The following is a 456,641-nucleotide window of genomic DNA, read 5'->3' on the forward strand; positions in this document are numbered from 1 at the left end:
TTTTAGAACACTTTTCTAAAAAGAGCAAGGAAAGTTATACCCCTTATTTTCACTTGCTTTTATTTTCCTACCCTGTAAAGCTAGTGAAATAAGGCATGTATTTTCCCCTTTAAGTCACAGAAATTCAAAATGAGCATGACGTTTTATATACAAAGTGCTTTTTCTTGGAAAATGTTTTATTAAATGCATAGATACTTTGATTATCAAAGAACACTTTGATAATCCAACAGAACACTCTCTTGTCAGAAATGTAGTTACCTAAGATGGAACTGGCCTAAGAATTATATTTCCCTAAGCAATAGTTAGAAAGAGGCATGAGTATCTTGAGTACTGATTCTCTCCCTGCACCATCTCAGAAATGCATCTCCTCCCACAGGGTAAAAGCAGAGGAAGATTCTGAGCCCTCTGGCTCCTGACAGGGAAGAGAGGAGTGGGGAAGTAGAAGGAAGGGAGGATACTCCTGCCTCTGCCATGACAGATATCCTACCACTTCTCGGTAACAGAAGGTCTGCACGTCATCTCATGGCTCATGATTCTCCAAACAAAAGCTATAAGAAGGGGTAAGTGCAGTCACATGAGAAATATTATATTATCAGATACCGCAATTTCTGTGCCTCTCCTTCCTTGATACTCATCTGAAAACACCTACACCTTATTACACTGAACTATCCTTCTACTCTGCATTTGTACTTAAACAGTTGTCTGGTCTCATTTTGAATTTGTGATCACAAATCTCCAGTGGACCTCAGCACTGCCTGGCAATCCTTCTCTATTTCTCCTATGCAATTCATTTTCTAATTCTCCCAATTAGAGCACCTTGAGCACCCCCGTGACTTTTCTTCCTTAAGTCTTCAACATTCCTTACCCTCCTTATTTCAACCAACGGCTTTGTTGCTTCTTATTTTAAGATATGGAAGAGAATTCCATATCTTTTCATTATCAAACTTACCAATTTTTATATACATTATCATTCTTGTTCTTATCTAGTCAATCCCTCCCGATCTACACTGGATCTCCCCCCTCTCATCTGCTCTTAATTATGAAGGAGCCTCAAGGGTTTGGTGAGACTCTTGGAAATACATGCAAAATGTCCTGTACATAAGTATTTTTTTCTGAAGAAACATCTATAGTTGTCACAAAAATCTCAGAGGGAACCAAAACATTTAGCCCCACTATTCTATGAGCTAATACTAACAGCTAACACGTATTAAGTCTTTAATATATGCCTGGTACTAACATGAAAAAGCTAAATTCTCAATGCAATCTTACAATAAAAGTACTATTGAGATGCCTGTACTTCAGATGGGCAAACTGATGCCCACATGCTTAGTGAATTTAGATAACAAACTCAAGTTTCTACAGCCAGAATTGAAGGGCTCCAATTTGATCCCAGACAGATGCTCAAGATGATCACACTAATATTACCTCTATGTTTTCTGGGAGGACGGGCCACCAGGGGATAGAAAATTTATAACTATTTTTTCCTTTTCCTCATCTTATATCTGGAAAACTAACACAAAAAATATACAAATTCTCTAAAGGAAATGCTATTTTACAATCAAAATTATTCTAATAAACCATGAGGCACGGGAGGTAAATGCCTTTACTTTGTAAGTAATTTAAATGATATATTGCTTTCTACATTGTGCGTCATTTTTTAATAAACTATTATGAGATATTATGCAAATTTAAAGTTATCAGCCTTCTGTAAATAACAAAAATAACTTTAAATATTTAATCAGTGATTTATAACTGCTCAAGTGATCGAAGAAGGTAATTTAGCCTGTTCCTTGCACTCTATATATTTGGACACTTAAAAAATTGCTTGGCTTATGTTCCAAAATGCCAAAATATGTCACTGTGTAACAGTCTCAATTGTTATACCTTGACTGCTATGTCACCCTCACTTCTTTATGTCTGCAGATCAAGAAACAGGTGCTCAAACACTCAAATGCCCCACCTTGAACCTCAAAAGAAAACCAAACATTCTTCTGAAAATAAAACTGCCAAGATGTAGCCACCTATCCATCATTTCATACTGCCTGGTATTCATTTCTTTATTTGCAAAAATCACGAGGAACATGTCTAACTACTTGGAATAGATAGAAGCATTCACTAGAGTTTCTACAGTCTGTCAGAATACATATACAAACTCTACAAGAATTCCCATCTTGTCGTGTAGTATGTTCCTGGCTATAAAATGATGAAAGAGGGATTTTCCCAGGAAAAGCATCCAACAAAAAATGTCATCTCTCACCCTGTGCCTCTTCTGCAGACAAGTTTATATATCCAGGAAATATATGACAGGAATCCTTAGGACAGACACTCTTCAGACTCCAGCCACCACTTATATTAACTCTTAGAAAGTGCCAAGTCTACCCCAAATTTCTTAAACCTTCCAATAAGTTCCCTTACTCCTTGTAGTCCATGATCCAGCTATACTGAGTTTTGCCATTTGAAAAATCATTTTCTGTTGACACTAGCCTTGTTGTCTCTGACTAGAACACCCATCCCTTCTTCCCTGTCCCCTTTATTTGCCCAGTTCTTCATCTTTCAAATTTCACCATGACATGCTTTCCTTGAGCACCCCCATCCCAACTCTGGAACAGGTAGCATTCGTGGCTCTGTTAGTACCCTGTTTACTCTTAGCAACAAATTCTGTTGTTATGGACTACTGTCTGTCCCCCTTGCTAGACTCTACCATTCTTGAGATAAAAACTGTATCTGCTTTGTTAAAACTTCCATCTTTTATCATATCCCAGTGCCACAATTAGAACAGACGATAAGTAAAACTTATTTATCAAAAGAATAAATGACTTTCCCCATTTATCATGTCCCCTATTTAGAGCTACATGCTTGTATAGAAGTGAGTAATACAAAGACACAGAAAAAAAGAGAACAGACTTACCCTTCTCTACATGAAAAAACATACTCATTATAATAAAAACTGCCCCCAAGGATCATCATTTCCCTCTTCATCTTTATTTCCATTCCTCCTCCTACGCTACTACCTCACTGGTTTTTATGATATGCCCTCCTCTTTTCTTAGCATTTTATTTTTGCTGTAACCTCTACTGCCAACTCCTGATCATTCTCACAACTTGCCTTTTTCTCTACTGTCTTCTAATAACCACTTTCATCTGATTTGAACAGTTGTCTATTTGTATTTGGATGTCAAAACGACATGGAAATAAATGTATAAATAAATGTGGTACACAATACATACCATTCATTGAATTATGCCTTACAATACGTAATTGTTAACAAGGTAATGTTTTCTAGGTATGAGCAGTGTATCTCAACACACCACTACGTGTCAAAAGATCAGTGAAAGACTTCTTATGGCTAAGATGGAGGAAAGAGATTTATGATTGAACCTGAACCACAAAAAGCTACAGAAAATATATGAAATCACAGTTTTCAAGACAGTGGACATAGGCAATGAAGGCCAGTAATTCCTGAAAGATAGGGAACAAATGAGGTAATCCCTGTGAATGCTCAGTTTACAGCCTTGAGAAAATTTCCGGGCTATGGCACAGGGAAAAGGAACCTGGGTGGAGACCAGTAGACTCCTTGAATTTAAGAGACAGAGCTGGGAATCCAAGCAAACAAAGAAGGCTAGAGTTTGCATAATAAGAATACCAGAGAGGAGACAGCTTCACAATGAAGTCCAAAAAATCTCAAAGCCTAAGCATGGATCAGTTCATGCACCTGTGAAAGGTATCAGGAAAAAAAAATCACTAGAAAAACAATAAGAAATAGCATCTCAGTACTTACACAGGGCCAGGAATAGTGTCTATTCCCATCAGTTAAACCGGAAAACCTTGTAACTCACAAGGAATTGGTACTTAGAAGCATCTTGCCTCTGAGTACAAAATTAATAGTACTAAACTAAATACGACTCTGGTGCTGCCTAACAAGTATTAAAGGCAAGACCTGAAAGGATCACACTGTTACCAAGTAAATTAACTGCACATCCAGAACAAAGCTCAAAAATATTTGTAGGCTGGGGCACTTGGGTGGCTCAGTCGGTTGAGCATCTGACTTCGGCTCAGGTCATAATCTTGCAGTACATGGGTTCGAGCCCCGTGTCAGGCTCTGTGCTGACATCTCTGAGCCTGGAGCCCATTTCAGATTCTGTGTCTCCCTCTCTCTCTGTCCCTCCCCTGCTTGTGCTCTGTTTCTCTCTCTCTCAAAAATAAATAAATATTTAAATATATATTTAGTAAAACAAAAATATTTAGCACCTAACAAAGAACAATTCATCATGTATGGCATCAAATCAAAAATTACAAGGCATGAAAAGCAAAAGAAAAATATAATCCACAATTAGTACTGGATAAATCAAGCAAATGAAACTGACACAGAACTGACACAGATATTAGAACTAGCAGACAAGAATATTAAAACAATGCTTATAATAGCATTCCTTGTGTTTAAAGAGTTAAGTAGAGACATGGAAGATATAAAAGACCCTAATTAAACTTCTAGAGATAAAAAAAACAAAACATGACGTATTGGTCTTCTGTTGCTAAGGAACAAATTATCCCAATTTTGGTAGCTTAAAACAACTAAATACAACACCTATTTATTAGTACACAGTTCTATAAGTCAGAAGTCCAGGACAGACAGGCTAGGGTAGATGATTATGGTCTCATATAGCTGAAATTATGCTATTGGCTGGTCTGGACTCTCATCTGGAGACTCTAAGGAAGAATTCAAACCCAAGACCACTCAGGTTGTTGGAAAAATCCAGTTTCTTGTGTATATAAGGCTGAGGTCCCCATTTTCTTGCTGTCAACCAGAGGTCACAGGAAGCGTGAAAGCCACTCTCAGATCTTTTTTATATGGATCCCACTATCTTCAAGCCAGCAACAGAACATTCAATCCCTCATATCTCTCTGGCTTCTTCTGATACCACCCTGAAAACCTCACTCATTTTAAAGACTTATATAATTACATAGGCCCACCCAGATAGTCTCCCTTTTGACTAAAAGTCAACTGACTGGTAGCTTTGATGACATTTGAAAAATTCCTTTTGTTATGTAGCATCACATAATTTGGAACATGATATCTCAGAATAGTCACAGTTCTGGGGATTAGACAAAAACTCTCAGGGGGCCATTTTAGAATTCTGCCTATCACACATGAGATTAAAAATATGCTAGATAAAACTAAAGAAATATTAGACATTTTAGAAGAAAAGATTAGTGAACATGAAGACATAGTAATAGAAAGCATCCAAAATGAAACAAAGAGAAAAAGATATAATAATAATAAACCAAAATGAAGCATCAGTAAGCTCTGGCAACAACTTCAAAGGAGGTGGAAAATGTTTGAAGAAGTAATGGCTCAAAATTTTCCAAAATTAATGAAAACTATAAACCCACAGTCACAAGAAGATCAATGAATCCCAAGCACAAGAAACTTGAAAAAACTGCACCAAGCACATAACAATCAAATTGCCCACAATCAGTGATAAAGACAAAATCTTAAAAGCAGGCAAAGGAAAAATATACATTATTTACAGATAAAAAAGACAACAAAATTCTCTTTGGAAACGATGCAAATGTCAAGACAATATAGCAACATCTTTAAAACAGGGTGGAGAGTGGTATACAGTCAACCTAGAATGCTATACCCAAGAAAAATTATTATAAAAACTATGGCAATGGCACCCATATGAAGTAGTGAATAAGTTTAGGGCACAGAGTATGCTAGGCACAGTGATACTGGGATTGAAAAGTGGCTGTAGGAGCTGCTGAATTCAGAGCCGTGTGGTATCTACTCAGTCCACACCAGCAGCATAGATAGTCAGATACCGCTGCTTCTTTCCACACTTAAATCAATTCTGAATTATGGTCTCCTACATATGCATCTAATTGGCAGAATTTAAATTGCATCCAAAAGCTTAGCCTCAAGAGTTTAGAAAATCCTATTAGTCTTCCAGCATCTATAATCAAGAAAGGTACAAAGAAGTTGCAAAAAGATGTTGAAAAAACCTATCTACTGTATGTTCCATATGAATAAAAGTATATATTAGGAACTTCCTGAAGATATATCAGTGTGAATATCCCTATGTTGCCACTAGCACATTATTTATAACACATGCAGGAGACTGGATTCTATTTTCATCCATTGGCATGGGAGCCTCCCCTGCCTAGAGGGAGAACCATTTCTTGTTCTTTGCACAGCTTGAAGAACCTCCTACAATGCCTATGATATAATAGCTATAAATATATATTAATATGAATATATACGTATATATAAAAATTAAACTACATTTGTTAATTAACTCATTTATTAAATAAATATTTATTGATCTCTGGTTCAAGATAGCAACTTAAAAGGATCCTGAACTCACCTTTTCCCACAGATACCTCATCTACGCGGGACAATTTCCTCTGAAAGAAACCTAAAAACTAGATGAATGACTCTCACACATCAAGCAGATGAGAAAAAAACCCACATTGAAATGAATAGGCAAGCCTGAGACACAATTTTGCCATAAGCTCCACTGCCAGCATGGCAATCCACAATCAGGAGGAGGGCCACAACAGCAAGGTTCTCTCTGAGAAATAGAAGATTTGAACCCCACATCTGGCATCCCAATTTTAAATAGACTTTAAAAAAATTTTTTTTTAATATTTTATTTTTATTTCTGAGAGAGAAAGAGAGAGAGACAGAGTGCAAGTGGAGGAGGAACAGAGAGAGAAGGAGACACAGAATCCAAAGCAGGCCCCAGGCTCCAAGTTGTCACCAAAAGCCTGACACAGGGCTCGAACTCACGAACTGCAAGATCATGACCTGAGCTGAAGTTGGACGCTTCACCAACTGAGCCACCCAGGTGGCCCTGGCATCCCAATTTTAAATGTACCTAAGAGACAAGCCCCCAAAACACCTAGTTTTGAAAGCCAATACAGCTTGTATCCTTGAGGTCCACTGAACTGAAATATAGTTCTTAAGGATTTGTGTGTACTTACAGCACCTAGCACAAAGGCAGTGGATTGAAACGCCCTGTCTTTCTGGGAAGAAGATCTATCTGCTTATCTTAAAGCATCAGCCTAAGGAGCAGGCATCTAATTTAACACACATCCAAGGGCCTAGTGAAATACTCTGCAGGGGTGTCTGAGTGGCCCAACTGGTTAAGCATTCAACTTTTGATTGCAGCTCAGGTCACAATCCCATGGTTCATGGGAACCTGCGCTGACAGTGCAGAGCTGCTTGGGATTCACTCTCTCCCTCACTCTCTGCCCCTCCCTCCCCTGTGCTCCATCAAAATAAATAAATAAACATTAAAAAAGAAAAAAAATTACTCTGCAAAGACTATAGAGGCTGGTAAACACCATCTTTGTACTCTCGTTCTGCCTCATTCCAGGTCACCAATATCTCCAGGAAAGTCACCGTGCACATGTAAAGAGCCCTGTTTTTTGTGGCTGCTGCCCAGGAGACATCACTTGATTGCCTAGCTCTGGTGGCCAATGGGGCTTACATTTGTGGGTTCCACAGGACTGTAATAAACAGAGAAAGAGCTTTTAACTAGCTATCCACCCTCCCCACCCCCACCTCCACCACAGTGCACAGCAGAGAGACAGTGGACTGAAACTCCCTGTTTTTCTGTGGAAAAGGCCCATTAGTTTACCTTCACAGCTGTAGTATGAAGGGCAGACTTCTAATTAAACACATATTTAGGGACATACTGCAATAATCTCCAGAGACCAGGGAGGCTGGCAGACACCACACTTATGCTCTACCCTGCACCAGGTCACCAGTATCTCCAAGAAAGGAACTTGTGCACATATCTGGTACCCCATCTTTTGTGGCTGCTGCCCAGAAGACAGATTCTTTGATAGCCTGGCTCTGGTGGCCAGTAGGACCTATGTTCATGGGTTCAATGGGACAGTAGCAAACAAAGAGATGTTTCTTAATTGACTATGACTCCAGGTCTCTGCATAAAGAGAACAGGCAGAAGTGTTCACCTCCCAGTTTTCCTCTAAAAGTAAATATTTCTATACTTTAAAAGCTGCTGCCTGAGGGTTCACCTTCCAATCAGCCAGAGTCTAGGTGCTGACTGAAGACCCAAAGGTCTTCCCCTTTGGGACATGGACAGGTTTTGGCACACTCTCAATGACTGGGACCTATTAAAAATAAAATAGGCTGCTTGGACAATCACAAAGATTTGAGAGGCAACAAAGAGCTAGGACAGGGTTGAACAACAAGATTCATCTCCTATATGAGAAAAATCCTTCAAGATGAGGAGAGGTGGTTTTTTCTAATGCATGGAAACCAACATAGAGAATTAAAAAATGAAGAAACAGAGAGAGAAGAAATGTGTTACAAAAGAAAGAACAAGATAAAATCTCAGAAAAAGACTTTAAATAAAATGCAAATAAGTGATTTACCTGATAAAGAGTTTAAACTAACAGCCATAAAGATGATTACTGAAGTCAGAGAAGCAATGCATGAATAAAGTGAGAATTTCAACAAAGAGAAAATATTTAAAAAGTACCAAACAGAAAGACAGAGCTGGATATTGCAATAGCTGAACTAAAAACTTTAACAGAAGAGTTCAATAGCAGACTAGATGAAAAAGAAAGGATGATCAAACTCAAACACAGGACAGTGGAGTTTATTCAGTTAGAGGGGGGAGGAAGGGGAGGAGGAGGGAAGACAAAAGAAGAAGAAGAATGAAGATAGCTTTAAGGGACTGATGAGACAACATCATATGGACCAATATTTGCACTATAAGGATCTCAGAAGAAGAGAGAACAAAAGGGGAAGAATAACTTTTGAAATATTTTGAAAGAACGATTTTGAAACAGCCAAAAATTTCCCTAATCTGAGGAAGAAGACAGATATCCAAATCTAGGAAGCCCATAATGTTCCAAGAAAGATAAACCTAAGGAGTCCACACCAACACATAGTATAATTAAACTGTCAAAGTTAAAGGAAAGACTCTTAAAAGCAGCAAGAGAAAAACAACTTGTCATGTATAAGAGCATCCCACTATCAGCAGATTTTTCAGTAGAAACTGCAAGCCAGAAGAGAGTGGCACAATATACTCAAAATATAAAGGAGTGGGGGATATGCCAAACAAGAAGATTCTACCCAAGCAAAACTATCCTTCAGAATTGAAGGAGACCTAAAGAGTCTTTCAGACAAGCAAAAGCTAAAGGAGTTCATAATTACTAGACAGGCCTTACACGAAATGTTAAAGGGTCTTCTTTAAGCAGAAACAAAAGGGTACTAATTAGTAACAGGAAAACATATGAAAGTGTAAGTGTTACTGGTAAAGGCAAATATATAGTAAGATTCAGAAAAATGTTATAAAGATGGTTGGTTAATCATTTATAAAACTAGTATAAAGGTTAAAAGACCAAAATAATAACAATAAATATAACTTTGATAATTTGTTAATTGATAAACAAGTTAAAAAGATGAAAGTGTGACATCAAAAACACAAAACATGGTGAGAGAGTAAAAATACAGAGCTTTAGAATGTATTCAAACTTAAATTGTCATCAACTTAAAATAGACTGTTAAAAACATAAGTTTTTATATGTAAGCTTATAGTAACCACAAAGCAACACCTACAATAGGTACACAAAAGATAAAAAGAATCTAAGCACACTACTGCATAAAATCACCAAATCACAAATAATGAGAGCCAGAGAAGAAAGTAACAGAGGGGAGCTACAAAACAACCAGAAAAGAATTAACAAAATGGCAATAAATAATACCTATCTACGATTACTTTAAATGTAAACAGGCTAAATTCTCCAATCAAAAGACAGAGTGGCTGAATGGATAAAAATACAAAACCCATCCATATGTTGCCTACAAGAGACTCACTTCAGATATAAGGACATACACAGACTGAAAGTGAAGAAATGGAAAAAGATATTCCATGCAAATGGAAAACAAAAGAAAGCTTGGGTAGCCATGTTTATTTCAGATAAATAGATTTTAAGACACAGACAACAATAAGAAACAAAGATGATCATTACATAATTATAAAAGTTTCAAGCTAAAGAGAAGGTTTAACACTTATAAATATTTATGCACTCAACATAGAAGCAGTTAAATATATAAAACAAATATTAACAAAATTAAGAAAAAAGTAGCAGTACAACAGTAGGGGACACTAATAACCCACTTTCCTCAATGGGTAGATTACCCAGACAGAAGAACAATAAGGAAACATTGGCCTTAAACAACATATTAGAGCAAATGGACTTAACAGACATTTACTGAACATTCCATAGAAAAGCAACCAAATACACATTATTCTCAAGGTCACATAGACATTCAAGGATATATCATACATTAGGCCATAAAACAAGTCTTAATAAATTTAGAAGATTGAAATCATATCAAGCATATTTTCTGGCCACAAATATATGAAACAAAAATTCAATTACAAGAAGAAAACTGGATAATCCATAAATACGTGGACATTAAACAACATTTGACTGAACAACCATTGAGTCAAAAAAGAATTTTGGGGTGCCTGGGTGACTCAGTTAAGGGTCCAACTTCAACTCAGGTTATGATCTCACAGTTCGTGGGTTCGAGCCCCGCATCAGGCTCTGTGCTGATGGTTCAGAGCCTGGAGCCTGCTTCAGATTCTGTGTCTCCCTCTCTCTCTCTGCCCCTCCCCTCCTCACACTCTGTATCTCTCTCTTTCAAAAATAAATAAACATGAAAAAATTTTTTTGAAGAAATTTAAAAATATATATATATATCTTGAGACAAATGAAAATGAAATGCAATATACCAAAATTTATGAGATGCATCAAAAGCAGTACTAAGAGGGAAGCTAATAGTGATGAATGCCTACATTAAGAAACAAGAAATTTCTCAAACACACTAACTTTATACTTCAAACAACTAGGAAAAAAAATCCTAAAGTTAGTAGAAGGAAGGAAATAACAAAGATGAGAGTGAAAATAAATGAAATAGAGATTTAAAAGATAATAGAAAAGGTCAATAAAACTAAAAACTGTGTCGTTTTGGTTTTTGAAGTTTATTTATTCTGAGAGAGAGAGAGCACATATGAGGAAGGGGCAGAGAGAGAGTGAGAGATAGAATCCCAGGCAGGCTTTGCACTGTCAGCACAGAGCTCAACATGGAGCTTGATCCCACAAATCATGAGATCATGACTTGAACCGAAAGCAAGAGTTAGACACTTAACCAACTGAGCCACCCAGGTGCCCTAAGAGTTTGGTTTTTGAAAAGATAAATAAAACAGACATAACTTTAGTTACACTCACTAAAAAAAGAGAGGACTCAAGTAACTAAAAAGAGAAATAAGAGATATTACAATTGATACCACAGAAATACAAAGAATCATATGAAACTATGTTCTGAACAATCATTGGCCCAAAAATTGGACAACTGAGAAAAATAGATAAATGCCTAGAAATATACAACCTACCAAGACTGATTCATGAAGAAACAGAAAATCTGAAACAGTCATTTACTAGCAGGAAGATTGGATCAGTAATCAAAAGTCTCCCAACAAACAAAAGTCAAGGACCAGATGGCATCACTGGTGAATTCTACCAAACATTTAAACAATGAATGCCAATACTCAAAATCTTCCCAAAAATAGAAGAGAAGGGAACACTTCCAAATTCATTTTACAAAGCCAGCATACCCTGATACCAAAACAAGACAAGAACAGTTCAAAAGAAGAAAACTACAGGTCAATGTGCCTCATAAACATGGATGCAAAAATCCTCAACAAAGCATTAACAAACCAAATTAAAGACTACATTAAAAAAACATACAGCATGATCAAATCAGATTCATTCCAGGGATGCAAGGATGGCTCAACATCTACAAATGAATCAATGTAATACACCACATTAAAAGAGGAAGCATAAAATCATATGATCATCTCAATAGATGCAGAAAAAGCATTTGACAAAATTCAACACCCATATGTGATAAAAACTCTCAACAAAGTGGGTATAGAGGAAACATACTTCATCTTAATAAGGCCATACGTGTCAAGCCTACAGTTAACATCATATTCAGCAGTGAAGAGCTGAAAACTCTAAGATTTCCTCAAGATCAAGAATAAGACAAAAATGCTCACTCTTACCACATTCATTTAATATATTATTGGAAGTCCTAAGCAGAGCAATTAGGCATGAGAAAGAGATAAAATTCATCCAAAACAGAAAAAAAGAAGTAAAACTATCCATTTGCAGATGATATATATAAAAAATCTAAAGACTTGTATTAGTATAAACAAACTCAGCAAAGTTAAAGGATACAAAATCAACTGCACTTCTTTACACTAATAAACTATCAGAAAAAAATTACTTTATATCCCATTTACAACTGCATAAAAAAAACCTAGGAATAAATTTAACCATGGAGGTGAAAGACTGCACTGAAAACCACACGACAATGATGAAAGAAATTGAAAAAGACACAGTTAAATGGAAGTATATTCCATGCTCATGGATTGGAAGAATATTGTTAAAATGCCCATACTATTGAAAACAATGTACAAGATTCAATGCAATCCCTATGAAAATACCAAAGGCATTTTTCAAAACAAAAAAAATACAACAGTTCTAAAATTCACATAAAACCACAAAAGACTCCAAATAGCTAAAGCAATCTTTAGAAAGAAGAACTAAGCTGAAGGCATCACATTTCCTGATTTAAAACTATATTAAAAAGCTGTAGTAATCAAAACAGAATGGTCTTGGCATAAAAACAGAGACATATATTAATAGAACAGAAAGCCCAGAAATAAGCCCATGCATATATGGACAATTAACTTATGACAAAGGACCCAAGAACATACAATGAGAAAAGGACCATCTCTTCAATAAAGGGTGCTGGGAAAACTGAACAGCCATAAGCAAAAGAATAAAATTGGACCACTGTCTTAAACCATACACAAAAATCAACTCTAAATGAATTAAAAACTTGAACAATACATTTGGAACCACAAAAATCCTAGAAGAAAACATAGGCATTAAGCTCCTTGACATCTGTCTTGGTGATGATTTTTTTTGGATAGGACACCAAGAGCAAAAGTAAAAGAAGCAAAATAAACAAGTGGGACTACATCAAACTAAAAAGCTTCTGCACAGAAAAGAAAATCACTAAATAAATGAAAAGGCAATCTACCAAACGGGAGAAAATATTTCCAAATCATATATCAGATAAAAGGCTAATGTCCAAAATATATAAAGAACTCATATAACTGAATAGCAAAAACAAACAGTCTCATTAAAAAATGGGCAGTGGATCTGAATAAATATTTTTCTAAGACATACAGATAACCAACACGTCCATGAAAAGATGCTTCACATCACTAATCATCAGGAGAATGCAAATCAAAATCATGAGATACCTTCTCACACCTGTTAGAAGGGCTATTATCAAAAAAAAAAAAAAAAAAACAAGGAATAACAAGTTTTGGAAAGGATGTGGAGAATAGGGAACACTGTGCATTGTTGGTGGGAATGTAAACTGGTGCTGCCACTATGGAAAACAATAAGAAAGTTTCTCAAAAAATTAAAGATAGAACTATCATATGATCCAGCAATTCTACTTCTGCATATTAATCCAAAGGAAACAAAAACACTGAAAAAAGATATATGCACCCCTCTGTTCACTACAGCATTCTTTGTAATAGCCAAGACATGGAAACAAACTGTATCCATCCACATATGAATGAACAAGGAAATTATGGAAAATATATGCATTGGAATATTATTCAGCCATAAAAAGGAATAAAATCCTGCTATTTGCAATAACATAGACAGACCTTGAGGGCATCATAAGTTAGATTAGCCATACAACACTGTATGATCTTACATGTGGAATCCAAAACCCAAGCAAAACAAAAACAGAACTCATAGATACAGAGAAGGGGGGCAAAAATGGGTGAAGGTGACCAACAGGTACAAACTTGCAGTTACAAAATAAGTCTTGGAAATGTAATGAATAGTATGGTGACCATAGTTAACAATATTACACCGTAGGGGTGCCTGGGTGGCTCAGTCGGTTAAGAATCCGACACTTGATTTTGTCTTAGGTCATGATCTCACAGTTCATGAGTTTGAGCTGTGTGGGGCTCTGCACTGTATCAGCACAGAGCCAGCTTAGAATTCTCTCCCCCTCTCTGCCCCTACCCCTACCCCACCCATGCTCTCGCTTTCGCTTTCTCATTCTCCCTTTCTCGCTCTTCCTCTAAATAAAGAAATAAACTAAAAAAAAAAAAACCAAAAAACAATATTCTACTGTATATTTGAGAATTGCTAAGTTAAATCTTAAGTTTTCAACACAAGAAAAAAATTGTTACTCTGTGGGCTGATGGATATTAACTACACTTATTAGAGTGATCTTTTGCAGATAACATATATCAAATCATTATGTTGTAAACCGAAACGAATATAGCGTGTCAATTATATTGCTGTATAAACAAACACAACTAATTTCCATTTTACCTCCTCTGCATTTTTAACAGAGTCTTGAAATAATTGGGCAACCACTGGATTTAAAACTCCAGGTTTTTTTCTGCTGGATCCTTCCTGCAGCCTAGTTCTCGCCCATGACTCTGGCAAGATCCGGGGACACAATGGCGGCTGCAGCCTCCCAGCCCACCCCGAGCCTGCCCAGCTGTACCTGATTCAGGCGGAGCTAGAGCTGCGCCCAGCCCCGTAGGCCCGAGATTCAGCAGAGACCATTCATTGGCAAGCCCCAGGGTACACTGTAGTCAAGTGCCCCAGCCAGGCTTCACAGACAAGGACCGTGGGGAAATTCCAAAAAAAGTCAAAATGAAACAAACAAAACGCCAGAAAGAGGCAAAGTTTAACTTTCAAGCCACAAATCCCAGGCAGTGGTATCCTTTCTACTACCACCCAAACTAAAAAAAAACTTAAAAATAAATATAAAATGCTAATAAGTAAATATGTATTAAGCTTCTACAATATCTATGTGCTAGGAACTGTTCTACATGCTTGAAGTATAGCAGTGAACAAATTAGGCAAATCTTCTTGGCCTCCTCAATTTTACATTCTTAGTGGTGAGAAAGAAGGGAAAAAAAAACCCACAAACCAGTAGTTGTACTATAATATTAATGCTTTCTTTAAGAAAACTAAAGAGGGAAATGGGCTAGAGCAAGATGATGAGGACTGATGGCCTATTTTAGATAGGATGGCCAGAAAAAGTCTCTTAGAGGTGACATTAAGCAAAGCACTACATCTGAATGTAGTGAGGGGATGTTATGTAGCTACTGCAATGAAGAGTAGTAAGTGCAGAAGCCTTGAGTCATGAATATCCATGACAAGCTTGAGGAGCAACAAGGAAGTCAACATGGTAAATCAGAGGGAGCAAAGGGGAGAGGAGTGGGCAATAGGTTGGAGGCGTAGCCAGAAAGGACTCTCAATCATTTCTGTGCCTTTGAAACATCTGGAGAGTGTTTAAAATTCACAAGCCCTGGGGCGCCTGGGTGGCTCAGTCGGTTGAGTGTCTGACTTTGGCTCAGGTCACGATCTCATGGTCTGGGAGTTCCAGCCCCTCATCCGGCTCACTGCTGTCAGTGCAGAGCCCGCTTGGGATCCTCTGTCCCTCTCTCTCTGCCCCTCCCCCACTGGTGCTATCTCAAAAATAAATGAACATTTGAAAAAAATTCACAGGCCCTAACCCCAGAGAGAACTGATCTCAGTTGTTTGGAGATGATACCCAGGCAAAGGTAATTTACAAAATTCCACAGGTGATTCTAATGTGCAGACATGTTAAGAACTGATATGGGGCCTTGCACCAAATGTGATGGGAAGGTGTGGTAAATTTGAGCAGGGGAGTGAACCGATCTGATTTACATGTTTAAAGGATCACTTTAGCTGCTAGGTTTCACAAGAAAGCCAGTAAGGGGGCAAGAGGAGAAATAGGGAATATCAATTAGGAGGCTATTGCAATAGTCTTGGTGAAAAAGAAAATGGTGACTAGGGTGAGGGAGACAGAAGTGGTGAGAAATGGCCAAATTTGTGATATATAGTGAATGCAATGCCAACAGGATTTGCTGGATGTAGGATGTGAAAGATAGAAAATTCAATAATGACTCAAAAAAGTTTTGGGCCTGAGGAACCAAATTTATGGTATGAGTAAGACAAGAGTCCTTTGGTGGGGGAATGGGAACAGAGGAATAACTTGCGGTGGAGGGGGTGAATCAGGAGTTGATGTAAAAAGAGTGTTAACACTTTTCTACATATTTGCCTTCTTCCTTTTTTACTTAACTTTCATTTGGCCATAGCCTGACTCCCACCCTGTCGAAACCACAAACTGAATCTCATCTCTCTTGCAAATGCAAAGCTCAAAACATTTCCCTGCAGTGATATTATATCACTGTAAAATAATGTACCTTTACAGATATTCTAAAGACCTGAGGAAAGACACACTTAGCTACGCCTACAATTCCTGGAAAAGACATCACAAGCATACCCACAAGGGAAGTTTTAGCTCTCATTAATGTACTCCTGCATGCAAATTGGCAGTTAAGATTTGGTTCAGCCAAATTCCTGAGAAGGAGTGGGCCCTGAAGCTTTTAAGAGTCAGACCAACTGAATTTCAAGAAGTACCCAATCTTCTCCATTAACATTCTTGCATATAAATGATTGCATGACTTAGATTCTGCAAAAATCAGATACATTTCTTTATTTATATATTATAAGCAAGTCTCATCAAATGTTCCTTTCATTTAAAAAAATTTTTTAATATCTCCATTTTTTAAGAGAACCATTGAACTCCTGACCTCTCTTCTCAATTTAACTCAAGGTTTTATCAGATTTCTAAAAAGCAGTATTGAGTGTTTAAATTTTTCTAGTGGCTGATTTCCATCCTGGAATCAGTCTGGCCTATTTGCAAATACTCTTCTCTCTGCAAAACATGCTAGAATAGTTTTCTTTTTTTAACTCCAAGATGGCACTGGATTACAACTGCTTTAGCAATAATCATTTCTGTAAAAAAGAATTCTGTTACTTAAATGAAGATAAAATATTTATATCTTTCTCAAATTTTCTTTATCAAGACACAACATAATTTAAAGCTGTCAAATGAAGACTTTAAAAGACATCTTTAAAATAATAAAATATAAAAACTACATGAATATTAAAATCATTTGACAGACATTTACTGGGACAGTTAGCTATAAATATGTTTTTATGTTCTAAAGATGGTACCAACCAAGCCTTCTTAAACAAAAGTTAAAGATATCACAACCAACGTATTAGACTAAATCATTTCAGAATAAAGGTAGAGACCAGCCACCTGGGTTTTTAACTTAATGGGAGAATCTGGAGGAGGAAGTAAACAAAATGTCATAACAATGCTATCGGTAAGAGTTTGCTTACACGCACTAAAATGTTGATGAAATGCAGGAAGCTCTTCATGTATCCAAAAAAGATTACACGTGTGTAAAAATGAAAAAAAAAAGTGTGCCTCAGAGAAAAATGATTCAGATGTGAGGAAACTGGGGCTACAAACAAAGCTTCAAGAGAAGAGAATGCCAGAGAAGAACATACAAGCTTCTCTTGAATGAGGGAAGAAAACGATCAGAAATCTATTTTTCCTTTTAGGATAGTGAGTTTCTGAACAGTGTTTTGTTTGCCAGAAAATGTAAAAGCAAAGGAAAAGGCATTGCAAAGTGACAAAACTTTTCCAGCCATGTTATAGAGCAGACTGATCCCATGGAGAACAATATATTTTTGGAGACAAGGATTCATCTCATGCTCATAAATTTACTACTTTACTTGTCTGCTAATTTCTTTTGCCTTTGGCTGTTTCAATGCTGTTGAAGCATCATTCAATTACATAAGTTCTAAAATCAATTGTTAATGTGAAAAATTAATGATGTTTCTGAAACTATGTTGATGTACACTGAGATAAGATTTGTTTTTATAAAAATGTAATAGCTTACTAAACATTTCTTATCAATACGTTTATTCCAAACATGTAAAGGTCTAATTTATCTTAATGGTGTCAAGGCAACATTAACCTGATTGTGTACACAATGTTAACTTGAACAGAATTTTTTTCTATTTCAATCTTTTAATTTTTAGATTATTTTTCCAGTTTTATTGTGATATAATTGGCATATAACACTGCATTAGGTTAGGTGTATGACATAATGTTTCTATATCTGTATATATTGTGAAATGATCACAATAAGTTAACATCTATTACCTTGTAGTTACGAGATTTTTTTCTTGTGATGAGAACTTTGAATGTGTGCCCCCCCAAATTCATATGTTGAAATCATAATTCTTGATGTAATTGCATTAGGAGGTGGAGCCTTGGGGAACTGATTAGTTCACAAGTATGAATTCCTCATGAATGGGGTTAGTGGCCATAGAAAAGAGACACCAGAGGAGGTAATATATGACATAGTGAATATAGTTACCAATACTGTGTTATATATTTAAAAGTTGCTAAGATAGAAAATCTTAAAAGTTCTCAGAACTTTTAGACAGAAGTGAGAGATTTCTAGAATAGAGAAGTCCAGTGAAGAATCCAGAATGACAACCTAGTTTCTGAGAAATTGGTTCTGGACACTTAATTAGGGTAAAATAGTTTCTGGTGAGAAGCTGAAGTGTATAGTTTTGGAATTTTCTAATTTACCTATTGTACATCTGACTGGCAGCCTGAAACACGGGTCTCAAGTTTAGCAGAGAACTAAACTGGCAGAGAATTGGATACATATCAGAGAAGTCTTCACCAAACAGTAATATTTAAAAATAGCAAGTATAGTAAAAATTACCCAGAAAAAAATATGGAGAAAAGGCTAAAGACACAGCCCTTGAAGATCACACACAGAAGGGCAATTAGATGAGGGAACTATAAAAAGGTATTGGAATCATCAAGAAGCAGGAGGCCCAAAAACAGTGATTTGAAACCCTGGAACCCAATGAAAGAACAATTTCAACCTAGAGGGGAAGGATGGTGTGACGGTTAGTTTTATGTGTCAACTTGAACAGGCTGAGGGATGCCCAGATAATTGGTAAAACATCATTGCTGGATATGTCTGTGAGGACGTTTCTGGAAGAGATTAGCATTTGAGTTAGTAGACCCAGTAAAGAAGATTGTGCTCTCCAACTTGGGTGTGCATCAGCAAACCACTGAGGCCTGAATAGAGCAAAACAGAGGAAGAAGGGGGAGTTCGCTCTCTTTGCCTGAGCTGGGACATCCATCTCCTTGACCATCAGACATGGGGGGGGGGTGATGCTGGCCGAATTACACTGTGGAATTTTCTAGTCCTCCAACTTGCAGTCAGCAGATCATGAGATGCCTCCGCTTCTGTGATGCCTGAACCAATTCCTGTAATAAATCTCTCTCTCTCTCTCTCTCTCTCTCTCTCTATATATATATATATATATATATATCGCTGGTTTTGTTTCCCTGCAGAACCCTGACCAGTACAGGGGACCTTCTGAGAGGTGCAAACAGGGGTTTGCTGGAACAGTTTGTGAATCTCTCCAGATCCTTTCATAAAACAGCATAATATAACAGAAAGGGGTGGGGAGAGGCAGAGAGAGAAAGAACATCTATGAAAAGGAATCCTCAAAAAATGAGTGGGGGTGAGGGGCAGGTCTCTCTCATCTCCCATGTAGCCCCTCACCCACCCGGGCCCCCCTGCAGCCTGAACCTGCAGGGTAAATAGTGTTAGGAAAGCAGCAGAGGACATCTGACTGAGCTGGGAAAGAGGAAACAGCCCACCAAGGGATCACACCCAGAGGGAGGAAATGCACTCCCTGTGGGATCCTGGGACGCCACACTAGCCTGCAGGGACTGCGCACACTCTCACCAGGAGTGTGTGCAGAGAGCCTCCAGAGACCCAGAGGGGTTGTGGGAAGACAGAAGATGGGGCAGGAGAGGAGTGATCTGAGCAATCACAATCAAGGCTCTCAGAACCTTCAACAAATGAACAAAACCACACTCAGAGATAAACCGCTGAGAATACAATCCAAGAGCAGAACGGGCATCCTAGGGATGGAGACAGAGACAGACAATTATTCATGAAGGAGGGAATCAGAGGTAGCTCCAGAAGAATGCCATATTATTTAAATGTCTGGCAACATTCACGAGGCTGGGAAAGCTCTCCTGTGTACCTCCTACAAAGAACTCCTAAACGTGCAGGAAAAGTCATCACATTGGCCATGGGTAACTGAAGAGGACTGAGATGGAGCCCCATGCAAATAAAAGGGGAAATCATCCAAGTCATGTACAAGTGACCCTTGAACAACAGAGGGGATATGGGCACCAACCCCCCCCACACACATTCGAAAATCCCCATATAACTTTTGCCACCCCCCACTCCAAATGTTACTAATAGCTTACTGTTGACTGAAAGCCTTACCAATAACAGAAATAGTTGGTCAACACAAAGTTTGTATGTTATATATATTATATACTGTATTATTACAGTAAAGTAAGCTAGAGAAAAGAAAATTATTTAAAAAATCATAAGGAAAATACATTTCCAGTACTGTACTGGATCGAAAAAAATCCACATACAAGTGGACCTGTGCAGTTGAAACCCATGTCGTTCAAGGGTCAACTATACTGGGACAATTACTTCATACTGGGAGAAAACAATAGATGACCACAAAGCAACGGACGACTGTAATGGAGGATTTCAAAATGAGATAAAATAAATTTTCACAATAAGAGAAGCTATGAAAGAATAGCAGAGCACTCACAAATGGTACATCTAGAACATAGGAAACCATAAAGACAGAGCTGACAGAGCACACAGGCTGCCAAGCACAAGGAAAAGGGGCATAGAAATGGCAGATAGGGACACTGCAGACAAATGCCACAGACAGCACCGTTTACAACCTGGTTCTCACGTGGAGAACAAATAAAAGCTAAGTTCTCTAGTGAATTAAGCCTCTGGAGGTCTGTCTTTGGATTTGCCCCTACTTACCTTTGTTTGTCCCCACTACAGCATTTTGTACCCTCTTCTGCATCATCCCTCAGGTTTTCCCTCTTAGTCTCATGTACTTTTCCTAACACTCTCTGGCCCATTCTCCAGGAATGTGTCTAATGTTACTTCTTGTACCTGCAGGGCCCGTGGCATTCACACTCCACAAGGAATGAAAAGTCGGAACCCTGACATCCTTGTTGTTCCCTCAAAACCCTCCCTCTCACCCCAAGCAATACAGAAGTCACACTTCGACTACAGAAGTGACACTTGGCAACTGGTGACAGTTTCTCTTGGCACACAGTCATCCGATAAAGAGTAAATGAGATCTGGATTGTGTCAGTTTCCTAGCAGATGATGTGGTTTTTCAAATGGGGATGGAAAAAACCCCTCTCGTATATGTTGAACTGATCTTAAGTAAAGAATAATTAGAATAATTGAAGTCCAAATAGTGTATGTAACATATTTAGCTGTGTGTGCTGTTATGTTAATGTCACTCAGAGAGTGGTAGCATTATGAAGCTCCAAGTACACCAGTGATACCAGAAGGAAGCCCTTTTCCCTGAGATTTCTTCTTTCTGTTTTGCTGTACGGCCTCCCAACAGCCTGGCTTTCAAAAGGCAGAATACTCCATGGTCAAAACTGTAGTACTATGCTAAAAGGGCCAAGAGAAGTCACTGGGGGGGAAAAAACCATATTTCAACAAGCAAGGAATAATGCCATTATCCTTTTAAAGTAAGAAACATCTTTGGTTTTATAAATAAGATTGTAGAAATCTTAATTCCCCTGCCCCTTTCTGCTCGATCCTTTAAAGTTTCATTCTGAATTTTTCTCCTAGTTAGGAATATTAAAACCACCTTGACACTTGGAAAGCTATAGTGATTTAGTAAGCACATAAATCTGAGCTTTATATCTAAACCAAGAGTTTCTAAAGACTTACGGATTTTATTCCAAAGATGACAGCATGTCCTCACAAAAGCCTCCCTGCCGCCATGCAGATGAGAGCCTGACCTCCGAGAATAAAAGTTGGTGATGACGAGCTTCCAACTTTGCTCATAAAAATCTAAGTAAAGTTCGGGTAATATGATCCAACACTGAGAAAATCAGATGGCATTTCTAATCACATCGCTGTAGCTGAACACGATGCTCAAGGTATTCTGTACGCAGGTTGTAATAGAACATGCTGTGGATGTAATGTAGAAGCAAGGAGAAACCTACTGATTTTAATTTAGTGGAATAAATAATTGTGAGAATGGCATCAAAATCCAAACCCAGACCATGGCTCAGTTAGTTGAGGAGGGGACCAGTGCCATCAGGATGGTTTATATAGCTCATTTTCCATATAAACAAATTTTGATGTGTGAGAATGTCAGTGCTGGCAGACTGTTTCTATAGTAATAGCCTAATAGCTTGGAGACCTCCTGGGGAAATTATTTCTCTCTATGCTCTATCTGGTGGTATGTGAAACCAATCACACCCAAAATAAAACACTGAGAACAGCACAAAATGTAAGCGTGGAGAGAAGAAATGTGTTATATGGCTACCTCCTGATCCTAAGGAAGAACTAGAAAATTGAGCCTGTTTTTTGCAGCCACTTTTGTCCACTGATTCAATCAGAAGATGGGGTAGAGATACTCCTTCCTTATTTCTATTGTTATTGAATTGGAGAAAAGGACAAATACTCCCAATAACAGAAAACAGAGGATGGTGATAGGTGAATGATTACCAAGGCACTTCTCCTCTCTTTGCCTCCCCTTCTAGGTTAGAGACAGAGGTGTTTTTATTTGTTCAGAAGCTCTTTTTATAAAGTTCAATAATTATTTTAAGGAGAATAGCTTCTAAATCTAATATAAATTAATACAAACATTATTAATATATATAACATTCCCCATTGTCACTTAAATTAACTGAATTCTACTTTAGGTCATCCCATTTAATTAAATCAGAGCACTGCTAGCAACAAAGCTTTTCCCAAATAAGTATGGGTGAGGGCAATTACTCTGTTTACTGTACTTGTTGCAGGTGAAAAGCAAGGGGAAGGCCCCGCTACCAAAAGACTGTTTATTTTGTGTTTAAATTTAATTAAAGCCAATTTCTGTTTCTGACTGCCCTGAGATACCCAGGATTTCCAGAATAATCTTACTATTTTGTGCTAAACTCAAAAGAGAGCCTAGAGATAGTACAGGGTTGGGGGTAGAGGTGATGCATTGTTTTCTTTTAAATAAAAATTAGGTGAGGTTTCCTGCCTTTCCAATAACCTAGTGAATGCGAAGATACCTAGTTCAGACTGTCTCATGCTAAGGTTACAGCAGGAACACTTGAGTCTTTGATATAAACGATTTAGTCAATAGTAGTTAGAATGCAAGCCCTGCATCCAATGGTATGATTGTAAGCTAAAAGCAATATAGAAAACAATGCAAAAGAAGCCATTGCAAATTACGTTGAAAATGCAAACATGGTCTTTATCAAAGGCAGGAAAGACTTAGCTCTGCCTGGGAGAGACAAGAGGAGAAAGAAATGAAGGGGCCACTTCGCCAACACTGCACATTTTTTTGTCCTACACATGAACACATGAACAGCATGGGAGTAAGCTAGCAATGTCATTATCCACAGGAGTGTAGAAAGTGTGTGAAAACTATTCAAGTCACTCAGGAGATTCAGGTTAGTACAAGATTACAAACAGCTCTTCCTTCCCCCAATATGCAGAGCGTGAGCATCTTTGCACTAATTATCAAGGCATAGAAACACAATCCTGGTATCAAGTACAGCCAATAAATATGGAGTCAAAATACGATTCAAAGGAACAAGTTTAGCCTGTCAGCATATAGAAAATCTGGCTAGTACCAACTTGCACTTAAGCTATGAAACGAGAAAATCAAACTAAATAGATTTCATAAAATCCCTAAATTAAAGCCTAGATCCCTTTCTTTGGGAAAGGCAAAGAAATTGACTTTTTTTTTTTAAATCCCTAACTTAACCAGCATCCAGAATGCAGTACAATGCAGGATATTTATCCTCTACCCTTTGCATAAAATCAATTAATCTCAGGGTTAGAAGGGGACTTGGAGGTCATGAAGCCCAATCTTCTACCAAATTACTCCCACAGTCAGAAGATTAACCAGCCTGTGTTCAAAAATCTCCACTTGGGGAGCTTACCACTGTTTAAGGCAGCATCCCCTCTACTGAGGAAGAGCAGTAGTTTTTAGAATGTTCTAATATTGAGCTGAAATCTGCCTTCTGGTATTTCTACCCACTGGTCCTAGTTTTGTCCTCTGAAGCATATCAGGGTCTAACCCATCATCACCATGACAACTCTTCAAATACTTGAAGGCGATGAGAGCTTACTTCAGCCATGTTGTACTTCCCAGTTTCCACACCTCTTCATTTAGAGATAGACCCTTCATTCCCCCAAGATGCTATCCTTGAAACTATATGCTACTTGGTCAATGTCTATGTTAAAATACACTGATTAGAATCTGATACAGTAACACATTTGGGTCTGGGTGCAAAGACATCTGCCTCTTTCCAGGAAAACACATTTTTCTACATAAAAATAAGTTTTCTGGGGCTCCTGAGTGGCTCAGTTGAGCATACCACTCTTGATTTCGGCTCAGGTCATGATCTCATGATCATGAGATCTAGCCCCTACTTCAGCTCCATGCAGGGAGTGCAGCATGCTTGAGATTCTCTCTCTCCCTTTCTCTCTGTCCCTCTCCCATGCACATGCATGCATGCACTTGCTCTCCCTCTCTCTCTCAAAAAAAAATTAAAAATTTTAAAAATAGAATAAAAGTTTTGTTCAATCACCCTCCCTAGTTATGCCTGCTGCCAGAAACATAGGTGGTAGTATTCAACCTTGACATTCCCAAAATAGAAGTTTTTCATAGAAAACATTATAAGATTCACTTCAGTTCAATAAAAGGTTTTAAGCACTATGACAAAGAAGGCTTTATGTAGGTGATATAGAAGATACAAGCTGTTTAAATCTAGTAGGAAAAATTAGACAAATACACAAATAAAGTATAAAAAATATAGGAAAAGATAAATATTCTAAAAAATACACAAAAGAATATTAGATATGGAGGAAGGGGAAATCATTTCTTTGGAGAAGTCTGGGAAGGCTGCATGGAGAACATAGGAAGAGACAGGAGTTGAAGGGTCTTGAAAGGTAGGTTAGATTTTTAATAAGCAGAGAAACATGTTGGGAGAGTGGTTTTCAAGATAGAATAGACAACTGAAAAGAAAGGACTAAAGAAAAGGGTATGGGTCTACCAGGAAAATAACAGCACAGAGAGTAGTCTGTAAGGCCAGAAAGGAAGGAATGGGATATAAAGCTTCAAACCCTATTTGAAGAAGCTGGATTTTGTTTAAATGCTTACTAATTATGCTAAATATTTAAATTTGGCAAATCACCTAGGCATGGCTGACAACTTGTTTACCCAGTATAGGAATCCCTGAGATATTCATTTCTATACTCTTACTATATTCAAATGGAATTTGGCCACACAAAAACAAGAGATACATGCCCATTAGAATGACCACCATCAGGGTCATCGGGGTGGCTCAGTTGGTTGAGTCCAACTTCAGCTCAGGTTATGATCTCGTGGTTCATGAGTTCAATCCCCACATCAGGCTCTGTGCTGATAGCTCAGAGCTTGGAGCCTGCTTCAGATTCTGTGCCTCCCTCTCACTCTGCCCCTCCCACTCATGCTCTTGCTCTCTCTCTCTCTCAAAAATAAATAAACATTAAAAAATTTTTTAAAAAAGAGAATGACCACCATCAAAAAGATGAGATAACAAATGCTGATGAGGATGCAGAAAAAAGGTAACTCTGGGGCACTGTTGATGGGAATGTTAATTAGTACAGACACTATGGAAAACAGTATGGAGGTTCCTCAAAATATTAAAAATAGAACTGCCATATGATCCAGTAATTCCATTTCTGGGAATATATCCAAAAGAAATGAATGGTTTATATCTATCTATTTATCTTCCAGTATTCTTATCCTATTCTGGATACTGATTAAGGGGCTCATTTAGCCTGCTGAATCTCAGGAACTCTGAGTCTAACTCAAAAAGATATCTGCACCTCCATGTTCATAGAGCATTATTTACAACAGCCAAGACACAAGAGAAATCTAAGTGCCCATCAATGGATGAATGGATCAATGGACACACACACACACATTGGAATACTGGTTAGGCATTAAAAAAAAAAAAAGGAAATCCTGCCATTTGCAACAACAGGGATGGAACTTGAGGGTATTATGCGAAGTAAAATAAGTGAGAGAAAGATATTTGATTTCAAAGTATGATTTCATTTAAGTGTGGAATCTAAAAACAAAAACAAAAGCAAAAAATATTTAAACAATAAAACTCAGGAAAAGAGCTGAGATTTCTGGTTATGTGAGGCAGAGGGCTGAAGGGAGGGGGAATTGGGAAAAGGTAGCCAAAAGGTACAAACTTCCAGTGATAAAATAAATACGGTGACTACAGCTAACACTGCTGTAGGATACACAGGAAAGTTGTTGAGAGAGGAAATCCTAAGAGTTCTCATCGTAAGGAGAAATTTTTTTCTTTTTTTTTTCTGTCTGCTTTTATTGTATCTGTATGTGAGGATAGATGCTAACTGAACTTATTGAAGTAATCATTTTACAATTTATGTAAGTCAAACTACTATGCTGTATACCTTAAACCTAAACAGTGATATATGTCAATTATATCTCAAGAAAACTGGGAAAAAACAGAACTGTATTACATGCAAATATTACACACAATAACACCCAACATATTTATGTTGTACTATTTGCATGCCAGGCATTGTATACTAAATCCTTTACACAAATGAACTTATTGAACACTTAGAATGTCCATATGAAGTAGGAACTATTATTTCCTCCTTCTCTATAAGAAGAAATTGAGGCACAGAGAGGTTAAGAGACTAGTCCAAGATCAAACAGCTAGTGAGTGGGAGAGTTAAAATTTGAACCAAGAAAGTCTGGCTCCAGGGCTAATTTGTGACCATGGTGCCTCTCACATTAAGTATGTGGTTACTTATTCTAACGACCTGCTTGTAACCTTCTGATTCAGGCTTTTTAAAAAGCTGCTTTTAGTCCGTAGAGTGAGTTAAAGCAACTTTTTGGTTTATATCTATCTGTTCATCTTCCAGTACTCTTATCCTATTCTGGATACTGAATAAGGGGCTCATTTAGCCTGCTGAATCCCAGGAACTCTGAATCATCATAGAAAACAAGTTATTCCTGCATGGCTAACTGAAGGGAAACTTGCCTGTGGTAAAAATACATCTACAGATCATACACAGTTCCTCTCATATCTCCCGCTTTAGAGCAGATTCCATAATTAAGGGTAAGCTAATCCCTCCTGGCTGCCACTCCCTCTTCACTTCCAGGAGGGTTCACAGCTGAACAACTCTGACAGATAAAAATGTAACCTGCTGTTAAAATCCCCAGGAAAGAAAATTCCACAGCCACCCCCAAGGTAACAAATCCCCCTGCCTGACCACTTGGAGCCATGCCTATTCATCAAATGAGAAAGTTTATTTACATACTTCCAATGACACTGCTTTCTCTTGATTTCCTCGGGGGCCATCAGGTCCCTGAAAACTTGCTTTGTTCTGTGGCAGCTGGCGCTGTTTCAGATTCTAGGATCACTTAATTGGGTCATGACTTGTTTTCTAGTCCTGACTCCTCTGCCACCAAGGAAACTTGCTGAAGTTAGCAGACTGAGCAGAAGAGACGCAAGGGAAATCTCGACTAGAGGGAGGTGTTCTTCTCATTGACCAAAGAGCTGGGTAGATATGCAGATCCAACATGCACCAACTCAGGGAGGTTTGCCCTCTCTCAGTAAATCCTATCCCTCCTCTCCACATCAGCTGAGCTTTCTGTTCTGATTGAGCCCCCATCATCTGGGGCAGGGGGGGGTCACTTACTTTTCAAACCTTCAGAAACTTTCAGGGGTAGGCCACATTGGGTAGGAGAGTTCCAAAATCTAAATTTTTAAGAAGCTTTAATACTCTTGAATAACTAGGAATAAATTCAGCCAGTGAGGTGAAAGATCTATACTCTGAAAAGGTAAGACACTGATGAAAGAAAGTGATGACAATACAAATAAATGAAAAGATATTCTGTGCTCATGGATTGGAAAAACTAATATTGTTAAAATGTCCATACTACCCAAAGTGATCTATAGATTCATGCAATCTCTACTCAAATACTAGTGGCATTTTTCACAGAACTAGAACAAATATTCCCCAAATTTGTATGGAACCACAAAAGAGCCCTGAATAGCCAAAGCAATCTTGACAAACAATAACAAAGCTGGAGGTATCACACTCCCTGATTTCAAACTACACTGTAAAGCTATAGTAATCAAAACAGCATAGTACTGGCACAAAAACAGACACATAGCTCAGTAGAAGAGAGAGCCCAGAAATAAACCCACACTCATATGGTCAATCAGTCTATGACAAAGGAGACAAGAATCTGCAATGAGAAAGACAGTCTCTTCAACAAATGGTGCTGGGAAAACTGGACAGCTACATGTAAAAGAATGAAACGGGACCACTTTCTTACACTGTACACAAAATAAACTCAAAATAGATTAAAGACTTAAGTGTGAGACCCAAAACTTTAAAAACCCTAGAAGAAAAAATAGGCAGTAAGCTCTTTGACTATAGTCATAAATATTATTTTGGATAGATCTCCTCAGGCAAGGGCAACAACAGCAAAAATAAACAAATGGAACTATGCCAAATTAAAAAGCTTTTGCCTAGCAAAGGAAACATTAAGAAAATGAAACGGCAACATACTAAATGAGAGAAGATATTTGCAGATGATATATCCAATATGGGGTTGATATCCAAAATATGATAAGAACCCATACAACTCAATAACAACAACAAAAACAACCCAATTAAAAAATGAACAGAGAGGCTGAATAATTTTTTTTTTAATTTTTAAAAAGACCTACAGATGGCCAACAGGCACATAAAAAGATGGTCAATATCACTAATCAGGGAGCTGCAAATCAAAACCACATGAGAGAGAATGAGGGAAGATGGCAGCGTAGGAGGATGCTGGGCTCACTGTGTCCTGCTGATCACTTAGATTCCACCTACACCTGCCTAAATAACCCAGAAAACCGCCAGAAGACTAGCAGAACGGAGTCTCCGGAGCCAAGCACAGACGAGAGGCCCACGGAAGAGGGTAGAAAGGGCAGAGAGGTGGTGTGTGATACACGGACTGGCGGGAGGGAGCTGGGGCGGAGGGGTGGCCTGACGGCCAAGCAGAGACCCCAAGTCTGGCTGGCAAAAGTGGAGGGGCCGGACGGAGTATGTTCTGACAGCAAGCGAGACTTAACATCTGGAGGTTATAAGCTAACAGCTCTGCTCAGAGAACGGGAGGGCTGGAGGACAATGGGAGGGAGAGTTATTGAGCCCCGGATGACAGAGTGCAGATTGGTGGGGGACAAAGGCGCTCAACAGTGCCATCTCCCTCCTCCATCCCACAGCCAAAATCCCAAAGGGGACCAGGTCCTGCCAGGGAACTTGCTTGCACCGTGCAAACACCCAACGATGTGCTTCTGCGGATCCATCCCCCCGGCGGGTCTGACGCCCTCCCGGTGCCACAGGACCCCTCCCGAAGCGGATCTCAAAGGAAAAGCGAGCTGAGCCTGCCCCTCCCACCTCTGGGCACCTTGCCAATCCACCCCAGCTAATATGGCAGATCCCCAGCACCACAAGCCTGGCAGTGTGCAAGTAGCCCAGCCGGGCCGCCACTCCACAGTGAATCCCGCCCCTAGGAGAGGGAAAGAGAAGGCACACACCAGTCTGACTGTGGCCCCAGCGGTAGGCTGGGGGCAGATATCAGGTCTGACTGCGGCTCCACCCACCAACACAAGTTATTCAAGACAACACATGCTAAGCGCCCTGCAGTTCGCACCACTCCCGGGACTATCCAAAATGACGAAACAAAAGAATTCCCCTTAAAAAAAGGTCCAGGAAATAACAACAGCTAACGAACTGATCCAAAACGATTTAGACAATATAATAGAAAGTGAATTTAGAACAATAGTCATAAAATTAATCGCTGGGCTTGAAAACAGTATAAAGGGCAGCAGAGAATCTATTGCTACAGAGATCAAGGGACTAAGGAACAGCCAGGAGGAACTAAAAAATGCTATTAATGAGCTGCAAAATAAAATGGAGACAACCATGGCTCGGATTGAAGAGGCAGAGGAGAGAATAGGTGAACTAGAAGATAAAATTATGGAAAAAGAAGAAGCTGAGAAAAAGAGAAATAAAAAAATCCAGGAGTATGAGGGGAAAATTTGAGAACTAAGTGATGCACTAAAGAGAAATAATATACGCATAATTGGTATTCCAGAGGAGGAAGAGAGAGGGAAAGGTGCTGAAGGTGTACTTGAAGAAATAATAGCTGAGAATTTCCCAGATCTGGGGTAGGAAAAAAGCATTGAAATCCAAGAGGCACAGAGAACTCCCTTCAGACGTAACTTGAATCGATCTTCTGCACAACATATCATAGTGAAACTGGCAAAATACAAAGATAAAGAGAAAATTCTGAAAGCAGCAAGGGATAAACGTGCCCTCACATATAAAGGGAGACCTATAAGTCTCATGACCGATCTCTCTACTGAAACTTGGAAGTCCAGAAAGGAATGGCAGAAGATCTTCAATGTGATGAACAGAAAAAATATGCAGCCGAGAGTCCTTTATCCAGCAAGTCTATCATTTAGAATAGAAGGAGAGATAAAGGTCTTCCCAAACAAACAAAAACTGAAGGAATTTGTCACCACTAAACCAGCCCTACAAGAGATCCTAAGGGGGATCCTGTGAGACAAAGTACCAGAGACATCGCTACAAGCATGAAACCTATGGACATCACAATGACTCTAAACCCATATCTTTCTATAGTAACACTGAATGTAAATGGACTAAATGCACCAACCAAAAGACATAGGGTATCAGGATGGATAAAAAAACAAGACCCATCTATTTGCTGTCTACAAGAGACTCATTTTAGACCTGAGGACAACTTCAGATTGAGAGTGAGGGGATGGAGAACTATTTATCATGCCACTGGAAGTCAAAAGAAAGCTGGAGTAGCCATACTTATATCAGACAAACTAGACTTTAAATTAAAGGCTGTAACAAGAGATGAAGAAGGGCATTATATAATAATCACAGGGTCTATCCACCAGGAAGAGCTAACAATTATAAATGTCTATGCGCCGAATACAGGAGCCCCCAAATATATAAAACAATTACTCACAAACATAAGCAATCTTATTGATAAGAATGTGGTAATTGCAGGGGACTTTAACACTCCACTTACAACAATGGATAGATCACCTAGACACAGGATCAATAAAGAAACAAGGGCCCTGAATGATACATTGGATCAGATGGACTTGACAGATATATTTAGAACTCTGCATCCCAAAGCAACAGGATATACTTTCTTCTCAAGCGCACATGGAACTTTCTCCAAGATAGATCACATACTGGGTCACAAAACAGCCCTTCTTAAGTATACAAGAATTGAAATCATACCATGCGTACTTTCAGACCACAATGCTATGAAGCTTGAAATCAACCACAGGAAAAAGTCTGGAAAACCTCCAAAAGTATGGAGGTTAAAGAACACCCTACTAAAGAATGAATGGGTCAACCAGACAATTAGAGAAGAAATTAAAAAATATATGGAAACAAATGAAAATGAAAATACAACAATCCAAACGCTTTGGGATGCAGCAAAGGCAGTCCTGAGAGGAAAATACATTGCAATCCAGGCCTATCTCAAGAAACAAGAAAAATCCCAAATACAAAATCTAACAGCACACCTAAAGGAAATAGAAGCAGAACAGCAAAGACACCCTAAACCCAGCAGAAGAAGAGAAATAATAAAGATCAGAGCAGAACTAAACAATATAGAATCTAAAAAAAACTGTAGAGCAGATCAATGAAACCAAGAGTTGGTTTTTGGAAACAATAAACAAAATTGATAAACCTCTAGCCAGGCTTCTCAAAAAGAAAAGGGAGATGACCCAAATAGATAAAATCTTGAATGAAAAAGGAATTATTACAACCAATCCTCAGAGATACAAACAATTATCAGGGAATACTATGAAAAATTATATGCCAACAAATTGGACAACCTGGAAGAAATGGACAAATTCCTAAACACCCACACTCTTCCAAAACTCAATCAGGAGGAAATAGAAAGCTTGAACAGACCCATAACCAGTGAAGAAATTGAATCAGTCATCAAAAATCTCCCAACAAATAAGAGTCCAGGACCAGATGGCTTCCCAGCGGAGTTCTACCAGACATTTAAAGCAGAGATAATACCTATCCTTCTCAAGCTATTCCAAAAAATAGAAAGGGAAGGAAAACCTCCAGACTCATTCTATGAAGCCAGTATTACTTTGATTCCTAAACCAGACAGAGACCCAGTAAAAAAAAGAGAACTACAGGCCAATATCCCTGATGAATATGGATGCAAAAATTCTCAATAAGATACTAGCAAATCGAATTCAACAGCATATAAAAAGAATTATTCACCATGATCAAGTGGGATTCATTCCTGGGATGCAGGGCTGGTTCAACATTCGCAAATCAATCAACATGATACATCACAGTAATAAAAGAAAAGAACCATATGATCCTGTCAATCAATGCAGAAAAGGCATTTGACAAAATTCAGCAACGTTTCTTAATAAAAACCCTCGAGAAAGTCGGGATAGAAGGAACATACTTAAAGATCATAAAAGCCATTTATGAAAAGCCCACAGCTAACATCATCCTCAGTGGGGAAAAACTGAGAGCTTTTCCCCTGAGATCAGGAACACAACAGGGATGTCCACTCTCACCGCTGTTGTTTAACATAGTGTTGGAAGTTCTAGCATCAGCAATCAGACAACAAAAAGAAATCAAAGGCATCAAAATTGGCAAAGATGAAGTTAAGCTTTCACTTTTTGCAGATGACATATTATACATAGAAAACCCGATAGACTCCACCAAAAGTATGCTAGAACTGATACGTGAATTTAGCAAAGTTGCAGGATACAAAATCAATGTACAGAAATCAGTTGCATTCTTATACACTAATAATGAAGCAACAGAAAGACAAATAAAGAAACTGATCCCATTCACAATTGCACCAAGAAGCATAAAATACCTAGGAATAAATCTAACTAAAGATGTAAAAGATCTGTATGCTGAAAACTATAGAAAGCTTATGAAGGAAATTGAAGAAGATACAAAGAAATGGAAAAACATTCCATGCTCATGGATTGGAAGAATAAATATTGTCAAAATGTCAATACTACCCAAAGCAATCTACACATTCAATGCAGTCCCAATCAAAATTGCACCAGCATTCTTCTGAAAACTAGAACAAGCAATCCTAAAATTCATATGGAACCACAAAAGGCCCCGAATAGCCAAAGTAATTTTGAAGAAGACCAAAGCAGGAGGCATCACAATCGCAGACTTTAGCCTCTACTACAAAGCTGTCATCATCAAGACAGCATGGTATTGGCACAAAAACAGACACATAGACCAATGGAATAGAATAGAAACCCCAGAACTAGACCCACAAACGTATGGCCAACTAATCTTTGACAAAGCAGGAAAGAACATCCAATGGAAAAAAGACAGTCTCTTTAACAAATGGCGCTGAGAGAACTGGCAGCAACATGCAGAAGATTGAAACTAGACCACTTTCTCACACCATTCACAAAAATAAACTCAAAATGGATGAAGGACCTGAATGTGAGACAGGAAACCATCAAAACCCTAGAGGAGAATCAGGAAAAGACCTCTCTGACCTCAGCCGTAGCAATTTCTTACTTGACACATCCCCAAAGGCAAGGGAATTAAAAGCAAAAATGAACTACTGGGACCTTATGAAGACAAAAAGCTTCTGCACAGCAAAGGAAACAACCAACAAAGCTAAAAGGCAACCAACGGAATGGGAAAAGATATTTGCAAATGACATCGGACAAAGGGCTAGTATCCAAAATCTATAAAGAGCTCACCAAACTCCACACCCGAAAAACAAATAATCCAGTGAAGAAATGGGCAGAAAACATGAATAGACACTTCTCTAAAGAAGACTTCTGGATGGCCAACAGGCACATGAAAAGATGCTCAAGGTCACTCCTCGTCAGGGAAATACAAATCAAAACCACACTCAGATATTACCTCACGCCAGTCAGAGTGGCCAAAATGAACAAATCAGGAGACTATAGATGCTGGAGAGGATGTGGAGAAACAGGAACCCTCTTGCACTGTTGGTGGGAAAGCAAATTGGTGCAGCCACTCTGGAAAACAGTGTGGAGGTTCCTCAAAAAATTAAAAATAGACCTACCCTATGACCCAGCAGTAGCACTGCTAGGAATTTACCCAAGGGATACAGGAGTCCTGATGCATAGGGGCACTTGTACCTCAATGTTTATAGCAGCACTCTCAACAACAGCCAAATTATGGAAAGAACCTAAATGTCCATCAACTGATGAATGGATAAAGAAATTGTGGTTTATATACACAATGGAGTACTATGTGGCAATGAGAAAGAATGAAATATGGCCCTTTGTAGCAACATGGATGGAACTGGAGAGTGTGATGCTAAGTGAAATAAGCCATACAGAGAAAGACAGATACCATATGGTTTCACTCTTATGTGGATCCTGAGAAACTTAACAGAAACCCATGGGGGAGGGGAAGGAAAAAAAGAGGTTAGAGTGAGAGAGAGCCAAAGCATAAGAGACTCTTAAAAACTGAGAACAAACTGAGGGTTGAGGGGGGGTGGGAGGGTGGGGAGGGTGGGTGATGGGTATTGAGGAGGGCACCTTTGGGGATGAGCACTGGGTGTTGTATGGTAACCGATTTGACAATAAATTTCATATATTGAAAAAAACAAAACGAAACAAAACAAAAAAAAAAACAAAACCACATGAGATTCCACCTTATACCTGAAAAATGACTATTATCAAAAATATGAGAAATAATAAATGTTAGTGAAAAAAGGAACTTTTGTTCACTCATTGTGGGAATGTAAAGTTGTATAGCCACTGTGGAAAGCAGTATGGAAGTTCCTCAAAAACTTAAAAGTAGAACTACCATGTGATTCAGAATGGCCACTTCTGGGTATGTATCCAAAGAAAATGAAAACACTAATTCAGAAAGATATATTGATTGCAGACTATTTACAACAGCCAATATATGGAAGCAACCCAAGGAACCATTGATAGATGAATGGATAAAGAAGAAGTGATATACCATTATAGTGGAATGTTACTTGGCCATAAAAAAAAAGAATGAAATCTTGCCATTTGCAACCACATGGATAGACCCAGTGTGCTAAGTGAAATAAGACAGAGAAAGACAAATACTGTATGATTTCCCTTATATGTGGTGTCTAAAAACAAAACAAATGAACAAACAAAACAGAAATAGACTCGTAGATACAAAGAACAAATTGGTGGTTGTGAAACAGGTGAAGCAGATTAAGAGGTACAAACTTCCAAGTATAAAATAAATAAGTCACAGGAATGTGATGTGTCACGTAAGAAATACAGTTAATAGTATTGTAATAACTTTGTGTAGTGACAGATGGTAAATAGATTTATCAAGGTGATCATTTCATGATATATACAAATATTGAATCAACATGTTATACACCTGAAACTAACATATTATATGTCAATTATAACTCAATAATGAAATAAAAAGAAAACATCTCTGGCTATGAAGAAAATACTCTTATAATGAACACTCTTGCACAGATCCTCAGGGCAATTACTAAGCCTTCCCCCTCCTCCTCCTCTGCATAAGACACAGTCACCCTCTGTTCATACCATACTTTTATACACATATCTCCTGGGATTGCTAAGTCTGGGATGCAATTATCCCAACATTAATGGGATAACTCTCACTTAGAACATGAGAGTCTCAAACCATCAGCCTCTCCTGACTCCAAGCGGCCCCTGGATGCTTGTCAATTCATGAAGTAGAAGGCTGCTTTCACTTCCCTGCTCTTCATTTACTTATTCAACCAACATGTTTTGAACATCTTCCAAGTTGCCCCAAATACTGCACTAAGTGCTTGAGAGAACAAAATCAAGCAAGTCACTGCCTGTACCTTCCAGGTGCTTATAGTCTGGTGGGATAGACTGATTATAAACCCAATTATTGAGTTAGAGGGTTTTAAGTCCTCTATGTGTGGTACTGTGTTTATATGCTATGGTAACATACAGGAAGAAGTAATTAAGTGCATGGAGAAGTTGGAAGGTGCAAAATTTGAGCTGAACCTTAAGAATAAATATGAATGTGCCTGGAAGAAAAAAGGAATAGAATGTTCTTGTCAAAGAAAGTGCCTTGAACAAGACACTAATATATAAAAAAATGTATATATCGTATTCAAAGTCAAGAAGGTGGGTCTACGGTGGTAAGTTGGCCAAGGGCAGGAGGAGAGGGCCAGCAAGAGTAACCTGAAAGATAGGTTGTCATCAAATTGTGAAAGCCTTACCAAGGAATTTGGTTTCATTCAGTGGGCCACAGGTTTCCAGAAGGGCCAGGAGTTTTCTTTTTGTTTTAGAAAACTTAGAAATGGACAAAGGTACAAAAGACATGAGTACTGGAGATAGAATAGTTAGGGGATCATCCTAACAATCCAAATGCCTTTCCTGTGTTCTCCTTATTACAAATGGGGAGGAGACTGTGGGAGAACATGACAGCTGCTGTCATAGATTGGAAGGCATACCCTCGGGGAGAGGGCTCAGTGTACTTCTCCAAAGTCCCTGAGGGTAGCATGAAACTCCATGGAAGAGTTATATTTCACTCTGATAGAAGGGACCGCAGGTAAGGTTTGGTACTGAAGACGGAAAGTGCTTACAAATGGTGCCATGGTATACAGAATGATAAGGGGTGGGTGCTCGATTTCGTGTTCCTCTTACCTCCATGTAGAACCACATATTATGATGGGGACATACAAAAAGATTCCCAAAGGACTGTCCACTATTATTCTACCGCTATGTATGAGAAATATATTTTTAATTTTTTTGCCCAAGGAATAACATGGAGATTTGTGGCTAATATAAAATATTGCTGAATGTTACTCAAGAAGGAGCCAGCAAAGCAAATATTTACTAAACCCCTTTTGTATGCTGGGACCAAAGCCACAGCTTTTCTTTTGAAGGCTCTATTTCTAGCATGCCAGAATAGCTACCTTTATTGATCACCTGCTCAGCACCAGACTTTATACTAGCTGCCTTCTTATATAATCTGAATCCACACAAACACCATATGAAGTAGATATCACGGTTCCTATTTTGCAAGTACTGAAATGGAAGCACGTCGGGGAGAAACTTACCTAAGTAGCCATGCTGAGGGTGACAAGATGGGATTGGATCTCAAAGCCATTCATCTCCCAAATCCTACTTGTTGCCCTGAGTTGCCTTGGGGAGGGTGGGCCAGCTCTGTGAAGGCCTCTCACCTGGAACACAGAGGCTGGTGATGGAGCTAGGAACGACATCAGATGTGGATCATCCCTTGGGGCAGTAGTATTTGTTTTATACAATTCTCCTACCTGAAGCCACTTTCAGCACTTTTCCAACTATTTTTTAGGATAGAAAGAAGAATGGGTCACAGACCCTACGAGACCAAAATGACTCAGCCTCTAGCTCTTCCTCTAGAGGTCTTTCTTTGAGGAAATAACCTAGGTCAGCATCCCCCAACATGTGTTTGGATAAACTTGAGGCTCCTGAAAAGCAGTGTTTTAAAGTAACAAACCTGGTTAGTTTTGTGTAACAAAACAGTTCAAAACCACACTTTACCACAGATCCTTTTTTTCCATACAACATCCAGCACCTTGCAGAATCAATGGTTCAGAGAACACACGGTGCCACAGGCTAAGGACTCCTCTCACCCACCCCTCATCCCCTCCCAATATTGAGGTGTGGATTAGCCTTACAGGTAATGAATCAACCAGAGCCTTCTGCAGGCAGTGTGGGTGTGAGGAAATAGAAAGGTACCAAGTACTGCTGACTGATTGGGTGAGTCATTAACTCCTTTGAGCCTCAGTTTCCTCATCTATGAAATGGAGGAAGCATAACGTTTTCTTGGGGACTGATGAAATAATGTACCGAACACATTTAATATAACTGCCTGACACATGAGACGACACAGGGAATGTTAGCTATTACTTCTTAAAATCATATTACATGCTGGAGGTGAAGTTACATAAAACTTGTGAAAATACTTTATAAATTCAATAATACTATATAAATGTCAACTCTTAGTTGTTATTACGAGACACTTCCTAGTTTCTGTAAAGTGCTGCAGTTAAGTCCTCTCTGTGCACAGAAACACTCAGTTGCTGAAGACTGATTACTCAGCTTGTTAAGGCTTCATTACTCATGTGGCCCTGACCTGCAATGGAAAAGAACAAAAATCCTTCCCCCACCCCATAAATGGAAATTGCTTTTCAAGAGGCCGCTTCCTTTTGGCATGAGAAGTGAATCAGAGAAAGCACTTGGGGAAGGGGTCTTTGTAATCAATAAAGTGTAAAGAAAGCAAAGAACATTTAAGCAGATAAGTTTCAATACAGCAATCTGCAAGGATCTTTAGAGTTTTCTGTTCGAGTGGTCAATTTCTAGCCAACTGACCACACTGGAATTTCAAATAGCGTGGAGAAACTACAGGCACTGGAAAATAATCCATTGAGAGAATATTCCAAAGTGTGCCAGGCAGGGAGCTTCTAGGTGCAGCTGGTGAGCCCTTGCCTGCTTCTACATTGGCCTCTGATGAACAGGTTTCTTATGCAAGCAGCTTTGTGAATGTTTCCTTTTCCACATGTCTTGTTTATTCATCTGGACTCTCAAAGGAAGTAGGTGACACTTTTAGCTTAAATCGGGCAGTTGGGGCCCAGCAGGATGGAATCCAGACACCTGGAGGAGTTCAGTATCCTTCCCCAAAAGGCTAATTGCCCACAAAGGTGCCTAGAATATGCTGGAAGAAATTGTCCTAACATACTGTGGATGTGTCTACACACCTGAGTGTGGGCACCTGATATGTGAGCATCACCCAGCTCACAGACACTCTATCCCCTCGTCCTCCCTCAGCTGTGTGTGGGAGTGTATGAACACAGAGACTAGAGCTCTAGTCCTGCAGCTCCTAGAGCCCTCCCTTCTCATCTTCTGTCCTCTCTACCCCCTCCACTTTCCTCACTCTCTGCCTTTTCTCCCTTTCCCCAAAAGAAATGCCTTACCTATGACAACGGTTTCCAGTTTACAAGGTAACTTTACAATTGCCCCTGACATGTGGGCTTGAGAGTCCAGAGAAATGAGTCTGCGTTTGAATCCATCTCAGGCACTCAATGACTAAGTGGCCTTGAGCAAACCTGGCTAACTTCTTCAAGAACAGTTAGATAAGAATACCTAACCTCAAAGAATTGTTGGGAAGATAAAATGATCTAATATAGTAGAGCATTTTCCACTGCAACTAGCATGGAGAAAGTACTCGTTGAGTAGCAGCTATTTGTATTAGGTCCCTCTGAATTAGGGACTAATGGCACCACCTTACAGAAGAGGAAACTAAGGCATAGAGGGGGGATGGCATTGCCAAGGTCATCCAAGAAATAAAAAACAGAATTAGTCTTTGAATCCAGGCACTCAACTCCATGGGCAATTTTCACCAACCCAAGAAATGTATTTCTTAGTAACACACAGAATGATTCTATGAAATTTGCTCTATTTTCTGGCTCCGGCGGCCAAGAACTTATATCATAGGATTCCCACCATGCTGCAGTGGCCAGGAAGCTATGGTTTGACTTGGACAATTCATAGCTTTACACATGAATATATGTACATATGTATATATACATACATGTATGTGTATATACATATAGTAAAATATAAATGTTCTGTCTAAAAATACTGTAGATAGGTTAGGTATGGAAAATATGCAGTGACATTCAGGGGACATTCAAGAACAAAGCAGAGGCCATTCAATGATGCGAGAGGAGAAAACACATTCAGCTTCCAACTTTGCTGCAGCATTGCTGATTCAGTGTTTTCATTTCTTCAAAGAAATATTTGCAGTAGCTCTTATATTTAACAAGCTGGCTTGTGCTTAGTGTTTTATAAATACAAAAACAAGAATACAATTTTTTAAAGAGAAGAACACACAATAATACTGAATAGTGCTGAGAAAGCATCATAATTTGGTACAATATATTTGATGTATATTTCCGGGTATAGTTTGGATCGCTATTATCTTAGAACTTGAGAAAATACACATTAACTACTAAGACATTATTGAATATAATCATGTTGAGAAGTTAGAAAACTTTACTAGATCATAAGTAAACACTTATAAACAAAATCTACTTTTTATTACAAATTAGATGGGCAATTTCTTTCAGGTTAAAATCAGTAGCTCTTTAAAATGCATTTTATTAGTATTGGACCCATTGGAAAACCCTCAAAATGGAGAATCTTGGGTGATGGGTTGCAAGTAATTTCCTTGATCCTCTGGAATAACTCCATGAGTTCTTGAATCTGGGTGTCGTTATACTCTGACTTCCTAAAGTTGTCCTGGTCTCAGTGGCTTGTTATTGTAAGGATAGGAAAACCCAGGAAATGCAAAGGCATCTTCATGGAATCACTATAAAAATGAGTTGTTTCACCCAAAGTAGAATTTTATTGCCTATAATAAATATACTTGCAGTATTTAGTATTAAATATACTTCTCTTTAAAAAAATTAAGACTTTATTCCTTTAGAGCTGTTTTAGATTTGCAGCAATATTAAAGGGAAGGTATAGAGATTTTCCCATATACCCTCTACTCCCATGCATGCATAGCTTCCCCATTATCAACAGCCCCCAACCCAGAATGGTATATTTGTTACAATCGATGAAACTGCGCTGACACATCATAATCACCTAAAGTCCACAGCTTACATTAAAATTCACTCTGGGTTTGGACAAATGTATAATGATACATACCCACCATTAAAAGTATCATATACAGGATTTTCACTGCCCTAAAAGTCCCCTATGCTGTACCTATTGATGCTGCCCCCACCCCCTCCCCAACACTTAGCAACCACTGATAGTTTTATGGTCTTCATAATCTACCCTTTTCCAGAATGTCATATAGTTGGAATCATAACAGTATGTACCCTTTTCAGAATTATTTTTCACTTATTAATATGCATTTAAGATTCTTCCATATATTTTCATGAGTTGCTAGTCCATTTCTTTTTAGTGCCAAACAGTATTCCATTGTCTAGATAGACCACATTTATCCACTTACTTACTGAATGCTAACAATATTTTAATCACAAACAGTGCAAATAATATGGAAGTAGGATACAATGTATAAACTCTCAGAGTTTTAGGGTCTAAGACCCAAATCATGTTGTAGAAGAAAGCTACGAGGAGATGGGCTTAAAGCTTGGCTCTACCACTTATGGAGTCATGTGCTTTTGCACAAAACATTTAACCTTCATGAACATTTGTTTCCTCAAAAATAATATAGGGATAATAACACCTCAAATGGGCTTTGGGGAATGGGCAAGATAACATGCATAAAAACTCCTAGCATGGGGCTAGACATACAAAAGGAGTTCTGCAAATGTTGGTTGGGGATGAATATGAATTGAACTTGAAGCTAGACATCCCCAGTCCTTGAAGGCAAATATATGTGGCTTCCAATTCTCTTGTGGTCCCCACCCCAGCCCAAATCCCTGAAGAAGAACTCAGAGAATAGTGAGTTTTCAATCCATCTGTCTGATCTTTCCTTCAGAAAATCTCAAAATTCTTAAACATCACTTGGTCCTCAGAAAGTAAAAAACCATACGTTTCTTTGAAAGTGCCAGTTTCCAAACATGAGGAGGTTTTATTTGTTTGTTTATTTTACTTTGTTTTAAGGAGGACAATCTTTATTAAACTGAAATGTTATGTTGAAGCACACAATCTCTATAAAATCAGTAGAATTTGTGAATATGCGATGGTGAGCCTATGTAAGTTTGGAACAGGGTAGAATCTGGCCTTTAGCCAGCTGACTTCTCTCCAACAACGAACCTCCTCCACATCCCCCCGGGACCCCCAGATAATTCCCATAAATCCCTGGGACGGTCTGAAAATTTCTGTTCCACAGAGGCAAATAAGCCTTCTCATTCTAAGGTAGGAAATCTGCCAGGAATATTCTGCCACAGCACTCATGACTGTGATCCTGTTCTTCCATCAGCCAAGTGAAAATGTATGTAATCCTGGGAAAATCACAATGTTAACTACCAATAGGGGCACCATCTATTAATAAGTCACAAGTAAACAGAGATCTACCTCCTTATTTCATTTCAAATTCTTATGATCTTTAAAACTACCTTGGGTCAGTTAATCATTAAAAGCTCAAGGTGGGATTCATTTTAACCTAATTTATTAATCCATCCTTAGTATTAGTCTGGTAATAAGTGAAATAAATGGAAGTCACACAGGGTATTTCTGATTTGGGCACAAGAGAGCAAAACTGCAAGATGCAATATTCTGCAGGTTTAATATCATCTAATGTTAGCACCAGTTGCAGACATCCTCCAAAAAAATAAAAAATAGATAAAGATAAGGAGAATCCATCTGGGTCTAAATTGAGCAAAGAAGGCATAGTGATATGAGAGTATTATAGACAAGGCCTTGCCCTGGTGTAGAGTTTACTTTCATCTCCCAAGCAGAAGGAATAAAGAAAGTACTGTGCTTTAATTTGGGGGCTATTTATACACCTTAGTAATTACAGATGTGAAAACAATGTCTTTGTAAGAAAGTTCTGGCTAAAACCATAGTTTTAAAGATCTGGATAATAGCTTTCCAGTAGCTATTTGTATTTCTCTCCAGATTGACAATCATTGGTACCTTTACTTATAGAAATGTGTTCCACACAGTTAAATCTAAGATTATTATATTTCAAAAAAGAGAATGACTCTCTTTATTTGGTTGGAAACGGACAGAAGTGTATCTGTATTAATTCCCTGAAGCCCCAAACATTTTCCCCAGCACCACACATAACAGTTAAACCATTTTAACTATTGAATGGAAGTGACTCCATGGCATTTTGCAAGGTAAGGTCTTCTCTTAAATAATACATATTACGATTATCACTCATAAATTCATTTCATGCAAACCCTATTTATAAAAGGCAAGTGCTATTTCCCTACAGAGAGCGGTATCTGTTAATATAGCTTGCTCCAATCTCTTGGAGGAAAATGGGCCTTTTCAAACCAGTGAGTGAGTGGCTTCTGATCTAGTAAATTCAATCTGAATTTATTGCAGTCTGATCTTTTTTGGCCCTTTTCTATCTTAAAGTTTCAAAAAAAATATTTAATGTTTATTTTTGAGAGAGAGATTGAGAGCGTGAGCACAGGAGAGGCAAAAAGAGAGGGGGACACAATTCAAAGCAGGCTCCAGGCTATGAGCTATCAGCACAGAGCCCGATGTAGGGCTCAAACTCACAAACTTGAGATCATGACTTGAGCTGAAGTCAGACGCTTAACCAACAGAGCCACCCAGGTGCCCCTCTACCTTAAAAGTTTAAACTAAAGAGGTTTACTTAGTCCTAGACTTTGTGTTTGCTCTTGGAGCGATGCAAGAAAATTTTTCTGAAAGAATCATGTTTTCCTAGTTGTGAACCATAGGAAAACAGAACGTATGGGGCTGTGACACACTGAGGAGGCTAGCTTGGAAAGAGAACCTGCTGCTCAGCCTTATGGCTGAAGATCGGTAAGTGCCAATATTCTAGTCTGAACGGGTGGCTGAGTTTCATCCATGCTGCTGTGTGAGTCGCCACAGAAGGGAGAAACTGTGAGTCATTGAAACTCAAGCAAATTAAAACAAACAAACAAAAACCCAGAAAAAACAAAACTGTGATTCAGTGCAATATTTAGGGATAAAATGCTGTGTCATTGCCAATGGTCATGGATCTCACCCCAGTGCTAGCTGGGAAGTTTAGTATTTCCTAAGGCAGGATGCAGATTCAAGATGGAACACCAAGCACATGGATCATGTATCCTTCCTCCTCTTGTGTCCTATTGAAATGGTAGAAAAGTGATCAGTTTTTTTTTTCAGTGAACCTATCACAAAGCCGGCAAGAAAGGAATCAAGTGGAAGAACAGAAAGTCCAAAGGAACCAGGAAGAGAGAAAGCAAATACGATGAACAAAGGAAACAGGGTGGGAAAACAGCATTTCAAAACTATAGTGCTCAATGAAACTTCAAGATGTAAGTCAACTGATACAAAAAGCAGGAATGGAACCTGGGGCACTCATTAAAGTGATTAGTAAAGAGCTAAATGCCAGTTGAGCCAAATAGCCCCTTCCAATTTCTGGGGTTATAAGGACTAACATTTGTTGAGGACTTACAAAAGCCAGGTACACAGTGAATCTTCATAACAATTCTCTGAAGTAGGTTTTATTATTATCCTTATTTGTTAAATGAAGAAACTGAGGTACAGAGAAGTTAAGCATCTCAATTACAGTCACTTGGCTAGTAAGTGATAGCATCCAAACCCAGGAACAGTTTGGCTCCAGAAAAGATGTTTCTAATAGCCATCTATATTATACTGCCATAGAAGGGCAGTTAAAAACTGCTCCTTTATGAAATTGGAGACCTTCAAATTCAGGATGGCAGACTGAGCACCAGCTGTAGCCTTACCTTCCTGGACCATCCCCAGAAATAATAGCAACAAAAAAATTTTAGCATTCATTTCTACAGTGAAAAGCAAAAAACGTTTTCATAGGACCAGAAATTTTGAGGACTCATGAAAAACAGAAGTCAAAAGGGATCAAAGAAAAAAATGGCAAACCAAAACACTTACAAAAAAGGACTAATGAGAAAAGAGGATGGAGGCCTAGGGTGCTTGAAGCCCAGACTTGGCAGTTACTGTGGAGAGAAGTAGGCCTTGGGGCAGCTGAGACCAGTGCCCACCTGCCCTTGGCCTGTGCTGTTGAGTAACAGAAATGCTGGCTCCTGAGAACTATGACCTGAGGCACTTGGGTCCTGGACATGGAACAAAACCCTGGGTAAAAGGAGGAGAAAATGGTACCCACTCTCCTCTGGAGACATAAGCATGTCTGCCTCTCCTTCACTCCCTGGCCCTCTCCCAAAGACAAGTTTCACGGACAGGATAACAGGGAAGCTCCATTCTGAAGAAGAATGCAAAACCATGAGGCACTAATATTTGATGTAGAACATCACCAAACATAACAAGTGGAAGCAATTTGCACCCTGAGGAATTAGAGCAAACAGAATAAACCTCTAGCATAGGAAAAAATAATGTCCTCAAATACATGAAAGTGAATATGACATCTATAAAGTAATTCAAGTGTAGGTCTTAAAAACTAGAAATTTGATCATTTAAATCAAAAAATAAACTCAGTACATAAGCTAAGTAGCAAAATGGACAATTAAAAGCAAATTATTGAGCTAGATGATCAGAGTGAGGAATTCTTCTATGACATAACTCAAGAGATTGAATGTATAACAAAACAAGAGGCTCAGAGGTTAGACCCAGATGTTTCAACACTTATCTAATTATCATCCCAGAAAGGAGAATATATAGTATGGAAGGGAAGAAATATTCAAGGCGATATCCAGAAAGGAGAATATATAGTATGGAAGGGAAGAAATATTCAAGGCGATAATGGAAGACAATTTTCAACAAGACGGTAGGACCCACTAAGTGCCAAACAGGATGAATAAAAAAGACACATTATAGTGTATACTCAGAACTCCAAAGACAGAAGCAAAAATCTCAATTGCTTCATAGTGGGAAAATATCCTGATTCCAAATAAAGAAACAAGTATCAGACTGACATAGGCCTTCCCATCATCCATAGTACATGCAAAAATGTCTTCTTGGGGCCATTTCATAAAATCTCATATGGAAAAATTAATCTAGAATTCTATGTCCAGCCAATTGTCATTCAAGAGTGAATCAAAATAAAGACATTTTTGAACATACAAGGAATCAGAACTTTTTTGAACCAATAAATTCTCTCTCAATGAATGGCTCAGTTTTATTTCAGCAGAAAAAAATAAAAGACAAAGAAAAGCAAACAAAAAATGAGTCTAAGAGTTCGATCCAGAAAGCAATGATAAGCAAAGATAATAATATAAATAATAATAGTATATATACTGTATCATATGTATCATAGCATATGTAATAAATATAATTATAATATATAAATATATAATATCTATTATATAAATAGTATATAACATATAGTATACTATATAACATATTCAAACATAATGATATAAATAAAATAATATATGTCAAGTATACAAATATTTCTAATAATTGGGAACTAAAATCTCAGATAATCTCAACATGAGAAATAGATGGGGAGTAGTGAGGAGGAAATATAAGCATTCTAATGTTCTTATCTTTTTTTGCGAAATTATATAGATATTGACAAAAATATTCATAGAAAAATGTTCAGTGCTATTCAATTTTTAAGACCAATCACCAGATTAGAAATATAATGTAAAGATTGTAAAATTCCAAACCTTAGGATGGAGGTAGAAATGGAACAGAAAAATGATCTTTTTAAGAAAGAGCAAACAGAGGGAAAAAAGTTTTTAAATGAATGGAAACTAGAAAACAAAATAAGATAGCACATAGATTCAAGCATATCACTAATCATAATAAATACGAATGAGTTTTAAAATCTTTAAAATCAAAGACATTAATGAAGATAAAAAGAACAGGCAGAAAGATTATTTCAACAAAATTTGGGGATCTGGAAACAGAAAGGTAAATGGTTACTGACTTAGGGTACCTGAACTAAACACAATCTCTTGACTGGAGGAAATGAGATACAGCAGAGGGAAGGGTTACCATATGAAAAACAGAGGAGTAAGTGAAAGTCTAGGTATATACAGAATCTTGAGACCCAGTGCCTATTCTCACCTATCTCAAAATGCTTTCAGTGGTGCATTTATCCTTCAGACAGAACACCAGGAGACTCTTCTTTGAGAAATAAGAACAACCTAAAAGAACAGACCAAAGGATCAGAAATTCCCCAATTACCTGGTCAATATCCCTGCTGGGTCAATAGCCCCAGCTATGATCACAAAGTTTCCCATCAGTTTTCTAGTGTCCATTCTTAAATGAACATAGAACCAAGGACCAATATATATCTGAAGAAAGCACCATAAGAAAGATCAAAGCTATACTAGAATAAAGAAAGTTGGAGGAAATTGTTTTAAAGAAAACTTTGAAAAATACTATCTTTAATATTCTCGGAGAAATAAAAGAAAATATTATATCCATAAAATAAGATTAGAATGCTTTTAATAAGAAGCATGCAGTGCAAAAACATCTCTGAAAATTAGATATATGATGGATAAATATTAGAACACTGGGAACAAAGAGAAAATCCTAAAACTTTCAGAGGCTAAAATTAGGTGGTGTGCACATTAAAAAAAAAAAAAAAGAATTGAAATTATATCATACTTCTTAATGTCAACACTGGAAACTTGAAGAAAATAGAACAATGCCTCCAAAAATTCTGAGGGAAATGGATTCCAACACAGAATTTATTTTAAATCCAGTTAATCATCAGTCAAATAGAAGGGTAGAATAAAGATGTTTTCAGAAATGTAAGATGTCAAAACTTACATCCCACACACTGTTTCCCAGAAAGCTGTTGGGAGAGGCATTCCTCCAAAATGAGCAAGTCAAACAAGAAATAACATGTGAGATCCTGGAGCAGGGAATTCAACCCAAATGCAATGAGGAAATTCCCCCAAATAATGGTGAAAGTGGTCCCCAGGTGATAGCTATGCAAACAGCTGGGGAAAAAAACAGTCCGAACTAGAGAAATTCAGACATTTCCAGAGAGAATTCTCCAAAAAGACAAAATTGATGGCATACCCATGTGCTCAAACATATAGCAAAAGAATATTTAAGAATTAGCAGAAATTTTGGGTATAAATCAATGACAAATATATTTTTTAATAAAAATAAAAAACTGAATCATTCCAGTGAGAGCAAAAAGATGTGCAAGATGTCTTTGAATAAGTTTACATGGTCATAATCACAAAAATGTAATGTTGATTTAATCAAAATTATATATACACTCATCAGAAAGATGGGTGGAATGGAAAACTGCTTGGGGGAATTGATAAAGGAATCATAAATCTTCAATTTCCACTATAGAAGATCAATAGATAACGCCCAAACTTAAAAAAAAAACCCAGAAGTAACAGAAATACATGTTTTTAATAAGCTTTTTAGAGCTATTTGACTCAATCTGAAAATAGCAACAACAACTTAGAGAGAATCATGAACTACTTTGCTAAAAAAAAAAAAAAAAAAAAAGACTCCCTCCAGCCTACAAAGAAATGAGAACTTAAACTGTCAACAGGCTTCTCATAACCAACACTGCATACCAGATACCAGATTGCAACACCTTCAAAGGTCCGAAGAAAAATAATTTTCAAGCTGGAATTCTGATACCTATCTGAATTATCAAATATTATAAGAATAAAAGAATATAATTTCAGCCCTGTATGGATTTGAAAACTTTTCATTTATGCATCCTATATTTCTCTAGAAAAACCTTAAGTAACACAAAAAAGGAATGCAAGAAACAATGAAATGAGATACAAGGTGCCATGGCAACTGAGTATTACCTAAAAGACAAGAAAACCAAAGAGGCAAATCCATGTTCTTTGGCAATTGGGATATTTTTTCCAATAGGTAGAGTTCAGAGACACAGTGTCTTAGTTCTTTATTTTTTTAGAGCAAAACCAAAACCTGACTTGGCAATGAAGAACATTTTAATACTGTGTTGTTTTTATTTGGGTTTAAATTTTTAGAAACGATCTATGGATAAATCAGGGAATGCTGATCACAGGGAATTCAAGATCATACAATAAATGTTATAGACACTGGCCATGAAAAATAAGAACAAAAGTTGTTTAAAAGCAGGAAATTGAAGGGACTGTGGTTAAGGAACTATATATACAAAGTTTCTCATCTTCCACAGTTAAGAATTAAAAGGTGTCATCCAAATTGTGAATTATGAATCATAAATATTTTAAATTATAAACGAAAGCCCCAAAAGAAATACAACAGAAGCAGTTAAAAGTACTAGTACTCCCTTTGAGAAATGGAATTAGGGGTAGGGAGAGATGACAACCATTATTTTTCATCTTATGTATTTTTTTTCCTTTTTGTCTGAATACTTTTACTATGCTGCTATGGTCTGAATGTTTGTGTCCCCCCAAATTTGTATGTTGAAATCCTAACCTCTAAAGGTGATGGTAATAGGTGAGACCTTTGGGAGGTGAATAGTCATCAGGGTAGAACCCTCATGGGTGGGATCAGTGCTTTTATAAAAGAGACCCCCCCCAGAGCTCCTGAACCCCTTCTACAATGTGAGGATGCAGTGAGAAGCCTCCAGCCTGAAGAGGGCCCTCACCTGATCATACAAGCACCCTGACCTCAGACTTCCAACCCTCAGAACTCTGACGAATAATGTCTGTTTTTGTAGGTTACCCAGTCTGTGGTATTTTGCCATCGCAGCCTGACATATGCCTAGATACAACTTTAATTTTTTAAAAAGACTAGCTTAAAATGAGAAAAATAAAATTCAGGTGTGCCTTCATCACTAGGAAATTGGTGGTACATCCTCCAATAGATGGTGAGGTATCCATGCAGGGAATCCTGGTGGATACAGAATGGAAGGATGGATGCTGGAAAAACAGAAGGGAAGCTTGAGGCCTTCACAGAAGGATGTCCACAGGTGTTAGTAAAAATGTTTTTCATTCACTTATTTGGTTAATATTAATCAAAGGACTATTATGGGCCTAGAACTGTGTTAAGCACTAGGCATACATTAGAGAACTCACAATCTGGCAGGGAAGATAATAAATAAATAAACATAGAAATAAGTGTATAGCTACATTAGGACTTCCATACAGAGACCGAGTCCCAAGAAAAGGCCTTTATGTTGCAGCAAACAAATATGTAACATGGCCAGTTTTGTGTTAAAAGGGTATATAAATACAAAAGTATGCATTATGGATGTTGGTTTAAACATACATAGAAAGGGGACTGAAAAGTTGTACAACAAAAAGTCGGCCTTAGGAGCAGTAAGTGGAGGAAATGAAAGATTTCCATTTTTTACTTCCTACATTTGCTTCAGACTAGTATTTATTTTGCAATTTTATAATTTAAAAATTAAAAATAACACAAATTTATAGTAAAAGTAATGAAAACTAGTCAAGAGAGTGGACAACTGGACAATACACTATTCATCATTTCTGGAAGAAAAAAATTAAGACAGTTTCCCCATGGATAGTTGTTAACATTATATTACTAGAAAAAGGAAGAATGCTATTATTATAATTTATTAATTATATTTATTATTAACAAATGTATTAGCAAGCACTTAGCCAATGGTAATTTCTAGAGTGTTAATTTATGGTCCTTTAAAAAATATTGAATTACCCAGGCATTAATTCCTACTTCTGTATCATAAGCCTCTTATGCCTTAATTAAGATAATTTTTGTGGGGAGAGCTCAGTATTTTGCAAGTTGTTAAAATGTAATAATTCAGTTCACTTACATTCAACAAACTTTTTGACAAGAGTCTGTGTGAGAGGACCTTTGCCAGGACCTGAAGGACACGAATGTGAGTAAGACAGAAAAGCAGCTCACAGGAAATCCACAGGGGAGTCTCAGTGTCCATACAAGGATCTCACCATTCCTTGAAAGCCACGGGAATCTTTCACAGCCAGCCTGTGGGGCTCATCTTCTCATTTCTGTATCAAGTTATTAGGTTATTTTTCAAGGTAACCAGGAGTCATGTGGCCCTTTTGGTTAAAATAGGTTTGAAACGTGACCCTGAGGCATTAAACATAGGTTTGATATTTGATACTGTGCTCTTTTCTTGGAGTGTTTTCAACAACCAAAATTAGGGTTGTGCTGTGCCCAGAAGTGGAACGTAACCACATTTGTGTGCACCAATGATATAGCTTTAGTGTCACATTTCCAGCTGGGTTTGTAGATGCACCAACTCTGTGTGGGTGGAATATTGGCTCTACCTCCTCAAGGCTTCATTTGGCATTGATTTGAATTCAGCTGCAGGTCTGTATCTGGTGACTATGAGCAGGTTTAATTGCTCTTTCATGATTTACTATTGCCAGAGACCAAAAATATCCAGCACCCCAGTGTTTGTACCTTTTTAATGACACTTTTTACCATTTGTTCATTTATATGTTTACAAGTGTTATCTTCCCCCTTGAGAATGCGAGTTCTATGAGGACAAGGGAACTGTCTTATTGTTTGGTGCCTCCCAGTTGGGTGCAAAATGTCTAGAAACAAAATTTTGATTAGCGTTTAGTGAATTTTTTAAAATATTACTTAGCTGGGCACCTGGGTGGCTCAGTCGGTTGAGCGTCTGACTCTTGATTTTGGCTCATGTCATGATCTCACGATCGGGAGATTAAGCCCCACATTGGGGTCTGTTCTAGGCATGGAGCCTGCTTAAGATTCTCTCTCTCTCCCTCTCTCTCTCTCTCTCTGTCTCTCTCTCTCTCTCTCCCCCTCTCCTCTGCCCCTCCCCAACTCGTGTGTGAACTCACGTGCTCTCTCTCTCAAATAAATGAATAAATAAACAAACAAACATTTAAAATATTACTTACTGGACAGTCTACCCTGCAGTTATATATTTATTGCTTCCATACACATTCATCCCCGTTTCCCTAAAGATACTGAATCTTTGACTCAGTATTTGAAGAGCATTTATGAGAACTGGGCTCTAATCACAGTAACAACATGTACTGATTCTTTTTTATGTTCTGGACTATGTACTAAGCATGTGTGTGTGTATTTATTTACATGTTGTATTATTTTATCTTTACAACAATCTTTTAGTCAGGAACTATTTTATCACTACTGCACACACGGAGAATCAAGGCATAGAAGTAATGTGCCCCACAAGACACAGCTAATAAAGGGTAGATACAGGATTTGAGCCTACACCCTTCTGTCTTTTGAGCTTAAATAGTTAACCACTGCATTATACTAAAGGTGACATTCCCAAGACTATGAGAGAAAATGGTAAAGACATATATTAATCTCATGAGTGGTAGAGGCAGGAAGGGCAGTTTAGAAAGGCATGGCTATGACTGGAATGTTAATCTTTGGGTTAGGGAGAAGTTAATTCCAGTAACATGGAATTCCTTTGCTTTAATAAGAATAATGTACTTGACAAGTCATTTCCTTATGTTTTTCAGGAAGCATGTAGTCACTTGTCATTTATTTACAACATGAGATTAATTACAACTCATTTTGTAATTTGTACAAATATGCATAATGAACTATTTACAATATTTAGACCCATGATTAGGGCATATAATTATAGCACAATGGCTTGTGGTTTTTTTCACAAGGGTTAATAAAATTAATCTCTTTTTTTCCCAAAATTCCTTTTTAAAAATCCCAATGCTTAACTAATTATTACTATTATCCTTTCTTTCTAACCTTTTTAGTAAACCGTTCTCCCCTTCACATAGGAGCGTTTCCAAAGCTTTGAAATCAGAAAGGCCTGGGTGTACATCTTGGTCTGCCACTCTCTAGTTGTGTGACATAGCACATGTCACTTCATCTCCCTAAGCTTCAGATATCCACATGTGTAGTAGGAAAATGGAATCCTAACTTGCCAAGTTCTTTGAGAAGAAAGTAGATGAAGCTCATAACACAGGATTTGGACCCTAGTAACCATAATGATGATGATGATGACAACGACAACGATGACAACAGCAACCTTTACTGAGTGCCCACTATTTGCTAGGCACTTTTCTGAGTGCATTATATGGACAAACTTATTTACTCCATGAAAAGGAACAAGCAGTAGTCACTGAAATAGCAGTGCTCAGTTTGAGGACTGTATGCCCATGCCACTATTTCTCTACTGGAATCACAGTGATGGAAAGTTTTAAAACTCACTGTAGCTCCTTGGTATTTACCCAGGTGAGTTGAAAACTTAGGTTGATGCAAAAACCTGCACACGAATGTTTAAAATAGTCTTGTTCATAATTGCCAAAACTTACAAGCAACCAAGAAGTTCAATTAAGTGGTTAGATAAACAGATTGTGGTACCTCCATACAATGAGTATTTTTCATTAATAAAAAGAAACGAATGATCAAGCCACAAAAAGATTGAGGAACCAGAAAAGCACCCTCCTAAGGTGATATGAATATGAAAAGTCATATAGTTGGAATATGACTCCAACTATAAGACATTCTGGAAAATGTAAAACTATAGAGATAGTGAAAACTATGGAGATGAGTGGTTGCCAAAGGTTCAGGAGGGAAGGAGGGAGGAACTGTTGAAGCACAAGGGATTTTTAAATCAGTGAAACTATTCTATGTGATACTGTAATGGTAGGTACATGTCACTATATATTTATCAAAACCCATAGAATGTGCAGAGTGAACCCTAAAGAAAACTTTTGGAGTTAATAATAAGGTACCAATATTAAGACTGAATCATCAATTGTAAAAAATGTACCACACTAATGCAAGATGTTAATAGGAGAAACTATGTGTTTGGGTGTGGAGAGAGTAGCATATGGGAACTCTGTACTTACTGCTCAATTTTTCTTTAAACCTCAAATTGCTCTAAAAAATAAAGTCTGTTAATTTGTAAAAACATACCAGATTGTACACTTAAAAATAGAGAATTCTTTCAGAGAGTTAATAAAAATATTTTTCAGGGCACCCGAGTGGCTGTCGGTTAAGCATTCAACTCCTGATTTCAGCACAGGTCATGATCTCATGGTCATGAGATCAAGCCTCCCATCAGGCTCCTTGCTGGGTGTGGAGCCTACTTAAGATTCTCATTCTCCCAAATGCGGAGGGGCCAACATGGTGGAGAAGCAGCCAAAGGACTTTGAACCCCAAGAGTCTGGGAGGAAAAGAGACTGAGTCTACCAGGGAAAACCTGGACAACCTGCACAGGTAAGGAGGGGAGGGATCCCCTTCTGTGGAGAGACAAAGGGAAGAGAAAGAGTGGATGGGGAAGCATAAGACTGTATCTGACCAAGAGAAAAAAAACCTCAGACCAGGACGGAGAGGGATCCCATCTCTAACTGCAGGGCTTTCTTTGGACAGGGATTGGCTGTCCTATTCATGCACCTGGGGGGGAGGGGAGTCACCTCCGGGTTTGGTGGTAGGTCAGGGGTGCAGTCTGCAGTAGGAGAAACCCATCCCCTCCCCTGAAGGGCTGAGGCACAGGACAAAATCAGCCGGGACCACATATCGGTCAGCATTGACAGGTGCTTCCCCAGTACCAGGGCGCATGGAGTGGGAATTTAAATCCCAGCCAAGCGCCAGGGCACAGGAGTCTCGTCTGCACCTGCGGCACAGTGAGTTTGGCTCCAAAGGAGTGTTTTGGGACACTAAGTCATGGAGAAGAGACTGGGGGGTCTCCATCTTTCTCCCCACCACCACCAAACTGGGGCCTCAGGGATCCCACCTCTAGGCCACAGGGGAGGTGGGACCAGCCTTCACCAAACCATGCCCCTCCATGCCTGGTAATGGGTAACTGCATATCTACTGGAGTGGGAGAGAAGTTATGGAACCAGACGGACCCCTCCTCCACCCCAGAGCTATTACCCTGCCTGGATTAATTCTAGGTCAATTCTGGATAGATATATTCTCCCTTCCATCTCTCCTTCTTATCTCTTCCCTCCACTAGGCTGGTTACTCTGGTTATTGGTTTGTTTAAACAGACATATTTAATCCATTCTCTTGATACATGTTCTACACCTCCTTCTCTTCTTTCTCTCTCTCTGGAATAATCAAGCCATATAGTTTCTCTGTTTGGGTAACTTTATCTTCGTTTCTTTTCCCCAACCTCCTTCTTTATTTTCCTTTCTCTCTCTCTGGGTTAAGCCTTTTAGTCTCTGCCTGGTCAATGTTTATTTTTTTTCCCCCCCGCCCCCGTCATTTCTCTCTTTGTATGTGCTCTTCCATCAGCACTGCCTCCACCCTCTTCTTTACTTGTAGCTGGTGTTTCTGGTGTTTTGCTTTTAGATTGTTTTCAGCTTTTGTTTTGTTTATTTGTTTGTTTGTTTTATTTGTTTGTGTGTTTGCCTGTTTTTGTTTCCTATTTGTCTGTTTGTTTTCCTTTCCAGGGATACTTCAAGGAACAAATCAAACCACACCTGGTGGAGGGTCCAAAACATCACTACAAGTAGGGAAATAAAATAACCAAAGTCACAACAAAGAGAGCAAGTAACTGTCTCCAAAAAAACACTTCCTGAAGGACCAGGCCCTGGACAGTGTATGACCCCCCTTTAATATAGCAGTGATCACAGGTGCAGAGCACATAACAAGCTTTTAAAACTCATAAGGGACAGAAAACTAGGCAAAATGATGAAACGGAAGAATTCTCCTCAAAAGAAATTCCAGAAAGAAGTGACAGCTAAAGAAATTGATCAAAACAGATATAAGCAACATAACTGAACAAGAATTTAGACTAATAGTCATAAAATTAATCACTGGGCTTGAAAAAAGCATAGAACACAGCAGAGAATCTATTGCTGCAGAGATCAAGTGACTAAAAAATAGTCATGATGAATTAAAAAATGAGCTGCAAAATAAAATGGAGGCGGCCACAGTGTGGACTGAAGAGGCAGAAGAGAAAATAGGTGAATTAGAAGATAAAATTATGGAAAAAGAGGAAGCTGAGAAAAAGAGAGATAAAAAAATCCAGGATCATGAGGGGAGAATTAGAGAACTAAGTGATTCAATCAAATGGAACAATATCCATATCATAGGAATTCCAGAAGAAGAAGAAGAAGAAGAAGAAGAAGAAGAAGAAGAAGAAGAAGAAGAGAGAAAGGCTGAAGGTGTACTTGAACAAATCATAGCTGAGAACTTCCCTGATCTGGGGAGGGAAACAGACATTGAAATCCAAGAGGCACAGAGAACTCCCTTCAGACGTAACTTGAATCGATCTTCTGCAAGACATATCATAGTGAAACTGGCAAAATACAAGGATAAAGAGAGAATTCTGAAAGCAGCTAGGGATAAATGGGCCTTAACATACAAAGGTAGACACATAAGGGTAGTAGGAGACCTATCTATTGAAACTTGGCAGACCAGAAAGGAATGGCAGGAAATCTTCAATGTGATGATCGGGACAAATATGCAGCCAAGAATCCTTTATCCAGCAAGGCTTTCATTCAGAATAGGAGAAATAAAGGTTTTCCCAAACAAACAAAAACTGAAAGAATTCATTGTCATTAAACCAGCCCTACAAGAGATCCTAAGGGGGACTCTGTGAGTGAAATGTTGCAAGGACCACAAAGTACCAGAGACACCACTACAAGCATAAAACCTACAGATAACACAATGACTATAAACCCATATCTTTCAGTAGTAACACTGAATGTAAATGGACTAAATGCTCCAATCAAAAGACATAGGGTATCAGAATGGATAAAAAAAAAAAAAGACCCATCTATTTGCTGTCTACAAGAGACTCATTTTAGACCGGGGAACACCTTCAGATTGAAAGTGAGGGGATGGAGAACTATTTAGCATGCTAGTAAGCTGGAGTTGGAGTTGGAGTAGCCATATTTATATCAGACAAACTAGACTTTAAATTAAAGGCTGTAACAAGAGATGAAGAAGGGCATTATATAATAATTACAGGGTCTATCCATCAGGAAGAGCTAACAATTATAAATGTCTATGCTCCGAATTCAGAAGAACACAAATATATAAAACAATCACAAACATAAGCAATATTATTGATAAGAATGTGGTAATTTCAGGGGACTTTAATAGTTGACTTACAACAATGGACAGATCATCTAGACACAGAATGAGTAATGAAACAATGGCCCTGAATGATACATTGGACCCGATGGACTTGACAGATATATTTAGAACTCTACATCCCTAAGTAGCAGAATATACTTTCTTCTCACATGCACATGGAACATTCTCCAAGATAGATCACATACTGGGCCACAAAACAGCCTTCAATAAATATAAAGAATTGAGATCATACCATGCACTTTCATATCACGATGCTAGGAAACTTGAAATCAACCACAGGAAAAAGTCTGGAAAATGTCCAAAAGCATGGAGGTTAAAAAACATCCTACTAAAGAATGAATGGGTCAACCAGGCAATTAGAGAAGAAATTTAAAAATATGTGGAAACAAGTGAAAAGGAATATACAACAATCCAAACCCTTTGGATTGCAGTGAAGGCAGTCCCGAGAGGAAAATACATTGCAATCCAGGCGTATCTCAAGAAACAAGAAAAATCCCAAATACAAAATCTAACAGCATGCCTATAGGAACTATAAGCAGAATAGCAAAGACACCCTAAACCCAGCAGAAGATGAGAAATAATAAAGATCAGAGCAGAAATAAACTATATAGGGGCGCCTGGGTGGCTCAGTCGGTTAAGCGGCTGACTTCGGCTCAGGTCATGATCTTGTGATCCGTGAGTTCGAGCCCCACGTCGGGCTCTGTGCTGACAGCTCAGAGCCTGAAGCCTGTTTCAGATTCTGTGTCTCCTTCTCTCTGACCCTCCCCCATTCATGCTCTGTCTCTCTCTGTCTCAAAAATAAATAAACGTTAAGAAATAAACTATATAGAATCAAAAAAAAAGTAGAACAGATCAATAAAACCAAGAGTTGTTTTTTTGAAAAAATAAACAAAATTGATAAACCTCTAGCCAGGCTTCCCAAAAAGAGAGAGGACCCAAATAAATAAAATCACGAATGAAAATGGAATTATTACAACCAATCCCTCAGAAATACAAGCAATTATCAGGGAATACTATGAAAAATTATATGCCAACAAACTGGACAACCTGGAAGAAATGGACAAATTCCTAAACACCCACGTACTACCAAAACTCAAACGGGAAGAAAAGAAAATTTGAACAGACCCATAACCAGTGAAGAAATTGAATCAGTTATCAAAAATCTCCCAACAAATAAGAGTCTAGAACAGATGGCTTCCTTGGGGAATTCTACCAGACATTTAAAGCAGAGATAATACCTATCCTTCTCAAGCTATTCCAAAAAATAGAAAGGAAGGAAAACTTCCAGACTCATTCTATGAAGCCAGCATTACTTTGAATCCCAAACCACACAGACCCAGCAAAAAAAGAGAACTACAGCCAATATCCCTAATGAATATGGATGCAAAACTTCTCAACAAGATACTCACAAATCGAATTCAACAGCATATAAAAAGAATTATTCACCATGATCAAGTGGGATTCATTCCTGGGCTGCAGAGCTGGTTCAGTATTCACAAATCAATGTGATACATCACATTAAGAAAAGAAAAGATAAGAACCATATGATCCTGTCAATTGATGCAGAAAAAGCATTTGACAAAATACAGCATCCTTTCTTAATAAAAACCCTCAAGAAAGTTGGGATAGAAGGAACATACTTAAACATCATAAAAGCCATTTATGAAAAGCCCGCAGCTAATATCATCAATGGGGAAAAACTGAGAGCTTTCCCCCTGATATCAGGAACACAAGAGGGATGTCCACTGTCACCACTGTTGTTCAATATAGTGTTGGAAGTCCTAGCCTCAGCAATCAGACAACAAAATGAAATCAAAGGCATCCAAATTGGCAAAGAAGTCAAACTCACTTTTCACAGATGACATAATACTCTACATGGAAAACCTGACAGACTCCACCAAAAGTCTGCTAGAACTGATACATGAATTCAGCAAAGTCACAGGGTACAAAATCAATGTACAGAAATAGGTTGCATTTTTATACACCAATAACGAAGCAACAGAAAGACAAAGAAACTGATCCCATTCACAATTGCACCAAGAATACCTTGGAATACCTAGGAATATATGTAATCAAAGAGGTAAAAATTCTGTATGCTGAAAACTATAGAAAGTTTATGAAGGAAATTGAAGAAGACACAAAGAAATGGAAAAAACATTCTGTGTTCATGGATTGAAAGAATAAATGTTGTTAAAATATCAATATTACCCAAAGCAATCTACACATTCAATGCAATCCCAATCAAAATTGCACCAGCTCCTTCTCAAAGTTAGAACAAACAATCCTAAAACTGTTATGGAACCACAAAAGACCCCGAATAGCCAAAGTAATATTGAAGAAGAAAACCAAAGCAGGAGGCACCACAATTCCAGACTTTAGCCTCTACTGTAAGGCTGTAATCATCAAGACAGTATGGTATTGGCACAAAAACAGACACATAGACCAATGGAATAGAATAGATAACCCAGAACTAGACCCACAAATGTATGGCCAACTAATCTCTGACAAAGCAGGAAAGAATATCCAATGGAAAAAAGACAGTCTCTTTAACAAATGGTGCTGGGAGAACTGGACAGCAACATCAGAAGAATGAAACTAGACTACTTTCTTACACCATACACAAAAATAAACTCAAAATGGATGAAGGACCTGAATGTGAGACAGGAAACCATCAAAACCCTGGAGGAGAAAACAGGAAAAAGCCTCTTTGACCTCAGCCACAGCAATTTCTTCCTCAACACGTCACCAAAGGCAAGGGGAATTAAAAGCAAATATGAGCTGTTGGGACACCATCAAGATAAAAAGCTTCTGCACTGCAAAGGAAACAATCAACAAAACTAAAAGGCAACTGACAGAATGGAAAAAGATATTTGCAAATGACATATTGGATAAAGGGCTAGTATCCAAAATCTATAAAGAACTCACCAAACTTCACACCTGAAAAACAAATAATCCAGTGAAGAAATGGGCAGAAGACATGAATAGACACTTTTCCAAAGAAGACATCCAGATGGCCAACAGACACGTGAAAAGATGCTCAACGTCACTCCTCATCAGGGAAATACAAATCAAAACCACACTGGATACAACCTCACACTGGTCAGAGTGGCTAAAATGAACAAATCAGGAGACTATAGATGCTGGAGAGGATATGGAGAAACGGGAACTCTCTTGCACTGTTGGTGGGAATGCAAACTGGTGCAGCCACTCTGGAAAACAGTGTGGAGGTTCCTCAGAAAATTAAAAACAGATCTACCCTATGACCCAGCAATAGCACTGCTAGGAATTTACCCAAGGGATACAGGAATACTGATGCATAGGGGCACATGCACCCCAATGTTTATAGTGGCACTTTCAACAATAGCCAAATTATGGAAACAGTCTACATGTCCATCAACTGACAAATGGGTAAAAGAAGATGTGGTTTATATATACAATGGAATACTGCTTGGCAATGAGAAAGAACGAAATCTGGCCATTTGCAGCAACATTCATGGAGCTGGAGGTATTATGTTAAGTGAAATAAGTCAGAGAAAGACAGATACCATATGTTTTCACTCTTATGTGGATCTTGAGAAACTTAACAGAAGACCAGGGGGGTGAGGAAGGGGGAAAAATGTTACAGAGAGGGAAGGAGGCAAACCATAAGAGACTCTTAAATACTGAGAACAAACTGTGGATTGATGGGGAGTAGGGGAGAGGGGAAAGTGGGTGATGGGCATTGAGGAGGGCACTTATTGGGATGAGCACCGTGTGTTGTATGGAAACCAATTTGACAATAAATTATATTTTAAAAAAAGATTCTCTCTCTCCCTCTCCCTCTGCCCCTCCCCCATGAGTGAGCACAGGTGCATGCATGCATATGCGCACGCACTCTCTCTCTCTTAAAAAGAAAATATCCCTGGGTGCCTGGGTGGCTCAGTCGGTTAACCGTCCAGCCTCAACTCAGATCATGATCTCGCGATTCCTGAGTTAGATCCCCGCATTGGGTTGTGTGCTGACACTCAGAGCCTGGAGCCTGCTTCAGATTCTGTGTCTCCCTCTCTTTCTGCCCCTGCCCCACTTGCACTCTGTCTCAAAAATAAACATTTTAAAAAATTAAAAAAGAAAATATCCCTGCCCATAAAAATGTTTTTTTTCCCTAAAAAAGAAGTCACTATAAAAAACTAAAAGGTGAGAATGGTCTTACTTAAATAAGATTGGATGTATCTGAGTTCATTCCTATGTATTACTGCTTTTTCATACATACACAGAAAGAAAGGAAAGAAAGAGAAGTTTTCAGAGACTAAAGGGAACCCAGCTCCAGTGCCCACCTTTTCTATGCTGAACCATTTCAGACACAGAGGAATTACCAATTCAGTGATTCCTAAAGCATAGTCTGCACAGCAACATAAGCTTCATATGCAACATGCTAGAAGGACAGATTTTCAGTCTGCCCAGAGCTGCTGAATTAAGGAGTCATGGGGGTGGCCAGCTATCTGTGTTTTATCCACCCCTCCAGGTGAGTCAGATGTTTGTTGAAGTTTCATAGCTACTGCTCTGCTCAAAGTCAGCAGATGTCTACTTTCCATTTTATTATTTTTATTTTTATTTAAGATTTTTTTAAATTTATTTATTTTGAGAGCGGGGGGGGGGGGGGGCAGAGGCAGAGAGAGAGAGAGAATCCCTAGCAGGCTCTGCCCTGTCAGCACAGAGGCTGACACGGGGCTCAATCTCACAAAATGTGCATGACCTGAGCCAAAATCAAGAGTCAGTACATTAACCAACTGAGCTACCCAGGCACCCCAAGATTTTATTTTTAAGTAATATCCACACCCAACATGGAAACTAGAACTCGCAACCACAAGATTAAGAGTCACGCACACTTCCCACTGAGCCAGCCAGGCTCCCCTCCACTTTCCATTTGTTAGCAGACACATAAATTCACAAGCAATAGATTCCCATGTTTGAAGACAGAGCCCCAGCATGAGATAGGCACTAAGGCAAAGCCAGTGGGGTGCCAAAACATGCAGAAATCAAGAGAATAGTATTTCAATAAAGTGCTTTAAAAATCAGAATTAATGCAAGAAAAATCCATGATGAACAAAATACCGTAATTTTCAACACAGGATCAGTGTGACTGATATTCCATTTTACCCCAGGCTGCAACACAGATCCACAGGGCACTGCTTCACCATGGGGTTCAGGGCGAGGGGCAAAGGGCTGAGATCACTGAGGCCAGCTTCATTCCTTTCTCCTGACTGAAGTACTCGCCCTGTGTCACACCATCCTCCTTCAGTCACTGCCTCCTCACTGCCCGTTTTGGCCTCCCTTCACTACCCCCTTAAACAATGATACTAATTGAGCTGGAAATAAAAGAATTTTCTAAAGAGATTTCTAAAAGAAATAAAAGAATTATTGTTCTCAAGACTTACCCCTTTCGTGGGAAGACTGAGTTCACACACAGAAATAGACAGAGGAAAACATGGGAAATATCGCTACGTGCAAGCCATAATAGTGCTAAGTGTTTAAGTTCTGAGGAATCACCAAGTAGAAGAGAGCTGAGTGACATGAGGTTCTTTTGGTAACTTCATACAAATGCTCTGTGGCTTGCACATCACTACAGGAATGGTAGTCATGTTAGAGGTAGCCTCCTGGGAGACAGTGGCTTAAGGCCATGTTTGGAAGGTCTGTAGAGTTGGCAGAGGGGATTACAGAAGAAGCAAAATCTGCCACAGCCAGAAGAAGAAACAAAAAAAACCTGGGGAGTGTGGGAAATGCAACAGAGTTTTGCTTAGCTCCTATAGGAATAAGGAAAACTGAGGGAAAGAGGCATGTAGGTGTGAGAGAGAAAGGGCAACATGGGAGAAAGAGTGTGGGGGAGGGGGGTCTAGCTTGTGACAGCCAGAACCTTATCTGGATTCTGGAAGCTTGAGAAACTGGAGGTCCTGAATCAAGTTAGAAGCAGCAAACAATTGGGGCGCCTGGGTGGCGCAGTCGGTTAAGCGTCCGACTTCAGCCAGGTCACGATCTCGCGGTCCGTGAGTTCGAGCCCCGCGTCAGGCTCTGGGCTGATGGCTCAGAGCTTGGAGCCTGTTTCCGATTCTGTGTCTCCCTCTCTCTCTGACCCTCCCCCGTTCATGCTCTGTCTCTGTCTGTCCCAAAAATAAAATAAAAAAATAAAAAAAAAAAGAAGCAGCAAACAATTAAGAGGAGCAAATGACACTAAAACTGAATTAAATGGTTGTCTTTAAAATTTCAAGTGAAGGAACCTGTGACAGACTTCCCATGTTTTAAGTCTCACCCTCTGAAGTGGGGAGTGGAGGAGTTCACATCAATTACCTTTTTTAAAAAAAAAAAAAAAAGAGTGCTCAGTCTGGGAGCACTGACAAATTTCTGGACACCTGAGTCATTCTGAATGGAGACACTAAACAACGCTGTGGGAATCTGCCACCCCGGTGATTTTGGCAGGGCTGGACATTGCAAACTGTTTTCTTTTGGAGAAACATTTGTCTTTCTCGGTAATTGTTACTGAGGACCTGCAGATGAGACCTGGCTGTGGCTGCAGGAGCCAGAGCAGGACAAGGCTCAGCACGTTATAGAAATAAGGGCTCCAGCTGAAGCTGAGAAAGCAGATAAAGAGAAAACTGCACTAGGTAAAGCTCATCCTTAACCTGTGGCTGAGAAGTAAATTGCCAGCAGACAGTACGGTCAAGTAAAAATGGAATGGCACTGTCATTGCTTTTCGGAACAGAAGGAAAGGAGCTCCTCGGGGTTATCGGTATAACCAGTAAGAACTAGAATTATTTAAGATCTATTTCACAGGGACTGCCGTTAGGCCATCCATGGAGAGGTGGATCGCATTTGAAAAGAACCTAGAAGACTGTATTTATCAGGATCAAGGCCTATCACCTCTGTTTCACAAATTATCAAACTAGAGCCATCACTCAGACCAGAAGTAGGAAAGTATGAGGAAGCTCCTAGAAAGCACAGACTTTGCGCAACAGGCAAGTGCGATGGACTTGTTCTCACAACTGGTGCTCACTGTCCCACTCCACCTCATGCTAGTGAGATGTAGGCTGTCCTTGTCAGAATATTCTCCATACAGGAGGTCAACACAAGCCAACTGGGTCCAGGAGAGGAATTCACTGGCCAAAGCTAAAGTGTAGCCCAGCTCTGGATCTAAGGAGATGTTGACCCTAGGACTATGACCAGGGAGAAAAAATAAAAGCAAGTTCTGAGAGGGATAGAGAATTCTACCAGCCTAGAGTCTATGCCAATTTCAGAGCTGAAGTGAAAAAAAAAGAAATTCAAGGCTCAGATTGTGCAAAGTGTATCAATAGATTACATAATGATTTTCCTAAAATTAAAAAAAAAATTGTTTACATATATATTTGGTTTTTTTCTCTTTTAGAGTTGGGTACTCATCTCCTTTGAAAATACTAACTTGTCTTTGATAAATTGGAACTAAATGATTTTTGTCATTACTTGAAAATAAAGACAAGGCCAAGAAGATCTTTGTATTATAGAGCAGAGTTTTTGAAGCTTCTTGAGTTACCTGGTGACGTGATGAAATCAGTCTTCAAGGAGAAAGATCTGAGCAACAGTGTATGGGATGAATTAGAAGAGAAGATTGAAGACAGAAAGCCTAGTATTTTATGCTGTTGAAATGATTTAAAACCTAAAATAACAATTGCTAGGACTTGAGGGTAATAGTAGAAAGGGACAAATCTAAGAAAGAATTGTTCAGAGTTGCATGGTGGGAGAAAGATGAAGGAGATCTGGCTCCATGTCTTTTGAAGGGTAGGCACTAGAAGAATGTGGGAGCTCTTGAAGGCAATGAGAAAAGTAAGCTGAGGTGACTGAGGGGGGCAGATAATCTCATGTCAATGTGAGATTTTAGGATAAGTAGAACATCCATGTTTTGTGGGCAACTAGAGATATGGTAATGGAGAGAGAGTAAGAGGTCAAATAAAATTTAGGAAAGAAAACACCCAGGTTGAAACTCTGCACATTAGTAAAGAACCAAAGTTACAATAAGAACAATAACAACAACAGTAATCACAACTGCTACTTCTTGAATGGCTACTGTGTTCTAGCCATTGGACTGGCAGTATCACCTGTCTCAGCCCTAGACACCATGAGATAGATTTGATTGTTCCCATTACAGAGAGGAAATTGATTCTTCTCAAGGTTAAGGGACTTGCCTCAGTCCAACTAGTGAAGGACCAGGACACTAGATTTCTAGTCTGTTGACTCCCAATTCAGTCTCTTTCTATAGGCAATTCCTTTCATGCATGTAACTGGCCAGTCTCCTATCACATAACACTGGAGGTGGAATTATGAAAATATGGCTATCATGGAGATGTCATTGGAGTAACTTTAAATGAAAGAGAGTAAGAGAAATTAGGGTATAAACACTGGTTGGACCCAAGAGAGGCACGGGTCTGGCATAGAAAGAAGCCAAGAAGTTTGTAATGTCCTCCTACAAATCAGTAAAGAAAGCATTTCCCCCCTTATCCTAAACCTGACACAACACAAAGATAGAACTTCAAAACTTAATTTGATTTTATAACACTTAATCACCTCCCCCCAACATGATACAGAGGGAAAGACAAGATCCAGACAACAGCTTTCAAGAGAAGCAGAAGTTTCAGTAGGGAGCTGAGCAGAGAGAACTGAGATGCTTTATAGCTTCATTAAATTCCCAGAACACTATACATATCCACATTCAGCTGTAAGTTCCCCACGTCCTTCTCTCCTCCCTCTGGCTCCCTACATTCCAAAAGTGAATGTAAGCAACTTATATTCTATTTTCCTAGGATTGACTAAAATAATTATATATATGTAACTTTTGAGGTCAAATTATAAGATCCTAAAAATCAGTGCCATTTAACAAGCATTTACTAATGAGTGAAATGTGTTCTAATCTTGGTAGATGCCAGAATATGTTAGACATTTCCTGCCTTCCAGAAACTCACCATCTTTACATAGGCAACCATAAATCATAGTATACAATGAAGTCTATAAGTATGAAATGAGGATTCTGGGCATTAAAAAAAAAAAAGTGAAAATCCCGGCCTAGAATGTCCAGAGAGAATCTCATCAGGATATAATATTTGTTCTGGGCCTTAAAAGGTGAGTAAAATTTTTCCAAGGGGCTTAAAGACAAGAAAGATAGAGTATTTTAATTGGGACAGAAATGGAGGCTGGAGTAATTGACCAGACTACAAATGGCCCCAGGGAAATAGCCCACAACCTAATGGACAATGTGTTAAGGAGCCTAAAGGATGTGTACCCTCTTCCAGTCCTGACATTGACCAAAATCCTACCAATTTGGGGATCAGCAACAGGAGCCCAGGCAGCAGGCAGTATCTGATGTCTGCGGGTCAGCAGAACCATGGTTCCAGGTCTCTCTCTCTGGCTCTGAGAACCAGAGCCTAGGAGAGACTTTGGCAAAGGCTCAGCCATGGGCTCAAGACAGAGTACAATCCCTCTTAGTGTTTGAGTACTTAAAGAAATTGAGGTCCATAAAGAATGGTCCTGGCCATTCCCCTGATGAGCAGACTGTCAATGCCTAGACTTCAGTCTAGAAACATCACACACCAGGTCTGGGATAATAAGATTAATCTGAGACCCCACCCAGCCAGCATGAGCTAGTTTAAAATATTTTTAATACTTCCCCAAATTACTACTACCATGATTTACAGCAGAGAAGTATTCAATATATATTTTCTGAACAACTACCTGAATATGTTTTTATGCTACATTAAACTTGTTTTGCTTCCATTTCCTGCAGGACTACAATCTACATTATCATTGTCATCAATCATCATTACAATCATCTTACTAGCTTCCAATTATGGTGGGTTTACATGTGCTAGATGCAATGCTGGGTGCTGAGGATCACTAATCCTCATAACACTTCTACAAGGCAGATGCTATTAGCCACACTTTATAGATAGAGAAAATCAACTTCAGAGAAATTGCAGGTCTTGCCCAAACTCACATGTAGCTAACAAGTGGCAAAAAAGTGGGACATCCACAGCATATTCTATCCAGTATGAAAACAACTCACCTCAATTGTAAAATTGTAAAAAATTGTAAATTTTTTTTTAATTTGGTCAATTAAAATGGTGCAAAAGTTACTCTTTTCAGTTGGTTTTGTGAGAATGTAACAGTTAAGTGATTTTTTCAAAGGTTTTATTAACCTTATACATACAGAAAAGTATATAATTTGATGAATTTTCACCAGCGACAAAACTGATTTTTCACATTTTGTTCAGGTCTATTAGAGTTCCATGCATATAGCACAAAATTACATTGTCTTCATCCATTATAGCCATCTTACAAATAAGAGGGGAGATACCAATTTCCAATTTACAGACATGTACGGCTATTCTAAAATTTACAAACAGCATTCTGGCACCATATCTCAAACATCGTGTCTACCAGTCTACTCTTCACCTGTTAACAATTCTGATTAGTCAATGTATGCAATCAACTCTGTCACCAAGAATTTCTAGACTGACTTGAAGATATTTTTACTGTAGTATTTTTACTGCAGGTTATCCTTCCCAAAGAAATATCTCAATTCTCCCCACTATCTCCTAAAGAAACTCAACTCCTCTGAACTCAGTTCTGAGTGCTTCAGAAGTTAGAGATCTGGCGGGACCTGAGTAGCCCCATTTATGCTCATCACACAAGCCTGCAAAACATAGCAAGGAAATTACATCAGACTAGCAAAGAACCTTGCAACATTCCTTTTCAAAAGTGTTCCTGTCTGTCAGGGCATATGAATTATTATGCTACACCCCCGATTGCTAAATCTGCCCCCTCTCATGGAGGTGCCAGCTGCTGTCTGTTCACCAGCAACAGTTCTGTCACTTTTACTTTGCGTCCTAATTAAGAAGACACCAAGAGACACGTGGAAGTACAAGAACCAGAAGGATTGTGCTATCTGTCATACTGTCCTCCAGATGTTCTAATGATGCCTTTGAATTTGGATGGAGGAGACACACAGAAAGAACTCTGGTGCCATGAAACCTTCCCATGACTACTTGTTGAAGAAAGACAATTAACGAACCAACAGCTGCTAATGGGAACCTTTAGCTGGAAAATTTGTTAGGAAGAGCATTTACCAGCTCTCCGAGGAATTCATACTGATAAACACCTTAGTTATGCTCATATTTTTGTTCTAAAATGCACAATTCATCCTTTCTAAATCAGTTTCCTTAAATTACTAAGAGAGCTCATTAAGATAAGAAAGATTTATCACCAGTTTAAAAAAAAAAAACATTTTGTGACCTCATGAAAGCCTATAACAGGAATCATTTTCCTGAAATGTTTTTAAAACGTCCCAAGTATTTGGCTGGTAGCTTCTGGTATTGTACTACAGGGGAATGGCAAAGATACAGTTTTGAATATTGAAGTCAGATATTAGGTACTTCTCTGTTAGACATATCACTAAATTACTTTTTAAAAGATATTGTGCTTAGAATACTGTGACATACCTCCACACCACTATCCAGAGGCAATAAATACAAGTTCTTGCTTTGGATACATGTGACTTGTGGGGGTGGCGGGGCGGTGGGGGGGGGGGAGGGTGGGGAGACAGAGGAGAGATAGAGAGAGAAAGAGAAGAAGAGAAATTCTTAAATTATCATTTTGGCAGTGGGCCTTGACTTTGAGGTGACCAGACTTTATTATAACTATAGTGCATAATTGTTCTTGGTTGCTCCAAAGTGTGGGGTGAAATCGACAGGTAAGCTTCTCTGAAGGAAAGTGATCTTGAGCAAATTTCAGTCAGTGTTGATCTCATTCCCTGAAAGGAGAGAAAGACTAATTAATAACATGGTCTTTTAAATAGAAACTCTGACAACTGTCCAATTTCATTATTCTAACAACCTCTTTCTCCACCTCCAAAGAACAATGAACAACTCTTATTAATTTTCATAAATACTGTACTATGCAATCAGGAAATAATTAATTTGGAGCTCTTCATCAGTAATGGGGGTGAAGTTCCTTAATGAACAGCCTCCCTTGAACTCAATGATGAGACCACTATTCCTGAAATATTTATTGGTATAAAACTACATCAGGGACAGAAAAAAGAAGCAATTTTTTAAAAACCAGGTCAAATCTTGAATAAGGTATGCCTGGTTGCTTGTCCTTTTTGGCACTGAAGGAATAAAATTCTAAAGAGTACTAGAACTTTAAAAAATACACCTAAATATTATTTTTGTTAAAAATCGTAGTTGCATTTTTATGCATCTTCTCTGTTATAGCATATTAAATTACACAAAGTTATACACGTATATAAAAAGACTTCCCTCAAGAAAACCAGCATCTAAGTCCTATTTACTCAACAGCAGCTCTATCAACATTTTGGGCTGTATAATTTTTTGTTGTGAAGGCTGTCCTATGCTTTGTGGAATGTTTAATGGCATCCCTAGCTCTCTACTCAACCTAAAAGCACCACCTCTTGCCCCAGTTATAACAGCCAAAAAAGTTTCAGACATTCAGGACGTACAGACAAATGTCTCCTGGAAATAAAATCACCTCTCGTTGAGAACTAATTGGATCTAAAACTCAAAAACCTTTAAGTACATAGTTTTCATAAGAAGGATACAACGATAGATTGAATAATAGCTAAGCATCAAGAGAGGTATCTAAATAGCTAGACAACTGGATGATCTAGTGGTTATGAGTCAGTTGGTTTAGGTTTATATCCTGGCTCTACCTTTTACTAACATGGGCAAGCTACCTGTCTCTTCTAAGTCTCAGTCTCTCCTCTACAAAATAGGGATAATAATAGAATTTACACATAGGGTTGTCTTGAAGATTGGACAAAATAAAGCACAGAAAGATCTGGAATGATGTGGATCAACTACCATTACCACAGGTGGCCCTCAAACTTTTGTTGGATAGACTAGACCTATAAACATGTACCTACCATTCATATAGATAGACATTAACAAGTGCAAAATTTTTTAACGTTTTATTATTGAGAGACAGAGAGAGACAGAGCATGATCATGGGAGGGGCAGAGAGAGGGGGAGACACAGAATCTGAAGCAGTCTCCAGGCCCTGAGCTGCCAGCACAGAGCCCAACGCAGGGTTTAACTCACAAACCTCGAGATCATGACCTGAGCCAAAGTCAGATGTCCAACCTACTGAGCTAGCCAGGTGCCCCAATTTGACTGAGTATTTTAGTGCTAATGGAAATGTAGGCTTTGATTATGCATTGGTAGAATGCTGTTTACATTTTAAATAATATGTTTTATAACAAATACAACATGCTTAATCTCATGAGTTTTTCCTTTAGAGGAAAAGGACATACACTGACCCAGGAAAAATTCATCCAGAATGATCAAAATGGAGACATATCCTAGAAAAGTCATTGAATTTCCAAAATAAGTACAAAATTTTGGAAACAGACAGGCAAAAATATCAAGCAATAGATATGATGGGAGAAAAAAAATAAGACTGATCTAGATTTACCCATAGAATCCAATGCCAAAACCCAGCAAATCAATACCTATAACATTACCAAGAAAGAATTGTGAGCTATGGAATTTATATGCAGTCAATCTATCTTTCATATTCTATAAAAGCTTCAGTCAAACCACTTAAAATATGTAAAAATTCAGGTAATATTGCCATGATTCTTCCTTAAGAAAACCATTAGGTGACAAGTTTCATCCAACCAAAATACAGCTTGGGAAAGTAAGCAAGAGAATGATGATGAACAATTAATATATTTCATTATAAATCAAAGTAAGGATATTTTAACATGATACAACTATTTAAAATTGTGACAGAATTGTGAAAAAAGGCGGTAAGTTTTTTGATGGCCTCATCTTTAATACCTGGAAATCAAAGGATCTCAAAGGTAACAGAGTCAAATAATACAAACTTAAACATACTTAGCTACTCAAAGGGAGACACTAAAAAAGCTAGCAGTATTGATTGAAATAAGTTGATAAAGTAAAAGAAAAGAAGGGGAAGGAAGAGGGAACACACAAATTTCAGTATTGTATATAGTAGAAAACTAATAAGTACAGTCTAAAAACATGGAGGAACTAAAGATACTATATAAAACTATAATTAAAAGGTAACTAGAACAAATATGCAAACTTCTTAGTATCAAAAAAACTACACAGAGGCAAATTGAATGAAAACAGGCTACAAAGTAAAAGTCTCTTCAAAGTAGAAAAGATAGCATGAACTAAATTGACAGAACCCAGACCAAATATACAGGTCATATCGATAAAACTAAATGGCCTGCACTAACTGATGAAAGACAAAACCTGAGTCACAAATCAAAACCCAATTCTATATAGATGAAAACTTAAAGTGATTCAGAAAGTAAAAATAAAGAGATAGCATTAAAATTTTTTTTAAATGTTTTTATTTCATTTTTGAGAGAGAAAGAAACAGAGCATGAGCAGGGGAGGGACAGAAAGAGAGGGAGACACAGAATCCAAAGCAGGCTCCAGGCTCTAAGTTGTCAGCACAGAGCCTGATGTGGGGCTTGAACTCACATATGGATATCATGACCTGAGCCAAAGTGGGATGCTTAACCGACTGAGCCACCCAGGCGCCCCAAGATAGACCGCATTTAACAAGCAAAAGCAAATAAAAAGAGAGCAGGGCTTAGAATTTTAACTGTCAGAATGGAATCCAGAGCAAAAAGCATTAAACAAGACAAATAAATCTACTTGTAATGACACTATGTAAAATCTACAATGGAAATACAACTGCTACAAATATTTCTGTACCAAATAACAGCAGCATCAGAAATAGAGAAGAAATCATAGGAGATTCAAAGAAAAATACCAAGAAACACATTAGTAGTGAGAGATTTGAAGTCCTTTCTCTTTGTTGACAAGTTGTGTAGAGGAAAAATAAGTAGAGTTATAGAAGAATAAAATAAAGATTAACAACAGAGATCTAACTGATAAATATAAAGTTCTGCACCCTGGAAAACTGAGACTATATCTTCATTTTACATAAACATAAACATTCACAAAAATTTAACAACATATTAGACCCCAAAGATAACATTGTAAGTTGGGAAATGTAGAAATCACAATTCCATCTAGAAATAGTAAAACTCTCCCTTAAACCATTCTTGAGTAAAATAGTAACTAAAGGGGATCCTGGGTGGCTCAGTCAGTTGATTGTCCAACTCTTGATTTTGACTCAGGTCATGATCCCAGGGCCGTGGGATCAAGCCCCACATCGGGCTCTGTGTGGAGACTGCTTAAGATTCTCTCTCTCCCCCTCTGCCTCCCTCCTGTCCGTGCTCTCTCTCTCTCTCTCTCTCTCTCTCTCTCTCTCTTAAAAAAAAAAAAGAAAGAAAGAAAAAAAAAGTAACTAAAAAGCACAATTACAAATTTCTGGAAAACAATGTTTTAGGATGCTGCAACATATCAGAATGAGCGGTGCTGAGAGAAAACCTGATAGCCTTAAATGCCTATTTGAATAATAATAAAGGCAAAAGGCACAAGCATCCAACATTAAAAGTTATATAGAGATCAGCAAAATTGACAGAAGAAAAACATATAAAAGGAATTAATGAAGACTATATAATAGTAATTAATAAGTTAGAAACATACAGTAGAACTTATAAATAGATACAAAAACTCTTTTTATGAAGGAAGAGGAAGGGTGAATAATTAAGTAACATCAAGAAAAAAAACAAAGAAGAAAAATTGTATAAACAAAAAAGATGATAAAATGGAAATGCAAACAGAAGAATTTAAAGAATCACGAGATTCATTTTATTTTATTTTATTTTTTTATTTGTTTGAATTTACATCCAAATTAGTTAACATATTGTGCAATAATGATTTCAGTAGAATCCAGTGGTTCATCCCCTACATATAACACCCAGGGCTCATCCCTACAAGTGTCTCCTTAATGCCCTTTGCCCATTTAATCCATTTCCCCTCCAGCAACCCTCAGTTTGTTCTCTATCCTTAGGAGTCTCTTAAGGTTTGTCCCCCTCCCTCTTATTATATTATTTTTGCTTCCTTTCCTTTATGTCCATCTGTTTTGTATCTTAAATTCCACCAATGAGTGAAGTTCTATGACATTTGTCTTTCTCTGACTGACTGATTTCACTTAGCATAATATACTCTAGTTCCATCCATGTTGTTGCAAATGGCAAGATTCCATTCTTTTTGATTGCTGAGTAATACTCCATTGTGTGTGTGTGTGTGTGTGTGTGTGTGTGTGTGTGTGTGTGTGTACCACATCTTTATCCGTTCACCTGTCAATGGACATTTGGGCTCTTTCCATACTTTGGCTAACTTTGACTATTGTCAATAGTGCTGCTATAAACACTGGGTGCATGTGCTCCTTCAAAACAGCATACCTGCATCCTTTGGATAAATACCTAGTAGTGCAATTGCTGGGTCATAGGGTAGTTCTATTTTTAATTTTTTGAGGAACCTCCATACTGTTTTCCAGAGTGACTGCACCAGTTTGCATTCCTACCAGCAGTGCAGAGGGTTCCTCTTTCTCTGCATCCTTGCCAACATCTGTCCTTGCCTGAGTTAATTTTAGACATTCTGAATGGGGTGAGGTGGTAACAAGATTCATCTTCATAGAATGTGGTGAATTCTATGGAAATCAATTTAAAAGCCTGTATGAAATAGATAACTTTCTAGAAAAGGCCGTTTACCAAAACTGACAAAGGAAATGGAAAATCTAAAGTAAACTAATTTCATTTAAAAAAAGAGAGAAATTGGGGCACCTGGGTGGCTCAGTCAGTTAAGCGTCCAACTGCAGCTCAGGTCATGATTGCCTGGTTTGCAAGTTCGAGTCCCATGTGGGCTCTCTGCTGACCACTCAGAGCCTGGAACCTGCTTCAGATTGTCTCCCTCTCTCTCTGCCCTTCCCCCTGCTCATGCTCTGTCTTGCTCGCTCTTAAAAATAAATAACATAAAAAATAAAATAAAAATTAAGAAATAAAATAAAATATGCAAAACACAAATTTCCACATGGCAAAGGCAAAACACAAGGGGGAAAAAGGTAAAAAAGAAAAACACACAACATATTTACACACATATCCCAATCGCTAATATTGCTAAATTAAAAGGAGCCTCTACAACTTGACATGTGAAAGACCAACAACTGAGGTTTAAAAGGCTATGAACAGTTCGCAGAGGAGAGAGTCAAAATGGCTCCTGGACATATGAAAAGAAGTTACTAAACCTCAATGCTAGGGCTCCTGGGTGGCTTAGTCGGTTAAGTGTCCAACTTCAGCTCAGGTCATGATCTCACAGTTGGTGAGTTGGAGCCACACATCGGGCTCTCAGCTTAGAGCTGAAGCCTGCTTTAGATTCTGTGTCTCCCTCCCTTTCTGCCCCTCCCCCACCCACGCTCTGTCTCTGTCTCTCTCTCTCTCTCTAAAATAAACGTTAAAAAAATTCATTAAAAAAATGCTAAATAAAACAACGAGATGATATTTTTCACTTGTACTGGCAAAGATCAAAAAGTGAGATAGCTCACTGGGCTGAGAGGGGGAGGGAAAAGGCATTCTCATGCATTGCTGCTGGGAGGCCACATTCATTCAACCACCATGGAGGACTATTTAACAATAGCATAATTACAACAGTCCTTATCCTCCAACTCAGCAACTTCACTTCCAGAAATATATCCTACAGATAGATATATTACTGGCATCTCTGATGTGGTACTTACACAAAGGTACTTATAGTCACACAAAACTTAGCAAACATTTGCAAACAACCAAAATGGACATTAACAGGGAAATTATTAAACAAATTTTGGTAAATGCATACAATAAAATCAGAAAGAACAATAATGTACTAAAATGGAATGAGCTCCAAGATATAATGGTAAGAAAGGAAAGGAAGGTAAGAAGGGAGAGAGGGAGGGAGGAAGGAAGAAAGAAAAAAGTGGCATAGAACAGTGGTATAAAGTCAGGGTTCAATATTTGGGAATGGATGCACATATTTGTTTATATACACAGGCACACAAACTGTCTCTGGTGGATACATAAGAAACTGATTAGTTTCTCAGTTGGGGACAATGGTGGAAAAGAGATTTGCTTTTCCCTATACAACCAAAAAATGCCTTTTGAACTTTTTATAAATCTATTTTTGAGTCTATAGGTTGGATTTGGTCTGTAGATTGCTAGTTTGAAATATCTTCATAATTGTTAAACTGAAAGTGATCATTTTTTTTGTCATAAAATTACTTTGTCTAAATTTATCTAAATGCATTATAATAGTGGGATCAAGCAATTGGACTTTATCCCAATATGACAATTATTGCAATATAAGTACCATAACTCCTATGCCCCAAATTCCAAGTTTATTATAAAAATAAAGTATTTCACTATGTCTGAGATGGGATTACTCTATTACAGACTATATCATACAGGGCTTTGCTTGACAACCTTTCTATCTCTGACATGATAACTCTATAGTAAAGGTTGATTCATTTTGACTGAAAAAAAAATTAATCTGTCTTGTTAGAAGTTCAAGGAAGAAAAAAAGGAGAAAGAATAGGAGTCTGTTTTGCTCTGTTCATTTCTCAAGAGAAACATAAGCTACATTTGCTCATATTTGGGGATAAGTTTAAAAACATAAAGGCTAATAAACAGAAAGTAATCATATAAAAAGAGAAATAAACTCACCATATCTGACAGTACAATCTCAGAAGAAAATTTTTCTTTTTTTATCAGAAGGGTTAAGAAACAAAATCACCCTGAGTTAACTCCAAAGTACTCTATAGATTCAAATCTCTTTTGTCAGTCCCTGAATGGTCCGAATTTCTCAGATTTGAAGACTTTTTGAAATTTTTGTAATGTTTATAGTCAGCCCATAATTTCTTGCACACATCTGACTCCCAATTAAATCTGTAATGGATTCTGACCAAACTGATACTTCCTATTTTGAGTAATATTTAGTGCCGGGTCTAAAGAACCTACTGCAAATGATATCTACACATTGATCGCATTTTCAAGTTTTTCTTCCCAAAAGACTACTTCAGCCTCTCACCATATAAACTGAAATTACCCACAGTCTTTATTGGACTGTTTATCCATGCACTCAGGGCTATTATTTCATATAAAAGGTTTTTGGTGAAACAAGAAGTATGTTCTCTTGAACCTTGCCCTTTAATTAGTATAAGCTCCTTGGGGACTGATGCTCTGGCTTCATAGCAGGTAATAGAATGGGTCTAGAAAACAGTGCTAAAATTAAACATTCCTGCCAAATGTTTCAGGCAATCCTAAACCGTGAAATGCCTGCCAGCCCCCTGAGAAGATCAATAGAGCAACCACTGGACATATAAAGCAGAACCGCCCACTGCAAAGTCCACTTAATGAAAATCCACAATGGGCGATAGGTCTGCAATATAAGCACATTCTTACAGAATAGATTCCCTTTGTCTGTGCTTCTTCTGACTCCAGTGGATGGTCCAATGAGCAATTAGGCCTGCAAAAACTAACACCTACCAGACCCAAACTGATTAGATGGCCTCACATAAATAAGATTAGATTATTTTTAACTTCTTACCTTTAGGAATCACTAGAGTACTGATATTAAACACAAGTATTCTGGGGTCATCTTGAGCAATAAGGCTTTTTCATTAAGAAATTCAACTCCAATCAGCAAACATTTAGATTGGCTACTGTAGAAAAAGCACTTTGTCTTTTATCAACCAGCAAATTGATTCATGTCTTTTGGTTTGCTTCATTAAATTTAACGCACACGTATCATACATTATTTTTAAGAGGGAAGACATGCTCAAGTGTCACCGGCTCTTCCTAATAAATCCATCAATACAGTGGGGTATGCTGTATCTACTTTGCAATTCTATACTACATTAGAATCTCTCTTTCAATAGCAAGTTATTTATCTTCCTAACAATCTATCAAAATAAATATCTCCTAAGGTACAGTATTATTAAATATTTTTCACAGCTGAAATTCCCCAACCCCCTTAGGCAGAATTAATAGCTTTTGTTCATACATATATCATGATGCTTCTCACATTTTTAATGGGTGCTGTTGTTGATGGATCTTTTATTACTACCAGATTGGGACCCCCCCCTGCAGGTGGACAACAGGTCTTATTCATCTCTGAATAAGTCCCAATAACTTGCACAGAGCCTCCCACAGTATGATGAATAAACAATGAAATCTTATAGCCAGAGTTTTTCAGTCCTGCTGGCTAATCCCCATAGCAATGCCGGGGTGGGGGTGGCAGGGCAGAGAGGGTGCAGGGTGTTGAAGCACTCTAAGACTATTTCCCCTGAGTTCTTCTCAACTCCATAGCCCTCATTCTCCTTCTCTCTTCAATTCCGTTGCTATTGTGACTACTAGATTCACAATATAAGTCTCTTCTGAGTGTGTCAGTTGCTGCACAGAATGGCAATTTAGACCCATAACAGTTCAATGTAGGGACAGACAGCCTATGGCACTGAAATGACAACACAGCGCCTAAAGTCCCTGGTGGTGACACATTGTCACACTGCCCACTGCATAGCCCTCTTTCATGTCTCTCCCTCAAAGTCTCTCTCTCTCTCAGTTTCTTCTCTGCTGCTCTCTTCTCTTCCCCGCTCCATTATTCCCATTTCCCTGCTTGTGCCCAGGATAGCCTATGGGCTAAAAATATCGCTGGGTACAGATGGAAAATGGCCAGCAGAGTGTTACCATTCATCTTTCATATGCCCAGGACAAAACTCATTAGTTGATTCTTAAGACTCTTCCCTGCAATCTCAAAATTCTGATACAGGGCTAGAGACAGCCATCAGCAATTAATATGAGTCTGTTAATCTCTAGGGAATTTTCACCTTTATGACAGTAGAAAGTATTAATTTATATAAACCTTAGTACTGACCTGACAAAAAAATATATATTCCTTTTCTTTAACCCCCACACCCAACCCCATTCTGATTGACTGGTAGTGGTTCTTCCAGAGCACTGGGTTTAAAATGATCAAGAAGTAGGCCCAAGAAGAAAAGGTATTATAAAGCATTAGCCACATCTTGCTAAGTGATCAAGAATCAAGAGCAGTGAGATACATACTAGTTATTTGCCCCATTCGCCTAACTCTCTCATCTGGTAAATTACTATTCCAATATTCTTGATGTAATCACCAGGGCTTGCAAAGTTTGTTTGATTCATTCAACAATTAACTGAATTTGAGTGGGATGTAATTAGAATTGAGTATGAGCCGGCACTATGCTAGACACTGGACACATAAAGATAACTAAACACAGTCCTTAATCTCAGGCAACAGAGTCTAGCTTCTCACAAACTGGGTTTGGTTTCAGCAAAACCAGCCAGTAGACAGGGTTGTCCATGTTCTTGCAGTTTAGGAAATGGTTTGCATCAAACCAGCCTTTTAATTGAACAAAGAAATCCTAACCTTGGATTCCCAAAAACCTCAACCACCAGAGGGGAGAGAAGGTGGAAATAGGTGAAATTGGTAAAGGGGATTAAGAGGTACAAACTTCCAGTTATTGAATAAATAAATCTTGAGGATGAAAGTGCAGCTTAGGGAATATAGTCAATAATACTTTAATAACTTTGTATGGTAGCATGGTAATTACAGTTATAGTGAGCATCTAGTAATGTGTATACTTGTCGAATCACTATGTTGTACACCCAGAACTATTATAATATTGTATGTCCACTAATCTTCAATTAAAAATAAAATAAACAAACTGTAACTGGAAGAAAAACCCCATTTACAATAAACTTCCACAATGTAAAGCAGGTGGAAAGAAGTCCAGTATATAGACCTATATAAAAAATAAAATACCAAAAAGAAAATGAAATTTTTTAAAAGCCCAAGCCAGTCAAAAGTATTCCAATGGGTCTCCCCAGATTTTCTAGTTACATTTGAAAGGGGCTGTGGGTACTTGTGTGGCTCAGTTGGTTGAGCGTCCAACTTCAGCTCGGGTCATGATCTCACAGTTTATGGGTTTGAGCCCTGCATCGGGCTCTGTGCTGACAGCACGGAGCCTGGAGACTGCTTTGGATTCTGTGTCTTCCTCTCTCTCTACCCCTCCTTCACTCGTGGTATGTCTGTCTCTCTCTCTCAAAAATAAATAAACATTAAAAAAATTTTTTCATGTTTATTTATTTTTGAGACAGAGACAGACCATGAGCAGGGGAGGGGCAGAAACAGAGAGGAGACACAGAACTGAAACAGGCTCCAGGCTCTGAGCTGTCAGCACAGAGCCCGACGCGGGGCTCAAAGCCACTAACTGTGAGAACATGACCTGAGCTGAAGTCAGATGCTTAACCGACTGAGCCACCCAGGCGCCCCAACATTAAAAAAAAATTTTAAAGAAAGGGGCTTAGGGTCCATGATGAACGTTCAAAAACAAAATATTGAGTGTTGTCACTCCAAAGAATTTGAGAATCTGTAGATTCTTACTTAGACAGTACACGATACTGGTAACAACAGCTGAAATGAGGACAAACCTAGAGAAGTAACAGACTGAAGCAATATGGTTCTGTACGGACATGAGTATAGGCCATGCAAGCAACTGACTGATTTTCCATAATAACCAGTTCAGGGTTAGGTATGAAAAACGTAGAAACTGTAACACTGACCCATCCATGCTGGGAGTCCCAACTAGTTGTCTGTGCTACAAAGGGCTGTTTCCTTGCAAGACAAGGACAGGACAGCAGCAGGGCAAAGAGGACAGGACAGAATGGAATATGGACAGTCTGGGCCCTCTGAGTTGAATACATACAGACCCTGTCCTCAGGGTCTCCTCTCCTCTCTAGCAAGCCTCACGGTACCTTCAAATTCAGAATCCTTCCCAGCATTAGGATGCTGCTGTTTTCTAGATCTCAAAACCTTGTTTGTGATAAGACAGCCTTAGACATCTATTATATCAGCAATTTGGGGGTTTTCTTTCTTTACTTGCTTGGGTTAGATTTGTACATAGGCTTAAGAAAAGTCTCCTAGCTTTTTTTTAACCGGATATATGCAATATGTGAAATAAATAATTTTTACCTAGATACATTCCAACAAGAATTGGGGGATGGTGTGTTTTCCCCCACATCAGCGAAAAGACATCCGAGAATTAGTTTACTTGTAGCTGTGGGTCTGTACTCAAAGGCGAGACAGGCATCCTCCCTGCCCTTCTCCTTTGTTAAAATGAACCAGATCCACCTGACAAAGCTATTTCTCAAGGTGCAGTCCTAGACCACCCACCACAAAATCTACCTAGGAAATGCAGATTTCTGGGCTCCACATGGGAACTGTTAAGGGCGCAAAAATCTGCATTTTAACAAATTCACCAGATGATTCATAAAAGGACTGAAGTATAAGGATCCCTACGATTTTGGGGGTAACTGCTCAGTGGAAAAGGACCTTTCCCCTCTAGTCCTTCAAGGCACTTAAAATACATTAGCGAACATAGTCACATCGGTGCAGTAGCATTAGGATAATTCAAAGTTCAGATCACTGGAAAGTTCCCCAAAGTTGGCACGAGGCCACCACCTTCAGGCGGATGGGCTTAGAATTATCCTGTTCCCTCAGTGCGCAAGGCGAAGGAAGGAAGGCCGCGATGTCTGTGATGCAGAGACGCTAGGGCTATTTACAGACTTGGGGACAGATCTTCAGCCCTCAGAGGGCCCCTGGCAGCCGGATCCCCACCCTTCGTGGGATGGGCCGAAGCTGATGTGGCTCCTCGGAGGCGTCTCTGACCCCCCGCCTTGCTATTTGTTGACGGATATTCCTGGCTCCGGAAGGGCAGCTCCCACAGTGAGTCACGGAGGGATTTTTGCCTGCATCTCTGGCCGGTGCTGCTCCCAGCCGAGCACCCATAAATCTTCCTGCCCCCATTGATCAATAGCAGACACAACAAAACACAAGTTTAAAGTTCAACGTGGCCGCTGAGGGAAAGCACACTGTTCGCTGATTCCCCCGGTTCTTTTCAAGAAGGAAGAGCTGAGATAAATATCGAAAATCATTCCCCTGCTATTTTCAAATATCTAACCTTTCACTCTGTTTAACTTCAATAATTGCCTGAGTTGTGACTACTTTTAAAACCAGGTCCAAGTTAAATACTAAGTTACCTACTTGACTTTATTCAGTATAGATTTCCTTCTCCACCTCAAAAGAGCAGTATTTTGATTCAGACACACTTATGTCACATCATACGTATTGGCATGCGCAGAAAACCCCCAGCTAATGCTAACATAGAACAGAAATATTTGAATTTGTTCATTTCCAAAATATTTGTAAGCCTCTTGGTACTTGTATCACGTGTCTAGCAAATATCCTTCTACCCATCGAAATCAGTACATGATTTTGTACAGGATCACACATACATGAAAGATCTATAGCCAATGAAATAATTTAAGAGTTAGAGACAAAATGACTAGAATCTAGTCTACCACCCTCATCTTGCAATTAAAGAAACTGGATCCTGTAGGGTAAGCTCAAAATTTCCTTCCAGCACTGAAACTGTGACTTCATAATATGGCAGAGGCAATTAGTGTCCTCCCTTACCCCTTCATCAGTCAAGGTTCCCACACTTGCCCACTGCTTCCCACAGCAAGCACCTGTGCCTCTCCACCTGCCAGAGGGAGAGCTCAGCCTATGCACCGGGTGGAGGAAGGTGCTGGGAGATAACGCCTCCAGACCAGCTCTGTCAATAACACGAAGAGGTTAGATTATCAGCCAGCTTTGTGTCCCCAAGTGGGACAGCTCTAAGGCGTGCAGTACACCATGTCCCAAATGTGGGAACCTGCCTGCCAACACACCCTGTGTTGGCTTCCCTGTCCTGCTTGGCACTCCAGTCTTGTCTCAGCATGTGCTTCTGGGGCTTACACCCAAGTCCTACAACTATGGCTGTTTGGTTTTGATCGTAAAAGGACAAATATATTGGATTATGTCATGGGAACCTAGAGGAAGAAGTAAACAGTTCTGTCTCAAACAGCGTGAGAGGGGTTCATCTGGTTGTTACAAGGGCCAAGTGTTCAGAATCTTTGTCTCAATTTACACTAGGGAGTTAATAAGAATTGAATAAGAATACATATCGGGGCACCTGGGTGGCTCAGTCGGTTAAGCGTCCGACTTCGGCTCAGGTCATGATCTCGCGGTCCGTTAGTTCGAGCCCCGCGTCCGGCTCTGTGCTGACCGCTCAGAGCCTGGAGCCTGTTTAAGATTCTGTGTCTCTCTCTCTCTCTGACCCTCCCCCGTTCACGCTCTGTCTCTGTCTCAAAACTAAATAAACATTAAAAAATTAAAAAAAAAAAAAGAATACATATCAGGTTCAAAACTGATCTAACAAGCAATTTTGAGGTAAAACTAAAAAAGTAACCATATTTCCTCAAAAAACTAAAAGTAGCATTTGGGATATTTGATGTATGAGAGCAAAGCATAAGAATTCTGCAGGTCTCTTATTTGGTCCAAATAAACCTGGTCTAAATAAGCTCTTATTCAGTCTAATAAGCTACACTGGTTCACCGTATTTCGGCTTTACTTTAACCAAGACCCTTTTACGCCTACATTTCATTTAATTTATATTGAAGTAACCCTAGAAATACTTGCTGTAAAACTTTGCTTTTTACTTTTTGTTCTTACTAAACTGCTATCTGATAACACTTTAGTTTCTATAACAATGCACAGTTTTTATTAAATAGGTTTTGCTGAGAATTTACAGGTTTTCAAAACAAAGGCTTTTCTCTCTCCCTTTCTTATATTGATGGATATGTAAAGACATGAAACGATGACTTAAAATTTGAGCCTTCACTCCACTGAGTCTGAGGTCACTAAAAAGATGAATTTAGGATGAAAAATGTGGTAATATGGTGTACTGGTACAGCTTTCTGCCAAGGAAAGATAGTACATATCTTAAAAATAGTTATTCCTGCAGCCACACTGACAGAAAAAAAAAAAAATCACTGTTTTCCAGGACAAACCAAGACAATAAGATTGCATGTGAGCAAGTGAATCACCTGAGATCACTCAGTAAGCCAAAGATATGAGCGGGAATGGGCTGCAGGACCCTAATTCTAGATCATGCTGTCCAAATAATCTTACTGCCAGGCTGAGGTAGATTTACCCTAAATCCCATGAAGCCTTAATACATATGCATACAATATTTCCAGAGCCCTGGGTGGCCCTCTCACATGATCTCACATGGTCTTATGGTTTTGTGAAATTTGCAAAAGCACAATTATTTTAACTGTAATTAATTAAAATCTATCCCCGAAAGACGACCTCTCCAAATGTTATAAGCTTCAGATTCTACAAAATCTGAAGCCTTTCTTTTGCAGGGTCTGCATGAACATTCCCTGTGTTTCTCAACCAAACGCTTACCCTTACAACTCAAAAACCCACCAAGTGTTCTCTTCCCAGGGAGACTTTGTATTCAACATTAGCTCGGGCCTCACAGCACCTCTCTAAGTAACAACTTCATTAATCCATGGACTTCCAGAAAATATTTCACAAGGACTCTGAACCTTTGTGAGAAACCTAGGAAGCTTTAGTGCATCAGTGAGCAGTTAACATCTGCAGGTTCCTACTGAGATCTAACGTGTCAATTAGTGGTAACAAGGATTCTTTTTTTTTTTTTTTTCTAACCAGGATCCTTTGCAGTGGGCTTTCATAGAAAACAAGCATATGCTGATGTTTTGAATTAAAAACATAGACATGAAGAATGTCCACACAGCATTCTCTTTCTTTGGTCCAAATAATTCCTACAACATTTTGCCTCCAAAAGTGATTATGGGACTCATGGCAACACTGAATCCCTAAAGAAAATATTTCTTTATAAGAAACCACAACTTCTTGAATGCCATTATATTCTGGACTCCTAGTCATGTTACTCTTTTTATTTGGGGTTTTTGTGAGCTCCTGAAGCTCATTCTTCATTCTTTACCACCAAACCCCAGCCAAAATACTAGCTAAAAAGAGATGAACCTTAACATAATGGCAGGACACCCTAGTGTTACCATCCTTCTAGGCTGTAGAATAGACCTAGAGAGGAGCTGGCAATTCTCCCTTCTCTCCCACTCTTATTATTGTAACTGATGTTACTAAGTGTGCCTGAACTGGTTTCATTAACAATAATAATAGGTAACATTATTGAGGTCAGACTATATGCCAGACACTCCACTGAGCACTTTACATGCATTATCTCATTTAAGCAACCCAATCACTATAAAAGGTAGATATTCTTTAATGTCCACATTTTACAGATAAGGAAACTGAAACACAGCGAGGTTAAGTAATTCTCTGCTCAGAGTTCACAAGGCTAAAATCAAGGTGTTGGCCAGGCTGAGGTCTCCTCTTGAGGGTCTGGGAAATAAATCCACTTCTAGAATCATTCTTGTAGTTGGCAGAATTCAACTCCTTGCCATTATAGGTCCAAGGTCCCTGTTCCTTGCTGGCTGTTAGCTTTGGGCCTCTCTTAGATTCTAGAGGCTAAGAACATTCCTTGCCACATGGCCTTCTTCGTCTTCAAGTTGGCAATGGTGTGTTTAATACCTCTTATACTTCAGATCTCTGACATCACCATCTCTGAGCCCAAGACCCAGATTTAAAGGGTGTGTGTGAATAGATCAGGCCCACCTAGATGGTCTCCCTTATCTTAACATCAACTGATTTGGGGACCTGAGTTATATCTGTAAAAGCAACATCTAAACAAGTGCTTTCACACACATCTAAACAAGTGCTTTACAGAATAACTGTAAAAGGGTATTTTATACAATAAGGGCTAGAAATTTTCAGAACCATCTTAAAATTCTACCTACCACAGGCATACAGCTAAGGTTAGGCCAGTCAGAGTTCTCTAAACAAGGAAGCATCTCTTTTCTCAGGCCTCACTAACTATATATACAACATATGCCTAGAGCTGCAAAATGGAGAGAGTGTGCCTGCAAATGAAGCCAAAGTAGAGGAAAGAAAAAGCTGAAAGGGAGAGGTCGCTGATAACATTATTTGAATATCTGGAAACAGATATCTGCTAACTTGTATTACCATCTGTTACTTGCAACCAAAGACTTCTGACCAACACAACTAAGTCCTTCTTACTCCAAAGCCCAAGCTCTTAACTATGAAATTTTATATTTTTTATGTTAATAGAGGCACAATATAAAAAGATGTAAACTGTGACATCAATAACAAAGTGTGTGTCAGGGGGAGAAGTAAAAGTGTAGAGTTTTTGTATGTGGTTGAGATTAGGTTTTCATTAGTTTAAAACAGACTATTAAAACTATAAGATGTTTTATGGAAGCCTCATGGTAATCACAAAGAAAATACCTATAGAAGCCACACAAAAGATAAAGGAATCAAATAACATCACTACAAAAATTAACAAAACACAAAGGAAGACAGAAAGAGAGGAAAAGAGAAACAAAAGAACTGTAAGACAGAAAGAAAGTGGCAATTTTAATTCCTTCCCTATCAATATTTACTTTAAACATAAACTGATTAAACTCCCCACGGAAAAGATATAGAATAGCTGAATGGATAAAATATAAGACCCAACTATATGCTAAATAAAAGACTCACTTTAGGGGTACCTGGTTGGCTCAGTCCATTAAGCTTCCTACTCTTGATTTTGGCTCAGGTCATGATCTCATGGTTTGTGGGATCAAGCCCCCCACCAGGCTCTGCACTGAGAGTGTGGTGCCTGCTTGGGATTCTCTTATACTCTCTCTCTCCGCCTACCCCCATCCCACGGAGTATGCATTCTCTCTCTCCCTTTTTTGAGAGAGAGAGAGAGAGAGAGAGAGAGAGAGACTCACTTTAGATTTAAAGACACATTGGCTGAAGATAAAGGGATAGAAAAAGCTCTTCCATACAAATGGTAAACAAAACAGAGCAGACATGGCTATATTTATAGCAGACAAAATATACTTTAAGTCAAAAATGGTCACAAGAGATAAAGAAGGACATTATATAATGACAAAAGGATCAATTTACCAGGAAGATATAATAATTACATACATACCCAACATCAGAGCATTCAAATATATAAAGCAAACAATAATAGAACTGAAGAGAGAAACAGTGATACCGTAATAGTAGGAGACTATAATACCCCACTTTCAGCAGTGTATAAAACATTCAGAAAGGAAATCAGTAGGGAAATAGTCTTGAGCAACACTATACACCTAATGGACCTAATAGACATATACAGACTATTCTACCCAATGGCAGAAGAATACACATTTTTCTCAAGCACACACAGAACACTCTTCAGGATAAATCCCAGATTAGGCTACAAAACAAGACTAAACAAATTCAAGGTTGAAATCATACCACATATCTTTTCTGGCCATGATGGTATGAAGCTAAAGTTGGGAGGTTAATTGGCAAATTCAGAAATATTGGAAATTACACATATCCTGGAAAAAGAGGGATGGATACAAGAAGAAATCAAAGGGAAAATCAGAAAGTATCTTGAAACAAATAAAAATGAAAACCCCACACACAGAAGGTATTCCAACTTTCTACCCAGTTTCAACTAAGCCTCCTCCCCACTGCTTCATTAATAACCAACAAACCTCATTCTTCTGATGCCCCCTTCCACAAGCAACCCTCAGGTCTTGTTCAAGGCAAAGTGCCATGTTTATTGTCATATTTATGTATTTCTTACCCATTCAACATGTATAGAATTGTGCTACCATCTTTGTTGAATGTCTATCCTTTTAAAAAAAAATGTCACTGATGGGAGGGGAAAAAAATGAAAACCCAGCATATCAAAATTTATAGGATACAGCAAAAGCAGTACCAAAAGGAAAGTTTATAGCAATAAATGTTTATACTTAAAAAAGAGAAAAATTTCAAATAAACAACCTAACTTTATACCTCAAGGAGCTAGAAAAAGGAAAACAAACTAATCCCAAAGTTAGCAGGAGGAAGTAAATAATAGAGATTAGAGTAGACATTAAATAGAGACTAGAAAAATAATAGAAAAAAATCAGTAAAATTAAGAGCTGGTATCCTCAAAAGGTGAACAAGATTAACAAACCTTTAGCTAAACTAAAGAAAAAAAAAAGACTCAAATAAATAAAATCAGAAACGAATAAGGAGTCATTATTACTAATGCCAGAGACATACAAAGGATCAAAAAAAAAACTGGTAAGAATAATTACATGCCAACAAAATGGGTGATCTAGAAGAAGGGGATAAATTTCTAGAAACATCTGACTTACCAAGACTGAATCATGAAGAAATAGAAAATCTGAACAGGCAATCACTAGTAAAGAGATGGAATCAATAATCAAATATTTCCAACAAGAAAAGCCCAAGACGACATAGCTACACAGGTAAATCTACCAAACATTTAAAGAATAATTAACACCAACCATTTTCAAACCCTTCCAAAATATTAAAGAATAAGGAATATTCTAAACTCTCTTTACAAGGCCAGCATTATCCAGATACCAAAGCCATACCAGGATGTCGCAGGCAAAGAAAATTACAGTGCAATATCCCTGATGAACATATATGCAAAAATCCCCAATAAAATGCTAGTAAAACAAATTCAACAACATATTAAATGGGCCATTCACAACAACCAAGTGAGATTTATGCTTGGGGTGCAAGGATAGTTCAAATATGCAGAGAAATAAATGTGATATACCACAGTAACAAAATGAAGGATAAAAAGTATATTATTATCTCAAAAGGTACAGAAAGAGCATCCAACTAAATTCAGTATCTATTCATGATCAAAACTCAACAAATTAAGTACAGAGGGAATGTACTTCAACATAATAAAGACCATATATGACCAAGCTCACAGCCAACATTGTACTTACCAGTAAAAATCTGAAAACTATTCATCTAAGATCAGGAACAATATAAGGATGCCCTCTCTTTCCAATTATAGTATTGGAAGTCCTAGCCAGAGAAATTATTTAAGAAAAACAGGTAAAAGTTATCCAAAATGGAAAGGAAAAAGTAAAATTATCTTTGTTTGTAGATGATATGATCTTATATCCAGAAGACCTGAAAGTTTCCAACACACACACACACAAATTCTTAGAACTAAGAGACAAATTCAGTAAAGTTGCAGGTTACAAATCAACATACAAAAATCAGTTGTGTTTCTATATACTAACAACAAACTACCTGAAAAGGAAATTGTAAAGCAATCCCATTTACAATCACATCAAAAAGACTAAAATACTTAGAAATGAACTTAACCAAGATTATGAAAGACTTGTACACTAAAACCAACAAAACACTGATGAAAGAAATTAAAGAAGACACAAATATATGAAAATATATCTGTGTTCATATAAGACTTAATATTGTAAAATTTCCATATTACCCAAGGAAATCTACATTTTCAATGCTATCTGTATCAAAATCCCAAAGATATTTTTTAAGTTTTTATTTAAGTTCCAGTTAGTTAACCTACAGTGTAATATTAGTTTCAGTTGTACAATATAGTGATTCAACACTTACATACAACACCTGGGCTCATCACAAGGGCACTTCTTATTCCCTATCACCTATTTAACCCATCCCCTTACCCATATCCATTCTGGTAACCATCAGTTGGTTCTCTATAGTTAAGAGTCTCTTTCTTGGTTTGCCTTTCTCTCTCTCTCTCTTTGCCTTTGCTCATTTTTTTTCTTAAATGCCACATGAGTGAAATCATATGGTATTTGTCTTTCTCCTGCTGACCAAAGGTGCTTCTCAAGGAAAAAAAAATAGGAAATTTATTCCAAACCACAAAAGTCATATAAAATAGCCAAAGTCATCTGGAGAAAGAGAAATAAAACAAGGGCATCACACAGGCATCAGATATCCTGATTTTAAAATATATTATAAACCTACAGTACTTAAAACAGTATAGTATAAAGGCAGACATATAGACCAGAGGAACAGAATAGAAAATTCAGAAATAAACCCATGCATAAATGGTCTATTGATTTCTGATAAGACTACCAAGAATACACAATGGAGAAAGGATAGTCTCCCTTCCTTGGTGTTGCGAAAACTAGATACACACATGCAAAAGAATGAAATGAGATTCTTAACTTACACCATACATACATAAAGACGAACTCAAAAAGGATTAAAGACAAACATAACACCTGAAACCGTAAAACTTCTAGAAGAACACGCAGGAGAAAAACTTCTTTACATTGGTCTTTGCAATGACATTTTGGTTATGACACCAAATTCACAGGCAACAAAGACAAAAATAGACAAAAAAATCACAGACAACAAAGACAAAAAGTGGCACTACATCAAACTGAAAATCTTCTGCACAGAAAAGGAAACAGCAGAGTGAAAAAATCAATCCACAGAATGGGGAAAAAATTTGCAAATCATATATCTGATAAGGTGTTAATATCAAAACATATAACATATATTGAGTTATATATATATATATATATATATGTATATAATATACATTGAGTTGTAGGCACAACTCAATATCAAAATCACAAATAACCTGCTTTTAAAATGGGTAGTAGGTCTGAACAGACATTTCTCCAAAGAAGGCATACAAATGGCCAACAGATAAGTTAAAAGATGCCCAGCATACTAATCATTAGGTAACGTAAATCAAAACCACAATGAACTATCCCTCATACCTGTTAGGGTCAAAGAGACAGGAGATAATAATTATTGGTAATGATATGGAGAAATTAGAACCCTTGTGTATTATTGGTGGGAATGTAAAATGGTGCAGCTTCTATGGAAAATAGTATGGAGGTTCCTCCAAAATTTAATAATAGAACTATTATATCATCCAGCAATACACTTTTGGGTATAACCCAACAGATTTGAAATCAGGATCTCAAAGAGATATCTGCACTCACGTGTTTATTTCAGCATTATTCACAATACCCAAGATAAGGAAACAACTCAAATATCCATTAATAGATGAGTGGATTAAGAAAAAATGTGCCTAAATACAATGAGATATTATTCAACCTTTAAGAAGAAGGAAATCCTGCCATATGCGACAACATGACTGAAACCAGAGGACACTGTTAAAATTAAATACAAAATGGAGAGGGGACTTGAAAATTCCCTGAGCAGAAAAAACATTTACGCTATATAAATGAAATTTAATTTAGCTTATTCTGCAAAACAAGCTGAAATTTACCATGGGTTGATTCTTACAAATGCCTCTAATAAAAGAAACAAGTCATTTTCCTAAAAATTGTGTAAGATAATCACTTGTAACCCATTCCCTGCCTTCTAGAAACCCTCAATGCAATAACAAATCATTGTAAAGGTTAAACAACTTCTTCATTTTCACTTTATAAACTGTCATGTAATGTCATGCCCCTGAGCTTCACATCAGTCTTTGAATTTAAAGGCTTCCAGTTCAAGAACTGTTCTTATATCTACAATAAACTCTTACTAAGTACCACTTATTGATTCAGTGGTTTTAATATTGCTATTTCTGGATTGTTGACAACATTATGCTAAGTGAAATAAGCCAATCACAGAAGGACAAATACTGCATGATTCCACTTATATGGGATATCTAAAATAGCTAAAATAATAGCAGAGAATAGATTGGTTGCCAGAGGCTGGGAGCTGGGGGATATGAGGAGTGTCGTTTAATGGCATAAAGTTTCAGTTATGCAAGATCAATAAGTTCTAGAAATCTCCCGTAAAACAATGCCAATAGTTAACAATATTATATTGTATACCTAAAAAGGTGTCAAGGTCAATCCCATGTTTTTGTCACACAGACAGACACAAAAAAGTGTTCCTACCACAAAAAAAGGGGGACACAAGGGAATTTTTGGAGGTGATGGATATGCCTATTACCTTGACTGTGTAATGGTTTCATGGGTGTACGTAGTATGTCCAAACTCCAAATTGTAATTATTAAACATGTATGGTTTTTAAATATCAATTATACTTCAATAAAGGTGTTTTTTAAAAAAATTGCTTATGGAGTATTTTCCCCACCGACTTCCATAATAAATCCTGAGGTACATCTATGAATATAAATGCAGTAGAAAAGGGTGACACTGACAGAGCTTAAAGAATGTTTATTCTTCTTAAGCAGTGTCCTATCTTCAGAGATTCTGATTTCATTGCTCTGCAGTGTAGTCCAAGCATCAGGATTTTTAGAAACTCCCAGGTGATTGCAAAGTGAAGCCAGGTTGAAATCATCCGATGCACAATAGTGCTTTTCCAACATAAATAAATATATACATCCCCTGGGGATCTTGTTAAAATGCAGATTCTGATTCAGGAGGTCCAAGGTGGAGCCCAGGAGTATATATTTCTAAAATGCTTCAAGGGATGATGGAGATGCTGGTCTGTGCCTCACTCTTGGACCAACAAGTCTGTCGTATGTAGCAATGTTTAAGGGTGGCATTAATTGAATCAGAAAAACAAAAAGGGCAATTTGGATACAAAAAACATGGCACCTATACAAAACATAAAGAGTGCTTCTTCAGCTTTGGCTACTGTGGGGTCACCTTGCAGGGAAATCCTTGAGTGGGACTCCATCTTCCTTGTTCTGTTTCCATAAACTCATCAGGTAACCAGAATATCATTGATCTATTGTAGTGATCCAAACCAATCATTGTTGAGATGGGGAGAGAACAGTTTCCCTTTATGAGTAGAGACAATCTGGAGTGGGAAGGATGCATTCATCTTTTTTCTGTATTGCCCCAGTCTGTGACAAGCTGTAAACAGGGGAACTCATTCGGCATATTTTCCCTGCAGCCATTTGTCAGGTGTCATAATTCTATGAAAAAAAAGCCCTTGGGAAATTATAATAAATGTATTCCTTACTATTGAATTTCTATTTATGCTGATATTTCTTAAGAGTCTCAGATTTTATCTGTATGGCAACATTATTTTAATAGTAATATCATTAAACTTTATGGAGAATTCTTCTTTGATACACAAACACAAAGTATTTTTGGTAAAATAAAACAAGTACAATATTTCAGGATTTCCATCTCCCATAAATATTTGTACCTAGAAATAACCAGAAAAGACATATTTTTCACAGTTACAACACTCTTAAAGTTTTTTACTTCTATTTGTTCACATCATAGAAATATGAGTGCTGGTTTTCATTTCCATATTAGTAAATAGAAGATGCATAAATGAAAAGACTTAAATGTGACCTCAGGGTTTTTTCTTTTTCCTAGACCATGGTTCCCAAACTTTTTTGTTCCAGGACTCCTTTCATCCTTAAAAATTATTGAGTGTACAAATTGCTTTTGTTTGTGTCCATCCTATTGATATTTACTCATTTAGAAACTAAAACTGAGAAAATTTTTATACGTTTAACTCATTTTAAAATAATAATAATAGTATATGTATTACATTTCACTATAAATAATGTATCTTTAGGAAAAGTAAGTAAATTTTCCAAAATAAAAAATATGTGTAAAAAAGAATATCATTTTTTTTTTTTACATTTTAAAAAATCTCTTTGAGTCTGTCTTCCTCGAAGACAGAGAGATTCCCATATCTGCTTCAGCATTCAATTTATTTTGATATAAAGAAAATATAGCATCTCAAGATCTATAATCTGTAAAGGAAAGGGAATTTTAATGTTCAGATAATTGTGGATATCCTTCTTTGATACTACACCAACACTCAACAAGTGGTCATTTCTGAAAGGTTAATTACAATATGGAATCAGAAGACATATCAATAAACTTTTATTCTGTGTTACATTAAAATCTACTTGTCTAGCTTGCTCTTTCAATGGATCTTTTACCCATGCATGATCTTATGACATTTGGAGCATGTTGATTCACTGCATTATGGAGATCTTCCAAATGTTGACATATTTCATTATACCATATCAAAAAATACATCCATTGGGGCCCCTGGGTGGTGCAGTCGGTTGAGCGTCCGACTTCAGCTCAGGTCACGATCTCGTGGTCCGTGAGTTCAAGCCCTGCGTCAGGCTCTGGGCTGATGGCTCAGAGCCTGGAGCCTGCTTCCGATTCTGTGTCTCCTTCTCTCTCTGCCCCTCCCCCCTTCATGCTCTGTCTCTCTCTGTCTCAAAAATAAATAAACGTCAAAAAAAAATTAAAAAAAAATATATCCATTAATATCATCGCCAATTTGATCAGCAAGGTTTTCACATACTGGAAAGCAATCAAGCATAGTAGCTGATTCAAAATTCAATTTTCTCTTGAAAACTCAAACTTTATCATTAAAAACAAATGCTGTCAGTTGTTTTCCTTGTAGTGACAGAAATAAATCATACACTTTTTAAAAAGATGTCAGCTACTTTCTGCCCATGGACACCACTGAGTAAGCATCATGAAAGTCTCCCTCCCACCGTGGTCATGTCTAAGTCAGAGTCTCCCAAAGAGCCTGAACAGCTGCGGAAGCTTTTCATCGGAGGTTTGAGCTTTGAAACAACCAATGAGAGTCTGAGGAGCCCTTTAGAGCAATGGGGAATGCTTACGGACCGTGTGGTAATGAGAGATCCAAACACCAAGCGCTCCAGAGGCTTTGGGTTTGTCACCTATGTCACTGAGGAAGAGGTGGATGCAGCCATGAATGCAAGGCCACACAAGGTGGATGGAAGAGTCGTAGAACCAAAGAGGGCTGTCTCGAGAGAAGATTCTCAAAGACCTGGTGCCCACTTAACTGTGAAAAAGATTTTTGTCAGTGGCATTAAAGAAGACACTGAAGAACATCATCTAAGAGATTATTTTGAACAGTATGGGAAAATTGAAGTGATTGAAATCATGACAGACCGAGGCAATGGCAAAAAGAGAGGTTTTGCCTTTGTAACATTTGATGACCATGACTCTGCAGACAAGATTGTCATTCAAAAATACCATACTGTGAATGGCCACAACTGTGAAGTAAGGGAAGCTTTATCTAAGCAAGAGATGGCTAGTGCCTCTTCCAGCCAAAGAGGTCAAAGTGGTCCTTGGAACTTCAGTGATGGTCCCGGAGGTGGTTTTGGTGGGAATGACAACTTTGGCCATGAAGGAAACTTCACTGGATGAGGTGGCCTTGGTGGCAGTCAAGGTGGTGATGGGTATAGTGGCAGTGGGGATGGTTATAAAGGATTTGGTAATGATGGAGGCAATTCTGGAGGTGGTGGAAGCTATAATGATTTTGGCAATTACAACAGTCAGTCTTCAAATTTTGGACCCATGAAAAGGAGGAAATTTTGGAGGCAGAAGCTCTGGCCCCTATGGTGGTGGAGGTCAATATTTTGCCAAACCACGAAACCAAGGTGGCTATGGCAGTTCCAGCAGCAGCAGTAGCTATGGCAGTGGCAGAAGATTTTAATTACTGCCAGGAAACAAAGATTAGTAGGAAAGAAGAGCCAGAGAAGTGACAGGGAAGCTACAGGTTACAACAGATCTGTGAACTCAGCCAAGCACAGTGGTGGCAGGGCCTAGCTGCTACAAAGAAGACATGTTTTAGACAATACTCATGTGTATGGGCAAAAAACTCGAGGACTGTATTTGTGACTAATTGTATAACAGGTTATTTTAGTTTTTGTTCTGAGGAAAGTGTAAAGCACTCCAACAAAGGGTTTTAATTTAGATTTTTTTTTTGCACCCATGCTGTTGATTGCTAAATGTAATAGTCTGATCATGACACTGAATAAATGTGTCTTTTTTTAAATGTGCTGTGTAAAGTTAGTCTCCTCTGAAGCCATCTTAGTAAACTACCCCAACAGTGTGAAGTTAGATCCTTCAGGGTGATGCCAGGTTCCATTTGAAATTTATGTGCAACCTGCTTGGGCACAGAAGCCATTGTCTCCATAAACATTGGTGTGGTTGAACTGACAGTTAATGTGTTGTGACCTGGAGGTCACCATTAAAAGGGTCACCCAAGCAAAGTCCTCAAATTTATTTGGTTATTAATATGATTGTTGGCAAATCCTATGCAATATATCTAAATTGAATTATGGTATCAGATAAAATTATAGATGGGATTAAAGCTTGTGTATCATCCATTATCATGTGTAATCAATAGATGATTTAATATGCTCTTGAAAAAAAAAAGATGCCAGCTAAATATTCATGTCTCAATACAAATTGTCAGTCATTCTTTCAAGTGAAAAGGAAACTTTTCCTGGTATTCCAAGAAAAACATGGCTTGTTTACCTACAACTCAAACAAATCTAGAAATACTTTTCTTCAAGATAACCATCCTACTTCACATGCAGTAGAAATGTTTTGTGCACAATTGCCATTTATCTACCTAGATTACTAAAAATAATGTGCTCAATAGCCAAGACTTAATAACTTTAATAATTTTTACTGCTCCATTGAGGACATTACTAAGTAAAACTAGCTTTTGTTTGTCTGCTTTTAGGGGTTTGTTTGTTTAATTTTTTATCTGAGTATAGTTGACACATAATGTTACATTAGTTTCAGCCATACAACTTAGTGATTTGACAAGTTTAGACATCATGGTATGCTCACCACAGTATAGGTACCATGTGTCCCATTACATCACTATTACAATATCATTGACTGTATTCCCTATATGGTGCTTTTTATTCCCATGACTTATTCATTTCATAGAAAGTCTATATCTCCATCTCCCCCTCCCCCCCCCCATTTTGTCCAATCTTCAACTCCCTCCCCTCTGGGAACCATCAGTTTGTTCTCTGTATTTATAGGCCTAATTCTGCTTTCAGTTTATTTATTCTTTTTTTTTTTAATTTTTTTAATGTTTTTATTTATTTTTGAGACAGAGAGAGACAGAGCATGAGCAGGGGAGGGGCAGAGAGAGAGGGAGACAAAGAATCTGAAACAGGCTCCAGGCTGTCAGCACAGAGCCTGATGCGGGGCTCAAACCCATGAATCGCGAGGTCATGACCTGAGCCAAAGTCAGACGCCCAACCGACTGAGCCACCCAGGCGCCCCTATTCATTTTTTTTAGATTCCACTTATGAGTAGAATCATATGGTATTTGTCGTTCTCAGTCTGACTTATTTCACTTAGCATAATACATAGTACTGAAAGTCCTAGCCACAGTAATCAGACAAGAAAAGGAAATAAGAGGCATCCATATTGGTAAAGAAGTTAAACTGTCACTATATGCAGATAATATGATACTATATACAGAAAATCCTAAAGACTCTACCAAAAACTACTAGAAGTAATGATGAATTCAGTAAAATGGCAGGATACAAATTAATACCCAGAAATCAGTAGCATTTCGATACTCTAATAATGAAGTAGCAGAAAGAGAAATTTAAAAAAACCACATCATTTACAATTGTACCAAAAATAATAAAATATCTAGGAATAAACTGAGCCAAAAAGGTGAAAGACCTGTACTACAAAAATGATAAAACACTGATGAAAGAATTTGAAGATGACAGAAACCAACCGGAAAGATATCCCATGCTCATGTATTAGAAGAGTTAATATTGTTAAAACGTCCTTATAACAATATAAGCAACAAACGTTGCTTATAAAGCAACCTACAGATTCAATGCAATCCTATACTATACTATACTAACAGTATTTTTCAGACAATTAGAAAAAATAATCCTAAAATTTGTATGGAACCACAAAAGACCCTGAATAACCAAAGCAATCCTGAAAAGAACAAAGCAGGATATATCACAATCACAGATTTCAAGATATACTACAAAGCTGTGGTAATCAAAACGGTAGGGTATTTGCACAAAAATAGACACATAGATCAATAGGATAGACTAGAGATCCCAGAAATAAACCCATGATTATATAGTCAATTGATCTATGACAAAGAAGGCAAAAATATACAATGGGGAAAAGACAGTTTTTTTAACAAATGGTTTTGGGAAAATGGGACAGCTACATGTAAAAGAGTGAAACTGGACCACTTTCTAACACCATACACAAAAACAGACTCAAAATGGATTAAGGACCTAAACATGAGACCTGAAACCATAAAAATCCTAGAAATTACAGGCAGTCATTTCCTTGACATCAGCCATAGCAACATTTTTCTAGATATGTCTCCTTTAACAAGGGAAACAAAAGCAAAAATAAACTCTTGGGACTACGTCAAACTAAAAACCTTCTTTGCAACAAAAGAAACCATTAATAATAATAAAAAAAGACAACCTACTGAATGTGGTAAGATATTTGCAAATGATATATCCAAAAAAGGGTTACTATCCAAAATAGATAAATAACTTCTAACTCAATACAAAAAAAAACAACAACTCCTATTAGATAATGGGCAGAAGACCTGAACAGACATTTTTCCAAAAAAGGCATCCAGATGGCCAACAGACACATGAAAAAATGCTCAACATCGTTCATCATTAGGGAAATGCAAATCAAAATTACAATGAGGTATCAGGGATTTTTTTATTTGTTTTTACTGAAAGTGTGTGGCAGTGAAGAATACAATGATGACTAGTACACTTTGGAGCCACTCTCCTGATTTGTGCTAAGGCACCAGCAATTGTACCCACCATTGATTTTGTACTGTCATTACTTGACCACAGGAAGTATTTATTTAATTCTTGAAACTAAAACTGTCTTCTGCAATAGTGTTTTGTGGAACACATTTATAAAAAGTTGTGTTAAATGCCTCTTTAGTCCTTTCCTACTTCTAGACCTATGAAAGAGTTATATTATCCTTCAAATTGACATATATTTAGGGGTAGAAAAATTTTACCAATTTTCATTAGGCTTCAGTGTTCTTTCCTATAATTTACTAATCAAGTTTTGACTTCTATCTGTAATACCTAACACAATTACTGAAGCAGAGTATGTGTTTTGAAAATGTATGTTTCTTTATGCTTTATTATTTTTAAAAGAGGGTTTGAGGCTTACAAAACACATACATGACAAATGTATTTTTAAAAATCTGATCAAAGAAAAAAGTGCAGCATGAACAATTATTAAAAGTGGGTTGAAAATTTGATTCAGAGTGAGATAAAATCTCACTCAGTTAGAAAAGCCACATTATGAACTTAAGTTTCATAAGAATTGGGCAGAAGAGGGGCATCTGGGTGGCTCATTTAAGCGTCAGATTCTTAGCTTCAGCTCAGGTCATGATCTCAATATAGGAGATCAAGTCCCATGTGCTGACAGCATGGAGCCTGCTTTGGATTCTCTCTCTCTCTCCCTCTCTCTCTGCCACTCCCCTGATCATGCACATGTGCTCTCTCTCATTCTCAAAGTAAATAAATAAACTTAAAAAAAAAAGAATTGGGCAGGAGAGAATTCAGGGACATAGAAAGTGATCCCCATCACACTGAGAGGTGGGTTGAGATAGTTTAATAAATAACAGATGTAGATTTAATTTTTGGCTAGTAAAATATTACTTCTCTATAATTTTATTATTTCACATATAATTTTAATAAAATCCACTTTCTTAACTTTTTAATTTTTTAATTTTTATTTATTGTTGAGAGAGAGAGAGAGAGAGATAGTGAGCAGGAGAGGAGCAGAGAGAGAGGGAGACACAGAATCTGAAGCAGCTTCCAAGCTCCAAGCTGTCAGCAAAGAGCTCAACGCGGGGCTTGAACTCACAAACCATGAGATCATGACTTGAGCTGAAGTCAGGTGCTTAACCAACTAAGTCACCCAGGTGCCCCTAAAATCTACTTTAAAAAAAAAATCTACTTCTGATTATAGCTGAGAGAATTCAAGTTGTTCAAGAAGTATCCAAAGAATTATCTGTCTCATTTATTGAGCAAATTAAAAATCCCCTCACCATAAAAACTCCAGAATCACAACAGCAGCACATGCCAATCACTCTGAAAGGATTAAAGCCTGTAAAGAGCCTAAATGTATTTATTAATCTATTCATTTATTCAGAAAATATGTATTCAGTATCCTGTATGTGTAAAACCACTGTGTATAAGGTATAAGCACCTAGATAAGACCTTCATATTTCCTTGGAGTCAGGTATCCAGTTGATATAACTCACACAGATAATTTTTTTCTAAGAACATAAATAATAATACTTAAGAAGTAGCTAAAGGCAGTCAACTTTGCACCATTCTGGCATCATCTTTGACCATTGTTTACAGGGCCTGGATCAGAGCTTATATTAAGTGGATGTGCCAATTTAGGTTTGTGTCTACACAGTACAAGGTGAAGTGGAGACTTAAAACATAAATGAATTTGAACTGGATTTGGGGGATAAATGAGTTATATGTGGTGGGAAAGAAGAAGAATATTATATGCTACAGCAAAAACATTATTACTGATGTAATCTTTATTGGAACTTTCAAAACTTTTTCTCCTGATTATTTCATTACATCAAGTAATTATTCTCATGTCTTGGAAATTCAGATTTACTCTATCTAATTACAGTGACTCAATTCAAGCTGCTCTCCACCAAAATATAGATGATAGATGATAGATCGATAGATAGATGGTACAGAGATATTTTTTCCATTCTTTTCCTTTCACTCTAAATTCTATCTGTTCTCCAAAGTACAGTTCAAATCTCATGTTATACATGAAACATTGTCCAACATTCTACATCACCTGGTATTCTTATACCTCTCAATTCTTAAAGTACATGTAATATGTACATGATTAGTGAAAAAAATTATTCATGAGCTTTTGCTCTCAACTATTTTGTCATTCTATGATGTCAGATAAATGCACACTGATAATGTGCCTCAAAATGCCAAATTCTAGCTACTCAGTCCCTGACATAATACTAGATATCAACGTGATAGGGGCCCAATAAATACTTGTAGAATGTAATGGAATTTCACTGATCTGTGAAAAAAAAAACACACACCATTTAGCAATGATGAGACATTTCTGTTAATATCAAGAGTTAGCAGTCACCAAAGTGATCCTTAGAACCTCTGATCATTGAAACTCTTCTCCCAGCAGACTCTATGGGAATCCTTAAAAGGATGGCTTTCTCAAAATATTCTATGTGGACCTTCATAGTTTTTACTTTGTATTTTTATTAAGCAGACCCACTAGGCTTTCTTGTCCCATGAATGTCCTGTGTTTCATTTTGCACAGTGTGGCATAATTGGGCAGATGATTGTGAGTAAAAAATGATTTTATTTCCTGTTATTTGGTTTGGGTAGCTAAGGAGCTCATACAAGAACATTATTATCATCCTTACTTACATAGCTCTTTCCAGTTTATAGTTTCAGAAGTAAATAAATGAAGATATGCCATTATTGTTATAGCATGTTTGGCAAGTTTTGTTTCCATGGATCTTAACATGATTTTGAGTTGCTTCTTTTATAACTAAAAGAATAACAATGTATATAGTGCCAGAAAACCAGTTATTTTATTAAGTCAATGAAGGACCCAGTTCATGTCATGAAAATCAGTACAGCATCTTGCTCACACAGGCAGGTGTCCAGATGGATTTAGTTTGGCCATGGAAAATCTGTTAGGTAGGTGCACATCATCAGAGTGACCAAAATCATCATGCTTTAACTGTGCCAGCCTATTGCTTCTTTCTTTTTCCTTTTCAAAATTTTATTTAAATTCTAATCAGTGTAATATGGTAACAGACAGTATAATATTGTTTCGAGAGTAGAACTCAGTGATTCATCACTTACGCACAATAATCACAAGTGCACTCCTTAATACACATCACCCTTCTAGACCACCCCCACCCACCTTTCTACATCAATCCTCCATTTGTTCTCTGTCTTTAAGAGTCTTCCATGGTTTGTTTCTCTCTCTCTCTCTTTTTCCCTGTCCCATATGTTCATCTGTATTGTTTCTTAAATTCCACATACGAGTGAATCATATGTTATTTGTCTTTCTATGACTGACTTATTTTGCTTAGCATAATATACTGTAGCTCCAACCACATCACTGCAAATGCCAAGATTTCATTCTTTTTGACAGCTGAGTAATATTCCATTATATATATACATTAGTTCTATTCTAATTCTTCCTTAAGTTTTTATCTTAAAGGATAAAAGGGAAGAAATTTCTTTAAAGAACAAATGCATAGGCTTCATTTGGTATCCCATATGTCAATAGTCCCTTAGAACAATATATTTCAGCTAGCTTTTCCAAACAACCATCATTCAAAAGATTAACTTGGGTTAGACATTAGATAAATAATAGACCTGAAGATCCGGGAAGTGACATTTTCTCAAGCTTGAAACAATTTGAACAACAGGAATTGAATACCCCCTTTATAATAACCTTGAGAGTAACTGATCTAATTAAATCCTTCATATGAGGCGCCTGCGTGGCTCAGTCAGTTAAGCATCCAGCTCTTGATTTCAACTCAAGTCATGATCTCATGGTTCATAGCTTCAAGCCCTATGTAGGGCTCTGCACTGACAGCACTGGAGTCTGCTTGGGATTCTCTCTCCTTTTCTCTCTGCTCCTCCTTCATTTGTTCATGTATGTGTGTGCTCTCTCTCTCTCTTAAAAATAAACATTTTTTTAAAAATCCTTCATATTAAGCATCCTTATTGCATTTTTATGGTTAACACCTAAATTGTAATGGTTTCTTCATCATCATTGACATAGGATCAAACTGAAACCTAGGAGAAGTGCTGAATTAAAAAAAAAATCTCCAACTCCATCAATTAACTGACCAAGGAGGATTTACAATAAAGAACCCTTAAGAATGTTCTTGCTTGTCCTGAGTAGCATTTTGAAAACTGGAAGGAATTACATATCCCCAAGATCCACCCAGAATACTTCAGGAATTACATTTTTTTTTATCACAAATGGGCCTCCAAAAAACACTGATGACAGAAGACTTGTAACATGGTATTTTGTGATTTGTATTGAACAATCTATTTAAACAGAGATTTAAATTTAGATATAATTAGAATTACTGGAATTCTACAACAATTTTAGAAATGCTACTACCACTTATGATATGATGTGTTCCAGACACTGAGCATATCCCCATAACTGCAAATCAGTGAAGTTAAATAATTTGCAGCAGTCATACAGACAACAGAGCAGTAATGTGAGAGTTATCAAGTTTCCTAGCACTAAGTTCTAAGGATATGTCATTGTGTCCATGGTTAGAGATGGGGCATTGAACACAATTTCTTCCATGCACAGCTTTATAAAAGACGTACAAATATTCTTTGTGTGACCATTACTAAGATCAGTACTCAAAAAATGTTGAGAATATAATGTTAAATTACTATCCTATGAAGGAATTTCTATGGTACATAATTTTTTAGTGATCTAGTATAATACAAGTATAAATCTTGGAGTATATAGAAGTATTTGCTTGAAATGTCTCTTAGATGGACCATTCACACTGACTTTGAAATATTAACTGTTATAAGAATTTCCATCCTGCCATAAGCACCTAGAAATCCAGATAAAATATGGGAAATGACTATTTTCATCCAATGGACATCAAGCAGTGTAGAACTATGATCCAGACAAATGAAGGGGGCCCTATAATCACGCCAGCTTACTGGCTGAAGGGTTTTCAGGGTGTAGTATAAAGAGAAGAACCCAAATACAGCCTACTAGTCATACTAATGGTACCAGAAGTCCTAGCCAGTGCTGCGAGTTGAAAAAAAAATAATAAAAAAGAAAAAGGCACATGTAGATTGGAAAGGAAGAAATTCAGTTGTCTTTATTCACAGATGACATGTTTATCCATGTAGAAAATCCTAAGGAATCTACCTAAAAGTTACTAAAGCTAACCAGTAAGTTCAGCAAGTTCACAGGTTACAAAGTCAATATATTTTTTAAAAAATCATATTTCTATAACTTACAATGAATGGTTGATAGTATAATTTTAAAGACAATTAAATAGCATAAAAATCATGAAATGCTTAGAGATAAATTTAACAAAATATGGTCAAGACCCATACACTAAAAACTACAAAACATTTCTGAGAAAAAGAGATACTGTTTTCGTGGATTGAAAGACCCAATGTTAGTATCAATTTTGCCCAAACTGATCTCTAGATTCAATGCCATTCCAAATAATAATAATAATAATAATAATAATAATAATACAACCAGTTTTTTTATTATAGTAGAAACTGACACGTCAATTCTTAAATTTATATGGAAAGGCAAAGGATCTAGAACAGTTAAACAATTTTTGAAAAATAAGAAAATGTTAGAGGACTTACAATAATGGATTTCAAGACTTACTCTAAAGCTAGTTATTAAGATAGTGTGATATTGATGTAAGGAACTGATTATAGAGACCAGAAATAGACCCATATGTATACAGTCAATTGATTTTTTTCTCTGTAGGTGCAAAGGTAATTCAGCAGAGAAAATATAGTCATCTCAACAAACAGTGCTGAAACAATTCAATATCAATATGGAAAAAAGATGAATCTCAAACTTTACTTCATGGTATATACGAAAGTTAAATTGAAATGGATTATAGTCCTAAATATTAAAGCTACAACTAAAAATCTTCCAAAAGAAAACATGGTAGTAAAATTTTATGAGCTTTCAGTAAGTGAAGATTTCTTACATAGGACACAAAAAGCATGAACCATAAAAGAAAAACTTAATTAACTTCCTTTAGCTCTACCTTATAGAGCAAATCTATTAGTAATCAAATTCTTTAGCTTATATTTATCTCAGAATATCTTAATTTTCCTTCATTGCTGAAGGATAATTTTGCCAGTATAGAATTTTTGGTTGACAATTTTTTTCTTTTAGTACTTATAATATGTCATCCATTACCTTCAGCCCTCTATGGTTTCTTTTTTTTTTTTTTTTTTAATTTTTTTAATGTTTCTTTATTTGTTGATTTTTTTTTAACATTTATTTATTTTTGAGACAGAGAGAGAGAGAGCATGAACAGGGGAGGGTCAGAGAAAGAAGGAGACACAGAATCTGAAACAGGCTCCAGGCTGAGCTGTCAGCACAAAGCCTGACGCGGGGCTCGAACCCACGGACCGCAAGATCATGACCTGAGCTGAAGTCGGACGCTTAACCAACTGAGCCACCCAGGCGCCCCTGTTTCTTTATTTTTTGAAAGAGAGACAGAGTGTGAGCAGGGGAGGGGCAGAGAGAGAGAGGGAGACACAGAATCCAAAGCATACTCCAGGCTCTGAGCTGTCAGCACAGAGCCCAACACAGGGCTCAAACTCAGGAACTGTGAGATCATGACCTCAGCCAAAGTCGGACACTCAACCTACTGAGCCACACAGGCACCCCTGTCCTCTATGGCTTTTGATGAGCAATGAGCTGTTAATGTTATTGTGGATCCCCTGTATGTAATGAGTCACTTCTCTCTTGCTACTTTGAAAATTCTTTGTCTTTGTTTTTTACAATTTTATTATAATATGTGGATTATCCATTGACTTCAGCAACACAGACGGTATTTTTTACCTTCACAAAAGGTATTTTGGTGGACTGTTGAGGGAATAAATTAGACTGTAATCATTTTGAAAGGAGTTAAGAATGAAATAATGATTGTAGACAATTCTTCAAGAAATTGAGTTCTGAACGGGGAGAGAAGAAATGGAATAGAAACTTATGTGGATATCTGAGATTCATGAATTTATTTTACTTGGGAGAAACTTCAGCAAGTATAAACGTGCATAAAAGTGATCCATATTCTTGGTAGGGGTGAAGACTTTGATCCAGATGCCAAAATTATCAACAAATGAAAGAGGCAGAGGGACTACCAGATTACATGAGCCAAGAGAAAGATGAAGTGATATAGCTGAATATTATGGGTTTCAAAGGAAAAGACTTTGAAAGAGAGTAAGAGAATACTAAGTTGGAAGAAGCAAAGTGAATACCAATTCCATCTCCAACCACATGGTATGGAAGGTGAGTAGTAAAAGAATAGCCCCACTTTGAATAGCTACAAGGGATGCCCTGACCTCAAGGAAGAGCCTGATTTCAGTTAAAGCAAGAGGGTCTTGGGAAAACTGACAAGAGTGTAGGATATAAGGGCATCTGTCTGTTAGACTTAGAGATCTAGGGTCTCTAGACTATGAGAAACTTGAGATCAAGGATTATGTCTGTACTGACAAGATAGTTTAGAGTCATGCTTCTCAAACTTCAGTGTGCATCAGAATCACCTGGAAGGTTTATTAAAATAGACACCTATGTCCCATCCTCAGAGTTTCTAATTTAGAAAATATCAGGTAAGCCCAAGGATGTGCATTTCTAATAAGTTCCTAGGTCTGCTGATGCTGCCAGTCTGTATACCACGCTTAATAAACCACTGGGATAATCTATATTGTGATGGGAAACAAACCTTGAAATCCCAACAGGTTCATAAAACAAAAGTTTATTTTCATTTATTCAAAATCTAACTGGGTAGGGTCGCTCTCCAGGGCATTCTTTTCTAAAGTCACATGGCAAGGGGAGAGAGACCTGGAGAGTCATGTGGTATGTTTTCAGGGGTCAGGTCTGGAAGTGGTTCATCTCTGCTCAGATCTCATTGGTCAGAACTTAGTCACATTGTCTAAAAATAACAGCAAGAGGATATGGGAAATGTGAAGGAGAACATGGGTATTTTATGAGCATTAACAGCCTCTGTCAGAGTAAGTCTTCTGTGTCCAACCCCAGCAGAGAGAACAATGCCAATCAAGATAAGGAGCTCAACATAAGTTGGCTGATTCAATAAATTGAACAAAGTTTAATAGTTATTGACTGAAACCTGGGTTTTAGTTTTCCTTTAGACAAGCAAAGCATCCCTTACAAGTAACTGTTGTTATTCAAATATATCCTCCAACACACACACACAAATCATTGCCTTCTCTGAGTGACCTTTTCTGACCTTGCCAGGTTCGACTTTACATTGCTACCCTTGGGATGTTCACAGATTGAAGTGATATGAACATGCTGAAATGGAAAAGAAAATTATACTGATAAAAAAATACAAGGCTGTATCACATTCACTCCCCTTTGCCATGAATTCAGACATTTGAGGTAAAATATTTAGTTCAACACACAGCCTCATTTTTGAGAAGGTTGTGCCCTTGGGATGTTCCACTTCCCATATTACCTTCAAGGCTTTTATTATATTTGAGGTCTGGTGATGGCTGAGTGACAGGAGAGCTGACAGTTCTAGTAGCTCTAGAAGCAGGACAGGTCAATCAAGACTTCTCACATCTCTAGGTAACAAGCGGAGTTTCCGAAGCAACCCAGATTCCAGCAGGATGAACGGCAGAGCCTTGTTGTAAGATGAAACGGGCTCTTGAAGACTGCTTCTACCTCTAGGATCCTTGGTCCACTTGAAATGGAAAGCATTAGTTTTGTTCCAAACTTGCTTCCTGCCAGCCCTTGGTAGCACTCGTGCAAGAGTGCAGAAATACCAACTGAGAGGGAGAGAGCAATTTTCTGGGCGCTGAGGTGTCAGGAGCACAAGCTTCATCCTTGACCATTTGTGGTCTTTCAGGAAGGAAAAGACCCTATCATGGCTACTGGAGTTAAGCAGACCTTTTGGTTCCAATCTATGAAGATAAAAGAGGTCTTATTTGAATAATTTGGATCTTCTTCTTATCTCCCTTTGAAGCACAAGTCTCATGATACTGAAAAATTTAACTTCAGTTAAAGCACACATATTCAGGGGAAAATGAGAAAGCCTTGTGAAAAACATAATGAGGGAAATTCCAATGAGGAGTAAAGAATATATTATTCAGTGTCTCAATGTGATTGGTGTAATGGGATTTTTCCACTTAAAAAGTAGTTAGAGTGGCATTTTATTAGATTTTTTTATAGCATTTCATAGACAGACAATATATTAGAATATGTAGTATCCAGCTGCTACTCTGAATCTTTGCACAGTACAAATTTTACTTATCTTCAAGCTCTCATGATAGTGACCAAAGGAACAGCAAGTCAGTTTCTTAATTATTGACCTTGGTGAGATACCTTGGAAAATGAAGCTGAGACATTTGTAGCAACTGTCATGGAGTTCACTTTTTAAAAACACACAAAAAAACATACACTGAGGTTTGTATAAACATGATCTACATTCAGACCCCAACACAACTCAGGAAATGATTAGCTGAATGATATCATATTTATAAAATGCCAGGTGGCCTAAAAGCTATTCCACAGGGAGGAGTTGTTGTTTCAGGAAGGAAATCTTTTTTTTTTATATATATATATATTCTGCTGTAGAGATCTGGGAACCAGAACTGTCCAAGTCTCTGGCAACATACAACCCTCCACAGGTCAGTGTATATTAAGGTGCTATTGTCCTTTAAAAGCACAAAAATGAGATTGCTCTGGAATCAGTTTTGCACTCAGTTAATACATATTTGTTAGGGCCTATTATGACCATGAAAAATAATTGTACATAATTCTACGCAATTTTTGCTGAGTATAAACAAAAGTGAAAGCATGAGCCTAGGAATCAGGGTTCATGTTTCAGTACGTGGACAGTGAGAGCAATTCGAAGAAATAAGTATATTTAAACTGCACTGTAACTTGTTCAGGGACCATATGATATAATGAAAAGTGTTTCATGAATTTTTTTTCAGCAAGACTTAGGTTTTTCCATTACCCCTTATTTTCAGTCTGTGGGGTCATAGGGAAGTTACTTAAGGCTCAGTGAGCTTCAGTTTCCCACCCAGAAACTGGGTTTCCCACCCAGAAACTTCTAACTTGTAGAATTGCCATGAGATTAAATGAGATATATATGAAAACCGAGGATATAGTAGATGCTCAATGAATGGTAGCCATAACTGAATTATAATTGTTATTATTCACCCTTCTGTGAATAGGTGACTGTACAAAATATTGTTTATCAAAAAGAATTTGATTTCTAAATAAAAAGTGCTTCAGACTGAACATTCGTATTTCCCAAAAATTCATGTTAAAACCTAATCCCCAATGAGATGGTAATTTGGAGGATGTAGATCGTAGAAGGAAACCCCTCATGAATAGGATTAGCACCCATATATATATGAAGCCCTCATATATGTAAATGAGACTCCAGAGAACTCCTCACCCCTTCCAACATATGAAGACACAGTAAGAAGATAGCATCTATGAATGAGGAAGTGGACCCTCAACCAGATATGAACTCTACCAATTCCTTGATCTTGGACTTGGATTAGGACACTGGGAAATAAATTTCTGTTGTTTATGAGCTAGCCTATAGGATTCTGTTATAGCAGCCTGAATGGATAAAGACAAAAAGCTTTCTGTGTAAAAAATTTTATAAAGTATCTCAATTCATGATAATATTTTTGTATATCTACTAACATGAAATATACATGATCTTATAAATGCCTATTAACCTAAGAAGCTGGTTTACATTTCAAAATAAATGAGGATGAAAAATAAGAGGAAATGAATTCTGACTTCCTATTTGGTTATGCTTTCTATTGTGTATTTGGATTTTTTAAATTTCCATTGACCTTTAAATTAAACTGTTTATGTGTCACAGAGTATATTTTGACCATTCTTTTAGACACATCCCTCAACAATTTAAAAGAACCAGGCTAATGGTGGATATTAACTACAGCATACACATTGTAGTTTATTGAACACCTTATGAGAGAAGGATGATTCCTGAGTCAGAGTCCCAAGAAGTGCAAAAGTGGAAAGTTACTTAAAAATCTGCTCATTTTTAATTAGTTCCTATAATATCATTTATCATAAACTGTGAAAGACTTGTTCATAAATATTAGAATTTGAAAGTCACATTTATAGATGATATACGTGCTAGGTTTTCTCTACATGTCCAATTGTCCAGAAGTAGGTCGTTTTTCACATGGACTAGACACACATTTTTATAGTTCTCAAAAAAACTCTTTTCTCAGAGTTTGTCGTCACAGTTCCCAAAAGAAAAACTTCAAAAGATATATATTGTAAAGAAATTAATATGTCTTTTTGCCAATATGAAGTTCCTGGATTTCATCTTCCACACTATTTGGCAGATTTAAATGTCAGAAATCACTAACAAAGCCTAAAAGTTCCATGCCATCTCTGAAAAGAGTGTAAATTAAAAGGCTCTCAAGCTATTTAGTTTCAAAAATGAAGGTAGACTTCCTGTAGTCACATTTTTCCACCACTGATGACTCTGACCATATCCAGAGAGGATATGAACTAACAAAACCGAGACAGGCAAAGAAGGACAAAAGGAAGTGAGAAGCATAAGATAGGAAAGAAAAATAGAGAAAGACCAGCTTTTAAGCCAAGAATAGAAATCATCAAGTTATTTTTCCAGCTGCTTCAAATACAAAGAAAATTCAAGAAAACTGAAAATATTTTCTCAGAAAGATGTGGTAAATAAACGGAAAAAGGTACCCCTTCAGAATTAAGTGGTTTTAACTTAGATGCAATTATGGTTGTGTGGCAAGAGGCCAATGTTTTCAAATTGCATTCTACATACAGATTACATTTCATATTTCAGTTTTAGGAGTGGCTGTACAAGTCTGCCATACATTTGGCTCTCCTATCAGATCCAATCAGGTGACATCTCTGATGAATTGATTTGAGGGTGAAAGCAGGATTTGGGAAACTAATTAGATTTCTTATCTAATTTTTCCTTTTTGAAATAAATGAGATTCATTTCTTTCACAGAAATACATTCTAGAACTAGGAGTCATATATGCTAATTTCTATACGGATATATGATTGTGTTCTTTGCTTTAATCACATTATATCTGTATAATGTATAAAAATACTAAAAAATGAACAACTACATGAAAGCTTAGTGTTAATATGTTCAGATCAGAAATTTTTATGGAAGCCAAAGATGAATAGATAAAGGTATTTATATTGGTTGGTACAATAGGATACCAATAGGATACAATAGGAAACAGATGAATTTAGACGTACTGTTGTAAAAATATATCTAAATACCATTTCGCACTGAAAGGAACCATGGCGCCTTCGTAAAATGGTGAATTACAGGGCTGGAACAAGGAAAATATAAGATGAGCCTAGAACATCTTGTGCCAGAAAATGATCACAGAATGAGGGAGACATTTCAAAAGAACCAAGAAACCCTCTTGAAGGTGCTCCCACAGGGCAAATTTGAGACAATTAAATCATCAAAATAAATACAACACAAATGAACAACACAAATTTGAACTGTGTGTCCACTTATGCACACATTTTTTAATAAATATAATACATTACTGTAAATGTATTTTCTCTTCCTTATGATTTTCTTTTTTTTAAGTATGTTTATTTATTTTGAGACAGAGAGTGCATACAAGAGCAGGGCAGGGGCAGAGAGAGAGGAAGAAAAATCCCAAGCAGGCTCTGGGCTGTCAGTCTATCACAGGGCTTAATTTCACTAACAGTGAGTTCATGCACTGAGCCAAAATCAACCGTCAGAGGCAGCCATCTTCCTTACGATTTTCCTAATACCATTTTATTTTTCTCTAGCTTACTTTATTGTAAGAATACAATACATACAACATACAAAATATGTGTTAATTGACTATGCTATTGATGAGGCTTCCAGTTAACAATAAGCTATTAGTAGCTAAGTTTGGGGGGAGTCAAAAGTTATATGTGGATTTTGACTGCATAGGCGGTCAGTGCCACTAACCTCCATGTTAGTCAAGGGTCAACTGTATATCCATAATTTTGTGGAAGAACTGTGATAGAGTGATCAGTTAAAAAGCGTCCACCAGGAAGTATATTATAGTGTTATGACTTTTGAAGCAAGACTGAAATGGAAATCTAGCTTCAATTGGATACTAGAATAATGTAAAATTTCTGGCTATTAACAACAATGCTAGCCTTAAATAGGTAATGCTGTAATATCTTGATTCCATACTAGAAACTAATCCATACATTTAAAATGAATTTTAAAAAATTTATTTTTAAATCAAATCAGAAGTCATGCACTCTTTCGTATAGTTATATGTTCTTTTGAAAACTTCAACTGTTTACTTCTATTATTGTAGGGGTTATCCTTGAAATTTTACATGAATACTTAGCACAGCACAGTCCATCATTAACAGCTTAATCTTCTCTCACATGATACAATTTTTTTAAACATTTATTTGTTTATTTTAAGAGGGAGAGAGAGCACATGAGCAGAGGAGGGGCACAGAGACACGAAGAGAAAGAGAATCCCAAGCAGGCTCCACAGTGTCAGTGCAGTGCCCGACATGGGACTCACAAACAGTGAGATCATGACCTGACCTGAAATCAAGAGCCAGTTGCTTAACTGACTGAGTCACTCAGGCGTTCCTAAAAAATTTTGAAACACTAATTTTAATCACTCCTCTAAACTTATATTAGTTGTCAAGTATGTTCATTCTGACCTTTGTTTTAACTCTCACAAATTAGATATTATTTTGTACAAATAATGTTTGTTTAGGCTTATAAATGTATCAATTTCTTTGTTCACCACTCCTTCTTGCTTCTCAGACCTTCCTCCTAGAATAATGGTTCTTCTTTCTTAAGTACTTCCTTTTGGAGTTCCTAAGTATAGATTTGTTGATAAATTCTGTTTTCAATTGTCTGAAAAAACCTTTATTTTGCACTAATTCTTAAAAGGTGGCTATTTTTTCAGCACTTAAAAGATTTTAGTGCAATGTCTTCTGCTTCTATTGTTCCTGGTGAAGTCACTATTGAAGTCAGTTTAATTGTCTTTCTTCTCTAGCTAATTCAGAATTTCTTTTGGGGTCTTTGTGTTCTACAGTTTTATTACAATTTTCCTAGGTGTAAATTTCTTTTGATTTATCCTTCTTGGTATAGATGGATTCATATCTTCCATCATTTCTGGAAAAGGTATAATCATCATCTCTTCAAATATTGCCTCTTCTTCATTCTCTTCATTTTCTCTCTCTCCGGGATTCTGATTATACATTTGTTCCCCTAGTGCTTCTTCAAACATTGGGTGCCATATGAATCATGTGGGGATTTATTGACTAGTGGAGATTCTGATTCAAGAGGTCAGCGGTGAGGTGGGGTCTGAATTTCTAACCATCTCTCAGGTGAGGCTTTCACTACTGTTCCATGCATCATGCTTCATGTAATATGGTAATAGATCTTCTCTTTCCATTCTCCACTGCTCTTAACATTTCTTTCTTATTTTACACCTTCTTCTTTCGTTGTGTTTCCTTGTATTCCAGTTTACATCTTCGCGCCTATCTCCCAGTTAGCTTATTTCTCTCTTCCCTTGTATTGAATCTGGTCTTTATCTGTTCATTTGTTAACAACTACATTTTTCCTTTCTAAAAATTGTGTTTTGTGCTTTTTCATGTAGGTCCAGATATTTTGTTTCTTTGTTTTTAATTTAAATATAATTCACATACAGTGCTATATTATTTTCTGGTGTACAATATAATGATTCAACAATTCTATACACTTCTCAGGGCTCACCATGATAAGTGTACTCTTAATCCTCTTCACGTTTTTCATCCATCTCCTCGCCTACCTTCCCTCTGGCAACCATCTGTTTATTCTCTATACTTAAGAGACTTTTTTTGTCTCTTTTTTTCTTTGTTCATTTGTTTTCTTTCTTATATTAACATATTACTGAAATTATATAGTATTTGTCTTTATCTGACTTATTTCACTTAGCATTATACCCTCTAGATCCATCTATGTTGTTGCAAATGGCAAGATTTCACTCTTTTTTATGGCTGAATAATATTCCACTGTATATATGTATCCCACATCTTCTTTATCCCTTCACCCATTGATGGACACTTGGGTTGCTTCTATATCTTGGCTACAGTAAATAATGCTGAAATAAACATTGGGGTGCATAGATGTAGCCACACACTGAAGAAAATGTTCTCAGACACTTAGACTGAGTGCATGTGCAGGGCTGCCTCTGCCAGCAAAACAGTAGTAGCCAGTTTCTACATAGTCTTTATTTCATGGTCACTGGGTATAAACATCAAGGAATGTCAAAGCATGAGAGGAAAACACAAAAAGTCTCCAGACATAAACAGACACACATCTGCTGTTTACATGAAAGCATGCAGGGAAGATGTGCGATTTCAAGGTGCCAGGTGATTACAGTGGGTCTGTTCCCTAACTGGCTCCTGGGGGATCATGGGGTTCTGAGTCTCACGGTGCTATTGCATTCAACAGCCTTGAGACCAGAACATTGCTGATGTTTCAGCAATTACCCCATTCACTTTCCCAGGACTTACAATACACTCTATAAAAATAACTCCACACATGTATCATTTTGAATTACTGTTTTTGTACTCTTTGGGTAAATACCCAGTAGTGGAATTACTAGATCAAATGATAATTCTATTTTTAATTTTTTGATAAAGTTGCATACTGTTTTCCATAGTGGCTACCCCAGCTTGCATTCCCATCAATAGTGCACAAGGGTCCCTTTTTCTCCACATCCTTGCCAACACTTGTTGTTTCTTGTGTTTTTTATTTTAGTCATTCTGACAGAAATAAGGTAATATCTTATTGTGGCTTTGATTTCCTTGATGATAAGTTATGTTGAGCATCTTTTCATGTCTGATGGCCATCTGTATATCTTCTTTGGAAAAATGTCTACTCATGTCCTCTGCCTATTTTTTAATTGGACTATTTAGTTTTTTTCTTCATATATTTTGCATATTAACTACTTTTCAAATGCATCGATGCAATATCTTTTTCCATTCTGTAGGTTGTCTTTTTTTGTTTTGTTTTGTTGATGGTTTCCTTCAGTATGCAAAAGCTTTTCTTTTGGTATAGTTCCAATAGTTTATTTTTTGCTTTTGTTTCCCTTGCCAAAGGAGACATATCTAGAAAAATGTTTCTATGGCTGATGTCAAAGAGATTATTGCCTATGTTTCCTTCAAGCAGTTTTAGGGTTCATGTCTCACATTTAGGTCACTAATCCATTTTGAGTTGAAGAGACTGTCTTTTTCCCATTGCATATTCTTGCTTCTTTTGTCATGAATTAATTGGCCATATCATCATGGGTTTCTTTCTGGGCTCTCCATTGTGTTCTATTGATCGATGTGTCTATTTTGGGGCCACTACCATACCATTTTGATTGCTACAGCTTTATTCTATATCTTGAAATCTGGGATTGGATACCTTCAGTTTTGTTCTCCTTTTTCAAGTTGTGTTGGCTATTTAGGGTCTTTTGTGGTCTTATACAAATTTTAGGATTATTTGTTTTAGTTATGTGAAAAATACTGATGGAATTTTTTTTATGTTTATTTATTTATTTAGTTTGAGCAGAGGAGAGTCAGAGAAAGAGGGAGAGAGAGAGAATCCCAAGCAGGTTTTGTACAGTCAGGACTTGAACTCACAAACTGGTGAGATCATGACCTGAGCCAAATTCAAGAATTGGACACTTAACTGACTGAGCCACACAGGTTCCCCAATACTGATGGTATTTTTATAGAGATTTCATTAAATTTGTAGATTGATTTGGGTAATATGGACATTTTAACAATATTGGTTGTTCAAATCCATGAACATGGAATAGCTTCCCATTTGTTTGTGTCATCTTCAATTCTTTCATCAACAATTTTATAGTTTTCAGGTCTTTTACCTCCTTGATTAAGTTTATTCCTAGGTACTTTATTCTTTTCTGTATGATTATAAGTGGGATTGTTTTCTTAAATTCTCTTTCAGCTTCTTCATTATTAGTGTGTAAAAACACAACAGATACCTGGGTATTAATTTTGTATCCTGTGACTTTACTGAATTTACTTACCAGTTTCTGTAGTTTTTTTGGTGGAGTCTTCAGGGTTTTTTATATAGTATCATATCTTCTGCAAATAGTAAATGTTTTACTTCTTCCTTACCAATGTGGATGCCTTTTTTTTCTTGTCTGATTGCTGTGGCTAGGACTTCCAGTGCTATATTGAATAAAAGTGGTGAAAATGAAAAAGATGAAATCTTCATCTTGTTCCTGATCTTAGAAGAAAAGTTCTCAGTGTTTTACCATTGAATATGATGTTAACTGTGGGTTTTTTATATATGGCCTTTATTAGGTTGAAGTATGTTCACTTTAAACCTACTTTGTTGGTAGTTTTTATCATGAATGGATGTTGTACTTTGTCAAATGCTTTTTCTGCATCTATTGAAATGATTATATCGTTCTGATCATTTATCTTACTGGTGTGATGTATCACATTGATTGATTTGCAATATTGAACCACCTTGTATCCCAAGAATACATCCTATATGACCACTGTGAATAGTTTTTTCAATGTATTGCTGGATTTGCTCTACTAATATTTTGTTGAAGAATTTTGCATCTATGTTCATCAGAAATTGCAATCAATTTCTCTTTTTTTGTAGTTTCCATTTCTACTTTCTATTTCTTCCATTTCTATTTTTTTGGAACAGTTTGAGAAGAATAGGTATTAACTCTTCTTCACAGAATTCACCTGTGAAACCATCTGGTCCTGGACTTTTGTTTGTTGGAAGTTTTTTGATTACTGATTCAATTTCATTGCTAGTAATTGGTCTGTTCAAGTTTTTTACGTCTTCCTGATTCAGTTTTAGGAGATTATATATTTCTAGGACTTCACCCATTTCTTCTAGGTTGTTTAATGTGTTGCCATATGATTTTTCATAATATTCTTTCATAATCCCTTGTGTTTCTGTGGTGTTGGTTATAATTTCTCCTCTATCATTTTATATTTTATTTTTTGAGTCCCTCTCTCCCTCACTCTCTTAACTTAGTCTGGCTAAAGGTTTATATTTTGTTGATATTTTCAAAGAAACAGCTCCTGGTTTCATTGGTCTGTTCTATTGGCTTTTTGGTCTCTATTGCATTTATTTCCTTCCTTCTTCTGGCTTTGGATATACCTAGAGATTTTAAACAGTAGCTTGAATATTTTGGTCATTCCATCTTCTATTTCTTAACTGTATCATAAAATGTCATTTTATGTTCCACATCTTATGGAGCTATATTTTAGGATTATTGTGTTCAAAGACTTTTAGGGTCTAGGTCTGTTGTAGGTTACCTATTATAACTAATTTCATTTATTTAGTTCCTTTGTGTGTTTGGTAATCTTTGATTGTGGGCTTGTATTTTGTTGAGCTGAAGCAGTGGAAAACCTGAGACTATAAAATGAAGATACTTTTAGCAAAGAAGATTTGGTTTCCCTCACCCATGACCCAGGATAAGCTATCAACCTATGACCACTTCAGGCACCTTCAAGTTTTCTAGGTTCAATCTGGGACACTAAGGTTTAGCAATTTCTCTCTCCCACCTTGTCACCAGGCCAGGCCACAGTGAAAATTTGGTTTCTGATTTTGGATGAATGCCTCCTTTCATATGTGTTTGTTGTTTGCTGACTCTTAGCAACTTTTCCTCCCCCAACCACCTGGCCTTTTTGAGAGTTTTCCTTTCTCTTTTTTTTTCCTTTCTTTTTTTTTGTTTTAAATTTACTGTCAAGTTAGCTAACATACAGTGGAGACTTGGCTTCAGGAGTAGATTCCCATGATTCATCACTTACATACAACACCCAGTGCTCATCACAAGTGCCCTCCTCAATACTCATCACCCATTTCCCCATCCCTCCAACCCTCCACCCCCATCAACCCTCAGTTTGTTCTTGGTATTTAAGAATCTCTTATGGTTTGCCTCCCTCTCTGTTTGTATCTTATTTTAGCTTTCCTTCCCCTATGGTTTTCTGTTAAGTTTCTCAAATTCCACATATGAGTGAAACCATATGATATCTGTCTTTCTCTGGCTTACTGTTCCACTTACATAATACCTTCCAGTTCCATCCACAGTGTTTCAAATGGCAAGATTTCATTCTTTTTCATCACTGGGTAGTCTTTCATTGTGTGTGTGTGTGTGTGTGTGTGTGTGTGTGTGTGTGTGTGTATGTGTGTGTATAGACATTTGGGCTCTTTCCATGATTTGGCTATTGTTGATAGTGCTGCCATAAACATTGGGGTACATGTGCCCCTATGAATCAGCATTTCTATGTCCTTTGAATAAATTCCTAGTATTGCAGTTGCTGGGTTGTAGGGTAGTTATGTTTTAATTTTTTGAGCAACCACCATACTGTTTTCCAGAGTGGTTGCAGCAGTTCACATCCATTGTGCAAGAGGATTCCCCTTTCTCCACATCCCTGCCAACATCTGTTATTTCCTGAGTAGCTAATTTTAGCCACTCTGACTGGTGTGAGGTGGTATCTCAATATGGTTTTGATTTGTATTTCCCTGATGATGAGAGATGTTGAGCATTTTTTCATGTGTCTGTTTGCCATCTGGATGTCTTCTTTAGAAAAGTGTCTATTCATGTCTTCTTCTCATTTTTTCACTGGATTATTTGTTTTTCAGGTGTTGAGTTTGGTAAGTTCTTTATAGATTTTGGATACTAACCCGTCATTCGCAAATGCCTTTTCCCACTCTGTTGGTTACTTTTAAGTTTTGTTGACTATTTCCCTTGCAATGCAGAAGATTTTTATCTTGATGAGGTCCCAATAGTCCATTTTTGCTTTTATTTCTCTTGCTTTTGGAGACATGTCAAGTAAGAAGTTGCTGCGGCTGAGGTCAGAGAGGTTGCTGCCTGTTTTCTCCTCTGCCACTCCCCTGCTCACACCCTCTCTCTCTCAAAAATAGACATTAAAACAATTTTTTTTAGAGATATAGATTTAGTGTCATTGTGTTACCTGTAGGTTTCATGCTTGTGGTGATGCCTCTGGTTCTTTGTAATCTTTGCTGCTTTCCACTCACAGAGTCCCCCGTAAGGTCTCCTGCAGGGCTGGTTTAGTGTTCACGAACTCCTTTAGTTTTTGTCTGGGAAAGCCTTTATCTCTCCTTCTATTCTAAATGACAGCCTTGCTAGATAAAGGATTCTTGGCTGCATGTTTTTCCTATTCAGCACACTGAATATTTCCTGCCACTCACTTCTGGACTGCCAAGTTTCAGTGGACAGGTCTGCTACTACCCTTATGTATCTACCTTTGTAGACTTACAAAGGCCTGTTGTTCCTAGCAACTTTAAGAGTTCTCCTTATCTTTGTATTTTTCCAGTTTCACTATGATATGTTGCGGTGTTGACCCATTTTTGTTGATTTTGAAGGGAGTTCTCTGTGCCTCTTGAAATTGGATGTCTGTTTCCTTCCCCAGATTAGGGAAGTTCTCAGCCATGATTTGTTCAAATAAACCTTCTGTCCCTTTCTCTCTCTCTTCTTTTGTAACTCCTTCTTTTGTAACTTCTTTTATAACTGTAATATGGGTATTACTTTGTTTCATTAAATCACTTAGGTCTCTAATTCTCCCCTCATGGTCTAGTACTTTCCTTTACCACCTTTTTTCAGCTTCATCATTTTCCATCATTTTATCTTCTATTTCACCTGTTGTCTCCTCTGCTTCTTCCATCCTTGCTGTCACTGAATCTAGTTTATTTTGTATCTCATTTAAAGCATTTCTTAATTCATCATGACTATTTCTTACATCTTTGATCACTGCAGGAATAGATTCTTTCCTGTCTTCTATGCTTTTTTCAAGCCCAGCTATTAGTGTTATGACTATTATCTTAAATTCTTGTTCAGATATATTGTTTACATCTGTTTTGAGCAGTTCTCTGGCTGGAATTTCTTTTGAGAAGAATTCTTCCATTCCATCATTTTGGCTAGGTTTATGTCTTTTATGTGTTTCAATAGCTTGTTATGTGTCCTGCACCTGCAAATATTACTATATTAAAAAGGGACCATACACTGTCCAGGGCCTGGCACTTCAGGAAGTGTTTTTGGAGTGTGTTGTGTGCTCTCTGTTGTTACGTCTTTGGCTGCTCTATCTGACTGCTCATAGTGGTAGGTTTTTTGGAACTTCCACCAGGTGTGCTTTGATTTGTTCACTGAAGTAACCCTGGAAAAAAGGAAAAGTGGGGGGGGGGGACCTTATCCCATACAAAGAGATAAATGAAAGGTTGGCGGGGGCAGGGGGGGAAGACCACACAGAGACTCAAAGAAACTATAAGGCTAAATCCAGAAATAGAGAGAGGAAAATAAAGAAGGAGGAGATCACAGAAAAGGTGTAAAAAGAAGAGAGAAAAAAATGCCTGATTAAACAAACAAACAACCAGAACAGAAGAAAGAAAGAAAGAAAGAAAGAAAGAAAGAAAGAAAGAAAGAAAGAAAAAGGATATAGATAGATAGATAGACAGATAGATATGTAAAAGATAGATGTAAAAGATATATATGTATATATAAAGGATAGATATATATGTATATGTATATCTATATGTAAAAAGTAGATATATATGTATATATGTGTATATATATACACATATATATACACACACACATATATATATAAGAATTGACCATAAATCAAATCAGAAACTATGAGCCTGATTCCAAAGGGAAAAAAAGAAAAGAAAAGAAAAAAGGAGAGTAGTGAGAAAAGGGAAAAAAGAAGAAAAATTAGAAATTTAAAAACACAGACTAACATACAAAACCACAGGACAGTTGTCTGTTGGTGCCTGGGACCAGTGGCTGTGCTGGTCTGGAGGAAAGGCCTTCTGGTTGGGTCAGTGTCAGTCTCATTCTGGTAGATAAGAAGTCACCAGGCATGGAGGGGTGGGATTTGGTGTAAGCAGGTTCTGCCTCAACTGGGGGTCACTGTCCTGTTCCAGGAAGCCCCACAGTGTTGATGTTGGAGAGAAAAACGGCGACATCCCAATCTCTCCTCCCCTGACTGGGTGTCTCAAACCACGCTGTTCAGGCAGCCCTCAATGAGTAGCCCAGGCAGGTGGCCTGCCCTGCTCCACAGTCTCCCACATCTCCTAGGCACTCAGTTGAGATTTAAAGCCCAATGTCTTAGAGGATACTGCACCTCAAGGACCTAGTTATGGGGTAACGCCACTCTCCCCAGCTGACAAAGGGCCTCTGGCTGGTGCCTATAGGGTCTTTTGTCCTTGGCGGGTCAATAAACCCTCTTCCCACAGTACTTGAGGGAGGGAACTGCTCTTTCTCAGTGCACCCCAAGATTGCTACTGCTCCCTGGGCTGGCTCCCCTCCCCACCAGGCACGTGCACAGGCAGCAGCTCTGGTCCAGAGAAAGTCACACACTCCTGAAAACTCCAATCTTCAGCTCGTAAGGCTGTTTACAAAGCAGAAACTGGCACTCTGCTTATTTCTTGTTCCCTAGTCTGTGGTCCAGAGAGATTTTTCTCGTCCAAATACAATACCACACTTCTGCAGCCTCTGTTTCTCTTCTTTTGTCTCTCTACAGGAGGGGTCCCCTCCCCTCCATGCCTACACTGTGCTTTATGTCCCAATTTGCAAACAAGCACCTCTGTCCCACCAATCTGTCTCTGAACACCTGTGGAGATTTTTCCATCACTCTGCAGACTTTATTCCTGGGTATTCCAAGTGTTTTGACCTCAATACAGCTGAGTTTGGGAGATGAGAGAAATCCTGGTCCCCCTACTTCTCTGCCATCTTAACTCTCTTTTTGAGATTTTTCCTTTTTTTTCTTGTTTATTTATTTATCTTGAGAGAGACAGAGACAGAGCAAGTGGGGGAGGGGGAAGAGAGGGAGAGAGAGAATCCCAAGCAGGCTTCATGCTGCAGGTGCAGAGCCTAATGTGGGGCTTGAACTCAAAAAACTGCAAAATCATGACTTGAGCTGAAAACAAGAGTTGGAGGCTTAACTGAGTGAGCCATCTAGGTGCCCCGATATTTTTCTTATTCTTCTAACCAAGATACAGAAAGTTATGTCTCATGAAGTATTTGGATTTTTCCCCCAATAAGAAGACACCTCCCTCAAAAGATACATGCACATGCACACAAATTCATTATATTCCCAGAGCTATAAGCTGTGAAGAGAATTTTCACCCGCAAGTCTCCTTCACAATTATCTATGTATGACCCTCAGCCCATTACATGGTTATTTCCCTAGGTCCTGGACATAATGTTTGAATATATTTCAGTAGCTGGAAAAATACTCACATTAGATTTCCAACTCATGTAGTAAGAGTTATAGAAAAATAGGTTCATGTGGAGCCTGTGTATCTCTCTTTTTGTACATATTAGTAAATCAAGAGCAATACCATGCCCCTAGGAGAAGAACAGAGATTACTGCTACCATTGAAAGCTGGAAAATGCAGGGTAGTAATTCCAATGTCCCCAGTTTAATTCTTTAGTTTAGCTAATGTAAAATATCATTGATTCTCAGAAAGTAATAATGAGTTTTCATAATTTGAGTTAGTTGATGATGCCAACAAAAGCTGCTGTACCAGATGTAATCTTTTTAATGGACTAAATTAGTATAGCCAATGGCATCTAGTAACCGGCTATTGATCCAGTGACTATTTTTTCAATCTCAACAGTTAGAAAATAACAGAAACCATTAAATCCCCCTGCAAGAGAGAATAGTACATCTTTGTTATCCTGCCTCAGGATATATCAACTCCCCAGTTTCATAACACAACTTAGTTCTCAGGGAACTTGACTATTTCCCAGTCAACAACATATCTCACCGGTTTACCACATTGAGGATAACAACAATATGACCTGAAGAGCAGAAAGTAGCAGGTTTCTTAGAGGCCCACATTAAATACAGATTCATCAGAAGATGTGAAGTATTCTCTCCATAGAGGGATCTGATTGCCCAGTGAAGTTTTTGGCAGACCAGTAGACTGGCACAACACAGGATATTCTCCCTCCAAATTAAAAATAAGTTGCAGTACCTTGTACCTACAATTCTTGGTAGGATCTTTGCATTTTGGAAACTATAAATACTATATTTATAAGGCAATTTATTCATTTGGTGACTACCTGAAATTCTATCTAATTTAAACAAGGCCCATCTTGTCCAAGCCACAGTGCAAACAGCTTTGCTCTTTGATCCCCATGACAGCCAATTCAATTGTATGGCAGATTAAATATCTTGGGCAGATTAAGATAAAGTATTAAGCCTGTGGAAAATCCCAGTAGAAAAATCACAGCAAAAACTCCTAAGAATATGGAAGAAAGCCACGTCCTCTTTGACGGGTAACTATTATTCTTGTGGGAAACAACAGTTTGCTTGCCACCAAGTCCTGCTAACCATGAGACATTTGTTGATCAGAAACCTCAGTTGACCATCATAAACTTGGAGTTTTCAGATCTACCTAGCCATAAAACTGGCTGTAAGCAATGCATTCAAACATCAAGGAGAAGTTGGTATATTAGAGACCAACCAGCTTTAGGAAAATCCTCAAGGCAAAAATTGAAAAAGAACATTGTCCACACATAGTAGGGTTATGTCTCTCATGCTGCCATTTCTCCCTCACCTCACTTAATGTCCTCACACTGCTTCATGAAAAGTTCCCTATGACTGGGTGATGTGGAAGAGAAATCTGTGGCTGACAATAGACAAAGGTATATCACCATGATAGAGCCCACTTCAGGGTGTCCCTGAAGAGAAGTAAAATGGAGAGAGAAATCTTCCCAGGAGGCAGATTCAAGTACATTTTTTGGTCCATATTGTTCAAAAGAAAGTCTTGATTGGTTAGATTGAATGTGTTCTTAAGCCCTTAGAAGAAACAGAATCAGAGGATTGGCAACAAGGAGAATATCTGTGTCTCACACTGACACTAATTTTAATGGCTTCCCTACAGAGAATACAATTACAGAGCCTGAACCCTTCAATATGGTAGAATACCTAATTGGACCAGGAAGCCATCTTTTGGCAGATGAAGCTGAATCCTGGTAAATCCCCTGGAACAAACATTTATTCTAGATTTGGATATTCCTTCCATGTTGGATGGTCTTTTCAAGTAACACTAACCATAACCTTACTCTATGGTTTTTTCATCTTCATGGAATGCTACACAATATTGCTTCTGGACAAGAAAGTCCTTTCACTATAAAAAGAAATAAGTCAATGAAAAAAATTCACTGGTCATATCTGTTTTCCCATTACCCACATGTAGTAGGAATTGCCTATTAAATACTCAGTTACCATGTCAAACCAGTACATAACATTTTGCAAGTGTGAAATGCTATCCTACAGGATATGATAAATGCTCTGAAGAGGATTCAATATATGACTAGAAGACATAAAGACATAAGACCAAGGAGTGAGTGGGGTTGGCACCTATTATAGTTCTACCCAATGACTCATTCACAAAATATTTTCTCCCAATCTCCATGACTTTTTACCCTGCTGACTTGGAGTTTCCAATATCCAAAGAGAAATGCTTCCATAAAAGGATTTAATAATAATTCCACTAAATTAGAGGTGGCAACTGTCATCTGCCCATTTGGTCCTCCTGGGGACAACAAATATAAAAGCAAAAAAACAAAAAGTAATGTTTGGTCCTGGATCCCTAGGGGAAATAGAGTGGCTGCAGCAAAATGGGAGCATAAAGGAGTCTGGCTAAAACCTAGTTCATCCCAAGATGCCTCTATTAAGTCAAGAGGTAAAGGTTAATGGAAGAGTCCTGCAATCAAAAACAAACTGGACATCAAGAGCTCAGATTCCTCAGGAATGAAGGTTTCAGTGAGAAATCCAACAACCTGAGGTATTTGCAGAAGGCCATATCAACCAGGGCTCATGCCTGTTGTATATTTTTTTCTTGATGTTTTATGTATTTATTCATATACCTACAAAATGCCCTTCTCTTTTCTTTCCTTTTCCCTCAGATAGTTAACTTTGCTGTACTATACTTGTATTCCAGAATTTGAGATGATAATCTGATTGAAATCTTAAATAAACTTTAATTCCCCCCTTTGAGAGTTTCTGATAATCCAAAAGGTGACTGAACAACATTAAGCATTGTTTTGGAAGTTTAAGTATGGGATTAGACTTTTATTTGTGGATACATAGCATGTAACACAATACATAAGATAAATTATGTACTTGAATAAATGTTTATTGAATGAATATATGGAAAGGAAGGATTAGGAAGGACTAACAAATACGTGGATGGATGAATGGATGGGTGTGTGGTAATAGCAAAGAAGAAATGTATGTGATCTTTTTTTTTTTAAGGGTAATTCTAAACTATTTCTTCCTTTTGGAACTTGTGCTAGACATATTTAGAACAATTAGTCTATTGTTTATGTCTATCTCTAGCTCATATCATCTATAATTGTATCTGAGTTACATCAAAATTGTTTTTTCACATCTATCTTCCAGTTCATTATTTCACATTCAACAGTGTCTAATATTCTATCTAATATAATCACTGAGTTTTTATTTAAATGATTAAAGTTCTAGAGATTCTATTTGTTTCTTTGATACTGTCCATGTCACCTTCTTTTTTTTTTAATGTTTATTTTTGAGAGAGAGAGACAGACAGACAGAGTGTGAGCAGAGAAGGGGCAGAGAGAGAGGGAGACACACTCTGAAGCAGGCTCTGGGCTCTGAGCTGTCAGCACAGAGCCTGACATGGGGCTCAAACCCACAAACTGTGAGACCATGACCTGAGCCAGTCAGATGCTTAACCAACTGACCCACCCAGGTGCCTCTCCATGTCATGTTTTTCTATACTCCTTTTAATCATTTTAATATACCCATTAAAAGTCTAATAGATAAATGTAACATCTGAATTTCTTCAGGTCATGAACCTGCTGTTTGTTTACTGTCTTTGCTGATTCTAGTTCAGGGCAAATAATTTCCTTAAATATTTTGTAATTTTAGATTGTGAGCTCATCTTTAGCATGTCTATTGCTCTGGGAAAATTATGTGGCCTAGGCTGGGTGTTTTACCCATGGTTTCACTGACCTATACCTAGTTTTCATGTTTATTCTCAGCTTGTGAATTCATGAATCATCAGAATAGTATATATTTGAATCACAAACCCATGAGATGAGATGCCTATGATTATGAAATTCTCTAGGGAAGATTTTGTCCCCCTGAAGCCAGACTTAGCTTTACAGCTTCTACATGGTCTCTTTGTGTGGGTGAGCAAATTTATTTTCTAGTCACTTTTATGGAGGATCTTGCCCTTCACAAGTCCCACCTTTAGACATAGGTCTTAGTTCCAGCTCCTTCCTCTTATAGGTCCCAAGCCTTGTCATCCATCCCTCTATGGTGTTACAATCTAAATCCCTGGATCCTGGGGCGCCTGGGTGGCACAGTCGGTTAAGCGTCCGACTTCAGCCAGGTCACGATCTCGCGGTCCGTGAGTTCGAGCCCCGCGTCGGGCTCTGGGCTGATGGCTCGGAGCCTGGAGCCTGTTTCCGATTCTGTGTATCCCTCTCTCTCTGCCCCTCCCCCGTTCATGCTCTGTCTCTCTCTGTCCCAAAAATAAAAAAAAAATAATAAATAAATAAATAAATAAATCCCTGGATCCCTAGGTTATCATGACTACTGGCGCCCATCCTCCTACACACACACACACACACACACACGCATGCACACACACACATGCATGCACGCACACATACACACACACACACACACGCACACAGAGCAATAGAAGTAGGTGCTACAGTGCCAGATATAGCTTTTCATTCACTTGCTAAAGATTATGCTTTGCGAACTCATTTATGCATTTAAAGGGGAGGTTTTAAAAAAAGTTCATTCATAATTTCTAGATGTTTTGTCATGAGACAATTTGCTTGTTATTTAATATAAAATATTGTCTGGAAAGAAAGTCTCAAGTAGTAAGAAATTGCAAAGATCTGTTGGACAATGAATCTTAGGGGAGAGTTTAATTTGCTGAGAAAGGGAAAGAGAAACGTGCATGCAAGGAAGGAGGGGGACAAAAGGCACCCCAGGCCGGAGAGCAGCACTTGTGAAGAATCCACAGTAGGAAAGGTAAAGTAGTCAGTTTCCATGACTGAAGAGAAAATCACTGGCCCGGCCTGGAATGACTATTAGATAAAGGGCCACAGAAGGAATGGAATGTTCTGGATTTTATGTTTTCTGGTAAGTGACTAGAGTTTTATATCAAAGATATATGAGATCACTATAAAAAGAAGTAAAGAGTACATGTGGCTTTAAGAAGAAGCTTACCTTCCCAGTTCCCTGGGGAAAGAGACATAAGAGAAAACCCTGACAGTTTTTAAATGAAAGTTCATTTGACCAAAGGAGATATAATGGAACTAGTAAGTGATTGTTGAAGTCCAAAAGGAGACTGAACCCTCTGATACAATTTGACACTGAACAAGTTTTGACAGATTAGCATCCACAAGCATTTCTGACAAGACATAGTTCCCTTAGGCTGTGGACAAACCTGGAAGTGGGCAAGTGACAGCCTGCGATACACATACTACTTTATGCCACCTTGACCGCATTTTATGATTACGAATCAGTTTTCTCTGACGTGCCCCATTTTTCACTGCAGCGTCTTCGTCTCAGTGCCTTTATCAGTTATAACTTCATCAGAGCATCTGAGTGCACCATTTACAAAATTGCTTTCTTGCTGAAAGTGAGAGAGTACAAAGCAGTGCAATTCTGCAGAACAAAAGAAAAGAAGAAAGTACTACCTAGAGACTCTAGCACAGATGGCCTTCATTTTTCTTACAAAACACCCCTGTGAGGTGTTTTGCCAATAAATATCTTTATGTTTTACAGTTAGATGAAATTACCGTTGAGTTGATAATGCATTCAGGTTTTCTCTATAGGTGGATAAGAGAATAAAGTAAAGGCCTTCAATGTAATGCATGTATGGTGAAGCATTTGAGTATGCAGATTATCCACATGCAAGCTTCTCTCTCAAGTCCTCTAGCTCATAATAACATCAGTTATTCCTGTTGCAAAGGAGAAATCAGCTCTGTTTACAGGCAGCTCTATTTTATGCCCTTCCCTGTCTCTGCTCCCAGGCTTCCCTAATAGACTGCCAGGCCTACAGTAATGAACTGGCAAATCCTCTAATTTCTAGAAGGTGTCTGCACTGTCAGCTCAGTTTTGGCTTCCTCTTCTACTAATAAGGTTTGCTTGTATTGATTCTCTTTTCCCATGCATCAGTGTAATATGAATCATCACAGCAAGATCAGCTCCAATGGCTTCATTCACAATTATGACCCACAAATAGTCTCTAACCCATGAATAAATAACCTGGTAAATAGTATTTATGAAAGCAACATCATCATCTTAAAGTCACAGATTTCTCCCAGTATCAATAATGGCAAACAGGGATTGGCATTTGCAACACAGCTTCTGCTATGCCTCAAAGGCCAGATCCCTGGGACCAGATCAGCTTCTCTGTGCTCTAATCCTACCCATGCCACTAAGCCACTAGTCCAGAGCAGGTAATTTACCATTTCTGCCTTAGTTTTTCAGTCAGCAGAGTGAGAGCAGGCAACTATTTGCAACTGGGCTAACAGAGTTCAGTAAATGTCATTGAGCCATGGCTATAAATGTTCTTGAAATATGCCTGCAAAACTACCAGGTGTTATTGTCCTAATAACTAATTACTTCAAATTGTAAATATTTGATTTAAAAGTTGAACCGAGGCCATTTTTATATTCAGGGCCACTTCATATAACAAATTATCCTAGCTTAACACAAAAGAAGCACCTGTCACACTTGGGTATCTACCAAATCCTACAAACACGAGCCACATAATTTACTTAGCAAAAAACCAAGCAAAAACAAAAACGAAGCAAACAACAACAAAATGACCAAAAAAAAAAAAAAACCAACCAAACAACAAAAAACAACAACAACAAAAAAAACACAAACGTCAGCAGCCCTCATGGAAAGTTACTGTCTGGATGAGTGTTAACTCCCAAGAGTCTTAGATTAGGTGGGTGGCTAACCCTTTCCTGAATCTGTTTTGCATCCAGTCCAGTGAACAGGAAACAGCTAATGATTATCAAATTCCTACAGCCCTGCAGTGACCAGAAACAGCAAGGTGCCCATCTCTGCCTGGGGGGAGGGGGTGGTCAACTGATTCACAAATGAGACTGCTGTAGTTCTACACTTGTGCTTTTTCTCCTTGTCTTTCCTTTTTTGGGCAGTTTCAGCAGATGGATCAAAGCCCCAGTGCTTTTGTGCCCCTGTCAAACCTGATGGGTGAATGAATCTTTCCTTCACCAATGCTCATTTTTCACTAGCAAACAATACTTGTTGAGCAGGATGGCTGTTAAGTCAACCCTTCTCTGTCTTTAACACATGAGAATGTCTGAATAAGCTATGACTTATTCCAACTTCAAGTTGTTTCTTCTTTTCTTCTTCATCTTTCATCACCTTCACATATGATGTTAACATTTTTATGGAAGAGTACATAGGAAATATCTCATGGCTGGCCCTGCTTAATGGTTCTCTCTCATCACTTACACTTTATCCCCAGCAACTTTCTCATCACAGATGCAGCTTGGGGTAGGGTGGGGTTGGGATGAGGATCTATGGCTTTTATACACCTGCATGTCTGGGTGATCTGGCAACTAAATCTTTGTCCAGTTATAAAGAGAAAAATGTGGCACCTTTTGAAGAGTCAAAACTCTCACGTGTTATATATAAACTACATGCTTTACTCTTATGATATACTCTGGAATTTCTCCTAAGGTAACTTCTTTTTTCCACTGCACCAGCTGGATCTCATGCATTACGTCCTTTGTATTTTCAGACATTTATGTTTGAAGCACAAGCTATGTAAAAATCTAGAAAACTTCTTTTAGGTAAACGAGTACCCATCAGCTCAAAAAATATCATTATGAAGAAGTTTGCTGTATTATCGTGGGCCTTTCCATCATTCTTCTAAATGCCACTTAGAAAGCAGCCAAAGGTTTGTGTTGCTGTCCTCATAGGTTTTGTGGCAATGATGGAGTCTGGTGCATTTACGGCTGTTCCCTTTCAGCCTGGTTCACATTAACCCATACAACATCAGAGGTGCATTTACAATGTCCATCCAATCCCTGGCCCAGACTGTCCCCCAAAGTTTTCAGCCACAAGGCCAGTTCCTCCCACTCCAGGGGCAGCACCATATCCCTGGTGTCCCTCCTCAGGAGCCAGCAAAAACTTCCCCGCCTCCTCCAGGTCATACAAGGTGCCAGGATTTCTCACAGGAACCCAACTCAGACCCTTCCTTCTGTCTGCAGGGACTTCCATCAAATGTACCTCTGTGGTCAAGTCCACTAGGCCTTAATACATTAACAATCATTAAAAGAATCAGAAAATTCCTGTCTTAAAAAGCCTCGCTTTTAAATGTGCCCTCTTGCAAAATTCTAATTCAGATTTCAGAAGCTAATTTAAAACCTTCTCGCTTTACTTTTTTGCTTTTCTTTTTATCTTGTTCTCCCTGACTCCAACCCCACCTCCAATAGCCCCATCCCCACTGAAACTCAATATATCCTACATCCCTCCTCCCCCTTTGTGTTCCTATTATAATGGTCTTCAGCCTCTCCAAGGCAAAGAATGATCTCCAGAATATTGTAGGGGAAATGCAAAGGAGAAAGCGTATATATAGCTTCAAAAATTATACCCCTCACAAGAACCCATCCTATCTGCGATTCAGTTGAGCTGACATCAACAGCTCACTGCTTTGTTTCCCTGGAGCCTTTTAATGGGTGGAGCCATATCCTCTGTTACTCCCTCCTCCTGAAACCCTTCCTGGCACCATCTTCATTTTCCTTCTTTTCTTCTTTAAATCATTCTTCTCTTTGCCCTTCACATACTCTGGGATTGAAGTTTTCATTGTTGCCTGAACTTTTTCTTCTCCTCTTCCTGACTATACCCAAACTTTTCACTTCTCCTTTAATTTTTGCCATTTGACTTAAATTTCATCATCTCCATCCACTCTGCCTCCCATCTCTATAAAAGCTTCTGCAGCTGAGAATATACATTTTAATTTTTAAAGTCTTCTGATTTATTTCTTCTTCCAAGTGCTTCTGGAACACCGTGGGGATATTTAATGCTGTGATTCAGAGAGTCTCAGAACCTATGCAGTGGACATCCATTCTTAATCTAAGGCCAAAGGAGGAAAAGTCCCTTAGCAAGAAACCCCAGCCATCAAAATTGAGGACCCAGGACTGGAGAAAGTACCCAACTAAAGAAGAATTTGCAGGGTTAGAGAGGCAATGGCAATGGCAAGAGGCAATTTTTAAGTTACAGTTTTTCAGTAAGGCAGGCAGCTGGCATTTTATAGAGCAGAGTGAAGGAAAAACTTCTATAAAGACTGCACTTAAAGTGAACAGTTATATTTGCATATTCATTGACTGGAGGCAATTTGCAACTAATAATAAGAACCCTGAAAGGAGAGAAAAAACAAACCTCATCACTATATACTGAGTGTTTACCATGTGTTGGGCAGAATGCAAAGTATTTTATAGCATTATCTTAATTAATTTTCACGCCAACTCTGTGAAACTGAACTATTATTTAAGCAATCTCACAGAGGGGGGGAAAGAGGTTCAAAAAGGTTAAACAAATTGTCCCAAATCACACAGTATATGTGTGACAGGATCCAGGTGGCCTTAACAAAAAGCTTATACTCTTGGTCCAGAATCATGTGAGATAAGAAGCAGACATAGGACATAAGGAGGATTTGGACAATACAGGAGGGGAGCAATCCAAAACAGACCCCTCTCTTGAATACCCATATAAGAATGATAATCTAATATTTAATGAAAAAGAACATGATTTTTGACATCTGAACCCCACTCAGTATATATCATCAATGTATATATTTAACCTTTAAAAAATGTATAATAAAATAATGGCATCCTCTTTATAGAAGGTGGACTCAGACATTCTGAATGAATTATCTTTATATCTTCGTGAAATTATATGTTAAAGGACCCCTCTAACTATTGTCAATAATAGGTACATAAATATTTCAGTCAATACACTGATCGAAAGAATGGAAAACCATACAAATAGTCCCCTTGTTACAGAATTATACCTTTTTTTTTTTTTTTTAATTTATTTTTGGGACAGAGAGAGACAGAGCATGAACGGGGGAGGGTCAGAGAGAGAGGGAGACACAGAATCGGAAACAGGCTCCAGGCTCCGAGCCATCAGCCCAGAGCCTGACGCGGGGCTCGAACTCACGGACCGCGAGATTGTGACCTGGCTGAAGTCGGACGCTTAACCGACTAGGCCACCCAGGAGCCCCTACAGAATTATACCTTAAAGAGGGGCACTGGGTGGATCAGTCGGTTAAGCATCTGACTTCAGCTTAGGTCATGATCTCGTGGTTCATGGATTCAAGCCCCACGTGGGGCTCTGTGCTGATGGCAATGGCACGGAGCCTGCTTGGGATTCTGTGTCTCCCTCTCTCTGTGCCCCTTCCCCACTGGTGTTCAGTCTCTCTCTCCCTCTCAAAAATAAATAAACGTTTAAAAAATAAAAAATAAAAGAACTATACCTTAAATAGTGTTTTAACTTGGTGTGCAATTAATACTCCAGCTCACATTGTGTTACATAACAAGATTCTATATTATCTTGAAAAGAAACAAGAAGTTCTCACTTTTAATCATTTTAAATCATATATTAACATTTTCCCTTGTTTAAACAAGAGGATTTTTATCCTCTATGTATTTGCAAAGTATTCTAGTGCCTAAGAAATTATTTCAGTTATTGCCAAAGCGTGATAAGAAAGAGCAATCACTTTATGTTATATTTCATAACTACAGTTCTTTTTAGTTCATAATCCTATTAATTCTTTTGGTCTACTTCCTTTTTGGTAAATGTTTATGCTCCAAAGTATTAGCATACATACTTAAATAAATACCTTTCAATTCTCCCTCTTGCAATCTGGTTAGAAAATGTGACAGCACCATTACACTGTAAACTCCTTGAGTTTACACAACTTATTAATGGTGTCAGCAGAGTGTTGGGTGTGATAAAAGGTACTCAGTAAATATTTGTTTACATACTTAATACCAATAACACCAATAATAATCGTAGTAGTAGTAGTAATAATTAACCTTTCCTGAGGGAAAGTAACAATTTACTATGTGTCTGATATTGTGCCAGATTTTAAATTACTTTTCTCATGTGAGCCTCGTAAGAACACATTATTTCTATTTTACAAATAAGGAAATTAAAATCTGTGGAGGTGAGACCCCTTCCCAAGATCACACGTCCAATAAGTGAGAGTGCCAGATTCTGTCCCAGGTGTATCTGATTCCAAAGCCCACCACTGAAATTCTATACTATACTCTCTTCTCCCTGCCCTGTCAACTTTCTTAAAAAGCTGCTGAAGAACATTTTAACCTCACCATTTCCTTTGACATTTCCCTGCCAAAAAGATATATTTACTAATTTCATTCCCCACACCCCTCCAATTCACATCCATGCTCCTGCAAGGAAATGTCAGATTTTACCTTGTAGGCTCATTACTTACGGTTCTTCCCAGTGCTGCATGGATATACACTTAACAATCCATGCTGTGGATGGGAGTTTCAAAAAGAGCCCTGATTTGTAGCGTTTGTCTGAATTCCATGCTCTAAATTCTGCTACCGTGGATGATTTCAAGCCATCAAGATGATGTCACTGAACACAGAGTTGGAAAGAGATGTATCAAATGACTTTCTGTATCTGGTGCCAGATACCACCGACCTTTCCCCATACTGAGTAGTGTAAAGCTGTAAAAAAAATATATATATTTTCAAAAAAATCCACCATTAGGATTAGCTTTGGATGAATACCCAGTAGACACATCTGTTTTAAACACTCACATACTGTTTGATGAATTAAAGCGATTTTTTTGCTCTTCTAGACCAGGGGTTCCCAAAGTGTGCTCTCAAGTAAACCCAGGGTAAATCCAGGGGTGATCTACCTTCTGAGAACTACTGGCCCTACCTACAGGCTCTATATTCTCTCCCACTCTGGAAAGTGCCCTTGATTTGCTAAGGAGCTATTGGATTTTAGCCAAAGGCTGGACTGACGGAGTGGTAGGTTAAGAGATGTGTACAGTAGAGCCAGCAACAGCAAAGCTTTCATTTCGGTAAGGCCATCACTGCGAAACAGAAACACAGTTTAATCAGAGCCATAATTGGTATGTTGCATAAGGATTTTCATTTACTCTGCTGCATCTCATTTTGCTCTGAAGAGGCATTTACTGCAGACAGTTTTTAAAGGAAAATTTTTATAATTAGAGAATATAAGTGTAATCAATTTTGGCTTATGGCAAGACTTTTCTAGAAATCAAAATGCATACTGGCATCAACACACAAATATTCCAGAAACAAACATTATGCAATTTACAAGGTATTCATTAACATTCCAATATACTATTTCCAGCCTCTCATTTCAGGAACCAGCTGATACATTCTCTGTAAAGACTCAGTGTTCCTATTACTGAAATGACCCAAAGGCAGTGAAGGAGTCAGTACAGTCTGTCTTCATCATTCTGCTCCTAACCACATAAATAACCAAATAGTTTTCATTAAGTCTGCAGATGGCATCAAGCTATACGAGATATTACCCCCAAGGGGAGAGAAAATTTTAAGTGTAGTATGACTTTGATAATTTGGAGTGAAGAAGAGAAAATATAACAAATATTATCTGAGCAAGGTACACTACTGAAGGAGAAAATCCGAACTGCAAGATAAAAGGGTCAATGTACATACAAGTTTGCCATTTATTAATTTATTTAAGCAATTAACTATTAAACATATACTATGTGCTAGGCTCTGGGGATAGAGTAGTAAGCAAACCAGACATTGTCCCTCACTCATGGAGTTCACAGACAAGAGAGAATAGAGGCCTTAAACAAGTAAATAAACAAACAAACATGTAATTTCCAATCATGGTCAGTGCTTTGAAGGCAAAGAGCAGAGTGATATGAAAAAGAACAGCTTGGTGTGTGAGGAAGGACTATTTAGGTAGAGCGGCTGGTTAGGGAAGTTTCTCTGAGGAGGGAACATGAGCCAGAACATGAAAGATGAGATGCAGTCAGCTCTGAAAGGAAAACTGGTCCAGGCCAAGCCAATATCCTGTAGCAATTCCCTCAGCAGGAAAGGTCTTGGTGCTGACCTTTCCTAGGAACTGGAAGACCAGTGTGGCTTTAGCACAGTGAACAAGAGAGAGAGGGCAGACAGACAAGAGGTGGGAGAGAAGACATCCAGGTAAACATGATCAGCAGCATAATAACATTTTTTTACTAGTTTTTTAGGGAAAGAAAGACAGACAGACAGACAGCAAGTGGAGGAGGGCCAGAGGGAGAGATAGAGAGACTCTCAAGTAGACTTCATGATCAGCATGGAGGCTGACTCAGAGCTGGATCCCACAACTGTGAAATCATGACCTGAGCTGAAATCAAGAGCCAGATGCTTAACTGACTGAGCCACCTAGGTGCCCCTGCATAATAACATTTTAAAGCAGGGGGTTAGCAAACTTTTCCTGTAAATGGCCAGACAGTAAATCACATAGGCTTTTATGGGCCACAAGGTCTTTGTCACAAGTACACAACCGTCCGATTATACCAAGACAGCAAGCCTTCAACGAAACTTAAAATGAATACTTATTTGTGGCTAGGTTCTAATAAAACTTTATTTACAAAAACAGGCAGTAGGTGGACTTAGCCTACAGGCAAATTCTTTCTTTCAACCCCTGGAAGCATGAAGGCAGGCATGAGACTATACTAGAAAACATAAGTAGGAACAGGAAATTAATCTTCTAAATGAATCAGAATAGTTCATTAGTCAGGCCATCACTCCATGAAATGTCTTCCTCAGGCTCCACACTTAAGTGAGATATAATTAAACATGCATGGGTTCTAAAATAGTGATGATTACAGTTTTGGAAAACCCTGACCAAATGCATGGTTTACATGAGTTGATTTATTCAACTTAAACAACAGAGAAAAATAATACAACAGTTTTCATGTGTCCAAAGTGCTATTTTGCTGAAGATGTATCTGACTGTTTTCAGTGTTCACTGAGTAGAAAGACACCGGAATCAGAGGGAAGGGAGAGGTGAAAAGGAGCAGGGCTGGAGCTGGCTGACTACAATGTCCCGACAAGGTAAAGACTTGTAAACAGTGGTCTTTGCTGCTCTCCTCCCTGTTCCTGTGGCAGACAAATCTCCTCAGGAGTAGAGGAATATTTTAATCAGTGTGTCTTAGGTAGAATGTTTAAAGGAACACCCTATTGTACACTCTTGTCAAGTGACTGGTTGACCCATAACTTATCCTTTTTTTAAACACTGCATTTTCCGGGGCGCCTGGGTGGCTCAGTCAATTAAGCAGTCTGTAAAACAGCCAACTCTTGCTCTCAGCTCAGGTCACGATCTCACAGTTTGCGAGTTCGAGCCCCACATCAGGCTCTGCATGGATGGCTCAGAGCCTGCTTGGGATTCTGCCTTTCCTCTCTGCCCCGCCCCTGCTTGTGCTCTCTCTCTCTCTTTCTCAAAACTAAGAAATAAACTTATAAAAACATAATAATAAGTGAACATTGCATTTTCCTATTTAAAAAGAAGCCAGTCTGTACTGATCAATGACCACACGCCAGGTGTGCTAAGCACCTTACATTCATTGTGCCTTTTGCTCCTTGGGAAGTCAATACAATTCTCACCCTCATTTTACTAACAGCTGCTATTATTATCCTCATTACCCAGAAAACTTAGACTTAAAGATATCAAATAATTTTCCCAAGGCCAAATAGCTAATAAATGGTAGACCCAATTTATTTTAAGTTTAAAATAAGGCAGATTAAAGTGAGGCACAACTGTATTTAGATTTTCAAAAACTAGCACTGAGTAATATAAATCATAAAATTTCCACTTTTTTTGTTTGAATGGTCAAAGTCAGAATGTACTTTTGACTATAGCCAACTTAACTCACCATAGCTCTATAAACATTTCCAGAAGATCAATGATTTCTCTTTATTGTCTATGTGCATGTGAGTATTATGTGAAGAGGCCCAAGTCTTGGAATATTCTAAGGTGTCAATATGCTTTTCTAAGCTTTCCTAATATTCTTTGTAGTAACTGGGGTTTTAGATTTCCTTAAGCATGGGAAGCATAGTTGTTTTATCTAAAACAACTGATATTTCTAATGTCTGAAGTATTTATTTGTGGGTCTGGGTCTGGTTCCTATTCTTGTGTATCATTTCCTTATGTGATTAGACAGCTTTTACTATAAGATGCTCATTTCCTTCAGAAAACCATTTGTGAGAATTCTTTGAGGTCTATGATAAAGGTGCATTCCTCCAGAGGGGATTGGAATTTACTTCTTCCAAATGTTTGCACACACTACTGACTTAAGGCTACTTTAAACAAAATTCACAGCCTGGGTTTCATTGGACTGCAAATCCGGGCATTTAGCCTGCAAATCTTGGTTGGCATTAATGTGCAGTTGCATCTCGCGTTTCCCTCCTTCCATCACTGCTTGGTGCCAAGGTAAACATCTTTGCATTCTCTCAGACGAGGGTGTGAGGTGAATATTTCTGATTTACCCTTTCACTTCAAGTTTCCAGGATGATGGGCAGAAGGGTCTGCTGTTTCCAGTTCTCATCTTGGGCTTTGTCCGGTTCCCCACACTGTTAAGGTCAGCTTGACAAATGAACCGGACATACAATTGTCCTCAAGGCAGGCATGGCTTCAAAGATAGCTTGCCTCTCTGGGTCCAACCTTCACTTAATTTTGGCGTAATAATTCTGTTGTCAGTGCTTTGATGTTATTAAAAAGAAGGCTTTTGACTATTTTGTAGCATCTTAGTTTGTTGTATAGTAAAGAATTAACCTTAGTCAAAGAAAGGTCTGGCCTTTGCTCTTGGCTCTGGGGTGGTGATCTCTAAGCCCTTGGAATGTACGGCCTGATAAGAATGCCTTGGTTTACCTAAGGGTCTTGGGTCACATCAGTAGTCTAACGATGTGATTTAGGGTGGGGACCCTGAGTTACTCAGTGTTAGCTCTGGAGGGGTGAGCCACACAGGCTATCGACCATGTGTAAGAAACTGAGCCCCAATAAAAACTCTGCCCCACAAGGCTCAGGTGAGCTTCCCTTTTTGGCAATACTCCATGCATATTGTCACACATCATTCTGGGAGAAGTTTGCTCTATCCATGACTAAACTTGGAGAGAGTAAGGAAGCTTCATATATGAAACTTTCCTAGACTCTTCTCTTCTCTGCCCTTGGTAGATTTCAATCTGTATCTTTTTATTAATAAACTATAACCATGGATATAATGGCTTTCAGTGAATCTTGTAAGTACTTGTAACAAATTATCAAGTGGGTATCTTGGGGAGCCCCAAACTTGAAATTAGTATCAGAAGGATGGTCTTGGGGACTTCCCCAACTCTGCAGTTACTTTCAATGGAAAGTTGTTGCTTTCAGTGGAAAGATAGTCTTATTATCTAGCCAGCCATATGATTAGAAATGGAAGAGTCTGTAATAACCAGGAAATGTAACACTATCCTGCCCTTAGTCCATGTTTACATACAGAACTATTTACTTTAGTTAAGCAGCATGACTGAACTAATTTTAATCAAAATATCAGAACCATCTTTTATGACGTGGGTTTAGTCAAACCCTGACTGGATGGTTTTCGACAAAGCAAATGCCATCATGTGTGTGAATATACATAAATATAATATATATATGTATGTATGCCTATATTTGTATAAATATACCTAAGAAATTAGCACTGGAATAGTAATTAAGAGACATGGGTTATACTTAGTCAACTTTGGTGATTCACTTATCTTCTTTGAGTCTACTCCTTCATAAACCAAGTGACCTAGTTCAGGGATTCTTACTGGGGAAATTTTGCCTACCAGGAGTCATTCTGGGAAATTGTTAGGGCTACTTTTGGTTGTCCTAACATTGGGGAGTGCAACTGGCATGTGGGGGGAGCCACAGATTTAAATACTCCATGACAGAACTGCCCAAAAAAGAATTGTTCTGCATCCTGCACAACTTTTGGGTGTTTGATCAGACGTGTGTTTATTAACTGTCTGAGCCTAGAATCTAACTCAATTTTATACATAAAAACAATTTATGTTTTTGCATGACTTTAATATGCATGGAATTTTCCAAATTTATAACTACTAGGTAAATTAAGGGAAGATTGTACATTGTCTGGTTTGGCACTTTCTCAGCAATGCCACTTATATGTTTGAGTCACTAGGACCATCCACCTGCATGAGGCTGCATGTGCAGCTCTTATACTCAGGGCCCCCACTGTAGTTCTAAACTGAGCATTTATATATTCAAATGGGTTATAATATCACTTTCTTGCATTTCTTGTCTGCATTTCAATCAGTGGAATACACACACACACACACACACACACACACACACACACATACATATTTTACATTGTGTGTGTATACGTAGGTTATAATACCTATGGATTTTATTTCTGTGTGGGGTCGTGGTCTGCCTGTCACATTTGCCCTATACCAAGTACAGAATGATTTGGGATCTCCCTTTTTTCTGGAAAGATATTCCATATTAAGAATATACTGGGGTGCCTGGGTGGCTTAGTTGGTTAAGCATCCGACTTCAGCTCAGGTCATGATCTCGTGGTCCATGAGTTCGAGCCCCACAGCAGGTTCTGTGCTGACAGCTCAGAGCCTGGAGCCTGCTTCAGATTATGTGTCTCCCTCTCTCTCTCTGTCCCTCCCCTGCTCACACTCTGTCTCTCTCTCTCTCAAAAATAAATAAACACATTGGGGAGCCTGGGTGGCTCAGTTGGTTAGGCATCTGACTTCGGCTCAGGTCATGTTCTCATGGTTCGTGGTTTGAGCCCCACATCGGGCTCTGTGCTGACAGCTCAGAGCCTGGACCCTGCTTTGGATTCTGTGTCTTCCTCTCTCTCTGCCCCCCCACCCCCCACCTTGCGTGCTCTCTCTCTCTCTCAAAAATAAACATTAAAATTTTTTTACAAAATAAACATTAAAAAAATTAAAAAAAAGAAGAATATACCAAGGGGCACCTGTGTGGCTCAGTTAAATGGCAGACTCTTGATATTGAGTGACTCTGCTCAGAACCACATGAGTATGTCTTCATTTCAGTGAACTTACTACTAAGGAATAAAATCACACTGATGAGTAAGACAATGCTTATCATCCCAGAGGGCTTATAATGTAACTGGGGAGAAAGTCTTAAACCCAAAAGGCTATGCCATAATTTAGGGAATGGAAGAATCTGAAGTGTGAAGTGTAAGCAAATTGCTATGGGGGAGCTTGTATGCAGAGTAACTAATTTGACTTGGGAGAATGAGGAAAGGTTTTAAGAAGTGGAATGGGGTGTTTCAGGCAAGAGGCACTCCATTAACAAGGAGTGGAGTAGAAGATAGAAAGTGGAAGGCAGGCCATGGGCCTGGTCAGTGATCTCAGAAAGTTAATATCAGTAAGGAGTCTTAGAGAAGGTAGGGCTGGAAAGGTATGTTGGGACCTAATCATGGAGGGCCTTGAAAGCCAGGCTGAGGAGTCTAGGACAGAATTCTGCAGGCAAAGGCACTTGGTGGCTCAGTTGGCTGAACATCCGACTCTTGATTTGGGCACAGGTCAAGATCCCAGGGTCATGGGATTGAGCCCCACACCAGGCTCTGCACTGAGCATGGATCCTGCTTGTGATTCTCTCTCTCTCTCTCTCTCTCTCTCTCTCTCTCTCTCTCTCTCTCTCCCTCAGCCCCTCTCCCCCATTTGCACTCCCTCTCTCAAAAATTAAAAGAATTAAGAATTAAAAGAATTCTTCAGGCATTTCCACAGAAAGCCATGAATTTTGAGGAGAGTGATATGATTGGAGCACCGGTTTCTGAAAATGTTCTAATTGGTCTCTGTAAAATGGATTGGGGGCCAGGAGAAGATAGAAAAAAAAGGAATTTTTGTTAGTTAGCATTTGTACTAGTTCTGGTGAGGCTAGCAAGGTGGGAAAAAGAGTAGTTGGACTGGAACTGGAGGGTGGAAGGAGAGATTCATGGGGGAGAGGGATTGGGGGGAAGGGGTACACCTTGACTGCAAAGGCTCCTGCCTGGCTGCATGAGTTCCTGATGATGATGCTGTAACCCTGATACTGCCAACCACCAGGGGAGGGTTGCCCAGGAAGATGGAGGTGAAAATGAGCTCTGCCTTTAGGTGAGTTGGATTTAAAGGGTGGCTACTGTACTCACGTGGAGATGTCCAACAAACTATCAGAAAAAGAAGGTGAGTGCTCTACAACTTCCAAATTATCTGGCACTTCTCTACTGCTTTCTCCTCTTCTGAAAAAGGCTCTCTTCTCTGTTAAAGTTGAAAGGTTACAGATAGCACTGTTAGGAGCACAGTTAGGAGCTCATGTTCTGGACCCAACTGACTTCTTAAAGCCAAATACTAGCTTTGCCACTCTCAGGCTGTATGAGCTCAGCTGAGATCACTAAGTCCTTGGTTTCCTCACCTATAAAATGGTGATAACAAAAGTATTTTTGCATAATGTTGTTTCCACAACTGAGTTAGTATCTGGTATATTGTAATAAGTACCTAAAAATGTTGCCTGTTATTAAACCTGATGACTTACCATTCCCCAAGCATACCCTGAACTTTCCTACCTCCAGTCACTGCTGCTTTTTACAGCTTAGAATGCCCTCCCACCGTGACCCCAACCCATTCACCAATGGAATTCATTCCTACATTTCACCTGCTCCCTACTCAAGATCCTGAAATCCTACTTATTCTTGACTCTTGGAGCCAGAGTTAGAATTTGGAATTATCCACATGATTGGAAGGGTTTGCACATTCACTGTTCTGATGACACAAACTCTTGGCTGGCTCAGAAGGGGAAATCCAGAATTTATTCCATTATAGAAAATACTCTGGTTCTGTGAGGTTTCCTAATATTTTTTTATAGAAGGATCATATAGGAAATCATTTGCCAACATACAGGCTTTATCCAGTATTGAAAGCAGAAGAACAAGAACCTGGGAAGCCCAAACAAATTTGGACATGTCTCATGTTTGCTATCTTTTTTTTTTTTCCTTCCCATGGACAGTTGAGCACCTTCTCCTCAGTGCTTCTATTTTGATTCCTTTTTGGCAGCCTTTTCCCAGGTGAAAAGTGTTACCAGTCAGTTCTTTCCTGCTACCTTCCACCCACGCTTTGTTTTGGCAAATGTAACTTGCCTGGGAGCAGCAGAAATGCTACTTTGCACAGCCCTGATGCCAAATTGGAAGAAACATTGTTCTCTGTGAAATTAAGATAAGAGTTCAGATGGGCCAATCTGCTTCAAAATATGATTTTAACAATTTTTTTAAGTTAACTGAAACAGTAGCTCAATGTCATTCTTTGGGTTTCTACTTATTACAGTATCTTTCTTTTGTTTTAGAGCAGTTCCTATAGCAATATAATGAAAGTAACCTTTACTTTTTTTTTCAGCGGCAAAGACAGAACTATAAATTATTCCTCACCCCGGTTTGCTTTCAGCACATACAAAAGCCAGTGCTTGCTCTGCCCCAATAAATCAAAGCTTCAAAAAGGGCAAGGCAGCTAATCAGAGAATGCAGCTTTCACTAACTAGACAATGAAATCCTGTGTCTGTCATCTTTGGAATTAGTAAGAGATAAAACTGCACTTTACACAAAGTTTCCAAACCAGGTCAGGAAAGAGTCAAGACCCAGAATGGATTTGTAAACGTGGTCATTACATTCATCTAACGCCACACCATCCAATAAAGACTGAATTTTCATCAGGATTTTACAGCCATGGGTAAATGTCTTCAAGGTATTTCTAATAGGACCAAAGACTTAATCATTTTACTTTTGAAAAATATATTTTCAAAAATGAAATAAGTATTTTTGAGCTGGGACTGATAAAGAAAATGTTTCTGAGAGGAAGCAATATTGGAAAGAAACATTGCAGGATGTAAGAACTTCTAACAGTCACAAAGATGCATAAACATTTTGTAAGAATGGAATGACTCAAACCAATCCTGCCCTATAGATCCCACTTCACTAGTTTTCAAATATTAATGTCCTCAGTAATTAATGAAGCCAATATTTATTGAATACATTCTCTACCATGTAGAGATGCTTAGTATCATTGCTAAGCATGGGATTAAGAAGATGAATAAAACATTGGGCCTGCCCTCAAGGAGCTCTCACTCTTCGAAAAGTTCAACTATTGCTTCATTTTATTACATAAAATAAAACACAAGAATCATTATAAATTGATCCTGAAGTTCATTTGGAAGGTCTACATGAAAGTTTTGCTTCATAGCAATTTTCTCTGTAAAATGAAATCAAATGAGTTAAGATACAAAGAAGACAGCTTTTCTGGGGCAGAATGTAGTTGCAACAATCAACTGAGTCCTACAAATGTTCACCATAACCATAGCCACAAACTTAGTAATTCTATAAAACTGATTGAAAACTAAAACAGAAAAAAAAATGGTTAATGCTTATGTTATGGCAATTTTTTAAGGGCAGAATAGTAAAAAAATATAAATGGATTTGGAGTCTCAGCTAGAACCCAAACAGAGCTAATATCTAGGATTTCTGGCCTGAGTCTGTTTTTATGAGGGACTAAGAGATCCATTGGGAGAAACTCATTTCAAAAAAAGAGAATTCTGCACATGGGAGTGGTTAAAAATATGGTGTATTCGTGTGTATTAGTCAAAACTGGTCTTTAAGTCTGGCTGCTGGGCTGGGCTGGGGACTTCAAATTTAAAGAATTGATAAAGCAAGTTTTACTAAAAATGTTCTAACTATAGACACTGGGGTTTGGCATAATACTGCTTTAGGGTCCATGTCACAAAGCACAGCACAAAATGGAGAGAGTCTACATTCTCCCTACCTCTGTATACTACACAGCTGAACTTTGGCTTATTGAAGTTTCCAAGACAATTGCATTATTTTCTCCATTGGCACATCCAGGAAGGGGAGGTGCCACACTTCACACAGGACAGGCCCCCTGTGGACACATTAGCAGTGGAGATCACCAGCACCAAATGATACTGATTAAGAAGAAAAGAAGAACATGGCAGATGCCTTGAGGTAGATGATAGGTGGCAGACGATATATATGGGTACCGTAGATAGAATTTGAGCCTAGGTGCCTCAGCCGGTTAAGTGTCTGACTTCGGCTCAGGTCATGATCTCAGAGTTCATGAGTTAGAACCCTGCTGACAGCTCAGAGCCTACAGCCTGCTTTGGATTCTGTGTTCTCCCTCTCTCTCTGCCCCAACCCCACTTGTGCTCTCTTTCTCTCTCTCTCTCAAAAAGGAATAAACATTAAACAAAATTAAAAATAAATAATTTGAGTATTTTGTAGTGAGTTGCAGGACTTTCAATAGTAGGTAGATATAAGAACCAGAGAAATATGGTTTATTCCTGCTCATCTGACCCCGTTTGTCTACTTCTCTGAGCTAGATTGGACTACACATACTACATAAATGTAGGTTGCTCAAACATTAGGTCCTAATGCATTTCAAGAACATGCTGAATGATTCTCTGAGAAAAGTACCTATTTAGCTGAGATTTAGTAATATATTCAATAACTTCTTTCCATCTATGATATTTCTAGTCAAGCACTCAGATTTTACACTGTTGTCACCATAGCATAATTCGGAACATAAATTGGGGGAACAAACACACAAGAAATTAAAAACACAAGGGAATAGGGTTTGTACACCATGAAGACTCTGCCTTGTTCTGAGAACCAGTGACACTGAGCAACAAAAAAAGGATTCCTGGTACTTTTGGAAATTACATAAAAAATAAATTGAACTTTAGTCCTGAGGGCATACCTGTAGGATATCTGGTCAGAAAGTTCTGGGCTGGATTCCCTTCCTCATTTAAAGATTTTTGCAAAAGGTTTTCTGCTTACAAGAGAAGACTCTGACAAAGAACTCATTTTAAAAGGTTTATGTGAAAATGCTTTAAATGGGTTATCCTGCACTGTTAGACCTATGCTGACCGCAAATGGAAAAGTATGTATCCTATTGTACTTATAATGGCCTTCAAAAATAATTAAAAACAGAGTAGGAAAAAGCACTGACAAAGTTATTTGGTGAAGACTTTCTGTGATAGTTTTTTTGGAATTGGAAAGCCTCTTGTTTTGCAACAATGGCTCTTCCTTTCTTCTCATCTACCTCATGCTCTGCTATCAGATTAATTTTCCTAAGGCATCGCCTTCATCATGTCATTCTCCTGCTTAAAGCCTCAAAAATAAATTTCGTAGGCAATGGGAAGGAGGAGTGGCAGAGAAGAGCAAATTCATAGAGTATCAACTACAGCTAAAATGTATTGTGCCAAGCACTGTTCTAAACACTATGCATGCAGAGACCCACGTAAAACTCAAAGACTCATATGAAGGAGAGGCTTATTTTTTACACCAATTTAAAGATGAGACTAAGGAACTACCCAAGATTATACAGACAACATTTCAACCCTGGTAGTCTGATGCTAAACCTCTCAGTCTTAACCATAGCATTTAAATCTGAGAGCTCAAGTGGCCCTCAGGGGCAGACACACACACACACACACACACACACACACACACACACACACACACACACACACACACAGTGTTCCCTGTTCTTGTTGTGCTTGATCCCTGAGAATTTAGGAAAAGCATTCAGTGCCTTCCACAATCCAAGAACTCTTTCCTATTTTATCATTCATTGTCTCCTCTTAATTCCTTCAATCTAGCCAGATGTTCTTGCTGTTTTGAATGCTGCTCTTCCTGAAGATGTCTGTCTTCCTGTCTTTCCAAATCTTAACTGTCACTCAAATCCCACAACAAATCCTGCCTCATTTGAACAAAAACACCCTCTCTGCCACAGTAATTGAGGGGGACCTCTTTGGGACCCCACAGTCATATGGGTTCTTTTCCCATATGGTTTTTCTCACCTCCACTCTCAGCTTTAACCTCATCAAAACTGGATCTAAAGACAGTACACATTTCAGAAACACTTTATTGATTGTGTAAGAGATACAACCACCAAATGTTCCACAGACAGCAGCCTTTATTTAGAGGATATCCCTGGCTTGATAGAATAAAGCAGAGAAACAAATAAACACAAGTTTTGAAATGAGCTCTTCTAAAATTGTCTTGAACAATTATCACAGGGTTGGACAGATATACAGGACATGTGTTTTACTGATCAAGTCCTCTTTGTTTCCTGTAGTGATTTCTAACACATATATTTCCAATTTACTGGTGGTTTCTTTAAAAAAAAGTTTTTAAAATACTTGTCAACTTATTTTTCTCTTAATAGCAACACTAAAACGACTTCTTTTGTCTGTGCTTGATGAGAGAATATCTTGGCCGCTTTTTCCTTTTCTTCTTGACATCATTTCTCAGATTTTATTGAGTTAAAATGAGGAAATTTATTTAAAAGCTTTTGTTACCTTATGAACCTTTCAAGGATCTTTCTTAACATTTGGACTAAGCTTTATGATCACAGGGACAATTGAGAGAATTTATAGTGCCTTTTGTTGACCTTACTATGCAGGATATTTGGAAGAGAGGGAAGGGCTGCAATTTTTTTTTTTTTTTCAGAAAGTGTAAGTGAATGTACTTTCTAAGTCCAATATGTACTATTATGGAACATAAAACTAATGATGACTATACTCAAATTTAAAAAAAAGACTTCAACATGGAAAAAAACCTGATAATGACTAATTTCAATACTGTCACAATTCTATGAGGAGAAAATTTTATAGGAACCAAAGGCAGTTGGCCCCAGATATGGGCCCACTCTGACATGAAGATTATTTTCAGCTGAAGATGAATGAGACCCTATGGGCTCAAGAGAAACTTTTGCCCTTCCTGTAACTACATAGAAGAACCTAAATTGGAGGGTCTTTCCCAGAATAAGGGTTATTACCAGAGATACAATTTATCTGAGTGACCCAACTGTGTGGTAGGGCAAATATCTAATTATCACACATCTGCTCTACTTATTGCCCAGTGAAGTACATTCTTCCCTCTGAAGCCCAGACTTCAGCCCTCTTCTCCTTAGTTCAGGATGACTTATAGTCGTCATTTTGCCTGTCTTTTGAATCTCCACGTCTGTGTGGATTCCTCATATGTACACCATTAAATTTGATTTTCTCCTGTTAATCTGTCTTATGTCGATTTGATTTTTAATCCAGCTAGAAGGCCCTTTGAGGGGACAAGAATCCTTGTTCTCCAACAGTTTCAAATGAGGAGGCCATAACCCTTCAGTCTTGATTCTGGAAGGGAGTACAAGAGTAACCGAGGCTGGCACTTCAGGCTCATTTTCCTAGAAATGGTATTGGTTAGGGAGGGGCAGGGAGAGTGGTTGGAAATGAAGGGGTGGGACAGGTCAGAGAGTTCTGTTCCTGTTCCCAAGCACTGGTTTCTTAAGACTCAGTGAAGAAATAGCTTTCACTATTTTATAAGCACATATAAAGTGCTTTGTTTCTATAATACCTTTTCTAGCATAAGTCTACAAAAAGGCTGCCATGCTCTGCTCAGGCCTGGAAGGTTCTGGGAAAAGAAATAATGAACCCTATTTCTCTTGAGTTTAGAAAAGATTCACCAGAAACTCCAAATAGGCAACCAACTGCTGTGACTGTTTTAAACTAAGTTACCCACTTATGGTGGTGGTGTTAAGTTTATTCATTTATTTTGAGAGAGAGAGAGAGAGAGAGAGAGAGAGAGAGAGAAAGAGATAGGTAGAGAGCAAGGGAGAGAGAGAGAATCCCAAGCAGGCTCTGCACTGTCAGCACTGAGCCCAGAGTCCAACGCAGGGCTCAAACTCACAAACCGTGAGATCATGACCTGAGCCAAAACCAAAAGTCGGGCACTTAACTGACTGAGCCACCCAGGCACCACCAGTGTTCTTGGTTTGGGACTTTTGGTAGATGTATTGAAATTTGTAACCAGTACGCTAACAGAATTTGTATAAACAAGTTATAGCAATAAAAATGCTCTTTTTCCTTTCCAAAGCATAATAAAATAAAAGGAAAAAGTCTTTAACCCATGAAATGTCAAAAGAGATCAAATTAAAATGCTAAAAGATTTACAGAAAGAAGCCAATTAGGTGGGAAGAAAGATGAATAATGAAATGGAGTAATGTCAGTAATTCCCGTTCTGACCAGAAAGGCTGTGGAAGGTCACAGGTGGGGGGTCTGGGCAAACCCTGCCCTCTTACTGTACCTGTAGCCAAAGGGCCCTAGCATAAATGCGGGGCCCTGAAAATGGGTTTCTTAATTTATCTGTAGCAGGTTTGAGGACAAACTGGTTTACTCCATTCCTAGTCAAAAATGGAACCATATTTTAAAAAGAATAGTAGTATAGTTTTGATGCTTTCTAAAATGTTCTTTTAAGCAAAACTTACTTGTTTTAAAACTAGGGAACTTACCTGTTAAAAGAACTTATTTCCGTGTAACTCCTGCCCACTTTTACCCCCAGACTAAGGAATGATGATGAGTTCTGGTTCATTAACTAATAGCTTGAAGCATCTCAAGAGGCAAACAAAGAGAAATTGTTACATTAAGTCACACTGAATGCTCTGGAGTATTTAAGAAGATGTAGGACTCTTAGATAAGCAATTAGTGGGAACCATCCCTCTGATGTAGAAGATAAATGTTAATGCTTTTCTAACTACAGACTAAGATATACTAGTCATCCCTACATTCCTGAATTATAATGAAATGTGGGTCCTAATTCATCTTTGTTATACATTAAAAGCAAAAACAAATGTTCCAGGGACAACAACTAGGCTAGCTTTATCTATCATACAAAACCATTTAACCTTGTCAGCATATTTTACTACAGGGGCGACTGATCAGGTTTAATTACAAGGTGGTTAGTGCAAGGCCAATTACACTGAGTGCCTGGTTCAAGTCAAATTTTTTGTGATCAATGGAATCAAACAAGCCTTGCTAATATCGGTGTATCCTTGTTTAGTAAGCTACTTTGGGCAAAATGATGTAAGGTTGTGTTTCTGCTCAATCTTTGGCATTTAATGATGTATCTCCATAGTCGCTCTAACTGGGAGTTCAAATATCGTGACATATATGGCCCTAATGGTATACATACACCTAAAGCTCAACCAAAACTTCCGTCTGAAATAGCACCCCATCGTACACTCTCCCTTTACCCAGCTTTCTTTTTCTTATTGTACTTATTTTCAGAAATTAATTTACTTTATAACAGTATTTTATAATAAAATATAGTAAAATATAGTGTTTCTTTTTTGTCTGCTCCCTCATGGGAATGTAAGCTCCATGAGGGCAGGGCCTTGGTTTGATGGATCCTATCTGCAGTCCCCGTAACTATGCGTGGCATGTAGTAGGCTTTCAATGAGCACACATTAAATGAACAGACTCAGTGACTGGTTTGCCAAAAATGGGTGGCCAACAGAAGTTTTCAACAGGGTCTATCCATTGTTGTTATACAGGGTAAGAATGAGATCCACTCATTTATAAATGAGAACCACTCATTTATCACAGTTTTTAGATATCAAAAATGGATTGGAAATTTGGTGTTTTAATATGGTTCTGGTCCTTGCCAACCTCCTCTTCCTTTTCTTTTTTTTAATATTTTTAAAAATGTTTTATTTATTTTTTGAGAAAGAGACCACAAGCAGGGGAGGAGCAGAGAAAGAGCAGAGAAAGAGGTGGGGACAGAGGATGCAAAGCGGGCTCTGTGCTGACAGCAGAGAGCAGGTATGGGGCTCAAACTCACAAAACCATGAGATCATGGCCCGAGCTGAAGTCAGACACTCAACTGACTGAGCCACCCAGGCACCTTTAACAGACTATGCTAATTCTATCACTGATATCCAAGAGGTCCGATGGAACAATGCTTATATGCCTGTGCTCAAAATGTAACTCTACTGTGTGATTGAAATATTTACCTAGCCTCTGGCTCCTCAGTATCCTCATATAAAAAAAGGAAAAGTAAGAATTCCCTCATAGGATTATTTTGAGGATTAAAAGAGAGATGATACATGAAAGCATACAGAGCAAGGCCTGAGATTTGGCTAACAAGAAATAGTAACTCTGTTATTATTATTTTGACTGTCATTTGGGTTTTTGCTATTTCTGGGGTTTCTAATTTGTTTTACTTTTCCTATTTCTTTTATTAAAATTTTTTTCTTAATGTTTATTTATTTTTTAGAGAGAGAGAGAGAGAGAGAGAGAGAGAGAGTTTGAGTGGGGCAGGGGCAGAGAGAGGGAGATACAGAATCTGAAGCAGGTTCCAGGCTATGAGCTGTCAGCACAGAGCCTGACATCGGGCTGAAACTCACAAATTGTGAAGTCATGACCTGAACCAAAGTTGCATGCTTAATCCACTGGGCCACCCAGGCACCCCTACTTTTCGTTAACTTCAATCATTTTCAAACACTACATGATGTTTTTCTTGCCCTGTTTCTTGTCTTATTCCCAATTATTTTAAAACCCTGCTTCATTATGTATTTATTCTGTTTGGTCTTCTTGGCACCCAGAGACTTCTTGCCTCAGGGTTCTCTGACCATCTAGGGAAATTGCACAAATGGCTCTTGTCTTGCTTTTACCCTGTTATCTGTAGAATGGGAACATACTAGCACCTGTGTCACAGAGCCGTGGAGAGAACTGCATGAGGTAATTTATGTTAAAGACCATCAATAGTGTCATGCATAGAATTACTCAGTTGATGATAGTGAACATTTTTTTTTTTTTGACCCACAATGTCCCTTCCTCTCTTTTTGCTGGCTAACCCCTGGTAGATTTTTTTTTGAACCTCTTAATAGTATATTAAAATTCTGTGGTTCCATTTAGGACTGCTCTTGAATAGATTCTGGAATTATACTCGTATGACACATGAGGCTAGTGTAGAATGACTTCCCAGGACCAATATGGAGATTGTACAGCCTGCTTCAATTCTCTCTAGCCCTCCTTATGTGGTTTAACTAAATCTCTTCATTGTTGGATATTTCTCTTTCTCAGAGAAAGAGAAGCAATTTAAAAAAAAATTATTTAGACAAAGACAAAGGATAAGTAGAATGGCTCCCTTCCCCTCCTTTCCCCACTTCCTGTGGCCCCAAAGAAGAAGACTCTTATAGGTTAACACGTTACCCTCAGACCTACCCAGTGCTTAGACGTTAACAGCTCAGCTCAACTGTGCTGGCCCTTCCCTCCCAGCCCTAGAACCAGTGGAGACATGTTGAGCTTGAGAACCTCACTGTGGCAAGATTTTTATTTTTTATTAAAAAATATATTTTTTTACATTTATTTATTTTTGAGAGACAGAGTGAGGCAGAGCACAAGTGGGGGAGGGGCAGAGAGAGAAGGAGACACAGAATCTGAAGCAAGCTCCAGGCTCAGAGCAAGCATTCAGCACACAGCCCAATGCAGGACTCAAACCCACAAACCATGAGATCATGACCTGAGCTGAAGTTGGTCACTTAACGGACTGAGCCACCCAGGCGCCCCTGTGGCAAGGTCTTAAGTAGCATGACAGATGCAACTTCACACAGCAACCACAGTATAAACAGAAATCCTGTGTGTGTGTGTGTGTGTGTGTGTGTGTGTGTGTGTGCACGCGCACGCACATGAGAGAGAGACAGAGAGAGGAGAGAGAGAAGACAGAGATGGACAGACAGACCTCTTACTCCTGCCCCTTCCTCAGAGCTTCTCAAAGCCACTCTACTTCCATCCTCCACTGGTGCCATTAAGAAGAAGGTGGGCTTAGCTCTCTCTGGCTTGGTTCCTCATAAGACCCAGAGAGAGGTGAAGAGGTATAACTACGCTTGATTTTTTTTTTTTTTTTTTTTTTAGTGTTTATTTATTTTTGAGAGACAGAAAGAGCACGAGCTGGGGAGAAGCAGAGAGAGAAGGAGACACAGAATCTGAAGCAGGCTCCAGGCTCCGAGCTGTCAGCACACAGCCCAACGCGGGGCTTAAACTCGTGAGCCATGAGATCATGACCTGAGCTGAAGTCGGACACTTAACCGACTGAGCTACCCAGGAGCCCATAACTACACTTGACTTTAACTTGATTTTACTTACACAAGGTTAGGAAATTGGAATCCTCTTCTAGCTGGGTTTGGTTGAGTGGTAGAGTTGTCTTGAATCCTGAGTACCTTCACCATCTAAACCGTAAACAAACACAGTAACAGCTGCTTTCTTCTCCAGAGGAAGAAAGACTATCTCAGAAGAAATTTCTATTTTATGCACAGACTGAACTCTGCTTCACTGAGTTTATTCTGGTCTCCAACAATATAAACTGAACTCGTAAGAAATAGTCACACATAAAAGCATTCATCATGAATGTATTCATTTGTGAAACCAATAGTACACTAAGGCCAGGCCCCATGCCACAAAAGACCTAGATTTTGTAATGACTGTGTCAGTGACAACACACAACTATACAAAGTCACAGATCTTGTTTCTTAGGCTATGTCCTCTAAGGCCGTGGTTCTCAACTGGGGTCAATTTTGGACACCAGGGCAATGTCTGCTGATGTTTTTAGTTGTCACAACTGGGGTTGGAGGGCTACCAGAATCTGGTGGGTGGAGGCCAGGGATGTTGCTAAACATCCTTCATTGTACAGAAGGGTACCAGAATTATGTCACCACAAAATACGCCACTTTGGCATAAGGATTATTTTGAGCTAAAGACAACTGAAAGCCAGCAGAGGCAGAAAAAGCTCTTTACCTCCGTGTAACTACCTAAAAATAAAGTATAAATTTCCCCTTTTGTAAATGAAATTTACATTTATAAGGGAAATTTCCATTTGTAAAGACGTCTCTGTACCAGGAAGAGCACTACTCCGGGAGACAACTCTTATCATCAAAGAAACTCTTATCTGCATAACAAGACAACCCTATTACCATACATTTCCTTCCCTCACCTTCCTATAATTTGCCTCCCCTGCCAAAAAGCCCAAAACCTCTTTTTTCTTTGTTTAGCCCAATATGGTATATAAACCTCAATCGTCTGATCACCTCCTTGAGTCTCCTTCCTTTGTGAAACTCTCCTGTGGATGTATGCAATTAAATTGTTTTTCTTATTCACCTATCTTTTATCAGTTTGATTTGCAAACTGCAGCCCCAGAATTTAGAGGGAAAAAGAGTTCCTCCCCACAGCAGAGGACAATCTCTCACAACAAACTGTCATCTGGCCCCAAACCTACATGGTGCCGAGGTGGAGAAACCCTGCTCTATACTGACAGCTAGAAATCGAAAGCATGGAAAACCAGCTTGGTATTTGGGAGCTTAGTAGCTTAAGAGAAGCCAAAGGAATTCTCATCTGTGGCTGTGTGTCTTGGACAGATCACTGAGATCTTTGCTGTTTCAAACTGCGCTTAATAAAGTGACGCTGCAGGGCCAAACAGATGGGTTTTGGTCCTGTGTCAGTCTGCCCGTTACACATTAGGAGTGCCGCAGCATGGCTGTGCTGGCAGGACAAGGGTCTGGGTGAAACAGAAAGTTCGCTAAAGCACAAGGCCAAGTGACACCCACGTTTTGGGTGTTAGGAAATCCGGGGACGTAAAACCCAGCGTTTTGGGGGCACAGAGGTATAAGGCAGCCTGTAGGCTAGGATGAACACCACAAGGTTGGGCGAGCAGCAGGTACGGGTGCAGATCCAGACTGTCCTCGTGACAGACAGGGGATCTGCCTGGCTCTCGGAGCAGCTCTGCCCGGAGCTGGGGGACTGTGGGCGAGGATCTAACCGTCTCTGTGAAATCAGCAGCTCGCCGTGATGCTCTGTAGCAATCTCCCTAGCTCCATCATGCTCGCTCCACAGCTTCCTCTCCACGGGCTCTGGCACACAAGGATTAAGACCAGTCTATACTGGGACGCCAATGAGGTGTATCTGTTGATCAGCAACAGTATTTGGTAAAGGAAATAAAGAAAAGGAACCCATGCAGGCCTGCATAAGCAGGAAAACCTTTAATGTGATAACCATTCAACAAACATTTATTCACTGAGCATCTCTTCTGAATAAAGCATACAAATTCCTATTATTTTTCTTTCTAAACATTTGTTTTCAACAAACCAAATGGGAAGATTATGTAAGTTTATTTGCTTGGATGTACGGCAGTTAACATTCAGATCCACCAGTGAAGCCCCTCACTGCGTTCCACAAAGGACAGATGGGACTCCACCAGCTAATCTCCTTCCAGGTGGTGCTGACGCGGCACATATTGGAATATTCCTCTCTGTGGGAAATAGAGACGTAACTTCTACACTTTCCTCAACCTGTTATGGCAACGTTCTTCACAGTCTTGGTTCTTCAAAGATTTGAAGTGAACTCCTCTCATGGAGAGTATATGCGAACCAGTAAACTCACAACTTTGACGCGATGCTCTTATTCAGTAGCTATGGTTCTTGTCTCTGTAATGGCTGCCTACTGTGCAGAATGCTGGCCTCTGGGGTGCTCTGTGTGGGAGAGCTGGCTTCCAGGGACAGGAATGCCTCGGCTCCAACAGTTACATCTTCAAAAAGGCCACCTGGAGAAGGAAGAAAGACCCACGATGCTTCACTTATATAACATGATGAAATGGTTCAATGCACATCAAATCAGAATCAGGGAAATCTGGTCGATAGAGACGCATGCTGATCTACAAAAGAAAAATAACTCCTGAGTCCGGGCAGACACTGCCATTTTACAGCGGGAGCCAATTACTCCTTTTTAAATGAACCATGTAGTAATTAACATGATTCGCATGCACTTTAAAGAAAAAAATAAATAAGTTTTAATTGACACTGAAGCTGTACGGCCGTGAAGTAATCCAGTCCTCCTTCCCATTGTTTCAGACTGCCTTTTTTTGGACTTTCCGTGAGCAGAAGTTTGAGTCCAGAAGATTCCCGCCAAGTCCAGCTCCTCACTGCCAGCCTCTCCCCAGGTCGTGTGAATGCTTTTAATCACATTCAGTTATATTTATTGTGCTTGTCGGTAGCAACTGATCTTAAAACTTAGTGTTTAAAAAAATTCAGACAGGTCTACGTACAAAATCGTTTCAGATTATTTAATGAGGCCCAGATCAAATGCATCTATTTCCCCCAGGAGTTTTAAACAACAGAGAAACAAACACTAAAGTTGATCATAAAAGTTGAGTTCAGAAGTGATAAATAAATTGGGAACTGTCCCAGTATCAGGAAGAGTGCAGACTGCAGGTTAGAGACAAAGATGGAGAAGTGTGGGAGGACTGACAAAGTCATGCTTGGCCTTTTTTTGGGGAAAGAGTGAGCAACAGAACTAAAAAACATTCTACTCCTGGACAGTTGGTTCTTAAGTCCCCAAATGCAGTCAAAGGAGGCATGTATTTAATGATCCCTGTTAAGGGGAAAGGAAAAAGGAAGAGTCATGCAGGGCAGAAAGCATCGGCTTTCTGTTGAGTAATTCAGAAGGCTGTTACTCTTCATACAGAGCTGGTGAGAAAGGCCCCTGCTGCGTTTCCATATCAACTTCCTGCTGAGTTTTCTATATCAAGTTTTGCAATGAGAACACCAAAGTTGAAGGAGCAGGCAAAGAAGAAAGGTTAAGATTCCTAAACAAAATGTAAACACAGACAATTGATACAAATCTCAAGGGCTTACTGTGAGGATTAGATGAGATAATGGTTATGAAAATACATGTGTTCCTCTCCCTTGCCTTTCAGCTGATAACAGATATCAATCAGGAGCCCATGAATACACCAGAGGAGATGGGGCTGTTCAAGAGAGAACAGTGGGGCCCCTTAGGGGATGACCATGGAATGACAGGGGAAAGGTTATCAGTCTGGCTTCTGGATCACTGTAGATAGTGTCTCTGTCAGGTGATACTCTGCTTCTGTAAGAACAGTTTATGGGGAAGACCTTCCAAAGAAGACAATGCCACTGTTAATATTGAGAAATAGGAAAACCAGTTGTCTCCTTTTTAATTCGGAAAATTGCTATGTCGTGGAGTATTCCAACCAGAAACCACTCAGAATAATACCACTGATAAACATCACCATAAAAATGGTTAATAACTTTACCCCTGGAATCACACAGACAGACCAGCGGTTCTCAACTTGGGGTGATTCTACCCACCAGGGGACATTTGGCAGTGTCTGCAGACGTTTCGGTTATCATAAATTGGGGGACGCTATTGGCATCTAGAGAGTAGAGGCCAGGGGTATTGTTAAACGTGTTATAATGCACAGGACAGCCCTCCACAAGAAAGAATTATCAGCCCTAATATGTCAATAGTGCTGATGCTGAAAAATACCAACATTATAGACATAAGCGCTTAAAGCTAGATCTCTATTCACCAGCTGTGTGACCTTCAACAATCTTGTTAGCAGCCTCCCTCAGCCTTTCCTCATCTGCAAAATGGGAATTATAACTGGACCTATCTGAAACTTGTACAACACTTCATAGTTTATGAAGCCTATTTGGACTGCTTTCATCCTGAGTATAACCTGTGATTTACATAAAGCAAATGAAGAAACAGAAGCTCAGAAAAATTAAGTGACTTGCTCAGGATACAAAGCTATTAAGTGGCAATAATGGGCTCAGGAAGAAGTTTTGATTCCTAACCCGTGCTTTTCCCACTAGAAGTTTTCAGACGAATGAGGTAAACTGCAGAGGTTTGGGGACTTTTAATCTTCATGATTGCCTCAAATATCAAAGATTTATTTTCTTTTGCATGCCTGTGAATATGAACTACAGGATGGAACTATTACACAAGAGACTGAGCTGATTAAATAATGCAAAGTGGAGCCCCCTCCCCCGCACCAAGAAGGGAAAACTTTAGAATTTGACCCAGTATGTCTTTTTTTTCATGTCTAGTTTTCATAATTCTGCCTGGCAAGTACATAATGTATTTTGCAGTTCTTAATAACAAAAAACTGCAATCATCCTTGGGAACAGGTACTGTACAATGCATTTTAGCTTCTTTTTATTTAAAACACTGCGAGTTAATATATTTCAGCATTTCTAACGCTGATTTTGTGTTCTCTAGCTTTTATCGATGACAGCAAAAACTGTTCGCCCTAACTGCCATTTATTCTGAGGATAATTTTGTTTCATTACACTAAGAAAACTCTGTATTTCATTTTTTTAGTTTGATTCTCAAAAGTAAAAGTTTTAAGGCTTTTCAGAGTACATGAGCACAGCCACAGCTTGAGGCTCCATTGATACATTTCTGGAAAATATAGTTACAAAAGTATATATTATTATTTAAAAACAACAGAAATGGGACTCTTTCCTATTGGCTGTAAGGTTTGAGTCTCCCTATTCTGTGCACTTGAATTTGGAAAGTTGGGAATAGGAAGAGGGCGAGGAGGTAAAGATGTCTAAAAATAATGTCTCTGCTTTGAGTCATCACCTAAAAACAATCTTCTTAAACCACAACAAACAGGGCTAGGCTGATGTGATAGCTGACCAAATTTCAGTTTAAAATGCTTTAATACATTTACAGAATATGTTAAACACTTTTTAATGCTCTTTTATCTTAGTTAACAAATTTATATTATTAAATTCAATTCCTCAGCATAGATTTGAAATTTCAATCAATAAAAAAATATGCTGTCAAGGCAGGCTGCACAAGATTAACATTAAAAGAAAAGGCTATCTAAGTGCTTTGGGGTTGCTAAACAAGACAGATACAACAGTAAAATACTGGAAAATGTGAATTTCATAGCAACTGCAAGCTTTAGAAGAAACTCTTTAGAATAAGCATAGCCACACACAAATGTTCTTTAAAGAGTATTGTAGATATTAAATATATAAAACCATGCCTTAAATATGTATTTTTGTCTAGGTATGGCTCATGTTCAAAGTTATGTTCTGAAATAGAATGTTTTATGACACGGAAAAGAGTTTATACTTTATATTATAAAACAGTTTCGAAAATCAAATTTCATTTACAAAACAAAAAATATAAATGTAAATATAAAAATAATTTCAGAAAAATATCAGAAGAGTTTATACTTTATACTATACAACTGTTTCAAAAGTCAAATTTCATTTACAAAACAAAAAATATAAATATAAATATAAAAATAATTTCAGAAAATGACTCAAGCATTTATCAAATACATTTAACATCTTAAATAATATTAAGTGGGGCGCCTGGGTGGCCCGGTCAGTTAAGTGGCTGACTTCAGCTCAGATCATGATCTCACAGCTTGTGGGTTCGAGCCTGCATCGGGCTTTGTGCTGACAGCTCAGAGCCTGGAGCCTGTCTTCAGATTCTGTGTCTCCCTCTCTGTCTCTTCCCTGCTTATGCTGTCTTTCTCTCTCTCAAAAATAGATAAAACATAAAAAAAAGTTTAAAGAAAAAAATAAAAAATAAATAAACATTAAAAAAATAACAGTAAGTAATTTTTACTAACTCACTAATTCAGCATTGATCAGGCCCATGTTGATAATACCTGGACTCATCTTTTTGAGTTGGATGAATAGTATAAGATTTCTCTCTCTGGGGTGGCAGCCTGGCTTCATTCATTCAATTCATTTAATCATTAGGTACTGTCTACACGCCAGTGACTGGCCCAGTCAGACCACACTGAGAAGGCATTCTCCCCCGGTGCTAAGAGGCTGGTGGGGGAGACAGCCACGGAATGAGATGATTCTAATAATGTGGGATAAGTTTTGAGATGGATGCCTAACACCCGCTGGGAGAAAAATACCATTCTTGGGTTATGAAAGGAAGTAAGATTTCTGAGGCAGACCCTGAGAGAGGTCTTTATTACCGTAATTATGAATACTGTGTTGACAGGGGGAGGCAAAACCTGGCATGGCACAGAGTGGCAAACACTTCTTCCTGCTTAAGGATGGTGGCTTGCTAAATGAATGACTAGCAAACTGGAAGGATGCAACAAAAGACCAAAGAAACAATACAATAAGGAAGAAGATCCTCTCCCTCTAAAATGACAACAATTATGTGTATACTCAACTGCAGACCGAGACTCCAGACTAAGGGAACATCCATGCAGCCTTCCAACTCCTGACTTTCTGCACAAAATCCGTAAGAGCTTGTAGAAAATAGGAAAGAAAGAGTAAGATGGATGTCTGTAACTTAATTTAAACCTTGGCCTTGTATTTTCTTTAAGCCATGGATGCACTATGATAATTTAAATATAAATAAAAAGCCTGCTGATTTTCATCTATGCGGGAACCAGTTAAGCTAAGATTGGCTGTTTCCCAGTGGACATCTAGGTGGAAAGCCAGCAGTATGTCTCGTATCAGAAGAGAGAGATGTGTGGGGGAGAAACCAGGACTGATGTCCCTTCATCTGTACATAGAGCCAAAAACATGGACAAATTCAACGGTTACTAGATCTTGATCCTATTCACCAAAGCAAGTAAGTTCTAGACATAAAATTCTCCTCACTTCTTTTGGAACAAGGGGATGGTGGAGAATATTGTTGGCATTGGATGGTGCTACTGCAACACTATAGTGAACTAGTGGTTCTGATGCAATCACTGAAGCCTCCAGTTATATAAAGCAAATGAATAACCGTGCCAATGACAGCAAACCCATGGGGTGAACGTTTCTATGGCAGTAGTCTTTAGATGTTACATAAAAAATACTGCCTCAAGCACAAGACACATTTGTTAAAATCAATAATTCTGGGTGGGTGTTCAAATGCACAATATAAAAAAACAGTGCTACCACAATAAACACACCATCACTCATATATCAAAAGGTCTTTTTAACTTCTCAATCCTATGGAATATCTACAGGAGATAACTTGGCAGAAGAGAACCAGCGATACAACCACAGCCTTGGATGTGGTGTTGTGACAATCCCACTGCATTGTCCTGTTGGCGACAGGCCTCTTACCAAACAAGTTATTCAGAAACAGTTGCCAGAGCTCAGAAACAAAGGAGTATTTTTCTCCAGTATCAATGAATTCAAATATTTAGTAGCAAAACTACTTTAATAAGTAATCTTTCAAGGCAGCTATGTTCATTCTTATCTATCTCTCTTAACATTGACATGAATGAGTGTTGAAGAAGATGACATACTTGGGATATCAGTACAATTAGAAATCCCAGGCAGGGACATGAACACACATGGGAAACAAAATACCCTTCTATAGCAGATGACTGGTTTCTGCCATCTAAACAGACTTATTTCAGTGATGTTTTTAAATTCCTATTTTACTTGTAAATATTAATTCTTCTAAGAGAGATACGACTAAGGCAGAAAGCTGCCTGATAAAACACTTTCTGACCCATTGTCAAGGATGGAGGAGAGGTTAGCTTGTGAGGTTAGCAGTGTGGATCCCACTGGCTAACAGTTGGAAAAGTGCCTACATTAAGTAGGCAGTGATGTGATGCTGTAATGAGTGGTCCTGGGGCCAGACCTATTCAGATGCAGGTGCGTGAGTGCAGAATTCTATCAAGTAGGAAGAAGGCACAAAGGTGATTTACCACACTTTTTTCAGGGAAAAGGCTAAGGAGGTTCACCGCTGCCTTTGTAAATCGTCCTAGACAATAGTATATCATACCTGAACAGCTTACTGTTGTTGGTTAGTATTCAATAAGTTCTTTACTGTAATTCTTAAAACTTAGAGCAATCGAGAGTTGTATTGCTCAGTTTTTTTTAATAACTGATTAATGATTATATGAATTACAGACAAAATTAGGAAAATAAAATTTTTGTAACTCCACTATCAGCTATAACTACTAACACTTTAGATATAGCTCTCTAGACTTCTATTATCTATGTGTAACTGGACATTTTTATATATGCTGCTTTGTAATATATAGGTCCTTTTTAGCCTAATAATCTATTGTGGTGATCTTCCCATAACAATGATTATTTTTCTATGATATTTTTTTAATGGCTGCATTAAATTCCACTATATATCTGTATCACTTTAAGAAAAAAAAGATAAATACAAAACATTTTACAAGAAAGCAAATTTGAGAGGTTTCTTTGGGGGCTAAGTGATGGTATTGACTATTGGACCCAGAGGGTATTTTAGCATAATCTAGTCCAGTGATTCCCTAGGTGTTGTCTCTGGACAAGCTTGATCTGCATCACCAGGAAATTGTTAGGCTAATTCTTGTGCTCTATTCTACATCTGCTGAATCAGAAACTCTAGGGATGGAGCCCAGCAATTGGTGTCTTAATAGTCCTCCAGGTGACTCTACTGTATGTTAGAGTCTGAGAGCCACTGGTCTAATCCATTCATTTTACGCAGCCGAGCAAACTTAGAAAGGGACTTATTTATAGTGGCACAGCTAATAAGAAGAGGGACTCAAACACAAGTCAAATCCTAATCCAGCATCTTCATTTCCAGACCAGTGCAAAAGGAAGACACTGGTCTAGGGGGTCCAAAAATCCTTATAAAACACATTTTTTCGGGGCGCCTGGGTGGCTCAGTCGGTTACACATCCAACTTTTTGGCTCAGGTCATGGTCTAGAGTTTGTGGGTGTGAGCTCCGTGTCGGGGTCTGTGCTGACAGATCAGAGCCTGGAGCCTGCTTCAGGTTCTGTGTCTCCCTCTCTCTCTGCCCCTCCCCCGCTCGTGCTCTGTCTCTCTCTCTCTCTCTCTCAAAAAAAACGCTAAAGAAAAAAAATACAAATAAACAAAAAAATAAACATTAAAAATTTTTTTAAAATATTTTTTCTTCTAGAAGACAGTAAGACTGTCAAACAAGGGAGAAAGAAACAATGTCCAGTCCTATTTCCTGATATTGATAAAGGATATTGGGCCCAACATCTACAAAAGGAGAGCTGAGTCCTTTTTGTTAATTATCTAGAGATTGAAGGGGCCAAATATCTCAAACTGATCTACTGTGTAAAATTAGGCTGTTAAGAGTTAAGTAAATGATTTTGGGGTGAGGAGGGGCTGGAAAAGATAGCTTCTGATATGCCTTAATGTGGTTTTCTTTTCTAAATCTAGTTACTCCACATGGGTCTCTACCAAAATTATTTGGTTAGTTCAGGTAAACAAAATTGTCCCAAATTTTCATTAAAAATAAAGACTATCATGACAGCACCAAAAAGCTGGCAAAGAAACAAAATCTTCCATATACTGCTTGGGAGGTGGTGGATATAAAATGGTATGGGCATTCTAGAAAATGGTTTAGCAATTTCTTTGAAAAGCAAACATGTATTTACTATATGATCCAGCAACTGCTGTCTTAGACATTTAACCCAGAGAAATGCAAACTTGGTGTTCACACAAAAAGCTGGACACAAATATTTATGGGAGCATTATTTTAATAGCCCCAAACTGGAATCAGACCAGGTGTATAGTTAAACCCACTGTGGTATATCAATATTGTAGAATACTACTCAGCAGTAACAAGTAGCAAATTACACATACATGCAACTTGGAAGAATCTCCAGGGAATTATGCTGAGTTAAAAAAAGCCGACCTCAAAATGTATGAGAGTGAAATCATACGGTATTTGTCTTTCTCTGACTTATTTCATGTAGCATTATACTCTCCAGTTCCATCCATGTCATTACAAATGGCAAAATTTCATTCTTTTCTATGGCTGAATAATATTCCATTGTATATATACCACTTCTTCTTTATCCATTCATCAGTTGATGGACATTGGACTCTGTCCACAGTTTGGCTACTGTAAATAAGGCTGCTATATAGACATGGGTGTATCCCTTTGAATTAATGTTCTTGTAATCTTTGGGTAAATACCCAGTAGTGTGATTGCTAGATCATAAGACTGATTATAAAAAGTTCATAACTTTTTGAGGAGTCTCTATATTGTTTTCCACAGTGGCTGCACTAGTTTGCATTACCATGAACAGTACAAGAGGGTTCCTCTTTCTCCACACCCTTGCTAACACCTGTTGTTTCTTGTGTTGTTCATTTTAGCCAATCTGACAGGTGTGAGGTGATATCTCCTTGTAGTTTTGATTTGCATTTCTCTGATGAGAAGCGATGCTGATTGGATGGATGTCTTTTTTTTAATTAAAAAAAGTTTTAATATTTATTTAATTCTGAGAGAGAGAAAGACAGAGTGTGAGAAGGGGAGGGGCAGAGAGAGAGGAAGACACAGAATTTGAAGCAGGTTCCAGGCTCTGAGCTGTCAGCACAGAGCCCGACACACAGCTCAAACCCATGAACTGTGAGATCATGACCTGAGCTGAAGTCTGACGCTTAACCAACTGAGCCATCCAGATGCCACTGGATGGATGTCTTCTTTGGAGAGATGTCTGTTCATGTCTCCTGCCCATTTCTTAACTGAATTATTTGTTTTGGGTGTTGAGTTTTATAAGCCCTTTATACATTTTGGAAACTAACCCTTTATCATATGTCATTTGTTAATATCTTGTATTTCACAGGCTGCCTTTTAGTTTTGTTGTTTGTTTCCTTCACTGTGCAGAAGCTTTTTATTTTGATGTAGTCCCAGTAGTTTATTCCTGCTTTTGTTTCCCTTGCCTCAGGAGACATATGTCAAAAGAAGTTGCTACAGCTGATGTCAAAGAAGTTACTGCCTGTGTTCTCTTCTACGATTTTTATGGCTTCAGGTATCACATGTAGACCTTTAATCCATTTTGAATTTATTTTTGTGTTTGGTGTAAAAGAGTGGTCCAGTTTCATTCTTTTGCATGTTGTTGTCCAGTTTTAACAACATCATTTGTTGAAGAGACTTTTTCCCATTAGATATTCTTTCCTGCTTTGTCAAAGATTACTTGAACATATAATTGTGGGTTTATTTCTGGATTTTCTATTCTGATCCATTGTATATAACATTTGGAAATGAGAAATTTTTACAAAGAGAGGACAGAGTAGTGGTTGCCAGGGGTTAGGAGTAGTGGGAGGGGAGAGATGGTGTGATTATAACAGGGCAACAGGATGGATCCTGGTTTAACTGCCAACGCAACTGCTCAGTGTCTTGACAATGGTGTTGGAAACAAACATACAGCGATAAAATTGTGTGGTACTTCATACATGTGCACACACATACACAGAGGAATAAAATAAAACCAGGGAAATTTGAGTAAGATGGGAGGAACCATACCATGTCAATACCCTGGTTGTGACAATATACTACAGTTCTGAACAATGTTTCCTTTGGGGAACCTGGGTAAAGGACACAAGTAATCTTTTACATTATTTCTGATAACTACAAGTGAATGTACAACTATTTAACTAAAAATTTCAATGAAAAATAATGCTACAATTCTTTTTTCTATTTTTTTAATGTTTATTTATTTTTGAGAGAGAGAGTGAGAAGAGAGAGAGAGAGAGAGAGGAAGCACGAGTCAGGGAGGGGCAGAGAGTGAGAGGGCAACACAGAATCCAAAGTAGGCTCCAGGCTCCAAGCTGTCTGCACAAGCCTGATGAGGGGCTTGAACTCACAAACCTCAAGATCATTACCTGAGCTGAAGTCAGACGCTTAACCCACTGAGCCATCCAGGTGCCCCAATAATGCTACAATTCTTCGCAAATGATCTTGTCTAGCTTACTTCAATCCAGTTACCTCTACATGTAGCTTGAGATACATTATTTAAAATCTTGCCCACATTGATGTTCTGGTCAATATATCACTGATATTTCATTTCCTCAGTGGAATGACCTGAGTAAGTTAGTAAGATAATTTTGGAACGAGTCCTGAAGCAGATGGCTACAGTGAGACAGAACACCATTATATTTAATGTGGTTGGGCTGACAGCCTGGCATTAAATGCTTAGGTTACACACAATAGCACCTTAAATCTTAGGTTGTATATGAACTACTTATTCTAAATAGTCCACTAAGCACATTCTTTTTTTGCTTTTTTATTGCCCTGGAGTAAATAATGAAGAAAGTATTCTGGCATTTTTTAAAATTCAAAATGTCATAGCAAAATTTCCAGGTACATAATAGGCACTCAATAAATATTTTTTTCACACTGAATACATTAGACTTAAGTTCTAATTTTACTTTTTTAAAACAATTTTTTAATGTTTATTTATTTTTGAGAGAGGGAGAGAGAGACAGAGCATGGGTGGGGGAGGGGCAGAGAGAGAGACAGAATCCAAAGCAGGCTCCAGGCTCTGAGCTGTCAGTACAAAGCCCGATGTGGGGCTCAAACCCACAAATCGCGAGATCATGACCTGAGCCCAAGTCAGACACTTAAGCGACTGAGCCAGGCAGGCACCCCTCTAACTTTACTCTTAAAAGTAATATTACCTTAGAAAACATATGGAGAAAAAGGAAAAAAAATGTACTATAAAATCTAACATAATTATCACTTGGGCCTATTTCTATATAGTTTTAAGATACATTTTTTATATCGATTATCATATGTGCATAATTTTTGATATCATCAACAGTTTTATATGTTGCTCAGTAAGTCTTTATTCATATTTTAATAGCTGTAAAATAGTCCATCTTAATTTAATCCATTACAAACTTAAGTTGTTCCCAGGTTTATTAAGATCATAAGCATCAATCATTTTCATGTTTATAGATTTTTTTCCATATTTTAGAATATTCCCTTAGGATTGAGTCTCAGGAATGGGATTACTAGATTTAAAGGTATAAATATTATTATAATTTGATGCATATTTTTTCCAGTGAGCTGTACCAACTGGCAATGCCATTAGCATTTGGTCTTTGTTTTTTAATCAGCACAAACTTAATTAAAAAAATTAACAATGCTTTTTGAATTCATTTACTTGCTTTGAGTTTAAACATTCTCCCAAATGTTTGTTTAATAATTTGTTTTTCTTGTAAATTGGTTAATTGTGAAATAAAAAACGGTATAACTGAGCTGCAATCTTGAAAGGATGCTGCGGCAGCAAGGATGGATGAGGCAGAACAGAGAATCAGCGATATAGAGGACAAACTTATAGAGAATAACAAAGCAGAAAAAAAGAGGGAGATTAAGGCAAAAGAGCATGATTTAAGAATTAGAGAAATCAGTGACTCATTAAAAAGGAACAACATCAGAATAATTAGGGGTCCCAGAAGAGGAAGAGAAAGAAATAGAGGTAGAAGGGTTATGTGAGCAAATCATAGTGGAAAACTTTCCTAACCTGGGGAAAGACACAGACATCAAAATCCAGGAAGCACAGACAACCCCCGTTAGATTCAACAAAAACCGAACATCAACAAGGCATATCACAGTCAAATTCACAAAATACTCAGGCAAGGAAAGAATCATGAAGGCAGGAAGGGAAAAAAAGTCCCTAACCTACAAGGGAAGGCAGATCAGGTTTGCAGCAGACCTATCCACAGAAACTTGGCAGGCCAGAAAGGAGTGGCGGGATATGTTCAGTGTGCTGAATCAGAAAAATATGCAGCCAAGAATTCTTTATCCAGCAAGGCTGTCACTCAAAATAGAAGGAGGGATAAAAAGTTTCCCAAACAAACACAAATTAAAGGAGTTTGTGACCACTAAACCAGCCCTGCAAGAAATTTTAAGGGAGACTTTTTAAGGGAGAAAAGATGAAAATATATAAATAAAAATAAATAAATACCAAAAGCAACAAAAGATTAGGAAGGACCAGAAACGCCAACTCTACAAGCATCATAATGGCAATAAATGCGTATCTTTCAGTACTCGCTCTAAACGTCAATGGACTCAATGTTCCAATCAAAAGACACAGGGCAACAATGGATAAGAAAACAAGATTCATTTATATGCTGTTTACAAGAGACACACTTTAGACCTAAAGACAGCTTTACACTGAAAGTAAGGGGATGGAGAACCGCTATCATGCTAATGGTCAACAAAAGAAAGTTGGAGTAGCCATACTTATATCAGACAATCTAGACTTTAAAATAAAGATTGTATCAAGAGATGCAGACAGGCATTATATCATTACCAAGGGGTCTATCTACCAAGAAAACCTAACAATTGTAAACATTTATGCACCAAATGTGAGAGTACCCAAATATATAAATCAATTAGTCACAAACAAAGAAACTCATCAATAGTAATACCATAATAGTAGGAGACTTCAACACCCCACTCACAGCAATGGACAGATCATCTAATCAAAAAATCAACAAGGAAACAATGGCTTTGAATGACACACTGGACCAGATGGACTTAACAGATATATTCAGAACATTTTACCCTAAAGCAGAATATACATTCTTCTCCAGTGCACATGGAACGTTCTCCAGAATAGACCATATACTGGGACACAAATCATCCCTAAGTAAGTACAAAAAGATCAAGATCATACCACGCATATTTTCAGACCACAACACTATGAAACTCGAAATCAACAAGAACAAATTTGGAAAGGTAACATATACTTGGAGACTGAAGAACATCCTACTAAAGAATGAATGGGCTAACCAAGAAGTTAAAGAGGAAATTAAAAAGTTCATGGAAGCCAATGAAATTGATAACACCACAACCCAAAACCTTTGGGATGCAGCAAAGGCAGTCATAAGAGGAAAGTATATAGCAATCCAGGCCTACCTAAAGAAGGAAGAAAGATCTCAGATACACAACCTAACCTTATGCCTTAAGGAGCTGGAAAACAAACAGCAAATAAAACCCAAAACCAGCAGAAGACAGGAAATAATAAAGATTAGAGCAGAAATTAATGCTATTGAAACCAAAAAAAAAACAAAAAAACAAAACACCAGTAGAACAGATCAATGAGACGAGAATCTGGTTCTTTGAAAGAAATAATAAAATTGATAAACCACTAGCCAGTTTGATCAAGAAGAAAAAGAACTCAAATAAATAAAATCAAGAATGAAAGAGGAGAGATCATAACCAACACAACCGAAATAAAAACAATAATAAGAGAATATTATGAGCAATTATATGCCAATAAAATGGGTAATCTGGAAGAAATGGACAAATTCCTAGAAACATATACACTACCAAAACTGAAACAGTAAGAAATAGAAAATTTCAAAAGACCCATAACCAGTAAGGAAATTAAATTAGTAATCAAAAATCTCCCAAAAACCAAGAGTCCAGGGCCAGATGGCTTTCCAGGGGAATTCTACCAAACATTTAAGGAAGAGTTAACACCTATTGTCTTGAAACTGTTCCAAACAATAGAAATGGAAGGAAAGCATCCAAACTTTTTCTATGAAGCCAGCATTACCTTGATTCCAAAACCAGACAAAGACTCCACTAAAAGGAGAACTACAGACCAATTTCCCTGATGAACATGAATGCAAAAATCCTCAACAAGATATTAGCCAACCGGATCCAAAAATACATTAAAAAATTATTCACCACAACCAAGTGGGATTTACACCTGGGATGCAGGGCTGGTTCAATATCTGCAAAACAATTAACATGATTCATCAAATCAATAAAAGAAAGGACAAAAACCATATGATCCTCTCAATAGATGCAGAGAAAGCATTTGACAAAATACAGCATCTTTTCTTGATAAAAACCCTGAAGAAAGTAGGGATAGAAGGAGCAAACTCGAGATCATAAAAGCCATACATGAACGACTCAATGCTAATATCATCCTCAATGAGAAAAAACTGAGAGCTTTCCCCCTAAGTTCAGGAACAAGACAGGGATGTCCACTCTCACCACTGTTATTCAACATAGTATTAGAAGTCTTAGCCTCTGCAATCAGACAACACAAAGAAATAAAAGGCATCCAAATTGGCCAAGAGGAGGTCAAACTTTCACTCTTTGCAGATGACATGATACTCTATATGGAAAACCCAAAAGATTCCACCAAAAAACTGCTAGAATTGATTCATGAATTCAGCAAAGTTGCAGGATATAAAATCAATGCACAGAAATCGGTTGCATTCCTATACACCAACGATGAAGCGAAAGAAAGAGAAATCAAGGAATCGATCCCATTTACAGTTGCACCAAAAACCATAAAATACCTAGGAATAAATCTAACCAAAGAGGTGAAAAATCTATACACTGAAAACTATAGACAGCTGATGAAAGAAATTGAAGAAGACACCAAAAGATGGAAAAAGATTCCATGCTCCTGGTTAGGAAGAACAAATATTGTTAAAATGTCGATACTACCCAAAGCAATCTATATATTCAATGCAATCCCTATCAAAGTAACACCAGAATTCTTCAGAGTTAAAAAATCGTAAAATTTGTATGGAACCAGAAAAGACCCCAAATAGCCAAAGTGATCTTGAAAAAGAAAACCAAATCAGGAGGCATCACAATCCCAGACTTCAAGCTATACTACAAAGCTGTAATCATCAAGACAGTATGGTACTGGCACAAGAACAGACACTCAGATCAATGGAACAGAATAGAGAACCCAGAAATGGACCCACAAACACATGGCGAACTAATCTTTGACAAAGCAGGAAAGAATATCCAATGGAATAAAGACAGTCTCCTCAGCAAGTGGTGCTGGGAAAACTGGACAGCGACATGCAGAAGAATGAACCTGGACCACTTTCTTACACCATACACAAAAATAAATTCAAAATGGATGAAAGACCTCAATGTAAGACAGGAAGCCATCAAAATCCTCGAGGAGAAAGCAGGCAAAAACCTCTTTGACCTTGTCCACAGCAACTTCTTACTCAACATGTCTCCAGAGGCAAGGGAAACAAAAGCAAAAATGAACTACTGGGACCTCATCGAAATAAAAAGCTTCTGCACAGCAAAGGAAACAATCAGCAAAACTACAAGGCAACCGACAGAATGGCAGAAGATGTTTGCAAATGACATATCAGATAAAGGATTAGTATCCAAAATCTATAAAGAACTTATCAAGCTCAATGCCCAAAAAACAAACAATCCAGTGAAGCAATGGGCAAAAGACATGAACAGACACTTTTCCAAGGAAGACATCCAGATGGCCAACCGACACATAAAAGAATGCTCCACATCACTCATCATCAGGGAAATACAAATCAAAACCACAATGAGATACCACCTTACACCTGTCAAAATGGGTAACATTAACAACTCAGGCAACAACAGATGCTGGCGAGGATGCGGAGAAAGAGGATCTCTTTTGCATTGTTGGTGGCAATGCAAGCTGGTGTAGCCACTCTGGAAAACAGTATGGAGGCTCAAAAAACTAAAAATAGAACTACCCTATGACCCAGCAATTGCACTACTAGGCATTTATCCATGGGATACAGGTGTGCTGTTTCAAAGGGACACATGCACTCGCATGTTTATAGCAGCACTATCAACAATAGCCAAAGGATGGAAAGAGCCCAAATGTCCATCAATGGATGAATGGATAAAGATGTGGTATATATATACAATGGAGTATTACTCAGCAATCAAAAAGAATGAAATCTTGCCATTTGCAACTATGTGGATGGAACTAGAGGGTATTATGCTAAATGAAATTAGTCAGTCAGAGAAAGACAAAAATCATATGACTTCACTAATATGAGGACTTTAAGAGACAAAACAGATGAACATAAGGGAAGGGAAACAAAAATAATACAAAAACAGGGAGGGGGACAAAACAGAAGACACTCATATGTGGAGAACAAACTGAGGGTTACTAATAGGGTTGTGGGAGGGGGGATGGGCTAAATGGGTAAGGGGCATTAAGGAATCTACTCCTGAAATCATTGTTCCACTATATGCTAATTTGGATGTAAATTTAAAAAATAAAATAAATAAAATAAATAACAATGTTTTTGAATTTATTTACTTGTTATGAGTTTAAACATTCTCCCAAATGTTTAATAATTTGTTTTTCTTGTAAATTGGTTAATTGTGAATTCATGTCCTTTTTCTTTACCTACCCATAGGGGGTTTAATTTTTTTAATATTTTATAAAAGTTCTTTAGTAAATGTTAATATGTTTTTGATGCAGTGAAGAAATTAAGTGCAAGGCACAGTCTCATCTCGCTAAATCCTTAAAAAAAAAACTTGAATTAAATATCTAATTTAATTGCCCCCAAATTATAAAAGAGGAACCAAGATTCCGAGAAGGTAAGCAAATTCTGCTCACTACTATAAGCCAGGAATAAGACCGGGTTTGCAACCAGGTCTCTGTTTCTGAGCCTAGTATTCACTCCATCATAAAAGCTCCCTTCTACCTAATTATGGCGAGAGATAATTGCTATAGTAACTTTAGTTGAAAAAAGAATCCATAATATTCCAATTTTAAACCAGATTTAGTAGCAGTTAAAATGATGCAGGTACTCTATTTTTTGAGAAGAAAGTAGATTACTTTTTTTGGATTAGATGTAAACAAGAGAAAGAAAAGGCAGGATGCAAAATAAAGCCCTTCTTGTATAGAGAAAATAATTCTTTGATTAGAAGGGAACGTGTCCGGCAAATGAGGAGAGCCAACGGGATGGATGAGAAATTGGCATAAAATCTCGGAAAGGAATTTTTGTCTGTAAGTTTAAAAAGTAGGATGAATAATACTGGCATAGTTTAGGCAGTTCAGTAAAAAGGATTATAACTTGGAATAATCAAGTAACAGTTAAGGACTGGCAAGTAAGAGGATCAAATTATAACCAGATGTTTATTTTCTTTAGCCATTTACTACTTAGGCATTACTTTGAAAATATAATATTTAAAGGCACATAAATCTTTAAAAAGGAAAACATAGTAACATATCCATTTTTAAATAAACATCATTTATTTCTTAAGCCTGTTATTTGGAGTTGCTAGGAATAAACAGGGATCATAAAACTGGTAATCTATTTATTTTAAAGAACGGGTGGAGAATGGCTTATGAGGATTTTAGAATTACAAAATGAAACGAAAGTAAACTCTGGTACTGTCACAGGGGAACACTGAGGAGGACAATGCTATGTGATGTTTCACCACAAGCTTCACCCTTTTTCACTTTAGGTCACATGCAAAACAAAGAGGGGCTCTTTTACACGGGACTGCTCATGGAGCTTCTCCAAGTCAACAACAGCTTAGGGTCTGGTGCTAGGAAAGGGTAGGTAGAGATCAAGGTTCAGAGTGGTAAGTTTTGTACCCATCATCTAAGCTCCAGGAGAAGCCAGAACAATCAGAGAGGTACTCGGAAGGTACTAAAGGGTGAACTCTAAGTGATATGGAAAGACTGCACAAAGCCGGAGACAGAGTATATGAAACAGAGAAATGAAAAAACAGATTAGCGTGAGAAGGCAGCACTCTGTACACAGCTACAAGCTGTAGGAGACCAGAGATCCAGACTCTGGACTGAGGGAAAGAGGAGACTAAACCTGCCCCTTCTCCCTTCCTGCCCTCTGAGCTGAATGACCACTCAGAGCCTCAGCTCCCTCTGGGTCTGCCCACTGATGGCTGTAGGAATTAGTGATAAGGTAAATAGCCTGGCAGGCACTGGAACAGATGAGTCCCTCAATAAATGAATACAGATAATTATTATTACTCAACCTAAATGTTTTACGTATTTTACTATTAAAAAATGTTTATTTAGTTATTTTGAGAAAGAACGAGCAGGGAAGGGGCAGAGAGAGAAGGAGAGAAAGAATTCCAAGCAGACTCCATACTGTCAGCAGGAAGACTGGCGTGGGGCTCGAACTCACAAACTGTGAGATCATGACTTGAGCCATAACCAACTGAGCCACCCAGGTGTCCCTTATAAGGTATTTTAAATATTGTTACAGATGCATTTTTTCTGTCTGCTATTCATGAATGAATCTATGTTTCTTTAATTCTTTTGAAAGAGTACAAATGGCTGATTATATATATAAAATAACCAAGGTTTAAGTGAGGTTTTGTTTTTTTTTTTGGCTTATACTACCTTAAGTAACAATGACAGTTACCAGTGACCAGTGACAGTTACCAAAATTGCAGATATTAAAGAAAACACTGCCACCCTATAGTGTTTGCAAATAAAGAAGGTAGATGTAAGATGTAAAGAATGTAGCACAAAATATCACCTGCTACTTAAAAAATAACTCCAAGCCCAGGTGCCACTGATAGTATTGCATAGGGGTTCTCTGAAGGTGTGTAATGGGTAGGATTCCTAGGGGTTCAGACCAGCACATCCTTTGTTACTAACATAATCTACTCATTAAAAACTCAGCTCTGAATCCAGGATGACTGACTACATTGTGAGTCTTTACTACATGAAATTATTTGGCTGAATTTATAATAATCAGGCCCCTACCAAATACAGTAAAACCTTGGTTTGTGAGCATAATTCATTGTGGAAATATGCTCGTAATCCAAAGCACTTGTATATCAAAGTGAATTTCAAGAACCATTGTCTCAGTTGTGATCTTGTGATATTTGGTGTCATGTACTACTCGTATTACAAGGCATTGCTTGTTTATCAAGTTAAAATTTATTAGAAATGTTTGCTCGTTTTGCCCAATACTCACAGAACAAGTTACTCGCAATCCAAGGTTTTACTCTATATCCAAATTATATCATAACATTAACTAGAAAGAAGAGTCTGATTATTCAAGACATTCTAGAAAACAACGGGAATGAATGGGTGGCTATAAATGCAACCCCAAACCACTCAATCATTAGTGTATTACAATGTGAACTGGACTTTTCTGGCTATTGGGGCATCAAATACTCAGAAATGACCAAAGTTCAGTGATATTTTGTTGGGACATACCATCATTCTTTAAAATCAGCTAACTGCCATAAAATGCTAAGATCTGGATCTTGCCATTTCTCCACAGAAATGCAGGTTGTAGGAGCTGGCATCACCGATTAACTGAGGAATTTGCATATTTCAGTGAAAGTCAGGGCTGGCACAACATGTACCTGAAAGAGGTAGCCGGGTTTAGGAGAAAGAACACATGTATTTTCCAGAGAAAACATGGTCAGGTTGCTCGGTCTTCATGCCTTAGTTGGGGCTATGAGATGGGCTTCCCTCTTCCTCTGCTGGTCAAGGATTACACCAGACAGGACAGTGTTTGTGACTGGCCCCAAACAGGCAATCTCTTCCCTACACTTGTGCCTGGAAAAGTTTTCTTAGCCAAAAGCCTTCCTCTATGCCTAAAAGGGGTCTGAAATTCATGACTGGTAACCTACAAAATTAAATATCAAGTATCTAGGGGTACTTCATAGTAAAAGGAGAAAAAAAACTTTCAGGATTAGAGAAGTTTTAAGAGGAGACACAGAAACGTTAAGTTTTGATCTGATGAGAGTAAAGACTGTATTAGTTGTCCAAGTCATAAAACCATGAGAAAAAAATACATTATGATTTGATGGGGAGGGAAGAAACTTTTGAAACTCACATATTGTTTTGGGTATCTTTAACACACCGCAATTGCTAACAGGCTGCGAGCATAAACAATATTCCACTGGGTGTGCTGTGCTCTCAGAACTATTCCACCTGATATAGGCTTTAAACACTTTTGACAAATGTTTTCTATTTTCCATTGATTTAGGGGTAAAGAATTTCTTTGAAAAGGAACAACGTTTCTTAAAAATTTCCCTGAAGTTTCTTTCCCTGAAAGGTCTTCATCTTTCTAAACTGGGAGAAATAAGTGGGCCCAGATGGCAGTCCCCCAGTCAGGATATTTGGGCAACCAAGACCCAGTGTGAGGTTAAGTGTGTACAGTCCTATTCCTTTTCTACGGAACCCTAGGTTCGTAACATTAGTATGGTGCTAATAGCCTGGTTCCTTTAGGGGGATGGTATTTAGAGATCACAACTACAGATGGCACTCTGTACATGTGACCTCATGTATACACGTATACATAAGCCACTCTCCTTCTGGGATGCAGCATGTTTCCTTTTCAAAGTGCAGTGAGAAAATACCAAGCTTCAAGTGCTCTTGTTTCCAGTTCAGAAACCAAGTCCTAAACGACTCAGAGTTGAATCCTTTTGTCTGGTCAGCCAGAGGACAGGTCAAAAAAATACCACATTAGTAACAAATTATTTTGGTGGACAGAAACCCAAGACAAAGAAAGCTAATGAGTCCCTTCCTTTTCCACTGGAATTAAAAGGAAATTGCTAAGTTCCATTATGAGAACTTAGATGGAAAAAGGAATCTTTCTGGATAGAGAATGTAATTTTTTTTTAACTAGGTAAAGACATTTCCATATGAGTAAAAGAAAAATGCTTCCAGAAAAAGACTCACCAAGAATCTCCTTTGGACATGGAATTAACAAAAGTGACTCACTGCCTTGTGTGGGGACAGGTCCCTACTGGTAATTTGTTTGTCAAAGCTGTGGAAGGATGACATAGGGCTGATCACTGTATGAGGCTGTGGGCATTCAAAGGTTATCTATCGCAAAGAAAATAAAATTAGTTTTGTGTACTTGTCTGGCTAGTTAGGAGGAGTATTTCTGACTTCACTAAAGGAAAATACTTTCTAAACCCCAAACTTCTGTTTGGAAATAGAGATGAGAACAAAAAATAGAAGGGTATGTTTCACAGTTTTATAATTTGACCAAATTTATTCACAAGGCGAAAGGGTTTTCAGTCCCTGAGGAATAGAAGCAGGTTCCTATAAGGCTACTATGTGGAGGATAAGGGGTAATGGGGACTCCCACAAATTAACCATAATGTGACTTAAAAAGGCACTTTAAAAAAGAAGATAAATGACCAAAAAGCATCTGAAAAGGTGCTCAACATCCCTGGTCAACAGAGAAATGCAAACAAAAGTCATAATGAGATATCCACCAGAAGAGCTAAAATAAAAAAGACTGACAACTCAAAATGATGTTGCTGTTGATGACAACATAGAACAGCTCTAACACTCCTAGAAAGCCGCTGGGCAAGCAAAATGGCATAACCACTTGCAGAAGTGTTTGGCAGTTTATTAAAAGTTAAATGTATACCTACCCTATAACCCAGAAATTCCACTCCTAGATATTTACTGAGAGAAATGGAAATATGTCTACAAAAAGACATCCACAGAATATTTGTCTTAGCCTTATTCAAAATAACCCCAAATCAGAAACAACCCAAGTATCCATCAACAGCAGAATGTATTAACAAATTGTGGCATATTCATATAATGGGTCACTATTCTGCAGTAAGAAAGAATAAACCACTGGTAAATGCAGTAACACAGATAAATCACACACACACACACACACACACACACACACACACACACACACACACAAAACATGTTAAGTTTAAGACAGCAGACAAAAAAAAGAGTATATAGTGTATGATTCAGTTTATACAAAGTTTAAATACAGGTAAAATGAACTTAAGATGATAAAAATTAGATGCTGTGGTTTTGGGGGGAGGGTGGATTAATCAAAGAGCCCAAAGAGAACGTTCTGGAGGAATGGATATGACTTATATCTTCTTTTCTGAATGGTAGTTACACAGCTGTATGTCAGTGGTTCTAGACCAGGGTGATTTTGCATCCTAGGGGACATTTGGCAAGGCTTGGAGACACTTTTAATTGTCATGACTAGGGGGATGCTACTGGAGTCTAGTGGCAAAAGGCCAGGGATGAACAGGACAGTTTCCTTATAACAAAGAATTATCTAGTCGAAAACAAGGGTCCAAGAAACCTAGTGTATATACAATTGTCAAAACTCATCAAACAGAAAAGTTAAGATCTGCACATTTTATTAAATGTTAATTATTACAAAAAGAAAAAGAGAAAGAAAGAAAGAGACAGTGGGAGGGAGGGAGGAAGGGAGGAAGGAAGGAAGGGAGAAAGAACTCAACAAACCCCCTCAAAGTGTATTGGTGAAGATACACTTTTTAAATGTATTTTTTTTTTAATTTACTTCTAGGACTGAGAATTAATTATAACTCACAAATTAGATTATCAGCTGTTTATTTTTTTTTTTAAGGATATCCATCACACAGCTTAAGTTTATTTATTTATTTTTGAGAGAGAGATTGAGAGAGAGCAAGCAGGAGCAGAGAGAGAGGAAGAGAGAGAATCCCAAGCGGACTCTGCACTGTCAGTGCAGAGCCTGATGCAGGGCTCAAACTCATGAACCATGAGATTATGACCTGAGCTGAAATCAAGAGTCAGACGCATAACCGACTAAGCCACCCAAGTGCCCCCAAAATCTCATATTTTAAACCTATGAGAGTTCAGCTGCTCAATAAATGCATTTCATATCCAAACTGTACTCAATTAACGTTTACTGAAACAAAAAAACATTGAAGGAACTTCCAAGTTTCTGGTTCTACATGTAAGAAGCTTAGAAATTGTCATTCCATAACAAACAAGTAAAAAGTGTGAACAGACTGAAAGGTCAAAAACTCTTCTTGGATCAGTAAGAGAGAGGAGGACACAGGGCAAACCATTGCCTCCAAGACTGGAGAGGTAAGAGAATACAGGGAGTCATGGCTTACTGGAGCAGAGATTTAAGAGCGGCGACTGCTGTGGGCACCAGTGCCAGGACAGGAAAACCTGAACCGATAATTGATGAAGTGCTGGAGACTCAGTGTGGAAAAATCTGAGAGCTAAAAACTCCAGGGAGGTCCGTCATAGTGAGCTCGCGCAATTTTGTGAGATTCACCTCCTGGGGCTCTACCAAGTTCTCACAAGTAAGTATCAGGGAAAAAAAATTTCCTCATGCTTCCAGCAGGGGGAGGGAAAAAAAGAGTTCTATTTTGAAATATACCAGAGCAAGTATTCTCTTCTTAACAAGGTCTATCTTCTGGGGAAACCAGTTAACCACAGCCTAACTTGCCAGGCTATTATCAGAGCCTAATGTACCTGAGTAAAGGGAAATACCCAACTCCAGTCAGCTCTAGCAATCCTGTACCACCTAAGGGGAGAAAAAAAAACCCTGAGAAACAGTTATGTAGTTCACAGTCCAGAGGCATAGGCTCAATAAAGGACTGAGATCCAATTATAGGACTACAGAACACTTAACCCTCTTTATATACCTCACCACCATACTCTTAAAGGCCTGTTTACAGCAGTTCCTTTTACCTACTGCATCATGTCCGGCTATCAAGAAAAAAAATTACAAGGCATATGAAAAGTTAAAAACCAAATTTGAAGAGACAGAGCAAGAATCAGAACCAGACATGGCATGTTGAAATGATCATACTGAGAATTTAAAACAACTATAATTAACTTGCTAAGAACTCTAATAGGTAAAACAGAGCATGTAAGAACAGATATATAATGTAAGCACAGAGATGGGAGTCCTAAGTAAGAATCAAAAAGAAATGATGGAGATCAAAAACACTGTAACACAAATGAAGAATGCCTTCTATGGGTTAAATAGTAGACTGGACACAGCTGAGAAAAGAACCACTGAACCTGAGGCTGTATTAACAGAATCACTGAAAACCAAAAAGCAAAGAGAAAAAAAAACACTGAAGAAAAAAAACCCCAGAATATTCAAGGAATGTTAGAAAACTACGAAACATGCAACACATGTGTAATGAGAATACAAGAAAGGAACAGAAGAAGTACCTGAAAAAAAAAAAGTGACTGAGAATTTCTGCCAAATTAATGTCAGATACCAAACCACAGATCCAGAAAGCTCAAAGACCATGCAGCAGGATAAATGCCCCCCCAAAACCCCACTACACTTAGCCACATCATTTTCAAGTACAGAAAATCAAAGATAAAGAAAAGATCCTGAAAGAAGCCATAGGGGAAAAACACCTTACCAACAGAGGAACAAATATGAGAATCAGAACCAATTTCTCCTCAGAAACCATCTAAACAAGAAAGTAATATGAAATATTTCAAGTATTAAGAGAAAAAAAAAACCCACCAACCCAGATTCTGTACCCTGGAAAATCAACTTTCAAAAGTGAAGGAGAAATAGAAACTTTCTCAGAAAAACGAAAGTTGAGGGAATTTGTTGCCAGTAGACTTGCCTTGGGAGAAATGTTAAAAGAAGTTCTTTAGAAGAAACATGATATAGGTCAGAAACTCAGAACTACATAAAGAAAGGAAGAACATGGAAGAAGGAATAAGGGAAAGTAAAATACAACCTTCTTAAAAATTGTTCTAACAGATAACAGTTCATTCAAAAAATAATAACAACAATGTATTTGATTATGTATGCTTAGATATACATATATCTTGTGTGTGTGTGTGTGTGTGTGTGTGTAGTATATATAAATGAAATGAATGACAGCAATGATACAAGGGACAGGAGGGAGGAAATAGGATTGTTTCATTATTATAAAGTACACTATCTGTGACGTGGTATAGTTTTATGTGAAAGTGGATTTGGATTGTTGTAAGTGTATATTGCAAACTCCAGGGCAACTACTAAAAGTATAACTATGATGCAAAAAAAGGAGAGAAAATGCAATCCTATAAAATGCTCAGTTAAAACCATAAAAGACAGAAAAGGAGAGGAAGACAAAAACAGGAACAAAGAATAAGGCAACAAATAGAAAACAGCAACGAATATGGTATATATTAACCCACTTATTATGAATCATCACTTTGAACATCAATGGTCTAGATGCACCAATTAAAAGACCAAGATTGTCAGAGTGAATCAAAAATAAGACCATCCAGATGGCAAACAGACACATGAAAAGATGCTCAACATCGCTCATCATCAGGGAAATACAAATAAAAACCATAATGAGATACTACCTCACACTGGTCAGAGTGGCTAAAACTAACAACTCAGGAAACAACAGATGCTGGGAAGGATGTGGAGAAACGGGAACCCTCTTGCACTGTTGGTGGGAATGCAAACTGGTGCAGCTGCTCTGGAAAAGTGTAGAGGTTCCTCAAAAAATTAAAATAGAATTACCCTACAACCCAGAAACTGCACTACTAGGAACTTATCCAAAGGATACAAAAATGATTATTAGAAGGGGTACATGCACCCCAATGTTTATATCAGTACTATTAACGATAGCCAAATTATGGAAAGAGCCCAAATGTCCATCAACTGATGAATGAATTAAGATGTGGTATATATAGACACACACACACACACACACACACACACACACACACACACTCTCACTCACTCACACTAGAATACTCCTCAGTGATGAAAAAGAATGAAATCTTGCCATCTGAAACAAATGGATGAAACTGGAGGGTATTATGCTAAGTGAAATAAGTCAGTCAGAGAAAGATATCATATGATTTCAATCATATGTGGAATTTGAGAAACTTAACAGATGACTATAGGGGAAGGGATGGAAAAATAAGATAAAAACAGAGGAAGGCAAACCAGAAGAGACTCTTAAATTCAGAGAACAAACTGAGGGTTGACAGGGGTGGGGAAAATGGGTGATGGGCTTTAAGGAGGAAACTTCTTGGGATGAGCACTGGGTGTTAGATGTAAGTGATGAATCACTGGATTCTACTCCTGAAGCCAAGACTACATTGTCTGTTAACTCACTTGAGAATAAAAAATAAGGCAAACCCAATGTTGTCTACAAGAAACTCACTTTAAATATAAAGAGACATACAGATTAAAAGTAAATGGGGGGAAGATACCATGCTAACACTAATCACAGAAAGTAGAAGTAGCTATTATTTTCAGACAAAGCAGACCTCTAAGTTATCAGGGACAAAGAAAGGCATTAACATCATGATAAAGGGGTCAATTCTCTAAGAAGACCTAACAATCCTTAAACTGTATGCATACAACAACAATGCATCAAGTTACATGGGGCAGAAACTAAGAGAACTGCAAGAAAGAGATGAATTTACTGTCATAGTCGGGAGACTTCAACACCCTCTATCAGAAATGGACAGACCCAGCAGGCAGAAGATCAGTAAGGACAAAGTAAAATGTATAAAGAACTACAAATCATTAAGAAAAAGACAGGAAACTCCATTTAAAAAATGGACAAAAAGACTTGAGCAGACACTTCACAAAAAAGGGTATCTATGTGGCCCACAGACAGATAAGGTGCTCAACTTCATTAGTCATTAGGGCAAACAAATGAAAAGCACAATGAACTATCACCACATTTACCAGAAGGGCCAAAATGAGAAAGACAGAAAATACTCAGTGTTGTAGAGGATTTAGAGGAAACTAGAATTCATACGCTCTGGTGGGAGTTTAAATTAGTACAAATACTTTGGAAAACTGCCAAATATCTCCTAAAGCTGAACATCTATAATTTTCCTCCTAGGTAAATATCCACCAGAAAAGAACACACAAACACCAAAGACTATATAGGGCTGTTCATAGTAGTCCAGTTTGCAATAGCTACAAACTGTAAACAACCCAAGCATCTGTCCATAGAAGGATGGATAAAGTGTGTAGTTTCCGTTCATAAACTAATATTCTACAGCAGTGAGAACCACTGACCGACCACCCCAGGCAATCATAATGTTGAAAGAAGGCAGACACAAAGGGGGAAATAGTATATAATTCAGCTTACAGGCTATTTTGGAATAGGCCATATTCATCAACTATGACAGAAGTCAGGGTGGAGGTTGCCCTTTGGAGGGCAGGATTCACACTCTATTTATTATTTCTTGATCTACATGCTAAATAGGTGGACCCACTTTTTTTTTAAGTTTATTTATTTATTTTGAGAGAGAGAGAGAAAGAGAGCAGGAGAGGGGCAGAGAGAGAATCCCAAGCAGGCTCTGTGCTATCAGCACAGAACCTGACACGGCTCGATCCCATGAACCATGTGATCATGACCTGAGCCGAAACCAAGAGTTGGATGCTCAACTGACTGAGCCACCCAGGCACCCTAAGTGGACCCACTTCTTAAAAATTCACTGATGAACATTGGTGTGCTTTTCTGCATGTTATACTTCAATAAAAACTTGACTTATAAAATATCAAAAAAGAGGGATGGGGTCTGGGGAGTCATTTTAGCAACTCTCTTTTCAAACATGCTCTTCCTATTTTCCCTTTGTCCACTTGTATAACTCATACCTGGCACTCTACTTAAAAATTCCTGAAGGAATTAAATTTTGGCCTCAGGGAAATGTTTAGACAGTCCATGCACAGATAGTCCTGTGGCGAGAAAGCAGCATGGGACTGGAGTAGGGCCCAGTGCAGGCTGCAGGTGAGTCAGGCCAGATTTCCTAGTAAGCCCCACATTCCTTCACCCAACAACCCTGGAATGCCATACTCTTGCTGGGCCCATTTGCTCTGTGCTCAACTAAGGCATGGGGTCTGAGGCAGCCACAGTGAGCAGCAGGCACAGAGCAGGGTGAGGGTTTCCAAAGGGACGTCCTTTTGTCCCACAGGTCACAGTAACAAGCTGGCAACTGATTTGTGTGGTCCTATCTGAATCTCAGAGGAATTTCTAGCATAAAGTAAAAAGATGCTCTTAAAGTGGAAAGAAAAATGGATCTGAAAATGTAATGCTGTGAACTAGTTTATAGTACAGGTAATATTAACTCTGATGTTTGCAGAAAACAAGTAGCTCATGACTTGGGTTACTAAAGTTGAATTTCATAAACATTTTTTTTCCTTGGGGGAATCTGAACTGTATAATATTAGCCTTCCTGCCAGTGATTTTTCAGGCCTTCTCTAATGCTTACAGTGGTACTCAGAATACATTCTCTGCTAAGCCTGGAGGCAGCCCTGAGTCAGCTTTTCCCATTACCTGTATACCTAAGCCATTGAAGAGATATTATTCAGAAATGCCTCTGGAGGAGATGCTGCGGAACTCCTTCAATATTCTGGCCTTCTCCCCTGCCAAGAACTTTTTCTTTAAGTTTAAATTAACTGACTTTTAACGTAAGCATTCACATCTGCTTTCTTTCCCTTTAGGTTGGAGCTGCTGTTTCATCCTTTGGGTGGGGCAAACTAGGACTGCTAAGTTAAAAAAATTATCCACAAAAACTTCATCACTCACTCACTCTCGGAAGCTTGATGTTCTATGCTTGTCTCTAACCTTCATGTTGATTCTCCAGGATTCGAGGTCTATGAGCAATGAAGCCCATTAGCTAAATTCTTTTGGAAACCTGACAACCTCACACTGTGCAGTTGTTCCTGTGGGCACATCTGCTGCACAGTAGGGGAATGAAATTGGATGCAATCCTTTCCCCACCTCCTAACTTTACTGTTTAAAATGGCACTGAGTTTTAGAAGTGATAGGCGGTGGACAAGAAAGGCATCCTTATACTTTGGTCACTATCCTTGACATAGTCAAATGCTCCAGCTTTATGTTCATTTCTGAGTAAACACTTAAGCTTCTGAATCCAGAGAGCTACTTCTTAGAGTGGGACTCAAAAGACAAAGCACTAGTGATTTTTAACTCCCAAACCTAGCATGTGACATAGCTCCCTGGTTCGTCCAGCAGCCCTGGCTCATGCACATAAACACTGATGGGGGGACCCCATATTTCTTCTTGCTGACACTTGGTGTTTTCGTTTTCCCAGCAAAAACCATTCTTATTCCCCCTCTGCACCCCAAAAATCAACCTTGCATGTGGAATGGTGATGTGTTGCCTATATCTCTATATAACCTTCCATAGGTCTGGCACACAGGAAGCTTTCAATAAATATTTTTTGGCTGGAAGGAATAAATGACTGAATTAATGAATTATGTAACTAGAATCTAGGCTTAGTAGATTTCTATAGGGGTATCAAAGAAAATACTGTTTTACAGGGTGGAGCTAAAAAGAGATTGGGAATTTTGGTACTTTCAACCACAGTACTCCAATACTTGCATGTTACCAGGCAATGCACCCTGGCCAGAAAATGACTTTGTTTGGAGCTATGCCCAATCCTGCTTCACAGGCCTCAAAGTTGGGACCAAGGGGAGGAGACCCTCACTGCTCTTCTTAGCTCCATGAAGAGGTAACTATCACAGTGGGGTCCTGAGAATCCTGAGGATTCTCTTTCTTATAAAAGCTATTTATTGGGGGGGGGGGCTCTTGGGTGGCTCAATGGGTTGAGCATATGACTTCGGCTGAGGTCATGATCTCAATTTGTGAGTTTGAACCCCACATTGGGCTGGCTGCTGTCAGCACAGAGTCTGCTTCCCATCTTCTGTGCCCCCGTCTCTGCCCCTCCCCCCCACCCCTCCCCTGCCTGTGTGCTCTCTCACAAAAATAAATAAACATTTAAAAAAAAGTTATTTGTTGGGATAATACTGTAAGATTCGAAGAATTAGGATCAGGGGATAACAGTCTTCATGCTGAAAACACAAACTTAAACATCATCTCCATCATCAAGTGGCTTAAAATATAGGAATTAGGCAGGTGGTAACATGGACAATGTGAAGATTGTTCCCAGTGTTATTCTGAACACTGATGCATAGTTTGGTTCTCAACAATGACGACGGCTCACCAATTTCTCAAGTGTTTGCTTTCCATGCATATTTTGTGTCATTCTAGTCTGTTTAACTCAAAAGATTTAATCCCACAAGATCACCTATAATTAGAGAGTGATGATGCATTCTTAGAAGACAAATATAGACACCACAGAGGTGATGCATCAGCAGTCTGAAAATAATTAATGCTTATCCTCACAAGGCCACCTACACCAAGACACTTGGGAATAGTTCACTACTGCCATAATGTCATAGAAGGATGGCAAAATCATTTTTCTTATCTGCAGAAGTAGGTCACAGCAGGAACATTTGGCAAAACACACACACACACACACACACACACACACACACACACACACCAAAACAGAGTGGACAAGAATGGGTTTTGTGACACAATCTTTTAATTTTTCAACTCAGTGTAAGACTTGATCATTGGTTCGCTCTGTAGTCTCTAATCATCTCCCTACATGCTAACAGGACCAGAACGAGGCTTTGAAATGCAGTATTTGCAAACATAGCAAAAGGCCCCATTTACCAGAAAGCTGCTTCTACACTGACAAGAGCTCAAGGATTTGAGACAGCCACTGATTTTGTTGTTGTTTTATTTCCAGTGACATGAAAATAAAACCTATCATCATAAATTAGCACATTTATCAGGAGTCTGAGCTAGGCAATATGTAGTCATGGTGGCTAGAGGTTACAGCATTTCCAGCAACCTTTTAAACTCAGCATATGGCACATGTGGGGCAGCATTTTCTGTCGAGATGTCTGTTTAAACTCAAAAGACAGACCCTGCAAAGCTGATTTGAGTTGTGTGCATTGCACCAGTGCTGTTGCTTTCTAAATAATGAATCCCTTTCCTAGTGACAATGAAGATGGCAGTAAAAAGGGGTGGACAGTAGTGGGAAGGGGGACCATGACATTCACATGGATGATTTTATAATCTCAGGAAAGTCATCAGAGAGGCTTGAAACCCACACTGCCTCAGGCTTTGTCTTATTATTGGTCAGAAAGACATGCAACATGATTCCTACACCGGCAGCTTTTTTTGGTCACTGCTGAGGCCCCGGACAATCAGGCACTTGGGTTCACAGACTGGCTGACACTGGACTTTCTTCTTGGGGAACAGATAAATCATCTCCAGGAAACCAGGTTCCTCTCCTAACTATGTGCTCTTATTGACCTATATTTTTAAAGAAATTTGTTCTGAAGTTGTGGTAAGGGCTAGAACCCATTCTTTGGCTCCAATTCAGAGACACTCATTTGGTGCAGTACTTCCTTCCTCTCTTCCCCCCAAATGTACTAAAAAGCTCTCCTCCGTCCTCTTTTTTTTTCTTTCCTTACTTTCTTCCTGCTCAGAGCAATCCTATTTCATTTTTCACAGAACATGATTTTCTGTGTTCACTTTATCATTTTTACTCCTTAGTGTCACTAATGACCTTTGAGCTTAGTTATTCTCTGCTTTCTCCTTCTACATTTATCCTTATTCCCCATCCCCCCACCCCCAACTTTAGCCCTGAAGGACAGCTGTACAATGAGTAAATTGTAAAGTTGTGTCACAGTTCCCCTAGGGACAATCTTCTTCTGTGAGCTATTAAATTAGAAAATGGTTTTTTTAAAAAAAACAACAACCAAGGCTTTGTACAGAGCACGCGCAATCTTTACAATGTAAAATTAGTCCTTTTCCCAACAAAAGTGATGTAATACTTTACTTGTAACTGCACAAAAGGATTTAGGAAATAAAATATACAAAAAACCTATCAAGAGCTTTAAGGAGTTAGGTGCAAAGTTATATGATATTTTGCTCTTACAAGGTAGGTAATAAAGCCATGCTGGTGTGGAATGCTGTAATTTTGCTTTCTGGATTCATTATCACAAAATCAGTTCATTTAAACATTGAAAAATGACTTGGTTTTTATTCATGCACACATCCATTTACTCATCTGTTCAACATATTCATTGGGTTCTTCCAATGTGCCAGACAGAATAAAATCAAATCAAAATTAAAGAAACAACAAAAAATGATCTTTTTTTGTCTGATGGTTATCTTCTATTTTGGACGTACCGCTCAGTTCAAAGATTATCTCATAAATTGCATTTACCTGCAGAAAATGAGGAGGAACAGTAATAAACCTATCTGCAGGCAGATTCACTAAGGCAGATGTGGTTTCAGAACACTCTGTAAAACCCATGACTGTTTCACTAGTTATTAACTGGTAGCCCAGTGGGCATGTACCACAGTGTTGGGTGGGGGGAAGGATTCTGGGCTTGGATTCTTGCTCTGTGGTTTGCTGCTTGTGTGCCTTTTCTTAGTCCCTCTGAGCCTCGGTTTCCTTCTGTGCAGAAGAGAACTAGCTGCACCAGTCCCAAAGGGTGGATATAATGATTAAATGAAATAAAATCCACAAAGCTTCTATTATTGTGCCCGTCTCAAAGTTGATGCTCAATATATTATAATTTTAGCAGTATCATTATCATGGCTGGGGTTTACAGGCTCAGAGAAATGACTGCCTCAAACCAAGGAAATCTTTTTTTTCTCTCAGAAGTGGAATGATAAAGTTGATTTCAAGGAGACACAGATTGAAAATTAGTGTATCCCATGTACTAGCCCTGCCCATTTTCTCTTGAGTTCTGCTAGTTCCCTCACTGAAGCACCCACTTATTATCTCCATAAATGCCCCCTCCACCAAGTACCCCATTCACTGACCTTACCTGTCACCATTATCTTTTTCTCTTTCTAGCTCAAACTTGTTTAGAGATAGCTTAACACAGGAAAGTAGTTAGTCCCTTTACATGAGTCAAAGAAAGGGAAGATAAATCAATTTTCTTTTTGCTTAGGGATAGAAATGATGAAAATGTGAAGAAGAGAATAGTAAGGACATAGGGATAATGGACCCCCCAAAAAAGAGGGACTTAATGATCCAAGCCTAATAACAGAAACTGATGCTTGGTTGTAGAGAGGACTACTGATTCCGTGTGTTCACCTCAATTTAGTTCACAGAATTATACAACGCTAGAGCTGGAAGAGATGCCAAAAATAGTCCAAGCCCATCTTTTTAGAGATAGAGAAACTGAGGCCCAGAGAAGTCTCAGAATTCTTGCTGAAGGCAACCCAGCTAATCGCTGAAGAACTAGGACTAGAATCTAGCTTTTTCACATTTTCATTCCAAGAGAAATTTAAATTGACTAGGGTACAGAGCGTTTAGGTGGTTGATGTTACTTTGTCTTTGTTTGCTATTGTGTTTTTGTCTACAGTGAAAGAGATTCAGTCCGACTTTTAAAAGAGGTCTGGACCTGTGGGGATTTACATCATGTGCCTGGTGGTGGTGGTGGTGGAACCGTCCATAAATGCCCTGAAATGGCATGTAAAATTTTAAGTGGATGTCCATTTTTCTAGGAATAAAGTCCAAAGCTTTAACACAGTCTCATAAGTATCAGTGAGCAAAACAAAGTTAATTGCAGTGGGTTGGGTTGAGACAAGAGTAATAAGACCAGTGATTTCCAAGCCACTGCAGGCTGGGATGCTTCCAATGCAGACATGGAGGATGTGGTGTAGGGTGAAGCTAGCTGGCAGAGTGGACTCTGTGGTCCTACCTTGCCTTCCAGAAGGGAGGTTCTATTTTCTACATGCTTTCCACATTAGTGTTCCACTCAGTTTGCTAAAGGGAAGACTTCTGCTGCTTGCAGTAGTGGAGGATGAAAGCCACTGTTTACCATATTCTATAAAATTTTAAGAAAGGTGTGGTCCTCTGCCCATCTAAGAAAAATAATTTTCAGCATTCTACCCAGAGCCCCTTCTCCTGACTATATCTGTTGTTCTATATTTCTGTGTTTAAAATCAAGGTATCTCTTATCTTCCCCTCATCTTCATGAATGCCTGCTGGTGGCAAGAACATAAGGACCAGAAATTCAAAGTGGTTAGAAAAAAGAACCTGAATCCATCCTGTCTTATTCCGTGAGGAAGTCAGAAAAGAAAAAAGAAATCACTTTTTTTCTTTCCTGGCGTCTCACAGGATGATCTTCATCCCAAAGGCCTAGGTGCTGCCATACCTCGTATTAGAAACCCTGAGTGGACTGTCCACCTTTTTCTTTTTTTATAACCTGAGAAAAATTCTCCCCTCCATTTTTCTCAGATAATAAAGAGTTGAGGGCATATATTTAGAAGCAAGTAGTTTTAAGTTTTATAGAATGTTCGATAACTTGGGATGGGGAAAAATGAGAACTAGCAAAAAGCAATAAAGCTTAGAAAGCAATATATTTGGTCATTTTCACCCCAAATTAGAACTTCATGCCCCTAAGACACAAGCCTAAATAATGTTGTTTGTGTTGCATTAACCTTAAGCTATAATATGGCAAAAGTAGATTACAGGAAATCACAAAAAACAGTTATAACATTAGCAGAAGCTTGCAGGAGTATTTTGGCAAGCAATCACTCTTACAGATTCAGTTATAAACAACAGGATCACGGCCTGGGCCTGTGTGAGTTTAGACACAATTCTCATATAAATATATGACTTCAAAAATAAGTACCATAATGAAAAATGACTACCCCATAAGATATTTTATTTGAGGTTTGCTATTTCTCTTTTGTTTTTCACCCTTCACTTAACATATTTATGAAGGACAGGAGAGCCCTGGGGTTTGAGGGGTGGTGAGAGATCAGTTGGTTCAACTCTACCTCTCCTCTCTCCACAGCTGTAACCATCTCTACTTGTCAGCATGGGCCTACTTGTCACTGAATAGCTGGGCCTATACCCAACAATTTTCTGGGTACTATATATTATTATAAAAGTATAAGATCGTGTTCCTGTCTTCAAGAAATTTATCATCTCACTGGAAACCCTGGACATACATTTAAGCAGCTGTCAGTCATACTAAGTGGTGGCAGCCAGAGCAAGGAGTGATGAAAACACACATGTTAATCTTATTGCCTTCTTGTCATCCTTTACAGTTCCCAACATGAGGTGTATAACAGAGCTTGTTGAACTAGAGTAGCATAGATAATACAGTACTGGGCTGGGACATAAGGGGCCACATCTCTCATAGCAATAGAAGTAGATGTTTAAAATTAGAAATAGAAGGAAGAGTCACAGGGATAAAAGTAACAACCATTTGGGGGGCCTGGTTGGCTCAACTGGTTGAGCATCCAACTGTTGGGTTTCAGCTTAGGTCATGATCTCACAGTTTGTGGGTTCGAGCCCCATGTCTGGCTCTGTGCTGGTGGGTGCTTGGGATTTTCTCTCTCTCTGCCCCTCCCCTGCTTGCACTGTCTCTGTCTCTCTCAAAATAAGTAAAAAAATTTTCTAAAAAAAAAAAAAAAAGGTAACAACTATTTATTTAGCATTTATTATATTCCAAGTACTCCTTAATATATCAACATCCATAAGGTAAACAATATAATTAATAGACAGATCAACAAACAGAGGTTCAGAGACATGTTTTGCCTGAGGTCCTAGAACCAGCACATGGAGTGGCTGAGCTTTCACATAGCATCTGTCTGATTTCTAAGACCATGCTGTGATCCTGATTCCTCAGTCCTTTTATTTCTGAGATTCCATAAATGTGTTAACACACCTATGATGATGCCTTCTTCAATTATGAAATATAGCAAAGCTCATAAAGTATGTAGTTATTTCTGCAGAAATTTTACTGACATCTAAGTATGTAATACTTTTCTACTTTTCATATTAATAGATCTTATAATGAGATAGAGAACCATAGCATACACCTTATTATTAGTTTCCAGAGATTCATATCAAAGGATGGTACATTCAGAATAGATTCATAACTGGTAAATTGTTTAGCTATTTTATTTAGCTCTGATGAATGGAACATTGAGTTGAACTCAAGATATTTAAGCATTGGGATGGATGAATTCAGTGTTGGTGGGTGAAAGCAGATACAAATCCAATATATTTAATGATCCGTTATAAGAAAATGACTATAAACTAGTAACATCTACACACATTTCAAGTATAACTTTTAAATAGGAACAAATACAGTTGACTCAGCCTTCAGTTTGAGGAAAGTGCACCTATTAAGGTCCCATCTGCTGCTTGAAGAAAGTCAGCTGAAGGTGCATTCCCTTCTGGATGCGGCAACAAATTAATGTAATGCCTGGGTGTGTTCAGCCAGACCCCATAATGCCAACTTTACTTACTTTTAGATTATTACATTATAGACGGAACCTTCCACTTTATCTATCCAGCCTCTGGGACTTGCAGCATCCCATAATAGGTCAGACACTACAGTTATTAAAAGCTGGTTTTGGGGTGCCTACATGGCTCAGTCAGTGAAGCGTCCGATGCTTGATTTCAGCTCAGGTCATGATCTTGTGGTTCGTGAAATCGAGTCCCAGGTCGGGCTCTGTACTGACAGAGTGCTCTCTTGTGTACTCTCTCTCTCAAAATAAATAAATAAATAAACATTACTTTTTTAAAAAAATGCTGGTTTCTGGGGTGCCTGGGTAGCTCAGTCGCTTAAGCATCTCACTTCTTGCAGTCTGTGAGTTTGAGCCCCGTATCAGGCTCTGTGCTAATAGCTCAGAGCCTGGAGCCTGCTTCAGATTCTGTGTCTCCCTCTCTCTCTGCCCCTCCCCTGCTCACGCTCTGCCTCTCTTTCTCAAAAATGAATAAACTTAAAAAAAATAAATAAATAAAAAAGCTGGTTTCTACAGATTGAATGTGAAAATTAAGGCTGACTGTAGAGAAGGGATACATGGGGCCACTTAGAGAACAAGGGAAAGGCTAAGGTTCTGCCTCAAAAATCCTGCATTAGCTTCCTTTTCTAAAGGATATCAAAGAAAATGACATTTCAAATGGAGAACTCTTTTCCAATTCTTATAAGGAAAAGAATTTCCACTTTCTCCTGAGAGATGACAGAAGCTCAACTGGGAAGAAAGGAGAAAGCAGAGGGCGATACTGGAGCAAACAGAGCAGCAGCAAAGGCAGGAGGAAAGGAAGTTAGCTTCCTTGCTTTGGCAACCGTTTTGTGTTTGTCTTTCAGACGTCCTTTAATTTCTGAAAATGCAATGCTCAGTGGCCCTTCTCCTAGGGAAGTAAAAGGAAAGAGCAAGCAAATGACCTTTATTTCCTGAGCTTACTGTCACAGGAACCCTTCACAAATCTGAGCTTTCTATGCTATATATATGCACAATTTATGGTAAAGGTACAAGGTTTATAAAGTCATTTGACAAATGAGAAAGTGATGGTAGCAGGTACCAAGAAACATACCTGAGCTGATTCAATGAAAAAGTTGAAAAGAAGACCAAAGCATTTTCCAGAACACATTCCTAGTTTAGCTTAGATAATTACAGTCTTGTGGGAACATATGGTTCGGTGTAAACAGGATGACTTAACGAGACATAAACTAGTGTATTTTCGTTGCTGCTAAGGATTCCTTTCCAAATAGGTTATAAGAGTGTTCACTCTTGTGTAAGAAAGGCAGAAAGACTCCAGTGAGTTTGAATACTGGCCTCCCTTACCTTTCTTTGAGGCTAGAGCTTTCAGAGGCAAGGAAGAGGGCCACCCACAAGGATATAGCTGACTTCCTGAGACGCAACTCAGGGGAGGGGGTGGGTTGCTAAGTTCCAGAGTGGTGGCTCTTTTTTTAGTGCCAGGCCTTAGAAGTAGCAGATCAGGAGGGCAGATGATTATTAGGATGAGAGGGGAGACCCGGAGCACAGGTCTCCATTACTAGCCTGGCATAGAGGGAGTCAAAATATCAGGGAAACTGCCCACTTTTGAATTGGCAAAGCGTTTTCCCAGATATCTTTTTCCTGATTTTCCTGGACTAATGGAGACTGGTTACTTTAGGGGAATGAAAACTTGGTTGAGAAAAACACACAGACATTGTTGTTTCAGTATTTATCCCCAAACTGGCAAACAGGAAACAGTGTCACACACGCAAAAGAAGGTTCACTAAAAACACCACTACCTGAGAAAACAGTACCTCAAATGCCACCACATGAAATTACTGTACTAAGAAAGTCACATTTTCCAAGTCTGATTCATAATATTAATGTTCAACTGGAAAAATATATGTAAATTTCCAAGAAACACTTCCATAGAGGGAAGTATACGTTAACACTATAACTGAATACCACACAGTTGGCTGAAGTTGAGAGAGAAGCGTTTTGGGATGAATTATGGAACAAAAGATATCCATGTCTAGCAATTAATCTCTGAAGTCCTTGGACAAAGTTTCTCTTCTCATCTAAGCTGACAAATGTGTTTTGGGATTTGATAGCCAGAAAAATCCTTGGGAGGTCTTTTAAGAGTAATTTTTCTTAGAGGAGGCAAAGTAGTAAAGAAGGCAAGGTGAACTGCCTTTAGTATATCTTTGACATGCTTATCTTTTTAATGAGGTAACACCACATTGATCTGCAACAATACAATTTAAATGGAAATTTAAGACATATTACACATTTTGCTGTCTTTCAAAATGCAATGCACCAAGCTTAAAAATATTTCATCAAGCATAATTTAACCTTTTCTTGATGACCCAAGGTCAGTATTATAAATTACCTATTAGTTGTGTGATCTTGGGCAAATCACCTGAACTTTCTATGCTTCAGTGTCCTCATCTTTACTATGAGAATTATAGAACACATCTATCATACAGAATAGTGGTGTTGGATTAAATGAGATGATTCCTGCAAAAGCACTTAGCATAGAGCCCTTTATGCCATTAAGAGACCCAAAATGGTAGTTACCGCTTCTTTTTAATATATTTCTCTGCTCATGATTGTGACCTAGAAAACTAAGTTGACCCATGGGTTTAACTTCTGAAGTTACCACTTAAAATTTCAAACTTACATTTCTCTTTTAGAAAAAAAAAAAAGATCTAACTCCCATTTCAATATGGTAGACTTGATGTCAGCAGCAGCCCTCAGTATGAAAGACTAAAAATGCTGAATAAATATTCTTAAAATCTTTAAGTACATAGTTGAATTGTCAGGAGAATAACCAAATCTTATGAAGTAGGAAAGAATTCTGAAATCCCTTGGTAAGCCAGGTCTGAAGAGAGGGTTTTCCCAGAGGATTCTGCTCATCCTTGAAGGTCTGGACTAGAGCATGAGCTTTTTAACCTGTGGAATGCTAGGGGTCTGAGGACACGCCTGTGGCCCTGTAAAATAAAAGCTTGGATCAGAAGCCTTTGGGATCCCTGCCCTTCCTTCTCTGCCGTTCCCCCACAGTAAATGAATTGGAAAAACAATCTGTCTTCCAGGGGCAGGAGGGTGGGGGGGAAAGACACCCCTGAGAATTCCTTGTCACAAGCCTACTCTTAGGAACGTCTGAGGATGGAATTCATACTACTTATGGGACCCCACAAACAATCCTCTCTGCAGGAATATACTTTCAACCTAGGCCTCAAAGAGCTCCCAGAGATAAATACCAAGGAGGAGCTCACAGTCACTACCACTTACCCACTTCGTGAGCACAACTTTCAAAATATTTCTGTGACTCAGTTTCCTCATGTAACAAATGCAAATGATAATAGTAATTATAAAAAAAAAAGTTATAAAAAAACAAAACCACAAAAAAGCCAAATTTATTAATGCAATTTAAAAAATCTGAAAATTGGTCATTAGGGCTATGTCTAACTTTTTAAAGTGTGGTAATGGTATTATGGTTATTTTTATTTTAAAAAAAAAAATTTTTTTTTAACATTTATTTATTTTTGAGACAGAGAGAGAGAGAGAGAGTGCGCGCATGAACAGGGAGAGTCAGAGAAAGAGGGAGACACAGAATCCGAAACAGGCTCTAGGCTCTGAGCTGTCAGCACAGACCCCGACGCGGGGCTTGAACCCATGGACCTCGAAATCATGACCTGAGCTGAAGTCGGATGCTTAACTGACTGAGCCACCCAGGCGCCCCTATGGTTATTTTTAAACTGAGCTTTTAGATATACATATAAAATATTTATAGATGAAAAATAGTACTTATAATGGGGACTCTTGAAAAGATTACAAGAATTACTATGTATAAAAGGGCTCAGAAGAGTGACTACCACAGAGTAAATATTCAATAAATATTAGCTATTATTAACTGATATGGGAAACAAATGAAGAGAGTAGGATTTGACTTTATAAACAACCTGATTCCGCTTTTGTAAATACAACTGCTCTCTTTCTCTCTTCAACTACCCTCCTCCCGCCCAAGCATGCCTGCAAAGAAAACACTGGAAGGAAACACACCAAAATGCTAACTCTGGAGGAGGGGAAATTTATTTTCCTTTTTAGACTTTTAAGTTTTAAAATTCCCAACCATCATTATATATTTGTTTTAAAATTAGAAAGAAATACTTTAGGAAAAAAAAAGACTCCTGTTTCTTCTAGTTGAATCCTGGTACCCGCCCCCGCCCCCCCAATGCTAGAGTGCTCATTTTCTTCACAGAGATCCAGTTTAGCCACATTTCCAGGTTAGTAGGTAAGATAAGAGAAAGATGTCTAAAGGAAAAAAAAAATATCAGAGGGAAAATTAGCAGGTTCCCACGTCATGGAGGAGACAAATAGTTTCAATATTTCTGTGCAGAAAAACAGACTGGCTAGGTGGCATTCACAGTAAAAGCCAACAGAAGCTTGGGGGTAAGGAAGAGGAGGTTTTTATTCCCTAAGGTTTAACTTGCTTAGCATAACTTGCTTAGCTTCTGTGGTTACGGCCCACAAAGTCAAGATGCCCTATATGTATAAAGACAAATATTTGAATGATAAGGACAAGCGACACAGTTAAGTCTGAAAACAAAGTCTACTTTAAAAATAAAATATATGATATGAAGAAGGAATAATAAGTCAAAGTCACCTTTCTTGTAATTTAGATATATTTTAGTCTTTATGAATCAATCTACTGTAACAAAACTGTCCCTGGAGTGCTGTCATATTTTCTGCTTGCCCAGCACCTTCTGAACACCCTTGAAATGTTTGAGGAATTTCTTTCTTTATTGGTCCTACTCTCCTAGGTCAGAGGCAGAAAACTGGTTTCCCCCACCTTCCATGAAGCCAGGGCAGCATCGTGGGACCAGACTCCAAACGGATGCCCTGCTCAGCACTTAGCTTTCAAAGTAAGTAACTTGGAAGATGAAATATGGAGAATCCTGCGGTGACCATGGAGGGAAGTGTCAGACTTTCTGAGGGCAGCAGGGTAGGGTCACCTGGAAAAGTGACATAGTGACATTTTCCCCAAAACAACCTAGGTGGCACACTGTGCTCTTCCTGGCTGCACATGTAACTAACTGCCAGATAAATTCTGCTTTGCTCAAACCAGCCAGGGTGGAGTCTGTTGTTTCAAAGAAACAACCAAAAATTAGGAATGGTGACAAATGCAACCTCTAAAATATAAGGAATAACAGTAGATGCCCCACAGAATTACAAAAACATTAGATAACTAGTACTTGACTGGTAGGTCCTTTTTTCCTACTAAGTAGAGACTAAATTCCCATTACAAGTGGGGGAAACTTTTCCCAGATCACACACAACTTGTAAGTACATGGTACAACTGATATCCAAATCTACATATTTCTGGCTCCAGAGTGTGAAATCTTAAAACTGACATGGACTTCTCCCCTGACACAACCCAACAGGGGATATAAAACAAAGATCTAATGACACTGCAAAAACACTTCCTGAAGAAGAAAATCCCAGTTGCTTTTACCCAAGCCATTTTTCAGGATGATTTTCAGTTCACTTTACTGTGGCTTCTAAACTGAAACACAGAAATGGAATGGAATCCACGTGAAAAGTGAGTAAGAATGCAAAATTTGGTCAGATGTTAAAAACGGATCCTGGGAATCACACATAGGAATGACTTTCTTTTTAAAGTCAATTCCTATCATTCACTAAAAACAAAACAAGACTACAAACCTCTCAGGGACATCTGAGAACATTATTAATGATGTTACATGTATCATAAAAAGCAGAGGAACAGGAAATAATATGAATTTTTAAAAATACGGTTCAACTATATCCTGATTTCTGTAATCAGCTCTATATTGCAAATTGCCACTTCATCATGATAAATTTGCAAATGTATTGGGAAGCTTAAAAAGATCTTTCAACACCTGTTTTAGGGAGACCAACCACCTTATATTAGCCCCTCTACACATTTAGAAAACAAGATTCATTTACCAAGTCTGCTTAAATCTTAAAACATGAATGCATTCAGTGATAATTTTATTTTGCAGAGTAGAAAAAAGCACAAGGGAGCTTCTAAATGTTGGCTCTCATTATACTTCCAATTATTTCAATTATTTCAGATTATGCATAAGGCAATTTCCCCTTTGACAAAATGCTGGATAAAGATATCCAAGGGAATCTAAATAGCAGCAGTCTTTGTACATATGGTAAATTATGTTCTTGGGGGGAACAAAAAGCTGTAAGTTAGGTGATGTAATATGAACTTGCTTTTCTTATGGAAACACTATTGCAACAAAGCCTTGCATATTTAAACCTAGTCCAAATTTTATATATAATGACTATAAACATCTCATTTAATCAACTGTTCTGCATTATTTCAAACATAATTCCAAAAAACCAAAATGGCAACCAAAATAATAAAACTATGTCTACTATGGTTCCTGCTTGATTTTATGATAAAATCAGAGGAAAGGGGAGCCTTTATGATAAAATCAGAGGAAAGGGGAGTGGCTCAGTCAGTTAAGTGTCTGACTTTGGCTCAGGTCATGATCCCACGGTTCATGGGTTCGAGCCCGGCATCAGGCTCTGTGCTGACAGCTCAGAGCCTGGAGCCTGTTTCAGATTCTGTCTCCCTCTCTCTCTGCCCCTCCCCTGCTCATGCTCGCTCTCTCTCTCTCTCTCTCTCTCTCTGAAAAATAAAATAAAAACATAAAAATCAGAGTATGAAGAAATGGCATAATCAGAACCACAGAAATAACAAATCTTTCTTTAGGTAAATATAAGATGTCCATTTAGCCTACAAAGGATTTCTTACTTCATAGGAATGAGTGGCTTTTCAATAGCCATGTTTGTCCTGCATGACCTTGGGCCCTATTCACATCTGATAGAGATAAACTCTCATAAAATGGAACTGTCTGTCTCATCATGGAACTAAGACTTTTGGGAAAAAAGGGTCACTTAACTGCTTTTTGAGAAAATATCATTTTTACTAAGCTCTTTTATAATTAAAGACTTAGATACGGGCTTTCTAAAACAGAATATTTCCAATTTTCTTTAAATTTTTTTTTTTTTAGTTCTAAATGTTTATTTATTTTGAGAGGGAGACAGAGAACATGAGCAAGGGAAGGTCAAAGACAGAGAGAGATAAAGAGAGACAGAGAGTGGGGCGCCTGGGTGGCGCAGTCGGTTAAGCGTCCGACTTCAGCCAGGTCACGATCTCTTGGTCCGTGAGTTCGAGCCCCGCATGGGGCTCTGGGCTGATGGCTCGGAGCCTGGAGCCTGTTTCCGATTCTGTGTCTCCCTCTCTCTCTGCCCCTCCCCCGTTCATGCTCTGTCTCTCTCTGTCCCAAAAATAAATAAAAAAAAAGTTGAAAAAAAAAATTAATTAAAAAAAAAAAAAAAAAAAGAGACAGAGAGAGAATGAATCCCAAGAAGACTCCGTGCAGAGCTGGACATGGGGCTGGATCCCATGAACCATGAGATCATGACCTGAGTCGCAATGAAGAGTCGATGCTTAACCAACTAAGCCACTCAGGCGCCCCACCAATCTTCTTAAGATTCCAGCTCCTCAACACCACTAACTAGTCTTTGAACACTGACAGTATCTCAAGTGTTTCAACACTAGAATCTTTAAAAAGATGAAGATAACAACATTTACTTCTTCAGAATTTTCCATCCATCCTTCCAACCCTCAGAATGTGAATTCACACCACCAACAAGCCTCAAGGCTTTGAAATAAATGGTAGCCAAACTGAAAGACAATTAATTATGGTGTATATATGAAAAGTTTCCAACTCTATGTCAAGTCTTACATGTTATCTTACATATTATGGTAATAAAGTAAACTACACTCAGTCTGATGCCTTCTTGATTTGTATCCAGCTCCCTCCTGGCCCCAACTGTCAAATGGAGTCCGGCCATCCTCTAACACCTCTCTTCTCTAATTGGCACCCAGTATGTTCCCTTTTTTAAGGCTCTAAGGATAAGCTTCGGTCTAGTCTCCCATCTTGTGTAGAACATGTTTATTTTATTTTTTTGGTTTGCCATGTAATATTTTTAAACTATTTTATTTTGAAATAATTTTAGAGAAAAGTTGTCCCCAAAAAGTACAGAGCATACCCATGTGCACCTTACCCAGCTTCTCCTAATATTAACATCTTATATAACCACAGAAAAATCATCAAAACCAGGAAATTAATAGTCGTGCAATATGATTAAGTAAACTACAGATCTTATTCAAATTTCACCAGTTTTCACTATCATTTTTCATTTGTTATATTTACATCCTGAATCAGTTTGGGGTTTATTGTTATGTACAGTGTGACATACGGATCTTTTTCCAAATAGCTACCTGATTGTTCACAGCAGCATTATTCAGAAAAGTCAAAAAATAGAAACAACCAAATATCCATTAACTGATAAATGGATAAATAAAATCTGATATATCCATACAATGGATTATTATCCAGCAACAAAGAAGAATGAAGCACTGACAGATGTTACAACGTGGATAAACCATGAAAACTATGCTAATTCAAGCCAGTTATAAAAGACCAGTCATCATTTTTTAAAAACTCTGTAATTTCAATTTGTATGTCCCCTTTCACCTAGGAGTTATTTAGTAAGAGAATTTAATTAATATCTAGGTATAAAGGTGTTTCCCTTTATTGTTTTTGTTGGTAAACTCTGGCTTTTAGCATTAAGGAGTGTCCTTGGTCATGTTTAATGCTCTGTGGCTTAAATCCTATGTTGCCTGATACCAGAATCACTAACATTCCTTTTTGTTTCCATTTATACAATACAAACTTTTGTCCATCCTTTGTTTTTAGAATATGTGAATCACTGTTTTAGCTAGGTATCTGATATAGAATATATACTTGGGTTTTACATTATAAGCCAAATTGTAAATATTTTTCTTTTAATAGGTAAATTAAACCCATTCACATTTATCGTTAGGACTGATATGTCAAGCCACACATCTAATATGGTATTTTATAACTGAGAATTTACAAAAAATAATCCTGTTTCTTCCCCTACCAGAGGCATATATTGATTTTTAGAAGAGTTTCTTACTTTTCTTCTAGTGGCCCCTTTATGCACTTTTAAATGTCCCTTAACTATTCACCATTTGGCTTATTAGGTTTTTCTTTGGCTGATGGTATTCTTTATCACTCGCTTATTGTTTATACACTGTGATTTTTTTCCCCCAATTTTCATCTTTCTCTATCTCTTCCCCTCCCAGTTTTTAGTTACATTATTTCAACTTCATCACAGTATACAACATTTGTGTATTCGTCTTATGCCATCATGCCCATCCCTGTTCTGGTCTTCCATGAACACCTATGTACATGTAAAGGCCACAACTGATGTTAGTCCTATGCTGATGTTTTCTCAGTCATTATTTGGGAATCTTGGGGTTGGGGGTCAACACACATTTTATGTAAAAAATCAGAAAGTAAATACTTAGGTTTTGTAGGCCTTATTGCAATTACTCAACTCTGTCACAGTGTAGCAGAAAAGCAGTCACAGATGATATGTAAACAAGTAACTGTGGCTATGTTACAGTAAAACTTTACTTACAAAACAGATGGCAGGCCATGGTTTGCTGACGCCTGCTCTAGTACATCCTTTAAGAAAGACTGGTAAATGCAGGATTCCCTAAATTTTTGTATGGCCAAAACTGGTTCAGTTTTGCTTTGATATTTAAAAGACAGCTTAGCTGGATATAAAATCCTTGATTCACACTTTCTTTCCTTGAGAGTTTTTGGGGGTTTTTTTGAATATGTAAATCACTGTTTCAGCTAGGTATCTGATACAGAATATATACTTGGGTTTTACATTATAAGCCAAATTGTAAATATTTTTCTTTTAATAGGTAAATTAAGCCCATTCACATTTATTGTTAGCATTGATATGTTTAGTCACACATCTATCATGGTATTTTATAACCAAGAATTTACAAAACATAATCCTGTTTCTTTCCCTACAAGAGGCATATATTGATATTTACATATCAATCACTGTTGTCTTGATTTGTAGGTTTTTAAGTCTCATGCTAGTCTAATTATTTTGCCTTTCTAAATTATTTGATATTTTGGCTTAGAGCACTTGAGTATTTTATCTTTATCTCTGAAATCTACGAGTTTTAGTCAGATATGTTTTAGACTTGGTCAGTCTGCATTAATTTTCCCAAGTACCCAACGAACTCCCTCAATGTGTAGATTCAGGTCTTTTCTATTTCTTTATTTTTATTTATTTAAAAAATTTTTTTTAAGATGCTTATTTATTTTTGAGAGAGAGAGAGAGAGAGAGAGAGAGAAAGAAAGTGAGCATGAGTGGGGTGGGGGCAGAAAGAGAGGGAGCCTGAAGCAGGCTCCAGGCTCTGAGCTGTCAGCACAGAGTCCAATGCAGGGCTCAAACCCATGAACTGCGAGATCATGACCTGAGCTGAAGTCGAACGCTCAACCCACTGAGCCACCCAGGCATCCCTATAATTTATTTTTAAAGTATAGTTTTAAATATTATCTCAGTATCATTATTTTGTTTCCCTTTTTTTCCCTTAGGGACTCTGAAAACAAATTTTTAAGTGATCCTTTCTTTACTTAACTTTCATTCCCATTTCTCTTAGACCTGAAGGGTTGCAGAATAAGAAACTCCAAAATAGTCTACTTTAACATAAAGATTATTTTGAGTTAAAGTACTTGAAAAACAGCAATCACACACACAAGAAAAACACATTGACTTCCTTCTTTTTTCTTAAACGCAGGATATGAAATTCCCATATGCAAATTGTCCTTCCTAAACCAGAAGGAAAACAGCATTCCAAGGACCATAAGTTGAGACAAAAAGTTTTTACACAAACAGACTTTGTTAAAATAATTCTTACCTTCCTTTTGCCTCCTCACATAGCTTGCCTTTCCCCAATTGCTTCTCTGTGCAACCTATTAATTATATAAAATCTTTGATTCACAGTTTCTTTCCAAGCTAATGGGTTTTGCCATTTCTTTGGTCCTTCACTCCTATGAGGGCTTCTGTGTCATACAAAACTTACATAAATTTGTAGGCCTTTCTCCTGTTAATCTGTCTTATGTCAGTTTTTCAGAGCCTGCCAAAAAAAAACCTAAGAGGGCAGAGGTAAAAATCTGCCTCCCTTTCAGACCCTTCTTTCTTTCTTACTTTATGTCATTTTCATTTTCCTGGTTATTTTCTATCTTCAAACCCTTTATTAAATTTTCATTAGTGTCTATTTTCAATTGGGCAATTTAAAACTTATTCTTCATTCCTGAGACCATCTTCTCTTCCTTACATTTCCTGAGTTCAATCAACTCCTTTTCTATTTATCCTGGTTCTTGTCCATTTTGCATTTCTGACTCAGAGTGGTTTTTCATATCTCAAATGCTTGATGTCCTTAATTCTGTCTAGAGTGTGAACTTAAACACTTTTCTTTTGCTTCATGGTCATTTTGCAGGGAAGGTCTTTCCTGAATTGATGGTTAAGACTGTGTTTCATGATTTTTTGCAAAATTTCTCTATTTTTTTTTCATTTTTATGATATTGGAGTATTTCTTTTTTTAATCCCTATTTTTAAAAAAGTCTGGGATTTTTCCGTTAGCCTAGCAAAGCCCAGGTACTTGAGTGGGTTTTTTCTGTCAGTGTGTTTCTTTTGGTGGTGGGAAAGGACTTGTCAGACCTCTGATTATGTGATTTTCTTTGTCTTACAGAACCCTAAATCCCCCCTACCTTCAACCTGATTTTCTTCTTTTCTCCATCTAATTGCTAAAAAGCCCTTTCTTTTTCTTTGCCTTTTTTCCTCTCCTCCAGAGGAAAGACTGCCCCAGTAAGTAATGCTTACCCTTTTAAATTGTGCTTGTGCCTTGTGGGGTGCCTGGATGGCTCTGCTGCTTAGGATTCTCTCTCTCCCCCTCTCTCTGTCCCTCCCCCCCTTCCCCTTTCTCTGCTGGAGACCGCAAACGCGCTCACGCTCTCTCTTGCTCTCTCAAAATAAATAACAATAAAAAATAAAATAAAATAAATTATGCTTGCCCCCTATACACTGTGTCTGTCTTTTCAAATGTTATACCTTGTCCTATATGTCACCTGGCCCTTTCAATCACATATACTTTAAAATCTCTTCCCTATAATCCAAGCTCTGATCTGCTTACACATTTTTCCAGCATTTATTTTAGGCTGGATTTAACTTTTCTAGTGGCCATTCAAAATCACCCTTAGGCACCTTTGCTAGCCTCTCTTTTCTGTCTTCTTTGCAGTTTTTCTTGTTCTGCTTTTGCTCACAAAAACCCTTATGACAGAGTGGAGGTGGGAAGAAAGTATAAGGAATTAGACTTGTTGATGTTTTTTTCTATTTACTCACAGTTAGTTTGCACTTTTGGCCTTGTCTCTCTCCAAGTATGTGCGCAGAACTTTTATAATTGGGAAATTGTTTCGTATTGTTTTCAGTTTTTGAGCCTGATTATTATATAGCTACCGCCATTTTGTGCTATCTGGAAATGCGTATGGAACGTTTTTTTGACTCTCCAGAGGAAGAACAAAGAGTGAGATACAAGTTTTTCAATTTAAAAAAATATCCTGTTTAAGGAGAAAAGCAGGGGTCCAGCAGACTTTTGCCAAGAATGTGGCAACAGAAGAAGAAAATGTTTAGTTCTGTGTATCCAGAGTCAAACTCAGACTGTGATTTCTCTTACTGATTCTCAACACCGTTTTTGGAGGTTTTTTTTTGGGGGGGGGGCGGGGTGCACAGGACAGAGAAGGATGATACAAAGTGGTTTATAAAACTGATAAAAAGCATCATCTCCACAGTGAGACTCTCCAAGCCTTTGATATTATGAAATGAAAGTAATAATCAACTGAAAGACATAATGTAATAAACCCTCTGTTTATATCCAGAGCAAGTTTAGTTTAAATGGATTTTTAAAAGCACCTAAACACTATACAGCAAGGTACACTCGAGACACCATTATCGGGTTGAAAAGAAACAATAGAGTCAAGAAAAACTGAAAATGCAGTGAATGGTTGAGCTAGCTCTACTGTCATTAAACACAATTTCCTTTCTATTTCACACAACTCTAAAAGTAAAAACAAAGCCACAATCCATTTGCTTCTAGAAACTACTCTGCAATTTGTGCCCTGAACTGCTGACATTTAGCAGACAACTAAAAATCTGGGGATGTATAATTCTATTATGACCTAATGCATTTCCTTTTCTCATCATGCCACCTACTCATCCTCAACAAATTTGACTTCAAAGATAGAGAGCAGTGGTAAAATGTGATACCACTTACATTAATTATAAAAATGGCCACACCTTGCCTTTATTATTTACAAAGTCCTTCCAGACGGTAAAGGTAGGTATTATTCCCCTTCTACAGGTATGAAAACTAAGGTTAAGTCCTAGAAAGCCAAAGATGACAATAAATTCTAAAACACATGAGAAATTGAACCCTAAATCATACTGCTACAAAATTAACAACTAGAAGATTAAGCAGCTGCACACAAAATTAAAAAAACAGAACAAATGAAAAAAGACTTAAAAGCATGCTGATTTCAAATTCTCATAAAGGTGTTTTTTTTTTAATGTTTATTTTCCAGAGACAGAGCATGAGTGAGGGAGGGGCAGAGAGAGAGGGAGACACAGAATCCAAAGCAGGCTCCAGGCTCTGAGTTGTCAGCACAGAGTCGTCGCGGGACTTGAACCCACAAACCATGAGCCCATGGCCCATGGGCCCATGAGCCCATGACCTGAGCTGAAGTCAGACACTGAACCAACTGAGCCACCCACGTGTCCCCCCTTTTTTTCTCAGAAAGGTTTTTGAAACTTTGTATCTCGGAAATAAAAAATATATATCCATTGAAAAAAACCTCAATAATGGGGATAAACACCAGAATGGGTGAAATGGAAAACAGTACTGAGGGCTTTATCTTGAATTCAGGTATATATATGAAAGAACATTTAAGCGTCAAAGGAGAAAAGCTTAAAAGATTCTAATATATGTCTCATAGGAGGTAAATAGAAGGAAATGGGAGGGGAGGGATAATGGAGATTTACTACATAATAGTTAACAACGTTCCAGAACCAATTAAAGACAGGAGTCCTCAGATAAAGTGGTCTCAGAGTATTAAGTAGAAAAAATTGTTTTAAATCCACACCTGGACATCACTATACAACTACAGTACACCAAGCACAAAGATAAAATCTTACAGACTGGTAGGGAAAAAAGCATGGGTTATCTTCAGAGTAATACCAAATAATCTTACAACAGCTGTCTTATCAACAGAAATAGATGGCAGAAAGCAATAAGTGATAGATCTTCACTGAAAAGGAGTACAGAATTCTATACCTAGCTTAGTCATCATTCAAGACTGTGAACAAAATAGAGACATTTTAGACCTAGACTAAGAGAGTGTGCTATTCATAGACTTAATGAAAGGAATACTAAAGGATATGGGATGCAGGAGAAAAACAAAAAGCATGCCAACTGTTATGTAGGTATGTAATGAATATTAAAATATTTAAAATTAGTAATTTATTTGTTTTTAAGTGAAACACATAAAAACAGTAGAGAATAAATGGGGAAGATGTGGGGTCAGGGGAAAATGTGCTAAATAGAGAGTTAAGGAACTTGATGGGGAAAACACAGAGTAGAAGGATCCTGAGCTCACCTCATCCCATGGATGCACTGAGGTAAGTACATCTATTATAACTAATTCTGCAAACAAAGACTGGCAGAAAAGACTTTCCACAGCTAGTCACAGAGAGAAGGCCACAGAGAAAAGGGTATCAGGGGCAGAGACACAGTTGGGAACCAATTCCCCGGATGACTACCCAAAATCTGGAGGGATATCACAAGCATGGAGAGGTGGGGATCAGACCCCACATTGGGCACTCCTGCCCTGGGGATCTGCACCAGTAAGATAAGTCCCCATAATATCTGGCTTTGAAAACTAGTGGGACTTAACTCCAGAAGGTGGCATGAAATCCAGTCCCCACCCTTAAAAAGCCCATGCTAAATAACTCGGCCTGTGACATAGCACAGAAGTAGCAGTCTGAAAAGTACCTGGGGTATAGGTGAATGAGATTTATTGACTAATCTTACATCTGTGCAGGAGGGGCAGGGATCTGTAGGAGATTTCTTCAGGAACAAAAGTGCTGGGAGGAGCCATTTTCTTGCACTCCCCCAGCCTACATAGCCAGATGTTTGCAGAAGCCAGTTCTAACTCTCCATCTACCGTGCTAGCACCAAATGCCCCACCTGGCATTCCTCAGCAGACCCACCTCCAAAGTGACTCCTGCAGCAGGGGAGATAACCTCACACACCATCATGCCCATAGTTCCAGCAGCTGGGCCTTCGAGCTGGCTATGCAAGGAGTAAGTCCTGCCTTCTATATACCTGCCGCTGTGGCAGAGAGGTTAATTGCAGATAGCCAGGATGAGTACTGGACCCACCCACCAACAAGCCCTTGCTGTTGCAGCCACACTTCTCAGCAGTGCAGGGAATAAACCATGCCTAGTGTGCCCACAACAGATGTATTAGTTCATTGCAGCCGGCTGGGCTGAAGGCAACTGCAGCTATGCTACAACAGGTGGGCATACACACCCCACAAAGGGAAGCATTAGAGCATTTGGTTCTGATGACCAGCAGGGACTACGCTACAGGACCTCCTCTACACAAGGCCGCTACTTTCAAAATCAGGAGATGTAACTTACTTACCTAGACTACAGAAACAAATGCAGAGAGTGAGACAAAATAAGGAGACAGAGGAATATATTCCAGTGAAAGAGTAAGACAAAAATCACAGAAAACGAGCTAAGTGAAATGGAGATAAACAATATGCCTGATAAAGAGTTCAAAGTAATGATCATAAAGATACCAGAATTAAGAAAAGAATGGATGAACTCAGTAAGAACAACAAAGAGATAAAAATATATATATATATACATATATATATATATGTATATATATATATGTATATATATATATATATATGTAAAAAAAGAAACAGAGCTGAAGAATACAATACCTGAAGTGGAAAATACTCTAGCACAAATCAACAGCAGATTACAGGATGAAGAAAAATGGATCAATGACCCAGAAGACAGGGTAATGGAAAGCAACCAAGCTGCACAGTAAAAAGAAAAAATAATAAAAATTAAGGAGAGGTTAGGGGAACTCTGTGATGTCATCAAGTATAATAAAATTCACAATATAAAGAAGAAGGAAGAAAGTAATAAAGATCAGAATGGCAATATATAAAGTAGAGATGAAAAAAAAAAACAATAGAAATGATTGATTAAACCAAAAGCTGGTTCTTTGAAAAGATAAACAAAATTGATTAACCTTTATCAGACTCATCAAGAAAAAATGAGACAAGTCAAATAAATAAAATCAGAAATCAAGGGGTAAAAATAACAATTGAAACCACAAAAATACAAAGAATTACAAGAGAATACAGTGAAAAATTATATGCCAAAAAACTGGACAACCTAGAAAATTTGTATAAACCTAGAAATATACAATCTTTCAACACTGAATCAAGAAGAAATAGAAAATGTGGACACACTAATTACTAACAAAATTGAATTGGTAATCAAAAAACTCGCACCAAACAGAGGTCTAAGACAGATAGGTTATAGGTAAATTCTACCAAAAATCTGAATAAGAATTAATAGCTATTCTCAATTTATTCCAAAAAATACAAGAGGTAGGAAATTTTCCAAATTCATTCTACAAAGCGAACATTACCCTGATACCAAAACCAGACAACACATTACAGAAAAAGAAAACTACAGGCCAACATCCCTAATGAATATACATTCAAAAACCCTCAACAAAATATTAGCAAACCAAATTCAACATATATTAAAAGGATCATTCGCCCAACCAAGTGGGATTTATTCCAGGGATGCAAGCATTATTCAATATTCATAAATCAATCAATATGATACATCACATTAACAAGAGAAAAAACAAAAATCTTATGATTACCTTAACAGATGCAGAAGAGCATCTGACAAAATATAATGTCCTTTTGTGATAAAAACTCTCAACAAAGTAGGTTTAAAGGGAATATACTTCAACATAATAAAGGCCATATATGAAACCCCCACAGGTAACATCATACTCAATGCCTATAAGATCAGGAAGAAGACAAAGATATCTACTCTTACCACTTTTATTTAACATAGTACTGGAAGTCACAGTCACAGCAATCAGACCATATTGGTAAGGAAGAAGTAAAACTTTTACCATTTGTAGAAGATATGATACAATACATAGAAAACCCTAAAGACTCCCACCAAAAAACTACTAGAACTGATAAGTGAGTTCAGTAAGGTCACAGGATACAAAATCAAAGTACAGAAATCCATTAAATTTCTATACACTAATAATGAAGCAGCAGAGGAAAAATTAAGAAAACAATAATACCATTTGCAGTTGCACCAAAGAGATTAAAATACTCAGGAATAAATTTTACAAAGAAGGTAAAAGATCCAATCTTTGAAAGCTATAAGGCAATATGAAAAAAAAAACTGAAAATGGCACAAATGGAAAGATATTCCATGCTCATGGACTAAAAGAATTAATATTGTTAAAATGTCCACACTACAATCTAAAGCTTCAAACCAATCTAAAGATTCAATGCAACCCCTATCAAAATACCCATTGCATTTTTCACAGAACTAAAATAAATAATCCTAAAATTTGTATAGAACCACAAAAGACTGCAAATAGTCAAAGCTATCTTGAGAAAGAACAAAGCTGGAGGTGTCACAACCCCAGATTTCAAGATATGCTACAAAGCTATAGTAATCAAAACAGTATGGTACTGGCACCAAAATAGACTCATGGATCAGTGAACCGGGATAGAAAGCCCAGATATAAACCCATGTGTAAATCGTCAATTAATCTATGGCAAAGGCAAAACCATACAATGAAGAAAAGACAGGCTTTTCAATAAATGGAGTTGGAAAAACTGGACAGCTACATGCAAAAGAATGAAACTGGCCTACTTTTGTACATTTAAAACATAAACTCAAAATTTATTAAGACCTAAATGTGAGACCCGAACCCATAAAACTCCTAAAAGAACACATAGGTGGTAATCTCTTGGCAGTGGATAAGTCTCTCCAGGCAAGAGAAACAAAAGCAAAAATAAACTACTGGGACTACATCAAAATCAAAAGCTTTTCACAGCAAAGAAAACTATCAACAAAACTGAAATGCAATCTACTGAATGGGAAAAGGTATTTGCAAACATATATCCAATAAAGAGTTAATATCCATAATATATAAAGAACTTAAAGAACTCAAAAACCCAGACAATCCATTTAAAAAATGTGCAGAGGACCTGAATAGATATTTTTCTGAAGACATACAGAGTCCAATAGACACATGCTCAACATCACTAATCATCAAAAAAATGGAAATCAAAACCACAGAGAGACATTACTTCACACCAGTCAGAACAGTTAATATCAAAAAGACAAGAAATAAAAGAATTGGCAAGGATGTAGAGAAAAGGGAACCCTTGTGCACTGCTGGTGGGAATGTAAATTGGTGCAACCCCTGTGAAAAACAGTATGGAGGTTCTTCAAAAAATTAAAAACAGAAATACCATATGATCCAATAATTCCAATACTAGGTATTTACTGAAAGAAAAGAATACATTTATTTGAAAAGATATATGTACCCCTATATTTACTGTCATATTACAATAGCCAAGTTATGAAAGCAACCCAAGTGACCAATAGATGAGTGGATAAAGGAGATATGGTATACATGTACAATGGAATATTACTCAGCCAGAAAAAATGAGATCTATTTGCGACAACATGGATGGAATAGAGGGGACTATGTTAAGCAAAATAAGTCAGAGAAAGACAAAATACTGCCTGATTTCACCTATATGTGGAATCCCAAAAACAAAACAAAAATGGATTCTTGAAAGTCAGAAAACAAACTTGTGGTTGCCAGAGGGCAGATGGTTGTGGGGAGGAATGGGTGAAATAGGTGAAGGTGATTAAGAGGGACAAACTTCCGGTTACAAAACAAATGTTATAGGGATAAAAAGTACAGCATAAGGAACATAGTCAATAACAGTATAACACTGTATGGTGCCTACACTTAATCATAATGAGTGCTGAGTAATGTACAGAATTGCTGAATCACTACACGGTATACCTGAAACCAATATAACATTGTATGTCATCTATACTTCAATAATAAAAACATAGATAAAATACTGATAAAGTTCTTGCCTGTTTGAAAAATGTAAAGATACTGATTTCGTTTTTGCTAGAAAACTTTCTACTCTATGTATTTAAAAATTTTAAGAGCACTCATTAAAAAAAAACCCTTCATGCTACTGCTTCTAAGACAGCAGAGAATTTTCTTTAAAAGGATGAAAAAAATCAAGAAAACAGAGATTAAAAAATAAGAAAAAAGGAAGAAAAGTGTAACTACCAAAAAATACACACCCCTCTCATCACACTCACCTATACAAAGATGGTATACATAATTCCAACTATATTAGAAATCACAATCATGTAAGTAGATTTAACACACCTATTTAAAATACCAAGAACCATGTCTTCTGTTTGTAACGCTGATTTTTGCTAAAAACATTAGTATATTAGCAAGACCTGCTGAAAAGCAGCTGACAGTCCAAATGGACAATGTCTCAAATGTTTATTGCCTTTACACATGACATCCAAACTGAAGTTAAAAGATAAGGAAATAATAATTTAAGATCAGAAGCAAGAGAGTCAAAGACATTGGAAGTATGGACAAAGGTAGTTGTTTATAAAGAACTACACACGAGGGTGGCGGGTGGCTCAGTGGGTTAAGCATCCGACTCTTGATTTCAGCTCAGGTCATGATGTCATGGCTCATGGGATTAAATCCTCATAGGATTCTTTCTACCCCTCTCTCTCCACCCCTCCACGGCTTGTGCATGCGTGCACTCTCTCTCTGTCTCAAAATAAATAAATAAACATTAAAAAAACCTACATATGTACAACTCTAAAAAGAGAAGAAAAGGCACCAGTACCTAAACAATACTCAGCTAATTCTTTACTCTGGTTTAGTCTATGTTCCTTTATTATAGCTTCAGACAATGCACTAGACAGCCTTCTGTATACAACAGATAAATCCAACTGACCTCAATTGTTGAAAGCTAACAGATATTAACTGCATGAAGCCCAGGTTGAGGGTACAGACATCCCTTCCCTGCCATCCCAACATAATCATTCCTTTGCAACTATCATTCCCAACTTCTAAGCTAGTAAGAAGCAAACATGCTGATCTTTATCTTTAAGGGGAAGCCAGCCTTAAATTGGATGTCAGTCTTTCCTCTTCAGGTGAACTTAATTCAGAAGCTTTCACACTACTGTGAGTCCTTCAACTACTGAAATTTAGAATCAGTGGATTTTTGAGCTGGAAGAATGAGAAACCTGAGATCTAGGCAGGTAGGTGATTCATACCCCATCACACTGGTGCAGGTAGAGCAGCTGAGCAAAATGCAAACCCATCTCTTGCCTCCATGCCAGGGCTTTTCCCTACCATGTCACTTAGCAGGTCTAGAAGAGCAAAGATGGGGGGGCACCTGGGTGGCTCAGTAGGTTAAGCATCTGACTTTGGCTCAGGTCATATCTCATGGTTCGGGGGTTCAAGCCCCACATTGGGCTCTGTGATGACAGCTCAGAGCCCGGAGCCTGCTTTGGATTCTGTGTCTCCCTCTCTCTCTGCCCCTCCCCCACTCATGCTCGCGCGCTCTCTCTCTCTCTCAAAAATAAATAAACATTAACAAAAATTAAAAAATAGAAGAGCAAGGATGGAAAGGACAATAAAATAACTTCATTTTGTTTCTCACCATTCTTTTGGCCTAGTGCCCTAACACCTTTCCTGTTCTAAATCGTTTCACTTTGGTTAAGCTATTCGTCGTTTCTAGGAGGGCTCACGAGAGGTTCTCAATGGAGACTTAGAGCAGTTCCACCTTGCAATCCATCATTCCCTTAAAGGTTGGCATCATTCCCAGGCTGCTGTTTCCCCCTCCAGCTAGCAAAGCTCCTGTGAACAACACAGTAGCTTCCTCTATGGGATAAGCATGTTCAGTCATTTCCATCTTGATGCTACTTTATTTCTAAAAGCAGACATATTTCTTTAGCCTCCTTTCCAAGGAAGACCCACCACCAGGAAGCCACTTGACTGAACACAGTCGTGCTAAATGTGTGAGAAAGAGCCAAGTCCTCTTGTTACTACAGCTCCAGGCAAGAGGAAAGGCCCACATTTTCGAAAAGTTTCTTGGAATAAGCAATCATTTATAATTTATTTATTTACAAATAAATGCAAATGTAAAACCACTGGAAAATTCCTAAGTCACAAATGTTTCAATGTGGACCAGGATCCAGAGTTGGAAACAAGAGGCAAACTTGAAAGTACTAGAAGCCTGAGGGAGAGTAGAGAAGGAAAAGGAAAGCAGAGAAGTCAAGCTTGGGCTGTCCAGAGAATATCCCAACTTTCTTCCTCTTCCTTTTCTCTAACGGTCCATCTGCCAGGGTCTTCTCATGAAGGAGTGATCTGGGTCTCTCAGGCTGGAAGAGCCGAGGGCCACACAGCTCTCTACTCCCATCATTCCTGACCCTTCTTTGTAGCTACTAGGAAGGTCTTGTGATATGGATTCCATTCTCTTGGAGAGAAAAAGATAAAAACACATAATGTGGCTTCATCTATACTTTTCTTCAGTTACACACTTTCAAGATGTTCAGGAGAAATAAGAACCTAGTCCCTTTAAGGAACAAAGTTATACTATTCAGCCTTGGTGGATAAATTATGAATAGCTGGGAGCACACAAAATGATTCTGTGTGCACGTACTTTAAAGAAACTTTATAATCTAACCCAATCCCCTCAATGTACAGATAAAGAAACTGGGACCCGTACATGTTACCTAACTAGACCAGGTTCGCAAGTCCAGTTGGTGGCAGATCTAAGACTACGCTACACCTTGAGTGTCCTACCAGACTAGACTTGCCTTGAGAAGGAGAGAGGAGTCAAGAGGTTGCACATCCCCGAAGGAAGGAAGAAACTCAGAGACTGTGAGATACTGGGATGTTAGGTGTGCATAACTGAGTGGCAGCAAGATGACTTGGAGAGGTAACTAACACCTGGATTTTACAAAGCACCTGACTGTAAAAGGGAGGGGTCATGGTAGAAGAAAACAAGTAAAAGAAAAAATATAAACACCATGACAATGCTTCAGGTTACTTCAAAAGTCAGGGATTGTGTTAAGTGCAGGTGAATAATGAAAAGTGATGAGGAAAATAATTAACCTGAGTTCATGAACCAGGTGTTCATTATAATTAAAAGATTTTTTCCCTTTACATTTATTGGGAGTATATTCTGTTATCATACAAGTGTTTCATACCTTGGTCCTGGAACAGCTTTATTAGAAACACTTTGGCTTTTTGTTACAATGCAGATTCCTGGGCTCTCCTCCAGAGTTACTGACCAGAGACCTGAATTTCAAACAAGCTTCCCATGGATCCTGACATGTAAGAATCAATACAGCCATAATCCCATCATTGCAGAATTAGACAGACCCTGTTTGTCTTCCAGTCTTCCTCACTAGGATTTCAGAGTTAGAAATGCAGAGAGAGTGAGTGCCCTCAAATCACAAAGGTTGCTGATAGCCTACCAGGCTGTGCCATCAGGCCTTCTATCCCCACCATGTCTAGAAGGACAGATGGGCTGAAATGGACTAGGATGTAGTTGGTTTAATTATAAGATTCTATCTTTTTAGGCTAAAAGTGCAAATACGTATCATTTTCTAATGAAAACCACATTTGCTGCCATGAGTATGCACTTCCTTTAGAGTCGGGGCAGGGGGTGGGGAAGTTAATATATTAAAACAGCAAACAAAACAAGAGACATAATTATTATTTTTTATTTCTTTTTAATGTTTATTTTTGAGGGGGGGGGGGGAGAGAGACAGAGCCTGAGTGGGGGAGGGGCAGAGAGCGAGGGAGACACAGAATCCAAAGTAGGCTCATGAACTCATGAACCATGAGATCATGACCTGAGCCAAAGTCAGACGCTTAACCAACTGAGCCACCCAGGCACCCCAAGAGACATAATTATTGACTTTCTGGGCTATACCCCATTCCTGCTTCTCTCAATAAGGACAAAGCCAGCCCAGTCAAGCTCTCCTACCAAGTAGCAGCTCCTCAGAGTACAGGCCAGTGCCATGCACAGCCTGGGAACTATCCTGCTCTGTCTACAACCCTAATTCCTAGGTAGGGATAGAAATTCCTGAGAAGAGGGATGTGTGGCGGGGAACATGCGCGGGGTGAGTGGCTTCTAGCTGGCTCTCCGCCTGGCCGCATCCTCCAAGCTCTCTCTAGAGTAGGGCAGAATGACAGTTGGATGTGAAAGGAGGCAGAGGAAGCGAGAATCCATACTAGAGAACCGTATTAAACTAAGGATACCTACTCATTTTCCCAAACCAAGAACGCCCTGCAGGGCAAAAAGGGATGAAGAAGGCAACATTCTTTTCACACCCAAATTGCTGAAGCCAACGCTCAGAAATCTGTTTAGAGGAGAGACTGAAAATGGAGCAGTAATCACTACTTCTGAGACTGGATTCCCTAAATATAATGAGTAGCACTCAACTCCTGATTATCTCTGCCCACCAAGGACAAAGGAATTAGCAGGAAAAAAACAAAAAGGCTGACACTTCTCAGGAGTTGAGTGTGCCAACACTACTCTCTTAATTCTCTGGAATGCACACAAGGATTACCATGAGAGCTGAGCACAAATTCTGGCAAGTGTCTGCCCATCTTGATGCAGGTCTATCTGCCTCCTGTTACATCTGCAGCAACCCTTGGACATCTGCCGTGGCTCACAGCCTCCCACCTTATCCATGCTCACCTAATAACAGGACTTTTTATACAAAAGTCCCCCAAGGTCCTTTAACAGTCTCCAGGAAGACTGTCTTCATGCCAGAAGATTAAGCAAAGGAAAGAGAATACTGCCAGAATCTCATTCTCCATTCCAATGAGGCCAGTTTTATACTAAAATATATTTGTACTTGTGTATGTATGTGTGCACATGCGTTCTCAAAGCATACATAAAAAACACTAACAAGAATTACTCTGCAATGCCAATATTGGTTATTCCTAGTGATTTTAATTTTTCTTGTACTTTTCTGTTTTTTATCATGAAAGTGGTAATTTTTATCATGAAAGTGATGATCTTTTAATAATCATTTTGTAAAATGTTACTTTAAAAGGCAGAGATGAACATGGCATGTAATAGATAAGGCCATCTATGTTGTGTGCTGCCTAAAAGTAGATGAAAAAAAGAAACTTCACTTTCTCTTCTCTGTAGCCCTTTGTTGCTAATCATCTGTAAAGTTCTCAGGCCTTTGCCTAACGATTTCTTAGATCCCCTATAGATTACATACTACTGTACCATAAGCGCTTTTTACCTGAGATGCCAACAAATGGCCAAATGATTAAACCAAATTTTCACATGTTATTTTCCTTTCTTCTTCTCTCATGACAGAGATATTAGCAGGTGGTGGGAAGGTGGCTGGATGGGAGAATTATTTGTAAAATTATTAATTTCTGAACAGTTGAGAAGTTGAATATATGGTTTTTATATCATGGAAATGATGAAATTCAACTATCAGTGGATTTCTTAAAAATCAAGTAACATAAATGAGAATTTCCTGCTCTAAACAGTATAGAGGGCCCTTATTCGAGATGCTTCATCTAGTTTACCCTTCCCCAGTGAATACTGTATGATTTCAAATCCTTCTAGAGCTGAGAAAATATCCCTGACCAACCCTAACTATCAGATGGTAATAGATAAGGCCTATAAAGCTTTTCTGTTTCTTCCTCTCTACATATTTTCACTATGTAATTCAACCACACAACATACACATAAAACTCTAATCTGATGAGGCTCAACTTTTTTGCCAGGACCCATAATGCTTGAGAATGTTACACTGCTCCCACATTTGAAGGCTGTGGTTCTCTAAAGGATGATATTAATAATAATAATAATAATAATAATAATAAAAAGGATAATGTCTGTGAAAACATTTACAGTAACTGTAGAACACAGCTATCAACCTGTGGGAAACAAAAAAGCTTTAATTTGGGTGCTCTATGCCCTTAGAAATGCCATCTGCACAGCTGGGAAGGCCTGGAGTAGCTGATGGAGCTGGAGTTAATGAGGTAAGGTATGGGAAAGAACAAAAAAGGTTTCCTCAGCTCAGGGCTCAAGGCAGTGGATCACTCCTTATCTCTCAGCTGAGTATAAGTTTCCAAGGAAGACTCATCTTGAGAATTCTCAGTGGGAGGGAGTCAAGCCAGAAGTTAAGGGAGAGAGATAGTTTAGCCAGATGGCTCAGTCTATTAACGGAGCCCTCCAGCCCTCCGCCATGTTACTACTTAGTTACTCCTTGTCTCTAAACGTGGAAATGGAAGCATGTGTAAGTTGGGAAAACAATGCTCAGCTGGGGGCCTTTGGGGCCTCTGGCCTGATTAAGTATACAACAAGAACACCAAAGTCAGATCTGGTTTCTGATACAATGTTTGGATTTTATTCTCATTGCAAGAGGAAGGTCACAGAAGAATTTCATTCCCAGCTTAAAATTCTTCTAAGTCCATTCTTCTTCTTGGGGCACAACAACTATCGTATGCGCTTAGCAATCCATCAGTGATTCTCAACCAAATCCTGCATTCTGTTTGCTTATAATCACACTATGGATATTAAGATATGCTGGTAACACAGAAGTTAAAATTATAACAAAACCACCAAAAGATATTCCTATTGGCTACACTGTAATTTAAGAAGTTAGAATTTCATATATGTAAATAGCTCTAATTAATAAGATAAACCTTTCCTTTTGGGATTTGGCAGTGATAACAGCTCAAGCAGGAGTGCCATTTGAATCCTTGGAAAACCTAAAATAACATTTTTACAAAAAAAGTAGCAGTGCTCACAGTTAACTAACTTGGCCTAGAAGGTAAGAGAATTGGAAATGTAAAGGTGGTGTCTTAACAAGTGTCATTCTACTATTTTATAGCTCTTGCCAGTACAGCACTTTAAAAGATGTGTGTTACAGTGAATTTCCAACTGAAAGAGTAAATCCCAAATATGGGCAAAATTAGCAGCCCTGTTCCTTGCCATTGTAATAAATGATTAAGTAGGTGTTACAAAGATGAAAAAGCAGAGCATCTCTTTCTAATCCTGACAGACATCCTCCCCTTCTTCACTGATCCTTTATCTTGCAGTGAAGACCTGCATGAGGAAGTCGATTCCTGGTATGTTCCTGATAAGAATGCATATTTCCAGGGGTAGCAGCAGGGACTACATCGTTTTAGCAGACATTGTTTGTGAACTTGTGCCAAGTTTCTCTGAACCTTGGAAACTGGGAAAGTGTCTGTGTTCCTGATTAATAATATTCAGCAAACAGACTGAAAGCAGAGGAAGTATAATCACTAGTAGAGAGGGATATACAGTAACAGAGCTCCTGTGGTTAAGCTGCTATGAGGAGGCACTCACACCATGAGAGCAAGCATGGCTTTCATGCCCATGTGTCTACCTGAGCCTGAGTTAAGATCCCTGAAGGGATTAAGACCTCCTCTGTTCTCATGGAGAATACAGATTGGGCCTCCTCTCAATTTTCCCATAGCCAGTTTAAATTATTCTTTTACCTTCAGTCTCTTTAAGGCTTGAGTTAAGGCTACTTTGTAATAAAATTATCCCCAATTTATATCACACATGGATGATTGTTCTCTCTCCCCCAAAGGCTGTAAAACCCTCAAAGTTAGAAGTCATCTCTCTTGATCCCCACTCACCCATCATATAAACATTTCAAACAGTACATGAGAAAGTGAAATAAATAGTAACTGTCTTCTAACCTCGCTTCCCAAAGATAACCACTATTCAGTTTCTTGTATCTTCCTCCATAAATGTTTGTGGGCAAACACAAACTTTTATATTATTCAATGTTCGATCCAATGAGCAAAACTTAAAAGAAATACTGTAAACTAAGGTGCCTCCATCTATAAATCACACACATTCCACATCCCAGGACCTCAGCAAGTTCTGCATTTAGGTGCAGGCGGAGTTACTGGGGCACAAGCCTCGTGAGTCCAGCTCTGTCTCTAACATGGTAGGATTTCCCTGGCCAACTCACTCCATCTTTCTGAATCTCAGTTCCCTCTCCTACAGAAGAAGATGTTCTCAAAGGTCAGTTAAGGGTTGAGGCTGAATCAAGTACTGATTAATAAAACAGGTACACCAAGGCCAAAATATGAATTGGTATTGAAGAAAATCAAACATAACAGATTACAAGGAGAATATGGTTGTGAATTAGAATGGAGCAGTTATTTAAAAAATACTTTTAATTGAGGTTTAATTGACATGTAACATTATATTAGTTTCAGGTGTAAAACATGATTTCGTATTTATATACATTGCAAAATGATCATCACAATAAGTCTAGTTAACATCCATCACCATCCCAGTTACAAAAAATTTTTTTCTTGTGATGAGAACTTTTAAGATCTAATCTGTTAGCATCTTTCAAATATGCAATATAGTATTATTAACTATAGTCACTACACTGTATACTATATCCCCAGGACTTACCTATTTTATACCTGGAACTTTGTACCTTTTGATCACCTCCACCCAGTTTGCCCTCTCTGTACCCATGAGGTTGGTTATCTTTGGTTTGGGTTTTGTCTTTTATAATCCACATATAAATGAAATCATATGGTATTTGTCTATCTCTATCTCACTTAGCATAATCCCCTCTAGGTCCATCCGTGTTGTCACAAACAATAGAGTTATATTCTTTTTTAATGGTTGAATTGCATATATACCCCACAACTTCTTTATCCATTCATCCACAGATGGACCATTAGTTTGTTTCCATATCTTGGCTATTGTAAATAATGCTGCAATGAACATGGGGATGCATATATCTTTTTGAGTTAATGTTTTCATTGTCTTTGGATCAACACCCCGTAGTGGAATTGCTGGATCATATGGTAGTTCTGTTTTTAAATTTTCGGCCAACAGGTTTCCGTTTTCCACAGTGGCCAATATACAATTCCACCAACAGTGCATAAGGGTTCCCTTTTCTCCACATCCTTGCCAACACTTGGTTCTTTCTTATATTTTTGATGATAGCCATCCTAACAGGTGTGAGATGATAGCTCATTGTAGTTTCAATTTGCATTTCTCTGAAGACTTTTGAAGTTATTTTTTTATTTTAATTTTAATTTATTTTTATTTTTTTAATATGAAATTTATTGAAGACTTTTGATGCTGAGCATCTTTTCATGTACCTGTTGGCCATCCATATGACTTCTGTGGAAACATGTCTGTTCAGACTTTTTGCCCATTTCTTAATTAGAGTGGGTTTTTTTGCTACTGAGCTGTATGAATTATTTATATATTTTGGATATTAACCAGATCTATGATTTGCAAATATTTTCTCCCATTTAGTTAGGTTACCTTTTCATTTTGTTGATGGTTTCCTTTACAGTGCAGAAGCATTTCAGTTTAATGTAGATCCCCTTGTTTATTTTTGCTTTTGGTGTCAGATGAAAAAATCATCACTGGGGTGCCTGGGTGGCTCAGTCAGTTGGGCATCTGACTCCTGATTTCAGATCAGGTCATGATCTCATGGTTGTGAGATTGAGTCCTGTGTCCATGCTGGGTGTTGAACCTGGTTAAGATTCTCTCTATCCCTCTCCCTCTGCCCCTCCTCTGCTCACATTCACTCTCTCTCAAAAAAAAAAAAAGACAAACCATCCATCACAAAGACCAATGTCAAGGAACTTACTGGCTATGTTTTCTTCTAGGAGTTTTATGGTTTCAGGCCTTACATTCAAGTGTTTAATCCATTTTGAGTTTTGAGATGGTCCAGTTTCATTCTTTTGCTGTGGCTGTCCAGTTCTCCCAACATTCACTCAAGAGACTGTCCCCATATTACATTTCATTCATTGAAGAGACTTTCCCATTGTATATTTTTGGCTTCTCTGTCATAAATTAATTGATCATATATACATGGGTTATTGCTGGACTCTCTCTCCTGTTCCACTGATCTATGTGTCTGTTTTGATTACTATAACTTTGTAATATAGTTTAAAATCAGAAGTATAATACTTCTAGCTTTGTTCTTATTTGTCAAGATTACTTTGGCTATTCAGGGTCCTTTGTGATTCCACACAAATTTAAGAATTCTTTGTCTAGTTCTGTGAAAAATGTCGTTGGAATTTTGACAGGGGTTGTATTGAATGTGTAGGTTGCACTGGGTGGTATGGATATTTTAACAATATCAATTCTTCCCATTCATGAGCACAAAATATCTGCTCATTTATTTCTTTTTCAATTACTTTCATTAATGTCTTAGAGCTTTCAGTGTATAGGTCGTTTACCTTGACCAAATTTATTCCTAGGTATTTTATTCTTTTTGATGCAATTGGAAATGGGATTGTTTTCTTAATTTCTCTTTCTGATAGTTTGTTATCAGTATATAGATACACAACAGATTTTTGTATAGTGATTTTGTATCCCGCAACTAATTCTTCCAGTTTTTGGTAGACTCTTTAGGATTTTCTCTATGTGATATATCTTCTGCAAATAGTTTTACTTCTTTCCCTTTCTAATTTGGATCCTTCTTATTTCTTTCTCTTGCCTAACTGCTTTGGCTAGGACTTCCAATTCTATGTTGAACATAGTGGGTGGGTGGGGAGGGGACAGTGAGCATCGCTATCTTATTTCTGATCTTATCATTGAGTATAATGTTAGCTGTGCGCTTGCCATATTATGGCCTTTATTATCTTGAGATATGTTCCCTCTATACACACTTTATTGAGAGTTTTTATCATAAATGGATGTTGAATTTTGTCAAATGCTTTTTCTAAATCTATTGAATGATCATATAATTTTTATCCTTCATTTTGTTAATGTGGTGTATTAACACTGATTTGCAGATGCTGAACCATCCTTGCAATCCTGGAAGAAATGCCATCTGGTCATGTGTATGATCCTTTTAATGTATGTTGAATTTGGTTTGCTAATATTTTGTTGAGGACTTCTGAATCTATGTTCATCAGGATTATCGACCGATAATTTTCTTTTCTAGTGGTATTCTTGTCTGGTTTTAGTATCAGGGGGATGCTGGCCTTGTAAAATGAGTTTGGAAGCATTCCCTTGGAGCAATTTTTACAAACAATTTCCTGAGGTATACTTCATAGGAAAATCCACATCTTGTTTTACCAGAGGTATATCAAGCAATATACACTGATCCTGAAGTTATCTTAGGATACAGCCACAATACTTCAGAGGTAGAGCCAACCCATGTTTACTCATTTCTCAGCAATGCACGTGGCCGTCTCACAAGCCTCAGAGAGCTTATGAGTATTTTTCCATTGTCAAGAGTCATAGATAAGTTCAATGTTACATTCAGTAGCTACGGGATAACTTAAGCAACTAGTTAACACCTTAACTCTCATTTGCCACCTCATTGACAATTAGCTGCCTACTAGGAAGGAGGTCTTCCTGTTGATCAGACCACATATGCTGTTCTGTCCTGTTTGTCTTACTGTGACCATGTCCTGATAAAAATCCAGAGGAGGGTCAAAGTGATGAGGGAAGAACCTGGCAGAGAGGGAAAAGGTGCCAGAAGTGGGTAGAACACCATCAGCTTAACTTAAACATCTATTTGGCGATTTGGTTGCAAGCTAAGAGTAGCAAAGCTACTCATAATGGTTGAAAATCTTTGTTCTAGGGCAAAGCTAGGAAAAGGAAAACGCATTCACAGTGTCTTTGTCAGATGTTTTTGCCATTTTTCTTAGAGGTAGGAGAGGTGGAGGTTAAGAGAACAAACTCTGGGGTTAGACAGATATGGGTTCTGCCACTATTGGACGATTACCTAATCAGTTCTGAGCTTATTGTGCTTATTATTATTATCATCTGGAACTCTGGGTTCTGTGAGCTATCTCCTATGAAACACAAGATCCTCAAAAAACAATTCACAAGTGAAACTGAAAAATCATACCAGGGTAAAGGAGCTGTTCCTACCTGAAAGGAATTCATATAGCGAAGCGATGGAGGTAGCGTGGCGTTGTTCCTGGATAATATCAGCAGCAGCTCTAAGCAGGTTGCAGAGGGCAGGGTTAGAGTGTGGATGCTGATGTCACTTTCCCATGCACTGGAAAGCCTGAAACACATTGATACGTATAATTTCACAATTCCATCTGGTCATAATTATTTCAAAAACCTGATGGAAAGAAGACGACTTTCAAACGTGGAAGAAGATGCAATGCACAAAAAAACAGAAATAAAATGGCTATAGTAAATATTCACAAAGTAAATGTCCAAGACATTTTTATAGTGTTTTTGATACAAAACAGATGGGTTAGGCAATTTTTTCGAGTCAACATTTCATACTCAAAGAGTACAAATAAGACATGAAATGCAGTCTTATTTGTAAGGGACCTATTTGGGGTGGGGAACGGATAATAGCTAACATATCGAATTTTTCCTATATTCTGTGCCCTCTTCTCCATGTAACATCTTGTTCAACCCTCTGATACCTATGAAATAGAACTGTTGCTATCCTCCTTCTACAGATGTGCAAATTGTTTCTGAGCTGGATATGCCCTATGAAGTTTCTAGTTAGCTGATTTTCAAACCTTTAAAAAGTGATGTAATACTTTTATCAAAAAATCTTGTAAAAGCTCCATTTATAATATAAATAAAAGCAAAGCTGCTCTCTTGGAGGGGGTAAGGTTGGCAGGAGGCTCCCTTCATCTTCCAAAGTAGCCTATGAAACATCTCTGCTACATCCTGTTGAACCTACTAGAAAATTCTTTCATTCAAGAAATGAGGAAAGTGAAGGCTGGAAAAGTAAAGAGACTTCTCTGGGATGAGATACATGTTTAGAAGATGATATGGCTATGTCTAGAATCCTGGTTTCCTGTCTTCCCATATAGTACTTAAAATGGAAAATCAGATAATCATTATGGGAAAACAATGTAATAAGAATAGGATGTGTCTTATGCTGTCAAATCTTTTATTTACTTGAGTATTTCCTGTCTGTGCCCCTATCAACATGTCTCTTAACACTGTCCTAATTTTTTAAAAAGAAATATATATGTGTGTGTGTATATGTATGTATGTGTATATATATACATATATATGTGTATATATATATGTGTGTATACACACATACACACACACACACACATATATATATATATGTATGTATATATATATTCTATTTATATAAACTTCTTTCTATAAAGCTACCTTTAACCCAGTCAGGGGTGAAATCTAGAATGTCGAAGAGCATCAGTGGTTGAGGGCATAATGGATTTTAACATTTATATGATGAGTCATAGCAGATAGTTTAGCTGCGTCATCAATCAGGTTACCTGTGCTAACACATTTCTGATGTGGGTTGGGAAATTAACTCTCTGAAGCATTTGCCTACTAGTCAGACTGGAATAGGACACTGCCCACTTTCCCTCAAAATAGTCCCTTTTCAGCAAGGCCACATATGATTGTCTTCTCTGTGTTTTAAAAACACTTCTCCATTATTTTATATTGATTGGTTATGTTATTCTTTCTCCTTTCATTAATTATACAACATTTTCAACATTTCTCTGGCGTGGAAACAAAAATCTTGCTGTCTTTGGTAAAAGCCAAATGTAGGACCAGTGCAGTGGCTCTAAACTCATTCTCTCTACCACCTTTCTTATGCCCTCCACAAACCATTTCCGTTCCCTGAACTGCATACACTAACCACACCATGCTCATGCAGTTTTCTGGGCCGGGAAGGCTGCAGGCTACTTGGTGAACTTCTGTTCATCCTGCAAAATCCACTTAAGTATCATTTCTTTAGAGACATCCTCTTGCTTCCTCTACAAGAACTACATGCCTAATACCATTATTTGTATCCTACTACCATACCACCACCCTACCTGTATTCTTATTTGGGCTGTGTCTGCATCTCTGATTCATTCTAGGTCAGTCATAAACAAGCATACCCTGTGGATTCCTCTAACTTTTGTTACCCAGTATGGAAGATTAGATTAGTTGTTTTTCCTCAGACACTCCCACCTTTTACTGGCTGTAATAAAATACACCTCACTTACATTTGTATGTTCAATAATTTAATTTATTTTCCAAGTGTTATTCTTATAAAAGGAAACCAATTAATGTCATGATGTTGATGTGATTTCTGGTACAGAGAAAGGAATGCTTAACTTCTGCTCAAAGGTGTCAACATGCTGCTATGTGGCTATGGTGTAGTTGATGAAAAATGGCACTCAAATAGAAATTAAAATACACTAGCACTGCCTTGTCACTGAGCAGTGAGTGATCTGGGACACATACTCCTGGACAAGTCCAGTTTCCTCATGAGATCCTGGAGTTCACACACAACCTATACTATGTATCAAACCACCAAAATTTACACAAAAGGACATTCATCACATTAATGATATCCACAGTTACACAAAAAAAGATACAGTTATAAACGTTAATTATTCATGTCTCTATGTAATTACAAATATTTGCATGGCATGTGAATCCAACATTGGCATTTTTAATCTAATCCTTTAAGTATTCTGTGATTTAACAATTTTTCTCCTTATTAAAGCTCATGAAGGTACAAAGTATTATCTGGATCACATGATAAGTGATGGAAAAGATCAAGCATGATCCTCTCCAACTAAATTGCATTCTCTTTTATACCTAGAAGTACTAGGTATTTCTGAACAAATTCTATCAAAAAAACAAATTGAAAAGCCCAAGGGTAAATGATGGAGCAAATTTTAGCTTTCTTAGAATACCTCATTTCTTAATAATTAGAACCACCTTATTTTTGAAAATTAGATAACACAGCTGGACCTAGGATGGCTCAAATTCCTAAAATTTATCCTTTTGTTTATCCTAAACATTTATCTATTTATGCTTTCTTTTCCCACAGCATATATTCATTAGCCCCAGGATTTACCTTTTTATTGTTAAGATTTATAAATGTTCTCTATAATCTTAACTACATATTAATCACACAAAATAACCATATATGTGGACAAAGACAGAAAGTAATACGTGAAAAATGATTACAGTTGTTTTGGAAAGTTAGAACTATGGGTAACTTTCCCCCAAAACTTCAGCTAATGTTTTTATATTGTTTTTGGTTTGGTTTGTTTTTGATTTAGGAAGAAAGAAATAAAGAGAGCAGGAAGGAAAGATGGAGAAATGGTCTCGGCATACTTAAAATTCAGTTTATCTTAAAACAATCACTAAACTCATTATGAAAATTAAAGGCATGTATTAATTAGGCCAAAAGTGATACTTGATACTATTTACCAAAGGCTCAAATATCAGTAGAAAGTTCTGTTAACGATATAAACATTTTAAGAAACACAAGATTATAATAATCCAGAATTTGGATTATTTCCTGCAAAAACACCCTGGACTATTAGACCTAAATCAGTAAACTTCCACTATAAAACCAACAAAAAAGATAATTCAAAGAGAACAACAAACTTAACATTACTTAAAACCTACTTTGGTATTTTTAAAGTGGTGAGAGAGGAGAAGCTTTCCTAAGACACCAGAGCTGTCAACTAGGCGACCCGAGTCGAAGAGACCAAAATGCAGGCAGAGGACACACCATCCTTATTTCTCAATCTTTGCCTTGACAAAATCCCCTAGAGAAGCAACGATGGCCTATCTATTTTTAAAGAGGCAATGCAAAGGGGGGAAAAGTCACTCTCCATCACTTCTAACAAAAATAGTGAAATTGAGAATGAATCAAACACCAATCGATACCAAGAAAAGAACTTGGGAGAACAGAAAGGTGATACAGTTTACTAAAAATCAGAGGTTGTTTTAATGTAATACATGAAAATGACAAATAGACAGGATTAAACAACTCTACCAAAATTTAAGACATTTCAAATGAGTCCAACATACTGCATAGAGAAGAAAAAAATAAGAGCGTATAAGAGAGCTCAAGAAGAAAATATTTAACTTAAATTTCATTTTTCTCATATTTTAGTAGTTGATTTGGACTCTTCAGTCCTAGAAGGACCTATCAGGAAAGCAAAGAGCCTATTACTGATGTTAAAATATAACACTGTTTATATCTGTGTATTTTTAAAATTCAATTCCAAAGCTACAACAAATGACAAGCTCATCAATTCAAACTCTCGAAATACCAAAACAAGCAAAGGACCACAACTTAGTGCTAGAATCATTATAAACATACAGCTACTTAATACATGATTTGGACAGGGAATCAAAATTTTATAAATTCTTATACTGTCAAGAACACACAATTCAGAAACAACTAAATGTACTGTTTATGTATGATAGCAAACCATATTAATTCCAGTATATTTAAATATTTTAAAAGAACTAATTCATAAAAATAGAACCTGAAAAGTTCTACTGCTTATAAATTTCAAAGTAAGGTTCAGTAAGTCATGAGCAGCACTTCTTTGAAATTACAGTATCTTCTTTGAAAACTACAGGAAAAAATCGAGTTTTTAAAGTCACAAGTGTTCAAACTGTTTTTCAATTCTCTTTAAACTAATGGGCTCCTGGAGCACCTGAGTGGCTCAGTTAAGTATCCAACTCTTGGTTTCCACTCAGGTCATGATCTCATGGTTCCTGAAATCAAGCCCTGTGCATCAGGGTCTATACGGATAGTGCCTTCTCGGGATTCTTTCTGTCCCTCTCTGTCCTTCCCCTGGGGGGGCTCTCGCTCTCTTTCTCTCTCTCTCTCTCAAAATAAATAAATAAAAACTTTAAAAAAATAAAATTAAAAATATTTCTCAGACCACCCGATTCCCTAAGCCCAATCATGTCCTCCTTTCATATTAATGGAATCATACATTATGTGACCTTTTTTTCTGACTTCTTTTACTTAGCATGTTTTCAAGATACATGGATCTCAGAGAAAGAACTCTTGATTTTAGATTATTTTTTTAATGTTTATTTATTTTTTAGAGAGAGAGAAAGAGATAGCACGAGCAGGGGAGGGGCGGAGAGAGGGAGATACTGAATCTGAAGCCACCTCCAGGCTCTGAGCTGTCAGCACAGAGCCCAAAGTGGGGCTCGAACATGCATAGTGAGATCATGACCTGAGCCGAAATCGGATGCTTAACCGACTGAGCCACCCAGGTGCTCCTAGACCTCTTGCTTTTAAAGTCTGATTTCTAATTTACCACTTTTTATAAAATATTAAAAGCAGTTCCATCTTAAACTATGTATCATAATATTTATGTTAGCATATTAATAAACATAACCATTAATGAAAAGTTTTCAAAGAGTTTTTGAAGAGGTCTCCTGGCTTACATTTTTACCCCATTCCATTACCAGAGAATGTCAATTGAAAGTGAGGCTGAGCAATACACTTCCAATCCTTTAATTACTTTACTGAGTAACTGGAAGTCAACATATGAGGGTTGGGATGTAATAAATTAGGTCCACTCTAATAACATTCTCATAAGTAAACCTCACACTGGCAACCACTAGGTTCCCTGTCCCATCAGGGGGCCAACTCAGCCAACACTTACATTAACCAACACTGCCCAGTCTGTCCCACAGTTTAAGTCCTTTGCCAATGTGGATGGAAAAGTGTTTGTGACGCATAAAGTATAAAGCAAAAATGTAAGACTTCTTTTATTATTTCCTAGGCCTAATAAAACATAGAGGTTTTCTTCATTTTTCAATTCAAAAGGATTGGCAGGGACTGTGTTGACATGTATGGTGAAACCATGTTTGGTCTCAACAGAAATGAGAGAGATGATCTACTGGAGCTCTATCAGCCCGTGGCTTCAGAAAGGGATGTATCCTGGTGGTTTGCACCATATCCAACCCTACTCTCCCCTGCTTTTATGGACACTGTCATCTTCAGTGTCCCTGGCTTCTGTCTACACCTCTTCCTAAGTCCACTCTCAGATGGTCTTCTCCTGGAAATCCTTACGCTGCACAGAAGGGCAATTGGCAATGGTGTAACAGTTCAGGTGAATTAGGCCTGGCCAATCTTGGTATCTTAGCAATTACGATATGCTAAACTGCATAACCCGAAGTCACAATTAGCTCTGTCTGATCCATTAAAAGACAAATCCCGATGACTAAAATTGTGTCCCTCCATGAGGAGTGATGAGAACTCAATGCCAAGATCACTAACCTGCTACTCATGTTCTCTATGCAAGCGTCCTAGATTTGAGAAAATGTCCTCATGTTTAAGACTTCAGACCTTTTGTGAAATCACATGTCAACATAACTCTGGTAGAGTGAGAGCATAAAACTGGCCACACCCATTTGAGGGAAGGTAAGAAAATCAATTTGCAAGTAATCTTGCATAGAGAAAATTCATTTCTATCAACTTAAATTCAATTTCCCTGTAACAATCTGATTCTTCCATACCTTAATAATATAAACAAAAAACTCTACCAGGTCAGGCCAGAAAGTCTCCTAAATTTAATGTCTATTATTTATCCACTAGCCCTAAAAAGATAGGATTTCAGAAACTGGTAAGTATGCTCCAAAGTTTTATTCAAAAGTTTTGTGAGTTAAGATGTATTCCCTAGAAAGTGTCTTAAGTCAAAGAGGGAAATATTTGACTAATTTTTCCAAGGCAGAATCAAATATTATTAAATGGAAGCTTTTGGAACCTAAGAGGAATTTCATTGAAACCTCCAAAGGCCATGATTTTTTTTAAAGTATTAAATACATAATATTCTCTTTCCTTGCCATCACACACTTGAAATGAGCTCTCTCTGGTAGCTGGCTTCGCTATGGCTTCTCAATGTTTGAAACCAAGGTATAAAAAAACTTCACACTTCAAATATGTCTAATCCTCCCTATACAGTGTATGTGTGTATAAATGGAGTAGGAAGGAGGGGAAGTGTTAAATATGGGATACTCAAGAAATTAGTATTCTATAAAAATTTTGAAGTTGTTCTCAGAAACTGGTTAAAGGTAGTTAAGCACCCAAATTTACCAGTGCTAGAAGAGCTAGAAAAGCTAACCTGTCCCATTTTTTTCAACAGCAATACATCATAGTGTGAATATAAAAAATATTTTCATCTTCTGAACCAATTCATAATAATGAGAAATTATTTATGAATGCTAAAGTGAGGAAAGCTTGTATTTTTTAGCCTAGAAAATAGGAAAAAGCAAAGCAGTGTTTCTTAACTAAAAAAAAGAAGCTTATTTAATTTTTCATTTTATTTATTTTAAATGTTTATTTATTTATTTTGAGAGAGAGAGAACAAGCAGGGGAGGAGCAGAGACAGAGGGAGAGAGATGATGTGGAGCAGGATCTGTGCTGATAGCAGAGTCTGATGTGGGGCCGAACTCACCAATAGAGAGATCATGACCCGAGCTGAAGTCAGTCACCCAACCGACTGAGCCCCCCAGGTGCCCCAATTTTTGTTTTAAAATAACAAAATACTTGGGGCGCCTGGGGGGCTCAGTCGGTTAAGCGTCCGACTTCGGCTCGGTTAAGCGTCCGACTTCGGCTCAGGACATGATCTCGCGGTTCATGTGTTCAAGCTCTGCATTGGGCTCTGTGCTGACAGCTCAGAACCTGGAGCCTGCTTCAGATTCTGTCTCCCTCTCTCTCTGCCCCTCCCCACTCACGCTCTCTCCCTCCCTCTCTCTCAAAAATACACAAACATTAAAAAAGTAAAAAAAACAAAAAACAAAAACCAAAATACTTCATTTATAACCAAAACATTTTTATTTAGTTGTTAATATAAACATTCAAAACATATACATTTGCTTTAGTTAGAAAAATAAACACATATATTTTTCAGTGAAAGCAGCAAAATTATACCTTCCATAGTTGAGTTCATCTCTTATAACACCTAAGAATTACCTTCAATTCTGCTTTCCGATTTACTTACAACATTGAGTTTTAGAAACTAGCAACAGTAAGTCACTGCTTCAAAGTATGACACCCCTCCCCCCAATCAAGACTTTAATTGTAGATCTATACTGACATGGAAAGATAGTCACACAATTTTGATAAGTTTTTTTAATGTTTATTTATTTTTGAGAGAGAGAGAGAGAGAGAGAGAGAGAAACAGTGCGAGTGGGGGAGGAGCAGAGACAGAGAGGGAAACACAGAATCGGAAGCAGGCTCCAGGCTCCGAGCTGTCAGCACAGAGCCTGATGCAGGGCTTGAACCCAAGAATCGTGAGATCATGACCTAAGCTGAAGTTGGATGCTTAACTGACTGAGCCACCCAGGTGCCCTGATAAGATTTTTTTAGAAAAATAAAATAAACCCTGATGTTTATAGCAGCATTATCAACAATAGCCAAATTATGGAAAGAGCCCAAATGTCCAGTGATTGAGGAAAGGATAAAGAAGATGTGAGATATATATACAATGGAATATTACTCAGCCATAAAAAAGAATGAATTCTTGCCATTTGCAACAATGTGGATGGAGCTAGAGACTATTATGCTAAGCAAAATAAATCCATTAGAGAAAGACAAATACCATATGATTTCACCATATGAAGAATTTAAGAAACAAATGAACCTAAGACACAGAGGCAAATCACAAAACAGACTTGTAACTAAGAGTACACACGGAGGGTTGCTGGAGGGAAAGTGGGTAGGGGGCAGGCTAAATGGGTGATGGGGATTAAGCAGGGCACTTGCTGTGATGAGCACTGTGTACTGTATGTAAGCGACTAATCACTAAACTCTACACCTGAAACTATCATTACACTGTATGTTAACTGGAATTTAAATAAAAATTTGAAACTAAAACCAAAAAAAGCAAAATAAAAAACACATACAGCTAAAATTAATTTATGTAAAATTAAATTTCCTATCTGTATCTTTATGTAGATATACATGAGATGTATGCAAGGAAGAATGCCAAAATGTTAACAGCAGTTTTCTGTGAAGACTGAGAGTATAAGGGTTCTGCTTGTTCTCTTTCACCATATTTTCCTATATTGTTTTAAATGTTTACAGTGAATATGACTATATTTGTGATTATATAAAAAGCAAAGCTATTTTCATTTTGAAAATAGAGAAAATGAAATCTATTTTGGAATGTTTAAAATATGTATTTATATCAAATAAAATTCGTCTTTCAAGCAAGAAATAATCAAATCACCTCAACGAGTATTTTAAATCTTTCATTTACCTGAAACTAACCTAACAGGGAGTCTTTGAGATGGTACATTTGGAATTCAAGATTTTTATCATTGTGAGCATCACTCACAGTTATTCTAGATATTAAAAATGCATTGCCTACAAGTTGACAAATTTGGTGGTTACTATGAACAGGATTCTTAGACCACAAAGAATAGGAAATAAACAATACAAGTGACTGACTACTTGAAGTGAGTTGAACAGGCATATTATCTGTTATTAAGAGACTAAATAAAGAGACGTTAATAGCACTAGGGAGCTTTCTTTGTTGTTGTTGTTGTTGTTTTTAATGCTAGGAAAAAAGTTAGCATCCAAAGACTATGAGGCATAATTATTTCAGATAATTTCCATGAACCTGAAACAAGGTAAAAGACCACATTATTTGCCTTACCACTTTGCCAAAACAAACCAGGGAATGTGACATCTTTGGAGAGTCCTGTCCAACCTAGCATTCAACCTAGCATCTATTCATATTTTTGTTATGTCCAATAAAATCATAATAATAGCCAATCTGCCTGGTGCTATGATCCCATTAGGTCTTGCAACCTCAGCAGAGCCAGCTTAAGTCTACTAATCAGACCAAACAGCTGTTTTAACAGTTGGGTTTCTCCAAAATTAAGATATTCTATTCCTGACTGTGCCTAGCAACTCAACTGTTGAAACAGCTGCTCCAGCTGAAGAGGTAAAACCAAGTGTACATACAGTCTTCTTCCATTTGCAATGGCTATGAGATTCTTTCAGAATAGAAATTCCTAAACTTAAGTTCATGTTGACATTTCCTATCTGTTTAAAGTTTTATACTTGTATTGCCTCTATCTCTGACCTTCAGCCAATATTTCTGCCATCATCATCTCTCTTGGTGTTTGCCCTTTGTCTCCTTCATACTCTAAACCATAATTACCCGCTGGTGGTTCTGTACTTCCCTCCTTAGAAATCTCATCTGTGTGCTTTACACTCTTACTCTTCTCTCTATTGTCTCAGAAGAAGTATTTTTACTTCCTATGAAACAGAGATGGTAACTGAGGAGTCCTTAGACTCCACTAAGTGATATATTATTTCCAGTGACTTAATTAACTGTTGAAGTAAGGACCGTTGAAAAATTTTTTTAAGTGCTCTCTGGCTAAATTTTTCGTCACTTTATAAATGTCTTCAAAATTCTGGACTTGTCACCACGATCTCATTCAGATATGTCTGTTCAATTGTTTAATACTCTCTAGCAGAGAAACCTTTTCACCAATAATTTATATTATCAATAATGCAATAATGAGTATATACTTTGTCCATCTCTCTACTCAACCTTTCTATCCAGGCATTCATCCATTTTTCTACCACCTTCTTATCTTAAAATTTCTGCCAGCTGGCCTGGACATACCCAGACTAAATGGACTCTGATAAACAAAGTCTGCAAAAGATTTGACCCTGATTTTGTAACATTTGCTCGCTGTCCCCTCATAATGTCCTCACTCCTTTAAATTATACTGCATTACAGATAATTTAAAATCCTGGCTCCCAGGGTCTAAGAACAGATTTACTGCAGGACCCGGACTCATCAAACCAGAACAAACCTACAAAGACGCTGAACACGTTTCAAAATTACAATTTTTTTCCTGCAGCAGCTCCAGCTCTTTCGCTAGGTTACGTACAGAGTGATTCTGGCACATTAATCTTAGAAACAACCTCTGCTCCATGCCCCGCTTCTCAGCGGGGGAGGGTGGAAGTCAAAGATACACTACAGCAAGTGCAGATACCATAAATGAAAAGGTGCTCACAGACCTTGTGCCAGGCAACACTGTCCTGGGGCAACTCGACTCCAAGGGAGACACTGGAGTGCTCTGAGAAACTGAGTGCATCCCGGGCTTCCGGGATGGAAGTCATTTTTATATGTCATGTCAAACCTTAAATTACCAGCATGGTAAAGCTGATTTTTTTTAATTAAAGGAGACTTTGAAATACTGGCTCTGCTCTCACTATCCCATTACCATAAAGCCAGTGCCACACTAGCCCCAAAGTTTCCTAACTTTGTTTTTGAGTCAGTCTGCACAACAGTATCCATTCTTCCAGCTTACAGTATTGTTAAGATCAGTTTTGCTTTACAGGGCTAAACATAGAAAAGTTTTCATTTTTAATAAGAGCTTAGATAAATAACCTTAAATCCCAAAGGACCTCGTTAAAGCAGCCTCATAAAAGTTTTACACTTGCATATGAGTTTGAAAAAAGAAAATGTCTACCTAGCAGTTTGAGCTCCTGCTGACTTCTCTAGCCTTGGGGAAGTTATTGTTGAAATTCATATGTCTTGCTATTTCTGATGATTTAAAGCAGTCTATTATGATAAATCACCATGAAGTACACCAAATGAAAGACACTGTTCAAACAAAAATTTCAATTTTAAATACACAAAATACACACAATGCACTCATCCGTATGTTTAAATAGCATTAAGGTTCTTATATATTACTCATCTAACCACATATTTTATCCTCAGAGCCTAGGATGCAAAAACATATTTTGTACCAGGTGATCTATTTTCCCTTTCTTTTTTTAGGAGGTCATTTCAACACATCTTGACTCTAGTCTGGAGAATTAAAGTCCATGCAGGAAAGTTCCAACAAAATTGGAAACTAAATCAGTTGGAATAACAAGAACATAAGTAGTGGGCAATGTTAACATTTCATCATATTCCTCACAGGACCTGGGAAGATCAAGACGGACACAGTATATTTAAAAGGTGAGAGGATGATTGAAAACAGAACAGAATCTTAAATGTTCAAACAATAAAACACTAGAGATGGCTCTTTAAAACTGTCTCAGTACACAGCACATCATCTTGCAATATAGTAAGTGCCTAATTAATATTTGCTAAGTGAACTTAAATCAGCTTATAGATCATTTTCTGCCATTTTATCCCATTAAAGGACAATCATCATTAGTGCTTTGCAGGCCTTGGAATCACTGAGGAGTCTTTACCCAACTCTGAAAATTTGGTAGATTTCAATGATAGAACTTTAGAGCAATAACGGACTTGAGAGGAATTAAGCCCCTCTGCAATATTACTAACATGTGATTATATGGTCTTTGTTGAAAAACTCAAGTAACAGGGAGACTCATTGCAAAGCAGTACTTTAAATGGGTGTGAAATCTACTCTTCAGAATCTGAGCCTTTCAGAAAATATCTGACAACATCGAACACTTTCTCCTGATTTTTCTTTAAGCTAAACATTCCCCATTTCCTCTAACAGGAAATATTCCCCATTTCCTAAACATTCCATTTTTATGACCATTTATTTAAAAAGCCCTACCATAATCTTCATCGGTGTATAGGATCTTATATGTTATGAACTTTTTACATGTATCAGTTCATTCAGTCTTCACAAGAACAGTGTAAAATGGGGTTTCATTAGACCCATTTTACAGAGAAGCAAACTTAAGTTCAAGAGGTTAAATAACATGCAGATGGTGTCACTAAAGAACCAAGACTCAGATCAGTACCTCTGATTCCAAGTGCTTTCCATTATACTCTTTAACCTCAGTCTTTTTAGCTGTAAAACGGGGGTAATGATATTTGCCCTTTGAGCCTCAAATGTTTCTTGGGAATATCAAATGAGAATATATGAACAAAACCATAAAAAGCAGGTTTTTATTGCTAATATCATTCATATGCAGATAATCTGTGCTCTTTCAAGTATTTAATTTATGAATAGAAGTCCAAATCACAATAATGAGAATGTCACTGTTCTTTGCTTCCAGAATTCAAAGCATATGGCAACTAAATGATCCAGGAGTATAACAAGACTAACCCCTAAAAAGACATGGGAAAGTCACTCATCCTTTGGAGTTCAAAATTCAATTAAGAAAGGACTTTCCTAGAAAAAATTATTTAATTTTTGCCTGTTATAAATGCTTAGTAATCTGCCAGCTTTGTAAATTATATTACACTATGTTATGGATTTTTGTGGATTAGCTTGGAAATTTATTTGACATTTGTAACACAATTCTATGAGGAACATTGTTCTAGTTCCAGGAAAGAAACTTTAGAACATACCCATTTGTAAGGCGAGAAGAGCCTTTTTTCCCTTTGCAAAGGCCTATTAATGGTTTTCCAAGGCATAACAGGATATTTTTAAATAATTATTTTAGTCTTATTTTTCAAGGGGAATAAAGTAGTAGTGTATATTCTAGATCTAGGTAATGGAGAACTGACTTTCAATTCATCTTATCAGGTATTGCTGCAAAAACACCACAATAAGATGAAGATTTCCTTCATTTAATTGTTTTATAGAAGGATGGACTGATAAGCAAAGAAGCAGAAACCTATAATAAACTACCTGTTTCTCAATGAAAATCATTTAACATAAATTTTAAAAAGTGTTTTGTCAAAAATTTGAAAGATACACAAAAGTAGAGAGAACAGCATAATAAACACCCATATCCCCATCACCCAATTTCAATAGTATCAACTCATGGCTAATCTTGCTTCAGCTGTATTCCCCACCAAGTACCCTCAACCCCTGAATTTTTAAAAAAAAAATTTTTTTTAACGTTTATTTATTTTTGAGACAAAGAGAGACAGAGCATGAACGGGGGAGGGGCAGAGAGACAGGGAGACACAGAATCGGAAACAGGCTCCAGGCTCTGAGCCATCAGCCCAGAGCCCGACGCGGGGCTCGAACTTACGGACCGCGAGATCGTGACCTGAGCCGAAGTCGGACGCTTAACCGACTGAGCCACCCAGGTGCCCCAACCCCTGAATTTTTAAAAAAGCAAATTCTACAAATACTATCATGTTATCTGTAAATATTTCAATTGTACTCTGAGTTTTTAAAAAAAAATATCCACAATCATACTACCAAAAAAAAATTAACAGTAACTCTTCAATACCATCAAATATTCACATGTCCTCAACTATTTTAAAACTTTTTTTTTTCAGTTTGTTTAAATTGAGATCCATTTAAGTTCCATAGATTCTCCTTCTGTTTTTTTTCCCCCCCCTTTGCTAATTTTTCATTGGAAACCAGGTTGTTTGTCTTGTAGTGTTTCTCAGTCTGAATTTTGCTAATTACAAGGTGATGGCATAATGTAATATGCTCCTCTCTTCTGAATTTCCTGCAAGCTGAGAGCTGGATCTAGAGACATGATCAGATTTGATACATTGGGGAAGATTACTTCATAGATAAGGTTATATACTTCTGTCAAGAGACATATAATCAACCCCACTCTCTTTGTCTTTCTTATTGTGATGTTTCCAAGTTCTATGATTTCATGATGGGTCAGGAAATGGTGATATCCCAATTCTAGGATTTCTTTTTGATTGATCAGCTGGAATGTTTCTATAAAAAGAAACTTCCCTTCATCACCATCTATTACTTTGAGGTATGGTTTAAAGAAAAAAGGCAGGATAAATGCTCGATTTTCCCCCTTTATCATCTAGTTTTCAAAATAATGAGATGGCTCACTAGCATCTTTAAATGGTAATAACAAATGAAATTTCTTTGATTTTTTTTAGTAGTTTAAGAACTTAGGGATCTAAACATATTTATTATTTTATTATTAAGTTATTTCCTTACCGATACTCAAATCAATCCATCCTTACCTAGCGGGGGGCGGGGGGGGGTAAGTATTCAAGTTGTGTCCTGAGTCTTTTTGATACGAATGATAATATTTGAAAACTTATTCTTGGTTAGAACAAGATATTACAAGTTCTTCTTGTACTCTGCTTGTACAGACCTGCAATCACCCACTTCTGGATGGAATCCTTCTTGCTGTTAGTGGGAAATGGCATTTAGAAACCAAACAATTGGTTTGGGTTTGCAGACCACTGGGTGGTCAAATGCATTGTCACTGGGTTAGTCAAATGTTTTTAGGCCTTTTTCAGTGAAGAAAGCTAAAAACTATTCTTTTTTAAGATTAAAATAAATCATGTTTTGTTTTAATATTCTATTTCAAACCCAGGACTACAGTTTTACTTAACCTCAACAATCTTGCAATCCTTTTCCCATCCTCAAACTCCTAGTTTTCATTACTTGTTTGATTCATCCTAAGATGCTCATACAATAGTCTCAGTGTGTCATTACCACATTATGACCAATAGTATGATTACTGAAGAGATTTTAAGATTTTTTTAAAGTTTTTTTTTTTGTTTTTGGTGTTTGTTTGTTTGTTTGTTTTGATCATTAGGATTTATCCCAAGAAAGATGTACAGCCCAATTACTATGTTTTAGTCTCCTGGAGCACTTTCTCTTTATGCATTTATACTACCAACTATATATGCACTTACATTCCTTCTTTCTTTTTAAATGTTTATTTATTTATTTAGAGAGAGAGGGAGAGAGAGGGAGGGAGGGAGGGAGGGAGGGCACAGCAGGGGAGGAGCAGACAGAGCGAATCTCAAGCAGGCTCTGCATTGTCAGCGCAGAAGCCCAATGCGGGGCTCAAACCCACAACAAACTGTGAGATTCTGACCTAAACTGAAACCAAGAGTTGGATGCTTAACCAACTGAACCACCCAGGTGCCCCTTGCATTCTTTTTAAATTTCCTTTAGATTTTTAGGGATGGCTTTTAAAAATTGTATTCTGCCTTATAACTAAGTAAAATATATACCTGTCCCAAAGACAGATTGATAAAATCAGGTAAATTTTTAAAAGTCTAATTTCTATTTTTGTTCTGCTCATCTCTACTTTTCCTCTTTTTATATGCCATTTAAATTTTATGTTTTATCCTTTGGTTTTTTAAATACAAGCAAATACATTCATATTCTAACCATTCTTGAATAAACAATTACACACTATATACATTTCTTAATTTTTTTTTTAATGTTTACTTATTTTTGACAAAGAGAGAGACAGAGAGAGGGAGGGAGAGAAAGAGAGAGAATGAGCAGGGAAGGGGCAGAGACAGACAGAGACACAGAATCCAAAGCAGGCTCCAGGCTCTAAGCAGTCAGCACAAAGCCTGATGCGGGGCTTGAACTCACGAGCCATGAGATTATGACCTGAGCTGAAGTCAGATGCTTAACCAACTGAGCCACCCAGGCGCCCCACACTATATACATTTCTTCATCAAAAATTTTTCTCACTTTCTTGACATATTTTTCTTAACTTTGCCATAATATTGTCAATAATTTTTTTTTGGAAATTTTTTTAAAGTTTATTTATTTTGAGAGAGAGAGTGAGCAGGGAAGGGGCAGAGAGAGAGGGAGACTCTCAATCAGGCTCCGCACTGTGAACAGAGTCTGACACAGGGCGTGATGTCACAAAACTGTTAAGATCATGACCTGAGCCGAAATCAAGAGTCAGACGCTTAACTGAGGGAGTTACCCAGGCACCCCAGTACTTGTCATTACTTTCTACAATTGTATGGATCTTAATTGCAAGAATGCCTCAAAATTTAACTAGTCCCCACTGATGGACATTTGGGTTGTTTCTTTGTTTCATTCATTCATTCACTCATGTTACTGACCATGCAAATACCTGTACTACTAATCTGAACAGTCTTGTGTGTGTTCGTCCTTTCATTTTTGGCCAATGTGCCTTTGAAATAAATTCCAGAAGTGAGACAGCTTCATCAAAAGGTAAGTGCACTTGTAATTTTGCCACATTCCCTTCTAGAAGGATTGTATCATTTTGTGTTCCCAGTATTGTACCAGACTTCCCATTTCTGCACAGTTTCATCAGAAGAGTATGTCGTCAATATTCTGGATTTTTGTCAATAAAATCTAATACAATGTTTTATTTTGCACTTCTTTTATTAACAGTGAGATTGTACATCTTTTCCTGTGTTTAAGAGTTCTCTGAATTTCTTTTCCTATGAAATATCTGTGCATATCTGTAGTCCATTTTTCTACAGGGTTGTTAGCTTTTTTCCTCTGTAGATTTTCATACATGAGGTTTATCAGGCTTTGTCTGTGATTGAATTTACAGAGTTTTCATAGTTATTCTTGTTTTTTTGTTGAACAAAAGTATTTTATTTTTATGTACTCAAATTCATCACTCTCTCCTTACTGCTTTTAGACTTTGAGACATAGAAAAATTTTTCTCACTCTAAGGTGATGAAAGAATTCACCCCTATTTTCTTTTTATACTTATGTGGTTCCCTTTTTTAAAACCTCTGATCCACTTAGAATGTGTTCTAGTGTGTTATGGGAAGATTGAAATCTTAGTTTTTCCTTGTGTGTGTATCCTATTATCCCAACACTATTATAAAGTCTACATTTCCACACTAACTTGTGAGACCACCTTTATTATACATTCTATTTCTACATGAGATCAGGTCTATTTCTACTGAATTCCAATGGTCTGTCTATTGAAATTGAAAATAACGTAATTGAAATTGAATTTGAAATTGAAAATAACGTTATTGAAAATAACGTAAATGTCCACTGAAAGGTTAATCAATAAATAAGTTGTGGTATATTCTGATAAAGGAATATTTACAGCAATTAAAATAAATGAATGAACTACAAGTATCAACATGAAAAAAACCTTTAAAAAAACCTCAAGTGAAAAAAGCAAGTTGAGAAAGAGTAAATACAACATGATACCATCTACATGGTATTTAAAAACATGTAAATTCATAGCATATAATCTTAATATTTATATTTAGCAAAAGTATAAAAATACACATAGTAAAAGTATGCATGGCAATGAAAAACACCAAATTTCAAACACCACGTTTCTTCTGGGGAAGGACAAAAGGGGATGGATTCAGTGGATAGAAGCTTCAACTATTTTAATGTCTTACTTTTTAAAATTATCTACCTATCTATGTATGCATCTATCAATCTATCACAAATATGGTAATACGGTAATATGGTAAGGTTTATTAAAGACAGGGAAGAAAATGGGGATTTATTATTCTCTAACTTTTCTATAAATTCAAAACAGTTCATAAAAAAGGTGATTATATAGATTAGACTGATTAGATTATAAATTTGATCAGAACTCTTAGGAAATTAGCTAAAGTGCTTTGAGAGACTGGCCCCCTCACTGAAGTATGAGATGTGAGAAAACAAATACTTTCACTGACATAACCAGCAATATAGACAGAACTGTTCAACAATGAGCCTTGAATACAGATACATGACTAGGTCAATTGTTCTTCCCTGCTGAGGACATTAGCCAGTGTTCACAAGAGGTCTACAGGAGTGTATACTGGATACAGGGCTTAAGGAGGGGCACCTGGGCAGACACAGCCAGCAGAAATAAGACGAAATGATTGCATAAAAACCCTGAATCATCTACTATGTGTCATTTCCTTTCTTGACAGTTTCTAAACTAGATATTCATAAAGATTGAGAAATGTCTTCTATATTTAAAGATAAACACTTAGCACACTGGAACCAAAAGTATAAAGCAAAACCAGCTGTTGCCAGGAAACTAACTGTAAGAAAACAAAATGGAAGACCAGAAGTTCCAGGATTAAGAATACTAAAGCGAATATCACTTTTATCTGGAAGGATCAATTCATAACTCTTAGTGGCAAGAGAGTTCACAACACTACACAAAATAGAATTCAAAAGGAAACACCCAAATCTCACCCTCAAGCACCTTATTTCAAAATAACGTATGTACCATTTATAGATCAGGTTTATGAAATCTTTGGGTAGAAAAGTAACATATCAAGTCATCTGGACAAATACAGAGGAAGAAGCAAGAGCTCCTTTAGAGTAAGAAATTACACAGGCCTCTCCCACTTATGCCCTTTATGGCTAAAGAGCCTTGTTAGCAGTTCAAGGCGCTGGTGTGTTCACCTCTGATCCAGCATCGTTAACCCATGCCCTCTGTTCTACAAATCTCATTTCTCCAGGAGACTGCCCAGATAGCCACTTCTTCCTCAGACCTGGACAGTAATTACTCCTATGGGGCTTGAAGAGTCAATGTTAATGTATTACTTACCTGTAAGACAGGCTGATGTAGTACATTCACTCATCAGTTAGAAACATGCATTTTAGCTACCACTTTATGGCACAAGAACACCAACCTCATTTCAGTATTGAAAAGTAAAGGTCAGCAAACTTCTTCAGAAAGGGTCAGACAATAAGTATTTTAGGCTTGTTGGACATCTGTCACAACTACTCAACTCTGCTGCTGTAGGGCAAAAGCAGCCATAAACAATGTTTATACAAATGGGCATGGCTGTTTCAATAAAGTTTTATTTACAAAAGCAAAGGAGTTGGGTGAGGAGTGCATCTGGACTTGTCCTGCTGGCTATAGTTTGCCCACCCCTGATCTAAAGCAATCAAGCACACTTTGGAAAGAGAACTGTCTCACATGACCATGTTAGTTGTTTTCACTTTTTAAAACTCCATTCATCACCTCACGCCAGTCAGAGTGGCCAAAATGAACAAATCAGGAGACTATAGATGCTGGAGAGGATGTGGAGAAACGGGAACCCTCTTGCACTGTTGGTGGGAATGCAAATTGGTGTAGCCGCTCTGGAAAGCAGTGTGGAGGTTCCTCAGAAAATTAAAAATAGACCTACCCTATGACCCAGCAATAGCACCGCTAGGAATTTACCCAAGGGATACAGAAGTGCTGATGCACAGGGGCACTTGTACCCCAATGTTTATAGCGGCACTCTCAACAATAGCCAAATTATGGAAAGAGCCTAAATGTCCATCAACTGATGAATGGATAAAGAAATTGTGGTTTATATACACAATGGAATACTACGTGGCAATGAGAAAGAATGAAATATGGCCTTTTGTAGCAACATGGATGGAACTGGAGAGTGTGATGCTAAGTGAAATAAGCCATACAGAGAAAGACAGATACCATATGGTTTCACTCTTATGTGGATCCTGAGAAACGTAACAGAAACCCATGGGGGAGGGGAAGAAAAAAAAAAAAAAAAAAGAGGTTAGAGTGGGAGAGAGCCAAAGCATAAGAGACTCTTAAAAACTGAGAACAAACTGAGGGTTGATGGGGGGTGGGAGGGAGGGGTGGGTGGGTGATGGGTAGTGAGGAGGGCACCTTTTGGGATGAACACTGGGTGTTGTATGGAAACCAATTTGACAATAAACTTCATATATTGAAAAAAAAAACTTAAAAAAGGAAAAAAATTAAAAAAAAAAAATAAAGCTCCATTCATTCCAGTCTTCATCAGCAAATACACATCAATTTCTTACATATAAGAGATGTTTCCCACAATGAAACCTTTCTACTTCTCTGGCCCTCACTGCTCTATTTCCTCTGAATAAAAACAGATTTGTAGCCTTTCAGAGATTAAGAGCTCTGTTTAGAAGCTAATGCAAGCTTTGAATACTTGCCACAAAAATGCACATACACCACACATAATTTTTTATGCAATTTCATGGGATTCACAGACACCCTGAAATGTGCTGGAAGTGAGGGCAAAATGTCTAAGAACTCCAGGTTTCTGTCTTATCTCTTTGAGTTAGTTATCTACTGCTACTAATAACTACCCCCAAATTGGGCAGCTTAAAACAACAATCATCTGACAATTTCTGTGGGACAGGAATCTAGAAACAACTTAGCAAGGTGTCTCTGGTTCAGGCTCTCTCATGGGGCTGTAATCAAGATGTCAGCAGGGGCTGCAGTCATCTGAAGGCTGGGCTGGGGCCCCAGTATCCGCATACTGACAGCTGGATCCCCTGAGAGTGAGTGAGACACACAACCAAAAGGAATCCACTGTGCCTTTTATGACCTACTCTCAGAATTTACACTTTGTCACATCCACTTTGTTCTATACATTAGAAGTGTTTCACTAGGTCCAGCCCACACCCAAGAGCCAGGGGAATTAAGCTCTACCTCTTAAAGGGAGGAAGAAAGAATTTGTGGGCATATTTTAAAACCATCACACATCTCCATGTAACCCAGTGATACCAAGAAGGTAGGATTCTATTTAATCTGCCGGTAATACCTCAGTGTTCCTAGCTTATCAAATAAATACCTGGCACTGATTCATTAATACACTGAGTTAGGCAGGGATCAGGTAGTTTTTCATAATAATCCTGTGAATTTGGTAGCATACCACTTTTAGAAGTATCTAAATAGAATCTTTATTTAGCTTTCACAAATGAATTAAACTATAAAATGAAGAATGGATGGTGATTCCTGAGCTATGCTGCCATGGCTTAAGCAAATCTTCTTCCCCCAAAAATTTTGGTTTAGGGAGATTTATATAAGAAGGTAAAAAGGACAAATTTTGTTGATAAGAAAGAGCTATCACTTTGAAAATTAAAAAAAAAAAAAAAAGAACAGCATAGCAATCCCTAGCTAATTAAGATTTACCTTCCAAACTGGCTAAACAAAAACTATCATCCCCCTGAGCACTTCCTGAATTCCCAACTTTTGGAATTTTCCCTTCAGGTTTTTCACCAAGGCTTTGATTATCTATAAACCTGCCAAGCACATAGCCCCAGGAGGTAGAGCTGCCAGGCATAATCAATATGGTCGGAGAGAGGTAGATGTACATGTCACATTAGCATTAATTAGTGTCACCTGCAAAAGTCCCAAGTGCATCAATAAAAAATTAAGATCTTCATGTAAAAAAAAAAAAAGCCCTAGGTTAAAAATTTTCCATTAATTTTTCTTCACTTTCAATTGATTTCAGTGCAAATATGCACAGAGTTTATATAAATATTCCAAGATGTCAAATAAGCCCTCCAACATTTATAGGTCATGTCTCCAAGGTACAGAAATGGGATCTGTAGTTAGTCTGTGTCTGTAAAAACATCTGCATTCTTTAAGGGAAGGCAAAGTAGGAGAAACCGAATTTTCCAATGGAAGTATGAAACTGGAAGCAGGAAGATAGCTTTGGGACAGTTGGTTACCTCTACACCTTTTCTCCTCCTTACCAGACATGGGCACTATGGTGAATTAACACTCGATGATACATGTATACTTGCGTAACAGCTCCAGTAGTTGTAATTCCTCATAGGCCAGCTTACTCCTAGTTACAATCCAGGGAGCCTAGCACATGGACAGAGTCCAATATGAGTGGCTGATGTATATATTGATGCTTTTGGACATATTTTATATTATGAACCATTCTAGAGATTTGAGTCCTTTAGTAAAAACTAACTTTGCCTTTTGGGTATTTTCCGTGCAGTCACCAGAACATACAATACATATACTAGATTAATACCACATATACATTAATCCCATTCCTAGATATATGTTCTACAAAAGCAAGAGATTCATTGTTTTCATTCACTAATGTGTACCTATCACCTGACACATCAGTTGAATGCATGAACAAACACATAAATAAACAAATCTTCTACCTTACCTGTATGTACAGTAGGGCAAGGCTGTCATGAATATGTTAGCAAAATACAATTCATTCTTTAAGTGGTTTAAAACATATTAAATTTAAAATTGTAAATAAATATAAATTCTTTTATGAATTCCCTTCCCTTGGTATATAAACACTCTTGGAAATCATCAACATGTGACTCTCTTTTTTCAGTCTATTCCCCTTGCTGGATGTAACCAAGCTATACTTGACATACACTGACACCTACTGGCTGATGGAAAATGTGTTCTGTGTGCATATATACATTCTACAATCTTTCTTTCTTAAATTCTTATTTTCCAACTTCAATTCATGTAATATCAGAAAGTCTCTCTACATTCACTTTGCTCCATTGATATACAGGATTCTGTGCAATTTTTCAAAGGTATATTCTTTGGACCTGGTGTTCCCATGAAAAAGGGTTCCATGATCACCTAAGATTCCTAAGTGCTAAGTGTTATGTTTTCCTCTTAACAATTCACATTGAACTTTGGACTATTAAGGTGCTGAGCAGCATAGCAGTAAAGATGCTTATATAAAATTTCACTGAGCCCACTGAGTCACAAATTTGTTTAATAACAAAAATGATAACAATAATAAGCAACCATTATTGCATAGTAAGAATCTCAGTATTATTTGACTATGGCATCCTTTTTTGCTCCCACAAAAACCTATTAATATCTTTATTAATACATTTTGGGAAATGCATCCTGCAATTTCCTATCTTTTCTCAGGATGTCTCTTTTTCAACCTCCTGCCCCCATTATCTTTCCCTCCCTTAATTCTCAGATCAAATGCTACCTTCTCTATGAAATTTTTCTTAATTAGAATTAATGAGAAAGCCATTTGTTTATGTCTGTCATAGGACAGAGCATGCATACCTTCTAGAGCTTTTATGTAACTTGTTAGTTTCCAAGATTAAACACTGAAACTCTGGAAGTAAAAATTCTGTCTCATCTATATTTTTATCTTCTATATCTCTAAGCAGAAAGTTTTACACACAGGAAGCCTAAGTGAACGTCTGTTGAACTGAATCAGAGGCTAAGTACTGCATGCATTAAATACTTGCAGCAAGAGAAAACTAACCTTCGGTTTATAAGACAAACTAAACACAACAGAGCTTGTGATCACACTGTTTAAAATGCTTATAAATGTTCCATTCAGTTAAGTATACTTACCCCAAAAGATGAGGAAATTAAGGCCCAGATTGGAGGTTATCACTTGACCTGGCAATGTAGCTAGTCAATGGAAAATCTGGAACGAGATTCCATGTCTAACTCCAATCCCATACTCTTCCCATTTTAAAATGTCAAATGTGCTGCTACAACTTCTAAGTGCCCCAAATGTTTCAGGTCATCTCAATATCAAATGCCCTAACAATCACCCCCAATTACAAATAGGGGAATCACTTCTGTGACTGACTTACTTCAGAGTGAAGTCCCATACCAGATATGATTATTAAATTTAAGAAATACATTTCCACAAATGAATCATGAAGCCCTATGCCCAATTTCTTCAATTAGGAGATAACACAGTCACTTTAATCTTTCTAGGTTCACACTACTCTTACAGAACACATTTGCTGAATTATATGTAAAGTGCACTAATAATTTGCATGTATCTATAAGTATGTGAAGAACTGTTTGGGTAGGAATTTTGCTAAGGACAAGGTATTTCCAGATAATCTCCTACCCTAAAGTTCTGTTTTCGCCGCAGTTGTTTTTTTAAACACAGACCAAGAGTTTCATCAAAGAGGTAAAAAGTGGCTGGTAAGCCAACGTGGATCTGGAGGTTTTACAATGACTAAGCCTGTAACCCTGCACTGGGAAAAGAATAGGGTGAATATACAAGTAGCTATTGGAATTAGGTCCAAAGAAGCCCAGGGAAAGCAAATCGGGTAGGAGACCTAAATGAAAACTCAATGTGGAGAAGGCTGAAAAAACCAAGTATCTGCAAAGGAGCTGAGCATGTGAGTCAAATGTGGAAAAGAGAAGGAAGGAGGTCAGCCCAAGATGCGTTAACATGGGTAGGAGCCATTTGTGAGTGCATGGTGTAAAAATAGATTAAGATGGGCTTGGGAGCAGCCAATTAAGACTGGTGTTTGCAACTAGCAGGGAAAAAGAGAAGACATTGAAATTAGGTTTAGAGGCAGAAGCCGAGTTTAGGCTTCATTAGGTAGGTAAAAAGAGTGGATTAGTTAATCTTACTTGGGGGCTAACAGGAAAGAGGTTTGATGGTATCAATCTGAAGAGTCCAAAAGCAGCACTTAGTAAATAAATAAATCCATTTACGTGAGTGTGTGTGTGTGTGTGTGTGTGTGTGTGTGTTTGGCTTTACAGGCAGTGTTTTTTGATGGTACTGTGAGTACTGACATAAGGACATAGCTAAAGGTTTTGAAGACAGACCTGTTTTTGAATCCTAAATCTATTACATCTTAGCTGTGCCTCATTGGGCAAGTAACCTCAATTTCTAGGACTTGTTCTAACCACAGCACTTTGACACATGTTATAAGGATTCAGTGGTACAATGTATTAAAAAGCTTAGAACAAGTCTGATACATAGTAAAGTCTTGAAAATAGTTAATATTTTGTTAGATCATTAAAACCACTATACTTATCCTTATATCTTTAAAGACATAAAGAGAAGGGGATTTATAGGAAGCTTACAAAAAAGAATAGACAGATGCGCAGAAAACAACAACAAAAAAATTACTCCCAAGGAGAAGAAAAGTAGAATGCCAATCTGTAGTCTCTATATAAACCTTATTTGAACCCAGACACTTCTATTCAGAAAACTCAACTATGCCTGAATAACTTTTCAGAGTTAACTTGAACAACCTAGCACATAAAATGTCAGCTGTGCCTCCCAACCTCCCCCTTTTGGCCTTATTGATTTAGAAACAAACTCCGTGATAAAATTAGCAAGGTTAAGTCACTTCACCAGTAAAGATATCATTATTTTATGTAGCTAAAAGGAGAAAAATTATGGAAATAAGAGGTGCTAAGAAAATAAGAGTTAAAAAAAATCTAGAAACCCACAGGGCTTAGAATAAATTTTTATATATTTATCTTTATATAATTCCCTAGGATGTAAGGAATAGTTTATTAGCCATGCACAATAGGAGAAAAAAAATTATAGGTCTCTAATGAAGACCTTACACATGTAAGAATACTTATAAACAAAAATATCAATTTCCATATCAATCCTTCTCTTACAGAAATACCACAAAAATAATATGGACATTGGTTGAAATAGAAAGCTTAGAGTCCTGTGGGTAATTATAAACTCTTAGACACAATGAACTATGTATGACATGCACAGATGAATGATTTGAGAAGCTGGAGAATGCCATTCTGATTGGACATGACAGAGGATGTGGCAGGCATAGGACAAAGCAGGACTAATGAGGTTAAAACAGAGCCAGGCTGTAGAAGACCTCACATACTAATCCAAGGAGATAAAGACTTTGGATAGGCAGAAGGAAGCAGAGGAGTGATACGACTGGGGATGGCCAGGCTGGCTGCAGAAGGTAAACTGGATTAGAGAGTTCTGACAGGCTGAAGAGACACACATAACCTCCACACAAAGAATAGTAATACCTGAACTAGGTTGGTAACAATGCTGAAGAGAACAAAAATAATACACATGAAGAAGATTTTGAAAGATACAAATGGAAGGAAAACATACGCTCTCCAGGAACGTTAATGAATTTCTTCTACGTTACACATATTGAATATAAGAAGCCAGTGGGACATCGGGCAGAGACAACCTAGAGACAAAACAGAGATGTAAGCAAAGAACTTAAGTGAAAGGCAGGTCTGAAAATGTAGACTTGAAAGTTTTTACTCAACAGAAATTAGAGTTTCTACAATGAGAGCAGATGGGCTTTAGCAAAAGGGAAAACGAAGTCAGGGACATGGTTTCAGGCTACAGGAAAGAGGTCAAAACAAAGGAAAGGAAAGAGACCAAAGAAGCCAGAAGAAAACCAAAAGAAGGCCAAGACAAATGCTTTGAAGAATAAATGGTGAATAAAAATGAATGCTAAGGATTGAGAAAAAGCACATGATTTCGCTTACCAGATGACCCACTTGAGATCTGTGGATCATTAGCTTCAATAAATAATTGAAGTAAAAACATAAGTGGACATGTTAGAAAGAAGACCTCTTTAAACATGATCCAAAAGTAAAAGGCCGCCAATTCCAATTTTAATTTTGATACGATTGGATTATGACAGGGTCGTAATAATATGAACAGGCTATTCCCAAAAGAGAAAATTCAAATGGATGGTAAACATAAATACAGATGTTCAACCAAAGTAAGGAAAACACATATTTAAAAAAGATGCAGTTGTGTCAGATTGACCAAAATTAATAAACCTGATGGTATCAAACACTGGAATAGGTATGAGGAGAAGGGTAAAAGGGCTGACTAGAATAGCCCCTAGGAGAACAACAATATCTATTAAAATTTCAAATACCAGTAGTAAGGACCACTCCCACTCTCCAATAAAAAGAATCAGAGCTCCTTGTTATGGCAGATTCTAGAGATGGAGCAGTGAAAATATGAATCTGGAGCATTTTACAGCATCAGAAAGGAAAAGGGTGATCAAAATTTAAAAATATGGAGGCATGTCAAAGGGATCCAGGAGCCATCCTAAAAGAGCTCTCAATGGCCAAAACTAGAAAAATTTGAGCAAAAAAAATAAATCAATAAGCATGTAAATAACAAAATATATAACATAGTATTGGATTATAACCCAAGGTATAAAATAAATATACATGAGTCCATCAGATAAAAATAATCGAATAAAGGGGTGCCTGGGTGGCTCAGTTGGTTGAGCAACTAACTTCAGCTCAGGTCATGATCTCACGGTTTGTGAGTTCAAGCCCCGCGTCAGGCTCTGTGCTGACAGCTCAGAGCCTGGAGCCTGCTTTGGATTCTGTGTCTCCCTCTCTCTCTGCCCCTCCCCCACTCATGCTCTGCCTCTCTCTGTCTCAGAAATAAATAAACATTAAAAAAAAATAATTGAATAAGTAAATAAAAGAAACAAATCTTCCTCATGTAAAAATTCCAAATAATATATATAGATAGCACTATAATATATATAGACAGCACTATATATAATATATATAGATAGCACCTCTTTTTCAGGAGATGAGGCTAACCTTTCCCCCTCCTCTTTGAGTGTCGGCTGGACTCAGTGACTTAATTCCAAAGAACAGAATGTGGAAAAGGAAAAACAGTCACTTCACAGTGAAAAAACTGGCCAACATCACCTAGCCAAGAGACCATGGTGAACATCACCAGTGATGGCTGTGGATACTCTGTACCTCCTGATATAACATGAGGATATTCTTTCCCAAACCCATCATCTCAGTCCAATCAAATGTATCAACTAAACCCAAAGTAAAAGACAGTTAAGAAAATATTTAACCAGTCCTTCTGAAAAATATGAAATTGTTCAAGACCAGAAGAGACAAAGGATACAAAATGAATTAATGCAATGCAGTATCACAGACTGGATCCTGGAATAAAAAAAGAACGTTACGGATTTCAAGCTGTACTACAAAGCTGTAATCATCAAGACAGTATGGTACTAGCATAAAAACAGATGCTCAGATCAATGGAACAGAATAGAGAACCCAGAAATGGACCCCCAAACATATGGCCAACTAATCTTTGACAAAGCGGGAAAGAATATCCAATGGAATAAAGACAGTCTCTTCAGCAAGTGGTGCTGGGAAAACTGGACAGTGACATGCAGAAAAATGAACCTGGACCACTTACACCATACACAAAAATAAACTCAAAATGGATGAAAGACCTCAATGTAAGACAGGAAGTCATCAAAATCCTTGAGGAGAAAGCAGGCAAAAACCTCTTTGACCTTGGCCACAGCAACTTCTTACTCAACACATCTCCAGAGGCAAGGGAAACAAAAGCAAAAATGAACTACTGGGACCTCATCAAAATAAAAAGCACAGCAAAGGAAACAATCAGCAAAAGTAAAAGGCAACTGATGGAATGGGAGAAGATATTTGCCAAACGACATATCAGATATTAGTATCCAAAATCTATAAAGAACTTATCACACTCAACACCCAAAAAACAATCCAGTGAAGAAATGGGCAAAAGACATGAATAGACACTTCTCCAAAGAGAAATTGCCAACTGACACATGAAAAAATGTTCAACATCACTCATCATCAGGGAAATATAAATCAAAACCTTAATGAGATACCACCTCACACCTGTCAGAATGGCTAACATTAACAACTCAGGCAACAACAGATGTTGGCGAGGATGTGGAGAAAGATCTCTTTTGCACTGCTGGTGGGAATGCAAACTGGTGCAGCCACTCTGGAAAATAGTCTGGAGGTTCCTCAAAAAATTAAAAATAGAACTACCCTATGACGCAGCAACTGCACTACCATGTATTTATCCAAGGGATACAGGTATGCTGTTTCGAAGGGACACACGCACCCCAATGTTTATAGCAGTACTATCAACAATAGCCAAAGTATAGAAAGAGCCCAAGTGTCCATCAATGGATGCATGGATAAAGAAGATGTGGTATATATATATGTGTATGTGTATATATATATAGTGTGTATGTGTGTATATACATACATAAATATATATATATATATATATATATATATATATATATATGAAAGTATTACTCAGCAATCAAAAAGAATGAAATCTTGCCATTTGCAACTACATGGATGGAACTAGAGGGTATTATGCCAAGCAAAATTAGTCAGAGAAAGACAAATATCATATAACTTCCCTCATATGAGGACTTCAAGACCCAGAACAGATGAACATAAGGGAAGGGAAGCAAAAATAATACAAAAACAGGGAGGGGGACAAAACATAAGAGACTCATACATATGGAGAACAAACAGAGGGTTACTGCAGGGGTTGTGGGAGGGGGGATGGGCTAAATGGGTAAGGGGCATTAAGGAATCTACTCCTGAAGTCATTGTTGCACTATATGCTAACTTGCATGTAAATTAAAAAAAAAAAAATTAAAAAAAAAAAAGAACGTTAGTAGAAGACTTGGTGAAATCCAAATAAATCTGGGAATTTAGTTAATATTAATGCACCAATGTTGGTTTTTCAGTTTTGAAAAAGGTGTCATGGTGATGTAAGATAACATTAGGCAAAACTGGAACTGGGTCAAGGGTATGTATACAGGAACCATCTACACTATCTTTGCAACTTTTCTATAAATCTAAAACTACTCCCAAAATAAAAAGTTTATTTAAAAAAATGTAAATTAACTCTATTCCAGGAGCAGCAACTCCACTTCTTCCCATCCACTTTAAACAAGTCCTTGCAGAATTGCACAAGGAGGTGTGTACAAGGGTCTTCACTGCAGAACTGTTACTATCAAAGAAAAAAAAATTAAAATAATTGCAACAGAATGACTAAAGAAACCATGAAATATCTATATTATGGAATATTATAAAGCACTTAAAAATGAAATATCTACATGTATTGGGAAGATACAATGCTGAGTGAAAAAATAGACTGTGGAAGGGTACTATGAGATATGGTAAGAAAAATGAAAAGATAACACACAAAACCTTTCTATATATACTCCTGGGGCATTTATAAACACGTCTATGTTGAGATAAAGAGTGTTCACAGTGGCGACTTATATAAGGGAAACTAGAATTCAAGATGGTGGCCAAGGGGATTTGAGTTTTACTCCAAGATGTTGAATTTATTGTACAAGAAGAATGCCTACATTATTTACCTGGGGAATTACAAGTGATTAATTTTTTTAAGGTAGGGAGAAAATTTTCCTCTAACATTAGAGAGAAAATGGCAGGGTAAGGTTCTGGCAGTTGCTATGGTGCAATAATGCAGAGGGCATCCCATGGAGACCAGCAGTATTACTGGAGGCCCTTGGCCGGAAGCCCAGCCTAGGTCCCTGAGACAAGCACGTACTCTCGTGGTAGATGTTACAACAGCAGCTGGCCTTAACACTGGAGAGGCCAATAATGTCATGTTCAATGTATTTTGTTTCCAATAGAGGTGCAAGCACCTCAATGCCTTGAGGGCTCGTGGAGCCACCTGGATTAAAAAAAAAAAATCCCCATGTGCTACTGAAAGAAACTGACTTCTTCCCCTCTACTCCAGCTGACCTTAGAATCCAAGGTTTATTTTACACTCACTGTCAAGAATAAAAGCAGAGCCAATCAGGACTACTGCCGTTGTTTTAGATGACAAATGTCAAACTATTCTGGCAGATATGGAAGATACTGTCCTTTTCTTTTATACTCATTATCCTACATTAAGCCACATTGAACTTCCTTATAAGATAGGACTACAAAAACACATGGAATAGGTTGGAGAAAATTTAACTCAGAACATATATTTAAATAAGTGCTTAAAGCTCCATTTAAAATACTACAGTTTTCCTTAATATGTTTTAAAGAGATCATTTCCCACCAGTAATCAGATATTTTTAAAATAACATTTGAGAAGCTTTAGCTATACAATTAAAAGTAAGTTTCTCCTCTACCATAGCTAAATACATTTCAGATGATGAGAAGCCAAGGCCCCCTTCCAACTCTCAGTCTTCATTCAAACAGGTCACAGAGATTCTGTAGTTCATCATTTTAATAGCACAAAATTAACACAATACTCTTTGCACTGAGACAATAAAACTTGAACCCTGCTGAACCCAATTGCGCTTTCTCTGTGCTTACACTTAGGTAAATGATATGCTGGAAAAAGTCACACTATAAATTCACAATTGCAACCCTCAATAGGCAATGAACACCACCAACCACTCCCACACATCTCTAGTTATCTCACTCACCTCCTCTCCAAATGACCATTTTGAATCTTATCCATTCTCCTCAAACCTCCAACTGTCCACCACACCATCCCTTTCCCTCTTATGCCTCTCCCTACACCACTCCTATTTTATAGATAAAATAGATGCCATAGAGGACCAAGTCCCTTATCTTCCCAAAACCTAGTATGCAAACCTATTCCATCTACTCCAATTGTGACCTTCCCTCCTGTAACAGAAAGGAAATTATCCCTACTCCCAAGGCTAGTTTGAGATACCAGCCCCTCCTATCCTGTCAAAATCAATCACCACTTCTTTCTCATGTGTAATCAACCTCTTCCTCTTAACAGGATCCTTTCTATTGGCTTTTAAATAGGCTCAAGAGGATCTAACCCCACCTGCCTGGCTTCACCAGCTTCCCATCCCTTCAGATCTCTCCTTCCCTTCAAAGCCAAACTTCTCAAAACAGTTGTCCATACATGTCTCTGTCACATCAGCTGCCACTCACTGCTCCCCCATTCCAATATAGCTCCCAGCTCCCAGCTCTGTCACCTGACAAAACAATTCCTGCTAAGATCATGATGACTTTTTCAATCTAATTCCAATACATGTTTTATATCCAACATCTTATCTGACCTCTCAGCAGGATCTGACCACTTATTTCTTCTTAAAGTACTTTCTTCTTCCCTCAGCCTCTATGAAAATTTCCTCCTAGCCCTCTGGTTGCTCCTCCATCTCCTCTCCAGGCTCACCCTCCTTCATCCGGCCCATAAATGTGGTAGTTCTTCACAGCTCAGTCCTTCCACCTCTCTTCCTAAACAATCCCACCCCTGCCCTTGGCTTCAATTATGACCAATATGCAGATGACTCACAAATTTAAAAACCCAGCCCAAACCCTGCATCAGAACTCCAGGTCTGCATATTAACTTTGTTTGCTATTTTCTCTTGAATGACTAAAATGTAACTCAAACTCAATACATATAAAACTGATCCTCATGATCTCCCAAACTTGATCTTCTTCCAACATTATCTATCCCAATAAATAATGGTTTGGTTCCAAATTCAATCAATCACAAACACTGCAATATTACTATCTCTCAAATCTATCTCAGCTACTGTCACCCACTCTAGTCATTTCTCTTGGGCTTTTGCAACAGCCTCCTATGGGATCTACCATAACCATCTGTTCCCTGGTTGGTGGCCAGAATACACTTTTGGAAGCATAAACTCACCCTTCTCTTTAGACAAAACATTTAATAGATTCTTATTGTTCTTAGGATAAACACACAGACAAAGCTCTTTAAAAATGCATTTAAGATCCTGAGTTGGCCTGCCTCCTCCCTACCCTTTTCCTGTTCCTCACTCTATTCCAGAGTAGCCACCTGGGTCTTCTTCCCAGCTCTTGTCTTCACTGTGCTCGTTCTCACCACTGGCCTTTTATATAGCTTTCTCCTTTGCCCAGAGACTCTTCACACAGTCTCCTGCTTCTCATCTTTCAGACAGCAGTTAAGCATAAGTTCTTCCTGGAATCCCATCCCGACTTGGTTGGTCTCCCTAGGATTTGCTCTCTTAACACTATCTAGCTCTTTTGCATAGTACTGATTGTATTGCAATTTTGCATTTATTTGTCTTTCCCAGTAGACTCCACTAAGATCTACAATGCAAGGAATCAGATCTCTTTTAGCTCAATTTTGTATTTCTAGTATCTAGCACAGTAGTATGCTTTTAATAACTATCTGCTGAATCAACAAATGAATGACCATCTACAACACTTGAGGTTGAAAACTTTTCTGCTAAATGTCCAAATTCAATGGGTTCTTGAAATCAGGTCACTTTTGTTTGGGACCACCATAAATACCTTCTTCCCTTTATATCTAAATTACTTAAGATAGCCCTGGAAAATGAATCCCTAGCTCCAGCTTGCTTTTCTCTGATTCACCCTATGTAAACCTGATAGGATGCTGGGGCAGCATCTTCTTATGGGCAGTCAAGATGGTAATAGAAAAGGGGACCAAGTGGGGAAAAAAAGACTGCAAAAGGAAAGGGAAGCTTGAAACCATTCATTTGAGGCTGGTAAGAAAAACTCTAGGACCAAATGTTAGATTATCTTAATATGTGAAGAGATGTTATATTCAAGAATCAACAGATTAATTTTTGGTAGCTCTGGATGAAAGCTTCTGGGAGACAGAGCTCAGCTCGATAAGAGGAAGACCATTCAGTCAATTAGAACTATCTCAGTGTGGTCACTCTTTTTAAAGCATTAACTGTGTCATGACCCAGTGAATTCAAACCTTGTCTGGTGAAAGGCATAGCACAGAGAATGGTGGTTCTCAAGCATTTTTGTATCAGCTGTGGAAATCTTTCTTCAAACAAAAGTTTTGAGGAGAACCTCATATGCCAGACCGATACATGGGAGCATCTCTGTGGGCAGATGACTGCCACCTCCCCACTGCCCAGCCAACCCCTCTCTGCCATTGCAACAGGAGCAGCCTACTGGCAGTTTCTACATAGAAACATGCATGCTTCCCCTGCCCAGTCCTTCTCAGCTTTTACTGAGGTGGGGGTGGAGTGGAGGATAGTACTTCTCTTTTTTCCATTTTCTTTGATCAGCTAATGAATATGATTTTTCCATGAAAATCCTTTCCTCAACATAAATGTAGATTTTGTTCTTTTCAAAGAATTTTTCTGTGTACGTTTACCATGTTGCCTTAACTTTACTGTAAATTCCTTTATGGCACTAATCTTTGGTCTCCTGCTTTGGAATCACATATAATACCAAGTATAGTAGGAGGTAATAAAAAAAGAGGAAAGAAAAACCCAAACCCTTCTGATGTGAAAAGTGAAGGCATTTACTCCAGGTCTGATTCATAAAAATACCTAACACATGAATAGAAAACACAGGAAAGTGAAGAAACAATTTCATATACACATTCCCCATGTTTTAGCTAATCCCAGTCCCCTCTCCCTTTTAACCCCCACAGATCACGATTATACTTGTCTCACATTCTTTCCTCAGAAGAAGGAAAGCAGATTCTTTCCAGAAAGCAGTTCCAAGAGATGGAATGCTTTTCATAGGAAAACCTGCTTTGACTGGTATCTCTAGGGAAAAAGCTCACTCTTATTATATGTCCTGGTCTTATTTCCTGTATCTTTTTTAATGATTATAATTCATGGATAAGAATTCCAAATAAAAAAGTTTGAATTTAGACCACTGTACTTACACAGTCCACTCACAGGAGGGATTTTTCCAATTACAAATTAAAGAAGCTTGTGCTCCACTTGCTTCATAATGTAGAACAATTTCTAGGTGAGTAAGTCTAGGTGATAATAGCAGTGGTGATGGTAGTAGAGACAAATGTGTGAAAAGTACTTTCCAAAGAAGCATTTATATTTTCCCAGAGGTATTTGATAACTTTTATGTATTTTTAGGTTAATTTCCTTTTAATGGATTCCTGTTCTAAGAAGCTAAGGCAATGGACTTCTGAAAAAAATCACATTTGTATCCTTCAATTCTGATTTAGAAGATCAGATATGGACATGGTATAAATCAGAAGTTTCCACTGCTGATGTTATGTATTAAGATGCATAAATATTTACTGAATATAGTATAGTAAGCAGTATATTTTGGGGAGTAATCAAAATGCTGACACATTCTAAACTATCAAAGGAATTGTTCTTGAGGAAGAACATACATTTATAGTGACATTTTCACATCTCCTAAAATTTTATGGTGAGGGACTCTACATGATATAATGAAAAACAACTGAATTTGGAATCAGGACAACCTGGCTCAAATTCTGGCTCTATTACCAACTAACAAAGTGACTAATTATTTCTCTTACTGCACCTCAGTTTCCTCATTTATAAAATATAAGACTTGGACATTCACATCTGAAGTTTAAATTCATCCTACTCTACAAAAGGAATGCCCCTAATTAGAGTGCACTGACAACATCACGTTGTGACTTCTATGTGGAGACATAGAAGACATAGAAATGGTTTAATAAAGTGCTTTTTAGGAGTTGGTGACACACTTATCAATTCATTCACTTACTTGCTCATTCACTCATTTTAGCATCATATTCACACACTATCCAAATAAATTCATGTCAAGTGTTCTAGTAGGTTATGTAATTTTTAAGTAACAGGTCTTATATATTCTGCTAGATATAAAATTAGCATAAATTAACATTTGGTTTATGTTTTCATCAATCAAAAAGGACAAAGGCCTCTAAATCTCCTAAAAATCACCTAATTTTATCTCAGGCAATGATAGTCTCTGACACATCAGGTACGAGCACCTCAATTAACCATACTTTAGCAATGATTTTATGAAAGTGACACAGAAAACACAGGGAACAAAGTAAAACTAAATGGAATTACATTAAACTTAAAAACTTTTGTGCATCAAAAGACACAATCAATAGATGCAATAAAAAAAGTGACCTCGGGGCGCCTGGATGCCTTGGTCAGTTAAGCATCTGACTCTTCATATTGGCTCAGGTCATGATCTTGCAGTTGTGAGATAAAGCCCCATGTCGTGCTCTGTGCTAAGCGTGGAGCCTATTTAGGATTCTCTCTGTCCCTCTCTCTCTGCACCCCCCCCCCAACTCTCAAAATAAATAAGTAAAGTTAAAAAATGCCATCTATGGAATGAGAAAAAATATTTGCAGGCCACATGTCAAATAAAGAGTTAATATCAGAATATATTAACTCCAACAATTCAACCACAAAAAAATCAAGTAACCTGATTAAAAAAATGGGTAAAGAACTTGAACAGACATTTCTCCAAAGATATAAAAATGGCCAACAAGTATATGAAAAGATGCTCAATACCACTAATCATCAGAGAAATGCCAATCAAAACCACAATAAGATACCACCTCACAGCCATGTGGACGGCTACTATTAAAAAACCAGAAAACAGGGGCACCTGGCTGACTCAGTCGGTGGAGCATGCAATTCTTGATCTCAGGGTTGTGAGTTCAAGCCCTGTGTTGTGTGTAAATATTACTTAAAAACAAAATCTTAAAAAAAACAAACAAAAAACCAGAAACAGAAAATAATGTGTTGGTAAGAATGTGAAGAAATCAGAACCACTGTTAGTGGGAATGTAAAATGCTGCAACTACCATGGAAAACATTATGGAGGTTCCTCAAAAAATTAAAAACAGAACTACCATTCAATCCAGCAGTCCCATCTCTGGGTATATATCCAAAAGAATTGAAAGCAGGGTCTCCAAGAGATATTTGCACACCAAGGTCACCAGCGCACTGTTCAAAATGCAGAAGAAGCAATCCAAATGTCCACTGAGCGATGAATGGATAATCCAAAAGCGTTCAATGGAATAATACTCAACTTCAAAAAGAAAGGCAATCTTGTTACATGCTACAACATAGATGAACCACCTTTAACGACGTTATGGTAAGTGAAATAAACTAGTCACAAAAAGACAATACTCCATGATTCCACATGTATGAAGTATTTAAAGTGGTCAGTATTATGAACTGAATTGTGTTCTCCACAAATTCACATGTTGAATATGAACACTTAGGGCTCTAACCCCCAATGGGACTGTATTTGGAGACAGGGCCTTTCAAGAAGTACTTAAGTTGACTGAGGTCATAAGAATGGGGCTCTAATCAGATAGAACTGCTGTCCTTATCAGAAGAGGAAGAGAAGCAAGAACTTCTTCCATCTCCACCCCCTCTCATCTTTCTCTTTGTTCTCACAAACAGAAGGGGTCATTCGTGGTGGACACAGTGAGAAGGAGGTTGTCTACAAGCCCATGTGAAAGGCCTTACCAGAAACCATCCTGACGGCACCTTGATCCTGGACTTCTAGTCACCAGAGCCTTTGAGAAAATAAGTTTCTGGTTTTTAAGTCATCCAGTCTTTGGCACTTTGTTATGACAGGCGTAGCAGACTAACACACTCTATTTTATTTTATTTATTTATTTTTTTAAATTTATTTTTTAAAATTATTTTTATTTATTTATTTTATTTTATTTACTTTATTTTCTACTTTATTTTAATACATAAAATAGAATAGTGGTTACCAGGGGCTGGGGGATAGAGGGAGAAAGAATTGTGTAATGGGTATAGAGCTTTCAGCTGCAAAATAAAAAAGCTCTGGCGATCTCATTTTGGAAAATGTGGGAAAATGTGGGAAGATCCACTACCAATAATAGGACTCATGACTTAAAACAATGAAGAGAATTCAATTTAGCTTTTAAAAAAAGCCCACTTCTTTGCACTTAGTGATTACATTCCCTAAATTCTTTTCTCTTATAGACATAAGAACAAAGGACTTAAAACCTATAAAATTCTTCATCATTGTTAATTAAAAATAAATCTATTTTTCACATTTCCCTAAAGAAAATGAGCGAAGTATAACAATAAACATTTATGTTAGGTTTGTACTTATCCTTTTTACTCTAACTAACTTAACATGTGGGATTATAGAGGTTTGGGCTCACGCTGCAGTAAAATTTCTCTTATTTGCTGGCCTAAAAAAAATTTCCAGAAACTAGTGGGCTGTGCCACCCAGAGGGAAAAGGTAGACACAGCTGGGTTTCAGGAGATAATCCACAACAGGGTTTTTCAACGTTGGCACTACTAGCATTTGGGGCTGGATCATTCTTTGTTGTTGAGGCTCTCTGAGGCATTGTAGGATGTTTAAGAGCATCCTAGGCTTTACCTACTAGATTCTAGTAGCCCCTCAAGTTGTGACAACCAAAAATGTCCCAGACATTGCCAAATATCCCCTCAGGGGCAAAATGACTCCCATTCTAGAAAATAGGAGGCCATGGATGAATTGATGATTTAGCACAAACTGCAGAAGTAGTTAAGATAGGGTGGTCCAAAGCTAAAAAGTTAATATTTATGATCTAAATTCTGATATACAAACTAAACAATATAAGTTGTAAGATAATTGTGGGCAAGGGGTACGGGGATAAAAAACAATAGACTTCAAAATGTCAAGAGACATGTGTGTCTATTGCTAGAAAGAAAGAACATTCTAAATATGTTACTTGCCACTTTTTGTGTGTGTCCTCAAGGAACTAAAACCATAGTTACATTTGCTGTTTTCCTCTTTTAGACTGCCATCTGGCAATCCACACTTCCACTAAAAAAAAAAAAAAAATTGCAACCAATTGGACTAAAATAGTTAATGCACCACCCCACATGCCAAAAATATGCCAGGGAATCTACGGTTTGCTCAGTAATGCCCCCAAAGAAAGAAACTAATGTCTCCTAAAAGACAACGTCCTTGAAAGACAAAAGCAAGTAACTAGCAGAATGCTTACCCAACTTGTGAAGTTCCCCTCCTACCTTTGGGGATAAAGAATCAAACAGTAGTAGAAGAAGAAAACAAAAGCAGTTATACACAACAGGCAAACTGAAGTCATCAAACTCATTTATTATATCCCTAAGACATGACATACAAAGTTAAAAAAGGAAAAAAAAAGTCACTAATCAAATACAGAACACAACTGACTATAGTCATTGTATTTCCAGTGTCATGGTAATTTGTTAGGAATGAGCGAAATAATGAGACAGTGCATCGAATCTCTGTCACACAACTCGAAACAGGCAGTGTAAAGATTCTTCACAATAATGAATATAAGGTTCATCACAGTAACTTAGTCTACTACCGCTTCCTTTTTCTTAGCACCCAAAAGTTGTCAAAAGACAAACTGTCACAACCAAACTGGTATATCCTTAGAGTTCTCTTTCACAAATCCATAAAGGCAGTTACCAACAGAGAAACAGCAATTATCAAATATAAAAATAAGCAGAAAACGAGGTACCATTCATTTGACAAATGCTTTGTTAAATGTGACCATAAATTTTATATACTGAGAACTTCTACAAGAACTCACCTAGATGTAGTAAGGAGCAAGACGCACAAGGTCCTGGTTCACAAGGAGTATACATCCTAGCACATGAATTCTAGTGGAATTATCAAACATTTGCAGAAAGTAACACTGTAAAACAAAGTTAGAAACACAAGGAACGTTTTCAAAGAGAGGAGAGTTAACACCCCAAGAAAAGAGTTAACAGAGAGAACAGAAGACTTGAAGTATCATTATTGGTATCACAGATACTGAGAGAACAATTCATTTGTAAGACAGAACAGATTGTGACATAAGAGAACATTTTGAATAAACACATTTAGATACATCTGTGTGAAATCTTAGAAAAACAATGATAAAGAGAAATCCTATAGGTTTTCAGAGAGATAACATATAAGAGATTTTCAGATACTCAAGGATTGACTACAGTCCAACTTTAACAATACATAAAAGAGCGGATTTCATCAAATCAATGAAACAAAGACTAGTAAGTGAAAAACCAAACTGTAAAAAGATACAACTATACAGTACTATTTATAAATATTTTTAAAACATCAAATATTTTTATGAAAATGGACTTATACAATAAAAATATAAAACCCTTATGGCCATGATACGTTAAGAGGGAAGCAAGGGGAGCCTGGGCGGCTCAGTTGGTTAGGCATCCAACTCTTGATTTCAGCTCAGGTCATGATCTTCCAGTTTTGTGAGTTCAGGCTCTGTGTCAGGCTCTGTGCTGACAGTGAGGAGCCTGTTTGGGATTCTCTCTCTTTCTCCCTCTCTCTCTACCCCTCCCCTCTGTCTCTCTCAAAATAAATAAAGTTTAAAAATATATTACAAAAAAAAAAAGAGGGAAGCAAATAGGTCAGGTCAGGGCAGTGGCTTGATACTTCCCTAAGAAGAAACTGCCACCATCACCAGAATCATACATGATCTCAACATAGAGGACAGAGTTCAGGAGACAGGGAGAAAAGAAGAAATGCAAAACCTTATTAAGGAAAAGTCTTTTCTCTTACTGCAGGTAAGAAGGGACTACTATATAACAAATTAGCAATTAAAAAAAAAAAGGAAAGTAAATATAACAATATTAACATCAGGCAAATTGGAATTAAGCGGAAATAGCATCACATAGAAAGACAGCAAAAATCTCTCCTGGATAAAATATGCAATTAGTCAAGTTGTCATGGCACAAACATTTATGTACCTAATAACATACCTTCAAAATATACAATGCAAAAACTGATATCAAAATCAGAAGAAAATAACTTATTCATAATCATAGTATGATTTAACACATCCTTCTCAAAAGTCCACATTTCAAATAAATAAAAAACATAAAAGATTTTAACAAGCTTCACCACATAAATCTATAAAGGCACACACAAACACACACAGAAGTAAATGTAGAATACAAGCAACAAAGAGCTTAAAAGGTAACTATGTATTAGGCCATACACGTGCACACATACATACACACACCAAAGTGCCCAAAACATCAAAGCATAAGCCAGAGTCTCTGATCATACCTCAAAACAACAAAAGGATCTATATCTGACCTGTTTCATTTAGACTGGCATCAGATGGACAAAAATCTAAATGGCAGCTTGGGTGACGTTACAGAAAAATGGGCATTTATAGAAACTTCAGGTAGGAATATAAATTTGCAATGCCTTTTTACAAAGTTAACTAGTATTATCTATCAAAATTTTAAATGTTGTACCATTGCTTCAGCAATTCTACTTCTAGAAATCCCTCATAAAAAAAAGCACACATAATTACAAACCAAATTTGTATAACGACACACAATGAAATGCTACTTATAGCAGCAAAATTGTAATAACCCAAGTATCTATCAACAGAAAAACAGTTAAATTATTTATAGTACACCCATTACATAAAAATGCAAAGCACTGACTTGTAAAGAATCTCCCAAGACACAGTGTTGCTTTCTTTTTAAGTGTAAAAAATACACATGTATCTTCCAAATTATGTTAAGATGAAAAATAAACAGAAAAAGGAATTGAAGAATATACAACATACTTTTTACTTCCAGAAAGGGGCATGATGGAGAACTTTCACATTTTACTTTATGTATGTCTCAACTGTTTAAATATTTCATGATTGGTACTGCTTATATAATCCAAAAAAAAAAAAAGAGCAATTTTTCAAAATTCCGTATTTACTTCCTAGAAAACAACTGGCATCTTTCTGTTCTTAGTACAAATTTGATCAAACCCATTGGAGAGTACAGGACAAGTATAAACTTCAATCTGTTCTCTCTGCCAGGAACACTGCTCTCTCAGATAAAGCTCACTCCTTTACTTCAAGTTTTCCACTTAAATATCGTCTTAGGAAACATCCTTGACTTTTCAACATAAAATAACAACCTCCTACACCCATCCTACTCCTCCCCAACTACTTTACCTTGCTTTGTATTTCAGGAGAGTAATTTAACACCTGTGTTTTGTGATAATAGTACCTACCCCACAGGGTTGTTGTTAGGCTTAAATGAGCTAGAAGCCCTCAGATGAGTGCCTGACTCTTTAGCAGGAGCCACGAGTCACATGGCCACATTGGTCCACGGTTTTATGCCTCTTCTGTTTATGATCTGCCTTCTCCCCATTAGAATGACAATCCCAGGAAGAAAGGACTAGGTTTTTTTCACTATTGCATCCCCAATGCCTGGAAAGTGCTTCTCAGTAAATATTCATAGCTGTTGATGCCTGATTAAGTACTACAGCCATATGCATAGACAGCTGAGATTACAAGAAAAAGACCAATTATTTTCAGTAAAAGCAAGCTTTGTACACATTAGCATGAATCATCTGTAATAATTCAATCTACTTGAAAGCATAACATTTAGCAGTACAACTCCTAGAAGCTTCAAATAGGGAAGTGGCATAGTACCATTTAATTCATTAATTTCTCAACACCAAATGGCAAAAGAAACTAAACAACGTGGAATGAGAAAACAAACACACAACTTACTTTTCATTCCTGCTTTTGACGCATGGCTGGTAGAGGACCTTGACAGCATTCCAGGCAGAACTGGAATCTGCCTTTAAGATGTCTTCCAACAGGGGGAATTTTGTGATACCTCTGGAACTTCCCAAAGATTCAATCACCAAACTGTCTGAGTTTAAAAGCCATAGCTAAGGATACGGAGAGAAAAGTCCAAGTATAAGGATATCATTATCACTCATTATCATATTTCATACCATCACTAAAAAACAAAACACAAAACTGTAAAATACCAGAAAAAATACAGGAGAATCATGTATATAATTTTTAAGCACGGTAAGTCTTTCAAAGTATAACATCTGGTAGAGTCACTGAGATTATAAAAGTTAAAAAAAAGAGAGAGAGACAACCAACTAGGAGAAACTATTTAATAGTATATAACAAAGGTATTATCTATAAGATATACAGCTCCCAGGAAACAATAAGGGGGCAAAAACAGCCCAACAGAAATAAAGGCAAAGAATACAATCAGAATTAACAGAAGAAATAAGTGATAAACATATAAAAATGTTAATATAACTAGTAATAAGGAAATGTGAAAATCATCTGCCACCCTTTTCCACTTATCAGATTTGCAAGTACAACAAGATGGCACCATCCAGTTCAGAAGAGGGGTCTGGAATGCTGGCAGAAGAGTGTTTTGGGATTTGGATGCCTGCCGTTCATTGAGGAGCTCAGCAGGGGTCTGGCTTCAGCCTTACCCCATGGGGAGCTCTGAAGCAAGAATCCCACCCACAAAATCTGTCCCACCTTCAGACAGGAGGCCCCTTCTTTTTGCACAACAGGGTCAAATCAATGTCAGTAGGCAGACCAGAGCAGGGGTGGGAAGAGGTAACTTTCTGAACAAGGTGACAACTGTCACATAAGGGCAAGTCTCTGGAGAAGAGGCAGCTGAGTGCCATTAGCAGTCCACACCTCTCAGCAGCTGGGAAATAGGTGTATCAGCCTGAGTAAAGGGGATCTGGGCGGGGTACCAAGAATGCCTCACTATACGGGATAAATTAATACAGCTTTTCTGGAGGATGATAATTATCAATTTAAAATACACAAATTCTAATACCATATTAGATTAAAAAGGTCTGTTTCTAAAGAAGTGCTAAAATACACATGCGAAGATCACTTTCATTGCCGCACTGTCTTTAACAGCCACACACTGGAATTCTAGACCTTAAAGATGCTGATCTACATTTACACTAACAAGAAACAATCCTTATGATACACTGCTGTGTGAAGTAAACATATTGAAGAAAAATGTTCATCATATGATTCTGGTATGTTTTACAAACAGAAAAGCAGAATGTGAGTGTATGAACACGTAGTCATATATGGATGGGGGGAAATGTTGGAAGTACACATACCAAATTAATAATTTTTACCTTCAAATACTATGATATAGCAAGACAGGAGAGAAGACAAGGTGGAGGACTACCACTGCCACTACATTCTTCACACTGGCTGTTTCAAGAATGTATTACTTTTATAACACAGAAATTTTTTTGAATTTAAATATTATATTAGTAGATTTTATAAGTTCCTATTCCTGAGTTTTAACTTGAAAACCTTACAGTAAAAGAAAATTAAAACTAATTTCAGACTATGGCTATCAGGCATAGTCAGTATTAAGTTCAGTCAAAAAGTATTTTAGTTTTGGTAGAAATTATCTGAGTCAGAGAAGCATGGGGTCCCCATAATGGATGGCCAGCTACGAAGCCACCTAACAACAACCTAACCCCCTGCCTCCTTCTAGCTACCATGTTTCCCTATTAGCTTGTGAGTTCCTTAATGGCAATTTTTGCTCTACCCTGAACACCTAGAACAGTGCCTTTAGAATAAGAAATGTTCAATATATGTTCACTGGTTGAAAAAACAGATATGGAGGCAGAAAAGAGACTTGGGCCTTAAGATTCTCATATATATAAGTGGTCCAAATTCTTGTCTGCAGACCATTATTTCTAACAGCAACAGTATAATAGTAGATGCTTGTGGTACATGAAGGAAAGGATTCCGTTAACTGCAGGGCCTCTTATCCCAAACTTGCCACTCCTTCTCAAACATCAATGTGTTAACAGCAGGATCTCAAAGAGGTATCTGCACCCCTGTGTTCACTGCAGCACCATTTACAGTAGCCAAGATGCGGAAACAATCTAAATGTCCATCAACAGATGAATGGATAAAACAAATGTGCTGCATACATACAATGGGTTACTCAGCCTTAAAAAAGAAGGAAACCTTGTAATATCCAACAACACAGATGAACTTTGAGGATAGTATGCCAAGTAAAATAAGCCAGACACCGAAGGACAGTACTGCCGGATTCCACTTACATGAGGAATCTAAAACAGTCCAACAGATAGAAGCAGAGAGTAGAATGATGGCTGCCAAAGGCTGGAAGGAGGGAGAAATGGAGAGTTGCTAATGAAAAGAGTATAAAGTTAAAGTTAGGCAAGACGAATAAGTACTAGAGATCTGCCTATTATATTGTGCCTATAATTAACAACACTGTTAGCATGCACTTAAAAATCTGTGAAGAGGGTAGATCTCACATGAAGTGTTCTTACCACATACACACATATATATAAAAACAGGAGCAACAGAATATATTTTGAACATAAGAGTATCAAAAAGGAAAAACGGAAAAATCAATAGGGGGAAAAAAGTGACAGAGACAGAACTGTGTTATACTGACCAAGAAAAGTCATTAACAACTTAGAGTGAAAAACTTTATTTTGTGGTGTGAGCAGGTTTCAGGTTTTATTTTTCTCTATATCCCCAGTACCTAGCACATAGAGCCACTTGCTCTTTTGTTATTGAGTTTGGTTTGGGAATTCAATGGATATTACAAATTCAGTATTTGATCCTTTATTTTCTAGACCTGAGAATTAAGAAAAGAGAATGGCAAGACTAAAGAATTTGTGAGACCCTGGATTACCAGGCTACAGAAAGATGGGAGAAATAACATCTTACCAAGATGTACACTTTGCCGTCATGACCTTGAATAGTGAATCTAAAAGTGCTTCTTGCAGTGGAGAGTTCCACCAGACACTGGGCGATAACACTCTGTACAAACTGGGACCTGTTTGAACAGAAATCAATTTTCACAATGTGCCTCTCATAATAACTCTCACTGGCAAGAGGAGCCAAAAATACCCACAGGGTACCTAAAAGGCAGAGGCGTGTGCAGCCAGACTTTTCTATATGCTGCTCATTCCTTCACAGACTGTGCTAATGTGGATTTTAACATATTTTAATGTATTTGTGTTTGCTCCAGTCTTCTTATAGCCTATTCTCCAATCCTTAATACATTTCCCACCCTGAACCTAACTATTCCCTGACTGAATAAAAAAAATACTGTATCAGACATGTTAATATTCCACTTGTGCTACAGCACATCAAAAAATGAGTTAAAAAAGAAGGCGAGAGGTTTCCTCCCAAACATTAGACAGTCATCTACAATGATTTCCATTTGGACCCCCTCAAAAAGTCAGAGCTGAGGTACAGAATCAAAGTATTTACAGGAGGATAAATTTTAAGGTTAAAATCAGATTGCCATAATTTTCAGATATCCATAAATGAATTGAAAGATATGCTATAATTAACTTCTGTTTGCAAACTAAAAAGATTCCAAGAAAGAAAACACTAGTGGATTTAGTGGCTAAGTAACATTTTTAAAAAAAACACAGGAGTTGTTTGAAAACTGACCCATGTTTCACATTTTAAATAAGTCAAATTAAAACAGAAATAATTATTCAAAACCTATTGGTGATTAGGTTGTAAGAACTTGGATATCTGGCAAATAGAAAGAAGCACAAAAAGCTTTCAGAATTTGAAGTGTTAATATAAGCACATTTGTTTATGCCAATTTGTAAGCAAGCCATAAATGAATCCTCAAATCTTGTATATGTGTGGTTTGCTTCAACTGTCTAAAAGCCTTTCTCAAGGGTTTTTATTTTTTCCCCCAATAAGGAGGTATAAATAAAAATGAATTCCCAAATAATCAATTGTACCTATCATTCTCCACATTTAAAATTACAGAATAAACTTAATTTGCTATTTGTACCTTGGTATGATGGGAAAATTTCTTTCAGATGGCTGAATAATTATCTCTGTCTTATAAAACTTGGTGGTTTCTAGAAACAAAAAATAAGAAAATTAAAAATCTTCCCATTGCACGAACATTTTTATTGTGGACATGTTGGTCCCTAATTATGACATACCAAATTGAATATTCAGTATTTATACTGATAAAATTAACATTCAGTAAAACTTTTCCCCAAATGACTTAGTAATTAAGATGAGAAAGCATTGATGACTACAAGGAGAGAGTCCTGAGACTTGAGAGGGCTCGATGTTGTTTCAGCAGGTCATGGCCCAAGTGAACCTGGTGCAAGGACACTCTGTTTACACACACAGAAGGTAGAAAAATCAGTCACATCACAGTCATAGCCCACTTATGTAGAAAGTAGTCATCTAGTTTCCTCGTTTCTATGGAGTAGTCACAAATCTAGGAGTCATTGAAAAAGGCTTTTTCATCATGGTGTCCCAAAGCCCATGCAAAAATGCTGGGAACCTCACATGAGTATTTCCCAGAATCTCACTGAGTCTACTAATGTATAATTTCCAACAAATCTGGTTATCTGATTAGTTTACAGAAAAATTTAAACAGTAAACTAAATATCTTACAGAAATGAATATAAACAAAACCATTCTGAATTTTTTACAAAATCCACGAAAAAAATGTTTATTTTTACCAATAATGAAGGAATACAAATTAAAAGGAGATATTCTTTAGCATCAAATAAATATTTTTAAATGATAAAATGCAGCAATGAGGAAAATATGGAGAAGTGGGTGCACTTATTCACATATTGCTGTCAGAATTGCAAACGATAGATTTCTGGAAAGCCACTTGACAAAGACCTTAAATATATTTTGATACCATCATTAAACATCTGAGAACTTATCTCAAAGAAATATTCATATCTATAAAAATTTATCTGTAAACAAGCTCATTAATTAAACTGAAAATAAGTTGTTTAAAAATTGAAACTGGTTGGGCTAAACAATTATACATTTAAGGAAGAGAATGCTATGCAGGCATTAAAAATGGTGTGCCAAACAATTTTTAATTGTTTTAATAAGATGGAAAAGCATTCTCAGTACATTGTCTGAAAATGTTTTCAATTTTTCAATGTAATACACAAAAAAAGGCAAGAAAATCAATAGATAGTTTAACATATTATTATATAGCTAGAGCCATCATGATGCATTTATCTATTTCTTCTTTAAGTTCAATTTTCACTTTACTATTTTGAAGTCATGTTATTGGATGCAAAAATGAACCTTTTAACATTATGAAGTGAGCCCTTTCATCCCAGCCGCTGTTAAAATATAATTTAATTCTACAATTTTAATCCTACAAGGTATTATTATTATTGCCTTATGCAGTTAGCATCCACTTAATGTCTCCCACATATTTACCACTTTTCTTTACCAAACCTTGAACTTACACCTTCTATCTGGGATCATTTTCTTTTACCTTCTACAGGTAGAATTCTATTCTTCTATAAGTAGAATTTCTTTTAATAAAAAACAAACCAGTAGAAATGAATTATTATAGTGTTTGTCAGAAAATATATTTATCTTTGTCTTCATTCTTTCCTATCAAGACATTTTCATCATGTAAAATCCTAGGTTAACAGTTTTTAACCTTTGTACATATTGACATCCATTCCATTGTCTTCCATCTTCCATTACTATTGTTCCTTTGAGAGTGATCTGTCACTTTTCTTTGTTTTTAAGATGTTCTGGTTTTTGTTTAGTTGTTTGCAGTATCACTCAGATATGTCCAGCTATAGGCTTCTTTTTATTTATCTTACTTGGGCCCCATTTAATTAGAATTCATTGGATCTCCTCAATTTGTAGACTGTTTTCATCACTTTTGTAAAATTCTTAGCAATTATCTCTTCAAATATTGTCCATGCTCCATTCTATTTCTTTCCCTTCCAGAAGTCTGATTAAACATACGCTGTTAAGAGTATGGAGATTCCTCAAAAAGTTAAAAACAGAACTACCCTATGATTCAGCAATTGGACCACTAGGTATTTACTCAAAGAATACAAAAATACTAACTCAAAGGGGCACATGCAACCCAACGTTTATAGCAGCATTATCAACAAAAGCCAAATTATGGAAAGAGCCCCCAAATCAATTGACTGGTGAATGATTACACACACACACACACACACACACACACACACACACACACACACACAATGGAATATTACTCAGCCATAAAAAAGAATGAAATCTTGTCATTTGCAAGGATGTGGATGGAGCTAGAGAGTATTGTGCTAAGCAAAGTCAGTTAGAGAAAGACAAATACCATATGATTTGACTCGTGAATTTAAGAAACAAAACAAATGATCCTAAGGGAAAAAAAGAAAGGAAAACCAAGAAACAGACTCTTAATTATAGAGAACAAACTGATGGTTACCAGAGGAGAGGGGGATGGGCTAAATGAGTGATGGGGATTAAGGAGTGTACCTGCTGTGATGAGCACCAGATATTGTATGTAAGTGCTGAATCATTTAATTGTACACCTGAAAATAGTATTACACTATATGTTAACTGGAATTTAAATAAAAAATAACCAAACAAAACATATGTTAGATCTTCTCAGTGTATGTTTTATGTCTTACTTTCTCCCATATTTTTTGCCTTGTCTCTCTGTGCTGGCTTCCAGATTTTTCTTCTCAATTGTCTATTCATTAATTCTTTCTCTAAGTTGTACCTAATCTGCCATTAAAACCTCCACCAAATTCTAAATTTCAGTTATATATTTTTTAGAAATTCCATTATAGATCTTTACCAAATATGCTTGCTGTTGTCTCCTTTTCCTTTGGATACCTTCAAACCTCTCTTATAAATATAGAAAGCATGAATTGTTCCAGTTTATGTCTGCGAATTCCAGTAACAGAAGTCTGTTTCTCTTGTTCGCTATTTTTGTTAGTTCTTGTTGATGAAAGTCTAGTCTACTTGTATGTTTATTTATCTTTGGTTGTATGGTGAACACTGTACTTGACAAATTATTTGTGGTATTCTGAGTTTTACAATGAAGGTATTTTCCTCCGGACGTGATATGCATTTGATTTGTGGCAGGCACAAGGTGTTATGGCTAGCCCATAGCAGACTAACCAAGTTCAAGACTTGAAATTCCCTAAAGTGCCAAAGGACTGATAGGACCTGTCTGTAATTCCACAGGGCTGTTCCACTTCTGATTCACCTCCACAGTAAGGGTATGGGTCTTTAGGGCCTCCAATTTTTGTGCAGAGAGTACTCTACTAGGTTCCCTTTTTGTGTAGTCTTTAATTTATACCTTTACTTCTCAAAGCAATCAAAATAAAAGTTCTAATTTTAGAGAATTGGCACAATGTATTGAAAAGGTGACTTCAATTTTGTGCTCACTTTTGAGTTTACTTTTGTGGTAATTTATCCACATATTTTCTATTTATCTTGCTCTTCATTTCTTCCTGTGGATTCCAATTACCTTTGCTATCTTTTACTTCAGCTTGAAGAACTTTATCATTTTTTGTAGAAAAGGTCTGCAAGTAATGCATAACTTCCATCTATTTATATGAAAATGCCCTTATTTTGCCTTCATTTTTTGAAGGACAGTTTTGCTTGATATAGAATTGTTAGTTGACAGTTGTTTTTTTTTTTAATGTTTTTCTCCCCACCCCCAGCATTTGAATATCTCATTTTAGTGTCTCCTAGCTGCATATTTCTGTAAAAAGTCAGCCTTAATTGTATCATGAAATCCCTGTAAGAGATGTTTTGTACTTTCAAGATTCTCTCTTCATCTTTGGCTTCTATTAGTTTGACTACAATGTGGCTGGGTGAGGTGGCCTTTGTGTTTACCCTACTTTTCATTGCAATTCTTGGATCTAAAAGTTAATATTTTTCACCAAAGTTGCCAAGACTTCAGCCATTTTTTTCCACAATTTTTTTTCTCCTGACTTATTCTTTTCCTTCTCACCCCGAGACTACATTTACACATCTACCGAAGCACTTCATTTGTCCCACAAATATCTGAGGTCCTGATCATTTTGATTCAGAACTTTTTCTCTCTGTTCTTTGGATAGGTGAATTTCTATTAATATACCTTCAAGTTCAATGAATATATTTTTTCATCTGCCATCTAAAATATGTAGTACAGCTAACCTAGTAAATTTTTTACTTACTGTACTTTTGAGCTCTGTAATTACCAATGATTTTCTCTTTGAAGTTTTCAATTTGTTGAGATTTGCTATTAGTTCACTCAAGAGGTTTTTTTTTTTTAATTCTTTGCCATATTTATAACAGCTACTTCAACATCTTTGTCTACTAAGTCGAATATTTGTGCTTACTCATCACCTGTTTATTGAGTCCTGTTTTTCCTTTGAGTATCAATCACTCTTTTCTGCTTCTTTGCAGGTCTAGTAATTTCTAAATGGAAGTAGGACATTGTATGTAATATACCCGTCACTATCCTGGATTTTGTTTTGTTCTTTCAAGGATTGTTGGCTGATAAGTATAATAGTCAATTAACTAACCTGGGCTCAGACTATGAAATATGTCTCCCCACAGTGTGCAGCCACTAATGTTTCTGCTCAGTTTTATTTTATGTAGCCTGGCTCCCTAGGAAGTATCCACTATACCTTCATAGTTCAGCTGTCAGCAGATTTGGGGAGATGTTTTGCTTAAATACTTCAAGCCATTAAGGTTTTTACCTTCTGCTGCCCAATTGTGTTATCGACTGAGAAATGAAATTAAAGGCATGGGAAAATGTGCACGTCTCCCCAGGCTTTCAATTCTTATTAGATGCTCTGGCATCTATTATGTGCATTTAGCAGTCAGCCAGAACTGTGTGAAAAGCTTATCATCTCAGCCTGTCTTTAGCCTTTTGCTTCCAAAATCTCCCTCTTAAATTTCTAGTTTCTCCTTTGCCTATTGAACTTCATGTTATTATGGCTATAATACCATGGAAATGTTTCCTTTCTTGTTCAACCTTCTGCTTTCCTGTAGTGCATAACTTCTTTTTCATTGGATTAGTTTTCCAAGCACCTTTAGCTAATTCTTCCCATATGATAGAATGGCTTATCTCAAGACTGTTACATGTGGTCATATACATCAAAGAATGTATCAGTTTCATTTTGTAACTGAAAACATGTTTATTGCAATCTTCTCTCCTTTTGTTTCAATCCGGGCTGTTACTCTCTAGGCCTGCTGTGTGTCCCTCACTCTGAGACTCCCTTATCTGTGTTAGATAATGTTTCCCAAAACCAATGTCGTCTCTCTTGAGGTTAAATCCTTAGTTTTGGTGAGATATATCCTATATCACATTCCTAAGGAAAATGTACATTTGAGGTCTATGTGTTATCTTCATACTTGATTGATAGTTTGTGACAGAATTATGGATTTTTTTTTCCTTCTAAATTATGAAGGCATTGCTTCATTGTCTTCTAGCCTTCAACAATGCTGTTAAGAGTTCAATGCCATTCTTGGGGCACCTGGATGGCTCAGTCAGTTGAGTATCCGACTCTTGATTTAGGCTCAGGTCATGATCTCATGGTTCATGGGATCGAGTCCCATGTCGGCTCTGCTGACAGCACGGAACCTGCTTGGGATTCTCTCTTTGCCTCTCTCTCTCTGCCCCTCCCCTGCGCACATGCTCTTTCTCTCTCTCAAAATAAATAAACTAAAAAAAAGAGTTCAATGCCATTCTAATTCCTAATCCTTTGTTCACTACTTGTTTTTTTTTTTTTCCTTTGGAAACTTCTTCCTTGGTATTCAGAAATTACTCAATGATGCAGCTTTGGGTAGCTGCCCTCCCATCCCATTCATCATACTGGACATGTAGTGGGCCCCTTCAGTTGAGAAACTGAAGCCCCAGCTCTGGAAAATAGCCTTGTAATGTGTTTTTAGTATTTCTGTTCTTTGATAATTTCCTAAACTCTGTTGTCTATATTCTTTCTTTCTAGAATTTCTATTAGCTAGATGTTGAATATCCTAAAAGTCTCCATTCATTCATTCATTCATTCAATAAATATTTATTGGGTACCCACTATGTGCCAGATATTGTTTTAATGCTGAGGTTATAGTGAAAAATGAGATAGACAATATCTCTATCCTCAGGAAACTTACATGATGGTTTTTTTCCACAATTCCTTTCCAATCTTCAATATCTGACTTTTGGTTCTGATTTAGGAGATAAGATAGTTCCTTAATTTTATCTTTTAGTCCTTTCATTACTTTTTTTAAGCAGTCACATCTTTAATTCTATATTCTCTGAATTATGGAGACATTATTATTTCATTTCTCTAAGAACACTGTTTTTGTTCAACATTTTCTTCTGTTTTATACATTAATTTGTTTTTCTTGGTGCTTTATTCTGTTTACTTGATTATTTACTTCAGTCTCTTAGTTGGAGGTTTGCTCTAATATTTTTTGATTCTCAGCAATCCATTCATATTTAAGTATAAATAAAAAATACTGACAGGAAACTCTTACATGTAGGTACAAGGCTTGTTGACTGTAGGATGGCTAGATCTAGGCTCATTTTACTGTTGAATGACCCCTAAAAGAGTATCTGCAAATCTCTTCTCTGATTGGTATTCTTTCATTTTCCAAGAAAAGAGTCCTCTAATCTCCTACCTTGAGAGTATAAGCAAGTTGCAAATACAGGAATCTTAGGAGTTTTACAGCTCCATATAAAAATTTTGAATTAACCATCCTTCTTCCAGCCCCTTGTCTCAGACTGCTTTCCCTGTTACCTGTTGCCTCCAAATTCTGACCAGCTCTGAGGCTCTACCGCGAGTACTGGCTCACTCCTCACTCAGATGATCTGCAGACACTGAGACTGCAGCTTCCTCCACACTGCCAAGTGTGTTCCCACACCTCTCAGCTTTACAGTTTCCAAAAATGTCTGCTTATATCTCTTGTTTACATTACTGTCACTTCCTCTCAATTTCTCATGGTCTCTGTGGATATACATATTTTTTATTCCTTAACTGGCATTTTAACTGGGCTTCAGGGACAAGAGAAAAGAATAAAAAATTAAAAAATTGGGGCGCCTGGGTGGCTCAGTTCGTTGAGGGCCAACTACGACTCAGGTCGTGATCTCACGTTCCTTGAGTTCGAGCCCCGTATCAGGATCTCTCCTGACAGCTCAGAGCCGGGAGCCTACTTCAGATTCTGTGTCTCTTTCTCTCTCTGCCCCTCCTCTGCTCATACTCTGTCTCTCTCTTCTTTCTCTAAGATAAATAAAAGTAAAAATTATAAAAAAGATCAATTTGCCTAATTTGACTGGAAGCCTTAAAACTTTCTAAGTTGTTGCTTAAAGGGCTTGCTTTCATTCTCCAAAGTGACATTGGGGATGGCATCCTTTACCACTGCTCATTCTTTCTTTTCTGTTCACTCTGTGCAAGTCAACTACTTACAAGATTCTGATGATTTTAAGAAACAAACAACACTACCATCTGCCTTCTTTAGGTGCACTAGCTTTACTTACATTTCTAATTAATTGTATTAAAAACAATTATTTGTCATCCATAAAGCTAATGCAGCATGTTGTAGCTCTCCAGACATTTTCAAATCCTGGAGCCTGCTTCAGATTCTGTGTCTCCCTCTCTCTCTCTGCTCCCCCCCTGCTCACACTTTGTCTCTCTTTCAAAAATGAATAAACATTAAAAAAAAAATAGTAATGCAATTTAATTATCATGATTTTATTATATTTGAAAGTGATTTAACATAGACTTTATATAAATATAATTATCGGGAAGAGAATAGGAACAGAGCACGAAACTCAGAATATGTTTTCTTCCATTTCAAAAGTTCTCTTTCAACCCCCAGCCCAAAATACAGCCCTAAGGCAGATGGCAGCCAAGAAAACTTCTTCGTCATCTCTAGCAACCAACAATTCTGACTGAGGACTTGTACTGAGAAAAAAGCCCTGATATTCTTTAAGAAAGACCCAAGGACAAACTTCATACTGTAGTTTTATATCCACTAAGAGGATATGAAATATTGAAAATGACCCAACCTAAGTTTAAAACTCAATACTATGTACTTATAAAGGTCAAAATACACAAACTTCTTGGCATATTTGATGATATGTCACTTGATTTCTATTTTAAAAATCATCAATTTTACAACATATATTAGTTATCTATCTTTCACATAGATTTCCTATAAAATCTCCTTCTACTCATTTTTAATAAGGTGGCAATCATTTTGGCTTTTTTATTATGAAATTCTTACCTGATGACATGGTCTCTCCCAACATTACCTTGCAACGCTTACAAATTACTTTGGTATTTGCCTTTGGTTTCTGTAGAACAGAAAAATGTCATTTAAATGTCATTCAGCTTTTCTTAAAAGGAATATATAATTTTAACATAGTCTCTAGAGTATACTTTGAACTTTACATTTTATTTTGCCCTCTACTAAATACTGAGAACACATTTAGCTTGTATGCATAATTCACATGCACAGAGATTTTTTTTTCAGATCTAAAGACAGAATAACGAACACACTGATTTTTCCAAACCTAACCACTTCTTGATAATCTGTTGTAAATAATTTGAAAAAGAAGCACTTTACATTTCTAAAATGTACTTCCAAATACACATTATCATTTAGAATGAGTAGATGGCAGGCAACAAAGGCAGAGAGAGTAGGTGACTTGTTCTAATTCATGTGTCTGCAAACAGGAGAATCAAAAATTAGAGCCATTATTTTGATTTCTAGTCCAGTGTAACTTATGTAAAAGTAATCTATAATTCATAGGCCCTCACCAGAAGTCAAAAATATGTAACCAGGGTAACTGGGTGGCTCAGTCAGTTAAGCAGGTGCCTTTGGCTCAGATCATGATCTCAAGGACAGTGAGTTTGAGACCCTCATGGGGCTCGGGGCTGACACACAGAGCCTGCTTGGCATCCTCTCTCTCCTCTCTCTCTCTGCCTCTACCCTGCTTGTGCTCTCTCTCTCAAAATAAGTAAATAAACTTAAAATTAAAAAAAATTTTTTTTAACACATTTGGGGTGCCTGGGTGGCTCAGTCGTGTCTGACTTTGGCTCAGGTCATGATCTAATGGTTCATGGGTTCGAGCCCCATGTCAGGCTCTGTGCTGACAGCTCAGAGCCTGGAGGCTGCTTCGGATTTTGGATTCTGTCTTCATTTCTCTCAGTACTCGCTCTCTCTCTCTCTCAAAAATAAATAAAAACATTAAAAATTTTTAAAAAAATAAATAAATTTAACACATTCATATAACACATTTTTCTACTTAAGATATTCATTATAATTGGAAAAACTGGATAGTGCTCTCAGAGAAATTCCTGAAGCATTCTTAAACTGTAAAACTCCAAATTCATCATTTGGGATGCAGATTAAAATTGCTAGCATCCATCTAATTCTATAATATACACATTCTATGTACAATGTACATTATGCACATTTCTACAACATATACATATATGGAATTATATACCTAAAAGTAATATAATGTTATATGTCAATTATACCTCAATTTTTTTTAAAAAAACCTGATTTTTAGTTTTTTATATGAGATTATGTTAGACACGGTAGCATGGTGGTTAAGAGCCCTGAGTCTGGGGCCAGACTTCCCAGGTTTACATCCCAGTCCTGCTATTTATTACACACATAACCTTGAGCAAGTTAATTAACCTGTTTTGGTTTCCTCACCCGTTTAAGGTAGTAAATAGTAGTGTTCTACTCATTAGTTTTGTTTATTAGTATTTAAAAGGGAGTGTTATAAAGCACTGTCCCAGGCTCATGTTGACTGCCAGGTGGATGTTACATAAACAAAACATAGTTTGGGCACATGTCATTCAAGGAACAGGCTGAAAACCCATATCCTCCCACAAAGAGACCAACTTTTTGCCTTTTACTGGACAACAACTGCATATTAAGAATCTACCAAAAAATATGCTTTTTTCACATCCATAGCAATACCTTTGTTAAAACCATGTAACATTCCTCTCACATAGACACACTGCAACATGGCAGACGTCACGTAAAAGTGGGCGGGGAGAAGGAATTTCTGCAACTCTGGCCACCTAGGTCATCTCTCCTAGGAAAGGGCAGACTAAATTGCTGGTCTAAGAAAGGAAGAGTGTCTTCCTGATGTGGGATATATGTATTGATCTGAGGAATCTTAACTGATTAGGGTAAGTTTGAGTACAATTATATTTTCCTTAGCATAAATAAATATTTTCTGAAAAACTGTATAAGAAGCACATTTAAACTGAGTTCCATGGATGTGCTAATAACTGATAGAGCTGATATTTTAATCTAGACCCCTTAGATGCTAAAACTTATGCTTCTAAGCACTATGCCAAGTGTTTTCCAAACTAATTCACAGAATCACTTCAATGGGTTATGGCCTGCATTTTTTTTTTAAACAAAATGAAATAGGGGCACCTAACTGGCTCAGTCGGTTAAGGTCATGAGCTCTCAGTCCATGAATTCAAGCCCTGCATCGGGCTCTGTGCTGACAGCCCAGAGCCTGAAGCCTGCTTTGGACTCTATGTCTCCTTCTCTGCTCCTCCTCTGCTCATGCTGCCTCTTTCTCTCAAAAATAAAAATTAAAAAAAAAAAAAAAATTCTTTTTAAAGGATACAGGAAGCTCAGAAAGCAGATATGCTCAACTGAAACTTTGACATTTGGGCAGTTTCATGCTTTCTTACAATAAAATCTATCTGTATGGCTCCAAATTGGTCTTAAGACACTTTTTCAAAGATCCTATTTTGTACCAGTTAAATCAAACCATCCTCATTAAATCTTACCAAAAACTAAAGGCTTTACTAAAAACTAATATGGGGTATTGGAGTAGCAATGCTTGAGAAGATCTGCTATTCAAAGCAAAAAAAATTTTCATCAGGTGCTCCATTATGTATTTCATTTATAATTGCTCTTACGGCACGTTTTGCTTTGTCTTTCAATGAAGCGAAACAATTTTTTTTGTTGGTTTGTTCACCAAAAAAAGAAGTCTACCTTTTCAAGACACTGGTAATTGGGATTTTAAAATGTGATCAATAAAAAGCAAATTATTTCAAACAACCAAATGTGTGTATTTTGATTCAAACAAATAGAAAATACCTTTAATATAAATGGTAAAATCTGTATGTGTATGGCCTAGGATTTTATCACCAAGTAATGATTGTTCATTTTTGTCAAATGTGAAATGACACTGTGGTTACGTAAAAAAGAAAAATCCATATGGGATGAAATGACATAATGTCTGGGATTTGCTTTAAAGCCCTCCTGTGGTGGTGGGGGGCAGGGGTGGAGGTTAAAGGGCGAGATGAAGCATACTTTATGAGTCAAGATGACTGGTATTCTGAAGTTCCCAAGTCTATCCTTTTTACATTTGTGCATGTTTACAAAATTCAACACATTATTCTGAGAAAATAAGAAATACACCCTTATGGACTTAACAAATTACCAAATCAATAAATTATTGCCAAGCACCCCAGGAAAGGAAAAAAGGTAAAGCTGTTAGTTGCACCTGCCAGCTGTAATATAATCAAAGTTCAGCTTGTTCCTGTGTGACCACACTCTCTAAGTCTAGAATAATATTATGTATCTTACAAACGGCTGAGGTGCCACCTTTGTCATCTCTATCATCCTATTACAAGATGTGAAATTTTTATTATGTTGGTAGACAAAAAAAAAAAAAAATAGCATGAGACAATGAGTAAATGCAAGAATAAGGAAATCTTCGGGAGGTTACCGTGTGAAAACAAAAGTTATATACTGCCACATTTTCAGGGACAAATACTGTACAGTGTTAAGGGGGGTACTGCAGGAAAGAATTAAGTGCTGGATTTTATTTTTAAATTCAGGTCTTTTTAATTAAAATATTTTAACAGTCTAAATTTTATTTAAAGAGAAGCTCCGCTTTGTAATGCATTTCTCCGGACCAACGCTTAAAGGAAATAATACAGCAAGTTGTGCGATGAAGCAGCCTAACTGTGGGAACTCTGCAGAGCAAACATCAAAGAAAGACCGTGTTGTGAACTAATTAAATCAATATATCTGAGAGACGGCACCACTGCACAGAGATGTGGATTAGCCTCCTGTCTTCATTTTTATTTCCCTTTGTGTTGTTTCAATTTCTAAGGACCCTTGATATTGTCTCGCCAAAAAAATGTTTCCCAAGAGATACCATTAGGATGCTGTGTCACCATGTGACATTTCAAAACCCTGCTAGATGGCTAGACTTGGTGATATGAGAAATAGGTTTTCAATAGCACAGAGCAGCCTTGTTCCCACAGGAGCCTTGAGAGCACTGTTTAAGCAGTCCCTCCAAATTTATGTTACTATTTTGGTCACAGGCATACTCTTTCAACTGCTGCAATATGCAATTAAAGAGAAACTTCCACCTTGGCTAACTTAGAAACAATCTTGTCAATAGCAACTTGTGATACGAGTTTCCCACAGTCTCAACGATACTAAACACCATTAGGTCTGACTATGAAGGGTCTTCCTTTAACACATACAATGACTGTTCACAATGAAGAAACATTCTTGGAAATGGCATCATATAACAGATAAAGACATAAATGAGAAGAATGTATTTCCATACAGTTCATCTAAAAAGGGAAACTTGTGGTTTCTCTTTTAATTTTTCTCCTCTCCTCTTCCATTCAAGTATTTTAAAAATATTTCCTTGCAAATATTTTAAAAATTTATAGTTTATCACAAGAATGAAAGTTAAAGTACATAAACAGTAAAGTATTAGTATACAAATTTAGATTAAAATACAATTTTAATATAACCATATTAAACATATAACAGATTTATATTAACTTACCATTTATCTTTGAAAACTATAAAAGGATAAAGTACTATAATTTTAAATGAACCATATTTTAGGTAAAAGGATCTGTGCTTATGGTGAGAGATAAGGCACTTAACTAATTCTGATAATGTTGATATTTGATAAACCTCCTTAATCTGTCCTTAAAACAGAAAATAGTTCTGTAAGCTAACTTACAATCTAAGAGCTGCTCAACTATTGCATATTTCCTAAAGTGGTTCAGTTTTTGTTACAAAAATTAAATGAAATTTAACGTACAATGCTTTCGTTCCTACCAATAATCAGATGTGAAAATGAAGATTCTCTGGCAATGATTTCCTTTACTTTTTAAATCACATCTGTATTGATTTGCCACCAGGAGAATGATTTCTCACAAGGGCCAAGTCAATGCCATTGATTTTCTTTTAAAGTAAGGTAAACCATTTGTTCTCTGCAGTGAGAGGAAATTGCCTTCTCCCTAAAGCAACTTCTACAGCAAGAGACACTTGACCTCAGTGTCAACCACCAACTTGGAGCCTGCAGCACAAGCTTCCTTTCCACACTTGGACTCCTCCATTTCCTCTTTTTCCTTGATGGCATCTACTCTCATGACATCAGTGGACACAGGGAAATACCCAGGCCTAACTCTGTACTACATATCCTGGAACAAAGAACACTTTAATCTAAATCAGACGATACAGATTATAGAATACTGTCCTGAAAAGAAGAAAGTAGGGCAATTTCGTTTGTAAAATGGCAACATTCCCAATTCTATGCACGAAAAAGTCCTCTTTCCTTCTTCCTCCAGACCCTGTAAGCTGTTTTGGTCTAAGGCCATATGCTCTTCCTATATCAATAGAGCAGAGCTGGAGAATAGAGGAACTTGAAAATAATGGATTTTGGTCCTTAGAACAGTCTGTGTAGTGTGCTTTAATTTAGAAAAGATTGGAGAAACCAGTTTCTAAGCCAACCTCTAAATTAGCATTTATTTTGAAAAGATATTTTACCAATTTAAAATGGTTCTCAGAAGAAAGACAGTGTGTCTCCACTGGGGCTAGTTCAGGTCTTGGCTGCCATAAATCACTTCTTAAATTCACCAAGAAGAAAGAGTCTCCAATAAAACAGTCATTCTCTTGTGGATGAAGTGGCTTATTAGCAAAGGGGTCAGGATGACAACACCATTCTCCAACTAGAGCTCCCCAGTTCTCACTCGGCAATGGGAGCACCCTGAGGAGCTTCCTAGTGGAAAGAGGAGAAACAATTTTTTACAGAACAAAATGGAAATCTAGCATTTTTAAATTAAACCAGCATGAAAGATGAAAGAAACTCATTAATCATATTGTCTGTAATGAAAAATTTTCCCCTCAATTACAAAAGTAACATATACTCACTATAGACAGTTTGAAAATGTGTAAAGGTATAAAGAAAATGAAAATCATCCTTTCCTTCCCAGCCAAAGACAAGTAACTACTTTGCAAATGACAGGATATTTCCTTGCAATCCTCTCAAGAAACCACTGCAGTACACATGTACACAGCCCAGGATCAGAAGATATACACAAACTGTATCTTGCTTTTATTTTTACTCTCTCTTTTTTTTTTTTTTTTTAGTTATATGATGACTCTTAATGCCTCCATTCTATTCTATAAGTATGCCAAAACTTTTAGATCATTTCCCCCACTGGTATAGATATTTAGGTTTCAAGCTTTTCAGTATCACATCCTTGTGATGAACATTCTCATTAGAAAATGTGTATAATATATGATTATTTCCTTGGGGAAAAAAATCTTACAAGTGTGATTACAATCACAAATTATATACATATTTTAAAACCCAATACATATCGGCAAACTGCTTTTCAGAAAGGCTGTATCAATCTATAATTCTTCTACTTACCTTCTTCAGCATTGAATACTATCACTTTTCCATGTAATGGGTGAAAATGTTCTCAATACTGTTCTCAATTAGCAACTCTAAATTGCTAGTGAGATTGAACTGGCTGTCGTATTTATTGACCAGTGTGTTTCTTCTGTGATTTGTGATCAATGGCTATTTTCCAATGAGGTATTAGTATGTTTCTACTAATTTTTAAAAGTATATTCTATCTTGGGGTGCCTGGGTAGTTCAGTCCATTAAGTGTCAGTCACTTGATTTCAGCTCGGGTCCTGATCTCAAAGTTCTTGAGTTCAAGCCTCACCTCAGACTCTGCACTGATAGTGTGAAGCCTGCTTGGGATCCTGTCTCTCCCTCTCTCCCTGGCCCTCCCCTGCTGGCACTCTCTCTCTCTCTCTCTCTCAAAATAAACATTTAAAAATTTTTATAAGAAAGATAAGAGTATATTCTATTTTAAGAATATTAGCCTTTTATCTATCATCTGTGACAAATTATTTTTTCAGTGTTATTGCCTTTTTTTTTAAGTTTATTTATTTTGAGAGAGAGCAAGCACATACACTCATACAAGTGGGAGGGGCACAGTTAAAGGGAGAGGGAGAGGGAGAGGGAGAGGGAGAGGGAGAGGGAGAGGGAGAGGGAGAGGGAGAGGGAGGGAGAGAGAGGGAGAGAGAGAGAGAGAGAGAGAGAGAGAGAATACCAAGCAGGTTCCAAGCTGTCAGCACAGAGCCCAACAAAAGGCTCAGTCTCATGAACCATGAGATCATGACCTGAGCTATAATCAAGAGTCAGTCGCTCAAACTGACTGAGCCACCCAGGTGTCCCAGTGTTACTGCCTTTTAATTTGGTTTATTTGTCTTAGATTTCAAATCACCTAACCCTTTCTTTTGTGATTTCTCCCATTACTATTTTTTAATAAACTTATTTGGGAGTAAATTTAAACTTACAGAAAAGTTACAAAAACAGTACCAATAGTACTCACATACACTCCACCCAGCTTTCCCTAAGGTTAACATCTTTTATAACCGTGGAAGATTTGTCAAAACTACAGACTTTATCTGGATTGCCCAAGATTTTCCACTAATATCCTTTTTCCCTTTGTTCTAGGATCCAATTGAAGATAACACACTGCACTTAATCATCATGTTTCCCCAGTCTTGTTTAGTCTGTTACATTTTCTTAGTCTTTCCTTATTTTTCAGGACCTTGACATTTTTGAAGAGCACTGGTCTGGTGTTCTACAGATTATCTCTCAATTTAAGTTTGTCTGATATTTTCTCAAAATTAGGCTGGGGTTATGGATTTGGGGAAGAATACCACAGAAGTGAGGTGCGTCTCTCAGTACATCTTACCAGAGGGTACACTCTATCAATATGACTTATCACTGGTGCTGTTCAACTTGAACACTTGGCCAGTGTGGTATCTACTAGGTTTCTCCAGTAAAAAGGCTATGTTTCTCCCTTTGCATACTCTATTCCTTGGAAGTGAGTCACTAGGTCTAGACCACACTCAAAGGGAGAGAAATTGAGTTCCACGTTGCTACTATTTTTTATGCTTAAAACATCCTTATGCTTAATTAGGCCCTTATATTTGCTACTGCTTTTTTTCTTTTTTGATAGTTTTGTTTTTCTCCTGGACAACAATAGATACGTCAGAAGTTACCAGAAGAAAAGCCAAACATGGTTTACTTCTATTCTAAGTTAGGAAGATCAGTGGTCTAAGAGGACAAGGAATGTGGGTGGGATGATGAAGAAACTTCCAAATAAGTAATCCTGAGAAAAACAGAACAGAAACATGCTTGTGGTCTTCTTAATGCCCACAAGCAGTGCAAATGCTTAAGCAGTCTCAATACTTGCACACCTCTGCTTCTATCAGCAGAAACACATGCTCATTAAGAATTAATTGTATTTGATCACAGACCTATTTATGATACTTATATGTTGTTTTAGTTATCTAATTTAATTAAATAGTATATAAACCAAGGAAATACGAATTGCTATTCCTCTGAAAACAAAAAATTTCAGACTAAATGAAAGCCGGTTGTAAAAAAAAACACACACACACACACACACACACAAAACAAAACAAATAAAACCCCAATAAGTGGTGAGAAGATATAACTATAGAACATTGGAGAGAGAGAGAGAGAAAGAGTAAAATTCTAGAAAAATTCTATAATCCCAAGGTTTTAAAAGTGTCGAATGACTCATTCTACTCTAAAGAAACATAAACTGGAGGGGCGCCTGGGTGGCTCAATTGCTTAAGCGTCCAACTTCGGCTCAGGTCACTATTTCACGGCTCATGAGTTTGAGCCCCACAATGGGCTCTGTGCTGACAGCTCAAAGCCTGGAGCCTGCTTCAGATTCTGTGTCTCCCTCTCTGTCTGTGCCCCTGCCCCACTCATGCTCTCTTTCTCTCTCAAAAATAAAGTTTAAAAAAAATTTTAAGAAACAAACTGCAAATTATAGATGATGAATCTTCGATAACATGTTAACAGTGAAAAAAGTTAGACAATAGTGGAGTCATGTTTAACAAAAATATATTGGTTCCATAGTAAAATATTAGTAAATTAATGTATATTTGCATGTTTTAAGTTAAAATATTTAAGACACAAATGTGTTATTTTTTAATGATTTCCCCCATGTAACCCTTTTTCTTTGATCTCCTCAAATGAGTCTCATAAAAAGACTTTTAACTACAGAACAAACTGATGGTTATTACCAGAAGTGGGGGGAGGTTAAAGAAGTGATGGGGGTTAAGGAGTGCACTTGTCGTGATGAGCACCAGATGTTATACGGAAGTGCTAAACCACTAAGTGGTACCCTTGCAACTAATATTACATTGTATGTTAAGACCCACCAGTAAGAAAATGATAGGTGAACACATCACTTTCTCCCACTGGAGTCTGTGGAAAGTGAATTGTGGACACAGGCCGTTGGGCAGCAGCTCTATCACCACCTTACCTGGCTTCTCAAGTACCAGCACAAAGCTAAGATCCACAAAGGTTAACAGCTGCTCCACTGCTCCAATCCACCACGGGACTCTGCCCAGTAGTTGTGGATCCACCAGCAACAACAAACTGCAGGGAACCCTCAAACATTCAACCTGGAATACCACCAGCAAGTGGAATCATGGACTGGTCTGTTATTTGATCAGTGATGGGGGGAGGGGGGCTTGTAAGTATAAAAGTGGTTCACTCTATTACTGTTTAATAATCATTCTTCTCAATCTCTTCCTTACTGCTTTTGTATCAATATAAAATTAAAGTATATTAAAATGTGTCAATCTTTTTAAAAAAAGGTAATTACAATATGGAAGAGGGTAGACGTTTAATGTAGATGTCTAGAGGACAAAGCTAGGAACAAGAAAGGTTGATTTTACTTTAACATAAGGAAGAACTTTCCCTTTCAAATTAGGAAATGTACATTAGGAGCATCACTCAAGCTGCTGAGTCTATTAAGGTTAATAAGCAATTTTTTCAACATATGTTTTTTAAAAGCCTTCTATGAAGCAAGCATTCTGTTGACACAAAATATTCATATGCACAGTTCCTTCTCTCAGGGTACTTATGGGCTAGTAGGAGATACAGACTATAAACAAATGATAATAAAGCTTTATAAAATATGATTAATGCTTATATAAAAGTAATGGTTCTATATTCTAAATGGGGTTGGGAGAGAGGACAGTTTAGACTCCTCTGAAAATTTAACGAAAGCTTTTGTCCTTTCTTCAAACTCATATTCCCACATGCACACAAAATCTGCATATTACTTTAGGGGATTCGTGGATTCATAAAACCAACCCACAAATTCAGGACAATAAATACAAAGTCCTAGGGTAGTAAAGTGTATATGGATTTCAGAGAGGAGATGATATCTGAGCTGACCTTTGAAGGATAAGTAGTTCTTCAGACAATTAAAGGAATTAAGCACATCATCACAGGTGGAGTTAACAATATAAAGATGAGCACCGTATCTCCTTAACTTCTGTCTTCCTAGTGTCTGGCACAGTGCCCGACTCATAGCAGAAGTTCTTAAATACTTGTTAAAGGAATGAACAAGCATATTTTGATAACTATAACACGGGAGGCCCCTGGTTGGGTCTGTTGCATATTGGGACAAAAGGGTTAACAAACCTTTTCCCTTGCTACTTGAAAATCTAATGTTTAGCTTAACCACCTAGCTCTGCTACCCTGGAAACTAGGTAGATGGTAGGCATCAATTATATTGCTAGGCAACACTGCTTGTGGTAAAAATGACCCCTGACTGGTAAATCGCATCTGGACTGAAAGGAAGTATGAATGAGCTGTAAATGTCTGATGCGGGTGCCATGCTTTGGACTTCCCTGAATGCAGTCCTTTGCAAGAAACTCTAGAAATTATGCAAAAAGCATTACAAGATATATTGGCTGCTTAGGTCATGAGGCTTCTTCTCAGGGTAGCTCCTGCATCTGCTTGATTGTGGACCTTGAGCTTTGTACCTGGAACTGTGTCACATGGGGAGACAAGAGTCTCCAGATGGGTATGTGAGCCGTCACTTCCTGCAACTACTGTAGGACCCCTGCTGAGAGGAACTCCTCTCGAGGCTGCCCTGCTGGCAAGCTGGCAAGAAATGTGGCCTGTGGTAGTATTGTGGGTCTGTATATTTAACTGAATTTCAGAAGACCTCTGGTGGGCACTGCACACACCTTATTCTACTTAATGCTTACTACAACTTTGTGAGGTGACAATTTCCATTCTCCTGTTACAGAGGAGGAAAGATAGGCTCAGAAACATTAAATAATCTGTTTAAGTTCACAGAGCCAGAGGTGATGAATGAAGGCAGGATCTTAACTCAGGTCTTCCTGGCTCCAAAACTGAACTCTTTCCCTTGGAATATAATCCCTCCCCTGACAATGTAGAACATCAGTAAAGGAGACGGGGGAGATGGGATGGTGGCAAACTGTGCTGGGTGTTACATGCCAATCTAAGGGGTAGGGATTTGTTTCTACAGATAGGTGGGAATCATTACAGCATTTTAAGTGGAAAGGTGATAGGTCAGATTTTAATTTTTACAAAGAAGAGGCAAATAAGAGTACCTGTTTAGAGTGGGAAGCAGGCCTAAATAGGCTCCTAAATCTTCTCCATCACTAAGATTCATTGTCTCTTGACATTTTGCATGTAGTGCCAATAAGCAGATCCTCAGTATAGTGCAAAAGATCCAATAAGCAGATCCTCAATATAGTGCAAAAGACAGCAACGTAAAAATCTCATGCGTGATCACAGAAATGACACTGCACCAACATTTACAGAGAACTGGGAGACCTGATGCACATTAGCATAAAATGTGATATTTCAAACTTAACTTGACCCCATATAACAGTGAATAAGAGCTATAATATATCCTGTAACTATCTACCTAAGGCATCAGGAGCAAGAAAGGGCCTAATTCACAAGTCATTACAAAGATAAAAGTATTTTTACAATGGAAATAATTTTTTTGATGTTTTGGAAAACATAAAACCTTTAAGAACAAAACATGTATTATAATCACAGCTCTACTGAAACCATATCTACCAAAAACCCTGAAACTTTGATATGATCTATTTCCCAAGAGAACTTTCAAAATAAAATACCATTTTTTTTTCAAAGCACTGTTTAGGTAAAAATGTGATGAAGCTCAGAAAAAGAGTGAAATAATTTCTTGATTTTTCTCTCAGCTTAAAATAACATGAACAGCAACACATGTTTATAATGAATTAAAATTTGCTAGTTATTTTTAATGCATCTTACCCACAAGCTTTAGGGCAAAATAAAATACACAATTTTAATCAATGCTACTGATTGATGTTTATTTAAAACTTAAACATGTAGAAAAAAAAACTTAAACATGTAGACAAGAAAATGCAATGCCCTTTAACATAAAAAAACTTTTTTTTTAATGTTTATTTTTAAGAGCGAGAGAATGAGCAGGGGAGGGGCAGAGAGAGGGAGACAGAGGATCGGGAGAGGACTCTGTGCTGACAGCAGAGAGCCCAATGCAGGGCTCAAACCCACAAACTGAGATCATGACCTGAGGTGAAGCAGGACACTTAACAGACTGAGCCACCCAGGTGCCCCAATACCCTTTAACTTTAAAATCAATCATTAATCAGTGATAATAACAATGGTAACAACATAGAGCTTTTACAGACTGGATTATAACCAAGTAGACATTAGGAATTTTAAGAATATCAAGTGGGGCGTCTGGGTGGCTCAGTTGGGTTAAGCGTTGAACTTCTGCTCAGGTCATGATGTCACAGTGTGTAAGTTCGAACCCCGCATCCGGCTTGGTGCTGACAGCTCGGAGCCTGGAGCCTGCTTCAGATTCTGTGTTTCCCTCTCTCTCTGCCCCTCCCCCACTTGCACTCTGTCTCTCTCTCTCTCTCTCTCTCAAAAATAAACATTTAAAAAAACTAAAAAATTATTAAATAATAAAGAACAACATCATGTATCTAAAGCTCAAAACATGGCTGCCAGAACCTAGAAAAATTCAGCTGGTATTATCCAACTGGTAGATGACAAATCCTATGAGCCAAACTTAGCATTTGATCACCATTATGGACTTGGTATAACTAGACCCATAAAAGTACAACCATTTTTTCCCATAAATGTGTATAGTGTTACCAACAATCCAATTTGTACCTGTACACTTTTTTCACCTCTTTGTTCTCTTTCATAGAAAAGTGACTGTACTCAGAGTAGTTATTTTCAGAATACAATTATAGCTGGTCTGTCAAGCGGACCTGGTTGGATATTATGACATCTCTTATGTTTCCATAAAGTCCATTCTACTTGTTTCTTCTAGTTTCCATGGCCTCCCTGGCTGCCAGCTGACATCCAGCTCTGCTGGTGCAGGTGAAATGAGGAGGGCCTGTCCAGAGACCTTAGAAGACCTCTCAAATGGACTGAAAATCAAAAGGCTTTTGTTTGAAAGTCTAACTGATTTAACTCAAGTCTGGCATGAATTTATTTCTAGGAGACACAACAAATCCCAAACACAATAACCATTTAGCTGTTTCTGACACTACTCACAAAAAAGTAAATTTTGTTATTATTGTTACTTGATATTAGGGCCTATTGGTCTCAAGAGTGTAATCATAAACTGTATATGTTCAATTTTTCTTTTTAACTTTTTTAAATGTTTATTTCTTTTTGAGAGTGAGAGAGAGAGTATGAATGGGGGAGTGGCAGAGAGAGAGGGAGACACAGAATCTGAAGCAGGCTCCAGGCTCTGAGCTGTCAGCACAGAGCCCACCACGGGGCTCGAACTCACAAACTGTGAGATCATAACCTGAGCCGAAGTCGGACGTTTAACCAACTATGCCACCCATGCACCCCTGTTTAGACAATTTTATACAAAAACTCTGAACTGGTAAAAAATGTATACTGGTGAATTTTATGGTAAAAAAATAGGCATTATTTGTTTTCAAATAACCAAAACAAATGGTTAAGATCATGTATTCCTAAACTAAGAAAAAGGACTGCTATCATTAGCAGATTTCATGCATCTTGGTGCTATTAAGTTTTAAAAGCCATTAATGAGTGTGAATAGATTAAACAGTCCTTTACATCTTATTTCTATAATTTGCTTAACAAGAACCTTTTTCATTAAAAACAAACAAACAAGCCAAAAAAAGGAACAAACAAACAAAAAAGGAACAAGGATTAGTCTTGCATTACCCAAATAATCATCAATCACAGAACCCAAGGTATAACTTTATGAGGTTTACTAATCACAGAATTTTCTGCTGGTAGGGCTCCTACAGATGTATCTAATTCAACTTCCTATTTTACAGGTGAGAAAACTGAGGCCTAGAAAACTAAAGGGTCTTATTCCCATATAATAAGGTTAGCAAGTAAGCAGATCCTCTCATTAGAGGATTTCCCAGTACAGATAAATCAACCCATCCCAAGGTTGATTATCCTTGCCCTATCCAACCTATCCAAGCCCTCCTGGAAAAGATGCTTACAATTAGTTGACTTTGATTATGGAACATACAAGCCTTTTTTGAAATACACTTCATTTAGTTTTCTATTTAACAAGCACAAAAGATGTCCTTACTACCTGCATGAAACAGGAAACTGAGGGAGAAATGAAAAGACCACTGGGTTTAATGTAAAAAGTCAACATGAAATCCTTGTGCTGATACTGGATGATACTTTTTTTCCAACAGACAGTCATGGCGCATGCTGCCTAAGAGTGAAATGTAAGCAAAGCCTTGAATCACCTACTAATGAGTTCTCTGCATTGTTCCAGAGGCACACACACGCCAGGCGCACAGGTGAGATAGGAAAAGACTTTCAGGTAAGTCCATGTTTATCTTCTCAGAAAGAAAAAGGGAGAAAGGAGGGTCATTTCCCTGGCACATCTAAAAAACACAGTCCTGAATCAAAAGGATTTGAAACACTAAACTAGATAACTTGCTAGTTTTCTAATAAGACCAATATGGAAAGGGGGTGGTGGTGGAAGGAGTCTGTAAAAACAATTAAAAAGAGCTTGTCGAGCTTTTACTATTATATATATTTCAGCCCTTAACTCTTCTGACAAGTTCAGAAAATAGGCCTTATAATGTCTACTTAAAAAGAAACAGAAATGGGTAGGAAGCATTACAGAATTCTAAGCAGGGAAGTGACAGGTCAGATTTGAATTTTTACAAAGAGGAAGAAGGCAAATAAGAGTGCCCATTTAGAGTGGGAATTAGGCCCAAACAAGCTCCTAAATCTTCTCTGTCACTAAGATTCTGTCTCTTGACATAGCTATTTAAGAAAACTCATTATGTCTACTCAAGAAGAAGCTGAGGTGATGTGGACAAGGTTTCCCAGCTACTAAGTGGTGAAGCTGGAGTTCAAACCCAAGGTCCCATCTCCTACTTCTGCTTTACATCACATAGCCTTCCAGACAGTCAGCATTAGGGAGAGTGAAACTGTCCCTCTGTGTTCACCTGGAAGCCCTTCTAGTTCTCAATTCCATGATTATCAAAAGAATTGACACAAAACAGAGGATACAGCTCCTGAATAGGAAAAATTGCTACAGGTTAACAATTTTTTATATCATCCTTTTCCAATGAAACACAAATATCAGCCAATAACGAATGAGCATATCTTTTATGGTGAGTGGTACCAGGAAATAGTGTTACACTGAATTTAACCTGCTCCTCCTGTAACTTCTAGGTCACCTCAATGTTGGATAGCCAGGCCCGTTTCAGAAACTTTATGTGAGAATTAAACCAAAGCCTGAAACAGACTGAGAGAAGGAAAAGTTTCGAGGTTCAACTACAACATAAACTGGAATGCTCTGGACATGTCAGGCTACAGTGGGTCTGTCACGGAGTACACATTCGGCAGCAACTTCAGCCTGCAGGACATCTGAGCAAGGACATTCTCCTCTCTTCTGCAGATTTAGTCACTTCATTTCTTACCCAAGATAATCATTCAGAGGTGCTCCATTCACAATCCCCCCACTTGTATTAGGGTAACTTTCCATGATCTCATCTTCCTGGGACACTGCCAGGAATCAGAAAGTAAGCAAGAGAGGCTGGTGGAAAGCCAAAATAAACACCCCACTGTTTATTCAATTCAACCCAGGAAGAATTTATTGAGAGTGCACTATTTTTCAGGCACTGTGGCCTGATCCTGGGGCTGATGCTGATGATGCTAGGGATGATGATAAGAATAATGATTACAGCAGTAACCATCATATACTGAGTGCCTACCATGTGCCAAGGCACTGCTATAAACACTTAAATTTATTTGATGCTCCCAACAACCCTATGAGGTAGCTCCTATTATTATTTATATTTTTGTAATAAGGAACTTGAGGCACGGAGTGGTTAAGTAACTTGCCCAGAGTCACAGCTGATAAATAGTGGATGCAAACCAGATAGTCTGGCTTCTGACTCTATACCACTAGACACTAACCTTAGCAGAGCACATAAACTTTAGACAAGCACATAAACCAACCCAGGGTTCAGGGAGGGCTCCCGGCAATTGAGCCCTGTCGGATGAATTTAGGTAGGCGCTAACCAGAGGGACAGAGGGCTGTGTGGAGCATTCCAGGGGAGAGAGTAGCTCTGTGCAGGTGGAGGTCTGGCATTCACTGAGGCAAGGAACACTGAAAGAGGAGCAGGTTTCAGATGCAGACAAGGAGCCATTCACATCTAAGTCTCAGGCACTTGTCTCACGGGAAACACATCTAACAAAGAAATCTAACTTCTTTCTTTAAATATTGTTAAAAATATTAACAGTTTTATCTGTCTTTCCAACCAATGAATGATTAGAAGCTGAAAATTCAGGGGAAATGGTTTGTGCCAAGGTAACAAGAAAGTTGACAAAAGAACGGGAGAAGATGGGAAAAAATAAGGAAAAGAGACACCTTGGGAATAGAAAGAATATAGCAAAGAGCCCTTCCCACCTCAATGGAGTAACCACAGCACACTGCAAGAAGAGGTTACAAGATTAACTTAATCATCAAGAAAAGGTTACTTTGTGCTCCATAAGCTCTGTTTTAATAAATGGGGAAATAGGACATGGAGTTTAGAAAGGCACTAATAGAAATAGCTCAAATAAAAAGCTGTGTTGCACGAGCTTCTGTGATTTAGAAAATTCACTTATTGTGGAGAAAACCTCATTCACCAACATGATGGATAAAACATGCAAGAGAGTCCATGTCTCTTTTCAGAAGAGACACGCTTCAGTGATCTACACAGGCTTCCACCAAGATAAGCCTTCCTCCGTCAAAGCCAGCATGCCATGTTCCCCTTTGTCCCCTTTTAGAAGACCTAACTGCTCTATGATTGCTGGAGAGCTTAATGGTTGATTTTGTTCAAAGTGACATTAAGCTGGCTCTCATTTTAAGGCCATATACTTCTCCCCTGGCAATTACTTCAAAAATTCTGATAGAAGAAAAAGAAAACCATTGCCAGGCACAGAATTAATCAGTGTTAAATAAATTCCTTACCTGTCCCTTATTATGACTTCACCGCAGGACTGGCAATAAAATGTACAGCATTCTCGGGCTTGTGAGCTTTGATTAAACATGGAAATCAGTTCTAAAAAAAAAAAAAAAATCAATGAAATAGCAAATCTTAGAGGTTTGGGACAAATATATTAACATACTTAAAGAGTTTAACAGCCACAATAAATTACGATCAATAAACACTGTTTACGATCTACCCAGAAGTACACATTTAATTAGCATTATCTGATGACTCAACCAGAAGCAAATATTGTGAAGCGTTCTCAAAAACAAGATTTTGCTGGGGCACCTGGGGGCTCAGTCGGTTAAGCATCCGATTCTTGATTTCGGTTCAGGTCATGATCACGGTTTGTAAGTTCAAGCCCTGCATACAGCTCTGTACTCAAAGTGTGAAGCCTACTTGGAGTTTTCTCTTTCCTCCACTCTCTCTGCCCCTACCCCCTCATGTTCTCTCTCTCTCTCCTCTCTCCCTCTAAATAAATAAATAAATCTTTAAAAATTTTTTTAAAAATACCACAAGATTTTGCCAAGTGTCTCAGAGCTAGGTATCTCCCTAGATGATCCATGTAACATACCATTGAGTTATCTCACTCATTCCATAAATACCGACACTAAGGATGAGAGAAAAGTAGCAATTTCTTTCACATCAAACTAACTACAAGGAGCTTCACCATCCTCAGCTTTCCTCTGCTGTTTTAGGTATAGTTTTTCATCACCATGACTGCTGGCTCTATCTCTCAAATTTAAGTTTAATTTGATTTAAACAAGGTCTGTGTCAACTCTGGCCTATTACCAATGCATACAAAAAGAATCTTGAAACTGGTCTCTATTGGACAGGTTCCTGGGAATAGAATGGCTCCTAAGAAGAACTCAATTTTTCAAGAGCAAAACTCAATTCCTGGTTAAAGCTGTGGAAAAATGTACATTTCCCACATTATGTAAAGCACAGCATTCCCTTGGCTTCCATTCTTTAACTCATGAAGAAAGGAAACTTTCATTTCCAAAAACAAAAACCAAAAACCCACACACAAAAATACTTGTCTATAAAAAAAATTTTTTTAATGAAATGAGGTCATACACATTAAAATCAAGCAATGTAAACTTGGTTTATGTTACTTTGTAGGTATGTTAAGATTTTAAAAACTGATGCAAGAAAGTTTAAGCCTTGACAATTAAAAAGTCATCCTTTGAATTTCTAGGGGTATCCACCAATCCCTGTAGCAGTAAAGTGAAGTAAACAGTATTCTTTAATTTTGAGCAGATAATAAGTAGACCTGGGTAAGTCATTCAAAACATTCTTTCAAAATATTCTTTTCAGAACGAATAAACAAATTTTCAGTGAAACACTCCCCCCTGCTGGTCACCCAGCAGGATCCACTGGCTCAGGTTCAAGTCAGAACTTCCTGACAGAGTGGCATCCTGGGAGAGCACTGCCACCTGGGGATGAATTTAATGCTTGTGCTGTATCAGATTTTACTGTAGCCAGTTCCCTGTCAAAGGTCATGATCTGACTTATGTTCCAGTCAGAATACCATAATGTGTTTACTATAGTCCTTAAAAGAACGTTTATAGTTGAAAAGTCAACTTTTTAAGAACCTCAAAACACAACTAAATGCTAAAAATGTCAAAAGTCACTTCCTACACTACATTTTGACTCAAATTAACATCAGTATGTATCTATCTGATATTTATTCATCCAGCAAATATTTATTCACCACCTATTATGTGTAAAGCACCAAAGCTATTAAGTACTGAGATCTATTTTGCATACCCTTTTATACGCTACCGAACAGGTCTTTGAAAGTCTTCCTTTTCAGATATTTGAGTAAAATGTTTTACAAATGTAAAGGAACAGGAGACCAATGGAATGCAAACAATATGCAAACCAACATACAGCAATTTCTTCTGTTCTACAGCTAAAATGAAACAACAATGCTTGCTGATTCAAATTTTTTCTATTAATTCAAGTTTTGCTATTTATCAACTATTACAGAAGGTGGGTAGGCAACAAACCAACCCCATCTCCAGAAGGCCTCCCTACCTCCCCAGTGTGGGATCTAAAAGCACAAATCCAGAAAACTAGCAGAAGATCTGAAAATACCCCAGTGTGGCTTTCATGCCTGCCTTTCCCCAGTTTCCATTATTAGTCTATTTCCCATCTTGGTGACCCCATTCTTCTTTCCATGGTTATTACAACAGTCATTTTTAGCATTTGGATATGTCACTTGAGCTCCATGACATTTCATTTTCCAACCCCGTATTCCTAAAACCAACTCTGCCCAACTCAGACTAGTTATTCACTAATCTAGGACTTGAGCAAAAATGACTCTCCAATGAAAGAGCAGCACAAGACTCAGGGGAATGCTCCACATCACCTACATGGCTCTTCAAAACAATCCTGCTGACCCCACCTCTAGCGTCCATGTCGCTCAAATGAAAGGCTGAGCACAGATGAAGCAGAACAAAGTCCCCGAGTGCAATTGAAACAATTATGATCCTTCCCTGATAATGAGCATCTCATAGGTCTGTTACAGCCTGTTTCCCCTTTTTACATCGTTTTTTTTAAGTTTATTTATTTATTTTGAGAGAGAAGGAGAGCGTGTGCGCACGCATGAGTGAGCAGGCAAGGAGCAGAGAGAGAGGGAGAGAGAATCCCTAGCAGGTTCCGCACTGTCAGCACAGAGCCTGATGCCAGGCTTGAACTCACACTGAACTGTGAGATCATGATCTGAGCTGACATCAAGAGTCAGACACTTAATGGACTGAGCCACGCGGGTGCCCCTCCCCTTTTTACATCATTTTTAATCCTTTAAAGCATCTTACTTCCATGGTAAAAGATTTAATGAACCAATATTTTATTCAATAAGTTACTCTGAGAAACATTTCTACCATCTGACTGAATGTGGCAGTAACAAAATATCAGAAACATAACAGGCATAGCAATAATCAAAATCAAATTATACATCAAACTCAATTTCAGAATCTTTATACGTGTTGCTCTATCTGGAAATGTCTCTACGTGGATGAGACCACTTTCATCATTCCATCCCCTGGTCGAGCGTCACCTCCTTGGAGTGGTCTTCCCTGGGCACCTTTCACCCTAGTCACTCCCCATCCCATTATTCTGCTCTACTTTGACCAGAGCACTTTTCTCTGTGCCCAAGTAACTTATTTGTTCATTATCTGTTCCCACCCATGAGAATGTAAGCTCCCAAAGAGCAGAGACCTTCTGAGCGTGGTCACTTCTGTATCCCAGCACCTAGATCAAAGCCTAGCACACAGCGTAAGACAATGTTTGTTGGGTGGATGAATACTAATGCTTGAAAATCAACCAGGTGTTGCACAATTGCCCTCTCATTTAATTTTCAGTGAGGTAGGTAATCAACTCGCCAAGGTAGGTAATTTTACAATTAAAGAAAGAAGGCAGGGGTTACATAGGAAATCTCTGTACCTTCTGCTAATTTTGCTGTGAACCTAAAACTACTCTAAAAAATAAAATCTGTTAAATGGAGGACAAAAAACCCACTAACCCCCGCAACCCCCTCCCAAACAAAACTTCGGAAAGGTTAAGGGGCATGTTGAACTGCACACCTAATAACTGGCAGAGCTGACAAAGAAACCTTCTGACCATCAGCTCTTTCCATGCTGCTGCAGAACAGTCTTTTCCACCTGGGAAAAGGTCAAATTTTCAAAGGGAGAATCAGCTTTGATTTACAATGAAGAACTAAATGCTAAAACAGGAGTGCTGGTATCACTTACTGGCGTTGGATTCTGCCCACACCTGCAGCCGCAGGTGCAGCCCATCTCCAGCCACGTACTGCAGCCCTCGGCAAGAGGAAGGTACAAGCCTGACCTCTGCTGGAAGCCGGAGCTCTGTGCAGTCTGCAGGGGTCTTCACCTGGAGTGATGATGGTGTTATAGAAATATCCATGGGCGTACCTCCTTCTTTAGGCTCCCTGGTAATTAAAAATAAGACACACAAAAAATTGCTTCTCAATGATGAAAACCACACGATACACAAGACAAAATGGCCGAGGATCTCTCTGTTCCTTTTCAATAAATGCTTTAAAGTCACTGGCCTCCCAAAATAGCAGTGAACAGATCATAAAAGAAAACATCATATACTAGATTTACACGAGGTCAGACTACTTTTCACAGTCACAGTAACATGAAAGTTCTGGAACATATTTTTATTCTTGCTTTTTTTATGGTAATAATGATGCATTTTTAAATGTGCACTTTTCCCCATTGCTAATAAAGATTCTGAGCCCCAATTCTCCTCTATTCTAATGCTTTCTGCAGCTACTCCACCTAGACCTTCGTGGTGGAGGGATATTTAAATTTTAAGTTTTTAGCCGCGAGATTGAGTTCTAATGCCAGTTCGTGGGGTTGCTCCCAGGGCCATCCTGCACACACAGTCCACCTTCCACCTCCTAGTAGCCCTTATTTCCTCCCACCAGTTTCCCCAAATGCAGGTTCTCTGAACTAGCACGATCTAATGCTGGCCTGTCCTACATTATGCACTTGTTCTTCAAAGTATTTCTGGTAAGAGAACTCAAGGCAGCACATTCATCTACGGCTTATTCACCTATGCATCCCTTGGCCCTATCATGGTTTATACATTCATTTACTTTTTCACTCATTCATTCAATACACCTATTTTGAGTTCTATTATGTGCCAGGTACCAGAAATACAACAATTAACAAGATATTTTCTCTGCTCCTCACCCCCCCTACTCCAAGTAGGACACAGGTAAGTGAACAGGAACGATCAAGGGAGTGTTAAAACACGTGGCGAGGCCAGGATGATGAGTCGCACCGGGAGGGGGTTGGGGGACAGCCTGCCAACTTCAGGACATGTTCCTCATGATCTGGTGCCACAAGACAATCATCTTCACTGACGCCAAGGAGTTGAACCACGGTCAAGCTGAAGCGCATCATTGAGCGTATCCTCAAGCAGCCGCCCATGCAGCTGTACACGGCTGACCAGCTTCTGGATGATGGCAAGACACCGGGAGTGTGGCTTCACCAGTCCGGCAGCACGGCTGCAGGCCCCACCCACTGTGGGCCTGGCCTTCTGGGCAGCTCCACCCACTCCCCTGTGCACCAGATGAAGTCTTTAAGGGCCTGTGCACCAAGCCCTTCTCCAGCCTGCCTGGGCTGCCTGCTGTGATGAAGCCACAGGACTCAGGAAGCAGCACCAACGAACAAGTGGCCTAGTGAGTGAGAGGGCCCTGAACCCAACCCCACCTTGTGCCCCACCCCCACTCATAAAAGACATTTGGGTGTCAAAAAAAAAAAGCAACTATGTTGCATTGCACTTATTCATGGTAAATACTGAGTACTATGGAAGCACCGAGAAGGGCTGCAGTAACTGTCAGAGGTCAAGCACTGTTATTTGAATAATGAATGGGCTAGTGAGTGAAATATTCTTCTGAGACTAGAATTACAATGATGCTGTATTTTACTTACAATAAAGTATTGTCATTTGATATACAGGATTTTGATAAGACCAGGATTACATGAAATGAAAGATACAGAAGAAAACACTTAAGAAAACAATCTAGTGATGTATGAATACCAGATATGAAAGGATTTGCTAATCCAATTCACTACAAGCACAAATCACTTGGAGTAGCCAATCAAGAGTAAAATAGAGTACATTCCCTGTCCACCAGGCACCAAAAGCATGGCAGGGGATGAAGACATATTGAAATTATCCTTATATGAAGCTAAAATATGCTTAGCAGTGTTAACAGAGGTGTCAAGCATTCTGACTCCCTCTTAAGTGCAGACAGCAGGGGCAGGCCATCAACTTGGTATAACCTAAGTACAAAAGGTAGGCCATCTACTTGAGTGTTATCTAAGAACAGAGATCAAACCCTGTGTTGAGGTATGAATCTTGATCAGGCCTCTTTCTTAGAAAACCTTAAGATTACTTTCTGGCTAGTTTCTCTTCAAAGCATATGAATCTGCACCTAACTGGCAATACAGAATATTAAGACCCTGAGTCTTTTCCAGGGAATACATCCCCAAACTCTTGAGTCAAAAGTCTAATTTTGAGAAGGCACCTGGCTGGCTCCAGGTGTCGTACCTCGTTGGTTAAGTGTACAACATGGGCTCAGGTCATGATATAGCCCTGCACTGGGCTCTGTGCTGACAGCTTGGAGCCTGCTTCGGATTCTGTCTCCCTCTCTCTCTGCCCGTCCCCTGCTCACACTCTGTCTCTCTCCCTCTCAAAGATAGACAAACGTTCAAAAAAAAATTTTTTTTTAAGTCTAGTTTTAAGAACCGATGCTCAAGAAATAAACTTCAAAGGGTGCCTGGGCGGCTCAGTCGGTTGAGCATCCAACTCTTGATTTTGGCTCAGGTCTTGATCTCACGGTTCATGGAATCAAGCTCCTCATTAGCCTCAGCATGGAGCATGAAGCCTGCTTAAGATTCTCTGTCCCTCTCCCTCTGACTCTTTCCCCCACTCCCGCTAGTGCTCACTCTAAATAAATAATTAAAAGAAAATAATAATAATAATCCTCTAAAGCAGAGGTTAGAAGGGCCAGATGGTATTTCAGGTTTTGCGGGCCATATATGGCCTCTGTTGCATATTATACTTTGTATTTTTAAAAAAAATTTTTAAGTGTTTATTTATTTTTGAGAGAGACAGAGTGTGAGTTGGGGGGGGGGGAGGGGGCGGGCAGAGAGAGGGAGACACAGAATCCAAAGCGGGCTCCAGGCTCTGAGCTGTCAGCACAGAGACAGATGCAGGGTTGAAACTCACAAACCGTGAGTTCATGACCTAAGCTGAAGTCAGATGCTTAACTGACTGAGCCACCCAGGCGCCCCCGTATTTTATTTCTAACAATGCTTTAAACAATATAAAATCCACTCTTAGCTCATAAGCTGTACCAAAACAGGCCATGGGTTAGATTTGACCCATGGGCCATAGTTTGTTGACCACTGCTCTAAAGATGTACAATTTGTCCATTTTGCTACTTCAGCGATTTTTAAGCTGGACTGTGCAGTTGGCACTTAGAAGTGCCTCAAGGCATATCATGGGGTTTCTAGGCCTCACCCCCATCCCATCTCTGGCTTACCACTCTTCTTCCCCTTCCTGAAAAATTCAGCCAATTACAGAGGGCTAAGTAAGGTAGGAGGCATCTATGTAAGTGTCGGAGAACCAGAGTGGCCTGGGATGGATGTGAGAAACCCAGCAGAGGAAGGAAGGAGGGCATCCACCAGGACAGCCACTACATAGGGATGTCAGATCTCAAGAGGGATGAGGAGAACTCTAAGGATGAGGGGTGAGGGTGGCTGTTACAGGGTATAGGGCTTCAGAGCCTGCCTTAGACTGTTCGTGTTGCTATAATTAAATACCATAGGCTGGGTAGCTTAAACAACACACATTTCTTACAGTTCTGATGGCTAGGAAGTAAAAGATCAAGGTACCAGCAGATTTCGTTCTTCCTGCAGGCCCTCTACCTGGCTTGTAGATGGCCGCCTCCTCATTATATCCTCACATGGCACGGAGCATCTTCTGTGTGTCTTCTTATAAGGGCACTAATCCCATCATGGTGGCTCCATTCTCATGCCCTCATCTAAACCTAATTACCTCCCAAAGGTTCTATATCCTAATACCATCATATTGGGCATTAGGGTTTCAACACATGAATTTTGAGGGGACACACAAATTCATTCCATAGCAGAGCCCAAGCAGATACCAGGAAGGTGTCAACACTGAGTGGGGAGGAGGGGGGGATGGGAAGCAGCAAAGGATGTCTGCAGAAGATAAGTTACATAAAAGGGAATTAACCAAATAGATGTATGTCATGAGAATAATGGAAGCCAGTATTCTCGCTGTGGGAGAATACAGTTACAAAGAGGGAAAGGGAAAACACCAGAATGGATCCTACCACCATAGACTAGAATTAGAAATACTAGTGTGGAGTCATGGTATATAATGTGGAATCAATGTATATAAGTAGATACAGTAATACAGATGTATATGTGTGTAGATGTATGTATAATATACAAACACACAAGCATACACATACAGCCATTCATACATAAACATCACATATATGTCACATACACACTACTTTTGTCCACTAAGACCTGGGAAGAGTGACATGTCAATAGTAATGAGAATACTTTGTGCTCAGATTTTGGTTTCGAAAGGTCATTTCCCACTTTAAAACAAATGAACAAACGCAAAACAAAATAGCATTCCCTGAAAAAATAACTATATCCAGGGCTGGAACAGGAAAAGAATGAGATGAGCCTGGAACATGTTGCTGTGCAAAGAAAAAAGTCAAGGAATAATAGGAGCACATTAAAAAAGACAGAAATCCACTTGAAGGGACTCCCCCTGGCCACATCCGGTATAACCGGAGCAAAAAAAGTAACCCAATGAATAAGACCATAGGTCTATACTGATGTAAATGAATGAATGAATAAAATGAAAGTCTGATGAGGAACAAGAGCATTTACAGATAGTCTCAAAGGACCTCTACAAGTAATATTTATTGATTATAAAGAGACAGAGTCTTGCCAGACTGAATCAGCAAGAGCAGGGAGTCAGAACTGGCTACTGCACTCAGCAAGTCTGAGAGAACAGAAGCATGAAGATTTCTCCTATCCCTTGTCAACCATACATTATTCTTCCTGAACACTGAAGCTCTTTCCAGTACATATCAAAACTCCCCAGGGGTATGGCAATGCAAAAGGTTTGAGATTCCCGTACATGTGACAAAAGGTTTTGGTTTTTTTTGTTTTTTTACTCCATTTCAGATTTGTCCTTCTTCATTCCTATAAAAGCAGTAACCCAGTCAGACAACTTCACCTAGGCCCCTGTTCTGGTGTGCATTTACTGTGAGTTTTTGTCTGCCTATGCTACTTGCACTCATAAAGCTAAAGCACTCAGCCTTCTGCCTTCTGGAAGATAAAGAAGTAGTTTCATCCCTGTGATATCCTTGTTCTGTAGTTACTCTGATGATAGCCAGTGAGGTTGTTAAAGTTTGCAGTATTCTTCTCTTCTTTGAATGGTTGAGGAAGGGGAAGGGGAAGAACATCCTCTTTCTTTTATGATAGTGCAGATATGCTAGCTTAAAGTGTATGTTTGCATTTCCTTATAATTAAAATACTGTTCAATTTGTTTTTTATAGACAGGGAAAAATATTTTACATAAATTGACTTCACGATTGAAAACCAGATGCTTTAGGCTGAACCATCATAGCTTCAGACTCAATGTTTTCCTAAATAAAAATGTTAAAGCCTCAAAAAAAAAAAAAAAAGGAGTAACTTTGTGGTGAAGGTAGATATCATCTTATCTACATGCTCAAAGTTAGATGAACTTTAATGGAATAAGTCAAAATCATGTGCTACCTGATAGGATGCAATGAGAACACAGCATCACTTCTGTGATATTCCTGCCAAAGATGTACAACCTGACCCTAATCTTGAGGAAACACGAAATAAACCCAAATAGAAGTATATTCCACAAAACAAATAGGCTGTCATCTTTAAGTGTCAAGATTGTGAAGGTCGAGAAAAACTGTGGAAAGTTTCCAATTTTAAGAGACTAAGGAAGGGCGCCTGGGTGGCTCATTAGGTTGAGCGCCTGACTTCAGCCCAGGTCATGATCACAGGGCTCGCGGGTTTGAGCCCTGCCTTGGGCTTTGCACGGGTGGAGAGGAGCCTAATTCAAATTCTCTGCCCCCCTCCCTACCTCCTCTCTCTGCCCCTCCTACACGCTCTCTCTCAAACATAAATAGACATTAAAAAAAAATAAAAGACTAAGGAAACATGACAATGAAATGCAATGCATGATTCTGACCTGGGTTCTTTTGCTATTATAGATAATATGCGGACATGTGGCAAAACTTGAGCGAGGTCTGAGTGTTAAGACAGCAGTAATGTGTTTTCCAGTTTTGAAGGTTGTGCAGTGGTTATGTATGGGAATGTTCTTGCTTATAGGAAATATACAGTAATATAGTCAGGAGTGACAGTAACTTACTCTCAAGTTTGAGACTGCAAAAACAAAGCGTTTGAGGACTGATTTTCCACCGGTTTGAGACCTGATTTTATATACTTGAGGCTTTCTTCACCGTGCACTTAGATTCTTTCAGGTGTCACACCCTGCTTGAATCTATCCAATGACTGTCATCTCATTCTGAGTACAAGCTAAAATCCTTTCAACGGCCCATTGAGACCCAGTGCTATACTAGAGAAGGTTGCTGAAATTCCAGGCATTTTGCAAACCAGCTGAAATCACTTTGGTAGACATCATTCACAGTGAAAGTATCTACATCATAACAATCAGTAAATGCTACAAATGAGGAAGATTTTTTTGTGTTTGATTGGTTCCCCTGGAAAGCAGGTTTTTAAACATTTACTAGCATACCCCTGTAAAACCATTTGCTACGTGCTCCACCAGTCCGCCCACCTCTCTCTGAACTAGGCACCCCTCATATTTTCTGTTCTCTCGGAAGGAAATGGTCTTCCAGCAGGTATATAGTTCCAAACTTCTGCCCTTTCAGTTTATTACTCAAGTGCTGCTTTCTCACTTGGATGTAATCTTTTCTCACTAACCCTTCGTGTTTTATTTTTTTCTACATACTTATCTCCATTTAATATATGATTTGGGGGCTCCTGGGTGGCTCAGTTGGTTAAGCGTCTGACTTTGGCTCACGTCATGATCTCACAGTTCATGGGTTCGAGCCCCGCATTGGACTCTGTGCTGACAGCTCAGAGCCTGGAGCCTACTTTGGATTCTGTGTTTCCTTTTCTCTCTGCCCCTCCCCTGCTTGAGCTCTGTTTCTCTCTCTCAAAAGTAAATAAACATCTGTGTGTGTGTGTGTGTGTGTGTGTGTGTGTGTGTGTGTTATTTGTTTTGTGTAATTTCTACTCACCTCTCACCCGCTGCCACCATTAGACCGTAAGCTCAATGATAGCCAAGATATTTTTGCTTTTGCTATTGTCACTGTTCACAGCTGTATACCCAGCACTTAGGACTCGAATTTTTGGCACTAGAATAGGAACTCAGTAAACATCTGTGGACTGAATAAATGAGTGGCCAAGATTTATCCCAGGAATGCTAAAATAGCTTAATATAAATAGATTTTTCTTATGCAATTCACAGACGTAAAGATGAAAGGAAAACATATGACTATCACAATACATGCAAAAATCATTACAGAAAAAATAGTATCTTCATGATTAAAACCCATAGTAAACTAGGAATACAAAGGAACTATGCAATCTATCACACAGATTTGCCAAAAATTTCATCATACTTAATGATAAAATGCTAGAAACACTTATTTATTTATTATTTTTAAGTAGGTTTCCCACCCAGTGTGGAGCCCAATTGGGGGCTTGAACTCACAATCCTAATATCAATACCTGAGCTGAGACTAAGAGTTGGCTGCTTAACTAACTGAGCCACCCACACGCCTAGAAACACTTAAGATTAGGAACAAGATGGGTGCCTGGCTGGCTCAGTTGGAGGCGCATGCAACTCTTGATCTCGGGGTTGTGAGTTTGAGCCCCATTCTGGGTGCAGAGACTCTGTAAATAAATAAAACTTAAAAAAAAATTAGGGGTGCTTCGGTGGCTCAGTTGGTTAAGTATCTGACTTTGGCTTAGGTCATGATCTCACAGGTCCTGAGTTCGAGTTTTGCATAGGGTAAGCTCGAGCCCCACTTCAGGTGAACTTGAGCCTTGAAGCTTGAGAGCTTCTCTCTCTGTCCCTCATGAGATTCTCTCTCTCCCCATGCCTCTTGCTCACTTGCAACTCTCTCCAAAATAAGAAAAAAAAAAGATTAGGAATAAGAATAAAACTCAATCATATCATTTACATTAACTGAAATAGGTTAAAAAATTTCATTAAAACGCAAATTATCAGAACGTATTCAGAAAAACTCCACCCAGCATATGTTTAAAAAAATTTATATATAGGGGTGCCTGGGTGGCTCAGTAGGTTGAGCGTCTGACTCTTGATTTTGGCTTAGGTCATGATCTCACGGTTCATGAGATCAAGCCCCAAGTCAGGCTCTGTGCTGACAGGGTGGAGCCTGCTTGGAATTCTCTCTCTCCCTCTCTGCCCCTCCCCTGCTCTCTCTCTCTCGCTCTCTCTCAAAATAAATTAATAACCATTTAAAAAATTTATATGTAAAGACATAGATTAATAGTGAAAGGATAGAAAGATACATGATGGCAAACAGTACAAATGTTTTCTGACAAAGACATTGAGTAATTTCACTGGGAGAAATGGCAGTCTTTTAAACTAATGATGATAGAAAAACTGGACATCCTTACAGGGAAAAAAAAAAAAAGGGAAATTTGATTCCTATCTTACTCCAAACACACAAAAATGAATTCCACCTGTCAAAGCTAAAACTATGTAACTCCTAGAAAATAAACTAAGAGGAAAACTTTACCATCTTGAGGTAGGCAAAGATTTCTTAAGACACAAACAAAACTAATCATTAAAGAAAAAAATGCAACAAACTAAACTTCATTGTAATTAAAATTTTCTGTTCCTGAAAAGACACTATTAAGGAAATGAAAAGGTAAGTTACTGATTGGGAACACGCGTTCACACATTCACAAGGGCATAAATGAGAAAGGTCTTATTTCCAGACTATATAAAGAACTCTTTAAATTTAACAAAGAGACAAACAATCTGATTGTTTTCTAATGACAAAAAATTAGAAGACACTTTCCAAAGGAACATGTGTGAATGACCAAAAGGCAAATGAAAAGGTGCTCAATACTATTAATCAGGAAAATGCAAATTAAAATGACAATGAGATAGCATTTTGTACCATTACAGAATTAGGTCATTTCCTAAGAGAAATGAAAATGTCAACCCACTAAAAGACTTATACAACAATGCTATAGCAACTATATTCACAATAATCAAGTTCTAGAAAAACACAAAATATCCAGAAATAGAATGGATAAATTGTATATCGATACAATAGAAAACTACTCAGTGAGAAAAAAGAATAGGCGACATGTGCAACGGCATAAATCTCAAAACCACTGTTAAAGGAAAGCCAGAAACGAAAAAAGCACATACTGTATGAATCCATTTATATCCAACCATGGCAAAACTAATCCCTGTTAAAGAAAATCAGAAGAGGGGCGCTTGGGTGGCTCAGTCGGTTAAGCATCCGACTTCGGCTCAGGTCATGATCTCTCAGTCTGTGAGTTGGAGCCCCGCATCGGGCTCTGTGCTGACAGCTCAGAGCTTGGAGCCTGTTTCAGATTCTGTGTCTCCCTCTCTCTGACCCTCCCCCGTTCATGCTCTGTCTCTCTCTGTCTCAAAAAAAAAAAAAATAAATAAGCGTTAAAAAAAAATTTTTTTTTAAAGAAAATCAGAAGAGTGGTTGCTTTTGCTTTTACCAGGGGCAAGGTGGTGATAAAGTTCAACAGCCAAAGACTATCAGGGACAAACTAGCAAAGTCAGGTTTCTTCACTTGCTTAAACAAGAGAGAGTAGTAACCCAAGGGAACACTGAAGGGCCTCTTTGATGAGAGGAAGTAGGGAGGTTGTCTTTTGTTTTTGTTTTATGTAAGTTTGCGGCTGCTAATAACCCTACAAAGTGGACTGGAATTGGAGAGACTTGTCTGAACTTATGATTTAAGAGGTAGCGGGAGAAACAGAAGAAAAAGAGAAGGGTAATAAATATCATCCCCATTTGACAAGGGGAAAAGTTCAGATTAAGCAATTCTGCCCTTGTGAAGAAGCTAGAATTTGAATTCAATTCTCATGCCAAATCCCAAACTGCCACACCTATACTTGGCAAATATAAGGAAAAGAAAGATGGGCATCAATCTACTTCAGAGTGGCTCTGTGTAGTAAAAGTTTCAGGATTTTAACATCTAATTTACTCTACTTGAAACAGCAGTCACAAGGGAACAATCGAGGGGACCACATACTACCAAACAAGCAAAAAAAGAGGACATTTCTCCTAAAAGTTTGTTTGTTATAGTGAATAACGAAGTCAAACGTTTGCTGACTTCTCACTGGAACGCAGAATATGAATGAGCTCCAATAAGAAGCCTGCAACCTTTGTTAGTCGTTCAATGAACGTCTCAGTTTTTCTGCAGAGAACGCTGTGGACAAAAAACAAAAAACAAAACAAAAAAAATCTCGAGTTTATTTACAAAATAAGAAGCTCTCACATTGGAACTTATCCTCTAGTGAGGATCCCAAAAAGAAACAGGCACGGCATTTTTTGCACTGCTTGTGGAAAGGCCGGATACTGTTATATCAGCGATCCTCAAACTTCAGTGTGTATTCTGACTCCTGGAAAGCGTGTTAAAACACAAGTTCTGATTCAGCAGGTCTGGTGTGGGGCTGAGACTCCATTTCTGAAAAGCTCCTGGTGATACCGAGATTACCAGTGAAGGGGTGGGGGGGACTAAAAGCACAAGGGATGGGAAGAGAAGCTTCACTTCGAGTAATGGGACAGGCTCTAAGCAACTGGCAAGAACTCCAAACCCCGTGCTTTTGAGGCAGGCGGAGGCTCCCGGGCCAGCAGAAACGCAGGCTACGCACGGCACGTCGGAGCCCCACACGCCCAGCGCCGGCCTTACCCCAGGATCAGCAGCGCGCTCCGCAGCTGTGTCCGCACCTCCAGGAACACGGGCGTCCCCGCGGCAGTCGTCGCCATGGCCGCCGCCCGGCCGCAGCTTCTGGCGAAGCGGAGCCACCACGGCCAGCAGCGGCTGCACGTGCGGCGGTGGCGGCCGCACGGGCCTCCCAGACCGGATCGCTGGGCGGACACAGCCCGCCAGCCCACAGCGCCGCCTGCCGGGTGGAGAGCGCGCTACCGCGAGGACTAGACCCGGCAACGTGAGCGTTTTCAATTATGGGCCTCGGGTCTGAGTGGTCACAAAGGTGGGCAGGGAGAACCAAACGGTTCTCCCACTCTTCTCCGTGTGGGCGTGGCCAGGTGCGTTAGTCTCCCAGGACAGGACCTTAAAAATCGGAGCCGAGTACACTCCCTTGACTAGCTAGGGTAGAAAGAAGGCTGGAAGAAAGGGAGATGACCGAGAGAGGTGGTATAGAACTGGCACTGACCCCTGGAGGCCTGAGAGCAGATTTCTCCACCCCAAACATACAATCTGGTTTCGTTTTTTAATAAAGTACAGTATCTTTTTTTATGAACTGTGGTCTGTCCTTTGCTAGCTCTCCTCTAAGGCAACAAACGTCCGAGATTGATTTGGCATTGCTTCTCGATTTAGACACAGTTGCTCCAAGATGCAAACAGTTGCAAAAATTTAAGAAGTTTTCTGTTACCGATGCAGAAAGGAGTTGGTTAAATCAAGTGTCATGAATCATAGCATTAACCATTCCTATAACCTTTGAAAACAGGAAGATGAGAATGATCCGCATATACATTTCCACTCCCCATATTTTGTATAAATAAAAACTTATTCACAGAAGTCATAATCTTATTACAACTAGAAGATAATTTTGGAAAGTTTGACATAGTAAAGAAAACGATCTACTATAATGTAAATACTTAAAATGGGGAAATATTAAAATGTAAAGCTATAGTGGTGGACTTACAATGAGAATTTTAATGTTTATTTTAGAGGGAGAGAGAATATGAGTGGGGAAGGGGCAGAGAGAGGGGGGGGAGACACAGAATTGGAAGAAGATTCCAGACTCTGAGCTGTCAGCACAGAACCGGAAGCCGGGCTCAAACTCACAAACGGTGATATCATGACCCTGAGAACATGACCTGAGCCCAAGTCTGAAGCTCAACCTACTGAGCCACCCAGGAGCCCCAATAAGAATTTTAAAAGCAAGAGGCTGGGGGCACCTGGCCGACTTGGTGGATGGAACATGCCACTTTTGATCTCAGGGTTGTAAATTGGAGCACCACATTGGGTGTAGAGATAACTTAAAAATAAAATCTTACAAAAAAAAAAAAAAAGCAGAAGCTTTTAGTTCTTAAGAACAGAAACAATGATGTATTTCCGAATATAAATTAAGAAAATCGTGCTTACTGACTGCTTCTTAATTTGAAGATCTTCCAAATAAATAATAAATCCACTTTAGAGATACTATTTTAAGACAGTTTTCTAAAGTTAAGTATTTGCTGTTTCAAAGCTTATTGTGTTGCTTCACAAATTCCTGTTTTCATCACAATAATTCAAAATCATGGATGGAGGTAACAATGCAGTTAAACAATTGTATTTACTACTATTCCACCTCAAATAATGGTGATCATGGGTGTTGATTTTAACTCCTAATATCTTCCACCTTTAGTTCTCAAGGCTATTGAGTCTTAAATACAGACACATTATATTGAAATATTTAAGTCTTAGCACAGCATGTGCTTCATACTTGGCGTTTGGTTCTTTTTAAAGATTGCTATATTTCATATATATTCACACATTTATAAAACATAAAATCAGTCTTTTTTTTCTGTGATCCTACGGTTTAGGCAAAACTGCAACTTCCTTGTAGTAACTACATGATTTAGAGAGACATAAACTCAAAATGGTTCCAAATCTGATAACAACTATTTATCTCCTAACTTCACCAGTCTCTAACTTCTTCTGGGCCTCAAGTTCCTCATATGAAATACTGAAGAATAGTTTAAATAGCACTTAAGTGATTGTTTAAATAATATTTAAAAGCTGTTCTCAATTCCTAGCATTCCTGCCAACTCCTCATTAAGATGCCCCTGGTGCTGGAAAGTTGAAAACACCTGCTATTCACTTTCCAGGCCCATCCATCCCCATAGTTGGTGGCCCAACAGTCCGCTCGAGGGCGCTGTGGCGACAGCTAGAGCCGAGAGGCGAAGCACGGACCGGGGGCGGGGATCCAGGGGCCGTCGACGTCGACGCCGGCGTGGGCGCGGGCGCGGTGCACGCTGGGAGCTGTCACTAGGCCCTTCGGCTCCCGGCCTCCGCGTCGTTGCCGCGGTTGCCAGGAGAGCGGCGCCGGCGGGGAGCGGCCGAGCCCACGGCAGGTAACAGCGTCCCCGCCCCCAGCGCGGTCGCGAGGCCGGCTGCCGGCCCTGAGCGGTCTCCTCGGCCTGGCCTGTTCCGGAGCTGCGGGGACGCCCCGCCGGGCAGGCTCTGTGGCGTCGGGGGTGTTGCCGCCTCGGCCCCGCCTGGAGCTTGGAAGCCGACCGGTCGCCCTCCGGTTTCCGGAGAGGCGCGAGCTGCGCGGGGATCGGCGGGCCGGGGCTGGGCGGAGGCTCGAGGGCGGCCCCAAGGCAGTGGGGCCTCCTGCGCGGGGGCCCAGCGGTGCGTAAGGTTGGGGGTGGAGGTCGCACCTGTGCGATAAAGGCGCACGGACTAACCTCTTTGTTGGTGGAATCCAGGCTTCGTGCCTTCTCATTCATCTGGTGGGTTCTTTTAAGATTGAGGAGACACGAATGCCAGCTATAGTTAAGGTTCCATGTGGGGGTTGGAAAGGAGTGCAGAAGTTTTTTAGAGGAAGTCAGGTTAGTCATAAGGAAGTTGTTAACTATTATCACCTTTGATTCTCAAGCCTTTTAAAGTTGCAGCATAACAATAGTTACTTGTTCAGTCTCTTCCATTCTTCACTCCTACCCGGAGGGGGGAGTGGCACACAACGATACTTATTTAAAGCTGTTAAGAATTGTGTTTCTGAACACTATAATGTATAGTTCTAAGGAGTTTGAGAACTATATTGTGATAATCTGATTTGGAGACCATAGTTAAAGCAATGAAAACATTTTTTTGATAATTACAAAAAAGATAGGAAACTAAGTTGTTGCCTGACAGATAAGCTCAGAATTGTTCAAAGACAGAAATCTCTCAATTTTGATGTTCTTGGCTCCCTTCTACACAGACAGAAGATCTAGTATGTTATCATGGATAGCATATGTTGACATTATATGCTAAGAAATTCACCATCTCATAACATAGTGATTTAGTTGCGCTAAGTTATAACAAGAGTAAACTAAAACCAGTTGTACAAATGCTTTATTTTAGTGATCACTTTAAGCTGCTACTCCAAATGAAATCATTCCCCATTAGTACCAAACAATAGTAAATTTCCAGGTGGGCCTAGTTATTAAGGAAACCAGGTCTTGAAGGAAGAATTAAAAATGCCTAAGTGAGTACACAAATCAGAAAATGTGACACCATAGCCAGAATGTTAAACGTAAATTAAATGTTTGACTATATAGAGTTTAAAGAGTCTTATTTTGTAGTTAAAGTAGTGGAAAGAGCGATGGCCTAGGAAGTAAAGATTTTGTTCAAATCCTTTGTTCTCCTAAAGAAATGTTCTCTCTCTAATCAGTTTTGTCATCTGTAAGGTAATTTCATAAGATCAAAATTTTCCAAATTGATGTCTCCCTTTGAACACTCTTCTCAATCCATCAATAGCCTTACTGCCCCAAAACAGTGTTCCATGGCAAATGATTTAGGGGTGCATTGGTTAAATCAGTTTTAACTTCTGATTTGCTTTTAACTGCAGGATTTCTCAAAACCTTTACTACTATGCTCATATGCATATAAATCTTCGGGGGAAGTTTATCAAAGCATTTTCTAAACTTACCTGGCCAGAAAGCCTATTTTCTCTCTCTTTTTTTTTAATTGTCACATTGGCTTCCGTACAACACCCAGTGCTCATCCCAACAAGTGCCCTCTTCAGTGCCCATCACCCACTTTCCTCTCTCCCCCACTCCCCCATCAACCCTCAGTTTGTTCTCTGTATTTAAAGAGTCTCTTGTGGTTTGGCCAACCTGTTAACATTAGAAATATAATCACATAGAATACCAATTTGAAAATTACTATACAGGTCTTCCTCAACTTATAGGGTTGTGTCCCTGTAAACGCATCATAAATTGAAAATATCATAATTTGAAAATGCGTTTAATACATTTAACGTATGTTAAAAATGCTCAGTGTACAAGGGACACCTGGGTGTCTCAGTCAGTTAGGCCTCTTTGGCTCAGGTCATGATCTCACAGTTCGTGGGTTTGAGCCCCCATCAGGTTCTGTGCTGATAGCATGGGAGCCTAGAGCCTGCTTCAGATTGTGTCTCCCTCTCTCCCTGCCCCTCCCCAGTTGCCCTCTGTCTCTCTCTCTATCAGTATACTTACATTGACCTACAGTTGGGCAAAATTAACACGAAGCACATTTTATTATAAAAGTTTTGAATATCTCATGTAATTTATTGACTACTATGCTAAATGAAAAAGAGAATAATTGCGTGCATAAAGAATGGTTGTAAGTATATCAGTGGTTTGCCATCATGATTGTGTGACTGGGAGCTGTGACTTGCTGCCACTGTGAAAAATTATAAATCAGACTCTAATAAGATGGGACTGCCTATACCTGAGCTGCGTCTTCTTTCAACTCTAAAATTCCCTACGTTGTGCTTTTTATTTAGCTTTCAGTTTAAGCTTTCTGGGGCATGAAGATCTAGTGACAACTCATTGGTATAACAAAAGGCTTATATTTTCCTTAATAAAATATTAAAGATGCACATAAGTTTCTATGTACTTTAATGCTTTAATTTATGGCAGAAGATTATCTTTTTCTGGTCTCTTGATGCTTTTCTTGAATCATAATTCATGTTTTGAATTTAATTTTATGGTTAAGTCATTGATTTTATTAAGAATGGCATTATAAAGTTCCAACAAGACTTGTTGATAATGGCATTTTTTTTTTACTATGATTGAGTTCCCTCGCTAGTCGTGAGTTCTTAAACTATGAAATGTAATAAAAGCCATTGGAAATGTTCTTAATCATTACTGATTTTAAGAGCTTAGATCATTAGAAGGGGTTCAAGGTTAAAACATAAATTCTAAGGTAGTCTTTTCTGAGTTGCTTACAAACAGGATGTAAGTGTTGAATGCAGTCTTAAATTATTTTGCTAAATTCTGTCAGGTGTCACTAGCACACAATGTGGCTGCTTTAACTGATACTTTGTTAGGAATGATTGCTATTAATGTGCTCCTTTGTTTGAGGGGGTCAGGAGGTAAGCCTTAATTCAGGTAAATTTTCTCTATGAAATGCAACTGTCAAGAAGTAAATAGCTGCAGTTTTTGTTTAATGGCTTACCGGTTTGCTGCTGTTGTTGTTGTTATTTTGTGGTTTTGGTTTGGTGTGTGTGGGTGTGTGTTTTGGGGTTTTTTTTGTTTCTCTTTTTACAATTTTTTTTTAAGCTGTCTCCACATCAGTGTGGGGCTCGAACTCACAACCCTGAGATGAAGAGTCGCAAACTCTACCTACTAAGTCAGCCAGGTGCACCATAGTTTACAGTTTTTATTGAAAATTTATGATATGAAAGTAAGTTCTTTTGATTCCCTTGTCTTTAAATGGTGATGTCCATTTTCTCTGTATTGTCTTTACCTATTTACCTCTCCTTCTCCAAGCTATTCCAAGCCTAAAATATCAATGATTTTTTTTTTTTTTTTATTGCACAGGTCAAAGACATTGTATCAAATTTAAGAAAAATTTTACATATAATGTGCATTCATTTTGTGTGTACATTGTATACACACCCAGGTAACCAGCACAATCAAGATTTGGAACAGGCCACCACTTAGGCCTGTATTGTTGGGTTTTTGCTTCCTCCAAACACATGCTGCCCCTGTCTTGGCATGTCTACATCATACTACCCTCGCTCCAATGCCACCTTGTCTGTGGATCTTTTTTTTTGATTACCTCATTTTGAAGTAATTCTCTTCTGACTTTCCTGTTAGCATTTATCATTCTTGTCTATCCTTAATGGCGAAACCAATGGCACGTTCATAGTAGGCACCTGTATTTATTTGTTGACCAAATGGTGAGTGTAGTATTTCTCGAACTTCAGTCATTTTTCTATCTTCAGAACTTTGGCCATATCTGCATACTTCCTGTATACTTATTTGTAGTTATTAACATAATTTTAAAGAAAACTTGAAATAACCACCATAAATAGAAAGTAGGGGTGTGTCTGGGTGACTCAGTTAATCATCTGACTTCGGCTCAGGTCATGATCTCACAGTTTGTGAGTTCAAGCCCCGCATCAGGCTCTGTGCAGAGCCTGCTTTGAGTTCTGTGTCTCCCTCCCTCTCTGCCCCTGGCTCACCCCTGCTCACCCTCTGTCTCTCTCAAAAATAAATAAACATTTAAAAATTCTTAAAAGTAGGTATCGCTTGCCATAAACAGAAGATAGACATAAAGATGAAAATAATGGAAACAAAAGTGTTGTTAAATTCTAGAAAGTATTGGCCATTGAACACTGTTCTTTGTTTAAAGGAGAGATAAGCAAGAATTAGAGGTGTTGATAACATCCTGCCATCAATCTGAGAACTTCCTGATGCAGTCAGGAACTGCAAGAGAATGAAGAGGGAATAAATCCCTCACTGATTCAGTGTCACTTAGCGCATTACTTGGACCCCATAAAATCATCTCACATCTGATTGGTGGCCAAAATTTGGGGAGATAGTGGATTCATCAGGGCCTGAATTCTTTAGAATTTCATCTGTGGAAGAATTTGGAAATATAGCCTCAATTGCAAATTAAAAGGTGTACTAGAGTTTGAGTTAACTTCAAAAAATAATTTAAACTTTATGATCATTACTGAATTAGGTAAGTTTCTATTTTTTTTCCAAAAAAATGTCTTTAATGTTACTAATGTTACTTTTATAGATAAAACATCCACCTTTTTAAACTAGTACCTTAGCTGTAAGATAAACCTTCGAATATAAAGAAATAAATCTAAATCTAAAAGTCAGTGAGAGCCTTTAAATGACAAAGTGATGAGTGTTGATTCAGGAGTGATGAAATGTTGATACTATGTTTATCTGGCAATAGCTCCTATAAGCATGGATGAGGTAATAAACTTAATATACCACCTTCTTCCTCTCTTCGCTTTTTAAGTTTGAGCTGTATTTTAGTATTTCCATCCTACAGAAGACATTTCTAGACTTTTTTTTCTTCTGAGGCAATGAAAAATTCTCCTCTCTTATGGAAAGAATGTAATGTGAACAGACAGAAAATAAATTCCCTACTCTTGTTCTGTAAAATACATCCTGTATTTCAACTTGCTGTGGTTATTTTTAGGCTTACATCGGTATTATGAGCTTCATGTTTAAATTACCATTATTTTGTGTTCACAAACCAAGAGTTCGGGTAAATAAATCATTTAGTTTGGTGTTACTGATTTCCAAAAGCCAATTTACCTAAATGGTAACACTTAGTTTATCAGTATACACAATAATTTGCTACTCAACCAGAGGTCACATTGCTGTTAATCTCAGGTTCTGGGATACAACCTCCATTTGGAAGTAAGAAAAGAGCCCTTTGGATGAATAGTCTTTATTTCATAAAAGATTTCACCCAAACAAGTAGTTTATTTCCTATGTCTCTACTAGAAAATCAGCATAGAAGCAATGCATATAAACTCTTAGCACTTGAAAGTAATACTGACTATAATCAGAAGAACTATAAAAGCACAGCAGTCCTTTAAATTATACAGGTAAATAACCTTACGTTTCCATTTGCTTTTGTTTGTGCTGTATCAGCTACTTGAAACACTTAGGATATGTTATGATCAATCAAATTTTCCAAATAGCTGGAACTCTTGTTTATTATATACCACAAATGCCATCCCAGTCTGCTATGATACTTTCTGCTTGTCTTCAGCATGATGCACTTTGCCCAGTGGCTTTTCGTATCCACTTAACACATGTCTTACAATATCTTGATTTTAAAATTTCCTGGACAGTTTTTCTCCTGAGGAAAAATATAGAATGTAGTACTTGCTTTAAAGTTAGTGTCTGTCATTTTGGAAGAAAAATAAATATTAAGCGACTTCTATTTTGTATACCAGCAATTCCATAAATGTTACCACCAGTTGATCAGGAGTCTACTCTTAAGCCTGAGTGAGGGGTTCTGGCAACACGATTATTTTTTTCTTTTGTTTTATTTATTTTTTGAGAGAGAGTTAACACGTGTGCAAGTTGGGAGGGGCAGAAAGCAAGGGGGACAGAGGATCTGAAGCAGGCTCTGCACTGACAGCAGGGAGCCCAGTGTGGGGCTCAAACTCACGAACCATGAAATCATGACCTGAGCTGAAGTCAGGCACTTAACAGACTGAGCCACCCCGGTGCCCCCAAGATGATTATTTTTATGGCACCTGTCATTTTATTAGAAGGTGTCCCAAGCGTCCCTGATGTTAGTGATTTGAGGTTGCGTGTTAGTTTTATGTGATGCGGTAACTACTGTTTTTATTACGTGTTTTAAGTTATAGAGCATGGATTGTTGATGGATTCCTTCACTTTGCCAAAAGTTTTTATTTTGATGTAGTCCCAGTATTTTCTTTCCATTGCCAGTAGAAACACATCTAGAAAAACGTTGCTGTGTCCAGTGTCAGAAATTACTACCTGTGTTCTCTTCTAGGATTTTTATGGTTTTAGGTCTTTAGTCCATTTTATTTTTGTGTATGGTATTAGAAAGTGGTCCAGTTTCATTCTCTTACATATAGTTATCACGTTTTCCCAGCACCATTTATTGAAGAAACCTTCCCTCATTGTCTATTCGTGCCTGTTTTGTTACAGATTAACCATATAAACATGGGTTTAATTCTGGCCTCTCTGTTCTGTTTCATTGATCTATGTGTCTGTTTTTATGCCAGTACTATACTGTTTTTATTACTAGAGCTTTGTAGTACATCTTGAAATTTAGAATTGTGATACCTCCAACTTTATATCAGTAAGGGGTTAATATCCAAAATATATAAAGAATTATACAACTCAACACCAAAAAAACCCCATACAATCCCATGAAAAAACGGTCAGAAGATCTGAATAGATTGTTGTTCAAAGAAGATGTACAGATGGGCAACAGACACATGAAAAGATACTCAACATCAATAATCATCAGGGAAACACAAATCAAAACCACAATGAGATATCACCTTATACCTGCCAGAATGGCTAAAATAAAAAAGACAAATAATCACTGTTGGTGAGGATGTGGAGAAAAAGGAATCCCTGTGTACTATTGGTGGGAATGCATATGGGTATAACCACTGTGGAAAACAGTGTGGAGGTCTCTCAAAAATTAAAAACACAAATACCATATGATCTAGTAATTACACTACTGTGTATTTACCAAACAAATGAAAACACTAACTTGAAAAGATATATGCACCCTATGTTTATTGCAGCATTTTTTATAACAGTCAAGATATGGAAGCACCCTAAGTGTCCACTGATAATTGGATAAGGAAGATGTGGTGCATAATACACACACGATGGAAAATTATTTGGACTTTGTCTTTTTGCAACAACATGGATAGACCAATAAAGGGTATTATGCTAAGTGAAATAAGTCAGGCTGAAAAAGATAAATATCCTATGATTTCACTCATGTGGAATCAAAAGAAACAAATGAACGAACAAACAAAAACCAGAATCAGACCTACAGAGAACTGATGGTTGCAGGAGGGGTGGGGGTGGGAGAATGGTAAAATAGGTAAAGGGGAGTGGAGATGTAGGCTTCCAGTTGTGGAATGAACAAATCACTGGAATAAAAGGCACACCATGAGGAATATAGTCAATGATATTGTAGCAGTGTTGTGTGATGACAGGTGGTGGCTACATTTGTGGTCAGCACACCGTAATGTGTAAACTTGTCAAATACCTGAAACTAATGTAACATTGCGTGTCAGCTGTACTTAAATTGTTTTGGGGTGCCTGGGTGGCTCGGTAGGTTAGGCGACCGACCTCAGCTCAGGTCATACCTTGCAGTCTGTGGGTTCAGGCCCTGCATTGGGCTCTGTGCTGACAGTTCAGATCCTGGAAGCTGCTTCAGATTCTGTGTCTCCCCATCTCTCTGCCCCTTCCTCACTCACACTGTCTCTCTCAAAAAGAAATAAACATTAAAAAAAATTTTAATTGTTTGGAATAAAAGAGGAAAATATTTTGAGAATAAACTTTTTAGTCATCTATGGCTGCACAGATTATCCCAAAACATAGTGACTTAAAACAATAAAACCTCTCAGAGTTTCATTCAGAAGGATTTGAGGGAGCAGTTTGGCTGTGAGGTTCTGACTTCAGTTTTGTGAGGTTGCAGTCAGATGTTGGCCTGAACTGCTGTCATCTTTAGGTTTGATTGGGGTTGGAGAAACCCTTTCCAAAGTGGGTCACTCACATACTAGCAAGTTGTTGCAGGCTGTTGAAGGGAGGCCTGAGTTTCTCTCTGGAGGGCAACTTGAAGTGTCCTTATCACATAAGGCTAGGTTGCCCCAGAATGAGTGATCCAAGAGATATCACATAGACCAGCAGTGATTTTGTGTAAGAGGTGTGACTATATAACAGTATGAATATCAGGAGTTGAGGATCATTGGAGGTCATCCTGGAAGCTAGCTACCACACGAATGTATAAAGAATTACAGCTCAGCAACAAAAAGACAACCAATTAAACGAGGAAAGACTTAAATAGACATTTCTCCAAAGATTATATACAAATGGCCAAAGCATATGAAAAGGTTTTCAGCATCATTGATTATTAGAGAAATGTAAGTCAAAGCTGTGTTGAGATACCACCTCACTCCCATTTGAATGGCTACTATCAAAAAACTGAAGCGTGTTGGCAAGGATGTGGAGAAATTAGAAGCCTTCTGCAATGTTGGTGGAAATGTAAAATGGGCAATCCCTATCAAAATAACACCAACATTCTTCACAGAGCTAGAACAAACAATCCTAACATTTGTATGGAACCAGAAAGACCCCAAATAGCTAATGCAATCCTCCAAAAGAAAACCAAAGCTGAAGGCATCCCAATTCTGGGACTTCAAGCTGTATTACAAAGCTCTAATCATCAACACAGTATGGTACTGGCACAAAAACAGATACATAGACCAATGGAATAGAGAACCCAGAAATGGACCCACAGATGCATGGCCAACTAATCTTTGACAAAGCAAGAAAGAGTATCTGATGGAAAAAAGACAGTCTCTTTACTAAATGGTGCTGGGAGAACTGGACAGCAACATGTGAAGAATGAACCTGGGCCATTGTCTTACACCGTACACAAAAATAAACTCAAAACAGGTGAAAGACCTAAATGTGAGATAGCCATCAAGATCCTAGAGGAGAAAGCAGGCAACAACCTCTCTGACCTTGGCTACAGCAACTTCTTACTTGACATGTCTCTGGAGGCAAGAGAAATAAAAGCAAAAATGAACTATTGGGACCTCATCAAGATAAAAAGCTCCTGCGCAGCAAAGGAAACCGTCAACAAAACTAAAAGGCAACTGACAGAAAGGGAGAAGATATTTGCAAATGACATTTCAGATAAAGGGTTAGTATCCAAAATCTATAAAGAACTTATCAACCTCAACACCCAAAAAACAAATAATCCAGTAAAGAAATTGGCAAAAGACACTAATAGACACTTTTCTAAAGAAGATATCCAGATGGCTAAACATGGAAAAATGTTCAACATCACTCATCATCAGGGAAATACAAATCAAAACCACAATGAGATACCACCTTACACCGTCAGAATGGCTAACATTAACAACTCAGGCAACAACAGATGTTGGCGAGGATGCAGAGAAAGAGGAACCCTTTTGCACTGCTAGTGGGAATACAAACTGGTGCGGCCACTCTGGAGAACAGTATGGAGGTTCCTCAAGAAATTAAAAATAGAACTACCCTTCAACCCAGCATTTGCACTACTAGACATTTTATCCAAAGGATACAGGAGTGCTCATTCGAAGGGGCATATGCACACCAGTGTTTACAGCAGCACTATCGGCAATAGCCAAAGTATGGAAAGAGTCCAAGTGTCCGTAGACTGGTGAATGGATAAAGATGTGGTGTGTATGTGTGTGTGTATATATACAAATATACATAATGGGATATTACTCGGCAATCAAAAAGAATGAAGTCTTGCCATTTGCAGAACATGGATGGAACTAGAGTGTATTATGCTAAGCGAAGTAAGTCAGAGAAACAAGTATCACATGATTTCACTCATGTGGAATTTAAGATACAATACAGATGAACATAAGGAAAGGGAAGCAAAAGTAATATAAAAACAGAGAGGGAGACAAACCGTAAGAGACTCAAAAACAATAAACTGAGGATTGCTAGCAGGGTGTTGGGTGGGGGCATGAGCTAAATGGCGAGGGGCATTAAGGAGTACACTTGGGATGAGCACTGGGTGTTATATGTAAGTGATGAATCACTAAATTCTATTTGTGAAATTATTATTACACTATATGTCAACTAACTTGGATTTAAGTTTAAAAATGAGTAAAATACAATGACTTTGAAGGAAAAAAATGTAAAGTGGTACAGCTGCTATGGAAAACAGTATGGTGGTTCCTCTTAAAAACAGAACTGCCATATGGTCCAGCATTCCCACTTCTGAGTATGTATTCAAAAGAATTGAAAACAGGATCCTGAAGAGATATTTGCACACTCAAGTTCACAGCAGCACTACTCACAATAGCATAGAGGTAGAAACAAGGTAAATGTCTCTGAACAGGTGAATAGATAAATATATATCTACATGGAATATTATTTAACAAAAAGGAAGGAAATCCTCTCACATGCTACAACATGGATGAACCTTAAGGATGTTATGTTAGGTGAAATAAACCAGTCACAAAAAAGACAAAATACTTTATGGTTCCCCTTACATGAAGTATCTGAAGTAGTCAGATTAGTTAGAAGTAGAAAGTAAAATGGTGGTTGCCAGAAGCTGGGGAAGAGGGAAAAGAAGAGTTGATTTTTAATGTGTATAAAGTTTCAGTTTTGCAAAACGAAAATATTCTGGAAGTAAATTGCACAATGTGAATACACTTAACACTATACACTTAAAAATGGTTAATTTTGTATGTTTTTACTGCAACTGAAAAAAGATAAATGACATGAAACTTTTAGAAACATGAAGCATATATGCATTTTAAAATGCTAGGGGATCCTGGGTGGTCAGTCATTTAAGTGTCCAGCTCTTGATTTTGGCTTAGGTCATGATCTCAGGGTTGTAAGATCAAGCCTTGTGCTGTTGGCGCAGAGCCTGCTTGAGATTCTGTCTCTCCCTCTCTCTCTGCCCCTCCCCTGCTTGTGTGCTCTCTCTCTCAAGATAGATAAAATAGACATTTTTTTTTAAAATGCTATTCTGTAATGAAAGCCATGTTTCTAAATATTGGAGAAGGGGCTGATTAAAGAATGAGCCTAAAGGGGTTGAATCAGAAGATGTACTCGCTCAGTTGGTAGAATATGCAACTGTTGATTTTACGGTCATGAGTTCAAGCCCCAGCTTGGGCATAAAGCTTACTTTAAAAAAAAAAAAAAAAGAAGATATCATACAGAGTCATAGCATTTTGAATATAGTTTGATAGGAAAATTTGAAATGATGAAAGAGAGAATGGGGCATACCTGGAAAAGAAAGAGCACATACAAAGGCCCTGAGGTAGGAGGTGGCAGCAAGTTTTGTACAGTTGGCTAGTGTTAAAAAAAAAAAAAATATATATATATATATATATGTTATATATATATATAATATATATATATATATATATGCAATGATGCTTGTTAAAGATGGTAAGGCCAACTTCATTAAGGATCATCATGATAGATATAGGGACCACTGCAATGGGGTTTGGCAGTGGAGGAGAGAAATTGGTCTCTACTCTGAATACAGCATGGGCAAGTGTTGGTTTGTAACCTCCTCAGAACCTATATCTAAAATCTGAAACCCAACCCTCTCTATAGAGGGAAGGGAGAGACAGAACAAAGAGGGCAACCATTCCAGATTTGTAAGTGGCAAGTTTAATAAGTGAGGGAATTTACATATAGGGCTTGTCTTGGGTGGCCTTAAAATAAGTAGATCTCCACACTCACTCACCTGCCAGAATCTTAAAAATTTATATAGAGACCTTAACTGGGTTCGGTCACGTACCCAGTTCAGGTAGCCCCCACACCATATTTCTATCTCAAGGCTGTATGCTTAGATGAGCTTCTGGAAGCAGGAAAGGCAAACAGAACATACATCCTAAGGACAGGAGAGGAAGTGGGTGCTTTATAAAAAAAATTTCTAATTTAGAACATGCCCCTAATCCAACATGGATCTTCACATCAGTCTTGGGCTTCCTTAATTTAAGGACAACCTCACCTATAATTCTATTTGGAGATGTACAACCCATCCTGCAATACCTTTCCAGGATTAATCCCACTTGAGACTATATTTTTACTTTTTTTGAAATTGTTTTCTCAGGGGAGTAGATTGTGTTCCTGTACATACTGAGTAGAATGCCCCTTTCACTGTGGTCATTTATTGAAATAGAATCACTGTTTTACATATAACCAGACAAAACCCTTTAGTATTAGAATTTATAGTTATTTTGCCTTATACTTCAACCTACACACTTTCAGTATTGAGCAGTGACATGGGTTTGGGGTATTCAGTGTTCAGCTCTGGTCCTTGTCCTTAAGCCAACATCTAGAAGGAACGACAGAAATGTATGTACTTACATTATTATGGTGTTTTTATATATTTTGAGAGAGGGCACGCAAAGTGAGGGAAGAAGCAGAGAGAGAGGGAAGAGAGAATTCTGTGCCATCAGCACAGAGCCCAATGTAGGGCTCGATCCCATGAACCATGAGATCGTGACCTGAGCTGAAATGAAGAGTTGGATGCTTAACCAGCTGAGCCACCCAGGTGCTGCTATTATGATGTAAGAAAATAAGTGGAATAGGAAAAGAAAGAACAGGGTCTAAAAACTGGATAAAGAGTCAAGAGAAGCTATATAATTTGAACAGGTTTTTGAAAAATTGGGTAAGAGAGGAGAGGTAGGATAGGTCAGGCAGAAGAATTAAGAGTTGTGGGGAAAAGTTCAAAAAGATAATGATTATGAACCAGGCCCAGTGGTCAGCCTGCCAGAGTTCTTCCCAGTTCCTCCTCTTAACTCTGTGTGAAATATCAAACACCAGAATGTTCATATGTACATGGCTGTGTGAGCAAACCTGAAGATTACATGAGATAATTTGTGTAAAAGGCTTAGCATGGTACCTACCACAGAGTGATTACGAAGTCAGTGTGAGCTGCTGTCAGATCATCATCATCATCTTGAATAATGTATGGGCAGTGTTTACTTGGCTGCTATGCTTTGGGAGCAGGATGTTATCTTTAACTCAAGGGCATATGTTTAGTTTCATTATTATAGCTATTAACTATTTGATCCTTAAGAAAGAATCCTAGCTACCTATTAACGGATTATTTTAGGTTGTAATATGTGCTCACACTGTTCTATTTTCTAAATTACTTTTCTTCATGATGCTTATGTGTCACACAAAATCAGCGATTAAAGCTAGAAGGAATCTTTAGTTATAATTTTTATAGAATTCAAACTGTTTCTAACAGATGGATAATTTTTTATATGTTGATTAATTTTACTCTCTTTTTTCCAAGTAAATAAAATTTGCTGTTTGTCATCTTGGCAGAATTATGAGATTTTTGATTTTTCATATCTTGGGTTTTATTTTTATGATTTTCATTGAGATTAAAAGTGAAAATATAAATATATAACTGTCAGAATTTTCTTCAACTAGAGATTTGCATCTAATTAATTTTAAACGATTTGACCTCTAGGAGTATCATATTTAATGGATTTCCTTTTCAGTCCTAGAAAAGGACATTCTAGAGTGACATTGTCCACATTTAAGTAGTTACACTAAATAAGGATGCTAAAACTGAGCTAATATTTTAAAATGTAACTAGATAGAGCACATTTTTAATAGGTGTTTTTGTGAGAATCTTCCAATTTTTTAAAGTACTATTAAGTACTTTAATATGACCGTATGAATATAGTCTGTTTGAAGGGAGTGAGGTCAAGTGTGACTGTAGTGTTTAAAAAATAGAACTGTAGCTTTGCTCTTTTCTCCAGATTTCTCAGGAAAGAAAAAAAGCAAATGGTTTGTGAGCAGTGTTTACATTTATAGATTCATTTATTCAAAACCTATTTGAGGGCCTACTTGTATGGGGCTGCTCATACAAGTCCAATAAGGCTTCTAACTTCATGGCATTTGCATTGCAATAAGGGAATGTAGATTTAAAAAACAAGCAAATAATAGGAAATTTCAGTCCGAAATAGTGCTAGGAAGGAAATAATATGATATTCTAGAATAGATGTTCAGATTGTGGGCTTGGCGTAGGCCACTTGAGATCGACTGTTCAAAAAAGGCTTTTCTGAGGGTTTGATATTACTTGGAGGATGGGAAGGAATTTGCCACACAGAGTTGACCTTTGAGCTTTTGGGTGCAGAGAATAGCAAATACAGAACGCCCTACAGTGCAAAAAATGTTGGTGTATTTAGTGTGGATATTCCCATAATGACTTAATATGATTTTAAAAGATCTGTAGCTTCTCTGTGGAGGACAGATTATAAGGGTTTAAGAATAGAAGCAGACCTTAACCAGGATAATAGAAAATGAAAAGTGACGTTTTGTATATGTTTAGGATATGTTTGTTAACAAATGCTGTTTGAAACTATAGGACTAGAGGAGATAACTCTAGAGAAGAGGTGAGAGTTCCTGATTGAGCCTGGAAGTAGTTCAACATTTACAAAATAATAATAAAGTGAAATTTGAATAGGGGCGCCTGGGTGGCTCAGTTGGTTAAGTGTCCAACTTCGGCTTATGTCATGATCTCAGGGTTTATGGGCTGGAGCCTGCTTCCGATTCTGTGTCCCCTGACTCTCTGCTCCTTCCCTACTCACACTCTCTCTTTCTCAAAAATAAACATTAAAAAAAATTTTTTTAATAAAATTTGAATAGAGAAGAGGTGCTGACACAGATTGGAGAAGACTGGTTAGAGAAGTCAGAACATCCCTTGAAAATGAAGAGTCCTGGTCGCCAAAAACTAGGTATTGAATACTGAGGAGAAATTAAGATGAGGGGCTGGAGAAATGACCATTGACTTTGTCTAAAGCAGTTTACTGGTGACTCTTACACGGGTGGTTTCCCTGCAGATCAGTGTCATAAGACATTTTTGAGTAGGCCAAAGAGTGAAGAGATAAGGAAATGATGAGTATAGGAAAATCTTTCAGAAAGTTTTGTAATGAGGGAGGACAGAGAAATGGGTTGATAGCCAAAAAGTCTGTGAGAGTCAAGAGGAAGCTATGGCTTTTAGTTTCTCACTGTGGGAGATTCCAGGCCTTTGTCTATAGGCTGATGGAGAATGATCCTGCACGGGAGGAGAAATTGGTGCTGAAGAAGAGTAAACCAATAAGGCACTTAAGGGAAATTCTTGAGAGGTAACAGGAGATGGGATCCAGAGCAAAAGAGTGGGTCTTTGATGGAGGAGGGTCCTTTGTTCCTCAGAACAGGAGGGAAAGTAGAGAGTATGGATATAAGTGGAGATAGATTTGCAGATTTGTTGAAGGGACTATAAGCATTCTTTTTGCTTCTGTTTTCTTAGTTAAACTGGAAGTTGGGTCTTTAGCAACAATGGAGGGATGTGGTATTAGATTTTTGAAAAGAATAGAAGGTATGAATAATTGTGTCAGGCAAGTAAATTTACTAAGGAAACAGTGGATTAGAACAGTGTTGAACTCCTGTTTGAGGTTTGTTTCTCAATTTAAAATGCAATCAGTCAGCCTATGGTCGTATGATTTTTCTTCAGCAGTGTTCAATTGTTTGGGCTTTCGCATGGAAAAAGTAGATAATAGAGTTCAACTAAGATTGGGATTTTGCCAGGTAAGTTTGAAGGGAGTAAGGAAACTTTACTTCCTGGCCCTGAAGTCAGATGGATATAAAAGAGGAATGAAGAGTAGTGGTTAAGAGTTAGAACTCTAAAGCTAGACTGTTTATGTCTAAATCTCTGACTCTATCATTTTTACTAAACACATCGTATCACATAATAATTCTATGCCTCAGTCTCTTTATCTGTAAGTGTGGACCATAATAATGTTTACTTCGTAGGATTAAGTTAACATATGCAAAACATTTGAGTGGTGCCAGGCACATAGTAAGTCACAATATAAGGTTAGCTAAGGTGTTCCTACCTCTGCTGCATCAGAGGAGGTCTTATCCTGAGAAGGTAGTTAGGACCAGAAGGCAGCCAGACATGCAAAGAAAAGCTGAAGATCTGTTGATCACATATTTGGGGTTTCTTAGAGTGTGTACCATTTGAAGGTTTGAGATTGGGTCAGATGAGGGAACATACAGATCATTAGGGTTCTTGTGGGTACTTAAACCGATTAATGAAATACCTGGTAGGTGTTTTCTTCCTCCCAGGAAGTTTCCAATTTTCTGGAATAACTAGCTTTATGAGTTGATTAAATAAACTATTCACTAAAGAGTATTAGTGTGTCAGTATTGAAACCCAGAACTTTTGACCAAAATGAGATAAATTTGTTAATAATTGTCTTATTTGTTAGATTGTAATAGTTACCGAATAATTTTTAATTTAGGCAAAACAGTTTGGAAAAAATGTCTACTATATATATCTATATAGCAGTTTTTAAAGTACTTTTTCATTCATAATCAACAAGTAAAGTTTTTCCCCCTGAATTACATGGCACTTCAGAATGTATTCATTTACGTACCTGGAATGTGATAAAACTCTTGGACAATCCCCAGATATATCTGTAGGATTGGCTAATACTGAATAGTTCTTTGTCTCTTCAGCCCTCCCCCAAACTTTTCATGGCAAAGGAGAGGGGGAAGCCAGGAGCTCAGCTAGTAATAAGCAAATCAGCCAAAGTATCCTTGTGTGGTTATTTTGTGAAATTAGGTCTACTCATTTTTTATAACGATTTAAACAAAATTTTTTAAGATTCAGATGGTCTGTTGGAATGTTTTGTTTCTTGAATACAGCCTTATCACCCTGTAATGTGTGAAAACATAAATATATATACTTCCCTGATAATTTTCATAAGCCTTAATTTGCCTAGAGAATCTGCCTTCTTTTTTAAACAGCTATTTTGTTTCATTTTTATATTTGAATGAGACAAAAACACTGCACTAAATCATGCTTTATGACAGTTCAGGTCCAGTTTATATGAGTTGTAAGTTTGAAAGAATAGCTGAATTGTCAGGTGATACGATTACAGATTAAGGTCAAAAACCTACTTGTTAGCAGCTCCTGAAGGAAAAGAGAAATTTTATTAAGTGTAACCTTATTTTTTCAGTGTTATATTAGTTACAGGTGTACAATATAGTGATTCAGCAATTCCATATTGAAAGAAAAATTATAAATGCCATTCTGACTTTACCTGTATCACTTTAAGAACAAACCACAATTTTTATTTTTATTTAGTGATTTTTACTTTTTCAAGTTTCCTAGTTATATTAAATAGTTATTGTACTAGCGGGAATAGGTTTTGGGCTTTGTTTTTTGGTTTTTGTTTTTAATTTCAAACAAAAAACCACCTCATTTGATAGAGGTAGTAGAATTGGTAGGTTTCTTGTTTAGGGTGATATAAATGTTCTCTATGTTAGAGAACATTTCTCTGGTGAGAAATCTTGATTGTGGTGATGGTTTTATGGGTGTATACATTAGTCAGAACTTAGAAGGTATGTTAAATATGTGCAGTTCAATAAAAATAGTAAAAAAAAAAAATTCCACACATTTGGCAATGACACATTTTTTTTAAGTATTTATTTTTGAGAGAGTGTAAGCAGGGGAGATGCAGGGAGAGAGGAGGACAGAGGATCTGAAGTGGGTTCCCTGCTGATAACAGAGTTCAAACCCAATACCTTGAGATCATGACCTGAGCTGAAATCAAGAGTCTGGTGCTTAACCAACTGAGCCACCCAGGCACCCTGGCAATGACACATTTTAATTTGCATTCATGAGACAACTGGATATAATTTAGTCAGAGTCTTCAGTTTTCCATTTTACTACCAATAAGTTCAGAGCCATATCTGGCTCTTAAATTACAATTTACTAGTCCTTATAATTTGCATACTTGCTTCCTAGTACTTTTTTATTTTTATTGGTGATAATGGTAGCAATAAGTTTTTAAAGCATTTTCTATGTGCCAGGCACTCTGATAAGTTTAATATGTTCTTTATCTGATCTTGGCAACCATTGAGTTGGGTATTATCATCTTGGTTTGTAAATGAGGAAACTGAAGTTTGGCATTTTGCCCAAGGTCATACAGCTAAGTGTTAAGTAGGATTTGGATTCTCAGCTGTCTTGACTTTAATTCCTGTGTTTGGAGACTGCCGCCTATTGCCTATCGCCTATCTTTTTGTGGGCTGGCGGGTTCTACAAAACACTGTTTTGTTGTTAAATATATGCATTTCTTATGAAGTGAAACTACATTTCTGAAGAAGAGGCAGTGTATAAAGTTTCCTTGATCCAATATGAGAAAAGATGTATTTGCATTATGATCTAAGTCATTGGTGTTCAAAGTGTGATTTGTGAGCCATTCACAAATTCTTTGTTAAGAAAACTTGAAATAAGCACAGATGAAAGTAAGCATTTAGACATTTTTATAGCAATTTTATATTCCTACAACAACTATGTACATGATTTATATCAGTCACCAGTGGACTAGGGTAAAACTGGTTCTTTGAAAAGAACTTTGGAAAGTACTGATCTAAGCCACTTTGAAATAAAATATGGAAAAAAAATACTTGAGAGCTGGAATTTGCATTTATCATATGTTGGATTAAAAATTCAAAAGTGATACATCCCTAGAGTTCTTCTGATATGCTGTAAGTGATTTTATTTTCATTAAAAATAATTGAAGAAACAGAACCTAATTTCTAGTCCCAGGATCTGGCAATCTTTTCACACAAAAATACCATAACTCCCTGCTGATGAAACTTCTACAAAATGTCCTGTCTCATTTCTCAGCTGTTTGCGTAAGATTTTGTTTTTCATGTTCTACCTAGTGTTATATGTATCTATACTGTATGAACTCTTTTTAGTTATATTTAAGTGTTTAGACAACTTTTAGCAAAATAAAAAAGAAAAAATCAAATTTCTTACCTGACTGAACTTTTTTTTAGCTGCAAACACATTAAAGAGTTCTAAGCTCCACAAACTTAGCTGGTCATTACTGGTTAGTTTTTTTATACTGAATTAAAAAAAGTATGTCTGCAGAATATGCCAATTGAGGTAATACTGCTTCACAATTACATCATTACTCTGATTACAGTTAATATGCTGGGAGTTCAAGGAAGAGATCTGGCAAGAGATAGAAATTTGGGAGTTGTCAGAAGATAGAAGGAGTATTAATTAGGTTCCTAGAAGGAAGCAGGATTTACTTAGATGCTTGAAATGAAGAGATTTTGATAGAGACCACTCATAAGCTTGCAGGCAGAGTTTAGGGAGAAAACAGCCTGTTGTCACACACACACACACACACACACACACACACACACACACAGTGGTTTTTAAGTTCTAGGAGAGAAGTTAGTTACCAGAAACAAGTGAGAAAGGTTAATATGTGCCAAACACAGTACTAACTGATGCATATGCTCATTTGATTTTTTCTGTATGGTAATAATTATTATGGTCACATAACCTTCCCTCGTAGAACTGCTGCCTTTTGCTGCATCCCAGAGATTTTGGACTGTTGTGTTTTCGTGTTCATTTGTCCCCATGTATTTTTTTATTTTCTCATAGATTTCTTGGTTGACCCAATCATTGTTTAGTATCATGTTGTTTAGCATCAATATATTCATGTGGTTTCCAGATTTTTTCTTGTAATTGACTTCTAGTTTCATACCATTGTGGTCAGAAAAGATGGTTGGTATGATTTGAGTCTTTTAAAATTATTGAGACTTGTTGTTATTGAGACGTGGCCTAATGTGATGTATCCTGGAGAATGTTTGATGTGCACTTGAAAAGAGTTTGTATAGTGCTCTTTTTGGGCAGAATGTTCTGTATACATTGGGACTATCTGGTCTAATGTGTCATTCAAAGCCACTGTTTCCTTGTTGATATTCTGTGGATGATCGTGCCATTGATGTAAGTAGGGTGTTAAAGTCCGCTACTATTATCATATTACTGTCAATTTCTTCTTTTTTGTCTGCTAACATTTGCTTTATTTAAGAGAGAAGGGAGCAGAAAACCTATCAGAAGAACAAATAGCTAAAAACTTTCCTAATCTAAGGAGAGAAACAGACATGCAGATCCAGAAATGCAGAGAGCCCTTAAGATTAATCCGAGGAGGTCCCCACCAAAACACATAATTAAAATGACAAAAAGTAAAGATTAGAAAATTTTTAAAGGAGCAAGAGAAAACAGTTACAAGCAAGGGAAACCCCATAAGGCTATTAGCTGATTTTTTGGCAGAACCTTTGAAGGCCAGAAGGGAGTGGCATGATATGTTTAAAGTTCTGAAAGGAGAAAATGTACAACTAAGAATACTCAGTAAGGTTATCGTTTGGAATAGAAGGAAAGGTAAGGGATTTCCCAGAGAAAAGTTAAAGAAATTTATCACCACTAAGCCAGTCTTATCAGAAAATGTTAAAGGGAATTCTTTAACTCGAACGAAAAGATCGTAACTATTAGAAAATTATGAGAGGAAAAAAATTCACAGGTAAAAGCAAACATGTAGTAAATGTAGTAAATTAATCATTTATAAAGCCAGTATGAGGTGAAAACACCAACGTAGAAAAATCAGCCAAGGTATACACAAAATGAAAAGATGTTAAATATGACATATACATAAATGTGGACAAAGGAGTAAAAATTTAGTGCTTTTAGAATGTGTTCAAACTTAAGCAAACATCAATTTAATCGAGACTGCTTATATATAAGATGACATATATGAATCTAATAATAACCACAAATCAAAACCTACAGTAGATACACAAAAAAGAGAAAGGAATCCCAGTATAACACTAAAGAAAGCCATCAAACAACAGGGAAGAGAGCAAGAGAAGAAAAGAACAGGGAAAAACTACAAAACAGGGAAAAACTACCACCTCAGACCTAAAGACACAGACTAAAAATGACGGATTGCAGAAAACATATACTGTGCAAGTGGAAGTGAAAAAAACCAGGGTAGCAATACTTGTATCAGACAAAATAGACTTTAAATCTTTAAAAAAAGATTGTCTTTTGTCCCTGAAGCATACATTGCTGTGTGTGTTTATGGTTAAATCTAGTTTAAAAGATTTTTATTAACCATAGATTAATGATAAAACAGCTTGCAGAATTGTTAATTCATTCCCAGTCTCAACTATTATACTTACATCACTGTGTATGAATCCAACTTGAGCTTAACTATTTGTTCCAAGTTATGTGCTGTGCCACATACAAATAAGTAGGAAATAGAGTTCCTGCTTTCAAAGACTTCTTCCCAATTAGGGGAATTGTGTATTGAATCTGTGAAACAAAATCAATGTTGAAAAGGAAGACAGTTAAGATTAGTTTTGGTTCATTTAAGTTCATTTTGGATTTCTGGCAATACTTCAAAATACTGCTTTGTTTTGTTGCTGTTAAAGTCCAGGGTATAAAGATATAATAACAATGTAAGTTTTTTTCCTGCATAAATTTTACATTATTTAAATTTTTTTTTTTTAACATTTATTTATTTTTGAGACAGAGACAGCGTGAACAGGGGAGGGTCAGAGAAAGAGGGAGACACCGAATCTGAAACAGGCTCCAGGCTCTGAGCTGTCAGCACAGAGCCCGACGCGGGGCTCGAACCCACAGACCACGAGATCATGACCTGAGCCGAAGTCGGACACCTAACCGACTGAGCCACCCAGGCACCCCAGACATTATTTTAAAGCACAAGGGCCTGCCCCTCCCAATTGGGAATGAAAGTATCATGCATTAGGTCAGGGTTATTCTCTTTATTCTGCACCTAGACATAGTGCTTGGCACTTTGTGTACTGAAGTAAGTCAAGTGTTTAAGATAATTATTGTCTGTAAAAATAGGATTTGAGGATTTGTCTGTTTTTATTTTTATGGATAAAAGAATTAAGGTAGAGAACTGGGTGGTTTGTATCATTCTGTCACAACCTTAACCAAAAATTTTTTTTGATTTAATAAATTCATAGATTCTTATCCTTTTTTCAGTGCCAACAGGTATTACTAATATAGGTTATATTCTCTAGAGTAGGGACTGTTAACCTGTTTGAGGATTTTGTTAAAAACCATTTTTGAGAATGTTATAAAAGCAGTAGACTCTCTCCCCAATAAAATATAAGAGGTAAATTTTGCATGTAATTTGAGGTAATTCACAGGTCCCTAAGGCCCCATTATATAAAAATGTAGATGTACTGGTATGCACACATATATATATACTTACCTTCATTGAGATAAAATTCACCTACCATACAATTCACCTATTTAAAGTGTATGATTTAGCAGTTTTCAGTACAGAGTTGTATGACCATCTTTACAGTCATTTTTATTTATTGAAGTATAGTTAAGATACAGTGTTATATTAGTTTCAGGTGTACAGTAATAATTCAACAGTTCTGTACTTTATTCAGTGCTTATCAAGATAAGTGTAGTTTTAATCCCCTTTATTTCATACATACTCCAACTGACCTCCCTTATTGCAACTACTGTTTGTTCTCCATATTTAAGAGTTTGGGTTGTTTTTTTTAATCTATTTTTCTCTTTGTTCATTTGTTTCTTAAATTCCACATATGAGTGAAATCATGATATTTGTCTTTCTCTGTCTGACTTTTTAAAGTGCATTATACCCTCTAGTTACACCCCTGTTGTTGCAAATGGCACTATCTCATTTTTTTATGGCGCAGTAATATTCCATTGTGTCTACATATACCACATCTTTTTTATCTATTCATCTATCAGTGGACACTTGGGTTGCTTCCATGTCTTGGCTATTATAAATAATACTAAATAAATAAACATAGGAGTGCATATGTCTTTTCATTTTATTTGAGTAAATTCCCACTACTGGATCATATGGTAATTCTATTTTTAATTTTTTGAGGAACCTCCATACTGTCTTCTGCAGTGGCTACACCAATTTGCATTCCCACCAGCGGTGCATTGGGGTCCCTTATTCTCCACATCCTTGCTAACAACTTGTTATTTTTTGTTTTTTTGATTCTAGCTATTCTGATAGGTATAAGGTGAGATCTCATTGTGGTTTATCTTTGGATTTCCCTGAAGATTATTAGTGTTGAGCATCTTTTTCATGGGTCTCTTGGCCATTTGTAGGTCTTCTTTGGAAAACATCTATTCAGGTCCTCTGCCCATTTTTTAATTGGATTTTTTTGGTATTCAGTTTTATAAGCTCTTTATGTATTTTGAAAATGAAACCCTTATGGCATATATCATTTACAAATATTTTCTTCTATTCTGTAGGTTACCTGTTTGTTTCATTGGTGGTTTTGTTCACTGAGCGAAAGCTTTTTGTTTTGGTATGGTCCCAATAGTTTAATTTTGGTTTTGTTTCTCTTGCCACAGGAGACATATCTAGAAAATTGTTACTATGGCTGTTGTCAAATTACTACTTTTGGTTTCTTCCAGGAGTTTTATGGTTTCAGGTCTCACATTTAGATCTTTATTCCCTTTTGAATTTCTTTTTGTGTATGATGTAAGAAAGTGGTCCAGTTTGATTCTTTTGCATGTTGCTGTTTAGTTTTTCCAGCACCATTCATTGAAGACTGTCTTTTCTCTATTGTATATTATTGCCTCGTTTATTATAGATTAATTGACCATATAAGCATGGGTTTATTTGAGCTCTGTATTCTGTTTTACTGATTTATATGTCTGTTTTTGTGCCAGTACCATACTGTTTTGTTTTCTACAGCTTTGTGATATATCTTGAAATCTAAGATTGTGATAACTTCCAGCTTTGTTCTTTCAGGATTGCTTTGGCTATTCAGGGTCCTTTGTGGCTCTATATATAAATTTTAGGACTGTTTTTTCTAGATCAGTGAAAAATGCTGTTGGTATTTTGATAGGGATTTGCATTAAATCTTTACATCTAGATTGCTTTGGGGAGTATGGATCTCTTAATAATATTGGATCTTACATCCATGAGCATGGAATATCTTTCCATTTGTGTCATCTTCAATTTCTTTCATTAGTGTTTTACAGTTTTCAGAGTTCCAGTCTTTTACCTCCTTGGTTAAATTTATTCCAATATATTTTATTCTTTTTGGTGCAAATAGAAGTGAGATTGTAGCCTTAATTTCTCTTTCTGCTATCTCATTATTAGTGTAGAGAAATACAACAGGTTTCTGTATTTTATGTATTCTGTGCTTTACTGATTTCATTTATCAGTTCTGATAGTTTTTTGGTGGAGTCGTTAAGTTTTTCTATATATAGTATCATGTCATCATGTAAGTAGTGAAAGTTTTACTTCTTCCTTATCAGATGCCTTTTATTTGTTGTCTGATTGCTACAGCTAGGACTTCCAGTACTGTGTTGAATAAAAGTAGTGAGAGTGGACATCCCTGTCTTGTTCTTGATCTTAGAGGAAAAGCTTTCACCTTTCCACCATTGAGTATAATATTAGCTGTGGGTTTTTCATATATGGCCTTTATTTTGTTGAGGTATGTTCTCTAAATCTACTTTCATGAGAATTCTTATGAATCGATGTACTTTGTCAGATGCTTTTTCTGCATCTATTTTGATGATCTATGGTGTTTTTCCTTCCTCTCGTTAATGTGATATAAACCACCCATGCAAATATTGAGCCACCCATGCATCCCTGCAATAAATTTCACTTGATCATGGTTAATAAATTTTTAAGTATATTATTGGATTCATTTGTGAATATTTTGTTGATAATTTTTGCATCTGTGTTCATCAGAGATACTGACCTGTAATTCTCTTTTTTTGTAGTGTCTTTATCTGGTTTTGGCATCAGAATAATGCTGGCCTAATAGAATGAATTAGAAGCTTTTCTTTATTTTTTTGGAATAGTTTGAGAAGAATAGGTACTTAACTCTTTTTCCAAATGTTTGGTAGAATTCACTTGTGAAGCTGTCTGGTCCTTGACGTTTGTTTGTTAGAAGTTTTCTGATTAGTAATTCAGTTTCATTACTGCTAAGAAGTCTATTCACATTTTTCTCTTTGTTCCTGATTCAGTTTTGGGAGGTTACATGATTTTAGGTTGTCCAATTTGTTGACATGTAATTTTTTCATAATATCTCCAATAATCCCTTGTAATTCTGTAGTGTCAATTGTTACTTCTCTTCTTTCATTTCTGATTTTGTTTGAGTTCCTTTTTTTTTTTTTTTTTTTTAAATGAGTCTAGCTAAAGTTTTGTTGATTTCATCGATCTTTTCAAAAACCAGTTCCTGGTTTCACTGATCTGTTCTTTTTTTTTTTTTTTAATTTTTTTTTCTTTTTAAATTTATTTATGAGAGACAGAGACCGAGCACAAGTGGGTGAGGGACAGAGAGAATGAGACACAGAATCTGAAGCAGGCTCCAGGCTCTGAGCTGTCAGCACAGCGCCTGACACGGGGCTCACACTCACAAACTGAGATCATGACCTGAGTGGAAGTCGGATGCTTAACTGACTGAGGCATCCAGGTGCCCCTCATTGATCTGTTCTATTGTTTGTTTGTTTTTTAGTTTTTATTTCTTTTCTGTTCTAATGTTTGTTTTCTTCTACTGGTTTTGGGTTTTGGTTTTCTTTTTCTGGCTCCTTTAGATGTAAGTTTAGGTTGTTTGAGATTTTTATTATTTCTTCAGGTAAGTCTGTATTGCTATAAACTTCCTCTTAGAACTACTTTTGTTGCTTCCCAAAGATTTTGGACTGTTGTGTTTTCATTTTCATTTGTCTCCATGTGTTTTGTTTATTTTTCTCTTTGATTTCTTGGTGGTTCCATTCATTTTTTTTCCATTCATTTTTTAGTAACATGTTATTTAACCTCCATGTGTTTGTGTTCTTTCCAGATTTTTTCTTGTGAATTGATTTCTAGTTTAATAGCATTCTTCTCAGAAAGGATGCATGGTATAACTTCAGTGTTTTTGAATTTATTGAGACTTGTTTTGTGCCCTAATATGTGATCTCTTTTGGAGAATGTTCCATGTATACTTGAAAAGAATGTGTATTCTGGTGTTTTAGGGTGGAATGTTCTGAATATATCCATTAGACCCATCTTCTTCAGTGTGTCCTTTGAAACCACTGTTTTCATGTTTCTTTTGCTTTTGGGTGATCTATCCATTGATGTAGTTGGGGTGTTAAAGTTCCCTGCTTTATGTATTTGGGTACTTTCATGTTGGGTGCATAATATTTGTAATTGTTATATTTTCTTGTTGGATTTTTCCTTTTATTAATGTATATATTAATTAATATATTAATATAATATAATATAATATTATAATATTAATATAATATAATATTAATGTATATATTAATTAATATTAATAATGTATATATAATAATATAATATAATTAATGCTTCCTTCTCTTTGTCTCTTATTACAGTCTTTGCTTAAAGGCTGTTTTATCCAGGGGTACATGGGTGACTGAGTTGTTTAAGTATTCAACTCTTGGTTTCAGCTCAGGCCATGATCTCATGTGAGTTCAAGTCCCCACATCAGGCTCCACACTGACAGTACAGAGCCTGCTTCGGATTCTCCCCTTCTCTCTGCCCTTCCCCTGCTCATACACGCACTCTTTTTCAAAATAAATAAAGATAAAAACTTTAAAGGATATTTTGCTTGATGTAAGTATTTCTACTTGCTTTTTGTTTCCATTTGCATGATAAGTGCTTTTCCATTCTGTCACTTTCAATCTGCATGTGTCTTTAGGTCTGAAATGAATCTCTTGTAGCCAGTCTATAAATGGTTCTTGCTTTTTTATCCATTCTGTCACCCTTTTATTGGAGCATTTAGTCTATTTACATTCAAAGTAATTAATGATAGATATGTACTTATTGCTCTTCTGTTACTTGTTTTATACTTTTTTTTGTAGTTCTTCTCTGTTTCTTCCTATTGCTCTCTTATCTGATGGTTTGTTGGCTCACTCTGTGATATACTTGGATTCCTTTCTGTTTATTTTTTGCATATTTATTACAAATTTTTGCTTTGTGTTTACCATTAGGTTTGTATATAACATACATATAGCAGTCTATATTGATGATGGCTTAAGTTTAAACCCATTCTTTACTCCTCTCCCCCTCATATTTTACGTATATGGTATCTTACTTTATATGCTTTTATTTTGTGAATCCCTTGACTGATTTTTGTTGACATACTTATTTTTACTGCTTTTTTCTTTCCTACTTATTCCCTCTTATGGTCTTTCCTTTCCACTCAAAGTGTCCCCTGTAATATTTCTTACAGGACTGGTTTAGTGGTTATGAATTCCTTTAACTTCTGTTTGGGAAACTCTTTATCCCTCTTTCTATTCTAAATTATGGCCTTGCTAGAGTATTCCTGGCTGCAGTTTTCTTCTTTCAACACTTTGAGTATGTCATGCTCATCACCTTCTGGTCTGCAAAATTTCTGCTGAAAAATCCAGTGATAGCCTTATGGGGTTTCCCTTGTATGTAACTGTTTTCTCTTGCTGCTTTTAAAATTCCTTCTTTATCACTACTTTTTGCCATTTTAATTACTGTGTGTGTATTTAATTCTTGGTGTGGACCTCCTTCAGTTGATTTGTCAGAGGTTCTCTGTGCCTCTGGATCTCGATTTCTGTTTCCTTCCCCAGATTCGGGAAGTTTTCAGCTCTTATTTCTTCAAATATGGTTTCTGTCCCCTTTTCTGTCTCTCCTCCTTCTGGGATCCTTATAATGCAAATGTTATTACACTTCATGATATGGCTAAATTTACCTAAGCCTATTTTCATTTCTTGTTATGTCTTTTCTTCTGTCTTGCTCAACTTGAGTGCTTTCCATTACTCTGTCCTCTAAATTACTAATCCGTTCTTCTGCTTCCTCTAGTCTACTATTTATTCCACCTAGTGTATTGTTAAAAATTTTTTAGTTTACTTATTTATTTTAAGAGAGAGCCAGCATGAGTGGGGGAGGGGCAGAAGGAGAGGGAGAGAGAGAATCCCAAGCAGGCTCCATGCTGTCAGTGCAGAACCTGACATGGGGCTCCATCACACGACCGTGAGATCATGACCTGAGTTGAAATCAAGAGTCAGATGCTTAACCAGCTGAGCCACCCAGGCACCCTCTATGTAGTGTATTTTTAATTTCAGTAATTCAGTTCTTCATTATTAATTGGTTATGTTCTCTCTTTGTTAAGAGTCTCACTGAGGTCCTTCACTCTTTTCTTAAAAGTCCAGTGAGTATCTCTATGACCATTACTTTAAAGTCTTTATCAGTTGTATTACTTATTTCTGTATTGTTTAGCTCTCACTGTGATTTTTGTCCTGTTTCATTTGGGATATATTCTCTGTCTCTTCCATTTGTTTAACTGTGTCTGTTTCCATATGTTTGGAAAGTCAGCTATGTCTCCTGCTCTGGAAAGTAGTGGCCTATTAAGAGGGCATGTAGGGCCCTGTAGTGCTTTGTCCCCTGCTGACCAGTACCTGGAACTTCAGGGGTATCTCCTATGTGCGTTGTCTGTGCCCTGCTGTTGTGGCTGAGCAGCTTTTGCCTTCTGTCCATTTGTCTACAATGGCTCTCTTTGCTTGTTGTGGGCAGGATTTGGTCCTTGTGTTGTTAATCAGCCAGCCTGGGGCCACCTTGGACTTAACTTGAACATTTGCCAGAGATGTAATAGCACAGAGGTGTAGGAGAATGTGAGGACAGGGCATCTGGTGCCAGCAAGGTTGTCAGCCACAGGAGGGTTCCTGCAGCTGCTGGGGACTAAGGCATGTGGGTTGGAAGAGGCTGATATACAGAAGTGTATGGGGGCAGGTCTGGTAGTGTTAGCAAGGTTTGTCCAGGTCTGCTATGGGTGATAATCTGGAGTAGAGTTCTGGCTGTTTGGGGCATGTTTGCAAGAGAACAAGTGGGTGGGGGCACTATGAACAAGTTAGGTAGCAAGTGTTGGTGCCCTGGCTGGTTGCTGCAGGTGTCCATGTGTTTATGCTGCGGAGTGAGGGAGAGAAAGCTCATTTGTTCCTGGAGAAGTCTCCCAAAGATCCCTGCCCCTGTGGCACATGCTCTGAGATTAGTAAGCAAATCTCCCTCCTGGATGCCCGACGCTCTTTACAGATTGCTGCTGCTTTGCTGTATCTTGGGTGGAGCTATTTGTTGTGTTGTCTCTTTAAGGCTGGGACTCAGTTTCCTCTCGCCCTCCTTGCTCTCTCATAAACCTCCTGATTTTTAAAGTTCCAGGTGTGTGTGTGTGTGTGTGTGTGTGTGTGTGTGTGTGTGTGTGTTTTACATTTATTTATTTTAGACAGAGCACAAGTTGGGGAGGGGCAGAGAGAGAAGGAGACACAGAATCCGAAGCAGGCTTCAGGCTCTGAGTGTCAGTACAGAGCCCAAGGTGGGGCTCAAACTCACAAACTGAGATCATGACCTGAGCCTAAGTCAGTCGCTTAACCAACTGACCACCCAGGTGCCCCCTAAAGTTCCAGGTTTTTAAGTCCTGCCTGCGATTGTAAGAACTCACAAAATTTGACCCCTCTGGTTTTGAAAGCCAAATATTTGGGGATTCATCTTCCCTGTGCAGTCTCCCTGGTGTGAAAATTTGTTTCTTTCCTCTCTTGTGCCTGGGGTGTTCCTCCTTTCCTCCTGTGGAAAGTCCCTTGGGTCTATTTAGCTCCTAATCTGTCACCACCCTCCTACTCTCTTTGATATGGCCTCTTCCTTACATTTAGCTGTGGAGAGTTTGTTCTTCCAGTCTCTGGGTCTTTTTTTTTAGTTACTTACACTAATGTGTTTATCATCTGGCTGTATCCATGGGACAAGGTGAGCTTAGTGTCATCCTACTCTGCTATCTTCCCTGGAAGTCCTCTTCTCTTTTCATTTTGTGACCATATCCTTTAAAGCAGAAAGGTTTTTCATTTTGATGAAGTCCAGTTTATTTTGTTGTTGCTTGTGATGTTCTTATGTTATTTCTAAGAAGACTGCCTAGCCCTAGGCCACAAAAACTTACTCCTGTACTTTATTCTAAGACTTTTATAACTGTTACATTTAGAGCTATCATCCATTTTGAGTTGATTTTTGTGTAGATATGAGGAAGGAGTCAACTTCATTACTTTACATGTGGATATCCAGTTACCCCAAAACCATTTGTTGGAAAGACTCTTTTTACCTTTCATTTAATCATGTTGAGATGCTCTGAGTCCCATTCTTAGACCCTCCTCCACATCCATGAATCCAGCTCTAAAGAAAGGTACAGAGTTAGTTAAAAGTCTGACAGGATAACACAAATAGTGGAGGAGAGGCCACATTGGGCCAAATTTAGTTGAGCCTCATTTAAATCCTTACTACTACTCTGTTAGTTATCTAGTGCTATATAACAAATTACCCCCTAAGTCAGGGGCCTAAATCAGCAAGATTATTATAAGTCATGAATTTGAGAGACTTTGGTTATGTAGCTCTGTGTCAGGACCTCTCATGAAGTTACAGTCAGTATGTTGGTTGGTACTGCAGTCAAATGAAGGTTTGCTTGGAAATGGGAGATCTTCCAAAATGACTCACTCACATGACTGTTGGCAGAAAGCTGCAGTTCTTTACCACTGGAACCTCCCCATAGGGCTCGTGTAAGTGTTCTCACAAGGTGGCAACTGGCTTTCCCCAGACCTAATGATCTTAGTTTAGAGAAGATAAGGGGGAGGAAGCCAAAGTTCTTTTATAGCCTAGTTTTAGCCATGACACATTATCACTTCTGCCTTGCTATTTTTGTCAGAATTGAGTCACAAAATCCAGCCCAAGGGGCTAGAGGATTTGGAACCACATTTTTAAAATCAATATCAAAGAATGTATGAACATGTTTTAAATTACCATGTGTATTTGTCAGTTTTATCAAAAGTAAGGTCAAATTCCGAATAGTTGATGTTCCTTTATACTATAAATGCTCATTTATTGTCTAATAAAATGAGATGACCTCCAAATCTTTTTTTTTTTAACCTTTATTTAAGACTCTCTACACCCAACGTGGGGCTCAAACTCAAAACCCCAAGATCAGGAATCACATACTCTTCAACTGTGCCAGCCAGGTGCCCTCCAAGTCATTCTTTTTTTTTTTTTTTTTTTTTTTTTTTTTTTCGCTGCATGTCCTTGATATATTAAATCCAAACCAATCTTAATGTATTTATGTATCAAAACAAAGCAAAAGAGTATGTCTATCACAAATATTGTATCAGAAAATAGGAGATAAATAACATGATTTCTAAGCTGAAATAAGTACCAGAATATTTCCTATTCTTTTATATCCCTTTGTTCTCACAGCCATTTTCCAGTTTGTGGGAAGGAACACGTGAATTCTTCATGACTCTGTGTACTAGTTGACCAGTTTTGACCACTTCTCACTCAAGAAACATTTTTAAGTTAGCCAATAGTTTTATAGCAAGAGCATATGAACTCATTTTAATACTTTACTTTGTAACTTTGGTTCCTTCTGCAAACTTTTTATAGGTGATGATTTTACATGACTTTGGAACTGGTCTCTAGTGGAACGCTGTGGGAGGATGAACACAGAAGAGCTGGAGTTACTGAGTGACTCCAAATACAGAAACTATGTAGCCGCAATTGACAAAGCACTAAAGAATTTTGAATATTCCAGTGAATGGGCAGATTTGATATCGGCACTTGGAAAACTTAATAAGGTATGTCCAGAAATTCAGAAATCTGAATTTCTACTTACTGGATTTCTCTAAAGCTTGAAGTAAAGAATTGTAAAAACATAACTAAAGCTTAGGATTACTTTTGGTACTGCTATTTTACTTCGTGAATTGCATGCCTGAACAACCAGGCATACTTTGAGGCCAAAACAACATTACCATTAAAAACATGAGACTAGGAAGCAAACATGCTAATAACTCTGAGGGCTAACAAGTTTCTCTAATTGAGCAAAGATACGGTTCTGGAGTTCCTGACAACAAAATCAGAAACTGGTGTAGAAAGTGGTAACTTGCAATGTGCTTTACAAATGTTATGTAGCAGTAAGGAAAATTTTGTATCCAGGCAATTCTTAGATATATTCAGTACTTTTTTTTACAAAAGTGATAAGTAGTCACTTAGGCCTTGGGGGTTGGCCTTGAATGTTTCCTCTTAACATGTCTGGTTTTAATCCACTATTATGATGGCATTACAGATCAATTCATAGCTTTACATTTTTACACTGTTTTTTGTTTGTTTTCTTAGATCAAACTTTGCTCACCTCGTACTTATAGTTTTGATTTTGGGAATTTTGGGAGGGTTTTGTTTTTTGTTTTTTGTTTTTTGTTTTTGTTTTTTTTTTTTTTTTAGCAGTTGTTACTGAATTGGAATGTTTTTAAATATTAAATGCAGTAGGGAAGATGATAAGAAATGAGAGCTCTCCCCATAACTTTTAACATCAAATAGCTTAACATACAATTATTAGGAAAGAAATTATCCTAAAATACATTCCAAGTACACTATTGCTTGACCTCATACATACTATAGATAATTAATGTCTTCCAGAAAAGCTTTCATTTTTAATGTGCCAAGGATTTATCTTAAAATTAGATGCACAAACTTCTGTTTGACATGTTAACTTGTAACATTTATCATTTAGGGTTTGATAAATTCTCAGATTTTTTTTATAATATCCTCAAGAAATTGCATCCAAAATTATGAGTATGCTTAAAGGTAGTTAGGTTCTTTCTTGCTCTGAAGAGTCTCTTTCTTTCTTTCTTTCTTTCTTTCTTTCTTTCTTTCTTTCTTTCTATGTTTATTTTTAAGAGAGAGAGAGAGAGACAGAGCGTGAGCAGGGGAGGGGCAGAAAAAGAGGGAGACACAGAATCCAAGACAGGCTCTGAGCTTTTGGCGCAGAGCCCTATGCGGGGCTTGAAATCATGAAGTGTGAGATCATGACCTGAGCTGAAGTCCAACGCTTAACCGACTGAGCCACCCAGTCTCCTTCTGAAGAATCTCTTTCTGAAGACTTACTAGGAGTTATATTTAAAAACAGTTTATTTTTTTTTAATTTTTAAAAGATTTTATTTTATTATTACTTTTTAATATTTACTTTTGAGAGAGAGTAGGGGAGGGGCAGAGAGAGAGGGAGACACAGAATCTGAAGCAAGCTCCAGGCTCCGAGCTGTCAGCACAGAACCTGACGTGGGGCTTGAACTCACGAAGCACGAGATCATGACCTGAAGTCTGACGCTCAAGCAACTGAGGCACCCAGGTGCCCCTAAAGATTTTAAGTAATCTCTACACCCAACACGAGGCCCAAACTCACTCAGATCAAGCTGAGCCAGCCAGGCACTCCTATAAGCAATTTATTAAATGTGGAAATTAATAGACCTAATTAAGTACATAAGTAGTTTTTATACTTAATATTTATGAAAACATTTTATTGTATCCAGATAACACAGAGGAGGATATGTAAGTCATTGGGAAAACTTAAGCTGTGAACAGGCAAGGATTGTATTTAGTATAAATTTGTTGAAAATAGTCTAAATACATGTTTTAATATAAAATGTTATTTATTAATATACTACATTTTCACCTCATTATACACTTTTTTCAATTCAAAATTGCTTTTAAAAAGAACGTTTTCCAATTCAGAAATCCTTTTAGATAATGGTGCTATAAAAAAATCATGCTATATTTTACTTTTCTTTTAAAATTTTATTTCATATTAACACAGTTTTTTTATTAAAGCATTTTATGTTATAGATTGTTAAATTTCCTTCTGCAGAAGTAATTATACCTTTCCTTAAAATATATGTGAATATTGGGGTATCTGGCTGACCCAGCTGGAAAAACATATTTCATTTCAGGGCCTTGAGTTTGAGCCCCATGTTGCGTGTGAAGATTACTAAAAATAAATAAATTTAAAATATGTAAATACTGACTCTTGGCTACTGTGTTTAAAATTGAGATTAAAACTTTGGACACACGGAAGCAGCTAGTTGAAAAATGTTTTTCATAGCTGTGTTCTTGCCAGTGTTTTGCCCTTAATTTGCTTTTCATTTCTAGATTTAACTTTATTTGCCTTCATTGCATCTAGTTTAAAACTAAATTAAAAACTTGTAGTGGGAAGAATTTTGAAAATGTTTTATGTAGGGGCACGGGGGTAGCCCAGTCGGTTAAGCGTCCAACTCTTGATTTCAGCTCAGGTTGTGATCACATGGTCTCGTGAGTTTGAGCCCCACATGGGCTCCACATTGGCTGTGTGGAGCCTGCTTGAGATTCTCCCTCTTCCTGTGCTCTCTCCTGTTTGCACTCTCTCTGTCTTTCTCAAAATAAATAAACTTAAAAAAAAATGAATGAAGAAAATGTTATATTTAAGTGGACCTCAGAGCCTTCACTTTTGTTAAAAACCTGGAGATCTTGTCCTGAGTTTTCTACTGTACTGCCTTTGACAGATCATTTTATGTATTTTAATTTCAGTTCTTTATTTTGTAAGATAAAGGACTTTTTTTTAATATTTCTTCTAAATCAAATTCTAGCATATTATCCTGTTTTCATTGTGCATTTATTCTGCAATGTTCTATCAGCACTGTACTATAATACTTTGAAGAATTAATTAATAAGTTCTTTTTTGTTACTTAAATAACTAATCTCCTTTGGGTGGTTTATAAAATAGGATCTTCTGTAAATTCCACCCTGACCATTATCTCTAAATAAATGTTATGTTTGAATAAACACAGTTGTGATTGGTCCACTTGGGAAATTAGTAAAAACAAATGGGCAGTTATAATCTTTTGTAGATTCTTGTAAGCATTAGAACTCCTTGCTGACATATGATATCCTGAAGCAGTGGTTCTCCCTCTTTCAACGACATATTTATGTTGAGGTCCAGTTTCCTTCATATCTTTGAAATAGTGTATCAAAAATAGATTGACATTAAAGATTTGCAAAAATCAAAATCATTGCCTCTCTTCTGAATAAATTTGTTGGCAAAATATTGTGTTTTTTTTTTAATTTTCTTTTTTAATGTTTGTTTATTTTTGAGAGAGGCAGAGACAGAATGTGAGTGGATTAGGGGCAGAGAGGGAGGGAGACACAGAATCCGAAGCAGGCTCCAGGCTCCGAGGTGTCAGCACAGAGCCACACGCGGGGTTCAAACTCATGAGCTGTGGGATCATGACCTGAGCCAAAGTTGGTCGCTCAACCTACTGAGCCACCCAGGCGCCCAAAATATTTTGATTTTTTAAAATAAAAATGGTATTTCTGTTAACGTGGAGTGGTTTGGTTTTTTTTAACAAAATAATTTTTTTGCATCCTCAGTTTTAATTTTAAATGTGTATATTGATAGATGTAACTAAGACAGGAGTTCTTTGGCATCTTTTATAACTTTTTAGAATGTAAAGAAGTCCTGTAAGGATTTTTGAAAATTCTGTGCTAGGAAATGGAAATAAAAGATATAATGTTTTTGTTTTTCTCAGCTGAATTAAAATGTTTTCTTCAAGGTTTTACAAAATAATGCAAAGTACCAGGTAGTACCCAAAAAGCTGACTATAGGCAAACGCCTAGCTCAATGCCTACATCCAGCATTACCAGGTGGAGTTCATCGAAAGGCACTTGAAACATATGAAATTATCTTTAAAATCATTGGACCCAAGAGACTTGCCAAAGATCTTTTTTTATACAGGTAAGAATAATTTTTTATGTATAAATAAAATATATTTTTAACTATGTTATGCTTTGTGCAGTAAAAGCTAAAGTACTGAAAACTCCTTAATGAAGTTTTTAGGTATCAATGTCAAATATTTTGATAGTTAAGTGCTTCAGAAAAATTTAGGATGTTCCTTAATGTTAAATTTTTTTCTTTTTCTATGTCATTTATGATTTTTACTTAAAATTGTTGAGACTACAGTACTTTCTGCCTTTTTAAACTTAAGGACTACCCTGAGAAAAAAATAAGATACCTTTATCTCTCAGCAGCTTTCAATGTAGTTGACCATTCTTTACCTGGAATAGCCTTTTTCTGTTGGTTTACATTCTCCAGTTTACTTTCTCAATCTTGATATGGACATATGGAGTTTTGTTTTGTTTTTTTAAGTTTTATTTACTTTGAGAGGAGAGCGAGCAGGTGGGGAGGGGTAGAGAGATAGGGAGAGAGAGAATCCCAAGCAGACTCTGTGCTGTGATAGCACAGAGCCCCATGCAAGGCTCAAATTCACAAACCATGAGATCATGACCTGAGCCAAAATCAAGGTCAGACACCTGAGTGAGCCACTTAGGCATCCCTGGACATACAGAATTTCTTAAAGTTTGCTTAGTCTTATGTTTTCACTTTATATTCTTTTGTTGGGTGGGCATATTCACACCCATGATTTATCTTTTAAGTGCTGACTCCCAACTTGGGATCACCAGTGTTGGCTCCTGCTTTAAACTTCTGGATTACTTGCCATCTCTTTGTGGTTCTTTAAAAGCAGCTGAAGCTCACCCTCTTCCAAACTAAATTCATTTTCTATAAACCCAGCCTTTTGCAGTGCACTAAAGTTCAGTAAATGGCACCATTGTCCACCCATTTACATGAGCCTGAAATCCAAGGGTTACACTTAATAACTTGTTTTCTTTGCCCATATTCTTCTTCCCATGTACATTCTCTCACTAGGAGATGTGTTTCATCGGTGAAGCACAGGAGCAGAAGAATCAAAATAGTTTGTCTTTACCACTAACCAGCTCTGTGATCTTGGATCATTTTCTTCATCTCTCTGTGTGTATTCTCATTTGCAAAATGAGAATAAGATTACCAGTTTCACAGGATTGTTAATAGAATTAAAAATGTAAATATATATAAAGTGTTTAGAACAATGTGCAGCATATAGGAAGTACTCAATAATTGTTACCTATTGTTCCGATAGATGTTCCAATACATCTACTTATTTCCACCCTCACTGGCAGCGTCTATTCTAAGTAAGCTTTATCTCTAGCTTGGTCTTTGTCACTGGCCTTCTAACATTCACATAATATCTTGTTCTTACCCTTTTATACCCTTTTCTCCATACAGTACCAGAGTAAACTTTTTAACACATTAAATAGATGTCATTCCCCTGCTAAAAACCTCCATTGACTTCTTCCTGTTACTTAAAGTCAAAATCAAAGCCCTTACTATGTTTCTAAAGTTTTATATATTTTGGCCCTGCCCCTGTCAATTACCTCCAGCTCCTGCCACTTTCTACCCAATTTACTCCATTCTGTAACACAGGTCTCTTTGTTTATTGTTCCTCATTTTTTTCTTTTTCCCCCTCACTCTGTAACGCTCTAATCCAAATCACTGATTAAATACCAAATCCCCAGAGAAGACTTGCCTAGTTATCCTATCTATAAGAGACTTTCTTCATCATTAGTACTCAGTGGTTTTACTGTGATGTATTTAGAGGGAGGTATCTGTATTTATCCCAGTTGGGACTCATTGGGATTTTTAAATATATGAATCAGTGACTTTTATCAATTCTGAAACTCTTAAAATTGCCTTGATTCCATCTATTCTGTCTCCCCTTTTTGGAACTATGAGTAAGCATGTGTTAGATCTTCTCACTCTGACTTTCCCATTTCTGATCCTCTCTTCCTTGTTTTTAAACATCTTATCTGTGCTGCATTCAGGGTACTTTCCTCTTACCTAGCTTCGAGGTCACTAGTTCGTTCTCTCTCTCTCTCTCTCTCTCTCTCTTTTCATATAGATGTAAAATTTTTTCTTAACCTTATTGACATATAATTGACTACAACACTAAGTCTAAGGTATACAACATATTATTTGATATATGTATATACTGTGAAATGATTACCATAAGTTTAGTTAACACATCCATCATAACCTCAGTTGTGATTTTTTTTCTTATGACGAGAACTTTTAAGGTCTATTCTCTTTTAGCGACTTTCAAATACAGTATTGTTAACCCTAGTCACCATCTGTACATTACATCCCTGTAACTTATTTATAACTAGAAGCTTGTACCTTTGACCACCTTCACTCATTTCTCCTCCCCCCACCTGCTAGGCAACCACCATTCTCTTCTCTGTTTTTATGAGTTTGATTTTCTTAGATTCCACATTTAAGTGAGACCATACAGCATTTGTCTTTCTCTGTATGACTTATTTCACTTAGCATAATGCCCTAGAGATCCATCCATATTGTCACAAATGGCAAGATTTCTTTTTTTCCATGATTAATTATACTCCAGAGAGAGAGAGAGAGAGAGAGAGAGAGAGAGAAAGAATGTGCGTGTGTGTGTACATGAGTGTGTGCACGTGCATAATCATGTGTGACACTTTATCCATTCATCTGTCAGTGGACACAAGTTTCCATGTCTTGCTATTGGAAATAATGCTGCAGTGAACATGGGAATGCAGATATCTCTTCAAGATCCTGACTTCATTTCCTTCAGACATATAGCCAGAAGTGGGATTTCCAGATCATATTGTAGTTCTATTTTCAATTTTTTGAAGGACCTCCGTATTATTGTCCATAATTGCTGTACCAGTTTACATTCCCTCCCACAGTGTACAATGATTCTATTTTCTCCACTTCTTCTCCAGCATTTATTTCTTGTCTTTTGATAATAGTCTAACAGTTGTAAGATGGTACCCCATTGTGGTTTTGACTTGTATTTCCCTGATGATTAATGATCTTGAGCACATTTTCATGTGCCTATTGGCCATTCCAGTATCTTCTTTAGAAAAATGTTCAGGTCCTTTGCCCATTTTTTAATTCGATTATTGGAGGTGTTTTTGCTATCCAGTTATGTGAGTCCCTTATATTAATTTTGGATATTAATTCTTTATTAGATATGTGGTTTACAAATATTTTCTCTCATTCGATGGATTGACTTTTTGGTTTATTGATCATCTTTTACTGTGCAGTAGCTTTTTCATTTGATGTAGTCCTGGTTGTTTATTTTTGCTTTTTTTGCTTGTGCTTTAGGTTTCATATCCAAAATATCATTTCTAAGACCAATATCAAGGAGCTTTCCCCCTATGTTTCCTTCTAAGAATTTTATAGTTTCTGGCCTTATATTTAAGTCCCTAATTCAAGTTAACTTTTGTGTGTGGCATAGGATAGGGGTCTAGTTTCATTCTTTTGCATGTATATATCTAGTTTTCCTCTTTCAGTCTTGACATTGGTAACTCAGACCTCATTTCTTTTTTTTTTTTTTTTACTTTGGTCAGTCTTGTCATGGGTTTATCACTTCAGTTTTTTTTTTTAATGCAAACTTTTAGCTTTGCTGATTTGCCTTACTGTGCATATATGTTTTATCTTTAAATTCTGCATGGATGTCTTAAAAATACCATCTGAAGTCAGTAACAGGTTTTTAATAGTAATAAATACTACATTCCAAAGAGAAAGCACTTAAAAAGAAAAGCTGAGAATTGCTGAATCAATGTGTGTAATTCTCTATTAACTGATAGATTTTCCTTTCTTTTCTTTTTTTTTTTAATTTTTAAATTTTTAATTTTTTTAAATGTTTTTATTTATTTTTGAGACAGAGAGAGACAGAGCATGAGCAGGGGAGGGGCAGAGAGAGAGGGAGACACAGAATCTGAAGCAGGCTCCAGGCTCCAAGCTGTTGCACAGAGCCCGACACAGGGCTCGAACTCACGGACTGTGAGACATGACCTGAGCTGAAGTCAGACGCTTAACCAACTGAGCCACCCAGGCGCCCCTGGATTTTCCTTCCTTAATGCAATATTTTTCTTTTATAATTCATGCCTGCTACTTTTTCAACTTTAAAATAACACAAATTTTACCTTAAGAAACATAGCTATTTTACAAAATTGCAGTATATCTGGAGCATCTGGGTGACTCAGTCGGTTGAGTGTCTGACTTCAGCTCAGGTCATTATCTCACAGACAGTGGGTTCGAACCCTGCGTCAGAGTCTGTGCTGACAGCTGAGAGCCTGGAGCCTGCTTCAAATCTGTGTCTCCCTCTCTCTCTGCCTCTTCCCTGCTCATCCTCTGGTCTCTCTCTCTCTCTCTCTCTCTCAAAAATAAGCATTAAAAAAAATAAAAAATAAATTACAGTATATCTCATTTTGTCACTGGTATGTTACGTAAAAATAGTAAATTATCTCTAGAATACCACTTCTAGAAAACCATTTCTAAATATGGCAGACATTCTCACATACACATTTTGGAGTAAAATTATATTGCTATTCTATAGTTGTTAAAAGCATACCTAATTTAAAAACTAAAGTTTATATTAATGTTGGACTTTTTATTTTTCATTAAGTAATTTCTTTAATCTCGAGGTTTATGGTTTAGCATAATTACATACAAAGACTTTGTAAACTTGTATAAACTATATTTTGATAAAATATCATCTTGCCTCTTTGGGCTTATTTTTTTAAACATGATACAGTATATGGTTGTGTTACTAAGAAGGCTAGATGTGCAGTTTGAGTACCACAAAGTCTTAAATGTGTATGTAAGATTTTGGTAAAACAAATTTGGACCTCAGGCTGGAGAGAGATTTTAGAGCGGTGATCATTTAGGTGGCAGTTGAAGCCATGAGAATAATTGAGATCACCCAGGTACATTGTGAATAAGAAGGAAGGAAAAGGAAGACCATTCTGTGAATATTTAGTCAGTGAAGGGGAACAAGAGTCAGAGATAGAAAATGTAGCAGGAAATAGCTAACGTGGAAGCCAAAAGGGAAGAGAGTTTCAACGGAAAATTGTAGGTGACAGTATCAAATATTACAGGCAAAGCAAATAGTAAAAGGGCTGAAAATAGAGCATAGGATCTGGCAGTTAATAGACATTGCTGATGATAATGAGAATAGTTTCATTAGAGGGCATAGAAGTATCCTGATCGAAGATCAGATGACAGGTGATAAATAGGGGAAAATGCATACTTTTTTTTTTTTTAATTGAAATGGGAAGATAGGTTCAAGCCAGAATGCAGTGAAGATAAAGGATTTGGGATTTTGTTGTTGTAATTTATTCTCTTTTTAGACTCACAGATAACCACAATTGTGTTGAAAGGCAAAGATGTAAGTGGAAGAAGATAGATAGAAGTTATCAGAAAGGGGGCACCTGGTTAGCTCATAGTTTGCAACTCTTGATCTCTGGGTTGTCAGTTTGAGTGCCGTGTTGGGTGTAGAGATTACTTAAAAAATAAAATATTTTAAAAAAGAGAAAGAAATTAAAAGTGTGAAAAGGAAAATGGATGAAGCAGGATTCTGGCAAAGGTCGGCGTTGGACACTGCAGTTTATGGAGGAAGGTAGCTTTGAGGAGGCTTCAACTATAAATTTAAATCAGACTGCCTAAAATTAGAGGCAGGAATGTGGGAAACTCAGGGAGTTCTCTCTTGATGACCTCTATTTACTGTACAAACTAGGAGCAAGAGATTCTTAATTCATTTGTTAAGCAGTCACTAAGTGCAAGAGGACTTGGTGCTAGGGACTTAGGATACAGAAACAGAAAGATAGTCATGGTACCTTGCTTTCTGATATTTACGGAATTACTTATTAGAATTAATAAAAACAGAATTACTTACTAGAATAAATAAGTATTGGGTACTATGGGAATATAAAATAGGGAGCCTAACCTAGTCTAATTAAGAGACATTCTCCTCCAGGGAATGGCTTAGGCTAATTCCTGAAAGTCTAGGAGTCAACAAAAAGGACAGAAGTAAGGGAGCAGTAATTGAACCTGTCAGAACAGCTTGTGGAAAGGCCTGGACGCTAAAAAGAGCATGGAAGGATTTAAAACAAACCTGAAAGGAATTCTTCAGTATAGCTGGAGCAGAGGGTGCAGGAGTAAAATGGGTGAGTTTATGTGAGCTGTACAGAGATATGGAGTAGCAAAATGTTAAAACTGTGTTAAACTAGACTGTATCCTAAAGGCAACAGGAAGCCAATGAAAAGTTTTACTGAGGACAGCTGCTTCAGGGCAATACTGAAGCAGTACCTGGTAAGTCATGATGACTGAGCTGTATATAATGGTGGTGTCTTCTAAGAAAAAGTGTGGTAGAGATGGAGATAATTTACAGTATTTAAAAAATATCTAGAAGAGTGACTTGGAGAGAAAACTTGGTGATTGATTATAAGTTAGAGAAGATTTTTTTTTAAAGGGTAAAGGATCACTTTTAAATTTATAGCTTTTTGGTCACCCAGACAGATGGTGATGCCATATTTTAAAATTGTGACATTTGAAGACTGTGAAATAGCTAGCTAGCTAGCCACTGGCTTTTGAGTCTGAAACTTAGGTGAGAAATCTGGGTTTAATGGAAGTAGAAGTCATCAATATGCAGGATAGCATTTTGAGCCAATCGGTATAACTTATTATTTCATCAAAATATAAATTAAGGTTTATATACATATGTAGGTGATGAAATTTTGGGGTGATGGTGGCATGGTCCAGAGCCGACAGCCAAGAAAGAATTCTTACAGACATCTTTGGTGCAAAAAGGCGATTTTATTAAAGCATGGGGACAGGACCCATGGGCAGGAAGAGCTGCACTGGGGTCATGATGGGTAACTGATTATATACCTTCAGGTTGGGAGGGGGTCAGGGATAGAGTAAGTCTCGAAGGTATTTTGGATGCAAGGTCTCCAGGACCTTGAGGGGCTAGCTTTTGCTAGGGAAATGCCATTTATTACCATTTAATAAAATGTCAGTCATGAGACCCTTCAGATGGATATCAGGAGGCCATAAGCTTGGAGTATGATTGCCAGCACATATCTTGGGGCAGTTGAGATAAAGGAAGTTTCCAAAGGAATTTTTTTTTTTTAATTTTTTAATGTTTATTTCTTTTTGAGAGAGAGAGACAGAGAGTGAGCAGGGGAGGAACAGAAAGAGGGAGACACAGAATCCAAAGCAGGCTCCAGGCTCTGAGCTGTCAGCACAGAGCCCGACATGGGGCCCGAACTCATGAACTATGAGATCATGACCTGAGCCAAAGTGGGACACTTAACCAACTGAGCCACCCAGGTGCTCCTGAGGGATTTTTGTATGTTAAAGTAGGCTTACAGGATCCTCGAGGTTGGGTTAATGTTAAGCTAAGATTCTCTTTTGCCCCTAGCAAAGCAAAGGCAACTGAGCTCCTAGAGGGAAGTCACACTGCCTGTTTCATGGATTTGTCAATGGGCTGTAGGCAATAAGGGGATTTAATGTTTCATTAGCCTTAGTTTCCCACATCACCATGGCAAGCACCCTTTCCTTTGTTCTTGGGTAGCCAGGAGTGTTCAAGGAATATCACACATATTCTACCTGGGGGAAAGGGTCTGCCAGCCTGTATTTTGCCCTCAGCTTGCCCCACTCTCCCTCATCATATGTGCATATGAATTAATATTTTGTAGTTAATGTGCTTCTCCTTACCCCCATTTATTTCTATGTTTTTAAACAGTTCTGGATTATTTCCTCTTCTTGCAAATGCTGCCATGTCTGTGAAACCAACATTGCTAAGTTTGTATGAGATATATTACCTGCCTTTGGGTAAAACACTGAAGCCTGGTCTACAAGGATTGCTAACTGGTATTCTGCCTGGCTTAGAAGAAGGATCGGAGTACTACGAGAGGTGAAATGGTGCTACTGTTGTTGCCACTAAGTGATCAAAGGCCTGGATTTGTCACCAAGTATCCTTGGATCGATAATGTTTTAACATCACAAAAATTAATTATTCTAGACCCTTGAATATATCACGTGAAGATTTCTGTAGCAAAAAATAATTATTGTAATATATCTAGTTTGTGTATTGCACTGAAAATATAGCTAAGAGCACAGACTTGGGAGATAGATGACTGGGTTCAAATCCTAGCTAAAAAGAAAGTTTTTTTAACATGTCTGAAGTTTTTTAAGTTTCCTCATCTATAAAACACACATAATACTTATTTCATTCTGTTGTTATAATAATGAAATCAGTCCAGTTCCTAGCACATGTAAGTCGCTCAAAAAATTGTGACCCATAATTTAAAATAATACAATATATAAGAATTTAAATTAATAAAAGAATGGGAAATTGAACCATGTGCCAACAGTTTTTAAATTCTTAGTGGTAGAAAAGAGCCTAACACCAAGTACAGTGATGTTTTACTGGCTGTTGACATGATGCTCTTGATATTTTAATTTTTCAAAGAACATGAATTAATGCATCTTGGAGCCTATTATTTCTTAGGAAGTTTATAGTTGTAGACAGCACATGATGGTGTTAACTATCTTTAATAGCTTGTTACTGATATTCTCACCAAAAATGAAATTATGAGTTGAGGTAGCAAACATAAAAAAGGCCAAACTTAATTTTATGAGTACACTTAATGACTTAAATTTAATTTATTCTAGAGCACTCACCAGTTACTCTATTTTATGGTGGTTTATATGTTTCTGTAATATAGTCAGACTCTAACCCTGAAAATACTAGATTACGCTCCTGAGCTACTTTGAGAAAATATAATTTTGGTCCTCAAAATTTATCATTTTCTTTTGTTAACTTTTTTACTTACTTGCTTACAGTTTTAGAAACATATGTTTTATTTCATTTAGTGTATAAGTCCATTTTATTTTAAATTTTAAATTGTTGTATTCTAAGGGAAGCACTTAAGTTTGCTAGTTGCAATTAAAAATATAACAGTGAATAATGATTTTTAGGGCTATAGTCTGTGTTTTGTCTTGTTAATGTGTCTTAGTCAGTTTGAGCTGCTGTAACAAAATGAACAGCTAATGAACAGCAAATTTATTTGTCCGAGTTGTAAAAGCTAGAAGTCATTATCTGAGTACCAGCATGGTCATATTCTGGTGAGGGCCCTCTCCCTGGTTCGTAGCTGGTGTCCTCACATAGTGGAAGGGGCTACAGAGTTCTGTGGGATTTCTTTCATAAGAACTCATGACTTACGCATACCCCAAAAGCTCCACTTCTCCTGATGCCATCATTTTGGGAGGATAGGGTTTTAATATGACCTTTTGAGGAGACATTCAGACCATAGCATTATGTTTTAGTAGCTTTTCAACACAAAGTATAATAAAGGGATTGATAAATGTGTTCTTTTAATCTATAGATATATTAAGGCCAGAAGGGAGTACAGTGTTAGGTTAAGTCACAGAGCAAGTAAACAGTAGAACGCATCATCAGATTCTTTTGATTCTGACTCTACTACAGTGTAATAAGTTTTTATGTATTACATTATTCTATATTTGAAACTAATCATAAGTAATTAATTTTTGAATGCAGTCCTTAATAAAGCAATAATATATCTTTGATTTTGTTATAGGTGTAATTCATTAAAGTTTTGTAAATTATAAGATGTGAGGGCGATCTGGCTGTGATATCTGTCACCCCATTGATTTGATCGCCAGGGTTGATTTAGCTGACCTGGCTCGCTAAGCAGGTGTCTCTCCCTCTTCCCTCACCACTCCATGTGTGCCCCTCCCAAAGCTGTGTGCTTAGTTGAAAGGGATGATCTTCCCTGATAGAGGAGTACTGTTCTTTGGTCAAGGATATATGAGTAGCTACATTCCCCTGCTAGAATCCCCAAGACACTCTCAAAGTTACTGTGAATTGCATAATATGATTTCAAAGAAAAGGAAACATTTGGAAAATGTCCTTTAAGAATTTCATAGAAATCCAAGAGAAAATATTTTCTGCTACAGGATTACTGTTAACTAAAATGTATATGGTGGTCTGGGACGCCTGGGTGGCTCAGTCTGAGCATCTGACTCTTGATTTCGGCTCAGGTCATGATCCCACCCAAGGTCATGGGATCGAGCACCATGTCAGGCTCTGTACTAAGCATGGAGCCTGCTTAAGATTCTCTCTTTCTCTCTCTCTCAAATAAGATAAAATGAAATAAAATTAAATTAAAAGTAAATAAAAAACATAAATAAAAATTAAAAATAAATATGAATGTATATGGTGTTTAACAACTCACTAACGTAGATAGGACTTGGGGTGTTCTTTTTGTTGTCATTGTCTTCATTTTACAGATCGGGAAACTGAAGAAAGATTAACTGATTTCTCCAACTTACAGCTAGTAAATGGGGGAGCCAGGACTTAAATCCAGTCCTCTAAAGTATGTGCTTCTCCCAGTCTATCGCATTTGTCTCCAGGGCACGGCATGTAAACTATACTGTGAATGCTTTCATACATTCCAGAAAAGAAGAATTTATTTTTAACACTGTGAAACTAAATGCTTCTCTCTTTTTTTTTAATGTTTATTTCTGGGAGAAAGGGAGAGAACACAAGTTGGGGAGGAGCAGAGAGAGAGAGGGAGAGAAAGAATCCCAAGTTGCTCTGCACTATCAGGGCAAAGCCCGGCATGGGACTGGATCTCACAAACCATGAGATCATGACCTGAGCCGAAGTCAAGAGTTCGATGCTTAACCAGCTGAGCCACCCAGGTGCCCCCTAAATGCTTCTCTTGTTAAGCCACTCTGTTTTGTACCTCAGAACAAACACTTTGCTGGAGAAGGTTGCTGCTGCAGTGGACCAGTCCGCATTCTACAGTGCCCTCTGGGGGAGTCTTCTCACCAGTCCTGCTGTGCGTTTACCAGGAATCACATATGTTCTCGCCCATTTGAACAGAAAGCTTTCCATGGAAGATCAACTTTATATAATTGGCAGTGATATTGAGCTAATGGTAGGTCTATATGTGGTTGCTCATTTAACATACTTCTCAAGAGCCAGGCACACTATTACAGACAGACATTGAGAATCGTGCCACAAAGTTCCTATTTTCACGGAGCTTACACTTTTCATCAAGGAAACTTAAAGACAAAATTAGTCACTAATTATTCTTTTTAAAATCTTCAAAAATTTCTTTTCATGGAAAAAGAATTGTAGGTTATATGTTATCTCCAACTGTTATTCAAGCAAATAAATGGTCCTTATTACCATCTTGCTAACTGATCAGACCACTGTTAATATAGCCACATTAATTATACCCAAGCGAACCTTCTCTTCAATCATAGCTTTCATTATGGGAAAGATGGGTTTTAGATTCTGTATGGGAATTTTGCAAGAAGATCTCTAGTACCAAAGTAGATGGTGAAAAATTGTACCAAAAAAATCACATTGATTAAACTTTTTAATTTCTAGATGAAGAACAAAAGGAAACCTTTTATCTCTGTAGTGCTATCTCTGAAAACTAGCAAAGGAGTAAACAACAAACCCTCAAAGGCACTTTGAAAAGTTTTTTTAAAAATTGTGATTAACCATCCCATACTTTTCTCCCATCTGACTATGAGATTTTTATGCAGATTTTGGTTACATTTATTAAACTGTAATAAACATACACTGAAAATAACATCTTGTGTGTACAGTTGTATGAATTTTGACAAATGCCTATAGTCAGGTAATCAATACACTAATCAAGATAAAGAACATTTATATCACCCCACAAAGTTCTTCTGTGCCCCTTTGTGGTTACTTCTCTTACCCTGTGTTCCCAGACCCTTGCAAACACTGGTCTGGTTTCTGTTTCTATAGTTGTGCTTTTTCTAGAACATTACATAGATGGAATCATACAATATCAGCCATTAAGTCTGGTTTCTTTCACTTTGTATAACATTTGAGATTCATCCATGTGTTTGTATATATCAGTAGTTAGTTCCTTTACATTGCTGTGTAGTATTGTATGAATGTACCACAGTTTGTTTATTCATTCACCAGTTAACGTTTGTTTCTGGTTTGGGCAGTAATGAATAAAGCTGCTATAAACAGTTGCGTGCAGTTGTTTGTGTAGAAATATGTTTTTATTTCCTGGGAAAGTATTTAGGAATAGGATTCCTAAATGGTTCATATTGTAAAGGTATGTTAACTTTTTTAAATAACAGCTTTATTAAATAATTCACATACCGTAAAATTTATCCTTTTGAATTGTACAATTCAACTTTTTCCACAAAGTGATGCAATTATCACTTATCTAATTCTGAAAACCTTTTTATCACCTCAAAAAGAAACCCCATAGTCATTAATCTCACTACATTTTTCCCTCGCTCCTGCCACTAGTAACCATTAATCTTCCTGTTTCTATAGATTTGCCTATTCTAGATATTTCATACTAATGCACTTATACAATATAGAGCCCTTTATGAATTACCACAATGTTTTCAATATTCACCTATGTTGAAGCATGTATCAGTACTTCATTTCTTTTTATAGGTTGAATAATACTACTTTGTATGGAGAATACCACATTTTATTTAGCTGTCCATCAGCTGATGGACATTTGAGTTACTTCTTTTCTGGCTATTATAAATAATGGTCTGAACATTTATGTTCAGAACATGCTGAACACCTATGTTTTTGTGTCAGCATAGGTTTTCATTTGATTTAGTAGTGGAATTACTGGGTCATATGGTACCTGTGTTTAACTTTGAGGAACTGGCAAACTTTTCCAAAGTGACTACACCAGTTTATTTTTCCCCCAGCAATACATGAGGGTTCCCATTTGTCACATCGTTTTCAAACGTTGTTATTGTCTGTCTTTTTATATAGGACACCTTAGCAGGTGTGAAGTGTTATTTCGTTATGGTTTTGATTTGCATTTCCCTAATGTCTAATGACATTGAACATATTTTCCTGTGGTTATTGGCCATTTTTATATCTTCTTTGGAGAAGTGTCTCTTCAAATTCTTTTCCCATTATTGTGTTATTTCCTTTTTGTTGTTGAACTGTAGGAGTTCTTTATATATTCTGGATGTTAAACCCTTGTGTCTGTGATTTATAAATATATTCTCTCATTTTGTGGACTTGTCTTCTCATTTTCTTGATACTGTCCTTGGAAGCACAAAAATTTTAACTCTGATCAAGTCCAGTTAATCTGTTTTGTTTTTTGTCATTTGTGCTTTTAGTGTTAGATACAAGAAATTGTGTCTAATTTAAGATCACAAACATTTCCTCCTGTGTTTTCTTCTAGTGTATGTTTAAGTTTATAAAACACTGCCAATTTTCCAAAATGACTATACCATTTTGATGCAGATTTTTAAATGTATTGTTAACATTTCCTTTTAATGAGTTAATGGAAATTTTAAACAAGTCACTTTATTTCTTTAAAAAATAAATGTCATAATTGAAAAACTATTTGTAACATATCACAAAGGACTAACTTCATTGTTATTCAAGGAGCTACTATAAATAAATAAGCAACTATTAACAATCAAGTGGAAAAATGGATTTGAACAGATAATTTACCTAATAGAAATACAAATAAACATATGAAAAGATGCTCTATTACTTATAATAGAAATAAAAATTTACACCAGGATACCAATTGTCATACATCAGATTGGCAAAAATTAAAAAAAAAAAAAAAAAAAAAGGCGTGAGTAAACATGAAAAAACAAATTGTCACACATAGCTGGTGAGAATATAAATGTACATAACCTTAATGGGAAGCATTCTATTCATGTTGCAAATGCATATCCCCAAGACCCAGAGATTCTACTTTAAGGGATTTATCCTATAATGTACATCTGTATATTATATGTTGCAGCATTATTTAGTAAATATTTACCAACAGTACTAGTGTCTATTATTAGGAACCTATTAAAAAATTAGGATTCATCTATGAAATAGAGTATCTCTTTGACCATGAAAAAATAATGAAGCTCTTTATGTAGTGTTAAGAAAAGATCTCCAAAATATATTGTTAAAAGAGAAAAGCAAAGTTTGGGATATATGCATGTATGTTTTTATTTACTTACATTTCAGAAAATAGTCACCAATAATACTGGTTGCATTGTAGAAAAGTCGGTTGGGAGATAGATATGGGAGAGAACTTTTTGCTGTATACTCTTTTGTGTGCCTTAATTTTTTTTAAGCCCTCATAATATATTTACCTATTTATTCAAAATAATATAAATACATTTTAATTAGTGATAAACTGAGAAGCAAACTTTTATTTATTGGAAAAAATGAAACATTCCATTTGCACAGTAAATATTTCCCAATGTAACAGACAAGAGATGTTAAAGGCTCTTTTATTTCAGGTAGAAGCAGTAAGTACTTCCGTGCAGGACTCAAGTGTACTTGTACAAAGAAGCACACTGGACCTCATACTCTTCTGTTTTCCCTTCCACATGAGTCAGGTAACAACATTAATAATGATATTAACATAAGGAATTCTTTGGAAAATCCTAGAATACTCATGTAGTTATTTTTTTTAATAGAATTTAGGTTGAATTCTTTTGTTTTATAAATTTGTAAGTATAATACATAAACAAATTTTTCAAGGAATGGAATTTTTGGGAATTTGGGGGAAAAAAGGTTTATTGATTTGGATAAGAACATGGAAATTGAAATTTTAAAATTTCATACCTTTTAAAAAAGTTGTAACCTATGAAAAACAAAAGATAATCATTGCTAACTCTGAGTGAGGCAGGTCTCTGAGACCTAGGTTCACCTAGCTGTTATCTCTGTCATGATGTTACCTTTTCTTGGTTTGGCGATTTGGTGATGTATGTTAGAACTTTAGCAGTGTTGGCTGTTGGAAAGCCAAATATTCAGTCACTGTGACATTCTCTAGTACTTTTATTACAAATGAGAGCAGTTAACAAATCATGAGTGAAGTGTTTCACTGGTAGAACTTAAGTGAATCAATGTTCTCATTTTTAAAGAAATGGTCTAAATTCTTTCGAGTTCTAAACTTTGAAAAGTTATGAGCACCAATATGTGAACATTCAGAATGGTACAACAAAAGTAATAAGATATGAAGAATTTCTGCCTTGGAAAACTTTATTTCTAAAAAGTCATTAGCAGAAAAGACTATTGTTTGGGAGTTTTGTCAGAGCTGTGGTTAGTAGATAAACTGGTGGATTTTCATTATGATTTGTCATACTCAGCTTTTTCTTTATTACTTTATTCCGTTTGAAATTGAGTTGTTAATAATTGGAGAATTTTATACTTCATTGTCTATATTGCCCCTAATTGGGACACAAACTATACTCAGTTTCAATTTTTTTAAATGTTCCATCCTTAAACCAGAAGCCTTTATTCTGTCTCTGACTTTTCACAGAAACACCTGCTGGGACATCAGTGTAGTCTGAACTTACCAGTATAGGGGTGGGCATACAGCTCACAAGGTAATAATGAGTTTGATTTGAATATGCTAAAATAACGTATATGGCTCAAAAGCTTAAAATGTCTATTATCTGGATCTTTATTGAAAAAAAATGTATTGACCTTTACTCTTAAACCTTCCCCGTCTTTCTTCCCTTCCAGGCATTCAACATTTTTTACTCCTTCGGTGTACGATAGGTGACTCAATAAAATGTGAGGGATTAAGTCATGGTAGACTTAAACTGGGAAGAACTTAATTTGTAATCTCATTAGACCAGTGTTTCTCAACCTTTTGTTTAGCTGAGTTTCCTTCAGTACTTTCTTACTGTACCTCTGTATCCCTCCCAGCCAAGAAGATTTTCTCAAGCCTTGCCTTCTATAATTTGTATTATAAAAACAATAGCTATGTTTAAAGTTTTTTTTAAGGATGTACCCTACCCAGAGCCAATATTTTCCACCTATTACCATACCATGTTTTTAGATTACCTGAGAGTATGGGTGAAGTTGTCATCTTTGTTCTCCATTTTCCTCTTTCCATATCTTGCATATAATTTTAAGCAAATACTGATTGTAATTGTAACTTAACAGAGCCTTTATTACCTTGTCCCCTAAGTGATTACTATTAAGAGCTTCAGCAGTTGACAGGTTATTAGACTCTTTTTACTTATTTCATGGAAAGTTGACCCTAATCTCTAACATTTGTACCTTTAAGTGAGAATTGTTTTCCATATTAGAAATATGTGGTGATGTCAACAGTAAGCAAGAAGTGACTTCCGGGGCACTTCGGTGGCTCAGTTTGTTGAGTGTCCACCTCTTGGTTTGAGCTCCAGTCATGATCTCACCGTTCCTGAGATCGAGCCCCATATTGAGCTCTGTGCTGTCAGTGCAGAGCCCGCTTGGGATTCTCTCTCTTTCTCTCTCTCTCTCCCTCCCTCCCTCCCTCCCTCCCTCTATCTCTCTCTCTCTTTCTCTCTTTTTTTCCCTCTTTCTCCCTCTGTCTCTGTCTCCCTGCCTCCAGCCCCGCACATATGCACGCTTTCTTTCTTTCAAATAAATAAATTTAAAAAAAAAGAAGAAGAAGTAGTAGTGACTTCTTTCTTAAGAATAGTTTTTTTTTTTTCGGGGCGCCTGGGTGGCTTGGTCGGTTAAGTGTCCGACTTCGGCTCAGGTCATGATCTCATGGTCCGTGAGTTCGAGCCCCACGTCGGGCTTTGTGCTGAGAGCTCGGACTCTGGAGCGTGTTTCAGATTCTGTGTCTCCCTCTTTCTCTGCCCCTCCCCTGTTCATGCTCTGTCTCTCTCTGTCTCAAAAATAAATAAACGTTAAAAAAAATTTTAAAAAAAATATTTTTTTTTCTCAAAATAAGATTGGGAGACATTAGTACTTTTCAAGATTTTGTGGCAGTATCTGTAATCTTCATATCTGATGTTAGATCAGCAGTTCTCAAATGCTTTGGTTTTAGGACCCTGTTATACTCTCTAAAAATATTGAGGATCCTAAAAAAAAAAAAATCTTTTGTTTATGGAGGTTAGATTTATCTATATCATACTAGAAATTAAAACTGACAGATTTTTAAATATTTACTAATTTACTTAAAGCTAACAGTAACAGAGTTATCATGTTAGTATAGATAACATTTTATGAAAGTAACTCTTCCAACACATTGAAATAATTAGTGAATAGAGTAGAAATTTTCCACAGATTTCTTTAATGTATGCTCTAGTATGGAACAAAATGTTCATATCTGCTTTTGTATCCAATTTGTTGTGATTTTTTTCTTTCATTTGAAGTATATGAAAAAAAATCTGATCTCACACTGATATGTAATTGGAATAGGGAGGAGTGTTTCAGCAGTCTTTTTGTTGTTGTTGTTAAAACAGCATATTCTTCTTTGATACTACACCATAACTCAATAAGTAGTGGTTTTTTAAAATGTTTATATATTTTGAGAGAGACAGAGAGCGCGTACACATGAGTGGGAGAGGTAGAGAAAATCTCAAGCAGGCTCTGTGCTGTCAGCGTGGGGCCCAACGTGGGACTTGAACCCATGAAACCATGAGAGATCATGACCTGAGCTGAAATCAAGTTTCAGATGCTTAATCAACAGAGCCACCCAGGCACCTTTCAATAAGCTGCAGTTTGTAAAAAATTAGTTGCACTATGGAATCTGAAACCATATCAATAAACTTTTCATGTTCTGTTTCATGAAAACCTGCTGGTCTTTCTTACCCTTGAATGGATGTTTTACCCAAATATGCTTTTGTAACATCATGGTTGGTTATTTGGAAAATGTTAGTTGCCGAATTATGCAGATCTTTCAAAGGTTAACACAGTAACAACTATCACATTTCTTACTGTCCCCACTGATCTCATCAGTAAATTTTTTTAGGTATTGGGAAGCTTTCAAGCCAATTTAATTCAGTACATACAGTTTCAAGCCAAATAACAAATTTTATCGGGGTGTCTGGTGGGATCAGTCAGTAGAGCATGTGAGTCTTGACCTCAGTGGTGGGGCGGGGGGCCGGGGGGAGGCAGGAATGAAGTTTGAGCACCAAGTTGTGTGTAGAGACTACTAAAAAATAAAATCTTTATTTTTTAATAATAAAAGGGTGGCTGAGTCAGTTAAGCATCCACCTCTTGATTTCAGCTCAGGTCATGATTTCATGGTCGTGAAATCAAGCCCTATGTTGGGTTCTGTGCTGGGAGTGGAGCCTGCTTAAGATTCTCTCTCTCCCCTGCTCCTCCCCTGCTCCTCCCCTGCTCCTGTCCTCTCTTTCTAAAAAAATAAAACAAAAAATCTTAAAACAAAAATTCAGATTTTCTCGTAGAAGCTCTAAATTTATTATTTGTAATGATGAATATGAATTGTTTTTGTTGCAGTGACACTTTATTTTTGAGAAAATATGTGCCAAGTGTTCAAGCCTGATAATCATAGTTTGTATCAATCACTCTTTCAGGCAAAAGTGGTATTTGATGAAAAAAAAAGCCGATAGTACAGCTCACAATGCAAACAGTCACACAAGTGTTTTTCCTTAAGACATCCATCATTTTTTTTTTTTTTTTTGAGAGAGAGAGTGTGAGTGGGGGAGGGCAGAGAGGGAGACACAAAATCTGAAGCAGGCTCCAGGCACCGAGCTGTCAGCACAGAGCCTGACAAGGGGCTCAAACTCAGGGACCACGAGATCATGACCTGGGCCGAAGTCGGATGCTCAACCGACTGAGCCACCCATGTGCCCCTAGTCATCCATCATATATACTTCAGTATATGTCAGAAGTGTTTTGTGTATACTCCCCATTTCATTACACAGGATATTAAAAGACGTGTGTTCAGGGACTAATATTTAATAAAACAAACTTGTTTCATCAACAACGTTCTTGAGTGAAACTGGCTTTTCTTTTTCTTTGTTTTTAATTTTACTAGAAGTATATGGCAGTAAAAAATACCATGACCACAAGTACAGTAGATGCCACTGCTGTACTGCTTCTTTTCATGCTAAGATGCTGGCAGTTTTACTCAGCATTGCATAATCAGAGCAAATGCCACACATCAAAAAAGGCAGATAACATTTTGGAATTGTCATGAATATAGTTTTTACCTCGTGGACCCCCTGAAAGAGTCTTAGAGATCCTCAGGAGTTCAGGGGCCACACTTTGCGAATTGTTTAGATTAATAAAGACCTCTGTGTTCAGATGAATGACCATAATTTTTTGGCTATTGATGATCTGTGTTCTGTAACATCTCAGTTATTTCTCAAAGATTCCTTTAAAACATGTAAGCTGCTTAATACTGTCAAGCATGGCGTAGTAAAAAGTTGAGAAGTCTATGATAAAGAAGTCAGTTCTCAAAAATAAAGTTAATTTTTTTGTAAAGTCCATTCTCTATCTAGGTGAGGCAATAACCAGACATTTGAATTTGGCTAAGTACTTAGGCCCTTTTTATTCTAGAGTGATTGTTAGACTAATTGATTTCCACGTTACCTTCTAATGCTCAGGGTCCAAGATTCTCTTTTAAAGTGATTATCTAGAAATAGTCTTAAAATTAATAGCAATTTAACTAGCTGCCTTCCTGTTATCTTTTAACTTCACCTCTTTTAGTGAAAACCAGATCTTCTTTAGTATATTTTTTAAATATCTAATTAAGGCTATTAGGAAGGATGCAAAGAAAAATTATTTTCTCTTTAGAAGATCTTGAGTAACATGAAAAAAAAAGATTTGTTAAAGCTGGATATGGGCACAAAAAGCATTCATTATATTTTTTATATTTTTCTGTATGTTTGAAATACTACAAGATAAAAATTTTTAAGAGATCAGGAAATGAAAGGCTTGAAATTGATGAAGATCATGAACATCTAAAGTAATTACCACCAGTTGACACAGCTATGAATGTAAAAGACTAAAGACATGATTTTCTTGAGTTGGTTCCATCTTACTCCATTTTTTGTTTTGTGTCAGAGCTTGCTAATTCTGGATAGGATAACGAATTTTAAAATGGAGATTAAAATAATTGAGGTATAGTTTCACGTATGCAACTAAATAGCTGCGTTACCTTTTCTTATTGTTCCCTAATCTGTAAAATGGCAATAACCATTCCTGTGTTTGAAGAGTCAGATGAGTCTTCTATGAAACTACCTCATAAGCCCTAAAGCTCTGAGCGTATTGCAAGGTGGTATGTTTTTTAAAGAGGAAAAAAAAGAATGTGTTTTTGTATGTGATGAAATACAACTACATCTTTAACTTTTTCAGGCCACTCGACCAGATATGATCAGGATCTTGTCAGCAGCTCTTCATGTAGTACTGAGGAGGGATATGTCCCTGAACCGAAGACTTTATGCATGGCTTCTTGGTAGGTGTTTGATGTGTATGGTCTTAGCTTGGGAAAGATACAGGGAAATTTGCCATACATAAGTATTATCAAGTTTCATGTGTGTCCTAAATGAAGAAATTAATAGTTTGCTTAAATAGACAATAAAAATGTAAATAGGATTAATTGTGTATTATATGAAGAAATTTCAAAATCTTCTTAACATTAGAGGCTATTTTAACCCATTCCTGTTTCCTTTGACAAGATTTTTTTCCTCCTATAAATTGAGGCTGTTATACTGTGAGTATGTAGACAAAAAAGGATAAATAATCAAAATAATAACATAATTTCCAAAACTTTGAAGTCATCAAAGGAATCAGAACTATTACTGCTGACCCACACATGGTACCTTACCAGTCTCGCACTCAAGCAGTAAGTTCTTTGTTTTTCCATACTTTGAGTGTTTGGCCCATCCACAACTCCTTACTGCTTAGAGTGAAAAGATAAAATATAACTTATCTGGGATTTTCTGAATCTTCAGTTATTTCACTATTTGTTAGATTGAAAAGAAAAATATTGGATAATGCTGGAAGAATACTATGATACTCGCTTATGTATTGAATTGGTTTCCCTTTATTAAATTATCTAAAATGATCTCTCTTGCTGACATTGATTGGCCTACTAATTGGTAAGTGTTTGGTGTTGTTTTTGAGATATTTGGTGTTTTGGTAATTAATGAACAACAGTTTTGAGAATTCCAGTATAATTTATTTTGCCATTTGTTTCCATGGAGGTTTTGATAACAACGGTGCTATCATAGGACCCAGAAGCACAAGACACAGTAATCCTGAAGAACATGCTACTTACTATTTCACTACCTTTTCAAAAGAATTGTTGGTCCAGGTAATGAATGCTTTCATTTTATTTTTTGGTTACTCCCTGATCACTAGAGTTAACAAGTGTAAGACAAGGTCCTGCCTTAATTGAATTAATTCATCACTGACGGGTGGAGACAAGACTCACAAACTTCCTAAGAATGATTATAACAAGCAAATGATTACAATACAATGAGTAAGTAATCTTAAGATAGACTCATTTCTGTGTCAGTCCAGAGATTGCTTAATTTGATCTCATAACTTTATTAATACATAGTTACAGCTTCTTACCTGTCTGCCCTGTGAATTGGAGCTCTTCCAAAAATGGGCTAGGACCTCTGTTATATCCTCTGAAGCCTTGGGAAAATTTGGGTTGCATGAGGAATCTAAATGTGGTAAAACTGCTATTGTAATGGAAAAGTTAAAATGAGCCATACTTTTATATTATTTTTACTTTATATTCAAGATAAAGAGATTTGTTGGTATCCGAAGCATTTTTAAATGAGTGAAGTTATAAGAATATAGTTTTGAACTACCAATGGGAAGACAATTGTATAATAGCAGATGTTGTCATGATACTGTGCCATAGTTTGGAGCATCGATGATGATGTTAAATAGAAACACTTTTTTCTTTTAGGTAAAAATTCAAATAACCATGAATTTATTTTTCTAGATTTTCTTTAACTTTTCCACTTTTTTTCTAGAGCAAATGTAAGCACTCTTTTTTTCTCTCAAGATGGATGAATAAAACCTTTTTTTCCCCCTTAGCAGAGGAAAAAAGCTAACTTCAGTGAAAGAGTTTCAGAAAAGCAATAGATGTAAATCTCCATTACATATGGTCGTATTTAAATTTTTTTCTTAAGAAAAGTGTCTTTGAATCTGTTTATTTAAATGAGTAATGTACTTTTTCTTTTTTAAAGGCAATGGTGGGCATCTTACAAGTGAATGGATTTGGAGAAGAGAGCACTTTAATGCAGGATCTAAAACCTTTTCGTATTTTAATCAGTTTACTTGACAAACCTGAGCTAGGTAATGTATACTGTCATAGGACTTAAGATCACATGTGATTGTTTTGTACTGTCTCATAATAAAAATAAGATAAAAGTCATTATGTAGAAAAATTGCTATATTTTGAGGTGGACTTTAAATACAGGTTCTCAACAATTTCTTACCTAAAATTTACTCCAGAACATTAAGAAGATACGTATGTATACATCCAACACATATGTTCTCATATTTACCCTATACTATATATGTAGTGGATAAGTCATTTTAAAGATAATGTCTGAGCTCTTCCTAATCCTGATTAAGTTACTGAAACATTTGTGATCTCTCATGACTGTCCTAGTTCACAAAACTCAAGGACTTGAGCAAAAATATTTGGGTTCTATCCCTCAGCTTGATTCCCTACATCCCCTTTGTTTTGTGTGTTTTCCCTTTCTTCATTGTGTATTTCTTTTATAGTAGATTTATTGGGAAGTTAGTTATGGCACCTGAGGCAGAAATTAAGAAAAACCAAAAGTAAGGGTGCCTGGGTTGCTCAGTTGGTTAAGTGTCCAACTTCAGCTCAGGTCATGATCTCACAGCTTGTGAATTAGAGCCCTATGTCAGGCTTTGTGCTGACAGCTCAGAGCCTGGAACCTACTTCAGATTCTGTCTTCATCTTTCTGCCCCTCCTCTGCTCACTCTCTGTCTCTGTCTCCATCTCTCCTTCTCAGATATAAAAAATAAAACGAAACAAAAAGAAACCCAAAAGTAGCAAATATATATGTCTTCTCACCAACTCTTAAAATAAAAATGAAAAATTTTAAATATAAAAATAACTTGAGCTGTATCAATGGCTTTCAGAATGTGTTTTAGCTATTGTATAATAATAAATAAAGCTCTTCAAAATTTTTTTAAAGAGATGAGTATCTATTGTAGCAATACTTTGTACAAAAACTTTGTGGGTTTTTGTATCATTTAAAAAAACAATAGTAGTAATATAGATAGTATTTCTTGAATCCTCATTATATTCTGGGAACTACGCTACCCACCTTGTAAATATTTTTTCCTAACCCTTGTAACAGCCCTGTAAGTCTGGTATTATTATCCTCATTCTAGATGAGGACACTAAAACTCAAAGACATTAAATAACTTTCCAAGGTTATTGCTGTTAACTGTCAAACACACTTCCTTTGTTCTGTAATTTTTATTATGTCAACCTATAGTTAAATAACCATTTATTCGGATCAAAATGTGAAGCTCAGTTTAGCATCCAGAAAAATATTTTTCAAATACTTGTTTTAAAGTATCGTTTGATCAGGCTAATTTGTAAATAATCATGATTTGTCAGTGCTCATTAATTATTGTCTTTAATATGTATATTAATTTTAGGACCTGTAATTCTGGAAGATGTCCTAATTGAAGTATTTAGAACATTATATTCGCAATGCAAAGCAGAATTGGATCTTCAAATGGAACCACCCTTCAGCAAGGATCATGCTCAGTTAAGCAGGTGGATTACCAAAAAATTAAGCATGATATGAAGATGTCCTCATTCATCATATGACATTTGTGTTCTGAATGATAAATTTGATTTAAAATATTACCATATTTTGGTAATATGAACTCTCATTACTAACTGCACTGATTTTTTAGGCATTTACAGCCTGACTATATAGTAGAACCAGCACCAGGGTTGGTTCTAACCAGTTAATGTGAAGATACAGATTTCAGGGAATTTATTCACACTGTTCAAACTCACGAGAGATTAATTGCCACATGTCAGTTAATAATGGAAGTTGTACCTTCTTGCGAACTAGGCCTGGTGGTTTGCGTGCGGTTGTGCCTCTTGGTTACTCGACACTCTCAGGAGACCAAATCATAATTCAGAAAAAGACTTAAATGTAGAGTTAAATGAATCAAAGGGCACCAAGTGCTCCTTAAACAATTTCTTTTCAAGTTATCATTATTTCTTCTTTCAGTTTTATATATATCTTTTTTTTTTTTTTTTTTAATGCCTGGGACAAGTCCTGTAATATTAGTATATCCTCTTCTCTAAGTCAGTGGTAGATTCATTCATGTCAACAAGGTCTTACTTTTTCATTTCTTGTCTACTTTTAGCAGCTTACGTGTTTTCCAGTCTCATCTAACATGACAAAGTCACAAGACTACAGTTTCTTTTACATAATCTGAATTCCATTTGTCTCTCCTTGGTGAAGCTTTGGATATAACGTGGGCTTTCCTAAAACACAGTTTTGTATATTTTAATGCAGTTAAAATTTTAACATTTTAACACAGTTTTTGATTTCTATTAAGTATCCGTGAATCTTTATTTGAGAAGTTAATATTGACTATCCTGGTACTCGATTTCATTCTGTACTCTGCCTGATAATTTATATTGCCCCATTGAATATTCAGTTAGTCATTTGTGCTATGACATGCTAGCTGTATTGATAGTACCACAATATATATAAAAACAACTGTTTTCATTATTAGGAGGGGTGGCAGGAGATAGTAGGTAGGTGGGTTGTTAATAGGCCAGAGGGCTCCCACTAGAAATAAGGTATTATTCCTGATGGAGTTTCAGTAATAATGGCAATTTACAGTATTATTTTGTTGTTTTTCAGCTAAGAACAATAATTTGATTGAAACTCACCAGAATAAACTTAACCTTTCTTAAGCAAATTCTGAATAGCACAGGAAAGCAGACAAAATTCTTTCAAAATCAAGGCTGTCAAAATCAAATCACTACTTGGTTTACATGTGCTGGGGAAACAAAAGAATGTAATGCCAGGTTAACAGGCATTCAAAATTCAAAAATAACTTGGTGTTCTTTTGCTGAAGCAGAGCTATTTTTTTCTCATGGAAGGCTGATTTCTAATCATGATCATACATTTGAGTTATGATAACCTGAATTTGGAAAATACACATAAAGTCATAGAGTGGCAGTAGATAAAAATGATTTGTTGCAGTTTTCTCGCTAGCAAGTGTTCTAGCAACTACCTAGGAATATGTAGGTAACATTTGCACTCAAATATAATTTTGAAAAAATAAATGTTAACAATTCTTAGTTTTGGTTTGTTTCTTTTTCCTTTTTAGTAAATTAAGGGAAAATAAGAAAACAGCAGAGCTGATTAAAACTGCCAACCTTCTCTTTAATTCCTTTGAGCCTTATTATATGTGGGATTACGTTGCACGTTGGTTTGAAGAATGTTGTAGGTATGTAAAACTGTTTCATTCATTTTATTTTAATAGCATCCAAAGCCAAACTTTTTTTTTAACTTCCTGAGTCTAATGAAAAGAATATTCTTTTATATATTTTACTACTTTTGACAACTATTAATTATTTAGTAGCCATAATCTGACTATGTCCTATCACTCTAGAATATAGAATCCCTGATCATATAAGCTTAGAATTGAAAAGGAGTTTAGAAAACGAGTTATTTAGTCACCAGCATAGATGAAAGATTTTCCCTCTTCAATCTATAGTAATCCAATTTTTCTTTGTTGTAGAGAAAATACCAAATTTGTGGCTTCTGATTCAGCACACTTCACCAAAATGGTTCCCACTTTTAATAACAAAAACTTCCTTTGTCATTCTTGTGTTTTTTTAAAATCATAGAACCAGCCCATATTGTCACTGGTGAGTGATAAAAACCCTCTACCTCTTACGACATAAAGATTGAAAACCCTAAAATACTGGTGAACCTGAGTAGAATCTCTGTATTCTACACCAGATCCTCTCAGAACCGGATAAACCCCTCAAGCCTTGGGAGCATATAGTCAGAAAGTAAGCAGGGCGCCTGGGTGGCTCAGTTGGTTGAGCGTCTAACTTCAACTCAGGTCATGATCTCGCAGTTCATGAGTTCGAACCCTGCATCGGCTTCTGTGCTGACAGCTGAGAGCCTGGAGCCTGCTTTGGATTCTGTGTCTTCCTCTCTCTCTGCCCCTCCCTGGCTCACACTCTGTTTTTTCTCTGTCTCTCAAAAATAAATAAAGGTTTAAAAAAAATTTAACAGAATGGGAGAAGATATTTGAAAATGACGTATCAGATAAAGGGTTAGTATCCAAAATCAATAAAGAACTTACCAGACTCAATACCCAAAAAACAAATAATCCACTGAAGAAATAGGCAAAAGACATGAATAGACACTTCTCCAAGGACATGTGAAAAATGAAAAAATTCTCAACATCACTCAACATTACTCATCATCAGGGAAATACAAATCAAAACCACCATGAGATATCACCTTACACCTGTCAGAATGGCTAATTCTAACTCAGGCAACAGATGTTGGCGAGGATGCGGAGAAAGAGGATCTCTTTTGCATTGTTGGTGGGAATGCAAGCTGGTGCAGCCACTCTGGAAAACAGTATGGAGGTTCCTCAAAAAACTAAAAACAGAACTACCCTACTACCTGGCAATTGCACTACTAGGCATTTATCCACAGGTACAGGTGTGCTGTTTCGAAGGGACACATGCACCCCAATGTTTACAGCAGCACTATCAACAATAGCCAAAGTATGGAAAGAGCCCAAATGTCCATCGATGGATGAATGGATAAAGAAGATGTGGTATATATATACAATGGAGTATTCCTCAGCAATCAAAAAGAATGAAATCTTGTCATTTGCAACGACATGGATGGAACTGGAGGGTATTATGCTAAGTGAAATTAGTCAGTCAGAGAAAAACAAAAATCCTATGACTTCACTCATATGAGGACTTTAAGAGACAAAACAGATGAAAATAAGGGAAGGGAAACAAAAATAATACAAAAACAGAAGGGGACAAAACAGAAAAGACTCATAAATATGGAGAACAAACTGAGGGTTACTAGAGGGGTTGTGGGAGGGGGGATAGGCTAAATGGGTAAGGGGCATTAAGGAATCTACTCCTGAAATCATTGTTTCACTATATGCTAACTAATTTGGATGTAAATTTTAAAAAATATAAAAAGAATTAAAAATTTTTTAAAAAGTAAGGATATATGATCTCAGATTTAGAAGTCTTAAAAATATAAAACATTAATCCCTTTAATGATTTAGAAAATTGTTTGCTTACTTATTCAATAGATAATGAGCACCTAGGTATATAGACAGTCCCTGTCTTCAAAGACCTTATAGCGGGAACAAGTAAAACACGGACATATTATTTCTAGTATTAAAGTTACAGATACCTTCATAGATTACAATATGGTAGGGTGTTGAGGAATTACGAACGTGTTTTTGCTACATAGCCCTGACCTGAGTTTCCACCTTCATTCACACTCATCCACTCTTCTTTACCCATCTGTACTATTCCCTGAACACATATTGACTAAGCCTTTACTCATGCTGCTGAGCCTTCACTTGTGCTATTTCTTTGAAAATATTCTTCCCCCTAGCCCATCTGGGAGGTCCTATAGAGAGGTGACCCCACCTTTCTGAAGCCTTCCATGACTCCTTCAAATCTCTCATCAGAATCAGTTTATCCTACACTGTTACACTTATTTGTCTGTATGCTTATATTTCTTGCTGGTTAGGGACTCTGTCATATTCTTTGTCTTTAGAGTGTAGGGCAACGTATGATCGTATAGAACTAATATTTAAACTGAATGTTAGAGGAATGATCTTTACAACTTAGATCAGAAGAGGCTTCCTAGAGGAGGTAACATTTGATCTCAAACCTTGAAGGATACATGCATTCTGGATTTGGGAGACTGGGGTTGAGGGAGGACGGCACATCAGGAGTAAAAGTTGGTATAAAAAGAGACCCTGAGGTTATAAATCAAATCACAAATAATCCACTTTAACTAGGAGATATTATGTGTAGAGGGAGCAGTGGGAAATAAGTCCAAAAATGATCCACCCAGAACACTTGGAAGTGCAGGATGGGAGTTCCAGGGAGAGTGTAAGCCTAGGAATCTTGCTTTGGAAAATTTTCACTTAGAGGTACAGTAGTGTCCTGTGGGAAAGGAATGTTCACAGGAACATCACTGTGTGTATGCCCCAGTGTTGACTCTCATTAAAAAAGTAAGTGAGGTATGTATGATATGAATATTCATATCACCTAATAGTATACTTGATAAAGTGAATTTTGTCCTTTTAGGAGGACACTGCATGCCAGACTTCAGATTGGGCCTGGAGATAGTAGTGAGTCATCTGAGTTACAGCTGACCAATTTCTGCTTACTGGTGGATTTTTTGTTGGATATAGTTTCTTTGGTAAGACGACCTTGGTAAAAAAAAAAAAAAAGTATTGAGGAATGTAATAACATAGTTCAAATATTTTCATGTTGGAGACTTCATCCTTAAATAAATTTCATCTTTAAAGTTAAATTGATTACTTTTCCTTTTGGCATAGCTTTTTTTTTTCCTTAAACTTTTCCAAATGTTTTTCCTCAGACATATATAATACATATATAAGCTTTATGTGATATGTGGAGTATACTTCATAATTGCTTGTAATTGTAGTCTTAAATGTTTAGTGTATAGTGGTCTAATACTGCATTTGTGCTCACTGAAGACTGTTGGAAACCTTTTCTCCTTTTCTCTCCTCAAATCTTTGCTTTCTCATTTTGAAGCCTACTAGAAGTATGAGGGTGTTGTGTCAGGTATGACATTCAGCCTATTTTGTCTTTAACTGATTGCATTCACATTTTTTATATTATTATTTTGGTAAATTAGATAAAACTGGGATTATTTTATAGTATATACCTTGAGGTACATAAATTGAGAATTTGGGAATAGAAATTTTGTAAATCAGTAATAAAATGACCATACCATATTAATTAAGTGCATGATACCTGTATAATATTACAGATGAGTAAAATTATTTGTGTTGTATAGATTAAAAATAAATAAGGTTATACATTATATAAATTTTTGTCATTTTGCTTTCATCTTCAGGAGACTTATATTGAAATCCAGACTGAACACTTGCCCCAGTTGCTCCTCAGGATGATTTCTGCCCTGACAAGCCATCTCCAGACATTACACTTGTCTGAACTCACAGATTCACTCAGGCTCTGCTCAAAGATCCTTAGCAAGGTGCAACCTCCACTCTTGTCTGCCAGCACTGGAGGTGTGTTGCAGTTTTCAAGTGGGCAGAACAACTCAGTCAAAGAATGGGAAGACAAAAAGGTAATGTTTGCTATTATTTTTGTTACTAGACCAATTACATTTCTTCAGAGCAGAATAGTTTATACATACTCATTTAAATATTAGCGAATGATGGGGCGCCAGGGTGGCTCAGTCTGTTAAGCGCCCAACGCTTGGTTTCGGCTCAGGTCATGATCACATCGTTCGTGACTTTGAGCCCTACATCGGACTCTGTGCTAACAACACGGAGCCTGCTTGGGATTCTCTCTCTCTCCCCCTCTCTCTGCCCCTCCTCTGCACTCTCTGTCTCTCAAAATAAATAAAATTAAAAAAAAAATTTTTTTTTAAATATTAGTGAATATTTTCTAGACCTAAATGTTGTGGCAGTAGACAGTCTTGTAGGCTTTTGGCAATTTTAACAGTCTTTATCAGCTCTCCACTGGAAATATAATGTAAGTGGCATATGTAATTTTTAATTTTCCAGTAGCCACATTAAAAAATAGAAACAGGTGAAAATATTTTAATTATATTTTATTTAACCCAATATAGCTAATAATCATTTTAACCCTATAACCAACACAAAATTGATGTAATATTTAAAAGATGAGATATTTTACATTCTTTTTTGTACTAAGTCTTCAAAATTCCAGTGTGTAATTTATACTTAACAGCATTGAAAGTTAAAATTTTATCAGAAATACTTGATGTATATTTTTTATAAAGTTTATATTTGAAAAATTAGATTTACATATCCAAATTGTCCTAAACATATTTAAAAGTTTTGTCATAACTAAATTAGGTGTTACTTTCTGAATTTCAATTTAAATTAATTGAAAAAATTTAGTTCATCTGTTCAGATCAGCCATAATACAAGAGCTCAGTAGCCACATGTGACTAGTAGCTACCATACTGGACAGCAGGTTTATAATCTAAACTTTAGTGGTCCTTTTCATATATACACTAATTTGATGTGCTCTTCTTGAAATCCAGAATCTTTTTTACTCTCCTCAGTCTTCCAGATTTTTAATGCTTTATGATGTTGAATAAAATTACAGTAATTTTAGTGTCTGGCCAAGTAGCATACTTAAAATACCTGTGATACACTTATGGAAAAAAACACCTATATAATTCCATTGAATTTAGCCATTGTGGTACTATGTTAAAACAAGGATTTAAAATTTTTCTAGTATTTTGAGTTCATTACCTAAATCCTGGGTTTGTATTGTTGCCCTTACTTTTTTTTTCTAGTTGCTTTTTTTTCCCCCCCAGCCAGGCAAAACGTTTTATCATCAGGATAGTCTAATACAACCTTTCCCATCAAGTATTAATCCTAAAACGTTTTTGTTGGACTTTTTAAAAAATTTTTTTTAATGTTTATTTATTTTTGAGACAGAGAGAGACAGAGCACGAACGGGGGAGGGTCAGAGAGCGAGGGAGACACAGAATCTGAAATAGGCTCCACAGAGCCCGACGTGGGGCTCGAACTCACAGACCGTGAGATCATGACCTGAGCCGAAGTCGGACGCTTAACCGACCAAGCCACCCAGGCGCCCCTGTTGGACTTTTTAAATATTTTGAGCTCCAGCACAGAGCCCGACGTGGGGCTCGAACTCACAGACCGTGAGATCATGACCTGAGCCGAAGTCAGACGCTTAACCGACCAAGCCACCCAGGCGCCCCTGTTGGACTTTTTAAATATTTTGCTCTTCATATATGAAATGAATGTGACTGACCCATGATCAGTTTAAATATATCCCAGGATTATCAGGCATAAACTAAAACCAATCTCTTATTTTCCTTCCTATCTGCTGTTATTTATATGTGATATATATTGATTCTGTTGTAGGAAAATTCATTTTGTTCTAGTTTTCTTTAATATATACTTCTAGGATCTTCTTAGAAATTAAACTAAAATAGTTACTAATTGTTTTTTTGTTGTTGAGTGAAATTCATTCAAGTAAAGGAGGACCTTAGCATTCTCTTGATAGCATATTCAAATATGTGAATATTAACTATGTCGAAAACAAGTGGAGGCACTTATTGATGGTTACAGGTTAAGGTAAATAGGAATATCCATTCATATTAAATAAAGGACAAATAATATACTTTTATTTTTGTTTTTGTTTTGTTTTGAGAGAGAGAGAGGGCACAAGTGAGCAAGGGGCACAGAGTGGGAGAGAGAAGCAGAGCTCACCCAGGGCTCGTACTTTTTTTTTTTTTTTTTTTTTTTTTTTTTTTTTTTACGTAATGGTATGTTTTTTGACGTAATGGTATGTTAACCTGGGAGTATGCTTTTCCCTCTCTCTTTGGTTCTCTTCTATATTCTCGGGCCATATATGTTCTTTCCTATTTTTTACGGAAGCACAATGGTTATTATCTTCACTGAAGTGTCTAAAATTTATCATATTTGAAAGCTGAGGGTATTTTCTTTATTTCTTTTTATTTAAAGTGTAAGTGAAACAATAATTCATTAAAAATGAATCAATTTTTCTCTCCGTGCACTTAGTACATTTTTGTAAGATCAGTGTATTGGATCTCTATACCCCTGTGTCCAAAATATGTCATGTCTTTCTCTCTTCAGAAAGACATTTTACTATAAAATAATCTGAAACATAGTTATATGATATAGACCACGCAACTAAATATTATAAATGTATATAAGTTTAACTGAATTTGTAGCTTAAATTCTATTAATAAATGTCCGTTGTTTTACGATCCTTATATGAAAAAGATCAATACAGAAATAGCAATAAGCTAATGACAATTTTATCATTTAAATAGGACTTCTTTTTAAAAATGTATTAGTACAAGGTTTTAGATGGTTGTTAACCTTAAAGGTTGACAGTTCAGTTCTGATACCTGCCTGTAAACTTTGTCATTATAATATGAAAAGTTCTCATAATAGTGATAGGCTATGATAAAAACATCATGAAGTTTAGAATCACCTAAGCTAAGCTTTTCTAATAACTTTTAACCTTATTTGCTGTATAACCTTGGGCAAGTTTTGTTTTTAACTTCCCTGAGCCCTCAGTGTTCTTAGCTTTGAAATAGAGAAAACAGCCTCTCTTTATCCAGCATGCACTCTGTATAGCCAGTGATCCAGTGGTGAAGTAGGCACAGTCCCTGCCTTCCTGACCCGTTTTTGCTAGTTGGGAGACACATATTAAACAAATAATTGCACACTTAATTACAGTCATGATAAATAAATGAAGGAGAATATAGAGTGGTAGGAATGTGGAAAATGCAGTGATGTGACCTAGACTGTGGGCCTAAAAGGCTTTCTTGAGGAAGGGTTGTTTGAGTAAAGCCCTAGAGAAAGTGGGGTGGAATGAGGTAGAAAGGAGAGAGCGCTTGGGAGAGGAAGAAACATTCCCCAAGGCTCTTGGGCAGAAAGGAACACTGCACACAGTGAGGGAGAGGTAAGTCTTCAGGTAGGCAGGGACCAGGTAATGCAGAGCCTTTTCACTCTAGCGGGGCTTTTATTCTTTATCTTAGGAGCAGTGGGAAGACACTGAAGGGTAGAAGCAAGCAACATAATAAGACTTCTATAAGAGATAAATTACTTTGCAGTATGGAGCATGGATCTCAGAAATAAAGTGGATGTGGGGAGACCTGCAGTAGTGCAGGTGAGAGGTGGTGGTAATGTGCTGACAAGATGCAGGAGTGAACACACAGGAATGGATAGATTAGCCAGACATTTAAGAGAAAAATTCAGGGTGCCTGGGTGGCTCAGTCGGTTAAGCAGTTAAGCATCCTACTCTTGATTTCGGCTCAGGTCATGGTCTCACAGTTCGTGAGATCAAGCCCCACATCAGGCTCCTCACTAGGCTTGGAAACTGCTTAAGATTCTTTCTCTGCCCCTCCCTGCTCACTTGTGTGCATGTGCGCTCCCTTTCTCTCTCTCTCTCAAAATAAATTAAAAAAAAAAAATCAGACCTAGTAATAGTTTGGTAAGGGTAATAAGTGATCACAAACATTTTTTGAATGTTTATTTACAAACTGGCAGGTACTAGGGGCGCCTGGGTGGCTCAGTCGGTTGAGCGGCCGACTTCGGCTCGGGTCATGATCTCGCGGTCTGTGAGTTCGAGCCCCGCGTTGGGCTCTGTGCTGACAGCTCAGAGCCTGGAGCCTGTTTCAGATTCTGTGTCTCCCTCTCTCTGACCCTCCCCCGTTCATGCTCTGTCTCTCTCTGTCTCAAAAATAAGTAAACGTTAAAAAAAAAAAAAAATCAAACTGGCAGGTACTAAACCACGTGCTTTAGATATACTGTTTTACTTAATTCTCATAGCAACTGTAAAATGTAGGAACTATTGTTATCTCCATTATACTTATCAGGAAACTGAGATTTTAGAGAGGTTAAATAACTTGCCAAGCTAGTAAGTGGCTGAACCTTAGCTGACTCATGGCCAGTACTCTTAACCACTATTCTGAAGTGGATATAGGGGAAGTGCCAAGAAAAGATGGAGAAGATCCCAGGGATCACCCCTAGATTTCCGTCTTCTGATTTGATGAATGGTGATGTCATTTACTGAAGCAAGGAACAGTGGGTGAGGCCCAGCTTTGTAGCAGCAGAACAATTAGTTTGTATCTTCTGTAATCTTCAATAATACCCCTTTTTAGTCACTAAAAAGTAATCTCATTCAAGTTCACATTATGCTCTGGCAAAGTCCCCAAGCAATTCATGATATGTACAACTTTTGTTTCCTTAAACTATATCCAAAAATATGTTTGATGATTGTACTTATCCAGTCTTTGTAGGAAGGGGACGATTAATTCATTCCAGCTCTATTCCAGTACCTGGTCCATTTTTGTTTATATTATAACTTATGGTCTTCTCCCTTAGATTACAAACTATCTTTTTGTTCCTGGTACACAATACAGTGTCTGCCATGTAACATAGGTTCAGTAACTGTTAAAAGAATGTAAGATTAATGGTAACCATTTAAGTAGCATTTTATACATTTCACATAGAAATTTCACATTCATGATTATTGAACAGATGACCTATTAGAATTTATTTCTAGTTTTTAAAATGTCTCATTCCTTGCCTCATTTAGACATTAGGAAAGTGATTTCGTGAAGCAGATTGAATAAATTGTCAGTTGTTTGAAAATAGGGATATAGATGTTAGAGATTTGTGCTATATGCATATTTTGCCTTCAAAAACCAAATCTTTGCATACAGCAGATAATTCTTAATGAATGAGTTTATTTATTTTTAATGTTTTAATTTTATTTTTGAGAGAGAAAGCACCAGCTGGGGAGGGTTAGAGAGAGAGGGAGACAGAGGATCTGAAGCAGGCTCTGCACTGTCAGCACAGATGAGGGGCCCAAACTCATGAACCATGAGATAGTGACCTCAGCTGAAGTCAGATGCTTAACTGAGCCACCCTTGTGCCCCGAGTTTATTTTAATATATTCATTAGAACTGTACCAGTATTCCCTATTATCATAGAAATATGAATCAGTTGTAGAAACTGCTCTAAGATTCAGCCGAACGTGTAGATTAAGTTTTGAACCATGTAATCTAAACTGACTTCTCTCAATGTGGCCATTTCTAATTTTTAATTTCTAATATATGCATTTAATCACTTAGCCTTTGCTCTTTTTAATCACTACCAGGTATCATCAGTGTCTCTTGAAAATCCTACTGAAGTATTTGAAGATGGAGAAAACCCACCAAGCAGTCGATCATCAGAGAGTGGATTTACTGAGTTTATACAGTATCAAGCAGACCGAAGTGATGATATCGACAGAGACCTGAGTGAGGGGCAGGGAACAGCTGCCATTCCCATCGGTAGCACATCCTCTGAGACCGAAACGGCCTCCACCGTAGGATCTGAAGAAACCATCATCCAGGCCCCTTCCATAGTCACCCAGGGCACAGCACCCCGAAGTGGGAAGACAGCCCAAAAAACTGCAATGCAGTGTTGCTTGGAGTATGTCCAGCAGTTTCTCACTAGACTTATCAACCTCTACATCATTCAGGGCAACTCTTTTTCTCAGGCTTTGGCTACAGAGCATTCAGGGGATCTCAGTAGAGAGCAAGAAGAGACTTCAAAATGGGATAGGGATTCCCATGGAGATGTAAAGGAGAGAAACATAAGTAAACAGAAAACTTCAAAAGAATACCTTTCTGCCTTCCTTTCTGCCTGCCAGCTCTTCCTGGAGTGCTCCAGTTTCCCAGTTTACATTGCTGAGGGGAACCATACTTCAGACCTACATTCTGAGAAGTCTGAGACTGGTAAGGTCATCTTGGTTTTATTTATATTTGAATCTTTTTTATAGCATGCTTTTTATTTACTTTTTTTTTTTAAAACACTCAGAATTAAAACTAAGATTTTTTTTAGCCAGTTAATTTTTTAAAGTGTTATTTTAATTTGTAGATTTTTAAAAATTATTTATTATTTTGAGAGAGCGCAAAAGTAGGGGAGGGACAGAGAGAGAGAGAGAATCCCAGGCAGGCTCTACATGATAGGTGCAGTGCCCAATGCAGGGCTTGAACTCACGAACTCTGAGATCATGACCTAAGCTGAATTCAGATGCTTGACTGACTGTACCACCCCTAATTTTTTTAGGCACCCCTAGTATTTTTAGTGAAATATTGTCTTTATGGGGAGATAATACATGTTGGCATATTGGAAAATTGTGTGATTTTGATGTCTTTCACAGTGTACTTACAAGTGAGTTGAAGGTAAGAAGGAAATTAACTTCTTTCTCTGGAGAAAAGTAACATATCATTTAGATCCATTGGTTTCCTTTTTTTTTTTTTTTTTTTTTTTTTTTTAAATTTTTTTTTTCAACGTTTTTTATTTTTTTTTATTTTTGGGACAGAGAGAGACAGAGCATGAACGGGGGAGGGGCAGAGAGAGAGGGAGACACAGAATCGGAAACAGGCTCCAGGCTCCGAGCCATCAGCCCAGAGCCTGACGCGGGGCTCGAACTCACGGACCGCGAGATCGTGACCTGGCTGAAGTCAGACGCTTAACCGACTGCGCCACCCAGGCGCCCCCATTGGTTTCCTTTATTAAGACTAATATAAGAGTTTACCATTATTTAAATTTTTATATATGCATACAGAGTGCAGTGAGTGAGTACTACATAATATCTGTTGGTTAATATACTGTTTTTTAGGACAGGGGAATACATTATATGATGTGGCAAAGGAAAATTACATACTAAAAAAGTGTATGGGATTCTTGTTGCTGCTTTATTTTCTTAAAGCTCCAGTCTAGGTGAGAAACCTTGGTTTTACTAACAGATCAAGGCCTAAAAGTGTTGAGAAGAGGTGCTTTGTTTTGAAATGTACCTGGACGTTGGTGTATGTGTGAAAGGTTTAGTGTGATGAACTCCATCTTCCATCTTTTGTTTCAGACTGGGAGCACGTGCAGCCTCCGCTGTGGCTCCAGACCCTGATGAACGCTTGCAGCCAAGCAAGTGATTTCAGTGTGCAGAGTGTTGCTATTTCATTAGTCATGGACCTGGTGGGACTGACTCAGTCTGTGGCCATGGTCACTGGGGAGAACATCAACAGTGTGGAGCCTGCACAGCCCTTAAGTCCAAACCAGGGAAGAGTGGCGGTAGTTATTAGACCTCCCCTCACTCCAGGCAATCTGAGATACATTGCTGAGAAGACTGAATTTTTCAAGGTAAATTCTGAGGAATACATGCATGACTAAGGTGGTACTTGACTTAGATTGCTTACCAGAGATCTGAAAGATGATAATCAGGCTTCGTTGAATACCTGTTAATATTACAATGTCTAGAAAATGATACCACACTTCATCTGTACTGCTTTGCCAATCTTGTCCCCAGTTTTGCTAGAGGGAAAAAGGATGAGAGGAGATGAGGATGAGGTTAGGGAAGGCAAGTATTAAGCCTCCAAAGCCACAGAAGGAGTAATTTCAGCTAAAAAAGAGGTTAAGTCCATTTATACAATAAAACTTATTTCGACATGACGTGCTTATGACACTTTTGCTTTTCATAGAGTATAACCTCAGCTCTCCAAAACTCCCAGGAAAAATTTTTCTGACTCTGTATTGTTTGATTATCATCTGTGGTATATGATGCCATTCAGAAAAAAAAAAAAATACAGTTTTTGATTTTTATCACAGCAGTATAGATGATACCCTCTACATAGAAAGAACATTAAGTATATTGGATTGTATTACATATTAGGCAGGTAGATGCTTTATACATAAAAAAAATTGTTTTAATTTTATCTCAGTTCAAGTCATTGTGCCCCACCAGATAGTCCTTGCTGCTAAAGTTGGTTTCTGTAACAACGGTACAACAGTAAACCCTGAAGATGGTTACGTTTTTATTAATGTTGTCATAGATCATCAAGTGCTTTGTTAACATGTGTAGCTCTAAAATACATACAACCTGTTTTATATAAGCTTCAGTAATTTGGATATTTGAACTGTAAATTATATTTTACTTTGTAACCTATAACCATAAATATTGTATTCAATGTGAGATTTGTATCCTCTTAAGGATAATGTATTCTAGCGGCACTTTACTAAATGTCACTAAAATAGTGAAGTGGGGTCTTCTCTGGGCCCTGCAGAAAGTTCTTCCATGTTTGATGTTTAAAATAAGTATCATTAGGGAGGGATCTTAAAAGAATAAAAATAATCATTAAAGGTCTATCTTAAGAGGTTCTAACGACCTCGATGACCAAAAAGTGAGCACATGGAAAGCTATACTTTTAAATCTCATCCTTGTAGCATAATGAACATTGAAGACCTTGAATGGCATTCAGAGGCTTGTTTGTACCTAACAGGAAATGCTTACTAAATAAGTTTTAATGTGTGGTTTGGTAACACTGTCACTTTGACAATCTTTTTCTGTAGCATGTAGCTTTAACATTGTGGGATCAGCTGGGAGATAGGACACCTCAGCACCATCAGAAAAGTGTGGAACTGTTTTATCAACTACATAACTTGGTTCCTTCTTCTAGCATCTGTGAGGATGTTATAAGTCAGCAGTTAACCCATAAAGATAAGGTAAATTCTTTTTTCATCTTGACCCACCCCCACCTACCCGACTCCCATTATACCAAAAGGTAAATTAAAGAAACTGTAAGAAAATTATTGTAGCTAGTATCTGATTAGAGATTGTGTAAATTCATTCAGAGTGATCTTCATATGTTTAAAACAAATTTGTTCTGTCCTTTTTAATTTTATTTATTTAATTTAATTTAATTTTATCTTATCTTCATTTTATTTTATTTTTTTGAGAGAGAGTGCACACACCCAAGCGGGGTGGGACAGAGGGAGAGAGAGAATCTTAAGCAGGCTCCATGCCCAGTATAGAGCCCAGTGTGGGGCTCAGTCCCACAACCCTGAGTCATTACCTGAGCAGAAATCACTAGTTACATGCTCATCCTACTGAGCCACACAGGCACTCCATTTTGTCCTTTAGAAGAAAGTTCTTTGCAAAAGCATCAGTAATATGAAAAATCTAGTAACCCAAAATCAAATACTAGGTTTATTTCTTGGTTCAGGACACCATTTGTAGGCAGTGATGGTTAAAGTTGTTGCTGGTCCAAGTTCTTAGACCATTTAAAGAGGAAGCAGTAGCCTTGGTTATGGAACTATGCATATATTAACTGATGTATGTGAAATGCTGTATGTGTGAAGTTACATTTATAAGCCATAGAATGCTAATATATGAGATTATATTATTTGTATTATAGTATCCACAATAAGGATTTTGTATCCCAATGTACATGAAATGGTCAATAAGTCAGTGAGAGTAAAGGTGATAGAGTCATTGGTACACCTGACAAGCTGGAACTTTCAATCTGGTTGATCTCTTTGGGGCAGTTTAATGAAGTGTGTGATTGTCCCATGCCTTGTCTGTAACATAAATCAAAGATTTTATTGAACAGCTTTTAGAGATGTATCACCCTAATTTTTAAGAACTCTAAATGCAAGTGAGTTTGAGTCATTCAGAAAGGCATAGGGTTAAGTAAATGAAGCTTTTGTCCAGGAAGGAAGTGGCAAATGAAGCAGAATATGAGAGGCATGAAAGTTTATTGCAAGAAAAATGTTAAAATTCTATTTCTGCTTCAACACATTTTCTCAAAAATTTTTAGGAATAAAATGTTTAATAAAGACTTGGCATTTAATTTGTTTACATTAAGTGTAAATCTAGGACAAATTATATACCTGTTTACTTGTGTAACATTTCTAAAGAAATACTAACTTCTGAATAAAGGTATTATACATCCATGAAAAAAAAATTAAGATACTGTTATTACTTTTTAATATGTTGATGTATAAACATGGGCTTCATAGGAAAAGCATGTATTAGACCCATAGAAAAAAAGGAAGCACCCCTCAAATTAATCACAAACAATTGAGACCGTTACAGTCCCTGATTTTGGAGGGCTTTTACTTGAAGAATTCCACAGATGCTACAGGAACACTATGAAAAGCTTGATAACTTCACAGTTTCTACCTGATTTATATTCATTTATGTTCATTATCTAACACCAAGTGCTGGTCTTTCTAAATCATTTATTTTTCCATTATTCTGTCCATTGTTACCATAACACTTAACATTTTCCAAATAATCTCAAAATGATGTTTTTCTTATAGAAATAATTTTTTAGGTGTCTAAATTTTTGAATCTAATAAGCCAGCTTTATAAGTAGTGATCAATTCATTTGAGATAATATATAATTTCTGGGAGCAAAAATAAATTGTAGGGTATAATAAAATAAATTTTGACTACTATTTTTGTTAAAATAAGGGAAAAATGCTTCCAATACTGAAGATATTATAACATGCACATTATTAGCTTTTTCCATCCCCTGTTACATAATAATCTAGAAAACTGGTTACCTAGTCTAAACTAAAAACAATTTCTGAGGTAGTGTGAGATGACTTTTTAGGTTTAATATTTCTAAGTTTTTTTTGTTTTTTTTTTTTTACATTTCTACTTTCATAAAAATAGTTTTATTGTGTGGTGTAGTGAGTACTGTGAACATCGAACCTAATACTGTCTCTTAAATTGCTATTTTGATTTTGATAAAATCGCTTAATATCTTTAAGGAAGAAAAAAATAATTTAATCTCCCATATTCCTCCTCAGAAAATAAGGATGGAAGCACATGCAAAGTTTGCAGTTCTTTGGCATCTGACAAGGGATCTCCATATAAATAAGTCGTCATCTTTTGCACGTTCTTTTGACAGGTTGGTTACATTTGATACTCGGATTTTACAGTCAGGTATTTCAGTGTCTCTTTTCTTGAATCCTCTGCCTAATTGGCAGGGGTGCAAGATAGCAATCTACAGATATTATAAAGAGAGCTTATAAATTATTTTTTAAAAAATCTAAGCTATATTAAAATGCATGGCTTTGAAGCACCCAGATCCCCTTTCTTTTACTGGATGACTATTCAACAAGACCCCTGCTATGTGCCAGGCAGCATTCTAGGTGTCAGGGATACAGCAATGGGTCTGTATTCACAGAGAAATTTCAACATAAACAGTAGATGATGTAACTGTTTCTCTAACAGTTATTTTCAGTCTTCTGCCTGAACTGGACATCATAAGTCTAAAGCTAAAATATACACCCCTTCCATGGATTCAGAGAACCTGCAGCTGCCTGAGAGTAGTTTTGCTACTTGTCTATACCACTCGAGATGACTCATCCCCCAAATATGAGGTTTGCCTTAACTTCCAAGGAGATGCTATGTATAGGTAGACTGAGATACTGGCCCAGGATAGCAGTCTCACCACCATAGAGGAGGCCACAGATGTGACTGCTTAAAGCCCAGCCCAGGATCAGATATGTGCTTTACTGGACATTATTCAGACATTACTTTTTCAACATCACCATTTTTAAGTGATTTGGTATTGAACTAGTACAATGAACTATGCCTTTGGCCTAGGTACTTTACAAATACCATCTCTCATTTGGTGACTGCCTTTTCTCATCATCCAAGTGAGGCACTGAAGGACCAGAGAAATAAGTGTCTTGCCCAAGACCACACATGATGTAGAGCTGGTAGCCCAGATTTGAATCTCGGGTTTTCAGATTCCAAGCCATACCTCCATAACTTTCACAGAAGTTCTTTCTTTGAGTTAAGCACACAGGTTTGCCTCATAAAGAGATTGGGCACAGCAGAGCATGGAAGTAGTGTTAACTTGCACAGAGTTCAGTATTTGGTGATATGAGCAGGAGTACATTGGTGAAACAAAACTAAGTTTTTTTTCTCCCTTGTTCATTAGTACTTATCTTACAAAAGTAATGTATGCTTGGGAAATTAAAACACAAGTATATAAGAAAAGGGAAAAGATGATTTTCTCCTTTTTCATATCTACTGAGACTGTAGGGATTAAGATTATTAAAATGATGTGGTCAAAAGTTTTTCTGAAGTATGACTACTTTTAAAAAGTTAATTAAAAATGAAACTTACAGTAATATTGGTTTAAGAAAAACTAGAGTGTGACAATTAAAGTAGATGTTTTGTTCTTTGTTTTAATTATTGGTGTTTATTGTAGGTCACTGTTCATCATGTTAGATAGCCTTAACAGTCTCGATGGTTCCACCAGCTCTGTGGGACAAGCCTGGCTGAACCAAGTGCTACAAAGACATGATATTGCAAGAGTTTTGGAACCATTGCTATTGCTCCTGCTTCATCCCAAAACTCAGAGGGTTTCAGTGCAGCGTGTACAAGCAGAACGCTATTGGAATAAGGCTCCCTATTATCCCGGAGAAGAGAGTGACAAGCATTTCATGCAAAATTTTGCCTGCAGCAATGGTGAATATCACATGGAAGTAGAACAGCTTTATTTAGAATTAAGTTATTAAAATGAAATGAGAAGTGAACACAATAGTGATTGGCAACAGTGAGGTTTTCTCCATGGACTTATTTTCTCCCGTCCATGTGTACTGGCAGTGCTCACGTGGGCCCATGCCAGAATGTACTTCATCAATGGTCATCTTAGAGGACTTGGATTTCTCTTATCAGTTGACTCTTTCAAGGAAGGAGTCAGCACAGCTTTCAGAGACAGTCTTCAATTTTGATGGAATACCTTTAGAGTTTAATGAGCAATTTTGGTTTTGCGAGGCTCTAGAGATACTTCACTGGGAATAAAAAAAAAAGCTTGTAATGCCCATTTGTATTTCATGAGTCATTTTCCTCATCTGTGAAATGGGAATAGTAGTACCCACCTTTCCAGGCTTCATTGTGAACATAACACATAGTCCTGTTTGTGACTGCAAACAAATGTCTACAAATGTTTAGTGCAGACTGGCCTATCATAAGTGTTAGTTAGGTGTTCACTATTATTACTTGGAAGTCTACATTTTACAAATTGTCGAGTGAGGACATCTACAATACAGTGATAATGGGTCCTTAGATTAACTTATTATACTTTAGGGACAAAAGATTCTCACAAAACTCATTCACATCTTGACTAATAATCCTGGGAGGTCAGTAATAAAAAGGTCATTTTACCGAGCAGGTAGAGATGCTTAGCGGGCCAGGGCTTTCTCAAAGTCCCATGGCTGCTGTGTGATGAAGCTGCAGCTACACCGTCATGCCCCCATTTCATCTTTAATGTGTTTCTACAGAGTATGGACAGAGCCCTCTATAGAGCCCGACTTTCCACTGCTTCCCCTGAGTCTTCTCAGAGCATGTTCTACCCTTCCTATTGCCTGAACTTCTTTCTGCTAGCCCTTTACCCGCTGCCATTCCTGCCTGTCTGCTGAATTCTCACCTTTCCTCCGAGATTGATCTCCTTACCTGTAGGGTCATGATGCTTTCCCTGAATTCTATAACATTTGCTTTGTAATACTCATATGGAACTAAGCCTTTTGCTCTTTCTTAAAAGAATGCCATCAGCACTGTATGCTCTCCAAAAAGTACAGAAATGGATGAATATATTTGTGATCCCCTACCAAGTTCAAACTCTAGAGGGAGCAATGATGTCTTTTCCTTCTCTCACCCTCATTGTCTCTTGATTTAGGGCCCTACTTATAATTCATAAATGTTGAATATTGATAATGTTGATAATTTGTAAATATTGAATTTTATTGAAATCAAGCTTATATATGTGTGTGTATATATATACATATATGTATGTGTGTATATATATACATATCCACTACTGAAGTATTTGAATTCTTAGAAATAAAATAATTAAGGGAAATATTACACAGGGAGGAAAAAACAAAATTTTGAACTGCAGTAAAAAAAAGATACCTTATTTGGGAGTAAGGGCAAATTTTGATATTGTAGCTGTTTTTAATGTGTTGTTTTATTTAATTCAATTAAATAATACTCCTTCTATTGTTGAGTTGTCTTTACTAAATTCTAGTTAATAGTCATCTACATAATTTTCTAACTTAAAGGGTCTAAAATAGTAACAAAATGTAATTTTCGTAGGAAGGTATAAGGTGATGAAGCTAATGATTAAGAATCTTGAGTTCAGTCTACATTTCAATCATTTTAATGTATTTTATCTTTTTCCTTCTTTACTATTTTTCTCATATGCCAGTAAGCCAAGTACAACTCATTGCATCTAAAGGAAGTGGTGAAAAGCCACTCACTATGGACGAAATAGAGAACTTTAGTCTCACTGTTAATCCATTGAGTGACAGACTTTCCCTTCTAAGTACCAGCAGTGAGACAATTCCAATGGTTGTATCTGATTTTGATCTTCCAGACCAGCAGATAGAAGTACTTCAGAGTTCCGACTCTGGATGCTCACAGTCCTCTGCTGGGGACAACTTGAGTTACGAAGTAGATCCTGAAAATGTGAACGCCCAAGAAGATTCTCAAGTGCCAGGTGCAAGCTCCCCAGATGATGATGTTCAGCAGGTAGTGTTTGACCTGATATGTAAAGTCGTAAGTGGCCTCGAAGCAGAATCTGCATCATTGACTTCTCAGCTAGAAATGGAAGCTGTGCCCCCAGAGTACAGTGATGTAGGTCCAGGTGAGGAGGCTCTTAAAACTGACGAGCAGTCTGCTCCACAGGGTCAGAGTGCTTTGCTGAGTAACGACAGTTCTCAGTTGCTGGCTGTGTCTGCAGAGGGAGGCCGTGAGTGTGTGGCAAATGGAATCTCCAGAAATAGTTCCTCACCTTGTATTTCAGGAACCACACAGATTCTCCAGGACTCTAATGTTGCTTCCATAGAAACTAAATCCAGGCAGAGGAGTCACAGCAGTATTCAGTTCAGCTTCAAAGAAAAATTATCAGAAAAAGTCTCCGAGAAAGAGACCATTGTTAAGGAGTCAGGTAAACAACCGGGAGCAAAACCTAAAGTAAAACTTGCCAGAAAAAAGGATGACGACAAGAAAAAAGCTTCAAATGAAAAACTCAAACAAACCAGTGTATTCTTCAGCGATGGTCTGGATTTAGAGAACTGGTACAGCTGTGGAGAAGGAGAGATTTCTGAAATTGAGAGTGATATGGGTTCTCCAGGATCACGGAAATCTCCCCATTTCAACATCCACCCACTCTATCAGCATGTGCTTCTGTATCTCCAGTTGTATGATTCATCAAGGACTCTGTATGCTTTTTCTGCCATCAAAGCCATCCTGAAAACTAACCCTATTACTTTTGTAAATGCCATTTCAACCACTAGTGTAAATAATGCATATACCCCTCAGTTGTCTCTGCTTCAGAATCTCTTGGCCAGACACCGGATTTCTGTTATGGGCAAAGACTTTTATAGTCACATTCCAGTAGACTCTAATCATAACTTCCGGAGTTCTATGTACATAGAAATTCTTATTTCTCTCTGCTTATATTACATGAGAAGCCATTACCCAACTCACGTCAAGGTCACTGCACAAGATTTAATAGGCAATCGAAACATGCAGATGATGAGCATAGAAATTTTGACACTTCTCTTTACTGAGCTGGCAAAAGTAATAGAAAGCTCAGCAAAGGGTTTCCCTAGTTTTATCTCTGACATGTTATCTAAGTGCAAAGTTCAGAAAGTGATTCTTCACTGTTTGCTGTCATCTATCTTTAGTGCACAGAAATGGCATAGTGAGAAAATGGCAGGTAAAAACATGGTTGCCGTGGAAGAAGGTTTCTCAGAAGACAGCCTTATCAATTTCTCAGAGGATGAATTTGACAATGGCAGCACACTCCAGTCACAGCTTCTTAAAGTGCTTCAGAGGCTCATTGTTCTAGAACACCGGGTAATGACTATCCCCGAAGAGAATGAAACGGGTTTCGATTTCGTTGTATCTGACCTGGAACACATCAATCCCCATCAGCCCATGACTTCTCTTCAGTATTTGCATGCTCAGCCAATTACATGTCAAGGCATGTTCCTCTGTGCAGTAATACGAGCTTTGCATCAACACTGTGCTTGTAAGATGCACCCACAGTGGATTGGTTTAATCACATCTACTCTGCCTTACATGGGAAAAGTTCTACAGAGAGTGGTTGTTTCTGTGACACTACAGCTTTGCAGAAATTTAGATAATCTAATTCAGCAGTACAAATACGAAACAGGATTATCTGATAGTAGGTAAGCATTGATTTTTAACTTTATCATGGACATTTTTCACATTAGGACTACTTAATCATCCAGAAAGTCCGTTATAATTTGAGTACATAAATTAATGGTATCAGTAGGTTACAAATAGTATATTATTTTCACGAAGAAGGAAACTCACCCTGAGGAAGAGTGTCAATAAAAGAATTAAGTATGGAAAGGAGGAGGAAGATTTAAAGAGGCCTTTTTTCTCCTAAGGGAAGAAACATTAATTTAGATGTTCTTGAACGAGCTGGCGAAACTAATACAAAGCCCAGCAAAGGGTTTCCCTAGTTTTAAATGATAAATTATCTAAGTAGAAATTAATTGCACACTAAAATTAATTTTAAATTAAAAATAATTGCTTTCCTGTCTGATTTTATTTCTTGTTTCTGATCTTCATGGTTTAGTGGTGAATTCCACCTGTATCCCCGTGTTCAATTAGTCTGTCAGAAATTAGTCAAATGTTTCATCGACTAGTATTTAATCTCCTATATAACCTTAGCTATTACATGTAAAATATAAGAAAATTGCCTTTATCAGTTAATATTGATATGCCTGCTGTTACACAGTTGCTAGAGATTTACTAGCTATATTTGTTTACTTTGTATTGAATTTGTTTAGCCAAAGAACTCTAGTACAACTCACTCACTTCATAGATTGGGATGTAAAAGCTTCTAATTTATGCTCTTAGTCATTTATTTATGTAATTTTTATTGAGCACCTACTCTGTGCCTAGCACATGCTGGACATTTACCATTGATTAAAACATGAATTTGTCTTTCACAGAACTTGTGTTCAACTGAGTACATTTTATTTCAGGCCTCTGTGGATGGCATCAATCATTCCACCAGATATGATTCTTACTCTTTTAGAAGGGATCACAGCCATTATTCATTACTGTTTGTTGGATCCTACTACTCAGTATCACCAAGTAAGACTGCACAAATATTTGATTCCTTTTTCAAGACTGAGGTCTAGTAAGTAGCCACTTATAAACTTCAGTAAGTGATATGTATTTTTCCCCTGACTTTAATAGCTTTTGGTCAACGTAGACCAAAAACACTTGTTTGAAGCCCGCAGTGGAATCCTCTCCATCCTTCACATGATCATGTCCTCTGTGACTTTGCTCTGGAGCATCCTGCATCAGGCTGATTCCTCAGAAAAGATGGCTGTTGCTGCCTCTGCATCTGTCACCACTATTAATCTTGGAGCCACAAAGGTTAGACAATTCACACTTCATCTGTGGAGCTCAAGAGAGCATTCAAGGACTTTCCTAAAGATTGTATTCACCATCTCGTGAAAAGATTGTATGCAGCATGCTGCATAAATTAATTAATTCTCAAATAATTTTAACTATTTCATTGAGAAATATATCACAAATTTCACCCATTTTAAGTGTATACAGTACAATGATTTTTTTTTCTTAGTACATGGACAGTTTTCTAGTACATTGTCACCACAATTTTTGAACATGTTCATCACCGCAAAAAGATTCCAGGGCCCATTTGCAGTCACTCCCTATTTTCATCACCAACTCCAACCAACCATTAACCTGTTTTCTCTACATATAAGTTTGGTTTTTTTGGACATTTTTTATAAATGAAATCACATGTTATTTAGTCTTTTGTATCTGGCTTCTTTTATGTGACAAAATGTTTTTGAGGTTCGTTCATACATATTATAATTTTGTTCCCTTTATTGAGGATTTTTAAAGTTGACATTTTAATATGCAAAGTCCTCCTGGAAAACAGTTTAGCAACATGTACAGAGAACTTAAAAAATTTGGTAGTCTGACCTAGTAAGCTACTTTAGTAATCAGTTCTAAGGCAATCAAAATTAGGCAAAGATATATTATAGATAGATGGATAGATAGATATCTTTATATATCTTTATAGCCTTATTTAGTGGCACAAAGATCCTAAACAGTAAATAAGGAAAAGGTTAAATTAACTCTTTTAGTGTTATATTATGTAGCTCCTAATAATTGCACTTTTTTTTTTTAAGTTTTTTTTTTTTATATATTTACTTATTTTTTGAGAGAGAGCACAAGTCAGGGAGGGGCAGAGAGAGGAAACACAGAATCTGAAGCAGGCTCCAGGCCCTGAGCTTTCAGCACAGAGCCCGATGCGGGGCTCGAACTCAAGAGCTGTGAGATCATGACCTGAGCTGAAGTCGGACGCTCAACTGACTGAGCCACCCAGGGGCCCCTAATAATTGCAGTTTTGAAAAAATCTTAGTGGATGGAGAATGTATAAAACTACTGACACTATCATGTTACATAATTGAACAAATCTTATATTTATAATTACATGAAAAATTATATGCAGTATAATGTAGTATAGTAGTAATAGTAATATATTAATGTAGTAATAGTGATTATCTCAGGATGATGTGATTAATGGTTGAGTTTAAAATTTTTTTTTCTCATACTCAGGCATTTTCCAAATTTTCTACTTTATATTTAGAGGAAAATTATATTTCAAGGCATATTATTCAATTATTCAATTGAATAATAATATGTCGAATTTGACAACTTTTGTCAAGTTACCTGTTCTTACTCCTTGACCTGACTCCCTAGATCTGGGAATAATGGGAGCACAACTGAAATTGAGGGAAGGAGAAGAGTGGAAACTTTTCCACCATTAGAAAGTTTTATCTAAGTACTTAGGTTTAGATTAAACTTTGTTTTTCTTTTGTATAACTTTACTTTAAAAAAAAAACCCTTTTCTTTTTTAAAGAAATCGACATCAAATGTAATTGAACTTCATATATAGTGTTTTCCTATTATTTCTAGAGACTGTTGCATTTGGCTGATTGGCAGTTGTCATTATATAGTGTCATTATATAGTGTCAAATATAGAAATTTTCTTTTCCAATTAAAATGACCATGATTGCATCTCTTAACACTATTAAAATTTCCTCTACTGTTATTTAGGTAGCAAAACATGAAAGTATTATATATTATTTTTAAAAAAACAACTAAAATCCACTTGTCATTTGTTTAAATTGTTTTAGAACTTGAGACAACAGATCCTTGAATTATTGGGCCCCATTTCAATGAATCATGGTGTTCATTTTATGGCTGCTATTGCATTTGTGTGGAATGAAAGAAGACAAAACAAAACGACCACCAGGACCAAGGTATGTGTTCAGCCATTTGATATTTTTATTTTCGTTTGATAAGCATTTGGTGAGTACATGCCAATTTTCAAGTCTCCATTAATGGCAGTGGGGCTGGGGTGGGATGAGGAGTGGAAACAATAGTTTTTCTATAGGTTTAGATAATGATGTATTGCCTAAATGCCTTGAGTATAAAAATAATCATTTTATGTAAAAAAAAGAAATTAGTATGATATTAACTATATTTTAGAGGGAAAAGTTAACATAGTACAGTGTATTTTTTAAATGTTTATCATTTAGGAATGATATGGAGAGTTTTCATCTTGACTAGTTTTTCATTAAGACATGATAGCTTAAGGAGTTTGTTTCTAAATGTAATTAGTATATTGGTTTAACTGGATTGTATATGTGAAATTGTTGCTTTGTGAGTTTGAAAGCTCAAAAGTGTTCTTTGTTGGAAATACATAGTGGCTCATTAGAATATTAGGCTATTAAATAATTAACATTCACATAAGATATATGATTTGTCTAGTTTAAGGTTTCTGATCTGTTATTTTTGTGCTGATTTCACATTACATATATGTTGAAGTTTCAAAAGGAATAAAAGTAAATGAACATTGCTACTTAGGACACTTTTTTGCATGTGAGGATCCAGTAGCAGATACTACATTAGACAGAACAGAAATCCTGGACTATTTAAAATCAGCCAAGGACCTGTGGTTTAACAAGGCATATCAAACACATGCATTTTTCTCTGCTCTTCTTTCAAAAATGAGAGTAAAAGAATTTAGAAAGACATAAACCCACAATGACAGAACTTGAGGGAGTTGACCACAGAAAAATAAGAAGTATCAACAAAATTTTCCAAGATGAAAAACAACAGATCTGTGTGGTAACAGATTTAGTAGAGAAAATTGATAGTCTACATTGCTGTAAAAAAGGAACCACTTGCCCCTGTAAAACTACAGATGGTCTCTGGAAGTAGAAATCTTACGCACTTTTTTTTTTTAATGTTTTTATTTATTTTGGGGAGACAGATCATGAGCAGAGTAGGGGCAGAGAGAGAGAGGGACACACAGAATCAGGAGCATGCTCTGACAGCACAGAGCCTGACACGGGGCTCGAACTCTTGAAACTGTGAGATCATGACCTGAGCTGAAGTCAGACACTTAACTGACTGAGCTACCCAGGTGCCTCAGAAATGTCACGTACTTCTGAAGACAAAGTGTTGGGATGGGGTGAAATCTGGAGGATTAATGAAAATTTATATAAGGAACAACTAGACCACTTCTAGATCCCTTTTCCCCAACCCAAGCCACCACCCACTCTCTTACCCTACCCAAGCAAGAGACTGGAGCCAAGTTTGCTGTGTGAAGACTTTGGTCAAGAAAGGCTCTGAACCTGAGAGCACAAGATTCACAGGGATAGACATTAGACTTCATGATGAAAACAGGGGCATTTGCAACAAGTTTACATACTGAAAAATGGGCATCAGCCTCACCCCAGTGAGGTGGCAGGAAGCAGTACTGCCCTTAGGTAGGAATTTTGAGGATTCACCTCTAGGAAAATGACCTGACCAAGAAAAAAAGACCTATAGTTGCTGAAGTTTTTGAGTCTACTAACAAAACACCAGTCTCAGGCTGCACATTAATTTTGTATCCTGCGACTTTGCTGAATTCATGTATCAGTTCTAGCAGACTTTTGGTGGAGTCTGTCGGGTTTTCTATGTATAATACCATGTCATCTGCAAAAAGTGAAAGCTTGACTCCGTCTTTGCCAATTTTGATGCCTTTGATTTCCTTTTATTGTCTGATCGAAATCAGTTGCATTCTTATACACTAATAGTGAAGCAAAAGAAAGACAAAGAAACTGATCCCATTCACAATTGCACCAAGAATCATAAAATACCTAGGAATAAACGTAACCAAAGATGTAAAAGATCTGTATGCTGAAAGCTATAGAAAGCTTATGAAGGAAATTGAAGAAGATACTAAGAAATGGAAAAACATTCCATGCTCATGGATTGGAAGAATAAATATTGTTAAAATGTCAACACTACCCAAAGCAATGTACACATTCAATGCAATCCCAATCAAAATTGCACCAGCATTCTTCTCGAAGCTAGAACAAACAATCCTAAAATTTGTATGGAACCGCAAAAGACCCCAAATAGCCAAAGTAATTTTGAAGAAGAAGACCAAAGCAGGAGGCATCACAATCCCAGACTTTAGCCTCTACTACAAAGCTGTAATCATCAAGACAGCATGGTATTGGCACAAAAACAGACACATAGACCAGTGGAATAGAATAGACACTCCAGAATTGGATCCACAAAAGTATGGCAAACTAATCTTTGACAAAGTGGGAAAGAATATCCAATGGAAAAAAGACAGTCTCTTTAACAAATGGTTCTGGGAGAACTGGACAGCAACATGCAGAAGAATGAAACTAGACCACTTTCTTACACCATTCACAAAAATAAACTCAAAATGTATGAAGGACCCGAATGTGAGACGGGAAACCATCAAAACCCTAGAGGAGAAAGCAGGAAAAAACCTCTGTGACCTCAGCCACAGCAATTTCTTATTTGACACATCCCCAAAGGCAAGGGAATTAAAAGCAAAAATGAACTATTGGGACCTCATGAAGATAAAAAGCTTCTGCACTGCAAAGGAAACCATCAACAAAACTAAAAGGCAACCAATGGAATGGGAAAAGATATTTGCAATTGACATATCAGACAAAGGGCTAATATCCAAAATCTATAAAGAACTCACCAAACTCCACACCCGAAAAACAAATAATCCAGTGAAGAAATGAATAGACACTTCTCTAAAGAAGACATCCAGATGGCTAACAGACACATGAAAAGATGCTCAATGTCACTCCTCATCAGGGAAATATAAATCAAAACCACACTGAGATATCACCTTATGCCAGTCAGAGTGGTTAAAATGAACAAATCAGGAGACTATAGATGCTGGAGAGGATGTGGAGAAACGGGAACCCTCTTGCACTGTTGGTGGGAATGCAAACTGGTGCAGCCACTCTGGAAAACTGTGGAGGTTCCTCCAAAAATTAAAAATAGATCTACCCTATGACCCAGCAATAGCACTGCTAAGAATTTACCCCAGGGATACAGGAGTGCTCATGCATAGGGGCACTTGTACCCCAATGTTAATAGCAGCACTTTCAATAATAGCCAAATTATGGGAAGAGCCTAAATGTCCATCAACTGATCAATGGATAAAGAAGTTGTGGTTTATATATACAATGGAATACTACTTGGCAATGAGAAAAAATGAATTCTGGCCATGTGTAGCAATGTGGGTGGAACTGGAGAGTGTTATGCTAAGTGAAATAAGTCATACAGAGAAAAACAGATACCATATGTTTTCACTCTTATGTGGATCGTGAGAAACTTAACAGAAGACTATGGGGGAAGGGGAGGGCAAAAAAAAGAGAGGGATGGAGCCAAACCATAAGAGACTCTTAAAAACTGAGAATAAACAGAGGGTTGATGGGGGGGGGTGGGTGATGGGTATTGAGGAGGGCACATTTTGGGATGACTGCTGGGTGTTGTATGGAAACCAATTTGACAATAAATTTTATATTAAAAAATAAAAATGAATAACAAAGCAAAAAACAAAAACACTAGGCTGTAGTCACCACACAGGGAAGCCTCCCTACCCATCAGTCTTGCACATAAATGCTTGAATTCCCATCACTTTTTAATTCCTTTTTCAAAGGCAATAATAGTGTAGTTGTTAACAGCACAGACTTTGAAACCAGATCCATGCAGTTCAAATCCTTACTTTAATCCCTAACAATATGACCCTGGAGAAGAAGTATACTACTTCATGAGGTTGTGAGAATTGGAAGAATATATTTATGTGGCACTTAGAGCAATGCCTGGCACTTAATAAGCACTTGGTAAATATTAGCTTTATTACTATTCCTCACATTTAAATACGAATAAAGAGCCAAGGATTACTGGTCACATGAAGAAAGTCTCTAATATGATAGACAATGAGAAAAACAACTAGATAAAGTCAAAAGAAACAATGCAAGTTACAGAATAACATTCAAGTAATAACAACAGTGCCTTTCTAAGAGGGGAAGCTATGTTACATCCATGAAATAAGATTATAAGAAAGAGATTTGCAAAAATTAAAATTGTTCATGAATATAAAACTTCTTTAAAAAATTTTTAATGTTGGGGCTCCTGGGTGGCTCAGTTGGTTGAGCGTCCGACTTCGACTCAGGTCAAGATCTCACAGCTCGTGAGTTTGAGCCCCGCGTCGGGCTCTTGTGCTGACAGCTCGGAGCCTGGGTCCTGCTTCGGATTCTGTCTCCCTCTCTTTCCACCCCTAACCTACTCGCATTCTGTCTCTGTCTCTCTCTTTTGAGAAAGAGACAGAGTGTGAGCTCTGTCAGCACAGAGCCCGATGTGAGGCTCAAAACCCACGAGCTGTGAGATCATGACCTGAGCCAAAGTCAGACGCTTAACTGACTGAGCCACCCAGGCGCCCCATCATGAATATAAAACAAAGCAGATAAATACTAGAAATAAAATATAAATTTAGAGATAGGGAAGTAGGGTAAATGAGATCACAAAATTAGGAGAATGATACTGGAGGCTCAGTATCTTTTTGCAGAAACAAAGAACAAAAAAATGACGGGGAAAAATTTAACGAAATAGTACAAGGAAATTTTCCAGAAATGAAAGAAATGAGTTTGCACAGACATTGTGAAAAAAAGAGATTTACTCAAAGATCAGCATGTAATGTCAGAACATTGGAGATAAAAGATCTGAAAATCTTCTTCGGAGAAAATACTGTTCCTATTCAGTGGAAAAATGATAAAACTTGTTAAGAGCAGCACTGGAAATTATGGGAAAATCAGTTTCAAGTTATAACGCTAAACCCAAACTGTCACTCAAAGCATTTTGAACCATGCAATATCTATTTTTTTAAAAAAGTCATTACCATCAGTTCCCCCTCTCTCAGCACCTGGAAGATCCTCTCCATTAGAGGAGGAATAAACCAAGAAATAGGGGGATCCAAGCAATAGGGGTTCTGACACAGAAGGCTGACGGTCACAGAAAAGTTATCAAGATGTTACTATGCAAACCTACAGAGTACCAACCCAGAAAGAGAGCAGAAAGACCTCAAGTAGATATCTTAAGGGAAAAAAAAAAAGGGGGGGCTACCTGGGTGGCTCGGTCAGTTAAGTGTCCGACTCTTGATTTCAGCTCAGATCGTGATCTCACAGTTACTGAAGTCAAGCCCTACATGAGGCTCTGTGCTGACAGCACGGACGTTGCTTGGGATTCTTTCTCTCCCTTTCTCTCTGCCTCTCCCTGGTTTGTGCGGGTGCATGCTTTCTATCTCTCCCTCTTGAAATAAACTTTAAAAAAAAAAAAAGGAAAAGGAAGAGGTAGAAGATTAATAATTACCTAATGTATTTTAATATGTAATGAGAGATTTACAGTTGTTGGAGCATTTGAGGATGAATTTGTGATCAAGATGGAGAAAACCAAACAAAAATAGAGCAGTTTATTAGCTCTAGGAAAAACAAAAAGTGAAAGAAATGTAAGGGCAGTATAATACATAGTACAACCATAAATAGTCATATGAATATTGGATATTTATTTAAATAAAATTACAACATAACTATGTTGGGAGGATAGGGAGAAAAATGTAAGGGAGCTAAGTTTTTGTCTTCTGAGGTAGGAAGTCAGTAGGAAATCGGAAAAAAAAAAAAAAAAAGACACAAAATAGTTAAAAATAGCCGTGTGTATTACTCAAAAAGAAAAGAGCTAAGAGTTGAGCATGGTTGATCTAGGGTGTGAAATATAGGATAGGACATAGCTTACTGTCCTATTTGATTTTTTGAAATGATGTATACATTGTATTGATAAAAAGTACATATATTTTACCTAATCAAGAGACCTGTAAAGTCCTTTATATTAAAAAGAGGCCATGAAATATTCTCTTAATTCTGTGATTTCTCTTAAAAGGCCTGTGTGCCCACGTACGTGCATAACCGCAGTGATGTGTTTATCCAGGTCATACCTGCAGCCAGTGAAGAGCAGCTCTTACTAGTAGAACTGGTTCGCTCCATCAGTGTCATGAGAGCAGAAACCGTTATGCAGACCGTGAAAGAAGTTTTAAAGCAGCCCCCAGCCATAGCCAAGGACAAGGTAAGAAGAGCTTTTCTGAGCTGTTTACAATTCTATTTCAGAAATAATGCTGGAGATAAGATATTTTTTGTTCAGTGACGTCCTTTTAATGCTTACAGATTGCAGAGAGGAATGCATGTTGCCCTCACACTCCTGTAATAGAAACATGTATCAACTTCTGCAGTGACTGCTATTGTGATCATTCCTGTACCTGGTGAAGAGCCCTTAATGGCTTAGATCTCTTATATGAACCTTCTAAGGCAGTTACAGAGTTTATGACCAAAATCTTGGGTGGGGGGGAGGTTCTGGTCATTTAAAGGGAGAACATGTAAACCAGTGCTCAAGGTCTGCTTACCTCAACTGTTGCTTTTTTTTTTTTTTTTAGCTTCTTTATTCCTTTCTCTTTGGACAAATGTCTAGCATTTTGCTGTAACGTTAGCTCTACTCCATGTCATTTATTGACAAAACTGTGCTTTGCAGGAGCTACAGAAAATGAGTAACATAGTCTGTGCTCACAGTTTATTGTCTCTAATTAGGCAGATACAAAGTCTGCAAATTAGTAAAATTATGGACTTCTCTACTTCTGCTCTTTGTTCTAGCAATATTGAGAGGTCATATTTGCTAAGAAAATATTTACCACCTGCAAATGTTGGACTTTAAGCCAAGCCAAATAAACCTAATCATATCCTTCACAGAATTATCACACATATCTGCTTTATTAAATATAAATGTTAATTTTTTTTGTTTTATCTTTTTTGTTGAATTGCCCATGGGAAGAGGATACTTCTGTGTGCAGAATAGCCGGTATCCATATTAACTTTTAATAATTTGTTTACTGTTGTGACATCACCTCTGGAGCATTCGCCATAGGATTTTAAATTTGCACGTCCAAGCTCAGTTCAGCATCGTATTTTGAGCATCTGCTTGTGTCAGACATTGGACTAAGCATGAAAGACCCTGGAAGCAAATAATAGCAGCTTCCACCACCCTCCAGCGGCTGCCTCTTGCTCTCGATCTGGGTTCTGAATCCGTTAGGCACTTGATTTTTGTGTGATAAAGGGGAACCTTCAAGGGGATAGTTGGTACTGCAAAGGAACAAACTGATAAATGTCAGTGGACATCAGTATCATTTTCTTGCCTATTACTAATTTCTGTTACTCTAGGCACTGTCCTTTAACTTCATGTTAGGGGTTAGTCTCAGATTTGAACTAACTACACTAATTTAACAGAAACTTGTAGTAAAATAGATTTAAATTCAAATTTCATGAAAATCTTCAACCTAATTCTGATAGCACCAACCAAGTATAAGGTGATTAAAATAAAACATATTGATGCTATAGAGTAAATGGATCATTTGAAAGTAATGGCTGGAGTATCAACTTTTGATGTGTACAGGGGGTGGCGATTGAGACTCTTTATTTCTTCTATCCATTTTCAACTTTTTAAATAGCTCTTAGGTTAAGTTTGTTTCTACTAAATGAAAGACTTGAGTGGCATTTTTAATGGCAAACTAGTGTTTTTGTTTTCTTTCAATGTTTTGACAGTAAAGTACAGAGTAGCTGCAATAATGAAAAAGCAAAGGCAGCATTTTTCTTCACTGTAAAATTGATTTCTTTTGTTTATAGAAGCACCTTTCTTTGGAAGTCTGCATGCTTCAGTTTTTCTATGCTTATATTCAAAGGTAAGATAACTGATGTAGATCTCTCCTTACTACGTTAACAATGTATAAAAGTTTGGAATATAGGAGAAAGGCAGCTGAGTTCATTCAAGAAATTGCTAATTTTTCCTTTTGTGGATATATGTATATAAGTCAGTGGGTATGTTAATGACCCACAGCCATGTAGGTCCTGCAAACCTAAAGACCTGCGGGTATTGAAGACATGGTATTGAAACAATGAATTGTAAGAAAATCATTTAAATATAAAAGAGAAATTACAACTCTTGAAGCCATGCTTGTCGCCACTGAATCCATTATTATTTTGATATAGGTGAATATGTGGTAATCTAATCTGATTCTTTTTTTTTTTTAATATTAGGAATGATGAAAAGAAAATATCTTCCCATTCTAGTATTCCAGTTTTGTGTTTAGCTGACCCCTAAACAGAAGTCAGTTGATTTCAATTTTGATAAACTTATGGGACAACCTGAATCTTAATGTCCTCCTGTAGAGGGCAAATGCATTTTAATTACCAAACTGGCATCAGTTTATGATCTATGACTAACATTTATAAAGTCAGGTTATCTAGTATATTTAAACTGATTGTGATTTAGAGCAAAGAGTACCTATAGTTTGAACTTAGATACATATAGGTGTTAGGGTTAAGGCCAGACTGAAACAAAGATAATCTGAATATCTTTAGAGGTGAGAGACTGATGTTCAGGATAGATTGGTAACTCTCCCTTAGATGAACTAAAGACTCCTAGGTGAAGGAAAAAGAACTAAAATAAGAGATAAGTGGAGAGAATAGGGCCAAGAGCAGGTGACTATGATGTCAGTAATCCAACTGAGACTTAATCCAGTTGTATTTTACTTTTGGGAGTCCGTGTGATTAAAAACTGGGATTTCTATAGCACAATTAAAATTTCTATACTAATTAAGTTACACCGGATATTTTAAATATGTTGGTTTTCTTTTTATATAACAATAGTAGAAAATAAAGAGCTTTTAAGAATTTTGTCCTACAGCATGGTATTGGCATAAAAACAGACACATAGACCAATGGAATAGAATAGAAACCCCAGAACTAGACCCACAAACATATGGCCAACTCATCTTTGACAAAGCAGGAAAGAACATCCAATGGAAAAAAGACAGTCTCTTTAACAAATGGTGCTGGGAGAACTGGACAGCAACATGCAGAAGGTTGAAACTAGACCACTTTCTCACACCATTCACAAAAATAAACTCAAAATGGATAAAGGACCTGAATGTGAGACAGGAAACCATCAAAACCTTAGAGGAGAAAGCAGGAAAAGACCTCTCTGACCTCAGCCGTAGCAATCTCTTACTCGGCACATCCCCAAAGGCAAGGGAATTAAAAGCAAAAGTGAATTACTGGGACCTTATGAAGATAAAAAGCTTCTGCACAGCAAAGGAAACAACCAACAAAACTAAAAGGCAACCAACGGAATGGGAAAAGATATTTGCAAATGACACATCGGACAAAGGGCTAGTATCCAAAATCTATAAAGAGCTCATCAAACTCCACACCCGAAAAACAAATAACCCAGTGAAGAAATGGGCAGAAAACATGAATAGACACTTCTCTAAAGAAGACATCCGGATGGCCAACAGGCACATGAAAAGATGTTCAACGTCGCTCCTTATCAGGGAAATACAAATCAAAACCACACTCAGATACCACCTCACGCCAGTCAGAGTGGCCAAAATGAAGAAATCAGGAGACTATAGATGCTGGAGAGGATGTGGAGAAACAGGAACCCTCTTGCACTGTTGGTGGGAAAGCAAATTGGTGCAGCCGCTCTGGAAAGCAGTGTGGAGGTTCCTCAGAAAATTAAAAATAGACCTACCCTATGACCCAGCAATAGCACTGCTAGGAATTTATCCAAGGGATACAGGAGTACTGATGCATAGGGGCACCTGTACCCCAGTGTTTATAGCGGCACTCTCAACAATAGCCAAATTATGGAAAGAGCCTAAATGTCCATCAACTGATGAATGGATAAAGAAATCGTGGTTTATATACACAATGGAATACTACGTGGCAATGAGAAAAAATGAAATATGGCCTTTTGTAGCAACATGGATGGAACTGGAGAGTGTGATGCTAAGTGAAATAAGCCATACAGAGAAAGACAGATACCATATGGTTTCACTCTTATGTGGATCCTGAGAAACGTAACAGAAACCCATGGGGGAGGGGAAGGAAAAAAAAAAAAAAAAAAAAAAAAGAGGTTAGAGTGGGAGAGAGCCAAAGCATAAGAGACTGTTAAAAACTGAGAACAAACTGAGGGTTGATGGGGGGTGGGAGGGAGGGCAGGGTGGGAGGGAGGGCAGGGTGGGTGATGGGTATTGAGGAGGGCACCTTTTGGGATGAGCACTGGGTGTTGTATGGAAACCAATTTGACAGTAAATTTCATATATTAAAAAATAAAAAAAATAAAAAATAAAAAAAAATAAACCTACAAAAAAAAAAAAAAAAAAGAATTTTGTCCTATCATAGTCTATAATAATTTAGGGAATGTTTCAGAGAAACTAGTAGGAAAATGTGGTAAAGGCTGTGGGAAAATATAAAGAAAATAAAAGTTAACTGTGGCTCTCTCTATATATACAAAACTGTATTTATCTTGCAGAATTCCAGTGCCCAATTTAGTGGATAGCTGGGCATCATTGTTGATACTTCTGAAAGACTCCATACAACTGAGTCTTCCAGCCCCAGGGCAGTTTCTTATACTTGGGTAAGCAATTTCACTTAAAAATATTATTTTGAAAAAAATAATGTTCATTGTCCTAATTGCTGAATAGCAGATGTTTTGAGTGAGCACATGTTCTCTCTGTCTTCTCTTGGAATTTTCAAGATATAGAACTAGATGTGTGATTTGAGGCCTGTAAAAAAAGGGTGTAGGGAGAAAACTGTGTGTTTATGTGTATACAAAATGTAAATGCACTAACAAACCTTACTATAGTAGTTTCTTCAAGGATGAGTAGGATGCCTGATGAGGAACTTCATACAGGAGTCATTTGCCTTCAGGACCCTGAACATGAACAGTCTTGGAAAGTCATTTTCTCTGTTTTGGAGTTTCCTTATCTATGTTGCTAATTTAGTGGATTATTTGATAAATTCCGGTCACTCTTACTTAACTGCAAGCACCATGATGTCATGGACAGTGTCGGTTTTTTCGCTTACCATTGTTCATAATATGTCTCCAGTAAATACTGGTCAGTGAATGGAGTTGGCAGGAGCAGCAAGCCTTTGTGGAGACAGGAATGGGAGGGGCATGTTGGGGCACGGTGCGTTGTCTGGTTTGGTTCTTAGAGTAGAGCACTGGCAACAGAATGGTGGGGAGATGGAAAGGGAGATGGGAGCTGGATAGGGAAGGATTCACATTTTAGCTTAAGAAATTTGGTCTTGGGGGGGACAACCTGGGTGGCTCAAGTCGGTCAACCATCCGACTTCAGATCAGGTCATGATCTCATGGTTCGTGGGTCAAGCTCTGTGTTGGGCTCTGTGTTGGCACAGCCCAGAGCCTGGAGTCTGCTTTGGATTCTGTGTCTCCTCCTCTCTCTGCCCCTCCCTTGCTCGCACTCTCTGTCTCTCTCTGTCTCTCTCAAATAAACATTAAAAAAAAAAGAGAAATTTGGTCTTGGGCAGGGGTGAGAGTGAATGGCAGGTCTTGAGGAGGGACGTGAGTGGCAGGTTAGTAGTAGAATGGATTAGAGGGTAAGGAGGCTAGGCCAGGAATGCTGTTTCAAGTAGGAGGTAGGGACTATGAACTACTAAGGATGGAATTGCAGGACCAAGACAAAGAATAAAGGAAAAGGGACTAGCAAAGGAGATAGAAAGGGAAATAGAAGAAAATTAGAAGAAAACCGGCTATATTCCGTGTTCTAGAAGCAAACGTAAGTTAAGAGGGCACAAGGAACTCTTCCAAAGAGATGAAGGAAGATGGGGAATAAGAGCCTGTATTGATGATTTGGAGAGGACTGGTGATTTAAGAGAGAGGAGTTTGGTGAGGTAGTGAGCACAGACGTTAACAGCCAAGGGTTAGAGTGAGAAAGTATGAAGTATTCTTTGAAGATGTTTGATCATGAAAAGAAAATGATAGTATAAAGTAGCAGGAGGAAATGTGATTTGGAAGTCATCATTAGTAGTAAAGATCTGGGGCGCCTGGCTGGCTTAGTCGGTGGAGTGTGCGACTCTTGATCTTGGGGTTGTGAGTTGGAGCCCCACATTGGGTGTAGAGATTACTTAAAAAATAAAATCTTTTTAAAAAAAGATAGCAAAGAAGATCTGAGGATGTTGAATAGTTAAAAGCAAAGACTTTGTAGTCTGCCAGCGTTCAGATCCAGCTGCTTTACTTCTTAAGCCGCGTGGCCTTGGGCAGGTTATTTAACCTCTCCATCTGTGAGATGATATTATCATCCCCATCAGGGATGATAATAATGCCAACTCACAAAGTTGTTATGATAATTAAGTTAGTTAATATTTGTTACATTCTTAGAACAGTGCCTGGCCAATCATAGGTGTTATGTAAGTGGAGAGTGATAGAAAATTCTAGAGAGAAGAGGGCTCACTGATAGCATCACATTCCAGAGACAGCTGGGAAGAGGTGGAGAAAAGGAAATGAACAGGTATTAGAGTGAGAAAGAAGGATACATTTTCCTCTAAGATGTTGCTACTCAAAGGTTGATCTTCAACCAGCAGCATTGGAATCACCAGGGAGCTTATTAAAAATGTAGAATCTAAGGTTCCACCCAGAACACCCCAATTAGAATCTGCTTTTTTAGCAAGATTCCCAAGTGATTTGAGTGAGTACACACTGAAATTTGAAAAGGACTGCTTAAGATATAAGGAGAAGAAGGAAAAAACAGAGTAAGCTTTTCCCCAATTTTTTTACATTGCATCAGGCAGTCCAATGATATCATTAATAGCCAGCGACAGTCAACATGTTCTCGTACTGAATGGACATAAATTCAACCAAGTGCAAAGAATTTTGAGCTTTTAGCCATCTTCTGTAGTTCTGAAGGGGATTTTATATGTGTAAATGTGTGAATCTGTATACACAGACTTCGCTTTTGCCCTCCGTGTCCTTACGGAAACTGGCAATTCTGTTTTGGCATCTAGTGGTCTAGAAGAGTTTCAAGTGAAGAAGAGAGAAGGTGAGAATTCTTCAGTGAGATGGCCTCAAGTTTTCTGGTAAATGTGGGAATGTAGTCTTCTGCCAGGAGGTGGAGGAACCGTGATGGAGAGCTGGTCAGCCTAAGGTAGTTGAGTAACATGGAGGGCCCAGCCCAGCCAAAGTGAGTCACAGACCCTGCTCAAGAATTTCAGGGATTATGATGATCCCCAGACCCTCATACTATCTATTTTGAAAGTTATCTAAATCAAAAAGCCGAAGGAGTTTTAGACAATGGAGATGTAATGAAAAGAGCAGTGGGCTCAACGTCTGCCCTTCCTGGATCAAAGGTTAATATAACTAGTGTGTATGAGTTTTAGTGATGAGAAAGAAATGTAAATACTAGAAATCAAACTACATACTCATGAAGATTTCTGATTCTTCTTATTTCTAGTTCCAGTCCTCATCTCTGATCTTGGGTACCTCAGTAAACCTCTCCAAGGCTGTTTTCCCATCTGTCAAGCAAAGATAGTGGTGCCTGGCCTACCTACCTGAGTTGTCTTAAGGCTCAAAGAGGAAATATATGTACAGTTCTTTGAGTTATCAGCAAATAACCCTGCTGCCTAATTTCATCAAAAATTAAAGCTATTTAGGGGCGCCTGGGTGGCGCAGTCGGTTAAGCGTCCGACTTCAGCCAGGTCACGATCTCACGGTCCGTGAGTTCGAGCCCCGCGTCGGGCTCTGGGCTGATGGCTCGGAGCCTGGAGCCTGTTTCCGATTCTGTGTCTCCCTCTCTCTCTGCCCCTCCCCCGTTCATGCTCTGTCTCTCTCTGTCCCAAAAATAAATAAAAAACGTTGAAAAAAAAAAAAAAAATTAAAGCTATTTATTGTGACTTGTAGCTTCCCTACAGGATTTTACTGTTTCTTCACCTGCCTTTTCTTCCTTTCTCATTTCTCAGAAAATGAAGATCCTACCTCCTTCTCCGGGGTGTATACTCTGATTATTTAAGCAAAAAAGTTGGACACTGTCAGTTAGACTAGACACTTAATTCCCTTTTTAAATTTGATTGTGTGTTTGTTTAATACCAACCATTCCACTGATCCTCTAAAAATTCCTAATTACAAAATAGAAATTAAGATGAAGATTGCTTTTCAGTATCATTTCACATTTAGTTTGGAAATGATCATGCATATAATTTATCTTAACCAAGTCAGAGTAAATATTGAGTGGAAGTTTAGCAAATAAAAAAAGTTGATTTTTTTTTTTCATTTTATATAGACACACAGGATAAGAAACCATTTCTGTATTACAATTTAAGATTGGTGGGGTTTGAGTTTTGGGGGTTTTTTTTGTTTAATATATAAAATGTAAACAGGAAAATATACAAATAATTAGTATACAACTCCACAAGTTATTACAGAGTGAACATATCAATTATATAATCACAAGACTAAATTAAGAAATAAAACGCCATATGTCTCTTCAGGTCCCCTCCCAATTACTGTCCTTTCCTTCTCCCCAAAGATAACCATTATTTGGACTTCTAATACCACAGATAAATTTTGCCCTTTTTTAAAAACTGTATGTAAATATTTTATTCTGTGTCTGCTTCTTTCACACAACATATGTGTATAAGATTCCTCCATGTAATTTCATGTAGCTGTAATTTATTGAGTTCCATTGCTGTTCCATATTTCATTGTAAGAATATGCTACGATTTCTTCTCTTGCTGGACTTTTGGGTTCTTTCCACTTTGGTGCTTTTACAAATAATGTTGTTATGAACATCTTTGTACATGTGTTTTCCTGCATATGTTTATTCCTTTTAAAGTCATAGGATATTCATATATACATTCATTAAACACATAAAATAGAAGTTGAGGCTACAGAGCCACTTGGTCACTGTGAGAAATCAGATTGCATCATTTCCTTTACACTGATGTTTCCTGTTCGTTTTTCTCTTCTGCCCTTTTAGGGTTCTGAATGAGTTCATTATGAAAAACCCTACTTTGGAAAATAAGAAAGACCAAAGAGACCTTCAGGTAAGGCATTCTGAATTGAGAGCTGTTGCCAAAACTCTGCATCTCTCACTGCCTTTAACTGTAAAAGGATAAGGTCAGGTAAGATCCATCTACGAAGTTGCACGAGCACGCGTATTTGGGTATGTGTATACGCACGTATACGTAGAGTGGTTTTTCTTTGTTTCTTTAGGATGTGACTCATAAAATAGTGGATGCAATTGGTGCCATTGCTGGTTCTTCTTTAGAACAGACAACATGGCTGCGACGAAATCTTGAAGTTAAGCCTTCTCCCAAAATAATGGTGGATGGGACCAATTTGGAATCTGATGTTGAAGGTATTGATCTCAAAGATTGAGGTTTATGTTTATAGGCACCTGTTTACTAAGAAATCATTGCAACTAGCACTGTAAGCACTAGAAAATCATCCTTTTCCTCATGTTAGCAGGTAGCTTTCTTTAGTGGGAAAAGACCTAACTGTATCTTTACTTTACCTGTCTTTTCTCTTATTTAGATATGTTATCACCTGCAATGGAAACCTCAAACATAACTCCTTCTGTATATAGTGTCCATGCACTGACATTACTTTCTGAGGTAAATATCAAGTTTTTTCACATGAACTTTCAAGTAAACAATGTCAAAATTCAAGATTAGCAAGTAATCCTTACAGAGGAGTTTTTAATTTGAAAAACCATTTTGCACTTCTAGAGATCACTATAATAAATAAAGTTGTGACTTTGTATTTGGACCAGTTTGTTAAATATTAGTGATAACTTTAGATATTGTTTCCTTCCCCGGGCACTATTTTTTTAAGCATGATTTTTAAAAAGAAAAGTGCTTTTGTATGACAGTATAATCAGAAGGTGGTATAATGATGCTTGCCATGATGAAATATTTTACCAAAGATTTTTAGATTCATCCTCTGACATGCTCTTTTTTTTATACCCTGCTATATAGCCTTGTAGGTCATTTTTATTTCCCTTTTCAAATGTGGATACCATGCCTCCCAAAGATTAGAACAATATGACTAAGGCTAAATAGCTGTTAATTGATAGAGCTGGGACTTAAACAGTTGAGTTTATTTCTAAGCTCTCTTTTAACTGAATCGGAGAAAGAGAATAGAGTGTCTAGTCTTTGATTCACTCTTTAGTCACTGTCACATTAGAAGGTTCTTGACCTCTCTTAGAACCTTCTATTAGAAGGTTCTGTACTTCCCTCTCACAGTTGAAAATAGCAAAATTTGCTCGTACTTATATCCTATATTTGTAATGGACAGAAAAATTTTTTAAAGTTGCAGAAACCATTCATTTAAAATGGATTAGTGAGGGGGTGCCTGGGTGGCTCAGTCGGTTGAGAAGGTCTGACTTTCGCCTTAGGTCATGATTTCACGATGAGTGATTTTGAGCCCTGCATCAGGCTCTCTGCTGTCGAGGCTGCTTCATATGCTCTGTCACCTCTGTCTCTCTGCACATCCCCCACTCATGCTTTCTCTCTCTCTCTCAAAACTAAATAAACATTAAAGTTTTTTAAATGACTTAGATCTGATTTCAGATTTTTCAAATTTTAAGGTATTCTAGGTATTCTTACAGACTGAAACCCATGTCTAAATGCTGTCACTTTCAGCTGTTAGATTATACTCCATTTCACTTCTTATGTTTTTTAGGTTTTGGCTCATCTTTTGGATATGGTTTTCTATAGTGATGAGAAGGAACGGGTTATTCCTTTACTTGTAAATATTATGCATTATGTTGTACCCTACCTCCGAAATCACAGGTACTGTTATTAAAGTAGATTTCGTAATTCAAAGCCTGTTAGAAACAAATTGTGTTCCTTTAATGCCATTTTTGGAATTACCACAAAATGGCATTATTTTTGCCTTGAATTGTAATGATTGAAGAAAACACATTATTTCTGTTATGGTGCCTTCTGTTTCATATTGTTTTAGGGGAATGTGAGTACTTATGAATAACATGGTGGTTCAAGTTATATAACACATAGGTTAAAGTGGTTCTGGTCCTCCTTCCTCCTAGTGCACATAATGCTCCTAGTTATCGAGCCTGCGTCCAGCTGCTTAGTAGTCTTAGTGGGTATCAGTACACACGGAGAGCTTGGAAAAAAGAAGCCTTTGACCTCTTTATGGATCCCAGTTTCTTTCAGATGGATGCCTCTTGTGTTAATCAGTAAGTCGTCTTGCTTTTATTCAGTGTGATGATGCATCTTGCTGAAATCAACCACTGTCCTGCAAAGTAGAACACTGTTTTTTTTCCCGGTAACAACAGGAAAATCCTAATTACATATCATAATCCTTGTTTCTTTCAGTTGGAGAGCAATAATGGACAATCTGATGACACATGATAAAACAACATTTAGAGACTTGATGAGTGAGTATTATGGGATGAAACCTAAGTAATGTATGTCCTTATCAGGACCCATTCTTATTGTTTGCCTTGTCCTTCTCTAGAAACTTCAGAATTAGCTCTTTGTCAAGTTGTACGTATATCCTATAGGGATGGAATGTTAAAGTTTAAAGAGGACAGCATGGTGATAAATAATAAGTAGAGCTATTTGGCCGTGTCTAATTTGTCTCTAAATTTTTTGCACAGCACACAGCATGGAACCTGGCACATAGTAAGCACTCAATAAGTAATTATTAAATGAATGAAAGGCTGGCAATTGGATTCAACCTATCAGACATGTCACTCTAAATCCGGGGGCTCTGTTTATCTCTTTTGAAGGAAGAAAGAGAAGGACCAAGAAGATTAGAATCACTCTCCACTCTGTTTCTACTGTCTTGATTGGTTTTATATATTAGGATTCCTGTAGTATTTCATCTGAAAAACGTGTTTTCTTGTGTGTTTTTTTTTTAAATTATATTTAAGTAATCTCTACACCCAACGTGGAGCTTGCACTCACAACCCTGAGATCAAGAGTCGTATGCTCTTCCAACTGAGCCAGCCAGATGCCCCAGTTTTGTTTTGTTTTTTAAGTTTAAAGTTCCTAAACTAATGACCTTAAATAGCAGTAAAGCTGGATGAGTCTGTATGATTTTGTGTAAGCACAAGCTGTTGTTTCCCTGTCTGTAAAAGGGGCAGCATATTGTCTCTCCTCTGATCATCACAGGGTTGTTTTAGGGTAATGAATTTTGACAAATTCATCTGTTCAACAAATATTTATTAAAAGACAAACATGGGGCAGGCCATTATGCTAACCTTAACCAAATAAATAAGATTATTTCAGGGAGTAGGGGTGCCTCGGCGGCTCAGTCGGTTAAGCATCCAACTCTTGATTTTGGCTCTGGTCATGATCTCACAGTTCATGGATTTGAGCCCCACCTTGGAGTGTGCTTGAGATTCTCTGTCTCCTCCTTTCTCTCTCAAAATAAATAAATGAACTTAAAAAAAAAAAAAATTACTTCAGGGAATAAGAAGTTGTGAAGAAGGTAGGGTGATACGATAGATTTTAAGTAACACCTGAAGAGCTCACAGTTGGAACTAAAGAAGCCAACCTTGGGAAGGTCTAGGGACAAAGTGTTCCACGCATAGGGAACAAAAATTACAAAGATCTTCTGTGGGGAACAGCAAGAACACAGTGTGGCTACAGAAGAGTGAGCTGGAAGTGAGTGACAAGACTTAAGAATGGAGAGCTAGGTGGGCCAGGCCAGAAATTATTTTTAAAGCAATGAGGAATTAGGCAGATGGCATGGAATATTAAAGGGTGTTATAAAATGGCATTGTTGGTGTTCTCGATTTTCTAAATTTTCCTCTCTTTCCACATTCACAATTCCTATCCTTTGGTCTTCTGGCTTGTATACGCTGGGTCTGTTTGCCAGCCCTTCTACCCCAGAGAGGAGCCATGAATCCTCTACCCTAAGCTCCTCCCACTCTTGGAAGCCATAAGGTGTCTAGCCATTTTTACAAACAAATAATAGAATAATCTTTTTTCAAATGACTGCACGTACATTCTTTTTTTCAGCTCGTGTAGCTGTGGCTCAGAGCAGTTCACTTAATCTCTTTGCAAACCGTGATGTGGAGCTAGAGCAAAGAGCCATGCTTCTCAAAAGATTAGCATTTGCTATTTTTAGCAGTGAAATTGACCAGTACCAGAAATATCTTCCAGATATACAAGGTAAATCATGTAAAACTGTTTTCTCTGTCTTCCAAACTGTGTTCTTTATTGTTGTTGTTCTTTAGTAAATACTTTTCCTTAAACTGTTAAGTTGGGGTAAAATATACCAAGTGTAAGTAGATGGAGAACACTGTAGAATTAGAAGTTTGTTCTGACACAAAAATTACCATCATCGGCATGTAAAAAGAAATCAAACAGTGAGTTTGTAGGACTTGCCTAAATATGGTCTCTATTTTATTGTTTGGTTCTAGTTTCCTAAGAATTCGTGTTTAAGGTTGAGGCATATGACTATTTTGCTGCAGGCAGGTTAGTGTTGTTTTTTTTTTTTTTTTTTTACTGTGGATAAGGGGTTCTATAGTTTCAAGGAGGACTAAAATATAGGCAGAGCCAGGAATTGGGGGCTAGAAGTAACATTTGGAGATCTGTAGTGGGGGGGGGGGGGAGTTGTGTAAGGTTTTTGATAACCTTTACCAAATGGGTTTAGTGGCCCTGTGTGTCCTGAAGGGTACCAGTGCACTCATCATCGCTCCGCCACCAGATAGCTTCCCCGTCCTGGGGCAGAATTGTTCATACTGACTCATTGTGCTGATGCAGCCACCAGCTTCAACTGCCTGGCGACTGGGCTGGGAATGACAGTTGTCATCTCTTTAGTGAGATCATTTCTCTAGGAAGAGAAGTGACTCCTTTCCTTAGCCTTTATACCTAATGTCAGATATACAACATACACACTATTTGTCTTGTGATTTTTTTTTTTTTTTTAAGTTGACCAGATCACTGCTACTCAAAGTGTGGTCCATGGACTAGTACCAGTCTGTTATCCCATCCGTGATAAGTACAGAAATTTAGAGTAAGCATTTTAAACTTTTATAGCAATTTGACAGAATCTGTCACATCTAACAATAAGAAAATGGCATTTGTATTTTATATCTTCTTTAGATTTTTTTCTAGCAATTCATTTTTATTATATTTTATGGGGAATTTTTTTTTTCATTAGTCCACCAGAAAGTTTGAGAAGTAGTAGGCTAGCTTATATGGAAAAGTTCACATGAAGATGATTTTAATTATTAACCTACTGAAAATACACTGCATTTCTTTCAGAGAGATTGGTTGAGAGTCTCCGTTTGCCCCAGGTGCCAACTCTTCACTCTCAAGTGTTCCTGTTTTTCAGAGTATTACTTTTAAGAATGTCTCCACAACATCTTACCTCACTCTGGCCTACCATGATTACAGAACTTGTGAGTTAATTCTAATCATCAGGTCATAAATCTAAACTGTAAAACAATGGGATTAGCATCAGCATGCTTACTGGATATAAACTAATCTTGGAAGAGAACTGAACTCTAGTTAAACTTGTTACTGATAGTTTTTACAGTTGAAAAGGGTAAAACAAGTCAGAGTCCATCTCCATATAGCTTAAGCTTCCGAATATGTTAACATTCCCAATATTAGCTCCTTGTGAATCATTACTTAATCTGATCTGGTTTCATTTATTCTCTTGTACACCAAATGGGTAACTCTATCATGGCTTCCAGGCCTGGTTCCAGCCTATAGCAGAACCTCTGGGGTGCTGAGAGCTGGTTTAGTTGGATTCCAGTGGACTGACATAAGGCATGTCCTCACTCTTGAAGTGTAGCACTTACCCTAGTTAAGCTTCCTTGAGAGAGACTTTCACAAAGATTTTGTTATCTCCCAAACAGTAAAACCTTCCTCAATCCCACTATACCAATCCGTTCTCTCCAGATCTTACCATCTTCCTCATCTAAATCATGTGGGGACCTGGGGATAAAGGAACATGAGTAAAGGAAGAGAAGTGAATCTGTAACTCTGAAAACCCAAGCATTTATAATCTCACAAAGAAATTGGCTTTAATATTTTTTTTTAATAACTGTATCTCTTCCATCCTTGACAAATAAAAAAAGGTATGGCTTCATCCCAGCTGTGTCAAGTTATTAGGAAGGCTGTGTGCTTGATTTGCAGTTTAACTTCCACAAACTCAGTATAATTTAATTTGATTGTATCCTAAAATTTATTTTTGGATTAATGAAAACAGAGTCTAAAGATAGATTGAAAGAAAAGTTAAATATTAAGTTTAAATAAACATTTAACATGAATTTCACGGTCTTCAGGTACAGGTATTTTTACTGATGGAGCAGGAACTCACTGCTGATGAAGATATTTCACGGTAATATGTAATATATTTCCATATTTTCTTGTCAGTGTCCATTATCCTAAAATCATCCAGAATGTTACTTTACAACTAGGAGAGTATATAGTTTTATATGAATACTTTATATATTAGTCTGTTACTACATAATCAATTATATTTGGAAATAATATAGCTTCATTTATTCCTTAATCATAGTAGACTAAACTGTCAACACCCAGGGCCTTTGTCCTCTAGACAAATTTAGTTTGAAGCAATATGTCTTAGTTACATGAGCCATGTTGGTTTTGGTAGGTCAGATCTTATCCGTGAAACATGCAGCAAAACCTTTCATGGCAGGTAAGCTGTAACTAAGGTATCCATGTGTCCCAATCTTCCAGAATGATCTCAATGTACTGTAAGTGTATTCTTTTTAGTAAAGGCAGTTTATTAATATGACTATAATTTTTTATGTAGGAATTTTTGTACCATTTTGTGTAAATTGAAAAGTTTCCTGTAACACCATGTGTCTTGGATATATATTATTCTTCAATGCCAGGTTTATTTAAAAGGTTCCCCTGTCCTAATAACTTTATTTTTATAGAAAGACACCCCCACCCGCAATTTTCACAGAATATCAAGTAGTAGGGAGGTCTCTGGGTTTCACAGCTAGTATTTTTACATTTCTTGAGTGTAACACAAGTTTCTGTGCAATTTTTACATTCTCAAAATTTAAAGAGTAAAAGTGAACTTTTTATTTGAAGACAGCGAAATTAATTTAGTTGTGACCTTGCTCAGCAGTTACTGGTAAACTTAGCAGAAGGAAAATACTAGCTGGCACCTTGGGAATTATTAGGAAATGGGTTCAGCTGCTGACACACTGTCTCCTGCTTACAGGACTTCAGGCCCCTCTGTGGCTGGTCTGGAGACAACCTACACAGGAGGTAACGGCTTTTCTACTTCATATAACAGCCAGCGATGGTTAAACCTCTATTTATCTGCTTGCAAATTTTTGGATTTGGCTCTGGCGTTGCCCTCCGAAAATCTTCCTCAGTTTCAGATGTAAGTATAAAAGCAAAGATATTAAATGGATATTTTTGAAAGTATGTTTGCTTTGGTCAGTGACCTCTAAGACTAACTTAAATTTTTTTTTTTGTGTAAGTGAAATGTTCTTAATTTTTTACTAACGTGGTGGGGGGCTCAACACAGTTATTGGAAGTAAGTGGTTGCTGTGGATAAATTAGAGCATTTAGTTTAATAAGTTGAATACCTACCATATGTGAGACAGTGGGATACACGGCTCACTAGCTTCCAGTTCATTGTACAGTTGAACACATGATGGGTGTTCTGTTAGCTGACACGCAGGAACTGTTGAGGTCACAGAACAAAGACCCCCACCTAGCTTTAAGCCATGAGAGCAGATTTATATTGAGGTGGTGAGTGGGGAGGCACATGTGGAGTCTGGGAGGTTAGAATGGACCTGGCTTGTCTGAAATGCTGAGATCGATATTGCCGGAGCAGAATATTGTGAGAAGAGGCTGGAAAGGGGCTGAATTATGTAAGGCCTTATAAACTGTATTAGATAATTTGGACTTTCACCTAGGGACACTGAATCATACTAAGGAATGCAGTGATGTTATCAGGCTTGCATTTTAGAAACTACCTTGGCTGCAGTTTGGACAGAAGACTAGAGATGGGCAAGACTGGAATCAAGGTTTTTATTTCAGATGATAGGGAACTGAGAACAGAGGGGAATAGGGAGAAACTGAATAGAAATAAATTCTCATAAGTGCCTTTGTTCAAAAATACTGATTTATGGTTTTTCATATTTAAATTTTTAAATAGGCAAACTATGTAAGATTAATCAAACATAGCTAACTTAAGAATTTATCCATATGATCAAATATGTATTTATATATAACGTATTATATTATTCTTCTGGAATGGAGTATTAATAGGCTAAAGAGTAAGACATCAGAATCTGTTTTCTATATTGGACATGCTTAAATCCCCCAAAATTGCTGTTTCACAAGTTTACTTTTAGTTAAATTTAACGGTAAGAACTAGAAATTCTTTTTAGATTAAGTCCAGTTCCTTTTTTTTCTCCATTTGGAAATCATATACACCTACTTCTTGATAAAGAAATTCAGGAAGGAATCCCATGCAGAACTGTAGCAAAGTGGCCAGAATTAATTGGGATGCTTATCATCAAAAAAGTGATAGAAGCTAGTCTCCAGTGCTCTAGGAAGAACCATTAAGTAGTATGTTCATCATATTGACTTGTTAGCTTCCATGATCAGAACCAAAATTAGTTCATCCTGTTAGGACAGAGTTACTAAAAAAAAGGATGGAAAAGGCTGTAGAACTATAATTTTTAAAAAACTACTATTTTTAAAAAAATCTATGAAGTAGTAAATGATGACCTGGAGAATTTAATCTTGAAAGATTAGTATCTTTCTAAACATGATATATATTTCAGAAGTTAAAGATCTTTGATAATTTAACCACAAAAAAATGTTGAGTCTCTGTGTGACAAAAAAAAATACCATGAAGTGGAAAAAGTAGAAGGTTGGGGAAAGATATTTACGGTGTTTATGACAAAAGTCTAACTTGCTTAATATGTACAAATCAGTAACCCAGCAGGAAAATGGGTCAGTGAGAGAATAAAGAGTTCACAGAAAAGGGCCTATAAATGGTGGAAAAGCCATTACTCCTAAGAGAACTTCCAATTATAAATAGTGATCATAATGGTAACGATCTAAAAGTGTATTTCTTTTTAACCTTAACAGAAGCATTCTTACTCCAGTTGGAGGTGTACATTGATATCGTCTAGTTGTTCTCCAGAGTTGTAGTTACCAAAACTCAAAATACATTCTCTTTAAGCCAATAATTCTGCTATTACAAGTTTTTATCCTACCACTGTACAGTCAGATACGCAAAAAGTCAGTACTGTAAGTGTATCCATCAAGGTGCTACTTGTAATAACGAGACGATCTAGGAGGCTGGTTAAGTCAGTACATTCCAACACTGGAGTACTGTGTAGCTATTAAAGAGAGTGGGGTTTTACATGTTATCTAAATCAGCACAATTAAATCTAATTAAATCATCACAAGCAGCAGTCGTGGTTTTTTAAGTTTACTGAAGAGGAGGTTGGCTCTGTGCTTGTGTGCTCTATTCATGAATTCTGGATGCCAACACAAGAAACTGGCTATGTTGATGGACCCTGTGGTGGGAGGGAGACACTACCGTTCTCTGGTATGTCCTTTTATACTGTTCAAAATTTTCCCATAGTCAGATACTAATTTTATTTATTAAAGACAAAAATACAAGGGTCATGAGAAAGAAGTCCTACTTCATGTTTTATTTCATTTCTTTGCCCCCTGTGTGGAGGGCATCTGGCCAAGTATACGGTGGGGATTTTGCCAATTAACAAATGAGGACGGAATCATTTAAGTTACTGGCTTTGTGCTCATGAAGAACAATGATGAGACTTTCCATATGTATTTACTCTTTACAACTCTAGGAGATGGTTAATAGTATCTTTATTTGCTGGTGAAGAAAAGGGTCAGGTTGAGAGTCCTGTCCTAGGTGACGGGGCTGCACCTGGCACAGCTGGCACTGGAATCTGTAGAGGCAGTGGGTCACGTTCTTTCCACTACATTTAACGTGGCCTTGTCTCAAATGGCACATCTTGTCTTACCAGTGTCGATATCATTCTTCTGTACATAGGTACCGATGGGCCTTTATCCCAGAAGCCTCCGATGATTCGGGTTTGGAAGTCCGAAGGCAGGGCATACATCAACGAGAATTTAAACCTTATGTAGTTCGACTAGCAAAACTTCTTCGGAAAAGGGCAAAGGTACCACATTCTTCTTTTTAAGTGTAAGAAGACAGAATTGGTAAAATGTATTTATATCATGGATTATGTATTTTGTATCTTTCGGTATGCCTCAGGCTAATTAGAGATCTTCACCCAAGAAAATAATAATGAGTTTGGCATGCTCACCAGTGAGCCTTTATTTCAAATCTTTTGTCTTTTTTGCATTAAAGTTTTTTCAGGGGCAACTGGCTGGTTCAGTCAGTGGAGCATCTGACTCTTGATCTCAGGGTTGTTGAGTTCAAGCCCCATGTCGAATGTAGAGATTACTTACAAAAAAATAAAGCATCACAAAATTAAAAAAAACAATTTTTGTTACAAAATGTACAGTGTGGGGATGACCCAGGTATTTTGGAGTCTTAATTTGCAGTATGTGCTTTGAGTGCTCAGAAATTTTCCAGTCTTCTGGGGTCCCCTAATCAGGCAGCAGCCCCTAAACTAAACCACACTGCACAAACTATAGAAATGGAATAGAGAAGGAGTTTAGCTTCAAGGTTAATTACTTTTTTTTCTGGCCATAGAGAACTGGAGGATTAAAGAGGAGGTTGCGCTTGAAGGATCTGAGGAACTTGATTTAAAATCAAGTCTTTAAGGAAGTAAAAGGGCAGACATGAAAGTTGGGTCCAGAGTTTAGGTACTTTTCCCTTTAATATCATAGGGGTTTGAAAAACTAATCATGACAACAAACCCAGAAGCTGTGTGATGATTATGACCCCAGGCACATGCACTTTCTGTCATCCCTGCATCTCATTAGTAATGACAATTTTTGTAAGACTCCTCTCTGTATCTATGGGATAAACAAGACAGCCTTTTGCCTAAAATGTGTCCCATAGAATAAGATAACAATTTTGATTAGCATTTTCCACACTTTAAACAAGGTCTTCATGGCCAAACATACTTTTCATTGGAACAAAGGCTATGAGTTCTCCTCTTTCCTTCCACAGGACAAGGAGGAGGACTTTAAGACAGTGATTTTGGAGGGATTGGAGATGGCCAAGCATCAGGTGAGGGTGGCTTTTTGATGCTTGTGATGTGGCAGCAAAAGTTGCCACATCTGGACCAAATATTGAGATACAAACCCAGGTGTGGATTTCAACAAGTACAAGAGAGGTAAACAGGAAGGAAGTCTGTCTTCAAGTGTAGACTGGTGAAGTTAAAGGAGAAATCGTTTTTATGGGAACATGTCTGGCTTTTATTTTTGAGGAGGTGGTATAGTTGTGATGAAGAGGAGCAGAACACCAAAACAGGTGCGCTCTTTATTGGTCACAAGCTTAGTAAAAGCCCCTCTCTTAAAGGTACCTCTTGGGGGCACCTGGGAGGCTCAGCTGACTTCAGCTCATGTCATGACCTCACGGTTCATGGGTTCGAGCCCTGCATCGGGCTCTGTGCAGACACACTCAATGTCTGGAGCCTGCTTCTGATTCTGTGTCATCTTCTCTCTCTGCCCTCCCCTGCTCATGCTCTCTCTCAAAAATAAAACATTTTAAAAATTAAAAAAATGTACATCTTGGCAGGAATATAAACAAAAGGTTACCTTAGTTCTCTCTCAAAGATATTATGCATTTTCCTTCAGGGTAAATTCATCTCTGCTTATCCTTTAATCACTATTGAATTGCAGCTTGATTCAGGGGACTAATAGGTGATGTGGTCAGCCACTTAACAGCAGCCAGTGATGTGAAAGTCAGTCTCCCAGGATGGTCATTAAAACCAGCATTCAAGTTAAATGGAAGGAAGAGGTTTTCTATATCCTATAGTTTAGCTTTGAGGTTAATTACTTTTTTTTTTTTTCTGGCCATAGAGAACTGGAGGATTTGTTTGCTCCTTTTTAATTTAAATCTATTTTCCATTCTTGGGATTTCATTTTTAAATAAGCAGACAAACCTTGTAATCGCATATGAGAAAATAAGCTGTATTTTGCATCTGCTATCTCCTCTAGGAAACTAGTGATATTAAATATTAGGTAAACAATGAAAGTTTCTCAGCAACAGGCAAACTCCTCAGTATGACAGTTCTGCTTTCTAAGTCCCACCTGCTGATTTTTCCCCCATTTTCTATCCAATTCATGTCTGTTTTCATTCTAAGTGTGTTTTTATATCTGTGATTCCCCCAAACTCAAAACATCTCCAGTTCTCTCCTAACTTTTCCTAGACAGACTGACATCGACAACTTCATATAATCCAGCTGGCTTCCTAAACTAGTCTCTTGGTTAGTTTTAATGAATGATTTTAACTGCATTTATATTTAGTTGACAGTTTTCACCTGCACTCTCATTTGACTTCTTTGCCAGAAGACAGATTATATTTCCCCATCTTTTTAAATGAGGAATTTTCTGTATCCTGCCCAAGGATGTCCCACACTAAATTGCAAAGCCCAGACACTAACCCAGTTATTTTGACTCTAGGTGCAGCTCTCCTCCCCATGTTGTTTACACAACACAAAAACAGATGGCAGTGTCTCTCCTGAGTGCTCTTTTCCTTTCTCTCGTACAGAAAATAATTACTCCCTCCAAACCATGCTACCATCTTGTGGTAATAAGTTTAAGCCATTTGGCTGAAAAGGAATGTAGAAGACTTTTTTGTCTCTTCCTAACCCTCTTCTGCAGTCACTTTATGATTTATTTAGTCCTTGGTTACATTAGTGGGAATCCAGAAATCTGGGAGCTTTTTGAGTATATGCAAAGCACAACATAAATTTTTAATATTTGACTCTATCTAAAACCGACTCTGCTAAGCTTACCTGTGCACTCCAGTTGGAAAATATTACTACAGTGTTGGACACCTCTATCTGTACTTAATAACTGGCACTAAAATGCTTCAGTCAGAAGCACGATTTTAATCAAGTCTGGAATGGAGCCTTGATGTCATCATTTGTATTTGTTAACTGTTGCTGATGTTTACACCCTTTTAAATGTTCTCACGTACTGTATCTCTGTTAATAACAATTCCCTTTGTGTTTCTACAGAAAAACCCAGAGGAAGACAACTCAGGGAGAACGTTGGGTTGGGAGCCGGGGCACTTGCTGCTTACCATCTGCACCGTGCGCAGTATTGAGCAGCTGCTGCCATTCTTCAACGTACTCAGCCAAGTCTTCAACAGCAAAGTCACCAGCCGATGTGTAGGACACTCAGGGAGCCCCATCCTCTACTCAAACACCTTCCCGAATAAGGACATGAAACTGGAAAACCACAAACCCTTTTCCAGCAAAGCCAGGCAAAAAATAGAAGAGATGGTAGAAAAAGATTTTCTGGAAGGGGTCATAAAAACTTGAAGCACCACAAGTGGTTCCATTTAGTTAAATGTAATTATTTAAGACAAACATTGCTCTGAGTTGTATAGGTTTTTTTCTTTTTTGTATGTAACAAAACACATTTCAGGTTGTATTTAATTTAAATATTTGTAAATAAGAGCAAATGTCTGAATGTGGCCTGAATCAAGTTTAAATATTGTTGGCTCATATTGATTATGGTGCCTAAGAGAGATCTATATATACATATATAGTCCATTGTTTTATTGTCCTGAGTTGTCTTAAACCTGCAAAATACACACTGCACATTTTTTGCTGTTGGTTTCAGGCTTTGTTTAATTTAGACTCGTTGGGATCTTCTTTCCATTATTAGCCACATTCCAGTATCAGAATGGTGGCGCTTCTCTGGCAGAGGCTTGGTGTCAAGTGTGACAGTTAGTGTTCTCCCACATACCTGCACTAAGAGGAATAAAGAGTAACTGAAGCCTGGGCTATGCATCCTCCTAAATGTAGCACGAGCATCTCAACCTGAGTACAGAGTAGAGATGCACAACCTCCATGTCACACTCTGAGCTCCTGGTGATGTTACGTGACGAGGTAAGTCACTGAAGAATCATTCTAAATTCTGCTGTGGAAAAACTGGTTGTGTCAAGTCTTCTCCACCCTCCCCCTCCGTATCAACAATGGTGAATCCTGCAAAATAACGATCACGGTTAGGTAACGGCAATGGAAAAGACATTCCAAGGAGTTGGTAGTAAGGTTTAATTTTCCAGCAGCCCTCATGAATTTGTCCCCGAATGTACTATAAAGGTAATGATTAAGCCCCGAGCACTTTACATTAGTGAGACTGAAATTTGGTTCAAGTTTCACTTTAACAGGTAAAAGGTTTCCCTATTTCTAAATAACAGTTGTGGTAGTGTTTAAGAAAAACAATCAGATCTAGAAACAATCTAGTAAGGTGCATCGTAAACATGATTATAAATGTGTCTGAACCTGTCACATTAGTGGCAGTACCATTATTTTGTAAAAAGTTCTTAAAAATCCAGTTTGTCATGAATATAAAAATTATCTTCAGAAACCTGGTTAGGGTGTTTCTCCAACTCCTCCAGCCAGCTGAAATACTGCCAAGCTGACTGCACGTGCAAGGCTATCCGCATTTTCCTGAAAATGACACAAAAGGAGATTAGAGGAGAAAGACAGCATCTATCAGGTAACTTACAACTCTGAGGGAAGGGAAGAGAACTTTTTGTCTCACTAGCATACTCAAATGAAAATTTTTTTTTTTTTCACCTTTCAGTAACAAATTCCAAGATTCTTAAATAAATGGAAAACTCAAATTCTTCCAAGTCCGGTGAGTTCTTGGTTAATCAAATCAAATTGTAAAATTAGTTATTCCAAAATTCTGAATAAATTCAATAAAACCTAGTCCTTAAAAGTACGGCCACAATTGGCCTAAGTGTAAATAACCATTTAAGTCCCAGATGGCCTCTCCCCATCCACCAGCAATTTCTATTCACTATATTCTGGGATGGCCTAAGCTTCTGCCAAAAAGCTGCCAGCTCCCTTATAAGGGCCTCCTTCTGAGTGCCTATTCAACCCACTCTAGACTGCCTTAGCTGTGCAAACACTGATCAAGGGTTTAAGAGTAAAAGAGTGTGTGAAGAGGGCGAAGTTTAAAAAATCGAGACCGTGAAGTCTTGACCCTGTTAGGAAAAGAGCAGAGGCACAGAGCAAGGCTGTTTAAAGGAAATTATTTTGAAAAACAAATCAAAAGTCCAGAGACAAAGATGAATTTCCATCAACCTGGATGATGGTACCAGTTAGACATGTACCTCAAAGCCTGTTGTTTTCATAAAGCAACAGGATTATGTTTTTAAAGGAGTTTTTAAAAAAAGGATCATCCACTTCAGGCCACAGAAGACTAACGCGTGGCAAAGTATCTGATTATTCATACCATGGTTAGAAATAGGAAGTCTGGAATAAAAAGAAAAATATTTGGGGAAATAAACTAAGTTGGTCTAATTTTGTTCAATGACTGATGAAAGTACTCTTACAGTCTTAATATGAACCTAAAAATCTCCATAAACAATTATCACAGTGAGACTGCAACACTATTGAAATGGTTTTCTTTTCTCTCCTACTACGACCCCCACTACCCATGGTATCAGACTCTCACCGCACATTTTTTCAATAGAACCATCCCAGCTTACCTGCGAGTCTGCTTCTGCATATACTCGGACTACATCTTCCGTACCAGAAGGCCGGACAAAAGCTCGGGAAAGCTTGTATTTCTTCACCAGGTCATTGATTGCCTCCTGTAGTCCGGGAGGTGTAACTACTTGTCTTTCAGCATCAGTGGTGCTAATAACTTGCCTGTCTGCAACCTATGCACAAGCATTTCATATCTGTTACTATATAAGCCTAACCTGTTCAACAGAATTCCCACCAAAAGACTGTGGCCATTTCAACAGTAACAGACCTACATTTCAGCTTATTGTACCACAGAGTGCAACTACATTAAAATTTTATAATTTTTATTTCTGCCAAAATCAGGATTATTAATTTCAGTTGTAGCTTTAAAGATTGCCTTTAGCAAAAACAGGCAACATTTCCACAGTCTTACAGTTACCACTACAATAGTGGCCAGGAAGGGACTGTATGACTTAAGTCCCTGATCAAATAACTATTTCTATAAACTGTTGACAAAGCAGCAACCTATTATGTAAGAGGGTCATGATAAAAATCTCCTAAATATGCCAATCAGTAGCCACTTCTGTGACCTCGGGCTTTACTACCTCTAATTGTCTTTCACAAATCCTGTTGGTGAGTATGTACACTGGTATAAAGCTGTACAGAAATCAATGAGCATTTATATGAACTGCCTTTAAAAAATTTCTCTCCATTTAAGCCCAAAGATCCTACTTCTCAGCATCTAGCTAGCCCCAGGAAGTTCTGCGTGACCCAAGAATAATTCAAAGGAAATATTTTCACTTGCAATAATAGGCTAGCTGGATTGCTTCAAAATAACATGGGGGCTATGGAGAATGGGGAAGGACAATAGCTGAAATCTGTAGAAACTGAGAACACAGCGGTTTAATTTTTTTGTTCTCTCCACATTTATATTTGTTTTAAATTTTCCACAATAAAATCTTTATTATAAAGAATATGTATCACTTTTTTCTTTTCAAGTCGGTAAACTAAATACTTCTCAAACAACTGGTTAAGATTAAGATGTGGGAAAACAGGATATAAGGCATTTTCTATAATATCTACATGTACACGATGAAACATGACACGGAATTATTTTTCATATAGAGATTGGAGATAATACATTTTAGTTAATTTTCAGAAAAGAATTTTAAAATATTGCTCAGACCTTAACTTTGAGCTGTCTGTTTGGAAGATCCATATAAAGAGCATCCCACTGTTGTATAGTCAAGTCCTTCAGCATCAAGATTGCCTCAATCACCAGCATATCAGAAATAGCATCACCAGCTGCCTACAAGACACAATGAAAGAAAGTGTACCCTTGGATATGAATGCTCTTAGAAAACAAATCACAGCATTCCTGTGCTTCCTCCCCACCCTCACACAGATTATTAAACTAGTGTGGAGAAATAAAAGGAAAGACCACAAAGAGTTCTACAAAGAATACTGAAACTAGCTCTTGAGAAACTTGCCTTTACTCTTCCTCCTTATCTATAAAATTAAGACTGAATAACTAGCTCCAAGCCCTTTGTTTCTTCATTTACGAAATGGGAATTATAACAACCCCTCTCCCTGGGTTACTGCAAGGATTACACTGAGGTATGTTAAGTGCCTTCCTATGTGCAAGATATTCAAATACTAGTTCTGTCACTTTTTCCGGTCCTACTCTTTGCTTCCTCTGCCATACTGTATAGACTCCAATCTCACTGATTTGACACATATACATAGACTCAGTAGCAGAGTTTTGAATCTAGATGCGAGCTACTCATTATACTTACAAGTTTTCATCATAAAATACAGGGGTAAGGAAGCACATCAGTGTTCTGTCACTGCATTTCAGTGTCCATCTCAACTGTATATACCACTGTGGCAAGGAAGCTGCCAGGACTTTTCCACTTTTTTATGCAACACACTATTCTGTCTACCTTATGAACAATGGTAAAGTAACCAAGAGCCCACCACCCTCCAGCTCTGACCTGGTTGAACAAGTCAATAACGTTTTCAAGCATCTTAGCAGCAGCTTTCCTTTTCTCATCTTCTAATTCTTTTGTGAGTTGTCTTATCTTTGTTTCGGCAGCTTTACTAAACAGTACCTGCAAGGAAAGCATAAACACACAATCGTAAAACATTCTCTTCGTGCCCAGTCATCCAAGTTAAACCACTTTTGAAACTCTGAATGAATCTGGAAAAACTGAAGGGAAAAATAATGGTAGCCTTAGAATGTATGAAATTGACAAGATCATATCAGAACCCAAAAGATAATAGTTGGGGAAAAAAAATACTTCATGAATTAAAGAACTGGTTATCAAAATACAAAGAGCTGATTACAAAGAAAATACCACTCTGACAGAGGCAAATGTACATGATGAGTATATTATGTTTGCCCCTCTGCCAGCTCAATTAGTTCTGTGCAACCAGTTCTTTAAGCCTATCTGCATCCATTTTACTTGAAAGAATACAGAATTCAACACAACTAGCAGTTTTCTTGTCGTAAAAATTTAAAGGATATAAGCTAGATAAAAGAAGAGTTCATTGTACTTACTATGGCAAATAGTACCATGTATATGATATACATCATGTTCCTCAAGATTCCTGTCATTTTAAAATGTTTTGCCCATGAGTTTAGTTACGTCAGAGTGGCTCAATACTATAGTCAGCACTTGATGAAATGACATGTTTGCTGGTAAACTAGACTACACTCTGGTCACTATTTCTGCTGGAACACAGCCATACACATTCCCTTATCCTACACCAGCAGAGCTGACAGGTGCAACAGAGACCTTACGAGCCAAAAGTCTAAAATACTATCTGCCCTTTAAAATTATTTATCAACCTCTGCCTTAGATCACTGAAGTTATATTTTAACTGCATTTCCTGAGAAATTATTATTTTTCTTATGATCAAGGCCTCTAGAAGCCAGTTCAGAATTAATGAAAATCTGACCTAGGTAACATTTTCTGTTTAGGTTACCTCCAATCTATTTACGAAATGAGGTGTGGCATAAAAACGTTTAAACAAAAGTCGGAACCTTATGAATACACTAAAAACCACTTAGTACACTTCAAAATGGTGAATTTTAAGCTATGTGAACTATATCTCAAAAAATTCTTTAAATATTCTGCCTACAAAAAGCACCATAAAAATTTTACATGCTTATTGCTACTTACACTCATTTCTAGTCGCTCATAACTTAATTCTCAAGCATTCCAACACTTTTCAGTTTACCACAGCTACTGAACTTTCACTACCTATGGCCAGTTCAAAGAAAAGATTTTAAATGATAAACAATCCGCTTGTAAGAAAATTAAGAACTGCTTTCTTTCTCTTTTTTTTTAAGAAACTAAAAATGGGTGCCTGGGTGGCTCAGTTAAGCATCCAACTCCTGATATTGGCTCAGATCATGATCGCACAGTGCCCCACTTTGTACTTCACGCTGAGCGTGGAGCCTGCTTGGGATTCTCTCTCTCCCTCTACCCCTGCCCTGCTCGTGCTCTCAAAAACAAAAAAACAAAACCTGTAGGAACAAATTGTATTATCTGTTCACACTCAAAGATCATAACCTAAAAGAAAACCAGTTTCTTTTTTTTTTTAATGTTTTTTTTTTTTTTAACGTTTATTTATTTTTGAGACAGAGAGAGAGACAGCATGAACGGGGGAGGGTCAGAGGGAGGGAGACACAGAATCTGAAACAGGCTCCAGGCTCTGAGCTGTCAGCACAGAGCCTGACACGGGGCTCGAACTCACGGACTGCGAGATCATGACCTGAGCCGAAGTTGGCCCCTTAACCGACTGAGCCACCCAGGCGCCCCAGAAAACCAGTTTCAACACACATAAGAATATATTAAGTAAACCCAATCTTACTCTACTGTCATACTGATCATTTCAACAAAGTGGGAATCGATTATAAGGTATTACTACTCAGAAAAAAGAAAGTCCAGCTAAAGCTGGTTGTAACTAAGGAGAACTTACTGTGCCATGCCCATTTGCTTCAAAATAAACTCCAATGTCAAACTCTTGAGCCTTGTGATGTAAATGTTTTACACCAGTTTTAGTACAATAGACAGGTACCTATGACACATATTTAAAGAAACACAATAGCAGTTATTCAATGGGCAAATACATATTATATACCGACTCTCCGAAGACTACAACAGGGAACAAACCGGGAGCCATCTAGTGAGGAAGACACGTAATTAAAATACCAAGTGGTAAGTGTTAGTATGGGAGAGAGAAGGCAACTATAGAAATACACAACCAAGGGAAAAAGCAAGGCGAGAAAGAGGAGCATCCCCGGATAAAATATTGAAAGATTATAAGTGGGGGAGTGACATGATCTAATTGTGTAGAAAGCTCCATTAGCTACAATGTGGAGAATGGTTTACAGAGGTCTGCAAGCTTTACTATAAAAGGACATATAATAAATATTTCAAAGTTTACAGCCGTATTTCTTTCACGACTGCTCACTTCTGCCACCAGTGTGAAAGCAATCACAGAAAATAACAGAAACAAATAAGCATGGTTGTGTTCCAATAAAACTATTCATAAACATGTGGCAGGTCAGTTTCTTAACCCGTGGCTTAGAAGGTTAAAAGACATTGGTTAGGAGGTTTCTAGGACTAATCCCATTAAGAAATTACGATGGTTGAACTAGCAACACTGGGCAGCCTAAGCCTTGGATGGATCTGAGAGAGAAGAGTGGTTAATAAGTCTGATAGTGGCAAATCTCAAAAGAGATCAAGATAAAATAAGATTGGCCATTGATTGCATTTAGAAGACCTCGAGAAAGGTTAGAGCTAAAAATATTTAATTCATCCATAGGAGAATGGGTTGATGAGTAACAGTTTCTGATGTATTTGTTTCTTAAACAGGGTATATATTACCTATAAAAATGTTAACACAGAAAAGAAATACTAAAACGATAACCCAAATACTGAGAATCCCTGCTAAATGGTGGGCAACTGGGCACCAATGGAGTTCCTTGAGTGTGTTTACTGCAACTTTATATTTAAATCATGTCGCAAACTAGCAGCTTCCAGATGTGTTTTATTTTGCCTACCTATTTCTTTTAAATTTTTAATCAGCTGTCAAGACTTAAAAAGTAGTAGGAAGGAGAGTCACATAAAAACTTAGATTTTCAGCTTTTCTTGAAGAATCCTACTAAATGTGACAGCAGCTGGCCTGTCTGGGCACACTCTTCCTAGTCCTTATGCACCTGCTGTACTTTTTGTCTTCACTTATCCAGATTCTACAAGAATAGGACTTTGCTACCCCTGCTTTAAAAAGAGTGGAAAAGCAACAAAAACTAGTAAAATGCAGGAATTTGAAAAGGAATGCACAAAAGTTGGAAAATACACTAGATAGTGAGAAAGAGTAAAGGCAAACAGACATAATTTTGGCCATGGACCCTCCAACTCTTAGAGCAGGTGATGGGGTACAGAGGATGGTCAGTCATCTGGGGGATGTTGGGGGAAAAAAATCAGATACAAAACCTCCTCTAACAACCCAGAAAACTTGCCTATAGAAGAGTAAGAAAACAGTTTTGATTACTGAACACACCTCAAGCTAGACTGTGATGCACACCACAGGAAATCTGTTAAGAACTACAGACAGCAATCTCACCCTTTTATAATACAGCTGAAGGTAACTAGTAACAGATTCTATCCCTGAACAAACTTTTCCTGTGATCCCAAAGAGGTCCTATCCTTGCATGTCTGGAAGAGTCCAGTCTCAGCAAGAATCTCCTACCCTCCATAACTGATCGAAGTCCTCACCCCATACCATACCCCAGGTAGTATCTAACCACCCTGGCCTGTCTTCAACAGGAGTCCTGTAAGGTATGTTCAGTCGGAATCCTGACTCCTGAAGATTCCTTAGTAATGTTCCATCCACCAACCCCCTCTCCCACTTTTCCTTGTTGGATTAAGTCTCCACTTTTCCTTGTTGTATTAAGAGTAGCCGAGTCTCTCTCCCCGCCTGTGAAATCCCAAAGCAATAGTCCCTATGTCTACTGAATAGGCCTGCTTCTCAAGAAGACTTTACAGGACCACTTATTTTAAATTTACCTGATAATTGTGGTGGCAATCGGTGTTTAGTCCTTACCAAAAGAATAGTAAATCTTCTCATATCTCGGTAACAAGTAAATATATGTGGCTGATTCCAAGCTGTAACTAACTTAAAACTCTCAGGAGCCTGGGAGACAGGATGCTATTTTCCCCGGAAGTTTACATTTCGATGAGGGGATTCTAGACCCTTAGGGAAAACATTCCTGAACTATAAAATTTGCTTAGCCTTTTAAAACATTTACATTCATAAGAAAAGGGGTGGGGGGTGGGGGAGTCTCTTTCCCTTTTTGCACCAGGGACAATTTTTTCCCCGTATCTTAATATCTTAGCCTTAAATGGACAACAGCTCAGCTTCATGTACTGCGAGCTGTTCCCTTGTATGACCACACTGTTTTCCTCACAGAAATATCTTAAGATAGAATTATTAAGAAGCTACCAGAAAATGGAAATGGTTCAGTACCTTCATAACTTCTTCAAGATACCGTGTTGAACTTCCATTTGCATACGCAGTTTGTACAACACCAATATTCAAACTTTCTCCAATCTAGATAAAAACAATGATAATTGCCTTGCCATCAAAAGTAAAAACACTAACTACAAAAGCAAACATATAATGAGAGTTCTAAAGGATGCCAAAATTACCAGTTTATGCAATAAATGCCTAAAATGAAAATTTACATGTATGCCAGAAAAAAAAGCTAAAATACTTTTAAGCATTATTTATTTTTTTCCAATATATGAAATTTATTGTCAAATTGGTTTCCATACAACACCCAGTGCTCATCCCAAAAGGTGCCCTCCTCAATACCCATCCCCCAAGCATTATTTAAATTCTACAAGGATTCCTTCCAAAAGAAGCTTGTGATTTCCTGACCTCTCTAGTATTTTAAATAAAAGTAGTTATTGAACTCTTTTAAAGTATAGCTTTTTCCACATTATAATAACTACTTCCCATTACATGCTATACTAAAAGCTGGCCTAAGGTTTCCAAAGAGCAAAGGAGAATAAACCTCTCTCGCATTACTAACCACATTATAACATAGTAAATACATCTCTCAGAGGATGCAATCTTCTGTTTAAAGCTTTGGGAGTGATGATGGAACGCTCACTAAAGCGTCAGTTGTGAAGACACCAAAATCTTCATAAAGCTTCGAATCATAAAACTCTGCCAGTATAAGGAAGAAAAGAGCACTACTTTCAGGTTCGAAAACCCGTGCCCCATGGTGAAATGACTAAAATTACCATGTGTCGTCTTGTATTTTCTGGCCACAGATGTAAGGAACTTTGTATAAATTGTGCCTTTGAGACATGTTAGTCACCAGTGAGTCTTGTTTTAAAGAGCAGTCAGTCAATCATCCCACCATACCTCCAACAAGAGCTCTTTAAGGAAACTGCTAATCAGTGTTGCTATCTTGTCTCCATCTATGAGATGAAAGTGACCATCTACATCGAGGTAGTGATAAACGATTCTGTCTGCATCTCCATCAAAGGAACAGCATCTTTCATTAGACTTCATTTCCATTCCTAGCACACAGAATTTTAAAATGCATTTCAGTCACAGAAATAGGGATAAAACTCAATATAAAAAGTTTTTTCTCTTACATTAATTACAAGGGAAAAATATTTCACTAAAGTATGATCACAACTGGCCTTATGTGTTCCACATATCACTTTTCAAGAGGTACTTAAAATTATCCTTCCAAATAAAAACCAATGTCTTAATTTTTTTTTATTTTTTTTATTTTTTTTTTGTTTGACGTTTATTTATTTTTGAGACAGAGAGAGACAGAGCATGAACAGGGGAGGAGCAGAGAGAGAGGGAGACACAGAATTTGAAACAGGCTCCAGGCTCTGAGCTGTCAGCACAGAGCCCGACGCGGGGCTTGAACTCACGGACCGTGAGATCATGACCTGAGCCGAAGTCGGACGCTTAACCGACCAAGCCACCCAGGCGCCCCAATTAATTTTTAAATAGTATACAGGTTTACTGGCAGTTTTTACAGGGTAAATTCTTTCATAGCTAACTGGAAAAGGAGAATTCTATGCTGAAACTTGATATAATATTAAAATAAAATTCCAGAGGCACCTGGGTGGCTCAGTCAGTTAAGCGTCTGACTTCAGCTCAGGCCAAGATCTCACAGTGTGTGAGTTCGAGCCCCGCCTCAGGCACTGTGCTGACAGCTCAGAGCCTGGATTCTATTTGAATTCTGTTATCTCCCTCTCTCTACCCCTCCCCTGCTTGCACTCTCGCTCTCAAAAATAAAGATTTAAAAAATATAAAATAAAGTAAAATTCCGTTTTATAAACCAGTTGGTTTGGTAAGGAAAGTTCCCATAGTTTGGTGAAAGCTACAGACTATTTGTGAATGCAATTTACCTAGAACTGTGATGCCCTTTAGATATAAAAAATAATCAACAGATGAGTTATGTGCTTCAACTCTGGTAGAAGTGATTTTTATTTGTTCACACCATCAGTAACAAGAAACATTGGTAAGTTAGAGGGAAGAATTGTAACCTGTGAGAGATACATGGCCAGTGTAATTTGCATAGGGTTATTAAAACCTCAGCAACTGTAACATCAAACTTAGAAGATTTTGCTGTTCCTTAGCCATGAGAGCAGCAGGTGGACAAATCCAACATGAGGCTTTCATGAGGAATATGAATATAAGGTTGACTAGAAGGCATAACACACGCTTCAGGAAAAGTGAGGGCCTATGGTTTTGTTCTTTCTGTAGTCCCGTGGTGCAGGGCCGCCAAGCACAACAGTCAAGAAAGAATTCTTAAGGCATTTTACGGTGCGAAAAGGTGATTTTCTTATAGCAGGGGACAGGACCCACAGGCAGAAAGAGCTGCGCTCGGACTGTGAGAAGTGACTGATTATATACTTTTAAGGTTGGCGGGGGATAGAGATAACATAAGTTTCTAAGGCATTTCTATATGCTAAAAGCGAGGTTGACAGAGATCTGGCTATTGTCAAGATAAGGTTGCTTTTAGTCTCTAATAAAACATCAACATTAAGGCAGCCATAAGTCCCTTGAGGTATGTCACACTCTGCACGTCTGAGGTTTTTATCAGTGCGCTGCAAGCTGTAAGATTTACTTTCAGCTACATTTCTCTTGCCTTTGTTCTCACCACCCGTGCTTAGAGCAAGGGAGAGAAGAGCTCAGTATTTAGATGGATGGACAGATGCAGGATCTAGAACCAAACTGTCAATTCAACAAAAACAAGCAATTCAACAAAAAGGAGTTCAAACTAGCTGACGAACTAAAAATGTAAATGTGTACTACAGTGAGGCAGAATAACGTAAAGGAGAGAGGCAACTGGATGAGGTCTGTGGAGTTCTGAAGAATGCATGTCCTGTCTGAAGTTGGCAGGAGCCCCTCTATGGCAGCCAATTATTGCCACATGAGAATGGACATTTTCTGACATCGGTAAAGAGAAGCCAGCATTCCTAATATTTAAGTAAAATCATGAAATGTTTAAATGGCGACAAGTAATGCAATACACACCACACAGCAGACCAAACAAAATACATCCGTAAGCCAAGTTTGGCCCACCCACTAACAATTCAGGATTTACAACGCAGCAAAACATAGACCACCTCCTAGTACAACTACAGTCTTCCTCCTAATATACCAACTGGAGAAAACAGATTTTGCATGCAGTTATAATTAAGCCAAGTTGCATTCCCTTTCCATAGTGTGTCTAACTCAGGTAAGGTGAAACATGCTAGTCACTATTGCTATCCTTTAGATCAAGGATTCTCAAAGTGTGGTCCTCAGACCAGCGACATTAACAAAGGCTGGGTGCTTGACAGAAAGACAAATTTTTTTCCTACCCTAATTCTACCCAGACCTATAGAATCAGAAACTCTAGAGTAGAGCCCAGGAATCTGTGTGCTAACAAGCCCTCCAGGTGATTCTCACTCATACTGAAGTTTGAGAACTACTGCTTTAAAACACCAATTCCTGATTTTGATTCCCCCCCGCCCCTCCCCCAGACATTGCCTACACACTGTAGGAGTCATGTGACTCATAGGCAAAGGGCATGGACCATGTTTCGAATGGCATGGACAGTAAGAAAGTGTCCAGATGTCTAAAGCGGGGCGCCAGGACGAGCAGCATGACTCAACTCACTTGGCCACCTCTGTCTCAAGTAAGACTGGTTTCAAAGAACTCTAAAAACACATTTTCTACATACCCTGTGGAGGTTTCTGATGACTTTTCACAAAGTCAGCCCCACATAAATGATTGAGTTTCCCTTTGGTGCCGTCATTGAAGAGCTGAACTGACAGCCCCTGGGAAACGTAGTGTTCCATTTCTTTCAGCTTCAGGGCCCCTATGCCATTTGCACAGTCAACCTTAACTGATCTATATTCATCTTCGCTGCACAAAGTCTTAAAAGGAAAAGACATATGGAAGAAAAATTTCAAGTTACAAAAAAGCGAAACATATAGCACATATAGGTATATGTAAACATCTTCTATTATTTCAGTTAACTCATCTATTTTACCCTGGGAAACAAAAGGGTATACATATTCAGATGAAAATTGCAGAAAACCAAAGTGAAATTTAAAGGCCTTTAAAACTTTTTGGAAACTGACACTAGAACAGTTTCATTGACTGAATACCTTATGGAAATGGAGCTTTACTAGAATTTAGCCTCAATTAAGCAGGGACCCTTCAAAATAATACTACAGCCTATATTACATGACAGGCATTCAAATGTGGGAATGAGTATACAGATGGATGAGCAGAATGATGCCTGCCATTCCCTTCACAGCACATAACACCACTGGGATGTATGGGTTTTTTTGTCAGTCTCCTCTCTGGCCCACCCTCACTTCAGAATAAAAATTCTTTAAGAACAAGGGCTCTGTTTTGGTTAACATATATTCAATATTTGTTGATCAAATTACACCCTGCAAACCCCATCAAGGTTTAAGCAGCTAATCTACACAGGAGAAAAATCTTTTTCAACAGCAGACACCTCAAGTATGATGCCAATAGCATCTAACATTAACCTTAAGAGCAAATTCATCTGAATAAATACTTCTGTAACCTTAAGAACCCCACCAGGTTTTCCCCCACCGTGATCTCAGAATGCACTACGTGTACTACGTGCCTCGCCAAGTAAATGCCAATAGACAGCAGGACACAAGGGCCAAGCCTTGTGGAGCCCTAGAAAAGAAAAGGAAATACACTGCATTTTTGGAAAAAGGAGGAGTGATGAGCTATCTACTTAAGATAAATTGTTGAATTGATCTTATTTTATTCATTTGCTTAAACTCTAACCATGTTCACGAGATTTTTACCTGTTTGGTAAGTTCCATAAAGGCCTTAGAGAGTTTCTGGTAGTAACCTTCTAGGGTTGCCTCTCCATATTGGCCACTGGTATTTCGACAGTATACCATGTAGTGCAGCTGGGGCGTTGTTACCAAGCCGTAATCTGTCATACAAATACAAAAAGCAATTCACCACATTTCTTAATAAAGAAAAAAATGTTCAAACGGATTCATACCATATGAATTTGAGAGCAACAAATCTTCAAAATAAAAACATCTCAGAGGACACAAAAACTTTCAAACTATCCAGAAATATGCATAAATATATCCACTGAAGTTATTACAACTGCCTGTCACATTATGATACTGTGATTTATAAGAAACAGGGGTGCCTGGGTGGCTCAGATCGTTGAGCACCCGACTCTTGATTTCAGCTCAGGTCATGATCTCATGGTTTCTGGGATCGAGTGGGGCTCCACACCGACAGCCAGAGCCTGGTTGGGAAGCTGTCTCTCCCTCTTTCTCTCTGGCCCTCCCCACACACCACCCTCCCTCTAAACACACACACACACACACACACCCACACACACACACACACGCACACACACACACGTGTGTGTGTGCGTGTGTGTGTGTGCGCGTGGGTGTGTGTGCGTGCGTGGGTGTGGGCTCTCTCTGTCTCAAAAATAAATAAACTTAAAAAAAAATTGGAGATTTGGTCTTTGTCTCCATTCTAAGAAGGGCTTCTAAACCCATGAACTTCCTAAGTGAAGAGAGTAGAAATTGTCTTTTGTTATGCTAAGGAGACAAGGAAGGCTCCAAGGGAACCCAAAGATGGGGCTGGTTGCCAGGGGAACCAACCATGTGATTAGAGAGCTGGAACTTTCAGACCTCTCCCATATTCCTGGTCCCCCTTGCCAATCCAGGCAGAGCAGAAAAGAGGGGCTAGATTGCATTCAAATATCAACAGTCAATCCCTTAACTGATTGTACCCATGTAATGAAGCCTCCATTAAAAACCCAAAAGGACAAGCTTTTGGGTTGGTGAAACATGTGGAGACTGGGGAGAGTGGTTGGCCAGAGCATGGAAGTTCCGTGCCCCTTCCCACATACCTTGCCGTATCTCATCCATCTGGCTGTTCCTGAGTTATACCCTTTATAAGAAACCAGTAATCTGGTAAGTAAAATTTTTCTCTTGAGTTCTGTGAGCACTCTAGCAAATTAATAAAAGAAGGGGGTTGTCAAAAGCCCAGGTGACTGGCATCTAAAGAGGGGGCATGGGGAGTCATGTGACACTGTACCCTTAACCTATGGGATCTGACCCTACTTCTAAGTAGATAATGTCAGAGAATTAAATTGATTGTTTGGTAATGTTGGGGGGGGAACCCCACACAGTGGGCACATACTCAATTCTAAAAGAAATATGAATGACTACTATTAATAAAAAAAATCATTTAATATGGACAGGTAACAAAAATAGAATATAGAAAAATAATAATTGAGTTATAGTTCGAATAATACTGCAAACTATGTAATTCAGATGAACCTCCTAAAAACCACCAAAAATGCCAGATAAAAGAAAAATCTCCTTTTAAAAAGCATTGCTGTGCCAATGAGTTAAAGCGGAAATTAGGCTAAAATCTCTGTGAAAAGAAGAACTCCAAGATTTCAACTATGGGAAGTCAGTTTTGCTTTAAGGTCATTCCTCTCAACCAGAAATTAACTTACTGCTTCCAGTACAAACAAGTCCATGTTGACCTAAGATAAGAAGAACACCGGGTGCCTGGGTGGCTCAGTTGACTGAACGTCAGACTTCGGCTCAGGTCATGATCTCACGGTTTGTGAGTTCAAGCCCCACATCGGGCTCTGTGCTGACAGCTCAGAGCCTGGAGCCTGCTTTGGATTCTGTGTCTCCTCCTCTCTCTGCCCCTCCCCTGCTCATGCTCTGTCTCTCTCTGTCTCTCAATAATAATTAAAGGTTTAAAAAAAAAAAAAAAGGGAAGGACACCCAATAGAAGGCCAGGCCCTCATGAAGTTGAAGCTTCAAAGGACTACTCTTCAGAAAAAGGGTGAGTCCGAAGTGAATCAGCCCCAAGTACCCACTCCCAGAAGAGTGGTCTTGACACCAAGCAGAGCAGGAAATATCCCATCCCTGAAGAGCTGTCACCAGAAGCACAGGCCTCCCACAGGTTTCCAGCCCCAATTCACGTAACCACAGAGGTCCAGAAGAACTCTGTCATCAAAGAACCTTGTCATCCACCAGCCAAGTCGCACCCCCAGGGACCCAGCAAAGGCAATAACTAAACTCTGCCAGAGAAATATGCCTTACCATACACCTCAAAAATGTCCCACAGATAATTTTCCAAGAAAAACAAACAGCTTATAGTCAAAAATAGCTAAACACACAAGAAAAGTACCAAGAACAAGAAACAGAAAAAATAACAGAGATGGACCAGTATCCAGTGAATATTCTGTAACTAAATCCAACACAGATCTTCAAAGTCAAGCACAAAGTTTAGACTAGAGGCAAAAGATCATTTAAAAGTTACTGAACCCTGCAGTTCTACAATGGAAACGGTATTTCATGAAGGCACCCATGGCTCTAACGTAAGGATCAGGTGGAAAGAGGTGTAGGAGCTCAAAAAAGTGGATCAGCGCTTAACCTAGCTTAACAGAGGGGTATAAGGAGAGGAAAACGATTATTTCAAAAGACTTACCAAAAGATGGAACAAAAGGATTTCGTGACCAATATCAAAACGACCAAATAAACATTTAACAAATGACTATTATATACAGTTAATCAAGAAACAATGACTCTTATGTAGTTACTCTTCTAGTCTACTGATCAACCCAGAAACCTACAAGCCATTCTTCACAACTCTAGCTCATAATGTATCATAAAATCCTTTGAAGTCAATACTAACTTCAAATTTCTCCACTTCTCTCACAATCATCCCTCTTACATGAACTACAGTAGTCTCTTTTTCTTTCTTACAACCTTCCTGTCTCTCTGTACATAAAAGCCAGAGTGACTGACTTAAAATGGAAACGTGATCATATTCCTACGCACAAAATCCTTCAATGGAGTTCCAGTGCATTTGGAATAAAACCCAAATCTTTACCGCAACCTACACGGCTTGAAAGGACAGGGCCCCTGCTTCCCTCCTCAACCTTATCTTCTACCAGCTTCCCCCATTCTCTCTAAGCAGCAGCTACATTAACCTTTCACTAAGCTGAAGACAGAAATGAGGGAAAGGTAAAAAAAAAAATTTTTTTTTAATTACTCTCAAATTTTTCTAGACTAAAACATTAGAAAAGTATTATACAGCTAGAATGACAGTGCTGAAAAAGTGAACCATTCTGAGAATGGTACAAACAATAGTTTCAGGCAGGATGAATCTGGGGTAAGGGCAGACCACTGCAGACCTGAGACTGTCAGGGCTCATGGAACCCACTTAGTGAGATACAACCAACATTTTTGTGTTTTTTTTAAATAACACAGGTGAATGCATGTCGTGCAGTATAGGTATTATTTATTGATGCTTTTGTGTCACTTATACACACAAGTACGTATGCACACATCGTGATGCAAAATGGGATTCTGACAATAAGCTGTGATTGGCATGAAACAGACTACTGGAGAATTGTACATAGCACACAATCAAAAATGTTTGAACTAACAAGTGAAGAATTAAGCTTCACACAGCTGGAGCTATGGCAGTAAAGATGATCATTCAGCAAGCAGAACGAAAGAAATATGCAATGTCCAAATTGAGAGAAAGGGCCCAAATGGAAGACCAATAAGGGACAGTGGCCAAGGAAGTAGAATTTTAAAGAAAGAAAGGAGGAGGTCACAGTGTGGAGAGCTATCAAGACAGCAACTAAAATAAAAACTTCAAAATATAAATTCTGGAAATAATTTTTAGGTCACAGATCCCTTTGAGCATCTATCTGACAAAAGCAAAGAATCCTCTACCTAAAAGAGTGCACATACAGGTAACACTCTGCACACTAGCAAGAACACTCTGTCACCAGATCCCTGCAGCTTAACCAAACACTTCCCAGGAAACCCTGGGCCCCAGGCTAAGAATCCCCACTTTATAAATTTTTTTTTTAATATTTATTTTTGAGAGAGAGAGAAAGAGAGAGCGAGCGAGTGGGGGAGGGGCAGAGGGACAGGGAGACACAGAATCCGAAGCAGGCTCCAGGCTCTGAGCTGCCAGCACAGAGGCCGACGAGGGGCTCAAAACCACGAACCGCAAGATCATCTGAACCAAAGTCAGATGCCCAACCGACTGAGCCACCCAGGCATCCCAAGAATTCCCACTTTTTAACAGCCACTGAATCTGGCAATTAGAATTCAGATGAGTGTTGAGAGAGACATTTCACTGAAGGGGCCAGGATGGAGACTTTGCCTGCAGTGGGATAAGTAATGACTAGAAAAGCAGAGAAGTAAGCCAAGGCAAGCTCTTGGAATTACTCTGAAGAAACGAGCACACAGGGGCTGGAAAGGAGGTTGAAAAGGTCAAGAGAAGATATTTTTAAATAAGAAAGTAGGGAGACACTAGGGAAATTCACCTCCAAGCACAATGGAGTCACTGCATTCACAAGGGGCATGCATGGTAGATGATGTGAGAAGAGGATTCAAGCCTCCATTGTACTGCATGTAATTCTATAGGAAAAACTACCTGTCAAAACTTAAATCATGATAAGTAGGCCAAAGCGACTTTGCATCATGATTTGATATGTAACGGCTGATTCCACATGTGATCGGCTATTAGAGAATACTGACAGAAGCTCCCCAGAATGAACATCTTTAAGTAACTTCAAAGGTTTTCATACCAGAAAATTTACTAAAGTAAAGGAAGTTAAGATCAGTATTTCTTACATATAATCTCCTATAGGTAAACCAAAATATGCACACCAAGAAAAAAAATTATTGAATTTTCTAAATTTAAAAAACTAGTATTTAATACCTAGGAGTTCATTTTTCAAAACCTTTTTTTATCCACGTTTTCAAACTTTTCTAAAATGTTACTACTTTCACAACTTTTTAAAACTTTTTTTCTAAGATTAACTTAATTCACAGCTCAAGATAGCTACATACCATGAAATTGACCTTCTAAAGCAGTTACACCATCTATTACAGACTGTGAGAGTTTCTCACTGGTGGGCCTAGAAAAGAAAAGGAAGAAAATAACACATCCCATCCTGAAACCAAGAGTTGCTAAATTCTGAAAGCAAATACAGAAATTATGTGCTACATATTTCAGAATAATAAGAAACCTGTCAAGTCTGAAAACACTGGAAAGAGGATATAGGCAAAGTATAAGCATTTTCCAGCAGTCTTTCACAATACATTTCTCAGAAAGAGTTTGGTTTTTAAACAAATTTAGAAAACAGATATAAAAATACACTGATTACACCATCCCCAAATACGTGGTCAAGTTTGACTGTAACAACATGTACATTACCTAGGAACAATAGCAATAAATACTGAATGCAAACAGTGTGCATTATGCAGTACAGGGGAGTAAACCACCAAGGATATGCAACCTGTTTTTCATTTGGAAAAGTCGGAACAAATTATCAATCTGAAAATAATTATATAACTGCCTTGTAAAAAATAATGTTATACATCATGTAAACTAGTTAATTGGTAAGAGGCAATTACATGGGGGAAGGCTTTCCTGGGGGATAATTATTTGTTTCAGAACATAAATCACTAGGCTATTTCTGATACCTATAAATCCACAATCAATGGTATTTGGAAGTCTCGCTGGTAACACATTAAGGATAAAACACCAGTCTAAGCCATGAGGACACTGACTGGAAATTTCCTTTAGAAAGAATCTCTGGCAAAACAAGATCTTATATAAAAGAGAATGCTTCTGTTTCAAAGTACACTTTTAATCTAACATTTTACAAAAATATGTTTTTGTAAAGGACAGCAAAAGCTGCCAATTATGACAAATAGTCCCCTCTTGTCCATGGTTTCGCTTGCCATGGTTTCAGTTATCTGGGGTCAACTGCAGTCCAGAAGCAGATGACCCTCCTTCTAACATATCATCAGGTCAACAGTAGCCTAACACTATGTCACAGGGCCTACATGATTCACCTCACATCCTCTCTCACATGGGCATTTTATCATCACATAGCATCACAAGAAAGAAAAGAGTACAGTACACTAACATATTTTGAGACTGAGAGAGACTACATCCACATAACTTTTATTACAGTATGTTGCTGTAACTGTTCTACTTTATTATTCATTTTGACCTCCTACTGCGTTTAACTTATAAATTCATCTTTATCATAATTATGGATGTACAGGGAAAAATATGGTATATATGGAATTTGGTACTATCCATGGTTTCAGGCATCCACTGGAGGTCCTGGAATGTATCCCTCGCAGATGGGGGATTGGGGGATACTGTATGTAGAAATAAATTGTTAATGTTTCCAGTGAACTCCAGCATGCAAAAACGATATAAATATATGAACCAACAATTATGTAGATTATAAGGTAAATCTCTAAAAATATTATAACGTGTTCTTACTCTACAGGAGAAAATAAACCTACAGAAATAAAGGGGCGGGAGGCATTTGTTAAGTATTTCTCTCATGTCAGGAAATAGGTATTTTGTATACATTATGTCATGTAATTCTCACAAAAATCCTGTGTTAGGCTTTATCATCAACATTTTATAGACGGGCACATGGAAGCTCCAAAAGGTTAAATAACCTATTCATTTATATAGTGTCAGAGTTGGGGTTCAGACTCCAAAACCCAAGATGCACAGGGAGACTTAGCTCCTACATCCTACTAAAAAAAGGCCAGGTAGGTGGAGGAGCCTCTTAGGGCAGTTCCACTTTACTTCCTTCTTTCAGTTTATCATGGGCACTAACATTAATGTAATCACTTATGTGGAGTCCCCAAAGCTGCTTTCACCAGTAACTCTGATGGTCACCTGGTATCTCTACCAATCACTATGAAGGCATCTTGTTGCAGATTCACAGCTGCTTTCACACTGATGTCCATCAACACTCTCGGCATATCTTGTTCCTCAGCATTTGCCAAACAGGTAGCATGTTCCTCCCAGGATGGTGCCAACATTTCACCCAAAGGATCAACCAATTTTACCCCATTGTCTTCCTTAAAAGAAAAACAAACAATAAGCCATCTACGAGCATTCACAAGGGTGAGTTGAGGAAGTAAACTCAAGCTGTTTTCCCCTAAAAAAGACACTGATGGCTGAGTGACTTCACCAGTGACCAGTACAGAATACCAGGCACTGGACTAAGTATTTTATAATACTTATAATAATAATAATCCTATTATTATTCCAGTCTTACTTTGAGAAAATGGATTCAAATCAAGAAATCTGCTTATGTTCATATAGCTAATAAGTGTCAGTGCTGCTATTAAAATACCAAGTCCATATTAGTTTTAAGCCCACAGCCACTATGCTACACTAGCTTTTTTAAAAGGCTGTCATCTGTGCATTCACCATCAATTACATGACCATGGTGCAAATGGAGCAGAATGAGGGCAGTGAGAGCTCCTCCCCACTATGACTCTGTACTCTAAGAACATCCTGGCCAATATGTCAACCGGTGGGTAACAGAAGCTGAAAACAGACTCCCCATTCCGTTCTGCTCAAATTTCTGGGAAGAAATAAACTGTAGTTCAGAATGATTGTCAACTGAAGGAGACAATTCAGTATTAAGAAGTACTTCTGGAAGTAGCAATAAATATAGGCTTCAGCCCGTAAGTCAATCAATTATGGTGATTTAGACATTCAGACATGCATTTCTAGTGATCCACGTTTACAAGTTGGACAAGCAGTGTCCTCTTGTGTGGAGGGAAGAGGAGGTTATAATCCTTCACAGACCTACTTAAACTTGGTGCAAATTTATCTACAAAGGCAAAAATCTCAGGCCCTTGCCACCAAACAGAAGCATATTATTCAAACCATGTATTAGTGGGCTCTGGGCAATACAGAAGAGTTAGACTATGTCAAAAGGAATACTTTGAGAAAAAAATGTAATTGTCGTAACCCTACAACCATTAGACCTCATCAATAACCTGCCCAAAGCTCACTTTTGTATCTGGAGCCACCCGTTTGGCTGTTCATTCAGAACAGGAAGCTATTCCCTAACTACAGAAAACCAGTCTTAAATACGTTCAAGACATTCTGAATGAATCTTTTCAAATGTTTGCCCTTCCCCATCTTGCCTCCAATCTCTCTACTCTCTACTACATTAACAGAAGTAACACTTTTTGTTACTGATACTGTCTCAATACAACTAACTTGGAAGAACATTCTGTTATTTCTCTAATATGAACACAGTCCAAGAAATGAGTCTCATTTAATTCTCTATACGCCCTCTATGGAGTCATGAGCTAAATGACCACTCATTAAGAAAAAGCCATTTCAAACCCAAAGGCACATAAGGAGCACAAACATTCCTAGAATTAATTTGTACTTTTGGTCAAACTGCTCAGACACTAAGATGTGTTCTTGTAAACAAAGATTTGCTTTATTGGAGCACGAAAAGCATTACCTCAGGATTATGTGATGCTGTTACCATGACCCCTATTGTAGATTTTGTCTGTTTTGACCTCAGGACAGCTAATAATCCCATGCGAAACATGACATGATCGAGATGTTCTGCTTTCGTTCGAAAGCCAGCAGTCCCATATTGAAGAATGAGTCCACTGGGCTTGGGATGTAATGCGGAGTATTCTGTAATAGCATCTAAATCCATGTCTACAAAATTAAGGAATATTTTTCAGGCATGAGAAATGTTACAAGGACCATTTGCTTTAAAAGCTGCCACCATAAACTAAGAGGTCTGCCTCATTCTGAATGCCCACAAAGAAGGTTTGAGAAAGAATGGCAGAATAAGTCCTGGTGATAGGTATTACCTAGAAGATCCTCCCCAAATTGTATCGTCCACTCGAGGGCAGATAGCAGCAGACTGTCCCTCCAACTCCTCTCTCGTTTTGTCGCCAGGACTATTCCTGGACCCAGGGAAAATTTTAAATGGTCCACTCTCAACTAAAACGAAGATTCCACACATAGATTCGTAGACTTCTACAAGTTCAAAGACTATCTCATTTCATAAACGGAGAAACTTAAGTCTGGGCCTCAGTTAAATAACATAAATACACAAGGGTAGCTGGTGACAGACTGAGGCCTAAGGTCACAATGTCAAATGGACTGGAACTACGTATCCAAAATATCTGGAAAATCTGTGTGGTTCTTTTGTTATTCCTCCCACACCAGAGACATACTCCCAAAGGAAAAGCAAAGGGCAACAGCTTCCTCTCCAAAACTGCCCAGACCTCCTAATAAACCTTGCAGTAGATTTTTCTATTTTCATTAACAGAGGACCAGGACACCCTTCTAAATTAAGCCCTGACAGTAGCAACATCTTCTTTCTCCCTTTAATTTTAAACAGTGGCCCTGAGCCCACTAGCACTTCCTTCTCTGGGATACTACAGTTTTAAGTGGAACTTGGGGTTTCCAACCTCAGGTGTATATACTATTCACTTCCCCAGTCAGTCCCATTTCCAATTAGCCCAGAGATGAACAGCAGTCCTGTCTCATTTGCTTTACTGTCCTTCGATGCTTCAATGAACAAAAGTTAAAGAAAATGGTAGAAAATTTTTGCTTTTGTCCAACTGGAACAAGCTGGTATTCAGCAAGCTAATTTAGTTTGGTCCAAAGTGATCAAATCTCTTGCACAAGCAAGAATATATTTTGTTAAAAACTGACCATTCGGTAGTATATCATGATTATTCATAAGGGCGTAAACCAGTCCTGTTAAATCCAGAAAGTCTTTTAAAAAGAAAAAAGATCAAATGCTTCCACCCTTCAATGCGTTTTCGGTCCTAAAACTACGTTCAACGAGGGTGCGAACGCTTTTTTTTTTTTTTTTTTTCAATATATGAAATTTATTGTCAAATTGGTTTCCATACAACACCCAGTGCTCATCCCAAAAGGTGCCCTCCTCAATACCCACCACCCACCCTCCCCTCCTTCCCACCCTCCATCAACCCTCAGTTTGTTCTCAGCTTTTAAGAGTCTCTTATGCTTTGGCTCTCTTCCACTCTAAACTCTTTTTTTTGAAAGTACTTACAGGTCCAAACGGCGACCACTCTAAAAAAGTTGAGTGCATCCCCCTTCCCTTCATTCAATTACCAACCCCTGGTTTGTTCCGCTTTCCTCCCAGCCCCCAAGTCGCCGCACTTTTTCCGGCTCTCAACCCCTAGTTTCACCCTCTCCCCCCCCCCCCCCCCCTCCCGCCACGCCGCACCGCCCCCCAGGCCTCTGGACCAGAATGCCCAGGGGCACGAGACCCTCCGGGCGCTCTGGAGGCGCCTGGGCGGGTGTGTCCGGCGCACGGTCCGTGGGTCAACCCGCTAGCTGGCCCACTAGACCGTCGGCAGGCCGAGCCCCTACGGACTGGGAAGTCCCCTTCTCGCCGCCAAGCCTAAGGGCCCCCGCTCACCTCTGCCTGGAGACTCCCCCTCACTTCCACCTAACCAAGCCGCTCCCCCGCCGCGGCGCCTCCAACCTAACTGAAGCTCTCGGAACCCGCAGACGTGGCCCTGCGTGACTTCCGTCCCACCGCCACGCCCCCCAGCCAATCACGGCGGGGGAGGGGCCGCTGGACCCGCCTCTCCTCCTCGCTGGTAGTGCGCAGCTCGCGCCTGCGGAACTGCGGATCCCGGTTCTGAGAGGGCTTGGGTCTGTTTCCACTGAATGACCGGGAAGGGTGAGGCCCCCGCGGTGGCCCGGGGGTTGGGGCCGAGGGTCGTAGGCCACCAGAGTACTGCGACAGTCCCCGCCTCCAAATTTGGGTTTCGGGGTGGCATTCCTGCGTCCCTGGGAAGCCAGGGTCCCTAGTGGTCCCAGATGGGGGTACCAACCCCGATTGGGGGCCTCTGACAAGGTGGTCGGCCATAAACCCTTTTCCCGCATCCCCTCCTCGATTCTCGGGGTTCATCTCCCCAGCCTTTGACTCTGGGAGCCTTCTCGAGTCGCTCCCCCCACCACCCCCGCCACCATCTACCCGCACCAGCTCGCACTAAACACCATCTTATGTATGTACCTGTAAGACTCTCCCTAAGCCTAGGCCCCTCGGGGCAGAGGCCAGGTGGGTCCAAATCGTCCGGAGCGATCTCGGCCGCCCGGGGCTGGTGTGGCTCCCCGAAGAGCGGTAAAGGCCCGCTAGGGAGGGGTTCTTGGCGCTGGGGCCGAGGGGCGGCACCTAGCGTTTGGGGGCCGCGGGGCCCCCAAGACCTCGGAGCCAAGGGAGTTGACCACAGCCCCGCCAGCACTGCGGGCCTCCCTGGCCACAGCGCCCAGCTCCGCCTGAGCCTGAGACCTGGGTGGGATTCGGAAACTGGGCTCCTTGCCTTAACCAGAATTCAGGCTCGCAGAGCATCTGCAGGTGTTGTTTGCCAACCACCTGCAACGGAATAATTTGGAACACTTGTTGAAAGTCCAGATTACCGGATCTGGATCGGAAGCGGGGGTGGGCGTGGGTGGGTGACGGACTGGGAATCTGAATTTTAACGAAGTCTCTGGAGGGATGTCGTGCATACTAGATTTGGGGGTCGGGAGATAAAGCGAAGAAAGAGTGTGAGTGTCCCGGTTTGTGCCCCTAGCTGTCGGTGCACAACGTTCCTGCAAAACCGCTTCCAGGGAAAGGGACCTTCCGGAAATTTCTTTGGACGCTGCTGAAATTAAGAAACCTAGTGCCCCTGGGCTTTTCCGGTTTTCCTGGCAGGTGGATTTGGAGGCAGCATGTCCGCTTCAATGAAAGAATGCCTGCAGCTTCAGCTGCTAGAGATGGAAATGCTGTTCTCTATGTTTCCTAACCAAGGAGAAGTAAAACTCGAAGATGTAAATGTCCTGACGAATATAAAGAGATATTTGGAAGGAAAAAGGGAGGCACTGCCACCCAAAATCGAATTTGTGATTACACTCCAGATTGAGGAGCCCAAGGTAGGTACCCTGCGTTGCTTTTATTGTTGCTGGGTGCCCAGCTTTTATTGCAAACACTTGGAAGGAGAGCTTTCTGTCCAGGAAACAAATAGAGAATATTCCAGATTCTTATTTCCTTTACTTGTTTGAAAGTGAAATACGTAAAATATGGGATGCACTGTAAATTGTCTTCAATAAATATCTTGGATTTTACATAAATGCGCACACTTTTTAACAAATATATCTAGTGTTTTTATTAAAAACATCTGCAGTCTCATACTACCATCATTATTTTGTTCACTCGACCAGTTTTTTACCAACCCAACTGTCGTAGTATGTACTGTCTTGTATACATATCATGATTTTGATAAATCTAAATCTTACCTTTAGCAAATCTGGCTTGTAAGGAGTGGATGAATGTTTATTTGGTGACACCATAGCACAGAAAGCAAATACCAGATAGGAAATCTAAATACTAAAAATGAGTTTACCTTCATCTTCTGATCCATTGTCTCCAGTAACATTAGCATAGCATAGATAACAAGTGGACTAGGCTTTTAAGAACCCCTTTTCTGGCAATTTTCTGTACATCCTTCAGCTCTCATTTCCTCACACAAGATCTCCTGGTTCCTCAGACTGAATTCTGTCTCCCTGGTTACACATTTCAGCAGATCCTGCACTTTTCCATGCTTCACATTACCATTGGAATTAAATACTTGTTCTGTGTACTTACTAGTTTAATGTCTGTCTCTTTCACTAGGCTCTACTTTTCACAAAGAGCAGAAGTTGTGTCTAGCTCCTTTGCTTCTTTATCCTAGCATAGGGTCCCTGACACATGGCGAGTGTTCAGTAAATACTGGAATGAATGGATGCTTACATGGAAGGAATAGTGTATATAAAGTACTGGGTAGAGTCTCTGGCACATAGCTGACATTTAACAGTAGCAATAACTATTACATTTATCAAAATCATGCAGTTGCCACTGATAAACCAGCTTAGGTGATTTTACGGTACTTAAATCTATTTGATTTTCATTTTAAGGTGAAAATTGATTTGCAAGTAACCATGCCTCACAGCTACCCCTATGTAGCATTGCAGCTGTTTGGACGGTCTCCTGAGCTTGACAGACAACAGCAACTACTTCTCAACAAAGGTCTCACTTCTTACATAGGGACTTTTGATCCAGGTGAGCTCTGTGTATGTGCAGCAATCCAGTGGTTACAGGACAACAGTGCCTCCTATTTTCTGAACAGAAAGCTCGTTTATGAACCGTCTACACAAGCAAAGCCAGTCAAGAACACATTCCTCCGGATGTGGATCTACAGTCACCACATATATCAGCAGGACCTAAGAAAAAAGATTTTGGATGTTGGGAAAAGGTTAGATGTGACTGGGTTTTGCATGACAGGAAAGCCGGGTATAATCTGTGTGGAGGGCTTCAAGGAGCACTGTGAGGAATTCTGGCACACAATTAGGTATCCCAACTGGAAACACATTTCTTGTAAGCATGCTGAAAGTGTGGAAACGGAAGGAAATGGAGAGGATCTGCGCCTTTTCCATTCTTTTGAAGAATTACTCCTTGAGGCCCATGGTGACTATGGATTAAGGAATGACTATCACATGAATCTGGGCCAATTCTTAGAATTTCTGAAAAAACACAAAAGTGAGCATGTTTTCCAGATACTATTTGGTATTGAAAGTAAAAGTTCAGACACCTAGGAAGCCATTAAGTGGCCTATGTGTGTAATTTCATCACTTTAAGTCAGTATTTTCTGTTAATAAGACCAAAATAAAAGGGCCAGTGGCTGTTTAGTATCATCTGTGAGACACCTAGCTCCAGACTTTTTACCTGGTAATGAAACACAAAGGCCTTTTACCTTTTCACAGTGCAAATGTGATGTTATCTCTATGTTCTTATGTTAACTGAAAACTATTTAATTGCAAGTTAATAAAAACACTTTAACTAATGAAGCTGATGATTAAAGAGGAGTCCAAAGCCCATAATTAGTATCACTAGTCATGTTACAGCTCTGAACCCATAAATAACATTTTTGTTTTTCATGATACCACCACACGATGACATACCACATTTTCTTTTCTTATTGGAAGAGTGAATTCTAAGGTTCAAAGCGAGAACAAAGGGCACATGTTTACTACATTTCTTACTTTAAGTTAAACTGCCTATTTATAGTTTTTTCTTTTAGCAGAACTAGGTCCTAAATGTAATGGCAGAGGAATCAGAGAAGTGAGGTCTCAAGGGAAATGAAGATGACACATGATGCTATGTATTCTTTGGCTGTTTTCACCAGCTGATTTATGATACTAAGGAAAAGGATACCAACATTCTTAGTTCTTCCCGACAAAAAAGATACGGTTTCTTGGCCAGAAAAATGTTCCACAACCAATGGGTACTGGCACCCTTTGCCTGTGTGCCAGTATACACTGCTTTGTAGGGCAGGAGTGTTGGGGAGGAGTCCTACAGATGGCTCTGTACTGTCACCTTGGGGGAAAGATCCAAGCTCTGCATTTTGGCGAGAAGTCACTGCCATCTCATCTGAAAATTCCCAGCTTCACCAGCCTTTGTCAAAATGTGACTTTTTTAATGACAGTAACCCCTATTTATGCAGCACTTGCCACGCTGTTTCACTGCAAAGTATTTACCCTCCCCAAGAATTTCTGGGAGTCTCACCTGTGTCAAGAGATGTCCTGAGCTGAGACTCTGCAAATTTCTTTGGCTTCCATGGTCTCTCTTTAGCTACTACTGCCCTTTCTCAGGGACCATTTCATTCTCCGGCTGGTCTCAGGCACCCCACTGATGTCCTGGCCCCTCAGGATGCTAAAGGTGGGGTGCCGAGATTTAGTAACGTGGAGGGGAATGAATGCCTCACTCCCGTTTTGTGATACATTCTCTTAGATGCCAAACATAGCTGCATGTGCCAGGGAGCTTACAAAATTTTTGATGGAATAGTACATTCTGGTTTTACTTTCTGTGTCTAGCATGCAGACACATGTCCTTGAACTGGGGCAAGGATATAATGGAACAGCAGACCCTGCACTAAGCTGACTCCCTTGACCTTGAGGCCTTGAAACTGGGCCCACTCTGCCCTGCCTACACTCTTAGCTCAGAATGAGTTTCTTTTCAGGGCACAACTCAGACCTTCAAACCAAGGCTCTTGTCTGTCTTTGCCAGATGATCCAGCTTGCCCATTCATGTTTTAAACCTAGCCTTGGATGTGGGTGGGACCCAAGCAAGAGCCTCACACTTTACCTATATACAAAGGGAAAAAATAGGACTTATATTCCCAAAGGCTCATTTCTCAATCTTTATCAGGACTGAAACCAACATGTATCCCATATAATCTCCCCAAGACCGTCAATAAAGTATAATTAGTATTTAGGAGTTCTTAGGCCCTAAGTGGATGTGACTCTATTAACTTTTTTTCCCACATTAGGTGCCTTCCACCTAATCTATGCCGAAACCTCTCATCAATGGTTTTTTTCTATGATTACATTAGAAATAGTGATGGAAAGATAAAGAAGCTTAAAGAACTACAGTATGGAACAAAAAATAGATTATTCATATAATTCAATAAACAAAAGGAGTAACTTTTATGAACTCTTTACTGCTTCTGGAGCTATTTCTGGTGATAATTTTTTCAGAACCTATTTTTACATGCTCAGTATTAGCATGTAGCAATACTTTTTCCTATCAGGAACACTAACAATAGACATTAATTACAGAAAAAGTGTGTTTTATAAAAATATATGTATATATATATATATAAGATAATTCAAAGCTCAGTTTCGTATGTATAGTAGACTGCTAGTTTTCTTTGCTCAACGTGATAGAAACACAGACCACCCTCCTCCCCCAGCACCTCTCCCACATACAGCCCCCCTCCCACATACAGCCCCCACTCCCCAGCACACATACAACACTTACTCCGAGGAACTGCCCTTTCTCTGTATGTTTTGGGAGAAGTGACTGGACTCAAGTCACCCTCTGGCAGCCTTCCAGAGAGATGGTTTTGAGCCCTTGCTGCTTAAATCCATAGTGCCACCTTCATTTCTGGCCTACCGAATGCTCAGTTGTTCAACATCTGCCTTTTTTTTTCCTTGCAAGTCACATAATCAGTCTTTATTGCTTGTAATTTAAGAATCCTGATACTATATACATTATATTTTTTTAACGGTTATCTGAAAAGAATGGTCTTTCTAAATATTGCAGTGTCTTTTTAAAACTTACTGGATTAAATCAGCCTTTCTTCAAGTATGTTCTCTGCTTCTCATTCCTTATTGGTCTATTATGTGTTGGGTTAAGGGCTGAGGACACTTGCCTAGTGGATTGAGGAGTGGGCCAGATGAGTTGATGGGCATAATACAGTATCTCTAAACCATCCCTATATTAAATCAGATGTACATTGCCTGTGAATTTGAGTTTGCATATATGACTGTTAAATGCCAACCATCCATTCAGAGAACTTGTGAAGGCCTGAGGGAGTCTATCTGAGGTCTTCACAGAATCCTTGTTCAGGACAATTTTCCTTCATTTGCTTTTATCTCATGTAGCCCAGTAGTAAGTTGAAAGAATAGGTATTTTCAGAAGATGGCACAGTTTGCTAAAAAATCCTTATTTTATACAGAATCCTGACTTGCCTCAAAACTCTGAGCCCATTGCGTCTCCCTCATAAGGTCTACATGGTAAAACTACTTTCACTGCAGCCTGGACCAGCTAAAGCAGCCTTTTTCTGAGCCCAGTTAAAGCCAGAAGCATCTGGATCAACTCATAAATGGGTTTGAGCAGTGGACAGAAAATTCAAAGAAGCCCCACAAACACAGAGGGACCTCTTAGTCACAGGTGGAGCAAGGCACACAATTAGTTAATCATTATGGAAGTAACATCCTAACATGCATCAGACATTGGACCTCCACAAACTTGGCTAAGGCGGCAGGCTCTTGTGCTTTCATGAGGTCTTGCAGCTATTCAGGAAATCCAATGATGCCCATGCTCCAGGTCCTATGAACATACCATCATGAAGGTGTTAGACCAATGTGATGCCCTGTATAATGGTGAGATGATCAAGGTCAAGAGTTATATTCTGGCACAGAGTCAGAGAGTAATGTTGTTTATTGGTAGCACAAACTGCTTCAAGGGCCCTCTACTTACTAGAATATAGGAAAAACAAAAAAGCATTGGCCTGATCAGTAGCTACTCACTGATCTGCTCCAAGAAAGAGAACTTGTCTGTCAGCTGCAGTTGGAATCACCATCTGATTAAGTTAGGGTGATCCAAAGATCATAGTCAAGATGTGATAAGAATCACATCTTTTAAAGCTTTTAAAGCTTCTTTTAAAGCTTTTGATGGTGGGACTTACCTCTGCAAATCAATGGGTACTTCCTGCCAGAATAACCCTTTTTTGTGTGTTATCAAGGATCCAATGTGGTGATAGATGATGAAGAAATCAATTCTAGCTCTTCATTAAGAAAATGACTAGAGGGTGGATTTGTTCCTAACATACACTTAGTCCTAAGCGTACACTTAGGACTTAGAGACCGCAATAATTTCTGAGACCCTAGAAATTTGTATTTGTTCAGAGTTCTGTTGCCAGGTGATTTCCAGAAGGCCTAGTAGTCTCCTTTCTGCAATGAATTGTTATTCTAGTAAATGGAAACTCAAAGAAAGATTCTGGATATTACAGAGTTCATCACCTTAGGATCTTTCATCCATATCTATACATGACAATTTCGTGAACGCCTTGCCACTCTATATTGGTGGCTCTAGTCAAGTTTTTCATACTGTTGCTGTTACACATTCCAAGTAGGGCCTACATTGAGTTGCCCATATATTTGGTCCTAAGTCCAGCTAATATTTAGCTGCTATACACTGGTGTGGTTATATCAGTTGTATTATACACTGGCACTCATTTTTCTTGGTCAGCATCTGTGCTGTCCTAATTAGATTTTTCAACATCATTTCAGGCTATGAGGCCCAATAATTTACCAGCCACCACCAAAGATTTTGGTAGGCCAAACTACGATGATTACAGTGAACCAGCTTCCTATTATGATACTGTTTCCATTGTGTCTCTAGTTGTTAATTGCTGCAAAGTGCTGCTGTCCAGCCTCTATCAACCCCAAGATTCTGATGTCTCCATTAAAATAGGGAGCCCATTTTTAACCACAGAATTTCCCACAAGTCTTCCCAGTTTACAGAGAATAGTCATTAAAATTCCTCAGTAAAATGCTGAATCCAATAATACATTAAAAGGATCATACACCACGAACAAGTGGGATTTATTCAAGGGATGCAAGGATGGTTCAAAATCAGCAAATCAGTCAATGTGACATACCACATTAACAAAATGAAGGACAAAAATCATATGATCATCTCAGCAGATGCAGCACTTGACAAAATTCAACATCCGTTTATAATAAAAACTCTCAACAAAAGTGTGTATAGAGGTAATGTACCACACAACATAAAAACCACATATGACAAGCCCACAGCTAATATTATACTCAATGGCGAAAAGCTGAAAACTCTTCCTCTAAATGAGGAACAAGGCAAAAATGCCCATTCTCCCCACTTTTAGTCAACATAGTATTGGAAGTCCTAGCCAGAGCAATTAGGCAATCAATCAGTCAATAATAAATAAAAGGCTTCCATGTTGGAAAGAAAGAAGTAAAACTGTCTCTATTTTAGATGACATGTTACTATATAGAGAAAACCCTAACTACCAATATTATGTTAGAACTAATAAATGAATTCAGTAAAGCTGTAGGATACAAAATCAATATACAAAAATCTGTTGCATTTTTATACACTAATAAACCATCAGAAAGAAAAATTAACAATTCCATTTACACCAAATAAACAACCTAGAAATAAATTTAACCAAGAAAGTGAAAGAACTCTACACTGAAAACTATAAGATGCTAATGAAAGAAACTGAAGACAACAAAAATAAGTGGAAAGATATCCCATGCTCATGGACTGGAAGAATTAATATTGTTAAAATGTCCATACCACCCAAAGCAACCTACAGACTCAATGCAATCCTTATAAAAAATTCCAATGGCATTTTTCACAGAAATGGAGCAAACAATCCTAAAATTTGCATAGAACCACAAAAGAATCTAAATAGTCAAAGCAGTCTTGAGAAAGGAGAACAAAGCTGGAAGAATCACACTCCCTGATTTCAAACTATATCACAAAGCCATAATGATCAAAATAGCATGGCACTGACATAAAATGACACATAGATCAATGGAACACAATAGCCCAGAAGTAAACCCATGCATATATAGTCAATTAATTTACAACAAAAGTACCAAGAATATACAATAGGGAAAGAACAGTCTTTCAATATCAATGTTGGAAAAACTGGAAAGCTACATGCAAAAGAATGAAACTCAGTGCCTATCTTATACCATTCACAAAAACCAGCTCAAAATGGATTAAAGATGTGAATGAAAAACCTGAAACCATAAAATTTGTAAGAGAAAGTATAGGCGGTAAGCATCTTGATGTCCGTTTCAGTGATGAAATTTTGTATATGATACCAGAAGCAAAGGCAAAAAAAGTAAAAATAAGCAACTGAGACTACATCAAAACTGAAAAGCTTCTACACAAAGAAAGAAACCAACAAAATGAGAAGCAACTTGGGGTGCCTGGGTGGCTCAATGGGTTAAGCATCTGACTTTGGCTCAGGTCATGATCTCACAGTTCATGGGTTTGAGCCCCATCTCGGGCTGTGTGCTGACAGCCCAGAGCCTGCAGCCTGCTTCAAATTCTGTCTCCCTCTCTCTATGCCCCTCCCCCACTCTCTGTCTCTCAGAAATAAGTAAACATTAAAAAAAATTTTTTTTAAGAAAAAGCAACCTACTGAATGGGAGGAAATATTTGCAAATCATATATTTGATAAGAGGTTAATATCCAAAATATATAAAGAACTCATAAAACTCAATAGAAAAAAATCCAACTAAAACATAGGCAGAAGATCCGAATAGGCATTTTTACAAAGACATACAGATGGCAAACAGACACATGAAAAGATGTTCATCATTAATCATCAAGGAAACGCAAATGAAAACCACTGTGAGATATTGCATCATGCCTGATAGAATGGCATGATCAAAAAGAAATAAGTGTTGATGAGAATGTGGAGAAAAGGGAACACTTCGGGACTCTTGATAGGAAGGTAAATTGGTAAAACTACTATGGAAAACTGTATGGAGATTCCTCAAAAAATTAAAAATATAAATATCATATGATCCAGTAATTTCAGTTTTGGGTATTTACCCAAAAAAAATGAAAATGCTGATTTGAAAAGATATCTGCACACCATGTTTGTTGCAACATTGTTTTCAATAGCCAAGACATGGAAATAAGCTAAGTGTCCAATAGCAGGTGAATGGATAAAAAAGAAAATGTAATATGTGTGTATATACATAGTCCAGTCATAAAAAAAATAAAAGCTTGCCATTTGTGACAACATGGATGGACCTTGTGAGCATTATGCTAAGTGAAATAAGTCAGAGAAAAACAAATACTGTGTGATCTCTCTTATATGCGGAGTCTACATAAAAGGGGATGTTATGTACAGCATGGTGACTATACTTAATAATACTCTATTGCATACTTGGAAGTTGCTGAGAGTAAATTTTAAAAGTTCTCATCACAAGAACAAAATTTGGTGATGGATGTTAGACTTATTGTGATTATTTCCAAATGTATGTAAATATCTAATCATGCTGTATATGTGAAGCTAATATAATGTTAATTACACCCCAACTTAAAAAAAATGCTTTTCATGATACTGCTATTCCCATCACCAATGTATTTCTCAAGGTTTTAGTGAAAGGGGAGTCAGTAACAAGGTCTTCTTGGGAGACTCAGGAGATCACTAGGATAAAGATGGTCTGGTTGCACATGACAAATCCACTCCAACATTCCTATCATTGAAATCTTTGAATTCCTTTATATTATTTCAGGAAATATTTGCATTCTCAGTTTCATTTAATTTCATCATTAAGTCCATATTTCAGTCAACTAACTGAACCAAGTAGAATGACTTTCAGCTGCTCAAGGCAGCACACCAAATCCAAAATCTGTGGCAGGTACATCCCTATCAGTCAATTCTATCCAATCCAAAAGCGCACTTCTCCTTTCTCAGTACATTTTCAGAATCCCATATTTTCTCTTGGGGTTTTGCCAATATAAATAAGCAAAGTCAAGAATTCTTTTGGTGGGAATCTTCTTCTCCTGGGTTTCCCTTTCTACTGTATCCAACACAGCTCCTCTCTGGAATCTGATATTAAGAATGTGCAGGTCATGAGAAGTAATGTGGGAAGAGCAGAAGGTAAACTGAGGCGATCACAAAATCTTCAAGCAAGGCAGTAATAACCTCGTTAGGAAGAGCTCCCACGTTGATTAGCAAGGGAGGACAAGTCAATTCTTACAGTTTGCCTAGGGGTTGAGGGGTTTCCTGGGACACAGAACTTAGAGTATTCAAACCTGGGTTTTTGTTCACAGTAGCTTAGGGTATCACATGTCTTCCAAATCCCCCTACCCATAGATCCCCATTCCAAATCAAGGTCGTACTGTTTCTGATCAATACTCTTAAGTACAAGGTCTGGTGAAGCTGTGAGTGCAACTCCTCGTATAAGCTGGCAACGAGTAGGATTAAGTATGACCTTGTTTTCAGTTATTTCAGCCTTAAAGCTAGTAACACAGAAAAGATTCTTTTGGCAACAACCTAAGCATTGCCTTGAGCTGAGAATTTAATCCTTTGAGCCTCAATGATCTCTTTCTTTATGAACCCATCTCTGTAGAAGCAACCATCATATCCCACAGTTCCTGGATTTCTTCGCCCTTTACAGTGTTTTATGGCAGGAGCCATTTGTCAGCCCAAACCTCCCCATCCTTAGATAATGCGTTCCATCCATTTTTTACCTCCTGTTTGGGTTCTTGAGGTCCCAAAGATACTTTGCTATATTAATTTTTATTGACATTATATTTTTACAATTTATATTTAGGTCTTTAAGCCATCTAAGCTCCCCTTTTTTAAATGATGTAAGGTAGGATTCTAGTTTTAATTTTCTCCACATAGTAGGTCAGCTT

The 456,641-nt window shown here is 37.8% G+C and overlaps 4 protein-coding genes, 1 long non-coding RNA gene and 2 pseudogenes across 28 annotated transcripts; 5 read left to right on the forward strand and 2 right to left on the reverse strand.

Moving 5' to 3' along the window:
• Window positions 1–68,491: 68,491 nt before the first annotated feature.
• On the reverse strand, window positions 68,492–309,195 carry UBE3D (ubiquitin protein ligase E3D). Of its 15 annotated transcripts, none has more exons than XR_006217734.1 (12): window positions 308,615–309,195; window positions 295,045–295,241; window positions 291,268–291,358; window positions 279,410–279,641; window positions 273,842–273,911; window positions 265,602–265,671; window positions 264,509–264,617; window positions 261,512–261,675; window positions 219,475–219,613; window positions 150,319–150,401; window positions 131,777–132,017; window positions 68,578–68,653 (listed from the first exon to the last, which is right to left on the reverse strand). XR_006217734.1 is itself a non-coding variant. In XM_042986733.1 (11 exons), exons 1-11 carry the CDS (start codon window positions 305,960–305,962, stop codon window positions 68,647–68,649), a joined length of 1,239 nt encoding a protein of 412 aa, XP_042842667.1. In that variant the 5' UTR covers window positions 305,963–306,111; the 3' UTR covers window positions 68,563–68,646. The 15 variants fall into 15 exon arrangements, 12 of the variants coding, with proteins under 12 accessions (XP_042842662.1, XP_042842667.1, XP_042842669.1 ...); XR_006217735.1 differs by lacking the exon at window positions 308,615–309,195 and adding an exon at window positions 308,015–308,107; XR_006217733.1 differs by lacking the exon at window positions 308,615–309,195 and adding an exon at window positions 305,886–306,111.
• LOC102963869 lies at window positions 93,116–94,086 on the forward strand (annotated as a pseudogene).
• On the forward strand, window positions 296,143–296,505 carry LOC102954198 (annotated as a pseudogene).
• On the forward strand, window positions 308,171–421,277 carry DOP1A (DOP1 leucine zipper like protein A). 7 transcript variants are annotated; one of them, XM_042986720.1, is made up of 38 exons: window positions 308,171–308,278; window positions 339,697–339,887; window positions 343,668–343,849; window positions 351,555–351,725; window positions 354,588–354,777; window positions 358,130–358,228; window positions 363,942–364,041; window positions 364,793–364,902; window positions 365,795–365,903; window positions 367,251–367,371; window positions 368,958–369,077; window positions 371,950–372,064; window positions 372,749–372,982; window positions 378,562–379,183; window positions 380,314–380,588; window positions 381,795–381,947; window positions 384,042–384,142; window positions 385,457–385,716; window positions 387,458–389,447; window positions 390,276–390,387; window positions 390,493–390,675; window positions 392,472–392,597; window positions 398,599–398,781; window positions 400,386–400,441; window positions 403,075–403,179; window positions 407,534–407,600; window positions 407,770–407,914; window positions 408,091–408,170; window positions 409,240–409,349; window positions 409,607–409,756; window positions 409,896–409,957; window positions 411,549–411,701; window positions 412,800–412,936; window positions 413,828–413,883; window positions 414,742–414,906; window positions 417,574–417,703; window positions 418,666–418,725; window positions 420,683–421,277. In XM_042986720.1, the coding sequence occupies exons 2-38, from the start codon at window positions 339,750–339,752 to the stop codon at window positions 420,986–420,988; spliced, it is 7,476 nt and encodes a 2,491-aa protein (XP_042842654.1). In that variant the 5' UTR covers window positions 308,171–308,278; window positions 339,697–339,749; the 3' UTR covers window positions 420,989–421,277. The 7 variants fall into 7 exon arrangements, with proteins under 7 accessions (XP_042842654.1, XP_042842655.1, XP_042842659.1 ...); XM_042986721.1 differs by having other exon boundaries at window positions 398,647–398,781; XM_042986725.1 differs by having other exon boundaries at window positions 387,626–389,447.
• Window positions 421,278–421,708: 431 nt separating this feature from the next.
• On the reverse strand, window positions 421,709–444,772 carry PGM3 (phosphoglucomutase 3). Its single transcript, XM_007090149.2, has 13 exons — window positions 444,666–444,772; window positions 443,085–443,290; window positions 441,488–441,672; window positions 439,624–439,691; window positions 434,548–434,681; window positions 433,434–433,629; window positions 430,601–430,758; window positions 429,695–429,778; window positions 427,142–427,240; window positions 425,149–425,265; window positions 424,341–424,463; window positions 423,175–423,348; window positions 421,709–422,125 (listed from the first exon to the last, which is right to left on the reverse strand). Exons 2-13 carry the CDS (start codon window positions 443,286–443,288, stop codon window positions 422,048–422,050), a joined length of 1,620 nt encoding a protein of 539 aa, XP_007090211.2. The 5' UTR covers window positions 443,289–443,290; window positions 444,666–444,772; the 3' UTR covers window positions 421,709–422,047.
• Window positions 422,101–423,214, forward strand: LOC122238683. Its single transcript, XR_006217736.1, has 3 exons — window positions 422,101–422,174; window positions 422,262–422,315; window positions 423,133–423,214. It is a non-coding gene; the product is annotated as an uncharacterized LOC122238683 (long non-coding RNA).
• Window positions 435,422–450,788, forward strand: RWDD2A (RWD domain containing 2A). 4 transcript variants are annotated; one of them, XM_042986743.1, is made up of 3 exons: window positions 435,422–435,693; window positions 446,200–446,539; window positions 447,560–450,788. In XM_042986743.1, exons 2-3 carry the CDS (start codon window positions 446,339–446,341, stop codon window positions 448,235–448,237), a joined length of 879 nt encoding a protein of 292 aa, XP_042842677.1. In that variant the 5' UTR covers window positions 435,422–435,693; window positions 446,200–446,338; the 3' UTR covers window positions 448,238–450,788. The 4 variants fall into 4 exon arrangements, with proteins under 4 accessions (XP_042842677.1, XP_042842678.1, XP_042842675.1 ...); XM_042986741.1 differs by lacking the exon at window positions 435,422–435,693 and adding an exon at window positions 444,890–445,304; XM_042986742.1 differs by lacking the exon at window positions 435,422–435,693 and adding an exon at window positions 444,890–445,276.
• The last annotated feature ends 5,853 nt before the right edge of the window (window positions 450,789–456,641 follow it).

The sequence above is a fragment of the Panthera tigris genome, chromosome B2 (genome assembly GCF_018350195.1).
Source record: "Panthera tigris isolate Pti1 chromosome B2, P.tigris_Pti1_mat1.1, whole genome shotgun sequence".
Classification (NCBI taxonomy): domain Eukaryota; kingdom Metazoa; phylum Chordata; class Mammalia; order Carnivora; family Felidae; genus Panthera; species Panthera tigris.

Bases quoted from the DNA above. Each gene is read 5' to 3' on its own strand.
- UBE3D (XM_042986728.1), bottom strand. From the start codon at position 305,962: ATGGCGACGACTGCCGCGGGGACGCCCGTGTTCCTGGAGGTGCGGACA. The intron at 279,642-291,267 runs GTAAGGAATTTA...TCTTTCCACTAG, and splicing joins GAAGTCATAATAAGGGACAG to GAAGCTCCTCAGGGTGCTCC. The intron at 265,672-273,841 runs GTAAGAATTTCA...TTTTGTTTCTAG, and splicing joins GGGAGAGACCATGTCATCAG to AAACCACCAAGTTTTATAAG.
- DOP1A (XM_042986720.1), top strand. From the start codon at position 339,750: ATGAACACAGAAGAGCTGGAGTTACTGAGTGACTCCAAATACAGAAAC. The intron at 379,184-380,313 runs GTAAGGTCATCT...CTTTTGTTTCAG, and splicing joins TTCTGAGAAGTCTGAGACTG to ACTGGGAGCACGTGCAGCCT. The intron at 408,171-409,239 runs GTAAATATCAAG...TATGTTTTTTAG, and splicing joins CACTGACATTACTTTCTGAG to GTTTTGGCTCATCTTTTGGA.
- PGM3 (XM_007090149.2), bottom strand. From the start codon at position 443,288: ATGGATTTAGATGCTATTACAGAATACTCCGCATTACATCCCAAGCCC. The intron at 433,630-434,547 runs GTAAAAATCTCG...TTTCCTTTTAAG, and splicing joins TTATGGAACTTACCAAACAG to ACTTTGTGCAGCGAAGATGA. The intron at 422,126-423,174 runs GTAAGCTGGGAT...TGTCATTTTCAG, and splicing joins ATGCAGAAGCAGACTCGCAG to GAAAATGCGGATAGCCTTGC.
- RWDD2A (XM_042986743.1), top strand. From the start codon at position 446,339: ATGTCCGCTTCAATGAAAGAATGCCTGCAGCTTCAGCTGCTAGAGATG. The intron at 446,540-447,559 runs GTAGGTACCCTG...TTTCATTTTAAG, and splicing joins TCCAGATTGAGGAGCCCAAG to GTGAAAATTGATTTGCAAGT.